Below are 576,716 nucleotides of genomic sequence, written 5' to 3' on the forward strand. Positions count from 1 at the left end.
GTGAAATCAATATTATCATAGTCTATATCGTTATCATCATCGGTAAATGTAAAAGATAATTCACATTCGGCCATTGTTGATTGAGATCTGAAATAGAGATTAGAAGTTATATAGAAATGCTCGAATTTTTACTTGCACATTAGCTTTATCAGTTTAGAGGTAGTTTACACTATATATCAATGTCAAATGTGCTGAAATGTGGCATCGTTATACAGTCGCTAATGTGTGCAATATTGGGGATTTTCCTTACGTCATTTACTTTTTGCCTCCACACCAGCAAAAATTCAGTAAAATTACGTATCTACATTACCTGTGTGGGTAGATATGAAATGTTTCTATTTCGTGTCATATGACATTTATAGCTAGTGTAAACTACCTCTTACTTGACATTTATGGCTATATCACACCATATGCTTTTTCACATGTATAACATCAGCTGGGGCTCAATTCTGTTTCTATAAAAATTTGAAATGAAAACTTTTATAAAGAAAAAAACTGTGAAATGAAAAAAGTTATAAAGGAAATATTTTTCTTTTTGCCTTATTAAGGCGAAGGCCATTTATAGTGATATTTAATTAATTCTCTTTCGAGTTGAGCTGCTAGGCCTTTAGAGATACATTGAAAAATTAGGAGTCTACCGAAGTCCCACGCATCCAACCATTACACTACGTTTCACGGGTGGTAAAGCCGATCTTCAGGTGTATTAGGATGTTGTTGTTGTGGCAGACGAAGGCAAAGCTTGGAAACTAGTATATATATCGCACTTCATTAGATAAATGTATATGCGAAATTATGTCAGTTAATTGAAACTCCAAACTTTTCCTATAATCCTGCTTGGTAATCCCATTTTTCAATGTTCACAAATACTATTGTAAGTTTTATTCCTACATCATTAGTAATTGCTCTTCTATATCAGAAGATTTTTTATTTTTGATTTGATCATCAATTATTGTCTACTAAAGTTTTGACAAGTTGATGGTGGCTTAGAACATTGAAAAATGGGATTACCAAGCAGGACTATAGGAAAAGTTTGGAGTTTCAATTATCTGACATAATTTCGCATATACATTTATCTAATGAAGTGCGATATATATACTAGTTTCCAAGCTTTGCCTTCGTCTGCCACAACAACAACATCCTAATACACCTGAACATCGGCTTTACCACCCGTGAAAACTTATACATGCGATAAAACCTTTTTTAGATTTTCACTTAAAACGAGTGTTTTGAGCAGATAAGCCATTTATTTGACAGATTTTCAAAGCAATTGGCACCTTACATAACACGTTTTTTAATACTTTTTGTGTAAATGCGGCTTAACTCAGGTTTTATTGTTGCCCATCCCCGCGTAATTTCCGTATGAACAAGTAAAAAAGTGTCAGCCGACAGATATATGTATACCCTCAGTCAATGTGAAGTGAAACTTTCATCTACCCACTAAACAATTGTTGCCGAGCGCTCTGATGTTAGATTATTTTAAGAGTTTTTCCAATGCATGATCAGAAAATATTCCGATTTCTCAAAATTTCCTTCAGAAGGTGAACCTATTATCAGCCATTTTTTTAAGGAATCTCTGCACATTTTCTTGTGCTTGTTTTCGAAAATCTGCCAATATTCTGCACATTCTCTGATGGGAAATTTTGATTCGTTTCTCTTTTTCGCTAGTAAATTCCCAGAGGGATTATTTTAAGAACTACAAAGACAAGGTAGAGTTTTTGTTTTGTTTGCATGCTGTGGTTTGTTTTTTTAGTTATTTAGCAACTGTTAATTGACAAAGACGTAGCGGAACAAGTTATTTTGTGATTTAAATCGCAAATTAAAATTGTAAGTTTGCAAACACATAATGGAATAATCAATATTTTTAATTATATTTTAGAAAAATCAAATAAAAGCATTCGAAAACTTTATCAGGAAGGACTGCGACTATAATTTTGCAATTTTTGCGGGCAGCAGCGGTGAATAATATAATAAATCCAAATTATAATTATGAACATAGGTATATAGCTTAAATAAAGAAGTTCTTATTTAAATTGCAAGAAATTCGAATCAAATCCGAATAAGGATTAATAATTTTGGGCGAATATATTTGGAACATAAAATGAAACATCAGAATAGTTTCCGACTTTCGGATAGAACATAGCAAATTTTTTAGAATAAGTTCCGAAACTTTCCAGAATCTCGAAACACATCTCCGAAATGTATTCCATTTTCTGCACATTTTCGAATACTTCTTCAGAGTTTTGTCCGAGATTGTTACGAAAATCACAATTTACTTCAGATTTTTTTACGAAATTTCTTCAAAATTCGAAACTAATTTTTATGGAAACTCGAATGCTCTTTTCGAATTTCCCTCGACAAACTGTTCCGAATTCTGCGAACCGCTTCACACAAAAACGGACATGTTTTGCATGCGAAGACGGCATCAGAAATGGAAACGTGTGCAGAGATTCCGTCCGAATTCGGTACGATTTCGGCAAAAATTGGTATATATATATATATATATATATACCCACATACACATCTGTATACAGACAGATCGAATGTATTTAAGGCAGCACCCAGTAAACAATTGTTGCCGAGCGCTCTGATATTAGATTCTTTTAAGAGGTTTTCCAAAGTTTGTTCAGAAAATGTACGGAATTCTCAAAATTTCCCTCAGAAATTGAAGTGATCTTCAGCAAGATTTCGTTTAAGAATTTCTGCACACTTTCGTGCGCTTGTTTTCGAAAATGTTGCGAGTAATCTGCACATACTCTAATGGGAAATTTTGATTCGTTTCTCCCTCTCTCGGGAAAAAATTGCCGAACATTCGTCGAGAGTTGATTTAAAGAAAAGGGAGAGATTTTTTGTGTCTTCACGATATTGCTTGTTTTTTAGTTATTTCGCAGCTGTTAAGTGAATAAGACGTAACGGAACAAGTTATTTTGTGATGAAATTGGCACATGTTTTACAATAAATGAAAGTGTAAGATTGTATACACATTTTCTAAAACGTTGTTTATAATATTGTTATTTCTATTTTAGATAAATCAAATGGAAAATTTGTTCGCAAGAACTGTGCTTTATGATTTTATAAATGTGCAATTCAGTGGGCAGCAGCGACGAATACTATTTCATCATCATTGTAATAAAAAAAAGTTCAACAAATATTTTAAATAAAGTTCCAATTTAATCGATGAGAAATTCGAATCGTATCCTAATAAACATTGAGAATTTTGGGAGAAAATATTCAGAATATCTAATAAAACATCAGAATAGTTTCCGATTTACGGAGAAAATATCTAGAATTTTTTTAGAATTTGTTCCGAAAATTTTCAGAATCTCGAAACAAATCTCCGAAAAAAATTCTTTTTTCTTCAGATTTTCGAATATTTCTTCAGAGTGTTATCAGAAAATCTTTCGAATTCTAAACGAATTCGTGTAGAAACTAGAATGCTCTTTCCGAATTTCCCTCGACAAAACGTTCCGAATTCTGCGAACCGCTTCACACAAATTCGGACCTGTTTTGCATGCGATTACGGCATCAGAAATGGAAACTTGTGCAGAAAATACATCCGAATTCGGTACGATCTCGGCAAAAATTGTTGGCTGGGACACGCACAATTCAACACATTGAAAAAACATGCACTCACACAATGACACCCCGTAAAGTATGCAATAGAAAAGTGTGGTGCCTGACGCGGATTTAAGGTCTCTTCAGAATTTTGAACTTGCCGACAAAAATGTGGATTACTAGGCGTTTACACAAGACAGACTGTCTGCAAATACAACTCTGATTTACTAACACATACATACATTTGTCGTTTAAACGACAATTGTCTCCCAGCTGTCCATAATTTTTTCAGAGACAGTAGGCTTAACAAATTTTTGACGTTTTTGTAAAAAAGAAATGAAACGATAATTGAAATGTGTTGAAAATAAAAGAATATGAACAAAAACAAAATATGTGAACGGAAAACAAAAAGAAATCGACGATTTTCATTCATAATTTTACAACTATTTTTGCAGTTGTCTGGACGCCTATGTCACACAGGCAAGTTTTGGGTTTTTGACAATCAATACATGTACTCAACTGTCCTGTCATGTGTAAACGCAGGGTTAGGAATTAACTGCACTAAGAGCACTAAGAGCTCATTTACACGAGGAAACAATGTTTCCTTGTTTCCTCTAAAACGTGTGTTCCGTTTTGATTCTCATTCGCAAAATTGGTCAGTGTTGGGAACAAATGTAGAAATACATAATTGTACAAAAACGTACAAAAGGCACTTTTGGATGGATATGTACGACAGGAAATACAGGTATATTTTACCCACATGTGTCAATACTTTTTACGGATTTTTTCATGAATGGTTATTTAAATTATTAACCCTTTCTTTTTACCTGTTTTTGTAGTTTTCCAAAGAATTGTTTTTTGAATATTCATGTACAATAGGTAGATAATCATTTTTGGTAACTTTATGTAAAAACGTACGTCTACCGTTCAAAAGGTACGCTTACGAATGAGAATCAAAACGGAACACACGTTTTAGAGAAAACATTGTTTCCTCGTGTAAATTACCTCTAAGACACAAATGTTGAACTTTTGTGGCGGAGGTACCCTTAGGGAGGACCGATATGGGCCATTTTAGAAGTTGGACCAAATAGGTTGAACAGTTCGAGGGTTATCGTGCTCTCCGACCGCCACATATGGTGACATAGGGGTTTTTACACCTTTCGGGCTGTTTTCCCAAGAAATATGGGCGTGCCCCTGAAAAAACTTTTACCGTCGTAATGGAGGTAGCGAATGCAATTCGTTTCAACAAAAACCAAAGTGATTCGGGAGCAGTAGTGGGATTCTGTAACTCATTTTTGCTGTTATCGATAATTGTCGGTAATATTAAAATGCTTATAATTTCGATAATTAACGAAATTTTTCGGTAAGTTAACGATGAACAAAAAGTAGTCGCTAGCCACAACCGACACAAACAGTGATGCCAACTTTCCTTTATGTTTTTAGTCATAATTTTGCTATTTAATTTTACCGATTTTTGTCGGTAACAGCAAAAATAAGTTACAGAATCCCACTACAGGTCTTAAAGTGAACTTATCCGAAATTTTGTGTGAAAGGTACCAGAAGGATCTATATCTGGAACATATATAAGGATGTGCAAAGGACATCGGTCACTCCCTTCAAGAGTTATCGTGCGCAATTTTTCTGAACATTTTTGAACTTTTGTGGGGGAGGTACCTAAAGGAGTGAACCGATATGGCTTATCTTCGAATTTAAACTATGTTTGGACAAAATATTACGAATGCAAAATTTTGGATCGAATCGGTAGATCCGTTCGAGAGTTATCGTGCGCTCCACGATCTTTCAGACTATTTTTTCAGGAAGTATGGACATGCCCCTGATGAAACGTGTACCGTCGTATGAGGGACAGTGAATACAAGTTGTTGCAACAAAAATCAAAGCGATTCGGGAGCAGGTCCTAATCTGAACTTATCCGAAATTTTGTGTGGGAGCTACCCGAAGGAGTGAACCGATTGAGTCGATATTGGAACTTCATCTAAGTCTGGTAGAAATTTCACGATGTGCAAAGTATTGATCAAATCGGTTACTCTCTTCAAGAGTTATCGTGCGCACAAAATTTCCGAACTTTTGGGGGACCGGAAGGAGTAGACCGATATAGCCCATCTTCGAACTTAAACTAAGTTTGGGCAAAATATTACGAAAGCCAAATTATGGACCAAATCGGTTGATCCGTTCGATAAAATCAACTCCATATTGTCTGAAACTCATTTCGTCCAAACATACTTGGGGTCTGAAACCATTATTTCGATGAGGCACATTTTGCCCGTATCATGGCACAATTACCCAGGTAGTGGCATCGTAAAATTTTGAATATGTTATGTCAAAACTTTCTTTATGTTGTTGGGGAAATTACAACAAAAATATTTTTTATAAAGGGATTTGACTTTTCATATTCGATCAGCTGGTGTGATACCATATGTCGTTTTTATCCCCTCAGCATTTATGCTATCGAGGGTATGAAACGACAAGTTGGCATCACTAGCAGTATTTATTTCTCTCTGTTTATTTACCTTTAACAGCTGATCAAAGATCAAGATTATTTGGAACGTACGGAAATAGACGAGACGAACTGATCCAAGAAGTAAAGATTATATTTGTAAATAAAATCTACCGGTTGTATTAGTCGAGATGTCAAGGAAAAATGTTATCAATTTGTTAAATACACTTGTGGGCAGCACGTAAGTAAGATTTCTTCTACCAAACGTATAAAACTATAATACTTTTGGATAATTTATATTTATTAGGTGCAAATGTCCTGCCCATGCAAGTGGTTATGGATCCAGCGCTGCAGCTACTCAAACTGGGAAAATGGAATATGCGTTCGAGGTTGGTTGTACAATTATTGATCTTCTATACGTATATAAAGAGCTACATCTTAGGGACGGACAGATTGCCACTGATTAGAGATAAACATTACAGTTTGGACTTTGACCAATACATAGTTGCCTAAGTCAGTTGGATGTGAACTCATATCTATAAAGAGGCATCAAAAACAAATTCACATACGACACATATCATGTTGTCCATCGATGTGAAAGATGGGGAATAAGACACTATGACAAAGATGTTTATTTAATATATTTACCCTTAATTAGACAAATGTTTTTTCCATTTTAAAATCAGAATATTAGAATGTTAATAGCTCTACGATCTATTTAATATATTAAGTTTGTAGACACCAGATTGCTATGAAATTGTCCGAGAACTTTTTAATTAGAATCTTATTGCGGCTAAACCGAATCCAGCTGGAAAATTAAAAATATCATTCCTTTAGCGGCAACTTTCGGTGGAAGTCCAAAACTTTTCCTAAGGTAAAACCTTTCTGACTCCAACGATATTTAACTTTAGAACAAAAGGCTGGCAAAATATCGGTTTAAAAGTAAATTTTGTTCGCGTAGCCGAAATTTGCACAGGCTGAAATTAGTCTATGTAATTGGACTGTCCAAGATCATGGTATGGCAACAGTCAACCTGTATACATTCTACTCAGCCGTTCTTGGTCAGATGCTAAAAGGGAAAAACAGTACCTTGAATGTAAATGCCGATAGGCCGGATCGTCGTGCTCAAAGGATGACAACACTGATTACGAATCGTATTTGTATGTCCACCACGAGGAGAACGCAAAACCCTATAACAGACCGAGGCAATGATTGAGGCATTGACAATATTGATTACGAATTGAAAATTATCATGATCAATGTGGATAATATCGGATACCTCCCGATTAAAGGCGTTTGGAAGGATCAGTCAGTTTCCAATCGGACAAGATTTAGGATTTCTTTCTAAATTCCGAAATAGTTACTGCGATTATACTAATAGAGCACCAAATGAATTTTGCTTGGAAACTCCAGTGTTTACATCTGACGACAGAAATAATTACATTTTCTCATCAAAAATTTTTGATATACATTCCAGATGTCATCATCGACTGTACGTTTTGGTCCTGGTGTCAGTGCTGAATTGGGTGCAGATCTACGTAATTCTGGAGCTAAAAACGTTGCTGTGATAACGGATAAAAATGTTGCTAAACTTGCGAGTGTTAAGACAGCTTTTGATTCATTAAAAAAGTATGGAATTGAATTTGAAGTCTATGATCAAACTCGTGTTGAACCAACCGATGAAAGTTTAAAAAATGCTGTAAAATTCGCACGTTCCAAAGATTTTGATTGTTTTGTAGCAATTGGAGGTGGTTCTGTTATTGATACCTGCAAAGCGGCAAATTTATATTCCTGTGATAATGAGGCCGAATTTCTAGATTATGTTAATCAACCTGTGGGCAAGGGTAAAGAAGTAAATGTCACCTTAAAACCTTTAATAGCTTTACCCACCACGACTGGAACTGGTTCTGAATCAACGGGAGCTATTATTTTCGATTACAAGAAATTGCATTGTAAAACTGGCATTGCAAGTAAATATTTGAGGCCGAAGATGGGTAAGTCGAAAATCATTTAGTAAGGTTTAAAATGAAATTATAAAAATGACTACTTGTGTCTACAGCTCTAATTGATCCCCTACATGCTCTTTCACAACCAGAAAGAGTAACTGCCTACAGTGGTTTTGATGTATTTTGCCATGCCTTGGAAAGCTTTACAGCCATAGATTACAAAGAACGCCCAGTGCCATCCGATCCCAGTTTAAGACCCGTCTATCAGGGACGCAATCCAATTTCTGATGTTTGGGCCCGTTTTGCTCTAACCACGATACGTGAAAATTTCATCGACGCTATTTATCAGGCAGATAATCTAAAAGCACGTTCCAAAATGCATTTAGCATCCACCATGGCCGGTGTTGGCTTTGGCAATGCTGGTGTTCATTTACCACATGGCCTGTCGTATCCCATATCGGGACGTGTACGTTCCTTTTGCCCCAATGGTTATGATAATGATCATCCCATTATACCCCATGGTTTGTCGGTTATAATAACAGCCCCAGCTGTATTTGAATTTATTGCTCCTGCTATTCCTGAACGTCACTTGGAAGCTGCCCAATTATTGGGGGCCGATATTAGTCAAGCGAAAAAGGCCGATGCTGGTCGTATCTTAGGTGATAGCATACGTGATTATATGCAAAAAGCAGGCATTGAAAATGGCCTTAAAGGACTTGGTTTTACATCAAGTGACATTCCAGATTTGGTAGAAGGAACATTACCACAACAACGTGTACTAAAGATGGCCCCATTCGAACAGACGCGTGAAAATTTAGCCACAATTTTGGAGAATTCATTGGAAGTTTATTAGTTTTCGTTTAAGAAAAAACTTACCACTTTTTAAGAAATATATCCAAGGAGAAAATAAATGTGCAATAAAGAGATTTTATATTATAAATAAATGTAAAAAAATAATAATTTAATTTATCTTTTTGTTGACGTCTAAACAAGTTCTTTATCAATGTAAATTATAACGGCATTTATTTTTGTTTCTTTCAAGGCTTTTCTTTTGTCGTCTAAAAGGAGTTGCCACAATTATAAATGTTTCTTAAAATTATGAATAAAGGAATACAGTCGCACCTGGCTAAATTAGATTAATTTGCTTACTTAGCCGAAAAAGTGTAGATTTCGAATCCCTTTGTCGCTTTATTGTTAATTATGAATGCCATGCTATTCCACATCTTCGTTTTTCAGGGTTTATCAGACGCCAATTGTCACAGTCAACGCATATTCGCCTTTAGATCGTTCACAAACCCCGCAAGTGCATACATATGTTGCTACAAAACATCCTCGAAAGGAATATTAAAAATATGATTTTGTCTAACCTGGGAATTGAAATGTGTATTCAGAGTGAAACGCGCTTATTCTTACTTTGACGTGAGGTGACAATATATTCAGCCCGATCATGAATATCAACTCCCCGTGAGTTTTCTCACTCTTTCCTTTAAGTTGCAACGACTGAGAGGCCAAACTCACGGGGAGTTTACATCCATGATCGAGCTGATTGCAACTGCGCTGACATGTTATCTGAACGCCGATTCGGTTGAATGGCTTGTGACTGTGTATTTGATTCGCAGTCACTGGCCACTATACTTCTCCGAAGTTTGGTGGCAGTTAAATCTTCACTGCACTGTCGGAACATATTAATATTGCAGCAGAAAATATGTATGTAGGTGATGTGCTCCGGTTTCGACATTCACATATACATTGTTGTTTATGACATCCCTCTCTGGACCACTTTGCAGTCGGAATGGTTTTACTTTCGATCCACACTTTCAGTGGTAATTTCTGATCATAGCAGTCAACGTTTCCAAAATTAAGGCGTATTTAACCAAGGGTTTTATTAAAGAGAATGATCTGTTGTTGTATTGTTTTGCTTAACCCAAGGATTACACATGCAAGTAACTTGCAGACAGTTGTGTATACATATTATAGTCGAAACTTCAATTTTTTCGAACTGACACTTGCATGTGTAAACGTTCGAAAAAAATTGAAGTCACTTTCAAAGCACTTAAGGCCTACGTACATAAACTGCCTTGCCTGGTTGCCTTGCTTGCTTCTGATAAAAGAATAAAAAAGAAAAGGGCAACCCAGTTCGAAATTTGCTCGGCCTCCTTTATTCTTTTATTTTTATTATGTCAAAAATGAAGCAGGAAAGCAAGGCAACAAGGCAAAGCACCTTATGTACGCAGGCCTTTACATTGATTACTGACAAGGAAATTTTATCGGCAGTGAGGTTGTTAGTTGGTGTGGCAGTGAATATGTGTGAGTGTATTGATATTTTTCGAACTGTCACTTGCATGTGTAAACGGGGGGTAAGGAATACATTCTGATGTTCGGCAAGGATCCTTGCCACCCTTGAGATGAAAATCCAGCTGTTCTAGCAGAAGACATAACTATCCTACAATATCTACCGAGTTTTTATATTCTAGAAATTAGCTTATAGAGATCTTGGATAGATTTTTGTAGTTGGTTGTTTGCTCAAATTTGAACTGTTTGATATCTATAGACAAAAACCGGAGAAAACACAAATTACTGATACATTCAGCAGGTGCAAAACATTTCTGACGTCTTTTTTAAGTTTTTGGGCCAATTTCTCAGAAGCTATGGACTTGCCGCCACACAGTGATCGAAATCACTGATCTAGCGTGACGAAATTAATAACATGCAAACGAATTCAAATTAAGCCCTGTTCCTTTACGTTCAAGAATCTTCAAGTTTTACAACTTTTTACTCGAAAAGCGTTCCTTTACTTCAGACACAATACAATTCATATGGGAGCAGTTTTCAACTTTTACTACTTTTGCCGGTTTTACCATTTTCAGAAGTAAAGGAACAGACCATTAGTCAGTGTCTCTAGATAATAATGGACCGAATATGAACAATATCGGCTAATATTTTGGTAACTCGCAATTTTCGGTATTTCGAGTATTTAAGTCACACATTCCTACCAAATTACTGTAACTTGGTACTTAGGATTCTTAGTGACCATTAAACTTTCCCACCATAAATAGTGCTTTAGTCAATCCCACGGCAGTGGGTTCTTTCGTACCGGATTCACCCGAAACCATAGCGTTTCGGCCAGCGGCTGCCAACCCAGCATCAAACCTATGCTTCTAAGTAGATTTTTATGTTGCTACAACAACAGCAGCCATAAATAGTGGACGTATGTATAACGGTACCTCCCGATTTTAAGTATTTTGAAGATTTAAGCTACATTTTTCGACCTAATTCGATGTACATTATTTGGTATTTAGGGTTAATACGGCGTTTATATTATAGTTTTTTGCAGGGTTAACCTTCTTTATGAGGATTTATTTGAAGTATACACAATGGAAATGGCATTTGAAACCCAGACCCACTGGGTTAACCCGGTTATATATAAACGGCCTATAAAGGCCTCGACACATAAGATGGTATTCTTGCTTAATACCCCGGTTACACTTAACCGGATTAACCCAGTTGGTTTGGGTTTCAAATGTCAATTCCGCGCAAACGTCAAATAAATAATCCTCATGAAGTGGGTTAACCCGGCAAAAAACTCTAGTGTAACCGTACTATAAGTCATATCTGGTAAATGACTAAATACCAAGTTCGACCTAATTCAAATGTGATTCTGTAATCTTTTTATTAGATCGAACTTCGAACTTGGTCTTTAGTCTTTTATCAGATATGACTTCAGCAAGAATGCCATGTTTCTTATGTGTCGAGACCTTTAAGCCCCCGGCACATACGGTCCGTTGTGCGACGCGTTGGGCGTTGAAAACAACAACCACATGAAAAATGTGTAAGTGATGCCAAGTTTGTTCGTGAATTTTTCATGTGGTTGTTGTAACGCGACGCTTCAAGCGCCGTATGTGCCGAGGGCTTTACCCACATATAACGGTACCTCCCAATATTCGCCATTTTTTGGATTTAACCTACATTTTCCAGGCATTTATTAACAAGAATTATTCGGAATCTAGAAAGTTCAATTTAGATTCCGAATAACACAGTGAATGTTTATATTATCGATACAATGGAAAATGATTCGCAATTTTGTAGTTTGATTTTCGCGTCACTATATACATAAGTGATTTCGACAAGTGTGCGTCGTAGTAGGGCCACAGTCTTGAGATTTGACGATGTAGATGCCGTTATCCCTAGTAGAGACGACTGGAACCGTAGTAACCCTACACTGGACGATATGTCTTTTTATACAGACGGTTCCAAGATGGAAGAAGATACCGGGGCTGGGGTCTACAGTGAAAGGCTAGGTCTTGAAGACGCATACAGATTAGATAGCGACTGTAGCGTCTTCCAGGCTGAAATCTTCGCGATTTGGAAGGCAGCGGAATTGATAAAAAGTTTGGATGCAGAATTCTTTGAACCGGTGACTATCTTTGTGGATAGTCAAGCGGCTCTTAAAGCCATCAAATCCTGCAACATCAAGTCCGATGTCGACTTAAGTGTAGAACAGCCTTGGGACCAGGACACCGCGACTATATGGGTAATGAAAGAGCAGACGAATTAGCTAGACGAGGATCGCAGTCTACAGATCAAGCAATCGCTGACTCCATCAAACCACCCATTTGTCACTTTTTCCAAAGTATTGAAACGTTCTCTGACGAAAGAGCCAATGAATTATGGCATAATGAACCTAGGTGCATTGTGTCAAGATCCATTTGGCCGTCTCTCTCAGTCAAAAGAACGAATTCTCTGTTGAACCTGAGTAAACTGAAGTTACAGTAATCACAGGAGTTATCACTGGACACTGCTATATCAGGGCCTTTACCATCAAATGGGATGATGACGTTACTGACTATTGCAGACTCTGTGAAGATGAGGAGGAGATTGAGACGATCGAGCACCTCCTGTGTCGATGTCCAGACCTGGTTCATAGGCGGCATAGATTAGTGGGTGTGCACTTTCCACCGTGTTTAACCTTCTATTCAACTGTGGAACCTGCTGTAATCTACAACATCATCAGAAATTTGAAATGGCTGGGACAGCGCACCTTGAACACGTGAACCGTACTTCAAATATTCTACCAACCATCACCACCCAAACTTTTTCTTCTTTAAAACGAATTTCCCCTTCTAAAATTCTCTACTTAATTACTTTTTTTTACTTCATAGCTTCCTTTTTATTTTTGCCTCTTTCTTCTTTTCTCTATCTTTTCTCTACAGCACAACCCCCATTTTTTCCCCGGGTGATCACTATGGACCGGAAGGTATCCGAGTGACGCAGTCACAAATTAGTGGCTGCACATCCCCAAACCTAACCTAGGTCTTCTATACTAGACAAAAGACCTCTTAAGGTATTCTATAGACCGATCTCCTTTCAAGGTATTCTCTAGTAAACAGAATACCTTTTTAGGTATTCTGTAGTAGACAAAAGACCATCTGTTAGGTCTTCTTAAGTACTCTGAAGACCTTTTATAGTATTCTATAGTAGACGGAAGACCTTTTAAGGTATTCCTTAGTACGTAGAATACCATTTAAAGTCTCTATAGTAGACAAAAGGCCTTTTAAGGTATGCTAAGGTAGACAGAATACCATTTAAGGTATTCCATAGAAGACAGATCACCCTTTAAGGTCTTCTTTAGTACACAGAAGACATTTCAAGGTATTCTCTAGTAGACAGAAGATCTTTTAAGGTATTCTGTGGTAGACCTTTAAAGGTCTTTTTTAGTACACAGAAGCCCTTTTAAAGTAGTCTCTAGTGGACAGAAGACATTTAAGGTATTCTCTAGTAGACAGAAGACTTTTAAAGGTATTTTTGTTTTAGTACACAGAAGACCTTTTAAGGCATCCCCTAGTAGACACAACACCTATTAAAGGCTTCCCTAGTAAGACAGATCAACTTTTATGTCTTCTTAAGTACACAGAAGACCTTTTATGGTATTCTCTAGTAGACAGAAGACCTTTTAAGGTATTCTCTAATAGACAGAAGACATTTTAAGGTATTCTGTGGTAGACAGAAGACCATAAGACATTTTATGGTATTCTCTAGTAGACAGAAGACCTTTTAAGGTATTCTCTAATAGACAGAAGACATTTTAAGGTATGGCTGATAATTCAAATGTGCTGAAAACAAAAGAATATGTACAAAACAAAATATGTAAACGGAAAACAAAAAGAAATCGGTGATTTTCATTCATAATTTTACAACTGTTTTTGCAGTTGTCTGGACGCCTACGTCACACAGGCAAGTTGTGGGATTTTGACAATCAATACATGAACTCAACTGTCCTGTCATTTGTAAACGCAGGGTTAAGGTATTCTCTAGTAGACAGAAGACCTTTTAAGGTCTTCCTTAGTAGATAGTACAACTTTTAAGGACTTCTATAGTAGAGAGAAGACCTTTTAAGGAATTCTCTAGTAGACAGAAGACCTTTTAAGGTATTCTCTAATAGACAGTAGACTTTTTAAGGTATTCTGTGGTACTTTTTAATGTATTCTCCAGTAGACAGAAGACCTTTTAAGGAATTCTCTAGTAGACAGAAGACCTTTTAATGTATTCTCTAGTAGACAGAAGACCTTTCAAGGAATTCTCTAGTAGGCAGAAGACCTTTTAATGTATTCTCTAGTAGACAGAAGACCTTTTAATGAATTCTCTAGTAGACAGAAGAGCCTTTAAGGTATTCTCTAGTAGACAGAGGAGCTTTAAGGTATTCTCTAGTAGACAGAAGAACTTTTGAGGTATTATCTAGTAGACAAAAATACCTGGAAGTAATTTTACCATATGCCAAGTTATGACCAGAGCTCCGAATGCTCGCGCGAAAAAAAATACACCCAAAAAAACTTACCCCCTCCCCTCACTTTTCACTAAAGAGAAAATCAGAACTCTTGTTATCAGCCTGATAAATTTTTCTTAATGTTTTCATTTGGAAACATATCAACGACAACGACAGCCGATATTCTTAAAAATTAGGCTAAGATCATCGAAATAATGAAATCCTTGTTATAGCAAAGACAACGGCAATTCTTTGTGGTTGTAAAATTCTGCGATAAACCATAACGTGGACCTGTCTGATTAAAAACTGCAATATACTTCAATAAATTTTACATGCTGACATTGCCGAACGTGGCCCGATATTGTCTATTTTCAATTCTAAATATCCTACTCTGTAAATATTTAAAATTGTATCCTTAGTCCCAATTTACATTAAACGATTTTTCTTGCGGCAATTTTTCTCGTTCTCTTTTAAACTTGCCTCTTGCGCTTATACAGGCAATTCTGTTTTCAAAACAATGAATATAATGTCAAAAACGAAAAATATAAAAGAAATTGCCTGAAAATTGCCGGTACGAGCAATTTTTTTCCACTTCCATACCCCTTACGTGTGTGTCTCTCCTACAAACTGAGACTTGCCGCAAGTAAACTCGCCTAATGTAAATTGGGACTAAATATTATGAATTCTTTCTATTGAATTTATATACTTTGTACCATTATTTCATATAAAATATAGAATAGAATATGTGCCAAAATTTCCAGTCCATCGGACAAAAATTTACCGAGATATGAGCTTTCGAAGGGAAACATTTATTGTGTTTTGTATGTAGCATAGAAACTAAAAACGTCTTTTCCTCGAAGTGGCACTTTGTATGTTTTTTGGGACTATTGTACACATAAATCATGTGCTTAACCGAGAGAGTCTTTAACCCAGATAAAGCCACTGGTCGCTTAAACGCCACAAAAAAGGGTTGCAAAAATTGACGTAAAAGTCCGGTTTTTTCAAATATTTTTGTGGGGTTTTTTGCATTTTGTGATAGTATTGTCTATTATCTGTAATTTCACGCTGATAGCGCTTCATTTGACCTACGCCTTTCCACGCAATTGGCCAAAAACCCAAGCTATTCAAAAAATCAACTTTTTTGTAATTTTCGACTTTTGATGAAAAATTTAAATATGCGATAAAAATTTAATCAAAAACCTAAAGGCCTGCGTACATAAGCTGCTCTGCCTGATTGCCTTGCTTTCCTGCTTCATTTTTGACATAATAAAAATAAAAGAATAAAGAAGGCCGAGAAAATTTTCGAACTGGGTTGCCCTTTTCTTTTTTATTCTTTTATCAGAAGTAAGCAAGGTAAGCAGGCAAGGCAGCTTATGTACGCAGGCCTTTAGAATCATATAAAGTCAGGGATTTATTAGGAATGTAGTAAGAGTATTTTCTCAATCAAAAACCAAGGGATTTGCATGTAAGGATACACCAATATTATCATCCAAAGTTTTTGGAACTTTTAGAAGAAGTCCCGATTGCAGGAAAACTATACGTTTTAGAGAAAAAAGTTATGTTTTGAAAAATGCTTAAAAAATCTAAGAAATTTAATTTTCATAAAAAATTTTAAGTCTTCTCGCAAAAACAATTCTAGGCGCTAAGTGGGTTAAAAAAGCTGCTAACGGAGTCAGAAAAAACCCTGCCAGCAATTGGAAGTGAGTTTCGCACTCCCTCGCCTAAGAAGTCACTCCGGAGACACGCCAAGGAAGATAGTTGGTGAATTACACAAACAATTTCTATAGCCTTATTGTGATTACGTTTTATCGCGTATGTCGACACTTCGGAGTAACTTCTGAGTGACTTCCAAGGCGATTGTTTACATTTATTTAATGATTCCACACATTTGAACAAATATAGAACATTTTCTATCTGATGATTATATGAGGCGGTGGTGCAGTGGTAAGCATACTCGCCTTGCACTCTGAAGGTCCGGGTTCGCTTCCCAAGTCAGGCAACAAAACATCAAATTTTTAAAATGGCAAAATTAATGTAAGCGGAAATTGCAAAGAATAATTTCTCTAACAGAGAAGAAAAATAAATAAAAATAAAAAAATTAAAAAAAAAAAAATAAATAAAAGTAAAAAAAATAAAAATAAATAGAAAAAAATATTTTTTTTTAATTTCTAAAACTATCGCGGAAATTATCTTCCAGAAGTGTCGCTGGAGTGACTTCCAAGACGACACGCCGGCGTGGTTCATTTCTTCACAACGGAGGTCACTTCAGGGTGACTTCTGCGACAATCGCCGCGACTGTTTTCATCGCCTTGGGCGACACGCCTAAGTCACTTCCGCGATAGTTTTTGCTTGCAGGGAATATCAATTTTATACAGTGTTTTGTTTTTGTTAAAATCGAAATTTTGATTTTAACTGTTCAAAATTTTTAAAAATTGATTTTTTAATTCCTTTTCTATAATGGACAAGATTATTAGGTTCGTAATGATCCCACAAAAATATATGCTGATCGGTTTATTCTTTTTCAAACTACAGTGGGTACCGCAAACTGCTTTAGTAAAAACAGTGCATTTGAATGAAAGATTTTTCAAAAAAAAAAAAAATAGAAGGTAAGTTAAGGTTTAATAGATTTTTTTTATAAAAAATGCATGAAAATTGTTTTTCTCATGATTATAAGTGGCCATAACCCCCTAAAATAGCTTTACGTAACGCTACACAACATTTGAATTTTTCATGATTTTTGGTCAAGTTGTGCCCCCACCGAAATGAAATCCTGCGTACGTCCCTGTTATCAGGGATGCCAACTGTTCCGAGGTAAAAATCGCTACAGCCACATACGCACCATAGGTCTGTAGCGATTTTTACCTTAAAACAGTTGACATTCCTGCTTAAACAGTGTTTTTTATACGTCAAAAATTACCACAAGTAGCGGGAAAACCACCAACTTGGCACCCCGGCTTGTTATGACCAATTTGGTTTCTTCCTTCGTTCTCACCGAAAGGAGTGAATCGATATGGCCATCTTCGAACTTAAACTAAGTTTGGAAAAAATATTACGATGCCCAAACTTTGAACTGAATCGGTTGATCCGCTCGAGAGCCAGAGGGACATGGCTAAATCAACTCCAGATTGTCTAAAACGGATTTCGTCTAAAACCATTATTTCATAACAAGAGCTTCAACTTTGTCTTCGAGAAAAATTATAACGGTTTAGAAGATATGAGCATGACAAAATGGTCCCTCTTGACATCAAGGGGTCAAAGCATTGAGGTCCCATAACAGCTAAAGGAATGGGGGAAAACGCCGGGACACTTGTCCCGGTCTTTTTTTGGTGTACGGTCTCTAGCCGCTCTCAGAATTTGGTTATTTTTTTCTTGTCGCAATGTTTTATGGTAACTCGCATTTTAAACTTAATAATAAGTTCATATCTACATTAGGCAATTTTCCTTTCGGCAATTATCAGTTTAATGAGGAGATAGCTGAGGCATATGGTACCCCTTTGCCTATCAACCGCCTCTCTCACCGACAATGATCGAGAATTAATTACTGGTTTACCATATAATGATTACGTCGAATTGGACTTTTCCATTTTTAGTGCTATAAATGGTAAAAATTCGTTTAGACTATTAATGACTACCGTAGAAATGCCTTTGGAACCCGGTTTTCCTTTGCCACTATCTTAAGAGCATGATGTAAAACAATAAATACAATTAATTTTTTCTAAAACATTTTTTAATGTTTCTTGCTTCGTAATATAATCTATTTTAAATTAAATGTTATATAAAATCGTAGCCTCAAGTTTCCATGAAATATTATCCATTAATCAATATGTTCGTTCCAAAATTACTTAATTTTCGTGTCCTTGTCTTCTCAGTGGTGCAAATGGTGATGATGATGCACAGGGTGATGAATTGGATGATGGACAATAACAGGATGATGAACTACCACTGGTTCATGAACGACCACAGCTTTGTGGACAACGACCGGTTTGTGAACAACCACTGGTTTATGGACTACAACAGGTTTATGTACAACAACAGGATGGTGTTCCACCACAGCTACAGTATGATGATGATGTCCTGGTGCAGCAAATGTTATTGCCAGCAAGGCCAATAAGACAAAGCAAAACAAATTGGTCATAGACGACATTTTTTCTTAATTCGATTTCTTTGCTAATCTCTTGCCACTGAGGAACACCCAAGAACTGATGATATTCAGCAAGATATCAAAGAATATTTATAGTTGAAAATTGAAATTTTTAACAACAAAATAGTGGCATGCAACGGAAATAAAGTTTGTCTGAATATTTGTGGTTTTCGTTACAAAACATTTTTCAATAAAGTTGAAGGTTTCATTGATTAGTAGCATGAATAAAAGACAACATGTTTTTGTGGTTTTCAAATTGCTTTAATATATTACAAAAATATACTCTTTCAATTATTCTAAAAACTTATGCATATATGGGGGGATACTTATAAACTAAGATGGTATTTTATGTTAGCATGGTTTGGCCAGTTCATTTTCCACTTGTATAGCTGGACATTTCTTAACGGTTTTGGTGAATTTCTTTTCAAACTTCTTTTGTTGTTTTTCGCTCAACTCTTCCAAGGCTAATTTGCTTTTGTATTTTTTAAGCAATTTCTTTTTAAGTTTTTCCAATGTTATGCCTTCAGGATTTTTGGCCACAAGTTTCTCTAGAACAGTTGACCATTGGAATTCTTCACTTTCTTCTACAGACTCAGCAGCATTACCATTTTCCACAACTTCTTCAGACTTTTCGGTATTGCCATCTTTTTTCTTTTTCTTCTTTTTCTCAACATTATCAGTGCCATTGGTCTCATCTTCTGCCTTGCGTTTAACACCATTTTGTTGTGGTTGAGCTTCCTTAGCCTTTTTGGCTTCTTCCTGTGCCTTCTTGGCTGCTGCCATTTCTTCTTGTTTAGCCTTTTTCATATTTTCCAATTCTTTCTCCAAGACAGACCACACCGGTTCAGCTTGTTTGGCTGGAACTCTCAGGCAATTGGCTACAAAGTTTTGGAACTTGGCTTTTTTCCTTGGTACATTATCATAACTTTGCAGTCGTTGGAATATATTGCGTGTCTGTGGAGATAAATCATATTCTTGGGAATTTAAAATGGAACGCACAATATCCATCCAGGATTCTTGTTTCTTTTGTCCACTGTTTAGCGATTCACGTGGCACAAAATTCTTGCCGGAATATTTTTCCAATTCTGTAATGCATTTTGTATGTGCAACGTACTCCTCAGCGTGGAAATCTTTCTGACAGTCCATGCAAGATACATTTTTAACACGATTTCGGCACTTTGTATTGTAATGTTTTTCCACGGACGGTTTCTTTACGGACTCGCCGCAATGATTACATGTAAAGAAAACCATGTTTCGTTAGAATTTCTACCAATATATCGATGAGAAAAGATTAATAAATTTCTGGAAAATAAATGCCCTGCCCGCACCGCTCGAACAATATAAACAAATGCACGCACGTTTTCTTACTATTAATTCACAATAACCAGGAATTTATTTGACAGATTGACAAATGTAAACACATGCACATGTGATTTTAATTTTCACTATTGTGAATGAACGTTTTAAATTCACGATTGAAGTGTAGACAGGTAATCCTCACCCAACGCTCCAAAATTAACAACATAGAATGTTTCAGTACTTTATAAAATTATGCTGCGATTCGGGGTAATGGCCCCGGCACATACGGTACGTTGTGCGTCGCGTCATGCGTTAAAAACAACAACCACATGAAAAAAGTGTGAGTGATGCCAAGTTTGTTCTTGAAGTTTTCATGTGGTTGTTGTAACGCAACGCTTAACGGACCGTATGTGCCGCGGCCTTTACAACAACCACATGAAAACTTCAAGAACAAACTTGGCATCACTTACATATTTTGCATGTCGTTGTTGTTTTTAACGTGCGACGCGACTCACAATGGACCGGATGTGCCGCGGCCTTTAGAGAATCGCACTACAGAACTGTCGTAGCTCCTTTTATTACACGTTTTGGATGAAAATAAGTATTTTATGGTATCGCATTCGAAGTTTTAAATTTCATGATAAATCTTATTAAGGCCCGGGCATATACAGTGCGTTGAGCGTCGCGTCACGCGTTAAAAACAACAACCACATGAAAAAAGTGTAAGTGATGCCAAGTTTGTTCTTAAAGTTTTCATGTGGTTGTTGTAACGCAACGCACCGTATGTATTTGGACCTTATGGCTGCCGCATTAACGTTAAACATAAGCTGTGTTCCTTTACTTACCTGAGGTTACCATTTTTACCATTTGTTACCACTTTTGACCTGCAAAGCGTTCCTTAACCCCGAAAAGTGGTAAAACTGGAAGCAATTTTTAAGAGAGTGGGAGTGGAGAGAGAACGAAAATGGCTTTCTCTTCTACCACAAGCTACCAGCAAAATTTCTGCAGGTAAAAAATGACAAAACTGATTTTTCGACTTTTGTTTGACGATTATTTCACAAATAGACGATAAACAGAAAAGTCGAAAACTAAATTAAAAACTGTGAAATAAAAGACGAAAATTGATTTTTTATGTTTCTTTTTGACATTGCTGCCAGATATACCATTTTTCCGTTCCTTTACTTTTCTGGTAAAAATGTTCATGAGAGAGCAATTTTGAGCAACTTTGATACTTTTCTCTTTTACCACCCTTACCATTAAAAAAGTAAAGGAACAAAGCTACAAATTGTCACCAACGGACCTTATGTGCTGAGGCCTTAAGCCCTCGAGCATCTTTGGATTTGACGTGTTTAATTTTTTCTGTTCCTTGTGATGATGCTGTTTTCACTAATTGCATATTTTTGCACACTTGGAACGAAGTCGAAAAGGATAATCGAATGAAGAATCGACTGTATTTTCGAAGCAGTAAATTGATTACCTTACACTCCGTTAAATATTGAATCAATATGATTCAATATTGACTCTCAACAGAGTGTTGATTACATTCTAACGCAAAACAAGAGAGTAGCGGTGTGTACAGTATCCCTCTTTTTTCTGCATACCGCAAATAAAAAAATGGCACCGGATGCTGGGGCTGGATTCATGTTCTATGAAAATTTAAAATGAAAAATATTTTCTTTATAAAATTATTCATTTGACATTTATTTCCTTTCTAAATGTTTTCATTTAAATTTTTCATAGAATAAGAAATGAGCCCCTGGGGCTCAATTCTGTTTCTATGAAAATGTGAAATGAAAACTTTTATAAAGGAAATAAATGTCAAATGAATAATTTTATAAAGAAAATATTTTTCATTTTAAATTTTCATAGAACAAGAATCCAGCCCCAGCATCCGGTGCCATTTTTTTATTTGCGGTATGCAGAAAAAAGAGGGATACTGTACACACCGCTACTCTCTTGTTTTGCGTTAGAATGTAATCAACACTCTGTTGAGAGTCAATATTGAATCATATTGATTCAATATTTAACGGAGTGTAGGGTAATCAATTTACTGCTTCGAAAATACAGTCGATTCTTCATTCGATTATCCTTTTCGACTTCGTTCCAAGTGTGCAAAAATATGCAATTAGTGAAAACAGCATCATCACAAGGAACAGAAAAAATTAAACACGTCAAATCCAAAGAGAGACATTGGAACTAGTATGCCAGAAGTAAGTCAGTAGTTCTTGAGATACCATGTGTTGACAATGGAAATAGTAAGTCAGTATAGACATTGGAAGTAGTGAGTCAATAGTTCATGAAGGACGAACCATATGGAGGAATTGATACCACAGTTTCTCTATTAAATTTTGTGGTCTATTTGGACCTTTATGCTTGGTTTACATTTACGAAATCGACTCGATTTCAACTGTCAATTCCATTGATTAAACGTCAAACGAAATCCAATGGATTTCAGATGAGTTTTCATTTGACGTAAATCAAGCATTAGATTGATTTAAAAGTCAGATGCATAATTGTATGTTTATATTAACGAAATCCAGTGGATTTCAATTGTCGATTCCATAGCTATACGTCCAATAAAATCCACTGGATATATGACGAGGATTTATTTGACGCATAAGTAGTGGAATTGACATTTGGAATCCACTTCTATAAGACAATGAACAGTTTTAACAGTTAAATTATATATTTTATTTAAGAAAATAAAGTAAAATAACGATTGTTGACAACCTGTAGACAAATGTTGACAAAGTCACGATAATAGCAAACAAAGTGGTGCCATGTCGATACTTGACCCCAGGGATTTTACACGACAAATTTGGGCGAGCAAAAAGTTGCAACATTGTGATTTTCTAGCACGCCGACTTTGACATTTGTTCCAGTTTTTTGACGTTTCTGCGATTTTTCCGTTCTCATTTTTGATAGTTCGTTCATTTGCAACTTTTACCATTAAAAGTACGGGAAAAAGTACAAACATCAAAACAAGCGATCATCATTCTAGTTTTCAAAATGGATTATTGTGATTAATGTTGTATACAAAAGTTAAACAAACAATTCCCAGTAATTCATTATTGTGAAATTTTGACGTTTGGTGGAATTGTTGCGGGCAACAAAAATTTCAATGTGTAGATAAGCACTAAGGGGTAGTTTACACTATATGTAAATGTCATATGACATGAAATTTTCCATCGTTATATATTAGCTAATATTGGAGATTTTCCTTACGCCATTTACTCTGTGCGTTCACACCAGCAAAAATGTAAAAAAACTACGTCTCCACATTGCATCCGTGGGTAAATATAGAATGTTTTTATTTCGTGTCATATGACATTGATAGATAGTTGGCCTGTTCCTTTACTTTTAAAAATGGTAACAGGGGCAGAAAATGGTAAAAGTGGCGAATTGCTCTCATATAAATTGTAAAGGAACACTTTGCAGGTTAAAAATGGTAAGAAATGGTAACCTCAGGCAAGTAAAGGAACAGAGCAAGTGTAAACTACCTCTAATAGCCCGTTTCCACGGTACGTCGTTCGTTCTCTATTCGTTGTTCGACCCATAACTACGAAAAAATTACTTATTTCCCCACACAAAATTCTATGAACGAACGACGATTTTTGTACGTTGTTCAAGTAGAAATACTCTCCGAACAACGATAAAATATGTCCCATCCCTAACAAATGAGAGAATTTATCGAAAAAATTAATTATGACATGTCTAAATTCAAAATTGAAAAATTTGTTGAAAACACAACAATTTTTAGAAAAAGGGAAAACAAATGAATGAAAATTAATGAACTAAACATTTTATATAGATGCAAAAGGAAGATGGTTGTGTTTCCTTTTTAATTACACACACATTTCTTGTCCATTAGTTGAAAATCGCGTAAAAAATCAGAAACAAATAACTGAAATTCTGTATACACAAACATTGTTTTGACATGCCTCTCTCTCTAATTTTGAAAATAGAAACCTATAAAAATATATTGAAAATACAAAATTATTCAGAATTTATGGAAAAAATTAATGAAATGTGTGTAGTTAAATATAGAAGATACATTTGAAGGAAAGTCTATTGCTTTTCCTATTCATTTAATGTATATTTTATGAGTTTTCGGTTCAAATTTTCGTGAAAACAAGGAAACAAAAATGAAGCAAATTTTGTTTATGTTTCTGTTAATTACGAATGGTGTCGTGGAAACGGGTTAATTCATGTACGTCGTTCGACAGGCTAACAACGTAATTGAAACGCTCGTGTGAACATGACATAACCTGCTTAACCAATAGCAGAGAACCAGGGCGTACTAACGTAGCTAACGCCGTCATTTGTATTCCAAAAATATAGAAACAGCACATCATACAACTTGGCTTCACTTTTACAAATGCAAAGTTAACGAATTGTTAATTTTAAATAAATAACACTTTTTCGTGGCGTTGTACCCCCTACACCTCTCATAAAAGAGAGTTCGCCAAATTCCCCTCTCTTTTCTGCCCCTCTCTACCCTATCTTCCCCCTTTCCTTTTATTGTCCCAGTTTCCAGGGATTTTAAACTAAAAAAAAAAAAATAATAAATAACACTGTGACGCAAAATGGAACTCAAAGTCTGGGGGGTGGAAAATTCTTTTTGGAGATGATAGCCCTTGGTGAGAACATTAAGAACCCAAAAGGAAATTTTCGCCATAGGTCAAGTTTCTGAGATATCGAGTGATGCATTTTTTGATTTTTTCCCTATAATACTTGGGAAAATAGCTCCATATCTCTGTTTGGCCTTGATGTAGCTTCGTTTTGAGGTGTCATGACTTCAGTCAAATCGATTGGCGAATCTTTTTGTAGAACATTTCATTCTTCTAAGTGTTTATGCAGAAGAATGTAACTTATACAAAAAGAGCCAAGAAAAATTCAGTTTAGTCATTAGTGCAAAGTGTGGCTGCACTACCTTTTTTTCTATGAATAAACTAATGATTTTTAAGGAGATCGCGTGCCAGGGATGCAGTCCATTTTGCATCCAAAGTACGTCTTTTGATATAGTGGTGCTTGGGATTGAATTTAACGATATTATTCGGAAAGTGTTTATAATTAGGTTAAAGACGCAATAAAACTGAAAGCCACTGCAAAATATCCTAGAATAAATAAAATGTATTTATTATTTGTGTAAAACATTTGGGTAAAAAGCTATAATAAGCATCTCAGGGGTTGTTGTGGATTCGTCCATGTGAGGGGCTATGCTGCTGGTTGCTGCGTAAAGAATATCATATTAGCCCAGTCAAAATAGACACTGAAATAGCAAAAATTCCCACAAAGCTGAATTTGATGGAGTTCTAGGGTTTTTCATTAGAAGCAACGTCCTAAAAGTCCCCATCGATCCCATGTGTGCAAAAAAAGTTATTCGGGGTCAAAAGTCAAATTTTAAGGATTTTTTACGTTTTCGGATTTATTTTTTGAAAATGGATGATCTAATCAAAAAGTGACTAAAGTAAATATTGTAGACAGAAAAATTATCTACAAGTGTGGTCTTTATAATTTTTTCCTAGAAGGGACCATTCTTGAGATATGGCTGCTGTAAAAAACACATAATTTTTATGCACTTATAAGGGAAATATGCACATATTCAGACGAACCGGTTAAAATAACCGAGGTACCCGGGTCTGTCCCCCCCAAAAATATATGTTTCCTTGAAGAACGAAGTTATACCTAACTTTAAAAAAAAGTTCCAAAAAAGTCGAAGCGTGTTTAGTAGAGTTAGGCCATGTTTATATTATAGCCTTTTGTAGGGTTAACCTTCCTAATGAGGATTTATTTGACGTATACGCAAAGGAATTGAAATTTGAAACCCAGTGGGTTTGTTAAATCCGGCTATATATAAACGTACTATTATTCCATGTTATAGTACGTTTATATACAACCAGATTTAACAAACCCACTGGGTTTTAAATGTCAATTTCATTACATATACGTCAAACAAATCCTCATAAAGAAGGTTAACCCCGCAAAAGGCTATAATATAAACATGGCATTAGAGTCATTTTATGCAAAAATAGCCCATTTAACCCACATGTGTAATCGAAAGCCCAACGGAAACAGCCCCAAAGGAAAACCTTCGGATTTTTTTTTTTAATTTTTGTCCGAAGATAGGGTTTTTCGCTGATTACGGAGAAATATAATTTCCAAGGGCGGCGGATCCGGTTCGCTGGTTATTCGACTCGAAAGGCCATATTTAAAAACCGGGTTAGACCCAGTTCTACTGAATCGATTACTGCAATACCTAACATATAGTGTGGTTGTTTTAACGGGTCGCCTCTTAATGTTCTTACGAGGCTAATTTTTAATTTGACCATTAGATCGCGATATCTCGAAAATTGTAAGTCTGTTTTAGAAATCATAAAGACCTCTCTTGTAGACAATTGTTAAATCTACAACTTTTACTTTAGCCGGCATCTGCTAAGACTTACCATTTAAAAAAAAAATAAAATAACTGAATAATGCCTCCAAAAATTACCTTGGACCCCGAATAATTTTATTTTGAACACATGGGATCGATGGGAACTTTTAGGACGTTGCTTCTAATGGTAAACCCTAGCTCTCCACCAATATTCAGCTTTGTGGGAAATTTTGCTATTTCCCCCTTAAGCTGAAAACACATCCAACGTTTGAGTAAAGTTTTGTATCATTTCTGGTATATGAATAAAGACAAAGTGCTGCCAAGTTTTAATTTTTTCTTTATTCTTCTACCAAAAATAACACAAAACATTATTCAAACGTTGGATGTGTTTTCAGCTTTATACGCATGTCTATTTCGACTGGGTTGTGATGGTTACAATGCAAAGTGTCCAATTTTCCCAAAAACCTGGTCAATAATCGAAAAAAAAAATGTTTATCAATTTACACTAAATAGGGTCAAATATTGTTTATAGGATTCCACTGCGTGTAATTATGAAAAATATATACGTTTCTTGTTTAATATTACCTACATATAAAAGCAGGTCAAAGTGACCCTATTTGGATTTTTGCTTTTGTCTCAATATTTAAGTTGTTTATAAAACTATGATAATATCCAGAATAAATAACGGTTTTTAAATATTTTTTTTGATCGTAGTGAAAGGTATTTGAAACGTATTTAATGCTAGGTTTACATTTACGAAATCCACTCGATTTCAACTGTCAATTCCATTGCTCAAACGTCAAATGAAATCACATATGAAATCCATTGGATTTCATTTGACGTTTAACCAATGGAATTCACAGTTGAAATCGAGTGGATTTCTTAAATGTTAACTAAGCATAAGATGTTCAGTGTCGCCAATGAAGTGTGCTTTCTTTAATAACACTGTGCAACATTTTTATGGTGATCTTGTGCAAACGATTCGAACTGACGATTTTTTGAAAGTACAGACCCAAACGACAAGAAACACTAGTTGGGTTTTGTTGTGTCAGATCCAACTAGGATTTTATGGCACCATCTAAACATAGTTAAATATAGAGTTTTTAAAGAAATTCGAGGCTATATCCCTGAAACCAAAGCGAATCTTCTTCTGACTTCTGAAGCAAATTTGTAGATATGGACAAGAATAAAATATTTGGAGAAATAATGAACTCGAAAAACTACATTTACTGCCTCAAATTTCAAAGTGTATGCAAAAACTCCACAATTTTTATACATTTCGCACCGTATCTCCAAAACCGTTAATTTTTTCTGAATATTCCCTAGAATGTAATACACAACTCTTCAGAACATGTGATTGTTGTAAAATGCCTCTATGCCGTTGTTTTCAGTACATTTTTCAACGACGATTTAATAAAAATGTCAATAATGTACTGAAATCCGAAATGCGATAATAAACTCTTGGTGTGAACTGTGTTTGAAATACGTGTTGTAAAAGATAAGATGCAAAATACCGCTGAAGCAACATGAAGTAAGCATTTTAGAGTTTCAGAATGTTCTAAAGAATTGTTGAGAACTTTATTTGGAAGATTTTTTCAGAAGGTTACTTGGTTCAACTCCCAATAGTTTAGCCGATACTGACCAGAATTTCAGAAATTATGTAAAATTTTCTATATTTTATAGACGTTGATGCCCTATGTGTTTTGTTCAAAAGATAAGTTCTACTAGTTTAGTGCTACAATATTGCTAAAGACAGCAAGGTCAAATTCCTATTCGTTTCTGAGATAAAGGCCTGATAAATGCAAAAAGTGTAGATTTAGCCCGGTTTAGATGAGGCCATAAAATCCGAACTGGATCTGACAGGACAATACCCTACTAGGGTTTTTGTAGTCTAAATATGTACTTTCAAAAAATACATACTAGAAGTTGTTTGCATTCTCAGTGTTGCATAGTGTAATTGATGTCTGTATTTGTTGATTTTTTCAAGGTCCATTTTCACAATAAATGATGAGAATAGTTGTGAGTAAGACCGAGTTGGGCTGTGTACCTTATCATTTCATAACAAGTAAGAAAAACGTTAAGTTCAGTCGGGCCGAACTTTTTATACCCTCCACCACAAATTTCAGCCATTTCGGTGGATTAATGTGGCCACAACCTTCAAAATACCGAAATTCGGAAGGTACCGTTGTAGGGGGGCTATATGATGGCGTGGACCTATACCTACAAATTTCTGGGGGAAAGTTTTATACGCCTAAATAAGACTAAATACCAAATTTCAGCCATCTCGGTGTGATAATGAGGCTTAAACGTTCAAAATATCGAAAATCGGGAGATATTGTATTATGGGGGCTATATCAACACGTGGATTTATATAAACATTTTATGGTAGAAATGTTTCTTAGCCTTTGGAAACACAAAATACAAAGTTACAACCGATTCATTGGTCAAATGGGTATAATACATTCAAAATATATTAAAATGACGCGTACTTTATAAGGGGCCTTATGTGGGGGCTATACCAAAACGTGGACCTATATAAACCAACTTTGGTAGGAATGTTTTCTGGCCTCTGAAGACACAAAATACCAAATTACAACCAATTCTGTGGTCAAATGGGCCTAATACATTCAAAATATATTAAAATTACGCGTACTTTATATGGGGCCTTATATGGGGGCTATACCAAAACGTGAACCTATATAACCCAACTTTGGTAGGAATATTTTTTGGCCTCTGGAGACACAAAGTACCAAATTACAACCAATTCGGTGGTAAAATGGGCCAAATATCTTAAAAATTCCTTAAAACGACGACGCGTCACGCGTCATTTTGTATGGGGGCTATACGAAAGCGTGGACCTACATAGCCCGCTTTCAATACCAAAAGTCCTACGTAAATATAACATATTTTCCCAAAATTTCATCAACCTACGTCAATCCGTTCGGACGATAGAGTGATTTCCACAGACGGACAGACGGACGGACATGGCTATATCGATGTAGAATTGCACGCTGATCAAGAATATATATACTTTATGGGGTCTACAATGATTATTTCGAGTAGTTACAAACGTAGTGACAAACTTAATATACCCCCATACTATGGTGGAGGGTACGGTAAAAAGGGCAGAGTTTTTTTTACCAATTTCCACCGAAACATTTTGCACTTTTCGTTTTTATACCCTCCACCATAGGATGGGGGTATATTAAGTTTGTCACTACGTTTGTAACTACTCGAAATAATCATTGTAGACCCCATAAAGTATATATATTCTTGATCAGCGTGCTATTATACATCGATATAGCCATGTCCGTCCGTCTGTGGAAATCACTCTAGCGTCCGAACGGATTGACGTAGGTTGATGAAATTTTGGGAAAATATGTTACGTAGGATTTTTGGTATTGAAAGCGGGCTATGTAGGTCCACTCTTTCGTATAGCCCCCATACAAAATGACGCGTCGTCGTTTTAAGGAATTTTTAAGATATTTGGCCCATTTTACCACCGATTGTAATTTGGTACTTTGTGTCTCCAGAGGATTGGGAAAGGCGTCACAACAACACCTAAAGGTGACGCACTGTATTATAGCTGCCATGACGTAAAGCATGAGTTTGGTTGTGGATTCGTAGTTAGTCGGAGACTAAAACATCTGGTATCCAGCTTCACCCCAGTGAATGAAAGACTTGCTGCAATTCGAATAAAAGCTAAATTCTTCAACATCAGCTTTATTTGCGCTCATGCTCCTACTGAAGAAAAGGACGAACAGACCAAAGATATATTTTACGAGCGCTTAGAAGAAACATATGACCGTTGCCCTGCCCATGACATTAAAATCATTCTAGGCGATTTTAATGCCAAAATTGGAAAGGAGAATATCTTTGGCCCAACAGTCGGGAAATTCAGTCTCCACAGTGAAACATCTGACAATGGTATGAGGCTGATAGACTTTGCAGCTGCAAAAAACATGGTAGTTAGCAGTACCAGATTTAATCATCTCGATATTCATAAGGGCACCTGGCTGTCTCCAGATCAGAAAACAAGAAACCAAATTGATCATGTTGTGATAGATGGAAGACATTCATCGAGCGTGTTGGATGTACGATCGTTCCGAGGCGCAAACATTGATTCGGACCACTACCTTGTTGCAGCAAAGGTACGCACCCGCTTAAACGTAGCAAACAAAGTACGAACAGACACAACACGAAAGTTAGACATCGGTAAGCTGCAATCACAACAGATAGCCACAGCATATTCCACTCAACTAGCCCAATTGCTTAATCAAAGCACTCCTCATCCCGATAACATATCAGCGCAATGGCAAAGTATTGCCCACTCCATGCAAACAGCCGCAAAATTCATACTTGGATACCAGAGACCTCCACCAAGGAATCCATGGTATGATGAGGAGTGTCGTGCTGCCACCGAAGAGAAAAATGCGGCATATAGGGCTACTTTACAATCCGTAGCAACGCGTAGCGCACGAGAGAGATACAGGGAGAAAAGGATAGAGGAGAAACGTCTTTTCCGCAGGAAAAAGAGAGAGATGGAAAAGCGGGAGTGTGAAAAAATCGAGATGTACAGGAGCCAGAATGAAGTCCGAAAATTCTACCAAAGAGTCAAGCATCAAACTGATGGCTTTGGTACAGGGACATCCTCCTGTAGAGACCAGCAAGGTAATTTGGTAACTGATACAGATAGTGTACTCAGGATATGGAAAGAACATTTTTCAAATCTGTTGGTATCCAATAGCAGCGAAGACGACGAAGATACCACAGTCCCAATCCCAGAAGATGGTATTGAATGTATACCGCCCAGCCAAGATGAGGTAAAGACAGCAATAAACCGGCTGAAGAATAATAAGGCAGCAGGGGCCGATGGCTTACCAGCCGAGTTGTTCAAAACCGGAGGCGACACGCTGATAAGGTGTATTCATCAGCTAGTTAGCACCATCTGGCAGGAAGAACGAGTACCCGACGATTGGAACCTGAGTATCCTGTGCCCCGTCCACAAGAAGGGAGATAAGACTGTATGCTCTAACTATAGGGGCATAAGTCTACTCCCTATTGCCTACAAGATCGTGTCAGGGTTATTGTGCGAACGACTAAAGCCTATGGTCAACGAGATAATTGGACCATACCAATGCGGCTTTAGACCTGGCAAGTCCACCATTGACCAGATATTTACCCTGCGGCAAATCCTGGAGAAGACCCAAGAGATGCAGATCGATACCTACCACCTTTTTGTCGATTATAAAGCAGCCTTCGACAGCCCGCTGCGTTCAAAGGTATTCCAAGCCATGTCTGAATTTGGTATTCCCGCAAAGCTCATCCGGCTTTGTAAAATGACTTTAACTGACACGAGGTCTTCAGTTAAAATAGGAAAGAACCTCTCCGAAGAGTTTGGTACCAAAAGAGGTTTCAGACAAGGAGACAGCCTTTCGTGTGACCTCTTCAACATCCTGCTAGAGAAGGTTATACGAGAGGCAAACGTCAAAAGAAGTGGCACAATCTACACCAATAGTCACATGTTACTTGCTTATGCTGATGATATAGACATCATGGGCCGATCAGTAAAAGAAGTAACTGATACCTTTATAAAGGTCGAAGGAGAATCTGCTAAAGTGGGTCTGGCGGTAAACGGTGGGAAGACCAAGTTGATGGTGTCGACGCGCAATGCGTCCATTGAGCTCGGACCGACTGTGGAAGTTGGTTCCTATAATATTGAGGTAGTAAAAGACTTCGTCTACCTCGGCACCTCCGTAAACACAACAAACGACATCAGTTGTGAAATAAAAAGAAGAATTGTATTGGCCAACAGATGCTACTTTGGTTTAAGTAAGCAGTTTAAAAACAAAGCCACATCTCGTCAAACAAAAATAACGCTCTACAAAACACTTATACTACCCGTGCTGATGTATGGCTCCGAAGCCTGGGTACTTGCGCAAGCAGACATGGCAGTGCTTGGTGTGTTTGAGAGAAAAATTCTTCGAAAGATCTACGGACCAATCTGCGTTGACGGTGTATATCGACGTCGCATGAACCACGAGCTGTATCTGCTATACAACGACATCAATATAGTTAAACGTATCGAGATGCAGCGATTGCGTTGGCTAGGCCATATCATAAGAATGAGCGATGATGAACCCGCTAAAAAGGCGTATGAATACATGCCACATGGCGGTGCACGCAGAATTGGCAGGCCAAGGAATAGATGGCGCAAACAAGTGGATGATGAGATGAAAAGGCGCGGTATTCCAGAGTGCAAAGCAACAAATAGAGAGGAATGGAGATCTCTTCTTAGTTCGGCCTATAGAACAAATGTTCTGTAATGGGCCAGCTAAGTAAGTAAGTAAGTCTCCAGAGGCCAAAAAATATTCCTATCAAAGTTGGGTTATATAGGTCCACGTTTTGGTATAGCCCCCATATAAGGCCCCATATAAAGTACGCGTCATTTTAATATATTTTGAATGTATTATACCCATTTGAATAAAGAATCGGTTGTAACTTTGTATTTTGTGTTTCCAGAGGCTAAGAAACATTTCTACCATAAAATGTTTAGATAGGTCCACGTGTTGATATAGCCCCCATAATACAATATCTCCCGATTTTCGATATTTTGAACGTTTTAGCCTCATTATCACACCGATATGGCTGAAATTTGTTATTTAGTCTTCTTTAAGCGTATAAAACTTTCCCCCAGAAATTTGTAGGTATATTTGTAGGTATAGGTTGTGGCCACATTAATCCACCGAAATGGCTGAAATTTGTGGTGGAGGGTATAAAAAGTTCGGCCCGACCGAACTAAACGCTTTTCTTACTTGTTATGTGATATTTTGTCTAGCAGATATATACATATTTTCGTTGATTCAGAAAGTCAGAATACGGTATAGGGTAACTTCCTGGCGTTTAGGTAAAATTTAGAGTTTTGATGTATTCTAGGACCTATAGTAAAATTGAATGACGAACAAATTTCTAGAATATTTTGATATGATACGACCACATTTTATAGGAGATTTTAAAGATTTGGGGAAAAAGGGACCAAAAATCCCAGTGGTTGTTCACAAACTGTCCATCATCCAATTCAGCACCCTCTGCACGTGATCACCCTCTGCACCACTGAGAAGGTACGGATGAAAATGAAGCGATTACGGATATTGGACATGTTGATGATGGATAATATTTCATAGAAATTTGAGGCTACGATTTTATATTGCATTTAATTATACCCTCAGCCTTTAGGCTAAAGAGGGTATTTACACTTTGATACGACCAAAAATGTTCCTCATCGAAATAATGGTTTTAGACCCCAAGTATGTTTGTACGATATCCGTTTCAGACAATTTTGGGTAGATCTAGCAATGTCCGTCCGTCTGTCTGTCTGTCTGTCCGTCTGTCTGTCCGTCTGTCTGGCTGGTGCGCACGATAACTCTCGAACGGATCAATCGATTCGGTTCAAATTTTGGGTATCGAAATATTTTGTCCAGATTCGATTTAAGTTCGAAGATGGGCCATATAGGTCCACTACTTCAGGTACCTCCCCCACAAATGTTCAAAAATTGTCGCAAAACTTGTGCGCACGATAACTCTTGTAGGGAATAACCGATTTAGTCCATACTTTGCACATCGTGTAATTTCTACCAAACTTAGATGAGGTTCCAATATGGACTCAATCGGTCCACTCCTTCGGGTACCTCCCACACAAAATTTCGGAAAAGTTCAGTTTAGGACCTGGTCTCGAATCGATTTGATTTTTGTTTACACAAGTTGTATTCGCTGTCCTCTATACGACGCTGTAAGTTTCATTAGGGGCAAGTCCATACTTCCTGAGAAAATAGCCTGAAAGTTACAAAAAAACCGTATGACACCGTGTGCAGTGGTTGGAGCGCAAGATAACTTTCGAACGGATCTGCCAATTTGGTCCAAAATTTGGCTTTCGTAATATTTTGTCCAAACTTAGTTCAAGTTCAAAGATGGATTATATCGGTCCACTCCTTCCGGTACCTCACCCACAAAAGTTCGAAAATGTTCGGAAAATTTGTGCGTAAGATAACTCTTGAAGGGAGTAACCAATTTGGTCCATACTTTGCACATTATGAAATTTCTACCAGACTTAGATGAGGTTCCAATATGGACTCAATCGGTAAACTCCTTCGAGTACCTCCCACACAAAATTTCGGAAAAGTTCAGTTTAGGACCGGCTCTCGAATCGGCTTGGCTTTTGTTGTAACATCTTGTATTCACTGCTCCCTATACGAAGGTACAAGTTTCCTCAGGGGCAAGTCCATACTTCCTGAAAAAATAGCCTGAAAGTTGAAAAACAAATAACACGATAACTCTTGATGGGAGTGACCGATTTGGTCCATACTTTACACATTCTAATAATATCTACCAGATATAGATCAGGTTCGAATATGGACTATATTTGTCCACTCCATCCCGTACCTCCCACACAAAATTTTGGATAAGTTCACTTTAAGACCTGCTATTGAATCACTGATTTTTGTTGAAGCAACTTACATTCGCTGCCTCAATTACGATGGTAAAAGTTGTTTCATGGGCAAGTCCATACTTCTTGAGAAAACAGCCCGAAGGTTGTAAAAACCCCCTATGGCATCCCCATGGTCTATGTCGGTCCATTTCTTTAAGTGCCTTTTCCGCAAAATTTTTGAACTTTAATCCTAATCAACATTTTTGTCGGTTCATACGACCAAAATTTTGAAACCCCCTAAATACATAAGTTTTTTGTGAAAAACGTGTTTCAATTTGCACGGGCTGAGGGTATATCTCTGTCGGCAAAGCCGACTGAAACTTTTTTACTTGTTTTAAATATAGATTCTCGAAAATCGCCGATAGGGAACCAATTTTCCCCCATTCTGATTACTAAAATGTCATAAAAAGTCAACAATAGTGAAATTATTAACCTATTTTGTGGTGCATCATTTTCAATGCTCAATGCTCAATTTTCAGTAAGATCCACTGTACCTACGTCCAAATTTCTGTGCATATATACATTTCCCGACCACTGTGAACCATTAATTCCAAATTATAGTTAATTCGGTTTGAAAATGTAGCTGAAACGTCAAAATACCTGAAATCTGGCGGTACCGTTATATGGGGGCTAAGCCACAACGGATCGAAGTTGCAGTCGATGGATAATAGATAGACTCAGAATTGTACTCTGATCAAGAATATATGTAACTAGCAAAGTACCCGCTACTTCGTATGCGGAAAGGATATAAAAACAAGTAAGAAAAGTCTATAGTCGGACGGAGCCGACCGTGGGATACCCTATACCACTATCCACGGAACTTCTTTTCAATGATTGTGAAAATTTAATTATCACATATCAGATATGTAATTTATAATACAAAGTCATTTTTGTAGCAGGAAAGGAAAATTTAGTTCACACAAACTAAAATGTAATGAAACCCACTTATATAGTACTACCACTTGCGTTGTTTAACCGTTACGTTATTGAAATTTTTACCAATTTCACACAAAAGGTTCAGTCCATTTAACCCGCTAAGTATTATCTGATCTTCACGTTTAAAATTTTGCGGGTTATTATATTGACCTACAGAGCCGCTACAAAATTGGTTAAAATTTTGATTTTGGTCCATTTCTTCCCCTGAACATTTCACGATCATCACCAAAAACTAATCATTTCCATTCTGGCACGAACCCAATCTCCTTAAAAAAGTTGTTACAATCGGTCCATAATTGCGGCCTTAAGCTTGTTTACGATTTTTAGTGGACGGACACACATCGCTAAATCGCTTTATCTCGTCGAGATATGAATTTTGGCATACCAAATAAGGGGTCCAGGACGAATATTTCGTGGTGTTACATAAGCTTTTGGAGAGACAATATAAAGCATGGGACAAAAATGTGGTTCTCTACACAGAACCCATTATATATTAGGCAATAGGCCCGTTATCTAGCAAACATTTTATTGCAATTTACATCAGAGGAAAGGTCAGTAGTTTTTTTCTTCCCATATGTAGGTTACTTTGCGAAATATATATGTCCTCAAGGAATTAAAATATCGACCAAAAATAAAATTTTATATTTTTCATACAAAAGTAATGGTCCATTTCACCAGCTAAAGAATATCAGATCATCATTCAAAATTGTAGGCATCTTTTTCGACCTATACTCTTACCCGGTGCAAAATTTCGTGACTATTGATGTACAATTGCGACTTCTAGCGAGTTTATTATTACACTACAAACAAATAACGGAATATATTAGGCTGTAACTCTGTTATCTGATCATGTACACCAACATAATTGGTGGTCAAGCACAATTGAAAGGTCAAGCGTTCCACTTTCAAGTATATCTCACTTGTCCGGAATGCCACTTCCCGGAATTAAGATATAAGCTGTATATTAAAAATTTTCACAATTTTCACATAAAAGTTTTGGTCCATTAAACCCTCTAAATATTATCCAATCGCCATCTCACATTGCAAGCTTCTCCTTTGTGATATACTCTTACCTTATTTAAAATTACGCGTTGATCGGACTATTATTGAGACCTACAGAGCCGCTAGAAAATTGGATCAATATTATGTTCTTGGTCCATTTCACCCGCTAAATATTTCACAATCATCACCAATAAGAATAGGGATCTATTCTGATCTGAACCCGACCTCCATACAAAATTTCGTGACGATCGGTCCATAATTGCGGCCTGGAGCGTGTTTACAATTTATAATGGACAGACAGACGGACGGACGGACACACATCTCAAAATCGCTTTATCTCGTCGATATATGAAGATTGGTATACCACATTGGGGGTCTCCGACGAATATTTCGCGGTGTTACATGAATTTTTACCAAAACAAACTTATAATAACCTTTTCCACATTGTGGTTTAGGGTATAAATATATAATACGGAAATGGTGAGCACAGAACGTTTTGTTGTAATAAATACTATGCACTGTTCGTATCACTTTAGTCGGATTTTCTAAAAAACAGCTGCATCTCACCCCAAAACATCAACAGCGTGCCACATTTTTTGAGGCATTTTAATAAAGGTGTCCTCAGAAGATAAAACAGTCTTGTAAAAGTTTTTGTAGCAGAGGTCTACGTTTCCGAATAAAATAACTAAACCGTACAGAATAAAGACACAATTTTGTGGAAAAGATAGAAACCAACGACGGTTCACATAAAACCAATGGTAGAACACCAGACCAATACCCAGGACCTTATATCAAATTTTACAGCTTCAGCCCTACTTATTCGCCCACTACCTATGGATATTACATGTATAAGTATAACATACATTTTAAGTGGGAATTTTTATAACCATTCAGATCTAGTCCCAACAGTGATCCTCATAACAAATTTCAGTAGTGGAATTCTGTAACTAATTTTTCGAGTTTCGGCAAAAATCGGTAAAATTAAAATGCTTGTAATTTCGGTACCCCTCAGTAATGTTGGCGACATTTCCTGAGTATTTCAGCCTTGAAAAACTTCTCCATAAGTGGTGTCTTAAGACACGCCGTTCGGACTCGGCGATAAACAGTAGGTCCCATATCATTGAGCTAAATATGAATCGGGGTGCACTCATTGATATGAGAGAAGTCTCCCTTGTCCCGTATGGGATGTTGTGGAACAATGTTTTTTTTTTAATTTCGGTAACTAACGAAATTTTTATTTTTTGAATGGTGAGAATTTCACTTCCGAGCGCTGGATTTACCTTTTCATTCAATATCAGTGCTCCAATGTTTAGTATTACTTAGTACATCTAGCGTACACATCGTTATTTCAAATGATGTAATTCTAGCTTTATTCCAACACCAAAGACCCATTTTACAACCATTTAGTACTTTTCGTTGCCTTACAGTAGTTATTTCTAATTCCTTTTCAGACCTCGGCGACCTCCATACCAAATTTGAGAACTTGTACGAATTAAAAAAAAAAAACTCCTTATATTATTGTTCATGCTATACCACCTCTGTTCCCAATACCAAAATTGGACCGATTTAGTACTTTTCGTAAATTTATGGTACGTATTTCTTAAACCACTTCCATATACCAACATTACACACCAACACTCACCCTGACTCCAACAAACAAAACAAAAGAAAAAACAACAGTATTCAGACCTGTCCCTACACTTAGTACCACATAGTAACTGTCGTATACCTATGGTACGTATTGGGCAGCATATCTCAACCCTACACTGATATTAGGACCAAATAACCAGTAATCTTAATTTAAAATCTCAGAATTCTAGCTCTATTTGCTCGTCCAATGCCAAATTGTACCAAAGTTAGTACCATTTAGTACTCTTCGTACCCATATGTACGAATTTACAAAACTACTTCATTTCTACACTCCAACAGTAATCTTAATTCCAAATTTCAGGATTCCTTCTCTACCCGTTCAACCAAACCCAAATTTAGTGCCATTTAGTACACATAAGTTGGAATTTCGCTCCTACGCTCTAACAGTAATATCAATTTCAAATTTTTCTTCACCCACACCCAAATTGCCCTAAATTTAGTACCATTTACTACTTTTCGTATCTACAAGTACGAACTTACAAAACTTCCGCAGTCCTACACTCCAACAATAATCTTAATTCCAAATTTCAGGATTACAGCTCTACCCGTTCAGTCAAATTTTACCAAATTTAGTACCATTTAGTACTTTTCGTACCAATAAGTACACATTTCCAAAACTCCCTCAATCCTTCACTTCTCAATAGTCATCCTAATTCCAAATTTCAAGATTCCAGCTCTATCCGATCGCCCAAATCCAAATCGTACCAAATTTAGTACCATTTAGTATTTTCGTGCACATAACTTCGAATTTCTAAAACTCCCTCGATCCTACACTCCTAATGTAATGTAAATTCCAAATTTGAGGACTCCAGCTCTATCCGTTCACCTAAATCCAAATTGTACCAAATTTAGTAACATTTAGTACATTTCGTACCAATTGTACGAATTTCCAAAACTCCCTAAATTTAGTAACATTTAGTACATTTCGTATCAATTGTACGAATTTCCAAAACTCCCTCAATCCTACACTTCAACAATAATCTTAATTCCAAATTTCAAGATTCCAGCTCTATCCGATCGCCCAAATCCAAGTCGTACCAAATTTAGTACCATTTAGTATTTTCGTACACATAACTTCGAATTTCACAAAACGCCCTCGATCCTACACTCCTACTGTAATGTAAATTCCAAATTTGAGGACTTCAGTTCTACCCGTTCGCCCAAATCCAAATTGTACCAAATTTAGTACTATTTAGTACTTTTCGTACACATAAGTACTAATTTCCAAAACTACCTCCATATCTCAAACCTACACTCCAACTGTTTGCGTAGCAATATGGAAAGAAAATTAGAGAAAAATAAAACACGATGTGAAAGTATTTTTTCTAATCGCAGTGGACTGTATTTTTATTGATTTAACGTTCGTGGAACGGTATTACCTTTGTACAAAGGGTTTAACGAGTAGGGCGTGATCCTATCGTTGGTGTTAGTTTTAAAAACTCTAGCGTAGATACTGAAAGGCGGGCTATATAGAAACGTCACTCATTAGAATATGTCATTACCTTTCCTTTTATGTACGAAGTACATAGTCGTATTTTAGGGTAGTAGACAGACTCCAATGAGGAGAAAAAACATCCTTGAAACAAATTTAAAAATTAAAATGGGTTTAATAGAACCTCATAGCAAATTGTTCATTCCGCCGGCCTTGCAATATCCAGCTATGTTGCAAAATTAAATGTTAGTTATTTAAGTACTTTACATTCGTGTGCCCGTGGGGCACGATCGTGCAATGCCTCGTGGAGACCTTGATCATCATGTAAAGATTGTAAAAGGTGATTGAAGACCACCTTTTACAGATATACGTGGCGAGACCACAAGTTTCTCCTGGAGGAACTCCGAGGAGTCGCCGAGGGCGAAATTGGTTAGTATAATTTTTTTTCCGAAGGAGGGCCGCATCGTCTGCCATGTTTGCCGTAGGCTTCATTGGTTGGCGGCTTTGCAGTCAGCTTGTTGTTCCTTGTCGTGCATGGGGACGTCATCCTCACACCATCGTCGCAACCATCATTCGAAATTTTCCAAGTCATAAGAAAAATGGAGAGGAAGCGAGAATTAAACAAAGAACAAACTTTTAGGTCAGAAGGACCTCTTAACCGTTGGTCGTTTTACATATATATAGCCCGATGTTTCGCGGATCTAACACTGCCATCAAAGCTATATTTTTTCAATAACACGAAAAAGTAGTGAGGTCGCGTAGACGCCTCGAAACATGGTCTATTATTAATGAACTCCGTGGGAGTGGGAATATGGAGGTTTGAGTGCCGTCGGGATTAAATTTCGTTCTCAGCATCAGTATTGATACCCTCTTTCGAAAATAGATAAATATTTTTGCCCCGGAGGAGCTTGGATGAAATATCCAGTGACGGAAATTTTTAGGACTTTTTATTAGTTAAAATTTCAATCAAATGCCTAATGAACATTTTAAGATGTGCCCATTAAAACTAATAAGATAGACGGCCGTAGAGCCAAGGTTTAAGTAGATGGTCGTAGAACCAGTACTTGCGTAGCAAGTGATGGTGAAGCGTAGGCGATGTAATCTCTGTTTTCCGTGGGAAAACTAACCTAGCATGGCTTACTAACCCGTCAACACATACACCACCGAAGGTTAAGTGCATGACTCTTAATAGCGTCCGTATGGATAAATTGGAGCCCAAAGACTCAATGTCCCCAGTCTTCTATCCTAACTATTTCAAGGAGAATCCCTAAATAGAAGGCCCAGTATGGGTGAATGGCATTGGACCTGTAAGGATCCAGCCGAAGACTGTACTCTGCGCTATCAGTGAACCTACGACTTTGGTAGGGGCACCTTGTAGCAGAATCTTCGGATAAAGATCTGCCCCAAGAAGAATGTCAACAGGACGGGAAGAGAATGTGTTGGAATCGGCCAATCGTAGATTTGGCCAATCGTTGATTGGAATGGAAAAGGAGGGCAGATTATCTGCAATGGTCGGGACGATAAGAGCAGTTGTGTCCATTGAATGCGTAGCGTCCAACGGAGACACAATGTGAATGGAACATTCATTGCCAGAAGTGGCAGAAACTGACCCACTTACACCCAAAATTGTGGCCCTAGCTACATTTGTTGCTATACCTATTCTACTCTGCATATTTTTAGAAATGAAAGATGATTCAGAAGCAGGATCAATTAAAGCTCTGGCTGGGTACGTAGTACCTTGGTGCACAATATGGACCATAGCCGTGCCTAACAATACTTTCCTATTCTGAGTGGTATGGAATACCTGTCTCGTAGTAGACCCAGATGAAAGAACTGTAGAGGTAGAAGGGGAACATACTGCAACTAAACTCCTGGAAACAGGTGACGTCGGAGACGTGTGAAGTGTTGAGACCTCCCTATGTAACAGGGTGTGATGCCTTTTGTTGCATATAGCACAATTATGTACACTATTACAGTGTGAAGCCTTGTGTCCGTGAGACAAACAGTTAAGACAACAGTAAAGTTTCTTAACTGCACTTATCCTTTCAGGAACTGAAAATCTAAGGAATTTTTGACAAACCCTAAGATGATGTCTTTGTCGTGAACAAAGAGCACATGATTTAGGCGAGGGTGCGCGAGAATACCGTGAAGAACGAGGTGTGCTTTGTGGCGTGGCCACAGATGTTTTAATGCTTCCACAATTCGTGGAATGGGAAAGTCTTTTATTGTGATTTAGAGGTTCGACGTAGTCTATGCCCCTAATATCACGTAAGCAGGTCAGAGTTTGGATTCTTTCCGTGAGAAATTGATCCAAATCTGCCCACGAGGACAATGCAGACTTGTTTTTAATGCATTGTTCCCATAGCACAACGCAGTGTTTAGGTAATCTCTGAAGACAAAGGAAAACTAGAATTGGATCCCAGTCTTCTGTCGGTACGTCATAATTAGACATGGACGAAATACACCCGTTTATGCCTCTTTGCAAAGTCTTCAACCCTAAACTAGTTTCCTCTTCTAAAACTGGTAGGTCAAAGAGGCGTTTTAGTTGGTGGTTCACCAAAATACGTGGATTGTCGTAAGTTTGTTGCAAAGCATTCCACGCCAGACTAAAATTTGTGTGGGTAAGCGAAAACTTAGCCACTATTTCATGGGCATCACCACTGGTCTTTTTCTTTAAATGACATAAGCGTTCTATATCACTTATGCCGCTGTTGTTAATATAGAGGGCAGAAAATAAATCCCTGAACGTAGGCCAGGAGAGAAAATCGCCATTAAACACTTCGATGTCACAGGGGGGTAAATTAAGTCTGTGACCAGCATTAACATCTCCACAGGATGTGAGGGATGAGTTATTTGAAGGTGTCAATCGATGTGAAACATCAGAAATGGTCGCTGTATCTTCAGTACGTGGTACTGTAGGTTTATCTATATGAGATTTTGGAGAAGTGAAAGTAGGCGACTGAGACGAGGTCCGGAGTACACCTAACTTTCTATTAATGGACGATAAAACATTCATAAAACACTTGTATGCGACATCGAATTTGATGTCGACAGCTACAAGGTTGTCCTTATTGGAATTTTTATCTTCATATAGATAATTGAGGCATATATCAGATTGTAGTTTAACTTTTTCCCATAATGTTCTCGCCTCAGCTCCTAGCAATTCTAAGATATAAACATCGAGCTCATCGTCCCGTTGGGAACTGAAGTAGGCATCAAATTTGACTAAAGCATCAGCAGCTCTGTTGAATAAATCTAAAGGAGTGAGGGGCATTTTGAATGAAATTCACGATTAAAGTCAAAAACAAAGATAATTTGTGACACGAAATGTCGTATTGAGAAATTAAATGTAGTCGAAGACTAAATGAATTTCCTAAATAATGCACGTAGTTGTACAAATTCAATAAAATTGCACGAAAATTATTTTATTACTTTGGAAATGACACGTGATGTCAAAAATTGTAGGCGAAAATCCAACAAAGGTAGTAAATTTTCACTAAAGTATTAAAAAAATAGTTTTAAAACACGTGATGCTTCAAAATAAAATTATTTTATTGGAAAAATACACTGAGTTTATTAGTAGTCGTAGACTATTTCCATAATGTATCGTGGATACGGCAATATATTTGAGGTTTAACGTGATTAAACCACAAAAAATTCTTTAAATTTTAAGAAAAATGTAAAACTAAGTCCAATTTTCTCTCAGTGTATTCTAAATTTCGCAAAATATTTAGAGTGTATCGTATAATACACGTAAACTATGGCAATGTATCGAAGATAGCACTTGCCGAAAACAAATTTCCAAAAATATTAAAAAAATTGAAAATTCGCAAAACCACTTCACTAATACCGACGGTAGGGGGCACGGTGTCAAAAACACGAATAAAATTTATTTTTAGTTAATATCCGAAGGATTCAACTCAAAAAATACGAGAAAACAGCACTAAAATATCTTTACGAAAATAATTTTAATTTTTAGTACACGGGAATACCCCTAATACAATCGATCGTAGTGTAAATGGTATATAAGTGCCAAATCTGCCACCCGTATTAATTAAAGGTGGAAACAATCAGCAGTAATGACAGTGAATGACATTTATTCTTTTATATTAGAATTGTTATTGTTGTGATGATTTTTGTGTTTTTGGCGAACACGAAGAAGAGAATAAAAGGAAAACACAACAATAACAATATGGATTTATATTAAATATAAAAGAAATGTGCGAAAACACCAATAAATGTGGAAATTAATAAACATAAAAAATCACTGTGATTGTTGTTGCTATTATGTGAGAAAATAGTGGGCGATTTGACACTTAGTTTTGTTGGTATTTTTTAAATGAATTTTACCGACGGCAATATCGTAGGTGGCGGACGGACGTTAAATATTTATTGTAAAACGACAAACGGTTTTGTTTTTTTTACTTTTAATTATGCACAACACTTGTAAATTTTGGTATGTCACTTTTTCACGTAATGAAATGTGTACATACCTTTGTTGTGATGGTAAAAATCGCAATTTATTGGAAAATAAATTGATGTGGTTGATCGTAGATCCTTTGTTGTTGTTGCTGCGACGTAGTCGTTGCTTTTTGTTGGTTTTTTGGGTTTTCCTTGTAAAGGCAGAGACCGATCGTAAAATCCGGCTCGATTGGACCAATGTTTGCGTAGCAATATGGAAAGAAAATTAGAGAAAAATAAAACACGATGTGAAAGTATTTTTTCTAATCGCAGTGGACTGTATTTTTATTGATTTAACGTTCGTGGAACGGTATTACCTTTGTACAAAGGGTTTGACGAGTAGGGCGTGATCCTATCGTTGGTGTTAGTTTTAAAAACTCTAGCGTAGATACTGAAAGGCGGGCTATATAGAAACGTCACTCATTAGAATATGTCATTACCTTTCCTTTTATGTACGAAGTACATAGTCGTATTTTAGGGTAGTAGACAGACTCCAATGAGGAGAAAAAACATCCTTGAAACAAATTTAAAAATTAAAATGGGTAATCTTAATTCCAAATTTTAGCATTCCAGCTCTATCCGTTCATCTAAATCAAATTTGTACCAAATTTAGTACCATTTAGTACTTTTCGTACACATTTCCAAAACTTCCCTTTCTTGATTCTCATTTCAAATTTGAAGATCCCAGCTCTATCCGTTCACATAATACAAAATAGTACCACGTTTAGTACATTTTAGTACTTTTCGTACACTTCGATTTCGAATTTCCAAAAACCCTGTGGTACATCTATCCTACACTCTATTAGTGACTCTCGTTCCAAATTTCAGAATTCTAGCTCTTCCCGTTTGCCTAATACAAAGGGTACCATATTTAGTACCTTTTAGTACTTTTCGTACCGTTCTAGTTCGAATTTCCAAAAACCCAGCCTTATCTGACACCTTCGGACCAAGACTGACCCTCACCCAAAATTTCAAGATTCTAGCTTCAGCCGTTTGGTCTGGGCGTTGATGAATCATTAAGTCAGTCAGTCAATCACTTTACTCTTTTATTATTATATATATAGAGTCACAAAGGATTATTTCATTGAGTTACAATCGGAAAAACGATATTAAGGGAGGGGTACTCCATTAGGGGTTAAAACTTTTCTGCATTTTTTGCAAATATAAAAATACCACATAGCCGCTTGGAGCATGGACAAATATTAAGAAATGCGTTGTCGCTTTTCCCCTACCTTTGCAAAAGTTCCCGCACTGTATTTTCTGATTTCGCCACAAATACTCATCTAGCTTCTTATACAGAAATAATTTGTTTTGTTATATTTTGTGATATTCCATAGCCCTCTACTGGTGTACGTCACGTTAAAAACATCTCCACAAAAAAAAGAAACAAAAAAAAAAAACCAACAACTTGATTTATGAATGAAATTGAACAATTGAATGAATTAACAAAACAAAGATTTCCACATTTTGATAAAAGCCTATTCACGTTAAATCAGATGCACTCTAACGAAACGTTGTAATTACGGATGATTTACATGTTGTTTTTTCTTCTTTCAATAGATTTAGATGTTTGTCTAATTTCAATTACCTAAACGATATGTCGGTTGCGACGTGACTCCATATCGCAATAATATATACGTGATGATAGCTTTCAGAATATACAGCTGTAAACAAATGTAAAAGTCACTAACAATTATTACCAATGTCCAATTTTAGCAAAATTTACAACTCAATTAGTCTGGTGGGAGAAAATCAGGTGGAAAATTTGAAATCTCTATGTGGAAGCTAATGCAACATTTCACAGTGTTTTTCAGACGGAAAATTTTATTTTGTAATTACATATATTATATTTTTTAAATTTAACATGGGTGTTTGGTTTGTCTGTTAATTGTTTGATTTGTGAAGCGGTTGTTTGATAAACCAAAACTTTGTACACATTTGTACAAAATTTTAAAAAAATGATGTTCGATAACATACTTGTTCAGTAAAATATAACTAAGAAGTATTGCATGTACTTGCAATAGGGGTGTTCAATAACTTCGCAAGTAAAAAGTATTTGCTAGTAAGTTCTTGCAACTACTTCTCATTTCTCTTTTATTGAACAAGTTTGTTATTGAACATCATTTTGTAAAAGTTTGTATAAATTTGTACATACTTTTGGGTTATCGAACAGACCTAATAACTTGTAAAAACTTTTTTCTTGCTAAATTATCGAACAGACCTATTATGTTTGTTTTTACATATGATTGCGTGCGAGCGATTAGGGAAGAAACAATTTAAAAAATCTCAGTCGGTTTTACCGAATTTTGTGACTTATTTTCGACGTATAAATTTGCCAACAAAAATAAGGATTTAAGCTCAAAAGTGTCGGTATCTAAAGGAGTGGACCGACATAGTTCATTTTGAAAGTCATTCTCCATCACCATATAATTTAGAGCTTTTGGAACATTGTGTCAGGAAGCATGAAGCATAATATCGAGGTAAACAGGACTAAAGGCCAGAATAGAATCAATCGTCGCTTGCTTCTCTAAATGTCAAATTATAAAGGAATGGCAGAGCCTCTTTGCAAATCCGCCTACGTTCCCCTTTAGGTGGCTCTGGCATTCCTTTATAATTTGACATTTGGAAAGCAAGCCAAGCAAGCGACGATTGATTCTTTTTTGGCCTTTAAGGCCTGGGTACATAAGCTGCCTCGCTTGGTTGCCTTGCTTTCCTGCTTCATTTCTGACATAACATAAAATAAAAGAATAAAGAAGGCCGAGCCAATTTCGAACTAGGTTGCCCTTTTCTTCCTTATTTTTGTTATGTCAGAAATGAAGCAGGAAAGCAAGGCAACTAGGCGAGGCAGCTTATGTACCCAGGCCTTAAAACGGGATACACACGTTCATTTCTGTCAGTCATCAGGCAACCGCAAAATATTTTGTGGTTGCTGGACGGTTGGACAGTTATCGATAATTCCGAATAATCGACAGTCAAAACTGATCGTGTGTAGAGTTGTATATTTCATGAACGAACTAGTTCAATTGAACGATTCATTGAAAAGAGCGTATGAACTAGATCAGTCGATATAGTTCATTATAGCTCAATAGTTCACTGAACTATAATCAGTCGGTGACCGTACGATTAACGAACGATTCACAATCTATTTCAACATGTCGTTCACAAATACATAAAATGACGGCGTCGTCTATGTTAAGGGATGCCTTTGTAATGTGATCAGTTTGTTTATGTTTTGGATCAAGGTACATGGAATAGCTGTCCGAAAATTAAAATTTTTACAAAGGCATAGGAGACATAACATATTACAATAGGTGTGTCTTTTTACTTACTCAATCTGCCTTTTTGAATAGAAAAAAAGGAAAAAATAAAAAGAAACACCCACACACAAAGCTTTTTTGTAATGACAATTTCTACACACACACACAACATACGATTTTTTGCCAGCCACCTAAATGAAGGATGTTTTTTCTAAAATTAATTGAGCTAAAATTAAAATTAATTAATCTAAAAACTATGCAAATGTAATATTTTTGTTATGGAGTAGTTAAATTATATTATGCTTGGTTTACATTTACGAAATCCACTCGATTTCAACTGTCAAATCCATAGGTTAAACGTCAAATGAAATCCAGATGAGATTTCATTTGACGTTTGAGCTATGAAATTGGCAGTTGAAATCGAGTGGATTTCGTAAATGTAAACTTAGCATTAGTCTTTTGTTTGTATTTGGTGTATGTATGCGTTTTCATCAAACGACCGATTAAGAGCCGGTGAACGATTTTGATCCCAATGATTGAACTGGACAGTGAACTATGAACTAGATTACTGACCTAGTTCAGTTTAAAGAGCTGAGCTATTGAACTAGATCTTTCAAATGAACTAGATTGTAAAACTCTAATCGTGTGTACCCCGCTTTACAAAAATGAACGGCCACACTGATAAGCAACCGATTATTTGAGCAAAACTGACAGTCAAAACTGATCGTGTGTACAAACCTAAAGGTGTTGCTAATAAATAAAAATCGCTAATAAAAACGATCGCGGTGCTTTAAACGACGTTTATAAGATCGTCACAGATGACGAAACTTGGATCTATGCATGGCGGAATAAGAAGGTGTTACATCGATAACAATAATCGGTCAATTTACCACACTATGCATAGATCCATGGCACAATAATACAGGTACATAGGCAAAAACAGCTGATTATCACATTAGCTGTCAAAATGCATTATTGTGAATAAAATTACATACAAAATTGTTGTTGGCGTTTTTTTATTGTTGGACTGCAGAATTTTACATCTTTGTGTTTATTTCAGCTTTAGTCCATATTTTGTTGTATTCAAGTATTTGAATAACAACAAAATGTTTTACAGTGGATATGAAATTGATTAGTTGCGGGCGGAGGGTAGGGAATACTATAGTTTCAGTTGTCACCAAACAACTTCATCAGTTCCCTTTTCCTGATGAAGTTGTTTGGTGACAACTGAAACTATAGTATTCCCTACCCTCCGCCCGCAACTAATCAATTTCATATCCACTGTAAAACATTTTGTTGTTATTCAAATACTTGAATACAACAAAATATGGACTAAAGCTGAAATAAACACAAAGATGTATTACATACAAAAGGTAAACAAACAATTCACAGTAATGCGATATTTTGGCGTTTGGTGTGGTATGTCGCCCGATTATTGTTATCGATGTAACACCTTCTTATTCCGCCATGGATCTATGCTTAGGAGCCCGTAATAAAACAGAAATCGGCGGTTTAGGACTTCGAGAGCGAGCCAAATCCAACGAAAGTTGTTCTCGTAAGAAGCAATTCGAAGCAAATGGTCGCATGTTTCTTCATGTTGGATGTTAATTCTGAGTGGTACACTGTAATTTGTTTGAGCGCATGAAAAAGTGTATGGTAACATGGGGCGCCATCGCCACGTTTTTGTTCAAAATGTTCTCATACCGACACCGTTAAAGTTTTTTCAAATATTATTTTTGGTACAAATATTAGCATATCTTGACTATAAGTTTTGATATATAAATGGTTATAATTTTGTTTTTAAAATATCATTTTTGAGAATTTACAAAACGTGAAAAAAGTGGCGAAGCCTCCCCACCCATCGGGCAGCTTCGCCATAGATATTGAACATTCTCAAACCGACTCTAAAACTGTAATTTACCATACTTATTCCTTAAATATCAACATTATGCAAAAAAGGAACATGTTTTCTATTGAATAATCAAAAATTATTTTAAAATTCACAAAAAGTAACCGATCTTAGCGGTTAATTGAAGTAGGTGACTTGAATTTAGATACAAAAATCATAATATAACTAAAACAAGATACGTTTAGGATAATATTTGATTTTAACTTCATATTATAGTGTGGTATATCTATGGTATAATGAATTTAAGTTAAACATGACATATTTCGAACATTAACCCACCACGCCCCTATCATGGCGTAGGCGCCCCACCCCTTACATATTTAATAATATCAATATATTGACATTTGCAATTGCTTTTTTCATGCGATTTATTGGGATTTATATTCTTCAGTAGTTGTTTTCTAAAGGTATAAAATGTGTTTTTGATATCACAAAAGGTAAAGAAAATATCACAAAAAATACCCACCATAATTATTTTTCCCAATACCCTGAAAACACAAAACCACGTGCGTCCGCTATCATACCTATGACACAACTGCCAACTTTTGGGAGATAATAGATCTTTATTAAACTCACAATTTTGCTTTTAACGGATTTTTTCTAGCACTTATATTTTGGGAGAAAATCGGTGCTGGCGAAGCCGCCCCAGTGGCGAAGGCGCCCCATGTTACCATATATATAAATCATTCTGGAGACTAGTTAAGAAAACCATAAAACTATTTTTGAGGGTAAACATTGTTAGACCAATTTTCGAACTTAAACTATGTTTGGACCAAATCGGTTGTTCTGTTCAAGAGATACAAGGCGTACCATTTTAGAAAAAATTTTTGAACTTTTGTGAAGGAGGTACCAGAAGGAGTGGACCGCTAAGTACCATCTTCGAACTTTATTCGCAGAAATAGTATGGACTTTCGGGTCATTTTCTTAGGCAGAATGGACTTACCCCACAAAAAACTTGTACCGTGAAAAAAGGCGCAACATCTTGCAATAAAACAAGAAAAAGCAAAATCAATACGATTCGAGAGAGGGTGTTAAACTACATGTTTCCGAAATTTTGTGTGAGAGGTACCCGACGGAGTGGACAGATATAGTTCATATTCGAAACTGATCTATGACTGCTAGAAATGTTAAGATGTTAACGGGCGCGCCAGTTTTGGTCCATGCCGGGACGGAAGAAAACCAAGCACCAATTCTGATGTGCTCAGTTTGTTACATCCGCATCTGCCACACTCGAATTTCGCTGAGATGCAATAGATGACGGGAGTGGGTGCATCTCAGGGATTGTTCCACCACAGTCCTCCCAACAGCATTTCCTGAAAATGCATCCGTTTTGTAATTTAATTTCAATGAATCCGATGTAAGATCTAGGCGGCGCACGTTGGGGCAAGATTGAAAAAAACGGGTCTTAATTGAAAAATTGAAACACAAATTTTTGATAATCTTGACAGGGTTAACGAGTACAAAATTCTACCTCACTAGCCAAAATAGCAAAGTCGTATGTTGTTTACTTTTCGTGTAGCACAGTGTTAAAGTTGAACATATTTTTAAAATTTAAGAAACAGGTGAAAGTATTAAATTTTGCAGCTTTTAAATCGCCATAACGTAGTTTTTGCTACATAAACTTGGCATTTTCAAAATAGATATTTCAAGCAGAGGTAATTCTTAATATTTTAGGAAAAATTGTACCGAAAAAGTCTTGTAGGAATGTGTTTAAAAAATTCCTCAAGATGTGTCCAGATTTTGCATAATTTTGAAATGTATTGGAGTATAACAAAAAAGAGTGTCGAGAAGGTCGTGAGAATTTTTTTTGTATTTTTCTTTTGATTGTTTTCTTTGTTTTCTTTTGCGCAAATAAAACTTGCTCCCTGCTTGCTCATTTTGATTTATGTCAAAAATGGTAGAAATAGCTGTGGGTCAAATGTTTGCATTTTGGGGTTTTTGTCATAATTTTCCCTGTTACTGTTGTACAGTATGTCGTGTTTTGGTTTAATGTCTGTGGTCACCCTACATAACACAACTTGTGCAGGTCTACCATTATGTTATAGTTACTATATATAATGATTTATATAAAATGATGGCGATGCACAAGAGGTGAAATAGCAAAAAATGGAGATTAATTAAAATAAATTAAATTCGGTTTTTGGTATAACTGTCGTTACATGGTAATATGGTACAAAATTGTAAGTCTTTAACCAAAATGTCAAGATCATATATTGTTTACTTCTACAGTTACACTGTCATAAAGCTAAAGAATTTTTAAAAATTTAAAGAGCACCATAAAAAATTAAATTAAATTTTGGTATATAAAGAGTAATATTTTGTAATAAAAAGTGCCCCTTTTAGAATGGAATCGTCAACTTCAGTTAGGAATCTAAGTCTTAGAAAGACATATTTATGGCAAAAGAAGTTTAGAAGCATATTAAAAATTAATTTTTAATTTATTAATTTTCCCTATTTTTGAAAAGTATTTAGAGTTAACAAAGTAGCGAAATATTTTATATGGAACTTATTCCAAAACGAGAATATATAGAGATGATGTTTGATAGAAATATTTTCAATCCCTTCAAAATGTACAATTCACAATTTGAACCAGTTTAGTTGCAATATATGCATATAATATTCGAAAACTCCCAAATTTGACTGCACCTCTATATGGGGTCTATACCAAAACATTGACCTATATTGACAAATTTTCACACTATGAATTCTTAGGCATTCAGAACTATAAATCCTAATTTACAGATAGATGTACTAAAAAATGTGGTCAAGACCCTCGGGAGATACCGTTGTATGGGAGCTACACTAAAATATTGACCTAACTTAATAATTTTTTGCCAAATATTAGCTTAACCAATAATTTATCATATTAGAAGATTTTGGATTCATCAAATAAGAAATGAAGGCAAAACCGTAAAAACACTTCATAGTTTTTATGGTACCCATTTATGAGGGCTTCGAATATACCTCTCCAATCTGTGTTCCGTTATATTGATTGAAGTGTAAACATTCAAAAAATATTAACATTAGTTCACTCAAATGCTTCCCTGAATTAATCTCCGTATTTTGGAATCTTGCCCCAATGTGCGGCGAAGGGAACCAACAACTGCAGATTACAGAGTTGTGATGGTTACAAAGTACTGAGGAAATATCGCACCAGAAGTGGAGGTAGGGATTATCTTTAATATTGCACCAGTCTGTTCAATACATACCCATCTCGCTTGAGCCTGGCTCTATTGACCCGTACATGGAATGTATGGGGGTAGCAGACAGGTGTAGAACAGTCGAAGTAGAGTTGCTGAACGTATACATTCCGCCGATAAATAACTGCACTCCAGGTTATAGATTCAACATTAGTCCGTTTTTCATCATCATCATCTCTACAATACACATAATTTCAATAGTCATCATCCTGACAATGGACCTCAAGGTCTCCGAGTGGAGTGGCTACCAGCACGGCAGTTGCGCATCCTAAACCTAACCTAACCTAGCCCGTTTTTGGAAGGTCATAACCGTCTGGTATTGGGGGATTTTAATGCTCATCATGAGTTGTGGTATTCGGTCCTCGGAAACGACCAGAGGGATATAGTGCTGGCTGAGAAGATTGATTCCCCATACGGTTTCCATCAGCAGATCGCTGATTCAGTGATTAAATCACTGAACGCCTCTCTTTTATCAATCACGGTAAAGCGAATTGGCATAGTTTCAAAGAGTTCACTAATCATCACTTCAGGAATCTGCCCAACCCTTCTGACATTCGTGCCGAGACATCATCACTGTTGCAGCCGCTCGCCAAACTTCCCAACAGACACGAAGGGATTAATGATCCCAGAGTCAACATTGGAGCCACAATAAGTGAATTGTGAGCAACGGTTAAGTCACTCTCGAACCCTAGAATGAAGGAAGATAGACCTCAGTCACCTTTGGCGACGTTAAGCTGACTAATCCGAAGAGGTGCGCAAGTTATTTCAAAGGACAGTTTGTCGAGCACCCCGGGAGTGACACGGCGAAGACAAGAGTTCTACGTCGCATCAGATTTTTTTTCTGCCGAGGATGAACCGCCACCATTTGTGAATGTCACCACCCAGCAAACCAATCGTACCGACATCTTAACGAAATGGGAACAAAATTCGGACGATACGTCCGATGTCTGATCCGAAATCGTAACGATATCTTAACGAAAGTTGTATGAAGTGGTTGACATAATTTCGGAACGAAATGTCGGAGCGACATCGTATCGATTTCGATCCGATTTCGTAACGAAATCTGAAGAAAATCCTTGGGAAATTCGGAAAGGAAATTTCTTTTCGACATTTGTTCCGAAATCGGATCGAAATCGGTACAAAATCTGAACTATTTCCGCTTCGAAAAATCGTTTAGAAATCGGAACGAAATCTGAACGACGTTGCTTCCGAAATTGTTCAGACGTGTCGGACATCCGACATTTGGTTTGCTGGGCAGGAACGCTAAATTCTCCAAAGCGTTGAGACCTGATGAAATCTCCATGGTAATGCTGAAATAGCTGAATGTACCGGGAGTCGAGTATCTCGCTAAAGTTCTCAACCTGTCACTAGCCACCAACATCGTTCCCTAAGTCTGGAAAATGGGTGGTACCGCTACTGAAGTCAGGCAAGGATGCCAGCAAAGGTGAATCGTACAAACCTATTTAGCATTTATCGCCCGTGATGAGACGACTCCTAGTCTCATCACAAATGCACCCAAGAAACTAAAGGAAAAATAACCTAAGAGAATGAAAACACCCGCGTTAGCGATGTTGTTCGTTTCGTTGCTTTAGAGAGACTCTTCTTTATTTACATTCTACCTTAAAACTAAATCTTATAATCTAACAATAACACACATACACATACATTCCGTTTGGACGCACATTAGAAATGCACGCTGCATCTATAAATACATTATGACGCCGTGCACACACACGTTGCGCCGATAATGGAAAATACATATTTTATTATCGACCCTTCGCTATCTTTACTATTTTGGGTACGACATTTGTTCCATTATTTATGGCCGACAGTTGCTTATTTTTAGACATAGATTCTTAGACGACATGCTTACAAAGAAATCTACCTGACTCTATTTACACAGAAAAGAGTCTTCTACAAAATTCACCATTCTCCCCGCCTTAAAAGATCCTAATCTTTTAACTGTTAGGACAGGACATTGAACATTTTCTTGCTTGCTATCTATCTGACTCAATTTACATAAAATAGTTTAGATACAAAACTAAACACTCTTCTGGTCTTAGTGTATTCTAATCTTTTAACAATAATGTATGAATGTTATTTTTTACAAAATAGGAATATTATCTTAAACATTGTCATAATGTAATACTTTTCATTTTCTGCTGAAGGCATTATTTAGTTTAATTATTAATAATAAAAAATATAGAGCATTATCATGACTTAATTCTAGGTGATGGCACCCAACACCTTCAGCAACCAGCTAGGATGAGGACATCTTTTCCCTCGATGAAATACGTGGTAAATCCATTTTGTTCTTAGAGGATTCTTCTCGCCACTAGAACTTTCTTCATTAATTATACGATGATTTGACACATGACGTATAATGGTATGCTTGATACCGTCGGCACCGGTAACTTCTTCCTCATCAGCATTACACGGCGACGTCTTTATGCTTTTGCCAATCTGCCATTTTAGTGACTTCATAACAATATTGGTTGATGGTTCATGTGCTGCACTCGTTACATTCCATTGAGATACGGGAGCAATTTTACATTTAAACCGCCTGCCGTCGACTTGCACTTCATTTGTACCTTTGTTTTGTACCGTTACCTTCGGTTCATATTTAGCAATTTCTCTGGTGGTTACAACATATTTCCCTTGACTTAAATTTTCTTCGTCATACAATAGTTTTTCGTAGGCAACACTTTCTTGTAGCTGTTGTATCACTTCATCACGCAATTGTAATTCCGCATCCACTTTGGCAATATCAGAAGTATGGCGTCTTCGTTCATTGGCGAGCAATTTTCCCAACTCAGAATTTCTGCCATTCAATGCAGCATTTGTAGCTTCCAACTTACTAATGCGAATATACAGGCTTTCAATATTTTGATGAGAGACATCTAATTCTTCGATAGCACGTGAAGCTGCAACGGACTCACGATTGGCTTCTGCTTGGAGATCCTTAATCTTTTGCTCGTACAGCATTTCCATTTTACGCATTTTTCCTTCGTGTTGTTCACGCAACTCTTGCAACGACTGTTGTAATATGGTCTCATATTGCTTAGAGAGACCAGTGCGTAATTCATTAATTTCTTCTGAGTGAAATTTTTCCTTGAAGGTCAGTTCGTTACGCAGATGTTGTATGTTGCCTTCCAACTCAATACGTGCCTGTGCATCCTCTTTAATTTGTTTGCGTAGAAGCTCCAATTCTGCATGCACCTCACAGAGTTCAACACCGGCTTCCTTCGTATAAGCAGTCGCAGCATCGTATTTGGCGTTAAGATCAGCAGCTCGTGACTCGTACATACGAGCCTTCTTCTCAGCAATTTGCCAGTCCTTGGTTGTTTGCTCCAATCTGGCCTTCAACTGCTCATTTTTCTCACGCAGTTGGTTGACTTCGATATTTAATTTCCGCCAAACATCAACGTGAACGTTTTCATTCTTCCTTTCCGCAGTTTCCCCTACACTACCTGTAAACTTTACTATTTTCTTAAGTTCAGGAATAGTCACATTTTCAACCTTCCTAATTGAATTACTATCTACCTGCCTAGTATTTATCTTGGGAACCCATTTCCCATTGATCTCTTCATAATCTTTTACCTTCACCTCTTTAGGTGCTACTCTAGAAAATTTACCAAATCTCACCATGCGGTAACAAATTTGTAAAAAATTGAAATTCTCTACGAGATTATCCTCTTTAGGAAACTCATTCAAATATTGCATCAGTACTGATGAAGCAATATCATATCTGTCTTTGACATCTTCTACACTTAGAAACTCATTCCTTATCTCAGTCTCCAGCGCATTTAATGAATATTCAAACTCTCTAATTAAACCTCCTTTTAATGTTTCTGAATGGCGCAGTATGTTTCTTTTTTCATACTGTTCCAATGGACTTAAGCTGTCCATCTCAGCTATATATTTATATCTAGAAAGAATTCGCAACTCCGACGAATCCCTATTTGATTCTAAGCCCAAATCTATTCTAATCTGACGATCTAAATAGTCGAACTTTTTTATTGCATATCGCACACCTGAGGCGAATATGCTATGCATTTCATATGGAAATTTTCCCATATGCCGGAGCTCCCTATCATTGTCTAAAAAATCCTTTCTGGATTCCGTGAAAGAACTAACAATGACTTCACACTTTTCCCTAGTTTCTCTTGCTACACTTGTTTGAGCAATTTTGCTCATTTTTAAGTATAGCGACACAATATATTCGCCCAACATCTTTTGATGCTGAATGAATTCTCCAAAATTCATTTTGACGAAAAAATATTGTGCCCCTTTAAGAAAACAAATTCAATTTTTTTGTTTCTTTAAATAAACATGTTACCAACCTAACGTAGTCACTTTTTTTAGTTTCACTACGTGTCACTAACACTATACTAAATAGACGGATACACTATCACATTTCACTATGATCCTAGCCTATCCTAGCGGATAAATACAACGCAGTAACTTTTTTCTACGCGCTTATCCCGCTACTATCTATCTACGCGAACTATTACGTGTCTTTTTTTTAAACACGAAACAATCACTGTGGGGTCACCAAATGATGAGACGACTCCTAGTCTCATCACAAATGCACCCAAGAAACTAAAGGAAAAATAACCTAAGAGAATGAAAACACCCGCGTTAGCGATGTTGTTCGTTTCGTTGCTTTAGAGAGACTCTTCTTTATTTACATTCTACCTTAAAACTAAATCTTATAATCTAACAATAACACACATACACATACATTCCGTTTGGACGCACATTAGAAATGCACGCTGCATCTATAAATACATTATGACGCCGTGCACACACACGTTGCGCCGATAATGGAAAATACATATTTTATTATCGACCCTTCGCTATCTTTACTATTTTGGGTACGACATTTGTTCCATTATTTATGGCCGACAGTTGCTTATTTTTAGACATAGATTCTTAGACGACATGCTTACAAAGAAATCTACCTGACTCTATTTACACAGAAAAGAGTCTTCTACAAAATTCACCAGCTCGTAACAAAGACTTTTGAGGCTTTAGTCCCCCCCAGCGTCAGAAATGGCTATCCAGTTGCCGATCATCAGCACGAAAACAGCACTGAACGCCGTTTCCACACATATTAGTCGAGGGCTCAACCATAGTAAATCATGTGATACAACAGTGGTGGTGGCGCTTGACTTATCAAAAGCCTTTGATAATGTCAAGTACTCCATATCGAGCAGAGTACCCTCCGGCCAAGTTTGAAATGTTGGATAATCAATTACATGTGTGGAAGCCAGTCGTACGTGGATTTCCCGAACAAGAAGTCCTAGACGTAGACTGAAACAGGGAGCTCCCCAAAGTGGGAACTGTTTAAAGTCTACCTCTCCTGTATTCCACCCCTTCTAGACGGCATTGATATTGTGACGTATGCGGATGAGTGTACGATCTTGTGACACACTTCATCTAAGATCGTTGTCGGCAAAATCGCCAAGATTGCTGTCAATGGTACAGTCCATGAAAGGGATGAGGCCGACAGGCTCACATATACAAAAATTGTCGACGGTAAAGCGAAAATCTGTCAAATCGACCTCCAAACTAGAACGTTCCCGGGGAGAGGACGTAAAGCCCTCTAAGAAGAAGAAAGCACAATAAACGACAAGCAGCACTGCGCAACGGGGTAAAGTAGAAAAATCAATTCTTCCATATAAAAGTTTCTTCGTCGTACAGGAATAGAAACCCGAACTCCATTAAAAAATTTGTAATGATCTGTTGTTCGTCGAGATCTAAAAATCAGTGTAGCAAAAGGAGTACATGTTAATATGGGATATCTGTTGCGCTGGGGCGTATGAATGTTGACAATACTTATACGCCAAAAAGTATTAAATACATAAATACTATTTGTGTTGTGTTAACAAATTTTTGCGGGTTTTTTAATATCGGATTGACCCAAAAACAAAAGTGTTTTGACCAGTCGCTGCCAACCCAGCATCATATGTTGCAATAACTAACGCAATTAATTTTTCGAACTTTCGATTTGTCTATGAACCACACATCTAATTACCAAAAATTTATGAAATACGTCAATATTTTGATATAGCCTTCATTTAACCATATCTACCAATTTTACGTATTTTGTAGCTTCTATCCCCAATTTTCCATCCACTGTGCGACGCATTACAATTGTTATCAATATTTAAGTGTTTTTGACAGATTTTCAATATCAATGAACCGAGAGCAAAAAAAAAACACAACATTACGCTGATTAAAACTGATTGCACCAAAAAGATTTATGCTTACAATTATCCCGAAAATAAGCCATAATTTACAAGTAGAACTTTTCAAATGAATTCACTATAAAAGTAATCAGATTTACACATTTCGGCAACAGTCAAATTGTGTGCTGTAGCACTAAAACAAACTATTTAAAATTCACCAAAAAATAAACTACATAAAGGATCTCCCTGAAATTGCAGAAAATGAAATTCCTCAGTTTGTTTTTCATATTCGGTCTGATGGCTATCATTGCCAGCATGGGATCAATGGTCTGTGCTGAACCATTGCCAAGTCCTCGCGGTCGTCCACCAACAACTACAAAACGTCCCAAAGCCGATAGTGATGGTGAGGGAGGTACAGGCGATAGACGCTAGCTAGAATCATCGATGGCCGAGAGAAGGCAAACCGTATCCTGTACTAAGCCTCGTAAAGTAACGGATACTAAAATAACAGTTCATTGTTATGGACAAGAGAATTTACAAACTGTTGAAATTTTGTTTAATTAATTGAATAAAAAAAAAACACACAAACATCTGCGAGAAATAGAGAACAACAAAAAACAAAAGGTGATTGTTGTAATTGAAGCACTTATTGTTTTCCACTTTGAAAGTTAATTAATTAAGAGCTTTATTGGTGTTTATGTTCACAATGACAATTATGATAAAAGGTGTTGGTAAATTTAGTTGATATTTGTAGTTTGGTTTTATGTCATCCTACAATGGCATAATTAACTAATAATACATATTAATAAATTGAGATTGTAATTTTTTTGAATATATTTTTGAAATTTAAATTCATAATTCCTTCTAATGATTGGACCTAAATCGATTGGGCGTAAAAATTGTACCCAGCGTTGCAATTGTAATTCAGTTCATCGATACATTAATTTTAATATATACCCCAAATGCTTAAATTATTTAATCTAAGAAATGTGTTTAACCAGGTGAGAGGTACTACCTATGGAAAAATCGAGGGTGGCGTTATATGGTGGCTATATCAAAACATGATGTTTCGTGACTACTGAGAACGTAAAATGTCTAATTACAGCTGTTCGGTTTAAAAGAGTAGCTGAAATCCTCAAAATACCAAAAATCGGAAGGTATCCTTATATGGGGGTTATACCAAAACATGGACCTATGTTGACGATTTTTGGTGGAGAATCTTCGTGACCACTGAAAATCTCAAATGTAAAATTCCAGCTATGTAGTTCGTTTTAAAATTGTACTTAAATTCCGAAAATCTGGAGGTACCATTATATCGGCGGCTATACCAAAACATAGACTCATGTTGACGATTTTTGGTGATCACTGAGAACTTCAAATGTCAGATTACAGCTATTTTGGTTTAAAATTGTGGCAAAAATATTCAAAATACCAAAGTTCGGAAGGTACCGTTATATGGAAGGTATATCAAAGCGACCACTGCGCCCATAATTTTTGAATATACGTTTTGTGGTCACTAGGAACCCTAAATGTCAAATTATAGCTAATTCGGTCTAAAAATGTGACTAAAAACGTCAAAATACCTGAAATCGGGCGGTATCGTTATTTGGGGGTTATTCCAAAATATGGAGCTATGCCCACAAGTTTTGTTATATAAGTTTTCTGACACTTATGAACCTCAAATGTCAAATTATAGCTAATTCGGTCTGAAAATGTAGCTAAAAACGTCAAAATACCGGAAATCGGGGGGTACCCTTATATAGTGGCAATACCAAAACGTGGACCGATATAGCCCATCATCAAACTTGACCTGTTAGCATACAAAAGACTCCTTTTCCCAAAATGTCAGCGTCCTTTCTCCATTTTTGTGGATGCTAGAGTAATTACCAAAGATGGACATACGGACGGATGAAAATGCATAGATCGACTCAGAATTTTACCCTGATCAAGAATATATGTATATGAGTATTTCAATGCGTTACAAACGGAAAACAAACTTAATGTACCCTCCATACTATTGTGGAGGTATAAAAATTGTTTATATGACCATTAGAGTTACCCAAAAAAACAAAAATTTTCTTGATTGGGTTTCCTACCCCCTTAATTTTTTCCATTTGACCAAAAAACCTTCTTGCCAACCTAGCGATCTTTGTTTCCATAGTAATTTGTATGGGGGCAAAAATTCATGAAAATCGAATTGGATTTTGATAGGGCTCAAAATACCCTAAATCGGCCAAATATGCATATTGCGGCTATATCAATATCCGAACCGATTTTCACGAATTTTTGTAGCATTCGTTTTTTAGCCACAACAATGAACTGGTTAAGTTATTTCATAGATTGAACCATATTTGCGGAACTTTCCTGAAAATGCACCTTTGGCCCCATACAAATTACTATGGAAACAAAGTTTGCTATGTTGGCACAGGTTAACGTTAACTGATCGTAAAATCATATATCGACACCTCCAAATAATAGTATGCTAAGTCTAAAAAGTGAGTTTTGCAGGAGAAGCTCTCAAAGAGTGGAATTTTTTTTGAATTTCAGTACTATGCTAAGTCAATATTTGTTTATAACTTCTGATCGGATTGACCGATCATTACCAAAATTTGACAGAATTTAAGTTAAAGGACGTTCGACACCTCCAAATAATAGTTTGCTAATACTGAAGAGTGAGTTTTGCAGGACAAGCTCTAAAAGTTTGGAAATTTCTTTGACCTTCAGTACTATGCTAAGTAAATATTTGTTTATAACTTCTGTTCGGATTGTCCGATTATTACCAAAATTTGACAGAACTTAAGTTAAAGGACGTTAAATATAAAAATGTAAAGAACTTGAAAACATGCTAAGTCGACTTAGCATACTATTGTTTGGAGGCGTCGATATGAGGTTTTTGTTTTTTGGGTCACTCTAATGAGCATTATTTCGATGTGTTACAAACATTTAAGTTAAAAGCACGAAAAAAATTGGATATTCTCTTTGAAATAATGTGAGAAGCTATCACATCTCACAAAAAACTTCTGGTCAAAAAACTTCTCCATCTAATATATTGGATATTGGACATGTACCCAGCAAAATGTTTGCCTCCAAAGATGCAGTTAAATCATATGCACAAGTGATCTGGAACTGCATCAAATTATGCATTTTAACTAACCCTTTGGAATCGCATTTTAACTAACCCTTTAGGGTAGAATAGGGTGCAGTTCAATTTGCATCCAAAGCACGTGTTTTGATGCAGTGCTTTGGACTGAATTTAAAGGCAACTCTTCGGAATGTGTTTTTATGCAGTTCAAAGATGAAATAAAAATGCAAGTCAATTGCAAACAATCCCAATGCAAATAAAAAGAATTTACTGTTTGTGTAAAACAATAAAAGGGAAAATTTTTCTGTTCAAATCCACATATAGATTCCGCCTGTGTTTTTCTTTTCTTTTATTTTCCACGCAATCCAATCTGGTAGAAATGTTGTGGTTCAAACAATATTTGTTTGGTTCGGATTCTAAGGTTTTCATTTTCTACTGGAAAACATACAACGTTCTAACTTGGTTATTACATTAACACAGATTATGAAATTTGTTCATTAAATTCAATCGCAACTGAGTCTGTTTCGTCCGCTCTCCAGTTAATCCAAGCTGATTTTTTTGCTTCATTTGCTAAAGGGGTTCTTATATTGTCTTCCCATCACCAGTTGAGATTTCGACAAGTACTCCAACAGCACTTCATTGGGAAATTTTCTTCTCGTGAGTTACCGTAAAAATGTTCCCAAATTTTGGTTGTATTTTTTATTTTATATACAAATTTTAGAAACTGATGCAAACTTTCTCTATTTCTATAGTTGTACACACAGAAAAAATGGCCTCTCTAACATATGTCCCAAACATATTTTGCAGCAAACATATGTTTGGGTCCTGCAAACAAATATATGTTTGGTGCAAACAAATACAAACCCAAAAGCCACAAAGAAACAAACACATGCACCAGAGGGCGCTTTCTGAGAGCAAGGGAGCGTAAATGTCAATGTGGAACACATTGAAATGTATGCTCACTTGCTTTCAGCAAGCGCTCATTGGCTATTTCTAACGTGTAAACACATTTATAAATGGTGGTGTTTTTTATTGAAGGGCATAGAAAAAAGCAAAGAAACAAAGACACATAGGTACATACAAACTCCCAAGGAAATACATAACACACTTTAGTAAAAGAAAAACTGAATGAAATAAATTATAAAAAGGCGGACTTTTAAAAAAAAAAAATTATATAGAAACATTGTTGAACGCTTCTTCTTAGTTGTGAAATAAAACAAATTTTCTTCAAAGTTAAAATCATCAGTGGAAAATCGGCATCTGGAATCAAATTATTATATAATGTAATAAATAGGTACATCCATATTTCAAATATACATATGTAAAATGTATTGATGTAATTACCAATATTAAATACAATTTCTTCCTTGTCCAATAAAAATTTCCATTCACCTTTTTGATTCAATTATAAAATGTTTTGGACATTTAATTTACTAAAAAGCACAATTTCTTTAAGAAAAGACAAAACACTGATTTATTCACTCACTTTACCGTCTTTACTCAACGATGTTCTCTAGAACACTGATGAAAAAAGACCAACATAATTAATACCATTGTTTCTTTTCCTCTTCGCTTGCTACGTTGGTTAACAACAACAAAGCACGAAACACACGTCTCTTACGCATTACACCATGCACACAGCTCTTTATTATAAACCACCATTCCGCAGCTGCGAGAGCCCTGTTGTAACTATCTTTGACAGAATTCCTCTCCACCCATGAAAAACATGTTCTAACATAAAAAATATGTTGGTACCCAAACATATTAAATTGAGATATGTATGTTACAAAATGTTGCAAACATATATTTGTTTGGATCCAAACATATTTCTAACATATATTTTTCTGCGTGTAGGTATCTACAAATTGGCTTGCTTGCTAGGGATCACTAAGCAACTGCTTGTAAAATGTATCGAACGGAGTGCCTTTTTCACTACTCCCTTGAACTGCATCCGGATGGAATTTAAATGTGAGAAATGGATGTCAATTGTTGGATCGCATCCAAATGCTGTTAAAATGTGAGGAAAGGATGTCATTCATTGGATCGCATCCGAATGTGGTTAAAATGTAAGGAATGGGGTGCCTCTTTCACGACTCCGTTTGAACTGCATGCCGTGAAAGAACTAGTCTACATTGCACTACCTCCAATTTACTTTGCTGAGTATAACATAAGAGCGCGGTTTGAGTTATTTTGAAGTTTTCATCTACATTTTTGGACTAAATTTGTTGTAATTGGTAATTAGAATTGCCTTCCCCGCCAAAAACTGTGGAGTTTGGTACTTTCGTAACAGAAAGAAAAGTAGTTATTTAATTTTAGTTTAAAATTCGGCCCTGTCAATCTTAACACTTTTTTATACCCACAGCATGTATGCTAACGAAGGTATATACACTTTCATACGGGCAAAATGTGCCTTATCGAAATAATGGTTTTAGACCCCAAGTATGTTTGGACGAAATGTGTTTCAGACAATTTGGAGTCGATTGAGCAATGTCCGTCCGTCTGTCTGTCTGTCTGTCTGGCTGGCTGGAGCGCACGATAACTCTCGAAGGGATGAACCGATTCGGTTCAAATTTTGGCTTTCGTAATATTTTGTCCAAACTTAGTTTAAGTTCGAAGATGAGCTATATCGGTCCACTCTTTCCGGTACCTCCCCCACAAAAGATCGAAAATGTTCGGAAAATTTGTGCGCACGATAACTCTTGAAGGGAGTAATCGATTTGGTCCATACTTTGCCCATCGTGAAATGTGTACCAGACTTAGATAAGGTTTTTAATATGGACTCAATCGGTCCACTCCTTCGGGTACCACCCACACAAAATTTCGGAATAGTTCAGTTTAGGGCCATATTTCGAATCGCTTTGATTTTTGTTTTAGCAACTTGTATTCACTGCCCTCCATACGACGGTACAAGTTTCATCAGGGGCAAGTCCATACTTCCTGAGAAAATAGCCTGAAAGTTTCAAAAACCCCCTATGACACCGTGTGAGGTGGTTGGAGCGCAAGAGAACTCTCAAACGGATCTGCCGATTCGCTCCAAAATTTGGCCTTACTAATATTTTGTCCAAACATAGTTCAAGTTCCACAAAAGTTCAAAAATGTTCGGAAAAATTGTTCATACGGTAACTCTTGAAGGGTGTGTAAAAACCCCCTATGGCGCCATATGTTGTAGCTGGAGATCCAATTCCATAACGGTCAATGTCGATCCATTCCTTTAGGTATTTCCTCCGCAAAGCTTTTGATCTTTAATAGTAATCAACATTTTTGTCGGTTCAAACGCCCAAAATTTTTAAACCCCCTAAATACATACCTATTTTTGGAAAAAATTGTTTCAATATAAACAGGCTGAGGGTATATCTCTGGCGGCAAAGCCGACTGATATTTTTTTACTTGTTATTTGTTTATTTTTAGAGAGGAATTTTTCACAGACTTAGTAAATAAGTGCATTATGTAAAGTAAACATCGATTGCATCCAATAGTAAAGGCATGGTTATTAGTTTTAATTAATTTCATTAAAATTAATTAAATTGCAATTATTACCTTGACTTATTTTTCACACGTGAAGAAGACCTTCAGCTAATTTCACTTCAGTATATGATACATGCAATATGCATAATGCATGCAAGTTTTCAATAATTTTAATTGTTGTTTCTGTTTGATACCTGCGAATACGAGACAATGGTTACGTGGGTTATTCCCCTTACAAGAGGAAAATCTATAAACCTTTTATAATGTTGTTTATTCGATTGAAAAAATGATAATTTGGAAACAGTATTCCGTTTCTATATTATTACGCTAAAATTAGCTCATATTGTTTTTATATTCTTATCAAATAAATTTATATGAGATTATTTTGTGGGTGTTTGATTAAATAATTTACTTGAAAATATGTAAATGGAGACCAATCGATAGATGGCTTCAAAACACTTTAGAATGAGTATATACAGACCTATTTTTTTTTCAAATCAATCGCATAGCAATGACAACGTTTTTAGAGAAGTCCCATGGTCTCCAACTACCAACGAGCTAACTATTTCTGCAAGATGACAATGCATCGGTGGAACACTGTCTTTTGGAAAGACAATTTTTCCGCCCGTTTTTCCATTTACTTGGGCGCCACTGTTCTACATGTGTATGTAGGTATGTAGTTGTAATTCTTCTTACACAGACTGTGACCCACTCTAATCTTTGCTCAAAAATCGTGCATAGATGTTACCATTAATTATTGTTGCAACAAAGTCGATTTGACTGATCTTTGCTATGCAATCGTGCACATTATGGTAGTTAAGTTTATTACAGTGAATTCTCACAATATTTATAATTTATTTATGTGAATCATAAACTTTATTTAAAAAAACATGAATGTATAAAAGTGCTGATAATCTAATGGAAAAACTTAGTCTTCTTTTGAAATCTGAACAATGAAGTATTTTTATTTTCTGCTGCTATTTGTGGTTATTGTATCCGTTTTCTCCGGCCAAGGAATGTTGGCCGAAGCAACGAAAAAAGGTGGCGGTGGTGGTAAAAGTGGAGGTGGTGGAGGTTACAGTGGTGGTGGCGGCAAAAAAGGCGGTGGCGGCGGCAAGAAAGGATAGAAGTCCAATATTCTTGGGCAAACATTTTTGGAGAAAAATAAAATATATTTTTCGAATTATATATCCTATTGTATTAATAAAAGCCGTTTGAAATATTAAATACACTTTACCATAATTTTTTAAAATAAAGTTTATGTATGTAAAGCTGAAGTTATTATAATTCATTAATAATATTCAGGTGGTATGGATAAACAAACAAGGACTATGCATCAATCCTCAACCACATATTCGTCTAAGATGCAACAAAGTCCTTGCGTATTACAATTCTTGGCAATTTTATTAAAACTGCAAAACAGACCATTTTGGAAATCGGTCGAAACTCGTTTGAAAATGCGGATCATGTATCAGTTGTATGGTCGAAAAATGTGATAATTATCGGGCTTGGCCGTAAGAAGTAGGTTCCGTTTTGCAAAGCTTAACCCTAAGGGGTTAATTTGTGATTGCTTAGTTCTTAAGGTACTCTTTAAGAATAGGATCAAAAATAGGAATATTAAAAGTGTTGGTTTTTGCGATGAGTTCAGTGTAAAAGTTTGGTGATTGTAATCATTATTATCAAATTAAATTAACTATATATTGAACAACATTAAGTGAAATAGTGAACACTATTCAAAATGTGTGTTATCTTAAGTTATTTCGTAATGTCGTATAATTAAAATTCATGTAAAGTTTTACTTGTGTTCCCACCAATCACCACCCTATGAAAAAGGTTTTTAATAAATGGGAGGGGTGCCACAATGGTAGGCACACCCGCCTTGCTTTTTAAAGGTTGTGGGTATGTTTTCCCCGGTGGCAAAATATACCTCAGTACTGTTAAAGACATTTCCTGAGTATTTCAGCGATGTAAAACTTATCTACAAGTGGTGTCTTAAACAGTAGGTCCCATATCATTGAGCTAATATGAATCGGTGCGCACTCATTGATATGAGAGAAGTCTCCCTTGTCCCTTCTGGGATGTTTTTGGAACAATTATATATGTATTATAAAGGGGATACCAAATGCAGCGAAAATTCCAAATTTTAGTCATTTACATTTCATTTTACATTCAAAATTCTAGAAATCAGGAGGTACCGTTCTTTGGGGGCTATGTCTTTGTTGCATTTTTATACCCTCAGCAAGTTCAGTTTAGGACCTGCTTTCGAAACGCTTTGATTTTTGTTTTATCAACTTGTATTCACCGCCCCCAAACGACGGTACAAGGGGCAAGTCCATACTTCCTGAGCAAATAGCCTGAAAATGCAAAAGAACCCTATGACACCGAGTTTAGTGGTTGGAGGGCAAGATAACTCTTGAACGGATCTTCAGACTCGGTTCAAAATTTGGCTCTCGTAATATTTTGTCCAAACTTAGTATAAGTTTGAAGATAAGCCACATCGGTCCACACCTTCAGGTATCTCCCCCATAAAAGTTAAAAAATGTTCGGAAAAATTGTGAGCACGAAGGGAGTGATCGATTTGGTTCATACTTTACACATCCTAATACATCTGCCATATGTATATCAGGTTTGAATATGGACTATATTTGTCCAGTCATTCGGGTAACTCCCACACAAAATTTTGGTTAAATTCACTTTAAGACCTGCTCTCGAATCACTTTGATTTCTGTTGAAGCAACTTGCATTTACGATGGTAAATGCTTTTTCAGGGGCAAGACCATACTTCTTGAGAAAACAGCCCAAAAGGTGTCCAAACTTAGTTTCAGTTCAAAAAATTGGCAACAACTTCCTGTACTTCCTTCCAATATTTAAAAAATGTCACTAAAATGGTATGTACGATATACCTTGAACGGGGCAACCAAATTTATCCAAACGTTGGATCTTCTAATATTTTGTCCAAATTTAATTTAACTTCTAAAATTATCGATATCGTTCTTCTCTTTATGTTACCTCTCCCACAAAAGTTCTACAATTGTGTCGATCTGTCCGTAGATGAAATTTTTAATTCACATTGGCTAAGGCTATATCTCTTTCGACAAAGCCGACTGATACTTTTTTACTTGAGTTGCTATACTACGCTTTTATTGAAATGATCGGATCGATATCTGCATGGGCAGTACAAGTGAAATCGGGACTAACAGTGGGAGTATGCTGTAGTTGTCTGTCATTATTGCTTCTTTCAGATGTCCAGCTTGCATGATTCAGCATATCACACTTTGTTCGCTATGTCCCGGTCCACACTAGAGAGATTTCATTGAAAAAAATTGTGAAATTAGGCTTCTTAGATCGAGTTCCATACTAAAGTAATTTTATGAAATTACTGTAGTGGGGAACTCGATCTTAGAACGCCTAATTTCATGAAATCATTTCATTAAAATCATTCTAAGAGCGCGGCTTGTCTAACGAGAACCAGTTACCGAAACTCCGGACGAATCAATGGTTAGTTCGAGGCTACGAGAAGACAACATCATCAAGTAAAAGAGTGTTGGACTTCGGCAGACTCCTAATTTTTCAAAACAGCTCAACTCGAAACAGAATTAATTAAAAACAAGTAAGAATGGAGTTAAGTTCGGGCAGGCCGAACTTGATATACACTCCACCACGAGTTGTATTAAAGTAAAATGAAACAATTAGTTTCCTTTTTTTATGAAGTAGACTAAATACCAACTTTCAGCGAGTTCGATAAAACAATGTGGCTAATCTTCAAAATACCGAAAATCGGGAGGTACCGTTCTATGGGGTCTATATGAAGACGTGGACCTATATCGAAATTTCCGGCAGAATGTTATATTCCCCTCAACGAAGACTGAATACCAAATTTTATTCATTTTGGTGGAATATTGAGGTCACAACCTTCAAAACACCGAAAATCGGTAGGTACCGTTCTATGGGGTCCACATGAAGGCGTGGAGCTATATCGAAACATTTCAGGTGGACAGTTTAATACCACCAAAGAAGACTAAATAGCAAATTTCAGCCATTTCGGTGGGATATTGGAAGGTACCGTTCTATGTGGGCTATATGAAGACGTGGAAAATCCGATTCCAAGAAGTGGACCTATGTCCACATAAATGCCAAATTTTAGCTAATTCTGTCACAAAATGTGGCTAAAAACTTCAAAATTCCGGAAATCGATACCGGTATATGGGGGCTATGCTCATAATTTTTGGTGAATAAATTTGTTTACTACTTTGAACCCTAAGTGCCAGGTATGAAGTTATTCCAAAACGTGTCCACATTTTGTAGTAGAGAATTTGCTTGAACACCTTGAACTCTTAGTGCCTATTAACATCCAACTTGGGCCGAACATGTCGATAAAAATTTCAATTACAAAACGTGGACCCAAGTCCACGGTTTTTCATAGAGAAATTTTTTGACTACTAGGAGCTCTGAACGCCAAATAGCAGCCAATGTAGATATATAAAATTCTTTAAAGAGACTCGTCGAGTTATATGGATGGTATATCTAAGCGTGAACCTATATAGAAAATTTGTTGTGAAAACACAAAATCCCAATTTAAAACAAATGCGGTCGGTAGTCAAAAAGGACTAATACCCTTAACATTTTTTGACGCGTCAATGTGTCTTTTTATATGGGGGCTATACCAAAACGTGGACCTATATAGTCAAAGTTTAATACCAAAAGTTGTACGGACCTACAATACATTTAACCAAAATTGTATGCATCTAATTTAATCCCTTCGGATCCTAGAGTTATTTCCACAGGCGAACAGAGAAGGCTATATCGGCGTAGAAAGCTATATCGGCGCTGAATGAATTGCAATAATGTATATACTTTGTGCGATCTAAAATGATTATTGCGAAAAGTTACAAACGGAATGACAAATTTAATATACCCTCCTTATATATTGGAGAAACGGAAAGCATGCTTGAAACAAAACTGTGGAAGTAAGAACACGAATAATCCTCAGACATGTGAAACAAGATACTCTTTGTAGCTGTCCAAACCGACCATTTCATAGTCCTACGGACTTTCTTTTAAAGTTGAAAATTAAACATTGGCGAAGAGGAGTAAGCGAAATATCACAGAAATAAACATTTTTTGGATCACACTTTACACCGTACAAACAAATCAAAAAATAAAAAATCTTTTTTTTAAGCTAGTTTTTCCGTTTGTAACGCATTAAAATTATCTTTCGCGACCCTATAAAGTATATATATATGTATATTAGACTGGTTTTAACTCAAATGGAAAAAATCGATGTCGGATTTTTTATGCGGCACCCTCCTAAAATGTTTAGTTTTGTTAAGAATTAAGATTGCCAAAGTTTGAGCTCAATCGGAATATGTTAACACGTGCCATTGGAGCCTCACAGTTTCCATGGGCCCTTTATATAGCTAATATTAAAATCTGACCCGATTTTCAATTTTTTTGTCGGATTACTTGTTTAGCCACTACAAAGAACTGGTAAACTTTTTTCATCTAGTGGACAATAAATGTGGTCTGTAGAGCGATTTTGTGAAAATTCGGTATATCAGTTCTTTGTGGTGGCTTAACAAAAAAATTTTAAAATCGGGTCAGATTTAAATGTTAGCTATATAAAGGGCCCATGGAAATTTTAAGGCCCCAGTGGCACGTGTTAACATATTCCGATTGAGCTCAAACTTTGGTAATCTTAATTTTTAACAAAACTAAACATTTTAAGAGGGTGCCGCATAAAAAAAATCCTACATCGTTTTTTTAAAACCACTCTAATGTATATTCTGGATAAATTCTGAGTCGATCTATGCATGTCCTTCCGTCTGTCAGTGCTTCTCTGGTAATCACTCTAGCATGCACAAAAATGGAGATAAGACGCTGAAATTTTGGGAAGATGCGTATTTTGTTTGCAGGCAGGTCAAGTTCGATGATAAGCTATATCGGTCCACCTTTTGGTATAACGCCCATATAACGGCAAAGCCCGATTGCAGGTATTTTTAGTCACATATTCAAACCAAATTAGCTATAATTTGACATTTTGGATACCTAGTGATCAACTAAATTATATTCCAAAAATTATGGGCATAGGTACATGTTTTGGTATAGCCCCCATAAAACGGTACCTCCCGATTTTCGGTATTTTGAGAATTTTAGCTACAATTTTAATGGAACTAGTTGTAATTTGACACTTGCGGTTTAAACTGGCCACAAAACTTCTCCACCAAAAAATGTGAACATAGGTCCATGTTTTGGTATAGACCCTATGTAATGGTACCTCCCGATTTTTGGTATTTTGAAGATTTTAGCTACAATTTTTAACCGAACTATCAGTAATTTAGCATTTGAGGTTCTCTGTGGTCACGAAACTTCTTCACCAAAAATCGTCAATATAGGTCCATGTTTTGGTATAGCCCTCATATAACGGTACCTCCCGATTTTTGGTATTTTGAAGATTTTAGCTACAATTTTTAACCGAACTAGCTGTAATTTGACATTTGAGGTTTTCTGTGGTCACGAAACTTCTTCAAATCGTCAATATAGGTCTATGTTTTGGTATAGCCCCAATAAATCGGTACCTACCGATTATCGGTATTTTGAGGGTTTTAGCTACAATTTTTTACCGAACTAGCTGTAATTTGACATTTGAGGTTCTCTTTGGTCACGAAACTTCTCCACCAAAAATCGTCAATAAAGGTCCATGTTTTGGTATAGCCCCAATATAACGGTACCTCCCGATTATCGGTATTTTGAGGATTTTAGGTACATTTTTTAATCGAACTATCTGTAATTTGACATTTGAGGTTCTCAGTGGTCACGAAACTTCTTCAACAAAAATCGTCAACATAGGTTCATGTTTTGGTATAGCTTCCATATAATGGTACCTCCCGTTTTTCGGTACTTTGAGGGTCTTAATTTGATGGAACTACCCGTAATTTGTCTTTTGAGGTTCCCTGCAGTTATAAATCTTTTCCACCAAAAATTGTAAAGATAGGTCGACATTTTCGACACCTAAAACTGTGAAAGGAAACTAATTATTCAATTTTAATTATTTTTTTATGGTGGAAGGCATGGCCGAATTTAAAATTTTTTACTTGTTTAAATATTCTACGGTATACCGAAAAAGTTAGGCGAAAATTCAAAATGCAACTGATAAACTACCGTTTTAAGCAGCGGTCTTTTTGGGTTTACCCCAGAAGGAGATACACTAATGGCCTATTTCACTAAGACGATTCGAACACAAGTTCATTCGAACTACAACCAAACTTCTTTTTTTTTTTTGAAAAATATTTGGTTTGTTTTTGTTTTCAATAAAACAAACTTTTTATTCAACAACAGGAATTTGATAGTAATTCAAACGAATTTGAATTCGAATCGTCCTAGATCTTCTGCACGTCTCCAACAAATGTCCTCCAACAACTGTCCTTAATCCCTTTGAGAATAGTTTTGGGAACATATATATGTATTTATGTTTACGGCTATAGACCCGTGGAAATAGATATGCAGTATATTTGGTAACATTCACTATTATTGTGAGCCCCTAAATAGCTTCATTGAGACAGCTAGAAATTGAAGTTATTGGCCAAATTCTTGCAGTATGTGCTATGGCCATACTCTATACTCTATCTAAAATTCTGGATTGCGCCAGGATAAGAGTCGTTATACTGATAAACGTATCCCGAAATTCGAAAAATCTTAACAAATATATAGTTCTAATGCTAGTTCCAATGTATAGTTCTAAATGCTAAGTCTAAAAAAATTATCATTATATTGAAATAATGTCCTTCACAGAAATATTATCATAAACGTTTACTGTTTATACATCATATGCATGCCACTAATATTGTCTATAGTAAATAAAAACTACAATATAAAATATATTAATATGACACTATATTATCTGGGTCATTTAACGTCAACTGTTGGCAATTTTACAAACATATACATGTAATATTGAATTAAAAACAAATCTTTTAATTAAACCATCACAAATATTAGATTAATTTAAAAACAGAATAATGTATAAAACTATCTGCGGAGACAATTGGCTGTTTAGTTTAATCCGCAAACCTAAAAGTTAAACAATCGAACAATGAAAATATCTTACTTTTGTGTAGTTTTCCTAATTGCTGTGACGGTTTTTAACGGTTCCCGTATGCTCACCGAAGCAACCTTTAAGAAAGGCAAAGGCGGCGGTGGTCGTAGCGGTGGCGGTGGTGGCGGCGGATATGGCAAGAAACGTTGCTAACTTTTTTCCGATTGAACGAATACCTCGATCCTTCAAATGTTTAGTGTATATATTGAAATGTGTATACAATTTAAATGTGAATGAATAAATTAATAATCCTGCAAACAAAAAATTATTTATATGGATTAACCTTATTTACTTACATTTGTGGGCCGATGAATAAAAGTTGTCCTAAAAGCCGAACTAAGAGTATATTTCCAAATCGTCCAATTTTTTGTCCTTCTAATATTGATAGCATATTTATTGTCTCGCCGATCACTTGTTTAGTCCGTGTTTTATAACCTTAGCCTAAAGGAGAGGTTATATATGGTAAAAACCAAATTTCTTTTGCAATTCCATTTGAAAAAAAAAAAACAAGTAAAAAGTCGTTAAGTTCGGCCGGGTCGAACTTTTTATACCCTCCACCATAAAATAGTCTTAATTAAAATGGAATAATTAGGGTCCTTTTACAATTTTAGGTGGGACAACTTTTCGATAATGGTTAGACTTCTACTGCCTCCCGCTATTGCTTAAATTACACTGTGAACACAAATGTTGGGACAGAGATGATTCCTTTTGGAAATGAAAGCCCTTGGTGTGTGTATATTAAAAACCCCGAAGGACAGATGCGCCGTGATTCGAACTTCCGCGTTATGGCGTGATTAAGTTTTTGCAAGAGACCCTGTAAGCCATCATGAATTAGCATTATATCTTTGTTTGTGGTTTTTGTAGAGCTCTTAAGCAGCAGTGAACAAAGATATAACGCTAATTCCTGATGGCCCACAGGGTCTCTAACAAAAATTTCATCACGCCATAAGGCGGAAGTTCGACTCACGGCGGATCTGTCCTTCGGGGTTCATAATATACTCACCAAGGCCTTTCTTCCCCAAGAGGAATTTTCCGTGCCCCAGGCTTTCACCTCCATTTTGTTGCACAGTGTTATCTGATCTAATCTAAAAAAATGTGTTCAGCTAGGTGAAAGGTACCACCTACGGGGCTATATCAAAGAGTCAACATATCATTAAAATTTTTGGCGGAAAAGTTTTATAGCTGCAGGGAACATCAAGAGTCAAATTGAGGGTATTTTCATCAAAACAATGTAGACCCTCAAAAATGGACCCATGTTGACGAATTTTAGTGAAGAAATTTCGTGACCACTGAAAATTCCCGAAAAACGGGAGGTACAGTTATATGGGGGGATATACCAAAACATGGACCTATATTGACGATTATTTTTGAATAGACAAAATTGTAGCTAAAATTCTCAAAATACCGATCATTACAGCTAGTTCGGTTAGAAATTGCAGCTAAAATTCTCAAAATACCAAAAATCGGGAGATACCGTTATATGGGGGCTATACCAAAACATGGACCTATGTTGACGATGTTTGGTGGAGATGTTTCATGACCACTGAGAACCTCAAATGTCAAATTGCAGATATTTCGGTTACAAATTGTGGCTAAAATTCTCAAAATACCGAAAATCGGGAGGTACCGTTATATGGGAGCTATACCAAAACATGGACCTATGTTGACGATGCTTGGTGGAGATATTTCATGACTACTGAGAACCTCAAATGGCAAATTACAGATAGTTCGGTTAAAAATTTTAGCTAAAATTCTCAAAATACCCAAACTCGGGAGGTACCGTTATATGGGGGCTATACCAAAACATGGACCTATGTTGACGATGTTTGGTGGAGATATTTCATGACCACTGAGAATCTCAAATGTCAAATTGCAGATATTTCGGTTACAAATTGTGGCTAAAATTCTCAAAATACCGAAAATCGGGAGGTACCGTTATATGGCAGCTATACCAAAACATGGACCTAAGTTGACGATGCTTGGTGGAGATATTTCATGACCACTGAGAACCTCAAGTGGCAAATTACAGCTAGTTCGGTTAAAAATTTGAGCTAAAATTCTCAAAATACCGAAAATCGGGAGGTACCGTTATATGGGGGCTATACCAAAACATGGACCTATGTTGACGATGTTTGGTGGAGATGTTTCATGACCACTCAGAACCTCAAATGTCAAATTGCAGATATTTCGGTTACAAATTGTGGCTAAAATTCTCAAAATACCGAAAATCGGGAGGTACCGTTATATGGGAGCTATACCAAAACATGGACCTATGCCCATATCCTTTGGGATATAAGTTTGTTGATCACTAGGAAGTGCCAAATTATAGCTAATTCGGTCTGCAAATGTGGCGAAGAACGTCAAAATACCTCAAATCCGGAGGTACCGTTATATGGGGGCTATACCAAAAAGTGGACCGATATAGCCCATCTTCGAACTTGACCTGCCTATGGAAAAAAGACCCTCGGGTGCAAAATTTCAGCACTCTATCTCAATTATTGCGGACGCTAGAGTGATTACAACAGACGGACAGAGGGACATGGTTAGATTGTCTTAGAATTTTATCCTGATCAAGAATATATATACTTTATAGGGTCGCAAATGATTAGTTCGATGTGTTACAAACGGAATGACAAACTTAATATACCCTCCATACTATGGTGGAGGGTATAATAAAACGAATTAGTCCCAGAATTGTTTGCATATTTTGCATACCGTGCATATTTTGAAATATTTTTACATATCTGCATAAAATGAGCATATGCAAAAACATATGCAAAAATATATTCAAGGATTTGAGCTCTAAATATCGAACCGAAATGGCTCAAATTTGGTATTAAGTCTTCGTTAGCGGTATGCAACTTTACAACTGAAATCTGTCCGCATAGGTCCACGTCTTCATATAGCCCCCATAGAACGGTACCTACCGATATTCGGTATTTTAAAAGTTGTAGCCTCAATACCCCACCGAAATGACTAAAAATTGGTATTTAGTCGTCGTGGGGGGTATAAAACATTCCACCTGAAAATTGTCGGCACAGGTCTACGTCTTCATATAGCCCCCATAGAATGGTACCTCCCGATTTTCGGTATTTTGAAGGTTGTGGCCTCAATATCCCACCGAAGTGACTGAAATTTGGCACTTTGTCTTCGTTGTGGGCAAAAAAGTTTCCACCTGAAATTTGTCGGTATAGGTCCACGTCTTCATATAGCCCCCATAGAACGGTACCTCCCGATTTTCGGTATTTTGAAGGCTGTGGCCTCAATATCCCACCGAAATGACTGAAATTTGGCATTTTGGCATTTCTAGCAGGATGTTGAAAAGATCACACGAAAGGCTGTCTCCTTGCCTGAAACCTCTTTTGGTACAAAACTCTTCGGAGAGGTTCATTCCTATTTTAACTGAAGATCTTGTGTCAGTTAGAGTCATTTTAACAAGCCGAATGAGTTTTGCGGGAATACCAAATTCAGACATGACATGCAATACCTTTGAACGTAGCGGGCTGTCGAAGGCTGCTTTATAATTGACATAAAGGTGGTAGGTGTCGATGTGCATCTCTTGGGTCTTTCTCCAGGATTTGCCGCAGGGTAAATATCTGGTCAATGGTGGATTTGCCAGGTCTAAAGCCGCTTTGGTATGGTCCAATTATTTCGTTGACCATGGGCTTTAGCCGTTCGCACAATATCCCTGGCACTATCTTGTAGGCGATAGGGAGAAAACTTATGCCCCTATGAAAACTTATGTCTCCTTTTTTAAGGACAGGACACAGGATGCTCAGGTTCCAATCGTCAGATACGCGTTCTTCCTGCCAGATGGACCTAACTAGCTGATGCATACACCTTATCAGCGTGTCGCCTCCGGTTTTAAACAGGTCGGCTGGTAGGCCATCAGCTCCTGCTGCCTTATTATTCTTCAGCCGGTTTATTGTTGTCTTTAACGCATCTTGGCCGGGTGGTATACATTCAATACCATCTTCTGGGATTGGATCTGTAGTATCTTCGTCGACTTCGCTACTATTGGATACCAACAGTTTGGAAAAAAATCTTATAGCGAGGGTTTTGTCTAAGGCTGAGATGAGTTCGTCGCTGCCAGGGTCAACTCAAGGACACATGAAACCTCAAGTGAAAACACGAATGATGACAATTCAATTCTTTATTTTCACCTCTTGGTGCTTAATTTATGATTAACATGGGGAGATTTATGTGATATATGAAATTATATATGTTGGTTATTCGTCTCAGCTGGATGGAATCTTAGTGTGGGTTCGCAGTCAACCGTCTTCGGCGACAAGAGGAAGAGTGATGTTGGTAAAGTTGTGGTAGTTGGCTCGGCAGTGCGCTGGTAGCAGGTGTCGACTCGATCGTAAACAGTGGTTGTTGCGTTGAAGCTCGGCTGTAGTACTAGCACCAAACGACTCGGCTGGTTGTATTCTGGTTCTTGTAGTCGTGTTGAATCGACTCGGGTTGATGATAATCGGCTTGGTGTAGTCGTGTTGAAGCGACTCGGATTGATGTCTTCGAATTGATGACACTCGGCTTAGTGTAGTCGTGTTGGAGCGGCTAGGGTTGATGTTGCTCAGCTTGGTGTAGTCGCGTTGAAGCGACTCGGGTTGATGACTTCGGGGTGATAATAATCGGCTTGGTGTAGTCGTGTTGGAGCGAATCGGGTTGATGTTACTCGGCTTGGTGTAGTCGTGTTGAAGCGACTCGGCTTGTTGTATTCCGGTTGATGTGGTCGAGATTAAGCGACTCGGTTTGTTATATTCGGGTTGATGTAGTCGTGTTGAAGCAACTCGGCTTGTGGTATTCGGATTGATGACACTCGGCTTGGTGTAATCTGCTTGGTGGCACTCGGCTTGGTGTGATTATGTCGTATGACACTCGGCTCGGGTTGATGATACTCGGCTAAGTGTCGTCGGCTTGGTGTGACGTGTTGATAATCCTCGGCTCGGGCTGATGATACTCGGGTAGGTGTCGTCGGCTTTGTGCGATCGTGTTGTGACCCTCGGCTTTGGATTCGGCTGTGGCAGTCGGGTTAGTGGTTCTCGTTGGGGGCCTTAGGTTTAGTCAGCCTGGAACGAGAAGAAGATCGTAATTAGAGGGAAGCGAACGAGTCGCGGAAGCGAATGAAACGCGGAAGCGAACGAGTCGCGGAAGCGAACGAATCGCGGAAGCGAATGAATCGCGGAAGCGAACGAGTCGCGGAAGCGAACGAATCGCGGAAGCGATCGAGTCGCGGAAGCGAACGAATCGCGGAAGCGAAAGAGTCGCGGAAGCGAACGAATCGCGGAAGCGAACGAGTCGCGGAAGCGAACGAATCGCAGTGTATACACAAGAAGCGAACGAGTCGCGGAAGCGAACGAATCGCAGGAAGCTTCGGTTGTGTTGGGTACCAGGCGACTGCGGACACTGCCACACGTCAACTTCGTATATCTTCGGTTAACTCCGGCACTTCACGACTTCTGGTGTTGAAAACCGTAATACTTATGTGGGTAGAAAAAGGAAGCGAATGAGAATTATATTCCCACACAGTGGAAATGATTCTCATTTATATGCACTGAAGAAAAATAATTCCATTACATCGAGTGTTATGACTGAGTGTATTTTTAGAAGATTGCAGAGTATGTATTGACCAATGGTAAATTCATAGATAGCGGGACTCGTAGAAATATGCACATTAAGGTGGGGCATATAATGAGGGTTAACCACAAAATAAAATATTTTTAAGGAAATGAATAAATGTAATGGTCACGTTACAAGCTCTTTCTATATCCTTAGCACACTATCTGTATCAGTTTCCAGATTACCTTGATGGTCTCTACAGGAGGATGTGCCAGTTCCAAAGCCATCAGTTTGATGTTTTACTCTTTGGTAGAATTTTCGGACTTCATTCTGTCTCCTGTATATCTCGATTTGTTCACACTCCCGCCTTTCCATCTCTCTCTTTTTCCTGCGGAAAAGACGTTTCTCCTCTCTACTTTTCTCCCGATACCTCTCTCGTGCGCTACGCGTTGCTACTGATTGTAAAGTAGCCCTATATGTCGCATTTTTCTCTTCGGTAGCAGGACGACACTCCTGGTCATACCATGGATTCCTTGGTGGAGGTCTCTGGTATCCAAGTACAGATTTTGCGGCTGTTTGCATGGAGTGGGCAATGTTTTGTCATTGTCCTGATATGTTAACGGCATGAGGGGTGCTTTGATTAAGCAGTTAGCACACTATCTGTATCAGTTTCCAGATAACCTTGCTGGTCTCTACAGGAGGATGTGCCAGTTCCAAAGCCATCAGTTTGATGTTTTACTCTTTGATAGAATTTTCGGACTTCATTCTGTCTCCTGTATATCTCGATTTGTTCACACTCCCGCTTTTCCATCTCTCTCTTTTTCCTGCGGAAAAGACGTTTCTCCTCTCTCCTTTTCTCCCGATACCTCTTTCGTGCACTACGCGTTGCTACTGATTGTAAAGTAGCCCTATATGTCGCATTTTTCTCTTCGGTAGCAGGACGACACTCCTGGTTATACCATGGATTCCTTGGTGGAGGTCTCTGGTATCCAAGTACTGATTTTGCGGCTGTTTGCATGGAGTGGGCAATGTTTTGCCATTGTCCTGATATGTTAACGGCACGAGGGGTGCTTTGATTAAGCAGTTGGGCCAGTTGAGTGGAATATGTCTGTTCGAACTTTGTTTGCTACGTTTAATCTGGTACGTACCTTTGCTGCAACAAGGTAGTGGTCCGAGTCTATGTTTGCACCTCGGAACGATCGTACATCCAACACGCTTGATGCATGTCTTCCATTTATCACAACGTTATCAATTTGATTTCTTGTTCTTTACAATGGCGACAAGGCAGGTGCCCTTATGAATATCGAGATGCTTAAATCTGGTACTGCTAACCAGCATGTTTCTTGCAGCTGCAAAGTCTATCAGCCTCATACCATTGTCAGATGTTTCACTGTGGAGACTGAATTTCCCGACTGTTGGGCCAAAGATATTCTCCTTACCAATTTTGGCATTAAACTCGCCTAGTATAATTTTAATGTCATGGGTAGGGCAACGGTCATATGTTTCTTCTAAGCGCTCGTAAAATATATCATTGGTCTGTTCGTCCTTGTCTTCATAGGGAGCATGAGCGCAAATAAAGCGGATGTTGAAGAATTTAGCTTTTAATCGAATTGCAGCGAGTCTTTCATTTACTGGGGTGAAGATGTTTTAACCTCCGACCAACTACAAATCCGAAACCAAACTCATGCTTTGTGTCATGGCAGCTATAATACAGTGCGTCACCTTTAGGTGTTGTGGTGACGCCTTTCCCAATCCATCGTATTTCCTGTATGGCAGCAATGTCGGCCTTGTACTTTTCAAGTACATCTGCCAATGCGTAAACTGCACCTTCTCTATAAAGAGTGTGAACATTCCAGGTGCAGATTCGCAGATCATGGTCCTTAAAAAACAAAAAAAAAAAAAAAAAAAACAAGTAAAAAAGCATTAAGTTCAGCCGGGCCGAACTTTTCATACCCTCCACCATAAAATGTTCTGAACTAAAATGGAATAATTACTTTTCATTCCTGTCCCCAACTTTAAGTGGGTATGTTAAAATGTCAGATAATGTTTATGTACATTTATGCTTCATTCGGGAGGCCCTTTTTTATGGTGCCTATATCTAACTATGTATGTTGACAATTTTTGGTGGGCTAGAAATTGGGAGGTACTGTTATATAGGGGTTATAATAAAACATGGGCCTATGTTGACAGTTTTTGATGGGAGCCTTTAATGTCAAATAACTCCTAATTCGGTTAAAAAATTTAGCTAGAATCTTCAAAATATCGAAAATTGGTACATAACGTGGGAACTTCAAATGTCATTAACAGCTAGTTCGGAGGTATCTGGGCTATACGAAAATATGAACTTAAATGAACCGTTATATGGGGGCTATACCAAAACGTGGACCTATGTCCACAAGTTTTGTCATACAAGTTTATTGACATTTAAGAACTTTAAATGTCAAATTATAGCTACATCGGTCTGAAAATGTAGCTACAAACGTCAAAACACCGCAAATCGGGGGTACCGTTATATGGGGGCTATACCAAAACGTGGACCTATGTCCACAACTTTTGTTATATAAGTTTATTGACATTTAAGAACACTAAATGTCAAATTATAGCTACATCGGTCTGAAAATGTAGCTAAAAACGTCAAAATACCGCAAAGCGGAGGGTACCGTTATATGGGGGCTATACCGAAACGTGGACCTATGTCCACAACTTTTGTTATATAAGTTTATTGACATTTAAGAACACTAAATGTCAAATTATAGCTACATCGGTCTGAAAATGTAGCTAAAAACGTCAAAATACCGCAAAGCGGAGGGTACCGTTATATGGGGGCTATACCAAAACGTGGACCTATGTCCACAACTTTTGTTATATAAGTTTATTGACACTTAAGAACCCTAAATGTCAAATTATAGCTATATCGGTCTGAAAATGTAGCTAAAAACATCAAAACACCGTAAATCGGGGGGCACTGTTATATGGGGGCTAAAACAAAACGGGGACCTATGTCCACAACTTTTGTTATATAAGTTTATTGACACCTAAGAACCCTAAATGTTAAATTATAGCTACATCGGTCTGAAATTGTAGCTTAAAACGTCAAAATACCGCAAATCGGAGGGTACCGTTATATGGGGGCTATACCAAAACGTGGACTTATGTCCACAACTTTTGTTATATAAGTTTATTGACACTTAAGAACCCTAAATGTCAAATTATAGCTATATCGGTCTGAAAATGTAGCTAAAAACATCAAAACACCGTAAATCGGGGGGCACCGTTATATGGGGGCTATACCAAAACGGGGACCTATGTCCACAACTTTTGTTATATAAGTTTATTGACACTTAAGAATCCTAAATGTTAAATTATAGCTACATCGGTCTGAAAATGTAGCTAAAAACGTCAAAATACCGTAAATTGGGGGGTACCGTTATATGGGGGCTATACCAAAACGTGGACCTATGTTCCCAACTTTTGTTTTATAAGTTTATTGACACTTAAGAGCCCTAAATGTCAAATTATAGCTAAATCGGTCTGAAAATGTAGCTAAAAAGGTCAGAATACCGCAAATCGGGGGGTACCTTATATGGGGGCTATACCAAAACGTGGACCTATGTCCACAAGTTTTGTTATATATGTTTATTGACACTTAAGAACCCTAAATTATAGCCAAATCGGTCTGAAAATGTAGCTGAAAACGTCAAAATACCGTAAATCGGGGGGTACCGTTATATGGGGGCTATACCAAAACGTGGACCGATATATCCCATCTTCGAACTTGATCTTCCGACGGCTAAAAAAATGGTATTCCCCAATTTTCAGCGAAATCGGTCAACAAATGCGACCTTTATGTTGCGAACGGACGGACGGACGGACATGCATAAATCGACTCAGAAAGTGATTCTATGTATATCCCTAGAAGGAAGTATGGGTCTATCTCGCTTCCTTTTGTATGTTACATACAAATGCACTAACGCATAATACCCCTTACCACATAGTGGTGTAGGGTATAAACACCGTAATTCCGGCTTCAAAATGTCAGCATCAATTTTAGATGGATGCCGTGGATATATCGAAAAATCATACACCAGTATCATGTTGTCCATGGAGTACTCTTTGAGTCTTTCTTTAATGTTGAGCCAGAAATCGGAAGGGAAAATAAAAAAACTCGTTGGCTTCAACCCATTTTTCTACATTGATGCCAACACAGCTTCCGCGTAAATTAATTTTAATGGTCGACAGTATGGGATCCTTCCTAAAACACTTCATTTTAAAGAATTTCTGTCATACTATATAGAATATGTTAACAGTTCGCGAATTCTGAAAGGGTGAAACCCGGATTCATCGATTGTAAAACATTTTTGGTTATAACCATATCTACATTTTAATACATGCCTCATCGAAATAATGGTTTAATTTATGTTTGGACGAACTCTGTTTCAGATAATTTGTTGTCGATTTCCGTCCGTCTGTCACTGTAACTGGCTCTCGAATGGATCACCCAATTTGGTCAAAACTTTGGATATCACAATATTTGGTCCAATCATAGACCAAGTTCGAAGATGAGCCACACAGGTCCAATCTTTCCAAGTACATGCCTCCCAGGAGTTCAAAATTTTCTCATCATCAATAATATAAATATTTTCTTGGGCAAGTTCATGCTTCTTAGCATGATGGACCAGAAGCTCTAAAATGTCTACGAAGACCTATCAAATGTCTGGTGTGCAATAGAGTTGTGCAGTTCTGTGATTAACTAGTTCAAATGAAATATTCTGTCAGGGTAACTATCACATTTCATTAGTAATTCGATTATTCCATTTGTAATTCGAAACAAATCAATTGTTATTCGATAATTCCATTTGTATTTCGAATTTCAAGTAAAACTATTCGAATTACAAATAAAAAATCGTTTTACAAATGAAATAAATCGAATTCCAAATAGAATAGTAATTCGAATTTCAAATGAAATAGAATAATTCGAATTGAAAATGGATAAATTCCAATTACAAATGGATTAATTCGAATTACATGTTAGAAAATGTTACGACTTACAAATGGAATTCTCGAACAACTAAAATGATTCGAATTACGTCTGTAAATGTGTAGTACTATTTTCTAAATTTGTGCCAGGAAAGTTAATATTATAAATTAGCTTTCCCTCAGAAGTTTGTAAAACGTCGTTATAATGGTCGTAGACCCAAATACTGGCTAAACTTGTAATCACGCTACAAGCAGCAATTGCGATTAATTTTGGTGATGATCGGATATTATTTTGTTCATTTAGCTTTAAGTTATAAACCAGTTTAAGTTATAAACCAGGGTGCCCAATAATAATAATAATTGTTCCACAAAAATCCCATAAGGGACAAGGGAGACTTCTCTCATATCAATGAGTGCACCCCGATTCATATTAGCTCAATGATATGGGACCTACAGTTTATCGCCGAGTCCGAACGGCGTGTCTAAGACACCACTTTTGTAGAGAAGTTTTACATGGCTGAAATACTCAGGAAATGTCGCCAACATTACTGAGAGGTATTTTGCCACCCTTGAAAAGTGTTTAGATGTTGCCTGACCGGGGAATCGAACCCACGACCTTATATGTGCAAGGCGGGCGTGCATACCATTGCACAACGGTGGTGCCCAATAACATTAGAAAATTTTGATTCGTGAATAGTTTTTGCAGAGGGTCTGTGGTGTAGAGCATAACATATTCAGACCCGTCCTGACTATAGCCTTTGCTTATTTGTTTGTAACCTACGAGTATTCTAAATTTCGACAAATGTTAGGAAACGTCTAATAACATCGAATCCAAGGACTAAGTCTAGAAATAAAAAATTTAATTGAAATACCCTCTACCCACAGCAATAATATCTCAAACATTTACTGTTTATGAATCATATGCATGCATGTCACTAATATTGTCAATAGTAAAAAATCCATATTATTTTTTTTATTTCCAATGAATGTGACACTATATTCTCAGGTCGTTTGACGTCAAATGTTGGAAATTTTCCAAATTTGTTGTGAATTAAAAACAAATATTTTAATTAAACCCTCACAAATATTCCATTAAATTAAAAACTGAACTGAACAATTCTCTTTTTTTGAGTATAAAAATACCTGTAGAGATCATTGACAGTTTAGTTTAATCCGTAAACCTAAAAGTTGAACAATGAAAGTCTCTTACATTTGTTTAGTTTTTCTAATTGTTGTGTCTGTTTTTACCGGCTCTCGTATGCTGACCGAAGCAACCTATAAGAAAGGTGGTGGCGGTGGTGGTTATGGTGGTGGCGGATATGGCAAGAAACATGGCTAAATGTTTTCGATTGGAAAAATACCTCGATCCTGCAAATGTTTAATGGAAGTTACATAAACGGATATAACATTTAAATGTTCATAAATAAATAATAATCCTCCTGCAAGCAAAAGAAAAGATTTTTATTTAAATGATTGAAGCTTATTTACTTATTTATATGGGTAAATGAAAAAGAACTAAGAGAAGATTTTTAAACCGTCAGATTTTTTACTTTATCCTTCTAAACTTGGTGCCATTTTAATTGTCTCTACAGTCACTTCTGTGCAAATGTTCCCATAGACATCCCCGAAGTGACACAAGAGACTTCTCTAATAACAATGAGTGCACGCCTATTCATATTAGCTCAATGATATGGAACCTACTTTTTATCGCCGAATACGAATGCCGTGTTTAAAGACACCTCTTATAGAGAAGTTGTACATAGTTGGAACATGGTTACATGGTACTCCATCAAAAAAGGCAAATAAAAAAGGAAAAAAAGAAAGGCATATGAACCACTCATTCATTGAAATGCCATTTATCAACGTAATCCTTGTCCATATTTAAATTGGGAAATTTTCCTTGCGGCAATTGTCAGTTTGATGGTGAGAGAGGTGAGTCATATGGTAAACCTTTGCCTCTCAACACCCTCTCTCACCAACAAACTGACAACTGCCGGAAGGAAATTTGCCTAATGTAAATATGGACCTTGTAATTCGATACGTTTAACAATGTCAATATCCCTTATATGTATGAATCGCGAATATAACAAATAAAAAAGTATCAGTCGGCTTTGCCGACAGAGATATACACTCAGCCTCTGTGAATTGATATTTTCATCTAAGGAAAGATCGAATGTACATAGTTAGGGTCTTTTCAGAATTTTGTGGCTATTTTTGGACATTTGAACTTGCCGACAAAAATGTTGATTAAGATTTAAGTTCAAAAGTTTTGCGGATGAGTTACTTAAAGGAATGGACCGACATAGTCCATTATGGAAGTGGATCTTATTTTGGGAGTCATATCTTTTCGATAGAAATTTTTGGAAATCATAATATCGCTGTAAACAGGACCCCAACGAATACAAATGTTGAACTTTTGTGGGGGAGGTACTCAAAGGAGAGGACCGATATGGGCCATTTTAGAAGTTGAACTAAAGTTAGACAAAATATTAAAATATCTAAAGTTTGGACCAAATTGGTTGCCCCGTTCAAGAGATATCGTGCATACCATTTTAGTGACATTTTTTAAATATTGGGGGGAGGTACCGGAAGTTGTGGATCGTAATTGTTAATCTTCGAACTGAAAATAAATTTGGACAAAATAAGACAAAGGCCAAATTTTGGACAAAATCGGTTGATCAGTTCAAGAGTTATCCTGTTTCCAGCCAATACATATGGTATCAGAGGGGTTTTTTACACCTTTCGGACCGTTTTCTCAAGAAGTATGGACTTTTACCGTTGCAATTGAGACAACGTATGCAAGTTGTTTCAACAAAAAGAAAAGTGTTTCGAAAGCAGGTTTAAAGTGAACTTATACGAGATTATGTGTGGGAGGTACCCAAGGAATGGACAAATATAGTCCACATTCGAACCTGATCTATATCTGGTAGTAATATTAGGATGTGTAAAGTTAGAACTAAATCGGTCACTCCCTTCAAGAGTTATCGTGTGCACAATTTTTCCAAACATTTTTGAACTTTTGTGGGGGAGTTACCTGAAGGAGCGGATCGATATGGCTTATCTTCGAATTTATACTTAGTTTGAACAAAATATTAAGAGGGCCAAATTTTGGAGCGAAACGGCAGACCCGTTCGAGAGTGATCTTGCGCTCCAACCACTACAGACGATGTCATAGGGGTTTTTGGCACCATTCAGGCTATTTTCTCAGAAAGTATGTACTTGCCCCTGATGAAACTTTTGCCGCTATATGGGGGGCAGTGAGTACAAGTTGTAACAACAACTATCAAAGCGATTCGAGAGCAGGTCATCAACTGAACTTTTCCGAAATTTTGTGTGGGAAGTACCAGAAGGAGTTGAACGATTGAGTCCATATTGGAACTTCATCTAAGGCTGGTAGAAATTTCACGATGTGGAAAGTATGGACCAAAGAATTATCGTGCGCACAGTTTTCCGAATATTTTTGAACTTTTGTGGGGGAGGTACCGGAGGGAGTTTGGACAAAGCCGAATTTTGGACGAATCGGTTGATCCGTTCGGGAGTTATCGTGCGCTCCAGCTAGCCTGGATAGACAGACAGATGTACGGACGGACATGGATAAATCAATTCCAAATTGTCTGAAACGGATTTTGTCCAAACATACTTGGGGTTTAAAATCATTATATCGATGAGGCACATTTTGCCAGTATGACAGATCATCAGCCTGTGTGAATTGAAACTTTCATCTATGGACAGATCCAATACCGACTACGTAACCAAAATCCTTTTGCGCAGCAACTATGTATTTAGGGGAATTTTCAGAATTTTGTGACTCTTTTTGGATGTACGAGGAGAACTAGAAAAGTTTGCGGCCTAGGCAGCACATACTGCACGCCATTTTTTGGAAAGTTTGACAGTTTTTAGCCGAAACGTACTCAGGACAGTTTAACATATCATCATATGTATGTTGTTCTGTTTACAGTGGCTTGATGAGAGAGACACCTCTAAAACATGGCTTTTGAAGCTTCAACAGCTTCTTTTGGCGACGAAAATCGTTGACCATGCCTTTGTTTTTTAATGTTCGGAAATCAAATGAAATCATTGGGTCCCAAGACAGGCCTGTACGGCGGATGATCCATCAATTGTCCGGTAAAAAAGTGCTGCTGTGAATCGATGCTTGAGAGCTTGCATTGTCATGGTGCGCAATGATTCGTCTTCTCATGTTTGTTTCTCGGAGACTTCAGCTTATACGCATAGATCCAAGATTCGTCATTTTGTGACGATCTTATGAACATCGTGAAGTACCACCTTCGTTTTTTATGGTCCATTATCTCAATCGGAGTGGAAAAAATGCTTCAACAATTGGTCAAAGGTCATCAACTCTTGCCCGAAAAAGTATACAAAAACTAAAAAACCTGAATTCGGTGCTACTGCTTTTTGGGGCCATACAAAAACGTTAACCTATGTTAACAATTTTTGTTTCAAGAAGGTTTGTCTGTGCCACTAGAAACCTCAAATGTTAAATTATAGGTAGTTCGGTCGACGAATATATCTTAGACCCTCAAAATACAGAAAATCGGGAGGAACCGTTATGTGGAGGCTATACCCAGAGTTTCGGAGTCGAGTTATTTTTGGCTCGACTCCGACTTCAGGCCAGTTTTTTCACGACTCCGATGGTAAATTCCTACACCACTAAAAATGAATAAAATGAGGACAAATGTTTAACTTTTTCCTATATTTGGCCCATATAGGCTAATCTGTTTTTTCCTAACATAATGTTCAGAATGTTCATTAACACTAAACTGCAGAACATAAAAATGAAGTAACATTCCTATGTACATATTTATATTATTTCTTCTGAAATCTTTACGCCTTCAAAATATGTGAAAATGAAGGGCAATACAAATTAAAACAAGTAAAAAAGCATTAAGTTCGGCCGGGCCGAACTTTTCATACCCTCCACCATAAAATATTCATTCCTGTCCCAACTTTAAGTGAGTACGTTAAAATGTCAGATAATGTACATTAAATGCTTCATTCGGGAGGTCCTTTTTTATGGTGCCTATATCTAACTGTTGACAATTTTTGGTGGGCTAGAAATTGGGAGGTACTGTTATATAGGGGTTAAATTAAAACATGGGCCTATGTTGACAGTTTTTGATGGGAGCCTTTAATGTCAAATAGCTCCTATTTCGGTTAACAAATTTAGCTAGAATCCTCAAAATACCGAAAATCGGTACATAACGTGGGAACTTCAAATGTCATTAACAGCTAGTTCGGAGGTATGTGGGCTATACGAAAATATGAACTTAAATGAAAAAATTACAGAAAGTTTGTCCAAAAAATAAAGCTAAGGTACGGAAAATCGGGAGGTTTGTTTTGTGGCTATACAAAAACATGGACCTACTTTCGGTTAAACATTTTAAGTAAAATCCTCAAAGTACCGAAAATCGGGAAGTATCGTTATATTGGGGCTATGTTGAAAATTGTTGATGCAGATGTGTGGTGACCACTACAACCTTCAAATGTCAAATTACAGTTAGTTCTGTTAAAAATTGTAGCTAAAATTGCCAAATTACTGAAAATTGGGAGGTACCGTTACATGGGAGCTATATCCGAACATGGACCTATGTTCAAATGTCAAATTACTGCTAGTTCGGTTTTATATTGTAGGTAAAATCATCAAATTACTGAAAATCGGAAGGTACCGTTATATGGGGGCTTTCTTGACAATTTTTGGTGGAGAGGTGTGGTGACCACTAAGAATTTCAAATGTCAAATGTTCAAATTACAGATAATTCGGTTAAAACTTGTAGGCAAAATTCTCAAAATACCTGAAATCGGGCGGTAACGTTATATGGGGGCTAATCCAAAACATGGACCTATGTCCACTAGTTATAAATGTTTATTGACATTTAAGAACCCTAAGTGTCAATTGATAGCTAAATCGGTCTAAAAATGTAGATAAAAACGTCAAAATGCCGTAAATCGGGGGTACCGTTATTATGGGGGCTATACCAAAACGTGGACCTAGGTCCACAACTTTTGTTATATATGTAAGTTTAGTTACACTTAAGAACCCTAAATGTCAAATTATAGCAATATCGGTCTGAAAATGTAGCTAAAAACGTCAAAATACCGTAAATCGGGGGGTACCGTTATATGGGGGCTATACCAAAACGTGGACCTATGTCCACAAGTTTTGTCACAGAAGTTTATTGACATTTAAGAACTTCAAATGTCAAATTATAGCTTCATCGGCCTGAAAATGTACCTATAAACGTCAAAATACCGTAAATCGGGGGGTGCCGTTATATGGGGGCTGTACCAAAATGTGGACCTATGTCCACTACTTTTGTTGTATAAGTTTATTGATACCTAAGAACCCTAAATGTCAAATTATAGCTTAATCGGTCTGAAAATGTAGCTTAAACCGTCAAAATACCGTAAATCAGGGGCTACCGTTATATGGGGGCTATACCAAAACGTGGACCTATGTCCACAACTTTTGTTATATAAGTTTATTGACATTTAAGAACCTAAATGTCAAATTATAGCTACATCGGTCTGAAAATGCAACTATAAACGTCAAAATACCGTAAATCGGGGGGTACCGTTATATGGGGGCTATACCAAAACGTGGACCTATGTCCACAAGTTTTGTTAAATAAGTTTAATGACACTTAAGAACCCCAAATGTCAAAATATAGCTAAGTCGGTCTGAAAATGTAGCTAAAACCGTCAAAATACCGTAAATCGGGGGGTACCGTTATATGGGGGCTATACCAAAACGTGGACCTATGTCCACAAGTTTTGTTATATAAGTTTATTGATACTTAAGAACCCTAAATGTCAAATTATAGCTAAATCGGTCTAAAAATGTTGCTAAAAAAGTCAAAATACCGCAAATCGGGGGGTACCGTTATATGGGGGCTATACCAAAACGTGGACCTATGTCCACAAGTTTTGTTATATATGTTTATTGATACTTAAGAACCCTAAATGTCAAATTATAGCCAAATCGGTCTGAAAATGTAGCTAAAAACGTCAAAATACCGTAAATCGGGGGGTACCGTTATATGGGGGCTATACCAAAACGTGGACCGATATAGCCCATCATCGAACTTGACCTGCCTGCAAACAAAAGACGCATTTTCCCAAAATTTCAGCGTCCTATCTCCATTTTTGTGGATGCTAGAGTGATTACCACAGACGGACGGACGGACGGACGGACGGACGTGCTCAGATCGACTTAGAATTTTACCCTGATCAAGAATATATATACTTTATAGGGTCGCAAATGAGTATTTCAATGCGTTACAAACGGAAAAACAAACTTAATATACCCTCCATACTATGGTGGAGGGTATAAAAATACATGCCGTCAAAATTATAAGCAATTCATATAATGGATGTAAGCCAACATTTTACATAGCTTCTAGAGCCTTAATGATGACCCCAGTTGAAAAGGCACTTTTCGTGAATCTTACGAAACTACGAAACTTTTTTGGTAGAGTTTTTCTTCTGTTGTTATAAAAGCGTTTTGTGGTGCCAACTCGAAAACTAATTAACCGTTTTTCATATATTTTGTGGGCTTATAAAGGACATAGAAATCTAGTCTCATATCGATCCATTTCGTAAAAAGTTTTAGATTTTACTGAAATGTTGGACAGAAAAAGTCAAAATTAAAATTATTGGTTTAACAAACTGACGTTTTTGATCATAAAGCGGGCAAACAAATTTGAAAAATAAACTCGATCGACGAGTTTGTAGATGTTGATGCCCTTACTAGATTTTTATGGAATCATCTTATAATAAAGATTTTATCTAATCTTATGTAAAAGCTCTTCAAAATATCATACAGGAATATAAGGTTGTTAAAAGTTATTATCATAATAACCATCGGTATTTCATACATAGGTAATAACTTATACGAAATGTACCAAAATACATAAACATACGGATTTTTTGAGAAAGGAACGGGTAAAACTTATAAAGGACAAGGAAAACATGACAATATCGATTTTTTGGAACCTACATAAAATTCTCGGAGGAACACTTTTGTAGATTTTTTTCATGTAGGAAATCCCGTCTTGTTTTTCTTTTTCAGTTAAAGAACAAAACGCACATGGAAGGAACTGAGCTATAAGGTCAAAAGATTCCTCATTCTATTTAACAGAAAACATGTCATCTCAAAATGATGAAACAATATCGCCAAACAAAACTAGAACTTTTCTTTTGCTTGCAAAAAATTAAAGAATCAATTGGACCAAAAAATATTTTCCACGTGAATTTTATAATCAACATAGAGTTAAAAGAGTCTAGACTTCAAAGGATAGTAAATATACTATGAATCGTCCTCTAACTACCGCTCGCTTTTATGTTTTCTTATAGATTTCTTTTCAGATAAATAATGTTTTTTGAAAAAATTTGGTGCGCCGAATTTATTGTTTTATTTCTATGACTTCAAATTCAAAAATGTAGCTAAATTTCTCCAAATACTGAAAATCGGGGGTACCGTTATTTTGGGGCAGTAATAGAACATGGACTTATGCTGAAAATTTTTGGTGGAGGAGTTTCGTGACTGCAGGGAACCGACAATGTCAAATTACGAAAATCGAAATTACCATTATATGGGGACTATACCTTAACATGAGCTTATGTTGACAATTTTTGGTGGGAAGTTTCGTGACTGTAGACATCAAATGCAAATTACGTGAAGCTCAGTCAAAACATTAGCTTAAAAACTCAAAATACGGAAAATCGGGATGTACCGCTGTATTGGGCTATATCTAAACTTGGGCGTATGTTAACAATTTTTGGTGAAGAGGTTTGTGACCCCTAAGAACCTCAACTTACAGTTAGTTCGGTTAAAAATTGTACATAAAATCCTTAAAGTACCGAAAATCGGGAGAAACCGTTATATACCAAAACATGGGTCGATATAGCCCGTCTTCGAATTTAACTTGCCTATGGAAAAATATATTCGAGTACAAAAATATATATGGCTAGATCGACCCAAAATTATATCCTGATCTAGAATATATATACTTTATAGGGTCGCAAATAATTACTTCAATGTTTAACAAACGGAAAAACAAACTTAATATACCCCCATTCTATGGTGGAAGTTATAAAAATACTCTGATATTGAAATGTTTGCTGGGTAGGATAGTAATGCCTCTGTAATTGCGACAAACCGTCTTGTCTACGGCTGAGATTCCAACCGCTGGGTATGTTTTCTTCCTGTCTAATTTTGCTAATTAACTGATGCATACTTCTTATCAGCATTTCGCATCCGGTATTGAACAGTTCGGCGGCAGGCCATCAGCTCCTGCATCTTTATTGTTTTTCAGCCGATTAATTGCTGTCATTACCTCGCTTTGGCTAAATGGTTCTGGGGTATCTTAATTGCCGCCCATATCCGATACTAAGAGCTTCATGAAATGCTCCTTCCAAATCCTGAGTACACTATCTGTATCAGTTACCACATTCCCTGTACTTCCACCATACCCTTCAGTCTGGTTTTTACACTGGGGTAAAAATCTGGAGAAACCAAAACAAAAAAAAAAAAAAAACAAGTAAGAAAAGTCTATAGTCGGACGGAGCCGACCATGGGATACCATATACCACTATCCCTGGACAATCGCTCTCCACGGAACTTCTTTTCAATGATTGGGAAAATTTAATTATCAAATATCAGAGATGTAATGTATAATACTTATGACCAAAACCAAAAAGTTATTTAGCATGACAAAGACATTTTTGTAGCAGGAAAGGAAAATTTAGTTCACACAAACTAAAATGTAATGAAACCCACTTATGTAGTACTACTACTTCCGTTGTTTAACCGCTACGTTAATGCAATTTTTACCAATTTCACACAAAAGTTTCAGTCCATTTAACCCGCTAAGTATTATCTGATCTTCACGTTGGTTTGTACGCTTCTTCTTCATTATAAACTCAAACTTTGTTTAAAATTTTGCGGGTTATTATTTTGACCTACAGAGCCGCTACAAAATTGGTTAAAAATTTTGTTTTTGGTCCATTTCATCCCCTGAACATTTCACGATCATCACCAAAAACTAATCATTTCTAATCTGGCCCGAACACAATCTCCTTAAAAAATTTGTTATTGAAGTTCAAATTGCCTTAAGCTTGTTTACAATTTTTAATGAACGGACGCACACCGCTAAATCGCTTTATCTTGTCGAGATATGAATTTTGGCATACCAAATAAGGGGTCTAGGACGAATATTTCGTGGTGTTACATAAACTTTTGGAGAGACAATATGTAGCATGGGATAAAAATGTGGTTCTATACACAGAACCCATTATATATTAGGCAGTAGGCCCGTTATCTAGCAAACACTTTATTGCACTTTACATCAGAGGAAAGGTCAGTAGTTTTTTTCCATATTTAGGCCACTTTGCGAAATATATATGTCCTCAAGGAATTAAAATATCGACCAAAAATAAAATTGTTATATTTTTCATACAAAAGTAATGGTTCATTTCACCCGCTAAAAATAGCAGATCATCATTCAAAATTGTAGGCATCTTTTTCGACCTATACTCTTACCCGGTGCAAAATTTCGTGATGTATAATTGCGACTTCTCGCGAGTTTATTATTACACTACAAACAAATAACGGAATATACTAGGCTATAACTCTGTTATCTGATCATGCACACCAACTTAATTGGCATCAATTGAAAGGTCAAGCGTTCCACTTTCAAGTATATCTCACTTGTCCGGAATGTCACTTCCAGGAATTAAGATATAAGCTGTATATTAAAAATGTTCACAATTTTCACACAAAAGTTTTGGTCCATTTAACCCTCTAAATATTATCCGATCGCCATCTCAAATTGCAAGCTTCTCCTTTGTGATATACTCTTACCTTATTTAAAATTATGCGTCGATCGGACTATTATTGAGACCTACAGAGCCGCTGGAAAATTGGATAAATATTATGTTTTTGGTCCATTTCACCCGCTAAATATTTCACGATCATCACCAATAAGAATAGGGATCTATTCTGATCTGAACCCGACCTCCATACAAAATTTCGTGACGATCGGTCCATAATTGCGGCCTGGAGCGTGTTTACAATTTATAATGGACAAACGGACGGACGGACACACATCTCAAAATCGCTTTATCTCGTCGAGATATGAAGATTGGTATACCCAATTGGGGGTCTCCGACGAATATTTCGCGGTGTTACATGAAGTTTTACCAAAACAAACTTATAATACCCTTTTCCACATTGTGGTATAGGGTATAACAATATGGTACTGAAATGTGTGCTGAGTAAGATACTAATGCCTCTGCAATTGGAACAAACCGCCTTGTCTCCTTTCTCGTGTACGGGATATAGTAGGCTGGGATTCCAATCGTTGGGTATGCTTTCTTCCTGTCTAATTTTGCTAATTAACTGATGCATACTTCTTATTAGCATTTCGAATCCGGTATTGAACAGTTTCGCGGCAGGCCATAAACTCCTGCTGGTTTATTGATTTTCAGCCAATTAATTGCTGCCATGGCACCGCTTTGGCTAGATGCTAGACATTCAGCGTCGTCGTTTGCGATTGGTTCTGGGTTATCTTAATTGCCGTCCATATCCGATACTAAGATCATCATGAAATGTTCGTTCAAGATCCTCAGTACTGTGCTGTGTTTGCACCATACCCTTCAGTCTGGTTTTTAAACTCGGGTAAAAAGCGGGAGATACCGTGATATACCAAAACAACAAAAAAACAAGTAGAACGGTGTTAAGTTCGGCCGGCCCGAACTTTTCCATAAATTTCTGGGGGAACGTTTTTAGACTCAAGGAAGACTAAGTAAATACCAAACTTCCCATATTACCGTAATATAATGAGGGTAAGACCTTCAAAATACCGAAAATCAAGAGGTACGCTTCTATGGGGGTATAGGAAGGCGCGGACCTTTACTAATAATTATCTTCTGGAAGATTTTTTAACCCCATGGAAGACTAAATAACAAATTTCAGTGATTTCGGTGACATATTGACGTCACAACCCTCAGAATTACGAAAATCGAAAGGTACCGTTTTATGGGGGCTATATCGAAGCGTGGACCTATACCGACGAATTTCATACAAGAGGTTTTTACCTCCAACGTAGACTAAATACCAAATTTCAGCCATTTCGGTGGTTGGTTTTCGGTGTTTTGAAGGGTTTGGCCACAAACCTTCAAAATACCGAAAATCAGGATGTGCCGTTATTTAAGGGCAATATGAAGGTGTGGACCTCTACCTATAAATTTCAGGTGGAAAGTTTTGTACCCCAAATGGAGACTAAATACCAATTTTCAACAATTTCGGTGGAGTATTGATGCAACAAACTTCAAAATACCGAAAATCCGGAGGTACCGTTCTATGGGGGCTATACTAAGGCGTGAACCTATACCGACAAATTTTATATGGAAAGTTTTATACCCCCAACGAAGACTAAATATCAAATTTTAGCCTCTTCGGTGGATTATTCTGGCAACAACCATCAAAATACCGAATATCGGGAGGTATCGTTGTATGGGGGCTATATAAAGGCGTGGACCTATACTCACAAATTTCAGGTGCAAAGTTTCATGCCCACAACGAAGACTAAATACCAACAATTTCAGTCGAATATTGGTGCCACAAATACCGAAAATAGGGTGTATTGTTCTATGAGGGCTATATGATGGCGTGGACCTCTACCAACAAAATTAAGGGGGAAAGTTTAATACCCCCAACGAGGACTAATTACCAAATTTCAGCCATTTCGGTGTGATAATAAAGCTAAAACCTTTAAGATACAGAAAATCGGGTGGCACCGTTCCCCTATTCTATTGAAATGTTTCCTGGGTTATTTTCGATAATAGTGTTAATTACTAGCATTTACACTACTATATTAGAATGGCGCACGATCGTCCTGGGTCAATACCTATGATAATGTCCGACCTCACCGATAACATGCAACTGCATTCAACAAACTAAATAAATTTAAAGATATTCCCATACATGTATTAAGATAAAGACTTGTATAATGTTTGCACATTTTTTTCAATAAATAGATAAAATCGCTCACATTTAAATAATATAATGAAAATATGTCATTGTTTTGATGACTTTTGTTTAGCAACGAATAATAATTAAAATATTTTCCCAGTTTATTTCATTGATAAGATTCAACGTGAATTTTAATTCTATGGTAGTATCATTGACATATAAATGCGGCTGAAAATGCATTTTAAAATTTAGTTCAAAATCAATTGTTAAAGTGTTTAAAAGTTTTGAAAATCCAAAAAGAAAAATGAAGTGGTCATATCTGTTCGTAGTTCTTTTTCTAATATTGTCAATATTTGCTGGAACACGATCTCTGGTCTCAGCCACCTACTATAAAAGAAGGGGCGGCGGTGGTGGAGGTTATGGACGTGGTGGTGGTTGCGGTGGCGGATGTGGCGGTGGTTGCGGACATGGAAAATAATTTAAGACCAAAAAATGTTTTTTCAGTTATATTTTTGTAATAAAATTTAAACGAAAGTTTTGTGAAAAATGAAGCTTTTATTTTAGTTGTCCTAAAATTTCTGCCGTTGGGTCCTGGATAAATGAAATAAAAATTTAAACCAACGAAGTGAAAGTACAAATAAATTCTTAAAAAAAATATAAAAATATGTATATGGTGCCAAAAAGGATTATCTCAATAATTGTTTCTACTTACTTACATAGATGGATTTTATACTAAACAAAACGTCTTGTTCCATAAGCGAACGTCTTGTTTCCACCTGATTTTTGGTATTTTCAAGCTTTTAGATTCATCATCACACCGAAATGGCTAAAATTTGGTACTAAAACTTTCCCCAGAATTTTATAGGTCCACGCCTTCATATTGCTTCCATAGAACAATACCTCCCGATTTTCAGTATTTTGAAGGTTGTGGCCACAATAATCCAACGAAGTGGCTAAAATTTGGTATTTAGTCTATGTTGGGGGTATAAAACTTTCCATATGAAATGTGTCGTTACAGGTCCAAGTCTTAGTATAGCTCCCATAGAACGGTAACTCCGGATTCCCGGTATTTTGAAGTTTGTGACATCAATATTCTACCAAAATTGTTCAATTCATTGTCTAGTCTTCATTCGGGGTACAAAACTTTCCATATGAAATTTGTCGGTATAGGTCCACGCCGTCATATAGCCCCATAGAACGGAACATCCAAATTTTGATATTTTGAAGGTTATGACCTCAATATTCCAACGAAATGGTTGAGATTTGGTATTTAGTCTTCGTTGGGGGTACAAAACTTTCCACCTGAAATTTGTAGGTATAGGTCCATGATTTCATATTACCCTTAAAGAAGGGCACATGCTGATTTTCGGTATTTTGAAGGTTGCGGCCACAAAAAATCCGCCACTAAAATGGCTGAACATTTTATAATTTAGTCTACGTTGGAGGTAAAAATCTTTCCGACTGAAATTCGTCTGTATAGGGACACCTTTCGATATAGCCCCCACAGAACGGTACTTTCCGATTTTCCACCGAAATGACTGAAATTTGTTATTTAGTCTTCCATGGGGTATAAAATCTTCCAGAAGAGAATTGTCGGTACATGTCCACTTGTTGTTGTTGTAGCAGCATAAAAACCAAGGCGGACATAACTCACAAAATCGTTTTGGGAGTTATGTCCGTTGAGAGTTATGTCACGGCACCATTTTGAAGGTTATGGCCTCAATATTCCAACGAAATGGCTGACATTTGGTATTTGGTCTTCGTCGGGGGTAAAAAACTTTACACCTGAAATTTTTAGGTATAGGTCCATGCTTTCATATTACCCTTAAAGAACGGCACATGCTGATTTTTGGTATTTTGAAGGTTTGTGGCCGCAACCTGCAAAATACCGAAAATCCGCCACTGAAATGGCTGAAAATTTTATAATTTAAACGCCGTACACATTAGAGGTATTTTGCCGGGCTAGCCTTCATTATGAGGATTTGTTTGACATATAACCAATGGAATTGACATTTGAAACCCAGTGGGTTTATTAAATCCTGTTATATATAAACGTACTATTAGAAATTCGTCTGTATAGGGCCACGATTTTCGTAATTCTGAGGGTTGTGACGTCAATATTCCACCGAAATGACTGAAATTTGTAATTTAGTCTTCCACGAGGTTATAAAATATTCCAGAAGAGAATTATCAGTACAGGTCCACATATATTCCCCATAGAAGCGTACCTCTTGATTTTCGGTATTTTGAAGTTTCTACCAACATTATCTTACCGAAATAATGGTATTTAGTCTTCAATAAGTCTAAAAACTTTACGCCAGAAATTTGTCGGTATAGATCGAATTTTTGATATAGCCCCCATAGAACGGTACATCCCGAAGTTCGGTATTTTGAAATTTCTGAAATTTGGTATTTAGTCTTTGTCATAAACGAAATGAAACAAATTTTTCGATTTTAATTCAATACAACTCGTGGTGGATAACAAGTTCGGCCCGATCGAACTTAACGCCGTTCTTACTTGTTTTCATAATAAAATGGAATGAATGTTATTTTCGGCATTAATAGGCAAAATTTCATTCATTCTCACTACAGGAAATCATTTTTTAGGAAAAATGTTAAAAAGTCGTAACCCTAATGTATGTACATCATATACACATTATATTACAAACGTAGCGACAAATATAATTACCCTCCATATTATGGTGGAGGATATGATAAAGTTTCGGACATGTAGGACGACTGTATGAGTTTTAAAGATAACTTTTGATGGAGTTTATGCTTGAAAATTTTAAAAATACGTATTTTCTAACTCACTTCTTCGGTCCATTGTCAAACTGAGTTGGATTTTAAATTTATCAACAGATTTTGTCTGTAACCTTTCTTTTCTCATACGGACTTTGTCAGATTTTTTCGCCCATTTATGCTGTTTAGTATTTATTATCGTCCATGTCCCCTGTCTTTATCCTAAAGCGATCTAATTATAGAAGTTAGAAAACTGGTTAAGTCGAATTCTCCTGCTAATTGAATCTTATATGTGCTAGTTTTTCATGGCTGATGAACCGTTGAACCTCACCATTTAAGGAAAATTGTAAATATATCGTTTTTCTTGATCGGGAGCGCAACCACCGTTGTCGCGAAAATTACTTTGCAAGCCGATGCACTCATAAGTTTAGCAAATATAGCGATTATAAAACAATAGGTCCCAGAAATACGTCTACAAATATATAGCATTTTGAACCACGGGACATTCCTGAACATTTTCTGAAAACTCACGGTGCTCTTGAAACAATTTTAAATGGAAGGTGCTTACACCTTGAAAGTTTTTGCGAATTCTGAAACTACAATGTTCATAGATGAGAAAAATCAAAAAACAAAAAAAATCCCCGGAGCGTTTTTTAAATAAATTGCGATTTAAGTTGGCATTTTTAGGGGTTGTTTAGGTTTTCACGATTTTTCTTAGTAACCGCAAGTCCTATCAAAATGGGACTAAAGAAAATGTTGTAGCTATGAAAATTCTCTGCAAAATCAGCCTTTATTGTATTTTCGTAGTTTCTACCATTTTTGAGATATAGAAGTTCAAATTGGGACAATGCACTGACTGTATCGCCCCTTATAAAACAATGTCATGAAGGGTGCGCCTTAACTAACTTTTGATGAAAACCGCTTACACAGGGGAAGTTTTTGTGAATTCTGAAACAGCAACCATAGATGAGAAAAATCCAAAACCAAGAAAAAATCGCTATAGGGATTTTTAAATAAATCGCGGGCAAAATTCTAATTTTTATGTGTATTTTAGGTTTTCACAATTTTGCTTGGAAACCGCAAGTCCAATCGAAATGGAGCTAAAGAAAATGTTGTAGCTGTGAAAATTCTCTAGAGGAGTGACGTTTATCATTTATTCCCAGCCTGTACCATTTTTGAGATAAAGAAGCTCAGTTTACATTTTTAGATTTTTTTGTTAGGGTTTCGCGATTTTGCTTGAATACGGTAAGTTTTATCGATATGGGACCTGAGAAAATCTTAAAGCTGTGGAAATTCTCTACAAGACTGGCTTAAGTAACTTATCCTAAGTTGTACCATTTTTTTAGATATATAAGTTTAAGTTGAGAGCTTTCAGTCATGACATTGTTTTATAAGGGGGCGATACAGAATTGAATTGAATTTGAATTGTCCCAATTTGAACTTCTATATCTCAAAAACGGTAAAATTGACGAGAATAGCATAAAGGTCAATCATGTAGAGAATTTTCATAGCTACAATATTTTCCTTAGTCCCACTTTGATAGGAATTGCGGTTTCAAAGCCAAATCGTAAAAACCTAAACAACCCCTAAAAATGTTAACTTAAATCGCGATTTATTTAAAAAGCGCTCCGGCGATTTTTTTTTTTTTTTGGTTTTTCTCATCTATGAACATTGTAGTTTCAGAATACGCAAAAACTTCCGAGGTGTAAGCACCTTCTATTTAAAATAGTTTCAAGAGCACCGTGAACTGCATGAAATTAGGGTCAGTAGTTTTGGAAAAATAATGTATTGAAAAGTGTGGGCGAGGTCATCATTTTCAAGATATAACATATCTGAAAAAGTGGACGTGGTCCGCAATGTTGGCTCCAAATATGTACCTAGGGTACACACAACCCCATTGCCTACCAAAATTTATGCTGAAACCGATATAATGATATGTTTGGCTTTAACAGAAAGGCGTGGGGAAGGTACCCCACCTCCTCAAAAAATGTATAAAATATACATAATAACGCAAACCTTGAGCTTTTATTGAAAATTTCATGGAAAGCGGTTCAGTAGAATTGGAGATATAACATATTTAAAAAAAAAAAACAGTAAGGAAAGGATCAAAGTCGGGCGGGGCCGACTATATAATACCCTACACCACTGTGAATATGTAAAATATATATGGGAGCTAAATCCAAATCTTAACAGATTTAGATATAATTTTTCACATACTCGTATATTTGTGGACCGAATTCAGTCACACATTCCAAATATCATTGAAATCGGACTTATATAGCGTGTTTGGTGCAGCGAATAAGCGAAATCGGCCGAAGATATATATGGGCGCTATATCCAAATCTGAACCGATTTCGATATAATTTGGCACATTTATTTCTAGACCGAATTCAGTCACACATTCCAAATTTCATCGAAATAATATATAGCGTGTTTGGTGCAGCAAATAAGCGAAATCGGCCGAAAATGTATATGGGCGCTATATCCAAATCTGAACCGATTTCGATATAATTTGGGACACTTATTTCTAGACCGAATTCAGTCAAACATTCCAAATTTCATCAAAATCGGACGTATGTAGCGTGTTTGGTGCAGCAAATACGTGAAATCGGGCGAAAATATATATGGGAGCTATATCTAAATCTGAACCGATTTGGATATAATTTGGCACATTGATTTCTACACCGAATTCAGTCACACATTCAAACTTTCGTCGAAATCGGAAATATGTATATAGCGTGTGTGGTACAGAAAATACGTGAAAGTGGCCGAAAATATATACGGGAGCTATATCCACATCTGAACCGATTTCGATATAATTTGGCACACTTATTTGTAGACCGAATTCAGTCGCACATTCAAAATTTCATCAAAATTGGACGTATACAGCAAATACGTGAAATCGGGTGAAAATATATATGGGAGCTATATCCAAATCTGAACCGATTTTCACCAAAAGCAATAGCGTTCTTCCTATACCTAAAAAAATTGTAGTCCCCAATTTTCAGCTAAATCGGACAAAAAATGCGACCTGTACGTTGCGAACAAACATACATGGACAGACAGAAAGTGATTATATATATATTAGGCCGGTGCGATTTGAAAACCTTAATGGACCCTTCGCGTTTTTGATTCCTGGGATTGAACTGAGCAAAAAAGTCCAGTAGACCATAGGTCTACGGTGCAAATCGAGCCTCCCTATTTTGACTTTAAGTTTTTATCCACGTTTTTTGGTCATTTTGGCACATAACGGCCAAACCATTGAGATTTTCGATCCAACACACAGAAAAAACTGTTAGCCTAGACAGTAATTAAGAACTCACTAATACATCGCAAAAGCATTAGAACGCTCCTTCAGGTAGTTTTGGCCTTGAGAAGGTGCAAACTTTTTGGAAAATGTCGATAAAAGTAGTGAAAATCTGGGTTTCTTACATTATCAAATTTAAACTATAACTGAATTTCTCATAATTTTCAAAAATAGAATGTTTTTTTGTTTTGTTGAATATTTATTTATAGAAATGTTATGCTTATGCGATGTATTAGAGAGTTCTTAAGTACTGTCTTGGCAACAATTTTTATACCCTCAGCCTTTAGGCTAAAGAGGGTATTTACACTTTGATACGGCCAAAAATGTGCCTCATCGAAATAATGGTTTTAGACCCCAAGTATGTTTGTACGATATCCGTTTCAGACAATTTTGAGTCGATCTAGCAATGTCCGTCCGTCTGTCTGTCTGTCCGTCTGTCTGGCTGGTGCTTACGATAACTCTCGAACGGATCAATCGATTCGGTTCAAAATTTGGGTATCGAAATATTTTGTCCAGATTCGATTTAAGTTCGAAGATGGGCCATATCGGTCCACTCCTTCAGGTACCTTCCCCACAAAAGTTCAAAAATGTTCGGAAAAATTGTCCGCACGATAACTCTTGAAGGGAGTAACCGAATTAGTCCATACTTTGCACATCGTGACATTTCTACCAGACATAGATTAGGTTCCAATATGTACCCTATTGCTTCACTCTTTCGGGTACCTCCCACACAAAATTTTGCTTAAGTGCAGTTTAATGCCTGCTCTCGAATCGCTTTGATTTTTGTTGCAGCCACTTGTATTCACTACCCCCATTACGACCATATAATTTTTTTTCAGGAGCAAGTCCATATATCCTCAGAAATCAGCACGAAAACTGCAAACAACCCATATAATACCATGTGTCGTAGTTGGAGTGCACGATAACTCTCGAACGGATCAACATATTTGGTTAAAATTTTGGGTCTTTCAATATTTTGTCCAAACTTAGTTTAAATTCGAAGATAGACCATATCGGTCCACTCCGTTCGGTACCTCCCGCACAAAGGTTAAAAATTTTTCGCCAAGATTGTGGGCATGATAACTCTAGGGGGGAATAACCGAATTGAGCCAAACTTTGCTATTGGTAATATTACTTTCAGGCATAGATCGAGTTCTAATATGGACTATATCGGTCCACTCATTTCAGTACCTCCCACACGAAATTTGGAAAAAGTTTAGTTTAACAACTCCTCTCTGATCTTATTAATTTTTGACGCAACAGGTTGCACTTGCGGCCCCTGTTACGACGTTGTAATTATACCCTCAGCCTTTAGGCTAAAGAGGGTATTTACACTTCGATAAGACCAAAAATGTGCCTCATCGAAATAATGGTTTTAGACCCCAAGTATGTTTGTACGATATCCGTTTCAGACAATTTTGAGTAGATCTAGCAATGTCCGTCCGTCTGTCTGTCTGTCTGGCAGGCTGGTGCGCACGATAACTCTCGAACGGATCAATCGATTCGGTTCAAATTTTGGGCATCGAAATATTTTGTCCAGATTCGATTTAAGTTCGAAGATGGGCCATATAGGTCCACTCCTTCAGGTACCTCCCCCACAAATGTTCAAAAATTGTCGCAAAACTTGTACGCACGATAACTCTTGTAGGGAATAACCGATTTGGTCCATACTTTGCACATAGTGTAATTTCTACCAAACTTAGATGAGGTTCCAACACAAATTTTCGGAAAAGTTCAGTTTAGGACCTGGTCTCGAATCGCTTTGATTTTTGTTTACGCAAGTTGTATTCGCTGCCCTCTATACGACGATGTAAGTTTCATTAGGGGCAAGTCCATACTTCCTGAGAAAATAGCCTGAAAGTTACAAAAAACCCTATGACACCGTGTGTAGTGGTTGGAGCGCAAGATAACTCTCGAACGGATCTGCCGATTCGATCCTAAATTTGGCTTTCGTAATATTTTGTCCAAACTTAGTCCAAGTTCAAAGATGGATTATATCGGTCCACTCCTTCCGGTACCTCCCCCACAAAAGTTCGAAAATGTTCGGAAAATTTGTGCGTACGATAACTCTTGAAGGGAGCAACCGATTTGGTCCATACTTTGCACATTATGAAATTTCTACCAGACTTAGATGAGGTTCCAATATGGACTCAATCGGTAAACTCCTTCGAATACCTCCCACACAAAATTTCGGAAAAGTTCAGTTTAGGACCTGCTCTCGAATCGCCTTGGTTTTTGTTGTAACATCTTGTATTCACTGTCCCCTATACGAAGGTACGCACGATAACTCTTGATGGGAGTGACCGATTTGGACAATACTTTACACATTCTCATAATATCTATCAGATATAGATCAGGTTCGAATATGGACTATATTTGTCTACTCCATCCCGTACCTCCCACACAAAATTTTGGATAAGTTCACTTTAAGACCTGCTATTGAATCACTTTGATTTTTGTTGAAGCAACTTACATTCGCTGCCTCAATTACGATGGTAAAGGTTGTTTCAGGGGCAAGTCCATACTTCTTGAGAAAACAGTCCAAAGGCTGTAAAAACCCCCTATGGCACCCCCATGGTCTATGTCGGTCCATTCCTTTAAGTACCTTTTCGCAAAATTTTTGAACTTTAATCCTAATCAACATTTTTGTCGGTTCATACGACCAAAATTTTGAAACCCCCTAAATACATAAGTTTTTTGTGAAAAAAGTGTTTCAATTTGCACAGGCTGAGGGTATATCTCTGTCGGCAAAGCCGACTGATACTTTTTTACTTGTTCCTATACACCCAAATCCCAATGAAATACAAAATTTATTTTCTTTTTCTGAATTGATTTTATTGATTTTTATTTTTAGTAATTTTAAATTGGTCTTTTCTGAAGATTTATGTTTTTATTTGAAAATATAAATAGACATTTAAATTTAATTTAGTTCTTTTTCAAAATTCATTAGAATTTGTTCATGCCTTGTTCTTGCTTGTTATTCATAATAATCTTAATAATAGTATATAATATTTTACATATACATAATAAATATCAATAATAATAATATATAGCACAGTTGAGATTGTTACAAATATAATGTTGTACACATACATACACACTCGTATGCAGTATGTGTAAGTGAGTATGTCACATTGTTTTTTTTTTTATTAGCATAGACTTAAAAAATAAAATTAAATTCAATTATTTATTAATTTTTAGCAATTGATTTTTGGTATTTGATTTGATTTCAATTGATGATGCTTATCGGATACATTTAATTTTATTTATTCATTTATTTGGTTTTGTTGCTTGTTCTTCTTCTTCTTATTTGTTGCTGTTGGGTTTGTGGTCGTTATTAAAAAAATGCTTTAAATAAATCTTTTGTCGATATCTGTTTTGGTTTTTCGAGGACAGGAAGGAAGAAATTCGTTTTTTTTTGTTAGCAGTAAAAAAGAGAAAATAACTATCTAACTTATTTATGTATAAGAAAGAAAAATATTGACTTAATTTAATAGTTTATAAATATCTTTTATTTGGTGTTGTTTTGTGTTTGCATGTAGAAACTGTTTGTTATCTATTAAGATTTGGGTTTGATACCTTGTCTCTGTGGACAAAGTGTTGTTTTGGTTTTTTATTCGTATAAAGTAATTAACTTAAAATAGTTATGTGATTGTTTATTGTTATGGTTAACTTAAAATTAGAAAAATATATGTTTTATAAAAAAATTGCCAGTGTTTTAAATTTGTTATAAGTATTAAATGTTATAAGAATTAAATACATGCTTTAATGCAGGTTAGATAAGAAAAACGTTTTCTTTTTGTAGAAATTGTGACAGATATTTTAAAATTCTATCGATAGAATCACTGGTCTTTTTGTTTTTTATTTTGCATTGAATTTGTAATTTTTGTCATTACCATATTCATATTTACATAACTTATATAAATAATAGGCTTTTGGTTCAGTTTATTTTTATTATGTTTATTTACATAAATAATAAAAATTGTACACATGTATACATACACACATGTGTATATATAATAATTAATATCATCTGAAAAGGTGGGCTTGGAATATGTTTCGGTTGGACGTTAAATAAAAAAAAAAAAAAAAAACAAAAAATAAAAAAACAAAAAATAAAAAAAACAATAAATTAAATAAAAATATTAAAAGGCCTAGTTTGATATAAAATAGCGCTACTTGTGGTATATAACTTGTCCTGAACTAACGAACAAAATCTCAATATAAGTGTGTGGAATTATGCTTAATTTTTTGAGCTCGAATTAGAGCAGTTCCATTTTGTGTAGATTTACATAAAATATTTATATTCATAGATCTTAATTTTTTATACCCTCCACCATATGGAGGGTATAATTAAATTTGTCATTCCATTTAATAAGTCGCGAACTGTTAATATATTTTTTAAAATATGAATATATTTATATTAATTGAAGTGTTTTAGCCACGATCTCATAATATGGACTATAACAAATAATTTTCGTGGAAGCTGCGTTGGTGGTAATATAAACAAATGGGAAAAATGTGTTGAAGTAAACATGGTTTTTTGTGTTCTTTCTTGATTTCTGGCCAAACCACTCAAAATTCGAACCTGTGCCCAAAGAAAGAAATAAAGAATACCTCTTGGGCAACATGGTTCTAGTGTAAGACTTTTCGATATATACACGGCATCCCCCAAATAGAATGTGGTGGCACATCCGCAGTTCTTGACGAACCTGTCTAAAATAATTTATATTGACGTATTTTTAATAGGGGCCATAAAAATCGGATGCACCTTATAATCATATGCACATCGCGTAATTTTTGCCCACTTGAAGGTTTTTTGAATAGTAAGATGCAACTGATGGCACACTTTGGCCGCTGAATGAAACATGGGAAAATCCATGCATAATGATAGATATGGACTCCCTGTATCTGAAAAGCACATGCACCTCAACCGATTTAAACCAATTCGCGAATTATACGGTTTTTAACTTCTATGTTTTTTCTTTGATTGTAATTTCAATATTACTCTCTACTTCTTACTTCTATTGCTTATCACAGGAAGCAAATATACTTTCACGATGACTAATTACTTTTCTCGTAGAAGTTTAAGCAAAATACTTCAGGATTTGTATCGAAATTTAGCGAAATAACAGAATAACTCCCAACATTTTTTTTCAAATTTTTCGTATTTAACCAAAAATATATTTTTGAAATAATTTCCAACAATAAGTTTCCGTTCTTTGTTGTTACTGTAATATGCAAGTTATAAACGCGATCTTTATAATTTTGGTCTCACATTTTTCTACGCGTTGTCTAGATTCTGTACGTATTTTTAAATTATTTTTTTAGAGATTTTTTGGAGTCTGATTTAGAATAAATAAAATTTATTCCAAGATTTCTTCAATATTTTTGGATTTTCCGCGAAAATAAAAATAAATTTAGCAACTATTTTAGCATCTACGGATAGATATCAAATGCTGCTAACGATTCATATATACATGTTCTTATTACAACACAATAGGAATTTTTAAATATTTTTTCTTTACAAGAGAGTAAAACCGCATATAACTTTTGAGTGCAGCATTCAATTTTGTGAACGCGAACAGATTTGAAACCACTATTTTTTCGTAACCCATGTACCAAAAATGGCGGATGTGCTCGCCAGAAAAGTTTTTATTTTTTTTTTCTATGTAATTGTAAAGGAAATTTGAAATTTACCATATATATTATAGATCAGCATAAAATTCTATGTCGATTTAACAATGTCCGTCTGTCCGTCTGTCAGTCTGTTGAAATCAAGATACAGGTCGCAATTTTAAAGATAGGGAGTCAATATTTGTTACAGAATTTTTTACTACTTGCACGACGGTTGGTATTGAAAATGGGATATATCGGTCCACGTTTTGATATAGCCCCCATAGAACGGTACCTCCCGATTTTCGGCATTTTTAAGATTTTGGCTTCATTATCCTACCAAAATGGCTGAAATTTGGTACCTAGCCTTCTTTAGGGGTATAAAACTTTCCCAACAAATTTTGTCGGTATCGGTCCACGCCTTCATATAGCTCCCATAGAACGGAACTCCCGATTTTCGGTATTTTGAAGGTTTTAGCTTCATTATCACACCGAAATGGCTTAAATTTGGTACTTAGTCTACGTTGGTGGTATAAAACTTTCCCCCAGATCTTTGTAGGTATCAGGCCATGTCTTCGTATAGCCCCCATAGAACGGTACATCCCGATTTTCTGTATTTTTGTCCACGCCTTCATATAGTCCCCATGGAAAGGTACCTCCCGATTTTCCGTATTTTGAAGGTTGTGGCTTCAATATTCCACCAAAATGGCTGAAATTTGGTATTTAGTCTTCAATGTGACATAAAACTGTTCGCCAGAAATTTGTCTGCACAGGTCCACGCTTTCATATTGCCCCATTTCCGACTAAAATTCGTCTGTATAGGTCCACGTTTCGATATAGCCCCCTTAGAACGGTACCTCCCAACTTTCGTAATACTGAAGATTGTAACGTTAATATCCCACCAAAATGGCTGAAATTCGTTATTTAGTCTTCCAAGGGTTATAAAATATTCCTTAAGAGTATTATAAGTATATTATTATTTTTTAAGTTTTAGCCACACAGGAAATTTGGTATTTACTCTTCCAAAAACTTTACGTCAGAAATTTGTCGGTATAGATCGACGTTTTGAAATAGCCCCCATAGAATGGTGCCTCACATTGTTTTACCGAAATTGCTGAAATTTAGTATTAAGTCTTCTTCATACACGAAAGGAAACTAATTATTCCATTTTACTTCAGTACAACTTGTGGTGGAGGGTATAACAAGTTCGGCCCGGCCGAACTTACCGCCGTTCTTACTTGCTGTACCCTAGACCACACTCCGGTATTATGTATTTGTATGTAACATACATAAGGAACTGAGATAGACCCATAGCTCCTTAGGAAAGTAATTACATAGAATCACTTTCTGAATTGATTTATGCATGCCTGTCCATGTATTTTTGTAATCGCATTTATTATCCTATCCGAGTGAAAATTGTGGATGCCAATTTGAATGAAATTTTTAATGTGTGACAGAATTTATGATAATAATTGCTCCACAAATATCTCAGAATACGGTTCGTCTGAACTAACTTTAAATGAAATGAGCTTATACTTGGGAAGTATTTTTTAAATAAATCGTCACAAAAATTCACATTTTTCACTACAACATTTTCTTTATTCCCATTTCGATAGGACTTGCATTTTCCAAGAAAAATCATGAAAACCAATAAAAAAACCTAACAAGTAAAAAAGTATCAGTCGGCTTTGCCGACAGAGATATACCCTCAGCCTGTGTATATTGAAACTATTTTTTTCAAAATACGTATGTATTTAGGTGGTTTTAAAACTTTTGGGCGTTTGAACCGACAAAAATGTTGATTAGGATTAAAGATCAAAAGTTTTGCGGAGGATATACTAAAAGGAATCGATCGACATTGACCGTTATGGAAGTGGATCTCCAGGCACAACATATAGTGCCATAGGGGGTTTCTACGCTTTCGTGTAGCCCCCATACAAAATGACGCGTGACGCGTCGTCGGTTTAAGGAATTTCTAAGATATTTGTCCCATGTTACCACCGAATTGGTTGTAAATTGGTATTTTGTGTCTCCAGAGGCCAAAAAACATTCCTACCAAAGTTGGTTTATTGTAAAATTGGACCTAGTTTTGGCATAGCCCCCATATAACGCCCCATATAAAGTACGCGTAATTTTAATATATTTTGAATGTATTAGTCCCATTTGACAACAGAATCGGTTGTAACTTTGTATTTTGTGTTTCCACTGAAATTTGGTATTTAGTCTTCGTTGGGGGTATAAAACTTTCCACCATAAATTTTTAGGTATAGGTCCATGCCATCATATAGCCCCCATAGAACGGTACCTTCCGATTTTGGGTATTTTGAAGGTTGTGGCCACATTAATCCACCGAAATGGCTGAAATTTGTGGTGGAGGGTATAAAAAGTTCGACCCGACCGAACTTAACGCTTTTCCTACTTGTTGTATATACCCTATTTGAAGATACTTCCCAATTTTACAACAAACCAAAAACAAACATTTTTCGTGGATCTCCTACCCCCTAATTATACCCTCAACATTTATGCTAACGAGGTTATATCACGAATATTGTCAATTATTTCATATTCCATTTCAGAAAAAAAGGATAAATTTTTTTCGCGCTACATCAACGATTTTTGATATGTAGGTTAAGAAAAAAATTCCCAGTACGAATCTGGTCGCGAGCCAATTTTTGGTTGTTGCGGACAAAAGTTATGGCGCTTTTATTTCGCTTTTTAAGAAAAAAATATTATAAAAACGCTAATTGTTTTAATGAGCACCATTGTTACAAAAAAGTTCTCTCGAAGTGACTTCAGCGAGTAGATTGCATAATACCTGCAAAATATTACACAGAATTCGCGGAATGTACATAAAATTGATAAATTATTGAATATAAGTCAACTCTTTCCAAAATTGCGGCCCATTTAGTGGTCATAAAATTAACTAAAAATTTGTTGTGGATCAAAACTTCACGGCGAATCAAATGAGACTACAATCGTACAGATTGGTGTTATAGTTTTGATGTTACAGCCAAAATAAGCACATATTTTGGTCAAAAAAGAATTTTTTATTTGACAAAATATTTTTTCACATGCATTATGTAGTAGAAAATATTGGAAAAATCTAAAGGAATACTTTCTCCCAATAAAATAGACAGATTTTTCTTTATTGACATTCATATTAAAGCTTTCCCACTAGGGAAGGTAATTGGGTTGATGAGGATATATCTCAAAGCTTCTGAAATGGAAATAGAGGTGAAATAACCCATTTTAATTTATATGCATTTTAAAATACATGTAAATCGCTGAATTATCAAAATCATTTTGTCCGCATGTGATTTTCATGTACAGCGAGACTATATCTTTTAATTTATATATATTTTTCGAAATTTACACTGGAGGCTAAGATGTACCATCGGCTGCATCCTAGCATTAAAAAACCTATAAAATATCGTTAATTTGCGCAAAGTGCATGCAATTTTTGTCCGCATCCGATTTCAGTGTTCACCACGAAAATCTATATCGATATATATCTATTTCAAGGCGATCAATCAAGAACCGTGGATGTAGCATCACACATAATTTTTTGAGATAAAATGAATGTAGCTCCCTTATCAGTGAAGTTTTCAAATCTCTGTTTCCGCTAAAACGAAGATGCTGTACTAGTTTTTTCATTGCAGTGGAAACGAACCGTAGAAAACGTGATAAACTACGCGATATTTCCAAAAACAATTTTATATGATTTTTCTACTTTGGAATTTCTTGTAACTCGCGTTTTAGTAGATGAATTTTCACGGGGAATGATTTATTGGATCAGGAACGTAAAAAACTAAAATGTGCAATCAAGTACGAAGAAATCGAATGACAATTGTTAAAATAAGGCCCGAAAATTACGATTTTTAGAAAAATGTTCACACAAAATTTTCGCATTTGGATGCAGATTTCTATGAATCTGTACAGACTACATTCACAATATTTATATCAAATAACTCAGGATAAAAAGTACTACAATCCTACATACGGTTTTTTGAAAAACCTGTTTGCGGAATGAAATTAGAAGAAAGTTTCAAAAAACACTGTAAATCTGGCTTCAAAATGTCAGCATCATTTAATGGTAGAAGCAGACGAAATTTTGAAAAGTACTACACTAGTGAGATGATCCTTTTTTAGTTTGGTCCTGCTTTTACTTTGACAGGAAACTCGAGAGAAGTGTGGTTTATTCACAAATCGAGAGAAAACAAAAAAAGACATGGTGGCTTCAACCCATTTTCACCAATTTTTTAACATAAATATAGCCACAGCTTCCACGCAAATTATATTTTAAGGCCAATATTTTTTGCCACGTCCAAAAACATTTCATTTTATCCAAAAGTATTTGATTTGTATAATAAACAATCACGAGTCGCGTGTTATAAAAGGGTAAACCTTGGCTTCAGCTATGTTAAATTTTCAAAAATATTGGTGATATACACTTTCATACGGGCAAAATGTGCCTCATCGAAATAATGATTTTAGACCCCAAGTATGCTTGGACGAAATGTGTTTCAGACAACTGGGAGTTGATTTAGCCATGTCCGTTCGTCCGTCTGTCTGGCTGGAGCGCACGGTAACTCTCGAACGGATCATCCGATTCGGTCCAAATTTTGGCTTTCGTAATATTTTGTCCAAACTTAGTTTAAGTTCGAAGATAAGCCATATTGGTCCACTCCTTCAGGTACCTCCCCCACAAAAGCTCAAAAATATTCGGAAAATTGTCCGCACGATAACTCTTGAAGGGAGTGAGCGATTTGGTTCATACTTTACAAATCCTAATATATATACCAGATATATATCAGGTTCGAATATGGACTATATTTGTCCACTCCTTCGGGTACCGTCCACACAAAATGTTGGATAAATTCAATTTAAGAACTGCTCTGGAATGACTTTCATTTTTGTTGAAGCAACTTGCATTCGCTGCCTCAATTACGACAGTAATAGTTTTTTCAGGGGCAAGCCCATACTTCTTGAGAAAACAGACCGAAAGTTGTAAAAAACCCCTATGACACCATATGTAGTTGCTGGAGAGCTCAAACCGAATACTGCGTTCGTCCACACTTTGGATATTATAATATTTTTTAGAATATTAAATGAAATTCTAAGGTGTTGTTTATAGGTTAATTCCTTTCCGTACCTCCCCCACAAAAGTTCGAAAATATTCGAACGCGCGATTTGGTCCAAACTTTGGATCTCTAAATATTGTCAAAACTTAGTTTATGTTAAAATTTTGGCCCTACCTGTCCAATCCTTGTGGTACCACCCACATAAATGTTCAACATTTTGTGTGCTTAAATATTTTGTCTGTTCGATGATCCTTTGATATTTTTACCGAAGGTTTTCCTAGTGGCCCTGTTTACAGCGATATTATGTTTTTCGTAGGCTAGTGTGATAAAAAAAACCCTATCTATCGTTATCCCCGCAAATTTTCGAGTTTTAAACCTATCTATACATTTGTCGGTTCATACTCCCAAAATTTTGAAAACCCTCCTAAATACATAAGTTTCTTTTTTTTGGGAAAAAGTATTTTTAATCCACACAGGCTGAGGGTATATCTCTGTCGGCAAACCCGACTGATACTTTTTTACTTGTTTTATTTTTTCATTTAATCCAAAACCCTGATATATGAAATTTTATGGCGATCGGTCAACGTTAATCCGTGCCAACCTAGTGATCTTTGTTTCCATTGTAATTTGTATGGGGTCCAAGGTGTATTTTCACAATTATGGTTCAATCGATGAGAAAATTTTACCAGTTCATTATTGTTAACGATACCCCGTGCCTCCTGACCGATCTCTATTTTCATAGTTCTTTTTATGGGGGCCATAGGCGAATTTTTAAGAAAATCGTTCTACTGGTCAAAATTTCCGATTTTCCTAAATTTTTGTAATATTTGTTTTTAGCCACTGCAATGACTTTGTAAAGTTTTCTCATCGATTAGAAAATAATTGTGGCCTGTACAGCGATTTTCAGAAAATATTTATACTGAATCTATACTATATTATTGATCTGTGGTCCAATGGGGACTTTTAAGACATTGGTTCTAATGGCAAATTTTGCAAATTCTCTCTTTTACCCATGTCTATTTTTAGTGGACTTTATTGCGAATATTGTTCAAAAAGTGTTGCCAATGTTCAGATTTGTGCATATTATGAACGGTGTACCAAACGTGAATTGATTCATTCTGAGAGAGATAAAAAAATTAAATTTTGGTGAGATTTGTTTTTTATGACAGAGTTGAAGTATTTTTGTCATTATATTTTTTCTCGGATTTTAGTCTATAGATATCAAACCGATCAAAATTGAAGCAAACAACCAACTAGTAGATGTCAGTAGTAGTAGTTCCTTAGATATCAATAAACAACTTTCTAGAACATACGAACTCTGTAGTAACGGTTTTTAATGGCCAAAATACCTAAACAAATGCGATTTTTATCCTCTTTCCTCGGTTTCCGCTCCACAGATCCTAAACCGTTCAAAATTCAAGAAAACAATTAACAACAATAATGTAGCAAAGATATCAATAAACTTTTTGGAACATTCGAAATGTCTATGAACCGTTCTTAAGTGCGAAAATAGCCAAAAACTTTCGAAAATATTTAATTTTTATACCTTTTTTCTACTTCAAAATTGTACCTAAGATCTCAATAAACAACTTTCTGGAACATAGAAAGATTCTAGGAACGGGTAATCAAGCTCAACATTCAATTATTTTAAATCATTCTTTCCTGTTCAGGTCCGTAAATAACAAACCTTTCAAATTTTCTTGAGTTTTGAACAGTTTGTTATTTCCAGACCTGAGTAGGGTGAACTATTACAAATAATTTTATTGTTTGCAAATTTCAGCTTAAAGAATAATTCCTAGGATCTTTTTATGTGCTAAAGTTGTTTATTGAAATCTTAGGTACATTTTTGTAGTTAACTGTATCCTCAATTTTTGGGCTGTTCGGGAACCAGAATAGGAAAAAAAGTATAAAAATCTCACATTTTCGAAAGTTTTTTTTAGCTATTTTCACATTTAAGAACCGTTCATAGACATTTCGTATGTTTCAGAAAGTTTTTTGCTTATATCTCTGCTATATTATTGTGGTTATTTGCTTTCGCGAATTTCGAACGGTTTATTATCTATGGAGCGCAAACCAAGAAAATAGGATAAAATTCACATTTGTTTAGCAATTTTGGCCATTAAGAACCGTTTCTACAGTGTTCGTATGTTCTAGAAATTTGTGTGTTGAGATCTAAGGAACATTTTTATACCCTCCACCATAGTATGGAGGGTATATTAAGTTTGTCATTCCGTTTGTAACACATCGAACTAATCATGTGCGACCCTATAAAGTATATATATTCTTGATCAGGATAAAATTCTAATACGATCTAGCCATGTCCGTCTGTCCGTCTGTTGTAATCACTCTAGCGTCCGCAATAATTGAGATAGAGTGCTGAAATTTTGCACCCGAGGGTCTTTTTTCCATAGGCAGGTCAAGTTCGAAGATGGGCTATATCGGTCCATTATTTGGTATAGCCCCCATATAACGGTACCTCCGGATTTGAGGTATTTTGACGTTCTTCGCCACATTTGCAGACCGAATTAGCTATAATTTGGCACTTAGGGTTCCTAGTGATCAGCAAACTTATATCCCAAAGTATATGGGCATAGGACCATGTTTTGGTATAGTCCCCATATAACGGTACCTCCCGATTTTCGGTATTTTGAGAATTTTAGCCACAATTTTTAAACGAACTATCTGCAATTTGACATTGGAGGTTCTCAGTGGTCATGAAACATCTCCACGAAACATTGTCAATATAGGTCCATATTTTGGTATAGCCCCCATATATCGGTACCTCCCGATTTTCCGTATTTTGAGCATTTTAGCTACAATTTTTAACCGGACTAGCTGTAATTTGTCATTTGAGGTTTTCAGTGGTCATGAAATATCTCCACCAAACATCGTCAACATAGGTCCATGTTTTGGTATGGCCCCCTTATAATCGTACCTCCCGATTTTCCGTATTTCGAGCATTTTAGTTACAATTTTTAACCGAACTAGCTGTAATTTGACATTGGAGGTTCTCAGTGGTCATAAAACATCTCCACCAAACATCGTCAACATAGGTCAATGTTTTGGTATAGCCCCCATATATCGGTACCTCCCGATTTTCGGTATTTTGAGAATTTTAGCTACAATTTTTAACCGAACTAGCTGTAATTTGTTATTTGAGGTTCTGAGTGGTCATGAAATATCTGCACCAAACATCGTCAACATAGGTCCATGGTTTGGTATAGCCCCCATATAACGACACCTCCCGATTTTCGGTATTTTGAGAATTTTAGCTACAATTTTTAACCGAACTAGCTGTAATTTGTCATTTGAGGTTCTGAGTGGTCACGAAATATCTGCACCAAACATCGTCAACATAGGTCCATGTTTTGGTATAGCCCCCATATAACGGAACCTCCCGATTTTCGGTATTTTGAGAATTTTAGCCACAATTTGTAACCGAACTATCTGCAATTTGACATTTGAGGTTCTCAGTGGTCATGAAATATCTCCACCAAACATCGTCAACATAGGTCAATGTTTTAGTATAGCCCCCTTATAACCGTACCTTCCGATTTTCCGTATTTTGAGCAGTTTAGTTAAAAATTTTAACCGAACTAGCTGTGATTTGACATTGGAAGTTCTCAGTGGTCATGAAACATCTCCTCGAAACATCGTCAACATAGGTCCATGTTTTGGTATTGCCCCCATTTATCGGTACCTCCCGATTTTCGGTATTTTGAGAATTTTAGCTACAATTTTTAACCGAAATAGCTGTAATTTGACATTTGAAGTTCTCAGTGGTCATGAAATATCTCCACCAAACATCTCAACATAGGTCCATGTTTTGGTATAGCCCCCATATAACGGTACCTCCCGATTTTCGGTATTTTGAGAATTTTAGCCACAATTTGAAACCGAACTATCTGCAATTTGACATTTGTGGTTCTCAGTGGTCATGAAACATCTCCACGAAACATCGTCAACATAGGTCCATGTTTTGGTATAGCCCCCATATATCGGTACCTCCCGATTTTCGGTATTTTGAGAATTTTAGCTAAAATTTTTAACCGAAATAGCTGTAATTTGACATTTGAAGTTCTTAGTGGTCATAAAACATCTCCAATGAAACATCGTCAACATAGGTCCATGTTTTGGTATAGTCCCCATATAACGGTATCTCCCGATTTTCGGTATTTTGAGAATTTTAGCTGCAATTTTTAACCGAACTAGCTGTAATGATCGGTATTTTGAGAAATTTAGCTACAATTTTTTCTACTCAAAAATAATCGTCAATATAGGTCCATGTTTTGGTATATCCCCCCATATAACTGTACCTCCCGATTTTCGGGAATTTTCAGTGGTCACGAAATTTCTTCACTAAAATTCGTCAATATGGGTCCATTTTTGAGGGTCTACATTGTTTTGATGAAACCCGAGAACAGATCCGCCTTGGGTCGAACTTCCGCGTTATGGCGTGATAAAATTTTGGTAGAGACCTTGTGGGGCATCAGGAATTAGCGTTATATGTTTGTTCACTGTTTTTTAAGTGCTCTACAGAAACAACAAACAAAACTATAATGCTAATTCTTGATGGCTTACAGGGTTTCTTGCAAAAACTTCATCACGCTATAACGCGGAAGTTCTTCTCACGGCGCATCTGTCCTTCGGGGTTTTTAATGTACACACACCAAGGGCTTTCATTTCCAAAAGGGAATTATCTATGCCCCAATATTTGTGTGAACAGTGAAATTTAAGCAATAGTGGGAGGCAGTAGGAGTCTATCCATTGTCGAAAAGTTCTTCCACCTAATATTGTGAAAGGACCCTAATTATTCCATTTTATTAAGACTATTTTATGGTGGAGGGTATAACAAGTTCGGCCAGGCCGAACTTAAGTACTTTTTACTTGTTTTGTTGTTACATACGTATACAAAGCGACGCAGCTATTATATCGATGAAACTGTTTCAACATATATTTTGCAATGAATAAGTAATTGAAAAATAAAGCCACCAATTGCCAGACAAATGTTCCATTACAGGTGCTAATGAACGGAACAAATTCATGTGTACTTGCTAAGGGAGATAAGGCCCTACTTTGTGTGTTTGAGAAAAAAATACTTCTGAAGATATACTGATCACTGCGTTGACGGTGATTATGAACATTCATAGTGGAACATACCGAATTACAGCGATTACATTGGCAAAATCAGGCCATGATGATTGGTGCCTTACTAGAATGACTTGAATGAAAAATTAGCTTTTTTGCAGAATAAAAATTATTATTATTAATTAAGATTGAAAAGTGTGGTACCCAATATTGGAAATAACAATTAAAGGATCGCAGAGATTGGAGGTCTACTTTTAGCTCGGCTTATAGTAACTGGTCACCTAAGGTATTAATACATCCTTCTTAACACGAATAATATGTCTCATTTAAGCGAATTTGTTAGCCATTTAGTACCTAATAATTTTATAAATACATGTACATTCATACATAACTGAACCAGACTAAGACTTGACTTATAGTGATAATAATAATATGCAATTTAAAGAAATCCTTTTAAAGAGACCGACCATATTTCTTCCTATGAACAATTTGCATTTATTATTTTTGCATTTCAATTTCAATAGAATTTTTTTTTGTTCTTTGTTATCTATGCAAATGTGAGTGCATATTGTATATGAACACACACATTTATGTTATTTGCTGTGTGTGATCAAACATCCATTCAAATAATATGCTTGACTGGGAAAAGGAAATGAAATTATATTTGTCTTATGTTTCATAACATTAAACCTCAATTATGCAAAAGTGCGGAGAAGAAAAAGAAAAGAATTGAAATCTTTATTATGTTTTATAGATTTATACAAATATGTACCATCAGCAAATGAATGGGTATGTATGTATGTATAAATGTGTGTACACAGATATGAGTGTGGGGAAATTTAAAACGCATATCATAATATATGGTGTATTCCACAATGACTAATTTTGATCATTTGATTTAAATTAACCCAGATATGCCCAATGTCCTATATATTGGACACACAACATTCTTGTTTTCATGAGATGACAGCTTTATCAGAGTACCGTTTTTATTTCTGACCTCAAGGATATAGCTAGAAATACATCTCGACACCATTGCGGAGGGGCCCAGTACACAAAATTTTAATTTTTGAGAGGAAAATATAGAAAAAATGTGCAAAAAATGATCATGATCACTATCAAGCCTTGGGCATATCTGGGTTAAAATGACATAAAAATCAAAAAGAATACGAATTTACTTAAAAAATGCAAAAATATAACCTTAAATTCCTTAGATATTTTACAATTTTTATATTAATGTAAGTGTAGTTATACCACTCACATTAATTCAAAAATAAAAACGAAAACCTCCATCTATAATTGTATGGTTGAAAAACAAATGCTAAATCCTTGGCATACGCATATCCATGCCAGGGACGTACGCAGGGGGGGGGCACGGGGGGCCCGGGCCCCCCCGAAATTGTTTGGTCGAACAAAATTTGTTAAGCTACTGTAACTAGTTATTGTATTTTTTCGCCTAAAAATGTTTGTATATTTGAAGATTTCAAATTAAAACTTATAGTTTCTTAAGTTTCTGAATAGAAAATGTACATCATTAACAAGTTTTGTAAGAAAATATTTTAAAAATTTTTGTTTGTAAGCTGTTTTTGAGAGAAACTTCCAATAAAATCTGAATTACTTCTTCATGTCATATCATACCACTATCAAAAGCTAATTCCTTAATGAATATACCCCATGTCTATTATTTATTCGAACTGTATAGACCTCTCGAGGCTTAAAACTCATCCGGTTATAACAAAAATAACGAGTTCAGTATTATGGGAATGGAAATATTATATAAAAAAAATCTATTGAATAAAATGTATGAAGGGTCGGTCCTTCGTGGACTACATATTGAAAGCCAATTAGAAATTTATTTTACTGCCATCGCCAAAATTTTGTTATTCTGTTTTAGACAAATTTGCTGCTAAACAGTATGAGAAAATAATGAAGACAAATTAATTTTTGTGCGTCACTTGATCTTTTCTTATCATTACCGAAGTATAATTGTAACCGCAGACTTTAGATTACGAGATTATATACACTAGGATTGTATAGATTTCATCAAAATAATGATTTAAGACTTCACATATGTTTGGACGATATTCGTTTCAGCCAAGATGGAAGTACTTACCACCGTCCGTCCGTCTGTATCTCTGTTTGTCTGGCAGGTTGGAACTCATGATAACTCTCGGTCCAAGTTATGGATCTCGTAATGTTTTGTCTAAATTAAATTTAAGTCATATCGGTACCTCCGCCATAAAAGTTCAAACATGTTCACTAAAATAGTCGAAGGGACTAACCGATTCGGTCTAAAATCGAACACAATATCTTCAGGTCTCTTATACAAGTCTAACATAACTGCAGTTTAAAGACTGTGCGATGATTCTTTGGACATTTTGTAGTCTTGTTTACAGCGATATCCTACTTTTCCTGGACAAGTTTATGCTTCCTGACAAAGCTCTAAACACTACGGTGGCCAACTAAAAAGCTTATGGGCGCGGTAACTATCGAGAGGAGTGTCTCTCAAATAATTATTAGTGAATAATTATGTGGGGTTCAATAAGGATCGATTGTTATTTGTCAAAACTATATAGAACTAAGTCCATCAAAGTGTTTTTTCATCGAGTCCAAAAACTTCTAATCGTATAATTAAGAAAACAAATTATAACGCTTCTTTTGTAAAATAATATTAAAAGTAAAAATAATCCTGGTATCAGAATCTATCTCTTTCGGTAAATAACACTGTGCAACATTTTTAAGGTAATCTTGTGCAAATAATTTGAAGTGAGGATTTTTTGAAAGTACAGACCCAAAGTACAAAAGCCCTAGTTCCGTTTTGTTGAGTCAGATACAGCTTGGATTTTATGGTTCTATCTAAACATTATTAAATATCGACTTTTTAAAAAACTCGGGGCTATATCTCTGAAACCAATGCAAATCTTCTTCTGACCTTTGCAGCAAATTTGTAGATAAGGGCCAAAATAAAATATTTGGAGAAATGAAAAAAAAAAATATATTTTATAATATATCTAAAAATTCCATAATTTGTATACATTTGGCACCATATCTCCAAAACTGTTAAATTTTTCTTAATGTTTTCATTTGAAAACATATCAACGACAACGACAGCCGATATTCTTAAAAATTAGGCTTAGATCATCGAAATAGTGAAAATCTTGCTATAGCAAAGACAACGGCAATTCTTTGTTGTTGTAAAATTCTGCGATAAACCATAAGCTGGACCTGTATGATTAAAAACTTCAATATACTTCAATAAATTTTACATGGCGATATTACAGAACGTGGCCCAATATTGTCTATTTTCAATTCTAAATATTCTACTCTGTAAATATTTAAAATTGTATCCTTAGTCCAAATTTACATTAAACGATTTTTCTTGCGGCAATTTTTCTCGTTCTCTTTTAAACTTGCCTATTACGTTTATACAGGCAATTCTGTTTCTGCAATTTTTGTTTTCAAAACAATGAAAATAATGTCAAAAACGAAAAATATAAAAGGAATTGCCGGTACGAGCAATTTTTTTTCCACTTCCATACCCCTTACGTGTCTCTCCTACAAACTGATACTTGCCGCAGGTAAACTCGCCTAATGTAAATTGTGACTAAATATTATGAATTGAATTTATTGTCATTAATTGAATTTATTATTATTTATTGAATTTATATACTTTGTACCATTATTTCATATAAAATATAGAATAGAATATATGTATATATATTTACCGAGATATGAGCTTTCGAAGGGAAACATTTATTGTGTTTTGTATGTAGCATAGAAACTAAAAACGTCTTTTCCTCGAAGTGGCACTTTATATGTTTTTATGGGACTATTGTACACATAAATCATGTGCTTAACCGAGAGCGTCTTAAAAAAACTGCTGACGGAGTCAGAAAAAATATCAATTCTGTACGGTGTTTTGTTTTTGTTAAAATCGAAATTTTGATTTTAACTGTTAAAAATTTTTAAAAATTGATTTTTTTAATTCCTTTTCGATAATGGACAAGATTATTAGGTAATGATCCCACAAAAATATATGCTGATCGGTTTATTCTTTTTCAAACTACAGTGGTTACCGCAAACTGCATTAGTAAAAACAGTGCTTTATAAGCGGGCATGCATTAGTAAAAATAGTGCTTTATAAGCGGGCATTTGAATGCAAGATTTTTCAAAAAAAAAAAAAAATAGAAGGTAAATTAAGGTTTAATAGATTTTTTATAAAAAATGCATGAAAATGGCTTTTCTTATGCTTAAAAGTGGCCATAACCCCTTAAAATAGCTTTACGTTACGCTACACAACATTTGAATTTTTCATGATTTTTGGTCAAGTTGTGCCCCCCCCGAAATGAAATCCTGCGTACGTCCCTGATCCATGCCATCATAAATTGCTTGCTGTACTCACACACACACATACGTCATAGATACATACAAACATAGCTATTTAATTATACGGAACATATGTGCCACGCACTGTTGGAATTACGAATTACTTTTGCTACGCTTGCCTGCATAAAGTAATGCAGAGTTATGCAATATCGTATCATTTGCATAAAGCCGGCAGTTTTTTTTGCGTTATACTAAAATAACTTTAATAATAGAAAATTTCATGTAGTAGTGGAATGAGGTAAAAGGATACAACTTTTGCAATTTGGGAAATTGAAACATGGGTTGATATATTGCGTTTTGCTGGTTGTATTGATATGATGCATCGAACAAATATGATACTTATTAAAATAGTTAAATGGAAGAAAAGACAGTAAAATTTTAATATAGGTTATCATTGACATATACCAAACATTTTTAGTAACCAAACTTCTTCATAGAGAACTCGAAATATTAAATTACGTTAACCTAAGTTTGAAAGAAAGTTTTGAAAAAGTTTTAGAGTTATCTACACAATAGCCATTTTTGTATGTGCCGGTAGGGTTTTGCAGCTTGGACCATTATCTCAGGAAGTATTTACTGACTTACTCCGGAAAAAGATTGTACCGTTGTAAATGAGCCCGCTGGAACAACCTACTGAAAAGGAATCTAAGCCATGCGAAAGGAGCTCTTAAACTTTACTTTTCCGACGGCATGGACCGATATAGCCCATATTCCTACGTGATACATGACTGGATGAAATAATATGATGTGCAAAGTCTGCACCAATCAGAAACGCCATGCGAGAATTAGCTTGCGGATTTGCCATTTTGGTTGGTGCCGTCAGGGTTTTTTGGAACTTTTAGGCCAATATCTCAGGTAGTATGGACTTACGCAAGAAAAAATTATACCGTCGTAAAGGGAGCCGCAAGGACAACTTACTGAAACAAATTTCAGAACGATCCGAGAGGAGCTCTTAAATTTCACTCTATCCGAATTTTGTGTGGGAGGTACCTGAAGGAGTGAACCAATATGGCCCATCTTCGAATCCGATCTATTTCTGGAAGGAATAATACGATGTGCAAAGTTTGCACCAAATCCATTGCTCCATTCGAGAGTTATCGCTCACACCATTTTACAGACAACTTTTGAACTTTTGTGTGGGAGGTAACCGAAGGACTGGACCGATATGGCCCATCTTCGAACTTAAACTAAGTTTGGACAAAATATTACGATACCCATTTGGTTCGAATCGGTTTATCCGTTCGAGAGTTATCGTGCGCAGTAGCCAGCCAGACAGACGGACAGACAGACGGGCGGACATGGCTAAATTGGTTCCAAATTGTCGGAAACTAATTTCGTCGAAACATACTTGGGGTCTAAAACCGTAAGACCGTTATTTCGATGAGGCACATGTTTGGTCAGAGTGTATATACCCTTTCTAGCCTAAAGGCTGTACTTTTATATGGGAGCTATACCAAAAGTTTTGTGTTGGAGAAGTTTTGTGACCAGTGGGAAATTCAAATGTCAAACTACGGATAGTTCGGTCAACTAATGTAGGAAAACTCCTCAAAACAACTAAATTCGGGAGGTATCGTTATATGGGGGCTATACGAAAACATGGACCCATGTTGACAATTTTTAGGGGATAAGTTTTGTGACCACTGCGAACCTCAAATACCTAGTTCGTTAAAAAAATTTAGCTTAGTTCCCCAGATTACCTCGGGCGGTACAATTATACGTGAGCTCTACCAAAAATGGGTAGCTATACCACTGGGAACATCCAGTGGAAAATTACAGCTAAGTCTGTTAAAACTTGTAGCTAAAATTGTGAGAATATAGAAAATTGTGAGGTACCATTATATAATGGTGCCTATATCAAAACATGGACCTATGCTGACAATTTTTGGTAGAAAAGTTTTTTGACCACTAGCAACCTCAAATGTTAAATTACAAGTGATTCGGTCAGAAAATTTCTCAAAATACCTGTTCTATGGAACATGGACATGGTGGAGAAGTTTTGTGACCACTGCGAACCTCAAATGTTAAATAACTGGGTGTTCGGTCAAAAAATTTAGTTAAATTCCACAAAATACCTGAAATCGGACTATACCTTTTTATGGGGGGCTATATCAAAGTGTGGCCTATGTTGACAATTTTTTGTTGAAGAAGTTTTGTGACCCTGTGAACCTCAAATGTCAATTTACCCATATCTCGGTCAACAAAAGTAACTAAATTCCTAAAAAACTTAAAATCCGGAGGTATCTTTGCATGCGGCATATATCAAAACATGAGCCTATGGTGACGATTTTTGTTGGAGAAGTTTCGTGACCAATGACAATCAAATTACAGCTAGTTCGGTTAGAAATATATCGCTAAAATTCTCAATATACCGAAAATCTGGAGGTACCCTTATATGGGCTCTATACCAAGATATGGACCCATATTGAAAATTTTTGGTGAAGAAGTGTTGTGACCGCTAGGAACCTCAAATGCCAAATATACAGCTAGTTCAGTTAACAAAATGTAGCTTAAAACCTAAAAATACAGAAAATCGGGAAGTACCGTTATATTGGGGCTATCCAAAGCATGGGCCTACATCGCCAGTTGTTATTGGAGAAGTGTTGTGGCCACTAAGAATCTCAAATATCGCCAAGTTTGGTAAAAAATGCAACTAAAAATCTATACCACAATGCTTAAGTGTTCCATACGCCATTTTTGACTTTATGAGATACAGGTGGTTTTTAGGGTTTGCCGGTATTCTCTTTCTGAATTTTTGGTCGGCTTTCTCCTATCTGCTCTAGTTTCGGAGATATCCACGCGTCGACGCGAAAGCCAAAACTTTTTTCAGTTATGAAATTAATATTTTAAAAACATCCAAGTTTTTCGATAGTAGAAGTTTTTAATTTAGTAGGCCAAACATAGAAAAATTGTTTTGTCACTTTGTTCCATATGGTGTACAATATTTCACATTTGTGTCAAAAGTGGTGCCACCATGGTATGCACGCCCGCCTTGCACGCAGAAGGTCGGGGGTTTGATTCCCCGGCCAAGCAACATCAAACATTTTTCAACGGTGGCAAAATACCCCTCAGTAATGTTGGCGACATTTCCTGAGTATTTCAGCCTTGAAAAACTTCTCCATAAGTGGTGTCTTTAGACACGCCGTTCGGACTCGGCGATAAACAGTAGGTGCCATATCATTGAGCTAAATATGAATCGCAGGGGGGGGGGGCACAGGGGGCCCGGGCCCCCCCCCGATATGGTTTGGTCGAACACAATTTTTTGAGCTACTTTAACAGATAATTACCTTTTTGTTTCTCATAAATAATTTTTTATTTTTGGAGATCTTAAATGAAATTTTATTTTGAAGTGTATTTGTATGTAGTGTACGGAAAATGTGCTTCATTTACAAGTTTTGTAAGAAATATTTTCAAAATTTTTGTTTGAAATTTCCAAAATTTTCTGATTTACTTCTTTATGCCATATCGTTCCAGTATCAACAAATAAGCGAATTCGAAGTTCCGTAATGAATATAATCCATATTTGCTATGTTATTTTCGAGGTTAATGGTATCCAAACAAAAATTACTGGGTCAATATCGTGAGAATGGAAGTGCGTGAACTGAAAGTTGGAAAACATTACCATATATCATGGGCTTTTAGAAATTTATTTTGACAAATTTGTTGTTCAGATTCTTTATGGTATTGAAATAATATTGGGTACCATTGGTAATAATACAAACCAACTTATGTAAAATATTAAAATTTGGGTATGTTAGACGTTGAAAAATAACTATTCGGTTTTAAGGCTCTTCATTTCATCGGTTTCTTGAAATCCGACGCCTCTATTTGATTAAACGTGGAAAACCTTCATATCTGCTGCCTTATTTCCCGTTTTTATCATCTTCGAGAAAATTTTAGAATCAACCAATTTTACCAAGTCCAATATGCACTAGCGGCTGCACGTATTACAATATACCATATACCATTACGAGATTTATGTGATGTTAATATGTATAAGATTTGTCAAACTAAAAACTTTTTTAAAAATGGGATTGAAATTACAGGGAGATATCTCGATATGCATTAACATGTGGGTCTATTTTAACCACTTCAACCAAAAGGAACCCAAAAGCCATATACAGCTGATATTCTTAGAAATTAAGGTAAGATCTTCGAATACTTAAAGCGAAAACAACAGCAATTCTCTTCGGAATTTACAAACCAAAATGCCAATTATGAGCGAATGTGGTTGGAAATGTATAACATAACGTGGTCTGATATGGTTAATTTTCAATTCAAAATATCCAAGAACTAATGCATAGTATATATTACTCTGTACCAAATTTTAAAATTGTATCTTAAATTTTGTGAACTCTCTCTATTGATTGTAAATACATTGTCTCAATAATGAATAAAAGTCAACTAACAACCTTTAAAATAGCGTTACGTAACCCTCCACGATATTTTAAAATTTTATGGATTTTGGTCAAGTTGGGCCCCCCCCCCCCCGAAATGAAATCCTTCGTACGTCCCTGGCTGACATGGCCCATCTTCGTAGACATGATATTTTCTACCTTCTCGCAACAAATTATAGTAACATCGGGAAATTTGTTGGGCTGAACACCTCAAAATACCTTCTATCTATGCAGGAAGTTTTGATATAGCCTCCATAGTACAGTAGCCCCTAATGTTAGGTGTTCGCCATTTTTCACCACAAAATTTTCATTTTAATCCCAATAATAATACTAATTTAATGTCATTCATTTCAAATACCACATTATTTTCAAATGCTACTCCCGCTAAACGAAAATAGCAACCACAAAATTCAATATAGATTGAAATATAAATATTTGTGCCAATTGCCACCACAATCGCATACCGCAATTTAAATGAATATAACTGGTGAATAGGTTTTGTTTTTGAGGTTTGAAAAACTTAATTTGTTTGGTAGAGAGTTTTGTTCGAAAACAACAAAACAAAAACAAACAAAATTAACGGAAGTGCAGATTAAATTATGTGCACACATAATCACAACCGGACACACTGAGACAACATGGGGTCAGCTACATTCCATAATAGCAAAAAAAAGACAACAGCAAAAGAACTGAAGGAAAAGTGTGCAACAGACAGCAAATGTGCAACACATAAACAAAAACAAAGCGAAAACAGAAGCAGAAACGAACGAAAAAACCTTTTAATTGCTATGGGCATTTGGTTGGATACTAGGAGTATAATGCGATTTGGCTACTGTTGCCTGCTGTTGTTGTTGTTGTTATATCGACACCTCCAAATAATAGTATGCTAAGTCTAAAAAGTGAGTTTTGCAGGAGAATCTCTCAAAGTTTGGAAATTTTTTTGAACTTCAGTACTATGCTAAGTCAATATTTGTTTATAACTTCTGTTCGGATTGACCGATCATTACCAAAATTAGACAGCATTTAAGTAAAAGGACGTTCGACACCTCGAAATAATAGTTTGCTAATTCTGAAAAGCGAGTTTTGCAGGACAAGCTCTAAAAGTTTGGAAATGTCTTTGACCTTCAGTACTATGCTAAGTAAATATTTGTTTATAACTTCTGTTCGGATTGTCCGATCATTACCAAAATTTGACAGAATTTAAGTTAAAGGAAGTTAAATATAAAAATATAAAGAACTTGAAAACATGCTAAGTCGACTTAGCATACTATTGTTTGGAGGCGTCGATATGTAAATGTGAATTTGTATCAAACTTTGCCACATTGGCATGGGCATCAGCATCATCATCTGTTTTGGTTTGGTCGATAATTGAGTATTACTAACTACGATTGATTTTAAATGCTTTTAACTTAACTGAAATTGAGTTAACCTACATTTTCTTCTGGCCATAATCACACACTGCTGTTGCTGTTGTAGCACTCGAAATTTAATGGCCTTTCATTTCGAATGGACATTCATACATACCTTTGTATGTTCGCTTAATTGGCGAGAGTGAGTGTGTGTGTTTGGGGGTGTGCGCTTGGGTGGGTTGGTGCTTCTTGTGCTAAATGCAAGTCCTTGGCTCCATTATGCCTGGGACTTACATTATAACTGATTCTCATACGGGTGAATTGGAGGATTCTGTTGCAGAACCACCCAAATGATTACCATGTTCTGCCATAAGGCCACCACTGCTTGCTATACTGGCCGTATCGGAAAGGCCCATATTACTGAGACCGCTTATGCCACTCATACGATCACGATTTGAGGTACCATAAACAGTTGAGCCAGCGGCTGTAGCTCCAATATCACTGATGCTCTTAACACGACGATGTTGTTCAAAAAGAAGACTAGAATCGGTTGGTGTGTCCAGACCTGTGCCTGCTGGTGGTGCACTAATGCGATGGGCATTTGCCTGCTGTTGAGGATGTATGTAGAATTGTTGTTGTTGTTGATAGTGATGTAACTGTTGTTGTGACGATGATGTTGACGATGGCGTTGATGCAGCTGCGCCAACGGGTGGTGGCGGTGGTGGTGCTGTTGTCGGTGGAGGATAATGATGATTACTGTACTGCGAGTGTGTGGGTTGTTGGTATATTTGACTTCCATATGGATAGGCACCTACAGTGGCGTAAATTCCTCCGCCCCCCTCTGAGCTGCTAAACGATGGTGTTGGGGAGGTGGAGTTCCCAACAGAGGCGCGGTCACCAATTGAGCTACCGCTCCGGGATGATTTTGTATTGAAACGGAAGGCCTTTGAGAGGGAGCTCTGTAAAGGGATAGAAATAAAGAAGAATCTTAATATGGAGTTACACATTTAGAAGAAAAATTTGAAAATAAATGGAAAATAATGACCTTCAAAATATCAGCTATGAGACGAAGACCTTCTATGGAAAAAAGAGCTTCTAAAGATCTTCCATGGAAAGAAGATCTTCTAGAAATCTTTTATGGGAAGAAGACCTTTACAAGTTTTTATGGGACCATGGAAACAGGACCTTTTGAAGCTAGTTATGAAAAGAGGAAATTCTAAAGTTGTTCTATGGAAAGACAACTTTCCAAAAACCTTCCTCTAACGAAACCAATTCTTAAGGTACTCTTTCCGACGAAGAACTTCTGATTCTCTGCCCTGAAACAAGGACCTTTGAAAGAATTTCTTACAACGAAAACCTTCAAAAGCCTTCTATGGGCAAGGACCTTTCAAAGGTCTTCTATATCGAAGAAAGACCTTCTAAAAGTCTGCAATAAAAAGTAGATCTTCTGAAGACCGTCGATGGAAAAAGGTCTTCTGTTGTTGTTGTCGTAACAGTGTTTATTGTTGTGTTTGCTCAATCTAGCTCTGGGTCTATCTCCAGTTCCCGGAAAGTGGCTGCTTCGATGAGATGTAACCACAGATCCACTGGAGTTAGATGAGTATGCTTGGCAGGGCAATTGAAAATGTGCAGTGTGTCGTGCGAGCTCATGCCGCATACTGGCCGGATGTTTGGCACGGTGCTATCGATACTTGCCCAATAGGAATTTAAGCGACTGCAATATACTGAGCGTAGTTGAGCCAAAACTACTCTGATTTGTCGTGGCAGCTGACACTCATCAGCTGCGATAGATGGGGGATGTACTCCGAGGACTTTATTCACACTGTATTTGCTTATGGCCTTAGCAACTGCGTCCATGTGAATGCTATTTAGACCTGCCTGATATGCCTGTCGATCTAGGGGTTCTCTCCTATATTGTTGGACCTCCCTCTCTAGAGCAGGAATATCCTTCCTGATAAGCCTAGCTGTGTCGGGCCTAGCCAGCAGATGGTGATTGGGATGGCTCTCACGTAACACCCGAGCAAGTACTGCAACGAAAGCATTTCATTGTGTTGCTGTACCGAAAGTATCTTTGCCTCCTCATGTAGATGGTCCACTGAAGATTTGAGGATCCACCTTGTTGCTGTTCTCATGGCGGCATTCTGACAAGTTTGAATCTCTTTCCAATGCGTATCAACTAAATTCGGAGACCAAACGGGCGCCGCATAGCTTACCACAGACCAACCTATCGCTTTATATGTGGTCAACAAGGTTTCTTTATCTGCACCCCAAGTGCTGGCGGGACTAGGGACTTGAGGACCTTGTTTCTGCTTTTCAGTTTGTCGCAGACAGCTGCAGCATGCGCGGACGACGTCAACGTAGTGTCGAATGTGGCCCCTAGAATTTTAGGGCAGTTTATGGTTGGAATTCTGCTACCATCGACCACGACATTCAACTTTATTCTATACTGCGCCTTCATTGTGGTGAACATAGTGGCCCTAGATTTAGTGGCGGATATCTGCATATTCCTCGCTTGGAAAAAGTGGTAAGATCGGCTAAATAGGAGTTCAGTCTTTCACAGATGTCATCATGGTAGGTATCTGACGCCAGGGTCGTACAATCATCCGCATACGTTACGATCTCAATGTCATCTGGAGGGGACGGAATACAGGAAAGGTAGAGGTTAAACAGTTCCGGATATATCACCCCACCTTGGCAAACTACCTGTTTCACTCTACGGGCTTTGGACTTCTTGATCCTGAATTCCACGTATGACCGGGGTTCGCACATATAATTGATTATCCAACGTTTCAGATTTGGCAGGAGGGTTGTCTGCTCAATGTCCTCAAACAGCGTGGAGTGCCTGACAGTATCAAAGGCTTTTGATAAGTCAAGCACCACCATCACTGTTCTATCACACGGCGGTCTCTGGTTGAGTCCTGTACAAATATGTGTGGATATGGCGTGCATAGTCGTGCTGTGCTGCTTACGGAATCTATGCTGATGATCTGCAACTAGATAGCTATTTCTGACGCTGGGGAGGACTAAGGCCTCAAGAGTTTTTGCTACAGGCGACAAAAGCGAAATCGGTCTGTACGATTCACTCTTGCTGGTATCCTGGCTTCAGTAGCGGGACCACCCTGCCCATTTTCCCGACTTCGGGAACGATGAGGGTGGCTAGCGACAGGTTGAGAATTTTAGTGAGATACTCCACTCCCGGCATATCCAGGTGTTTTAGCATTACCATGGAGATTCCATCAGGGCCCAACGCTTTGGATAATTTAGCGTTCCTGATGACATTCGCAACATCATCCATTGTAAACTGTGGTTGTTCATCTTCGGCAGGAAGAGATCTGATGCGACGTAGTACTTCTTCGCCCTGTCACTCCCGGGGTGCTCGACAAATTGTCGATTGAAATAACTTGCGCACCTCTTCGGCTCAGTCAACGTAACGTCGGCAAACGTGACTGAGGTCCTATCTTCCCTGCTTCCGGGGTTTAAGAGTGACTAAACCGTTGCCCACAATTCACCATTGTTGCAACTCTTCACATGATTTAACCATCTGTTCCGCTTATGTTCGCCGACCAGCCTGTTCACTTCCTGTGTCAACTCCCTGACTCTGGGGTCACTGGGGTTGGCTCGACGAAGCTCATCACGCTCATTTGCTAATCCCTTCGCCTCTGCTGGGAAGTTTGGTCTTACTTTTGATATTCGACCAGCAGGTATATGGCGAACGGCAGCAGGAGTGATTATGTCTCGGAACGTCCTTTCCGTTACCCGAACATCGGAGGGATTGGGCAGTTCTCTGAAGCGGAGATTGGTGAACTCTGTGAAACCTGGTCAATCAGCTTTCCTATGATAAACGAATGTGCGGCGTTCAGAGGTGATGAAATTGGGTGATCTGCTTAGGTGACATTTATGGGGAGATGGTCTGATCCAAGAGAAATTACGGGCTGGCAGGTAACATCATTTGTCAGACCCGGTGAACTGTGACACTCTCCACTAATTCTGGTAGGAGCGTACCCGTTGAGCTTGGTTTCCTGAACCGCCGTGACCTTGATCTTCTTCCGATTCATAAATTCCACTATTTCATTGATCTTACCTAGGAGCCCATTGCAATTAAATTGCAAAAAGGATGCATTTTCTAGGATTGGAACAACAACAGCTGGTGTTAAATGCTGCGCGTGCTGTTGCTGTTGAGGGGACTGCGGGGGAGTTTCGTAATCTGACGACGAAGGAGTTTCGTAATCTGACGACGACTCACTGAGGGCTATGTTCGCGCAGCATGCAGCAACATAGTCCTTGTCGTAGTCCCTCGCGTGGACAAATCCAGAGCAACCCCTTAGATGCACCCACTCCTGACATCTACTGCATCTTACCGAAGTTTGGATATGGGTGAAGCTGCGGATGTGGCAAACCGAGCACAAATATATTGGTCCTGGGTTTTCCTCCATCCCGGCACGGACCAAAAGAATCCGGAGCAGACATTCCGGGATATTTTGCTCCCAACACAGAAAAACGAGAGGTGAGTGGGGTTAGCTGGGCAGCTAAACAAATGCAGTGTATCGTGTGGTCCCAATCCACATGCTGGGCAGGTGTTGGGTATTGTGGCATCAATTCGGGCCCAATACGAATTGAGGCGGCTGCATCGTCCGGATTTTAACTGGGCTAAAACCACTCGTGTTTGCCTTGGCAGCTGGTGTTCTTCTGCTGCGAGGGATGGGGGGTGGTCTCCAAGTACGGCATTCACACTGTATCTCTGTACTGCCTGCGCAACCATGTCAGTGTGAATGCTATCCAAGCCTGCCTGATAAGCTCGTTGGTCTAGAGGTTCTCTTTTATACCTTTGGACCTCTCTCTCTAGATCATGAAGATCTCTCCTGACGTGGCTGGGTGAAGGAAGCCTGTCCATTAAATCGTGACAGGGATGCTCACTGCGATAATACCCAAGCAGGTACTGCATCGAAAACATTTTATTGTGCTGACGCACCGGTAAAATGTTCGTCTCCTCATGAAGATGGTGTCATGAGGAGGCACCCTGTTGCAGTCCTCAGGGCAGCATTCTGGCAGGTTTGAATATTCTTCCACTTCGTAGTGCTAACCTTTGCAAACCACGCTGGCGCCGCATAGCTTACCACAGACCGGCCTATTGCATTGTAGGTGGCCAACAAGGTTTCTTCGTCAGCTCCCCAAGTGCTTCCGGCCAGCGACTTGAGCACCTTGTTCCTACTTCCGATCTTATCGCAAATAGCTGTGGCATGTGCGGACGACTTAAACATGATATCGAACGTTAAACCCAGTATTTTGGGGTAGTTAGTGGTCGGAATCAGTGCACCATCGACCAATATGTTTAGTGGGAGCCTCATTTCAGCCGTCCATGTGGTGAACAGTGTGGCAGTGGATTTAGCGGCGCATATTTTCATATTCCTCAGATGGAAGAACTGCACAAAGTCCGCTATGTAGATATTTAACCTATCACATACATATGTCATCGATGATAGGACCCGACGCCAAGATCGTACAATCATCCGCATACATCACGATCTCTATACCGTCTAGAGGGTGTGGAATTTCAGAAAGGTAGAGGTTAAACAGTTCCCGAGATATCACCCCTCCTTGGGGAACTCCCTGTTTCACTCTACGGGGGTTGGACTTCTTGTTTCTGAATTCCACAAACGACTGGCGTCCGCACGTTTAAAATAGGGCTGGAGATTAGTCTTCTCTATATCCTCGAACAGCTTGGCATGGTTGACGGTATCGAAAGCCTTCGATAGGTCAAGCGCCACCATGACTGTTCGGTCGCACGGCCTTTTCGGGTTCAGTCCTTTACTGATATGTGTGGATATGGCATCTAATGCTGTTGTAGTGCTATGCATTTTCCGAGATCCATGCTGATGTTGGGCAACTGGAAACACCTTCTCATCGTGGCGAGGAGTAGTGCCTCTAGGATCTTTGCTACTGGCGACAGGACCGAAATCGGCATGCACGATTCACCTCTGCTGACATACGTGCCAGGCTTCAGTAGCGGGGCCACCCTGCCAACTTTCCAGGCTTCTGGTATGATATGGGTGGCTAACGATAGGTTGAGGACAGTAAGAATGCTTTCCGTGGTAAGAATACTTTCTATATGTCGACCACCTTTAGAAGGTCTTCTAAAAGATAGATGTCATTATAATGGTCTTCTGTGGCACGAATACATTCTATGGGTTTAGTGTGGACGAAGACTGCTTCTTCTAGGAAAAGAAGACATTCTAAACGACTGCTATGGAAAGAACGCACTCTAAAGGTCTTCTCTGGAAAGAAACCCTTATTAAAATTTTCTATGGAAGGAAGACATTCTAAAGATGTTCCTTGGGAAGAAGGCATTCTAAAAATATTCTATGGAAAAAAGACCTTCTAATGGTATTCTAAGGATGTGTAATGAAAGGAAGCCCCTAAATTCCCTCTATGGAAGAAGACTTTCTGAAGGTTTTCGATGGAACGAAGACCTTCTAAAGCTCTGCTATTAAAAGTAGACCTTCTGGGAACGTGGGTGGAAAAAGATCTTCTGACCTCCTTAAGGTCTTCTGAAGGATAGAATACTTTCTAAATGTCTTTTAAAGTATAGATGACCTTCTAATGGCCTTCTATGGCAAGAATAGGTTTACTTTGGGACGAAGACCGCTTTAAGGTCTTCTATGGTTTGCTATGGGACGAATACTTTCTTAAGGTCTTCTATGGAAATAAGAGCTTTAGAAGGTCTTCTATTAAAGAAGATCTCCTAAGGGTCTTCTATAGGTCGACCGCATTCTTTTTCTTCGGAACGAAGGTCCCAAAAACTTTTCTAAGAGATAAAATACCTTCTAAAGATCTTCTTAAGGATAGAGGACATTCTAATAGTCTTTACGTCTTTGGCAAGAACACTCTCTATATATTTACTGTGGGACGAAGACTGCTTTAAGGTCTTCTATGGAAAGAAGGCACTCTAAAGGTCATCTATGGAAAGAAACCCTTCTAAAGAAAGAAGACATTCTAAGGGTCTTTTGTGGGATGAGGGCCTTCTAAAGATGTTCCTTGAGAAGAAGGCATTTTAAAAATCTTCGATGAAAAATAGACCTTTTAAAGGTATTCTAATGATGTTCACTGAAAGGAAGCCCCCAAAGGTCTTCTATGGGAAGAAAACTCTCTGATGGTTTTCAATGCGATGAAAATCTTCTTAACGAAATAAGACCTCCTAAAGATATTCTTGGGAAAGAAGACCCTAAGAAATCTCCCATGAAAAGAAGACGTTTAGAAGGTCTTTTATGGGAGATAGGCCTTGTGTGGAGCGAAGACCTTTCATAGGCATTTAAATGCTTTATAAGCGTTTGTAGCAAAAGGTTGAATTTATTTTGTACTGAATAAATAAGCTGAATTCGTAGAAGTTTTTTAACCATTTTAAAATTAAATTCCAATTCAAAGGACTGATTAATAAATCGTCTATTTCGCATTTTACTCATCTTCTGCATTTACATCAACAACACACCCGATTGGTAAACTTACCTGTGATCCTTTCCATGCCGATATCTGTTAAGACGATTTAACATTAAAATACAAAAAGAAACAATATTTATTATAAATAACGGATTATTTATTATTTTAAAAATATTTAAAATTTTTAATTTCCCCGTATGTGTGTGTGCATGTATTTTTAAAACAAAAAATAAAAATTTATCTTCCATGGTATTTATGTATTTATGGGTGAATAAATTGAGTTTTCTGTATTCATTTGCTTCGTTCTTTTTTTTTTTTTGCTTTCTTAATTGTTTGTGTGTGTTTATGTGTGCACTGAACAATCAGTTTCACAATTCATTGGTTGACATAAATAATCGCCTCAACGTTAATTGATTTCATTTGAACAGCTCAACGCATAAATCATGCATCAAATCATAATTCACTGTTGCTGTTGATTTTTTATGCTGTAATAATTTAAATAAATAATAAAAAAAATAATCATAATTCTTTTAATCCTTAAAGTATTCAATTTATGGTTTAACTTTTATTTTGGATTTATTGACAGATATGAAAGGAGAAAAAATATTTATTCATTTATTTACAAGGTTGAGCTTTTATGGTGACAAAAGGATTATGGCACAAGTGACATAAAAACACACACACACAGTGCCAAATTGTTGACACAATAATAAAATGAAATTACGAGGCCAATTATTTTAAATTTAATTGGTGGAAGCAATTAGTTTTACATTGAAAATAATGAATAAAATATTTAATATTAAAATAAATCGGATATCAATTATATTGAGACAAATAATTCCATAGTATCTTATGTGTATACATATTTTTCAATACCCAAAAGTATGAGGAGTGGACATAGTTTTAAACATCCCACTCGTCCTTCTATAAAGACGACCGAAAATAAGATGAGGGTAAATAAGTAATTTTCATAACCAGCGGCAATGAACTACAAACTGCAGAATAAGGTCAATGCAGCAAAAACCATGCCAATGAATAATTTTATATTATATTTTTTATATTATTATTTATATGTATATATTTATATTTTATACTAGCAGACCCGGTCCGCGTTGCTGGCCCGTCGTAATGAAGTTTATTGACAACTTTTTATGGACTTTATGCTTGACAATTCAAAAATAGGTATTTTCTACCTCACTTCTTCGATCCATTGTCAAACCAAGGAGAATTTTAATGTTATCAACAGATTTTGTCTGTAACCTTTCTTTTCTATTACGGACTTTGTCGGATTTTCCGCCCATTGATGCTGTTTAGGATTTATTATCGTCCATGCCGCCTGTTAAGTTGAATTCTCCCGCTTATTGAGAGTTATATGTTTTAGTTTTTCATGGCTGATGGACCTTTGAACCTTACCATTTAAGGTAATTGGTAAATATATCGTTTTTCTTGATCGGAGGCGCAGCCACTGTTGTCTTGAAAATTTATTTGCAAGCCGATGCACTCATCAGTTTAGTAAATATAGCGATTACATAACAATAGGCTCCCAAAAATCCTCTACAAATATTTAGCATTTTTGACTACGGGACATTCCTGAACTTTTTCTGAAAATTGCATGAAATTAGGTTCAGTAGTTTTAGTACAATTATGTATTGAAAAGAGTGTGCGTTGTCATCAGTTTTCAAGATATAACAAATTTAAAAAAAAAAAAAAAAAAAAAAAAAAACTGGACGTGGTTCGGTATTTTGGCTCCAAATATTTATGCTGAAACCGATATAATCATAACTTTGGCTTATACATTGGTTTAGTAGTATTGGAGCTAAAAATATTTAAAACAAGTAAGAAAGTATCAGTCGACAAAAATATGGATAGGATTAAAGCGCAAAAATTTGCGGGAATATCGACAGATAGGGCTTTTTTACCATACTAGCCTACGAAAAACATAATATCGCTATAAACAGGAAGGATACTAGAACAGACCCATAACCACACAAAAATGTTGAACATTTGTGTGGGTGGTACCTCAAGGATCGGACAGATAGGACCAAACTTGAATATAAACTTAGTTTTGACAATATTCGCGCGTACTATTTTAGCGAATATTTTCGAGTTTTTTTTGGGGAGGTACCGGAATGAGTGGACCTGTAAGCACCACCTTCGAATTTCATCTAATATTCGAAGAAATATTACGATATCCAAAGTGTGGACGAACGTAGTATTCTGTTCGAGATCTCCAGTCACTACATATGGCGCCATATGGGCTTTTTACAACATTCGGGTTGTTTTCTCAAGAAGTATGGACTTGCCCCTGAAAAAACTTTTACTGTCGTAATTGAGGCTGCGAATGTAGGTTACTTCAACAAAAATCAAAGTGATTCGAGAGCAGGTCTTAAATTTATCCAAAAATTTGTGTGGGAGGTACCCGAAGGAGTGGACAAATATAGTCCATATTCGAACCTGACCTATATCTGGTAGATATATTAGGATGTGTAAGGTATTGACCAAATCGGTGTCTCCCATCAAGTGTTATCGTGCGCACAATTTTTCCGAACATTTTTGAGCTTTTGTGGGGGAGGTACCTGAAGGAGTGGACCGATATGGCTTATCTTCGAACTTAAACTAAGGTTGCACAAAATATTACGGAGGTCACATGTTGGTCCGAATCGGCAGATCCGTTCAAGAGTTATCTTGTGCTCCAACCACTACACACGGTGTCATAGGGATTTTTGCACCTTTCAGGCTATTTTCGCAGGAAGTATGGACTTGCCCTTAATGAAACTTGTACCGTCGTATGGGGGGGCAGTGAATACAAGTTGCTACAACAAAAATCAAAGAGATTCGAGTGCAGTCCCTAAACTGAACTTTTCCGAAATTTTGTGTAGGAGGTACCCGAAGGAGTGGACCAATTGAGTCCATATTAAAACCTTATCTAAGTCTCGTACACATTTCACGATGGGCAAAGTATGGACCAAATCGGTTACTCTCTTCAAGAGTTATGGTGTGCACAAATTTTCCGAACATTTTCGAACTTTTGTGGGGGAGGTGCCGAAAGGAGTGGACCGATATAGCTCATCTTCTATCTTAAACTAAGTTTGGAAAAAATATTACGAAAGCCAAAATTTGAACCGAATCGGTTCTTCCGTTTGAGTGTAATCGTGCGCACCAGCCAGACAGACAGACGGACGGACCTTGCTTAATCGACTCCAAATTGTCTGAAACACATTTCGTCCAAATATACTTGGGGTCTAAAACCATTATTTCGATGAGGCACATTTTGCCCGTATGAAAGTGTATATACCCTCGTTAGCATAAATGCTGAGGGTATAAAAACAGGCGTGGTCGGGTCTTTAGGCCCCAAAGAAGTACCTAGATTGTAGATTAATCCGCAAGTTTTAAAACGATACATGCGAAATTTTTGCAGATATAGCGTTTGTTAAAAATATATCTTAGGGGGGGGGGGGACCCCGCCCCCTCTGTAATTCAATGAAATATGTTCGGGGGTTATCCCTGCATATTCCCTGACAATTTCAGGAAAATCGGTTCAGTACTTTTGCAGACAAAATTTAAACAGAAAATTGAAAAAAAAGTGGGCGCTTTAAAATTTTCTTTCCATAAAAACCTAATTTGGGTTATGACGCACAGAGGGGAAACATATGCCTAAAGTTGCTCAAAACTCAAAATATGAAAATCGTTTTTTTTATGAAAAAATGTTGATAAACGGCAACCAGACTCTTTTCTACATTTGCTACAACCATCCTCGACTTTGTAAGATTAACCAATCCAATGCAGCGTCGATTGAACTCAGCCATACTGAAAACAAAAAGTACATTTTCGAAAACTAAGAAATTAGGTGAACATTAAAATGACATTATATTCGCGAAATTTTATATTTTTCAAGATTTATTGTTTTTGTATAGTCTCCGAACAAGATTAGCATTTAAAATTTTCAGATTGAGTTTACATCTTTGCTCTTTAATAATGGTGATACATATCCTCTTTATGAATTTTTTTTATGATAATTTTTATGATTACTACAATTTCAACAGTGAAAAAGTCTATTTCCCCGTCGTTTCCCGACCATAGTTTCTTCTAATGTTTTATGCGCTTGAGTCTCAAATATCAGATTCAATCATAAAAAATTGCGCATATTTGCGCCATTCCGAAAAAATCTAATTTTTCTCAACTAAAATATGAAATATTTTTATATGGAATTGCAAGGTTTACTCACACTAAATTTTGCTCCGCGTTATAACCGGGGCTCTTATTTATCAGACTAAACCAACACCTATCGAATATGTTTGCATTATTCAGAAACATTCTCGGCTTTTCTCATGTGAATTGAGAAAAAATTAATTTTAGTAAGTTTCAAAAAATAAAATTTGGAATGAAATATATGTATATGGGACTATATATACATCTGTACCGATTTGTTTGAAAATTGGCTCAATGTTTTTTTAGGCTTGTTCAGGTTGCATGTGTAAAATTTCAGTGATTTTGGTGCATTTTTATCTCATATCAGATGCGAATATATATGGAAGCTGCATCCAAATCTGGACCGATTTTCATTATTTTCTATAGGATTAATCCTTATATGCTTATGCTTTGTGCAAAATTTTATATAAATCGGACTATAAATGAGCTTTCTAGGGCTTTTGATCAACTTTTAACACAAATTTCCCCTCTGTGTGACGATTTGATTTTCATTCATAAAGATATGGCGTTTTTTAAATATGGCAAAGGGAAGTACCCCGCCTCCTTCGAAATTCTAGAAAGTATACTTCCTATTTCAACCGGAAGCCATCCCTGCACATTCCCCGAAAATTTCAAGATAATCGGTTCAGTAGCTTTGTAGATGTAAGATATTTTAAAACAAGTGACTAAAGGCTATAGTCGGGAACGGGCGGACCATGTGATACCCTACACCATTAACCCTGTGCATAAGCTTTTCTCTGGTAAACAGTTCTTTTAGGGAATATAATCAGACTACCACCAAACATAAAATGCATCTTCCTCTCGGGGACCCCCCTAAGCAACCAAAATTTCGTGACCATCGGATCAAAATTACGACCATTAGCGTGATTGCAAAAAATGGAAGAATTGGATGCATTACCGCTTTCCTTTTGGAATACTCCTACCAGAAGCGGAGATATTCGCATAAGAAAAAACGTTGACTTTTCTCTACATAACCTTCTTGCTTATTCCGACTCCTAACTATTATCCGACTATCACCAAACTTAATAAGCCTCTTCCTCTAAGGGGCCCGCATAAACACCCAAAAATTTTGATCGGGTCGTCACCAAATTTTGGGTGTTGATGAAGGTCCCGGTGATGCATCCAATTCTTCCATTTTTTGCAATCACGCTACAGGTCATAATTTTGATCGGATGGTTACGAAATTTTGGTTGCTTGTGGTGGTCCCAGGAAGAAAGAGGCATATTATGTTGGGTTGTAGTCGGGTTAGGTGACGTAGGGGATGGAAGATACCAAGCAACGGTCCTGACCGGTTTTAACATGGCAAAGCCTCTTGGTCCCTCTTTCATCTCAAGTGGACACTGACCTCCCCGTGGTGTCACCTGGGGAACTGCCTTTAACACCCGTTAAAGGTAGTGAGCTAACATGTGCCGCGCGTTCTCCCATAAGAATGTTAAAAACTTGGGTTTGGGCGTCGGGTTAGTAACCCTCCCCTAGAAAAAACCGCATACTATGAAAAAACCAAAGAAAAGAAAAACAACCCCCTCTAAAGTTGACGAACTCCGCAAACGTTTTAAGGACCATGATCTGCGAATCGCACTCTTTATAGAGAAGGTGCAGTCTTCGCATTGGCAGACGTACTTGAAAAGTACAAGGTCGATATTACTGTCATACAGGAAATACGATGGATTGGGAAAGGCGTCACAACAACACCTAAAGGTGACGCACTGTATTATAGCTGCCATGACGTAAAGCATGAGTTTGGTTGCGGATTTGTGGTTAGTCGGAGACTAAACATCTGGTATCCAGCTTCACCCCAGTGAATGAAAGACTTGCTGCAATTCGAATAAAAGCTAAATTCTTCAACATCAGCTTTATTTGTGCTCATGCTCCCACTGAAGAAAAGGACGAACAGACCAAAGATATATTTTACGAGCGCTTAGAAGAAACATATGACAGTTGCCCTGCCCATGACATTAAAATCATTCTAGGCGATTTTAATGCCAAAATTGGAAAGGAGAATATCTTTGGCCCAACAGTCGGGAAATTCAGCCTCCACAGTGAAACATCTGACAATGGTATGAGGCTGATAGACTTTGCAGCTGCAAAAAACATGGTAGTTAGCAGTACCAGATTTAATCATCTCGATATTCATAAGGGCACCTGGCTGTCTCCAGATCAGGAAACAAGAAATCAAATTGATCATGTTGTGATATATGGAAGACATTCATCGAGCGTGTTGGATGTAAGATCGTTCCGAGGCGCAAACATTGATTCGGACCACTACCTTGTTGCAGCAAAGGTACGCACCCGCTTAAACGTAGCAAACAAAGTATGAACAGACACAACACGAAAGTTAGACATCGGTAAGCTGCAATCACAACAGATAGCCACAGAATATTCCACTCAACTAGCCCAATTGCTTAATCAAAGTCCTCCTCATCCCGATAACATATCAGCGCAATGGCAATGCATTGCCCACTCCATGCAAACAGCCGCAAAATCCATACTTGGATAGCAGAGCCCTCCACCAAGGAATTCATGGTATGATCAGGAGTGTCGTGCTGCTACCGAAGAGAAAAATGAGGCATATAGGGCTACTTTACAATACGTAGCAACGCATAGCGCTCGAGAGAGATACAGGAAGAAAAGGAGAGAGGAGAAACGTCTTTTGCGCAGGAAAAAGAGAGAGATGGAAAAGCGGGAGTGTGAAAAAATCGAGATGTACAGGAGCCAGAATGAAGTCCGAAAATTCTACCAAAGAGTCAAGCATCAAACTGATGGCTTTGGTACAGGCACATCCTCCTGTAGAGACCAGCAAGGTAATTTGGTAACTGATACAGATAGTGTACTCAGGATATGAAAAGAACATTTTTCAAAACTGTTGGTATCCAATAGCAGCGAAGACGACGAAAATACCACAGTCCCAATCCCAGAAGATGGTATTGAATGTATACCGCCCAGCCAAGATGACGTAAAGACAGCAATAAATCGGCTGAAGAATAATAAGGCAGCAGGAGCCGATGGCTTACCAGCCGAGCTGTTCAAAACCGGAGGCGACACGCTGATAAGGTGTATTCATCAGCTAGTTAGCACCATCTGGTAGGGAGAACGAGTACCCGACGATTGGAACCTGAGTATCCTGTGCCCCGTCCACAAGAAGGGATATTAGACTGTATGCTCTAACTATAGGGGCATAAGTCTACTCCCTATTGCCTATCAGATCGTGTCAGGGATATTGTGCGAACGACTAAAGCCTATGGTCAACGAGATAATTGGACCATACCAATGAGGCTTTAGACCTGGCAAGTCCACCATTGACCAGATATTTACCCTGCGGCAAATCCTGGAGAAGACCCAAGAGATGCAGATCGACACCTACCACCTTTTTGTCGATTATAAAGCAGCCTTCGACAGCCCGCTGCGTTCAAAGGTATTCCAAGCCATGTCTGAATTTGGTATCCCCGCAAAGCTCATCCGGCTTTGCAAAATGACTTTAACTGACACGAGGTCCTCAATTAAAATAGGAAAGAACCTCTCCGAAAAGTTTGGTACCAAAAGAGGTTTCAGACAAGGAGACAGCCTTTCGTGTGATCTCTTTAACATCCTGCTGGAAAAGGTTATACGAGAGGCAAACGTCAAAAGAAGTGGCACAATCTACACCAATAGTCACATGTTACTTTCTTATGCTGATGATATAGACATCATAGGCCGATCAGTAAAAGAAGTAACTGATACCTTTATGAAGGCCGAAGGAGAATCTGGGTGGGTCTGGCGGTAAAGTGTGAGAAGACCAAGTTGATGGTGTCGACGCGCAATTCGTCCATTTAACTCGGACCGACTGTGGAAATTGGTTCCTATAATATTGAGGTAGTAAAAGACTTCGTCTACCTCGGCACCTCCGTAAACACAACAAACTACATCAGTTGTGAAATAAAAAGAAGAATTGTATTGGCCAACAGATGCTACTTTGGTTTAAGTAAGCAGTTTAAAAACAAAGCCACATCTCGTCAAACAAAAATAACGCTCTACAAAACAATGATACTACCCGTGCTGATGTATGGCTCCGAAGCCTGGGTACTTGCGCAAGCAGACATGGCAGTGCTTGGTGTGTTTGAGAGAAAAATTCTTCGAAAGATCTACCGACCAATCTGCGTTGACGGTGAATATCGACGCCGCATGAACCACGAGCTGTATCTGCTGTAGAACGACATCAATATTGTTAAACGTATCGAGATGCAGCGATTGCGTTGGCTAGGCCATATCATAAGAATGAGCGATGATGACCCCGCTAAAAAGGACCGCTTGTCGGTGCACGCAGAATTGGCAGGCCAAGGAATAGATGGCGCAAACAAGTGGATGATGAGATGAAAAGGCGCGGTATTCCAGAAAGCGAAGCAACAAATAGAGAGAATTGTAGATCTTTTCTTAGTTCGGCGTATAGAACAAGTGTTCTGTAATGGGCCAGCTAAGTAAGTAAGTAAGGTAGTCGGATTATATTCCACAAAAGAAATGTTAACTAGTGAAAAGCTTATTCACAGGGGCAGTGGTGTAGGGTATCAAATGGTCGGCCCCGTCCCGATTATAGCCTTTGCTCACTTGTTTACTCATAAAAGGCAGATCAGTTCCGCTCTAGTTAGGAAACAGATATACATCAGTACGTCCGATATGCTAGGGCTAACTGAGAAATTTAGAACTCAAATTTTTAGTTTGTTATTTACTTCATCTACTCAGAAGCCACCATCTACTTCGACACCAACAGATGCAACTTTGATTTTACATCAAAATCACACTCTAAAACCCATGCTAATGTATACTTCCGAGGCATGTGTACTTCCGCAAGTAGATAAGGTAGTAATTTGTGGTTTTTTAAAGGAGTTCTTCGAATCTTTTGCAAGTCAATCGGGGTTATATGGTAATAAGCGAAGAGTAGAAAGTCCAAGACTCTGATGAAATGAGCTTGGGTCGACCTCATCCCTATATATTATTCATTCTTATATTTTTTTTAATTCCATTATTGAAGTTATCTTTATATATAAGATTAAAATTATCGTTTCATAATTTATCAATAGACATCGAACTTTTAAAAATAAAAGAAAAAATTTTAAAAATTCGTTTCACTGGAAATGAGATTGAAAACTGTGTGCATTTTTTTATATGCGATCATATTTTCCATGTTTCTTTAAATTTCGTCACATCCGAACAATGGCATTTCAAATACACAACTTTCTATAAATCCCAAAAAAACTTTAATTAAAAATCATTTATTAAAAATTAATATCCTTTATTAATTAAACCATTTCTTTTATTGTGCTATTTTCAATTTGACAAGTTATTTTTCTATGCGGTAAATTCTTTTCTAAAGATGAACCGTTTTACGTTTGTTGTTTCCTTCTAATTGTGTAGATTTTCTTTTTGTTCCAGTTTAACATTTATATAAATTTGGCATTACAATTGATTTTTTATTTAATAAATGCTTTTCCATATCATAGTTTTTGTTTTTTTTTTTAATAAATTTGCTCTATATATTTATTTATTTCAATCTGTAGATATGCTGCATGGTCAACTAGATATTTGTAGCATTTTGGTGACATATAATATTATTTTTTATCAACAAAAATAAATAATAATATTTGTCCAAATATTATTTTTGTTGGATTTTGTAGGATTTGTGTTTTTCTAGAAAACTTGTTTACATTTTCTCTGGCGGTTGCATTGTGGCCTTTTGGGGAATTTTTGTTTTTCTCATAGATAGAAGCTATCTGTTTATTGAATACTTGTTTTTCTCTTCCATTCGTTATTATTAGTATGCTAAATAGAGTTTTGTTTTCATAATTTACAATCATGCAATATTTATTTATTCAAGTTTGTTTTTTTTACACTCAGAGAAAATAATAGCTGGATATCGAGCAAAACATTCCAACAGAAGAGTAGATTTAATTCATAACTAAAAACAACTAGATTTTTTTCATGAAATTGTTAACTGCATAGTGCCAGCTAATTTGCTCAAATAATAGGAACATACATAAAATCAACAAACATTCACACACACCCAATATTGGAAGAGCTATTTTTTAAAGGAAAACACATTGCATCCTGGCTTGACATGGAATATTTTTATAAAGGCAAGCTTGATACATCAAACGTGAAAACATCTGCTTTTATTTACATTAAAAATGTCGAAAAACAATACAAACATTATTTTAATATTTTTATTAAAATTACATCGTTTAACATATAAAGGTCGCTACAACATACACCATGCTTCCTCGTTATCGACCATATCACAGAACGTATGACCTGCATAAATAAACGGGGTATACACATAGGTATACCCATTTCATTAGCCAAAAGAATTTAGCAGGTTTTTATCATTTTCATCGCTACATTGAGCTGTAAATTGACAGTTGGTATTTTCAAACCACCACAATTTTCACCAAAGATTCAAATTTTGGTTAGACCCTTATAAGGACGTCCCAAAACAAAAAAATCTTGATTGATATAAATATCCTGCATTTGTAAATTTGATTACATAAACCTAAATAGGATATTTATAAAGGAATATATTTGTATGGACCATTTGTGAATTTTCTTGAAATAATTGTGCGGCTTACATTTATTTCTCGGAATGAAAAATTTTATTGTATTGAAATATTCGTCGGAGATCCTATAAATGAGGTTTTTGATTTCCTTTATTTTTTGCTGTGGTGATGCTGCTCATCAGCAAATCATTTTAGTATATTTTCAGATTTTTTTGTCTAAAGGTTCCAGAGAAATCGCGCCATCAAAAAGTCGAACGCTGTAAAAACTGTATGCAAATAAATAACTTCTTTAATATTGGTTCAACTCGAAAAATTATTTTAATTTAATAAATCGAGCTCTATGACCTAAGGAGATTACATTGAAAAATTGATATCTAGCGAAGTCCTACACACACATCAACCGCTCTGCGACGATCGTTTCGGTAGCTGGTTAGGCTAACATCCTCAGGCATATTAGATGTTGTTGTTGCTAGAAAAATTATTTTTGGTATGTTTTCTTGTTTTATCAACTATTTAATAAAAAAATAGAGAAAATTGCACAGTGGTCTTGGATGTAATTTTCGTGATGTAATATTAAAAATCAATTGTTATCAATTGATGATAAAATAAATACAGCTCGGGAATTATATGACTGGGAATCCAAGACAAATAATCTACCAATTATCAAAGTGAGATTTTCTCAAAAAGATGATTATTTAAATACGAAAGGGCAGTTGAATTTGAGACATGAAGTGGCTAAACATATCGCGGGCACAAAAAAAAAAAAAAAAAACGCAATTCAGTAATACCCACTAATGTTGGTACAATAATTGCTAAACCATTTTCAATCCATCCAATATACCAAATTTCAGCAAATTCGGTAAAACAATGAGGCTAACATTCAAAATACCGAAATTCGGGAGGTACCGTTCCATGGGGACTATATCCAAATTTCCGATATATCGGTTAAACCTTCAAAATACGCGTCTATGGGGGATAGAGGAGCCCGCTGACCTATACTGATAATTCTCTTCTGAAATATTTCATAACCACATGGAAGAATAAATAACAAATTTCAGTCTTTCGGTGGGATATTGACGTCACAATCTTCAGAATTACGAACATCTATGGGGGCTATATCGAAACGTCGATATATACCTAAACATTTCTGGTGGAAAGTTTTTAGACTCAAAGGAGACTAGATACCAAATTTCCGATATTTCGAAATATTCGGATGTTCGGATATTTCAAAATACCGAAAATCAAGAGGTACTCTTCTATGGGGGATATAGGAACCCGCGGACCTATACTGATATTTTTCTTCTGGAATATTTTATAACCCCATGGAAGACTAAATAACAAATTTCAGTCTTTCGGTGGGATATTGGCGTCATAATCTTCAGAATTACGAAAATCGGGAGGTACCGTTCTATGGGGGCTATATCCAAACGTGGACATATACCGACGAATTTCCGTCAGAAAGGCTTTTACCTCCAACAAAGACTAAATACCAAATTTCAGCCATTTCTGAAAGAATATCGAGGACACAACCTTCAAAGCACCGAAAATCGGGAGTTACGTTCTATGGGGGCTATATGAAGGCGTGGACTTATACCGAAAAATTTTATATGGAACGGTTAGTACCCCAAAATGAAGACCAAACATTAAATTTCAGCCATTTCGGTGGATTATTTTGGCCACAACCTTCAAAATACCGAAACTCGGGAGGTACCGTTCTGTGGGGTCTATATGAAGGCGTGGACCTATACCGTCAAATTTCTGGGGGATAGTTTTATACCCCTAACAAAAACTAAGTACCAAATTTCAGCCAGTTCGGTGTGATAATAACGCCAAAATCTTCAAAACACCGAAAATCTGGTGGTACCGTTCTATGGGGACTATATCAAAACGTCGACCGATAAAGCCTATTTGCAATACCAAACATCCTAGGAGTAATATAAATTTATATACCAAACTACAAAGCTCTATCTTAGATACCCGCCTTGCACGCTGAAGGTCGTGGGTCCGATTCCCCGGCTAGTCAAAATAAAAATTTTCAACGGTGGCAAATATATTCCGATTTTCGCTATTTTGAAGGTTGAGATCTTAATGTCCAACCTAACGTGGCTGAAATTTGGCATTTCATCTTCTTTAGAGTATAAAACTTTCCACCAGAAATTTGTCGGTATAGGTCCACGTCTCTATATAGCCCCCATAGAACGGGCCTCCAGATTTTTGTTATTTTGAAGGTTGTGACCTCAATAACCCACGAAATGGCTGAAATTTTGTATTTAGTTCAGGTTTGCGGTATAAAACATTCCATCAGAAATTTGTCGGCATAGGTTTAGGTTTTGACGGTGTTTAAAATATTCTAGAAGAGAATTATGAATGTAGTTCCACGTTTTCATATAGCACCCTTAGATGGGTTCATCCTGATTTTCGCTATTTTGTAGGTTGAGATCTCAATGTCCAACCAATATTACTGAAATTTGGCATTTCGTCTTTTTGGGGGTATAAAACTTTCCACCAGTAATTTGTCGGTGTAGGTCTTCTTATAGCTCCCAGAAAACGGTACCCCTATTTTCGGTATTGTGAAAGGTTTAGCTACATTATTCAACCGAACTTATTGAAATTTGGTATTAAGTCTTCGTTGGAGCTACAAAACTTTCCTCCAGCAATTTATTGGTATAGGTCGGCGTTTAGATACATAGAAAGGTACTCCCGATTTTCGGTATTTTGAAAGATTTAGCCACATTAGTAAACCGAAATAACTGATAATTTGGTATTTAATCTTCCCTTGTAGTTCAAAACATATCTTCCGGTTCGATAGTTGTCGTGCGCCCCAGCCACTACACGTGGTGATCTTAGGGATTTTATTATTGCTTTTGTGTCATTTTCTCAGTAAGTAACGTGTACCCTCGTAATAGGGACCTCGAGTACAACCTGCTGCAAGAAATATCAAAACGGTTGGAGTTGACGATTTAAACTGCACTTTTCCGAAATTTTGTGTGGGAGGTATCCGAAAGATTGAAGCGATCTAATCCATATTCGAATCTGATCTATGTCTCTCTTTTAGAAATATTACGCTGTGCAAAGTATGGACAACATCGGTTGCTCCCCTTGAGAGTTATATTGCGCACCATTATTGCGAAAAATGTTGAACTTTTGTTGGGGAATTACCCGGGGGAGTGAACCGATATAGCCCATCTTCGAACTTGATCTAAGTTTTGACAAAACATTACGATTGTAAAATTTTTTACTGAATTGGTTGATTCGTTCGAGAGTTATTGTGCACTCCAGCCTGACAGACGGACGGACATTGCTAAATCGGCTCCAAATTGTCTGAAGCGGATTTAGATCATAGCATGTTTGGACGAAATCCATTTCAGACAATTTGCAGTCGATATAGCAATGTCCGTACGTCGACCGATTAATATTTTGATGAAGCATATTTTGGTCGTATGAAACTGTATATACCCTCTTTAGCCTAAATGCTAAATGCTGACGTTGTAAAAAAGTCATTAACCTTACACGAGTATACGAGGGCTGAACGATAGATATCTGGCCTAACAGTGAAAACGTGAATATTTACCATAAAAAATAGTTTTATTGTTTTCTTAAGTAGTATCCAGCTTGATTTATACGCTTTTTCATGCGCTCAAACCAATTGTGGAATCCCTTTTTCCACTCCGATTTCGACACCTCCAAAACATGGTTTTTGAACGCTTTTTTTTAAATATACACGAACAAAATAAAGTCATTGGATCCCCAGTCAGGGCTGTACGGCGGATGACCCATCAATTCCACGTTTTGTCCGGTCAAACAGGCGCTGGTTTGAATCGATGTGTGAGAGCTTGCATTGTCATTATGCAGAATGATTCGTTTTCTCTTCTTCGATTTACGAATTTCTAAGGAGACTTCTGGCAAACAAATTGTAGATTACCATTCAGAATTAACCGTCCTACATTTCTGAAGCCGTATAGTCAGTATATATACAGGCGACCATTTGCTTAGAAGGTAATCTTCCATGAACTACTTTCGTTGGATTTGGCTCGCTTTTGATAACCCAAAAGGTCGATTCCTGTTTTGTTTAGGGCTCCTAAGCATATGTCCAAGATTCGTCTGCGACGATCTTATAAATATCGTTTGAAGCATCGCGATTGTTATACCCTCAGCCTTTAGGCTAGAAAGGGTATATACACTTTCATACGGGCAAAATGTGCCTCATCGAAATAACGGTTTTAGACCCCAAGTATGTTTGGACGAAATGTGTTTTAGACAATTTGGAGTCGATTGAGCAATGTCCGTCCGTCTGTCTGTCTGTCCGTCTGTCTGGCTGGCTGGTGCGCACGATAACTCTCGAACGGATGAACCGATTCGGTTCAAATTTTGGCTTTCGTAATATTTAGTCCAAACTTAGTTTAAGTTCGAAGATGAGCTATATCGGTCCACTCCTTCCGGTTCCTCCCCCACAAAAGTTCCAAAATGTTCGGAAAATTTGTGCGCACGATAACTCTTGAAGTAAGTAACCGATTTGGTCCATAATTTGCAAATCGTGAAATGTCTACCAGACTTAGATGAGGTTCCAATATAGACGCAATCGGTCCACTCCTACGGGTACCTCCCACACAAAATTTCGGATAAGTTCAGTTTAGAACCTGCTCTCGGATCGCTTTGATTTTTGGTTTAGAAACTTGTATTCACTGCCCCTCATACGACGGTACAGGTTTCATCAGAGGCAAGTCCATACTTCCTGAGAAAATAGCCTGAAAGTTGCACCAAACCCCTATGACATGGTGTGAGGTGGTTGGAGCGCAAGATAACTCTCGAACGGATATGCCGATTGGGTCCAAAATTTGGCCTTAGAAATATTTTGTCCAAACATAGTTTAAGTTCGAAGATAAGCCATATCGGTCCACTCCTTCCGGTACCTCCCCCACAAAATTTCAAAAATGTTAGGAAAAATTGTTCGTACGGTAACATTTGAAGGGAGTGGCCGAATTGGTCCATACTTTACACATCCTAATATATCTACCAGTACCTCCGAAACAAAATTTCGGATAAGTTCACTTTAAGAACTGCTATCGAATCACTTTGATTTTTGTTGAAGCAACTTGCATTCGCTGCCTCAATTAGGATGGTAAAAGTTTTTTCAGGGGCAAATCCACACTTCTTGAGAAAACAGCCCGAAGGGTGTAAGAACCCCCTATGGCACCATATGTAGTGGCTGGAGATCCACTTCCATAATGGTCAATGTCGATCCATTCCTTTAAGTATTTCCTACGCAAAACTTTTGCTCTTTAATCCTAATAAACATTTTTGTCGGTTCATACGCCCAAAATTTTTAAACCTCTCTAAATACATACGTTTTTTGGTAAAAAATTGTTTCAATATACACAGGCTGAGGGTATATCTCTGTCGGCCAAACCGACTGATACTTTTTTACTTGTTAAGGTTTTAGATTCATTATCCTACCAAAATGGCTGAAATTGGGTACGTAGTCTTCTTTAGGGGTATAAAACTTTTCCCCAGAATTTTGTCGGTATCGGTTCACACCTTCATATAGCCCCCATAGAACGGTACCTCCAGATTTTCGGTATTTTTAAGGTTTTAGGTTCATTATCCTACCAAAATTGCTGAAATTTGGTACGTAGTCTTCTTTAGGGGTATAAAACTTTCCCCCAGAATTTTGTCGGTATCGGTCCACACCTTCATATACCCCCATAGAACGGTACCTCCCGATTTTCGGTATTTTGAAGGTTTTAGATTCATTATCACACCGAAATGGCTGAAATTTGGTACTTAGTCTACGTTGGTGGTATAAAACTTTCCCACAGAACTTTGTCATTATCGGTCTATGCCTTCATATAGCCCCCATAGAACGGTACCTCCCGATTTTCGGTATTTTGAACGTTGTGGCCTCAATATTCCACCGAAATGGCTGAAATTTGGTATTTAGACTTCGTTGGGGGTACTCAAACTTCCCCTTTAAATTTGTCGGTATAGGTCCACGCCTTCATATAGCCCCCATGGAAAGGTACCTCCCGATTTTTCGTATTTTGAAGGTTGTATCTTCAATATTCCACCAAAATGGCTGAAATTTGGTATTTAGTATTTAATGTGATATAAAACTGTTCGCCAGAAATATGTCTGTACAGGTCCACGCTTTCATATTGCCCCATTTCTGACTAAAATTCGTCGGTATAGGTCCACGTTTCGATATAGCCCCCATAGAACGTTACCTCCCGATTTTCGTAATACTGAAGATTGTGACGTGAATATCCAACCGAAATGGCTGAAATTCGTTATTTCGTCTTCCAAGAGTTATAAAAAAGTGTTGCCTTGCCCATATAGTTTTCGTGCAGCCCTCGTATATGTTATAATTGGAACTAATGTCTTTTATTTTTACTCGTTTCTCATACATTAAACATACCACTACACATACACACACAAATAAATAATTTGAAAAAATTCTAAAAACAAATTAAATATTTTTGAACTTACCCTTAAACTCCCAGTTGAACGGCGATCTGTTGAGGCATAATGTTGAAGGCCACCGGGTCCTGTTAAAGGAACTATGCCACAACCGGAGCGTATGCCTTGACCCAATGTAGCTCTAAACACAGACAGCAAACAAGCAGACAGGCAGGCAGGCAGTCAGTCAGACGATAGGCATTCACCATTGTTATCGTTGTAATTAACAACAACAACAACAAAGAACATCAAATGCCAAATGCATATCAAAAGAAAATGTCAAAGGCAAAAGATGAATAGACACAATAAGCAATACCAAAAAGACATTGAGTCACACACACACATATAGATAATGAGAGGGAGACAGAACGCGTCGAGAATAGTAGACAATGAAAACGAGATCAAGGCGGCAATAAAGTTGAGCATCCAAGTAATTATGAGGAGGGGGGGGAGGAATGTCATATTGTCATCATCATCACAATAATGATCATAAAACGTGTCAAATGTAGTATTTCATCATCATCAGCATTAGAGTAATTAGTTTCAAATTCAAACGTGTTGCGTTGCCATTTTCATAGTTTGATGGTTTTTGTTGGCGTATGGTTTTTTTAAGTTTTTTTTTGTGGGTATTGTTTTTGTAGTTGTTGTGATGGCAATATACACCCACACAGACACAAATGCAAGAAAAGGAAATAAAAACAGAGACATTTTCCCGAAAAAGGAAATAAGAAAATAAAGAAACACGCACACATACAAGACGAGAGAACAACAACAACAAATTTGTGAAGGTGTAATAAATTACGTGGTTTACAATTGTGTTGGTAAGTGTGTGTGTGTTGAAACAACATCAAAAGGAAGACAAGCATAGATAGACATTAGAGCAAAAGGTGAGCATGGAGAGTGTGAAAATTACAGAGGCAAGTAGCATTGCACAAAGAATAATTGTAACACAAATTATATTGTAATTATTGTTGTTGTTGTCATTGTTGGTGTATAGTGTGGTTGTGGTTTGACGTTAAAAATGGATGGTTAGGTTGGTTGTTTTATTGCGGATGACGGTGTGTAAGAGAGTTGCCAATTTTGTTGTTGTTCAGTAAAGGCCACACAAACAATGTTGTATTGTTAACAAATTTGTTATAGTTGCGTTGGTTTTGTGTTGTAACGTTTTTGTGGTAAGCAATGTCATTGTTTTGGGGTTTTTATGAGTTTTATTGTTTTTGTTGTTGTTTTTGTGGTCACATTAATACATCAACATCACAGTTTTTATTTTGTTTTTTGTTTTTTTTTTTTAACATTGCCAAGAAAGTATATTAAAAAGGAGGAACGTAGTTTGAAAAAATAGATGAAAAAAGAGAAAAAAGAAAGACAAAAAATAGAGAGCATTAAACATTGGACATTTAAACATTAAATATTTATATAATAATTCTATATGTAGATAGATATGTACTTAAACTAACAAAAATATAAACAACAAAGTGTATATTTTTATCATTACATTGCACACAGACACACATTAAATATTTATGTAAAACTAATTAAATCAATAATTATGTATATATTATCTAAATAACATTAGTTAGTTATTTAAAATTGTATTTTTTATTGTTGTTAATATTATTCTTATTGTTTTAAGGGGTTAAGTGTTAATTTGCCACTCAAATAAAGTCCGGACAAAACAAAAGAACAAACAAACAATAAATGCAACATATTTCTACTATTGTTAAACAAATAAACACAAATTTAAGCTTGAAATGAAAATATGGAATTTTTCAAAAATAATTTCCATAAAAATCGTGCCATTTTGTAGGAACAAAACGTTTATAAATGTTTTAATGTTAGTGACTAGTTTTTTTTTTATTGGGCGGGGATGCATTTTTTGCTATTGTTAAAATCTGCATTTTAAATTGTTTGGATTTTCTCCTAAAATGATGACTTATTTTTATTGAATTTTTGATTATTTTTAAAATACATTTGTTTTTTGATAGTCTTATTATTTTTACATAAAAACAATGTTATAAATATTGGTCTTTGTTTTTTTTTGGATTTGATGTGTTTTTTAGGGGACAGCAGTAATCGAGAGTGGCTGTAAAAATAGTTTATATCCAAAATCTATTATTGTGTTGCAAAATTAAATGCTTATTGATATGTTGTTTTCTTTTTTTAATAATTTATTTTTAATATTTAATAAACTGTTACCACTAACATATTGAATCATTTTATAAAAAGTTAAAAATGAGTAGGTTATGCTGCAAAGTTTATGTCAAACGATCATGTAATCAATAACTACACCACAACACTACCAAGAGGTTCATGCTCGAAACATACCGTCGATATCTGATTGTTTTCACTATCCTTTTACAAGAAGGGTTTTCGCAGTTTTTCAAGTAACGGATGAATGAATTTTCATTTTCAGACCAATGAACGAGGTCTGATCAAAAACAAATAAGAACGGCGTTAAGTTCGACCAGGCCGAACTTGTTATACTTTCCACCACGAGTTATATTGAAGTAAAATGGAACAATTGGTTTTTTTTTCGTTTATGAAGAAGACTAAATATCAACAAGTAGAAAAGCGTTATGTTCGGCCGGGCCGAACTTTTCATACCCTCCACCATAAAATCTTCTGAATTAAAATGGAATAATTAATTTTCATTCCTGTCCCCAACTTTATGTGGGTACGTTAAAATGTCAGATAATGTCAGACAATTTTTGGTGGGCTAGAAAGTGGGAGGTACCGTTATATAGGGGTTATAATAAAACATGGACCTATGTTGACAGTGTTTGATGTGAGCCTTTAATGTCAAATAACTCCTAATTCGGTTAAAAATTGTAGCTAAAATCCTTAAAATACCGAAAATCGGTACATAACGTGGGAACTTCAAATGTCATTAACAGATAGTTTGGGGGTACCCCCATATGTGGGCCATACGAAAATATGAACTTAAGTGAACAATTTTTGTTGGCTCTTAAATTTCAAATTACGGGAAGTTCGTCCAACAAATAAAGCTAAGGTACGGAAAATCGGGAGGTTTGTTTTGGGGCTATACCAAAACATGGACCAACGTTCGATTAAACATTTTAAGTAAAATCCTCAAAGTACCGAAAATCGGGAGGTATCGTTATACTGGGGCTATGTTAAAAATTGTTTATGCAGATATGTGGTGACCACTACAACCTTCAAATGTCAAATTACAGTTAGTTCGGTTAAAAATTGTAGCTTAAATTGCCAAATTATTGAAAATCGGGAGGTACCGTTATATGGGAGCTATATCAAAACATGGACCTATGTTGACAATTTTTGATGGAGAGGTGTTGTGACGACTAAGAACTTTAAATGTCAAATTACAGCTACTCCGATAAAAAATTGTAGCTAAAATCCTCAAATTACTGAAAGTCGGGAGGTACCGTTATATGGGGTCTATAGTCAAACATGGACCTATGTTGACAATTTTTGATGGAGAGGTGTTGTGACCATTAAGAACTTCAAATGTCAAATTACAGCTTCTCTGATTAAAAATTGTAGCTAAAATCCTCAAATTACTGAAAATCGGGTGGTACCGGTATATGGGGCTATACCAAAACATGGACCTAAGTTTATAATTTTTTCGAATATAAGTTTTTTGGGCACTAAGAACCCTAAATATCAAATTATAGCTAATTCGGTTGAGAAATGTGACTTAAAACGTCAAAATACCTGAAATCGGGCGGTAACGTTATATGTGGGTTATTCCAAAACATGGACCAATGTCCACTAGTTTTGTTATATAAGTTTATTGACACTTAAGAACCTTAAATGTCTAATTATAGCTAAATCGGTTTGAAAATGTAGCTAAAAACGTCAGAATACCGTAAAACGGGGGGTACCGTTATATAGGGGCTATACCAAAACGTGGACCTATGTCCACAAGTTTTGTTATATAAGTTTATTTACAAATAAGAACCCTAAATGTCAAATTATAGCTAAATCGGTCTGAAAATGTAGCTAAAAACGTCAAAATACCGTAAATCCGGGGGTACCGTTATATGGGGGCTATACCAAAACGTGGACTTATGTCCACAAGTTTATTATATAAGTTTATTGACATTTAAGAACCCTAAATGTCAAATTATAGCTAAATCGGTCTGAAAATGTAGCTATAAACGTCAAAATACCGTAAATCGGGGGGTACCGTTATATGGGGGCTATACCAAAACGTGGACCTATGTCCACAAGTTTTGTTATATAAGTTTATTTACACTTACGAACCCTAAATGTCAAATCATAGCTAAATCGCTCTGAAAATGTAGCTAAAAACGTCAAAATACCGTAAATCGGGGGTACCGTTACATGGGGGCTATACCAAAACGTAGACCTATGTCCATAAGTTTTGTTATATAAGTTTATTGACACTTAAGAACCCTAAATGTCAAATCATAGCTAAATCGGTCTGAAAATTTAGCTAAAAACGTCAAAATACCGTAAATCGGAGGGTACCGTTATATTGGGGCTACACCAAAACGTGAACCTATGTCCACATGGTTTGTTATATAAGTTTATTGACACTTAAGAACCCTAAATGTCAAATTATAACTAAATCGGTCTGAAAATGTAGCTAAAAACGTCAAAATACCGTAAATCGGGGGGTACCGTTATATGGGGGCTATACCAAAACGTGGACCTATGTCTACAAGTTTTGTTATATAAGTTTATTGACACTTAAGAACCCTAAATGTCAAATTATAGGTAAGGTGGACCGATATAGCCCATCATCGAACTTGACCTGCCTGCAAACAAAAGACGCATTTTCCCAAAATTTCATGATAGAGTGATTACCACAGACGGACGGACGGACGGACGGACGTGCACAGATCGACTTAGAATTTTATCGTGATCAAGGATATATATACTTTATAGGGTCGCAAATTAGTATTTCAATGCGTTACAAACGGAAAAACAAACTTAATATACCCTCCATACTGAAATTCGGGAGGTACCGTTCCATCGAAACGTGGACCTATACACACAAATTTCAGTCAGAAAGGCTTTTACCTCCAACAAAGACTAAATACGAAATTTCAACCATTTCGGTTGGTTGCTGTGGCCACACCCTTCAAAATACCGAAAATAGGGAGGTACCGTCCTTAGGGGGCTATACTAAGGCCTGGACCTATACCAATAAATTTCATATGGAACGTTTAATTTCCCAAATGAAGACCAAATACCAAATTTCAGCAATTTCGGTGGAATATTGAAGCCACAACCTTCAAAATACCGAAAATAGGTAGGTACCGTTCTATGGGGGCTATGCTAAGGCGTGGACCTGTACCGAAAAGTTTCTGAAGGAAAGTTTTATATCACCAACGAAGACAAAATACCAAATTTCAGCAATTTCTGTGGAATATTGAGGCCACAACCTTCAAAATACCGAACATAGGTAGGTACTGTTTCATATGGAACGCTTAATACCCCAAATGAAGACCAAATACCAAATTTCAGCAATTTTGGTGGAATATTGAGGCAACATCCTTCAAAATACCGGAAATAGGGAGGTACCGTTCTATTGGGGTTATACTAAGGCGTGGACCTATACCAACATGTTTATAGGGAACGTGTAATACCTTAAATGAAGACCAAATATCAAATTTCAGCCGTTTCGGAGGAATATAGAGGCCTCCTCCTTCAAAATACCGCAAATAGTGACGAAACGTTCTATGGGGCTATACTAAGGCGTGGACCTGTACCGATAAATTTTTTGGGGAAAGTTTTATATCCCTAACAAAGACAAAATACCAAATTTCAGCCATTTCGGTGGAATATTGAGTCTAAAACCTTCAAAATGCAGGAAATAGGGAGGTAACTTTCTATGGGGCTATATGAAGGCGTGGACCTATATAGCCCATTTGCAATACCAAACATCCTACGTGTAATAGAAACTTCTATACCAAATTACAAAGCTCTATTTGAAAAATGGCGAGCTGGACCTTGATTTCAACATACGGACGGACAGACGGACCCTGATCAAGAATATATACTTTATATGGTCTCCGATGAATATTTCAATGTGTTACAAACGGAAGGGCGGAAAAAGATTTACCCTGCGTTAACACATGACAGGACAGTTTAGTTCATGTATTGATTGTCAAAAATTTTGCCCGTGTTTCGTAGACGTCCCGACAACTACAAAAACTGTTGTGAAGTTATGAATGAGAATCATCGATTTCCTTTTTGTTTCCGTTCGCATATTTATACTCTACACCACTATGTGGAAAGGGTATTATAAATTTGTTTTGGTAAAAAATCATGTAACACCGCGAAATATTCGTCGGAGACCCCTAATGTGGTATACCAAAATTCATATCTCGACAAGATAAAGCGATTTTGAGATGTGTGTCCGCCCGTCCCTCCGTCCGTCTGTCCATTATAAATTGTAATCAAACTGCAGGCCGCAATTATGGACGGATCGTCACGAAATTCTGCATGGAGGCCGGGTTCATATCAGAATAGGCAGCTATTGCTATTGGTGATGATCGTGAAATATTTAGCTGGTGAAATGGACCAAAAACAAAGTTTTTAACTGATTTTGTAGCTGCCTGTAGGTTGCAATAATAGTCCGATCTAAATTTTAAATAGGGTAAGACAAAGAAGAAGCTTGCAATATGAGATGGCGATTAGATAATATTTAGAGGGTTAAATGGACCACAACTTTTGTGTGAAAATGTTGAACATTTTTAATATACAGCTTATATCTTTAATCCTGGAAGAGACATTCCGGGCAAGTAAGCTATACTTGGAAGAGATACGTTTGATCTTTCTATTGATGCCAATCGTGTTGGTGTACATGATAAAATTACAGAGTTGCATCCTAATATACCCAGTTATTTGTTTGCAGTGCAATCATAAACACGCTAGAGGTCGAAATTATAGCTCAATAATCACGAAATTTTGCACGGGGTAAATGTTTAGGTAGACGAAGATGCCTACAATTTTGGATGATGATCTGATATTATTTAGCGGGTGAAGCGGGTGGACCATTGCTTTTGTATGAAAAATAAAAAAAATATTGTTGGTCTATGCTTTATTTCCTGGAGGGCATATACCGGCAAAGTAGCCTACATATGGAAAAAGAACTGCTGACCTTTCCACCTGACCTTTCCCCCCTGATGCAAATTGCAATAACGTGTCTCCTAGATAACAGACCTATTGCCTAATATATAATGAGTTTTGTGCAGGGAACCATATTTACCCATTCCCAGTTTTTGCATTACTGCAAATTACATGGTGCTCTAGCGTATTAATTGTCCATTTGAATTTTATACAAATATTGCAGCATGGATCCCCCAGCCATGCAACATCAAATTTTCCACGGTGGCAAAGTACCCTTCAGTAATGTTGACGACATTTTCTGAGTATTTCAGCCATATAAAACTTCTCTACAATTGGTGTCTTAGGACACCCCGTTGGGTCCCATATAATTGAGCGAATAAGAATCGGAGTACACTCACTCATTGATATGAGAGAAGTCCCTCTTGCCCCATCTGGGATGTTTGTGAAACAATTGTTATATTATTATTTAAGCTTGGTGTGATACGGTGCCAGAATCCACAAAGTTATTTCTTACTATAAGTTTATTTGTTCCAGAAATTTTGATTTGTGGAAAGCTATATCCCAGGGGTAGTGGTGTAGGGTATCACATGATCGGCCCCGTCCGGCTATAGCTTTGGCTTACTTGTTTTTTATTGTTCATGTTCTTTTGTTTTAAACCAAGTGTGTTTATATGGTGCCCTTCTGTTGTCGGTGTGTGTCACATTGCTCACAAAATACAAAATATTTCTATGATAAAAGATAACCCAACATACTAAAATTACTTGGGATAATATTACAAACAAGTTTAAAAACACATGTCGCTCATTTACTCAAAGAGTGGCGTAACTCAAAAAATTCATTTTCTGAGTTAGCAATTTCTATTTTTTTCTGCGACTTCTACTTTATCTTGTGTCAAATTGATATCTCTAAAACTCAACGAGTTACAGCTTATTTTCTATGAATTTGGCATAAATCATCTAGAAAGTTTTTTGAGGTTATGAAGCACTAAAGCACTTCAAATCATGCTTGAACTTGCACAGAAACTTAGCACTGATAGCTGGCTAGCTCTTTACAAAAGATGGTCCAAGTAGTTTTGTTAGTTTTTGTATAATAATCTTTTTTAATTAGGAAGTCAAATTTCAGTCGGCAACTTAAAATGCGTTTTTCTCGGAATTAAATTCTTCGAGATGTGCCACTCTTTGAGTGAATGAGCGATGTATAATAAATGGAAAATCATCTAAAAGGTATTGACATCGGCTTTATTCACTACGTTGTGCAACACAAAAAAATATTACAAGAAAAATAGAGCTTATTATGAAGAAGGCAGAGCTAATATGTATTGGCGTGTTGTTGGTTTACGCCAAAAAGTAACCTTACTAAACCCTCTTTCTTATTTCACTCTAAAGTAAGATAGTTTTCGCTTGAATTAGATGACAAGTCCAGCCGATTGTATAAGAAGGGCGAAAAATAGAAGACACGTGTATTGTCCTTTTGAAAGTTTGCTTCGAGAGGTAACCTAACTAGGCGTGTATAAAGCGGTCAGAACAAAAAACAGTTTTTGAAAAGATACTTCACATTTGACTACTTAATTTCAGTACATTATTTAGAGACGCTTTCGCGTTAATTTAAGATCAATGGAACAATATTCAGTACATTTTTCAAACTCAGAACTTTATAGTGATCTTCATAATAAATATTTTTCCATTTCGTATTTTTTGTAAAAATAGCGTATTTCCAAATTATATATATTTCCAATTATATAGTATACAAATTTAGTACCATTTAGTACTTTTCGTTCCCCTATAGTAGGTATTTCACAACATTATACCAAACTTTTCGTACACATAGGTAAACGTTTCAAAAATTACTTCCTTATATTCAACATATATCCCAACCGCAATTCACTTTTCCATCTTTATTTGTTCCCCTGAGACCAATTACAGTACTGTTTAGTACTTTTTATATAAATAAGTACGAATTTTCAAAACCTCCTCCCTATCTTCACTCTAAACAACAATTGCTAATCTAATACCGAATTTCAAATTTAAAATTCCAAATTGATTGATTAAAATGACAAATTGTAAAAAATTCTGTTTCATATAGCAAATACCAAAAGGTACCAAATTTTGTACCACATAACACATTTCGTACACGACTTTCAAAAATTACTTTCATATCTCAGCTCTATCCGTTCACCTAAATCCAAATTATAGCCAATGTAGTTCCATTAGCACTTTTCCATAAGTACGAATTTCCAAAGCTACCTCAATCCTAGTACCATTTAGTACTGCTTCGTGCACATTAGTATGAGTTTCTAAATTTACCTCCATATCTCAATTCTTCATTCCAACAATAATCATAATTTCAAATTTCAGGATTCCAGCTCTATACGTTCACCCAAATCCAAATCATACTAAACTCACTACTATTTAGGACTTATCGACCTTTGGTACATCTTTCTCAGTCTTCATCAGTGATCCTCATTCCAAATTTCAGGATTCCAGCTCTATTCATTAACCTAAATCCAAATTGTACTGTATTTAGTGCCATTTATTTCATTTCGTACACATATAGTTCGAATTTCCAAAAATCTTTCTTTGTTACTCTCCATCAGTGACCGCTCATTCCAAATTTCAGAATTCCAGCTCTATCCGTTCACCCAACTGCAAATTGTACTAAATTTAGTACCATTTAGCACTTTTTGTTCGAATTTCCAAAAACTTTTCTTTAAACTCTCCATCAGGGACCCTCATTCCAAATTTCAGGATTCCTGCTCAATCCGTTCACCCAAATACAAATTGTACCAAATTTAGTACCATTTAGACCCTTATAGTTCGAATTTCCAAAAACCTTTCATTGCTACTCTTCATCAGTGACCTTCATTCCAAATTTCAGGTTTCCAGCTCTACCCGTGCACCCAAATCCAAATTGTACTAAATTTAGTACCATTTAGTACTTTTCGTGTACTTATTGTCCGAATTTCCAAAAACATTTCTTTGTTACTCTCCATCAGTGACCATCATTCGAAATTTCAGAATTCCAGCTCTATCCGTTCACCCAAATACAAATTGTACTAAATTTAGTACCATTTATTACTTTCCGTACACTCATAGTTCGACTTTACAAAAACCTTTTATTGTTACTCTTCATCAGTGACCCTCATTACAAATTTCAGGATTCCAGCTCTATTCGTTCACCCAAACCGTACTAAATTTAGTACCATTAAGTACTTTTCATACACTTATAGTTCGAATTTCCAAAAACCCTTTGGCACATTTTTCTAACTCTTCATCTGTGACCCTCATTCCAAACTTCAGAATTCCTACAAAGGGTACTTTATTTAGTACCTTTTAGTACCCCTCTAGTTCGAATTTCCAAAAACCCAGCATTATCTCTCCCCTACACCACAACAACCACCCACACTCAAAATTCCAAGTTACTAGCTTCAGTCGTTTTGCCTGGGCGTTGATGAATCCGTCAGTCAGTCAGACACTCTCCTCACTGCTCTTTTATATACACTGATAAGAAAGAGGGTTAAGTAAGATTTCTTTTCGGCTTAAACTAACAACACGCCGATACATATTAGTTCCGCCTTCTTTATAATATGATCTATTTTGCTTCTAATAATTTTTTGTGTTGCACAATGTCAAAAGCCAAGACTCCAATGGAAGGAATTTTGAATTTTCGAAACATCGATACACGTGTTTTCTATTTTTCGACCCTTTTTTATAATCTGTTTGATTTTTGTAGTAATTTTAGAAAAAAAAAAAAAAAAATTTGTTGTGTAAAGATAATCCCAAAACTAGAGTGAAAATTTTCTTTAGAAGAAATGTTTCTATGCAAAAATCTCATGGTAATGGTGGGTAGTGGTGTAGGATGTCATATGGCGTCCTACAATAGTCTTTGCAATAATATTATTTTTTCATATAATCTTTCTCCCATTACTGTGTCCTGAATATAACTGTTTTGTTTGATTTTGAAAATTTCATTGTAATTTTCTTTTCTACATTCATTTGCAATTGTTTATTGTTTTTGTTTTAAGTGTATTATTATTATTATTAAATATTACTGTACTATTGATTTTTGGTGCTATTAAAAATTAGTTCATACGAAGTACTCGATTTCTAGCTTTTATAATAAAAACAATTCTGATAAATAAAGTAAAGTTTTGCATTTACTTTTAAAAAACATTGATTATTTCTGTTTGATTTTTTGTTTTTTTTTTTTCTTATTTTGGTTTTGTCATCTAATAAATAAAGTAATTGTGCGATATATTTTTGGTTACTGATTTTATTTGTTTCCCTATATCATTCTTTGTTTTGTTTGTGTGGTTGCGAGTCTTCTATGATTTCGTGTAGTTTGTTAATTTAAATCCGGTAAAGAATAAATACAACTGAACATTTGAAAAGTTAGCCGAGGAAGCTTAATTTTAAATGCCACATTATTAAGAAAAAAATGTTTTCTTTAGAGACTGGAAGTTCCATTTACTATAAATCTGTGTTTATTAAACATGGCCATATTGGTCCCCAATTCTGTGGTTTTGGGTTCTTAAGTATCTTCATTTTCAACAAGTAATGCCATAAAGGATTGTAGAAAATTTGTATCCAAGTATGTAATAATATGTTTTCGCTATATATGATGCTTGAGTACATTTTTCCATTGTACGACCGATCAAAATACGAAACATGATTTTTAAACAGAAGTTTGAATAAATAATTTACACTTTAAAGATGTGCATTATTCTCCCAAAGTGGCAATTAAGTTCTCGTATTATATTATTTATTATATTAAACAAATTAAATTATTTTAAAAAATGCAATGTTTAGTTTGTGTGTTGGTGTGATGTAAAACAAAATTTTATTTTAAAATGCAAATTCAAATTAATAAAATGTCTTATTAATAATGTTACATAATTCTATTAAATATATTACTTTGAAGCGTTTTAAATTTTAGTATATGTGTATTATAATTCAATACATTACATGATTTCATATAAGCCTACACACGATTTGTAAAATATATGCATGTATGTATATGTATATATGTATGTACTTTTTTTGCATTTCTTTTCTTGACCTTGGAGCTCTAAAAACAATTGACACAAACTAGTTCAGCTAAGTACTAATAAAGCATATTTTTTTGGGCGGTGGTTTGCAAGTTTTATTATTGTTTTTTTTTTTTTTTAATTTGTTTATATACCCCGCACCATTGAAGCCACCATCATCATTACTTAATAAAATTACAGCGTTACCATACTTAATTACTAACTATTGTTTTGTTATTAATAATTGATTATTGTAGATTGGTATTGTAGTTGTATATAGTTTTTTTTTAACTAAACAAAATATGGAATAGTCTAAAAAACATATTTTTCCAAAAAAAGAAATCACTTTCAATACTGCTCGTTTAACGTCCTATAGATTTTTGATTTAATATCATTTGTCGCGTACTACTATCCACCTGAAATTCATCCATTTGACAGTAGATCATATATCTGGGAAGTTTTTGTTGGAGTTGAAATGCATTTTGCATTTTTGTTGTCGTTGTTGATGTTTGGTTAGTTAAACGAAATGAAGAAGAAAAACAAGAAAGGAAGGACGATATGTACAGAGAGAAAAATACATTTTTGTTGTTACATTTACAATTTCTTTTGTTTTCGATGGATCTTAACTTCAAAACACTAAATTATTTTTAATCTTTAGAAACAAATACAAAATACAAATATGTTTAAATAAATATTTTTGTTTTAAAACAACACGTTACTATAGTAGTATTTATGTACATAACAGCAACATATATTTACGAATATTCCTAATTTTAAAAGAAGGCAAAATAATATTTTTTCTTTACCAATAGAATTTATTTATAACGTCCTCCATGAAAGATAATAACTTAGAAGACAGCCATAGAAATGAGTTTTCCGATTACAAAATTAGTACAAACAGGTAAGAAAGTATCAGCCAGCTGTGCTGACGGAGATATACCCTCAGTCTGTGTATATTGAAACAATTTTTTCCCAAAAAACGTATGTATTTAGGGGGTTTTAAAAATTTTGGGCGTTTGAACCGACAAAAATGTTGAATAAAGATCAAAAGTTTTGCGGAGGAGATACTAAAAGGAATGGATCGACATTGACCATTATGGAGGTGGATCTTCAGCCACTACATATGGTGCCATAGGGGGTTTTTACACCCTTCGGACTGTTTGCTCAAGAAGTATGGGCTTGCCCCTGAAAAAAAACGTTTACCATCGTAATTGAGGCAGCGAATGCAAGTTGCTTCAATTTCGATATCAGGTCTTACAGTGAACTTATAGGAAATTTTGTGTGGGAGATTCCGGATGGAGTGGACAAATATAGTCCATATTCGAACCTGATCTATATCTGGTAGATATATTAGGATGTGTAAAGTATGGACCAATTCGGCCACTCCCTTCAAGAGTTACCGTACGAACAATTTTTCCGAACATTTTTTAACTTTTGTGGGGGAGGTACCTAAAGAAGTGGACCGATATGGCTTATCTTCGAATTTAAACTATGTTTGGACAAAATATTACTAAGGCCAAATTTTGGACCGAATCGGCAGATCCGTTCTAGAGTTATCTTGCGCTCCAACCACCTCACACCATGTCATAGGGGTTTTGTGCAACTTTCATGCTATTTTCTCAGGAAGTGTGGACTTGCCGCTAATGAAACTTGTACCGTCGTACGGTGGGCAGTGAATACAAGTTGCTAAAACAAAAATCAAAGCGATTCGAAAGATGGCCATAAACTGAACTTTTCCGAAATTTTGTGTGGGAGGTACCCGAAGGAGTGGACCGATTGAGTCCATATTGAAACCTTATCTAAGTCTGGTACAAATTTCACGATGTGCAAGGTATGGACCAAATCGGTTACTCCCTTTAAGAGTTATCGTGCGCACAAATTTTCCGAACATTTTCGAACTTTTGTGTGGGAGGTACCGGAAGGAGTGGGCCGATACAGTCCATCTTCGAACTTAAATTAAGTTTGGGCAAAATATTAAGAAAGCAAAAATTTGAACCGAATCGGTTAATCCCTTCGAGAGTTATCGTGCGCTCCAGCCAGCCAGACAGACAGACAGACAGACAGACGGACGGGCATTGCTCAATCGACTCCAAATTGTCTGAAACATATTCCCTCCAAACATACATGGGGTCTATAATCATTATTTCGATGAGGCACATTTTTCCCGTATGAAAGTGTTAGCAAAATGCTGAGGGTATACAAATTCACGGTGTGCCTTAACAAATTTAAATGGAAGGTGCTTACACCTCGGAAGTTTTTGCTGATTCTGAAACTACAATGCTCATAGATGAGAAATATCAAGAAACAAAAAAAAATCGCCGGAGGGATTTTCAAATTAATCGCGATTTAAGTTCACATTTTTAGGGGTTCTTTAGGTTTTCACGATTTAGCTTGGAAACCGCGAGTTCTATGTAAATGGGTCTAAAGAAAATGTTGTAGAAGAGAAAATTCTCCACAAGATTGGCCTTTATGATAATTTCGTAGGTTTTACCGTTTTTGAGATATAGAATTTCAAATTAAGACAATGCACTGACTGTATCGTCCCCTTATAAAACAATATTATGCACATTACCCCTTAACTAACTTTTAATGGAAACCGCTTACACATGGGATGTTTTTGCGGATTCTGAAACAGCAATGTTCATAGATAAGAAAAATAAAAAAATTGAAAAAATCGCCAGAGGGATTTTTAAATAAATCGCAATCAATATTCACAAATTTAGGGGTTTTTTAGGTTTTTACGATTTTGCTTGGAAACCGCAAGTTGTATCGAAATAAGTCTAAAGAAAATATTGTAGCTGTGAAAATTCTCTACAAGACTTACCTTTAGGTTTTTTCGTAGGTTTTACCATTTTTGAGATATAGAGGTTCAGTTCGAATGTTTAGGTTTTTATCTTAAGTCTTTAAGATTTTGCTTGGAAACCGCAAGTCATATCAAAATGGGACTAAAGAAAATATTGAAGCTCTGAAAATTCTCTACGAGATTGGATAATTTATTTTTTCCTAAGTAGTACCATTTTCAAGACATATAAGTTTAATTTGGGAAATTGCAGTAATGACATTGTTTTATAAGGAGGCGATACAGTCAGTGCATTGTCTCAATTTGAACTTCTATATTTCAAAAACGGTAAAACCAACGAAAATATCATACAGGTCACTCACAGCTTCAACATTTTCCTTAGGTCCATTCACATAGGACTCGCGGTTTCCAAATTCGTGAAAACCTAAAGAACCCCTAAAAGTGTGAACTTAAATCGCGATTTATTTGAAAATCCCTCCGGCGATTTTTTTTGTTTCTTGAGATTTCTCATCTATGAGCATTGTAGTTTCAGAATCTGCAAAAACTTCCCAGGTGTAAGCAACTTCCATTTAAAATTAGTTAAGGCGCACCGTGTCCTATCATCATTTATGTGTATAGATTGTTATTAAATGGGTGTTAACTTTGAATTTTCGAAGAAAGTATAACATTTTGAGGTTATGTACGCTTATAAAGTCTCGGCAACGTTCGGCAATGAAAGTGAAAATTGAAATTGGTTTATTAACTCGTGCTGAATGCAGAAAATTTTATGTGGTTTTGCGTAAATTTGCTCGACAAGAATTATACAACTTTTTTTAGATTACCATATTTTCCATAATATTGATTTTTTTGAAGTCAGGGTTAAACCTCTTACCAAATAATGTTAGCAAAATTGGAGTCTACAGCATTCTGCTGTGTTCTAAAGTCAAATTAGTTACAAATCTTTTACAAATATATACAGTTATAGTCAAAATATGTCACATCATATTGTGGGATTTTCAAGGTAATAATTTTAAGGCATATTCACATTAAAACTAAAACGAAACACAACAAAAAAGCTTCTGGACTTATCGGACGTCGATGCCTTCAATTCTGTAGACAAATAACAGACCTTCCAGTTTTTGTCCCCAAAGGGTTAAGGTACCAGTTGTGTATTTGGTCCATAAAGGGTTAATTTTTTGGCCCACGTTGTTCCATTTTTCTCCCTGAATCTAAAAACGCTATATTAACTTAAACCAAATACTTGATTTAATTTTAAGACTTTTGGCCAATAAAATGACCCGTTTGACCTATAGTGCACTGATACAAATTGCAATAATGAGTTTGGTAGACAACGGGACTACCGCCTAATATAAAGTTGGTTTTCTGTAGAGAACCAAATTTTCCTCCCATGCTATAATTGTCTCTATCATGGCAGAGAAATTCCCAGTTTGTGCATTATTGCGAATTACGTGGAGCCCCGACGTATTAATTGTCCAGTTGGATTTTTTATACATATCGCACCTGTTCAAAAGAAGGGTAGTAACCTTTGTCTTTCTTTCGTCAAAAATACCGGTATTTCACTTTTCATACTACTACTTATGTACCAACAGTTTTTGTCTCTTCTGAAAAATAGAAAAATTTGAGTTACTACCTTTTTGTTGAACAGGTGCAATATATTGCAGCATATGGTCGCTTCGCCACGTTTTTTTTTCCAAATGTACTCGTTTTCGCTACCGTTAAAGTTTTTTTTTTTTGAAATATTAATTTTGGTGAAGGTGAAGGCACCCACTGACCTCCTCCTGGCGTATAATTTTGGGATTTATACATACAAAAATTTACCGCCAAGTCCGAGCGGCGTGCCCTAAGACACCACTTGTAGAGAAGTTTTTCATGGCTGAAATACTCAAGAAATTTCGTCAACATTACTAAGAGGTGTTTTGCCACCGTTGATCGATTCCACGGCCAGGTAACTTCAAACGGTGGGAAAATACCCCTCAGTAATGTTGGCGACATTTTCTGAGTATTTCAGTCATGTAAAACTTCTCTACAAGTGGTGGCTTAGCTCACGCCGTCCGGACTCGGCGATAAACTGTTCGTCCCCATATCAGCAAATATGAATCGTGGTGCACTCATTGATATGAGAGAAGTCTTGTCTCTTATGGAAGGTTTGTGGAACAATTATTATACCACGAGCAATACGTGTTAAATAATCACATCAACGTAGTTAAAGGTATAAAGATACAACGATTCAGTTGGCAAGATAAAATAGTGAGGCTTAACGATAACGATTTTGTTAAAATGTGTCACAAGGCTGTAAAAGAACAGGTGAAAGAAAAAAAGTAGCCACACAGGGAAACGAATGCAAGATATCGGGGAGAAATCGATTCTTAGCACGGCGCATGGGAAAAATATTCTTTACGCATCAGAGTCAGCTTTGTAATTAAAGTTTATTTTAACGAAGTAACACAATTGTGTAGAATATATAAATACATATAATAAGGTTATGACCTCTTCGTTGCTTTACATTTTTTTCGTTGTGGTTTCAGTAATTTTCTTGGTATTATTAAACCCATATTTTCATATTTTATGAGGACGTTATAAACAAATTCTATTGGAACAAAGATAACACTGAGCATTGTTAATACATAGAAAATTATCTATTTAAGAGGAAATAAAAACAAAATCTAGTACTAACTTTTTTATGAAGAGATGTATAAAAATATTTTGATTAGAGTATAAAAAGCGCATAAATATAACAATTTAATAGACGTTTCTTTTGCTAGTTCGAAAAAAGCCATGTAATGATGATGATGGAAGACAATGATGAGAGAGTGTTGGTAAGTAATTTTTTACTACTGATTTGCAAATAAAATATAAAGTAGAAATTACATTTTAACGAACAAGAAATAATGACAAATATTTAAAAAGTTATGAACGAGAATGAATTAATTTAATCATATTTGATTATATATTATTAAGCTAAAGTTGTATGCTGGTTAATGAATCTAATACTGTGAATAGTTTAGAATGTATATTTTGGGAATATCCTTCTTTCTCAATTACCAACCGAGAAACCAATGAAGGCAGGCTATGGTTTGTACAACCTTACTAAAATTAAACTTTACAAATTTCTTAGAAATACCTTAATCACTGAACATTAAAATTTAATTCACTTTCCAAATGATTTGTGTGGAATATGTTGCGTATAAGTGTTGTAAATAAATTATACGCATTTCTACAAATACTCTATTGATTATTTGAATACCAAACCATATCAACTTCTAGATGGATATTTATATAACATACTTCAAATTATTTCTATACTCCATACTATTCACAGTACACGTGCATGTGTGTTGGCCGTTGATTACGATGACTATAATGGTGGTGATTATATGGGTGGATCTCAATGAAGTAGTTAGTTGTTTTATGATATTAATGACAACCAACCAATCTAATGATTATGGTTATGGACTGTAAAGCATTCGACAGTGAACACTAATTGAAAAAAATCTTCTATAACAAATTGTTTTTGTTTTGTTGAACATATTTTGTATGGTTATAATGAATCTATATAATAATACAACACTAATGAGTTTATAGAAAAATGAGCAAAATTTAATTATACATTGATTGTGTGTTAGGCTTTCGGTTTTTTTCACTTTTTTTGTTTCATATCTGTTATTACAAAGCATAGATGTGTTATTTATGAACATGATACCGTTATGAATAGATAGAATTATAATGATGGTGATGGTTAGAAATGAATTGAATTATATAGTTTGTTTCTTTTTTTGTTTGAGTTCTTGATTGGCACAATTGTTAATATATAATTTTTTAAAGAATTTAAATAAAATTTAATAAAAAAATAAAGTTTAAAAGTTTTGTTTTGATTTCACGTTAAAATAATTAAGTTGGAAATACAAGTATATGAAGTGATTTATATGATATATGAGGGGATGGTCATTGCTATAATATATACAAACATTTAGGGGAATATTATTTTATTTGGGCAATTCCAAAATTATAATGACAATCATTTTTTGGGGTATACTTTTGCCTGAAGAGGTCTATTGTAGTCAGAAGAGGAAATAATACCTATTTAAGTTTCTTGGAGGTAGAAAACCTTTTGAGGCGTCCTCAGACCTTTTGTGGCCTTCTAAAAACAGAAACCCTATTGAGGGCTTGAAAAGACTTCGTGAGGTCTTTTATAGACCAAAAATATTTTTTCAGGTTTTCTACGGGAAGAAAACCTATCTCTTGTTGACTTGATAGAAGACCACTTGAAGTCTTCTACACATAGAAAATCTCTTGAGATTTTATATAACCTATTGAAATCTGGAGAAGATTTCTTGAGGTATTTTTTAGACAGAAGACCTTTTCCAGATTTCTATGGGAAGAAAATACCTGAGATTTGATATATACCACTTGAAGTTCTCTATAGACTGAAGACCTCTTGAAGTCTTCTATGGGCAGAATACCTCTTGAAGTGTTTTATAGAGAAAAGATCTTGAGATCGTCAGCCGCTAGAGACCTCTTAGGGCCTTTTATAAGCAAATTGGGAATAAATAAGCAGAAGAAGTCATTTATAAACAGAAGACTTCCAGACCCCTTGGAGTCTTCTATAGATAAAATACTTCTTAAGGTCTTCTTTAGACAGAAGACGTCTTGGGAAAGTCATGCCCGGAGAACTTTTGTATTGGGAAAGTCATGCCCGGTGAACTTTTGTATTGGGAAAGTCATGCCCGGTGAACTTTTGTATTGGCAAAGTCATCTCCGGTGAACTTTAGTATTGGGAAAGTCATGCCCGGTGAACTTTTGTATTGGGAAAGTCATGCCCGGTGAACTTTTGTATTGGGAAAGTCATGCCCGGTGAACTTTTGCATTGGGAAAGTCATGCCCGGTGAACTTTTGTATTGGGAAAGTCATCTCCGGTGAACTTTTGTATGGGAAAAGTCATGCCCGGTGAACTTTTGTATTGGCAAAGTCATGCCCGGTGAACTTTTGTATTGGCAAGGCATCTCCGGTGAACTTTTGTATTGGGAAAGTCATGCCCGGTGAACTTTTGTATTGGGAAAGTCATGCCCGGTGAACTTTTGAATTGGGAAAGTCATGCCCGGTGAACTTTTGTATTGGGAAAGTCATTCCCGGTGAACTTTTGTATTGGCAAAGTAATCTCCGGTGAACTTTTGTATTGGGAAAGTCATGCCCGGTGAACTTTTGTATTGGCAAAGTCATGCCCGGTGAACTTTTGTATTGGGAAAGTCATGCCCGGTGAACTTTTGTATTGGGAAAGTCATGCCCGGTGAACTTTTGTATTGGGAAAGTCATGCCCGGTGAACTTTTGTATTGGCAAAGTCATCTCCGGTGAACTTTTGTATTGGGAAAGTCATGCCCGGTGAACTTTTGTATTGGCAAAGTCATGCCCGGTGAACTTTTGTATTGGCAAGGCATCTCCGGTGAACTTTTGTATTGGCAAAGTCATGCCCGGTGAACTTTTGTATTGGGAAAGTCATGTCCGGTGAACTTTTGTATGGGAAAAGTCATGCCCGGTGAACTTTTGTATTGGGAAAGTCATGCCCGGTGAACTTTTGTATTGGGAAAGTCATGCCCGGTGAACTTTTGTATTGGCAAAGTCATCTCCGGTGAACTTTTGTATTGGGAAAGTCATCTCCGGTGAACTTTTGCATTGGGAAAGTCATGCCCGGTGAACTTTTTTTATTGGGAAAGTCATGCCCGGTGAACTTTTGTATTGGGAAAGTCGTGCCCGGTGAACTTTTGTATTGGGAAAGTCATGCCCGGTGAACTTTTGTATTGGGAAAGTCATGCCCGGTGAACTTTTGTATTGGCAAAGTCATCTCCGGTGAACTTTTGTATTGGGAAAGTCATGCCCGGTGAACTTTTGTATTGGGAAAGTCATCTCCGGTGAACTTTTGTATTGGGAAAGTCATGCCCGGTGAACTTTTGTATTGGGAAAGTCATGCCTGGTGAACTTTTGTATTGGGAAAGTCATGCCCGGTGAAGTCTCCTACAGACAGAAAAATCTCTTGAGATCTTGTATAGACAAAATAACACTTGAGGATTTCTTGAGGTTCTTCTAAGGCAGAATATTTCTGGAGGTCTTCTATAAGCAGAAGATCCCTTGATCCCAGAAGACTATCGGAAAAGGACCTTTTCAGGCCTTCTATTGACCGAAGACTTCTTGAGGTATTTTATAGACAAAGATTTCTGGAGGTCTTCTATAAACCGAAGACCTCTTGAGGTTTTCTATAGCTAGAAGACGATCGACAAAAGACCTTTTGAGGTCCTCAATATACAGAAGACCTCCTGAGTTCTTCTATAGACAGAAGAATTCTTGACGTCTTCTATAGGCAGAAGTCCTCTTGTGGCATTCTAGAGACAGAAGACTTCTTGCGGTATTTTATAGACAAAAGATTTCTGGAGGTCTTCTATAAACAGAAGACCTTTTAAGGTCTTTTTAACCCAGAAGATAATCGACAAAAAAACCTTTTGAGGTCTTTTATAAACAGTAGACCTCTTGAGGCCTTCTGTAGCCGGAAGACTATCGACAAAAGACCTTTTGAGGTCAGAAAACATCTTCAGGTCTTCAACATACAAAAGACTTCTTGAGGTGTTTTATAGACAAAGATTTCTGTAGGTATTATATAAACAGAAGACCACTTGTGGTCTTCTATAGCCAGAAGACTATCAACAAAAGACCTTTTGAGGTCTTCTATAGACAGAAAACCTCTTAAGGCTGACAGAGTACTTCGTGCGGTCGCTTAAAGGCAAACGATTTCTGGAGGTCATCAATAAACAGAAGACCCCTTAAGGTCTTATATAACCAGAAGATAATCGTAAAAAGACCTTTTGAGGTCTTTTATAAACTGAAGACCACTTGAGGTCTGCTATAGGCAAAAGATATCTTGAGGTCTTCTATAGGCAGAATACATCGACAATAGACCTTTTGAGGTCTTCTATAGATAGAATACCCCTTGTTGTCTTCTCTAAGCAGAAGACTATCGACAAAAGACCTATTGAGGTCTTTTATAGACAGAAGACCTCCTGAGGACTTTTATAAACAGAAAACCTCTTCATGTCTTCTACAAACAGAAGACTTGTTGAGATCTTTTACAGACAAAAGATTTCTGGAGGTCTTCTATATCCAGAAGACAATCGACAAAAGACCTTTTGAGGACTTCTATAGACAGAAGACCTCCTGAGGTCTTCCATAGACAGAAGACCTCCTGAGGTCTTCTATAGAAAGAATACCTTCTGAGGTCTTCTATAGACAGAAGACCTCCTGAGGTCTTCTATAGACAAAAGACGTCCTAAGTTCTTCTATAGACAGAAGACCTCTGGAAGTCTTCTATAGACAGAAGACCTCTGGAAGTCTTCTATAGACAGAAGACCTCTGGAAGTCTTCTATAGACAGAAGACCTTCTGAGGTCTTCTACAGGCTGACAGAAAACCTCTTCAGGTCTCCTACAGACAGACGTCTTCTTGGAGTCTTTTATAGACAAAAGATTTCTGGAGGTCTTCTATATCCAGAAGACAATCGACAAAAGACCTTTTGAGGACTTCTATAGACAGAAGACCTCCTGAGGTCTTCCATAGACAGAAGACCTCCTGAGGTCTTCTATAGACAGAAGACCTCCTGAGGTCTTCCATAGACAGAAGACCTCCTGAGGTCTTCTATAGACAGAAGACCTCCTGAGGTCTTCTATAGACAAAAGACGTCCTAAGTTCTTCTATAGACAGAAGACCTCTGGAAGTCTTCTACAGGCTGACAGAAAACCTCTTCAGGTCTCCTACAGACAGACGTCTTCTTGGAGTCTTTTATAGACAAACGATTTCTGGAGGTCTTCTATAAGTAGAAGACCTCATGAAGTCTTCTATTGCCAGAAGATTATAGAAAAAGACCTTTTGAGGTCTTCTGTAGACAGAAGACCTCCTGAGGTCTTCTATAGACAAAAGACGTCCTAAGTTCTTCTATAGACAGAAGACCTCTGGAAGTCTTCTACAGGCTGACACAAAACCTCTTCAGGTCTCCTACAGACAGACGTCTTCTTGGAGTCTTTTATAGACAAACGATTTCTGGAGGGTTTCTATAAGTAAAAGACCTCATGAAGTCTTCTATTGCCAGAAGATTATAGAAAAAGACCTTTTGAGGTCTTCTGTAGACAGAAGACCTCCTGAGGTCTTCTATAGACAGAAGACCTCCTGAGGTCTTCTATAGACAGAATACCTCCTAAGGTCTTCTATAGACAGAAGACGTCCTAAGTTCTTCTATAGACAGAAGACCTCTGGAAGTCTTCTACAGGCTGACAGAAAACCCCTTCAGGTCTCCTACAGACAGACGTCTTCTTGGAGTCTTTTATAGACAAACGATTTCTGGAGGTCTTCTATAAGTAGAAGACCTCATGAAGTCTTCTATTGCCAGAAGATTATAGAAAAAGACCTTTTGAGGTCTTCTGTAGACAGAAGACCTCCTGAGGTCTTCTATAGACAGAAGACCTCCTGAGGTCTTCTATAGACAGAATACCTCCTAAGGTCTTCTATAGACAGAAGACCTCTTGATGTCTTCTATAGACAGAAGACCTTTTGATGTCTTCTATAGACAGAAGGCCTCCTGAGGTCTTCCATAGACAGAAGACCTCCTGAGGTCTTCTATAGACAGAAGACCTCCTGAGGTCTTCTATAGACAAAAGACGTCCTAAGTTCTTCTATAGACAGAAGACCTCTGGAAGTCTTCTACAGGTTGACAGAAAACCTCTTCAGGTCTCCTACAGACAGACGTCTTCTTGGAGTCTTTTATAGACAAACGATTTCTGGAGGTCTTCTATAAGTAGAAGACCTCATGAAGTCTTCTATTGCCAGAAGATTATAGAAAAAGACCTTTTGAGGTCTTCTGTAGACAGAAGACCTCCTGAGGTCTTCTATAGACAGAAGACCTCCTGAGGTCTTCTATAGACAGAATACCTCCTAAGGTCTTCTATAGACAGAAGACCTCTTGATGTCTTCTATAGACAGAAGACCTTTTGATGTCTTCTATAGACAGAAGGCCTCTTGCGGTCTTCTATAGACAGAAGACCTCTTGAGGTCTTCTATAGACAGAATACATCTCGAGGACTTCTATAGACAGAATACATCTTGAGATCTTCTATAGACAAAAGACCTCTTGAGGTCTGATAGGACAGAAGACCTCTTGAGGTCTTCTATAGACAGAAGACTTCTTGAGGGCTTATATAGACAGAAGATCTCTTGAGGTATTCCATAGACAGAAGACCTCTTGAAGTCTCCTGTAGACAGAAGACCACCTGAGGTTTTCTATATACAGAAAACCTCTTCAGTCTCGTACAGACAGAAGACATCTTGAGGTATTTTATAGACAAAAGATTTCTGAAGGTCTTCTATAAACAGAAGACCCCTTGAGGTACTCTATAGCCAGAAGACCTCTGAGGGACTTCTATAGACAAAATACTTCTTGAGGTTTTCTATAGATTTAAAACGCCTTGATGTATTCTATGGAGAGAAGATCTCTTGCGGTCTTCTGCAGGCAGAAGACCTCTTGAAGTCTTCTACTGGCAAAACACCTTTTGAGGTCTTCTCCTGGCAGATGACCCCTTGAAGTCTTTTAATGACAAAAGACCTCGTCAGATATTCTATAGGTAGAATACGTCTCCAGGTATTCTATAGGCGGTAAACCTTTTGAGGTATTCTATAGGCAGGTTCTTTTATAGACAGAAGACCTCTTGGTGTAGAGATATTTTATAAATAGTATAAGTCTATATAAACATAATAAGTCTTTTACAGGCCAAAACTCTGTTGAGGGTTTGAAAAGACTTTTTGACCTCTTTGTCTCCTTAATGTCTCCAATAGAGAGAAGAATTCTGTGGTTCTTCTAGAGAAAGAATATCTTTTGGGTCTTTCTTAGAGATCTTTTTTAGACCGTTTCTCTCTCTCTCTCTTTAGCAAAAAAGTCTTGTTGTTTTCTATAGAATGAAGAATTTTTGAGGTCTTTATCCTTGAAGTTTTTTATAGATAGAAGCTCGACAGTGTTGCTGAGGAGTCATTCCTTTCGACAGACATCACGCCTACCAGTCATTTAAGTTGGTCAGCATATAACATCAGTTTTTGAACCAGTATGTCAAGAAACTTGGACTTGAACTGTTGAACTTTTGCGAAGGAAGAGTGGATTTTGAAGAGTGGACCGATATGACCCATTTTTCAAAGTTAAACTAAATATGGACTAAATAGTACAAAGTTTGGACCAAATCGGTTGATTCGGTTACACATACGATTTTAGCAAATATTTTTAAAAATTTGTGTGTGAGATACCGGAAGTCGTGAACCAATGAACACAATATTCAAACTTTATGTAAGATTTGCAGAAATCTTGCGGTATTATAAGTTGGGACCAACGCAGTATTTATAGCGAAAGTTGTTGTGTGCACTAGCCACTACATATGGTAGCAGCAGGTGTTTTTTATAGCTTTCGGGCTGTTTTTTTTAGAGATGTATAGACTGACCCCTGAAAAAGCTTGTACTTCATATGGGGACAGCGGGAACAGGGTAAAACTTTGTGTAGTTCAAATAGCACAGAGGACGAATTTGTAGTTAATGAATTTTAAGACGGAATCTTTGAAAGTTGTTATTAAATAACTAGTATTATATTTCTATTTGGAAATTATCGAATCTTGTTAAACAGTTTTGGAATTGCCCATAAAATATAAATAAATTCTGAGTATTGGATTAATTATAATTACTCACAGTTTGGGTATGAGAACAAACAAACAACCGTACAAACATACAATCACACACAAGCATTCATACAGCCATTCACATAACCTCAGTTGGATAATTAAAATGAAACTCATATTTCATATTTTCCCCACGAAATCAAATCGACATATCTCCTATATGGGAACTTTCACTCCTGTCATTCACTCTCACACACACTCACATAATAAATGATATGATATACATGAACATGATTATGAAGAACAAACAACAACAAAAAACTGTTAATAAGTACTGTGCATTCGATAATATAGAGGGCCGGTCGGCTAGGAGTAGGAATATCCTATTATAGATTTTACATTTATATAAACCTACATACATATGTTTTTATGATTCTTTGTTGTTTTCAGATTTATTATAGTTCAACTTACCTGGCGGGTAAAATTAATGCATCAAATTCCGTTGATAAATGTCGTCGTATTATATTCTTTGACGGTGGTATACCCAATGCTGTAGCCATAGTGTCACCCGAAAATGATGGCTCCAATACAACTAAACCGCCATGTACACCGCTATCTGCAAAATTGACAATAACGACAACAATAATAATGGAAATAAATATCAATTCAGCTTTGGCTAGAGTGTGTCAAGCCGGACATTGTACATGTGTTCGTGTTCGTATAAAATACATAATTAGACGTAATTACGATGACAACAATTATGTCAGATTATATGATTGAGGTATAGCATTACAATTATCATTATAAATGTGGATATTGAATACAAGTACGTACACACATACAATCTCTGTTCAAATAGGGTGGGGATTTGGGGATGTAGTTGCCTATTGATGGTTGAAAAACATATGAATGTATGTACATGTTTAATTGGTTGTTGGACCATGGATACCTGACAATAATTCGTTTGATTTAAACAGCAGAGCTTAAATTATATCTTGAAAAAAATAGATATAAAGATGTGTATCGAATATTCATAACATTTATTGATTGATTTGTGACGTAAAGGATGAAAGATATCAAACAACGATCGTGATCCAGTGTAATACGACAAAAAAGCATCCGAAATACATAAAATATATGGTCTGTCCCAGGACTGCAAGAATCTACTAATTTTTACTATATTTTCGATATCATAAAGGACAAATTGTTATCGTAGTAAAAAATTTTAGGTTGTTGTTAGGTTCTGGAACAGACATATATGGTGTTATATGAAATCGTACCAAAATATTCTCATTGCATACGAATAAGGTGTCTCTAAAAATGGCAGGAACATCATCTTAAAGAAGACTCTAATCTATCGCATACAAATTCCCCAAGAAATCTAGTAGGATAAATATCTGTTCTGTAAAAGTCCAGTTGGTATTCAGTACGATTTCTCCAACAGGTCCTTTCACTGAAGACATTAACGACTTCTAATAGAAAACAAGAGGAGAAGACCTTCTATGAGATGACCAGTAAATCTTCTAGAAGATCTTCCCCAGAATATGTGGGATATAAAATAATTATTCCAAAGTGAATTATAACAAGTAAAAAAGTATCAGTCGGCTTTGCCGACAGAGATATACCCTCAGCCTGTGTATATTGAAACAAATTTTTCCCAAAATACGTATGTATTTAGGGGGTTCTAAAAATGTTGGGCGTTTGAACCGACGAAAATGTTGATTAGGATTAAAGATCAAAAGTTTTGCGAAGGCGATACTAAAAGGAATGGATCGACATTGACCGTTATGGAAGTCGATCTCCAGCCACAACATATGGTGCCATAGGGGGTTTTTACACTCTTCGGGTTGTTTGCTCAAGAAGTATGGGCTTGCCACTAAAAAAACTGTTGCCATCGTAATTGAGGCAGCGAATGAAAGTGAATTATAACAAGTAAAAAAGTATCAGTCGGCTTTGCCGACAGAGATATACCCTCAGACTGTGTATATTGAAACAAATTTTTCCCAAAATACGTATGTATTTAGGGGGTTCTAAAAATGTTGGGCATTTGAACCGACGAAAATGTTGATTAGGATTAAAGATCAAAAGTTTTGCGGAGGCGATACTAAAAGGAATGGATCGACATTGACCGTTATGGAAGTGGATCTCCAGCCACAACATATGGTGCCATAGGGGGTTTTTACACTCTTCGGGTTGTTTGCTCAAGAAGTATGGGCTTGCCACTAAAAAAACTTTTGCCATCGTAATTGAGGCAGCGAATGCAAGTTGCTTGAACAAAAATCAAAGTGATTCGATATCAGGTCTTAAAGTGAACTTATCCGACATTTTGTGTGGGAGGTAACGGATGGAGTGGACAAATATAGCCCATATTTCAACCTGATCTATATCTGGTAGATATATTAGGACGTGTAAAATATAGACCAATTCGCCCACTCCCTTCAAGAGTTACCGTACTAACAATTTTTCCGAACATGTTTGAAATTTTGTGGGGGAGGTACCTGAAGGAGTGGACCGATATGAGTAATGTTCAAACTTAAACTATGTTTGGACAAAATATTACTAAGGAGGGCAGTGAATATAAGTTGTTAAAACAAAAATCAAAGCGATTCGAGAGATGGCCCTAAACTGAACTGTTCCGAAATTTTGTGTGGGAGGTACCCGAAAGAGTGGACCTATTGAGACCATATTGGAACCTCATAATACTCAGGTTGAAAGTTTACGCTGTACAAAGTATGGACCAAATCGGTCACTCCCTTCAAGAGTTATCGTGCGCACAAACTTTCCGAACATTTTCAAACTTTTGTGGGGGAGGTACCGGAAGGAGTGGACCGATGTAGCTCATCTTCGAACTTAAACTAAGTTTGGGCAAAATATTACGAAAGCCAAAATTTGAACCGAATCGGTTCATCCGTTCGAGAGTTATCGTGCGCTCCAGCCAGCAGGACAGACAGAAGGACGCACATGGCTAGATCGACTCCAAATTGTCTGAAACACATTTCGTCCAAACATACTTGGGGTCTAAAACCATTATTTCGATGAGGCACATTTTCATCGTATCAAAGTGTATATACCCTCCTTAGCCTAAAGGCTGAGGGTATGAACAATCAATTGACCCAAAAATGTTTAAGATGTGCATTTGCAATCAAAATAGATTTTAATACCAAACATCCTAGGAGTAATAGGTACTTCTACAGTGTAGAAGATTTTCACTACTTTTACCGGTATAAAAAAAAAATAAAACTAAGGGACCCAAACGAACTAAAGGCATTGTCTTTGTCAATGGATCCCAACACGATATATGTAATTTTGCATCAGAACGCTGGAATATTTTTCTGGTCAACTTTTGTAGCACAGTGCCATTTATCGACATTTTTCGAAAAGTTTGCACTTTCTCAAGGCCAGAACTGCCTGAAGGAGCGATTCAATGCGTTTGCGATGTATTAGAGAGTTCTTAATTACTGTCTTGGCTACAGTTGTTGTCCTTGTGTTCGGTCGGAAATCTCAATGGTTTAGCTGTTATATGCCAAAATGTCTAAAAAACGTGGATAAAAAACTTAAAGTCAAAATCGGGAGGCTCGATTTTCACCGTAGGCCTATGCTCTAGTGGACTTTTTTGCTCAGTTCAATCCCAGGAATCAGAATCGCGAATAGCCTATTAAGGTTTTTTCCTTCCACACAAATCGCCCGGGCCTAATATATATACTTTATAGGGTCTCCGATGAATATTTCGATGTGTTACAAACAGAGTGACAAATTTAATTATACCCACCGTATTATGGTGGGGGTATAATAAGTTTTCGTTATGAGGACCATATTACCCACACAATACTGGCGTAGTATTTTCTGAATATATATAATATATAATTGTTCCACAGACATCCCTGTTGGGACAAGGGAGACTTCTCAAATATCAATGAGTGCACCCGATTCATATTAGCTCAGTGATATGGGACCTACGGTTTATCGCCGAGTCCGAACGGCATGTCTTAAGACACCACTTGTAGAGAAGTTTTACATGGCTGAAATACTCAGGAAATGTCGCCAACAATACTGAGGGGTATTTTGCACACCGTTGAAAATTGTTTGAAGTTGCTTAGCCGGGGAATCGAACCCACTACCTTCAGCGTGCTAGGCGGGTATGCATACCATTGCACCACGGTGGCATAAAGCAATTAAAAACGGAATGACAAACTTAGTGGACCCTTCGTAAGATGGCACGGTGAGCCTTAACTAATTTGTAATGGAAGGGGCTTACACCTCGGAAGTTTTTGCTGATTCTGAAACTACAATGCTCATAGATGAGAAATATCATGAAAAAAAATCGTCGGAAGGATTTTAAAATAAATCGCGATTTAAGTTCACACTTTTAGGGGTCCTTAGGTTTTCACGATTTTGCTTGGAAACCGCGAGTTCTATGTAAATGGCACTAAAGCAAATGTTGTAGCAGAGAAAATTCTCCACAAGATTGGCCTTTATGATATTTTCGTATATTTTACCGTTTTTAAGATATGGAAGTTCAAATTGGGACAATGCACTGACTGTATCGCCCCCTTATAAAACAATATCATGCACAGTGTCCCTTAACTAACTTTTAATGAAAACGGCTTACACATGGGATGTTTTTGCGGATTCTGAAACAGCAATGTTCATAAATGAGAAAAATAAAAAAAGAGACAAAATCGCCGGAGGGATTTTTAAAAAAATCGCGATCAAAATTCACAATTTTAGGTTTTTTTTTTGGTTTTTCACGATTTTGCTTGGCAACCGCAAGTCGTATCGAAATGAGTCTAAAGAAAATGTTGTAGCTGTGAAAATTCTCCACAAGATTGGCCTTTATGATATTTTCGTAGGTTTTACCGTTTTTGAGATATAGAGGTTCAATTCAAATTTTTTAGGTTTTTATCTTAAATCTTCACGATTTTGCTTGAAAACCGCAAGTCATATCAAAATGGGACTAAAGAAAATTTTGTAGCCGTGAAAATTCTCTACAAGATAGGCTGATTTATTTTTTCTTAGGTTGTACCATTTTTGAAATATATACGTTTAAGTTGGGAAATTGCAGTCATAACATTGTTTTATAAGGAGACTTGTCCCAATTTGAATTGTCCCAATTTGAACTTCTATATCTCAAAAACGGTAAAACCTACGAAAATATCATAAAGGCCAAACTTGTGGAGAATTTTCTCTGCTACAACATTTTCCTTAGGCCCACTTACATAGAACTCGCGGTTTCCAAGCAAAATCGTGAAAACCTTAAGAACCCTTAAAAATGTGAACTTAAATCGCGATTTATTTTAAAATCCCTCCGGCGATTTTTTTTGTTTCATGATATTTCTCATCTATGAGCATTGTAGTTTCAGAATCAGCAAAAACTTCCGAGGTGTAAGCACCTTCCATTTAAAATTAGTTAAGGCTCACCGTGATGGCTCAAGATATAAAAATTATATTTTCCATACAGTACAAAGTTGTCATCCAATATCAGTCACCCTTTTATATGTAAATTAATGACATACCAACTAAACGTCAATTAATTAACAATTGTGAGTAAAGTACAAGTCAGTTTAAATTCTAATTGGGTATTAACAATAATCGACAGTATCAATGACGATATCGTCATTTATACCATTCAAATGCATTTTAATGACATGATGAGGATTATGTTGCAATAAATACACCAGCGGATGAATGGATGTGTTGAATAATCATTATAAGTTAAGAGCTACAAAATTAAAGATCCTCTAAACTGAATAGAGCTGATTGTAACGAATAAAATAGTATGGAAAGCAGTGTTAAACAATGGCATGTACTTTGCACCATTAAACATTCTACTGTGTAGATAGTAACTGCAACTTACCTTTAAGATTATCAGCATATTCGCCCAAATCAATTGAACGAGCCCAACGTATAAAACGTTGATTGGTCCATACAATGGGGTCAGTATCCACATTTTCGGATTGGACACGACGCATGGCTAAATTTTGGCGATCATATTTTACAATGCGCAATACATGAATACCTACAAAAAAAAAAAAACGAAAGAAAAAATAACAAAAATAAATTATAAATCATCTCACACTTAATATGAAATCTATTTTTCTTCTTCTTACCATGCACAATACTGGCTTGATGAAATTTCCTTGTGACTCCCAAAAATTTCTCCAACTCCTTCTTCGAGAGAGTATCCAACATGCGGGCATCAACCAAAGAATGCAGGAACGATTCAGCATATTGCGGTAGACCGATATCGGGTAACCATTCTGAGGCAACCCATGTATGACCCAGTTGTGTTATCATTGGATATCTAACCAATTCGGGACGACGTTGTTCTTCAATGGCCAGACGTAATTTTTTACGATGCATTGGATGTGCAAGGCCGAGGCCAGCCTCCAACTCCATATCGTTAAGTTCCAGCAGTACTTTGCCGCTTTTAACATTTTCAGCACAGCGGGAACTGTATTGCGGCATGCCGAGTGCCACCTCCAGCCAGGCAAGCACTTGAGAAGCCCTCCATCTTTCCATGGGTAACTGTGATGCTTCACGTAATAAACGTAACTTTTCAGCATAACCCTCTTCGGATAAAGGGCTCCAAGCGTAGTCGTTAACTGGTGGAAATTAAAAAAAAAAAACATTTTCGTTTGTTTAAATGTGTTCTCCATTCGCTTTTTTTTTCTGAAACTTACATTCACTGGCACCATCTGAGGATAAAGCCTTGTTTTTATTTCTGGATCTGGCAAAAACTCTTGATATACTGCCCCATGTACCACCACGACCATTCCGAGCACCCAATGTTGTGCCTGACGTCTTGGGGGGATATTTACGAGCCACAGCTCCTGGTCCCTCGGAATCAACTGGTGAACCCAATTGTTCCACAGATCTTTTGACACAAGGAATTAGAATATGACTTGACAAGTAAAGTTATGTATGTGTATTACCTTGAATATGCTGCCGAATTCAGGGGGGATAATGTGGGACTTCTTTCTTTGGGTGTACCATCTGAAAACAAGAAAGCAAACATTTGTGAAATTTTTAATAAAAATAAAATTAAATATTTAATGAAAATAATGTGCTTGAAATATTCTTAAAATATCCACGCCTACCGTGCTTTAGAAAATATTCTTAAAATACCCATTACTACCGTTCTTTAGAAAATATTCCTAAAATATAAACGCCTAATGTCCTTTAGAAAATATTCTTAAAATACCCACGCCTACCGTCCTTTAGAAAATATTCTTAGAATACCCACGCCTACCGTCCTTTAGAAAATATTCTTAAAATACCCACGCCTACCGTCCTTTAGAAAATATTCTTAAAATACCCACGCCTACCGTCCTTTAGAAAATATTCTTAAAATACCCACGCCTACCGTCCTTTAGAAAATATTCTTAAAATACCCACGCCTACCGTCCTTTAGAAAATATTCTTAAAATACCCACGCCTACCGTCCTTTAGAAAATATTCTTAAAATACCCACGCCTACCGTCCTTTAGAAAATATTCTTAAAATACCCACGCCTACCGTCCTTTAGAAAATATTCTTAAAATACCCACGCCTACCGTCCTTTAGAAAATATTCTTAAAATACCCACGCCTACCGTCCTTTAGAAAATATTCTTAAAATACCCACGCCTACCGTCCTTTAGAAAATATTCTTAAAATACCCACGCCTACCGTCCTTTAGAAAATATTCTTAAAATACCCACGCCTACCGTCCTTTAGAAAATATTCTTAAAATACCCACGCCTACCGTCCTTTAGAAAATATTCTTAAAATACCCACGCCTACCGTCCTTTAGAAAATATTCTTAAAATACCCACGCCTACCGTCCTTTAGAAAATATTCTTAAAATACCCACGCCTACCGTCCTTTAGAAAATATTCTTAAAATACCCACGCCTACCGTCCTTTAGAAAATATTCTTAAAATACCCACGCCTACCGTCCTTTAGAAAATATTCTTAAAATACCCACGCCTACCGTCCTTTAGAAAATATTCTTAAAATACCCACGCCTACCGTCCTTTAGAAAATATTCTTAAAATACCCACGCCTACCGTCCTTTAGAAAATATTCTTAAAATACCCACGCCTACCGTCCTTTAGAAAATATTCTTAAAATACCCACGCCTACCGTCCTTTAGAAAATATTCTTAAAATACCCACGCCTACCGTCCTTTAGAAAATATTCTTAAAATACCCACGCCTACCGTCCTTTAGAAAATATTCTTAAAATACCCACGCCTACCGTCCTTTAGAAAATATTCTTAAAATACCCACGCCTACCGTCCTTTAGAAAATATTCTTAAAATACCCACGCCTACCGTCCTTTAGAAAATATTCTTAAAATACCCACGCCTACCGTCCTTTAGAAAATATTCTTAAAATACCCACGCCTACCGTCCTTTAGAAAATATTCTTAAAATACCCACGCCTACCGTCCTTTAGAAAATATTCTTAAAATACCCACGCCTACCGTCCTTTAGAAAATATTCTTAAAATACCCACGCCTACCGTCCTTTAGAAAATATTCTTAAAATACCCACGCCTACCGTCCTTTAGAAAATATTCTTAAAATACCCACGCCTACCGTCCTTTAGAAAATATTCTTAAAATACCCACGCCTACCGTCCTTTAGAAAATATTCTTAAAATACCCACGCCTACCGTCCTTTAGAAAATATTCTTAAAATACCCACGCCTACCGTCCTTTAGAAAATATTCTTAAAATACCCACGCATACCGTCCTTTAGAAAATATTCTTAAAATACCCACGCCTACCGTCCTTTAGAAAATATTCTTAAAATACCCACGCCTACCGTCCTTTAGAAAATATTCTTAAAATACCCACGCCTACCGTCCTTTAGAAAATATTCTTAAAATACCCACGCCTACCGTCCTTTAGAAAATATTCTTAAAATACCCACGCCTACCGTCCTTTAGAAAATATTCTTAAAATACCCACGCCTACCGTCCTTTAGAAAATATTCTTAAAATACCCACGCCTACCGTCCTTTAGAAAATATTCTTAAAATACCCACGCCTAGCGTCCTTTAGAAAATATTCTTAAAATACCCACGCCTAGCGTCCTTTAGAAAATATTCTTAAAATACCCACGCCTACCGTCCTTTAGAAAATATTCTTAAAATACCCACGCCTACCGTCCTTTAGAAATATTCTTAAAATACCCACGCCTACCGTCCTTTAGAAAATATTCTTAAAATACCCACGCCTACCGTCCTTTAGAAAATATTCTTAAAATACCCACGCCTACCGTCCTTTAGAAAATATTCTTAAAATACCCACGCCTACCGTCCTTTAGAAAATATTCTTAAAATACCCACGCCTACCGTCCTTTAGAAAATATTCTTAAAATACCCACGCCTAGCGTCCTTTAGAAAATATTCTTAAAATACCCACGCCTACCGTCCTTTAGAAAATATTCTTAAAATACCCACGCCTACCGTCCTTTAGAAAATATTCTTAAAATACCCACGCCTACCGTCCTTTAGAAAATATTCTTAAAATACCCACGCCTACCGTCCTTTAGAAAATATTCTTAAAATACCCACGCCTACCGTCCTTTAGAAAATATTCTTAAAATACCCACGCCTACCGTCCTTTAGAAAATATTCTTAAAATACCCACGCCTACCGTCCTTTAGAAAATATTCTAAAAAAAACCCACGCCTACCGTCCTTTAGAAAATATTCTTAAAATACCCACGCCTACCGTCCTTTAGAAAATATTCTTAAAATACCCACGCCTACCGTCCTTTAGAAAATGTTCTTAAAATACCCACGGCTACCGTCCTTTAGAAAATATTCTTAAAATACCCACGCCTACCGTCCTTTAGAAAATATTCTTAAAATACCCACGCCTACCGTCCTTTAGAACATATTCTTAAAATACCCACGCCTACCGTCCTTTAGAAAATATTCTTAAAATACCCACGCCTACCGTCCTTTAGAAAATATTCTTAAAATACCCACGCCTACCGTCCTTTAGAAAATATTCTTAAAATACCCACGCCTACCGTCCTTTAGAAAATATTCTTAAAATACCCACGCCTACCGTCCTTTAGAAAATATTCTTAAAATACCCACGCCTACCGTCTTTTAGAAAATATTCTTAAAATACCCACGCCTACCGTCCTTTAGAAAATATTCTTAAAATACCCACGCCTACCGTCCTTTAGAAAATATTCTTAAAATACCCACGCCTACCGTCCTTTAGAAAATATTCTTAAAATACCCACGCCTACCGTCCTTTAGAAAATATTCTTAAAATACCCACGCCTACCGTCCTTTAGAAAATATTCTTAAAATACCCACGCCTACCGTCCTTTAGAAAATATTCTTAAAATACCCACGCCTACCGTCCTTTAGAAAATATTCTTAAAATACCCACGCCTACCGTCCTTTAGAAAATATTCTTAAAATACCCACGCCTACCGTCCTTTAGAAAATATTCTTAAAATACCCACGCCTACCGTCCTTTAGAAAATATTCTTAAAATACCCACGCCTACCGTCCTTTAGAAAATATTCTTAAAATACCCACGCCTACCGTCCTTTAGAAAATATTCTTAAAATACCCACGCCTACCGTCCTTTAGAAAATATTCTTAAAATACCCACGCCTACCGTCCTTTAGAAAATATTCTTAAAATACCCACGCCTACCGTCCTTTAGAAAATATTCTTAAAATACCCACGCCTACCGTCCTTTAGAAAATATTCTTAAAATACCCACGCCTACCGTCCTTTAGAAAATATTCTTAAAATACCCACGCCTACCGTCCTTTAGAAAATATTCTTAAAATACCCACGCCTACCGTCCTTTAGAAAATATTCTTAAAATACCCACGCCTACCGTCCTTTAGAAAATATTCTTAAAATACCCACGCCTACCGTCCTTTAGAAAATATTCTTAAAATACCCACGCCTACCGTCCTTTAGAAAATATTCTTAAAATACCCACGCCTACCGTCCTTTAGAAAATATTCTTAAAATACCCACGCCTACCGTCCTTTAGAAAATATTCTTAAAATACCCACGCCTACCGTCCTTTAGAAAATATTCTTAAAATACCCACGCCTACCGTCCTTTAGAAAATATTCTTAAAATACCCACGCCTACCGTCCTTTAGAAAATATTCTTAAAATACCCACGCCTACCGTCCTTTAGAAAATATTCTTAAAATACCCACGCCTACCGTCCTTTAGAAAATATTCTTAAAATACCCACGCCTACCGTCCTTTAGAAAATATTCTTAAAATACCCACGCCTACCGTCCTTTAGAAAATATTCTTAAAATACCCACGCCTACCGTCCTTTAGAAAATATTCTTAAAATACCCACGCCTACCGTCCTTTAGAAAATATTCTTAAAATACCCACGCCTACCGTCCTTTAGAAAATATTCTTAAAATACCCACGCCTACCGTCCTTTAGAAAATATTCTTAAAATACCCACGCCTACCGTCCTTTAGAAAATATTCTTAAAATACCCACGCCTACCGTCCTTTAGAAAATATTCTTAAAATACCCACGCCTACCGTCCTTTAGAAAATATTCTTAAAATACCCACGCCTACCGTCCTTTAGAAAATATTCTTAAAATACCCACGCCTACCGTCCTTTAGAAAATATTCTTAAAATACCCACGCCTACCGTCCTTTAGAAAATATTCTTAAAATACCCACGCCTACCGTCCTTTAGAAAATATTCTTAAAATACCCACGCCTACCGTCCTTTAGAAAATATTCTTAAAATACCCACGCCTACCGTCCTTTAGAAAATATTCTTAAAATACCCACGCCTACCGTCCTTTAGAAAATATTCTTAAAATACCCACGCCTACCGTCCTTTAGAAAATATTCTTAAAATACCCACGCCTACCGTCCTTTAGAAAATATTCTTAAAATACCCACGCCTACCGTCCTTTAGAAAATATTCTTAAAATACCCACGCCTACCGTCCTTTAGAAAATATTCTTAAAATACCCACGCCTACCGTCCTTTAGAAAATATTCTTAAAATACCCACGCCTACCGTCCTTTAGAAAATATTCTTAAAATACCCACGCCTACCGTCCTTTAGAAAATATTCTTAAAATACCCACGCCTACCGTCCTTTAGAAAATATTCTTAAAATACCCACGCCTACCGTCCTTTAGAAAATATTCTTAAAATACCCACGCCTACCGTCCTTTAGAAAATATTCTTAAAATACCCACGCCTACCGTCCTTTAGAAAATATTCTTAAAATACCCACGCCTACCGTCCTTTAGAAAATATTCTTAAAATACCCACGCCTACCGTCCTTTAGAAAATATTCTTAAAATACCCACGCCTACCGTCCTTTAGAAAATATTCTTAAAATACCCACGCCTACCGTCCTTTAGAAAATATTCTTAAAATACCCACGCCTACCGTCCTTTAGAAAATATTCTTAAAATACCCACGCCTACCGTCCTTTAGAAAATATTCTTAAAATACCCACGCCTACCGTCCTTTAGAAAATATTCTTAAAATACCCACGCCTAGCGTCCTTTAGAAAATATTCTTAAAATACCCACGCCTAGCGTCCTTTAGAAAATATTCTTAAAATACCCACGCCTAGCGTCCTTTAGAAAATATTCTTAAAATACCCACGCCTACCGTCCTTTAGAAAATATTCTTAAAATACCCACGCCTAGCGTCCTTTAGAAAATATTCTTAAAATACCCACGCCTACCGTCCTTTAGAAAATATTCTTAAAATACCCACGCCTACCGTCCTTTAGAAAATATTCTTAAAATACCCACGCCTACCGTCCTTTAGAAAATATTCTTAAAATACCCACGCCTACCGTCCTTTAGAAAATATTCTTAAAATACCCACGCCTACCGTCCTTTAGAAAATATTCTTAAAATACCCACGCCTACCGTCCTTTAGAAAATATTCTTAAAATACCCACGCCTACCGTCCTTTAGAAAATATTCTTAAAATACCCACGCCTACCGTCCTTTAGAAAATATTCTTAAAATACCCACGCCTACCGTCCTTTAGAAAATATTCTTAAAATACCCACGCCTACCGTCCTTTAGAAAATATTCTTAAAATACCCACGCCTACCGTCCTTTAGAAAATATTCTTAAAATACCCACGCCTACCGTCCTTTAGAAAATATTCTTAAAATACCCACGCCTACCGTCCTTTAGAAAATATTCTTAAAATACCCACGCCTACCGTCCTTTAGAAAATATTCTTAAAATACCCACGCCTACCGTCCTTTAGAAAATATTCTTAAAATACCCACGCCTACCGTCCTTTAGAAAATATTCTTAAAATACCCACGCCTACCGTCCTTTAGAAAATATTCTTAAAATACCCACGCCTACCGTCCTTTAGAAAATATTCTTAAAATACCCACGCCTACCGTCCTTTAGAAAATATTCTTAAAATACCCACGCCTACCGTCCTTTAGAAAATATTCTTAAAATACCCACGCCTACCGTCCTTTAGAAAATATTCTTAAAATACCCACGCCTACCGTCCTTTAGAAAATATTCTTAAAATACCCACGCCTACCGTCCTTTAGAAAATATTCTTAAAATACCCACGCCTACCGTCCTTTAGAAAATATTCTTAAAATACCCACGCCTACCGTCCTTTAGAAAATATTCTTAAAATACCCACGCCTACCGTCCTTCAGAAAATATTCTTAAAATACCCACGCCTACCGTCCTTTAGAAAATATTCTTAAAATACCCACGCCTACCGTCCTTTAGAAAATATTCTTAAAATACCCACGCCTACCGTCCTTTAGAAAATATTCTTAAAATACCCACGCCTACCGTCCTTTAGAAAATATTCTTAAAATACCCACGCCTACCGTCCTTTAGAAAATATTCTTAAAATACCCACGCCTACCGTCCTTTAGAAAATATTCTTAAAATACCCACGCCTACCGTCCTTTAGAAAATATTCTTAAAATACCCACGCCTACCGTCCTTTAGAAAATATTCTTAAAATACCCACGCCTACCGTCCTTTAGAAAATATTCTTAAAATACCCACGCCTACCGTCCTTTAGAAAATATTCTTAAAATACCCACGCCTACCGTCCTTTAGAAAATATTCTTAAAATACCCACGCCTACCGTCCTTTAGAAAATATTCTTAAAATACCCACGCCTACCGTCCTTTAGAAAATATTCTTAAAATACCCACGCCTACCGTCCTTTAGAAAATATTCTTAAAATACCCACGCCTACCGTCCTTTAGAAAATATTCTTAAAATACCCACGCCTACCGTCCTTTAGAAAATATTCTTAAAATACCCACGCCTACCGTCCTTTAGAAAATATTCTTAAAATACCCACGCCTACCGTCCTTTAGAAAATATTCTTAAAATACCCACGCCTACCGTCCTTTAGAAAATATTCTTAAAATACCCACGCCTACCGTCCTTTAGAAAATATTCTTAAAATACCCACGCCTACCGTCCTTTAGAAAATATTCTTAAAATACCCACGCCTACCGTCCTTTAGAAAATATTCTTAAAATACCCACGCCTACCGTCCTTTAGAAAATATTCTTAAAATACCCACGCCTACCGTCCTTTAGAAAATATTCTTAAAATACCCACGCCTACCGTCCTTTAGAAAATATTCTTAAAATACCCACGCCTACCGTCCTTTAGAAAATATTCTTAAAATACCCACGCCTACCGTCCTTTAGAAAATATTCTTAAAATACCCACGCCTACCGTCCTTTAGAAAATATTCTTAAAATACCCACGCCTACCGTCCTTTAGAAAATATTCTTAAAATACCCACGCCTACCGTCCGTTAGAAAATATTCTTAAAATACCCACGCCTACCGTCCTTTAGAAAATATTCTTAAAATACCCACGCCTACCGTCCTTTAGAAAATATTCTTAAAATACCCACGCCTACCGTCCTTTAGAAAATATTCTTAAAATACCCACGCCTACCGTCCTTTAGAAAATATTCTTAAAATACCCACGCCTACCGTCCTTTAGAAAATATTCTTAAAATACCCACGCCTACCGTCCTTTAGAAAATATTCTTAAAATACCCACGCCTACCGTCCTTTAGAAAATATTCTTAAAATACCCACGCCTACCGTCCTTTAGAAAATATTCTTAAAATACCCACGCCTACCGTCCTTTAGAAAATATTCTTAAAATACCCACGCCTACCGTCCTTTAGAAAATATTCTTAAAATACCCACGCCTACCGTCCTTTAGAAAATATTCTTAAAATACCCACGCCTACCGTCCTTTAGAAAATATTCTTAAAATACCCACGCCTACCGTCCTTTAGAAAATATTCTTAAAATACCCACGCCTACCGTCCTTTAGAAAATATTCTTAAAATACCCACGCCTACCGTCCTTTAGAAAATATTCTTAAAATACCCACGCCTACCGTCCTTTAGAAAATATTCTTAAAATACCCACGCCTACCGTCCTTTAGAAAATATTCTTAAAATACCCACGCCTACCGTCCTTTAGAAAATATTCTTAAAATACCCACGCCTACCGTCCTTTAGAAAATATTCTTAAAATACCCACGCCTACCGTCCTTTAGAAAATATTCTTAAAATACCCACGCCTACCGTCCTTTAGAAAATATTCTTAAAATACCCACGCCTACCGTCCTTTAGAAAATATTCTTAAAATACCCACGCCTACCGTCCTTTAGAAAATATTCTTAAAATACCCACGCCTACCGTCCTTTAGAAAATACTCTTAAAATACCCACGCCTACCGTCCTTTAGAAAATACTCTTAAAATACCCACGCCTACCGTCCTTTAGAAAATATTCTTAAAATACCCACGCCTACCGTTCTTTAGAAAATATTCTTAAAATACCCACGCCTACCGTTCTTTAGAAAATATTCTTAAAATACCCACGCCTACCGTCCTTTAGAAAATACTCTTAAAATACCCACGCCTACCGTCCTTTAGAAAATATTCTTAAAATACCCACGCCTACCGTTCTTTAGAAAATATTCTTAAAATACCCACGCCTACCGTCCTTTAGAAAATATTCTTAAAATACCCACGCCTACCGTCCTTTAGAAAATATTCTTAAAATACCCACGCCTACCGTCCTTTAGAAAATATTCTTAAAATACCCACGCCTACCGTCCTTTAGAAAATACTCTTAAAATACCCACGCCTACCGTCCTTTAGAAAATATTCTTAAAATACCCACGCCTACCGTCCTTTAGAAAATATTCTTAAAATACCCACGCCTACCGTCCTTTAGAAAATATTCTTAAAATACCCACGCCTACCGTCCTTTAGAAAATATTCTTAAAATACCCACGCCTACCGTCCTTTAGAAAATATTCTTAAAATACCCACGCCTACCGTCCTTTAGAAAATATTCTTAAAATACCCACGCCTACCGTCCTTTAGAAAATATTCTTAAAATACCCACGCCTACCGTCCTTTAGAAAATATTCTTAAAATACCCACGCCTACCGTCCTTTAGAAAATATTCTTAAAATACCCACGCCTACCGTCCTTTAGAAAATATTCTTAAAATACCCACGCCTACCGTCCTTTAGAAAATATTCTTAAAATACCCACGCCTACCGTCCTTTAGAAAATATTCTTAAAATACCCACGCCTACCGTCCTTTAGAAAATATTCTTAAAATACCCACGCCTACCGTCCTTTAGAAAATATTCTTAAAATACCCACGCCTACCGTCCTTTAGAAAATATTCTTAAAATACCCACGCCTACCGTCCTTTAGAAAATATTCTTAAAATACCCACGCCTACCGTCCTTTAGAAAATATTCTTAAAATACCCACGCCTACCGTCCTTTAGAAAATATTCTTAAAATACCCACGCCTACCGTCCTTTAGAAAATATTCTTAAAATACCCACGCCTACCGTCCTTTAGAAAATATTCTTAAAATACCCACGCCTACCGTCCTTTAGAAAATATTCTTAAAATACCCACGCCTACCGTCCTTTAGAAAATATTCTTAAAATACCCACGCCTACCGTCCTTTAGAAAATATTCTTAAAATACCCACGCCTACCGTCCTTTAGAAAATATTCTTAAAATACCCACGCCTACCGTCCTTTAGAAAATATTCTTAAAATACCCACGCCTACCGTCCTTTAGAAAATATTCTTAAAATACCCACGCCTACCGTCCTTTAGAAAATATTCTTAAAATACCCACGCCTACCGTCCTTTAGAAAATATTCTTAAAATACCCACGCCTACCGTCCTTTAGAAAATATTCTTAAAATACCCACGCCTACCGTCCTTTAGAAAATATTCTTAAAATACCCACGCCTACCGTCCTTTAGAAAATATTCTTAAAATACCCACGCCTACCGTCCTTTAGAAAATATTCTTAAAATACCCACGCCTACCGTCCTTTAGAAAATATTCTTAAAATACCCACGCCTACCGTCCTTTAGAAAATATTCTTAAAATACCCACGCCTACCGTCCTTTAGAAAATATTCTTAAAATACCCACGCCTACCGTCCTTTAGAAAATATTCTTAAAATACCCACGCTACCGTCCTTTAGAAAATATTCTTAAAATACCCACGCCTACCGTCCTTTAGAAAATATTCTTAAAATACCCACGCCTACCGTCCTTTAGAAAATATTCTTAAAATACCCACGCCTACCGTCCTTTAGAAATATTCTTAAAATACCCACGCCTACCGTCCTTTAGAAAATATTCTTAAAATACCCACGCCTACCGTCCTTTAGAAAATATTCTTAAAATACCCACGCCTACCGTCCTTTAGAAAATATTCTTAAAATACCCACGCCTACCGTCCTTTAGAAAATATTCTTAAAATACCCACGCCTACCGTCCTTTAGAAAATATTCTTAAAATACCCACGCCTACCGTCCTTTAGAAAATATTCTTAAAATACCCACGCCTACCGTCCTTTAGAAAATATTCTTAAAATACCCACGCCTACCGTCCTTTAGAAAATATTCTTAAAATACCCACGCCTACCGTCCTTTAGAAATATTCTTAAAATACCCACGCCTACCGTCCTTTAGAAAATATTCTTAAAATACCCACGCCTACCGTCCTTTAGAAAATATTCTTAAAATACCCACGCCTACCGTCCTTTAGAAAATATTCTTAAAATACCCACGCCTACCGTCCTTTAGAAAATATTCTTAAATACCCACGCCTACCGTCCTTTAGAAAATATTCTTAAAATACCCACGCCTACCGTCCTTTAGAAAATATTCTTAAAATACCCACGCCTACCGTCCTTTAGAAAATATTCTTAAAATACCCACGCCTACCGTCCTTTAGAAAATATTCTTAAAATACCCACGCCTACCGTCCTTTAGAAAATATTCTTAAAATACCCACGCCTACCTCCTTTAGAAAATATTCTTAAAATACCCACGCCTACCGTCCTTTAGAAAATATTCTTAAAATACCCACGCCTACCGTCCTTTAGAAAATATTCTTAAAATACCCACGCCTACCGTCCTTTAGAAAATATTCTTAAAATACCCACGCCTACCGTCCTTTAGAAAATATTCTTAAAATACCCACGCCTACCGTCCTTTAGAAAATATTCTTAAAATACCCACGCCTACCGTCCTTTAGAAAATATTCTTAAAATACCCTCGCCTTCCGTCCTTTAGAAAATATTCTTAAAATACCCACGACTACCGTCCTTTAGAAAATATTCTTAAAATACCCTCGCCTTCCGTCCTTTAGAAAATATTCTTAAAATACCCACGCCTACCGTCCTTTAGAAAATATTCTTAAAATACCCACGCCTACCGGTCCTTTAGAAAATATTCTTAAAATACCCACGCCTACCGTCCTTTAGAAAATATTCTTAAAATACCCACGCCTACCGTCCTTTAGAAAATATTCTTAAAATACCCACGCCTACCGTCCTTTAGAAAATATTCTTAAAATACCCACGCCTACCGTCCTTTAGAAAATATTCTTAAAATACCCACGCCTACCGTCCTTTAGAAAATATTCTTAAAATACCCACGCCTACCGTCCTTTAGAAAATATTCTTAAAATACCCACGCCTACCGTCCTTTAGAAAATATTCTTAAAATACCCACGCCTACCGTCCTTTAGAAAATATTCTTAAAATACCCACGCCTACCGTCCTTTAGAAAATATTCTTAAAATACCCACGCCTACCGTCCTTTAGAAAATATTCTTAAAATACCCACGCCTACCGTCCTTTAGAAAATATTCTTAAAATACCCACGCCTACCGTCCTTTAGAAAATATTCTTAAAATACCCACGCCTACCGTCCTTTAGAAAATATTCTTAAAATACCCACGCCTACCGTCCTTTAGAAAATATTCTTAAAATACCCACGCCTACCGTCCTTTAGAAAATATTCTTAAAATACCCACGCCTACCGTCCTTTAGAAAATATTCTTAAAATACCCACGCCTACCGTCCTTTAGAAAATATTCTTAAAATACCCACGCCTACCGTCCTCTAGAAAATATTCTTAAAATACCCACGCCTACCGTCCTTTAGAAAATATTCTTAAAATACCCACGCCTACCGTCCTTTAGAAAATATTCTTAAAATACCCACGCCTACCGTCCTTTAGAAAATATTCTTAAAATACCCACGCCTACCGTCCTTTAGAAAATATTCTTAAAATACCCACGCCTACCGTCCTTTAGAAAATATTCTTAAAATACCCACGCCTACCGTCCTTTAGAAAATATTCTTAAAATACCCACGCCTACCGTCCTTTAGAAAATATTCTTAAAATACCCACGCCTACCGTCCTTTAGAAAATATTCTTAAAATACCCACGCCTACCGTCCTTTAGAAAATATTCTTAAAATACCCACGCCTACCGTCCTTTAGAAAATATTCTTAAAATACCCACGCCTACCGTCCTTTAGAAAATATTCTTAAAATACCCACGCCTACCGTCCTTTAGAAAATATTCTTAAAATACCCACGCCTACCGTCCTTTAGAAAATATTCTTAAAATACCCACGCCTACCGTCCTTTAGAAAATATTCTTAAAATACCCACGCCTACCGTCCTTTAGAAAATATTCTTAAAATACCCACGCCTACCGTCCTTTAGAAAATATTCTTAAAATACCCACGCCTACCGTCCTTTAGAAAATATTCTTAAAATACCCACGCCTACCGTCCTTTAGAAAATATTCTTAAAATACCCACGCCTACCGTCCTTTAGAAAATATTCTTAAAATACCCACGTCTACCGCCCTTTAGAAAATATTCTTAAAATACCCACGCCTACCGTCCTTTAGAAAATATTCTTAAAATACCCACGCCTACCGTCCTTTAGAAAATATTCTTAAAATACCCACGCCTACCGTCCTTTAGAAAATATTCTTAAAATACCCACGCCTACCGTCCTTTAGAAAATATTCTTAAAATACCCACGCCTACCGTCCTTTAGAAAATATTCTTAAAATACCCACGCCTACCGTCCTTTAGAAAATATTCTTAAAATACCCCCGTCTACCGCCCTTTAGAAAATATTCTTAAAATAACCACGCCTACAGTCCTTTGAAAATATTCTTAAAATATCCACGCCTAATGTCCTTGAGAAAATATTCTTAAAATATCCACGCCTAATGTCCTTGAGAAAATATTCTTAAAATATCCACGCCTAATGTCCTTGAGAAAATATTCTCAAAATATCCACGCCTAATGTCCTTGAGAAAATATTCTTAAAATATCCACGCCTAATGTCCTTGAGAAAATATTCTTAAAATATCCACGCCTAATGTCCTTGAGAAAATATTCTTAAAATATCCACGCCTAATGTCCTTGAGAAAATATTCTTAAAATATCCACGCCTAATGTCCTTGAGAAAATATTCTTAAAATATCCACGCCTACTGTCGTTTAGAAAATATTCTTAAAATACCCACGCCTACCGTCCTTTAGAAAATATTCCACGCCTATTTTCCTTTAGAAAATATCCTTAAAATACCCTCGCCTACCGTCCTTTAGAAAATACTTTTAAAATGCCCATGCCTGCCGTCCTTTAGAAAATATTTTTAAAATACCCACGCCTACCGTTCTTTAGAAAATATTCCTAAAATATCCACGATTAATGTCCTTTAAAAAATATTCTTAAAATACCCACGCCTACCCTCCTTTAGAAAATATTATTAAAATACCCACGCTAAACGTCCCTTAGATAATATTCTTAAAATACCCACGCTTAACGTCCTTTAGAAAATATTCTCAAAATACCCACGCTTAACGTCCTTTAAAAATATTCTTAAAATACCCACTCCTAATGTCCTTTAGAAAATGTTCTAAAATACCCATGTCTACCGTCCTTTAGAATTTTTTCTCAAAATACACGCACAAAATATTCTTAAAATATCCACGCCTACCGTCTTTTAGAATATATTCATAGCAAATCCACCCTTAATATTCTCTGGAAAATATTCTTCAACTTACATTGGTACATATTTTGACTAGAAACCAGCGATATACTATCCGGATCAACAGTAATACATGGTCCATTATCCGATACGCCATCGCTGAAATTTATATCACCACCGGTACTTTCACGATCGCTGTTATTGCGTAAAGCAGAATCGTTGGAACATGAATTACGATCCCCAGCTGTATTACCCGAACTATTACTGAATGCTGAGAGCGAATTGGAATTACCACGGCCGCTGTCATCATTTCGGTATGTGGCTATATTCGAACCAGCACCAGCACTTCCAGGCCCTCCACTACCTCCTGCACCACCACTATTCATTTGGTTGTTCATAAGACCAGACGCTGCCGAGGGTGGTGTAAGCGGTGCAAATGACAAAAGACTGTCTTGATCCGACATACAACCTTGTCCGCCCATTTGCCTTTGCAACTGCTCTTGTAATTTTTGCAGCTGCATATCTCGAGCACTCAGTTGTTGTGCCAACGACAGGGATCGCTCAGCCTCATCTCGTGCCTGCTTCAACAGCTGCCAGCGTTCTCTTTCTCGATCTCCTGACAGTTTGGCATTATTTGTTTCCGATTCTCGAACACGTTCCTGATAGTTACGTATGAAATCTCGTAGCTCTTGTTCTTTTTCCTGTAATGAGGCACACAGCTGCTTTACCTGGCCGACTAGTTCATTTTTATCACTTCGTAACTTTTTCCTTTCAATTCGTAGATTCATTAATTGATTTTTGGCCGATCGTAATTCTTGTTCCAAACGATCGATGCGTTGTTGGGTGTTCGAACTGCTGCCATCTGTTGATTGTCCATCGCCACAACTATTCGAATCGGAGAGATCAATACCACCCACTGCACCTTCAGGTGATGTTTCCAGTAGTTTGCGTAATCGATGTAGTTCAGCATTTAAACGCTCGTTTTCTTCGCGTAATTTTGTGGGGGAATCTGTAATAAAAATAAAATTATTGTTAGTCGAATTTTTACATAAGATTGGTATAAACCATGACAAATTATTGGAAACAAAGAAATCTTTGAAATTTTTGTTGTCATGCCAAGAAATGAAGTGAACGTGCTTTGAAGTTTTATAAAATATTTACATCAACCGCTCCATTACAATGGTCTCTACAGAAGTACGACCGTGACATTTCATATTTGTATCCATTAGAATTAAAAAATTAAAAAAAATAACATTTGTTAAAGCTACAAAAAATTTTCAATCCTCTGTAAACTAAATATACAATGTATGCTAATATTACAATAGAGTAGACTTGTGCCAATTAAACTATATTAAACGACCTAGTTCACTATCTAGTTCAATGGACACCGGTCGTTTGTATGAACAAAGTACGTATACGTAATATCACACGTTTGTTTGTATGACGATACTCATACGTATTTGAACTAGGTCAGTGAACTAGATCGTTCAATTGCCCAACTCTACAACTGAGTTCTTTCATAGCAAAAGAAAGCTTTCTGTGTCGTCAGGCGTCACATGACATTTTTTTTGGAAAGTTTGACAGTTTTTAGCCTAAGAGTACTCAGGACAGTTTGACATACGACCATGTGTTGTGCTGTTTACAATGACTTGAATAAATCACTTTGCAGAAAATGGAATTTACTTGTAAACATTTTAGTCCGATAATTATTCACAACTTTCGACGGGAATCATCACGGCAAGAGTGTATTGATCAAATTAAATCTTTGTATGTCGATAAAGGACCATCCTATAGTACTATAAAAAACTTGCTTAATGAATTCAGTCGTGGCCACACTCGCCAAAAAACGAAGTTCGTGAGGGTCGCCCAGAATCTGACGTTGTGCCAGAAAAAATAAAGCAGTGCGTGAACGGATAATGCAAGATCACCATGTCAAATACCGTGAGATAGAGGAATCCTTGGGCATTTCTTCCAACTAACATTTGATATTGCATGAACACCTGGCTGCAAAATAAATTTTTCTCGTTAAATCTATCAAAATTGGACAATCGCTCAATAAGAGGCTCTTGTGGATTGGTGCAAAAATGTTTTTGAATAAAAACTATCGCTGTGCTTTAAACGAAATTTATAAGATCGTCACAGACGACGAATCTTGGATCTATGCTTAGGAGCCCGAAACAATAGAAGGAATCGTCCATTTAGGTCTTCAAAAGTGAGCCAAATCCAACGAAGGTTGTTTATGGAGGAAGCACTTCGAAGCAAGGAAGGAACGTAGGGCGTGTTATTCTGAGTGGTACACTAAAATTTGTTTGCCAGAAGTCTCCTGAGAAATTCGAAAAATTAACAAGAGTAGGCTAATTATGCTAATTATACTTTCATGCAGAGAAAATGTGCTTCATCGAAATAATGGTTTTAGACCCCAAGTATGTTTGGACAAAATCCGTTTCAGACAATTTGGGGTGCGATTTAGCAATGTCCGTCAGTCTGTCTGGCTGGTGCGCACGATAACTCTTGAATGGATGAGCCGATTTGGCTTTCGTAATATTTTGCCCAAACTTAGTTTAAGTTCGAAGATGGGTCATATCGGTCCACTCCTTGTTGCGACAAAAGTCACTTCGTTTGTTTTGTCCCCACCTTTTATTGTTGTTATGGTATTTTGAATTATATGTGTTGAATTATATTGATTTATGTAATTGAGTTGCTAAATAAAACCTATTAAGAAACACGTGGTTTTTTCTATAATGGGATAGATACCAGAAAAGCACGTGGTTTTTGTTGAACTATTTAAAATAATTTTTTGGGTAATAGGTACCGACTGTTTTCCTATAAAAGAACCAGAGGAAATTGAAAGGGGGTCAGTCAGTGTTCAAAGGAAGCCAAGTCAACTAGTGCGCGAATTTAATCGAGTGGAAGTAAACAATCGCAGATAGCCAGGTGAGTCAAAGTGGTGATATTCAATATCTTGTCCCGATTCCTTGAAGTGTTCGCAACTCTTGGAACTCCTTCGAGTACTCTTGCCCAGATTCCTTGAAGTGTTCGCAACTCTTGGAACTCCTTCGCCTGCTCTTGCCCAGATTTCTTGAAGTGTTCGCAACTCTTGGAACTCCTTCGCGTGCTCTTGCCCAGATTCCTTGAAGTGTTCGCAACTCTTGAAACTCCTTCGCGTACTCTTGCCCAGATTCATTGAAGTGTTCGTAACTCTTGGAACTCCTTCTCGTGCTCTTGCCCAGATTTCTTGAAGTGTTCGCAACTCTTGGAACTCCTTCGCGTGCTCTTGCCCAGATTCCTTGATATGTTTGCAACTCTTGAAACTCCTTCGCGTACTTTTGCCCAGATTCCTTGAAGTGTTCGTAACTCTTCGAACTTCTTCGAGTACTCTTGCCCGGATTTCTTGAAGTGTTCGTAACTCTTGGAACTCCTTCGCGTACTCTTGCCCAGATTCCTTGGAGTGTTCGTAACTCTTGGAACTCCTTCGCGTACTCTTGCCCAGATTTCTTGAAGTGTTCGTAACTCTTCGAACTCTTGCCCAGATTCCTTGAAGTGTTCGCAACTCTTGGAAGTGTTCGTAACTCTTGGAACTCCTTCGAGTACTCTTGCCCAGATTCCTTGAAGTGTTCGCAACTCTTGGAACTCCTTCGCGTACTCTTGCCCAGATTTCTTGAAGTGTTCGTAACTCTTCGAACTCCTTCGAGTACTCTTGCCCAGATTCCTTGAAGTGTTCGCAACTCTTGAAACTCCTTCGCGTACTCTTGCCCAGATTCCTTGAAGTGTTCGTAACTCTTCGAACTCCTTCGAGTACTCTTGCCCAGATTCCTTGAAGTGTTCGCAACTCTTGGAACTCCTTCGAGTACTCTTGCCCAGATTCCTTGACGTGTTCGAAACTCTTGGAACTCCTTCGCGTACTCTTGCCCAGATTCCTTGAAGTGTTCGCAACTCTTGGAACTCCTTCGCGTACTCTTGCCCAGATTCCTTGAAGTGTTCGCAACTGTTGAAACTCCTTCGCGTACTCTTGCCCGGATTCCTAAAAGTGTTCGTAACTCTTGGAACTCCTTCGCGTACTCTTGCCCATATTCCTTGAAGTGTTCTCAACTCTTGGAACTCCTTCGCGTACTCTTGCCAACATTCCTTGAAGTGTTCACAATTCTTGGACTCCTTCGCGTACTCTTGCCCAGATTCCTTGAAGTGTTCGCAACTCTTGGAACTCCTTCGCGTACTCTTGTCTAGATTCCTTGAAGTGTTCGTAACTCTTGGAACCCCTTCGCGGATCCTTGTTCAGACTCCTTGTCCGCAACTCTTTGGTCTTCGCGTAACCTTTTCAGATTCCATGAAGAGTTCGTTACTCTTGGAACACCACTTCGAGTATCATTATCCGAATTCCTTGAGGTAGCTGCAACTCCTGAGTCCTCTCTCTCGCGTACTCTCGTCCAGTTAGCCAATCAGTTCGGGAAACTTATGCAGATATCTCGCGACGTCTACGGAAACCTTGTTCAGGTCTACCGTTTAGCCGACCTTTCCACGGTAACTTATCTGGAGGAGAACCCGGACGGAGGGCGAACATATCCAGTAGTGCGATTCTCTAACTCATTCTTAGAGTTACCCACAAATGTCGGTAAAATTAAAATGCTTATAATTTCAGTAGTTAACGATATTTTTCGGTAAGTCAGCGACCAATAAAAAGTAGTCGTAAAGTTCTACCGATAGCAACAGTGTTGTCAACTTTTATTTGAACTTTTCATTCATAATTTTGCGTTTAAATGTTACAGATTTTTGTCGGTAACTCAAAAAATGTGTTAGAGAATCGCACTACAGGTCACCCAACAGGCCGGTATAGACGGAGAACGTATACAGGTCTCCCACACAGCCCATATCCAGAATCTACTCGGGTCTGGACTGGACTGTCGACGACGAGCGGAGAGGTGAACTTATCCAGGTCACCCCGAACGAGCGGCCGGAACTCTACCTTTGTATATGCTTAATAATTTATACTTGTGTACTCCTTAAAAGAAAAACGAAATAATAAAACACAGCGTTGATTAAAAACCAACAAGAAATCCGTGTTATCACTCTCTCAGTGTTATCACACTGAACCCCCGCGTGCTATCCCAGCAACCGGAGGGAACTTGTCGTTACAGCCATTAGGTACCACCACGGCAGCGGGTTCTATCGTACCGGATTGACCCGAAACCATTGTGTTACGGCCAGCGGCAGCCAACCCAGCATCAAACCTATGCTTCTACATAGGTTTGTATGCAGCTACAACAACAACAAAAGTTCAAAAATGTTCGGAAAATTTGTGCGCACGATAACTCTTGAAGGGAGCAACCGATTTGGTCCATATTTTGCACATCGTGAAATTTCTACCAGGCATAGATGAGGTTTCAATATGGACTCTAACGGTACACTCCTTCGGGTATCTCCCACACAAAATTTCGAAAAAGTCTAGTTTAGCACCTGCTCACGGATCGTTTCGATGTTTGTTGTACAAGGTACAAGTTTTATCAGGCGCAAGTCCATACTTCCTGAGAAAATAGCCAGAAAGTTGTAAAAATCCCGTATGACACAAGGTGTAGAGGTTGGAGCGCACGATAACTCTCGAACGGATCTGCCGTTTCAGTCTAAAATGTGACCGTCGTAATATTCTGTCTTTAGGTACCTCTCCCACAAAAGTTTGAAAATATTCGGAAAATTTGTGCCCTCGATAACTCCTGAAGGCAGTAACGGATTTGGTCATATCGTAACATTTCTACGAGACATCAAACAGGCTTGAATATGGACTATATATGTCAACTCCTTTAGGTACCTCCCGCACAAAATTTAGAAAAAATGCAGTTTATAGCCCGCTTTCGAATCGCTTTTATGTTTGTTGTAACAACTTGTATTCGCTGCCACCATGACGACGGTGCAAGTTTTTTTTCTGGGGTAAGTCCATACTTCCGGAGAAAATAGCCCGAAAGCTGTAAAAATCCCTATGGCACTAAGCGTACGCATGAGCCGATTCCGTCAAAAATTTGGGCTTCGTAATATTTAGTCCAATCTAAGTTTGAAGATTGGCACTGTGGGTGCGCACCTTCCACATCTCAACCCATCCTCAAATTTTCAAAAAAATTTCACTAAAATGGTACCCGCAATATCTGCTGAACGGAGCAACCGTCCAAACCTTGGATCTCCTAATATTTTGCCCAAATGTAGTTTTACTTCATAAATCGGTCTTCTCCTTAGGGTACCTCCCCCACAAAAGTTCAAAATTTTTATGTAATCTGTTCGAAGAATCTTTGGAAAATTATACCGATGCTATTCTTTGTAATCCTGTTTAAGCTATTTTCTGTTTTTCTTGAGCAAGTCCAGGCTTCCTGACATCGTGACCCAAAACCTCTAAGTTATACGGTGACCAACTGAAATGACTGGTCGGCACAAAATCTATCATAAGGAATGAATCCCAAAATAAGATGCACTTCCAAAATGGACTATGTCCGTCCATTCCTTCAAGTACATCCCTTATTCCTCCATTTGAGCTTCAAACCAAATATATTTTTTGTCGGCAAATTTTACAAAATCCGTAATCCGTAGATTCGATATTGTCAATAGATGGACGTTTCAATTCACACAGGCTGAGGCTATATCTCTGTCGGCCGACTGGTACTTTTTTACTTGTCATTCTGCATCATGACAATGCGAGCTCTCACACATCGATTCAAACTAGTGCCTGTTTGACCGGACAAAACGTGGAATTGATGTCTCATCCGCCGTACAGCCGTGACTGGGGATCCAATTACTCTATTTGATTCCAGCATATCAATAAAAAATGCGTGGTCAACGATTTTCGTAGCTGCAAAAACGTTCAAAAACCATGTTTTGAAGGTGTCTAAATAGGAGTGGGAAAAGGGATACAACAATTGATTTGAACGCATGGAAAAGCGTATAAATCATGCTGGAGACTACTTAACCTTTGGGTCTTCTATGAGTATACCTGCTTATCTTCAATGGGAAGATTTTCCGTTTTCAGTGAGAAAATTGTGTGGTCATCTATGAGAAGACCTTCTGATCTTTTATGAGTAGACCTTTTAGTTTTATTTAGGCAGTTTTTTGTTGTCCTCTGAAAATATTTTGTGATCTTCTGTTAGGAGACCTTGTGGTCTCTTATGGAAAGACATGATGGTATTCGATGTGAAGATCTTCTGGTCTTCTATAAGAAGAGCTTTTAGTCTTCTCCTACAAAACTTGTTTGCTCTTCTATAAGAACATCTCGTAGTCTATGAGTAGACCTTCGGGTTTTCTTTGGAAAGATTTGTTGGTCTCATGTGAGGAATCTTTGTGGTCATCTATGAGACGGTATTGTTGTCTGCTATTAGAACAACTTGTGGTCTTTTAGGCTTCTCTCGGAAGACAGAAAACAGAATGTTTCGACTTCATAGTGGTGTATGGGAAGATAATCTAACATTTTATAAGAATATCTTCTGTAAGAAGGCCATCAGGTCGCATATAGAAAACCTTCAGGGACTCGAAGAAGATCATCGATAAGAAGACATCGGACCGTAAAAAAGAAGACCTGCTCCTATAGGTGGACCTTTTTTATATATCTGAGGTTTAACCCTCTTTGTATGCAACAATGGGGGACTTTTTTATACATGCATGCAATTTTCCAAAACCAAAAATATATATTTGTCTACATTCTTTTACGTATTGCACCTGAAAGACATAAATATATGTGTAAAAAAGCAAGATTATATCCAAATTTCAATTCTCAGGCCTCGCACTTCTACTCATGCATTTATTATCCATAAGAAATTTTATACTATTGTCGACAAAATATTAAGTATAAAAACTACTTGTTCATAGCCATTGTATGCTTTGTTTTATTTCTTTAAGCGATTTCCTTTTAAAGTCCAAAACCCCTTTATTTTTAAAAATCCATATGGAACATATCTACGATTGGTGATAAAAGTTATACGAGTAGAGTTTATATTTGCATATAGTTAGCAAATCTTGAAACAGCGGGGAAAACTGTTGTGATTGTTGCAGCTATCACTGCCCTTTGAGAAATTGAAAACCTCAAGCAAAGATTTAAATACAGTTCTATGTCTTTGCCTCAAGTATCTAAAACATATTTCGACGAATATTTCTTTCTTTTCTTTCTTTTCTGGTTTTACGTACATAAATGACATTTCATATGAACTCAAGGTACTTCTTTTTATCGTTGAGTTTGAACTGAGTGTCGAACAAATTACAGCACCACCTCGCTGCAATAACCATGAAATGCTAGCCAAATCTGCGTTTAGGGAGTTGACCAAAGTACAAAAATTTGATGTTGTCTGCCCAAGAATCGAACTCGCAGTCTAATGAAGACAAGGTGAGCATACCAACCACTGCTTTACGGTGATAAGCATAATTTCTACTAGTTAAATGACGTATAATTTCTAATGTCGATTTTCAAAACAATTTCATGTGCAATTTCTCCTGTTACTCTGCGGACATCTGTTTTTGTGCAACAATTTTGAATTATTTTATTTAACCCATCTGTCGTTTGTAAACGATTTATTGCAACTTACAGTCAGGAAATTGTAGTTTATTTTTGTGATTGTGCTTTTATTTAAAATACAGGTATAATAATTAATTTATTTTTCCTGCATTCATACCTACCAATTAATTAAAATCCATTATATAGGAGGATGAAAATGTTTGTATTAAAGTTTTTTTTTAACATATTCTATTGTGGATATGATTTTTTTTAGCCGGAAGTGCAAAATGTTATTTTCTCTCATTTTTTATTCTTCAATACATATGTTTTTGTTTTGTTTTTAATTCTGTGAATAATTGATTCTATATCCTTTCTACTTCCTCCCGTTCGATTATGCTGCATATTGTGGTGCGTATGATTTATATTGCTTTCCTTTTCAGTTTTACGCCTTAATAATATTCATACGCCACAGGGTCATTACGAATGCATGACTTGCATGGCATGAAATCCTTGCTATATTTAAATTTCACAGAAGTGAAATTACATTTTTATACAAAACGAAAGTTCAGAGTTTTTATAAAGCATAAATATTTAATTAAAACTTTAGTTTTTTGTTTACAAATGAAATTGACAAAACAATAGTAGCTATAATAACAACATCATATTCAGAGGCACGTACAAAAATTTAATACAACTTTTTACATTTATAGAAAAAAAAACATCTGCATTGCAATTAGATAAGTAACGCAATTGGTTTTTATTTTGTTTTCAGGCAAACCAAAAAATAACGCAAATACCATAACAAACTTACCAAAAATAACAATAATAATAATGACAGAAACGTCGACAACTAAAATGTCCATGAAGTAATTAACAATTTGTAGACTACTGAAAACTTCTTCTTGGTAGGAAGTCAATTGGAGTGACACCACAGACAACAACCGCATTGTATCTGGCAACAAGTTCGTAATTTTGTTAATTAAGTTTCTTGGCTTATTCGACTAATTAGTTAGCAATTACTTGTAGAACAAAAGACATTGGAACTTCAATTTAAATAATAACTAAACAATTGAGAGCGATAAAAGATGTAGAGAAAGAAATAAACAAACTTTTTGTCAAATTTAAGTGTTGTTAATTACTGAAACCCTTCTTGCGATAATGGTAAATTAGAGAAAGTGGGTTACTTGGTTTAGAATTTAGAGCCCTTTAGCAAAGGCTTTCGGTTGTAGCATTGGTGCAATGCTATCCATTGCCGCCATACTAGGTATATTGGAGTTATAGTGCCAGGCAGTACGAAAATAATAAAGCTGCAGCCGATGCATAAAATTGTTTTCATAACTCTGAAACAAGTAAAAAAAATTAAAATCGGTCGGGCTGAACTTTTTATAATTTTTTGAACTAAAATGGAATAATTAGTTTTCTTTCTTGTCTACAAGTTTAGGTGGAAAAGTTTGTTGACCCTAAATGTCTAAATTAGGTAAAAACCAGTAAGGAAAGGATCAAAGTCGGGCGGGGCCGTCTATATAATACCCTACACCACTGTGAATATGTAAAATATAAATCGGAGCTATATCCAGATCTTAACCGATTTTGATATAATTTGGCACATTTATTTCCAGACCGAATTCAGTCACACATTCCAAATATCATTGAAATCGGACTTATATATCGTGTTTGGAGCTGAAAATACACGAAATCGGCCGAAAATATATATGGGTGCTATATCCAAATCTGAACCGATTTCGATATAATTTGGCACATTTATTTCTAGACTGAATTCGGTCACACATTCCAAATTTCATCGAAATTGGAAATATATAGCGCCTTTGGTACAGAAAATACGTGAAATCGGCCGAAAATATATATGGGAGCTATATCCAAATCGGAACCGATTTCGATATAATTTGGCACACTTATTTCTAGACCGAATTCAGTCAAACATTCCAAATTTCATCAAAATCGGACGTATATAGCGTGTTTGGTGCAGCAAATACGTGAAATCGGGCGAACATATATATGGGAGCTATATCCAGATCTGAACCGATTTCGATATAATTTGGCTATACCAAAACTTGGACCGATATAGCCCATCTTCGAACTTGATCATCCGACGGCTAAAAAAATGGTATTCCCCAATCGGAATCGGTCAACAAATGCGACCTGTATGTTGCGAACGGACGGACGGACGGACGGACATGCATAAATCGACTCAGAAAGTGATTCTATGTTTATCCCTAGAAGGAACTATGGGTCTATCTCGCTTCCTTTTGTATGTTACAAATGCACTAACACATAATACCCCTTACCACATAGTGGTGTAGGGTATAAATATATTTAACATTGCCCTGCCGAACTTTTTATACCCTCCACCACCACTGTATTAAAGTATGAATATATGAACAATTAGTAACTACTAAGCTCTTTCTCTACGTTAAGTATAATTAATGGGAGGAGAATAACATCTTAACTGATGATAACACTATGCAACACAGAAAATGCAAACAACTTCTAGTATGCATTTTTGAAAGTACATATTTAGACTACAAAAACCCTAGTAGGGATTTGTCCTGTCAGATCCTCTTCGGATTTTATGGCCTCATCTAAACCGGGCTAAATCTACACTTTTTTGCATTTATCAGGCCTTTATTTCAGAAACGAATAGGAATTTGGCCTTGCTGTCTTTAGCAATATTGTAGCCCTAAACTAGAAGAACTTATCTTTGGAAAAAACCACATAAGAAAAACTCCATCTAGGGCATCAAAATCTATAAAATATAGAAAATTTTACATAATTGCTAAAATTCTGGTCAGTATCGGCTAAACTATTGGGAGTTGAACCAAGTTACCTTTGCAAAAATCTTCCAAATAAAACTCTCAACAATTCTTTGGAACATTCTGAAACTCTAAAATGCTTACTTCATGTTGTTTCTACGGTATTTTGCATCATATCTTTTACAACACGTATTTCAAACACAGTTCACACCAACAGTTTATTCTCGCATTTCGGATTTCACTACATTATTGACACTTTTATTAAATCGTCGTTGCAAAATGTACTGAAAACAACGACATAGAGACATTTTACAACATTGACATGTTCTGAAGAGTTGTGTATTACATTCCAGGGAATATTTTTCCAAAACAAAATATTCAGAAAAAATTAACGGTTTTGGAGATACGGTGCGAAATGTAAAAAAATTGTGTAATTTTTGCATATATTTTGAAATTTGAGGCAATAAATGTAGTTTTTTCGAGTTCATTATTTCTCCAAATATTTTATTCTTGTCCTTATGTACAAATTTGCTTCAGAGGTCAGAAGAAGATTCGCATTGGTTTCAGAGATATAGCCCCGAATTTCTTTAAAAAGTCAATATTTAACCATGTTTAGATGGGGCCATAAAATCCGAGCTGGATCTGACACAACAAAACCCAACTAGAGTTTCTTGTTGTTTGGGTATGTACTTTAAAAAATCTTCAGTTCGAATTGTTTGCACAAGATCACAATAAAAATGTTGCACAGTGTAATCAGTTATGGCTTATTTTCAAATTTAAACTAAGTTTGGACAAAATTCTACGAAGGCCAAATTTTGGACCGCAACGGCAGATCCGTTCGAGAGCTATCTTACGCTTCATCCACTACAATCGGAGTCATAGGGATTTTTTGCACCTTTCAGGCTATTTTCTAAGGAATTATATACTTGCCCCAGATGAAACATGCAGTGTCGTATGGGGGGCAGTGAATACAAGTTGTTACAATAAACATCAAAGTGATTCGAGTGCAGGTCCTGATCTTTTCCGAAAATTTGTGTGGGAGGTACCCGACGGTGTGGACCGATTGAGTGCACATTGAACCATCATCTAAGTCTGGTAGAGATTTCACGATGGCAAAACATGAACCAAATCGGTTACTCCTTCCCTTCCCTTCAAGAGTGATCGTGCGCACAAAGTTTCCGAACCTTTTCGCACTTTTGTGGGAGAGGTACCAGAAGGAGTGGACAAAATTTTACGAACGCCAAATTTTGGATTGAATCTGTTGAACCGTTCGAGAGTTATCGTGCGCTCCAGACAGACAGACGGACGGACTGACATGGCTAAAAGTGACTAAAATCTTTAAAAAAAGCCTAAATTGGGTGGTACCCTACATGCGGTCTTTGGCAAAACGTGGAAGTATGTTGTCTGATTTTTTGCAAGGAATGTTTTATGCCTGTTATAATGTTTTGTTCCCATGTCTATAAAAAGACCTATAGCGACAAATTTCTTGTGGAAAATCTTATGCACCCTAGACTAAATACCAAATATCGGCCACAAATTTCGAAATACGGAAAATCATGAGGTACCGCGTTAAAGGGGGTATATTAAGACGTTCACCTATACCGACAAATTTCAGGTGGAAAGTTTTACAACCCCAATGAAGTCTAAATATAAAATTTTAGCCATTTCGGGGCGATATTGACGTCACAACATTCAAAACACCTAAAAACGAGAGGTACCATTCTATGGGGGCTATATCAAAACGTTTACCGATATAGCCGATTTTCAATTCCAAACACAATATAAATAATAGAAATTTCTAAACCAAATTATAAAGGTCTATCTTAAAGATTGCTTTCAACAGACTGACGGACGGACAGACGGAAAAGTTATTTCGACTTGCATATTTTTTAATAATAAAGATACGAAGATTCTGATTGGACCAAAATTCGTTTCAAAGAAATCTAAATTCAATGGCAGGGTCATATTTTGTATTTATTTTGCATATTTGCATATTTTGCATATGCACAAAATATGCAAAAAATATGCAAAATATGCAAAAAATATGCAAAAGATGCAAAAAATATGCAAAATATGCAAAAAATATGCAGAATATGCAAAAAATATGCAAAATATGCAAACAGTTTTTGGCCCAAAATCGTTATAAAAGTCGTAAAATTGACAATTAAAGTTGGAAAAAATCATCAAAGCAACTTCAAAGTGTACTAAATTAAGATTGTTGGTCGTTTAACGTCGCTTTTTTAGCAGAATATTATGCTATTGAGAGCCCTTACCACAGTGTGGATTTAAAAATATGGTTATATGAAAATTATAATACCATTTTATTATTATTAACCTATTAAAAAAATATAGAAGTTGTTAAATTGTCAAATATTTTATGTAAAATTCAATATTTTCTCTGTCTTAATTTGTTGCATTAGTCTGGTTTTAACTCAAAGGGAAAACATAGATGTCGGATTTTTTATGCGGCACTCCCCTAAAGTGTTTAGTTTGGTTAGATTTTAAGATTGTTAAAGTTTGAGCACCATTGGTATATATTAACACATACAACTGGGGCCTCGTAATTATGAAAATCTCGATTTTTTGGCTATTTGACGACTTCAGCGACCCATATCTATGAAACGGTAAAAGCTATTTGCCCGTGTTATGCATTAAATTAAATGCCATACTATTCTTAACATTTCTTGCCGAAAAACAAAATACGTAAGTAGTATTGAATTCAAGATAATAAAGCTAATGTCCTGAAAACGCCTTAGGTTGCAAATGGAGTCTATTGTGAATAAACCCTTATTACAGTGTCTTATTTAACTTGTTTTGGTGTCTGTTTAATTCAAATCTTGTAACTTATTTTCCACACAGTTGTAGTTGACCAATCGAACTAAAACTTTGCACACTTTTCAGACTTGGATGAAAATACATGAATATGAAAACAAAACCAATATGGATCCATTTTTTCTTAGAGCCCCCATATAGCGGTACCACCCGATTTAAAGTATTTTAAGGATTCTGTTTTAATTTTTAGGCCGAATTGGCTATAACTTGACATTTGGGGTTCCCAAAGGTACAGAAACTTCCTCACCAAAAATGTTGGATTCAGGTAAAGGTTTTGGTATAGCCCATATATAACGGTACAACACGATTTCAGGTATTTTAAAGTTTTTATCTACATTTTCGGCCTAAATTGGCCATAATTTTGTTATGAGGTTCTCAGTGGTCAAAAAAAATTAAATGCTGAAAAGTTAAAAATACAAACTAATTCAAAAAAATAAGTTACAGAGTTTTATTTATAAATGCACTTAAAACTAGAAAATCATTTTTTAATGACGACATCTCTCAAATAAAACGCTTGCATTTGAATTAAAAATTGTGACAATAAAAATTGTGGCAAGAGTTTTATTTGAGAGAATTATTTTCTAGTTTTAAGTTCTGAATTCAAGATATAAATAAAACATTGCAGCTTAATTTTTTTATTTCTTCCAATATTATCAATTTTTGGGAATGAAAACAAATGTCTTTTACATTTTGTTCATATTTAAATTTATTTAAGGGGCTGACATAATGTGATTTTAGAGCCATCTGGGCAAAGATGACTACTTGGTGATGAACTCGACTGCTTGCTCTGCTATGTCGTTCACAGCTTTCAACTTGCTTACCATCCTTTACCCTTCCTGGTAATTGATGTTCTGTGGTCAAGTTGCAGGATCTTTTTCAAGAAATTCGGAGTTAATGCTTAATCTCTTGAACAACAAGTAAGTATCCCCTGTAATTACGTCTGGTAGACTTTTTCTGGGAATTGCGGCAGTTGTCCTTTTGTTAGTTTGGTTATTTCCATTTTCTTCTGCTTGCTTTGTTAAGATATTTGTCGCATTTGGCTATTTACGGTGGTTTGAACTATCAGATCAAACAATGCCAGGCCAACAAGTTCAGGACTAAGATACCACAGATGATTTATCATTTTGTTATTTCTTTTATCTGATATTTGTTTCGTATTTCAATAAATCTTCAATGCGGTATAGGTCTTATTTGTTGGCTTGGCATTGTTTGATCCGACAGTGCAAAACACCGTAAAGGGTCAAATGGCGACAAAAATCTAAACAAAGCGATGATGGAAACTTCTCCGGAAATATTCGACCCAAACAACTGCTCGAAATTCATAAAAAAGTCACATTAACTCCGAGTCGAGCTCACCACAGATTATAACCAATTAGTCGGCTGTACCCAGATAGGCTCAATTTTCGCCCTAAGGCGTACGTAGTCACGTTAATCGGGACACTGGCTTTCTATGTCGAATTCAGTAATACTTACGCATTTAGTTTTTGTACATAAAATGAACAGAATGCCCTTTAAGTTAATGCATAATATGGGCAAATAGCCTTAACCGTTCCGCAGATATGGGTCGCCGAGGGAGACGAGATTTTCATAACTTCGAGGCTCCAGTAGCACGTGTTAACTTATTCCAATGGTGCTCAATTGGCAATCTTAATCTTAAATCTATCTAAAATATAATCTAAGTAAACAGTCTAGGCCCCCGCCTAAAAAAATCCGACATCGAGTTCTTCCCTTTGAATTAAAACCAGCCTAAGGCTACAAATTAAGACAAAGAAAATATTGAATTTACATAAAATAATTGATATTTTATCAAATTTTATATTTTTGCATAGTTTAACAATACAAATAGTATTACAATATCATATACCCTACACCACACTGTCGTAATAGGTATCAATAGCAAAATAATCTGCTAAAAATCGACGTTAAATGGACAACAGTCTTAATTTAGGACACTTTAAAGTTTTTTTGATGATTTTTTCCAACTTTAATTGTAAATTTTACGACTTTTATGACGATTTTCGCCCAAAAACTGTTTGCATATTTTGCATATTCTGCATATTTTTTGCATTTTTTGCATATTTTGCATGTTTTTTGCATATTTTTTGCATATATTGCATATTTTGCATATTTTTTGGCATATTTTTTGCATATTTTTTGCATATTTTTGATATGACCCCAAATATCGAAAAATTGACCCTTAAAACGCCTACATCCAAAATTTGAGTCCAATCGGATAAGAAATAAAAAACATGCAAAAATCCGATGTCTATTTATTAGGTATGACAAATTTAATTGTACCCTCCATATTATAGTGAAGGGTATACAAATGTGGGCGGTACCTTTATATGGGGGCTATATCAAAGTGTGTACCTATGTTAAGCTTGTTTTTGGAGAAGTTTTGTGACCACTTAAACCGCAAATGTCAAGTTATATAGAGTTCGGTTAACAAATATATCTAAGACACCTAAAATCGGGAGGTACCGTTATATGGGGGCTATATCAAAACATGGACTAATGTTGAACATTTTTGATGAAGCAATTTTGTGACTACTGGGAATTTCAAAGTCAAGTATCAGGTAGTTCCGTCAAAAATATATGTATATATATACGTTATATGGGGGCTTTAATTTACCAATTTGCATAAAATTCTATGTCGATTTGACCATGTCCGTCTGTCTTTTGAAATCAAGATACAGCTCGCAATTTTAAAGATAGAGGGTCAAAATTTGGTACAGAAGTTTTTATTACTTGCAGGATGGTTGGTATTGAAAATGAGATATATCGGTCCACGTTTTGATATAGCCCCCATTGAACGTTACCTTCCGACATTCGGTATTTTGAATGTTTTAGCTTCATTATCCTACCAAAATGGCTGAAATTTGGTACGTAATCTTCTTTATTGGTATAAAACTTTTCCCCAGAATTTTGTCGGTATCGGTCCACACCTTCATATAGCCCCCATAGAACGGTACCTCTCGATTTTCGGAATTTTTACGGGTTTAGCTTTATTATCCTACCAAAATGGCTGAGATTTGGTACTTAGTCTACGTTGGTGGTATAAAACTTTCCCCCAGAACTTTGTCATTATCGGTCTATGCCTTCATATAGCCCCTATAGAACGATAACTCCCGATTTTCGGTATTTTGAACGTTTTGACCTCAATATTCCACCGAAATAGCTGAAATTTGGTATTTAGACTTCGTTGGGGGTACTCAAACTTCCCTTTTAAATTTGTCGGTATACGTCCACACCTTCATATAGCCCTCATGGAAATGTACCTCCCGATTTTTCGTATTTTGAAGGTTGTATCTTCAATATTCCACCAAAATGGCTGAAATTTGGTATTTAGTCTTCAATGTGATATAAAACTGTTCGCCAGAAATATGTCTGTACAGGTCCACGCTTTCATATTGCCCCATTTCTGACTAAAATTCGTCGGTATAGGTCCACGGTTCGATATAGCCCCCATAGAACGTTACCTCCCGATTTTCGTTATACTGAAGATTGTGACGTCAATATCCAACCGAAATGGCTGAAATTCGTGATTTCGTCTTCCAAGAGTTATAAAATATTCCAGAAGAGTATTATCAGTGTAGGTCCACGTCTTCCTATATCCCCATTCGGTATTGTTTAAGTTTTAGCCACATTCTCTTACCGAAATATAGGAAATTTGGTATTTATTCTTCTTTGAGCCTAAAAACTTTTCGTCAGAAATTTGTCGGTATAGATCGACGTTTTGAAATAGCCCCCATAGAATGGTGCCTCACATTGTTTTACCGAAATTGCTGAACTTTAGTATTAAGTCTTCTTCATACGCAAAAGGAAACTAATTAATCCATTTTACTTCAATACAACTTGTGGTGAAGGGTATAACAAATTCGGCCCGGCCGAACTTAACACCGTTCTTACTTGTTTCTTAGTGTTTTCTTTTGGAAAAATATTCGCTGGAATGTAATACATAACTTTTCAGAAGATGCGATTGTTAAAAAATGCCTCTATCACGTTGTTTTCAGTATATTTGTCAACGACGATTTAATAAATATGTCAATTATGTGGTGAAATACGAAATGCGAAAATAAAATGTAGATGTGAACTATGTTTGAAATACGTTTTGTAAAAGATATGATGCAAAATACCGCTGAAACAACATGAAGTAAGCATTTTAGAGTTTCAGAAGAATTGCTGAGATCATTATTTGGAAGATTTTCGCAATGGATCACTTGGTTCAGTTGCCAATAGTTTAGCTGATACTGACCAGAATTTTAGCAATCATGTGAAATTTTCTACATTTTATCGATTTCGATGGAGTTTTTCTTATGTGGTTTTTTCTTATGTTCTGCTAGTTTAGGGCTACAATATTGCCAATGACAGTAAGGCCAAATTCCTAATCGTTTCTGAGATAAAGGACCGATAAATGGTTTAGATGAGGCCATAAAATCCAAACTGGGTCTGACAGGACAAAGCCCTACTAGGATTTTTGCAGTCTCAATATGTACTTTAAAAAAATGCATACTAGAAGTTGTTTGCATTTTCAGTGTTGCATAGTGTTATGCCTCTACAATGTGACACCATGCATTGTAACCCCTCATACTCCCTCGGATTTATTACCGCTGATGCACTGATGCGTTGTTCACATTAATTCGTCTGTTTGTATACGAGTATGTGTGTATGTGCATCTGGATCCCGTTTGAACATTGGAGAACCTCCCAGATGAAGTGTGCTGGAACAGTATATGCATACGCAAGCGGGTGTTAATACGAGTGTGTAGCGAGTGGGATAGTTAGTTGTAAATCTATTCGCGAACTAAGTCGTCAGTGGATCTAAAGAGTTATGAAGTAAGCTGAATAGAGTAAAGCTGTGTGCTTAGTAGTTACTAGAGATAAGCTGTGTGCTAGGAGAGAGATAAAGTCCTGCGTACATAACTGGAGTGAATAACATCAATAAAGCATTGTAGAATAGGGTGGATTTGAACACCACCACGGGCGCCTGGATTTTCTGATTATTCTGATTGTACTGAGCAAAAAAGTCCACTAGACCATATGTCTACGGTGTAAATCGAGCCCCGTATTTTTTCAAAGTTTTTTGGATATTTTGGCATATATATATAACAGCCAAACCACTGAGATTTTCGATCCAACACAAAGACAAAAATTGTAGCCAAGACAATAATTAAGAACTCTCTAGTACACAGCAAAACCATTGGAACACTCCTTCAGGCAGTTATGGCCCCGTGAATGTGCATATTTTTCGGAAAATATCAATAAATTACACTGTGCTACAAAATTTGACTCAAAGTCAGTGGGTGGAAATTTCCTTTTGGAGATGAAAGCCCTTGCTGAGTGTACTAAGAACGCAAAAGGAAATTTTCAGGATAGGTCAAGTTTCTGAGATATGGTTTGGCCAAAATATCCTTGAAAAAAATTTCAAGTCAAAATCCGGGGGCTCGATTTTCACCCTAGACAAATATGGTCTAGTGGATTTTTTTGCTAAGTACAATCCCAAGAATAAGAAACTCCAGGCGCCCACTATCACTTTTTTCCTTCCATACAAATCTCCCCGGCCTATTGTAGAATCGTAATCCAGGCAGGGATGGAAAGTTGAGTACAATAGTATTTTTTACCCCCCAAGTACCCCCACGGCCAATTCAGTACCATTTCATATACTCCAGTCCCATACGTTGAAGAATTGTATGTGTATCTAAAAAGGCAAAATTCAAACTTTGTTTTCAAGATTAAAATTTTTATATATGCCTAGAAATTTGCATATACATAAAGTTTTTTTTTTTAAATCTGGAAGTGTGTACCTTCTTATTGGGAATATATTAAAATATGAACAACAATATTTTTTCGACCTATCCATCTGTCCAATAGAATATATTAAACAATATAATTTCATCTATTTCTTCCACCTATTGAGAATCCCAAATTAAAATTTAAAAGTCCTCACATCAAGCGGAGAACCTGCAATAGCTCTTCTACGGGTGCTATATTAGTTCTGGCAAACTATCGATAGTCCGACTGTAAATGTGTGTGTATTGAGAAATAATTCTAGACAAGACACTAGGTTGAGTTGATAAGTAAAAGGCTTCAAAAATATTTCATATCTGCAAATTTGTAAAAATGGTTGTACAAATAGATGTTATCAAAATCAACCTTTGTCTTCTAGCCATTGACCACCAGCGAAACGATCGTAGCATATTGGTTGGATGTGTGGGACTTCGCCAGAATTCACTTTTTCAATACAAACCCCTTAGGTCATGTTAGCTCGATTAAAATTCAATTAATGAAAATATAATTTGTTTAGAGTTCACGAAAGTGATTAAAATGGTAGTCGGAATATTGATAGTTTTCAGCTCTAGGCTATATCAAAATGTGGACCGATATAACCCATTTTCAATACCAAACATCCTGGTATTAATTGATACTTCTGTACCTAACTAAAAAGCTCTATCTTAAATATTGTGAGCTGTATCTTGATTTCAACAGATGGACGGACATGGTTATTATTCTTTATATGAATATTTCGATGTTTTATAAACGGAATGATAAAGTTAATTATACTCTCGAAGAGGGCTTAAAGATATATACGATTTTGCAACATTTTCCAGATTTCATAGATATAAGCTGTTGTTGTTTTTTACTGAATAAAAATTTTTAATTTTTTAATATTAAATTTAAAAAATTAATTTTTAATATTGAATTTTAATATTAGATTTTTTAATATTAAAAAAGTACCTTTTTCAACGAAAAATTTACCATTTTACTCCTTTTTGAAATTTTTAATTTTCCATTCCTGAATCCAGAAAGAACCCTCGTTTTTTTTGGTACAAATCGTATCGTAAATAAAACAACATCTACATACACGGGGATAAGTCAAACCCTAATTCCGTAACAATATTGTGTTAATATGTGTAAAATGACGACAATATCTTAAAAGAAAGAAACCACACTTAGTTTCTCAGTGTGTGATTCTTTTTATGAATAATATTGGAAATATGTTTGCTTTGTCTATCTGTTAAAATAAAGCTTTGTTGAAAATATTATTCTGTTGGAAATACGATTATATTTAACATTTCTACAAAAACAAGGTCAGAACTACTGTACAACATGTATACATGCAAATAAATATAGTGAAACAAAAAGCGCAAATTGATAATGAAATAAATGAACTTAAACAATATGCCATTGTCATTAGTAAAATCTCAACAAATGATTATTGAATGAAGTCGATTAAAACAAAAAAAAGTAAATAAAGTTTTTATGTTGCAAATTATTTTTATTTTATTAAGCCAAATTGTCTATATCTCTCTTGTACTATCTCTATCCGTCTCTCTCTTACCTGGATGATATTGCCCAGACTTTATGCCATTATTTTGATTGTCATCACAAGTGTTGTTATGTTTGTTAAAATTCGAAAAGGTCGATGAGGATGATGACGATGATAATGATACAGTTGCTGTCATCGATTGTGACACAATTGGTGAAGTGCTTGTTGTTGTCGTTGATACCTTTGTCATCATATGTGGTCCGGTTGCCATTTTGCTGTTTATAGTGTCGTTGGTTTTTATGGCGAATCCACGTGTATCTTTTGTTGCCACCAATTGTTGTTGTTGTTGTTGTGATGGTGATTGATTTTGTCCCGAATTATATGACACAGGACAAATATTGTTGGCGTTTCTTTTATCAACTATTTAAAAAAAATCAATTTGAATTGGCTCCGTCAGTTTTGGATTCAATGTGTGGTATTATTTTCTTGTTCTTCTTTGTGATTGAATAACGTTCTTTAGCTATTGTTCACATGAGTGTGCACGGTATTGGATATTTTTGTGGTATTTATTTGTTTGTAATTTATATTCAACAATAATAATACCAGTGCTTAATATTAGGAACAATTGTAAGTTTGGGGCGATTGTTGTACAAAAAAAATTAAATAAACTTGAATGAAGTTAGATTTAAATTCCGCAGTTGAAGTTTTGTCAAAAACGTTTAGTTTTATTTCACTGTCAGGTGGAAAATAACTTGATATTGTTTCCGTAATCCTTAGTTCAGTAATTTTTTAGAATTACATATGGGGATTTTTGAGTGAAATCAGAGATTTTTCAAAAAGTTGTTTTTGATTTCCTTTTTTTGCTGTGGTGATGCTGCTCATCAGAAAATTTTCCAATTTTTTTGACTTACGGTTCCAGAAATATCGAGCCTTGAAAAAGTAGAATTTTGTAAAAGCTATATGCAAAGAAGCTAAAGAAAAGAAAAATTTTTGTATTTGTATTTTTAAATTTGTCATTCCGTTTGTAACACATCGAAGTATTCATCGGAGACCCTATAAAGAATATATATTCGTGATCGAGGTAAAATTCTAAGTCTATATAACCATGTCCGTCCGTCTGTTGAAATCTTTGTAATTTTTTTTTCGGTACACATAGGGTACACATTGGGTGCCACCGTGGTGCAATGGTATGCACGCCCGCCTTGCACGCAGAAGGTCGGGGGTTCGATTCCCCGGCCAGGCAACATCGAACATTTTTCAACGGTGGCAAAATACCCCTCAGTAATGTTGGCGACATTTCCTGAGTATTTCAGCCTTGAAAAACTTCTCCATAAGTGGTGTCTTAAGACACGCCGTTCGGACTCGGCGATAAACAGTAGGTCCCATATCATTGAGCTAAATATGAATCGGGGTGCACTCATTGATATGAGAGAAGTCTCCCTTGTCCCGTATGGGATGTTGTGGAACAATGTTTTTGTTTTTGTTGTTTTTACACATAGGTTTACGCCTTCTTATAGTCCCCATAGAACGGTACCTCCCGATTTTCGGTATTGGATATTTTTGGGGTATTTATTTTGAAGGTTGTGGCCATGATAATACCACTGAAATTCGGTATTTGGTCTTCATTTGGGGTATTAAACGTTCCATATGAAATCTGTCGGAATAGCTCCACGCCTTCATATAGCCACGCCTTCATAGAACGTACCTCCTGATTTTCGGCGTTTAGAAGGTTTTGGCCTTAATATTCCTCAGAAATGGCTGAAATTTGGTATTTAGTCTTCTTTGGGGGTACACAACTTTCCCCCAGAAACTTGTCGGTGCAAGTCCACGCCTCAGTATAGCCCCATAGAACGGTACCTCCCTATTTCCGGTATTTTGAAGGTTGTGTCCTCAATATTCTAGCGAAATGGCTGAAATTTCGTATTTGGTCTTCATTTGGGGTATTCAACGTTCCATATGTTATTTGTCAGTATAAGTATAGCCCAAATAGAACGGTACCTCCATATTTCCGGTATTTTAAAGGTTGTGGCGTCAATATTCCACTGAAATGGCTGAAATTTAGTATTTGGTCTTCATTTGGGGTATATAGCGTTCCATATGAAATTTGTCGGTATAGGTCCACGCCTTCATATAGCCCACTTAGAACGGTTCCTCCCGATTTTTGGTATTTTAAAGGTTTAGCCTCATTATCAAATCGAAATGGCTGAATTGGTATTTTGTCTTCGTATAAAACATTCTCCCAGAAATTTGTCGGTATAGGTCCACGCCTTCATATAGCCCCCTTAGAACGGTTCCTCCCGATTTTTGGTATTTTAAAGGTTTAGCCTCATTATCACATCGAAATGGCTGAATTGGTACTTTGTCTTCGTATAAAACATTCTCCCAGAAATTTGTCGGTATAGGTCCACGCCCCCAAAGAACGTTACCTACCGATTTTCGGTATTTTGAAGGTTGTTGCCACAGCAACCCACCGAAATGGCTGAAATTTGGTATTTAGTCTTTGTTGGAAGTAAATGCCTTTTGAGTGAAATTCGTCGGAATAGGTCCACGTTTCGATATAGCCCTAATAGAACGGTACCTCCCGATTTTCATAATTATGAAGGTTCTGACGTCAATATCCCACCGAAAGACTGAAATTTGGTATTTAGTCTTCTTTTAGTCTAAAAACTTTCCGCCAGAAACTTGTGGGTAAATATCGACGTTTTGATATAGCCCCCATGGAATGGTATCTCCCGAATTTCGGTACTTTGAAGATTAATTACATTCTTTTATCGAAATTGCTGAAATTTGTTATTTAGTCTTCTTCATAAAAGAAAGGAAACTAACTGTTCAATGTTATTTCAATACAACTCGTGTTGGAGGGTATAACAAGTTCGTCCCGACCGAACTTAACGTCGTTCTGACTTGTTTTTTGTTGTTTTATCAGATATTTGATAAAAAATGGTAGAAAATTGTGGGCTTGGAAGCAATTTTTGCGATTTAAAATTTAAAATCAATTTTTAACAATGATTGTACTCACGATTTTCCTGATTTTTTTGTATTACAAGGGGCACTAAAAACCGTCTGGCATGGGCAAGACGCAGTGTCTCCAGGTGTCATTTGACATTTTTTTTTGGAAAGTTTGAGAGTTTTTAGCCCGAGCGTACTTAGGATGACATGCGACCATGTTTTGGGTTGTTTTCAGTGGCTTGATTGAGACATCTTCAAAACATGGGTTTTGAACGCTTTTACACCATCAATTCCACGTTTTGTCCGGTCAAACAGGCGCTGATTTAAATCGATGTGTGAGAGCTCGCATTGTCATGATGCAGAACGATTCGATTTCTCTTGTTCGTTTTTTCGAATTTCTCAGGAGACTTCAGGCAAACAAATTGTAGTGTAACACTCAGAATTAACCGTCCTACATATCTCAAGCCGTATAGTCGCCATATGGTCAGTTTTGCCGAAGAAAGGCCTTTTTCTATGAACAACTTTCGTTGGATTGGGCTCTCTTTCGAAGACATAAATGGTCGATTTCTGTTTTGTTTCGGGCTCCTAAACACAGATGCAAGATTCGTCGTCTGTAACGATCTTATAACTGCCGTTTGAAGCACTGCGATCGTTTTTATGCACAAATTCACAAGAACCTTTTTTTGAGCGCTTGACCAATTTTGCCAGATCCAGCGAGAAAAATCCATTTTTGCGGCCAGATCTTCATGCAATGTCAAATCTCAGTTGGTGGAAGAAATGCTCAAGGTGGCCTCTATCTCACGGTATACAACATGGCGATCTTGCATTATCCGTTCACGCACGGCTTAATTTTTTCTGGTACAACGGGCGATTTTGGACGACCACAACGACCTTCGTTTTTTGGGAGATTCGGCCACGATTGAATTCATTAACCCAGTTTTTCATAGTGATATAGGATTGCAGTTTGTTCTCGTTGTTGTAACAGTAGTTAATATGTTTGTATTCTCATTTTTCTGCTTAATCTGATTCTGGGTCTATCAGTCGTATGAATGTGGCTATTTCGCTATTTATATTTTTTGTAACCACAAAGATGCAAACTTAAGTTTCTTAGCGGGATTGGTAGGGCAATTGAAAAGGAGGAGTGTGTCGTGGGGGCCTGTGCTGTATGCTGGGCAGATGTTTTCCACGGTGTCATCAGTACTTGCCCTATAGGAATTTTGACGGCTGCGCCATCCCGAGCGTATTGACCCAAATGGTAAATGGTATGCTTTTAAAAGTAAGGAAACACTTTGCGGGTAAAAACTGGTAACCTCAGGCACGTAAAGGAACACGACTAATACCAAAGAGTGCAGTCTGACTCTACTTTTAGCTCAGTGATTGGGACTTCCTTGCATAATAAATCTTACATTGCTTTAAACGTACATATTTAGATAAATAAAAGAATATATACATATGTTAATATAAAAACACAAAATTCATCTCTATTGGATCGATGGAATGGCTTCAAATGCTAAGGAAAAGATCGGATCTATCACAACTTCCTTTGAAACGATCGGATCTTTCACGACTTCCTTCGAATGGGTTCAAATGCTGATGAAAAGATCGGATCTTTCACGACTTCATTTGAACCAATGCAGAAGATCCAGTGAAATCATGGCATCTCATGGAACCACTTCCATAAAATTGTGCTGGGTTAGTAAGGTTTGTCAATAAACTTTTTCCTATAAACCGCACATGTTGATAAATGTAACATTTTACTTTGTTTTGGTAAATAAAAATGTTTCACACTGGTTTAAAGGAAAATATTATATTGGCAAATTTAAGAAAATTAAGAAAAAATAATATCACTTCGAATCCCACTAATTGATTTTAAATTTTAAATTGCGAAAATTGCATCCAAGTCCAATATACATATTTTATTAAATAGCTGATAAAAAAATCCCCATCGATATGCCAATCGATTCTGTATTTTAAAACCTATGTCAATTTTTCTACTTTTCCAAATTTTAGCTCATTTGTTTTTGTGTTGTAACAATAACAAGAGAAATATTAACATATTTCAGTGGAATCCTTACATATTTCATATTCATATTACACACACACACTGCCCAATTTTTGTGTAAAAATAATAACCTTATAAGCAATTTCAATTGAATTGAATTTATTGTGTAAATATTTTCGTAACTATAACATCGAAGAAATCTTAAACCTTAATTTGCTTCCTGTGTATGTAACATGTAACTTGTGCTAATTATCCCCTTTTGGATACAATTCCTAATTGATAAACATTTCATTTTGTGTAATTGTCTCAATCTAAAACCGTAATATTGTGTAATTTATTGATTCAGACTGTGTTAAGAGTAATTAATTGGCCACAAATTTATAGCTGTTGATTGTAAAGGTTTTAAATAGTTTATTAAGAAGTTTTTGGTTGCAATAGGAATTTGTGGTCTGTTGGGAAGAATCAACACAAATCATAACGAAGTAATGGTTTTTGGGTCAACAGCAATTAATTGTTTGATAAAGCCGAATTCTGTGCAACATTGGAAATGCAAACAGCTTCTAGTGGGCATTTTCTTACAGCACATATTGAGACTACAAAAACCTTAGTTGGATTTTTTGCTGCTATATCTTAATTATCCGATTTTGAAAATGTTTTACCAATTATTGCACCAGCATTAATGGGTATTTCTGAATGACGTTTTTTGTGCCCGCTATAGGTTTATCCATTGCATATCTCAAATTCAAATCCTCTATCTTATTTAAAAATTCATCTGCTGAAGAAAATATCACGTTAACATATGATAGATTATTCGGCTTGCCCATTCATATAATTCCCAAGCTGTAGCATTTTTATAATCAATTCTGTTAGTTTATTGTCCGGCTGGTACTACAATTGCTAATCCATTTTTAAAATCGAAAAATGAAGCAGATTTTAAGATAAATTCCTAAATAAAACAACAACACAAATGTTAATAAACATACTTTTTGATCTTTTTGGTAAAATAACAAAGGTTTCACACTGGTATAAAGAAAAATTGTGCTGATAAAATTAAAAAAAAATTAAGAAAAAAATAGTAATCATTTAAATCCCACTTCCAAATCGGATTTAAAATTGTTGTAATTAATAGTAATTTAATACAAAAAAGACAAATGAACTGAACAATTTCACAAACTTCAAAATACCGGAAATCCGGAGTTACCGTTTTATGGGGGCTATACTAAGACGTGGACCTATAACGATAAAATTCTGGGGGAAAGTTGTATACCCTCAACGAAGATTTAGTGCCAAATTTCAGCCATTTCGGTGTGATAATGAAGCCAAAACCTTCAAAATACCGAAAATCGGGTGGTACCGTCCTGTGTGGGCTATATGAAGGCGTGGACCTATACCGATAAAATTCTGGGGGAAAGTTTTATACCCCCATCGAAGATTTAGTACCAAATGTCAGCTATTTCGGTGTGATAATGAGGTTAAAACTTCAAAAAACAGAAAATCTGGTGGTACCGTTCTATGGGGGCTATATCAAAACGTGGACCGATATAGCCCATTTGCAATACCAATCATCCTAGAAGTAATAGAAACTTCTATAATAAAATAATAAAGCTCTATCTTAAAAATTGCGAGGTGTATCTGGATTTCAACAGACTGACGGACGGACGGACATGGTTATAACGACTTAGAATTTTACCCTGAACAAGAATATACATACTTTATAGGGTCTCCGATGAATACTTCGATGTGTTACAAACGGAATAACAAATTTAATTATACCCTCCATACTAGGGTGGAGGGTATAAAAAAGGACTTTTTTCAATATTAGAGAAGTTATGAATATTTCTTTGCATATATTTATACCCTACACCACTATGTGGAAAGGGTATTATAAGTTTGTTTTGGTAAAAATTCATGTAACACCGCGAAATATTCGTCCGAGACCCCCAATGTGGTATACCAATCTTCATATCTCGGCGAGATAAAGCGATTTTGAGATGTGTGTCCGTCCGTCCGTCCGTCCGTGTGTCCGTCTGTCCATTATAAATTGTAATCAAACTCAAGGCCGCAATTATGGACCCATCGTCACGAAATTCGGTATGGAGGTCGGTTTCACATTAGAATAGATCGCTATTTTAATTGGTGATGATCGTGAAATATTTAGCGGGTGAAATGGACCAAAAACATAATTCTTATCCGATTTTTTAGCTGCTCTGTAGGTCGCAATAATAGTCCGACCGTCTCGAAATTTGAAATAAGGTAAGAGCATATGGCAAAGAAGAAGTTTGCGTTTTGAGATGGCGATCGGATAATATTTAGAGGGTTAAATGGACCAGAACTTTTGTGTGAAAATTGTGAAAAATTTTAATATACAGCTTATATCTTTGTTCCTAGAAGACACATTCTTCCATCGTGAGTTATATCTGGAAGACGATCTCTTGACCTTTCAATTGATGTAAATTATGTTGATGTACGTGATCAGATAACAGAGTTAGAGCCTAATATATCCAGTTTTTTGTTTGTAGTGTAATCATAAACCCGCTAGAGGTCGCAATTATAGCTCAATAGTCAAGAAATTTTGCACGAAGTAAGAGTTTAGGTTGAAGAAAATGCCTATAATTTTGCATGATGATCTGATATTATTTAGCGCTTGACATACACCATTACTTTTGTATGAAAAATATAAAAATTTTATTTTTGGTCCATATTTTCATTCCTGGAGGGCATATACCGGCAAAGTAGCCTACATATGGAATAATAACTACTGACCTTTCCCCTGATGCAAATTGCAATAATGTGTCTGCTAGATAACGCACCTACTGCTTGATATATAATGTGTTTTGTGTAGAGAACTACAATTTTCTCCCATGCTACAAATTGTCTCTATCATGAAAGAGAAATTTTCAGTTCAGTTGTCAAATTGGATTTTTATACAAATATTGCAACATGGGGACGCCTCGCCACCTATTTTATACCTCAGGATTTAGGGTAAAAGGGATACAAACAAAATACCACCAAAGATGTGTCTCATCGCAATATTGGTTTTAGACCCCAAGTATATTTGGACGAAATTCGTTTCAGACAATTTGGAGTCTATTTAGCGCTGTCTGTTCATCTGTCTTTCTTAATGTCTAGCTGGCTGGTGCGCACGATAACTCGCGAACGGATCTACTGATTCGAACCAAATGTTATACATCGTAATATTTTGCCCTTACTTGGTTTAAGTTCGAATGTAGGCTATGTCGGTCCACACCTCCCCCAAAAAAGTTCAAAATTGTTTTCAAAAAATTGTGTGAACGATAACTGGCGAAGTAAGCAATCGATTTGCTTCAAACTTTCCATATATTTTTATTCCTTCCAGATATAGATAGGATAAGACTAGGCTACCTTAAGAGTCCTCTCGAATCGTTTTGAATTTTTTTCAGCAGATTGTACTTGCGCCGCAAATCCTCAAGTTAACTCTCAAGGGGATTTTCTGATTGGTCGAAACTTTACAAATCTTATTATTTCATCCAGTCATGTGTCAGGTAGGAATATAGACTATATCGGTCCATCTTCGAGTATCTCCCACACAAAATTTGGGAAAAGTGCAGTTTGAGGACCCGTATCGGATCTATTTGATTATTATTTTCTTTTTTTCGAAGAAGGTTCTTTTCACGGTCCCTATTCTGGTCCCTTTCCCGGGGTAAGTCATACTTCCTGAGATAATAGTCCAGAAGTTCCAAAAACTTCTGCCGGCTCCAACTAAAATTACAAATCTGAAAAAATAATTCTCAAATATTTCCAAAACTCAGAATTTAGCTTACTAAAATGGAATTGGTATAGCCCCATATTACGATACCTACAGATTCCACGTATTTTGAAGCAAACTCGTGTTATAAAATAAATATATTTTTAGAGGCTGAAGGTATATCACCGTTAGCGCAGCTGACTTATACATATAAATAAAATATATATATTTATTTATTTTAGGTGTATTCCAAAAAGGAACCTGATATTCAAAGACAATTTGAAGATGTAGCAGGAGGGACTAATCAATGTGAATTTTCCAGTTTTCGAATATTATTTAGAAATGTATAATTTATATATTTTTCCACAAGCATCCCAGTATAGACAAGGGAGGCTTCTCTTATATCAATGGATTCATATTATGTTATTGATATGTGAACTAGTTTTTATCGCCGAGTCCTAACGGCGCGTCCTATGTTGCCACTTGTAGAGACGTTTTTCAAGGGGTATTTTGCCACCGTAGCGTGTAAGGCGGTTGCACGTAATTAATTCCTACAGGTTGTGGTGTAGGGTATCACATGGTCGGCCTCGTCCGACTATAGCCTTTGCTTACTTGTTTTTTATAGAATATATATATATATATATATATATATATATATATATATATATATATAACATCATCTTGAAAAAGTGTCTGATTTCATTAAGAAATCCGCATATATATATATATATATATATATATATATACTTTGTGTTAAGACTCGCGGGTCTATCCTTATTTTTTTACAGACGAGCTGTGGCTGTCTGTTGGATGCTGTGGCACCAAATTTATAATTATTCATTATGGTCCTTCTAAAAATTGAGTTTTCCCCCACCCGTAGTAAGAGACTCAATGGAACTTAGAAATCAAAACTGAAAAAATACTCTAGCAATTGTGGCAATTGGCTCAGGAATTGCTAGAAGTGATTTTTAATTAACCGATTTATTGTTCGGTAAATCGTTTGTCGTGGCTTGGACAACGACATAAAGTAAAAAATATTAAAATGGAGGAGCTCATCGCAACTTGTTCTCATGTATGTGAAAGGGTATCCGTCTACAAAGTAACCCAACTGAAGGAATGGGTAGATATCATAGAGGATAATTTAAATCATCTGGAGCAGTTCGCGACCAGAAGGCTAGGATGGAAAAGTTCAATTATAAAATGTTTGTATTTTTAGAACATACCGAGTTTAGTGATAAGAATTGTAATGAAAGAGTAGCCTAAGAAATATTTTGTATTGATACAGTTAAGCAAAATATTATTGAAATAAATCAGTCACTTACAACCCCTTCTTGTGTTAAGACGTCTGCGTCTTTTCTTATTAATTTTTACAGACGAGCTGCGGCTGTCTGTTGGATGCTGCGGCATCAAATTTATATTTATTCATGGCGTGATGAAGTTTTTGCTAGAGACCCTGTAAGCCGTCAGGAATTAGCGTTATATCTTCGTTCACTGTTGCGTTAGCTTATTTTTTAGATGACATGTCTTCAGTCGAATCGAATGAGGATTATTTTCGTAGAGCACTTCGACCTTCTAACTCGCTTCCTTCAGTGTCCTTTTCTTCCTTTATTTTAAGAGTCGCTATAAAAGTTCTACAAGATGACGTTTTTCAGCTTCGAAATGTTCTGCAAAAATATCGCTCAGAAAATTTTAGGTACGGCTCTCATTGACAACTAATCGATTTTGTCGCGTTTTTGTAGTAATTATACCCTACACCACTATGTGGGGAGGGTATTATAAGTTGGTTTTGGCCAAAAAGTTTGTAACGCATCGAAATAATGGTCGTAGACCCATACTTATATATACTGAATGTCTCGACGAGCTGAGTCGATCTGGCTATGTGTGTCCGTCCGTCCGTCCGTCCGTCTGTCCGTCTGTCCGTCTGTCCATCTAAACCTTGTAATCACGCTACAGGTCGCAATTTTGATCGGATCGTCACGAAATTTTGGATGTTGATGGGGGCCCCGGAGGGGAAGAAGCCTATTGATTTTGGTGATGGTCGGATAATATTTAGGGGTCGGAAAGGGCAAAAAACTTAGGTGGATAAAAAGACAACGTTTTTTTCCAAAGCCAATATCTCAGCTTCTATATGGGGTATACCAAAAGCAAAACCTGACAATGAAAGCAGAAAATGTCACCTTTCTAATGATGTAAAGTAGGTGCTCGTAGGTGATCAAACAAGGAAGATATCACAATAGTAGCAAATAAAACCGCAATTTTCATTTTTGCGGTTTTAGTTATATTGACAAATATCACAGCTTTGGTTGAAAATTTTCCAAAAGCAAAGCCTGACTAAGAAAGTAGAAGATCCCGTCTTTACAATGATGCAAACTAGGTCGGCGTAGATAACCAAATAACGGAGATATCGCAATAGTCGGTAATACATCCCATTTTTCTATTTTTTTGGAAATCACGCTACAGGTCGCAATTTTGATTGGATCGTCACGAAAATTTGAGGGTTAATGGGGGTCTCAAAGATGAAGAAGCATATTGATTTTGGTGATGGTCGGATAATATTTAGGGGTCGGAATGGGCAAACACTTTCTTGGAGAAAAGTCAACATTTTATTTCAAAGCCAATATCTCTGTTTCTTTAAGAGGTATATCAAAAGGAAAGTAGAAAAGTAGAAAATATCACCTTTACAACGATATAAAGTAGGTTGTCGTAGGTGGCCAAATAGCAGAGATATGGCAATAGTCGATAATGCATCCCATTTTCCGATTTTTTTGTAATCACGCCACTGGTCGCAATTTTAATCGGATCGTCACGAAATTTTAGGGGTTAATGGGGGTCCCACGGAGGAAGAAGCCTACTGATTTTAATGATGGTCGGATAATATTCAGGGGTCGGAATGGGCAAAAACTTATTTGGAGAAAAGGTCTACGTTTTATTTCAAAGCCAATATCTCTGTTTCTTTAAAAGGTATATCAAAAGCAAAACCTGGCAAGGAAAGTAGAAAATATCACCTTTACAACGATGTAAAGTAGGTTGTCGTAGCTGCTCAAACAACAGAGATATCGCAATAGTCGGTAATGCATCGCATTTTCCGATTTGTTTGTAATCACGCTACAGTCGCAATTTTGATCGGATCGTCACGAATTTTTTGGGAGTTGATGGGGGTCCCACATAGGAAGAAGCCTATTGATTTTGGTGATAGTCGGATAATATTTAGGGGTCGAAATGGGGAAAAACTCATTTGGAGACAAATTCAAAGTTTTATTCTTTGTGAATATATTGGCTTTTAGTAGGGGTATTCCAACGGCAAAGCCTGTCAATGGAAGAAGAAAATATTACCTTTACATTGGTGTAAAGCAGGTTGGCGAAGGTGGTCAAACAAGGGAGATACAACAATAGTCGGCAATGCATCCAATTCTACCATTTTTTGCAATCAAGCTACAGGTCGTAATTTTGATTGGATGGTCACGAAATTTTGGTTGCTTATGGGGGTCCCAGACACAAAGAGGCATGTTATTGTTGGTGGTAGTCGGATGAAATGTTTACCAGTGAAAAGCTTATGCACAGGGGTAGTGGTGTAGGGTATCACATGGTCGGCCCCGTCCCGACTATAGCCTTTGCTCACTTGTTTTTGAAATATCTCTGCCCCAAAAATTTGTGTTCACAGTGTAATTAGTAATTTTCTTTATTGAAGTAGAATTGGGGTAAAAAACACAATTAAATCAGCGATATTTTCAAAACCATTTTCCGCAAATTTTACTATTTTTGCAGTAGCCGTTTCCACCGTTTTAGTGGATGGATTTTTCACGATTTATGTTCCATAAGATGGCAGTAAAAAAAAACAAGTAAAAAGTCGTTAAATTTGACCACCCCGAGCTTTTTATTCCCTCCACCATGAGATATATTGAAGTAATATAGAACAATTAGTTTCCTTTTTTATGAAAGTACTAAGTTTTTTCGCCACACTAACGAAATTTTTTTAAAGGTTTAAATTGTGCCAGTAGGTCTAGAACCTTTAAAATACTTAATATCTGGAGGTATCTTCATATTGAAAATATACTAAAACATGAGCATGTATGATCGTTTTCTTCGTGAGCTTTTCTGTACATTGAGAATCCGAAATAGTTAGAGTCTCTACAGTGTTCTAATCCTTAATAAAAAGGCCAAAACCTTCAAAATTCGCAAAATCGGGAAGTACCGTTCTATACGGGCTATATCAAAACGTGGATCTATACTGACAAAATATTTTACCCCAAAGAAGACAATATACCAAATTTCAGCCATTTCGCTAGGATGTTGTTGAAGGTTGTGGCCTCAACCTTCCAAAACCGAAAATCGGGAGGTGCCGTTCTATGGAGGCTATAAGAAGGCGAGAACCTGTACCGACAAATTTCTGGTTGAATGTTTGGTACCCTCAACGAAGATTAAATACCAAATTTCTGACGCTTCGGTTGGATATTGAGGCCACATCCTTAAAAATACCGAAAATCGGGAGGTACCGTTCTATGCGGGCTATATCAATACGTGACCCGATATAGCCCATTTTCAATCCTAGATGTGATAGAAACTTCTATACCAAATTATAAAGCTATATCTTAAAAACTGCAAACTGTATCGTGATTTCAATAAGTGGACGGACCGACAGACGGACTTAGAATTTTATGCCGATCAAAAATATTTATACTTTATCGGGTCTCCGACAAGTATTTCGATGTGTTACAAACGGAATGACAAATATAATTATACCCTCTATATTATGGTGGAGGCTATTAAAATTTCATTTTGTATTCTTCTACTTTTACTTTACAATCGAATAACCAGGTATAAAACGCGTTGGCTTCAACGTGTTTTTAGCTACATATTTTTATTCATTACGCGGCCATAACTTCCACTCAAAGTAAATTTTAGCCCCAAACACTTCGTTTGGTTCAACTATTGTCATATTTTAAGGTGTACTACAATAATTCGTGTATTATAATAGTACAAACCTTGGTTTCACTTATATATTTTTTTTTTAATTCACTCATATAATTTTATTGCTTTGTATAGATTTATAGTTTTTTTTTTTTTTTTTTTTTTTTTTTTTTTTTTTTTTTTTTTTCTCCCTACATTTTGATATTTTTGCCATATGTACATAAAATAAATAAAAAACTCTAATGTTTAAGTTGAAAAATTGTTAAATTGATCTCTTAAATATGTATATTTGAATTATTGTACAAAAATATATACCAACTGATCACAATAAAATGCACGAAAAAAAAAAAAAAAAAAAAAAAAAAATAGTTTTTTTTTGCTGGCAGGTTTTACTGCTGGACTACAGCTTATACACAATAGTGGGTGTATTTGTATTTAATATTATTTTCGAAAAATAATGTAATTTTCACCGATACAATGCCCGAAATTTACCACAAAATATATGTGATACCTCAAAATTATTATAATAACAAAGAATAGTTTTGTAATTACTTCAATTGATATTTATATAATGATGATTTTAGTCATAATAAAAAATTCAAAATTAATTACTTTATAATTTAGAGATAATGGAAGATTACTCTACGTACTTAAAGAGGGATAAATTACAGACAAAATCAATAGGAATTACATACACAATTACGTAACAATGATAAAACACGCAAACACACATATTCACATTAGATTTACATACAGATGAATATCAATCAATTACATATTGTAAACGATTCGCGGACAATTCAAACATTGATTATTAGGAGAGACAGATTTAAATTAAATTATATTTTGGAATGAACAATTAAAATTTGAGATAACATTATGAACAATTAAATTTGTTATAAACATTGTTAAATATAAAATAATTACAAACAAATACATACGAAAAATATGCATACACATATATACACACACACGCATATGAACATGAATAGACATTTAAGTGAATTTATTAAAAACAAATATTTTATTAGAATAAATTAGAAACATTATTGAACAAACAAACAAAAGACCAAATTCCGAGAATTATATTGTATTTAAATGCAAATCGATTTAATTTTATTTTATAATACATATTGAACTATTGAATAATAAATCGAGTCCTCAGATAATTAACCTCAATGGAAGAGCCCAAGAAGTATGTGTTTATGAAAGATTTTTAGGGGCAATCAAAGAGACCAAGAGGCATGGATATACAAAAGGACTTTTAGGGGCAATCAAAGTGCCCAAGAAATGTGGATTTATAAAAAAATTTTTAGGGACAACCAAAAAGCACAAGACACGTGGATTTATAAATGACTTTTATGGACAATCAAAAAGCCCAAGAAACGTGGATTCGCAAGGACTTTAGGGTCAATCAAAGAACCCAAGAAACGTGGATTTATATATGATTTTTAGGGACAATCAAAGAGCCCAAGAAACGTGGATTTATAAAGGACTTTTGGGGGAAATCAAAGAACACAAGAAATGTGGATTTATATAGGACTTTTAGGGGAAATCAAAGAACACAAGAAACGTGGACTTACAAAGGACTTTTAGGGGCAATCAAAGAGCACAAGAAACGCGGATTTATAAAGGGCTTTTAGGGGCAATCAAAGAACGCAAGAAACGTGGATTTATATATGATTTTTAGGGGCAATCAAAGAGTCCAAGAAACGTGGATTTATAAAGGACTTTTGGGTGAAATCAAAGAACACAAGAAACGTGGATTTATAAAGGACTTTTGGGGGAAATCAAAGAACACAAGAAACGTGGACTTACAAAGGACTTTTAGGGGCAATCAAAGAGCACAAGAAACGCGGATTTATAAAGGGCTTTTAGGGGCAATCAAAGAACGCAAGAAACGTGGATTTATAAAGGACTTTTAGGGTCAATGAAAGACCACAAAAAACGTGGATTTAAAAAGGACTTTATAAACGAATTTTAGGGGCAATCAAAGAGACCAAGAAACGTACATTTATAAAGCACTTTCAGGGGCAATCAAAGAGCCCAATCAAAAAGCCCCAGAGACGTGGATTTATAAAGGACTTTTAGGGGCAATTAAAGAGCCCAAGAAACGTGGTTTTATAAAGGACTTTTAGGGACAATTAAAGAGCCCAAGAAACGTGGTTTTATAAAGGACTTTTAGGGGCAATTAAAGAGCCCAAGAAACGTGGTTTTATAAAGGACTTTTAGGGGCAATTTAAGAGCCCAAGAAACGTGGTTTTATAAAGGATTTTTAGGGGCAATTAAAGAGCCCAAGAAACGTGGTTTTATAAAGGACTTTTAGGGGCAATTAAAGAGCCCAAGAAACGTGGTTTTATAAAGGACTATTAGGGGCATACTATGAAAAAACGAAAGAAAAGAAAAACAAACCCCTCTAAAGTTGACGAACCCCGCAAACGTTTTAAGGACCATGATCTGCGAATCTGCACCTGGAATGTTCGCACTCTTTATAGAGAAGGTGCAGTCTTCGCATTGGCAGACGTACTTGAAAAGTACAAGACCGATATTACTGCCATACAGGAAATACGATGGATTGGGAAAGGCGTCACAACAACACCTAAAGGTGACGCACTGTATTATAGCTGCCATGACGTAAAGCATGAGTTTGGTTGTGGATTCGTAGTTAGTCGGAGACTAAAACATATGGTATCCAGCTTCACTCCAGTGAATGAAAAAACTTGCTGCAATTCGAATAAAAGCTAAATTCTTCAACATCAGCTTTATTTGCGCTCATGCTCCCACTGAAGAAAAGGACGAACAGACCAAAGATATATTTTACGAGCGCTTAGAAGAAACATATGACCGTTGCCCTGCCCATGACATTAAAATCATTTCCAAAATTGGAAAGGAGAATATCTTTGGCCCAACAGTCGGGAAATTCAGTCTCCACAGTGAAACATCTGACAATGGTATAAGGCTGATAGACTTTGCAGCTGCAAAAAACATGGTAGTTAGCAATACCAGATTTAATCATCTCGATATTCATAAGGGCACCTGGCTGTCTCCAGATCAGAAAACAAGAAACCAAATTGATCATGTTGTGATAGATGGAAGACATTCATCGAGCGTGTTGGATGTACGATCGTTCCGAGGCGCAAACATTGATTCGGACCACTACCTTGTTGCAGCAAAGGTACGCACCCGCTTAAACGTAGCAAACAAAGTACGAACAGACACAACACGAAAATTAGACATCGGTAAGCTACAATCACAACAGATAGCCACAGCATATTCCACTCAACTAGCCCAATTGCTTAATCAAAGCACTCCTCATCCCGATAACATATCAGCGCAATGGCAAAGCATTGCCCACTCCATGCAAACAGCCGCAAAATCCATACTTGGATACCAGAGACCTCCACCAAGGAATCCATGGTATGATGAGGAGTGTCGTGCTGCCACCGAAGAGAAAAATGCGGCATATAAGGCTACTTTACAATCCGTAGCAACGCGTAGCGCACGAGAGAGATACAGGGAGAAAAGGAGAGAGGAGAAACGTCTTTTCCGCAGGAAAAAGAGAGAGATGGAAAAGCGAGAGTGTGAAAAAATCGAGATGTACAGGAGCCAGAATGAAGTCCGAAAATTCTACCAAAGAGTCAAGCATCAAACTGATGGCTTTGGTACAGGCACATCCTCCTGTAGAGACCAGTAAGGTAATTTGGTAACTGATACAGATAGTGTACTCAGGATATGGAAAGAACATTTTTCAAATCTGTTGGTATCCAATAGCAGCGAAGACGACGAAGATACCACAGTCCCAATCCCAGAAGATGGTATTGAATGTATACCGCCCAGCCAAGATGAGGTAAAGACAACAATAAATCGGCTGAAGAATAATAAGGCAGCAGGGGCCGATGGCTTACCAGCCGAGCTGTTCAAAACCGGAGGCGACACGCTGATAAGGTGTATTCATCAGCTAGTTAGCACCATCTGGCAGGAAGAACGAGTACCCGACGATTGGAACCTGACTATCTTGTGCCCCGTCCACAAGAAGGGAGATAAGACTGTATGCTCTAACTATAGGGGCATAAGTCTACTCCCTATTGCCTCTAAGATCGTGTCAGGGATATTGTGCGAACGACTAAAGCCTATGGTCAACGAGATAATTGGACCATACCAATGCGGCTTTAGACCTGGCAAGTCCACCATTGACCAGATATTTACCCTGCGGCAAATCCTGGAGAAGACCCAAGAGATGCAGATCGACACCTACCACCTTTTTGTCGATTATAAAGCAGCCTTCGACAGCCCGCTGCGTTCAAAGGTATTCCAAGCCATGTCTGAATTTGGTATTCCCGCAAAGCTCATCCGGCTTTGTAAAATGACTTGAACTGACACGAGGTCCTCAGTTAAAATAGGAAAGAACCTCTCCGAAGAGTTTGGTACCAAAAGAGGTTTCAGACAAGGAGACAGCCTTTCGTGTGACCTCTTCAACATCCTGCTAGAAAAGGTTATACGAGAGGCAAACGTCAAAAGAAGTGGCACAATCTACACCAATAGTCACATGTTACTTGCTTATGCTGATGATATAGACATCATGGGCCGATCAGTAAAAGAAGTAACTGATACCTTTATAAAGGTCGAAGGAGAATCTGCTAAAGTGGGTCTGGCGGTAAACGGTGAGAAGACCAAGTTGATGGTGTCGACGCGCAATGCGTCCATTGAGCTCGGACCGACTGTGGAAGTTGGTTCCTATAATATTGAGGTAGTAAAAGACTTCGTGTACCTCGGCACCTCCGTAAACACAACAAACGACATCAGTTGTGAAATAAAAAGAAGAATTGTATTGGCCAACAGATGCTACTTTGGTTTAAGTAAGCAGTTTAAAAACAAAGCCACATCTCGTCAAACAAAAATAACGCTCTACAAAACACTGATACTACCCGTGCTGATGTATGGCTCCGAAGCCTGGGTACTTGCGCAAGCAGACATGGCAGTGCTTGGTGTGTTTGAGAGAAAAATTCTTCGAAAGATCGACGGACCAATCTGCGTTGACGGTGAATATCGACGTCGCATGAACCACGAGCTGTATCTGCTATACAACGATATCAATATAGGTAAACGTATCGAGATACAGCGATTGCGTTGGCTGGGCCATATCATAAGAATGAGCGATGATGAACCCGCTAAAAATGCGTATGAATACATGCCACATGGCGGTGCACGCAGAATTGGCAGGCCAAGGAATAGATGGCGCAAACAAGTGGATGATGAGATGAAAAGGCGCGGTATTCCAGAGTGCAAAGCAACAAATAGAGAGGAATGGAGATCTATTCTTAGTTCGGCCTATAGAACAAATGTTCTGTAATGGGCCAGCTAAGTAAGTAAGTATTAGGGGCAATTAAAGAGCCCAAGAAACGTGGTTTTATAAAGGACTATTAGGGGCAATTAAAGAGCCCAAGAAACGTGGTTTTATAAAGGACTATTAGGGGCAATTAAAGAGCCCAAGAAACGTGGTTTTATAAAGGACTATTAGGGGCAATTAAAGAGCCCAAGAAACGTGGATAAAAAGATTTATAACCATTAAATTCACACATGTTTTCTCAGAATTAGATCTTTTGAATTTGCTTCTTTTAAGAAATATCAAAACACTTACTAAACATTTAAGCTCGTATGTATGTCTCAACTTACCTATAGTAGGATGAATATTTGATCCCGATGCTGGTGAATTGTTGCTATTAATGTTATTGGAATTGTAAACGTTGGCAGCATTCAGACTTGTATTACTGTGATTGCTGTTGGTCGATGATGCGGAACCGGCACTAACACTACCTCCACTACTGGTACTTCCATTTGCTAGATGATGATTTTGTTGCTGTTGTTCATTTAAAAGGCCACCAACGCCACTACGTTGGTTGCCTCCATTCAATTGTTGGGTCATATGTGGTAAAGCTGTAGTGGTATCTGTACCACCACTGCCTCCACTACAATTGTTGCTATTGTTACTGCTGATATTACTTTTGTTCGTGGGATAAGGAAAATTGAGACGATGTTGTTGTTGCTGCTGTTGCTGATTATCAATAGTCATTGGTGAAGTTAGGGTGTGATTGCTACCATTTGAGCTTAAAGGCGATGTGATACTTTCACCACTTGGCGTCAAATCATGTTGTTGTGTTTGTTGCTGCTGCTGTTGTTGCTGCTGCTTTTGTTGTTGCTGACTTTTATGTTTATTATAGAAAAGTGCTGAGGCAGCTGCTGTGGCCGATGGTGATTGTATGTTATTGGAGCTGGCTGCAAATTTTGTTGCTCCAGACGTTGTGCTGGTGGATGATGATGATGCCACTAAAGTTGTTTTTGATGTTCCTGTTCCTGCAACTATCGATGCTGTGGTTGATGTTGGTGTGGTTGCAGAAGCTGTCGGTGCTGCTGCTGTTGTTGTATTATCCAATGACAATATAGTTTTCAAAGGTTTGTTGTTATTGACGGTTTTGTCATTGAGTGCACTGGAATCTAATGACTTGATATTTTTCTGTAAGACAAATTGCAAAAAGAGAAAGAGCGAAAAGGAAAATGAATAAGAAAACCAGCAAACCAGAACAAGATTTAATGGTTGACAATGACTGTTAAACAAGGTGGATTTTACGTTTATAATGAGATGATATTGAAGTGGAGAAAAGTAACAAAAGTGCATAGAAACGTATTTGGAAACAGAAAAGCTACACATAATCGACAAACAATTCAACTGTGTAATGGAGGAAAACGTTAATCATTTACAAGTACATTCTTGGAAAATCAGAAAATATTTAGCGATCTGTGTTTGATACTTGCAATTCAATGAAAAGTTGCAATTGTGGTTGTGTAAAAATGCATTTTTTTATTTAACGTGATTGTGTTTCTTTTTTAGTTTAGTTGAGCTCGAACCAAACTAAACTAAAAAGGAATACTGAGTCCATAGGTCAACTGATTGTGTTTCGTAAATAGCTGCAGTGGATTTATTATAAAACTCTATGACTTTATATCGCAGTATTATTGAGATGGTCAACAGAATATTTTTTAAGTTCATAATTATTAATCGATTTACAAAACCAAATACTGTTGCAATTAATTATTAAAATGTTGAAATTTTACTTAGTATGTCTTAAACGTATCTCATTTATCAGTTAAAACTCAACATACACTTTAGTCTTCATATTATATAAGGCACTATCAGGTTGGTGACGGGATTCCTTTATGATGTGTCCAAATAAAAACAAGTAAGAACGGCGTTAAGTTCGGCCGGGCCGAACTTGTTATACCCTCCACCACAAGTTATATTGAAGTAAAATGGAATAATTAGTTTCCTTTCGTGTATGAAGAAGACTTAATACTAAATTTCCACAATTTCGGTAAAACAATGTGAGGCACCATTCTATGGGGACTATTTCAAAACGTCGATCTATACCGACAAATTTCTGACGGAAAGTTTTTAGGCTCAAAGAAGACTAAATACCAAATTTCCTATATTTCGGTAAGAGAATGTGGCTAAAACTTAAAAAAAAAACCAAAAAATCAAGAAGTACGCTTCTATGGGGATAGAGGAAGATGTGGACGTATTCTGATAATACTCTTCTGGAATATTTTATAACCCTTGGAAGACGAAATAACGAATTTCAGCCATTTCGGTGGGATATTGACGTCACAATCTTCAGTATTACGAAAATCGGGAAGTAACGTTCTATGGGGGCTATATCGAAAAGTGGACCTATACCGACGAATTTTAGTCAGAAATGGGGCAATATGAAAGCGTGGACCTGTGCAGACATATTTCTGGCGAACAGTTTTATATCACATTGAAGACTAAATACCAAATTTCAGCCATTTTGAAGACACAAACTTCAAAATACGAAAAGTCGGGAGGTACCTTTCCATGGGGGCTTTATGAAGGCGTGGACCTATACATATATATATTTATATATATTTAAACGGGAAGTTTGAGTACCCCCAACGAAGTCTAAATACCAAATTTCAGCCATTTCGGTGGAATATTGAGGCCACAATGTTCAAAATACCGAAAATCGGGAGGTACCGTTCTATGGGGGCTGTATGAAGGCATGGACCGATACCGACAAATTTCTGGGGGAAAGTTTTATACCACCAACGTAGACTAAGTACCAAATTTCAGCCATTTCGGTGTGATAATGAAACTAAAACCTTCAAAATACCGAAAATCGGGAGGTACCGTTCTATGGGGGCTATATCAAAACATTTACCGATATATCTCATTTTCAATACCAACCATCCTGCAAGTAATAAAAACTTCTGTACCAAATTTTGACTCTCTATCTTTAAAATTGCGAGCTGTATCTTGATTTCAACAGACAGACTGACGGACATGTTCAAATCGACATAGAATTTTATGCTGATCAATAATATATATACTTTATAGGGTCTCCGACGAATATTTCGATGTGTTACAAACGGAATGACAAATTTTATTATACCCTCCATATGGTGGAGGGTATAATAAAGTAAATAAGTATCAGTCGGCTTTGCCGACAGAGGTATACCCTCAGCCTGTTTAAATTGAAACACCTTTTTCCCCAAAAAAATATGTATTTAGGGGATCTTCAGAATGTTGGGCGTATGAACTTGCCGACAAAGATATGGATTAGGATAAAATCTCAAAAATTTGTAAGGGAGGTACCTAAAGGAATGGACCAACATAGTCTATTTTGGAAATGAGTCTTATTATGGGAGTCATTCCTCTCGATAGGACCATTATAACATGCTACATGGACGAAAAACATAATATCGCTGTAAACATGGCTACTAGGAGTACCTTCGGTTAAAATTTCCAAAGGATTCTCGCATAGACCCTTAACCGCACAAAAACAAAAATATTGATGTTTTGTGTGGGTGGTACCCTAAGGACCAAGAGGGCCCACTTTTGAACATAAACTAAGTTGGGACATAATATTTCCGTTAATGAGATATTGCGCTTACCATTTTAGCGAATATTTTCGAACTTTCGTGGTGGTGGTCCGGAATGATTGGACCTATAAGCACCATCTTGGAATTTCATCTAATATTCGAAGAAATATTACGATATGCAAAGTGTGGACAAACGCAGTACACGGTGCTGTTGAAACAACTTTAAATGGAAAGTTCTTATACCTGGGCATTTTTTGCGGATTCTGAAACAACAATGTTCATAGAGGGGAAAATCAAAAAACAAAAAAATCGCCGGAGCGATTTTTAATTAATTTGCGATTTAAGTTGACATTCTTATGGGTTTTTTAGGTTTTCACAATTTTGCTTGGAAACTGCAAGTTCTACCGAAATGGGACTAAAGAAAATACTGGAGCTATGAAAATTCTTTATAAAATTGGCCTTTATGATATTTTCGTAGGTTTAACCGTTATTGAGAAAGATAAGTTCAAATTGAGACAATGCATTGACTGTATCGCTTCGATGTAAGACAATGTCATGACTGCAATTTCCCAACTTAAACTTTTATATCTCAAAAATGGTACAAATCAAATCGCTCAATCAAGACTGTGGCAATTTTGGATTACAAGAACGTCTGGGGATCCTTAAATCTATAGTAATTTAATGTTAGGCCCCTGGTTGTGTGAACTGATCCCTAATTTGAAAAGATAGAACATGTTCGTAGGAGAAAAATTAAGCATCTGTTAGGCAAACATAAGAAACCAGTGCACCTACATAATCCGCTGACAATACCAATCCACACACAAATAAAATCCGTAATCATTTATATGTTACATAAAAACCACATGGGAGAATTTGAGGAACTTTGTGGCCGGCCATGTTTTGAAAAGTATGGAAAAAAAAAGAAAAATTGCCCAGTACAAATTGCAACACGATCCACGAGTTGATATTTAAATGGATATGAGGATTAAGCATTGAACTCTTTGGAGCCACAAAACATTTCCCCAGAAAATTTTCAGTACAGATCCGGGTTTTGATATAGCCCCTACAACGAGACCGTCGCTATCGTACAACGGGTGCTCAGACTGTAAGGTAAATGCTACAGGCCCATATAAATTCTTTTAAAACAAATTTGCTACTGAAGTGGTTGTAACCAGGGTTTCGGAGTTGTGCACAGTGCGAAATTTGGGAAGTTTAGTGGAACTTTAAGGGATTTTCAAAATACATGAAATTAATTAAACATTTATTGAATTCGTTAGCTAAGTACTCCACTGCAAATGGTCCATACTCAGTTTGCCGATTTACTTCACGAAACGACTTAAAAATGCACTTAAAGTTGCACTTGGTCCATTTTACTCTAAATACATATTTAACAAACATCACCAATAAAAATAGGTGTCTATTCTGGTCTGAAGCTAGCTTCCAAATTTCGTGACGATCGGTCCATAATTGCGGCCTGCAGTCTGATTAAAATTTATAATGGACAGACGGACGGACACACATCGCTAAATCGATTTATCTCTTCGAGATATGAAAAATGGTATACTACATTGGGGGTCTATGACGAATATTTCGCTGTATTGCATACTGTTTTAGCAAAACAAACTTGTAATACCCTTCCCGCGTTGTAGAGTCCATTATCTAACCGACAAATTTTTGTAATATGTATCAAGAGAAAGTCAGGAGTTATTTATTTCGCAAGTAAGCTAATTTACCCTTCGGGAATTAAAACGTCGATCAGAAATTAAATTTTTATTTTTTTATATAAAAGTATAATGGGCAGACGGACGGACGGATGTACATCGCTATATCGCTTTATCTCGTCGAGATATGAAAAATGGTATACCACATTGGGGGTCTTCGACGAATATTTCGCGGTGTTACATGCATTTTTAGCAAAACAAACTTATAATACCCTTCCTACATTGTGAAGTAGGGTATAATCAGCGCTCTACATTTGTGCTAAAACGAGTAAATCGAACTACAAAATTTTTGTGTGAAAAGAATATTTTTTTTACAAAGACTAATTTAAGCCATTTCTGTCAGAAAAGTGAAAATACCGAAAATCGTGCTATGGGGGCTCTATCAAAACGTGAACCTATACTGACAAATTTCTGGTGCAAAGATTTTAGGCCCAAAGAACACCATATACCAAATTTCCGCCATTTTGGAAGAATAAAATAGCAAAAACCGTCAAAATGTCGCACCGTTTCGTGCAGGCAATACCAATATATAAATGTTATATAAAATGTTTGTTAGCCTCTGGAAGTACAACATACCCAATTTTAGCCATGGCCAAGTGGGACTAATATTTTCAAAATTCCTTAAAATGTCGACGAGTCACTTTGAATGGGGGCTATACCAAAACGTGGACCTATCATCCTTCCTTAAATCCTTCCGGACGCTACAGTGATTTTCACAGATAGACGGACACGGCTATATCGATGAAGAATTGCACGCTGATCAAGAACATATATATTTTTTGGCCTACTGCTGCGATGTGCGGGACCTGGGCAAATATCACGTTTTCAATAAAAATTCCTTATGTCATTATAGGTCAATTAGCCCAGATAAAGCCACTGGTCGTTCAAACGGCGCAAAAAATGGTTGCAAAAATTGACGTAAAACTCTAATTTCTTCGAAAATTTTTGTGGGTTTTTTTCCATTTTGTTATAGTACTGACTGATATCTGTCATTTCGCGCTTATAAAGCTTCATTTGACCTATGCATTTCCACGCAATCGGCCTAAAACCAGAGCTATTCAAAAAATCGACTTTTTTGTAATTTTCGACTTTTGATGAAAAATTTAAATATGCGATAAAAATTTAATCATAAATGTTAGAATTGTATAAAGTTAGGGATTTGTTAGGAATATAGTAAGAGTATTTTCTCAATCAAAAACCAAGGGATTGACATGTAAGGATACACCTATATTACCCTCCAAAGTTTTTGGCACTTTTAAAAGAAGGCCCGATTGCAAGAAAGGTATACCTTTTTGGAGAAAAAAGTTATTTATTAAAAAATGTTTAAAAAGACTCAAAAATATAATTCTCATAAACAATTTAAAAAAATCTCGGCGCTAAGTGGGTTAATTCAATCAATAAAAACTTTCATAATTAATAATCTTCAACCTAAGAATATTCATTATAGAGAGATGTGCATTGAAAAAAGTAGAAGTATTCATTATAGAGAGCGTTTTAAGGGGTTGTCCCTACTTGTCAATTTCAAAAAATCTAAGATATGTTATTGGCTTATTTTGGAGAACAGGTAGTAAAGCGTGTGCCGCAAAAAAATTTTTAGTCGATCGGAGCAAAATTGTCTGAGATATGACTTTTCAAAGTGGATAACCCGTAGTGGTTTGTGTGTTTAGGCGTAATTTATTGGTTTATTATACCACTTTTTTTTGCATAACTTTAATGTACCTCACAATGGCTACCAATTGGGAATTCCCAGAAATGAATTCACTTGAAACCTATGAATGAGACCTCAAGACGTACACTGGCCTATTAAATTCTAATCCATATGGCGAGGTAGAAGTCATAAAGAAGGAATGTATCGGACACGTCCAAAAGCGTATGGGGTCCGGCCTTCGAAGTTTAGTAAAAAGTAACAAAAACTTGGAGGCAAAGGAATGTTGACAGGAAAATTGATTGAGAAGCTCACTTTCTGCTATGGACTTCCAATTCGCGCCATTCGGATTCAATTCGCGATATGCATGAGGCAATATGGGCGATATTTGATCATTACAGTTCAAGCGATACAAATCCACGTCACGAGAGATGTCCAACCGGTGAAGACTCGTGGCGTTCATATCAACGAACTCGGGCAAGAAAAGAGGCTTTCATACACGATTACAGACCACTTCCATCAAATGTTTTGGATGCTATTAGACCTATATACAACGATCTAAGTAAAGAGTCTTTACTCGAAAGATGCGTCGGCGGCTTCAATTAAAATAGCAACGAAAAATTCAATCAACTTATTTAGAAAATTTGCCCCAAAGCCCTTTCAAGTGGAGCACTCGTTGTAAATTTAGCAGCTTACATTGCGATTGGTCATTTTAACGAAAGTACAAAGTCATTGTTATTGTATTTGAGCTTGATCGGAGTGAGCTGTGGACAAAACGCACACGAATATGCTAAAAAATCGAATTGTACTGGCAGAGATTCGTGCGGCCGAGTGCACTCGTGAAGAAAGAATGTTGCGAAGACAACAAAAAATTTCCATTTTACAAGCTGCATCGTCGGCGGAAGAGCTTTTGTATGGACCAGGAATAGATGACTCCTTGTAATTTTACCAAAAATACATTATTTTTCCATGTAAACCGAAATAAAACGCGTTTTTCTCCATTTTTGAAGTCGGTGCCAACGATAGCTCGAAAACGGATTGACTGAACTTCGTATATTTTGGTGAGCTTATTAAATACATAAAAACCTAGTCTTTAAGTGAAACAGATTTTTTGTTTTAATTTTTGGGTAAAAATTGGTCAATTTTTTCGTTAAAATAGACAGTTTTATTTTACAGGTCACTATTTTTGTTAAAATAGATTTTTGAAAATTCTGTTTCGTTAAAAGACAAGAATGTTAGGTTCTTAAAACGCGCACCAAAATATATGAAGATCGGCCCAAATGGGTTTTGCAGGTAGCCATTTACCACAAAACTGTGCAATATTTTTCAACAACAAAAATTCTAAAGGTTATTTAAGATGTGCTCTTTCATAGGAATAAAATATTTAGCTAAAAAATTGGTAGTTTTCTCAGAAAAAAATTAAGAAAATTGAGTTTTTTGGCCAGCGCAACTAGGGATAACCCCTTAAATAAGTGAAAACGGATAGAAAAAAATTGTGTTTTCAAATTTTTTTTGTTATAAAGAAAAATTGTTTCAATATGGTGTTAAAGTAACCCAAGCCTGTAGTACACTAATACCTCGATTTGCGTTAATGATTGGTTCCGGCGCAATGCGAAACAACGCAATTGGAAACCCAGGTTTCCACATGTTTTGAATAATTTATTCACCAAATTTTAAGCCAGATATATTAGCTTTTAATAACGCAAATCTATCCAGTAGCGCCAATTAAAAAAATCTAGTATTTTTTTCCCTTAACGCAAATCGAAACAACACAAGGCGAGGCAACGCAAATCGAGGTATTAGTGTACTTAATTCTTCGGTTTTGTGAACATAGTGTTACAATTGGTGAAGTGAGTTACAAAACGCTGGCATTTGCTGATTTACCAGTTAATAGTCCCTAATAGTCATTAAGCGGTCTCGAGCTTTTTTATTAAAGTATTTTGGAATCTCCACAAAAGCTCGATAACGAATTGACCGACACATGTTTATGAGCTTATTAAGTACCTAATGAGCTTGTCTTTAAAAAAGGGAATTTCAATATACATATCAATTTTTAAACAAATGGTGAATGTCCAAAGTCAAAAGTTTTATGTTAAACGAAAAACGGGCCATTTTTGGCAATTAATTGTTTAAAATTTTGGTTAGGGAAAATGCAAGCAAGATTTTGATGCACTCAATAAGCCCACATAATAAGTGAGCACTTAACATCAATTTTCAATAATTTCTGTTGTATGAAGTGTCAAAGTTCTGTTAAAACTCAAAAATGCTCGCTTCATTTATATTATGTGAGATTTCCCTTCTTCTTAAGATGTCCTGTGAGAAAGAGTTTTTTTCAAGATGTATGTGTATATATGTATAGTATGTAGTATATAGTATGCCTTTAAAGTCTACATCACAGAAATTTTAAAATGAAATAGTGGTCTCAAAAATTATATTGAATATAATACACCTTCAAACTTCATTAAAGTACAAGATTTAAGATTGCTAATAGCTTAAAGCTTGCCTAAAACGTATCGGTTCAAACATAGGCAAAAAACACATTTCTTTTGCAATTCCATTTGAAAAAATTTGAAAAAAATTTAGCGTGCACATCTACGATTTTTGGTATAGAGATTAAGGAAAACATCTTGATTCGAAATCCGTTCGCGTTCACAAAATTGGACAATGCGCGCAAAATTATAGCGGTTTTTATTCTTATATAAAGAAATAATATTTAAAAATGTATTTTTTATTAGATAATTTACTCATAAATCGTTAACAGCATTCCATATCTAATCGTAGATGTTTAAATATTACAAAATTTATTTTTGTTTTCGCGGAAAATTTGCAAATAATAAAAATTCTTGAAGTAAATCCAAATTATCACGCCCCAGAGTTCGTACAAATCTCCTAAAAATAAATTGAAAATATCTACAGAATCTAGACAATGCGTGGAAAAATAGATCATGAAATTTATAGAGATTGGGTTTATAAATTGCATATTATACCAACAACAAAATAGAAAATCTTATTGTTGGAACATTGTTCCAAATATATTTTTTGGTGTGATTAGACAAATTAAAACAAGTAAAAAGTCGTTAAGTTCGGCCGGGCCGAACTTTTTATACCCTCCACCATAAAATAGTCTTAATTAAAATGGAATAATTAGGGTCGTTTTACAATTTTGGGTGGAACAACTTTTCGACAAATGATAGACTCCTACTGCCTCCCACTATTGCTTAAATTACACTGTGAACACAAATGTTGGGGCAGAGATAATTCCTTTTGGAGATGAAAGCCCTTGGTGTGTGTATATTAAAAACCCCGAAGGACAGATGCGCCGTGAGTCGAATTTCAGCGTTATGGCGTGATGAAGTTTTTGCAGAGCACTTAAGCAACAGTGAACAAATATATAACGCTAATTCCTGATGGCCCACAGGGTCTCTAACAAAAATTTTATCACACCATAACACGTAAGTTCGACTCACGGCGGATCTGTCCTTCGGGGTTCATAATATACTCACCAAGGCCTTTCTTCCCCAAGAGGAATTTTCCGTGCCCCAGACTTTCACCTCCATTTTGTTGCACAGTGTTATCTAATCTAAAATAATGTGTTCAGGGAGGTGAAAGGTACCACATACAGGACTATATCAAAGAGTCAACCTATCTTTAAACTTGTTGGCGGAAAAGTTTTATAGCTGCAGGGAACTTCAAGAGTCAAATTGAAGGTCGTTTCATCAAAACAATGTAGACCCTCAAAAAGGGACCCATGTTGACGAATTTTAGTGAAGAAATTTCGTGACCACTGAAAATTCCCGAAAATCGGGAGGTACAGTTATATGGGGGGATATACCAAAACATGGACCTATAATGACGATTGTTTTTGAATAGACAAAATTGTAGCTAAAATTCTCAAAATACCGATCATTACAGCTAGTTCGGTTAAAAATTACAGCTAAAATTCTCAAAATACCGAAAATCGGGAGATACCGTTATATGGGGGCTATACCAAAACATGGACCTATGTTGACGATGTTTGGTGTGGATGTTTTCTGACCACTGAGAACCTCAAATGGCAAATTACGGCTAGTTCGCTTAAAATTTGTAGCTAAAATGCTCAAAATACCGAAAATCGGGAGGTACAGTTATATGGGGGCTATACCAAAACATGGACCTATGTTCACGACGTTTGGTGGAGATGTTTCATGACCACTGAGAACCTCAAATGGCAAATTACAGCTATTTCGGTTAAAAACTGTAGCTAAAATTCTCAAAATACCGAAAATCGGGAGATACAGTTATATGGGGGCTATACCAAAGAGTGGACGGATATAGCCCATCTTCGAACTTGACCTGCCTATGGAAAAAAGACCCTCGGGTGCAAAATTTCAGCACTCTATCTCAATTATTGTGGACGCTAGAGTGATTACAACAGACGGACAGACGGACGGACAGACGGACATGGCTAGATCGTCTTAGAATTTTATTCTGATCAAGAATATATATACTTTATAGGGTCGCAAATGATTAGTTCGATGTGTTACAAACGGAATGACAAACTTAATATACCCTCCATACTATGGTGGAGGGTATAAAAAGCCTGTTATTTGCGATTTAGTTAAAGTTGGTTGATGCGCATCCGATTTTGGATACAGCGAATAAATCACTTTCAATATCTATGCATATTTCGATGTTTCGCCCAGTGGCCAAAGTGTGCCATCCGTTGCATCACACAATGCCAAAAACCATCAAAAATACGTCAATATACACCTATTTCAAATAGATTCTTCAAGAACCGCGGATGTGCCTCCACATTCCATTTTGAGGACCCATATAACTCGCGAATCTCTGTAATTTATGACACGCGTTTTTCCCATATATTATAATCGCGTATAAAGGATTCCATTTAATTAAACATGTTTAAGGAAAATCGCGGTTTAGAACGCGGCTTTGTCAAAATATATTTTTGTTGATTTTTCTATTTCCAAGGTATCTATATCCGCAGTTTTAGTGGATGGATTCGATCGCTGAAGGGCTCATTAGATCGGTCGCGTAAAACAAATAATTTCACGTGGGGTTCAAAGGACATTGAATGACATTTGGATACTGAAGGAGCACACTCATGAGATATACATTAAACGACGTAAAATCACGAGTTCTATAATCCTATTATGGTTTGGAATATTATCTCCTTGCGCGTATCGATTATTAAAAAATGCAAAAATCCCCGAAATTCCGTCTTCAAAATGTCTGCATGTTGCCCATGGAGTATTCTGTCATTCCTTTTTTGGGCATAGGTCTTTAAAATGTAAGGTTGAGCCAGAAATCGGAAGGGAACATAAAAAAACTTGTTGGCTTCAACCCATTTTTCTACATTGATGACAACACAGCTTCCACGAAAATTAATTTTAATGGACGGCATTAAGGGATCTCTCCTAAAACACTTAAACAATTTTAGTCATACTATATAGAATATGTTAACAGTTCGCGAATTCTGAATGTGTGAAACTCGGTTTCATCGATTTTAAGACATGTTTGGTTTTTACCATATAGCATCTAAATATATTATTTCAATTAGTCACATTTTCAGACATATCAGTGTGTATAGCAAACATAAAGCTGAGTATAAATATTGGATATACAGGAAAATGAGCTATGTTTGCATTTTATTCCCCTCTTATTTTTTCTATTATTGTTGAACTGACAGCATGCCAGTGTGGGTCCATTCACTTTGAAATATCGCTACAAATAATAACCGTCATTTGCCATCTTTAATTTTCTAATTATCATTGCATGCAACACTGATTTTAATTTATGTTTTTGTCTTCTAACATCAAAAGAAGATGAATGGTGAAATCTAAGGATTAGGGTTTAAGAAGACTTATGATGAGGTAAAAATTTCAATTTATGGCAAACCATAAAGTCATCTCCAATAGTGGTAGTCAGGTTCAAAGGTAAAACAGTCAAAGATGAAACAAACAAAAAAATGAAAGTAAACATGCAGAAAACATTAAAAATTCTAATCAAGCAACCATTTTCATCCTCAAAACTCCTCCACAACAACATTGGGAAAGAAAAGTATCTAATCTTGTAGGATGAGTGGGGGCAAGCAGGCCAAGAAAACATCTAAGAATTACATCAAAGAGGGAAAATGTGAAATTGTGAACAAACAAAAAACTATGAGGAAAGTGGAATATTTGCTCTATCAGTACTTACTGATTCAGCCAACTTATGGAGTGTAGCATTAATGCGTTCCGGATTACGCGGTGGTGGTTCTGGTGGCTCGGATGCAGCCATTGTTGGACCACTATTTGCAATATTTATTTGCATAATACAGGAGGTGGTGAGATGAGCTTTCGTTTATGTCCTACCCTGTGTGCTTCTTCTTAACGGGTTTGTTCTACTTTTAGTTTTGCTTTAAATGTTGCTGATTGAATTTTAATGCATTTCTATGACAATCTAACAGCTGTGCTGTGATGTTGGGAAAGTGGACAGAAGTTTCACATTAATGCACATCATGCTGTCCCTTTTAGACTAGTTGCACTCTTAATATATTGGTTAATTAGGTAAAAGCTTGCAATTATTTTTTTATTTTTTATGATGCTGTTGGTTTGTTTGTCTGTTGAGTACATACACTCATAGCAAAGGACCGGACATTTAAATTGTTTATTACGTTGCTTATTTTGTCAACACACACAGACGCAGATATTAACACACACATATATATGTATTATGTAAGAGATAAAACAACAACAATAGATTAAAAATTCTTACATTTACATTTAACCATCATGATGGTGGCTTGATTCACTCATTAATGTGTATTTGTTGAGTTGGGTAAATATTTATCTGCAAATATAAAGAAATGGAAATATTTTTAATTAAATAGTAATTATTCAGGGGATTTTCTCTTTAAAAATAAAAGTGGTTATTCTATGACATTTATCTATAAATATAAAAGAACAGTGAGGTGAGTGACTCACTGACTGATTCATCAACGCCCAGGCGAATCGGCTGAAGCTAGAAACATGAAATTTTGAATGCGAGTCGTTGTTGGTGAGTTGGTGAGTGGTGAGATAAGGCTGGGTTTTTGGAAATTCGAACTAGAAGGGTACTAAAACTACTAAAAGGGTACCCTGTGTATGAGTCAAACAGGAAGAGGTAGAATTCTGAAATGAGGGTTACTGAAAAATGCACCGAAGGGGTTTTTGGAAATTAGACCTATAAGTGTACGAAAAGTACTAAAACTTACTAAGTTAAGTACCAATTGTATTTTTTGAACGGATACAGCTAGAATATTGAGATTTAGTATGGGAATCAAGGAAGTGAAGTGGTGTTGATACAAGGAAATGGTTTTGCAAAATTCGTACTTATGTGTACGAAAAGTACTAAATGCTACTAAATTTAGTACAACATGGGGGTGAACAGATAAAGCTGGGGACCAGAAATTTGGAACTAAGATTACTGTTGGATTGTAGGATTGAGGAATTTTTGGAAATTCGTACTTATGGGTACGAAAAGAACCAAATGGTACTAAACTTGGTACAATTTGGATATGGGTGAACGGATAGAGTAGGATCCCTGAAATTTGGGATCAAGATATAGGTACAATCCTGGAATTTGAAATTCAGGTTACTGTTGGAGTGTAGAATTGATTTATATGGAGGGTTGGGAACTCGTAGTAGTGTGTACTAAATGGCATTAAATTTAGTAAAATGTGGATTCGGGCGAACCAATAAAGCTGGAATTCTGAAATTTGGAATGAGGGTCACTAACGAAGAATAACCGTAGGGTTTTTGAAAGCTCGAACTATAAGTGTACGAAAAGTACTAAATTTAGTACAATTTAGATTTGGGTGAAGGAAGAGCTGGAATCCTGAAATTTGTAATGAGGGTCACTGATGAAGAGTAGCAAGGATGGAACAAAGGTCGAAAAGTACTAAATGGTACTAAATTTAGTACAATTTGGATTTGGGTAGACGGTTAAAGGTGGAATCTTGAAAAGGTCGAAAGTAATGGTACTAAATTTAGTGCAATTTGGATTATGGATGTTTCAGGAGGTAACACTCCTCCGAAAGCCTTTCCGCCTATAAGTATTCCTAATGATTTAGATATATCATAAAAAAACATAAATCTTAAGAAGTCTCTCAAAGATATGATACTTAATAGCTGTAGCCTTGGTCAATTCCTTCCCAACTATAAGTACTTGTGTAAATAATGATGACTTCTACTGACTGCTAAGTCTTCAAAATTTCATTGAAATTGAACATACGTAACAAAAACATGAAATCGACCGAAAATATATATGGGAGCTATATTCCTATATGAACCGATCTCGATATAATTTGTCAAATTTATTTTTAGACCAAATCCCGTCTCTCATTCCAAAATTCATTGAAATTGAACATACATAGCGTGTTTTGTGCATAAAATACAGAAAATCAGCGAAAATATATATGGGAGCTATATTCAAATCTGAACCGATTTCGATATAATTTGTCCCATTTATTTCTAGAAAGAATTCCGTCACGCTTTCCAAATTTCAGTGAAATTGGACATATATAGCGTGCCCAAATCTGAACCGTTCTCGATATAATTTGGCACATTTATTTTTGGAACAAATTCCGTCAGACATCCCACATTTCAGCGACATTGGACACATATAGCGTGTTTGATGCATCAAATACAGAAAATCGGCCGAAAATATATATAGGAGCAATATCCAAATCTGAACCCATTTCGATATAATTTGTCACATTTATGTCTAGACCAAATCCCGTTACGCATTCCAAATTTCAGCGAAATTGGACATATATAACTAGTTTTGTGCATAAAATACAGGAAAACGGCCGAAAATATATAAAGGAGCTATATCCAAGGAGCTATATCCAAAACTGAGCCGATTTCGATATAAATTGGCATATATTTCTAAGCCAATATCCATCACACATTCTAAATTTCAGCGAAATTAGACATATATAGCGTGTTTGGTGCATAAAATAAAGAAATCGGCCGAAAATATATGTATATGGGAGCTATATCCAAAACTGAATCAATCTCGATATAATTTGGCACATTTATTTCTAGAACAAATTCCATCAAACATTCAAAATTTCAGCGAAATTGGACATATATAGCGTGTTTGGTACATAAAATATGGAAGTCGGCCGAAAATATATGTATGTGGGAGCTATATTCAAATCTGAACCGATTTTGATATAATTTGGCACGTTTATTTCCAGACCAAGTTCCGTCACACATTCCAAATTTCATTGAAATTGGACATAAATAGCATGTTTGGTGCATAAAATAAGGAAATCGTCCGAAAATATATGTATGTGGGAGCTATATCCAAATCTGAACCGATTTGAATATAATTTGGTAAATTTATTTCTACATCAAATTCCGTCATACATACATTGTATCTGTAATAGTTCTAAAGATATTTGCATACTAAATCTAAATTTTTGGAGGTACCTCCGGTTTTGATGATATATCTCCAGATCAACGCGAAATTTAAAACCAGTAAGGAAAGGATCAAAGTCGGGCGGGGCCGACTATATGATACCCTACACCACTGTGAATATGTAAAATATAAATCGGAGCTATATCCAGATCTAAACCAATTTTGATATAATTTGGCACATTTATTTCCAGTCCGAATTCAGTCACACATTCCATATATCATTGAAATCCGACTTATATATCGTGTTTGGAGCAGCAAATACGCGAAATCGGCCGAAAATATATATGGGTGCTATATCCAAATCTGAACCGATTTCGATATAATTTGGCACATTTATTTCTAGACTGAATTCAGTCACACATTCCAAATTTCATCGAAATCGGAAATATATAGCGTGTTTGGTACAGAAAATACGTGAAATCGGCCGAAAATATTTATGGGAGCTATATCCAAATCTGAACCGATTTCTATATAATTTGGCACACTTATTTCTATACCAAATTCAGTCAAACGTTCCAAATTTCATTAAAATCGGACGTATATAGCGTGATTGGTACATCGCATACGTGAAATCGGGCGAACATATATATGGGAGCTATACCAAATCTGAACCGATTTCGATATAATTTGGCACATTTATTTGTAGACCAAATTCAGTCACACATTCCAAATTTCATCGAAATCGGACATATATAGCGTGTGTGTTACAGAAAATACGTGAAATCGGCCGAAAATATATATGGGGGCTATACCAAAACTTGGACCGATATAGCCCATCTTCGAACTTGATCTTCCGACGGCTAAAAAAATTGTATTCCCTAATTTTCAGCGAAATCGGCCAACAAATGCGACCTGTATGTTGCGAACGGACGGACGGACATGCATAAATCGACTCAGAAAGTGATTCTATGCATATCCCTAGAAGGAACTATGGGTCTATCTCGCTTCCTTTTGTATGTTACATACAAATGCACTAACACAAAATACCCCTTACCACATAGTGGTGTATGGTATAAAAATTATGTAGCCTATTTTCATTCCAGGCCATGTAGCAATGTACCCTAAAAATTTCAGTAAGATCTGTTCAGCGGTTTTCGAGTCTATAATGCACAAACAAACAAACAAACGTACAAACAAATTTCAATTTTATATATATATATATATATATAGATTACAATTTTTTTAATATTCTTTTATATCCACATTTCGGTTCAAAAATGTTACTTAGAACCCACGAAATACAACATATCGGGCGGTACCCTTACATGGGGAAATATAAAATCGTGGATCTACACCAACTATGCTCATTAAGGGTCCCATGTGCGGCCAATGTGTATCATTTTACTCACTCACACATTTAGAAAAGATAACTTTTGTTTATACCCTCAGCATTTATGCTAACGTGTTTCACCTATTTTATACTCTCAGCACTTATGCTAACGAGGGAGGATATATGTATATACACTTTCAAACGGTAAATTTTCCTATTCGAAATAGTTGTAGGTTTGGACAAAATCCGTTTCAGACAATTTGGAGTCGATTTAGCAATGTCCGTCCGTCTGTCTGGCTGGAGCGCACAATAACTCACAACGAATTAACCAATTTGGTCCGAATAGCTTTCGTAATATTTTGTCCAAACTTAGGTTATGTTCGAAGAAGGGCCATATCGACCCACTCCCTTCTGTACTTCCCCCAAAAAAGTTTAAATTTTTTCACCAAAATTATGAGCACGATAACTCTCGAAGGGATTAACCATCAACACTTTGTCAACTCCTTTGTCAGATCGACTCAGTTCGTCGAGACATTCATTTTGATATATGTACATAACTATGGGTCTGCGACCATTATTTTGATGCGTTACAAACTTTTTGTTCAAAACTAACTTATAATACCCTCCACACAAGATAGTGTAGGGTATAAAAAGACCAATATTTCGAGGTATTACTTTACTTTTTACTAGACGTAGCACAAAAAATTCTACACCCCGTACATCATTGTAATGTGCATCAATTAAAAAAACTGGGAAGTTTTTTAGCATGATTTGACAATTGTGGGAACCCTATATATAGGCTGTATCCCTGTGTCTGACCACATTAACATCAACATAATTGGCATCAATGGAAAGGTCAAGCATTCCTCTTCTAAGTATAACTCACGTGGGTTCATATCTTCCAGGAATAAAGATAAAGTCATTATACTTAACATTTTACCCATTTTCTCACAAAAGTTTTGGACCATTTCAGCAGCTAAATATTATCTGATCATTGTCATGGTGCACAATGATTCGTCTTCTCTGGTTCGTTTTCGATTATCTCAGTGGACTGAAGGCAAACAAATTGTAGTGCACCAATCAAAATTAACAGCCCAACTCAGAATTGAGCCGCCAAATGGTCAGTTTTGCCGAAGAAACAGGCGACCATTTGCTTCGAAGGGCTTATTCCATGAACAATTTTGTTGGATTTGGCCCACCATCGAAGGCCTCAATGGTCGATTGCTGTTTTGTTTCGGGCACTACGCATAGATACTAGTTTCGTCATCTGTGATGGCCATATAAACGACGTTTGAAGCACCGCGATCGTATTTATTTAAAATTTCTTTGCACTAATCGACAAGAACCTTGTTTTGAGCTATTGTAAAATTTTGCTGGATCTAACGAGAAAACCCCATTTTTGCGACCAGGTCTGCATGCAATATCAAATCTTAGTTAGTGGAAGAAATGTCCAAGGATGCGTATAACTCACGGTAAATAACATGACGATCTTACATAATCCGTTCTCGAACGGCTTAGTTTGGTTCTGGCACAACCGCCATTTTTTTACGACCCTCACGACCGCTAAAAAACTAGCGAGTGTCGGCCACGATTAAATTCATTCAACCAGTTTTTCATAGTAATATACGATGGTTCTTTATCCACATATAATGATTTAATTTGATCGTTGCACTCTTGCCGTAATTATCCAGGTCGGAAAGCGTGAAAAATAATCGGACAAAAATGTTCACAAGTAAATTCCATTTTTTCAAAGTGATTTTTTCAAGTCACTGTAAACAACGCAACATTTGGTCGTATGTCAAAACTGTCAAATTTTCCAAATGACCGTGGCCAAAAATGGTAAAAACCAGGTACCTCGTAGTAAATATGAATTAGAATGAATCATCACTTTTTTGACAAAAAAATTTAAATTAGTTGAGTGCGAAAAATTTTGTATAATAGTGGATATCGAGGTACGGTTCCTATACCTATACCGACAGATTTCAATTGGAAAGTTATAACCCCCCAATAAGACTAAATTCCAATTTTAGCCATTAATGAGGCTAAAACCTTCAAAATGGGGAGGTACTGTCCTGTGGGGGCTATATGAAGGCGTGGATCTATACCGACAAATTCCAAGGTGAAAGTTGTATACCCCAACGAAGACTAAATACCAAATTGTAGCATTTTCTGTGTAATAATGAGGCTAAAAGCTTAAAAATATAGAAAATCGGGAGGTATCGTTCTATGGGGGTCATGGTCATTGTGACCAAAACTTTCAAAATACCGAAAATTGGGAGGTACGGTTATATGGTTCTATCGCTATTCGGTATGTAATCAAAATGTTTCTATTTCAGAGAATTGTGGGTACCAACCGATTTCAGGTATTAATGTTCCCAGTGGTCAAAAACTTCCCCCACTAATTATTCAATTGTACTTCAGAATATTTCATGGATGAGGGTATTAACACTTAGTCATAATTAGACAGCGGAAAAATATGCAAATGCATATATGGTTAGGATAGTCGTTGAGAAAATCTGATTAGACAGAAACTAGTTTTATCACAAAATAAAACTAAGTAGGCCCAGAATTTTTTGCATATCGTGCATATTTTGACATATTTGCATAAAATGAGCATATGCAAAACCATATGCAAAAATATATACAAGGATTTGTGGTCTACAAATCCCACCGAAATGGCTGAAATTTGGTATTAAGTCTTCGTTAGGGGTATGACTTTACACCTGAAATTTGTCCGCATGGGTCCACGTCATCATATAGCCCCCATAGAAGGGTACCTCCCGATTTCAGATATTTTGAAGGCTGTGGCCTCAACATCACACTTAAATGGCTGACATTTTGTATAAAGTCTTCGTTGGAGTATAAAACTTTCCACCTGAAATTTGTCAGTATAGGTCCACGTCTTCATATAGCCCCCATAGAACGGTACCTCCTGATTTTCGGTATTTTGAAAGTTGTAGCCTCAATATCCCACCGAAATGACTGAAATTTGGTATTTAGTCTTCGTTGGGGGTATAAAACTTTCCACCTGAAATTTCTTGGTATAGGTTTACGTCTTCATACAGCCCCCATAGAGCGGTACCTTCGGATTTCCGAATAAAAAAAACACAAACTTTTCAATGCAAAAATACTGAAAACGTATGATTACTGAAATGTACTTCCGCTATGGTTTGCCGAGTTGTTCCATTCACCAAAGAAACAAAAAAAAATTTTTTAAAAAAATTTGCTGTGCGAAATGATCAATGTCACACTCACACACACACATTTGATTGGTTAACAACACTTTCAGCCACCCAGCAGAAATTTGGTAAGCACATGTCATTACTTCACACATTACCGAGTAATGAGTTCTCAGTACCCTCCGCATTATCAGGCAGTACAAATGTAATGGTTTACACATAACTACTTACTTCCTTACTTAATAATTGTTCCACAAACATCCTATAGGGGACAAGGCAGACTTCTCTCACATCAATGAGTGCATCCCGATTCATATTAGCTCAATGACATGGGACCTACTGTTTATCGCCGAGTCCGAACGGCGTGTCTGAAGACACCACTTTGTAGAGAAGTTTTACACGGCTGAAATACTCAGAAAATGTCGCCAACATTACTGAGGGGTATTTTCCCACCGTTGAAAATTTTGATGTTGACTGGCCGGGGAATCGAATCCCACGACCTTCAGCGTACAAGGCGGGTGTGCATACCATTGCAACACGGTGGCACCCTTCCTTACTTCCTACTTACTTAATAAGTAATGAGTACGGTGGCACAGAGCTAGTGTGTCCGACTACAAATCCTAGGGTTGTGTGTTCAAAGCTCACCGTCGGCATGGGTGTTTTTTATTGACAAAATTACGAAAAAATTTTGATGTATATGGATGTGTTTTAACATCTCTTACTGTTAGTATGAGTGACCTAGTGTGTAGTGTGTTCGGCTACAAATCAGATGTTCGTGTGTTCAAAACCAGGAGAGAGCGAAAGAAAACCAAAAGAAAAAAAAAAACAAATATGGAGTGATGAATTTGAATATAAATCACCTCAATTGTTCTAAAAATAGAACATATGTTTTTACAGTGTTTTATTTAACTTGCTTTGGTGTCCGTTTAGTTCAAATCTGGTAACTCATTTTTAACACAGTTGCAGTTGACCAATCGAACTGAAACTTTGCACACTTCAGATTTAGATGACAATACATGAATATGGAATCAATACAAATATTGGTCCATTTTTATAGTGTTTTAACGGTGTTTTATTTACAGTGCATTTCAAATCTGCTAACTCAATTTTTATACAGTTGCAGTTGACCAAACGGACGAAAACTTTGCACACTTTTCAGATTTGGATGACAATACATGACTATGAAATTAAAGCAAAGATTGGTCCATTTACAGTGTTTAACGGTGTTTTTTAACTTGCATTTCAAATCTGCTAACTCATTTTCCACACAGTTTGCACACTTTTCACATTTGGATGACAATACATGAATATGGGCCCATTTTTTCCTACAGCCCTCTTATAGCGGTACCACCGGATTTCAAGTATTATGAGGATTTTATCTTCTTTTTTAGGCCGAATTCGCTGTAACTTGACAATGGGACCCCCCATTGGTGCAGAAACTTCCTCACTTAAAATGATGGACATAGGTACATGTTTTGGTATAGCTCCCATATAGCGGTACCACCTGATTTCAAGTGTTTTAAGGATTTTATCTTCATTTTTAACCCGAATAGGCTGTAATTTGGCATTTGGGGTTCCCAATGGTACTGGTAGGTTTTGGTATAGCCCCCATATAGCGGTACGGCCCGATTTCAAGTGTTTTAAGGATTTTATCTTCATTTTTAGGCCGAATTGGCTGTAGCTTGGCCTTTGGAGTCCCCAATGGTACAGAAACTTCTCCACTAAAAATTGTTGACATAGATCCAGGTTTTGTATAGCCCCCATAAAGTGGTACCACCCTATTTCAAGTATTTTAAGGATTTTATCTGCATTTTTAGCCAGAATTGGTTGTAACTTGGCATTTGGAGTTCCCAATGGTACAGAAACTTCTCCACCAAAAATTATGGGCATAAGTCCAGGTTTTGGTATAGCCTTTAATAACGGTACTACACGATTTCAGACATTTTAAAGTTTTTATCTAAATGTTCGGCCTAATTTTACTATAATTTTGTTCACAGTGGTCAAAAAAATGTATTTACTAAAAAGTTAAAAATAAAAAATAATTTAAAAACATTAAGTTTCAGTGTTTTATTTAGAAATGCACTTAAAACTAGAAAATAATTTGTCGCTTAACCTAAATAAATATATTCTTTCTCATGATGGAATCTCTCATATAAAACGCTTGCCGTTTAATTTTGCCAACAATTATAATTTAAATGCAAGCGTTTTATTTGAGAGATTCCATCATGAGAAAGAATATATTTATTGTTTTTATAATAAACTAGCTGAACCCGGTGCGCTTCGCTACCCCGACTAAGCTAAAATATAATGGAATGCTATAATTATATTAACTTGTATTAACATTTTAACGTATAAACAGCCCATTCAAGGCTGTTATGGAGCTACTATGGTACTTTTGTATGTGTTAGGAGATAACACTCCTCCTTAAGCCTTTTCGACTATGAGTATTCCTTCGTAGGTTATATACTCTCACAGTATTAATTTCTCTTTAATTCGACAGATTGGATTTAGATCGACCTGAGTGAATTAAATTAAGAATACAACCAGGTTTGAAAACCTTAAGCTTCAGGGTAGTTGTAATTTATTTTATACATAGGACTTATGTTTTCCAAGTCATATACATATTAACCTTTTGTGATATCTTAAATTATTCTAAGTATAACTGCCACTTGTGTTGATAATTTTTACTCCAAATTATGATTTAGATATATCATAATAAAACATCCCTCTTAAGAAGTATCTCAAAGATATGATATTTAATAGCTGTAGCCTTGGTCAAATCCTTCCCAACTATAAGTACTTGTGTATATAATGATGACTTCTACTAACTTGTAAGTCTCTTCAAATTTTCATTGAAATTGTACATACATACGTAGCAAAAACATTAAATCGAAACAAAATATATATGGGAGCTATATTCCGATATGAACCGATCTCGATATAATTTGGCACATTTATTTCTAGACCAAATTCCGTTACCCATTCCAAATTTCATTGAAATTTGAGACACATAGTGTGTTCGTTGCAGAAAATATATTAAATCGGTCGAAAATATATACTGAAGTTATACCCGAATCTGAACAGATTTCAATAAAAATCATCAAAGTTGGGCCAGTGCTTGATGAGGGCTTCAGGACCAAATTCGATTTATTCATTTTATATTATTTTCGATAAATACACTATTTTTACAAAAAAGGCTTTTGCCAAAACTTAATAAATCATAATAAATATTAAATTGCTATTTCTGTATAAACAATTAAGAAATTATGAGATTTTCCAGCAGAAATATACCTTCAGCTAAGATATACCATAAAGCTAAGGGTAACAAAATAAAAATTTTATTAATTTTCACAGGCAAACAAGTATTAAAAACATGATGGATTAACATCCTTTTTAGATGAACTTTGAGGTTTTTTTCTCTGAGAATTTATTTTATATTTATAGAGAAAAAATGTATTCCAAAGAGTTTGCTCGACCACAACTTCTTTTATTTTTATCTAAATGAGAACATCTACAATAGTCCCAACAAGTTTATTCCAACGCCCACAATTATTTCGTCACTCTTTAACAAGAATTGACATTAAAGACACTTACACAATAAATATTTGTTATGCCATTTTATGGCACTTCATGGTATCAACGGTACCAAATGATGCCATTTATTTTTGTTCATTTCTCCAAACCGTTTTATTAGGAGGAACATGTATAATGAAATTCTATTGGCCACACAATAAAGTTCTCACCACTGTATTATGATTCCAAGAATATTTTCATCCTCCATGATTATTGGACATACAACGACAGCGACGGTTTTTGTTCTTTTGTGGAATTGTGAATATATATAGAAGAAATGACCCAAATTATATTTAAAATTCATGTCAATTGAGTTGTTCTGAAGTGTCCTAATGGAATGGAGAAGCAACAACACGGTTTGACTTTCATACAAAACCCAAAAGAACACCACCATCAAAGTTATACCAATGAAACAATTCACATTGGCAGGAAACACAATCAGCCGTAACATCAACACAAAACGAAATGTATTTCACATTCGCAATGACGCAAACAACACCAGGGCAATGACGAGAGTCGTTTTTTGCCGTGTTTTAAAAATTCATTTAACTTTTAAAGCACGAAACAAAGCGTCAGAAAGTTTCTGCTACTTAACGCCCAAGGAGGCTTGAATCCAGTTCGAAACTTTTGTTTTGTGTAAATTTGGAATGAAAAAGAGCGTAAAAGGCAAATCAAATACGTCCCAGTGATGCTTTCTTACATGCAAAATAAATTTAAAAAATATATTTATATGTAATTTCTGTAAAGTACTGATGCTACATAGTTAATTGAGCATTTGGAATCTTTAGGGAATTAGAGTATGTCAGTTGTGCGTATAAGTATTTTATTATCTAAATCATACACCATTCTGCACAGTAGTCAAATTTCCAAAAAACCTGGCCAAAAATCGAAAAGTATTGTATCAATTTACACTAAATAGTGTCAAATATTGTTTATAGGATCCCACTTCGCGTAGTTATGAAAAAATATATATAAGTTTGTTCTTTTGTAAGCGGGTATAAAAGCATGTCAAAGTGACCCTTTTTGGAAAAATGTTTTTCTCAATATTTAAGTTGTTTATAAAAATATTATAATATCCAAAACAAACAACGATTTTAAAATACTTTTTTGTAATTGTAAGGAGAGCTATGTGAAATGAATATAAAATGATCACAGGTGCCAATAAAGTGCGCGTTTTTTAAAAATTGATGTCCGTATTTGTTGATTATTTTCAAGGTCAATTTTCACAATATATGAAAATAGTTGTGAGTAAAATCGAGTTGGGCTGTGTAACTTATCATTTCATAAAAGGGGAAGAGTTATTAACCAATTTTCATCGAAATATCCTGCACATATTTGCACTTTTCGTTTTTAAATTATATTTTGTATTGCAGATATGTATAGATTTTCTTTGATTCAGAATGTCAGAATATAGTATAGGGTCACTTCCTGGCGTTTGGTTAGAATTTAGCGTTTTCATGTATTCTAGGACCCATAGTAAATTTGTATGGTAAACAAATTTCTAGAATATTTTGATCTGATACGATCACATTTTATAGGAAATTTTAAAGAGTAGTCTAAAAATGGACCAAAAAGGCCCCCGCATTCTTGGTAATTAAATTGCCAAGACACCATATAGTTAAAGTGCAGGGATTTCAAGTAATCTTATCTCAAATATTTTCAAACCTTTGAAACGGTAGAAACTTGCACTCCTAGTTTATTGGTTTATTTTTTTTTGTTTTTGCAAAATTGATACCGATATTTATTTGGTATGTAATACAAATAGAGATTCCATTTCTTTGGTTACTTATGGTGAAATTTAACAGAGAACATTTTTTGTCTTTGACGGCTTTCTTCTATAATGATGTTTTTTATGACAATTTTGCCAAAACTCACATGAAATGTGTTTTTAATTTTGCATATTTCTGGAGTTTAGGTAAGACATAGAGTTTTGGCGAATTCTAGGACCTATAGTAAAAATTAATAGCGAACAAATTTGTAGAATGTTTTGATCTGATACCATCAGGTTTTATAGGAGACCAAAGACCACTTTAATGATCGTTTGAAAATATACATTATTGTCTTGCGGGAGAAAGGTTTTTATACCCTCAGCATTTATGCTAACAAGGGTATATGGTAATATTCAAAAATGTTTTACAATCGTTGAAGTTAAGGTTCACCATTTAATAAGTCGCGAACTGTCAATATATTTTATACAATATGAATATATTTATATTAATTGACGTGTTTTAGCCGGGGTAGCATAAAATGAAACATAACAAATAATTTATGTGGAAGCTGTGTTGGTGGTAATATTAAAAAATGGGTAAAAATGTGTTGAAGTTTACAAGTTTTTTTGTGTTCTTTCTTGATTTCTGGTCAAACCACGGAAAATTTAGACCTGAGCTCAAAGAAAGAATTGAAAAATACCCCCTGGTACATGGTTCTAATGTATGACTTTTCGATATATACACTGCATCCCCCTAAAATCGATGCTGACATTTTGAAGTTTTGAAATCTGGTTTTTTTGAATTTTTCTTATAATTGGAGGGCGCAACCAGATAATTACCCAAACTATTTAGTGGATTGTAGAACTCGTGATTCCACGTCGTTTGATGTATATCTCATGAATGTGCTTCATACAGCTCCCTAGTAATAGGAGTCCAAAGTCGAAATTTTTGTGCGTAAATTTTCTGTAAAAACCTATTTTTTGGCTTCAAAATTTACAACTGTGACTTAGGTACCCTTGAACCCCGCGTGATTTTAGTTTTTTTACGCGCCGGATCTAATGAAGCCTTCCGCTTTCAATTCCATCCACTAAAACGGCGGTTATAGATACCTTGAAAGTAGGAAATTCTGCAAAATTATATTTTGATGATTTCGCGCACTGAACCGCGATTTTCTTTGGTTATTTTTACATAAATGGAATCCTTTATACGCGATGATATTATTTTCCAAAACCGTGTCGCATAAACTACCGAGATTCTGGAGTAATATTCGTATTTCATATAAAATAGAATTTGGTAGCACATCCGCGGTTCTTCACGAATTTGTTTAAAATTTGTTATAATAACGTATTTTTTATAGGCGGTCACTGAAATCGGATGCGCCTTATAATCTTAGGTACATCGCGCAATTTTTACCCACATAAAGGTTTTTTGAACAGTAAGATGCAGCTGACGGCACACTTTGGCCGCTGAATGAAAAGTGGAAAAATCGCCACATATTGATAGAGATGCATTCGCTGTATCTGAAAAGTGCATGCGCCTTAACTGATTTTAACGAATTCGCGAATTATACGTGTTTTAACTTTTATGTTTTTTTCTTTGGTTATAATTTCAATATTACTTTCTATTTCATAATCCTATTGTTTATCAAAGTAAGCAAATACACTTTCGGGTTTGTCATCGCATTTCCCTGAAGAAGTTTCAGCAAAGTCTGTCAGTCCTTGCATCGAAATTTAGCGAAGTAGTAGAATAACTCTCAAAAATGTTTTTTTCTATTTTTCGTATTGAACAAAAAAATATATTTTTGAAATAATATTCCAACAATAAGTTTTCGTCTTTTGATGTTGCTGTAATATGGCAGTTATAGATCCTATCTTTAAAATTTTGGTCTCATATTTTTCTACGCGTTGTCTAGAATCTGTACGTATTTTTAATTTATTTTTTCGAGTTTTATTTGGACTCTAAATTTAGAAAAATTAAATTTACTCCAAGATTTTTTCAGTATTTCTTGATTTTCCCTGAAAATAGAAATACATTTAGTAAATATTTAGGCATCCACGGATAGATATTAAATAATATTTTTTCTTTATAAGGGAATAAAACCCCCCATAACTTTGGAGCGCAGCATCCAATTTTATGAACGCGAACAGATTTGAAACCACGACTTTTTTCTTAATCTATGTTCCAAAAATTGCGGATGTGCTCGCAAAAAATGTTTTAACATTTCTTCCAATGGAATTGCAAAAGAAATTTGAAATTTACCATATACACTTTCATTGGGGCAAAATGTGTCTCATCGAAATAATGGTTTAGACCCCATGTATGTTTGGACGAAATGTGTTTCAGACAATTTGGAGTTGATTTAGCCGTGTCCGTCCGTAAGTCTGGCTGAAGCGCACGATAACTCTCGAACAGATCATCCGATTCGGTCCAAATTTTGGCTTTCGAAATATTTTGTCCAAACTTTGTTTAACAGCCTGTTCATGTATGTCGCACGAAAACTTGTACGAAAGGAAAGCAGTCACTCACTTCCGTCTAAAAAGGCGTTCATGTATTTCGCAAACTATCGTGCGACTGCCGTTAAGTATCGTATGCGAAATACTACTAATTTGAATGTACATTTGTACAACTATGTTCCATAAATGAGAGCCAAATGAGAAATGAAAACAAAATCAACATATGCATACAAACACAGGAATATGTGTGTTTTGTTTTTTTGTGAAAATAAAATGTGTCGGTATTTTGAATTATTTTATTTGAATGATTTCTTTAAAATAATGAATGAAATAGCCTTTAAAACGTGTCTACAAAATTTTTATTTTTTTCAAGAATGTGTTGCATACATTTTTTCAAGATTTTCGGTGTTATTCGAGAGTTTACGTTCTACTCGACAGCTACAAAGCAAGTGAGTGATTTTGACATTCTCTTTCTACAAAAGGCAGTCCTTTCGAAATACATAAATCCACATTTACATGGAAAAGTGTTCGATTACGTGTTATTTCGTATGGCTTGTCGGTCGCATAGATTTTCGTTTCGTAGGTGTTTACATGAACAGAAAATGATTTGTTTCCATTTCGGAAGCGCAAGAAACCTTTTGGTCGACATACATGAACAGGGGGTATGTTCAAAGATGGGTTATATCGGTCCACTCCTTCGGGTAACTTCCCCATAAAAGTTCAAACATTTGTGCACACGATAACTCTTGGAGGGAGTAAGGTCCATGCACATCGTTAAATTTCTAGCAGGCTTAGATGAGGTTCCAATATGGACTCAATCGGTCCACTCCTTCGTGTACCTCCCACACAAAATTTCGGAATAGTTCAGTTTAGGACCTACTCTCGAATCGCTTTGATTTTTGTTGTAAGGACTAATATTCACTCTCTCGCTTATGATGGTACATGTTTCATCAGCAGCAAGTCCACACTTCCTGAGAAAATAGACTGAAAGTTGCAAAAAAATCCCTATGACACCGTGTGTGGTGGATGGAGCGCAAGATAACTTTCGAACGGATCTGTCGATTCGGTCCAAAATTTGGCCTTCGTAATATTTTGTCCAAACTTAGTTTAAGTTCGAAGATAAGCCGTATCGGTTCACTCCTTCAGGTACCTCCCCCACAAAAGTTCAAAAATGTTCGGAAAACTTGTGCGCACGATAACTCTGCAAGAGTCCGTATTTTGAACATCGTAATATTTCTACGTGGCATAGATCAGGTTGGAATATGGACTACATATGTCAACTCTTTCGGGTACCTCCCAAACAAAATTTCCAAAAAATGTAGTTTAAGGCATTTTCTCGAATCACTTTGATATTTGTTGTAATAACTTGTTTTTTAAGGCGCAAATCCATACTTCCTGAGGAAAACCCCTATGGAACCAAGTAAAGTGTCTGGTCCAAAATTTAGCTTTCGTGATATTTTTCCACGCTTTGTTTAATTTCAAAGATGGACACTATCGGTGCACAACTTCGGGAAACTCCCTCCCAAAAGTTAAAAAAAAACTGTCACTAAAATGCAACGCGCTATATCTGCTGAACAGAGCAAACGTTCAAAATTTGGATCTCCTAATATTTTTTCCCAATGTAGTTTTACTTCAGAAATGGTCCATATCGTTCTTCATCCATAAGAGTTCAACATTTTTGTTTAAGTACAGTTTAGGATCTGTTCGAAGATCCTTTGGAAATTTATGGCCGGTGTTACATTTGATATAGCCAATAGACGAAAGTTTCAATTCACACAGGCTGAGGGTATATCTCTGTCGGCAAAGCCGACTGATACTTTTTTACTTGTTTAAACTGTCATCCCTAAGTGTTCCATACGACATTTGTCAACTATCAGATAAAAGAGTTTTAAAGTTTGAACGGATTCTTCTTGTCCATGGTAGGATAAAGAATAAACCCAGACCATGGTTCTGCTCCATTTGACACCGTCTCATCCACCATGTATAAAATACCCATAAATGGGTATTTTTATGTATAACTTCAGTTTTGCGGGAGTCCATGGAAGGCGAAAACACCTATGGTGTCTTGTGGTCAATTCGTCTTTTGATTATATAACGGTAAATAGTGATAGGCGCGGTTTCTGAGATTTTCGTCTTTAAATAGTCATAACTTCGTTTTACAAAGGTTTTATATCATTCGCCTTTTCATACCCTGCATCATAGTATGGAGGGTATATTAAGTTTGTTTTTCATTTGTAACGCATTGAAATAATCATTGTTAATTGATACTATTCTTGATCAGGGTAAAATTCTAAGTCGATCTATGCATGTCCGTCCGACCGTCCGTCCATCTGTGGTAATCACTCTAGCATCCACGCATTCTAGCAGGACGCTGAACTTTTAGGAAGATGCGGTTTTTGTTTGCAGGCAGGTCATGTTCGAATATGGGCTATATCGGTCCACGTTTTGGTATAGCCTCCATTTAACGGTACCGCCCGATTTCTGGTATGCTGAAATTTTTAGTCACATTTTCAAACCGAATAAGCTATAATTTGACATTGATCGAGAAACTTATGTTCTCAAAAATATGGACATAGGTTTATGTTATGGTATAGCCACCATATAACGGTACCTCCTGATTTTCGGTACTTTGCTGATTTTAGCTACAATTATTAACCGAACTAGCTGTAATTTGAGTTTCTCATTGGCCATGAAACTTCTCCACCAACAATCGTCGGTATAGGACCGTGTTTTGGTGTAGCCCCCATATAACGGTACCTTCCGATTTTCATAATTTTTAAGGATTTTAGCAACAATTTTTAACCAAACTAGCTGTAATTTGGCATTTAAGGTTCTCAGTGCTCATGAAACTTTTCCGCCAAAAATTGTCAATATAAGTCCGTGTTTTGGTGTAGCCCCTATATAACGGTACCTCCCGATTTTCGGTATTTTGGGATTTTAGTTACAATTTTTTACTGAGCTAGCTGTAATTTGACATTGGAGGTCCTCAGTCGCCACGAAACTTCTCCACTAAAAATCGTACTAGCTTCCATATAATGGTACCTTCCGATTATATGTATTTTGAGGATGTTACCTACATTGTATGATGGAACTATCCGTAATTTGACTTTTTCAGTTATGAAACTTTCGCAAAAATTGTAAGAATAGATCCAAACTTTGATATAGCCCCTTATGTGATACCTTTCACCTGACTGAACCCTTTTTTATTTTAGATTAGATAATTTAGACATTTTGGTGTATCCGAGGTCGAAAACTTTTTCCACCGAAAATTATGAAAGGAAGATAATTATTCCATTGTAATTAAGACTATTTGATGGTGGAGGGTATAAGCGTTTAAGTCCGGCCGAATTTAACGTTTTTTTTTTTTAACTTAGTTGGTTTAGTTGTGGGCACGCAAATGAAAACAATTTGCAAACTACATCAATATTTTGGGATGAAAAGAAAAGAAAATACCACCACCTCTCGTTGCTACGCACATCCATCGTTATTCATATTACAAAGCGTAGTGTTATCTTGGCTCACATGCGGAGAAAATTATGGCTCAAGGTTTCCGTCATAATATTATTATCCTTTGATATGTTTACACATTTTTCTTGTACGAAATTTAATACATATCTATCCTTCATACGTGTTTTAACTTCCTTAGATCTTACACACACATACACAAGAATATGTGTATATGTTTAGCACACACTATTGCACCATATTTATGGCTTTTTAGTTTGTAAACATCCTTTCAAGTAAAAATTATGCTCATCATCTCATGTACGAAAGGGAAATATTATGTTGTTTGTTTATTAACATCCTTTGACTTGGATAGACAGAGAGACAATTATATGAAGAAGATGGTTGTTTTTATGCATCGTTTATTTTCAACATCAGCAATCACTGACATATCATCTTAACAATGTGTCAAGTAGGTGAGTTTGTTATTTTTGTCTTCGTTTTTCGCCTTTTAATCTTATCATTAGGATTAGAGAACTAATCTAATATTATACATTCAGGAAACGTATGAAATGGTGAAAACTTATTATCACTAATTAGAAACTGAAAAGAAAGAAGAAAGGCATATCAAAAAACGAACGTAAAGAAAAGAAAAGTAATTCAAATCGTAAAGAGTTGTACAAATTATGTATGGTTCGTATAATAGGGGGGTTGAAAATATAAATGCCAAAGGACATGACCTATTTTTAGAATTTCGCGATAACAGATGGGGCTGCACTTGTTGTATTTAAGAGAAAAAAAAACAAGAAAAAAATATCAGTCGGCTTTCAACAGATACTGCAACACAAAGAAAAGAAGCAAACCTAACGCTTTTAGTTCTGATGACTATAAAATATGTCACGGTGCTCCCGAACTTACTTTAAATGAAAGGAGCTCACATTTGAAAAGTTTTTGAGGATTTTGGAACTACAATATTCATATATGAGAAAAATTAAAAAATGCCGGATGGATTTTTAAATAAAGAACAGTCAAAGATCACATTTTTAAGGGAGTTTTAGATTTTCAGGATTTTGCTCGGAATCCGCAAGCCCTATAGAAAAAAAATGTTGTAGCAGTGAAAATTCTCTACAACATTTTCTTTAGTCCCATTTCGATAGGCCTTGCTTTTTTCTAGCAAAATTCAGAAAACCTAAAAACCGAAAATGTGACCATTCACCGATTTAGCAATGTCCGTCAGTCCGTTTGGCGGGATTGTGGGCACGATAACTCTCGAACGGATGAACCGATTTGATCCAAAATTTGGTCTTCGTAATATTTTGTCCAAATTACGTTTAAGTTCGGTTCATATGGGTCCACTCCTTCAGGTAACTTCCCCACAAAATTCGAAAAAATTGTGGACTACACTTAAAGGTAGTAATCGAGTTGGTCCATATTTTACTTACTTACTTAGCTGGCCCATTACAGAACATTTGTTCTATAGACCGAACTAAGAAAAGATCTCCAATTCTCTCTATTTGTTGCTTCGCTTTCTGGAATACCGCGCCTTTTCATCTCATCATCCACTTCTTTGCGCCATCTATTCCTTGGCCTGCCAATTCTGCGTGCACCGCCAAGCGGTCCGTGTTTATACACATTTTGAGCGGGATCATCATCGCTCATTCTTATGATATGGCCTAGCCAACGCAATCGCTGCATCTCGATACGTTTAACAATATTGATGTCGTTGTACAGCAGATACAGCTCGTGGTTCATGCGACGTCGATATTCACCGTCAACGCAGATTGGTCCGTAGATCTTTCGAAGAATTTTTCTCTCAAACACACCAAGCACTGCCATGTCTGCTTGCGCAAGTACCCAGGCTTCGGAGCCATACATCAGCACGGGTAGTATCAGTGTTTTGTAAAGCGTTATTTTTGTTTGACGAGATGTGGCTTTGTTTTTAAACTGCTTACTTAAACCAAAGTAGCATCTGTTGGCCAATACAATTCTTCTTTTTATTTCACAACTGATGTCGTTTGTTGTGTTTACGGAGGTGCCGAGGTAGACGAAGTCTTTACTACCTCAATATTATAGGAACCAACTTCCACAGTCGGTCCGAGCTCAATGGACGCATTGCGCGTCGACACCATCAACTTGGTCTTCTCACCGTTTACCACCAGACCGACTTTAGCAGATTCTCCTTCGACCTTCATAAAGGTATCAGTTACTGATCAGCCTATGATGTCTATATCATCAGCGTAAGCAAGTAACATGTGACTATTGGTGTAGATTGTGCCACTTCTTTTGACGCTTGCCTCTCGTATAACCTTTTCCAGCAGGATGATAAAGAGATCACACGAAAGGCTGTCTCCTTGTCTGAAACCTCTTTTGGTACCAAACTCTTCGGAGAGGTTCTTTCCAATTTTAACTGAGGACCTAGTATCAGTTAAAGTCATTTTACAAAGTTTTGCGGGGATGAGTTTTGCGGGGATACCAAATTCAGACATGGCTTGGAATACCTTTAAACGCAGCGGGCTGTCGAAGGCTGCTTTATAATCGACAAAAAGGTGGTAGGTGTCGATCTGCATCTCTTGGGTCTTCTCCAGGATTTGCCGCAGGGTAAATATCTGGTCAATGGTGGACTTGCCAGGTCTAAAGCCGCATTGGTATGGTCTTGTTCTCTCAATTATCTCGTTGACCGTAGGCTTTAGTTGTTCGCACAATATCTTGTAGGCAATAGGGAGTAAACTTATGCCCCTATAGTTAGTCTTATCTCCCTTCTTGTGGACGGGGCACAGGATACTCAGGTTCCAATCGTCGGGTATTCGTTCTTCCTGCCAGATGGTGCTAACTAGCTGATGAATACACCTTATCAGGGTGTCGCCTCCGGTTTTGAACAGCTTGGCTGGTAAGCCATCGGCTCCTGCTGCCTTATTATTCTTCAGCCGATTTATTGCTGTCTTTACCTCATCTTGGCTGGGCGGTATACATTCAAAACCATCTTCTGGGATTGGGACTGTGGTATCTTTGTCGTCTTCGCTGCTATTGGATACCAACAGTTTTGAAAAATGTTCTTTCCATATCCTGAGTACACTATCTGTAACAGTTACCAAATTACCAATTACATAGCCAATTTTCGGACTTCATTCTGGCTCCTGTACATCTCAATTTTTTCACACTCCCGCTTTTCCATCTCTCTCTTTTTCCTGCGGAAAAGACGTTTCTCCTCTCTCTCGTTTTCTCCGTGTATCTCGTGCGCTACGCGTTGCTACGGATTGTAAGGTAGCCCTATATGTCGTATTTTTCTCTTCGGTGGCAGCACGACACTCCTGATCATACCATAGATTCCTTGGTGGAGGCCTCTGGTATCCAAGTATGGATTTTGCGGCTGTTTGCATGGAGTGGGCAATGTTTTGCCATTGCGCTGATATGTTATCGGGATGAGGAGTGCTTTGATTAAGCAATTGGGCTAGTTGATTGGAATATGCTGTGGCTATCTGTTGTGATTGCAGCTTACCGATGTCTAACTTTCGTGTTGTGTCTGTTCGTACTTTGTTTGCCGCGTTTAAGCGGGTGCGTACCTTTGCTGCAACAAGGCAGTGGTCCGAATCAATGTTTGCGCCTCGGAACGATTGTACATCCAACACGCTCGATGAATGTCTTCCATCTATCACAACAGGTGCCCTTATGAATATCGAGATGATTAAATCTGGTACTGCTAACTACCATGTTTTTTGCAGCTGCAAAGTCTATCAGCCTTATACCATTGTCAGATGTTTCACCGTGGAGGCTGAATTTCCCGACTGTTGGGCCAAAGATGTTCTCCTTTCCAATTTTGGCATTAAAATTGCCTAGAATGATTCTAATGTCATGGGCAGGGTAACTGTCATATGTTTCTTCTAAGCGGTCGTAAAATATATCTTTGGTCTGTTCGTCCTTTTCTTCAGTGGGAGAATGAGCGCAAATAAAGCTGATGTTGAAGAATTTAGCTTTTATTCGAATTGCAGCAAGTCTTTCATTCACTGGAGTGAAGCTGGATACCAGATTTTTTAGTCTCCGACTAACTACAAATCCGCAACCAAACTCATGCTTTACGTCATGGCAGCTATAATACAGTGCGTCCCTTTTAGGTGTTGTTGTGACGCCTTTCCCAATCCATCGTATTTCCTGTATGGCAGTAATATCGGCCTTGTACTTTTCAAGTACGTCTGCCAATGCGAAGACTGCACCTTCTCTATAAAGAGTGCGAACATTCCAGGTGCAGATTCGCAGATCATGGCCCTTAAAACGTTTGCGGTTTTCGTCAATTTTAGAGGGGGTTGTTTTTCTTTTCTTTCGTTTTTCATAGTAGGCTGTTTTTTCTAGGGGAGGGTTACTAACCCGACGCCCAAACCCAAGTTTTTAACGTTCTTATGGGAGAACGCGCGGCACATGTTAGCTCACTACCTTTAACGGGTGTTAAAGGCAGTTCCCCAGGTGACACCACGGGGAGGTCAGTGTCCACTTCAGATGAAAGAGGGACCAAGATAAATCCTGGGCTTTGCCATGTTAAAACCGGTTAGGACCGTTGCTTGGTATCTTCCATCCCCTACGTCACCCGGTCCATACTTTACACATCGTGCAATTTCTGCGAGACAAAGATGACGCTTCAATGTGGGGCAGGTCCATATTTCCTGAGAATATAGCCCGATGCTGCCCCCATTACGGCAGTACAAGCTTTATCCATACTTCCTGCGAAAATAGCCCGGTGCTGTAAAAATCCTCTATGACACCATGTGTAGCGCTGCAGCGCAAGATAACTCTCGAACGGGTCAACCGATTCGGTGCAAAATTTGGTCTTCGTAATATTTTGTGCAAACTTAGTTTAAGTTTGAAGATGAGCACTATCAGTGTGCAACTTTCGATAACTCCCCCCATTCAAAAAAAGTCAAAAAAGTGAACGGAACAACCGTCCAAGCTTTGGATCTCCCAATATTTCGTCCAAATGTCATTTTTCTTAAAAAAATGGTCCATATAGGTCTTCTCCTTAGGGTACCTCCCCCACAAAACTTCAAAATTTTTGTTTAAGTGAATTTTAGTAACTGTTCCAAGATCCTTTGGAAAATTATACCGATGCTTCTCCTTGTGGTCCTGTTTAAGCGATATTACGGTTTTCGTGGGCAAGTCCATGTTTCCTGACATAGTGGTCCAAACCTTCCAAGTTATACGATGACCAACTGAAATGACTGGTGGGCACAAAATCTATCGAACGTGATGGCTCCCAAAATAAGATCCACCTCCAAAATGGACTATTTCGGTTTATTCCTTCAAGTACATCCTCCACAACACTTTTGAGCTTCAAACCAGATATATTTTTTGTCGGCAAGTTCATACATTCAAAATGGTCACAAAATCTGCGTAGCCGGTATTAGATTCGCTATTGTCAATAGATCGACAAAGCCGACTAATATTTTTTACTTGTTTTTTTTTTTTTTTTTTGTTTCTCATCAATGAACATTGTAGTTTCCGAATCCGCAAAAACTTCCCAGGTGTAGCCTCCTTTCAGTTAAACATAGATAAGACCCACCGTGCATGACATTGTTTTATAAGAAGGCGATACAGTCAGAGCATTGTCCGAATTTGAACTTCTATATCTCAAAACTTTTCACACCTACATAAGCCCTAAAAATGTGACCATAGACCGCGATTTTTTGAATACCCTCGGTCGACTTTTTTTTTTTTTTTTTTTTTTTTGAGGTTGCTTTCTAACCAAGAAACTCGCATAAATGTGAGTGCGAGTCGATTTATACTGGCTCACTGAAATGGAACCTACAGTTTGTTGCCGAGTCCGAACGGTGTCCTTTACCAAACCACTTGTGGAGAAGTTTTGCATGACTGAAATACTCAGGAAATGTAAGCCAGCATTGCACTGACGAAATTTGCCAACACCGAAGATTTTGACGTTCTGGTCAGGAATTGAACTGCAGACCTTTTGAGGCGGCCATGCTTACCACTGCCCACAGTGGAAAGGTTACTGGATCTTGAAATTAGGGCACAAGGGAGATTTTACAAAGTTCGCCTTACATTGGGTGGTTGGGCAAGATGGAGGAAGACACTGGACCCGGTGAAAATCCATTAGCACATCTTTCCAGCAGGAAGATTTGCTATCAGGAAAGCAGCAGGGCTGGTTAGAGAACTTGAAACTATATACGTCGATAGTCGGACCCTTAAGGCTCTTAAATCATGGTTAAACTTTTCAGGTATCCAGGACATTGTAATATAGTGGAAAACGAATAAGCAGAATAAACAGCTCTGTGTGGCTCCAAATTGATAGATTAACCAATTGATGAATTTGCTAGGCCACAGATGTGTTAATACATTGGCTTTGGGAGATCTACCTTCACAGATGTCTTCTAAAACATGTATGTAGGGTTTCCAGAGCGATCTCTCAACATATAACCATTTCCCTTCTCTCACACAATATGTTAGGGATGAATATTTCTGTGGAACTTACAACTGGTCGGTTTAGGTAACATCAAGATGGAATGACAGTGGCATCGACTACTGTATATTATGTATATAGAGATAAAGACGGAAGCATCTAATTTCCATGCATCCCTTTCTGCACACTAGAAGAAACCGAGTACTGGGTAGAGACGATATAGATAGATAATCCCACCTGATTATCAAACATTTTGCAGGGATCTATCATGGCTTGGTTAAACACTTTACTATCTTTCTTTTTATTATAAAACACCAAGTAAAAACACAGTAATATCCGGAAAGTTCTCGAACTTCACTCTTCATTTGACCCAGGCATAACCATGGAATCTTCTATTTATCGTCTTATCGATCAAATGTCTCCGATTGAAGCGGCAATAATTTATCAGGTGGCTTATTTTAAGATGTGAAAAAACAAGTAAACTGGTATCAGTCGGCTTTGCCGGCAGAGTTACCCTCAGCCTGTGTTAATTGAAACACTTCTTTCCCAAAAAAAACCTTATATATTTAGGGAGTTTTCATATTTTTGGGCGTATGAACTTGCCATTAAAAATATGGATTTGGATTAAAACTCAAAATTTTGCGGGGGAGATACCAAAAGGAAAAAACAGATATAGTCCATTTTAGAAGTGGGTCTTATTTTGGGAGACATTCCTCACGATAGATATCGTGCTTACCAATTATTTCAGTTGGTCACCATACAATATAGACTTTTAGATCATTATATCAGGAAACATGGACTTGCCCACGAAAAACATATTATTGCTATAAACAGCGACACTAGGATTCCTTCGGTTACAATTTCCAAAGGCTTCTCCAAAACCCTTAACCGCACTTTAACAGAAATGTTGAAGATTTGTGTGGGTGGTACCCCATGAAGTGGGCCGAAAGGTCCACCAGATCCAAATCGGTAGCTCCGCTTATGAGATATCACGCGTACTATTTTAGGGAATATTTTTGAAATGTTGTGGGGGAGGTACTGGAAGAAGTCGACATATAAGCACCTCCTTCGAATGTTATCTAATATTCGAAGAAATATTACGGTATGCAAGGTGTGGACCAAAGAAGTATTCGGTTCGAGAATTGTCGGGCGCACTAGCCAGTACACTTGTTGGTCGTAAGGATTTGTTACAGGTTTCGAGTCTTTTTTTCAAGAAGTAAGGACTCGCCACTCAAAAAACTTGTACCATCGTAATAGGGACCTTGAGTGCAACCTATTGCAAGAAAAACAAAACGATTCGAGAGGAGGTCCTAACCTGCACTTTTCCGAAATTTGGTGTTTGAGATATCCGAAGGATTGACATATATAGTCCATATTATGACTTGATCTATGTCTCGTACAAATGTCACGATGTTACTGCCTTCGCGAGTTATCGTGCGCAACGTTTTAGTGAAGAGTTTTGAACTGTTGGGGGTGGTATACAAAGGAGTGCACCGATATGGGCCATCTTAGAACCCGATTTAAGTTTAGACAAAATATTACAAAAGCCAAATTTTGGCCAGATTGGGTAATCCGTTCGAGAGACGGACGGAAATTGCTAAATCGACTCCAAATTGTCCACAAAGCAAATTCCTCCAAACATACTTGGGGTCCAAAACCATTATTTTGATGAAGCACATTTTATCCGTAAGTAAGTGTATACACCTTCGTTAGCATAAATGGTGAGTGTATAAAAAGTTCATTCCTTAATATCCATTATTCCTTTTGGGGATGAAAGCTCTTGGTGAGTACATACAGAACCCCGAAGGACATATCCGCCGTGAGTCTAACTTCTGAGTTATGGCGTGATGAATATTTTGCTGGAGACCCTATGAGCCGTCTGGAACCAGCGTTATATCTTTGTTCGCTGCGGTTTAAGCTTATTTTTAAGATGACATGACTGCAGTCAAATCAAATGAGGATTTTTTTCGTAGACCATTTGGACCATCTAACTCGCTTTCCTTAATGTCACTTTCGTCCTTTATTTCATTTTACAACTTGGGAATGTTCTGCAAAAATGCCGCAGATTTTAGATATGGTTCCAGAAGACATGAAATCGATACCATCTTGTTTAAGCCGTCCTTTTTCACTTTTACCCGAATCTGGCTAAGACAACCCCATATCTATTTATTTCAATATATTCCTTTTAACCTGTTGAAGATCTAGAATTCCCGGAGTCATTACAAATATTGAACGTGTTTGTGACCCTTTATTGTAGGTGTAAAAAGTAATATAACTCAATTTCAACCCGCCATAATTCAAAAGTTCGACTCACGGCGGATCTGTCCTTCTGATTTGTAAATATATTCAAAATTATGTCTGAACCTCAAATGGAATTGTTCTCTACCCAGACATTAAGCTCCATTTTGTTGCTCCGTGTAAGCTATTTTAACCACAAATTTAAAGCTGCAACAAGTTTAAAGAATATTCAAAGAATATTTGTTTAATATTCAAAATATCGTTTTAATTTGATCCACCCTAATATTTGTGCATAACCTAGATTAGCCATGAAATAAGATTTTTTAAATGTAAAATTTCTTCTTACCTTCCTTACTGTCTTGTAATAGGCTTTACTTCTATTTATCCTCTATGGTGTCTTTCATAAGATTTCATATGTTTTTCATTGTTGTTGTTGGTCTTTACTAGATTTATTATTATTGTTATTATTGTGATTATATTTTGAGGAAGATTGCGATGTTAACAAGCGGAAAAAGGGCACACACTAACCTACACTTAATAGCAAACATACAAAACTACGTATATATGTACGTCAGCCTAGCTATAATTGCAAGGAAACATTATGGTTTATAATAAAACGAACGAAGATGTTGAAGACAAGTTGATGATGTCGTGATAAATGGAATTTGGCATAGCAATTGCTTGCATGAAATGCTTGTCGAAATGTGAAAGCAGTTTTCATTGTAACTGAAAAATATATAAACGACAAGGATATTAGGCTTTATTATTTTGGCAACGTAGTGGAGGAAATATTTCCCTTTTGATATTAAAAAATATTATATAAAAATAAATGTACTTTTTAAAAGTCTGACCTAAATGTCAACCTTGTTCATTTATATTTTGGAATGCAAAAAGGGCGCTCTATGTGTCGTCCTGGAACCACTTTGTGTATTTGAAATAAGTGAGAACATAAACATTAACCCTCACAGTTTTGAAACACCAAGCAGTCCAATATATCTCCCACAATATTTGGCTGCAAAACCCTATGAAATGAGTATCGGAATAAGATTTAAGCGGCTGAACAAACAAACCAGCAATGTTGTTATATCTTCGACATTATTTCAAATTTATAAGCCAAGCTTCATTTGTCATTTGCAATATTTATTCTTTATTTAATTTTTTTGTTTAGTTTCCAAAGAAATTCAACATTTATTTACTTTAACAAGGGCTAGGACTTTTAATCTTTAATTATATCTTTATTGCACTCATCTCAATTGCACTTTCATCATCAGATATAAACTTTAAGAACGACAGATTTAAAATGAATGCTGAAAACTTTTATTTCTTAATTTAATTGAATAAATTACCAAACGCTACTCCAAACACATTTCCATTTGTACAGAATTTCCTCAAAAACCCTGACTAAAATGTGAAAATAAAATCCCTAGTTGTTTTCTTCTCTTTGTATTTAATGGATTAGTATTCTAATCAAATTTGACTTGCTACACAAAATCGTTTTGAAAACGTTCTAAGTACGCCATTTATATGTGGAATATAATAAGAAAACTTGTACGTTTAATTAGGGATTAGACGATGAAAGGTGTATATAAATATAATGAAGTTTGTAAACATTTTTTAATGCTTGCAATTTAGTAAAAGTTGTAGAATTTGAAGTAAAATGTACGGTATTCTGCTTATTATAAAATATATAAAGGTATTTTAAGTGGCGAGAGAGGCTATATTTTAGAGAGATTTATGTCAAAAAATGTATAACAACGACATGGACTTGGTGTAATACTTTGAAATTATGAGGCCTTCTAATAAACATATAGGTGAACATACGGGGTCTGATCAAAAAACCGTTATGTTAATTCAGTTTTGGGTAGAGAAAAAAGATGGAGGTGGCCAAGTCTGGCGAATAGAGTGGCTGTGGCATGATAACGGATTTGTTTGTGGGCAAAAACTCACGCACATACACCGATGTGTGCGTTATTTTGGTGTAAATTCTATGCTTGATTTTTTTCACAATTTATTGACCGTACGAACTTGTTGCAGGAATTCCCGCCATTTCTATTCAAGAAAACAGTGAGCAAAACCTTCCTCTTTGATCCATTTCAAAACACGACTAACTTTTTAATCTGTCAACAAGTAGGAACAGAGTTAAGTTCGGCAGGGCCGAACATTTCATATCCTCCACCACGAATTGTATTGAAGTACTAAGCTCTTCCTCCACGTCTAAGCTTATTCTTAAGAGAAGTAGAAGTATGCTAACTGAAGAATATCACTTTCTTTTAAACAAGCTTTAATACCAATGAGACATCAATATTTTCTACCCATTCAAAAACCTAACTACTAAGTGTGAACCAAATCGGTAGCTCCCTTCAAAAGTTATCGTGCGCACAATTTTCCGAACAGTTTTGAACTTTTGTGGGGAAGGTACCTGAAGGAGTGGACCAATATGGCTCATTTTCGAACTTAAAGTAAGTTCAGACAAAATATTACGAAGGCCAAATTTTAGACCAAATCGGCAGATTCGTTCGAGAATATGTAGCCCCTTCGGGCTATTTTCTCAGGAAGAATGGACTTGCCCCTGATGAAATTTTTACCGTCGAATGGGGGGCAGTGAATATAAGTTGCTACAACAAAAATCAAAGCGATTCGAGAGCAGGCCCTACACTGAACTATTCCGAAATTTTCATGATGGGCAAAGTAACCAAATCGGTTACTCCTTTCAGGAGTAATCGTTCGCACAAATTTTCTGAACATTTTCGAACTGTTGTAGGGGAGTCGACCGATAGAGCCCATTTTCGAACTTAAACTAAGTTTGAACAAAATATTACGAAGGCCACATTTTGGGCCGAATCGGTTGATCCGTTCGAGAGTTATCGTGCGGTACAGCCAGACAGACAGGCGGACGTACGGACATGGCTAAATCAACTCCAAATTGTCTGAAACACGTTTCGTCCAAACATACTTGGGGTCTAAAACCATTATTTCGATGAGGCACATTTTGCCCGTATGAATGTGTATATACCCTCGTTAGCATAAATGCTGAGGGTATAAAAAATGTTTTGTTCTGTTTCGATAATGTAAGAAACATTTATTTTTTAACCAACAGTTTGGTGGCAGTGTGTTTAAGACGTTTGTTCTGCGCGGATCGAAATTGTGAAAATAAATCAGTGCCTATGTATAAAATAATGGTGCTTATACAATTTATGATTGGAACAAAATTTTTAAATTTAATCCAAAAATCGGAAAAGGAGAATAGGAATATTTTATTGGACGAAGAAATTATCGCATGGTAATACTATTTTATATATTTGAAATTCGATGTACATATTTATTAAATTTTATTCCAGATGCCCACTTTTCGCTGATGATTTTTAATTTGACAGGAGAATTTGTTTTGTTGCACAACTAACTAGAAGCGTTCAACGATGTTCCTATATTTTATACTTAAAAGTTTTTATTTGTTTTCTTCTATTTAAACTTCCATTCCGTTTTTCTTTCATTTGTTATTTCTTGTACGATTTATAGTTGTGTGTATGCGTCGGTTGTTGCTTTTGTGTTTGGCATTCCTGTACATTTTTATAAAAGAAACAACCACCAACATTTATTAATGTGTGTGTATGTATCTTTTTATTGTGGCTTTTGGGTTTGTATTTAACAAAAAAATAAACATCTATATATATAAATGAGCTTGGTGATAAGTGACTGACTGACTGACTGACTCATCATCAACGCCCAGCCAAAACGGCTAAAGCTAGGAGCTTGAAGTTTTACCAGTGGGTCACTGTTGATGCAAATGTGCGAGATAAGGCCGGGTTTTAGAAAATTCGTCCTGGAACCACAAAAAATAACAACAACAAAAATCCTTATTTTTCATTACTATTACGTACTTATTCACTTAGTTGGCCCTCTGCAAGACATGTGTCAAATTAACAATGCTATAACTTCTTGATATCGTAAGAGATCACACATAATTTCAAATTTTGTAGTTTACTTCTAGGCGCACTTATTTTATCGTAAACCACTAAATAATAGAAAGACAATTACGCAAAAAATACAAACCGATCCTGATTTTGCTTTCACATAACAGGTGTCGCACAAAAGATTTGCATTAGTTAAAATCCAGTTAGAAAAAATGATTACAAACGATGCATTTGTAAAAATTTTGATTTTCAATTTAAAATTAAAACAAAAATTCTTTCAATAAATAATGTTGGGTTTGTTGAACAAAAGAGTTGATGTTGAAGACAACATTAGGGGAATAAATTCAGAAATCGGCCAGAAATAACAACTACTAAAAACTGTATGGACCTGACTTTTTGGTAATAACAAAATGTTTGCAAATCAATGAAAGTGCAATAAAATTGTGCATATTACAACGATTTATTTGCAATTAAGAATTTTATCGTATATGGAGATGTACAGTCATAACTATTCAATTTTCAACTTCAAAATCTGTAATTTGAAGAAATTGCTAAATAATTAATGAAATCAATAATAGTCCCCAAACCAGAGACAAAAGATTGGTTCTGTAATTGAAAACGATTTTGGAGTATGTGTGTTACGTGAAAAAGGCAGAAAAGTATTACATAACAAGTATTCATCACGAAGGGTTAGGAAAAAGTTCTCTCCCCGCAAAATATAAAGCAACGAATCAGATTTGCTACTAAGAAGATTTCAAGCCCGTTAAAGTACTTTGATGACGTTATATTTTCTGATGAGATGAAAATTATGTTGCACTATTACGACGAAACCCAAAAAATATGGCGCAACCCTCTCACAGCCCTGGAAAATAAAAATGCAATACATACTGTAAAGTTCGGAGAACTGTAAGTTATGGTATGGGCATAGACAAATGAAGTGTATAGACAAAGGATTACTCATGTTGAGTGCTGTCAACAGACTCAAACCAAAATACTCAACATTTTTCGAAGTCGATTTTTGAGAAAAATTGCAAGATTTTCTTTTACATCTGAGTATGTAGATTTCGTCAAAAACTAACCCCATACAGTTTTTGTTAGAACAAAATGTTTTTAAATTGTGTTTTTAATTGAGTTGTTCTGAAAACGAAATCGATGTTAACAAATGAATCGTATAGACAAAGGATTACTCATTCGATTTGTTCCTAGGTTTTACCATTTTTGAGATATAGAAGTTCAGGTCACAGTTTTAGGTTTTTTGTTAGGTTTTCGCGAGTTTGCTTGAAAACGGCATGTATTGTCAAAATGGGACTAAAAAAATCTTATAGCTGTGAAAATTTCGGAATTTTTTCCTAGACTGTACCATTTTTGCGATATATAAGTTAAAGTAGGGAAATTGCAGTCATGACATTGTTTCATATGGAGACGATACAGTCAGTGAATTGTCCTAATCTGAACATCTATATCTTAAAAATGGTAACACCTACAAAAATATCATAAAGGACAACTTTGTAGAGAATTTTCGATGCTACTACAATTTCTTTATTCCATTTTGAAAGGGCATGAAAACCTAAAAACCCTCAAAAATGTGAACTTTGACCGTGATTTATCTAGAAAGCGCTCAGGCGATTTTTTTATTCCCAGGTGTAAGCTCCTTTAATTTAATGTTGGTTCAAGAGCACCGCATCATGTTATATGCTGTTAACCGACCCAAAAAAAAAATACTCAACGTTTTTCGAAGGCGGTTTAAAAAAATGCAATATTTTCATGTATACATTTATCTGAGGATGTAGATTTCTTGAGGAGCTTGAAATTTTACCAGTGGGTCACTGTTGATGCAAATGTGCGAGATAAGGCCGGGTTTTAGAAAATTCGTCCTGGAACCACAAAAAATAACAACAACAAAAATCCTTATTTTTCATTATTATTGCGTACTTATTCACTTAGCTGGCCCTCTGCAAGACATGTGTCAAATTAACAATGCTATAACTTCTTGACATAATTTCAAATTTTGTAGTTTACTTCTAGGCGCACTTATTTTATCGTAAACCACTAAATAATAGAAAGACAATTACGCAAAAAATACAAACCGACCCTGATTTTGCTTTCACATAACAGGTGTCGCACAAAAGATTTGCATTCGTTAAAATCCAGTTAGAAAAAATGATTACAAACGATGCATTTGTAAAAATTTTGATTTTCAATTTAAAATTAAAACAAAAATTCTTTCAATAAATAATGTTGGGTTTGTTGAACAAAAGAGTTGATGTTGAAGACAACATTAGGGGAATAAATTCAGAAATCGGCCAGAAATCACAACTACTAAAAACTGTATGGACCTGACTTTTTGGTAATAACTAAATGTTTGCAAATCAATGAAAGTGCAATAGAATTGTGCATATTACAACGATTTATTTGCAATTAAGAATTTTATCGTATATGGAGATGTACAGTCATAACTATTCAATTTTCAATTTCAAAATCTGTAATTTGAAGAAATGACTAAATAATTAATGAAATCAATAATAGGTTCCAAACCAGAGACAAAAGATTGGTCTGTAATTGAAAACGATTTTGGAGTATGTGTGTTACGTGAAAAAGACAGAAACGTATTACATAACAAGTATTCATCACGAAGGGTTAGGAAAAAGTTCTCTCCCCGCAAAATATAAACGAACGAATCAGATTTGCTACTAAGAAGATTTCAAGTCCGTTAAAGAACTTTGATGACGTTATATTTTCTGATGAGATGAAAATTATGTTGCACTATTACGACGGAACCCAAAAAATATGGCGCAACCCTCTCACAGCCCTGGAAAATAAAAATTCAATACATACTGTAAAGTTCGGAGAACTGTTAGGTTATGGTAAGGGCATAGACAAATGAAGTGTATAGACAAAGGATTACTCATGTTGAGTGCTGTCAACAGACTCAAACCAAAATACTCAACATTTTTCGAAGTCGATTTTTGAGAAAAATTGCAAGATTTTCTTTTACATCTGAGGATGTCGATTCCGTCAAAAACTAACCCCATACAGTTTTTGTTAGAAGATGTTTTTAAAATTGTGTTTTTAATTGAGTTGTTCTGTAAACGAACTCGATGTTAAGAAATGAATCGTATAGACAAAGGATTACTCATACGATTTGTTCCTAGGTTTTACCATTTTTGACAGAAGTTCAGGTCACAGTTTTAGGTTTTTTGTTAGGTTTCGCGAGTTTGCTTGAAAACGGCATGTGTTGTCAAAATGGGACTAAAAAAATCTTATAGCTGTGAAAATTTCGTAATTTTTTCCTAGGTTGTACCATTTTTGCGATATATAAGTTAAAGTAGGGAAATTGCAGTCATGACATTGTTTCATATGGAGACGATACAGTCAGTGAATTGTCCTAATCTGAACATCTATATCTTAAAAATGGTAAAACCTACAAAAATATCATAAAGGACAATTTTGTGGAGAATTTTCGATGCTACAACAATTTCTTTATTCCATTTTGATTGGGCGTGAAAACCTAAAAACCCCCAAAAAATGTGAACTTTGAAAAGCGCTTAGGCGATTTTTTTATTCCCAGGTGTAAGCTCCTTTCATTTAATGTTGGTTCAAGAGCACCGCATCATGTTATATGCTGTTAACCGACCCAAACAAAAATACTCAACGTTTTTCGAAGGCGATTTAAAAAAAATGCAATATTTTCATTTATACATTTATCTGAGGATGTAGATTTCGTCAAAAACTAACCACATACAGTTTTTGTTTGAACAAAATCTGATTACAATTGTATTTTTAATTCAGTTGTTCTGTCAACAAACTCAATGTTAATAAAATTGGTGAGAACAGTCCATTGTCTATACAATCCGTTTTTTTGTGGCATGGGATTGTATATAAAGCAAGGGCTTTGGTAACATTGAAAAATTATTTAATCGACAACGTCAAAATTGGGTTTTTGGACACTGAAAATTATAAATTATAATATAAACTCTACCAATACAAGACAGTCTAGGCAGGCGTAAATCTTATTTACGTAGGACTTGGTTGTTATACAACTACAACGAAGACATCGACACTAAAGTCCAAAGTCCAAATATTAACCCCATTAAAAATTTATGGGTTCATCTGAAGACAGAAGTCGGGAATAAGACAGTCCACTAATATGAGAGACTTAATTAAGATCAATGGCACAAATACCAATAAAATATGACATTTCGAATTGTATTTTTTTAAATCCCAGGAGTTTACAAGCTGTAATTGATACCCAAAGTAGGTATACGTTATATTAAGACCAACTTTTCCTGAAAGTCCCGATACGATGTTATATGTTATACAAATAACATTCAGATAACTAAAACAGTCAAATGTATACATTTTTCGCAGAATACTTTCTTCGGACATCCTCAATGATCATGTGAAAAAGAATGACAAAAGTCGACCAACCCTAAATATGTACATACAAAATGTATATGCAAAGTTTCAACACATATGTAAAAACATATCGTGTAAAGTATCCATTACATATGTATATAACACATATTTAAAATTACAACGAAAATAAATACATTTGTGCTCTGCAGAAAAATTGCAATTTTCAATATCTGCGTTTTCGAATAATGGTTATTGAATGATTATAGTATAGTAAATTTCTATTAACGCTGAATATTTTAAGACAAAATAATTAATTAATGGCCTGTTTCTCTAAGATCAAATTCGTTCGAATTACTACCAACCAAACCTGTTGTTGTAGAAAATATTTGTTTGACTGAAAACAAACATGACTCATAAATTTTTATATATTTTTCAAAAAAAAAAAAGTTTGGTAGTAGTTTGAACGAATTTGTATATGTATCGTATTAATGAAACTGGCCATAAATCTTCTTATGATAAAGATTGTCGATTTGTTATACCCTACACCACACTGTGTTAAGGGGTATTATCAATTTGTGCATTTGTATGTAACATGCAAAAGGAAACGAAATAGGTCCAATGGTTCCTTTCGATGATCTACATAGCATCACATTCTGAGTCCATTTATACGTGCCCGTCCATCCGTTAATGCACTTTTGACGCATTTATTATCCTATCCGGGTTAAAATTTATGATGGTCGCAATTTTGACCAAAGGACTATAGCCATTGCTTTTGACGAGAATAGGCTGAGATTTGGATATAGCTCCCATATATTCTCCCGATTCCGTATATTCTATCCACCAAACAACTATTTTAAAACAAATGTGTAATGAAATCTGTTCAGTAGTGCGATTCACAAACTAATTTTGTGAGTTACCGACAAGTGTCGGTAAAATTAAAATGCTTATAATTTCGGTAATTACCGAAAGAATATGTGGTAATACCTTAAACTGTCGTACTTTACTGGTTAAAGAATTTGTAAATAGGAACGGGTGAAACTATACTCTGCATTTTAATGTATTTATTTATTATCCTCCTTTATATTCGTGTGAATTCTGCGCTAACGAAGTAGCGGGCACTTGCTAGTAATTAATAAAAAAAATCAACTAACAACCTTTAAAAAAGCTTTACATAACCCTACCCATCATTTTAAAACTTCATGATTTTTGGTCAAGGATCAGGGGCATAGGTACTCTTGTGCAGGAAGATAGGACAGTACTTTGTGTGCTATATACCACTATTAACTTAGTTAACGTTTCGATTCAAAACTATTGCGTTCTCTAGCCACAAAGACAACACAATTTATCGTTATTTTTATTTGTTCTTTATGGAAAGATCTACTTTTGTACTTTGCTTCAGACATGAGCGTAAGAAAATGATAATTTTTTTTTTGGAAATACAAAAAAAAAAAAAAAAAAAATACGTCCCAGCGTACACACATACATATATAGATACAAAACATATTACTCATTTAGTCAAAGGTGACACATCTCAAAAAATCAAGTTTCGAGAAAAACGCGTTTTAAGTTGAAATTTGACTTTCCACTTAAAAACATTCCCAGCAACATTTGAAGGAAGGGGTTCCATGCGACGACGTGATTTCATGGCATCTTTTGCATTGCTTCAAACGAAGTCGTGAAAGATCCGATCTTTTCATCAGCTTTTGATGAATTGAGATGAATTTTGTGTTTTTATTTATACACATTTTTCTAAATATATCAGATTAATTATTGATGTTGTCGGAGACTTGAAGTCACAACCAACGTTGTTTAAACTCTCGTCGTAATGATAATGTCATTGCAAAAGCATTGGTGAAAATGCCATGTCAAAGCATTGGTGAAACTTAAATGTCAAAACATTGGTGTAAATGAAATGCTTTGGATCAAAAATGAATAGCATCTTTTGGGGCCCACGCTCATATAAAATTCATCGATGAAGATGCTAAACAGATGACATGCCGATCACTTGCACCCATGATTGAATGGCATCTTTGGCATCGAACATTTTGCTGGGATTATTACACAAACAATAAAATAACTATCTGTTGTAAAGAGCTAGCCATATATTAATGATAAATTTCTGGACAAGATAAAGGATGATTTGAAGTGCTTTAGTGCTTCATTACCTCAAAAAACTTTTTTGATGATTTAGCCAAACTCCTAGAGTCTTAGAGATATCAACTTGCAAATTTGACACAAGATAAAGTAGAAGTCGTAGAAAAAATAAAAATTGCCAACTCAGAAAACGCATTTTTTGATTTACGTCACTCTTTCTTTTACATTTGTGAATTGTCTAGACCATATTTTAATGAAACGTAATTGCGAAATGATTCCTTTAGGAGGCCACTTGAGCGGTGTGTTAGGACGCAATCTATTCAAAGGTGTGGTATCAATGACAATATTTGAATAAATACACATGTGTGAATGTATGCCACTAAGTCATGTACAAATAACGGCTTTGTCAGTTGTCATTGTCAATGCAAAACCGAGGTGATACTCTGCTACGTACAATTATAGCCCAAAATCTTATCACCAAAATAATTGGAGCATTTGTATTTTTTCTCTATGATGAACAAATTTTGGTTGTAGTTATTGCTGTGCTATTTTCTCTTGTCATTATTGTCGTTTTATTTAAAGTGATGTGTGTGTGATGAGGGAGATGACAAAAAATATAGTCGGATACTTCTCGTCCTTCCTTTAATGCGGTCATATAGCAATATATTTGATATTTGGGTCAGTGACCATATTTGGCGCAGTGGGAGTTGGAGTGGTCGGTTGCTCTGTTGGAATGCAGCGAATTGTGGTATTATGTTTTGTACTGACAAAAAAGAAAAATGCGGCATAGACATGTGCGACATATGAAAGCTTGCTTGACTTTGTCAAAGTAAAGATATTAAATATTCCATTTGTAGCAATCAAGAGCGTACAGTATAAATATGTATGAATATGTATTAAAATTAAGAAAGTTTTTTTGGAGTTTTCTTATTTTGTAGTTGATTGGTTTTTGTTGAATGAAATTGTGCATCAACCAGGGATATGCAAAGTTCTTTCGAAGTTACATCAAGATAAGTTCGGTTTAAAGGTACAGGCATACAAGGAACGTAGCTATGTATGCTGAGAATATAAATTTAATATATTATATATTCTATTGACCACATATCACAGAGAATGAATAAGAATCCATGTTTCTGTTTGGTCAATACCAGGTTTCCATAGTCAATGAAATTTAAAAAAAATTATAATCTTATAAATATTTTTAATACATTTTACTCGAAATTATACCGATAGCTGCCTTTAACACCCGTTAAAGGTAGTGAGCTAACATGTGCCGCGCGTTCACCCATAAGAACGTTAAAAACTTGGGTTTGGGCGTCGGGCTAGTAACCCACCCCTAGAAAAAAAAGCAGCCTACTATGAAAAAACGAAAGAAAAGAAAAACAAACCCCTCTAAAGTTGACGACCCCCGCAAACGTTTTAAGGACCATGATCTGCGAATCTGCACCTGGAATGTTCGCACTCTTTATAGAGAAGGTGCACTTTATGCGCTGGCAGATGTACTTGAAAAGTACAAGGCCGACATTACTGCCATACAGAAAATACGATGGACTGGGAAAGATGTCACAACAACACCTAAAGGTGATGCACTGTATTAGAGCTGCCATGACACAAAGCATGAGTTTGGTTGCGGTTTTGTAGTTGGTCAGAGGTTAAAACATCTGGTCTCCAGCTTCACCCCAGTGAATGAAAGACTTTCTACAATTCGATTAAAAGCAAAATTCTTCAACATCAGCTTTATCTGCGCTCATGCTCCAACCGAAGACAAGGACGAACAGACCAAAGATATATTCTACGAGCGCTTAGAAGAAACATATGACGTTGTCCTTCCCATGACATTAAAATTGTTTTAGGCGATTTTAATGCCAAAATTGGAAAGGAGAATATCTTTGGCCCAACAGTCGGGAAATTCAGTCTCCACAGTGAAACATCTGACAATGGTATGAGGCTGATAGACTTTGCAGCTGCAAGAAACATGGTAGTTAGCAGTACCAGATTTAAGCATCTCGATATTCATAAGGGCACTTGGAGACAGCCAAAGAACAATAAATCAAATTGATCACGTTGTGATAGATGTAAGACATTCATCGAGCGTGTTGGATGTACGATCGTTCCGAGGAGCAAACATAGATTCGGACCATTACCTCGTTGCAGCAAAGGTACGTACCCGTCTTAACGTTACAAATAAATCACGGACAGACACAACACGAAAGTTGGACATCGCTAAGCTGCAAACACAACAGATAGCCACAGCATATTCCACTCAACTGACCCAATTGCTTAATGAAAGCGCTTCTCGTCCCGATAACATATCAGCACAATGGCAAAATATTGCCCACTCCATGCAAACTGCCGCAAAATCAGTACTTGGATACCAGAGACCTCCACCAAAGAATCCATGGTGTGACCAGGAGTGCCATGCTGCTACCGAAGAAAAAAATGCGGCTTATAGGGCTACTTTACAATCAGTAGCAACGCGTAGCGCACGAGAGAGGTATCGGGAGAGAGGAGAAACGTCTTTTCCTCAGGAAAAAGAGAGAGATGGAAAAGAGGGAGTGTGAACAAATAGAGATGTACAGGAGACAGAACGAAGTCCGAAAATTCTACCAAAGAGTGAAGCATCAAACTGATGGCTTTGGTACAGGCATATCCTCCTGTAGAGACCAACAAGGTAATTTGGTAACTGATACAGATAGTGTGCTCAGGATATGGAAAGAACATTTTTCCAAACTGTTGGTATCCGATAGCAGTGAAGACGGCGAAGATACCACAGATCCAATCCCAGAAGATGGTATTGAATGTATACCGCCCAGCCAAGATGAGGTAAGGACAGCAATAAACCGGCTAAAGAATAATAAGGCGGCAGGAGCAGATGGCCTACCAGCCGAGCTGTTCAAAACCGGAGGCGACACGCTGATAAGGTGTATGCATCAGCTAGTTAGCACCATCTGGCAGGAAGAACGCGTACCCGACGATTGGAACGTAAGCATCCTATGTCCAGTCCACAAGAAGGGTGATAAGACTGTGTGGTCCAATTACAGGGGCATAAGTCTGCTCCCTATTGCATATAAGATAGTATCTGGCATATTGTGTGAGAGACTAAAGCCTATGGTCAATGAAATTATTGGACCCTATCAGTGCGGATTTAGACCTGGAAATCCACCATTGACCAGATATTTACCTTGAGACAAATCCTGGAAAAGACCCAAGAAATGCAGATCGACACCTTCCATCTTTTCGTCGATTATAAAGCAGAATTCGACAGCCCAATACGTTCAAAGGTGTTCCAAGCCATGTCTGATTTTGGTATTCCTGCAAAGCTCACTCGGCTTTGTAGAATAACACTAACTGAGAAGAGATCCTCAGTTAAAATAGGAAAGAACCTCTCCGAAGAGTTTATTACCAAAAGAGGTTTCAGACAAGGAGTCAGCCTGTCGTGTGATCTATTCAACATCCTGCTGGAAAAGGTCATACGAAACGCGAAGGTCAAAAGAAATGGAACGATATACACGAACAGCCATATGTTACTGGCTTATGCCGACGACATTGACATCATGGGTCGATCGGTAAAGGAAGTAACTGACACCTTTGCAAAAGTCGAAAGAGAATCTGCTAATGTTGGTCTGGCAGTAAACGGCGAAAAAACCAAGTTGATGTTATCGACGCGTAATATTTCCACAAACCCCGCACCATTTGTGAATGTTGGTACCTACAATTTTGAGGTAGTAAAGGACTTCGTCTACCCCGGCACCGCCATAAACACAACAAATAACATCAGTTGTGAAATACGAAGAAGAATAGTGTTGGCCAACAGATGCTACTTTGGGCTGAGTAAGCAGTTTAGGAATAAAGCCACCTCTCGTCAAACAAAAGTAACACTTTACAAAACACTGATACTACCCGTGCTAATGTATGGTTCCGAAGCATGGGTACTTGCTCAAGCAGATAAGGCAGTGCTTTGTGTGTTTGAGAGAAAAATTCTTCGAAAGATCTACGGGCCAATCTGTGTTGACGGCGAATATCGGCGTCGTATGAACAACGAGCTGTACCAACTATACAATGACATCAATGTAGTTGAACAAATCGAGATACAACGATTGCGATGGCTAGGCCATGTTATAAGAATGAGTGATGATGAACCCGCTAAAAAGGCGTATAAATACGGGCCGCATGGAGGTTCTCGCAGATCTGGAAGGCCAAAGCTTCGTTGGAGCGAACAAGTGAAACAAGATATCAGTAAGCTACATATCCCAGATTGGGAAAATACAGCAGCAAACAGAGAGGATTGGAGATTTTTTCTTAGTTCGGCTTATGGAACAAATGTTCTGTAAAAGGCCAGCTAAGTAAGTAAGTATGATACCGAAATATATTGCATTTTACTTCGGTGCGTGATTGATCCCAGGTTGGCTTCTCTCCTTCAGATGTGCCGAACAAAACTCGTTAAGACACTCGCAGAGGGCGACAAAGTGCGCTTGCAGAGGACCAAAAAGTGAGCTCGAGCCCGACTACAGAATCTCCGGCTGAAGAGTCCGAAAAGAAATCAGAGAGGTCTCTATATCAAAGAGACGGAAACAATAACCTTCTCCGATCCTTCAGGCGGAAGTCGAAACGATTGCGGAGTGTCTGAACTACTCTAACGCTATCACGAAGCCAATCCCCGTACACATCCTAACTTACAACAAAACAACAATTGAAACTATAACAAACAAGACAGTTAAATCAAAAGATATCTTGGAGTGTAAAAACTCAATTCACCACTAGTCCCATCATGGTTCGGTGAACATTATAACTCTTTGTTCCACTTACATCTCTTTTTTAACTCCTCACATATTTTACTGAAATAATTCCAACAGCCACTTTCCGATAATATCAAAATTCCACATCCAGAATTTGTCGCTTAATTCCCAATTTATACTCCAAACGATAACCTCGTTAATCCGATTTTATGAACTGCTAACAATTATTAATTTGTATGTAAATTTTTCGCTTTAAAAATCATTAATATTTTAATTTAAAAATTGTGTGCGTGTGTAATTTATATTGCTCAAGGCCCGCCCTCCCATGACGATAGGCATTTCTTATGGGGAAAAACGTAAACATAGCTGGCAACAACACACCACATACGCCATCACACATACGTACGAACCCACAATCCTTCATTTTAGATTTATATAAACTTGGCACAAAGAAAAATATATAAACAAACACCTACACGCACTCACTAACACTAACACTTACACTTGAACACTTCGCAAAATAAAGACACATGCACGTGTAGATGAAAGAATACTGGCGCGTTGCAATATACATATATTTCTACACAACGGTAATTCACACTGACGTCGTTATACGATTTTGCCACCAACATCCAGGCTGTCTAAAAAAGAACACTAAACTAATACCACATAAATTCCAAAATAGGTTCTCTTTTTAAATTGACGATTTACTTTGAAAAGCTTTGCCATATGTTTAAATGAATATGATTCTTCCCGTTTTTAAATTCCACAGTTATTTCATTTATTTTTCTTTCACTCGTTTGGGGCAAGGATAATTGAAAGCGGCATTATCCACATGCAGACACACCAATAAAATTGTCACCGTCTTGTTTTTGTTTATGTGTGAAACACGACGAAGAGAAAGAGAGAGAGCACCAAAACGGAATGTTATTTATAGAATATCCGGCAGTAGACTGAAATAAAAACCATGGCACACGTCTACACCAAGCGCTGTTATCAGTCCTTGGCATCGGGAATATAAAATTTGCTTAAAACGTAGTGTCAAGTATCAGATGCTGACGTCATAGCAATGGGAAACAACATAAAAAATACGGATTTTTTTGTTAAATGAAGAGAGATTCAACGCAGTTGAAGATTATAAAGAGAATCGTCGTAGTGAAAAAGGAGCATGTTATGGTGAAATAAGAGAACAACTCGTGTGGTGAAATATGAATAAGGATTCAAAGATATGTGTAGAGTTGCCGTTTTTGTTGGGTATTTTATAACAAAAGTGGTCGTAACCCTGAACGCAAACGAAGGGGTTAATAACTCTTTTTTATAAAAAAAGATTGATAATCATAAGATTGATAATCACAACAACTTCTCAGTCGTTAAAATGCCAACTTTAGATGAGCATGTTTAAACGATCTTACACCCTCGAACTAAATCGTAAACCAAATTTTCGTGTTGCACCAACTCGTGGAAAATATCATACGAATAATCAAATCGAAACATATCAAATATTAACAAAAATTGAGCTTTCGATGCCCTTCCAGTTTTAGGTTTCTGCGGAATAGAACGATAGAAATTAAAATTTTACAAATATTTTAAGTTTCAGTGGTCATAGGTTTTGACACCTTCTTCACATCCGGACTGAAATTTTTTTGAAATTAAAAAAACGCAATGGACTTTGCCGGCTGTGAAGCCGAAATCCTGTAACCGAATTAGGTATTAGGGGGTTTTTGATTTTGTTGGCCTTTTTTGAAGTATGAATTTGCCGACAATAATATGTTGAATTAAAGCTCAAATGTGTTAAGAAGAAAGAATAGACCGACATAGTCCTTCTTGGAAGTGGGTCTTATTTTGCGGGTCATTCCTTATATCGCGACCAAATGTCATTTCAGTCTATTACCGTATAACTTAGAGGTTTTGCACCACTACGTAAGGAAGCATAGACTTGCGCATGAGAAACATAATATCGCTGTAAACAGGACCACAAGGAGTAACATCGGTATACATTTCCAAAGGATCTTATAACAGAACCTAAACTGCACATAAAGAAAAATATGGATCTTTTGTGAGAAATATTACGATGTGCAAAGTATGGACCAACGTGCTCACTTTTTCTGCGAAAAGTTTTGAACTTTTGTGCCATGTTCGATCTTAAACAAAGTTTGGGCATTAATTCTACCAACTAACATAAGATATTGCATGAATACCTAGCCGCAAAAATGGGTTTTTTCGTTAGATCCAGCACAATTCAAAAATTGCTCAAAAGAGGCTCTAGTCGATTGGTGCAAAGAAGTTGTTACGTTTATAAGATCGTCACAGACGACAAATATTGGACCTATGCTTATGAGCCCGAAACGAAACAGCCATCGACCCTGTGGATCTTCGAAGGCGAGCCAAATCCTACGAAAGTTGTTCATGAAAGAAGCACTTCGAAGCAAATGGTCGCCTGTTTCTTGGACAAAACTGACCATGATCCGACTATACGTCTTGAGCAACATAGGAAGGTTAATTCTAAGAGGTACACTACAACTTGTTTGCCTAAAGTATTCGGAAATATTCGAAAAACGAACATGAGAATACTAATGACAATGCGAGCTCTCAAACATAGATTCAAAGCAGCGCCTTTTTGACCCGAAAAACGTCATCCGCCGTACAGCCCTGCCTTGGCACGCAATGACTTCATTTTCCGAACATCAAGAAAACAAGTGAGCAAACCCTATAGCCGCGACGGCGCCCACTATGTGATACCCTACACCATTACCCCTGAGCATAACCTTTTCTATCACCAAAATTAATATGCTTCTTTTTCTCTGGAACCCCCGTTAGTCACCAAAATTAAGTGACTGTCCGATAAAAATTGCGACGTGATTACGAAAAAAAAAATGAAAAATTGCATTATGTACTATTGTGTTATCTCCCTTGTTTGACAATCGCAAAATTGAATTGGAAATTAAAAAGATTGGTTGGATTAATCGACTATTGCGATATCTCCGCTGTTTGACCACCTACGACAACCTACATCATTGTAAATGTGATGTTTTCTACTTTCGTTGTCAGGTTTTGCTTTTGGTGTACATCTTATAGAGGCAGATATATTCGCTTTGTAATAAGACGTTGACTTTTTCTCCAAATACGTTTTTTGTAAAGTTGTATAATATAGTTCCTAGTTCACTGTACTAGTTCCAAAACGTATGAATAACGTCATAAAATCTAACGTGTGATATTTTGAATAAGCAGTATGTTCATACAAATGACGTGGACCATTGGAACTGCGTGGTGAACTAGACAGTTCCATATAGTTCATTCAATAGGCAATAGACGATCCTACCAAAATTGCGACCTGTAGCGTGATTACAAAGTTAAGATGGATAGACGGTCGGATGGACACACATAGCCAGATCGACTCAGCTCGTCGAGACATTCGTTACAAAGTTTTTGGCCAAAACCAACATATAATACCCTCCCACATAGTGGTGTAGGGTAAAAAAAGCGTGGTAAACGATTTTCGCAGTCAGAAGAAAATTTTAAAATTAATTTTCAACGAAATTGTAAAAGAAATTTGAAAATGGAAATCGTTTCTTAGTTCGACTTACGGGACAAATGTTCTGTAGAAGGCTAATAAGTTTTGATGAAGAAGATTGTGTTGAAAAAGACTTTTAGATGTTTTATAGAATACCTTTTGAAAGATTAATAGGTATTTTAGTAAGAGGGCAATGGGATTTCCCATAGACGATCAGCTGGTTTTTATAGAAGACCTTAAAATCAAAACATTTAAATTTATGTTCGAAAATAGTATCACAATCGTTGTTTTTCTTGTTAACTAAATCGCTTTAATTGCCAACAATTATCAACACATACATTTAATACCGAAATTGTTTTAAATGAATTGACATATTCATAACAAAGTTGTCTGATATGTTCTCTAATAGAAAATAATAAAAATGCCCTTTGTTTTAAATGTTCCCTCATAAATATTACTCTCATCCGAACAGCAACAATGTAATGTTGTTCTTTTATAGTTATCTTTTTGGTTTAAAATGTATACTTACCAATATTCACTAAATGTATCAAATATTATAGAAGTCCTGGAAACAAAAAGAGAACAATTAGGTGGAATATTGCAAATGAAATATCATAAAAGGCAAAACTATTAACAAACTGAAGTATACATTTAGTGTAAGAGAGTTGAATTTGCAAACGTAGTTCTAACTTAAAACCATCAGTTGTCGATTATTAACTTATTTTATAACTATGCAAATAAGGAATTTTTAATTTCCAATTTCTTTAGTTGTATAATTTTAAACTACTACCAACACTGTTTTATACTATATGTATTAGAAACTAAATATGCCACCATCATCTATTAGTTTTCTGCAGAGTGTATTTGCATACATTCTTTACCTCATTGTAACTATAAACTCTCTACACGTTTCGATTATACATTTTATTGCAAAGCACTTAACATATTTTTTAAAAAAAAAGAACTATTCATTTTGACGCCAGCGTATTTGTTGACTTATATTTGTTTTTTTTTTTAGCGAAAAACTAAAAAAAAAACAGATATGAAAATAATATTTCAGCTATTGTTACAGGTAAGATTTACTTGACACTATTTCATTTCTAACGTTTTATGGCGTCGTACAATGGAAGGATATTACATATTTGAATAAAGGAGGGTTGTAGAGAAAAGTTTAAATTCCAATTCTCAGGAATGATATTTTAAATGTTTGGGAATGAATCGATATTCTTCAGTTAGTGTGGTGGAAGAGCATATCACTTTCATAAACTAAAGGAAACTAATTGTTCATTTACTTTAATACAACTGGTGGTGGAGGGTATAAAAAGGTCGTCCCGGCCGAAGTTAACGCCGCACAGTGGTTCAGGAATCGATTTTCGTGACCAAACCCCCAACTTTTTTGTCGTCACCGATTGTTAATTTCTATATGGGATTCGATAGTAAAAATATTGAAAGTTCTGTTTTCACAGAATGAAGCCAGAGAGTGTCCTCTTTCAGTCCATATACATACGCAGAAAAATATATTTTAGAAATATGTTTGGATCCAAACAAATGATTGTTTGGGACTGGTTGCAAACAAATATATGCTTGGATCCAAACATAATTTGTTGTGTTCAAACAAATATATTTTTGCAACATTTTGTAACATATCTCGATTTTATTTGTTATTTTATTTATATTTTTTATGTTAGAACATACTTTTTATGGATGGAGAGAGGATATTTGTTAAAGATATGTTAAAGAATGCGGAATGCTGTTTTATAACAAAGGGCTGTGTGTATGGTGTAATAAGAGACGCAGAAGCTTTGGCCAAGCACGTGCGTTTCGCGCTTTGTTGTTGTTAATCAACGTAGCAAGCGAAGATGAAAAGAAAATAATTAATTATGTGGTTATTTTTTCAGTTGTCTAAATACAATCGTTGAGTAAAGACGGTAATATGAGTGAATAAATCAGTGTTTTGTGTTTTCTTAAAGTAATGGTGCTTTTTAGTAAATTAAATGTCCAATACATTTTATAATTTAATCAAAAATTGATAAAGATATATTTTATTGGACAAGGAAGATATCGCATTTAATATTGGTAATTACATCAATACATTTTTCATACACATACATATGCATGTTTGAAATATGGATGTACCTATTTATTACATTATATAATCATTTAATTCCAGATGCCGATTTCCCACTGATGATTTCAACTTTGAGGAAAAAGAAGATACGGACAGCATAAGCGCGAGTTATGGAATTGTACTAATGTAATCGAGCTGTAATAATAGTTTTAAGTCTTATATGGTTATTCAATATAAAATTAATGTAACGCTTCTAGTAAATTATTATTACGAATTCCCTTGAAAAAGTCGCCAAAAGTCGGGATGAAAAAGCAATAAATTTCTGTTTTTTTTATTATAAATAATTTTATATATTTTTTTTGAAATATCAAAGGCCTAATAGCTAAAAATATCAACAAATATAAAAATCAAAATTGGCCAAACATAACAACACGGAAAATGTGTTTTATTTGACAACTAAGGAGAAGCGTTCATCGATGTCTCTATATATTTATTTCTTTTTAAATGTGTAACTTCTGTTATGTATTTCTTTGAAAATTTTATGTACCTACATATGTGTGTGTTGTTGCTTATTTCCATGCGTTTCAATTAGAAAGACATTTTTCCCTCCGTGCACTTTTGAAATTTTTTTTTCCATTTTTTTATTCTTTTTTGTATTTTATGGTTGCTTAATATATATTTCGAACATTTGAAAATCTCAGAACACTCATATTTTGATGCAAAATGTGAAAAAATTCAAATTTTTAATTTTGACCTTGAGTTTCTCTGTAATTGACATCTTATATCTTAAAGCGAATGTATTTAAGAAAAAGTATGTATATTCATTGCAAAATTCTTTATTATCTACAATTTTAATAAATGATTACCCCCGTTATTTGAGAGCTCGAAGAGAAATCAAGTGTAAAACAATAAAATTTATTATAATTGTGACAAATTAACTTGTTATTGTAATGCCTATATGAAACCACACACGTTTAGTGTAACATAAAACCTTTGTATTTGTTGTACAACATGCCAGATAGGCCACGCCCAAGCGAAATACAACTCAAAAGGTTTGTTTTAATTAAACCACTTAAAGGAATGAATAAAATTGTAATTAGTGGTCTAACAACAACGAATGATTAATTTGTGGTTTAACCATTGAATAATGTTGTTCATTAAATGTAGGCCGAAAGATATGAGCACAATATTGAAACCTCAACCGTTTTCTAAGGTGTATAAAGAATGAATTAAATGCCAAAGTCAGAATTCATCATAAGTTTAGATTTAATTTCTTTCTTTTGTTGTTATTTTTTGCTCTTGTTCTTCAGTAATTCTATTTTCATAAAATTGTAGTACAAACTTAAATATACAAAGCCTTCTGTTGTAAAAACCAAGAAAGATTTTAAAGAAAATAACAATGAAAAACAGCTGCAACTATGATATTAATTCCTGGTATTTTTTTCATCATTGCTTCTTATTCATTTTTCTTTTAATTTCCCTTCAAATTACCAAATTTCAGGCAGTGCACAGTGACATTCTCAGGATAAGTTGTGTGTTATAGCATATTTATCTGATTTTTTTTTAATATGAACTTGGAGACATTACACCCACAGAGGTAAAAAAATTAAATTTTCTTCGCGGTGCAAAGATTCAGAAAAAGGAGTCTATTTTCCTCGAGAAATGTCATGCGCATCATAATGCAATTATCAGGTGACCCAGGAGGGGCATTTGATTTTAACATATTTGGGGATAAACACCTTTAGCGCAGTCTTCGGAATTTATGAGTTTGACACTGAACGCTAACACGCCGTAATAACGCTTTTTTCATATGTTTTTCAAGGACGTGGGTTCAAACCCCAGCCAGGCTCAAGCTGATTTTTATTTATGTGAAAATTTTGCCTATTATATTCATTTTAATTAAAGACTTAAGATTTTTTGAAAGTGAATAAGGAACCCACGGCCTTGAAAAACTTATGAAACGAGTGTTACTTACAGGTTGAATGAGAAAAAGCTTCTCACTGGAAAAAACAAACTTTCATTTGAGAAATGTAAAGTTCGATGACAGAGAAGCCACACCACAGTCGACATGTCTGATGAGCTGCTTCACATAATGGTGGTTGTGTGTGTTCGAATTTTCGGCTGTCTTTTAGCACTTAGACAAAATTTTAGGTAATTATGCTCGACTCCAACAAGAAGTTAATTAAAGTTAATATTAACTCTCACAACTCTCATCAAATTTTGGGAGTAATTTCCGAAATGATCACTGAACATTTTTAATACAAAATAGTGGGAATATTTAATATTTGTTTTTATACCCTATACCACAATGTGGAAAGGGTATTATAAGTTTGTTTTGGTAAAAATTCATGTAACACCGCGAAATATTCGTCGGAGACCCCCAATGTGGTATACCAATCTTCATATCTCGACGAGATAAAGCGAATTTGAGATGTGTGTCCGTTCGTCCGTCCGTCCGTCTGTCCATTATAAATTGTAAACACGCTTCAGGCCGCAATTATGGACCGATCGTCACGAAATTTTGTATGGAGGTCGGGTTCAGATCAGAATAGATCCCTATTCTTTTGGTGATGATCGTGAATTATTTAGCGGGTGAAATGGACCAAAAACATAATATTTATCCAATTTTCTAGCGGCTCTGTAGGTCTCAATAATAGTCCGATCAACGCGTAATTTTAAATAAGGTAAGAGTATATCAAAAAGGAGAAGCTTGCAATTTGAGATGGCGATCGGATAATATTTAGAGGGTTAAATGGACCAAAACTTTTGTGTGGAAATTGTGAAAATTTTTAATATACAGCTTATATCTTAATTCCTGGAAGTGCCATTCCAGACAAGTTAGATATACTTGAAAGTTGAACGCTTGACCTTTCAATTGATGCCAATTATGTTGGTGTGCATGGTCAGATAACAGAGTTACAGCCTAATATATTGCGTTATTTGTTTGTAGTGTAATAATAAACTCGCTAGAATTCGCAATTATACATCAATAGTCACGAAATTTTGCACCGGGTAAGAGTATAGGTCGAAAAATATGGCTACAATTTTGAATTATGATCTGATATTCTTTAGCGGGTGAAATGGACCATTACTTTTGTATGAAAAATATAAAACTTTTATTTTTGGTCGATATTTTAATTCCTTGAGGACATAGTGAGACAAGACAGATATACTTGAAAGTGGAACGCTTGACCTTTCAATTGCATGATCAGATAACAGAGTTACAGCCTAATATATTCCGTTATTTGTTTGATAATAAACTCGCTAGAAGTCGCAATTATACATCAATAGTCACGAAATTTTATTTTTGGTCGATATTTTAATTCCTTGAGGCCATATCGTCGGTGTCATGCTTAAGTGTTCCATACGCCATATTTGACTTTTTGAGATACAGGTGGTTTCTAGGGTTATCCGGAGTGCTCTTTCTGAATTTCTAGTCGCCTTTCTCCTATCTGCTCTAGATTCCGAGATATCCACGCCTCGCTGGGAAATCATAAACTTTTTTCAGTTATGAAATTAATATTTTAAAAACTTACTAGTTTAAAAAAACATTTCAAAAATCAGAATTTTAATTTTCGATTTAGAAGTATTTAATTTATTGAGGCAAAACTGGAAAATGTTTTTGTCAATTTGTTCCATGTGATTTACAATATTTCACATTTGTGTCATAAGTGCGGATATGGAACAAATCGACAAAAATTCTTTTTTTAAGAAAATCTCTATAAGTTTTATATTCCAATATATATTCCTCTACATTTTTGCAAATATGTTCTATATACTATTATTAATATTTCAAGTCCAAAATATAAATATTTTTTGAAATTTTGCCTGTTAAGGCGAAGATCATTTTTAATGATTTTTTATTAATTTTCTCGTTTAGAGTTAAGCTTGATGATCGGAAATTATTTCCACGTGAAAAAAGAAAGCCAAGGACTCGAACCAAATAGTCACCAAATTACGTTACCTGGTTTCATTGGTGGTAAAGCAAATCTTCGGATTCTAGTCGAAATGTACAAAACACATTTGCATTTGAAAAACGATAAGTTCTAGGACAGAGAAGCCATTACATAGTCGATACGTCCCAAGATTTGCTTTACCACCAATGAAATCAGGTAACGTAATTTGGTGACTATGTGGGTTCGAGTCCTTGGCTTTCCTTTTTCACTTGCAAATAATTTCCGATCATCAAGCTTAACTCTAAACGAGAAAATTAATATAAATATTTGCTTTAGTCAGCTCCACACAGTTGTGACGCGAAACATTAAAATGCGATTACCTCAAAATGGGCAAATGGCGTATGGAACACTTATGCATGACACCGACGATATATATTTCGCAAAGTAGCCTACATATGGGAAAAAACTACTGACCTTTCCTCTGATGTAAATTGCAATAAAGTGTTTGCTAGAGTTTCTAACAAAATAATTTGTTAGAAGTCGTAAGGGAAATAAAAAGCTTCTGATGCAATTTTCTGTAATTTCTTCTCCTTGCTTTTATCCGAGGCATTCGTATTTACCTTTATGCTTATAAATTTTGTAGAGTATGGCTAAAATCACTTAAATGCAAAAAATAAATAAAAGAATATTTTAATTATTTTTTTTTTCATTCCTTTTTTATTTCTTCAATTCGTTGTGGCCCTAAAGGTATCAACATTAGTGTTAATGTCAGATGTAACAGCATGGTAGACAATGTAGATTATATTTCACTTTGCATTTCTTACCGACACACCAGCTAACCAAGCTATTCAAGTTATTACATTGTTTTTTTTTCATTTTCTTTTCTTTCTTTAGTCATGTTTTTTTTTCTCTTTAACACGGCCAGAGCGAAAGTGGTATGGGTTGGCCACTATACGAGTATATGTGTTGAATTAGGCTACAAAGGATATGTACATTCATTCCACCGATATAAATTTACATTTGTGTTGTGGGTGTTCTTACATGTTTGACAATGTGAAGATTATTGTATACTCCCACATTCATGCATATACATTTGCCCTTGGTAAATTAGTACCAGAAATCTACTTAACGTTAGGAAATTCGAAAGATTTACTAAGGCACCCTAAACAGTTGTTATTTTCGCAACATTCGCAACATAAAGTCTTATAAGTCAAGCGAAATTAAATTAATGTATAAATGACGCCCTTTAAACATGTAATAAAATGTGAACACGTTTTCATGTAGAAACTTCAAAATATTTAAAAACAATTTTTAAAAATCATTTACCGCACATTCTGCACTATCGACTGTTGAAGTTACATGTCCGCCAAGGAAATATACATATTTTTGTTTAATATCATATTTTTTTCAACACAAAAACTTCCGTTTCCTTATGGTGTGTCCTCAAAAAACAAGGGTGGTCTTAGTGCTGTAATAATTCACACCTTTGTAAACAAATCATTATTATACACATCATATTTAGAAAATCGCTGATAATTTTTGTAAGAAAATATTGACATACATTTTCTAAAACCGTTAATGAATTATTGGCACGCTAAATAAGGTTAATTAGTAACATAATGCAAACAAGGATTCCTTTCTCATCATACCAGTGTCCATTGGTTTCTCATAATTACCGCAATATTTATGGATCATGATGAGCAAATCTGCACCTTGAATGGGTAGATTTTTTAAAGAGAACTTTGGGTTTAAGCACTGGCAGATGTAATGGAAAAATCCTAGGACACATTCCCTACTTTCCGGAAATGGAACTGAATACTTGTAGAGACAGCAACACTGTTAGGTGACGCACTGTATTGTAGCCGTCACTAATGTGGGGTTGCAGTTAGCCGAAGACTACAACACTCGTCTCCAGATTTACAGAACACAGGAATCTGGTATTCTATTGGCTTTTTATCGAAAGAGAAAAACAAACAAGTCCAGAACTCCTATATTAGAACTCTATAGATGCTATTTGTTTCGAATGAGACCTTAAACGCAACTTTGAATTATGGTATAATTTCCATAAACCCTTTTTCATGTGTTTGTGAAGGGCATGGGTTCAAACCCCGAAACCATATACGGAGAGAATTTGGTAAATTCAGTGGATTTAAATTGTCAAATCCATTACAAAGTACATATTCATCAATAATCTCAAATGTCAATATTTCATTGTAGTCAGGACATCTAGACCACTAATACTGCACTGCTATAGACTACATGATATGAGTTTTTCCAATGTGGGAAAAATTCAGTTATATAAGTGGGGTAGAATCGATGGTTATCGATAGTTTTAATGGAAGTATCGAAACTATCAAATGCTGCGTATATCGATAGTTTGCTATAATAGTTTACTATGGGTATCCTTCTTTCAAAATAGACGCCTGTAGTTATTGGTGATGATCGTAAAATATTTAGTGTCTGAAATGGACCAAAGACAAAATTTTTATCTAATTTTGTAGCGGCTCTGTAAGTCGTAATGGTAGTCTGATCGGCGCGAAGTTTTATGTAAGGTTTGGTTTTACGACAAAGATGTAGATTGTAATTTAGCGTGATAATCAGATAATATTCAGCGGGTTAAATGGACCATAACTTTTGTTTGAATATTGGCAAAGTTTTTAGTATAATGATTTTAACTTTACTCCTGGGAGATATGTTCCACACACGTAAGTTATATTCAGAAGAGGAACTCTAGACCTTTCCATTGAAGCCAATTAGGTTGATGTACATGGTCAGATAACAGCCTTAATTGTGGGAAATGTAAAAATAATCAAGCTAGATATCGCAGATATAGTTTAATACTGACAACATTTTGGACGAGATAAGAGATTTGGCAAAGAAAATGCCAATAACTTTGGATAGTATTTAGCGGGTGAAATTGACTATAATTGGTTGCTGAAAAAATATCTAACTATAGTTTTTGGTGCATAGTTTATTTCCTGTGGGTCAAAACCATCTTTTGACGTCTTCATTGATGAAAATTATGTCAATGTAAATATTAGATAATGGAACTACTGTCTAACACATACATAAGTAGGTTCCTTTGTCGTTTTGGTTTGTGTGTAAAGAACTATATTTCGCAATCATTATAGAAAAGTTTTTTAATCATAATAGAGAAATTCCCATTTTTATACCCTACACCACTGTGGGTAGGGTATTATAAGTTGATTTTGGACAAAAAGTTTGTAACGCATCGAAATAATGGTCGTAGACCCATACTTACCCTGTAGGAAGTGTGGGGTCATGTGTTGACATGTCGTCACTTTGTCTACTAATATGGTGACAAAGTCAACACTTTGTCACCAGGTTGTCAACTATTGATACCTTTACCTTAATAAGAAGAAGCATTGAGTATATTGACAGATGATAGCCTAACGAAGCATCTTTTTTTAATTTTCTTAATTGTTTGGCGTAAAATAATTTTTGCGGTTGGTGAAAAAAGTGTTTTTGTAACAATCTATAAAATGTCGTGAAAACTTAAAGCATATAATTTCAACAACAAGTATGAGCAAAAGAAAATATAAAAGACATGTGAAAAATAAAAAATTCTATAGTAAATTACGAATTCTGAGGCGACTAACAACATTTGTGGTGAAATTTCGACAATTAGACATTATGTGGAACCTTTAGAGAAGATTGTGGAGCCTGATGTATATATTGTCCCGTCTCGCTGGAAATGCTGAATGCAACTAAACATAATAATTGCTCTGTTCCAGAAATTGCAAAAAGCTACTAATTTTTACTACGATAACATTTTTTCCTTTATGTTATCGGAAAAAATATTAAAAATTAGTAGATTCTTGCAGTTCTGGAACAGACCAAATGAATTATAATGTTGAAGAATTATTTGGCAAAAATCGATTGTGAGATTTTGCCAATGTTATACAGCTGTAATAGGCAAGCAAATTTAAGGACATATTTTTTATTTGTGTTTATTTATACATGTTTATTCTTTCCAATTCCTAGATGTTATATCAACATTCAGCGAATCGCCTGATAAAACGTTAAGTGCAACAGAAGAAGAACTATTTTAAGCAGACAAGTCATTGGTGCGACTTGGCCAAGAAAATAAAACGAAAACGTTTTTTATTATTTATATGTTCAAATGTTTAAGCAGCCTTGAAAACATTGTCTTTATTTACCAATTTTTACTTATGTTGAATCTTTGGCTTAGCCATTTAAAAAGATAAAAATACTGTAATACACAATTAGTACATTTTTAGCATTTTCAATATTATTTGTTTTATTCTTTAATGAAATATAGTATTTAGTCAAATGTGTAGCTTCATCTCCTTATTAAACGTACTATATAGCTGTTTTATCTATGAAAGGTTCCAAATAAGCTAAACAATTTAATATTGAAAATCTGGTACTATTGACTCACTACCTCCATTGTCTATACTGACTCACTACCTCCAATGTCTATACTGACTTACTACCTCCAATGTCTATACTGACTTACTACCTCCAATGTCTATACTGACTCACTACCTCCAATGTCAACACATGGTTCCTCAGGAACTACTGACTTACTATTGACATACTAGTTCCATTGTCAGTACTGACTTTCGAATGACACGTTCATACAAAATGTCTATAGGAAATTACATTAGTTGTCTACAGTTTGTCAGTAGTACTGTTGACAATGTCAGTAGTAAGTCAGTATAGATTCACTATTGACATTTCCTACAGGGTATATATACCAAAATGAATGTCTCGACGAGCTGAGTCGATCTGGCTATGTGTGTCCGTCCGTCAGTCCGTCCGTCCGTCTGTCCATGTAAACCTTGTAATCACGCTACAGGTCGCAATTTTGATCGGATCGTCACGAAATTTTGCATGTTGATAGGGGTCCCGGAGGGGAAGAAGCCTATTGATTTTGGTGATGGTCGGATAATATTTAGGGGTTGGAAAGGGCAAAAAATTAGGTGGATAAAAAAACAAAGTTTTTTTCCAAAGCGAAAAATTCACTTCTATATGGGGTATACCAAAAGCAAAACCTGACGATGAAAGTAGAAAATATCACCTTTCTAGTGATGTAAAGCAGGTGCTCGTAGGTGATCAAACAACGAAGATATCACAATAGTCGCAAATAAAACCCCAATTTTCATTTTTGCGATTTTAATTATATTGACGAATATCACAGCTTTGGTTGAAAACTTTCCAAAAGCAAAGTCTGACTATAAAAGTAGAAGATCCCGTCTTTACAACGATGCAAACTAGGTCGGCGTAGGTAACCAAATAACGGAGATATCGCAATAGTCGGTAATACATACCATTTTTCTATTTTTTTGGAAATCACGCTACAGGTCGCAATTTTGATCGGATCGTCACAAAAATTTGAGCGTTAATGGGGGTCTCACAGAGAAAGAAGCCGATTGGTGATGGTCGGATAATATTCAGGGGTCGGAATGGGCAAACACTTATTTGGAGAAAGGTCAACGTTTTATTTCAAAGCCAATATCTCTGTTTCTTTAAGGGGTATATCTAAAGCAAAACCTGGCAAGGAAAGTAGAAAATATCACCTTTACAAGGATGTAAAGCAGGTTGTCGTAGGTGGTCAAATAGCAGAGATATGGGAATAGTCGATAATGCATCCGATTTTCCGATTTTTTTGTAATCACGCTACAGGTCGCAATTTTGATCGGATCGTCAAGAATTTTTTGGGAGTTGGCGGGTCCCACAGAGGAAGAAGTCTATTTAGTTTGGTTGGAGTATTCCAAAAGGAATACCCGTCAATGGAAGAAGAAAATATCTCGTTTATATTGATGCAAAGTATGTTGGCGTAAGTGAGCAAACCGAGATATTGCAAAATTCAGTAATATACCCATTTTTTCCATTTTTGTAATCACGCTACAAGTTGGAATTTTGATCGGTTGTGACGAAATTTTCGGGTTAGATGGGGGCTCCTTAGAGGAAGAAGTCTATTGATTTTGTTGATAGATAATATTTAGGGGTCGGAAAGGGGGAAAAACTCATTTTGGAGACAAATTCAAAGTTTTATTCTTTGTGAATATATCGGCTTCTTGTAGGGGTATTCCAACGGCAAAGCCTGTCAATGGAAGAAGATATTACCTTTACATTGGTGTAAAGCAGGTGGGCGAAGGTGGTCAAACAAGGGAGATACCACAACAGTCGGTAATGCATCCAATTCTTCCATTTTTTGCAATCAAGCTACAGGTCGTGATTTTGATCGGATGGTCACGAAATTTTGGTTGCTTATGGGGGTCCCAGAGAGAAAGAGGCATATTATTTTTGGTGGTAGTCGGATTATATTCCCTAAAAGAAATGTTTACCAGTGAAAATCTTATGCACAGGGGTAGTGGTGTAGGGTATCACATGGTCGGCCCCGTCCCGACTATAGACTTTGCTCACTTGTTTTAAATTGTGCAAATTACAATGCTGTACGAGATATGAAATTTTTATTGTACCTTTGGTAAAAAGTAATGCAATAATGATCGATTCACACGGAATTTTAAAGGGGAATTAAAAAAAGACTTACCATTCCAGGGTATGATAAGCTTATGTTAGTATATTCTGTAATTTCTTCCGCTTGCTTGTATCCGATGCATTCGTATTGCTAAATTCACTTAAGCGCTAAAGAATACATATAAAAATAAATTTTAATTATTTTTTCCATTCTTTTTTATTTCTTTAATTCATTGTGGCCCTTAAGGTCTCAACATTAGTGTTAATGTCAGATGTAACAGCATGGCAGACAGTGTGGATTAAATTTCATTTTGCATTTGTTATGAACAAGCGAGCCAGCCAACCAAGTCATTTGAAGCTACTACATTGTTTCTTTTATTTTTCGTCTTATGTCACATGTTTCTCCTGTTTAACTCTGGCCACAAGGGATGCATTTATACCACCAACATAATTTTAGATATTTCTTTGTAATGTTTATTTTATGCATTTATATATTTGACAGTGTGAAGATTATTGTAACTCTCCCAAATTCATACAAACAAACACACACACACATTTGCCTTTGGTAAGATCATACCACAATGAATCCTATACTATGCTAGTTAACATTAAAAAAAATTCGGAAGATTTATTAACTCACCATATACAGACGAGTGTGATTTTGAAAAATCCACATTCGCAACATTAACTCTAAATGAGAAAATTAATAAAAAAATCATTAAAAATGATCTTCGCCCTAACAGGCGAAATTTCAAAAAAAAAAAATAGTAATAATTTGATTTATTTTATTTCTTATAAAAAAATTCAGGGCAGAAGATAAAAAGTAATTAATTTTAAGACTTATACGATTGCTGCTGTCTCGAGTTGTTTAGAGGGATTAATAAATATAATTTTGCTTCGGATTTTATTATTACTTTATTGAGTTGCTCAAAATACAGTCAAAGGAGAATTAAAGAATAAGCGACATCCTTTTAATATATTGTAAAATGGGGATATTTTTTCAATTTAAAGAAAAGGATTTCCAAGTAAAATATTCCAAAAATGTAACTACTCTTTTACCGACTTTGATCTGTAAGCTTTTAACGGCATCGACTACCCATTCGATTGTTGAAGTTATATGAACAGCAAGGAAAGGTATAGTTTTCTTTTTAATATCGTATTTTTTCAACACAAACACTTCCGTTTTATTGTGGCATGTTTGCACGTGTTGTGCCCAAATAAGCAAGGGAGGGTTTAGTTCGGTAATAATTCACACCTTTATAAACAAATCATTAGACATCATAATTAGGAAAACGCTAATAAATTTTATAGAAAAATATTGACATAGTTTTTCTTATAATGTTAATGAATAATTGGCACGCTAAATATGGCCAATTAATTTTTCCTCATATTCATGTTCAGAAGTTTTTCAAAGTTTCACTGCAACGTTTCAGAAACATCGTGAAAAAATGTTTCCTCTTACATGTATGTTGAATGAATATAAAAAGTAAAATTTCTATTTTGTGCACCTTATTTTCATCCTTTTATTAGCATATCCTGGAAAATTATATTACAATTGAATTGAACTTCATTGTCTCTTTTTTATTAGCTGAATTTCTAGATACGTATGTACATACAGTATACCTTTGTGAAGGTATATCATAATTGTAACAACATTTTGATTTTTGATTTTGATTTTATTTCCCATATTCAATTCAGTTTACATAGTTTGTAATTTCTTACATGCTAGTTTTAGATACAAATACTCTAACACATAAAGTTTTTCTAGAGATTTTACATTTACTTTTTATAAATAGGCAAGGCCAGCCAACCTTTATGGATGTTTTAGATATATTTTAAAGTCTTTTGTATTTAATAGCATTGGAAAAAATGGGTAAAACCAATGCGCTTTTGTATTATTTTTTTCTCTTACAACTACTTACATCTAATTGTCTATGACCCTACAACTAAAAATAAATAAAAAATTTATACAGATCATTGGATTACTGAACAGTATTATATACTGTATTATCAAAGTTGAATGTACCATATCTGCGATGGTAAAATAGTAAGTCATTTTCATTGTTGTATATTTGACCAGTTTGTAATAGTGTATAAAGACTCATTGGTGGAAGGTACTTCCCATTTGACATTATGTCAGAAAGTTCATCCACTGTTACCAGAGCGTTAGTTATGTTTGTAACAACATTTGAATTTCAATATAATATATAATTCAAACAACCTGCACACATGCATAAGTTTATATTTATGGATTGAGAAATAAATATGATTCCTACCCGTTTTTGATATACCATGTCATATGTGTGTAAACAAAAGGCCTTCTGATCGTATTTTAGCACAAAGGATAAGAAAAATCCGCTATAAGCTGTACCACAACAAAAGAAAAACAAACAATTTTTTTACGGTTTATATGAAAATTTTCAAACTACAATTCAAAAGAAACTCCATCTATGGACAACTATTTATAGGCTTCCTATCAGATGTATTATTTCTTGAATACAAATGATAGTCATATGCATATAATCATAAGTAAAAAGAAGTTATGGAAGGGGAAATATATTGATAATATTACCAAACGTACATTACGAGTATAGAAAAACACGAAATTTAAAAGTTGGATGTTAGACAAAAGTTCCTGTAAATTTGATCTATAGACATATCGACACCTCCAAATAATAGTATGCTAAGTCTAAAAAGTGAGTTTTGCAGGAGAAGCTCTCAAAGTGTGGAAATTTTTTTGAACTTCAGTACTATGCTAAGTCAGTATTTGTTTATAACTTCTGTTCGGATTGACCGATCATTACCAAAATTTGACAGAATGTAAGTTAAAGGACGTTCAACACCTCCAAATAATAGTTTGCTAATTCTGAACAGTAAGTTTTGCAGGACAAGCTCTAAAAGTTTGGAAATTTCTTTGACCTTCAGTACTATGCTATGTACATATTTGCTTATAACTTCTGTTCGGATTGTCCGATTATTACCAAAATTTGACAGAATTTAAGTTAAAGGACGTTAAATATAAAAATGTAAAGAACTTGAAAACATGCTAAGTCGACTTAGCATACTATTGTTTGGAGGCGTCGATATGGTGTCCTTTCACTTCTAAAAATCTTCTATATATAAGACCATCCAAAAGTCTTCTGTATGCAGAGAACTTTCCAAAACGTATATAGCCAGGAAAGCATCCGAAGCTCTTCCATAAAGTGTTTCCGAACACTTTCCCACCTTAGTGTCCTCTATAACTTCCTCGATGACTTTCTTAAGGTGTATTTATGGCCTAAATGCTCTCTATGCTTTTCTTCATACGGATGGCTTCATAAGGTCCTCTATAGATAGAAGTAATTCTTAAGGTCTCTATAGATAGACAAACTTCTAAAGGTCTTCCATAGGCAGATCTTCTAAGTGTATTTTACGGACAGACGATATTTTAAAGGTCTTCTAGCGACAGAAAAATCTCTAAAGATCATTTGAAAATATTCTGTACACAGAAAACCTTAGAAAGGTTTTCTATATAAAGATGACCTTCTAAACTTCTTCTATAGATAGAAAAAACGTCTAAATGTTTTCTATAGACAGGAGAATTTCCCTAGATTCTCTATAGACAGAAGATATTCTAAACGTGTTCTACAAACATAAGACCTGGACCTTTATAAGGTCTTCTATAGACAAAAGTCCATCTAAAGGTTTCTATAGACAGAAAGCTTTTAAAGGTCTTTTATAGATAGAAGACCTTCTAAAGGTCTTCTATTGACAGAATACCTTCTAAAGATCTTCTGTAGACAGGATACCTTCTAAAGGCTCTATATAGACAGAAGACTTTCTAAAGGTCTTTTATAGGCAGAAGACCTGCTAAAGGCCTACTATAAACAGAGGATTTTCTAAAGGTTTTCTATTGACAGAAGACCTTCTAAAGGTATTTTATAGACCGAAGACCTTCTAAAGGTCTTCTGTCTTCGATAGACAGAAGTCCATTTAAGGGTTTCTATAGACAGAACGGCTTTACAGAGTCTACACAGAAAACCAACCACCTTCTAAAGGTCTTCTTTAAACACAAGACCTGCTAAAGGTCTTCTATAGACAGAGGGCTTGTTAATGGTCTTCTATTACAGAATACCTTGTAAAGGTCTTCAGTTGACAGAAAACCTTCTTAAGGTCTTATATAGAAAGAAGGCATTTAAAACGTATTGTAGAGATAGACGACCTTCTAAAAGTTTTTTATAGACAGAGGACTTCCTTCCTAGGACTTTTTAATGGTCTTCTAGTAAGGTCTTTTATAGACAAAAGTCCATCTAAAGGTTTTCATAGACAGAAAGTCTTTAAAAGATCTACACAGAATACCTTCTATAGAAAGAAGGCCTTCTAAAGGTCTTCTATAGATAGAAGGCCTTCTAAATGTCTTCTATAGATATGGGACTTTTAATGGTCTTCAAGTTACAGAAGACCTTCTAAACGTCTTCTATTGGCACGACCTTCTAAAGATTTTCCATAGACAGAGGACTTCCTAAAGGTCTTCTATAGACATAGGACTTTTCAATGGTCTTCTAGTAAGGTCTTGTATAGACAAAAGTCCATCTAAAGGCTTTTATAGACAGAAAGCCTTTAAAAGGTCCTTCTAACCTTCTAAATGTCTTCTATAGACTAGGTCTCCTATATATAGAAGACCTTTTACAGATCTTCTACAGATAGAAGACATTCTAGTGGTCTTCTATAGATATAAGACCTTCTAAAGGTCATCTATAGATAGAAGACCTTCAAAAGGTCTTCTATAGATAGAAGACCTTCAAAAGGTCTTCTATAGATAGAAGACCTTCTAAAGGTCTTCTACAGATAGAAGAACTTCTAATGGTCCTCTATACCTAGAAGACATTTTAAAGTTCTTCTATAGATAGAAGACCTTCTAAAGTTCTTCTATAGATAGAAGACCTTCTAAAGGTCTTCTAGTAACAGAAGACCTTCTAAACGTAATCTATTGACAGAAGACCTTCTAATGATCTATAGAAAGAAGACTTTCTTAAGGTGTTTTGAAGGTAGAAGACCTGCAAAGGCCTTCTATAGACAGATGACTTTCTAAAGGTCTTCTATTGACGGAAGAACTTCTAAAGGTTTTCTTAGGACAGAAGACCTGCTAAAGGTCTTCTATAGGCAGAAGATCTTTTAAATATCTTCTATAGAGAGAAGACCAGAGAAAAATATTTCTATGGGTGTTCCCTTTTTTCTGCATATACCTTCTAATGGTCTTGTATAAAGAGAATAACGTATAACGGTTTTCTATAGACAGATTTTCTATCTTCTATCACTCTGAATGATAGAAGATCTGTCTATAGAAATGACAATATTGGTCCGATATTTTCGGATATGTAAATATGTCGAATATTTTTAATAGTAACGCCAATTTTAAATTATTTTATGTGTCATTTCAATATATCCTTTAATAAATGACAACTGTTTCTGCATTATATATCCTGAATATCCGCCATACATGATGCGCTTATTTTGTGATTTGATTAGCATCAGTTTGCATTTTTAATGAATCCAATTGACTGAAGCAAATTAACAGATGTTATCACATGAATTGGCTGTCCTCGCCTAACCTACTTCACCTTATGGCTGCATTCACAACAAAATGTCATTGACATAGTTAGCCTAGTGTGGTAAACTGGCTGGCTGTTTAGCTCGCTGACGGCTTGTATTCAGTTTTTCTATTTCATTCCATACATGACACATTTACATGTAAACGGTCCAGTTGTTTGTAATGCTCTTAAATTAGCTTCAAGGGAGAGGAAAAACACTCTTTCAATGAATCCCATCCCATTAGAACGTAGCTACATAGATATTCATTTTTACTACTAAAAGCGAGTGTGTGGTTGGGTGTGTATGTGCATCTTGTTGTATGTACAAAGAAAAAATCACATTGGGGTTTGAAAAGAGTAGAGGATAGCGATTTCTTAGGTCGTGGTTTCTTCTGTTTTCTACTTTTATACGTGTTTGTCTTTGGTTTACAGGGTATGTGGAACACCTTCAATTGAAAACATATGTATGTATTTAAAAAGAATATAATAAGGAGGTACACTGTCTTATAATCTGTTTTCTATGCATCCTTATGATACTGTGACACTTTGGCCACCTCAAAAATGCGGTGAAAGCATTGACATACATTTTGTAAAAGTAATGTAAATAACAGCATTCTCCGCTCTTATGTAAAAAAAATTATTGTAATGTGTAAAACTATAACTATTTTAAAATAATCCAATGTAAATATCAATCGAACGAAGTTGAGTATGCATTTAATACAATCTTATATATAACAAGTAAGAGAGGGCTATAGTCAGACGGGCCGAAGTAGGTCATGGGTTTAAGATTATTCAGTATTAAAATCAGCTGCCATCTAGTGCCAGACTATAAATGGTGGGTCGCTGACTAAAGCTGCCCTAGAATAGGGTTTCTATTGATAAATTAGCGTATAACTCTGTTATCTTACCACGTATATTAACCCAATTGTGTTAACCCAATCAGTGGCAAAATGAAGAAATCTTCTTCCGAATTAGTCTTGCGTTGGCGGTATGTACCTTCCAGGAAGAACGCTATAAGACCTATATTAAAAATGTTACCAATTTTAAGACAAAAATGTTGATTTTTTTTAGTCTGCTAAATTGGTTGGATTTTATGGTGTTTTGGAAATTGTTCTGTTTCCCCAAGCCTATTTTTGCATCATAAGATAATCAGGCCTTTTGTTCATGTCATTTTGTATTAACAGCATAAAACTATTCTTACCGGGAGAATGTCACGCTAGTGGTTTCTTAAAACACTCTTCGCAGCAGCACACCGGCGCATTGGCTTTATTTTTAGACTCTAAATATTTTTGGCCACCTTCTCCATACAAGTGGATCCACTGTGAGACGGTCCCTTTTGGCAACAAATACATACATATTTCATCAAAAAATTAATTTTTAAACTTGTAGAGAAGTTTTTCATGGCTGAGGGGAGTTGCCAACGCCGAATATTTTCATGTCCTGGCCATTGATTGTACCGAAGAACTTCCGAGTGCAGGGCGGACGTGCATACCACTGCACCTTCTTGGCTTGAGGCTTTCGAGGCATTCAATTACTTTAAGACCCTGAACTGCATTGTAATTTGCATCAATTAAAAAACCATGATTTGAAAACTTTTCTATCATGATTGAGACATTTTGTAGCATGGAAGGTAAGTGTACTTCTTTACAAACAAACAACAAGTAAAAAGTCGTTAAGTTCGGCCGGGCCGAACTTTTTACCCTCCACCATAAAATAGTCTTAATTAAAATGGAATAATTAGGGTCCTTTCACAATTTTAGGTGGAACAACTTTTCGACAATGTATAGACTCCTACTGCCTCCCACTATTGCTTAAATTACACTGTGAACACAAATGTTGGGGCAGAGATAATTCCTTTTGGAGATGAAAGACCTTGGTGTGTGTATATTAAAAACCCCGAAGGACAGATGCGCCGTGAGTCGAACTTCCGCGTTATGGCGTGATGAAGTTTTTGCAAGAGACCTTGTAAGCCATCATGAATTAGCATTATATCTTTGTTATTTTTGTAGAGCACTTAAGCAACAGTGAACAAAGATATAACGCTAATTCCTGATGGCCCACAGGGTCTCTAACAAAAATTTCATCACGCCAGAACGCGGAAGTTCGACTCACGGCGGATCTGTCCTTCGGGGTTCATAATATACTCACCAAGGCCTTTCTTCCCCAAGAGGAATTTTCCGTGCCCCAGACTTTCACCACCATTTTGTTGCACAGTGTTATCTAATCTAATCTAAAAAAATATATCAAAGTTTTATAGCTGCAGGGAACTTCAAGAGTCAAATTGAGAGTAGTTCCATCAAAACAATGTATACCCTCAATAATGGACCCATGTTGACGAATTTTAGTGAAGAAATTTCGTGACCACTGAAAATTCCCGAAAATCGGGAGGTACAGTTATATGGGGGGATATACCAAAACATGGACATATATTGACGATTATTTTTGAAGAGACAAAATTGTAGCTAAAGTTCTCAAAATACCGATCATTACAGCTAGTTCGGTTAAAATTTGCAGCTTAAATTCTCAAAATACCGAAAATCGGTAGATACCGTTATATGGGGGAAATACCAATACATGGACCTATGTTGACGATGTTTCGTTGAGATGTTTTATGACCACTGAGAACTTCAAATGTGAAATTACAGCTATTTCGGTTAAAAACTGTAGCTAAAATTCTCAAAATACCGAAAATCGGGAGGTGCCGTTATATGGGGGCTATACCAAAACATGGACCTATGTTGACGATGTTTGGTGGAGATGTTTTATGACCACTGAGAACCTCAAATGGCAAATTACAGCTAGTTCGGTAACACATTGTGGCTATAATTCTCAAAATACCGAAAATAGGGAGGTACCGTTATATGGGGGCTATACCAAAACATGGACCTATGTCGAGTATGTTTAGTGGAGATATTTCATGACCACTGAGAACCTCAAATGTCAAATTGCAGATAGTTCGGTTAAAAATTGTGGCTAAAACTCTCAAAATACCGAAAATCGGGAGGTACCGTTATATGGGGACTATACCAAAACATGGACCTATGCCCATATCCTTTGGGATATAAGTTTGTTGATCACTAGGAACTCTAAGTGCCAAATTATAGCTAATTCGGTCTGCAAATGTGGCGAATAACGTCAAAATACCTCAAATCCGGAGGTACCGTTATATGGGGGCTATACCAAAGAGTGGACCGATATGGCCCATCTTCGAACTTGACCTGCCTATGGAAAACAGACCCTCGGGTGCAAAATTTCAGCACTCTATCTCAATTATTGCGGACGCTAGAGTGATTACAACAGACGGACATGGCCAGATCGTCTTAGAATTTTATCCTGATCAAGAATATATATACTTTATAGGGTCGCAAATGATTAGTTCGATGTGTTACAAACAGAATGACAAACTTAATATACCCTCCATACTATGGTGGAGGGTATAAAAACGATAAAGGCTCCCACTTATGTGTTACAGCTACGTTGATTTATTTTGCATCAAGGGAGTGGTCAAGAGTTGGTTTTCAAATTTCGTTTTCGTAATTTGTTGGAATATGACCGAATAAGAATTAAAAATATCTAACAAAAATTAAATTTGGATATATTTCCCACAAATAATTTTGGTCAATTTTACCCACTAAATATTATCCCACCATTATCAAAAATTTGTGGCGTTGTCCAAAATTATTACTTCGTGCAAAAATTTGTTGGTATTGAACTATAACTGCGACCTCTACGTTGTTTATGGTTACACTTCTAACACTTAAAACTGTGTGATCCGTGTACATATTAGGCTGTAACTCTGTTATCTGACCACGTACATCAACATATTCTGCATCAATGGAAAGGTCAAGAGTTTCTCTTCTAAATATAACTTCCATTGTTTTAACATAGATTCCAGGAATAAAGACATATTTATTTCACTATCAACTTTACCAAAAGTTTTGGTCAATTTAACCAGCTAAATATTATCTGATCATTATGTTAAATTGCAAGCTACTTCTCTGTAGTGAATCCAAATCTTACATAAAATTTGGCGCCGATCAGGCTACCATTGCGACCTTCAGAGCCGCTACAAATTTCTTAAATATTGGTTCATAATTGCCGCCTGTAGCGTGCGTACAATTTGTAATAGACACACATCTCAAAATCGCTTTATCTCGTCGAGATATGCATTTTGGTATACCACATGGGGGTCTACAACGAATATTTCGCGGTGTTACATGAATTTTTCGAAAAACAAACTTATAATACCAAAGCTGTGATATTTGGGAATCGAAAGTTGAATTTTTCTCCACATAAGTTTTTGCTCATTCCGACCCTGAATATTATCTGACCATCACCAAAATTAATAATTCTCTTTCTCTGTAGAACCGCCATCAGCCGCGCAAAATTTCGTGACGAGCCGATCAAAATTTCGACCTGTAGCTTAATCATAAAAAAAGGAAAATATGGTGTATTATTGACTATTGGAATATCTCCGCTGTTTGCTAACCTATACCAACCTAATTTGTATCATTGTAGAGGTGACATCTTCTACTTTCATCGTCAGGCTTTGGTTTTGGAAGTTACAATTGAAATCCCAAAGATAAAAACGTGGGTTGGACCAGCGCGCTGTGGTCCCAGCCAGCGACAAAAATACAAAAATCGATGTCTATAAATTATGATTGTAACTATTCAAATCTATCGTAGACACATCAGATTTTATTATTCCGGCTTACTTTTTACAATTTCTAACGGTACTAGCTAAAGCAGAGGCAAGGAAGTGGGCATTTCCATTTGAGGAAACTGAGACATTGAAATTTCCTTTAACGTAGTGACAAGTTACAAGTGATACCACAAAAAAGTAATGTGTAAAATTACTATAGTAAGAAATGGAAGTTAAAGTTAATGGTATTGTTATTGTTTTTAATTGATAACATCATAAAGTTGTATCTTTATTTTGTAGTAAAAGTGATCTCTTTTGAAATGTATTATTGTAAGTGTTTTTTATTTAATATTGTGAAAAGAAATTGACTTTTAGTACCTTGGATCCTCGCGGATCCTCACGTTATTTTTATTTAAATGTTCGTGGAAGTGTCCAGAATTAGAAAAAAATTATCTCGTCTGCCGAAAGTTGCCGAGCGGTATTCAGTTTTCATTATACTGAGTATACTCGGAGTTTTATGAATGTTTAGTATAGGGTTTTTGGGTGTTTTCAAGCAATCGGTGTTGTTGTTTTGCATTTTGTTTCGAACTCATTTTATAAAAAAATATGTTTTTAGGATGTGTGTCTTCACATTTGTATGTTTTTGAAATATGGTGTTCAAAGAACTTTGTCAATGTCAGCATGGGACGGACGGTATTCGAAGAAATTATAGCAAACCTTCAGGTGGATGTTGCGGATATGATTTCTCTAAGTTGTTAGATCGTATACACTATCTCTGCAAAGACACCATTATTTTAGAAAGATACATGCCACTTCAAGATTTATCTGCCGTTGAAAGTAACAACGCGGAAGTCCTGCCATAGATTTAAGCTCCACACAGAAAACTAAACAACGTAGAATGGTTAAATTGGCAAGCAGGACCACATATGTGGGTTTGTTTACTGTTTATACATATATCCTGGTACATTTTAAGTCGATCTGGGAACTCTCCTAATCGAGATATCCTAAAGCTATTATTTATTGTAATAGATGCCAACCCATCCTCGCGACTAAAAATCTTATAAAACATCTTAGTTTCCATATATTCCCTGTTTGAGACCTATATGACATTGTGTACATCTAATATAATCTGGTACGCCCTTGGTCCATATGTTAACGCACCTAGTAAAAATATTCTGTGCCCCATATTGTTGATACTTGCTACCAATTAACCCTTGCCAAGAATAAAATTCATAAAATGGCATGATTTTTACAAACTTTTTTTGGAGAAAATTTAGGCCAAGTACTTAAATATGTCAAATATAGGGAGTTAACATGATATAGGACTATACCAAAATATGGACATATATTGATGTACATATTTTGGCAAGAATGTTTGATACAGATTATAAACTTGAAATGTTAAATTACAGCAAATTCAGTTGGAAAATATGACCAAAATCGTGATATTATAAAAACGGGAGGTACGTCTATATGGGGGATATACCAAAACCTGGACCTCTATCGACTATGGACTTACGCAAGATGTTTAATACTGCCAAAGAACCCAAAATGCCAAATTACAAAGATTTCACTTTGAAAATATAGACAAAATCTTGAAATTAATAAAAAAGTGGAAGTACCGTTATGGGGGGTCTATACCTAAAAGTGGACCAATCCTGCTGATTTTTGGGGAAAATTATCTTCTAGTCACTACGAGTTTACGGTAAAATTTTCATATCGATATCTTGATTAGAAATATTTTTGTCGCTCTCTCCCATACAAGCTAAACCACAGTGCAGCGGTTATTTCGATGTCTCCGTTGTTTGACCATCAAGGCCAATCTACTTTGCATCAATGGAGAGGTGATCTTTTCTTCTTCCAGAAGCGGAGATCACATAAGAATAAAACATTATATTATTTCCACATACGTTTTTTCCCGTTCCGGCCCCTGAATCTTACCCGACCATCATCGAAATCAAGAGCCCTCTTACCCTCTGAGACCCCCATCAACACCCAAAATTTCGTGACGATCCGATCAAAATTGCAACCTTTAGAGTGATTATAAAAATGATAAATGGGACGTGTTGCGATATTTTCGTTGTTTGACAACCTACGCCAACCTATTTGCGTCATAGTAAAGATGAGATTATCTACTTACATCGCTAGACTTTGGTTTTGGTTTAACCACCTACGCCAACCTACTTTGCTTCGTTGGAAAGGTGAATTTTTCCACTTTCATTATAAGGCTTTGCTTTTGGATTACTCCTAATACGAGCGGAGTTATTCGCATTAGAATAAATACTTGAGTTTTTTTTCCTACATCAGCTTTTTGCCCATTCTGACCCAAATATGATCCGACCATCACCAAAATTAATAGGCTTTTTACTCTCCTGGACCCCATTAAAACCCCACAATTTCGTGACGATTTGATCTAAATTGCGACAGGACAGACGGACATAGGTGTAAAAATACCGAACATCAGGATGTAACGTTCTATGGGGGTTATATCAAAACCTGGATCTGTAAGACTAAGACTGACTTTTAGTCATTTCGGTGTGATATTGAGGAAAAAACCTTTAAAATATTTGGGAGGTACCGTTCTTTGTGGTATTTCTGGGGAAAGTTTTGTAACCCCAAAGAAGAGTCGGTACCAATTATCAGCCACTTCGGTGTGATAATGAGGCTAAATCCTTTAAAATACCGAAAATTGGGAAATACCGTTCTATGGGAGCTATGTAAAAACCTGGATCTGTACTTACACATTTTGGGGGAAATATTTTGTGGCCCCATAGAAGACATAGTACCAATTGTCAGCCATTTCGGTAATGGGGGAAAGTTTTGTAGCCCCAAGGAAGACTAAATACTAAATTTATATTTGATGTATATTTCGGCTAAAGGTCAGTGAAAAGACGTTGTTTGTGTTTAGTTTTAGATTTATACGGACAAACCCTTAGAACAAAAGACGGCCTTAGCAGCACATTGCACATTAACTGGACATACGCCAAATTTCAAAGATGTGGATATATTAACGCAAGAAAGCAATTACAAAAGACGATATACTTTAGAAATGTTGCACATAATAAATACCCCTACAAACATTAGAATGAACTATAAAACTGATACTGACCACTGTGCACACATATACAGGAACTTAGTCAACAAGCACTCAAGACAACAAGAAAGAAAAACTTAGTTTAGCTCAAACGGCGTAAGAAAGCAGAAGCTTTTCTCTTTAAATGTAATCTTTGTGTTATAATTGTTATTATCAAATTGTAAATGATTGTTATTTTTGTAGTTTATCCCTGAAGATGGTTGACGAAGTCAACCGAAATATTGGAACAAAAATAAAAATTTAAAACTAAACACAAACAACGTCTTTTCACTGACCTTTAGCCGAAATATACATCAAATATAAATTACCATACAACAGGTCAACAATAAATAACAACAACTAAATACTAAATTTCAGCATTTTCGTTTCTATCATGAAGCTAAAACTTTTAAAATCCGTACATTGACACATACCGTTCTATGGCAGTTATATCAAAACGTGGTCGGATATAGTCGATTTTCGATACCAAAAACACTAGGACAATACCACGGCAGCGGGTTCTTTCGTACCGTTTTTCTGTGTTGGGAGCAGCATATACCGGAATGCCTGCTCCGGATTCTTTTGGTTCGTGGATGAGGAGGAAAACCTGGGACCAATATATTTATGATCGGTTTGCAAAATCCGCATCTTCAACCTTATCTAAACTTCGGTGATATGCGATAGATGTCAGGAGTAGGTGCATCTAAGGGGTTGCTCTGGACTTGTCCACGCGAACACAGCCCTCAGTGAGTCGTCGTCAGATTACGAAACTCCCCCTCAGTCCCCTCAACAGCAATCGCACTCGCAGCATTTAACACCAGCCGTTGTTGCTCCAATCTAAGAAAATACATATATCCTTTTTGCTATTTAATTGCAATGGACTTCGAGGTAAGATAGATAAAATAGTGGAATTTATGAATCGGAAGAAGATCATGGTCGCGGCGGTGCAGGAAACCAAGCTCAACGAAAACTACAGCTTAGAGCATTGTGATGGTTATAACGATTAGGCAAGGGTCGCGCCAGAAGTGGAGGTGGTGGATTAGCTTTTCTTTTGCACCAATCTGTCCAATACAGACGTATCTCGCTTTAGCCTGTTACTTATGACCCGCACGTGAAATGCATGGAGTAGTAGTCAGGCGTGGAACTGCCGAGATAGAGTTGCTGAACGTATACATACATTCCGCCGAGAAATAGCACTATCTCACATTACGTGCCTAACATTAGCAAGCTTTTGGATGGTCATAATCGTCTGGTCTTGGGGGACTTTAATGCGCATCATGAGATGTGGCATTCGGTCCTAGGAAACGACCAGAGGGGCTCAGCACTGGCTGGGCAGATTGATAGCTCTATGTTTTGCACGGTAAATGAAGACTCTCCTACCAGAATTAGAGGAGAGTGTCACAGTTCGCCATACATAACCATCGTGTCACCTTGTCTGACAAATGACGTTACCTGAAAGCCCGTCATTTCTCTCTGATCAGAACATAATTGCCTTCCCATAATTGTCTTTATAAGCAGACCACCCGATTTCATCACCTCTGAAAGCCGCACATTCTTCAAGTTATTTCAATCGACAGTTTGTCGAGGAATGGCAGTGCGAAGAGAAGAGTACTACGTCGCATAAGATCTCTTCCTGCCGAAGATGAACCACCACAGTTTACAATAGATGATGTTGTGAATGCCATCAGGAACGCTAAATCATGCAAAGCGTTGTACCCTGATGGAATCTCCATGGTAATGGTGAAACAGCTGAATGGTGTATCTCACTAAAGTTTTCTACCTGTCGCTAGCCGCCCTCATTGTTCCCGAAGTCTGGAAAATGGGCAGGGTGGTCCCGCTACTGAAGCCAGGCAATGATGCCAGCAACAGTGAATCTTACAGACCGATTCCGCTTTCGTCGCCTGTAGCAAAGACTCTTGAGGCCTTAGTACTCCCCAGCGTCAGAAATAGGTATCTATTTGCCGATCATCAGCATGGATTCCGTAAGCAGCACAGCACGACGACAGCGCTGCACGCCATCTCCACATATATTTGTCGAGGACTCAACCAGGAAAGGTCATGTGATAGAACGGTGATGGTGAAGCTTGACTTATCAAAAGCCTTTGACAGGCACTCCACGCTGTTTGAGGACATTGAACAGACAACCCTCCGGCAAGTCTGAAACTATGGATATCCAATTATATGTGTGGACGCCAGTCGTACGTGGAATTCAGGAACAAGAAGTCCAAAACCCGTAGAGTGAAACAGGAAGTTCCCCAAGGTGGGATGATATCTCCGGAACTGTTTAACCTCTACCTTCCCTGTATTCCACCCCCTCCATACGTCATTGAGATCGTAGCGTATGCGGATGATTGTTCGATCCTGGCGTCAGATACCTACCCTGATGACATCTATGAGAGACTGAACTCCTATTTAGCCGATCTTACCAACTTTTTCCACGCGAGGAATACGCAGATATCCGCCACTAAATCTACGGCCACTCTGTTCACCACATGGACGACGCAGTATAGAAGAGGGTTAAATGTGAATGTAGCAGAATTCCGACCACAAGCTGCCCCAAAATTCTATGGGTCACATTCGAAACTATCTGCGCCAAATTGAAATTCAGAAACAAGGTCCCTCAAGTCCCTAGCAGGCAGCTTTTGGGGTGCAGATAAAAAACCTTGTTAACCACATATAACGCCATAGGTCTGTCTGTGATAAGCTATGCGGCGCCAGTTTTGTCTACATTACAGCAACACAATGAGATGCTTTTGTTGCAGTACTTGCTCTGGTGTTACAGTCCCAATCACTATATTCTGGCTAGGCCCGCCACACCCAGCCATATCAGGAAGGATATTCAGATCCTAGAGTAATCTACCAAATTATAAAGCTATGTCTTAAACATTGCAAGCTGTATATTGATTTCAAGAGATGTACGGACAGACGGACATTGTTATAGCGACTTAGAATACTTTAAAGGATCTCCGACGAATAGTTCGATGTGTTACAAACGGGATGACAAATTTAATTATGCTCTCCATATTATGGTGGAGGGTATAAAAGTGCGGCAGGTAATACTAACCATTCGTTGACCGATTAAAAAAATACATACAAATGAATGCCTGGAGGAACATTTGAAAATTGTGTATGTCAAAATGGTCCTAAAGGCTTTATGTAGTCAAACGCTCTAAAAGATATCGGGCTTTCTGGCGTTGTGATCTATTCCCTATAGAATTTTTATATCGGAAAAAAGTCCCTTATGAAATAAACTGGTCCTAAGAAAATGTAAATTCACGTTAATGCGCGTATAACGTGCGTATGGGTGTTAGATATGTTCCTTTTAATTCGACTTCATACGCACCATTGCACTGAAAACAAATCCAATAATGGTCATTTCCAAAGAGTGTCGTTTATCGAAAGAAGTTCTTGCTTGGAAAAGAAATGTAATATTCTTGTTCATATATCTGCATATATATTTAGGTTGTCGTCAAATACAAAAAAGTTTGCATTTAGTTGTAGAAAGAAATCCAAAATGTAATATGAAACTATACGACACTGCACGGCAGGACTTCGAGTTTTGGTAGTTGGAAAAGTTTTCTTCCAATAAATTGTGTTATATTACTTTTCTTCAGTTACACTTTGGTTACTTTAAGAAAGTGTTTTTGTACGTTGATTTGTGGTAATAGTTCGTTGGTTAAGAAACTACAGTTATAGTATTTTGTTTCTGCCTCATGGCATACCAGCTGACCCCAATGTAGTTTTTCGTTGTAATGTTTTCTCTCTTTTCGTTGGTCGTATGTAATGATGATGAAGATGGTTCCATTTTTTTCTGCGTTTTGATGAAGATGTTATTGTGCCTGCTTAGATTTTAAGATGGTAATGGGAAAAAGTTGTAAACGACCCCATCACCCAAATACCAGTGATATTAGAAGTAAACGAAATGAATGTAAATGGAAAAGAAAAATGTTCTTTCAACGTAACGAAATATAGCTGTAAAACTTGCGTCTATTTTTATGATGATTTATTTTTGAAAGTAGATAAATAAAACATCTGCTTCGGCAATGTAGGTGTAGGTCTAAAATATGATTTTGCAGGAAAAATTAGGTTTGTGGAATTTCTTTGGTTGGTTCATAATAGAAGACAAGCGTTCAAGCAATGTTTATGTAGGAAACAGTAATATTTGGTCGCCTTGTTGTGAGAAATGATGGTATAATCATTTGCTGTTGTTAAATAAACAAAGTCTGCTTCGCAGGTTCTCTGTGAAAAATATTTCTATGAACAACAGTTCCCTCACCCCTACAAACTTAATAACACCACTCAAATTTGAGTCATTGGAATACATACGACCACGTTATGTTTAGGCTTTCCACAAACTTATTGAGTGCTTTAAAATTATAGTATACCAAATTATTTACATTTTCCCAGCTAAACGAAAATTAAGTGAACATTTGTTGGCATAACTATATTTACAGCGTAAAATCACAGTTTTTGTTTATCTTCAATTATAAATGCAATCACGCTAAAATAAACATCCGATTCCCTTAAATTTATGATGAGGGTAAACTGTAAATTTTGTTCCCGCTACATATTCTTTTTGGTCCCCCTGTAGCAATTTAAATGCACTTTGGCAGTCTTCATAGTTGGAATTGTAAGAAGTTATTAAAAAGGAATAGCGAACACAAAGAGAAGAAAGTTTACAAAACAAACTTACCAAAATTATTTCGTTTTCATTATCCACCAGAGTCTATATCGGAAGCATGAATCTGTAATTGAAGGGAAGGAAATTTCTTAAGGTGAATTAACTGTAATAATAAATATGTAAAATAATATTGAAGTCACTGGAAAAAGTTAACTCAACTAACAGTGGATATGTCTAAAAATCGGAAATAATCAATAGTTTTGCGCACAAAAAAAATGATATGCAGTTGACTTGACTATAACGAATAATTCTCGGAACCAACAATAACCGAAAAGTAAACAATTAAGAGAGTTTTAAATTCGCACGGAATTGTTAATGTGATACTATAAACTACTATCCCAGGGCACTAGCTTTCCGTGAAATGTATTTTTCATGATTGTTGATGTACAAGTTAAAATACACAATATACATGTGCAGATATAGATATTCATATATCGTCTGCTCCGTCGGAAAAGGACGTAAGTCCACTTTTTTTGGAAATCCCGTTTTTGTTGCAGGATGATAGTAAAAGTCAAAACACATCGTATGATATAAAGAAAATGGTAGTATGTCGCGTTTTTCTATACGTTTGCCTTGTCGGAAAAGGTCGTAAGTCCACAAAACGTACAAATTTGAATACGAAAAGGTCGTAAGTCCACAGGAAAATGTATACTTTAAAAGAATACTACAGTTAATGTAGTTCAGATATAATGTTTAACGTCATCCGTGGTTGGGGTACAATGTAAAGAACTAGCCTACACAAATTGGGATGCTGTATGTGTTCAAATACCTCATATATAGAAAAATTTAAAAAAAAATCAAAATTTTTACTGTTTTTACTGTTAACTTTATTACTTAACTTTATCAACTGGTAATTTGTGGTTTCTCTAGGGACATTTATTCGCATAAGGAGATTAGTTTGTATTCTTAATTCAATAAAGTAATACGTTCTGACGGACGGGTAAGTGCAATGTTTATATTATTAAATGATTCTAAAATAATAATTGATTGAAATGTTATTAAACTAAGAAAGAGCAGTATGAATTTGGAATGGAATTAGATGATGGTGTCATGGGTCTAGTTCCCTATGGTTTTCGCGAAGATTCCGAAAGCTCTGATGATAAACTTCCCAAACGCAGGAAGACATTACATGCTGAAGATTCTGCATGGTTTGCAGACAAAAACAAAAGATGCAGTGAGTTGGGGCAGAAATACTTGGGAAGACAAAAAAGGACTATATTTGGGATTACAATGTAGCTAAGAAACCACGTACATTAACGGACATAATCATGAAATTTAATTGAAGGAAAAGGTCGTAATCATGTCATGTTTTATATTAAATATTAGCCGAACCGGTCCACGTTGCTGGCCCTTCAAACAGTTTATGTTACCTTTTCTTATATCAATTTATTTTTTGGCATCGCAAATTAGTTGGGATATGCAAGTGAATATCAATAACAAGTAAGAACGTCGTTAAATTCGGCCAGGCCTCCACCGTGAGTTGTATTGAATTTTACTTCAATTAGTTTCCTTTTGTTTATGAAGTAGACTAAATACCAAATTTTAGCAATTTCGGTAAAACAATGTGGCTAACCTTCAAAATACTATGTGAAAGCGTGGGCCTATATAGACAAATTTATGGGAGAAAGTTTTATACCCGAAACGAATAATAAATATAAAATTTCAGCCATTTCGGAGGAATATTGAGGCCACGTCTTCAAAATACCGGAAATCGGGAGGTACCGTTCTATGGGGGCTACATCCTAGAAGTAATAGAAGCTTCTATACCAGATCACGAAGATCTATCTTAAAAATTGCGAGCTGTATCTTAATTTCAAAAGACGGACAGACGGCCATGGTTATACCGACTTAGAATTTTACTCTGGTCGGGTCTTATTGCTAAAATATGTACCCAGGATTGGGGAAACGGAATCGTTCGTAAGTTTTATATATATAGCGCATTTAACCAGCTCCTCCGAAATTCAACAAAATATTTAGCCTACTTCCACCGCTGTGCATAATCTGAAAATTACATGGAATAAGTACTTATTGTCGGAGATTCAACAACCGTTGCCTCGCAAATGAATTTTCTCATCGATACTTTCATAACTTTTGCAAAAACGCGTTTTTTAAAAAATAGGGCATGCCCTGCCCCCTCCGAAATTCAAAAAATGTAAAGCCTATTTTCACCTCGGTTGTTCCTTGTATATTCTCTGAAATTTTCAAAAAATCGGTTCAGCAGTTTTTTAGTCTATGTGGAACATACAGACATACACACATTGCCTTTTATATATAACGACCTCTCCACAAAATTTCGTGACGATCGGTCCAAAATTGAGGCCTGGAGTTTTATTACAATTGTTAATGGATTGACGGACACACATAGCTAGATCGCTTTATTTCGTCAAGATATGAATCTCGTCAATTGTGAAGAATAAATATTTTATTTTAAAAACGTCCGTAAATTGTAGGAAAAGGTCGTAAGTCCCTACAAAAATACAAAAATGTACAAAGAAGAGGTCGTAAGTCCAAAGAAATCCAATTATCTCCCAAGCGCGACGAAATTTTATCAAACAAAGTACAGGTATTGAAGCGGAATAAATAAACGAAAAATACTGCCTTTACCACCATAATAATATCTTTAATACAGAAAGCGCTGTAATGTATTTTCTTCCTCCTGAAAAATTTATTGAGAGGTACTTACGACCTTTTCCGACGGAGCAGACGTGTGTTCCACAATATTCTCGAAGGGAAAAGGGAGACTTCTCTCTTATTGTAAGAGTTCTTACCTTTAAATCTGTGTAGGAGGTACGTGAAGGCATATTTGGACATATTCCTCCTTGAAACTTATTCCAATTCTGGAAATCAATCCTTCCGATCGGTACGGCCATTGAAGTTGGTTTACCGGTCATTATATTAGGAAGTAAGGAGTTGCCATGAGATACTATAGGTTATAAGCAGGACCACACTACATTCCTAAAACTTGCACAAGGATCTTCGAAATTAATTGAAAACAAGTAAGAGAGGACTATAGTAGGACGGGGCCGACTATGTGATACCCTACACCACTTCCCCTGGGCTGCAGTTTTCCACTGAATTAATTTTATATGATTGCGACATATTTTTGCCATCCGGTCATACATACATAAGTTAATATACACCCCTACAGGCAATCAGACTTTAGTTTTATCTTATTTATATTTATAAATGAGGAATTTTTTGGTCTCTAATTTTCTGTAAAAATGCGACATTTGTCTAATATACAATAACAATTACATTGTTATCCCATTTGCATCGTATCCAGTCACCATTTAGAAAAAAATACGATAGGCAAATGACACTAACAATTCTGTATCATTATGATGTCTATTAGAGATGGGCGCGTGCTTAAAAAATTAGGCACGAACATGCACGAACACGGAACAAAATTTTTATGCACATTCACGCACAAACACGGCGTTTTTCAACAAGGCACGAACACGCACACTCACGCACGAAATTACTAAAAAAAGAGATATTCATATAGTTGTACAATTAGTTGTTAAAAATATTCTTATATACTTTTAAAATATACATATTGCAAAATTACTTATAAACTAATATTTACATATCTCTCGCTCGTTGCTGAGCTGACGGGTATAGCCAAAATTTTCCTAGCTACTTGTTTTAAAAATTGTAAATTAAACTCTTTCAAAAAGTTTAAAACATCAGTCTGGCTAGATACGGGAATCCGGGATTTCCCGGGAAATTTTAAAATACGAGTGTGGATCAATATTTCCGTGATTTTTTATCTTCGCATAGTAAAATATATGAAATACAATATTTTCAAAGAGTTGCGGTCTCGAAAATGGATGACACGTTTTCGCTTTATCGATCAAAAACGAAAAAATATGGAAAAATGCACCATTTTGCCCACATTGACCATTTCCGCTTTTCAAAGCTAAGGAAATCGCTGTATTGAAAGTGATTTGGCTCAAACAATGAAGTTATTGAACAGAAATTCAAATTTTATGGATTTCGAAAATCATATGTTTATTCATATGCTTAAGATAGCTTGAAACAAGTAAGATATTATCAGTCAGCTGTGCCGACTGAGATATACCCTCAGCCTCGCACCTAAAAAGAAGAAGCAAACACAATACCTATGGCGTTTCTATGAGCTTTTTGAGTTTTTGAGCCAATTTCTTGGGAAGTATGGATTTGCCCCGAAAAAAATTGTACCGTTTTAACTAGGGGCGCACGCCAACCATGTTGCCAAAAGAGAGAGTGTGGGAGATTTCTCTCTTTTACTACCCAATGTAGTTGGTATCGGCAGGCTTTTTTTTTTGAGATTTTGGGTCTTTACCTCAGGAAGAGTGGACTTGGCCTCCCAAATAAAGTTGTGCCGTCGTAACAGGGCCGTCAAGTAGAACTTTTTGGAAAGAAATTCAAAACGATTCGAGATGAGCTATTAAACTGCACTTTACCTAAATTTGTGTTGGAGGTACCCTAATGGCTGGACGATTATAGTCCATATTCCAATCTGATACATGACTAGATGAAATAATACGATATGCAAAGTTTGGACCAATCAGAAACTTCCTGCGGGAGTTATCTTGCCAATTTTTCATTTTAGTTGTTGCCGTCAAGGTTTCTTGGAGCTTTTAAGACATTATGTCAGGAAGTATGGACTTGCTCCCGACAACATTTGTACCGTCGTAAAGAGGGCCGTAAAGACAAACTGCTGAAAAAATTTCAAATCGATCCGAGAGGAGCTCTAAAACTTTACTTTTCCGAATCTTGTGTGGAACCTGTTCTATGCCTGGAACATATTTCCATACACAAAATTATGACCGCCGACATGGTCCATCTTCGAACTTAAACTAAGTTTGAAAAAAATCTCGAATGCCAAATTTTTAACCTGATCGGTGGTTTCGTTCGAGAGTTATCGTGCGCACCAGCCAGCTAGCCGGACCCTCTTTAGCCCAATGGCTGAGGGTATACAAATGGGACTTTAAAATAGAAAATATTATTTCCCACTTAAATAGAACAGCATAAAAATCCGTCGTTATGGTCCATGTTTTTGGTGCGGCTCTTATAACTTTTTCCCTGAAAACACTTTTGTAGATTAAAATTATTTCCAAATCTTTTGTAATTCATTGATTCTGTAAAATCTAATCGAATTCTGATTCTATGGTATAAAAGTGACGGGCATATTTTATTCATTCATTCAATATTAGTTGTGATAAATGGAAAAGATATTTCCCAAACAAAATCATATTTCCCGGGAAAATCCCGTAACCAAAAAACCGAGAATTCCCGGGAATTCCCGGTGCGGGTTTCCCTACCCAAAACCTTAATTAAGAGTCAATGGTATCAATTGAGCAGAATTTCAAAAGTTTTTCAGACCAAACGGCAAAAATGGGCATAGTAGGGTAATTCTTCGGAACTCTCTTTGCATACTTTGAGAAAACCGAATGGAGGTTCTAGCTTTAAGTCAGATAGATATATGATCCAACTCATTCTTTTCTAGCAAAATACTCTTAATCTCATTTTGGACTTGGTATGATCTCAAGCATAATATACATATGTTGAATTCCAACGTGTTCTTATATCTTGTTTTAACGTTTTCGACAATTTGTTGTTTAGCTCCGAGTGTTTAAAATATCTTACAAGCTTTTTGCCTTGGAAAAAAGCACGATCACGCACGGCTAAAAATTTATTCCGGCACGACACGCACAAACACGGCGATTTTCGAGAAGGCACGAACACGCACTACTCACGGCACGACACGCGCCCACCTCTAATGTCTATCTAATTTCCATCAGTCATTTGGATACAAATGAGATAGCTTACATTTATTTTTAGAATTGTAGTAATTTGAACAAATAAGACATTTGTATACAGATAGTTATATGCGACGGTGGTGCAATGGAAAGCATGCTCGCTTTGCAATCTGAATGTCCGGGGTTCGATTACAAGTCACGCGACATCACATTTTTCAAATGACAAAATTAATATAAGCGAAAATTTCTGAAAAATTCTAAAAACATACTCGCATAAAATAATAAATAAACCAAAAAGCCAAAAATAACTCAAACAAAGGATTAACGACACATCGGGTCAACAATAACAATAAATAAAAATAAAATAAAACAAGTAAAAAAGTATCAGTCGGCTTTGCCGACAGAGATATACCCTCAGCCTGTGTAAATTGAAACAATTTTTTCCCAAAAAACGTATGTATTTAGGGGGTTTTAAAAATTTTGTGCGTTTGAACCGACAAAAATGTTGATTAGGATTAAAGATCAAAAGTTTTGCGGAGGAGATACTAAAAGGAATGGATCGACATTGACCGTTATGGAAGTGCATCTCCAGCCACAACATATGGTGCCATAGGGGGTTTTTACACTCTTCGGGCTGTTTGCTCAAGAAGTATGGACTTGCCCCTAAAAAAACTTTTACCATCGTAATTGAGGCAGCGAATGCAAGTTGCTTCAACAAAAATCAAAGTGATTCGATAGCAGGTCTTAAAGTGAACTTATCCGAAATTTTGTGTGGGAGGTACCGGATGGAGTGGACAAATATAGTCCATATTTGAACATGATCTATATCTGGTAGATATATTAGGATGTGTAAAGTATAGACCAATTCGGCCACTCCCTTCAAGAGTTACCGTACGAACAATTTTTCCGAACATTTTTGAACTTTTGTGGGGGAGGTACCTGAAGGAGTGGACAGATATGGCTATTCTTCGAACTTCAACTATGTTTCGACAAAATATTACTAAGGTTAAATTTTGGATCGAAGCGGCCGATCCGTTCGAGAGTTATCTTGCGCTCCAACCACCTCATACGTTGTCATAGGGTTTTTTTGCAACTTTGGGGCTATTTTCTCAGGAAGTGTGGACTTGCCCCTGATGAAACTTGTACCGCCGTATGGGGGACAGTGAGTACAAGTTGTTAAAACAAAAATCAAAGCGATTCGAGAGTTGGTCCTAAACTGAACTTATCCCAAATTTTGTGTGAGAGGTACTCGAAGGAGTTGACCGATTGAGTCCATCGTACGTACAAATTTTCCGAACTTTAGTGGGGGAGGTACCGGAAGGAGTGGACCGATATAACCCACCTTCGAACTTAAACTAAGTTTGGACAAAATATTACGAAAGCCAAATTTTGGATCGAATCGATTGATGCGTTCGAGAGTTATCGTGCGCTCCAGCCAGACAGACAGACAGACGGACGGACATTGCTCAATCGACTCCAAAATGTCTGAAACACATTTCGTCCAAACATACTTGGGGTCTAAAACCATTATTTCGATGAGGCACATTTTGGCCGTATGAAAGTGTATATGAGGAAAAGTCAAAATTTTTTAGTTTCCATGAAGCCAAGGTTTGCACTATTATAATACGCGAACTATTGTAGTTTACCAGTAACTATGACTATTGCTGGATTAAATTAGATGTTTTTGTACAAAGCTCAAAAATTTAGCAAAAAAATTTAATTTACGTGGTAGTTACGACCGCGTAAAGGAAAAAACATAGGTAAAACACGTTGAATCTAAACAGGTTTTTTACATTGCTATTCGATTTCTGATCAAACCATTCAAATGACAGACATCTGTCCAAAGTAAAAGTAGGAGAATACATAATGAAGATTACACTTCTAATGTATCACTTTCCAAAATTTCCACTGCATCCACCTTTTATGGATGCTGACATTTTGAAGCTGGATTTCAGGTGTTTTTTGTATTTTTTATGTAAGTGGGACGCGCATTCGGATATTTCGAAAAACCAATTATAGGATTAAAGAACTCGCGATTTCGCATAATCTGATATGTATATTGAGTATGTAGCCCACACAGCAGCAGAGTAATCTACTGCCAAAGGCCAAAATTTAGTGCGATATTTTTTCTAAAAAACCTATTTTTTGGGTACAATATTTACAATATCCTTTTGAGTGTGCTGGTACCCCGCGATATTTTAGTTTTTCGGCGATCCGGATCATATAAATCACAGATCGTAAAAATCCATCTACTAGAACGGCGGAAACGGCTACTGCAAAAATTGAAAAATTTGAGAAAAATGTTTTTGAAAATATCGCTGATTAATTCGCGTTTTCTATGGATCGTTTTCTCTTTACTTAAAAAACCGACACATCACTCGCGTTTTCGTGGAAACAGAGGTTTACAAAGTTTAGCGGTAAAGAAGCTGTATCCGATTTATCCCAAAAATTGAGTGTTAATGTACATCCGCGGTTCTTGATGGATTTTATTGAAATATGTTTAGATCGATGTATTTTTTCACGGTTGGTAGTGAAATCGGATGCGCATAAAAAGTGTATGCGCTTTGTGCAAATCATAAGCGTTATACCGTTTTTTGCGCACTACGCTGCAGGCGATGCTACATCTTAGCCGCCAAAGTAAATCCTGGCATATGTGTATAAATTAAAAGAGAAGAATTCGCCGTATTGATAAACCGCATGCGCATCAAGTGATTTTGAGGATTTCGCGATTTACACGCATTTCAAAATGAACATTACCCGATACAGTTTTATTTGAAGATTATATACCATTCAAAGGAACCCAACATTTAGTTGAACGTTACCTATATCTTCCGTTAGATGTTAGCGCATACTCGAGAAGTGATTAGAATAAAAAATGTGATTTTTTTGCGTGAAATTTAACTGAAATAGAAGAATAAATCCGACCTAGTTTTCTTACATTTTCTTCAACTAACTCACAAAATAAATTTGAAAAAATATTTTCTCTTACAAAAATTTTATAACTTTTCTCAATATATTTTTTTTGTTTTTGCTATAATATGCAAACCGCTAAACAGATTTGTATATGTTTGGGTTCATTCGAACCGTCGCGACGTTTAGATTACGTACATATTTTTAAAATATTTTTCCGATGCATAAACAGCTTAAATTTTATTTAAACAAGTTGCAAGCAAGCAATTTTTTGAATTCTTTCTTAATTTCCGCGAAAATTTAAAACTTTTTCAATAAAGTTATGGGACCTCAGTAAACATATAGTATGTAGGAAGCCATAAATTAACACTGTTTCTCAATATAATGAATAGCGTTTTTATAAGATTTTTTCTTATAATCAGAATTGAAACCGCCATAACTTTTGCGCGCAACAACCAAAATTAGTATCTCGAACAGATTTAAGAATGGGATTTTTTTCCCAATCTATGTACCAAAAATCTTTCATGTAGCTTAAAAAAATTTTTTTAATTTTTTTCTTATGGAAAACTAAAAAATTTTGTCTTTTCTTCATATACCCTCGTTAGCATAAATGCTGAGGGTATAAAAATGTTCACAATTTTCACAAAAAAGTTGTGGTCCATTTAACACTCTAAACATTACCTGATCGCCATCTCAAATTGCATGCTTCGTCTTTGTCATATACTCTTCCCTTATTTAAAATTTCGAGGCGATCTGACTATTATTGCGACCTACAGAGCAGCTACAAAATCGGATAAAAATTATGTTTTTGGTCCATTTTACCCGCTAAATATTTCACAATCATCACCAATTGAAATAGCGATCTATTCTGATGTGAAACCGACCTTCATACCAAATTTCGTTACGATCGGTCGATAATTGCGGCCTGGAGTTTGATTACAATTTATAATGGACAGACGGACACACGGACGGACGGACACACATATCAAAATCGCTTTATCTCGCCGAGATATGAAGGTTGGTATACCACATTGGGGGTCTCCGACGAGTATTTCGCGGTGTTACATGAATTTTTACCAAAACAAACTTATAATACCGGTGTAATTAGGTATTTAGACATTCCTTTGCTCACTATTCTTCGGAAAACTTCTTATTTCATAAATTGTTTGTATAACAGGGACTCAAATGGTCATTTATTGGGTGTTTACATTAGCTCATGTTGAATTGTTAACACATTTATTTCAATTACACTGTGCAACATTTTTAAGGTGATCTTGTGCAAACAATTCGAACTGAGGATTTTTTGAAAGTACAGACCCAAACGACAAGTAACCCTAGTTGGGTTTTGTTGTGTCAGATCCAGCTCGGATTTTATGGCTCCATCTAAGCATGGTTAAATATTGAGTTTTTAAAGAAATTCGGGGCTATATCTCTGAAACCAATGCTAATCTTCTTCTGACCTTTGAAGCAAATTTGTAGATAAGGACAAGAACAAAATATTTGGAGAAATAATGAACTCGAAAAACTACATTTATTGCCTCAAATTTCAAAATATTTGCAAAAATGCCACAATTTGTATACATTTGGTACCGTATCTCCAAAACCGTTAACTTTTTCTGAATATTTTCTTTTGGAAAAATATTCCCTGGAATGTAATACACAACTCTTCAGAACATGTTATTGCTGTAAAATGCCTCTATCCCGTTGTTTTCAGTACATTTTTCAACGACGATTTAATAAAATGTCAATAATGTAGTGAAATCCGAAAAGAGAGAATAAACTGTTGGTGTGAACTGTGTTTGAAATACGTGTTGTAAAAGACATGATGCAAAATACGGCTGAAACAACATGAAGTAAGCATTTTAGAGTTTCATAATGTTCTAAAGAATTGTTGAGAACTTTATTTGGAATATTTTTGCAAGGGGTACTTGGTTCAACTCCCAATAGTTTAGCTTATACTGAACAGAATTACAGCAATTATGTAAAATGTTCTATATTTTATCAATTTTGATGCCCTGAATGGAGTTTTTCATATGTGGTCTGCCCAAAAGATAAGTTACGCTAGTTTAGGGCTACAATATTGCCGAAGACAGCAAGGCCAAGTTCCTAATCGTTTCTGAGATAAAGGCCCGATAAATGCAAAAAGCTGTAGTTTTGGCCCTGTTTAGATAAGGCCATAAAATACGAACTGGATCTGACAGGACAAACCCCTACTACGGTTTTCGTAGTCTCAATATGCACTTTCAAAAAATTTATACAAGAAGTTGTTTGCATTTTCAGTGTTGCATAGTGTTATTTTGCATTTTTGCTATAATTGAAACAGTAGATAAATTGTTAAGATTTTTTCTTTACATTGACATAAAATGTATCAAAGAGAAAACACAAAGAATGTGTTGGGTTCTTGCCATGTCGAAGAATATGTTTTTGTTCTTACAGCAAACATCTATTCAGCAATTACTTTCAACCGCAGCTAAAGTTTTGAATGCATTTTCGACATGCATATATATGCATTCATATGTATCGATGCATATTTGTTTTCAACAGTTTAATTAAAATTGCCCTCAAGTCGTTGTATATGATGAAAAATATCTGCTTTCAACAGATGACAGCAACCACAATTCATATTTACCTTGGTAACCGTGTAACTTCCTATCCCACAGTCAGAGTATCTGGTACCCGATAGTTGTTTTTGTTTTACAATTCTCTTTTAATATCTGATAAATGTGAAGAAAATGTGAAATGGGTTTTCGAGAGAGTGAATAGTGTGGTTTTGTTGGTAGTTTCATGGCTTTATACCAAGGATTCAGCAATGAATGGGTAAAACTGTATATGCTTATTATTAATTTCTAAAGAAAGAAACAAGAACAACATTATTTTACAACTTTTAGCTAATTGGAAACATTACGGTGCATATTAAATAATAAAAAAAGTTTCCATTACTAAGTAATTAAGTAAGTTACTATGAAAAATCTCGTATTGTAAAATAATCGTTTCTCGGTGATGTCATAAACTACTAAGCTAAGTCATGTAACTCTGAGAACACTCAAATTTATATTAGCGACAGGATTTTTGAATGTAATTAAGCAAATTTTTCTTAACTGTGATTTCAAATTTATTTTACATTGGCAATTTTTTATTTTGAATTCCTCCACTACGGTAGTATTTTACCTAACGGAATTGGTTCTACATATTTTCCACTCTACAGTTTTGAACATGTCGCTTGTTATAAAAATTCCTGATGGGCTGTTAGAATTTATATGCACATAAATATATGTGAATGCACGACCAATTCCCTCAATCGTGTGTTGACAAAACATTTCAAAGCTCTCAATTTAAGTGAAAAAACCTATTTTACTCCTTTAGCAGTTATGGATCTACTTTGAAATGTTCCAAAATGAAAGTATTCATGAGTTCGAAATTACATTACCTTTACCGCGTTTAACTTTGTCAAACTCATGCATGGACTAGCGTGGCATTATGTCATTTTGTGAAGATGCATAATGCATAACAATGCACAAAATTTTATGGAAAAGTGCACAGCAAAGTAGACATGACTAAAGACTTTCATTTTATTGACGACAAATTCATGTATAGTCTTACTGACAAACGTTTTCATTATACTCAACTCAACGTTGAGAAGTTTCAAACTTTGTAGTCACAACATCAAATCAAGCCATACGTAAAAACTTTATTTATTCTTTGTATGCAATAAAAATGATATGTGTGTTTATTTCAAAAATATTACAAATATAAATAGATTTAATATAAACGACAATTTGCAAAAGTAGGAGTAATATTTATTACTTTTACGTGGAACACTTTTCGTAACAAAAAATTCCAGAGATTGTTTATTATTAGAAGCACGTGCGCATAGAGGTTTTTGTTATTCAAAGAATTATTGCGAAACAAATAATATTCTTCGCAACAAGAATTAGTAGAAAATATTTTATGATGTGGGCGGGTCGTACCTACAATCTGTGGAAACATATTTATTTAACGGAGATTATTAAAGATATGAGGTTAGTTTTTAAAAAAATAGGCGATGTAGCAAATGAGCATGGCCCCAGTGAACCCAGACTTAAGACACTCTGTACTGCTGAAGCGAAGGAAAATAGAACTTCAGGCACGTTTGGCGATATTACTTTAACCAATAGGATGAAGTTTTATGAAATGATATCTCCGTCCGTCCATTAAAAATTTTAGTCAAACTCTAGGCCGCAATTATGAACCAATCGTCACTAAATAGACCAGAATATACTCTTATTGTTTTTAGCGATGATCGTGAAATATTTAGTGGGTGAAATGGACCGAAAACAAAATTTTATCCAATTTTATCGAAATGGTAGTTTGATCGGCGTGAAATTTTATGTTAGGTTTGGGTTTACGACAAAGAAGTAGCTTGCAATTTAATGTGATGATCAGATAATATTTAACGGGTTTAATGAACCAGCACTTTTGTGTGAAAATTGGCAAAATTTTTAGTATAATGACAATAACATTACTCCTGGAAGTTATGTTCCACACACGTAAGTTATATTCAGAAGAAGAGCACTTGACTTTTCCATTGAAGCAAATTATGTTGATGTAGATGGTCAGATGGGTGACGTAGGGGATGAGGGTCCTGACCGGCTTTAACATGGTAAAGTCCAGGATTTATCTTGGTCCCTCTCTCATCTCAAGTGGACACTGACCTCCTCGTGGTGTCACCTGGGGAGCTGCCTTTAACACCCGTTAAAGGTAGTGAGCTAACATGCGCGTTCACCCATAAGAACGTTAAAAACTTGGGTTTGCGCGTCGGGCCAGTAACCCCCCCCCCCCCCCCCCTCTAAAAAAAAATCAGCCTACTATGAAAAAACGAAAGAAAAGAAAAACAAACCCCTCTAAAGTTGACGACCCCCGCAAACGTTTTAAGGACCATGATCTGCGAATCTGCACCTGGAATGTTCGCACTCTTTATAGAGAAGGTGCAGTTTACGCGCTGGCAGATGTACTTGAAAAGTACAAGGCCGACATTACTGCCATACAGGAAAACATCTGGTATCCAGCTTCACTCCAGTGAATGAAAGACTCGCCGCAATTGAATAAAAGCTAAATTCTTCAACATCTGCTTTATTTGCGCTCATGCTCCCACTGAAGAAAAGGACGAACAGACCAAAGATATATTTTACGAGCGCTTAGAAGAAACATATGACAGTTGCCCTGCCCATGACATTAAAATCATTCTAGGCGATTTTAATGCCAGAATTGGAAAGGAGAATATCTTTGGCCCAACAGTCGGGAAATTCAGCCTCCACAGTGAAACATCTGACAATGGTATGAGGCAGATAGACTTTGCAGCTGCAAAAAACATGGTAGTTAGCAGTACCAGATTTAATAATCTCGATATTCATAAGGGCACCTGGCTGTCTCCAGACCAAAGAACAATAAATCAAATTGATCACGTTGTGATAGATGGAACACATGCATCGAGCGTGTTGGATGTACGATCGTTCTAAGGCGCAAACATAGATTCGGACCATTACCTCGTTGCAGCAAAGGTACGTACCCGTCTTAACGTTGCAAATAAAGCACGGACAGACACAACACGAAAGTTGGACATCGCTAAGCTGCAAACACAACAGATAGCCACAGCATATTCCACTTAACTGACCCAATTGCTTAATGAAAGCGCTTCTCGCCCCGATAACATATCAGCACAATGGCAAAATATTGCCCACTCCATGCAAACTGCCGCAAAATCAGTACTTGGATACCAGAGACCTCCACCAAAGAATCCATGGTATAACCAGGAGTGCCGTGCTGCTACCGAAGAACAAAAATGCGGCATATAGGGCTACTTTGCAATCAGTGGCGCACGAGAGAGATATCGGGAGAAAAGGAGAGAGGAAAAACGTCTTTTCCGCAGGAAAAAGAGAGAGATGGAAAAGAGGGAGTGTGATCAAATAGAGATGTACAGGAGACAGAACGAAGTCCGAAAATTCTACCAAAGAGTGAATCATCAAACTGATGGCTTTGGTACAGGAATATCCTCCTGTAGAGACCAACAAGGTAATTTGGTAACTGATACAGATAGTGTGCTCAGGATATGGAAAGAACATTTTTCCAAACTGTTTGTATCCAATAGTAGTGAAGACGGCGAAGATACCACAGATCCAATCCCAGAAGATGGTATTGAATGTATACCGCCCAGCCAAGATGAGGTAAGGACAGCAATAAACCGGCTAAAGAATAATAAGGCGGCAGGAGCAGATGGCCTACCTGCCGAGCTGTTCAAAACCGGAGGCGACACGCTGATAAGGTGTATGCATCAGCTAGTTAGCACCATCTGGCAGGAAGAACGCGTACCCGACGATTGGAACGTGAGCATCCTATGTCCAGTCCACAAGAAGGGTGATAAGACTGGGTGCTCCAATTACAGGGGCATAAGTCTGCTCCCTATTGCATATAAGATAGTATCTGGCATATTGTGTGAGAGACTAAAGCCTATGGTCAATGAAATTATTGGACCCTATCAGTGCGGCTTTAGACCTGGCAAATCCACCATTGACCAGATATTTACCTTGAGACAAATCCTGGAAAAGACCTAAGAAATGCAGATCGACACCTTCCATCTTTTCGTCGATTATAAAGCAGCATTCGACAGCCCTATACGTTCAAAGGTGTTCCAAGCCATGTCTGATTTTGGTATTCCTGCAAAGCTCATTCGGCTTTGTAGAATGACATTAACTGAGACGAGATCTTCAGTTAAAATAGGAAAGAACCTCTCCGAAGAGTTTATTACCAAAAGAGGTTTCAGACAAGGAGACGGCCTGTCGTGTGATCTATTAAACATCCTGCTGGAAAAGGTCATACGAGACGCGAAGGTCAAAAGAAATGGAACGATATACACGAACAGCCATATGTTACTGGCTTATGCCGACGACATTGACATCATGGGTCGATCGGTAAAGGAAGTAACTGACACCTTTGCAAAAGTCGAAAGAGAATCTGCTAAAGTTGGTCTGGCAGTAAACGGCGAAAAAACCAAGTATCGACGCGTAATATTTCCACAAACCCCGCACCATTTGTGAATGGTGGTACCTACAATAAACACAACAAATAACATCAGTTGTGAAATACGAAGAAGAATAGTGTTGGCTAACAGATGCTACTTTGGGCTGAGTAAGCAGATTAGGAATAAAGCCACTTCTCGTCAAACAAAAGTAACACTTTACAAAACACTGATACTATCCGTGCTAATGTATGGTTCCGAAGCATGGGTACTTGCCCAAGCAGATAAGGCAGTGCTTGGGGTGTTCGAGAGAAAAATTCTTCGAAAGATCTACGGGCCAATATGTGTTGACGGCGAGTATCGGGGTCGTATGAACAACGAGCTGTACCAACTATACAATGACATCAATGTAGTTGAACAAATCGAGATACAACGATTGCGATGGCTAGGCCATGTTATAAGAATGAGTGATGATGAACCCGCTAAAATGGCGTATAAATACAGGCCGCATGGAGGTTCTCGCAGATCTGGAAGGCCAAAGCTTCGTTGGAATCCCAGATTGGGAAAATACAGCAGCAAACAGAGAGGATTGGAGATTTTTTCTTAGTTAGGCTTATGGAACAAATGTTCTGTAAAAGGCCAGCTAAGTAAGTAAGTAAGATGGTCAGATAACAGAGTTACATAATATATACAGAGATGCCACAGTTTTAATTGTTGGAAATGTAAACATAATCAAGCTGGGGTCGCAGGTATAGTTCAATACTGACAAAACTTTGCACGAGGTAAGAGTTCTGGTCAAGGAAAATGTCAATATTTTCTGATTCTGGGGCCTATTCCGAGAAATTACGAAAACAAAATTTAAAAATCAACTGTTTACCACGGCTTTGTTGGTAATTATATCAATGTAAAGAACTCCATTTACCTTCCATGCTATAAAATGTCGAAATCATGATAGAACAATTTTCAAATCATGATAGAGAAATTCCCAGTTTTTTTTAAAGTTGATGCAAATTGCAACGCCGTACGGGGTTTTAAAATTTTTGTGCTAACTTTGGTAAGATACAAATCGCCCAAAATGTCTTTTGATATTTTTTTGCTTTTTAATACAAAAAGTTCCGGCTGCCCATTATAAAATAAGAAAATTACCCCTATCTTTTCCAGTAATAATATGTATGTATGTGCAATATGTCTGAGATGTTATCATGTATGTATATCATCTTATGTTTGTATTATCGGACGGCAAAAATAGATTACGTGGAAAACTGATCATGTCCAAGGGTTAGGGTATCACATGGTCGGCCCCGTCCGTCCCTTTCTTACTAGTTTTTTATCAGGAAGTCATTCTTGCGGACCCTTTTACAACGGTAAAATTTTTTTCGAGGTCAATTCCATATCTTCTGAGATAATGGCCTAAAAGCTCCAAGAAACTCTGTCGGCAGCAACTGGAATGGCAAATCAGCAATTAACTTTCGCAGAGAGTTTTTGATTGATCCAAACGTCACATATTGTTCAATCCTTAGGGTACCTCCCACACAAGATTTTAGAAAAATGCATTTTGAGAACTTGTCTCGGATCTATTTGAAATTTTTTTCAGTCGTGCACCGGTACAATTTTTTCCGGAGTAAATCTATACTACCTCAGATAATGACACACAAGCTCCAAAAAACCCCTTCGGCACAAACAATGTATCTACAAATTTCACGTATTTTGGAGCAAACTCGTGATACAAAATCAATATATTTTATTTACGGGATAAATATTATGTTTGCTTTTTTGGTTCATATCCATACCCCTTATTGTCAGCAATTCATAAACAGCGTATTATCTACCATATCGAGTGTCCTTTATCATAATGTAAGGAATTGTTTACCTAAGCAGGATAAGGAAATATATTTCGAAAACACAACATTAAAAATTAGTTAAGAGCATAAACCTAATAACTTGGCAGCTATGTGTGTAAGCTTACTCAGCAAACTGAGCAATGGTTTTTTGTCACACAATGGTCTTTTAAGTAGGAGGTGCTTTGTTGTAATCAATATTGAGACAATGAATTTTTATTGCAGGAAACTTTGTAAAAATAACAATATTAACAACATTTTTTGAGGGGGTTCATGAAAAAATCATGGTGCAAGTGTGTGTATGTGTTTTTATAACGCTCTTAATTTGAATGGACTCTGATAAATTTAAATGACACCCGGTAGCTTTATCCAGGGCTTAAATGCTGTAACAGGCAACAACCAAAGCTTAAATTACCCACCGCAATATGGATACACTCAAAAAGAAAAAAATCTAATAAAACCTGTTCACCACAACAAACAGGCAGACAGGCAAACCGACAGACAGTAGAACAGAGGCGAACATTTAACCCTTAATGTTGGCATAAATGATAAAGGTTTAAACACAATGTCAACTACCAATGTCACTTTTGCACACAACGGAGAATAAAGGCAGCCAACACCTCCACCAACACCCCCAAAATATGATTGTGGGTGTGCGCTTGAACTGAGACGGCACATGTACGCTCTAGAAACCGTGTGTTTTCGCCAACCAATCGGTCAACTGGGTATGGGGAAGCTAACAGTATTACAATGTAAACAAAAATGTATTAAAATAATAAATATTTTAAAAGTTTTAAAAACTTATATAAGGGTCAATTGTAGAAGAGTTTGAATACTAAGTAAGCTAAAGGCTCAGCCGCTATGTTTTCCAAAATATTCCTATAATAAGGAAGAAGAAGAGTAACCGCACTAATACTGACGATTCCCACAAACATTTTAAGAACAACGATGCACCCCGAATAAGCTCATGTTGAACAAAACACGTTCACTTTTCGTACGTTCGCAGGGATTAATAATTATCATGGAACCAGAAATAAACCAAGAATTGAATTTATTTCAAATGGTTCAAAAATTACCTTTTTTGTGTAAATTACTTTCCAATATTATTACGTATTTTCCGACGGAGAAGCTATAGTCTTCGAACTGGTCCATTTTTATACCTTCTTTCCTTACTTCTGATTAAAATATACTTCATAAAATCCCCCACATCAATTTTATTTCGATGTACTGTACACTCAACCATGTAGAAATATACACCTTACATATCCTGACAGGTCCATTCATTTGGTTCGTTGGCAGTGTATTTTAATGTTTCAAATGCTAAGTAGAATATGCCAAAATAAAACAAATCGTGTATCTGTGTATACGGAGCAGGCAATGCAAGCAGGAACAAAAAAATTTAATCTCTTACGATTATGTCCTCCACATGCAGGGTAAAACACACGCATACATACACATACATATTAAAAGTAAAGTGTACCAGTTGGTTGGGTGTTAGCATAGTTCATAAAGTGTCACTGCGAGGACATCGTATTTCATGCATAGAAGAAGTGAATCATATTTACTGCCAGAAAACGAAATATTTCAGTGATTTTGACCAGGCACAGTTTAGATGCAAGCATAAAAAACAGAAATTGTGTAAGGTGGTGGTGTGGAGTACAACACCCTTTAGTTTGGCGTTTAGATTTACATAAACTTTCGGTGTTGGTGAGGCCACAGTAAAACACAAAAAATAACGGCAATGCATTATAATGTATGCTCATATACTTGCACACGTACATGGAAACATTAATGATGCTACATGAGGTTATAATCCTTTGGAATATAAAAAAACTTTATATGAAAAATGTTAACCCATGTTTGGGTTATCCAATCCCTGAAATGCATCATTGTTGCATCTTAATTGCAATAGAATCTGAGGATCGAGGAAATAGTGGATTTTATAAGACGGAAAAATTTCGGGGTCGCAGGAAACCAAACTCAACAACGACTGGTGATAAAGAATCGCACCAGAAGTGGAGGTGAACAATTAGCTTTTCTTTTGCCCCAGTCTTTTCAATGCAAATTTATCTCTTTTGAACCTAGCGCTAATTCCCTGTACATGGAATGTATGTGGGTAGCAGTCAAGTGTGGCACTGTCGAGGTAGAGTTCTTTAACTTATACATCCCTACCATAAGTAGCTGTACTCTCGGTATTAAATAGTGTTGGGCACTAGCCCGGGTCTTGAGGGACATTAAAGCTCATCATGAGTTATGGCATTCCAGAGAACAACAATTGCTTTCTTTTCCACCGCAGACTACCAGTCCAATTTTTTCGGGTAAAAAACGGTAGATCTGATTTTTCGACATATGCTTGATTATTTGGCAAAGACGAAAAAATTAACAAAAACAAAAGAAAAATGTGAACGCTAACTAAACACAATTAAAAACAGTCATATAAAAGAATAATTGAATTTGTATGTTTCTTCTTCACATTGCACATAGGTTTCAATCAGGAAATTTTTGGCCAAAACCCTATTTTTGAAGTTTCGAAATTTTAACTTTTTTTTTTTGCACAGAATAATAAAAAACACATCAAGTTATCTGAAAATAATACGTTTTTGTAAATAACGTTAGTATTCGTTGATTGGCGCAGTACCAAAGTTGACACTTTTTTATGTAAAAATAAAACAGACTTTGTGCTGTAAAATACACAATTTTTGTTGTATTGCGTCGCTGCATATATATACAGAAGTGAGACAAAAGTTATTTTGAATCGGGATGCTGTTAATGAGTTCTTTTATAATATTTACAAAAAGAACGATGAAATTTGTAAAATTAGCGTAATAATAACAATGTTTTTATATATATTAAAAACTATTTCTTACAAATATTTTTTAAATATACTTAAACTTTTTAAAAAATGTCCAAATATGTCCACCTCCAAATCGAATGTGAAAGATAGCAGGGGGTCTGTACTAATAAATTCAGAAGTCAAATCGTGCTCAAATTTGCCACAGTTAAAATAATGTGGATTTTTCTATTTTAAGATGGGAGAATTTTTTGTAAATACCTGCTGTAACTGAACGTAGTATCCAATTGAAATCAACCGATTTTCCTTAAAATTCATATTTAAGGGTTTCAGAGTGTAGAAAACAAGTATGTATAATTTGAAAATAGGTCCATTTTTTGTCATAGCCCCTACATAAAAGTACTGTCCGATTTTAGATATTTTGTGGATTTTAGCGACAATTTATGAACGATTCGGCTGAAATTTGGAATTTTGACCTCTTGGAAGATACGAATCTTTCGTACCAAAAATTATTAGCATAGGTCAATGTTTTGGTTTAGACCCCACACAACAGGACCACCCTGTTCAACAATTTGTGGCAGTTTTTGGTCATTTTGGTCGATAAAACGTATGAATTGCTGTTTGTACACATTTATTATAAATAATAATTAATTTCAATACAAAATGGACGTTGAAATAGTTTTGGCAGGAAAATTTGGATTTGGGACCATTGTGCATTGCTACCAGATCTAAAATTTTTCCTTTATTTTCTATTAACGTTGGCAATTTTGACAGTTTTCTTTTTTACCATTAACAAGTAAGAACGGCGTTAAGTTCGGCCAGGCCGAATTTGTTATACCCTCAACCGCGGGTTCTATTGAAGTAAAATGGAACAATTAGTTTCCTTTCGTTTATGAAGAAGTCTAAATAACAAATTTCAGCAATTTCGGTAAAACAATGTGCCTAACCTTCAAAATACCGAAAATCGGGAGGTACCGTTCCATGGGGACTATATCAAAACGTTGATCTATACCTACAATTTTCTGGCGGAATATTCTTAGACTCAAAGAAGACTAAATACCAAATTTGCGATATTTCGGTAAAACGATGAAAATACCGAAAATCAAGTGGTACGCTTCTATGGGGGATATAGGAACCCGAGGACCTATACTGATAAATCTCTTCTGCAATATTTTATAACCCCATGGAAGACTAAATAAAAAATCTCAGTCTTTCGTTGGGATATTGACGCCACAACCTTCAGAGTTCGAATCGTGGACCTTTACCAACGAATTTCAGTCAGAAAGGCTTTTACCTCCAACAAAGACTAAATACCAAATTTCATAAATTTCGGTGGGTTGCTGTGGCCACAACCTTCAAATACCAAAAATCGGGAGGTACCGTTCTGTGGGGGCTATATGAAGGCGTGGACCTCTACCCACAAATTTAAGGGAGAAAGTTGTATACCCCCAACGAAGACTAAGTACCAAATTTTAGCCATTTCGTAGAGTTGCGTCGTTCATGAACGAACCGGCTCAAAGGAACGATTCCGTGAAAAGAACGAACGGATCCGTATTCAGCTCATTCTTTTATATCGTTCATTTAGATCCCCGATGGACGAGTCATTTCTGCTTACAAAATTAGCAGCATTGGTTTTGCAGTCAAACTCTAAACAAACGCTGCGTTAGCGCAAGCAGCACAATTTTTCACACAAAACAGAGAGCTACTCTCGCTCAGTAACTCACCTCATTAAGTAGCACATCTCGGTTATATCTTTCTTTTGTATCATTCGTTCATCTGGTTCTTTCATATCGAAACCACCACCACTACGTTCAAAAACACAATGTGTCATTCGTGAACGAATATTTTCAAAAGAGCGATTCGGTGAAAAGAACGACGGAGTCATACGCAGCAGAGAACGAACGACTTCAAAAGAAAATAATACAGTCAAATGTATTGTTGAACGAAAAACGAACGAAGTAAAGGACCCGGATCTTTTTGGTGAACGGAATGAAAAAGATCGATCCGCTCAATGAACGAGATTGCCCAACACTACCATTTCGGTGTCATAATGAGGTTGAATATATACCCCATAAGAAGACCAAATACTAAATTTTAGCCATTTAGGTGGATTATTGTGGATGTGTTACAAACGGAATGACAAATTTAATTATTCTCCATATTATGGTGGAGGGTATAAGAAAGTAAAGGAAACATCCTAGAAGTGATGGTTTTCATATCAATGAGTGTACCTCAATTCTGTTCCTATTTGTAGCATACACTTTCTTGGTAGTCTATTTTAACCAAGAACTTGACCATTGCTCTGATATGTTTTCGAAGAGACAAATTGAAATATGCAGTTGGACCTCGTTATCCCATCACGGGACCGAAGGAATTAAGGTTAATCGACTGCATCAATGTTTTAATGCAGTTTTTGAAAATATTTTTAGAGAAAATGGCATTGCATTGTACATATTTGTACAAATACATTTATCTGTACTACTTCTATATATTTGTTAAAGAAACGAAATAAAATAAAATTAGGAATTCAAAAATTTACATCTGCAGAAAACTATTTCGAGAAAAAGGTAATTTATTACTCCCTATAAGTACTTGCATAAGTACTATTTAAAAATATTCTTTTGGTGCCAATTGTCTTTTATTATGTATGTTGTCCTTTTAGTTACTGTATATTTGTTATGTTTTCATACTGTTTGATTAATCAAATGAATTGGATAATAGACGTTGCCGATTAATCGATTCACAGATAATAGAGGTCGACTGTATGTACTACCTAATCCTTTGGTTTCATAATCTTTATTATGTACGAAGGATACAATACTCTTTTTTGTATATTAAATTAACATTTTACTTCCTTCCATGAGCATTTTTCAGCCACTTCAAGCTTCTCGTTTTTAGAAGGAAAATCAACTGGATTAAGTTACACTGCTGTTGGCAACAACATTCTGAAAAAAAGAACAGACCGACAGACGGAGGAAATGCACGAAATAGTTCGTGACACATGTCTGACACGTGCTAAATATTTTAAGTTTTTAGTTGTCGTCTTCGAGGATTATTAACATCCTCCTTACCAAACAAATCCACATACAAAAAATTATGTAGATGGGTATATATGTATTGCAGAAGAGTTTTATTTTCGTACATATGTATTCATGAAACCGTTCCTGAAATTTTAGGATTTGTTTTTTATAAAATTGTGTTTTTTGACAGTATGATTTGTTGGGAATGCATTGTGTAAGGAAGAAAAAACACGTAAGTCTACTCTTAGTAAGTGCTCGTAAGACATTCATTTTTATTAAATAAAATAAAACAAGTAAGAGAGGGCTATAGTCGGACGCGGCTGAACATGTGATAACATACACTACTAACCCCGGGCTCTAATTTGTATGGGACCAAACGTGCATTTTCACGGAAATTCTCTAAAGACCGCAATTACAGTTCAATCGATGAAAAAACTTTAACAGTTCATTCGGGTTCATTGAAATATCATGGAAAATGTGGCCAATCATAAGTAAACGTTTCTAAATTATTATTTATCCTTTACGGAGAAGAAACTGAAAACTGGAAGTGAAATGATGACGACTATTCACTTTTTATCTGTTTGATAGCAGCCCTTGCCAGATTGACATCATAACTTTCATTGACAATTTATGGCGTTGATTTGTGCCGTCTCTTTAGGTTATAGCAATCCATCATCATATATTTCATTGATGGAATCATCTATCAATTACAAACATTTCTTGGACTGATATATTCCAACGCTCTTCTTTTTGTGAATTTTTGCATCTGCTTTTTCATTTCCGTAATGGATGTGCATTTCCTTTAGTACGAAAAGGTTTTTTGTAAGGACAAATATGTATGTATGTTGAGACGTGAGTACTGCTAACTGAAGCGACCATACACCACTAGGGTCGTGATTTTATATTTATGTATTGCTGTGTATAAGGCAGTCCGAATGTTTGTCACAGGTAATAATAGAGAAATGAAAAATAACAAGTAAAAAAGCGTTTAGTTCGACCGGGCCGAACTTTTTATGCCCTCTACCAAATATTTTCTTTCCTGTCCACAATTAAAAGCGGAGATATTTTATGACCCCTGATACCTAAATAAGGTAAAACAAGTAAGAAAGTATCAGTCAGCTGAGCTGACAGAGATATACCCTCAGCCACGTACCCAAAGAAAAAAAGTTAACATAATACTTCTGTATGTTTTTTAGCTGTTGGGAAAATTTCCCAGGATGGAAAGGGCCACAAAAAACTACATGTTGCCACAAAATTCAGAATGATCCAAAAAGAGTGCATGTTTTCCAAACTTTGGGTAGGGTGTACACGTAGGAGTGATCCGATGTAGTACATATTCGGACCTAATACAAATCCGTAGGAAATATTTTTTTTCTTTATTAGTCTATGGATATTTTCCTTACAGACTATATAATTAAAAATGTTGTACTTAATTTTCTGAATTTAAATATATTACAATTTTACTTTCCAATTTACAAAGTTTGAGCTAAATCGATTTCTCTCTTAAAGAGTTATTTTACACATTAGCCAGTTTAGGTGGTGCCGGTAGGATTTTCTGGACCTTTTTGGGTCATTATCTCAGGAAGTATGGACTTGCCCACTTACCCACATTTCGGTGTAATAATGAGGCTAAAAATTTCAAAATACCAAAAATCGGGTGGTACCGTTCTATGAGGGCTATATCAAAACGTGGACCGATATAGCCCGTTTGCAATACCAAACATCCTAGGGGTTATAAAACTCCTATAACGAATTACAAAGCTCTATCTTAAACATTTCTGCTGTATCTCGATTTCAACATACGGACGGACAGACAGACCGACAGACGGACATGGTTATATCGACTTAGAATTTTACCCTGATCAAGAATATATATACTTTATAGGGTCTCCGATGAATATTTCAATGTGTTACAAACCGAAGGATAAATTTAATTATACCCTCCATATTATGGTGGAGGGTATAAAAATGCATATACAAATGTATTCAATCTGCATGCACCTTTATATGGGGCTATATCAAATTGTGGACCTATGTTGGCAATTTTTGGTGAAGAAGTTTTATGACCACTGTGACCAAATGTCGAATTACAGATAGTTCGGTCGAAAATCGTAGCTAAAATCCTCCAAATACCGAAAATCGGGAGGTACTGTTATATGGGGGCTATACTAAAACATGGACATATATGACAGGTTTTTGCTGGAGATTTTTGTGATCACTAGAAACCTTAATTGTCAAGTTACAGGTATTATTACTATTACTATTAAAACTTTTAGCTATAATCCTCAAAATACCGAATATGGAGAGGTGCCGTTATTGGGGGCTGCAATAAAACACGGACCTATGTTGACAATTTTTGGTGGATAAGTTTTGTGACCACTGGGAACACGAAACGCCAATTTACAGGTAGTCCGGTTAAAAATTTTAGCTATAATTTTCAAATACCGATGATCGGGGGTGGGATCATATGTGAGCTATACCAAACATGGACCTATGTTGACATACCGAAAATAGGGAGGTGTTCTTTATGGGGGATATACCAAAACATGGATTTATGTTGACGGTTTTTGTGAATCCTGATTCATATCCTATCGCATAAGCAATGTGGATCTATGTTTTGTTTATTTACCTGTAGAGTGATCTAACTAGAAACATATTCTGCAGAAAATGCATTCGGAATATTTAATTTTTTCGATAATTTTGATAAACAAAATGTGCAAAAATAAACTTTAATTACACTATGCAACACTAAAAATGCAAACAACTTCTAGTAAGCATTTTTTTAAAGTGCTTATTGAGACTACAAAAACCCTACTGGGGTTTTGTCCTGTCAGATCCAGTTCGGATTTTATGACCTCACCTAAACCGGGCTAAAACTACAGTTTTTTGCAATTATCTGACCTTTCTCTCATAAACGATTAAGAATTTCACCAGCTGTCTTTGGAATATAGTAAACTAGTAGAACTTATCTTTCGAACAGACCACATAAGAAAAACTCCATCTAGGACTTCAAAATCGATAAAAACAGAAAAATTTACATAATTGCGGAAATTGTGGTCAGTATCACCTAAACTATTGGGTGTTGAACCAAGTAACCTTTGCAAAAATATTCGAAATAAAGTTCTCAGCAATTCTTCAGAATATTCTGAAACTCTAAAATGCTAATGTATCCATAGAAACCCTATTCAAGGGCAGCTTTAGTCAGCGACTCACCATTTATAGTCTGGCACTAGATGACAGCTGATTTGAATACTGAATAATCTCTAACCCATCAAATTTAAGTATATGATCGAATTGGCATTACAAAATACAAAAAGATAATATGCAGCAAACTAAAATTCCACAACACGCTAAAACACTATTTTTTAATGAAAATTAAGCTATTAGCCCCTCCTTCAAAATCCACTATAATATTTTGCTATACATATCAGTTTCCCGATATTTATACCCTACACCACAATGTGGAAAGGGTATTATAAGTTTGTTTTGGTAAAAATTCATGTAACACCGCGAAATATTCGTCGGAGACCCCCAATGTGGTATACCAATCTTCATATCTCGACGAGATAAAGCGATTTTGGGATGTGTGTCCGTCCGTCCGTCCGTCTGTCCATTATAAATTGTAAACACGCTCCAGGCCGCAATTATGGACCGATCGTCACGAAATTTTGTATGGAGGTCGGGTTCAGGCCAGAATATATCCCTATTCTTATTGGTGGTTATCGAGAAATATTTAGCGGGTGAAATGGACCAAAAACAAAATATTTATCCGATTTTGTAGCGGCTCTGTATGCCGCAATTATAGTCCAATCGTCTCGAAATTTTAAATAATGTAAGATTATGTGACAAAGAAGAAGCTTGCAATTTGAGATGGTGATCGGATGATGTTTAGAGGGTTAAATGGACCACAACTTTTGTGTGAAAATTGTGAAAATTTTTATATACCGGTAATATCTTTATTCCTGGACCACACATTCCGCCCACATAAATAATATTTGGAAGGACAACTCTTGGCCTTTCAATTAATGCCAATTATGTTGATTTATGTGGTCAGATAACAGCGTTACAGCCTAATATATCCAGTGTTTTGCTTGTAATACTAGAGGTCGCAATTATAGATCAATTGTCACGAAATTTTGCACGAGGTAAGGGTTTAGGTCGAAGAAGATGCCTACAATTTTTGATGATGATCTGATATTATTTAGCGGGTGCAATGGACCATTACTTTTGTATGCTAAATAAAAATATTTTATTTTTGGTCCATATTTGAATACCTGGAGGCCATATACCGGCAAAGTCGCCTATATATGAAAAATTAACTACCGATTTTCCTCTGATGAAAATTGCAATAATATATGTGCTTGGTAACGGACCTACTACCTAAGATATAATGAGTTTTGTGAAGAGAACCACATCTTCCTCCCATGCTACAAATTGTCTCTATCATGACAGACAAATTCCCAGTTCTTACAAATTGCGTGGAACCCTATCGTATTACCTGTCCAATTGTCCAAAATTTAAAGATGTAGCAGAAATTGCTAAACAACGCCAATTTTCAAATTTAAGTATAATTCTTAAAATGTACTGTATATAATTGTTCTACAAACATCCCAGTAGGGACAAGGCTTCTAATTAAATTCTAATCGAAATATATCACATTTGCAAAAATATGCGAAATGTATAAATTATGCATATGCAAATATTATTTTTGCATATGGAAAATTTCTGTATTTCACATATTTTCGTATACTACATATATTTCAATAATATCTTCTAAAATGTTTATGTGTACATTTTTCTGTTTGAAATTCACTTCAGACAAGTCAATAAAATAGAGAAATCTGTAACCAGAGCCACAATCTTCAAAATGTCGAAAATGGGGAGCTTTCGTTGTATGGGAGCTATATGAACGCCTAGACCTATACCGAAAAATTTCAGATGGAAAGTTTAATACCCCAATGAAGACTTAATTCCAAATTTTAGCCAATTCGGAGGGATATTGAGACCATAACCTTCAAAGTACAGAAAATCGGTAGGTTCTGGATATGGGATCTATATGAAGACGTGGAAATATAACGACAAATTTCAGGTGGAAAGTTTTTTTACCTCCAACGAAGACTGAATACAAAATGTCAGCCATTTCAGTTTGATATTGAGGCCACAACCATCAAAATACCGGATATCGGGAGCTACGGTTCTATGGAAGCTATATGAAGACCTGGACCTATACCGATAAATTTCAGGTCGAAAATTGTGATGAACGAATACTTAATACAAACTTTCATCCAATTCGATGGGATATTTAGGACACAAAGTCTTGCATATGGTTTAGCAAATATGTCAAAATATGCAAAAAAATTAGGTCCAGACTAAACGTCCGTTCTAAAATTTCTTATTGGTGCCACCATAGTACAATTGTTTACACACCCGCGTTGCACGCTGAAGGTCGGGCGTTCGATTCCCGGCCAGCAAATATCAAATTTCCAACAATGGCAAAATACCCCTCAATAAAGTTGGCGACATTTTCTGAGTATTTAAACCATGTACAACTTCTCTAGGGGTGGTGTTTTAAGACATACCTTTTGGACTCGGCGATAAACAGTAGGCCCCATACTATTGCTGCAATATGAATCGTGTGCACGCCCTGTCCCTTCTGTGATGTTTGTGGAACAATTATTATATTGTTATTTAAACTTAATGTGATAAGGTTGCAGACTCCAAAAATTTATTTCCTACAATGAGGTTATTTGTCCAAAAGAAACTTTGATTTGCTGAAAGCTAACTCCCCGGGTAGTGGTGTAGGGTATCGTATTGTCGGCCCTGTCCGACTATAGCCTTTGCTTACTTGTTTTGAATAAATTTACTTGCACTTAAAATATAAGTTGTACTCACAACAAAAAAAATATTAGACAAATGTTCCGACTTTTGAAGCTATTCTTAAGAAGATCGCGTTCGACTGAAACAAAAACTAATAAATTTTTAAAAAGGTCCATGTCATAGCTTTCAGCGTTGCCAGATGTTGTACCAAAATTTTGACATTCATTTTTATACCCTCCACCATAGTATGGAGGGTATATTAAGTTTGTTTTTCCGTTTGTAACGCATTGAAATACTCATTTGCGACCCTATAAAGTATATATATTCTTGATCAGGGTAAAATTCTGAGTCGATCTGTGCACGTCCGTCCGTCCGTCCGTCCGTCCGTCCGTCCGTCCGTCCGTCCGTCTGTGGTAATCACTCTAGCATCCACAAATATGGAGCTAGGACGCTGAAATTTTGGGAAAGTGCGTCTTTTGTTTGCAGGCAGGTCAAGTTTGATGATGGGCTATATCGGTCCACGTTTTGGTATAGCCCCCATATAACGGTACCCCCCGATTTACGGTATTTTGGCGTTTTTAGCTACATTTTCAGACCGATTTAGCTATAATTTGACATTTACGGTTCTTTAGTGTCAATAAACTTATATAACAAAACCTGTAGACATAGGTCCACGTTTTGGTATAGCCCCCATATAACGGTACCCCCCGATTTACGGTATTTTGACGTTTTTAGCTACATTTTCAGACCGATTTAGCTATAATTTGACATTTAGGGTTCTTAAGTGTCAATAAACGTATATAACAAAACCTGTAGACATAGGTCCACGTTTTGGTATAGCCCCCATATAACGGTTCCCCCCCGATTTACGGTATTTTGACGTTTTTAGCTACATTTTCAGACCGATTTAGCTATAATTTGACATTTAGGGTTCTTAAGTGTCAATAAACGTATATAACAAAACTTGTGGACATAGGTCCACGTTTTGGTATAGCCCCCATATAACGGTACCCCCCGATTTACGGTATTTTGACGTTTTTAGCTACATTTTCAGACCGATTTAGCTATAATTTGACATTTAGGGTTCTTAAGTGTCAATAAACTTATATAACAAAACTTGTAGACATAGGTCCACGTTTTGGTATAGCCCCCATATAACGGTACCCCCCGATTTACGGTATTTTGACGTTTTTAGCTACATTTTCAGACCGATGTAGCTATAATTTGACATTTAGGGTTTTTAAGTGTCAATAAACTTATATAACAAAAGTTGTGGACATAGGTCCACGTTTTGGTATAGCCCCCATATAACGGTACCCCCCGATTTACGGTATTTTGACGTTTTTAGCTAAATTTTCAGACCGATTTAGCTATAATTTGACATTTAGGGTTCTTAAGTGTCAATAAACGTATATAACAAAACCTGTAGACATAGGTCCACGTTTTGGTATAGCCCCCATATAACGGTACCCCCGATTTACGGGATTTTGACGTTTTTAGCTACATTCTCAGACCGATTTAGCTATAATTTGACATTTAGGGTTCTTAAGTGTCAATAAACTTATATAACAAAACTTGTGGACATAGGTCCACGTTTTGGTATAGCCCCCATATAACGGTACCCCCCGATTTACGGTATTTTGACGTTTTTAGCTACATTTTCAGACCGATGTAGCTATAATTTGACTTTTAGGGTTTTTAAGTGTCAATAAACTTATATAACAAAAGTTGTGGACATAGGTCCACGTTTTGGTATAGCCCCCATATAACGGTACCCCCCGATTTACGGTATTTTGACGTTTTTAGCTAAATTTTCAGACCGATTTAGCTATAATTTGACATTTAGGGTTCTTAAGTGTCAATAAACTTATGTAACAAAACTTGTGGACATAGGTCCATGTTTTGGATTGGCCCCCATCTGGTATTTTGACGTTTTTAGCTAAATTTTCAGACCGATTTAGCTATAATTTGACATTTAGTGTTCTTAAGTGTCAATAAACTTATGTAACAAAACTTGTGGACATAGGTCCACGTTTTGGTATAGCCCCCATATAACGGTACCCCCGATTTACGGTATTTTGACGTTTTTAGCTACATTTTCAGACCGATGTAGCTATAATTTGACATTTAGGGTTTTTAAGTGTCAATAAACTTATATAACAAAAGTTGTGGACATAGGTCCACGTTTTGGTATAGCCCCCATATGACGGTACCTCCCGACTTTAAGTAATTTGATGATTTTAGCTACAATATTAAACCGTACTAGCTGTAATTTGACATTTAAAGTTCTTAGTGGTCACAACACCTCTCCATCAAAAATTGTCAACATAGGTCCATGTTTGGATATAGCTCCCATATCACGGTACCTCCCGATTTTCAGTAATTTGGCAATTTTAGCTACAATTTTTAAACGAACTAACTGTAATTTGACATTTGAAGGTTGTGGTGGTCACCACACATCTACATCAACAATTTTCAACATAGCCCAATAAAACGATACCTCCCGATTTCGGTACTTTGAGGATTTTACTTAAAATGTTTAAACGAACGTAGGTCCATGTTTTGGTATAGCCCCAAAACAAACCTCCCGATTTTTCGTACCTTAGCTTTATTTGTTGGACGAACTTTCTGTAATTTGAAATTTAAGAGCCAACAAAAATTTTGTAACAAAATTCATATTTTCGTATAGCCCACATATAGGGGTACATCCCAACTAGCTGTTAATGACATTTGAAGTTCCCACGTTACGTACCGATTTTCGGTATTTTGAGGATTTTAGTTACAATTTTTAACCGAATTAGGAGTTATTTGACATTAAAGGCTCCCATCAAAAACTGTCAACATAGGTCCATGTTTTATTATAACCCCTATATAACGGTACCTGCCAATTTCTAGACCACCAAAAATTGTCAACATACATAGTTAGATATAGGCACCATAAAAAAGGGCCTACCGAATGAAGCATTTTATGTACATTATCTGACATTTTAACGTACCCACTTAAAGTTGGGGACAGGAATGAAAACTAATTATTACATTTTAGTTCAGAACATTTTATGGTGGAGGGTATGAAAAGTTCGGCCCGGCCGAACTTAACGCTTTTTTACTTGTTTATTTTTATACCCTCCACCATAGTATGGAGGGTATATTAAGTTTGTAATTCCGTTTGTAACACATCGAACTAATCATTTGCGACCCTATAAAGTATATATATTCTTGATCAGGATAAAATTCTAAGACGATCTAGCCATGTCCGTCTGTCCGTCCGTCTGTCCGTCTGTTGTAATCACTCTAGCGTCCGCAATAATTGAGATAGAGTGCTCAAATTTTGCACGCGAGGGTCTTTTTTCCATAGGCAGGTCAAGTTCGAAGATGGGCTATATCGGTCCACTATTTGGTATAGCCCCCATATAACGGTACCTCCGGATTTGAGGTATCTTGACGTTCTTCGCCACATTTGCAGACCGAATTAGCTATAATTTGGCACTTAGGGTTCCTAGTGATCAACAAACTTATATCCCAAAGGATATGGGCATAGGTCCATGTTTTGGTATAGTCCTCATATAACGGTTCCTCCCGATTTTCGGTATTTTGAGAACTTTAGCCACAATTTTTAACCGAACTATCTGCAAGTTGACATTTGAGGTTCTCAGTGGTCATAAAATATCTCCACGAAACATCGTCAACATAGGTCCATGTTTTGGTATAGCCCCCATATAACGGTACCTCCCGATTTTCGGTATTTTGAGAATTTTAGCTACAATTTCTAACCGAACTATCTGTAATTTGACATTTGGGGTTCTAAGTAGTCATTAAACATCTCCACCAAACATAGTCAACATAGGTCCATCTTTTGGTATAGCCCCATATATCGGTACCTCCCGATTTTCGGTATTTTGAGAATTTTGGCTACAATTTATAGCCGAACTAGCTGTAATTTGCAATTTGAGGTTCTCAGTGGTCACGAAATATCTCCACCAATCATCGTCAACATAGGTCCATGTTTTGGTATAGCCCCCATATAACGGTACCTCCCGATTTTCGATATTTTGAGAATTTTAGCCACAATTTGTAACCGAACTATCTGCAATTTGACATTTGAGGTTCTCAGTGGTCATTAAACATTTCCACCAAACATCGTCAACATAGGTCCATGTTTTGGTATGGCCCCCTTATAACCGTACCTCCCGATTTTCGCTATTTTGAGCATTTTAGTTACAATTTTTAACCGAACTAGCTGTAATTTGACATTTGAGGTTCTCAGTGGTCATAAAACATCTCCACGAAACATCGTCAGCATAGGTCCATGTTTTGGTATAGCCCCCTATATCGGTACCTCCCGATTTTCGGTATTTTGAGAGTTTTAGCTACAATTTTTAACCGAACTAGATGTAATTTGCCATTTGAGGTTCTCAGTGGTCATGAAACATCTCCACCAAACATCGTCAACATAGGTCCATGTTATGGTATAGCCCCCATATAACGGTACCTCCCGATTTTCGGTATTTTGAGAATTTTAGCTACAGTTTTTAACCGAAATAGCTGTAATTTTACATTTGAAGTTCTCAGTGGTCATAAAACATGTCCAACGAAACATCGTCAACATAGGTCCATGTTTTGGTATAGCCCCCATATAACGGTATCTCCCGATTTTCGGTATTTTGAGAATTTTAGCTGCAATTTTTAACCGTACTAGCTGTAATGATCGGTATTTTGAGAATTTTAGATACAATTTTGTCTATTCAAAAATAATCGTCAATATAGGTCCATGTTTTGGTATATCCCCCCATATAACTGTACCTCCCGATTTTCGGGAATTTTCAGTGGTCACGAAATTTCTTCACTAAAATTCGTAAACATACCTCATACATACCTACCCTCAATTTGACTCTTGAAGTTCCCTGCAGCTATAAAACTTTTCCGCCAAAAAATTTAAAGATAGGTTGACTCTTTGATATAGGTGGTAACTTTCACCTATCTGAACACATTTTCTTAGATTAGATTAGATAACACTGTGCAACAAAATGGAGTTGAAAGTCTGGGGCATGGAAAATTCCTCTTGGGGAAGAAAGGCCTTGTTGAGTATATTATGAACCCCGAAGGACAGATCCGCCGTGAGTCGAACTTCCGCGTTATGGCGTGATGAAATTTTTGTTAGAGACCCTGTGGGCCATCAGGAATTAGCGTTATATCTTTGTTCACTGTTGCTTAAGTGCTCTACAAAAACAACAAACAAAGATATAATGCTAATTCATTGCAAAAACTTCATCACGCCATAACGCGGAAGTTCGGCTCACGGCACATCTGTCCTTCGGGGTTTTTAATATACACACACCAAGGGCATTCACCTCCAAAAGGAATTATCTCTGCCCCAACATTTGTTTTCACAGTGTAATTTAAGCAATAGTGGGAGGCAGTAGGCCTCTATCCATTATCGAAAAGTTGTTCCACCTAAAATTGTGAAAGGACTATTTTATGGTGGAGGGTATAAAAAGTTCGGCCCGGCCGAACTTAAAGACTATTTACTTGTTTATTTTCGGATTTCACCATACGAGTATTGTTGACTTATTTATTAAATGGAAAAATATACTGAAAAAAATATACTGAAAAATATACTGAAAACAACGTAATAGACGCGTTTTACAACAATGACATGTTCCGAAGAGTTGGGTATTACATTCCGTCGAATATTTTTCCGAAGGAAACATTAAGAAAAATTTACGGTTCTGGAGATATGGTGCGAAATATTTACACATTATGGAAATTTTCGATATATTATAAAATTTGAGCAAATAAATTTTGTTTTTCGTGTTCACTATTTCTCTAAATATTTTAATATTGTCCTTATCTACAAATTTGCTTCATAGATGAGAAGAAGATTCGCATTGGTTTCAGAGACATAGCCCCGAACTGCTTTAAAAAGTCAATATTTAACCATGTTTAGATGGGGTCATAAAATCCAAGCTGGATCCGACACAACAACCCAACTAGGGTTTTTGTCGTGTGGGTATGTTCTTTCAAAAAATCCTCATCTCAAATTGTTTGCCCAAGATTAACTTAAAAATGTTGCGCAGTGTTACTAGAAATTTCATAATGTGCAAAGTATGGACCAAATCGGTTACTCCCTTCAAGAGTTATCGTACGCACAAATTTTCCGAATATTTTCGAACTTTTGTGGGGGAGGTACCGGAAGGAGTGGACCGATATAATCCATCTTTGAACTTGAACTAAGTTTTTACAAAATATTACAAAAGCCAAATTTTAGACCCAATCGGCAGATCCGTTCGAGAGTTATCTTGCGCTCCAACCACTACACCCGGTTTCATAGGGTTTTTTGTAACTTTCAGGCTATTTTCTCAGAAAGTATGGACTTGCCCCTAATGAAACTTACAGCGTCGTATAGAGGACAGCGAATACAACTTGCGTAAACAAAAATCAAAGCGATTCGAGACCAGGTCCTAAACTGAACTTTTCCGAAATTTTGTGTGGGAGGTACCCGAAGGAGTGGACCGATTGAGTCCATATTGGAACGTCATCTAAGTTTGGTATAAATTACACGATGTGTAAAGTATGGACCAAATCGGTTATTCCCTACAAGAGTTATCGTGCGCACAAGTTTTGCGACAATTTTTGAACATTTGTGGGGGAGGTACCTGACGGAGTGGACCTATATGGCCCATCTTCGAACTTAAATCGAATCTGGACAAAATGTTTCGATACCCAAAATTTGAACCGAATCGACTGATCCGTTCGAGAGATACCGTGCGCACCAGCCAGCCAGACAGACAGACAGACAGACGGACGGACCTTGCTAGATCTATTCAAAATTGTCTGAAACGGATATCGTACAAACATACTTGGGGTTTAAAACCATTATTTCGATGAGGCACATTTTTGGTCGTATCAAAGTGTAAATACCCTCTTTAGCCTAAAGGCTGAGGGTATAAAAAGCCACAAAAAGGGGAGTATTTTTCATTTGGTGGATTATTTCACTTTATGGAATTTTCTATTTCAATCTTGATGGAGATTTTTATGATATTTTCCATCTCTTCCCATTCGGACATAAAATAAGCTTAAAATCCGAGTACTGCTCAAGTAAAAGTAGATATTGGATGGTAAAACGTCATGTGGTCTACCCACAATAACCCAAAAAGGACCTCTGCAGAAGACATAGTACAATAATACTATGTAATGATACCTACCAACACAAGAGCCAAGATCCTAAACAAATGGTATATTAACATACTTTTGTATTTTTTGTTGTTTTTTTTCTATTTTATGAACTAACCTATAATTTTAAGTGAGTGCCTGGTAGAAAATATCATGATGGAGAAAAACAAAATTTTAAGTCCCAAAGTTTGTGTGCAGAGAACAAGGAAGACAACAGGTAAGCTGGTATCAAATCTGCAAAGTGTAGAGTAGAAATATGCTATTAACAGAACAGAAAAACACTTGGCAAATCATATGAAGGCATGTGTAGGTTTATCATTAGTGTTTTTATTTTATAATGAAGAGTAACAACATCTAAACTAAAGTAATTATGGCTGATCCGTATTTGTAAATAATAAAAGTAAAAAGTCAAAGACAGTTAATGGATGTTCAGAACGGAACTAAACCTTACGAAATTTCTCTGTTTCTTGGGTGCTAAATCGGGTTCGTTATTAATTAATTACTAGTTTACCTACTCTACTTGTGTCTACTTTTGTTTAAATGCCATAAAATATATTCAATGGGTATAGATTGTAGATGTTCGGGAACACGATAGATTCGGTGTTTGGCTGTGGATGATCGGGGCACGGTGTATTCAAGTTCAGCAGTAGATGTACGGGACGGATGTAGGTGTTCGGGTACGATGTGTTCGGCTGTAGATGCTTGAGAACACGAGTTGTGAAGTAAATGAGAATTATTAGTCATAAGCACCGACGACAGTTGTTGTAAAGGTACACTGGAATGCAATTCTCCCTTGCATTACATGCTATCTGACAACGTAGTAAAGATGTAGTGCACGTTGTTATTGGATGGCTGGTTCCGTATCGTAAGGGTAGTTGTTGTTGTATTATGTAAGTGAACATTTTGTCAAGTTACTCTAGCTAGAATTTGATATTGAGGTTCTCTGTGGTCGCGAAACTTTTTCACGAAAAATTGCGATGTTTTGTTATAGCCCCCACATTACGGTACCTCCCGATTTTCGGTATTTTGAGGATTTTACCAACAATTTTTAAACAAACTTGCTGTAATTTGACACTTGAAGTTCTCAGTGATCACGAAACTTAAGACCAAAAGTCGTGAACATAGTTCCATGTTTTGATATTAACCCCATTTGAGGATTTTAGCGATGTTATGTATACAACGTGGACACGGACTTGCAATCATGTTCTTATCAGTCTGTCTATTACAGACATATCTCGCTTGAACTTGACTTTGTGTCACAAATGATTGGAGCTTATGAATGTTGCGGTCGAGTGTGGAGCCTCCGAAGAAGATGCTGGGATATTACTGATCCTAGAAGATTTTAAAACGCGTCCTAAGCTACGTTATTCCACCTTAGGTAATGACAATATACACATGGCTCTGGCTCAGCAGATTTATAGCTCCACTCGGTGCATCGTGAACGAGGAACCTTCCACCCCCCGACTGGGGCCATCTCCCTAGCATCCGGCTTCGTAATCTCTGAATGCTGTAGTTTGCTAAACCATGGGAAAGCGTTGTGACAAGTTATCAATTGACAAGGTATCTTATGTGCCAATAGGAGAGCGAGGGTAAAGCCTTATTTCCTAGTAAATGCGATGGTATTAGCGAATGAACCTGGTTAGCTTTATTGCACTAACCCTGGTGACCTCAGGACCAGAGAACTAATATTGGTAGTCAATGTTTGCTTCTCGAATCATTGGTACATTCAACAAACTCGATAAGTGTCTTCATCAGTCTCATTTCGATAGGGGTTGCTTAGCTCTGCTGTATAAGGCCGATTAAATTGTAACAAACCATTGTTAAAATTAAATCCTTTTCCACATTAGTCCTCTTGGAACGCTTTCGATTTTTCCCACTAATAAAATTCTGTACCAATACCGGTTCCCTCAAATCAAACGCATGTCATTTGCATGAATGCAAAAGTTCGTGACTTTGAGATAGACAAACCCACATTACTCAACGGTTGTAAAGTTCTACATAAGATCCCTGAAGGGTCAAGTTCTCTCATATTAATGAGTACACCCCGATTAATGCCAATGATATGGAACACTGCACCTAAGATTGCACCACAGTGGCACCCAAAGTATTTCATTCCTTTAAGACTTCTCGACGATAAGAAGGCGGTTCTTGTAGTTTTGCTAAAAATATTAGGGTGGACTCTTTCAGATGAGAGGTTCAAAGTTAAAAGACGTTCCTCTGGACACGCTTCCTATTTATACCATACCCCACATAGTGGTAGGTTTTAAGAAATTGATATTGGATTTTTTATGCAGCAACCCCTTACTTGTTTAGTCTTGTTCGATTTTAAGACTGCCAAAGTTTGAGCACAATCGGAATATGTTAAGCCGTGCCACTGGGGCCTCAACGTTTCCATAGTTATTTGTATGGAGTCAAAGGTGAGGAGTTGGTATTGGAGCAGAAGTTTTTAGCACATCGAAATAATGGTCGTAGACCTATACGATATACATATACACCAAAATTAATTTATCGACGAGCTGAATCGATCTGGGTATGTGTGTCCCTCTGTCCATCAAAACTTTGTAATCACGCTACAGGTCGCATTTTTTATCCGATAGTGGTAAGGGTCGAATACTATTCAGGGTACGGAATAGTCAAAAAACTTATGGAACGTTTTATATTAGGCGAATATCTCCGCTCACCTTTACGTTTATGCAAAGATCACCTTTACGTTGATGCAAAGTAGGTTAGCGTAGGTGGTCAAACATTGGAATTAGTGCAAAATGCGCTAACCTGTCCCAATTTTAAAATTCTGAAGTTCTTATTTAGATGAGAAACACCTCTGCTTCTATTTGGCGAATTAAAAACATTTAAAATCCTTATCAGCAAGACCAGCAAAGCTTTCAATCAGTAAAAAAATGTTTACCCGTGAAAAGCTTATGCACAGTGTGTACAGTAGGTAGGTTATCACATAGAAGGCCCCGTCCTGACTATAGTCTTTGTTCACTTGTTTTAGGCCTCCATTATGAAGTAAGTCACCGTGATGCAATGTCATGCAGACCCGCCTTGCCGGGTTCGTTTCTTAGGTAAGACAACATTAAAACTTTCAACGGTGGTAAAATGCCACTCAGTGTAAAGCTGGCTACATTTCCTGAGTATTTCAGCCATGTAATACTTCTCTACATGTGACTTAAGACACAACGCCTTTCGGACTCGTTGATAAACTTTAGGTTGATTATCATTGAGCTATGAAAAGAGAGAAGCTTGAGAGAAGCCTTTTTTGTCCGTTCTGGCATGTTTGTGCAACAATTATTATTTATTTTGTGTGTAATATTATCCTATTCTATGTTCATGTTTGCCTTTGATATCATTTTTATTGTTTAGCAGTTTTATGATCCAATCTGTACACGGTTTGTGGAAATGAAAAGTTGTTTAATTTCTTCCCCTTTCAGCTTTCATATTGACTAACATTACTCGATGAGATTGGATGTTTTCCAACACAGAAAATAAAAACATTTGTCTTCTTTAATGTAACTACATTTAAATTCACAATTTACGTCATTTTCTTCAGCAATTGAGGTAGGTGTGTTATCCTGTTTGGATGAGTCCGTAAATATCAGCACTCAAACGGCACAGTTCCAAATTTACGAACTAACTGACTGACACACACGCACACTCATATGCTCTTCCCCAAAAAGTAGAAGCCAATTTTATCTGCCAGTGGCAATTCCAAAATATCCATAAAGTTGAACCCATTTACCACCTCCTTTGAATAAATGCCTAAATGAGTTAGTAGTTGGGGGCTGATGTACGACTAGGTTTATTGAGGTTGGAATAAATATAACTACATACATACACATGGGAAACCACACATACATATATATGTACTCATTGACTCCAGTACCAACCACATTTGGTCTAACATAAAAAAACGACGGCTACGACACCATGTTTAAAATGTTCACCACATATTTTGGCACTACACTCAAGAACACTTTCTTCAGCAATCACTTTAATGTTGTTGGAGCTGGGCAGGATTTATAGGTGTTGTGTGTTTTGTGGGTTAACAAGAAATACAAAGCCTTTGCCTCTTCGCCATATGGTCTCGGGAGTGTTCACAAGAGGTTGGGTTAAAAAAACAAACAAAAACACACACACGTACTATTAACGAGAATGGTGATACAAACCTATGAACATCACTGTTTACACCGAGTGTCACTTTGAAGAAAAATAAATATTGAAAATATTCCGAAAAAAATGGGTCACGTTTCAGGGAATATATATATGTATGTATGTATTTTGCATAATACAGGCGTGTTACTTTGCTGGAAACACTGACTTCCTTTCCTGCGTCACTATTCCACTTACATCAATTTTGGCGTGTTTTGTTATGTCTTCTATGGCAACATTAAGTGCATTTGTTCTTTTTTTGGGGCTAGGATCGTTTGTCATTACACTTTGATGGATTGTTGATTTGATGAAGTTGGGTTTTTGGAGAAATTTATTAAAATGGGGTTGTACATCTAATGTTGTAGAAAAGTACAATCAAAATGTCAATGACAAAGTCTTATTGATATATTGCTCATGATTAAGACATGTAAAAAGAGATTGTGTGGGCAATGCTCCGATAGAATAACTTAATCCTTCCAACATGTCTATCAACATTTTATTTTCCATTCGGGAATTTGAATGGAAATTTGAGTTAAGCATAAATAATATTATTTCTGAAATGAATTTCCATAATTTTATTAAATATTTATGAACCATTAGTGTGAGATCGTAAAAACAGATAAAATACGTGGGCAGTGATAATGGGCAGAGCACAAATTGACTGATCTTATTCTAAATTATGGCCTGTTGTTTGTTTATTAATGAAACAGGTGCCCAAAATTCTTCATCAAAATCGTTATGTCCACCAGTCGTTAGTAAAGAGCTATTAAAAAAATTCCACCCTATTGGTTATAGTTTTTTTCTTACAGTGTTATGGAGAACTGGAAAATATAACAAGTAAAAAAGTATCAGTCGGCTTTGCCGACACAGTTATACCCTATGTGAATTGAAACTTTCATCTACGGACAGATCGAATGTATTTAGGGTTTTTTCAGATTTTTTTGCCCCTTTCTGGAAAATTGCACTTGCCGACAAAAATTTTGATTAGTATTAAAGTTCAGAAATGTTGCGGAGGTAGTACTAAAGGAATGAACCGACATAGTCCATTATGGAAGTGGATCTTACTTTGCCAAAGATTTCGCGCCCACTAGTCATTTCAGTGGGTCATCGTATAACTTTTGGACCAGTATGCCAGGAAGCATGGACCTGTCTACGGATAACATAATATCGCTGTAAACAGGACCAAAATTATACATTTCCAAAGGATCTTCGAACAGACCCTAACTGCACTTAGATACAAATTTTGAACTTTTGTGGTGGAGGTACCCTAAGGAGATTGAGTCCATATTGAAACCTCATCTAAGGCAGAAATTTCACGATGTGCAAAGTATGGACCAAATCGGTTATTTCCTTCAAGAGTTATAGTATGCACAAATTTTCCGAACGTTTTCGTACTTTTGTGGCGGAGGTACCGGAAGGAGTGGACCCGTATTGCCACCTTCCAACTGAAATTAAGTTTGAACAACATATGACGAAGGCCAATTTTTGGACCAAATCGGTTGATCAGTTGGAGTGGTATCGTGCTCTCCAGCTACTACATATGGTGCCATAGGGGGTTTTTACATTTTTCGGGCTGTTCTCTCAAGAAGTATGAACTTGTCACTGAAAAAATTTTACCGTCGTAATTGAGTCACCGAATGCAAGTTGCTTCAACAAAAATCAAAGTGATTCGAGAGCAGGTCTTTAAGTGATTTTATTCGAAATTTAGTATGGGAGGTACCCGAAGGAGTGGACAAATATAGTTCATATTCGAACCTGATCTCTATCTGCGGTCACTCCCTGCAAGAGTAATCGTGAGCAAAAATTTTCCGAACATATTCGAACTTTTGTGAGGGAGATACCTGAAGGAGTGGACCAATATGGCTTATTTTCTATCTTAAACTAAGTTTGTACAGACTATTATGAAAGCCAAATTTTGGACACTGTGTTATTGAGGTTTCTTGCAACTTTTGGGATATTTTCTCAAGAAGTATGGACTTCCCATGATGCAACTTGTACCCTCGTATGGGGGCATTAAATACAAGTTGTTACAGCAACAATCAAAGCGATTTTAGAGCAGGTCCTAAATTGAACTTTTCCGAAATTTTGTGTCGGAGGTACCCGAAGAATTGGACCGATTGAGTCCATATTGAAACCTCATCTAAGGCAGAAATTTCACGATGTGCAATGTATGGGCCAAATCGGTTATTTCCTTCAAGAGTTATTGTGAGCACAACTTTTCCGAGCATTTTTGAACTACTGTGGGGGAGGTACCGGAAGAAGTGGACCGATATAACACATTTTCGAACATAAACTAAGTTTGTACAGAATATTACGAAAGCTAAATTTTAAACTTTTGGATATTGAGGAAATTTTTAAAATTTTTTTAAGAGAAAATATTTATTAAAATTTATTTTGTGTGTTAAAAATGTTCTTTCTTATCAGCATCCGAAGCACTCAATTGTATCCGTCGAGGTTGCCTGTGTCTTATTCTATCTTATTGTGAAGAAATATGACATAACTGTGTGACTCCTGCAGATATTCCGAGATGTTTCAATTGCCTGTCAATTTAAGCCTTTTACGCTGTAATTTCGGTGTCCGCGGAATTATTTAGAGATTTTCTTTGGTCAAAAATTATTAGAAAGCGCTGCTTTATCGAATGAAAGAAAATTCGGCGTTAATATTTCAATAATTCGCATCAAAAAACATGATTGTCCTATCCTAATGACCAAAAAAAATACCTATTTTTCGTAGTACTATCGGAAAAATGATCAGAAAATCACTTTAAGAAAAGCTAGAAAAACATTTGTTTCTGTGTTTGATACGGAACATCATATACTTTAAATCCGTATAAGATTTAAAACATATATTCATTCGCTTTGGGATAAATAAGCTAACATTCAATATAGGTGTCTTCTTCTTCTGGTATGGAGTGTATGTTAGATTTTGTTGAAAGTAATTGATAAAAAACAAATGACACTAATTGCAAAATCTATTTATGTAAATTAAACAAATGCTAGAATATATTTTTTATATCCTCTTTCTATGGTTAACATTCACTCCCTATTGTATCCTGCATTCGCATGATCCTAATCGTTATTTAATTGCATAAATTTCGATTACATTTAGAATAGATATCTGCAACAATCGAGCATCGTATGGAAAGGATTTTTTTTGAATAATTTATCAAACATAAAAATGATTTATTGTCTACGCCTAGTGACAGTCACATAGATGGACATTTGCATGGTTGTTGTAACAAAATATGTGTGGAAGTAAATATTACAAACAAACGGCATGATTACCGTTTGCTGAGATTGATTTGATAGCTTAGTTTTGTGGCAAAGACAAATTAAATAGTAGAGGATGGTTGGTGTACTCAAATCATAATAACTATAAAAAAACATCCAAAATGCCAGTTTTATTTTCGATATCAGTTCTAGTGCATTGCAAATAATACTAACAACTTAGTGACCAAAAACATTTGGATTAAAATCAACTGAAATTATTTTGAATAAATAGAATTGAAATTGAAATAAAGTTAAAGTGATTTACGAAAAGAGACAATTTTCGTACAACTACAACTATCTTCTATCAAATATTTTGCAAATATTTACAATTAAATACGTATGTATTTGCCATTTGCGGTACACATTCCAATTATTTAAGGCGCCGGTAAAACTTTCAATTTATATAAAAACAAGTAAGAAAAGTCTATAGTCGGACGGAGCCGACCATGGGATACCCTATACCACTATCCCTGGACAATCGCTCTCCACGGAACTTCTTTTCAATGATTTAATTATAAAATATCAGAGATGTAATGCATAATACTTATGACCAAAACCAAAAAGTTACCTAGCATGACAAAGACATTTTATTAGCAGGAAAGTAAAATTTAGTTCATACAAACTAAAATGTAATGAAACCCACTTACAGTCGAAATCGCTTATAACGTCGGTCAAGGGACCGACCAAAATCGGACGCTACCCAGCAAAATGTTTGTAGCCAAAAAAGTTGTTGAATCATGAGTGCAAGTGCTTCTGGACTACATCTTTTTACGTGAAAGAAGTCATGATTTTTACAAGGGCATGGTGCAGTGAGGATACTGTCTAATTTGTATCTTTATCACATATTTTGCATGACTCTGTGGAAGTCAATAAAGAAGCATTTCTTAAGAAGTTTTCGTGTATTTTTGAGCAATAAAAGCGAATTCTCTACTATAAAAAGTAAAAAATAACCATAACGGATCATGTTTTTTGCTGTTTAAAAGTCGTTTTGCAAAAAACTCATAAATTGTTCATATACAATAAATTCGATGATATGGATACAAATCGGATGTTGTCAAAAGATATGTATCTATCATGACTCTCTGTGGACTGCTTCGGAAAGAAGCTATGAAAGTACTACTTCATCATGAAGTAGTTCAATTTTATTTTGCTGGGTATAAGCGATAGTCGTTATAAACGATACTTATAAAAGAGGTGAAATTATATTATGTAGAGTGACTTTTGGGTATAAATACATTGTTTTATTACTTTTTCATCTATATGCATACGTATGAATGACTTAAAAACAAAATAATAAAAAATAACTATATTAAATACATTCTTCAGCAGATATAATTTCGCAACTATTTGATATGGTTATCTGGTTATCATTCAAATAGCCTGTTACATATTTAAGTTTGGGCTTTTGAATTCCATCATAAACTTTAAATTTAACTCAGATCTGAGTTTTGAAAGGGACTTTTAAAACACATTCTTTACTTGTAACATCTTCTGAGTAAATAAATTTTTGAAGTGTTTCTTCAGCTAGACATGCCTATGACACTGACAGTAATTCAGGTCCTGTAGTATCCTCAATTTCTTCGTTAGAATTGTCTCCATCTTCCAATATTATGTCGTCGTTGAAAACATTGTCATCAATGGGAACTTATTCATCAATATCTTCTACGTGCTGGCAGAAATCCTGTCTTCAGGATCGCTTAAAGGACCATTGACAATCGCGCATGATGAAAACAATTAGCAATGGCAGACGACGTTACATTTTTCCACCCTTCATCTAACAATAACACGGCATCCAACACATTTAATTTCGTAATTTGATCCTTTTATATTCTTGCAGGATAGTGGATATTTTCCGATTCCGGCAATGTGATTTTAATACGCCTTGGTCCATGGGTTGAAAACAAATGTGACATTGGGTGGTAACAATTTAAGCTTTATTGACTTCAGAGCGTCTCCATGTGAGTCGTAAATCAGTGGTTCAACCCCATCTTCGAACATGTTCCGCATATGTTTGGTATATTGTTGTTGTTTGAGTTTACAAAATATACATACAACAAAATATTGAGAGCATTTTTATACCCTACACCACTATGTGGGGAGGGTATTATAAGTTGGTTTTGCCCAAACAGTTTGTAACGCATCGAAATAATGGTCGTAGACCCATACTTAAATATACAAAAATGAATGTCTCGACGAGCTGAGTCGATCTGGCTATGTGTGTCCGTCCGTCAGTCCGTCCGTCTGCCCATCTAAACCTTGTAATTACGCTACAGGTCGCAATTTTGATCGGATCGTCACAAAATTTTGGGTGTTGATGAGGGTCCCGGAGAGGAAGAAGCCTATTAATTTTAGTGATGATCGGATAATATTCAGGGGTCGGAATGGGCAAAAAACGTATGTGGATAAAAAGACAACGTTTTTTTTCAAAGCGAATATCTCAGCTTCTATAAGGGGTATACCAAAAGCAGGACCTGACAATAAAAGTAGAAAATATCACCTTTCTAATGGTGTAAAGTAAGTTCTCGTAGGTGATCAAACAACGAAGATATTACAATAGTCGCAAATAAAACCCAAATTTTCATTCTTGCGATTTTAATTATAATGACGAATATCACAGCTTTGGTTGGGGACTTTCCAAAAGCAAAGCCTGACTATGAAAGTAGAAGATCCCATCTTTACAATGATGCAACCAAGTCGGCGTAGGTGACTAACTAACGGAGATATCGTAATAGTCGGTAATACATCCCATTTTTTTCATTTTTTTTGGAAATCACGCTACAGGTCGCAATTTTGATCGGATCGTCACGAAATTTTGGGTGTTGATGTGGGTCCCGGAGGAGATTTTGGTGATGGTCGGATAATAATTAGGGGTCGGAATAACCAAAAAATTATTTGGAGAAAAAGTATACATTTTATTCCAAATCAAATATCTTAGCGTCTATAAGGGGTATATAAGAAGCAAAACTTGGCAATGAAAGAAGAAAATATCAACTTTGAAACGATGTAACGTAGGACGTAGGTGGTAGGTGGATATCGCAATAGTCGCTAATAGAACCCAACTTTTCATTTTTGCGATTTTAATAATAATGACGGATATCACACCTTTGGTTGGGGACCTTTTAAAAGCAAAGCCTGACTAAGAAAGTAGAAAATCCCATCTTTAAAATTATTCAAATTAGGTTGGCGTAGGTGGTCAAATAATAGAGATATCGCAATAGTCGGTAATGCACCCCTTTTTTCCACTTTTTCTGCAATCACACTACAGGTCGGAATTTTGATCGGATCATCACGAAATTTTCTCACAGAGAGAGAAGCCTATTGATTAATTATTTTGGTTCCGTTCGCCTTAAGTCATTTGGTGAAAAAAGCCAGATAGGTGAAAACTTTCGTATCTCCGTAAAAGAAATGTTTTCGAGTGAAAAGATTATGCACAGGGGTAGTGGTGTAGGGTATCACAAAAGATTATGCACAGGCTATAACCTTTTCTCACTTGTTTCTTCTTCGTATGGTTCGACGTTATAACAGATAGCAAAATTCAAATATTTCACAAAAAACCGACGTTACAACCGATATGACGTTATAAGCGATATTTATTTGTGTGGAATATAAAGGGCAGAAATTCGGGACTTTTGGATTTCGTCGTTATAAGCGATATGACGCTATAAACTACGACGTTATAAGCGATTTCGACTGTACCACTACTTCCGTTGTTTAACCGCTACGTTATTGAAATTTTTACCAATTTCCCACAAAAGTTTCAGTCCATTTAACCCGCTAAGTATTATCTGATCTTCACGTTGGTTTGTACGCTTCTTCTTCATCATAAACTCAAACTTTGTTTAAAATTTTGCGGGTTATTATTTTGACCTACAGAGCCGCTACAAAATTGGTTAAAATTTTGTTTTTGGTCCATCTCATTCCCTGAACATTTCACGATCATCACCAAAAACTAATCATTTCTATTCTGGCTCGAACCCAACCTCCTTAAAAATTCGTTACAATCGGTCAATAATTGCGGCCTTAAGCTTGTTTACAATTTTTAATGGACGGACACACATCGCTAAATCGCTTTATCTCGTCGAGATATGAATTTTGGCATATCAAATAAGGGGTCTAGGACGAATATTTCGTGGTGTTACATAAACTTTTGGAGAGACAATATGTAGCATGGGATAAAAATGTGGTTCTCTACATAGAACCCATTATATATTAGACAGTAGGCCCGTTATCTAGCAAACACTTTATTGCAATTTACATCAGAGGAAAGGTCAGTAGTTTTTTCCATATGTAGGCTACTTTGCGAAATATATATGTCCTCAAGGAATTAAAATATCGACCAAAAATAAAATGTTTATATTTTTCATACAAAAGTAATGGTCCATTTCACCCGCTAAAGAATATCAGATCATCATTCAAAATTGTAGGCATTTTTTTCTACCTATACTCTTACCCGGTGCAAAATTTCGTGACTATTGATGTATTATTGCGACTTCTAGCGAGTTTATTATTACACTACAAACAAATAATGGAATATATTAGGCTGTAACTCTGTTATCTGATCATGCACACCAACATAATTGACATCAATTGAAAGGTCAAGCGTTCCACTTTCAAGTATATCTCACTTGTCCGGAATGTCACTTCCAGGAATTAAGATATAAGCTGTATATTAAAAATTTTCACAATATTCACACAAAAGGTTTGGTTAATTTAACCGTCTAAATATTATCCGATCGCCATGTCAAATTGTAAGCTCCTCCTTTGTGATATACTCTTACCTTATTTAAAATTACGCGTTGATCGGACTAATATTGAGACCTACAGAGCCGCTAGAAAATTGGATAAATATTATGTTTTTGGTCCATTTCGCCCGCTAAATATTTCACGATCATCACCAATAAGAATAGGGATCTATTCTGATCTGAACCCGACCTCCATACAAAATTTCGTGTTTACAATTTAGCGTGTTTACAATTTATAATGGACAGACGGACGGACACAAATCTCAAAATCGCTTTATCTCGTCGAAATATGAAGACTGGTATACCACATTGGGGGTCTCCGACGAATATTTCGCGGTGTTACATGAATTTTTACCAAAACAAACTTATAATACCCTTTTCCACATTGTGGTATAGGGTATAAATACTATTTCAAAAATCCCAATTTTATTTTGTAATGAAGAAATACGTATTAACTTTAAGAAAGAAGACACTTGTTTATGTAATGCTTATACCTTTTTTCGCCGCACTTTATTCAAAACATTTTCCAACCTCTGATCTCAAAATTATCACATAATGTGTAATGTTGAGTTTACCTGAAAGTATAGTTATAAAGAAGATATATTATTAAGATGTTCAGCAAAAAATATATACTATTAAATTGTTTATTATGTTCTTAAATACAATTTTAATATTTTCTTATTCTAAGATTTGTGTATGTAAACGTAAGTATACATATACCCATATGTTCTGAATATTTATTTTAATTTTTGTAATTATGTACATAACTAATCAAAAAATTCGAAGTTGTGGTCGTGGAAGTTTCATGTAGTTGCATTCTTCTTCTTCGAGAAACATAAACTGTGGAAATGTTGGGAAAACGTATAGGCTTATGTTTTCGTTTTCGTTGTATTTTCGCAACTACAAACGTCCAAGTTCTCATGAATAACACTTGGGTACATATACACTAACATAAATATTGAAAATATTCTTGTTTATGCGAAAAGTTAACTGTTAACCATTTTATTTATAAAACAGCACGTTTTCGTTTTATTAAATTTGATCGATTTTATATATGGAGACTAAACCAGTATGTGTTGTATTAATACAATGACTGTCGTTTCATATGCCGGGAATAAGGATGTTGCATTAACCCTTCCCATGATGTTACGAAATTATAAGCGGAAACTTCCAAAGGGAAAAAATAAAAAAATAATAATGTGACTGTGAATGAAATAAGCAGTGGCTGACAAATCACCAAATCTGGAGGATACTCTTTGAGTAAATGTCGATGGAACGATAAGGTGAGTATGTAGTGTCTTCAATATAAAGTTTGCTCAAGAGAAAATATATGTTTTGGGTTTTGGATTTAGGTTAGTAACCCACTCCTAAAACACTTGCCCCATGTATACCTCTGATGTTGACTGACACTAATCTGGGGACAACTAGGTCGGCATTAGTGCCACCTAATAACTTCCATACAAAAGTGCTAAATTTTGATTATTGTGTATTTATACCATACACCAAACTGTGGAAATGGTATTATGTCTTTGTGCATTTGTATGTAATATGTAAAAGGAAACGAGATATACCTATAGTTCCTTTGAGGCATATACGAGGGCTGCACAAAAACTACCAGACCTAGACAAGACCGCGTATTGCCAGGCGCCATATGCAATTATTTTGGATAGATTGACAGTTTTTAGCCTAAACTTACTCAGGACAGTTTGTCGTACGACCATGTTATGTGTTGTTTACAGTGACTTGAAGAAATCCCATTGCAAAAAATGGCATTTATTTGTGAACATTTTCGTCCAAGAATTTTTCACAACTTTTGACGTAGATAATCACCGCAAGAGTGTATCGTATTAAATCTTTATATGTCGATAAAGGACCATCCTATAGGACTATGAAAAAACTGGACATTTCATCCACCAAATAACATTTGATATTGCATAAACAACTGGGCACAAAAATGGATTTTTCTCGTAAGGTCCAGCAAAATTGGACAATCGCTCAAAAAAAAGGCTACTGTGGATTGGTTCAAGAAATTGAGCATAAAATTGATCACGTTTATAATATTGTTACAGAGACGAATCTAGTATCTATGCTTAGAAGCCTGAAGCAAAGCTGGAATCGACAGTTGAGGTCTTCGAAAGCGAGCCAAATCAAACGAAAGTTTGTTTCTTCAGAAAAACTTAAAGTGTGGCGACTATACGACTTGAGGAATATAGGACGGTTAATTCTGAGTGGTAAACTATAATTTGTTATCCTTGGTCTCCTGAGAAATTTGAAAAACGAGCTAGAGAAGGCGAATCATTCTGCATCATGACAATTCGAGAACATCGAATTGAATTGATGGGTCATCCGTCGTACAGCCCTGACTAGGGATCCAATGACTTCATTTGATTTCAGCACATCAAGAAAAAAAGGTGTGGTCAACGATTTTTGTTGCCTGAAAATGCTGTAAAAGCGTTCAAAAACCATGTTTTGGAGGTGTCTCAATCGGAGTCGAAAAAGTGCTTCACTGATAGGTTTGAGCGAACGAAAATGTGTATAAATCATACTGGAGACTACTTAAGAAAACAATAAAATCGTTTTTGATGGTAAATATACGCGTTTTCATTGTTAGGTCAGATATGTAGTTATCGTTCAGCCCTCGTACATAGAGTAACTTTCTGAGTCGATTTATGCATGTCCGTCTGTCCATGTATTTTTGTAATCAAAGTACAGGTCGCATTTATATTCCGATTCAAATAAAAATTGGGGAAGATAATTTTTTTTTGGTTCGGATTTGGATACAGCTCCCATATATATTTCAGCACATCAAGAAAAAAAGGTGTGGTCAACGATTTTTGTTGCCTGAGAATGCCGTAAAAGCGTTCAAAAACCATGTTTTGGAGGTGTCTCAATCGGAGTCGAAAAAGTGCTTCACTGATAGGTTTGAGCGAACGAAAATGTGTATAAATCATACTGGAGACTACTTAAGAAAACAATAAAATCGTTTTTGATGGTAAATATACGCGTTTTCATTGTTAGGTCAGATATGTAGTTATCGTTCAGCCCTCGTACATAGAGTAACTTTCTGAGTCGATTTATGCATGTGCGTCTGTCCATGTATTTTTGTAATCAAAGTACAGGTCGCATTTATATTCCGATTCAAATAAAAATTGGGGAAGATAATTTTTTTTTTGGTTCGGATTTGGATACAGCTCCCATATATATTTCAGCACATCAAGAAAAAAAGGTGTGGTCAACGATTTTTGTTGCCTGAGAATGCTGTAAAAGCGTTCAAAAACCATGTTTTGGAGGTGTCTCAATCGGAGTCGAAAAAGTGCTTCTGAAGGTTTGCGCTAACGAAAATGTGTATAAATCATACTGGAGACTACTTAAGAAAACAATAAAATCGTTTTTAATGGTAAATATACGCGTTTTCATTGTTAGGTCAGATATGTAGTTATCGTTCAGCCCTCGTACATAGAGTAACTTTCTGAGTCGATTTATGCATGTCCGTCTGTCCATGTATTTTTGTAATCAAAGTACAGGTCGCATTTATATTCCGATTCAAATAAAAATTGGGGAAGATAATTTTTTTTTGGTTCGGATTTGGATACAGCTCCCATATATATTTCAGCACATCAAGAAAAAAAGGTGTGGTCAACGATTTTTGTTGCCTGAGAATGCTGTAAAAGCGTTCAAAAACCATGTTTTGGAGGTATCTCAATCGGAGTCGAAAAAGTGCTTCTGAAGGTTTGCGCTAACGAAAATGTGTATAAATCATACTGGAGACTACTTAAGAAAACAATAAAATCGTTTTTGATGGTAAATATTCGCGTTGATGGTAAATATTCGGATTTGGATACAGCTCTCATATATATTTTCGCCCGATTTGAGGTTTTTGGTGCACCAAACACGCAAATTCTGTCCTATTTCAATGAAATTTGAAACGTGGGACGGAATTTGGTCTAGAAATATGTTTGCCAAACTATATTGAAATCGGTTAAGATTTGGATGTAGCTCCCATGCATATTTTCACCCGATTTGAGGTATTTGGGCCATTAAACTGGCAAATTCTGTTCCATTTTGATGAAATTTTAAGCATACGACGAAATTTGGTGTAGAAATAAGTTTGCCAAATTATATTGAAATCGCTTCAGTTTTGGATATAGTTCCTATATATATTTTAGCCAGATATGATGTATTTGGCGCACCAAACACGCAAATTCTGTCCGATTTCAATGAAATATGAAACGTGTGATGGAATTTGGTCTAGAATTAAGTTTGCCAAATTATATTGAAATCGGTTCAGTTTTGGATATAGCTCCCGTATATATTTTCATCCGATTTGAGGTCTTTGGTTATCCAAATACGCAAATCCTGTACGATTTTGATGAAATTTGAAATGTGTTACAGAATTTGGTCTAGAAATAAGTTTGCCAAATTATGTTGAAATCGGTTGAGATTTGGATATACATAGCTCCACCCGATTTGAGGTGTTTGGTACATCAAACAAGCAAATTCTGTCCGATATCGACGAAATTTGAAACGTGTGAACGAATGTTATCTTGAAATAAGGTTGCCAAGTTATATTTAAATCGGTTCTGATTTGGATATTGTTCCCAAATATTTTCGCCCGATTTAATATATTTAATGCACGATCACGCAATGTAGGTATATGTAATTTTGATTAAAATTGGAAAATTGGATATATATTAAGGTATAAATAAATTTTTAAGATGGATGTGAATTTTCTTTCACATTTATCTAGCTCATAAGCTGTTATATGTACCGGAAACATGGAAGGCGTCCAATAAATCTACTGTTTTTCTCCTCCGAGTAATTTCATTACTGAGGAGAAACTGTGTAATTATTCAATGTCGTACGCATATTAACTGTGGTGTAGGGTATCACATAGTCGGCTCCGACAGACTTTGATCTTTTCCTGACTGGTTTTTAACAGAATTATAATCTTTTAATAGATAACTAGACTTATAATATACCTCTATATACAAATCTATATCACAGTCATGTTCATATTAACATACATACGAATAATACATACATACATAATAATATGAACTCATAATACAATTGACAATCCACATTGCCACAGCATGTATGAATGGTGTCTGTTCGTTGTGCTATGTCCGTCGATATGACAATCAATACGATAGACAAAAATAATTATATCAGAGTACAAGAGAATTATGTATGTACACGAAAACAATCATAATAGTCCGGTCAAAATAGACATTGAAATAGCAAAAATTCCCACAAAGCTGAATTTTGGTGGAGAGCTAGGGTTTGCCATTAGAAGCAACGTCCTAAAAGTCCCCATCGATCCCATGTGTGCAAAAAAAATTATTCGGGGTCAAAGGTCAAAATTTAAGGGTTTTTAGGTTTTCGGATTTATTTTTTGAAAACGGTTGATCTAATCAAAAAGTGACTAAAGTAAATATTGTAGACAGAAAAATTATCTACAAGTTTGACCCTTATAAATTTTTTCTTAGATGGAACCATTCTTGAGATATAGCTGTTCTAAAAAACACATGATTTTTATGCACTTATAAGGGAAATATGCACATATTCAGACAAATCGGCTAAAATAAGCGAAATAATCGGGTCTGTCACCCCAAAAAATATATATTTTCTTGAAGAGCGAAATTATAGCTATCTTCTTAAAAAAATTTCAACAAAATCGGAGTGTATTTAGTAGAGTTATTCAATGTTAGAGTCATTTTATGCAAAAATAGCCCATTTAATCCACATGTATAATCGAAAGCCCAACGGGAACGACCCCAACGAAAACTCTCCGATTTTTTTCAAGTTTTGTCCGAAGGTAGGGTTTGTTGCGCTGTTTACGGAAATGTATAATTTTCAACGGTTGCGGATCCGGTTCGCCGGTTATTAGACCCGAAAGGCCAAATTTAAAAACCGGGATAGACCCGGTTCTACTGAACCGATTACTGCAAAGTGGATACCGTTTGAAAGCTTACGGAAGTATCTAACACATAGTGTCGTTACTTTAACCGGTTCGCCTCATAATGCACTTACGCGGCTAATTTTTTTTTTTGACCTTTAGATCGAGATATCTCGAAAATGGTAAGTCTTTTTTAAGAATCATAAAGACCAATCTTGTAGACAATTATTGAATCTACAACTTTTACTTTAGCGGGCTTTTGCTTAGTATTACCGTTTTTGAGAAAAATTAAAAAAACCGAATAATGCCTCCAAAAATGACCTTTGACCCCGAATAACTTGTTTTGCACACATGGGATCGATGGGGACTTTTAGGACGTTGCTTCTAATGGCGAACCCTAGCTCTCCACCAAAATTCAGCTTTGTGGGAATTTTTGCTATTTCCCCCTTATACGCATGTCTATTTTGACCGGACTATAAATGAGACGAAGAATCTCTTATGACATAATAAATACAATTACCACAACAAATGAATCTCGACCAACAGAAAGAATTATAATTACCGATGATAAAATCATGAATGCAAAACAGAGAGAAAATAACAACAAATAAACGAATACACATAAGAAATCATCTTAAATTGTATGTATGTTGTCATAATATGATTCATAATCTTGACAACTATTAACGATTCAAGTAGTATTCCACGGTCGATGAAAGTTTGGATGAATGAATGAACATCACCGTTGTATGGATTCCACATAAATGTTGTAAAAAAGTAAAATAGTAATCAAAGAGAATTGAGAGAAGAAAGTAAAAGTGATAATACTTGCAAACTGTTGTAGAAAACATACATTGATGGCGATTATGCACTTTGGATGCAGTTGTATGAGAACAGCGATCAAAACATATTTTCAGTTTGGTCACAACAGTGTAGTTAGAAAATGATTTAACATTTTGCATTCTCAAGAGACAAGCAATCATTCCACAAAAATTATCAACAAAACACAGATTCGGAGATATACCCCATGTCTATTTTGTATACAATAGTAATTAGAAGTGGACATGGGTGACCAACATGATTAAGAACTTAAATGAAATACGAATGAAAATTACTCCCAGTGACTCCCGAAATACAACTTTGCAACTTTAATTTGGATACTCTTTACAGTAATTTTCAAAAAATTAAGTTTTAACATTTTCCTTAAGAATCGAAGTAGTATTATTCTCTCCTCAGAATGGTCCAGTAACAGCTAACTTTTTAAAAAAGCCAGATCCCTTAACTATTCACCTGACTTCATTTTTTATACATTTTTTACCAAAAACTGCTACCACTGTATGATGGTAATCCAATCGAACGTAACTATGGCTGTCTTTTTTATTCAGTTAATTGTCGGTACTTCTTTTGAAAGTATTTAAGTCTTCTTTGTGTTGTCATTGGTATTAATTGCAAAAGCTGTATTTATACGACATACAATAATATAACTTCAAATGGAAAGGAAATTGATATTGACTCATTGAAATGAAGTTATCGCTCCACAAAAATAAATGAATACCAGAAAAAGGTCAGTATTCATGTAAGGTGGATGGGAGACTTAAATAAGACCTTTATTTTGTCAAATTCAATCAAGACCTCTTCTTGGTCTATTTAATATTCGCATGAAAAAGAGGTTCTCCCAACATCCCAAAGAGGAAGGCTTTTTCATATGAATGTGTACACCTGGATAGTATATGCAATAGGGTGGGGCGATTTGAAAATCACAAGTGGCGCGTCGCCGTTCGGATTCCTGGAATTGTACTGAGCAAAAAAGTCTACTAGAGTATATGTCTACGGTGAAAATAGAGCCTGCCGATTTTGACTTTAAGTTTTTTTATCCACGTTGTTTGGATATTTTGGCATGTAATAGCCAAAACATTGAGATTTTCCATCCAACACTGGGACAAAAATTGCAGCCAAGACAAAAATTAAGAACTCTCTAGTACATCTCAAAAGCATTGGAACGCTTTTTCAGGCAGTTTTGGCCTTGAGACAGCGCACAGTTGTCGATAAATGACACTGTGCAATAAACTTAACTTAACATTTTAGGTTCCCAGTGGCACAAAACATCTCCACCAATAATCGTTAACATAGGTTTATGTTTCGGTATAACCCCCATATAACGGTACCTCCAGATTTTCGGTATTCTGAGGATTTTAGCAAATTTGTTTGTCCGATCCACCTGTAAGCTGACGTTTAAGGTTCCCAGAGGTCACAAAACTCTCTACCAACAGTACATCTCAAAAGCATTAAAACGCTTCTTCAGGCAGTTTTGGCCTTGAGACAGCGCACAGTTTTCGATAAACATCGATAAATGACACTGTGCAACAAACTTAACTTAACATTTTAGGTTCCCAGTGGCAGAAAACATCTCCACCAAAAGTTAACATAGGTTTATGTTTCGGTATAACCCCCATATAACGGTACCTCCAGATTTTCTGTATTCTGAGGATTTTAGCAAATTTTTTTGGTCTGATCCACCTGTAATCTATCGTTTAAGGTTCCCAGAGGTCATAAAACATCTCTACCAACATTTTGATGGTTTTAGCTACCTTTTTTGACAGAAGTACCTACAATTTAACATGTGAGGATCACAGTTATCAGAAAACTACTCAACATAGGTCCATGACACGGTGTAGCCCGCATGTAACGGTACTTCCCTATTATCGGTATATGGGGGATTTTAGCTATATTTTTTTGGATCCAGAGCACATAAATCATCTCCACAAAAATGTTCAACATAGTCTATTTTTTGAAATAGCCCCCACCTAACGGTACCTTCCAATTTTTTTTGGATTTTATCTAAAATTTTGACCGAACTAGCTGAAATTTGCATTTGCCAAAACATGGACCTATGTTTTGGTATTGCGCCCATATATCGGTACCTTCCTATTATAGGTATTTCAGGAATTTTAAATACTTTTTTACCGAACTACGTGTTGTTTGACATTTGAGGTTCACAGTTGTCACAAAAATTGTCAACATAGGTCGATGTTTGGTATAGCATCCATGTAACATTACATCCAATTTTAGGTATTTTGGGAATTATATGTACTTTTTCGTCGAACCTCCTGTTATATGACATTTGAATTTCCCAGTGCTCACAAATCTTCTACACTAAATATTGTCAACATATTTTCACGTTTTGGTATAACGGTACTTCCCGGTTTTCGTTATTTTGAGGATCTCAGCTGCAATTGTTAACCAAACTTGCCGTAATTTGCCATTTGGGGTTCCTAGCAGCCACAACACATCTCCACTGAAATTTGTCAATTTAGGTCCACACTTTGATACAGTCCGCATATAAAGGTGGCGCCCTATTTAAAAATTTTTTGATACATTTTCTAACTTTATATAACCATTTGGGTTTTCGTGGTTACAAGATATCTCTATTTAAAATAGTGGACAGGAAGGAAAATTATCTAAAATGTATTTCATGCTGTAGGTTATAAAAGCGCTTTTTTACTTTTTATACTCTCCATCATAATATAGAGGATACAATTAAATTTGTCATTCCGTTTGTAACACATCTATATATTCGTCGGACACCCTATAAAGTACAAATATTTTGGATCAGGGTAAAATTGTAAGTCGATATAACCGTGTCCGTCTGTTAAAATCAAGATTCAGCCCGCAATTTTTAAGACAGAGCTTTGTAATTTGGTATAGAAGTTTCTATTACTCCTAGGATGTTTGGTATTGCAACGTTTTGATATAGCCCCCATAGAACGGTAGCACCCGACTTTCGATATTTTGAAGGTTTTAGCCTCTTAGTCTTCGTTGGAAGTACAAAACTTTCCCACCGAAATTTGTCGGTATAGGTCCACGCTTTCATATTGCCCCCATACAACTGTACCTCCCTATTTTCGGTATTTTGAAGGTTGTGCCCACAATAATCCACCGGAATGACTCAAATTTAGTATTTGGTTTTCATTTGGGGTTTTAAAAGTTTGATATGAAATTTGTCGGTATAGGTCCACGCCTTACTATAGCCCCCATAAAAAGGTACCATTCGATTTTCGGTGTTTTGAAGGGTTTAGCCTCATGATCATACCGAAATGGCTAAAATTTGGTACTTAGTCTTCGTTGGGGTTATAAAACTTTCCCCCAGAAATTTGTCGGTATAGATCCACGCCTTCATATTGCCCCATAGAATGGTACCTCCCAATTGTCGGTATTTTGAAGGTGGTGGCCTCAGCAAACCACTGATTTGGCTGAAATTTGCTATTTAGTCTTTGTTGGAGATAAAAGCCTTTCAGACTGAAATTTGTCGGTACAGGTCCACGTTTCGATATAGGCTCCATAGAAATGTACCTGCCGATTTTAGTAATTCTGAAGGTTGTGACATCAATTTTACTATCAATTGCCAGATTGCGTAATTCATATCTGGCACAAAATTTTATTTTTGAAAATAAAAAACTGAGACAATCTGTCTGTCGGCCCAGGTTTTGATACATCCCCTAAAAATGGTATCACCGAAATTTCGTACTTAGTCTTCTTTGTCCCCAGAAATTTGATAGAACAATACCTCCCGATTTTTGGTATTTTAAAAAAAATCCCAATGGGATATATGTCCGTTTTAAAATTTATTTGTTTTTTTTTATTTCAAATCTATAAGAAAATTTCAAAATATATTTAATTTCGTATACATTTTCCTTTTCATAAAACAAATAATAATTATTTCAACATTTAAAAAAATTAAAAAGAAAATCGTGCGATTTTTACAAAAATATTTGCTCATTTTAAGAAAATGTAAAGTTATTTAAAAATATGTAAAATTTGCATTTAACCCAATCACTGCGGTGGTTCCATATGGAACCACTTGTGTTATTTTACTTTTTGGAAGAAAAAATCCACATATTGAACATATTTATATTAATATTAGTATTTTCTAACAGTAAAGCATTACAGCTGTCTATTTGCTTCTATATTTCGGTCATACGGGTTCCAATTTTTGTCCTAAAAGCAGGATAAAGTGAAACAAGTAAGAAAAGCGTTAAGTTCGGTCGGACCGAACTTTTTATACCCTCCACCACAAATTTCAGCCATTTCGGTGGATTAATGTGGTCACAACCTTCAAAATACCGAAATTTGGAAGGTACCGTTCTATGGCGGCTATATGATGGCGTGGACCTATACCTACAAATTTCTGGGGGAAAGTTTTATACGCCTAAAGAAGACTAAATACCAAATTTCAGCCATATCGGTGTGATAATGAGGCTAAAACGTTCAAAATATCGAAAATCGGGAGATATTGTATTATGGGGGCTATATCAACACGTGGACCTATATAAACATTTTATGGTAGAAATGTTTCTTAGCCTCTGGAAACACAAAATACAAAGTTACAACCGATTCTTTGGTCAAATGGGTCTAATACATTCAAAATATATTAAAATGACGCGTACTTTATATGGGGCCTTATATGGGGGCTATACCAAAACGTGGACCTATATAACCCAACTTTAGTAAGAATGTTTTCTGGCCTCCGAGGACACAAAATACTAAATTACAACCAATTCTGTGGTCAAATGGGTCTGATACATTCAAAATATATTAAAATGACGCGTACTTTATATGGGGCCTTATATGGGGGCTATACCAAAACGTGGACCTATATAACCCAACTTTGGTGAGATATTTCTTGGCCTCTGGAGACACAAAGTACCAAATTACAACCAATTCGGTGGTAAAATGGGCCAAATATCTTAAAAATTCCTTAAAACGACGACGCGTCACGCGTCATTTTGTATGGGGGCTATACGAAAGCGTGGACCTACATAGCCCGCTTTCAATACCAAAAGTCCTACGTAAATATAACATATTTTCCCAAAATTTCATCAACCTACGTCAATCCGTTCGGACGCTAGAGTGATTTCCACAGACGGACAGACGGACAGACGGACGGACATGGCTATATCGATGTAGAATTGCACGCTGATCAAGAATATATATACTTTGGTGGGTCTACAATGATTATTTCCAGTAGTTACAAACGTAGTGACAAACTTAATATACCCCCATCCTATGGTGGAGGGTATAAAAATATGCATTTTTTCACAAAACCTTCGCAGGGATTGGGTTAATTCAATTGCCATTTTAAAATAAAAACATTGTCGCAGGCGAATATTTTTTGAAAAAACGCACCATTTTTATTCCCTCCACCATAGTATGGAGGGTATATTAAGTTTGTTTTTCCGTTTGTAACGCATTGAAATATTCATTTGCGACCCTATAAATATTCTTGATCAGGATAAAATTCTGATTCGATCTGTGCACGTCCGTCAGTCCGTCCGTCTGTGGTAATCACTCTAGCATCCACAAAAATTGAGATAGTACGCTGAAATTGTGGGAAAATGCGTCTTTTGTTTGCAGGCAGGTCAAGTTCGATGATAGGCTATATCGGTCCACATTTTGGTATAGCCCCCATATAACGGTACCCCCGGATTTACGGTATTTTGACGTTTTTAGCTACATTTTCGGACCGATTTAGCTATAATTTGACATTTAGGGTTCCTAAGTGTCAATAAACTTATATAACAAAAGTTGTGGGCATAGGTTTACGTTTTGGTATAGCCCCCATATAACGGTACCCCCGATTTACGGTATTTTGACGTTTTTAGCTGCATTTTCAGACCGATTTAGCTCTAATCTGACATTTGGGGCTCTTAAGTGTCACTAAACTTATATAACAAAACTTGTGGACATAGGTCCACGTTTTGGTATAGGCCCCATATAACGGTACCCCCGATTTACGGTATTTTGACGTTTTTAGCTGCATTTTCAGACCGATTTAGCTATAATTTGACATTTGGGGCTCTTAAGTGTCAATAAACTTATATAACAAAACTTGTGGACATAGGTCCACGTTTTGGTATAGCCCCCATATAACGGTACCCCCCGATTTAAGGTATTTTGACGTTTTTAGCTACATTTTCAGACCGATTTATCTATTATTTGCCATTTAGGGTTCTTAAGTGTCAATAAACTTATATAAAAAAGGTTGTTGACATAGGCCCACGTTTTGGTATAGCCCCATATAACGGTACCCCCGATTTCAGGTATTTTGACGATTTAAATCACATTTCTAGACCGAATTAGCTACAACTTGATATTTAGGGTTCTTAGTGACCAAAAAACTTATATTCGAAAAAATTATGAACATAGGTACATGTTTTGATATAGCCACATATCACGGTACCTCCCGATTTTCGGTATTTTGAGATTTTTACCTACAAGTTTTAACCGAATTAGCTGTAATTTGAACATTTGATATTTGAAGTTCTTAGTGGTCACCACACCTCTCCACCAAAACTGAAATTTTGGGAAAATGCGTCTTTTGTTTGCAGGCAGCTCAAGTTCGATGATGGGCTATGTCGGTCCACGTTTTGGTATAGCCCCCATATAACGGTACCCCCGATTTACGGTATTTTGACGTTTTTAGCTACATTTTCAGACCGATGTAGCTATAATTTGACATTTGGGGTTCTTAAATGTCAATAAACTTATATAACAAAACTTGTGGACATAGGTCCTCGTTTTGGTATAGCCCCCATATAACGGTGCCCCCCGATTTACGGTATTTTGACGTTTTTAGCTACATTTTCAGACCGATTAAGCTATAATTTGACATTAAGGGTTCTTAAGTATAAATAAACTTATATAACAAAAGTTGTGGACATAGGCCCACGTTTTGGTATAGCCCCCATATAACGGTACCTCCCGAGTTCAGGTATTTTGACGTTTTATGTCACATTTCTAGACCGAATTAGCTATAATTTGATATTTAGGGTTCTTAGTGACCAAACAACTTATATTCGAAAAAATTATGAACATAGGTCCATGTTTTGGTATAGCCCCAAAACAAACCTCCCGATTTTCCGTACCTTAGCTTTATTTTTTGGACGAACTTTCTGTAATTTGAAATTTAAAAGCCAACAAAAATTGTTCATTTAAGTTAATATTTTCGTATAGCCCACATACCTCCGAACTAGCTGTTAATGACATTTGAAGTTCCCACGTTATGAATCGATTTTCGGTATTTTGAGGATTCTACAAAACAAAAAAAAATCTGCAACAAAAATTGTTCATTTAAGTTAATATTTTCTTATAGCCCACATACCTCCGAACTAGCTGTTAATGACATTTGAAGTTCCCACGTTATGTACCGATTTTCGGTATTTTGAGGATTCTAGCTGCAATTTTTAACCGAATTAGGAGTTATTTGACATTAATGGCTCCCATCATAGGTCCATGTTTTATTATAACCCCTATATAACGGTACCTCCCAATTTCTAGCCCACCAAAAATTTTCAACATACATAGTTAGATATAGGCACCATAAAAGGGCCTCCCGAATGAAGCATTTTATGTACATTATCTGACATTTTAACGTACCCACTTAAAGTTGGGGACAGGAATGAAAACTAATTATTCCATTTTAGTTCAGAATATTTTATGGTGGAGGGTATGAAAAGTTCGGCCCGGCCGAACTTAACGCTTTTTTACTTGTTTTATACTATTTTAGAAAATTAAAAATTTTTTGTAAGAACATGTAAAAAATTTCTGAAAAAAGAAAAGCGCAGCAGGCGATAAAATTTTTAAAAAATTTGCGTGATTTTTCAAAAATATTTTCTCTATTTAAAAAAAAAGTTTTTGTAAAAATATGCACAAATCTTCTGCAAAATAAAAAGCACCGCTGGCGAAAATATTTTTGAAAAAAAAAATCGTGCGGTTTTTTACAAATATATTTTTACTTTTTAAGAAAATAAAAAGTTGTTTAAAAGTATGCAAATACTTTCTGAAAAACGAAAAGCGCCGCAGACGAAAATATTTCTGAAAAAATCGCGCGATTTTTTAAAAAAATATTTTCACTTTTTAAGAAAATAAAAAGTTGTTTAAAAGTATCCAAATACTTTCTGAAAAACAAAAAGCGCCGCAGGCGAAAATATTTCTGAAAAAAATCGCGCTATTCTTTCAAAAATATTTTCACAATTGAAGAATATATAAAATTTTTGTAAAACAAGTAAGAAAAGTCTATAGTCGGAGGGAGCCGACCATGGGATACCCTATACCACTATCCCTGGACAATCGCTCTCCACGGAACTTCTTTTCAATGATTGTGAAAATTTAATTATCAAATATCAGAGATGTAATGTATAATACTTATAACCAAAACCAAAAAGTTATCTAGCATGACAAAGACATTTTTGTAGCAGGAAAGGAAAATTTAGTTCACACAAACTAAAATGTAATGAAACCCACTTATGTAGTACTGCTACCTCCGTTGTTTAACCGCTACGTTATTGAAATTTTTACCAATTTCGCACAAAGGTTTCAGTCCATTTAACCTGCTAATATTATCTGATCTTCACGTTGGTTTGTACGCTTCTTCTTCATCATAAACACAAACATTGATTAAATTTTTCGGTTTATTATTTTGACCTACAGAGCCGCTACAAAATTGGTTAACATTGCGGCCTTAAGCTTGTTTACAATTTTTAATGGACGGACACACATCGCTAAATCGCTTTATCTCGTCGAGATATGAATTTTGGCATACCAAATAAGGGGTCTAGGACGAATATTTCGTGGTGTTACATAAACTTTTGGAGAGACAATATGTAGCATGGACTGTAGGCCCGTTATTTAGCAAACACTTTATTGCAATTTACATCAGAGGAAAGGTCAGTAGTTTTTTCCATATGTAGGCTACTTTGTGAAATATATATGACCTCAAGGAATTAAAATATCGACCAAAACTGAAATTTTTATATTTTTCATACAAAAGTAATGGTCCATTTCACCCGCTAGAGAATATCAGATCATCATTCAAAATTGTAGGCATATTTTTCGACCTATACTCTTACCCGGTGCAAAATTTCGTGACTATTGATGTATAATTGCGACTTCTAGCGAGTTTTTTATTACACTACAAACAAATAACGGAATATATTAGGCTGTAACTCTGTTATCTGATCATGCACACTAACATAATTGGCATCAATTGAAAGGTCAAGCGTTCCACTTTCAAGTATATATCACTTGTCCGGAATGTCACTTCCAGGAATTAAGATATAAGCTGTATATTAAAAATTTTCACACAAAAGTTTTGGTCCATTTAACCCTCTAAATATTATCCGATCGCCATCTCGAATTGCAAGCTTCTCCTTTGTGATATACTCTTACCTTATTTAAAATTACGAGTTGATCGGACTATTGTTGAGACCTACAGAGCCGCTAGAAAATTGGATAAATATTATGTTTTTGGTCCATTTCACCCGCTAAATATTTCACGATCATCACCAATAAGAATAGGGATCTATTCTGATCTGAACCCGACCTCCATAAAAATTTCGTGACGATCGGTCCATAACTGCGTCCTGGAGCGTGTTTACAATTTATAATGGGCAGACGGACAGACGGACAAAAACACACATCTCAAAATCGCTTTATCTCGAATGTGCAGACCAAAGAGGCTACTGATGTAGATTCGTAAGAATTCGGAAAAAAAAAATAAAAGAGGACAGGATGACTTAAACCTAGTCCAAAATGACATTGATTACATATGCGTATATTTTCTCTTCTATCGTATTTTTAGTACAAATATACAAAGCCAAAACAAACCCACATTGTCACATTGTAGGGTAGAAAGCAACAACACAAACATCACCATTACCATCACGACTAGATCACATAGTGGTCAATGTCGAAAAAACCAATTCAAAGGTCCCTGCCATCAATGAATGAAACATTGACAGTTTTTAATTAATTCTTTTTCACAAACAGTCGATATTTGGCAACGCTCATTGCCTGCGGCGGTGGGCGTGTAATGGATGAATGCCGCTTGTATTAATTTTTGTTGGTTGACATATCGAAAGGAAGTTGGTGTGTTATTGTTTATCCCTGCTGGTGTTAGTGTCATGCATTGTTTTCATTGTTTTGTCTCGTTTCAATTGTTGTTTTGATTTTGTTTTGTAACTTCCTTCGTCTTTTTGATTGTTTTGTTACACTTTTCGATTGTAAATAAAATTAAGACAAATCTGTCCCAATCCCTGCTGTTTTTGTTTTCCTTATCGGGGCAATTACGAAGGGACATAAAAGGAAGACTACCCTAACGAATCCTCTTTTTCAGTCGTTTTAAAAGAAGAAGAAGAAGTGAGGGTACGAAACGACATTGATTGTCAACATAAATCATTATTGAAATGTACGCTGATTTTGGGTTATCTTCATTGAGTTCATGGTAAAAGATTTTTAAAGTCCGAAGTAAAATTGGAGTTACACAATAGATGAAAGAATCCGCCAAGCAATGATTTTAAAAGAATCGTATTCGATATTAGTATGTGCTTATTGTTAAATACACATACATATGTACATTGTTACAGATTACCTTAAAGCTGTAGTTGGTCCATAGTAACGGATATTGTATATTTAATTTTGGATGCCGTAAGTACTTACAAATTAACCTTCTAACCCATTATTTGAATAAGAGCGAGTCGCACCAAATAAAAAGCTATTTTCATTAATTTTCTCGTTTAGAGTTGAGCTTAATGACCGATGATGTTTGCAAGTGAGAAAGGAAAGCCGACAATTCGAACCCACACAACCACCAATTTATGTGATTAGTTTCGCAGCTCATCAGACATATCGGTTGTGGGAGTGGCAAACGTTTCGCCATAAAAAGTCGACAAAAAAGCCTAAAAAATAAATTGTAATTTTTGAATTGTTGAAGTGACTTTAAGTTTAATTTCACTACAGTCCACATTTTTATTTTGTCCGCAGATGTGATCGCTTACATATACACCAACAAAAGATAGTTTGCCGACGATGTTTAAAATCATACACACTCTATGCAACCTTTACAAATTACTTAGTAATGAGTAAATAAGTAGTTTTGCCTCGTAATATTTTAAAGAAATTAATTATTATTTTTTAGCCTACAGTGATGCAGATGTAAGCATGTAGTGGATTATTCGGCCTATGTGGCTTCCAAATGTTAGCACGGGTTGTCCACGAGATATTTAGAAATCTATTAAAAAGTACAAGAGGTCAACCAATATAAAGGAATGACTAAGTATTCGTCATAGCCTATAATACATACACATATGTATATGAGACCACATAAACCTGGCAATATTTTAGAGGTTCTCTCTAAATGAATTACTAATTGGTAGACAGCGGAATCCTATGCAAATGCATATATGGTTAGGATAGTCGTAGAGAAAATCTGGTTAGACAGAAACTCGTTTTATTACAAAATAAAACGAATTAGGCATATTTTGCATATCGTGCTTATTTTGACATATTTTGCGTATGCATCTGCATAAAATGAGCATATGCAAAAATATATTCAAGGATTTGTGGTCTCAATATCCCACCGAAATGACTGAAAATTGGTATTTATTCTTCATTGTGGGTATAAAGTATTCCACATGAAATTTGTCGGCATAGGTCCACATCTTCATATAGCCCCCGTAGAATGGTACCTCCCGATTTTCGGTATTTTGAAGGTTGTGGACTCAATATCCCACCGAAATGACTGAAATCTGGCATATTGTCTTCGTTGTGGGTATAAAACTTTCCAACTGAAAATTTGTCGGTAAAGGTCCACGTCTTCAAATACCCCCCCATAGAACGGTACCTCCGATTTTCTGGTACTTTGAAGGATGTGCCCTCAATATCCCTCCGAAATGGCTGAAATTTGGCATTAAGTCTTCGTTGGAGGCATACAACTTTCCACCTGAAATTTATCGGTTTTGGTCCACGTCTTCATATAGCCTCCATAGATTGGTACCTCCTGATTTTCGGTAGTTTGAAGGTTGTGGCCTCAATAATCCACCGAAATGACTGAAATTTGGCATTTTGTCTTCGTTGTGGGTTCGGTTTAGGTTCAGGCCTTCATATAGCCCCCATAGAACGATACCTCCCGATTTTCGGTATTTTGAAGGTTGTGGTTATACATTCCTCTATTTTATTGACTTGTCTGAAGAAAATTTTAGACCGAAAAATTGTACGCACAAATATTTTTTTACCTATCATTGAAATATTTTTTGCATAATTTTCGATTGCAATATAATCAGAAGCCAAAATATGCATAGTCCCAAAATTTGACATGAATCGGACCAAAAATAGGGGTTGCATTCGATAAAATTTAAAATTTGCGACGGAATTTGGTCTAAAATTAAATGTGCCAAATTATTTTGAAATCAGTTCAGATTTGGATATAGCTACTAGCTACCATATATAATTTCGGCCTATTTCACGTATTTGCTGCACTAAACACGCCACAAATATCTGATTTCGATGACATTTAGAATGTGTGGCTGAATACGGTCTAGAAATAAATGCGGCAAATTTTATCGAAACCGGTTGATGCACCAAACACCCTATATCTGTTCAAATTTGAAATGTGTGAAGGATTTTGGCCTAGAAATATATGTGCTGTACTATATCGATATCGGTTCACATTTAGATATACCTCTTATATATTTTATATATTTACAGTGGGGTAGGGTATCATATAGTTGGCCCCGCCCGACTTATATCCTTTCGCTACTGGCTTTTTATTTATATTGAATGTGATCGCTAATATTTAAAGGTTAAAATTGTAAATGTAATGGATTGGAGGATAAGTATAGAAAAACGACACACATATGTATACAAAGTACATACAAAGTGATCAAATCGACACCTCCAAATAATAGTATGCTAAGTCTAAAAAGTGAGTTTTGCAGGAGAAGCTCTTAAAGTTTGGAAATTTTTTGAACTTCAGTACTATGCTAAGTCAATATTTGTTTATATCTTCTGTTCGCATTGACCGATCATTACCAAAATTAGACAGACTTTAAGTTAAAGGACGTTCGACACCTCCAAATAATAGTTTGCTAATTCTGAAAAGCGATTTTTGCAGGACAAGCTCTAAAAATTTGGAAATTTCTTTGACCTTCAGTACAATGCTAAGTAAACATTTGTTTATAACTTCTGTACGGATTGTCCGATCATTACCAATTTGACAGAATTTAAGTTAAAGGACGTTAAATATAAAAATGTAAAGAACTTGAAAACATGCTAAGTCGACTTAGCATACTCTTGTTTGGAGGCGTCGAAATGTTCCTTCACACTTTATGGGGTAAAACAGAAATTAACTCAAATTAAACACAATAAATCAATTCACACCTTTTCCCACTCTATATTTTAATCCCACTTGGTGATTAATATGAGACACTCTCATTTCTCTACTTATTTCAATTTCTTAACCATAATAACTTTTAATAAATAAAAACATGGTGGTCATGGTAACCTTTCATAAAAACAACAACACCTTCGCCTTAAAAAAACAACCACAGCTGTAACTCGACAACTACAGCCACCGACTGCTGAATATGTCGCATGTCGGAAATTCATGAAATATACCTTTCCTGCTGTGCGATACAAAACTTGATAATTGATATGCAACCACCAACATTCTGTGAATTACTTTATACAGGTTAAGAGAAAAATGATTATTCGTGAATGACCGGGACAATGTCAGGGTGTCTACTCCTTGTTTTTATTTGTTGCTGATGTTATTGTATTTTCATTTCTATAAATGTTACTCATTATCTATTTATCAAATTCAAAGAAAAGCACATTGTTTCTAGGCACGTTTGCATGTAAAAATTCCTCCCCATCATGGCGTGTCCCTTCTTTGTTTGCCACTTGTTACATGTGTATGTTGTTTGTATCCCTTGAGAAATTGTAACGCAGTTGCGCTAATGAACTTGTGCATACATTTACAGTGTGTTCCGATTTCGATAATAAATGTGTGTGTTCTCCGTTATGTTACAACTATGACAAATAAAGTGGGAATTCATTAAGGTTAACTGGGAAGAATGTAAAGAATTATATATGTATGTACATATATAGTATAAACATATACGCCTTTGAAATCTGCAGAAGTATTGCACAAGTGTGTCATTACAAGATATGTTTGTTAGCTATAGATTTCATTCTATACTGTTGTTTTTGGCTAAAAAGTTGACAATGCAGTAAAATAATGAAGGTATACTCGTTTTAAAATATTGAAGCTATTAAAGTATTTAAGTGAATATTATAAGTTCAAATGTTAATATCTATATATATAAATGAGCTTGGTGATAAGGTACTGACTGACTGACTGACTCATCATCAACGCCCAGCCAAAACGGCTAAAGCTAGGAGCTTGAAATTTTACCAGTGGGTCACTGTTGATGCAAATGTGCGAGATAAGGCCGGGTTTTAGAAAATTCGTCCTGGAACCACAAAAAATAACAACAACAAAAATCCTTATTTTTCATTATTATTACGTACTTATTCACTTAGTTGGCCCTCTGCAAGACATGTGTCAAATTAACAATGCTATAACTTCTTGATACCGTAAACGATCACACATAATTTCAAATTTTGTAGTTTACTTCTAGGCGCACTTATTTTATCGCAAACCACTAAATAATAGAAAGACAAAGACAAACCGATCCTGATTTTTTTCACATAACAGGTGTCGCACAAAAGATTTTCATTCGTTAAAGTCCAGTTAGAAAAAATGATTACAAACGATGCATTTGTAATAATTTTGATTTTTAATTAAAAAATTAAAACAAAAATTCTTTCAATAAATAATGTTGGGTTTGTTGAACAAATGAGTTGCTGTTGAAGACAACATTAGGGGAATAAATTCAGAAATCGGCCAGAAATAACAACAACTAAAAACTGTATGGACTTGACTTTTTTAGTAATAACTAAATGTCTGCAAATCAATGAAAGTGCAATAAAATGGTGCATATTACCACGATTTATTTGCAATTAAGAATTTTATCGTATATGGAGATGTACAGTCATAACTATTCAATTTTCAATTTCAAAATCTGTAATTTGAAGAAATGGCTAAATAATTAATGAAATCAATAATAGGTCCCAAACCAGAGACAAAAGATTGGTTCTGTAATTGAAAACGATTTTGGAGTATGTGTGGCAGAAAAGTATTACATAAAAAGTATTCATCACGAATGGTTAGGAAAAAGTTCTCTCCCCGCAAAATATAAAGGAACGAATCAGATTTGCTACTAAGAAGATTTCAAGCCCGTTAAAGTACTTTGATGACGTTATATTTCTGATGAGATGAAAATTATGTTGCACTATTACGACGGAACCCAAAAAATATGGCGCAACCCTCTCACAGCCCTGGAAAATAAAAATGCAATACATACTGTAATGTTCGGAGAACTGTAAGTTATGGTAAGGGCATAGACAAATGAAGGGTACAGACAAATGATTACTTATGTTGAGTGCTGTCAACAGACTCAAACCAAAATACTCAACATTTTTCGAAGTCGATTTTTGAGAAAAATTGCCAGATTTTCTTTTACATAAGAGTATGTAGATTTCGTCAAAAACTAACCCCTTACAGTTTTTGTTAGAACAAAATGTTTTTAAAATTGTGTTTTAATTGAGTTGTTCTGAAAACGAAATCGATGTTAACAAATGAATCGTATAGACAAAGGATTACTCATTCGATTTGTTCCTAGGTTTTACCATTTTTGAGATTTAGAAGTTCAGATCACAGTTTTAGGTTATTTGTTAGGTTTTCGCGAGTTTGCTTGAAAACGGCAAGTATTATCAAAATGGGACTTATAGCTGTGAAAATTTCGTAATTTTTTCCTGGGTTGTACCATTTTTGCGATATATAAGTTAAAGTAGGGAAATTGCAGTCCTGACACTGTTTCATATGGAGACGATACAGTCAGTGAATTGTCCTAATCTGAACATCTATATCTTAAAAATGGTAAAACCTACAAAAATATCATAAAGGACAATTTTGCAGAGAATTTTCGATGCTACAACATTTTCTTTATTCCATTTTGATAGGGCGTGAAAACCTAAAAACCCCCCAAAAATGTGAACTTTTACCGTGATTTATTTAAAAAGCGCTAAGGCGATTTTTTTTATTATCAAGTGTAAGCTCCTTTCATTTAATGTTGGTTCAAGAGCACCGCATCATGTTATATGCTGTTAACCGACCCAAACAAAAATACTCAACGTTTTTCGAAGGCGATTTAAAAAAATGCAATATTTTCATTTATACATTTATCTGAGGATGTAGATTTCTTGATCAGCTTGAAATTTTACCAGTGGGTCACTGTTGATGCAAATGTGCGAGATAAGGCCGGGTTTTAGAAAATTCGTCCTGGAACCACAAAAATAACAACAACAAAAATCCTTATTTTTCATTATTATTACGTACTTATTCACTTAGTTGGCCCTCTGCAAGACATGTGTCAAATTAACAATGCTATAACTTCATGATACCGTAAACGATCACACATAATTTCAAATTTTGTAGTTTACTTCTAGGCGCACTTATTTTATCGTAAACCACTAAATAGTAGAAAGACAAGACATTTGTTATCGTCCATTGCAACAGATGTCGCAGTTGGTGATAATGGTATAAACATCAATTACGCGAAAAATACAAACCGATCCTGATTTAGTTTTCACATAACAGGTGTCGCACAAAAGATTTTCATTCGTTAAAATACAGTTAGAAAAGATGATTACAAATGATGCATTTGTAAAAATTTTGATTTTCAATTTAAAATTAAAACAAAAATTCTTTCAATAAATGATGTTGGGTTTGTTGAACAAATGAGTTGCTGTTGAAGACAACATTAGGGGAATAAATTCAGAAATCGGCCAGAAATAACAACAACTAAAAACTGTATGGACCTCACTTTTTGGTAATAACTAAATGTTTGCAAATCAATGAAAGTGCAATAAAAAATTGCATATTACCACGATTTATTTGCAATTAAGAATTTTATCGTATATGGAGATGTACAGTCATAACTATTCAATTTCAAAATCTGTAATTTGAAGAAATCGCTAAATAATTAATGAAATCAATAATAGGCCCCAGGAATATAGGAATTTGGTATGGAAATCAAGGTTGGGAAGTGGTGATTCTAAAAGGAAATGGTTTGGAAAATTACCAATCATGTGTACGAAGAGTACTAAATGGTACTAAATTTTGTACAATTAAGATTTGGTTGAACGTAAAGAGCTGGAAACCTGAAATTTGGAATTAAGGTTACTGTTGTAGTGTAGGATTGAGATATGAGGGTAGTTTTGGAAATTCGTGCTTATGTGTACGAAAAGTACTAAATAGTACTAAATTTGGTACAATAGGAATTTGGGTGAACGGATAGAGCTGGAATCCTGATATTTGTAATTGAGATTACTGTTGGAGTGTAGGATTGAAGAACTTTTGGAAATTCGTACTTATGTGTATGAAAAGTACTAAATGGTACTAAATTTGATACAATGGGGATTTGGGTGAACGGATAATAGCTGGAATCTCGAAATTTGGAATTGAGATTACTGGTGGGGTGTAGGATTGAGGTAGTTTTGAAAATTCGTACTTATGGGTACGAAAAGTACTAAATGGTACTAAATTTAGTACAATTTGGATTTGAATGAACGGATAGAGCTGGAAACCTGAAATTTGGAATTAATATTACTGTTGAAGTGTAGGATTGAGATATGAGGGTGGTTTTGGAAATTAGTACTTATGTGTACGGAAAGTACTAAATGGAACTAAATTTTGTATAATGGGGATTTGGGTGAACGGATAGCGCTGGAATTTCGAAATTTGGAACTGAGATTACTGGTGGAGTTTAGAATTGTGGAAGTTTTGGATATTCGTACATAGGGTACGAAAAATACTAAATAGCACTAAATTTGGTACAGTTTCGATTTGGGTGAACGGATAGAGCTTGATTCCTCAAATATGTACTGAGGATCACTGATGAAGAGTAAAAAAGATGCACCAAAGGGTTTTTGGAAACTTGAGTGTACGAAAAGTAGTAAATGGTACTAAATTTAGTACAATTTGGATTTGGGTGAACGGATAGAGCTGGATTCCTGAAATTTGGAATTGATATTACTGTTGGAGTGTAGGACTGGGGAAGTTTTGGAAATTCTTACTTATGTGAATGAAAAGTACTAAATGGTACTAAATTTGGGACAATGGGGATTTGGGTGAACGGATATAGTTGGAATCTCGAAATTTGGAATTGAGATTACTGGTGGGGTGTAGAATTGAGGTAGTTTTGAAAATTCGTACTTATGGGTACGAAAAGTACTAAATGGTACTAAATTTAGTACAATTTGGATTTGGGTGAACGTATGTATGTAGCTGGAAATCTGAAATTTGGAATTAAGATTACTGTGAAGTGTAGGACTGAGATATGAGGGTGGTTTTGGAAATTCGTACTTATGTGTTCGAAAAGTACTAAATTTGGTACAATAGGGATTCGAGTGAACGGACAGATCTGGAATCCTGAAATTTGAAATTGAGTTTATTGTTGGAGCATAGGATTGGGAAAATTTTGGAAATTCGTATTTACTAGCAAGTGCCCGCTACTTCGTTAGCGGAGAATTCATACGAATATAAAGGAGGATAATTATTACTAAAGGGATTTAGTTATGCCATATTGGTACCCTAATGTTAAAGGAATATGTAGTTTTAACAATAGTCGTTGGGAATATAGTTTTAAAAATACTACGGCCCACATTTTTTGAAAACAAAATTTTGCCGTTGATAGCTTCTAGCTACTTCTGCGCGGCATCAATAAAGCAAAATTAACACAAATCGATTTATGTAGTTCTATTTGAAAACCACAGGTATGATTTTTAGAAAGAATATGTGGTAAAACTTAAACTATCGTACTTTACTGGATAAAGAATTTGTAAATAGGAACGGGTGAAACTATACTCTGCATTTTAATTTATTTATTTATTATCCTCCTTTATATTCGTCTGAATTCTCCGCTAACGAAGTAGCGGGCACTTGCAAGTGTTATATAAAGCAGTAGATAGCCTTAGAGTTTCGGTCCTATCGATATTAACGTAATTTGTCTTTGTCATTGGTGGTGTTTATGACTCTCACTATCCTAATTCAGTCTCAAAGCGGGCATTAAACGTTTATTTAAGCCATTGTCCTAAATCACAGTCCTTGAACTCTACAGATGTTACAGTTTTTGGACATAAATCCATAGAAAATAAAATAATAATAACGAAAACAACAGCAACGATGCAACAATAAAACTCACATTCATCATCTGATGTCATAAACATTTCAATGTCCCAACATCTTCCTTAAGAGATTTTCTTTACTTGTAACAGAGCCAAAAGAGTCGTTGAAAACGAGCCAAACTCAAATTTCAATTGTAAATATATACTCATATTCACATTCGCCTTATTGTATTATCCAACATAGATGCATATACATACATAAATACATGCGGTATGCATTCACATATACTCACAGCAGATTTAAATTTATATATATTGCGTTTGTGTCTTTTGAGATATTTTATTTTATGTTAACTTAAGCATTGAATACAAAATGACTTGTTGTCTTATGACAGTTTGGCAATAAAAGTAAGATTTTTGATTTTCAACAGACATGTAGAAGAAGCAAGAGCAAGAGTTGACAACACAATTACCAAAAACAGGAATATACAAATGCTTTCTTGCATATGGGTGTATATACAAATGCATGCACATATGCAATATAATGTTTTGAATTTTAGAAAAGTGGGAAAATGATTAAATAGAAAATATATGCAACAACTGTGTGACACATTTGTTTATGCACGATATTTGTGTAGCCACCTTGGTAGCAATGTAGTTTCGTATTATAATATGTATAATAAACAAGTAAAAATGGCGTTAAGTTCGGCCGGGTTGAACTTTTTATACCCTCCACCACCAAAAGGTAAAAAATCACAGGGACAGCTAGACCTTCAAAATGTCGTGCAGATGTTTATAATCGGCCTGGAAGCTAATCTGCCAAATTTGGTTGATATCGGTTCATATATAGATATAGCTCTCATATATATGTTCGCCCGATTTCGAGTAATTGATGGACCAAACACGACATTTCTGTCCAATTATGATGATATTTGGAATATGTGGCGGAATTCGGACTGGAAATAAGTTTGCCAAGTTATTTTGAAAACGGTTCAGATTTGGATATAGCTCCCTTATATATTTTCGCCCAATTTGAGGTATTTCGTGCAACAAACACGCAAATTCTGTCCAATTTCGATGAAATTTAAAATGTGTGACGAAATTACGTCTAGAAAAAAAGTATGCCAAATTATATCGAAATCAGTTCAGATTTGGATATAGCTCCCATATATTTTTTCACCCGATTTAAGGTATTTCGTGCAGCAATCACGCTATATATGTCCAATTGTGATGAAATTTAAAGTGTGTGACGGAATTTGGTCTAGAAAACATTATTGAAACATCATATTGAAATCGGTTCAGATTTGGATATATCGTTCATAAATTTTCTCTGTCGAAGTTAATTGTTTTCTCAATTTAGTTGGTTGATACCGAAATTCCTTGAGAACAGAGTTTAAATATTTTTCTTTTGACAAATTGGCCGAAACAGAGGCGGCATGAATCAAGGGTTTGGTATTGTTGCCGTGTTCATAGCAGACTTCCGAAGCAAGTTTTCTTCCTTCACTATAATCCACATTAGGGCGCCCTCTCTTCTCTTTATCATTACCTTGTTCTAGCGTAAATAGTGTGTCGCTACACGCAGAAAAATTTATGTTAGAAATATGTTTGGATCCAAACAAATATATGTTTGGGACAGGTTGCAAACAAATATATGTTTGGATCCAAACATAATATGTTTGGGTCCAAACAAATATATGTTTGCAACATTTTGTAACATATCTCAATTTGATATGTTTGGGTAAAACATACTTTTTATGTTAGAACATTTTTTTCATGGGTGGAGAGAGGATGTTTGTCAACGAGAGTAATAACAGTGCTCTCGCGGCTGTGGAATGCTGCTTTAAAATAAAGAGTTGTGTGTATTGTATAATAGAAGACGTAGAAGCGAAGAAGGGGGCTTTGGTGGCATGTATGCGTCAAACTCGTGTGTTTCTTGTTTTGTTGTTGTTAACCAACGAAGAAGAAAAGAAGAAATGATATGAATTATATTTTTTTCTTTCTTCAGTGTTTTAGTTGCCTTTGTAGAGTCAAGACGGTAAAGTGAGTGAATAAATCAGTGTTTTGTGTTTTCTTAAAGGATTTGTGTTTTTAGTAAATTAAATGCCCAATACATTTTATAATTGAATCGGAAAGTTGAATGGAATTATTTTATTGGACAAGGAAGAAATCGCATTTAATATTGGTAATTACATACATACTTATGTATATTTGAAATTTGGCATATCCATATTTATTTATTACATTACATAATCATTTGATTCTAGATGCCGATTCCCCGCTGATGATTTCAACTAAGAGGACAATTTGTTTTATTTCAACTACGTTTCTATATATTTTTCCTTTTTAAAAGTGCGACTACAAATTATTTCAATCAGTTTTTCTTTTATTAAAGTGTGTTATGTATTTCTTTGGAATTTTGTATGTACCTATGTGTTTGTTGTTCTTTTGCCCTTTAATAAAAAACCACAACATTTGTGTGTATACTATAGAGATAGCCAGTGAGCTCTTACTGAGAGCAAGTGAGCACACATTTTAAAGTGTTTTACATTGAATTTTACGCTCCCTTGCTCTCAGTAAGCGCCCACTGGTGCATGTGTTTTTTGTGCCTTTTGGGTTTGTATTTTTTTGCACCCAAACATATAAAATGTTTGCACCCAAACATAAAATTGTTTCCACCCAAACATATAAAATGTTTGCACCCAAACATAAAATTGTTTCCACCCAAACATATCTTTGTTTGCACCCAAACATATATATCTTTGCACCCAAACATAAATATCTTTGCACCCAAACATATATTTGTTTCCACCCAATCATATATATGTTTGCAGACTCAAACATATATTATGTTTGGGACTGTTGCAAACGTATATATGTTTGCTGCAAAATATGTGTAGCTAACCATAAGCTTTCATATTGTAATACACGACTTTTTGACCTCCAATTTTTTATCCATTTTTGGTTAAGGCGTGCACAAATATTATAAATTTGCTTTTTAACTTTCGTCGTGAAGTTGTCTTTGACACCTCGATTAAATTTTGCAGAAATCCATTCTATAAGGTGTTTAGGTTTTCGCTGATTTTCCAACCAAATATTTAAAATATCCAAATTGTTAAGTTTTACGAAATCTGGAAGCTGATAATTCTTTTATTCGCAAGTATACGCAGAAATTCTTTTCAAAATCTGTTAGCCGACATTGTCACCTTTTACCAGATACATATTTTTACGAGAATGCACCTTGAAGCCGAAAGTTCTACTCCAAAGAACACATGGACGATACCACAGACTACATCAAAAACCATCACTTACTGACACAACAAATTATTGACCACATCTAATATTACATTTACACTTTTAGTAATAATCTTAATTTACATACCATTACCCGTATTTTCCATTTTTAAAAAATAGATAATATCAACAGATCAGGTTTTGGCGCCAAAATACTTAAATTGTTTAATTACGACTGAATGTCAGAAATAAACGGAATGATAATTATGACATCTTTGACAGCTTGGCATGTCGCCGTGGGTCGTTGCCAGATTGTAATTTTTTGGTTCTGGAGGTTTGAAAATGTTAAGAATATAATTCCGTTATTATTTGATTTCAATCGCTGACTTGAAAAAATGACTTTTTGCCTCAAAAACCTGACATTGGCCTCATCGTGCACTGTATTAAAGTAAATGTGAACATATAGTAACTACTAAAGTCTTTCTCTACGTTAAGTATAATTCGTTGGATGAGAATAATATCTTAACAGATGACAATCACTTTATACTGATAATTTTCTGTGTGGAGAGTTTCTACCCATTACAATTAATTTAAGTTTTTAGTTTTAAGTTTAACTTATGGAGATTTCCACAACAAAATTGTCAAAATGTCTGGAGCAAGCATTGAATTTCAATTTACACCACAATAATTGTTATAACTTATCACAAAAGCAAGTAGCTCATACCATTACACATTAATTAAAATAATACAAACTAGTTTTAAGATTTCCTTGTCACATGCTAATTGTAACTGTTCAAACATTATATAAGTCTCAATAAATATATCTTGAATCTTGAATACAATTACAAAATACTCCGTTACCCCGAGCTTTGTTGTTCTTTCTATCCTCCGACTATATACAATACCAAATTACAGCAATCGCGGTTCGAAATTTTGACAAAAACACGTCGAAATACATAAAATTTGCAACACTGGCTCATGGAGATTTGACTAAAACCTACATAAGTATATGTATATGGATAGTTTTGTGCGAGTCAGTTTTTTTTAGCTGTATCTTAATTTCAACAGACCGACGGACGCACGGAAATGGCTATTTCGACTTAGAATTTCAGCCTGATGAAAAATATAAAAATATAGGGTCTTCAACGAATAGTTCGATGTGTTACGAAAAGACAAATTTAATTATAATGGAGGGTATAAACATCTGAAATCAGTGTTTCTGTTTTATGGAGCCATAGTAAAACGTGGACCTATGTTAAGCATTTTTGTTGGGGATGTTTTTTGACCACTTGGAACCTCAAAACTCAAGTTACAGCTAGTTCGCACAAAAATTGCATCTAGTTCACATAAAAAATGCAAATTGCATAAAATCGGGAGGTAGCGTTATATGGGCGCTGTGGATGAAATACACTCGGGCACAAAAATTCTAGTTAAATTATTGCGAATGCTAGAGCGATCACAACAGACGGTCAAGGCTGCTAGATCGACTCAGACTTCTACTCTGATTAAGAATGTATCGCTCATTTACTCAAAGAGTGTCACATGTCAAAAAAAATAAGTTTCGAGAAAAACGCGTTTAAAATTGCCAATTGAAATTTGACTTCTCAACTTAAAAAGATTATTGCACAAATAAAAAAATAAAATAACCACTTTTGTAAAAAAGCTAGCCAGATATCAGTGATAAATTTTTGTGCAAGATTAAGTACGATTTGAAGTGTTTTAGTGTTTCATATACTCAAAAAACATTTTGTTGAATTATGCCAAACCCGTAGTAAATGAGCTGTAACTCGTAGAGTTTAAGAGATATGAGCATGAAGATTTGTCTCAAGATAAACTAGAAGTCGGAGAAATAAATCAGAAAGCATTTCTGGAGTTATGAACTTTTTTGAGTAAATGGGCGATATATGTATACTTTAGGGGATCGCAAATGAATACTTCCATGAGTTACAAACAGAGAAACAAATTGAATATATCCTCCATTCTATGGTTTAGGGTATTAGCAGCGTATAAGCACAGGATAACACAAAAGCCATGACATATAGGAGTGAGAATGAAGTCCGAAAATGTTATCAAGGAGGTAATAATAAATTTAATTTATTTTATATAAATAGATTAGCTACACCTTTAATAGTTCAGTTGTCGGCAAAGTCGACTGATTGTTTGCTGTTTGTCTGTCAACTATGTGAATACTATGATGATATCAAATTTGTCTTTTTTGTAATAATTTCACAAAGAAATATAATATTTTTTCTGCTTTTGGCTTTTTGCCAAGATTAACTTCTTCAAACATAATAACAGCTTTTTCTTAAAAAAACGAAATTTTGCAGAATCCAATTCAAATTCAAAACTGAGGATGAATGTGAAAATTAAATTCAATTGATATGAATGAGATCCCGGTGCATGAATTCATAGTTGTGACGAAATCCTCCAAGGACAACATTGTGGTTTCTTTCATTATGATGTGAAAGAAAATTGTTTACAGCAACCTACACATACAGTTAGGCAACAGAGGTCCAAAAAATGCATATAAAAGGCACACTTTATTGCCTTTTCCCAAAAGCGAATAGTGCAGTGCCTTGCATATAAAAAATATGAATGTGCAAAAAGCAGATTCGCCCCAAAAAATGATTCACTGCTTTAGTGCATGCTTGCTTGCTTTTACATTTGTATTCACACGATTCGCAAATGCAGTATGCACAATACTGCATACCACCACACAGTATCGTACCATCTTCTGTTTGAATAAATGAATACATTTGCCAAATTTCGCTTTTTCTTTGAGTTTCTTTAATAATGGGATAAACTAAACTAGTAATTGTTTTTATTGTCTCAACATTAATTTTTTATGTTTATTAACATGTAAATTTGACCAGAAATATCTACTGCTTTTTGTAATGCAACGTGCTTTTTCGAAGGCAGCGTGCAAAAAAAAGGCAACGAGCTCTTGTAGTGTGTTGTGTGTGTGCAATTGGCACACACTCATGAAAGTAAAGGCAAAGCAAGCAATAGCATCAAACAGAGATGGCAATAGCAAGCAATGAAAAAAGCACGAAATCGCGAATATGCATTAAAAGCGAGTGGCATTTTGCGGACCTCTGTTAGGCAACTGAATTATTGCAAAAATAGAATTATTACAAAATTTTATATAAAACTACGTTTTATTGGTATTAATAAATAATATTATGAATGTATTTGTTAACAGTTTCATTCTTACACATATTTATTAATAAAATAAAATGAAAAATTAGCTAAATTGTACTAAAAGTTTTCCTAAAATTAACAGAGAGGAAAACAAGTCATTTCTTGTACTGTCAACTACAGAATTGCCAAATTCACAAATTTTCAGACTTACACTGCATTTCTGGAAAAGTTGGTTCTTATATTTCGTATACCCACCTCGGGTATCAATAACAGCTTTTTAACGTCTAGGAATTTAATAAATAAGTTTCGGAATATCATATTCCAATGAAATTTTTCCCCATTTTTCTTTAATATATATTATTAAGTCGGTCCTATAAGTGGGTGACCTTTTCCCGACTTTGTTCTTAATATTTTGATGGGGTTAACTTTGGTGACGTTGTATAACAACGAGTTTCTACATAAATAAGGTTTATGTTAAGTCGTAAAAATCCTTAATTGAAAATAAATCTCGGGGAGTTGCGCGATTTTATTGCACATTCATTAATTTTGCAATTATTTAGTTGACACCAAAAAACAGGTACCTACGCATTTTGCCTGGTGTTTTTGTTATTTCCTACCGAATTCTGATGTTGTCATAAACAGGTAAATCAACTCATATGTTCACAAAAAACAACATTATTGTAAGATTTTTTGTAATAATTCCTAATTGAAAATCTAAATTTTTAAAAAGTCATCGTTTGCAATAATTTTGTTGACTAACTGTACATACATTCAACTAGTACGAGTGTGTGGAAATAGCCAGGCAGGATAACGACTAATCATTTGAATCTTGTGTTCGTAGAAAGTATGCAATTCTACATCACATACTAATAAATGTACATCAATCCCAAAATATTATGAGTGTTGGATTTTGTGTACGTATAATTTAATTTTCTTCAATAGTAGAGACGTAAAAGGAAATTTCTAATCGTCATAAATTGGCGAAGAGCAAAACGGAATAGTTTATCCTTCTTCGTAAGGAATACTTTTCTAAAGGAGAAATTTCACGTCAATTTCCATTTTAATTGTCGAATGTTCCTTCAGTACCCAACTAAAAATTTGATGGCATATTTCTTAGTCCGAATTTACATTAGGCAAGTATTAGCGGCAATTATTGGTAAGGGAGTGTTTGGGGTAGTAAATGGTTCCCATTTGCCTCACCTCTCACTCTCTCTTTCAAATTTACAATTGCAGCAAAGAAAATTATCTACTGTAAATCTGGACATACATAACTGACAATTTTTAAGAATTTTCTCGTTCGAAAAGACTAACTGTAAGAGTTTATTGGGGCTCTATTTTCCAATTGAATAGAGTATTAAATTGTTGGTAGAAGCTACTACAGCTCCGTTTCAATGTGAATTATCAAAATATTTCCGTCGTAAAACTTCATGGTCACTTGTGTTTCAGCCCTTAACTCTCCAATATAGTTGCTACTACCCGCTGAGATGAATGAAACACACGCCACAGCATTACAGCACTGCTGGCGAAAATGAATGAAACGCCACATGAAAAAAAGGATTGGAACACCATCACAACCACTACATCCATGTTATGGTAGATGGAAACCACAGTAAAGAGAATAATAAAAATAGCAACAACTGTGTGCTATTGAAAGAAATGTGAATGACAACAACCCTTAAGGATAAATAAGACGTATGCGAATGCATGTGCACATTCACACGTTATAGTTCCAAGACAGACAGACAGATAGACAACGTAAATTTTGCGTGTATGTTTTTGTTTGTACATTCAATGACAGCTCTACTGTAATGAAATTCGAAAAAATATCACACAAAAGGTAGGATGGAAATTGTGTAACTAAAAGGTAAAAACTTAGAAGCAGAATTCTTATAAGAAATGGATAGTAAAAATAACATGTTTCTAAGTGAAAGAAAATAATTTTTATACCGTCCACCATAATATGGAGAGTATAATTAAATTTGTCATTCAGTTTGTAATACATCGAAATATTCTTCGGACACCTTATAAAGTACGTATATTCTTGATCAGGGTAAAATTCTAAATCGATATAACCATGTCCGTCCGTCTATTGAAATCAAGATACAATTTTAAGATAGAACTTTGTTTGGTATAGAAGTTGCTATAACTCCTAGGATGTTTGGAATTGCAAATTGGCTATATCGGTCCACGTTTTGATATAGACCCATAGAACGGTAACACCGGATTTTCGGTATTTTGAAGGTTTTAGCTTCATTGTCGTACATAAATGGCTGAAATGGCACTTAGTCTCCGTAGGGGGTATAAAACTTCCCCCCAGTAGTTTGTCGGTATAGGTCCACGCCTTCATATAGCCACCATAGAACGGTACCTCCGGATTTCCTGTATTTTGAAGACTGTGGCATCAATATTCCACCGAAATTGTTGAAATTTGGCATTTAGTCTTTATTTGGAGTATAAAACCTCCATATGAAATTTGTCGGTATAGTGCCACGTCTTCATATACATAGCTCCGACAGAACAATACCGCTCTATTTTCGGTATTTTGAAGGTTGTGGCCTCAATATTCCTCCGAAATGGCTGAAATTTGGTACTTAGTCTTCGTTGAGGGCATAAAAATTTCCTCCAGGAGTTTTTCGGTATATGTCCACGCCTTCATATAGCCCCCATAGAACGGTATCTCCCAATTTTCGGTATTTTGAAGGTAGTGTCCACAATAATCCACCGAAATAGCTAAAATTTAGTTTTTAGTCTTCGTAGGGGGTATAAAACTTTTCATATATAATTTATCGGTATAGATCCACGCCTTTATATAGCACCCATAGAACGGTGCCTCCGGTTTTCCGATATTTTTCAGTTTGTGGCATCAATATTCCACCGATATTTGGAATTGATCCCCTGTTTTTGTAACTAATTTTTATTCGTTCCTCTATATTCGTAATTATTTAGGCATCCATAGCTCAGCTACCTGTTATGTTCGCAGACGCGTTCTATATATATAGTTAAGAATTCCTCTTTTAAAAATCAGAGCACTACATTTACGCTAAGGCGAAAAAATCGATAAACCAAATTTGACAATTCGTGTGAGAAAAATAAAATTTTTTACAAAAACAGGTGGTTAATTTTCTTTTTGGGTACAAAACTTTCCATATGAAATTTGTCGGTACAGGTCCACGCCTTCGTATAGCCCCCATAGAACAATACATACCGTTTTTCGGTACTTTGAAGGTTGTGGTCTCAACAATATTCATCTGAAATGACTGAAATTTGGTACTTAGTCTTCGTTGAGGGTATACAAATTTCCCCCAGCATTTTGTCGGTTTAGGTCCACGCCTTCATATAGCCCCCATAGAAAATTATCTCCCGATTTTCGGTATTTTGAAGGTAGTGTCCACAATAAGCCATCGAAATAGCTGAAATTTAGTATTTAGTCTTCGTTGGGGGTACAATTCACCTCAATTTTTAGGTATAGGCCCCCGCCTTCATATTGTCCTTATACAACGTACATCCCAAGTTTCGGTATTTTGAAGGTTGTGGCCACAAATATTAATGTTTCAGCTGAAATTTGGTATTTATTCTACGTTGGAGGTAAAAACCTTGCGACTGACATTCGTCTTTATAGGTCCACGTTTCGATTTAGCCCCCATAGAACGGTACCTTCCGATTTTCGTAATTCTGAGGGTTGTGGCGTCAATATCACACCGAAATTACTGAAATTTGTTATTAAGTCTTCTACGGGGTTTTAAAATATTCCAGAAGAGAATTATCAGTATAGGTCCACGTCTTCCTATATCCCCCATAAAAGCGTACCTCTTGATTTTCGGTATTTTAAAGGTTTTGTCCACATTTTCTTACCGAAATATCGGAAGTTTGGTTTTTAGTCTTCTTTAGTCTTCTTTTAGTATGGGGAGTATATAAAGTTAGTTTTTTTACCTTATACCACAATGTGGAAAAGGGTATTATTAGTTTGTTTGGGTAAAAATTCATGTAATACCGCGGTATACCAATCTTCATATCTCGACGAGATAAAGCGATTTTGTGTGTCCGTCCGTCCGTCTGTCCATTATAAATTGTAAACACGCTCCAGGGCGCAGGATCGTCACAAAATTTGGTATGGAGGTCGGCTTCACATCAGAATAGATCGCTATTTTAATAGGTGATGATCGTGAAATATTTAGAGAGTGAAATGGACCAAAAACATAATTTTTATCCGATTTTGTAGCTGCTCGGTAGATAATAGTCTGATCGCCGCGAAATTTTAAATAAGGTAAGAGTATATGACAAAGAAGAAGCTTGCAATTTGAGATCGCGATCAGATAATATTTGGAGGTTTAAATGGACCACAACTTTTGTGTGAAAATTGTGAAAATTTTTAATATACAGCTTATATCTTTTTTCCCGGCAGAGACATTCCGGGCAAGTAAGCTATACTTGGAAGAGGAACGTTTGACCTTTCTATTGATTTCAATTGTGTTGATGTACATGATAATATAACAGGATTACAGCCTAATATACTCAGTTATTTGTTTATAGTGTTATCATAATCACGCTAGAGTTCGCAATTATAGCTCAATAATCACGAAATTTTTCAAGAGGTAAAAGTTTAGGTAGAAGATGATGCTTACAATTTTGGATGATGATCTGATATTATATAGCGGGTGAAATGGACCATAACTTTGAAAAATACAAAAAAAATGTTTGGTCTATATTTTATTTCCTGGAGGGCAGATGCCGGCAAAGTAGACTACATATGGGAATAGAACTACTGATCTTCCCCCTGATGCAAATTGAAATCAGGTGTCTGCTAGATAACGGGCCTACTACTTAATATATAATGTGTTTTGTGTAGAAACTCACATTTTCCTATTCCCAGTTTTTGCATTACATGGTGTCCTAACGTTTTAATTGTCCAATTGGATTTTTATGCTTACATTGCAGCATGGGTCGCTTTGCCAGCTTTTGGCAAAACGATTCCCTAGATTGCAAAATCAAATTTTCAACGGTGGCAAAATATCCTTCAATAAGGTTTGCGACATTTTCTGAGTATTTCAGCCATATAAAACTTCTCTACAAGTGGTGTCTTAAGGCATGCCGTTCGGACTCGGAGATAAGCTGTGGGTCTCATATCATTGATATGAGATAAGTTGCCATTGTCTCTTCTGAGATGTTTGTAAAACAATTATTATATTATTATTTAAGTTTGGTGTGATACGGTACCAGAATCAACAAAGTTATTTCTTACAAAGAAATTTTGATTTGTGAAAAATTCCCAGTGGTAAATGTGTAGGGTATCATATGGTCGGCCCCGTCCGGCTATAGCCTTGGCTTACTTGTTTTATATATAATTGTTCCACAAACATCCCAGGCGGGACATAGGAGACTTCTCTCATATCAATGAGTGCACCCCGATTCATATTAGATCAATGATATGGGACCTACACGTTATCGGCGAGTCCGAACGGCGTGTCCTAAAACACCACTTTTAGAGAAGAGTAGTGTAGAGTTTTACATGGCTGAAATACTCAGGAAATGTCGCCAACATTACTAAGGGGTATTTGTACCGTTGAAAATTTGATGTTGCCTAGACGGGGAATCGAGCCCACGACCTTCTGCGTGCAAGGCGGGTGTGCATACCATTGCATCACGGTGGCACCCGGTTATTGCTTTATCAAAATAATTTTAATTTTTTTTCTACGATTGTCAATATGACATTATTTTTATCGGCAAAAATCAATTTAAAATTAATACGATTTTGGATTTTTTTGTTGTGAAATGGTTACATTTTTTTCTGTGTATTGCAAATGACATTGTGTTGTAATATTCCATCACGATGTCATGGTAATTTTTATAAACTGCCAAACATAGTTAAGGCCATTGAGATATACACGTCAAACTGTTTGCAGTAGCCTATAGGCAATATTTTATGCATTTTGTGCAGTGTCCTTGTACTTTAATGTAGTTAGCAGACAGAAACAACCTTCAAAGATTTTCTTTCCATCTTAATTTGTTTCTGATTTGAAAGAAGAATATCTCTTTAAATATTAATAGTCCGGTCAAAATAGACATTGAATAGCAAAAATTCCCGCAGAGCTGAATTTTGGTGGAGAGCTAGGGTTTGCAATTAGAAGCAACGTCCTAAAAGTCCCCATCGATCCCATGTGTGCAAAAAAAATTATTCGGGGTCAAAGGTCAAAATTTAAGAGTTTTTAGGTTTTCGGATTTATTTTTTGAAAACGGTTGATCTAATCAAAAAGTGACTAAAGTAAATATTGTAGACAGAAAAATTATCTACAAGTTTGACCTTTATAATTTTTTTCCTAGAAGGAACCATTCTTGAGATATAGCTGTTCTAAAAAACACATGATTTTTATGCACTTATAAGGGAAATATGCACATATTCAGACGAACCGGCTAAAATAAGCGAAGTAATCGGGTCTGTCCCCCAAAAAATATATATTTTCTTGAAGAGCGAAATTATAGCTAACTTCTTAAAAAAATCCAACATAATCGGAGGGTGTTTAGTAGAGTTATTCAATGTTAGAGTCATTTTATGCAAAAATAGTCCATTTAACCCACATGTATAATCGAAAGCCCAACGGGAACGACCCCAACGAAAACTCTCTGATTTTTTTTAAGTTTTGTCCGAAGGTAGGGATTGTTGCGCTGATTACGGAAATGTATAATTTTCAACGGTTACGGATCCGGTTCGCCGGTTATTCGACCAGAAAGGCCAAATTTAAAAACCGGGTTAGACCCGGTTCTACTGAACCGATTACTGCAAAGTGGATATCGTTTGAAAGCTTACGGAAGTATCTAACACATAGTGTCGTTACTTTAACCGGTTCGCCTCACAATGCACTTACGCGGCTAATTTTGTATTTGACCTTTAGATCGCGATATCTCGAAAATGGTAAGTCTTTTTTTGAGAATCATAAAAACCACTCTTATAGACAATTATTGAATCTACAACTTTTACTTTAGCCGACTCTTGCTAAGTCTTACCGTTTTTGAGAAAAATTAAAAAAACTGAATAATGCCTCCAAAAATGACCTTTGACCCCGAATAACTTGTTTTGTACCCATGGGATCAATGGGGACTTTTAGGACGTTGTTTCTAATGGCCAACCCTAGCTCTCCACCAAAATTCAGCTTTGTGGCAATTTTTGCTATTTCCCCCTTATACGCATGTCTATTTTGACCGGACTATAAGTAACAATCAAACAGTGGTAATATGTATAATAGTTCTGTCGATTAGCGGTTAGTTGTACAACAAGTTCCAAACCAGTAAATATCAAATTTTTCTGGGGTGATTAAAACTCCTCAATAACATGCTGGTCATAAATTTCGGCTGGGTATAAGTTCCCTATGAAGTGGTGTCGTACTGTATACATTGCCCTAATATTAGAATTGATATCAGATAAATATTCCTATTGTCCCTTCGGGAATGTTTGTGGGAAATAGTTTTTCTCTTGTTAATAGTTATAAAATATTTTTATCTTAAAAATTAAAACACATTTGGAGATTAAGAAGCATCTTAGTATTGCGCCATTCGGTCACAAGGAATCCCTTATAACAAACATCTACTGTTGATGACTATGGTGTTTTTATTGCATTCAACTTACTAAAAGGCAATGAAGAATATTTTTAGGCCTTGATTTAGTTTTAGTTATCCTTGACATACACATCCTGGGATGAATGTGTGCATGAGTTTTCTTTTTTTATTTTGAGTTTCCTTGGTAGTTGCACTATCGAAGGAAACCAAGTGGTGAACAAAGAAACAAGTGTCCTCTCGTTTGCATGATTTAATATTACAATTGTAGACCATGAAGCTATGCTGAAGGCATGCAACTAGAGATGCAAGCATGTGTATTCGACAACACAAGGCATAACGCAAGAAAAAAATAAATAAAATTGAAAAAAAAACACCATAGAAAAGAACTTGACTTCAAGCAAAGAAAAACGTTGAATTTTTTATCAACGGTTGAAAACAAAACGTCTACTTTTTGTACACCTCTACACGCAAAAAAAAATCGGCCTCTCTAACATATGTCCCAAACATATTTTGCAGCAAACATATATGGTAACATGGGGCGCCTTCGCCACGTTTTTGTTCAAAATGTTCTCATATTGACACCGTTACAGTTTTTCCAAATATTATTTTTGGTAAAAATATAAGAATATCTTGACTATTAGTATTGATATATAAATGGTTATAATTTTGTTTTTAAAGTATTATTTTTGAGAATTTACAAAATGTCTAAAAAGTGGCGAAGCCTCCCCACCCATGGGGCAGCTTCGCCATCGATTTGGAACATTTTCCAACGAACTCTAAAACTGTAATTTACCATACTTCTTCCTTAAATATCAACATTATGCAAAAAAGGAACATTTTTTCTATTGAATAATCAAAAATGATTCTAAAATTTACAAAAAGAACCAGATTCTAGTGCTTAATTGAACTAGTTACCTTGAATATAGGTATAAAAATCATAATATTCCTAAAACAAGATACGTTTAGGATAATATTTGATTTTAACTTCCCATTATAGTGTGGTATATCTATGGCATAAAGAATTTAAGTTAAACATTACAAATTTCTAACATTAATCCACCACAGCCCTATCATGGCGTAGGCGCCCCACCCCTTACATACTTCATAATATTAATATGTTGACATTTGTAATTGCTTTTTTTATGCGAATTATTGGGATTTATATTCTTCAGTAGTTGTCTTCTAACGGTACAAAAAATGTTTTTGATATCACAAAAGGTAAAGAAGATATCGCAAAACATACCTACCATAATTATTTTTCCCAATACCCTAAAAACACAAAACAGCGTGCGTCCGCTATCATACCTATGACTTAACTGCCAACTTTTGGGAGATGATAGATATTCATTAAACTCACAATTTTGCCTTTAACGGATTTTTTATAGCACTTGTAGTTTGCGAGAAAATCGGCACTGGCGTAGCCGCCCCAGTGGCGAAGGCGCCCCATTTTACCATATATGTTTGCAACAGTCCCAAACATAATATATGTTTGGGTCTGCAAACAAATATATGTTTGGGTGGAAACAAATATATGTTTGGGTGCAAACATATATATGTTTGGGTGCAAACATATATATGTTTGGGTGAAAAGATATTTATGTTTGGGTGCAAACAATTTTATGTTTGGGTGGAAACAATTTTATGTTTGGGTGCAAACATTTTATATGTTTGGGTGCAAAAAATACAAACCCAAAAGGCACAAAAAAAAAACAAACACATGCACCAGTGAGCGCTTACTAAGAGCAAGGGAGCGTAAAATTCAATGTAAAACACTTTAAAATGTGTGCTCACTTGCTCTCAGTAAGAACTCACTGGCTATCTCCATAGTATACACACAAATGTTGAGGTTGTTTATTGGAAGGCAAAAGAACAACAAACACATAGGTACATACAAAATTCCAAAGAAATACATAACACAATTTAATAAAAGAAACACTGATTGAAATAATTTGTAAATAGTCACACTTTTAAAAAGAAAAAATATATAGAAACGTAGTTGAACGCTTCTCCTTTGTTGTGAAATAAAACAAATTGTCCTCATAGTTGAAATCATCAGCGGGGAATCGGCATCTAGAATAAAATGATTATGTAATGTAATAAATAAATATGGATATGCCATATTTCAAATATACATAAGTATGTATGTAATTGCCAATATTAAATGCGATTTCTTCCTTGTCCAATAAAATAATTCCATTCAACTTTCCGATTCAATTATAAAATGTATTGGGCATTTAATTTACTAAAAAGCACAATTTCTTTAAGAAAACACAAAACACTGATTTATTCACTCACTTTACCGTCTTGACTCTACAAAGGCATCTAAAACACTGAAGAAAGAAATAAAATATAATTCATATCATTTCTTCTTCTCCTCCTAAGTTGGTTAACAACAACAAAACAAGAAACACACGAGTTTGTCGCATACACGCCACCAAAGCCCCCTTCTTCGCTTCTACGTCTTCTATTATACAATACACACAACTCTTCATTATAAAACAGCAATCCACAGCCGCGAGAGCACTGTTATTACTCTGGTTGACAAACATCCTCTCTCCACCCATGAAAAAAATGTTCTAACATAAAAAATATGTTTTACCCTAACATATCAAATTGAGATATGTTACAAAATGTTGCAAACATATATTTGTTTGGACCCAAACATATTATGTTTGGATCCAAACATTAATTTGTTTGCAACCGGTCCCAAACATATATTTGTTTGGATCCAAACATATTTCTAACATAAATTTTTCTGCGTGTAGACAAAAAAGTTTCAGTACACAATTCTGTAAGTGGAAAGAAAATAATTTTAAAATAATGAGAAAAATATATATTTACTTTATATTTGTAACAAAAAAGAAAAAAAATTGGAGTTTTGAATTGGGAAACTTGATTTTAAACAGTTTTTATACCCTCAGCATTTATGCTAACGAGGGTATATACACTTTCATACGAGCAAACTGTGCCTCATCGAAATAATGGTTTTAGACCCCAAGTATGTTTGGTCGAAATGTGTTTCAGACAATTTGGAGTCGATTGAGCAATGTCCGTCCGTCTGTCTGTCTGGCTGGCTCGAACGATAACTCTCGAACGGATAAACCGATTCGGTTGAAATTTTGGCTTTCGTAATATTTTACCAAAACTTAGTTTAAGTTTGAAGATGGGCTATATCGGTCCACTGCTTCCGGTACCTCCCCCACAAAAGTTCGAAAATGTTCGGAAATTTTGTGCGCACTATAACTCTTGAAGGGAGTAACCGATTTGGTCCATACTTTGCCCAACGTGAAATGTGTACCAGACTTAGATAAGCTTTCAATATGGACTCAATCGGTCCACTCCTTCGGGTACCTCCCACACAAAATTTCGGAAAAGTTCAGTTTAGGCCCATCTCTCGAATCGCTTTGATTTTTGTTTTAGCAACTTGTATTCACTGCCCTCCATACGACGGTACAAGTTTCGTCAAGGGCAAGACCACACTTGCTGAGAAAATAGCCTGAAAGTTGCAAAAAGCCCTATGACACCGTGTGAGGTGGTTGGAGCGCAAGATAACTCTCGAACGGATCTGCCGATTCTGTCAAAAATTTGGCCTTAGTAATATTTTGTTTAAACATAGTTTAAGTTTGAAGATAAGCAACATCGGTCCACTCCTTGAGGTACCTCCCCTACAAGAGTTCAAAAATTTTCGGAAACATTTCGGTAACTCTTGAAGGGAGTGGCCGAATTGGTCTATACTTTACACATCCTAATATATCTACCAGATATAGAGCAGGTTTAAATATGGACTATATTTGTCCACGCCATCCGGTACCTCCCACAAAAAATTTGGATAAGTTCACTTTAAGACCTGATTTCGAATCCCTTTGATTTTTGTTGAAGCAACTTGCAATCGCTGCCTCAATTACGATGGTAAAAGTTTTTTAGGGGCAATTCCATATTTCTTGAGCAAACATCCCGAGGATTGTAAACACCCCCTATGGCACAATATCTTGTGTCTGGAGATCCACTTCCATAACGGTCAATGTCGATCCATTCCTTTTAGTATCTCCTCCGCAAAACTTTTGGTCTTTAATCCTAATCAACATTTTTTGTCGGTTCAAACGCCCAAAATTTGTAAAACCCCCTAAATACATACGTATTTTGGGAAAAAATTGTTTCAATATACACAGGCTGAGGCTATATCTCTGTCGGCAAAGCCGACTGATACTTTTTTACTTGTTTCGATATGTCTATATCAAATCGAAGCCCTGTAGTGCGATTCTCTAACTCATTTTTTGAGTCATCGACAAAAATCAGTAAAATTTAAATGCAAAATTATGAACGAAAATTCAAATTAAAGTTGACAACACTGTTTCTATCGGTAGAACCTTACGACTACTGTTTATTGGTCGCTAACTTACCGAATACTATACCTAATTACTGAAATTATAAGCATTTTATTTTACAGATTTTTATCGGTAACTCAAAAAAGAGTTCAATAAAAACAATAATTAAATAAAAACCGCTTACACCTGAGACGTTTTTGAGGATTCTGAAACAGCAATGCTCATAGATGAGAAAAATCCAAAAACAAGAAAAACTAACTTGAGGAATTTTTAAATAAATCGCGGTCAAAGCTCACATTTTGAGGTTTATTTTAGGTTTTCGCGATTTTGCTTGGAAACCGCACGTCCTAAAGAAAATTTTGTAGCTGTAAAAATTCTCCAGAGGATTGGCCGATATGATTTGTACACATTTTTAGTTTTTTATTGTTAGTATTTCACGATTTGCTTGAAAACGCTAAGTCTTATCGAAATGGGACTAGAGAAAATCTTATAGCTGTGAAAATTCTCTATAAGATTGGTTTTCGTATTTTTTTCCTAGGATATACCACTTCTTAGACATATATGTAAGTTTAAGTTGGGAAATTGCTGTCATGGCTTTGTTTTTTAAGGAGATGACTGTAAATTGTCAAAATTTGAACTTCTATATCTCAAAAATGGTAAAACATACGAAAACATAATAAAGGACAATCTTGTAGAGAATTTTCTCTGCTATATTTTCTTAAGTGCAATTTTGATAGGGCTTGCGGTTTCCCAGCAAAATTGTGAAAACTTAAAAAAAAACATACAAATGTGAACTTTGATCGCGATTTATTTAAAAAGCGCTCGGCGTTTTTTGTTTTTCTCATCTATGAACATTGTAGTTTCAGAATCCGCAAAAGCTTCCCAGGTGTAAGTACCTTCCATTTAAAGTTGGTTCAAGATCACCTTGAAATGTGTTCACATCTACTCCTAATAGGTTAAATTTCTCGGAAATAAAATTATTAGTGATTACTTCGTTCCGTACTCTTTAAGAATGGCTTCAAATAATAGCGTCGATTAATAGTTGATATGCGATTTTTATAAGCTGTTTCTGAATTTTCGTCGTCAAAGCCGAAGGGAGTTTTTTTAATTTGTTAATTGTCAATATAAATACGGTTAATAGCGTATTCTCTTCATATCTCGCACAATCTTCTTCAGTAAGATGCTTTATTAAATAAATAGTACCCTAAAATCAAAATTATTGAAAATTATCACTACGTATGACGAACCATTGAAGATAGGTATATCTTTAATGTTTAATTTTATTTTATGCACACATTAACCTAATAATTCAAAAGATTATCTCAAACTTACCTTGAAATTGTGTTATATCCTAATCCACTTATTGTTATCAAATGGGAAGATATGTTGTGAAATGTTTAAGCAGACACTTCCATTCAAATTGCTCAGAACATTTATTTGTAACTTTCTTTTTACTTTAATAATTCTCAAGATTTTCTTCCTTTATACACGCAAACACAGACACAATGTTAATTATTCGTATTAATACCACTCACTTTAGAATATACAATCAGATATCAAAAAGTGCTGTTGTTGCTACTTCAGCATCAAATTTTTGTTTTGTTTTCATTCAGCACTGGAATACATTTTGGACAATTTGTATGGATTTTCACACACCAATACAGACACCAGGGAAAACTGAGCTTTGTTGTTATTTTTGTTCTGTTTACTTCATAGCAGACAGCATTGTTGACTAAGCACAAAAATTACAAAACGGTAGATTTCGCTTTTCTGTAAAGAATAAATGAATTTCAATTAAACATTCTGCTCACCGCATGAATTTCAAATCAAATAACATTTTTTTGTTTCACTGTAGCCGTTGATGCTTGTTTCCACAGCGAATACGTTTGGGAGTAAAAAATAAAACAACAAGAACGCTGAAACAAAAACACTTTTGCTGTTGCTTTTGTTTTGCGAAGAGCACTAAACAAAATTGTTTTCCACAGAGGAAAAGAAAACAGAAAAACAAAAAACAAAAATCACAAAAACACAGTAAAACTTTTCAACGCTGAAGTGCACCACAAAACAAACAACAAACGCTAACATCATTCACAAACACACATATAAATACAATGGTTGCTTATTTTTGCAATTTCCGCTTCTTGGGAAATAATATGTAACTTTTCCAATATTAAGTAGACATTTCTTTTTATTTGATTTTTCACTCACACTTGTTCAATAATTTTCATACCACAAAACTCTCAGAAAATTCAATCTCTTATTACACAAAAAATATTTATTTTTTTTCTTTTCAGTTGTTCATTTTCCGTTAATTTACGCGTATTTTAGGTATAACTCGCCAAACGTAACTCGCAAAACTGTTTTCATTAAACTCACCATTATTATCACAAACCCTAAGCCACTGGATACGCTGTATGAAAGGCAAAATTACACTTTGTAGAGACTACTAACAGAAGAGGCATACAATATGAGAGAGATTTTCCCTCAACCACCCAAAAATCAAGTGTAGAGTTTTCCAAAAATCCCCCTGTTGGAAGTAACTGGGCAAGCGTACAAAAGTAAAGCTCAGAGAGTGATTAATAATATAACAAACAAAAAGCCACCCGCCATGCCCTTATATGTACGATGATAATATTCCCGCACACACAAGCGAATGTGTATGAGAGTCAATAGCCCGACACCCACCCAAAACGAAGAAAACAAAAAACATGATGAAAACACCACTATCACCCCAAGACCACTCGTAAGCTGAATTTCATTCAACGCACCTTAGAACGCATATAAAGCACACAAACTTGATTCTCTTTTTGGGTAACGATGTACGTTTATGTCTGTGTGGCAGCAATCCACCACACCCCATACAGCACCACCACCCCAACACTAGACCACAATTAAAAACATAAACAAGCAACATGACAAACATGACACTTGAATTACTTGAATCAATGAGAGCACAAATTTTAGTAAGCACTGAGTCACTCCATTGCACAGTTATTTCTCTTGCAACCTAAGCAATGAATCTGTATTTCCACAAATGAGTGTGACGCAATGAAGGTTAGTTAACAAGGTTTGGGTGGATGTGTCATCAACATACATTACTGTCCATAGTGTTGAAAATGTTATTGTTTAAACATAAACAATCCACAAACAACTACATACTAAATTTCTAATTGGAATTTTTCCGTCTTGATATCGTCTTTTCTCTCTCTTAACCACTTCCGAATCAACCCTCGTCAACCAAAATCATTCAATTATAACCAGAGGTTGTTATTCTCCGAACTCCGAAAACATGATTTATTCATTACAATTGTTGCTTTTCTTAACAGAATGTTACTAACAGAGTATGGTAAGGCAAAGGTAAATCACTGTTATTACTTACTTACATACATATTTATGTATGTTACTATAGCAACCACCCACTATGAGATACAGAAGTTCGTATTGCGTTGGTCAAAACAGTTACAGTTTGTCAAGTAAATGTTTTTATACCCTTCTTCAAAATACGGAGGGTATAATTAAATTTGTCATTCCATTTGTAATACATCGAAATATTCTTCGGAGACCCTATAAATTATATGGGGAATTCTGAGTGAAATCGGACAGTTTTGCAAACAGTGATTTTTGATTTCCAGTATTATACCCTACACCACAATGTGGTATGAGGTATTATGTCTTTGTGCATTTGTATGTAACTTGCAAAAGGAAGCGAGATAGACCCATAATTCCTTTAGGGATATACAACAGTGTAGCGCATATAAAAAGCAACAAATCCAGGATTTCCCATTTATTAAAATTTTTTGATCCGTTACAATTTTTAAAATTTAATATTTTGTGTCAAGTTGTGCTTTGTTACGTATAAAGAGCTTTCAACAAGTTGTTTCTTTACTTTGTACACGCAGAGAAAAAATATTGTTGGAACAATCATATTCTAAGAGCAAAATAGTGTATTTTAAAATTCTTAAAATATGTATTGTTGGCGCAACAATACATTTTGCGTCATCATGTTTGCTAATAAAAAATATATGGTTGAAACAACAATATATATTTTCAGATTTTTAAAATACACTATTTTGCTCTTAGAATATGATTGTTCCAACAACAGCAACAATATTGACTGATCCTAGAGATTGGGGAGCGCAACAGAAAACCAACAAAGGAATATTGTTAAAAATTTTACTCTTATCGGTTTTAATTAGCTGTACTTTTGACTTAAATTTGTTTTTTAAGGCAAGTTAGTGTATTTTTGAAAAATTGCATTTGTTATCCTAACAGGGTTGCCATCTCCTACCACTTTTCCTATGGTCTGGAGAAAATATCATAATACCCTCAAATCAAAATGTTTCCCTTATATAAAAATTTAAATTTTAAAATATTCATTCGGAAAATGGTTAAGTATCAACCGCTGTTATGTTTGCCGAATACTAAAATACTTCAACAACCGAATATTGGTAAAAACAATACATCCTGGTGTAAAGCCCTTGAGGCCTTCGGTACATTGTGGCTAAAAACGTTGGGGAAACTCTAAAAATAATACAAATAGGAACTTCCAAAAATTAGTTGAGTCTCGTATTTCCGATATACGCCCTATGTTAGTTCGCAGAAGAAGTTTTGCAAACAATTCGAAAAGTTATACAGCTCCCAACTCAAACAACACACCGGTCAAGAAGCCATTGTTTCAACCAACATTGGGTAAAGTGAAGTCATAAGGCCAAGTAATTCAGGATTTTTATATTTTTTTGTTATTAAATCTTATTTTTAATACTAGCTGACACGGTTCCGCGTTGCTGGCCCGTCGTTTTGGATTTCCGTGTAAGGCTTAGTAATCTATCTACAATTTGTCTATCTATTAATATTGATACCTCTAGATAATCGAACCGAATTGACGATAAATCGACGTTTTTGTATAACCCTCATGCAATGGTACCTCCAGATGTAAAATAGAAAATTACTTTAATTATAGCCTCCACCATAATATGAAGGGTATAAATAACTTTATTATTCTGTTTGTAACACATCGGAATATTCTTCGGAGAACCTATAAAGTATATATTCGTGATCAACATAAAAAATAAGTGAATATGACGATGCACCTCTATCTGTTGAAATCAAGATACAGCTCGCGATATTTTAGATTGGCTTTTCAATTTGGAACAGACGTTTCTATTTTTTCTCGTAGCATGTTTGGTATTGAACATTGGTTATATCAGTCCACATTTTGATATAGCACCGACTGACAGCCCGATTTTCGAAATTTTCAAGGTTTTAGCCGCATTATCCTACCGAAATTACAATACTTTAGTATTAAGTCTCCCTTAGAGGCATAACGCATTTTTGCAAAGGATTATCAGCATAGGTCCACGTTTTGATAGAACTACCCTATAACGGTACCGCCTGAGTGTCGATATTTTGGAGGTTTTAATCTCATTATCCCACCGAAATGGCTGCAATTTGGTATTTAGCATTCAGTGTGGGTATAAAACATAGAATATTCGGTACAGGTCCAGGTTTCTAAATAGTCTTCATTAAACGGAACCTCTGGATCTTCGGTATTTCCAAGTTTACATGCTATAATTAGTACTTAGCCTTGCTTGGGAGTACAAGCCATTTCTGCAGAGAATTATCGGCATATAGAACGGTACCTCCCGAGTTCCGATATTTTGGAGGTTTTAGTCGCATTATCCTACCCAAAAGGCTATGGCAATTTGGTGTGTTGTCTTAATTGTGGGTATAAAATATTCCCGCATAGAATATTCGGTAGAAGTTTTTTATGCAGCCTTCATTGAACGATGCCTTCCGATTTTCAATATTTTCAAGGTTTTTAGAAATGGCTATATTAGGAGGTATCAAATATTTTAGCAGAGAATTGTCGGTATAAATCCATCTTTTCATTCATAAAACCTACCTACCGATTTTTGGGGATTTTGAATGTTTTAGCCATATTATTCAACCGGAATGGCTTAAACCTGATTTCAATATAATTTATGGTGGTGTGCATAAAAGTTGGGGCCGGTCGAATTTAACGTCGTTTTTACTTCTTGTTAACAGAGAGATGCTTCATTGAACACGTTATTATTTTGCACTCCTAAACATGAAAACATCTGTGATTCATAAAATGACTTCAAAATGCTATTGGACTGGACTTTCCTGTATTAAAAAAGCGTGGTCTTGATCGAGTTATTCCAAGCACTGAAGTCAATGTTCATGCCATGTTTGCTGTCCCACTTACTAAATTTAAAAATCTAATCAGTAAGAATAAAGTTTTCAAAAATTGGACGCAATCGCAGTATTCTGCTTCCAAAACATCCATTAATGGCAGAGGCCACAATTGCAATTGTATTGAGTACCAATACGTCTAATAATCTCTGATAATTAGCGATTTGTTAAAACCCATTGTTGGGGAGGTCCCCCACACCCTCCATTTTCGGTATTCTCCCACCTTATGAACCTACACACAATTTCATCATAATCGGTCCAGCCGATTCGGAAGTTTAATTTAGGAAATCATGCCAGCCTTAAAAACCCTATATACATTTAGATAGGTTATAGATACACCGAATTGCTGGTCCAATGCGCATTTTTTAGACGTTCTAGTTATTTAACCATCTTTGAAATTATGTTTCGCCTGATTTTTAAATCGTTTTTTTTTGTAATTTCGGTCAAGGGACATTTAACATTATTTGGGTTACACTGTATTCCAAAATGTGGGGTTGATTGCGCTTTCCTAATTATTGAATCCAGTGTTTATAACGTTTTTGTAGTCACGCTTACCAAAATTAAGGATATTACCTATAATTATACATTTTTAAAAAATTGGCCTGATTTCCCCTTCCGAGATGAGATGGATTTCCTAAAATTATAATTTGAGCGGAAGCTGTGGTCATATTAATGTAAAAAAATAGGAAAAAATCGTTGAAGGAAACGAGTTTTTTTTTTCAGTCAATTTTCAATTAGTGGCTTTACAATACAATCTAGAGTATAATGTTCAAAGAAGAAGTTAAAGAATACACTTCAGAGATGAAGTTTCTAATGTATGATTTTTTAATATAACCACCGCATCAATCTCAAACGGATGCTGACATTTTGAAGACTGAAAAATTGGGTTTTTTGAATTTTTGCTCTAATCGGAACGCGCAACTGTACTCGTTTAAAAACTGATTATGAGATTGTAGTACTCGCGGTTACGCGTTGTTTTATGTATAACTCGGCCGTGTAGCCTTCAAAGGTTCACAACAATCTCAGCTTAAAATCGAAATTTTTGTGCGTATTTTTTTTTTAAAAACCAGTTTTTTGGATTCAAAACTTACAAATGCCTTTCGATTTCAGTGGAAACCCGCGTGAATTTAGTTTTTTTACGTTCTGAATCTAACAAGCCTTTGCGCGTCTTAATCCATCCACTAGATCGGCGGATATGATACCCCTCAAATTTCGAAAATATGCAAAAAATATTTTTGAAAATATCGCGTATTTAGACGCGTTTTAGATGTGTTATTCCTACTTAGATAAAAGGAGCGAAACTCATATTTAAAATGTGCGAAAACAGATATTGAAAAACTTTCGCGAATCCGGAGACATAATAGATTTTTTCTAAAAACTGAGTGCGATGCTACATCCACGGTTCTTGATGGATCGCATTGAAATGACATAGGATGATGTATTTTTTAATGGTGATCATTGAAATCGGATGCGCATAAAATGCAAATGTACTTCGTGGAAATTATGGGCATTTTACTGTTTTTTGCACCCTAACATGCAACTGATGCTACATCGTGGTCGTCAAATGGAATTTCACAAAGTGTATATCAAATAAGAGGGATTGATTCGCTGGTTTGGAAAATCGGATGCGCATCTTGTGATTTCCACTATTACGCGGTTTCTATGCGTTTCAAATGTTGTAATATTCAATATAACATTATTTTAATGTTATGCCACAATTGGAATTCCTTGTGATTTAATATAATGTTCTAAAAATATTCGCCAATAGGAAAACTATAGGTGAAAAAGTTGTTGCAACGGAATATCTTCATTATTGCGTGAAATTTGGACGAAAATGACGAAGAACTCAATCATTTTTTCTTCATAAAACCATAAAAAATAAAATTAGAATAACATAATTTTTATTTTTTTCGTCACATTTTCATTGTATTTTTGCAAATAACACGAATACTATAGCTCCAAACTTCACGACTTAGGTTTCATTTTATTCCTCACAATGTCTGGATGCTGGTATAATTTTTTTATATATTTTTTTGTAAGTATAAGCGCGATTGTTTCAAAAATTTGTTTGTAAATACGTGAAATTATTTAACAAATTTAATTTTTCGCGAATCCATTGAAGCTTTTTGAATTTTTTTTTTTGCATCTCAAAGGGTGCGAATTCAGTTAACGACAATTGGATATAACAGCTTACTATATTAAGACGCGATTTTTTTAGAATTTTTTCTAATTAGCATAATTTAAACGGTCATATCTTTTGCGCGCAACAATCAAAGTTGGTAACGAAAACAGATTTGGAATGACGATTTTTTTCTTAATCTACATATGTACCAAAAATCATAGTTGTAGTATCAACATTTTTTTTTTTGATTTTTTTTGAAATTGAAAAGACGATTTTAGACATTTTTGCTGATATATAGATAATTTATTAAAATAAAACAAAAATCGTTTAAACTGCATAAAACATTGAATTTTCTACCAGTGTCTCATACATTATCTTCCTTTTGGTATGACAATAGTTTCTTGGCCAGTGTATAACATTTCAAATTGCTTTCAAAACCTTTTCTGCGAACGAATCTAGAGCGTATATCGGAAATAAGAGCCCCAACTAGTTCTTGGAAGTTCATATTCGCATTATTTTTAACCACAATGTGCCGATGGCCTCAAGAGGTTTACACCAGGAAGTATTGTGTTTACCAATATTCGGTTGTTTAACTTTTTTATTATTCGGTAAACATAAGAACGGTTGATACTCAACCACTATCCGAGTGAATATTTAACAATTTAAATTTTTATATAAGGGAAAATTTTTGATTTAAGGGTTTTATGACACTTCCTCCAGATCATGGGAAAAGTGGTAGGAGATGGCAACCCTGTTAGGACAACAAACGCAAAACTCTCCAAAAAATTAAATGAAAAGTTCATCTAATGAAAGTCGATAAGACTACAATTGTTAATAATATTCCGTTGTTGATTTTGTTTTGCACTCCCCATTCTCAGGATCAGTCAATATTGTTGTTGTTATCCCATCCAACTACAAAGTACAGAAACAACTTGGTGAAAGCTCTCTGTACATAACAAAGAACAAATGGACACAAATTATTACATTAAAAAAAAGAAACGGATCAAAACATTGAATTGGTGCGAAATCCTGTATTTGTTGCTTTTGATATGCGCAACACTGTACATAGAATCACATTCGGAGTCGATGTATGTATGTATGTATGTATATTCGTCCGTCCGTCTGTCTATGTACGTTTGTAATCAAAGTACAGGTCGCGTTTATTGTCCGCTTCAAATAAAAATTGTGGAAGTTTGTTTGGTCAAAGGACGAACGCTATTTATTTTGGAAGAAACCGGTTCAGGTTTAAGGTATTTGGTGCATCAAACACCCAAATGCTGTCCGATTTCGATGACATTTTAAACGTCTGACGGTCTATATCGTTTGCCAAATTATATCGAAATCGGTTCAGATTTTGATATATATATTTCCGCCCGATTTTAGGTATTTGGTGCACCAATCACGCTACATTTGTCCGATTTTGATGAAATTTAAACTGTTTGACGGGATTCGGCTTGGAAATACGTTAGCCAAATTATTAATCGGTTCAAATTTGGATATAGCTCCCATATATCTTCCCCCGATTTGAGGCATTTGTTGCACCAAACACGCAAATTCTGTCCGATTTTGATGAAATTAGGAAAGCGTGAACGAATTAGGTCTTGAAATTAGTTTGCCAAGTTATATTGAAATCGGTTCTGATTTGGATAGAGCTCCAATATATTTTCGCCCGATTTAATATATTTGATGCACCGATAACGCAGCGTAGGTATCTCCAATTTTGATTAAAATGTTAATGTTTGACATAATTGTGACTAAAGATAAGGTAACAAAATTTAATTTAAATCGATTCGGGGTTATACATATATAGCTCCCACATATATTTTATTATAAAATTCGGGAAGATAGCGATCGAACGCTATATATAGCAATACTGACCTATTAACATTTTTAAGATATATAATGAAAGGTAGATAAATTTTTAAGATATAAATCTGTCCGATTACATGTATATGTGCATCTTCTTTCACATTTAACTAGCTCATGAGCCGTTATATGTACCGGAATCATGAAAGGCGTCCAATAATAATAAATAATATATTGTTTTTCTCTAAATAAATATATTGTTTTTCTCCTCCGAATAATAAGCCATGACCTGAAGATGGAGCTAAGTACTTTCATTACTGAAGAGAAACTATGTAATTTTTCAATGTTGTATACATATTCACTGTGGTGTAGGGTATCATATAGTCGGCTCCGCTGGACTTTGATCTTTTCTTTACTGTTTTTTTTTCTGGCACAATGGCCGTTTTTGGACGATCCTCACGACATTCGTTTTTTTTTTTTGGCGAGTGTTGGCCACGATTGAATTCATTAAAACAGTTTTTCATAGTGCTATAGGATGATTCTTTATCGATATATAAAGATTTAATTTGAACGATGCACTCTTGCAGCGATTATCCGCGTCGAAAATTGTGAAAAAGGATCGGACGAAAATGTTCACAATTAAATTCCTTTTTTTGCAAAGTGATTTACTCATCGTATTTTGAGGATTTTGCTACATTTTCTGAACGAACTACATTTAATTTTATATTTGAGGTTCCCAGTAATCACAAAACATCTGCACTAAAACTTATCCACATAGGTCCATTTTTTGATTGATATAGCATATGACAGTATATCCGGATATTATGTATTTTGAGGATTTTGGCTACAATTTTTAAACGATCTACATGTCATTTGACATTTGATGTTCCCAGTAGTTACAAAACTTTTCCACCAAAAATTGTCAACATATGTTCATGTTTTGTTTTGTCCTCCATTTAAAGGTACTTCCCGTTTTTGGGTATTGTGAGGATATTGGCTACATTTTTTGACAAAACTAAATGTAAATTGATATTTGAACTTCGCAGTGTAGGGGTACGTAGTGATATGCAATAATCAGTTTTTTCGATTATTAGTTTTCGTCTTAAACTTAAAACTCGATATTCGGTTAATCGTTTTTTTAAGATTGTTTCAAAAGTCGACTTTCACTTTTTAATTTTTCAACCGAAAACCGGTTATAATCGATTATAATCGACCGTTTCCGTTTTCAATATTCAACTACAATTTTTCGGAAATATCAATTGCTGTCAAACTGTCCCACAGCCAAAAAAAAAATTTGCGGTTGCCTGATGACGACAAGAATGAGCCCCACACTGGGATGTAACCGATATTTGATCAACAATCGACAGTCAAAATTGTTGTGTACCCAGGTTAATATTCGACTACGATTAATGGACAACTACCACTAATAACACTGTGCTACAGTGAAAATTTGCAGAGGTTCTGACGCATAAATTCGGTATTATGAAAGTCCATGGAAGACGAAAAAAACCCTTGGTTTCTTTGGGTCACTTCGTTTTTATACCCTCAGCCTTTAGGCTAAGGAGGGTATATAAACTTTGATAGGATGAAATGTGCCTCATCGAAATAATGGTTTTAGACCCCAAGTATGTTTGGACGAAATGTGTTTCAGACAATTTGGAGTCGATCTAGCCATGTCACGGTGAGCCTTAACTAATTTTAAATGGAAGGTGCTTACACCTCGGAAGTTTTTGCTGATTCTGAAACTACAATGCTCATAGATGAGAAATATCATGAAACAAAGAAAATCGCCGGAGGGATTTTAAAATAAATCGCGATTTAAGTTCACATTTTTAGGGGTTCTTTAGGTTTTCACGATTTTGCTTGGAAACCGCGAGTTCTATGTAAATGGCACTAAAGCAAATGTTGTAGCAGAGAAAATTCTCCACAAGATTGGCCTTTATTATATTTTCGTATATTTTACCGTTTTTAAGATATGTAAGTTCAAATTGGGACAATGCACTGACTGTATCGCCCCCTTATAAAACAATATCATGCACAGTGTCCCTTAACTAACTTTTAATGAAAACGGCTTACACATGGGATGTTTTTGCGGATTCTGAAACAGCAATGTTCACAGATGAGAAAAATAAAAAAAGAGACAAAATCGCCGGAGGGATTTTTAAATAAATCGCGGTCAAAATTCACAATTTTAGGGTTTTTTAAGTTGCAAGTCGTATCGAAATGAGTCTAAAGAAAATGTTGTAGCTGTGAAAATTCTTTACAAGACAGACCTTTAGGTTTTTTCTTATGTTTTACCATTTTTGAGATATAGAGGTTCAGTTCAAATTTTTAGGTTTTTATCTTAAGTCTTCAAGATTTTGCTTGGAAACCGCAAGTCATATCAAAATGGGACTAAAGAAAATGTTGAAGCTGTGAAAATTATCTACAAGACTAGATGACTTATTTTTTCCTAGGTTGTACCATTTTCTAGATATATAAGTTTTATTTGGGAAATTGCAGTAATGACATTGTTTTATAAGGAGGCGATAAAGTCAGTGTATTGTCTTAATTTGAACTTCTTTATCTCAAAAACGGTGAAACCTACGAAAATATCATAAAGGCCAATCTTGTGGAGAATTTTCTCTGCTACAACATTTGCTTTAGTGCCATTTACATAGAACTCGCGGTTTCCAAGCAAAATCGTGAAAACCTAAAGAGCCCCTAAAAATGTGAACTTAAATCGCGATTTATTTTAAAATCCCTCCGGCGATTTTTTTTGTTTCATGATATTTCTCATCTATGAGCATTGTAGTTTCAGAATCAGCAAAAACTTCCGAGGTGTAAGCACCTTCCATTTAAAATTAGTTAAGGCTCACCGTGATGTCCGTCCGTCTGTCTGGCCTGCTGGCTGGAGCGCACGATAACTCTCGAACGGATGAACCGATTCGGTTCAAATTTTGGCTTTCGTAATATTTTGCCCAAACTTAGTTTAAGTTCGAAGATGAGTTACATCGGTCCACTCCTTCCGGTACCTCCCCCACAAAAGTTCGAAAATGTTCGGAAAGTTTGTGCGCACGATAACTCCTAGAGGGCGTGACCGATTTGGTCCATACTTTGTACAGCTTAACTTTCAACCAGAGTAATATGAAGTTTCAATATGGTCTCAATAGGTCCACTTCTTCGGGTACCTCCCACACAAAATTTCGGAAAAGTTCAGTTTAGGGCCATCTCTCGAATCGCTTTGATTTTTGTTTTAGTAACTTGTATTCACTGCCCTCCATACGACGGTACAAGTTCCATCAGGGGCAAGTTCATACTTCCTGGGAAAATAGCATGAAAGTTGCCTCCCCACAAAAGTTCAAAAATGTTCGGAAAATTGTTCGTACGGTAACTCTTGAAGGGAGTGGCCGAATTGGTCTATACTTTACACATCCTAATATATCTACCAGTTATAGATCAGGTTCAAATATGGACTATATTTGTCCACTCCATCCGGTACCTCCCACATAAAATTTCGGATACGTTCACTTTAAGACCTAATATCGAATCACTTAGATTTTTGTTTGAAGCAACTTTTTTACGGGCAAGTCCATACTTCTTGAGCAAACAGCCCGAAGAGTGTAAAAACCCCCTATGGCACCATATGTTGTGGCTGGAGATCCACTTCCATAACGGTCAATGTCGATCCATTCCTTTTAGTATCTCCTCCGCAAAACTTTTGATCTTTAATCCTAATCAACATTTTTGTCTGTTCAAACGCCCAAAATTTTTAAAACCCCCTAAATACATACGTATTTTGGGAAAAAATTGTTTCAATATACACAGGCTGAGGGTATATTTCTGTCGGCAAAGCCGACTGACACTTTTTTACTTTCATACGGGCAAAATGTGCCTCATCGTAATAATGGTTTTAGACGCCAAGTATGTTTGGACGAAATGTGTTTCAGACAATTTGGAGTTGATTTAGCAATGTCCGTCCGTCTGTCTGTCTGGCTGGCCGGTGCGCACGATAACTCTCGAACGGATGAACCGATTCGGTTCAAATTTTGGCTTTCGTAATATTTTGTCCAAACTTAGTTTAAGTTCGAAGATGAGCTATATCGGTACACTCCTTCCGGTATCTCCCCCACAAAAGTTCCAAAATTTTCGGAAAATTTGTGGGCACAATAACTCTTGAAGGGAGTAACCGATTTGGTCCATAATTTGCACATCGTGAAATTTCTACCAGACTTAGATGTGGTTCGAATTTGGACTCAATCGGCCCACTCCTTCGGGTACCTCCCACACAAAATTTAGGATAAGTTCAGTTTTTGGACCTGCTCTCGCATCGCTTTGATTTTTGTTTTAGTAACTTGTATTCACATCCCCCCATACGACGGCATAAGTTTCATCAGGGGCAAGTCCACACTTCCTGAAAAATGGCCGGAAAGGCGCAAAAAGCCTCTATGATACCTTGTGTAGTGAATGGAGCACAAGATAACTCTCGAACGGATCTGTCGATTCGGTTCAAAATTTGGCCATCGTAATATTTTATCAAAACATAGTTTAAATTCGAAGATAGGCTATATCGGTTCACTCCTTCAGGTACCTCCTCCACAAAACTTCAAAAATGTTCGGAAAAATTTTGCGCACGATAACTCTTGAAGGGAGCGATCGATGTAATCCATACTTTGCACATCCTAAAATATCTACCACATATAGATCAGGTTCTAATATGGACTATATTTGTCTACTCCTTCTGGTACCTCTCACACAAAATTTCGGATAAGTTCACTTTAAGACCTGATCTCGAATCACTTTGATTTTTGTTGAAGCGATTTGCATTCGCTACCTCCATTACGACGGTAAAAGTTTTTTCATGGGCAAGTCCATATTTCTTGGGAAAACAGCCCGAAAGGTCACCATATGTGGCGGTCGGAGAGCACGATAACTCTCGAACTGTTCAACCTATTTGGTCCAACATTTGGTCTTCGTCATATTATATCCAAACATAGTTTCATGGGCAATACTGGTCCACAACTTCTGGTACTTCTCCCCAATATTTAAAAAATGTCACTAAAATGCTAGGACGATATCACTTGAATGGGGTAACCAATTTGGTCCAAACTTTGGATCTCCTAATATTTTATCAAAATTTAGTTTAACTTCTAAAATGGCCCATATCGGCCCTCCCTAAGGGTACCTGCCCTACAAAAGTTCAACATTTGTGTCTTAGTGCAGTTAATTCCTAATCCACATTTTTATCGGCAAGTTCAAATTTCCAAAAAGGGCCACAAAATTCTTAAGATACTTTAACTGTATTCGATCTGTCCGGAGGTGAAAGTTTCGCTTCACATTGGCTGAGGGTATATATCTGTCGGCAAAGCCGACTGACACTTTTTTACTTGTTTGATTTTATAACGGCAAATGTAGTGAAAAACGGGGTTTCTTGGATTTTCAAATTAAAACGGACATAACTTCTTTTTCCCACAATTGACTTTTACAGCTTATTTTTTATTTAAAAGGTGAAAAACATGTCTTTCGAACAAGCCATAATTTTTAAAAATCGGGTAACAAATGGCTGGGTTATAGTGATTTAAATGTGACAAAAACGCATTAAAAACAGGAAAATGTTTTCCTCGTGTTCTAGGCTGCGTGGAAGACACCTAACTGCGTAATTATTTACTTTTATTAAGAAGGAAATTTAGTTAACCAATGAAATCGGTTAAAAAATAGATGAGTTATGGTATTTTTTGTGTTTTAACTTCTTGGGTTTTCCTTTATAAAAGTTGGTACCTTAGTGCGTATGATTGTAATTTGAATTTGTCTACTTAATAATTAGGTACCAATCTTTTATAAAGGAAAATCAAAAAGTTAAAACACTGATAAAAGGAAATAATTATGCACTTTGGTGTCTTCTACGCAGCCTAGAGCACGAGGGAAAGCATTCTCCTGTTTTTTAATGCCAACTTGACCAAAAATCATGAAAATTAAAAATGGTGTATATCGTTACGTAAAGCTATTTTAAAGGGGTTTTAATTGATTTTATATATATTCAATATTGCCACAAAGTATATACATTCAAAAGAGAGAGATCGCAATATTTTAGATACAAGATTGAAATTTGGAACTGATTATAATATATCAGTCCTTGGATGAACCATAACAGACCACGTTCTCCTTACAAAAGTTTTTAACCAAATTCTCCAACAGAACTGAAGCAATAACTAAAAAATCGTTCAAATTAATATTACCCATGTAGATGTACTTTTTGGTGTATCCCAGAATTTTCAACCACATAACCTCTTATTTGGGATTTTGGGTTCTAAATCCCGCAGCGAATAGCTTTCGAAACATTTTCTATATTCGAGGTTATTAGCATAGTTTTTAAAAATATCGTCAGTAATATGGATTTTGGAAATCATTTTGTTGGGAGAACTTCCATGCAAAAAGTGGTGAACATAGATCCACGTTCGAACGCAAGGATTGCATTCGCGAATATGTCGAATAGATATATACATTGTTTGGAGGATATAAACAGTTCGATCCGAACATAACGCCATTTCTTCTTTATCACACACTAACTTCAGTGCCATTAAAAAAGTTTTGTATTATTTTAAGAAAAAAATATTCTTTAAGTGCATATAAACACCAAAACTTTACAATTTTACAAGAAGTGATAGAGTCCGTGAAAGCCAACTAATAATTCAGAAAATTACAAAAAGAAAAAAATATCGGGATCCGGGCGATGCAATCTACGACTCATAGACACCAAATCCAACTCGCAGTACTGTTTGAGACTGCGCTAACACATGGTCGGAAAATATCTCTAAAAAAAGCTCGGCAACATTTTAGTTAAATCCTGAAAAAATAGTTAAAGACGAAAAAATCCATCTGATACATTGTTGTTGTTGCCCCTTATTTCTATCTTAATTGTACGACTAGATGTTAATGGACTCGATGACCTTACAAACTTTCCAACGACCAATCACTTCTGTCGGCACAGCGGATACAAACTGAAAATTCATAATTTTTGTTTTCTGGAAAACAAGTAAAAAGTAACAGTCGGGTTTGCCTACAGAGATATACCCTCAGCCTGTGTGAGTTGAGACTTTTATATATAAACAGATCGAATACGGGCTACATAGCCAATTTTTTCTATAAATTGTATAGCGAAGAAGTTTCAGAATTTGATATGTACGTAATTTTAGGATGTTTCGGTCAAATCGGATAATTGAAATTTTGTGTTGAAGGTATCTGAAGGAGTGAATCGATGTAATCCATATTCGAACCTACTCTAGGCCTCGAAAAAATCGGATTGGACTTTGCTCAAGATTTTAGGGAAACATTTTGAAGTCTGGTGTCCAAGGGAAGTTTGGACAAAATATTGCGAGATCCAAAATTTGGACCAAATCTGTTGATCTATCCGAGAGTTATAATGGGCACGAGCCAGACAGACGAACGAACTGGGATAAATCGATTCCAAATTGTTTGACGCGTGTTTCGTCAAAACATATGATTAGTCTAAGAACATTATTTCGATAAGGTACCTTTTTATCGTTAGCCTAATGACTGAGGGTTCAATATCACGGTGCTCTTGAACCAACGTTAAATGAATGGAGCTTACAACTGGGAAGTTTTTGTGGATTCTGAAACAGCAATGTTCATAGATTAGAAAAATCCAAAAACAAGAGAAAATTGCTGGAGGGAATTTTAAATAAGTTCACATTTTAGGTTTATTTTAAGTTTTCGCGATTTTGCTTAGAAACCACAAGTCCTATCGAAATGGGGCTAAAGATAATGTTGTAACTTTGATAATGGTTAGGTTTTACCATTTTTGAGATATAGAAGTTCAGGTCACATTTTTAGGTTTTTTTTTGTTAAGTTTTCACGATTTGCTTTAAAACAGTTAATCTTGTCGAAATGGGGCTTCAGAAAATCGTATAGCGGTGAAAATTCTTTACAAGATTGGGATTCGTAATTTTTTTACTCGGTTGTACCATTTTTGAGATATATAAATATAAGTTAAGAAATTGTAGTCCTGACATTGTTTTATAAGGAGACGATACAGTCAGTGAATTGTCCAAATTTGAACTTCTATATCTCAGAATTGGTAAAAACTACGAAAATATCATATATGAACAATATTGTACAGAATTTTCACTGCTACAAAATTTTCTTTGGTTCCATTTTGATAGGGCTTGTGGTTTCCCAGCAAAACCTAAAAACCCTAAAAATTATTTTTTTTTTTTATTTTCTCATCTAAGCTTCTTTCATTTAAAGTTGGTTCAAGAGCACTGTAATATACAATACAAATAACAGCAGATTTTAATACAGTACCATATAACGAAAGTTTGAGCATTAATTTCGTTTACGGTTGTTTTCAGCTACAAATTTGTTACTGATAGGAAAAAATTCAGATGGGCACGCTATTTGTAGCAGATATTATCACTTTATAATGCACTACAATACATTTTTCTCCATTATTTTAGCCCACTGTTTAGCAACAAGTTGATATAAAATAGGAATACAAAATTTTGATTATGGCAGTAAAACAATTTTCTAACTGCTTTTCGAGATATACTCCACGGAAAACCCTTGATATGTCGTACATATTGTCCAATAGACATTTCATTATATGTACTTCTAATCCTCACAATACTGAATTTGTAAATGATTTGAATACAAAATAAGTTTAAAGTCTCAAGGCCTTTATATTCATTACAGAATTCCAAAACACTGGCATGGCATAAAGAAGGAATTCAGTTTTACTGGAAGTTTCTCTAAAAAGAGTATTCAAACAAAAAAAAATTGAATATTTCTTAGACAACTTGATGACAAAGTACTTTTTCAGTACAATATCAGTTTTCATTTGAAATTTTAAAAACAAAAATTATTTTAGAGAAAAAAATTGTAATAATTTGTTAAAGTAGCTCACAAAATTGTAGTCGACCAAACAATATCGGGGGGGGGCGGCCCCCCCCCCCTGCGTACGTCCCTGGTCACAAAACATAGTCAACAAAAATTGTCACATAAATATGTAGATCCACGTTTGGCCCCATAAAACGGCAACACAGATTTCAGCATTTTAAGGTTACTATCTACATTTTCGGGCCAGATTGGACATCCATTTATGTTTTCCAGTGGTTAAAACAATCTCCATCAAAAATTGTGGACACAGACCCACGTTGTAGTATAGCGCCCATATAGCGGTAACGCCCGATTTCAAGTATTCTTAAATTTTTAGCTGACCGAATTATTTAACATTTGTTATTTAGGGTTTCTCTATTACGCTGCTGTGTCGGAATATGAATAATTTTCCATGGCTCAAAAAATTACACACAGTGTATCTAAACAAGGAATAAAACTATGCTCAGTTTGTACTCGTCATGCATTCCACCTTTTGTTATCTACTTTTTATTAAGTTGCGGTTATCCTTAATCACATTGTCTTCGTCAATAGGCGTAGTAATAATAGCGGCAACGCGCACGTTAATATAACTACTGAAACAAGTTTAATCGTGCTGCATGTTTTCCTAATTATTATTTCATCTGGAAGGATAATTTTCACAAAACTTCTACTTGAACTAATCTATGCATTGAGGTTTTTTTAGAAAGTTTCTTTGTTATTGCCATAATTTCTGTTTTTGCTTCACTATTGTGTTGTGTTGCGCTGTACATCATTTTTTCATTATGAGGAATTTTAATTTTTACTATTCCACATATCTGTAACATCAACATTGCGTTTACAAAATGTTGGGTTCTCGAGGTATAAGCACACGACAGCAAAGATAGCAAAAATGCTGTTCGTACTCAACGCAATCAGAACAACAATTACTAACATCAGTATTGATACCCACCGCAACAATTACCATTGTCATGTATGAAGATATTTAGGCCTTCTAAACGACACTCATTGCATAGGAGTGTAAATGAATCCCTAACTAATGCAGTATACATGTGTCCATGTAGCCTAAATTTCTGTGCTAGAGGTTGGTTTTGTGGTTTACTAATGGACTTCCCAATAGCCTTGCTGTGGTGTACTGGGCTTTAAGATTATCCCAAAAGGTATGTGTATGTATGTATTGATGCTCTTTGCCTGACCTTTGTTATCCTTAACTAGTTTGGTCAAAGTTTTGTCAGGTTGTGAAATATTTGCAAATTGCTTGTGGAAAATAAATGTCACTCTTTATTGCACATAAGCGATGGTTTGTTACAAACATGTCTTAAGTGTGTTTGTGTTGCCATTGTAGTGGTGAGGAAAATAATATTTGGCGAGTGAGTTTAAATTGACAATACAAAATTGATTAGTATAATCTTGCATACCAGAGTTGTGGTGCAAGTAAATTGGGGTGAAATGATGGAGCTAATTAATTCTGATTACGCTATTTTTTACAGTTTTCTAAAAACATACCGGATGTGACAGATGGGTTTTTTTCGTATTTCAAAAGCTCAATGACATGCATCTGCGTAGTAAAATTGATTAAAATCGATTTAAAAATGATGACCAAAAATCTTCAAAATACTACTAAGCAGGAAAATGTTTGCAAATGCCAAACGAACTTGGATACCAGAAGCCTCCATTAAGAAACTATGGTATGACCAGAAGTGTTTGCTTCTACCGAAGAAAACAATACGGCCCAGCAAACCAAATTTCAGATATCCAAAGCCTCTGAACAATTTCGGAAGAAGCTTAAAATCGTCGTTCCCAATTCCGAGCGATTTTTATTAGATTTTCTAAGGTTTTTTGTTTGTTATCGAAAAAACAAAGTGATGTGTTTTAAAATGAGCAAATCGATGCCTTACTCCTTAACCTCGTATCTTAAAAAATACAACTTTTCAGGAGAGACAAAAAACGGTTTATCTTTTGATACATCCGTGTTTGGGTAAAAGTGTAAAAGGCAATTATTAGGGAATTAAGTACATCTATGCATATCAGTAGGAATAGTATGCTAATCTTTTTTAATTTAAGCATGAAACAAATTTTTTGAGATACGAGTTTGAGGCAGTAAATTTCTAATGTTTGTGGGCCTATTACAAGAAGAGTGCATGTGAATGCGACAGACGCCGAAACATGTATCTCCTCCTTTTTGGTCTTCTATCACGCATCATTTTGAGAATATTAAGAATTTCAATTAGTGACGTAGATAATAAATGCCATTATTCCACTTTCACCGCCCACTTACCGCCATAAAGACTACCTGCTTTAAAGACTACCTTTGCTTCATGGAAACTAAATTTTTTTGATATTCACTCATATGCCCTTCTAGCCTAAAGGCTGAGGGTATAAAAAGAAGTATCTCATGGTGTACATTAGACTAGTTTTAACTGGTTTATCACACTCCTTAAATGTTTAGTTTTGTTAAAAATTAAGATTGCCAAAGTTTGAGCTCAGTCGAAATATGTTAACACGTGCCACTGGGGCGTCAAAGTTTCCATGGGCCCTTTATATAGCTAATATTAAAATCTGACCCGATTTTCAAATTTTTTTGTAGGATTACTTATTTAGTAGGCTTACTGGTTTAGCCACTAAAAAGAACTGGTAAACTGTTTTCATCGATTGGACAATAAATGTGGTCTGTAGAGCGATTTCTTTAAAATTTGTATGGGGCCAAAGGCGAATTTTCACAAAATCACTCTACAGACCATATTTATTGTCCAATTGATGTAAACAGTTTACCAGTTCTTTGTAGTGGCTAAACCAGTAAGCCTACAAAACATTTTGAAAATCGTGTCAGATTTTAATATTAGCTTTATAAAGGGCCCACGGAAACTTTGAGGCCCCAGTGGGGGGTGCCGCATAAAGAAGCCGACATCGATTTTTTAAAACCACTCTAGTGTACATACACAAAAAATAAAAACAAGTAAAATAAGCGTTAAGTTCGGCCGGGCCGAACTTTTCATACCTTCCACCATAAAGTATTCTGAACTAAAATTGAAGAATTAGTTTTCATTCCTGTCCCCAACTTTAAGTGGGTACGTTAAAATGTCAGATAATGTACATAAAACGTTTCATTCGGTAGGTACTTTTTAATGGTGCCTATATCTAACTATGTATGTTGATAGGGGTTATAATAAAACATGGACCTATGTTGACAGTTTTTGATGGGAGCCTTTAATGTCAAATAACTCCTAATTCGGTTAAAAATTGTAGCTAGAATCCTCAAAATACCGAAAATCGGTACATAACGTGGGAACTTCAAACGTCATTAACATCTAGTTCGGAGGTATGTGGGCTATACGAAAATATGAACTTAAATGAACAATTTTTGTTGTCTTTTAAATTTCAAATTACAGAAAGTTCGTCCAAAAAATAAAGCTAAGGTACGGAAAATTGGGAGTTTTGTTTTGGGGATATACCAAAACATGGACCTACTTTCGGTTAAGCATTTTAAGTAAAATCCTCAAAGTACAGAAAATCGGGAAGTATCGTTATATTGGGGCTATGTTGAAAATTTTTGATGCAGATGGGGCTATACCAAAACATGGTCCTACGTTGATAATTATTTCGAATATAAGTTTTTTGGCCACTAAGAACCCTAAATATCAAATTATATCTAATTCGGTCTAGAAATGTGAATTTAAACGTCAAAATACCTGAAATCGGGTGGTATCGTTATATGGGGGCTATTCCAAAACATGGACCTATGTCCAATAGTTATATAAGTTTATTGACATTTAAGAACCCTAAATGTCAATTTATAGCTAAATCGGTCTGTAAATGTAACTAAAAACGTCAAAATGCCATAAATCGGGGGTATCGTTATATGGGGGCTATACCAAAACGTGTACCTATGTCCACAATTTTTGTTATATAAGTTTATTTACACTTAAAACCCCTAAATGTCAAATTATAGCTACATCGGTCTGAAAATGTAGCTAAATACGGCAAAATACCGTAAATCGGGGGTACCGTTATATGGGGGCTATACCAAAACGTGGACCAATATAGCCCATCATAAAACTTGACCTGCCTGCAAACAAAAGACGCATTTTCCCAAAATTTCAGACAATTTTGGTGGAGAGGTGTGGTGACCACAAAGAACTTCAAATGTCAAATGTTCAAATTACAGCTAATGCGGTTAAAACTTGTAGGTAAAAATCTCAAAATACCGTAAATCAGCAGGTACCGTTATATGGGGCTATACCAAAACGTGGACCTATGTCAACAACTTTTGTTATATAAGTTTATTGACACTTAAGAACACTAAATGTCAAATTATAGCTCAATCGGTCTGAAAATGTAGTTAAAAACGGCAAAATACCGTAAATCGGGGGTACCGTTATAAGGGGGCTATGCCAAAACGTGCACCTATGTCCACAACTTTTGTTATATAAGTTTATTGACACTTAGGAACCCTAAATGTCAAATTATAGCTACATCGGTCTGAAAATGTAGCTAAAAACATCAAAATACCGTAAATCGGGGGTACCGTTATATGGGGGCTATACCAAAACGTGGACCTATGTCCACAACTTTTGTTATATAAGTTTATTGACACTTAAGAACCCAAAATGTCAAATTATAGCTAAATAGGTCTGAAAATGTAGCTAAAAACGGCAAAATACGGAAAATGGGGGGGGGGGGGGGAGGGTGGTGGGTGCTGGTATATGGGGGCTATACCAAAACGTGGACCTATGTCCACAACTTTTGTTATATAAGTTTATTGACACTTAAGAACCCTAAATGTCAAATTATAGCTAAATCGGTCTGAAAATGTTGCAAAAAACGGCAAAATACCGTAAATCGGGGGGTACCGTTATATGGGGCTATACCAAAACGTGGACCTATGTCAACAACTTTTGTTATATAAGTTTATTGACACTTAAGAACACTAAATGTCAAATTATAGCTCAATCGGTCTGAAAATGTAGTTAAAAACGGCAAAATACCGTAAATCGGGGGGTACCGTTATAAGGGGGCTATGCCAAAACGTGGACCTATGTCCACAACTTTTGTTATATAAGTTTATTGACACTTAGGAACCCTAAATGTCAAATTATAGCTACATCGGTCTGAAAATGTAGCTAAAAACGTCAAAATACCGTAAATCGGGGGTACCGTTATATGGGGGCTATACCAAAACGTGGACCTATGCCCACAAGTTTTCTTATATAAGTTTATTGGCACTTAAGAACCCTAAATGTCAAATTATAGCTAAATCGGTCTGAAAATGTAGCTGAAAACGTCAAAATTCCGTAAATGGGGGGGGTACCGTTATATGGGGGCTATACCAAAACGTGGACCGATATAGCACATCATCGAACTTGACCTGCCTGCAAACAAAAGACGCATTTTCCCAAAATTTCAGCGTCCTATCTCCATTTTTGTGGATGCTAGAGTGATTACCACAGACGGACGGACGGACGGACAGACGTGCACAGATCGACTCAGAATTTTACCCTGATCAAGAATATATATACTTTATAGGGTCGCAAATGAGTATTTCAATGCGTTACAAACGGAAAAACAAACTTAATATACCCTCCATACTATGGTGGAGGGTATAAAAAAAAACAAAGATAAGATGATCTCATACAAACAAAACTCAGCAAAATTGTTTTTTTTTACCACGGCATCGAATACCAAGAGAAGTGAATAAACTTGTCGAAGAAAAGAAAGAATAATATTGTTCAGCAGACAAAAACTATTGTTGGATATGAAAACAACTGTTGTTGGATATGACAAAACCAATTGTTGTAATTAACAAAAACTATTGTTGGACTCACAATACTACATGCGGAACCCAACAATATCTTTACAATACATATTTTGCTCTTCGAATATTGTTGGATCAATCACTTTTTTCTCTGCGTGTAGTGTTGATTGCCTCAACATACTCGTAGACACCATTTACGTCGTTCTACTATTAACCACAAAATTATAACAACAGTGAAAATCATTAGAAAGTTTGAAATAAGAATCTTTCATAAATAGCGCATTAAAAGAAAATTGCCTCTGAGTCGGGTTTGTTCTCTGGGGTGTAACAATAAAAAAGTGTCGACCAAATTTTTTTATTTTCATGCGACATTAAAGAAAAATGTCTCTTCCGAACTTCCCAAGGTCTTTCTTCCAATTTTTGACCGAATTCGGAACAAAATGCCGGAAGAAACATTCAATTTCATTCCGAAGTTTCCGTCAGAAAATATGAAACTACATGAAGTTCAACGGATTTTGTTACGATTGGTTTACTGTTTAGATACTGGGTGCATCGGAATTTGGGTAACTTTACAACACATCACACTTAAAATATCTCCGTAGAAAAATATATTTAAGGAAATGTTTTATGTCGGATACATAAAATAGATATAAAAAGTTAAAAACAATAAAATTTAATAAGGGAAATTGCTTCCAAGGCTAAGCATAATTTGGTGCCATTTAAGAAGATAAAAATTTATTTTACGTTTATATTGCTTCGCTATGCCTATATGCTACTTTAAAAAAAATAATAACAAGAACTATAATTCAAAACTAAAAATATGCAATATGCTTAACAGTACGTTTTTGTTATAATTTTAAATAAAATTAAGTAACAGACGATTTTGCTGATGCTGTTTCGTCTGGTGCAATTGTGGTAAACAGTGTTTTGAGATGAATACAAATATGTATTTACATATATTTTAAAATAGTATAATATGGCGGAATTCATTGCCAAAATAATAAAAGTAAATAACAAAATAATTTCTATAGTAAATTCTTCTTTCAAAATCAACATATAAAGTCTTCACGGTGTGCTTTAACAGATTTAAATGGAAGGTGCTTACACCTCGGAAGTTTTTGCTGAATCTGAAACTACAATGCTCGTAGATGAGAAATATCAAGAAACAAAAAAAAATCGCCGGAGGGATTTTAAAATAAATCGCGGTTTAAATTCACATTTTTAGGGGTTCTTAAGGTTTTCATGATTTTGCTTAGAAACCGCGGGTCCTATGTAAATAGGCCTAAAGAAAATATTGTAGCTGTAAAAATTCTCCACAAGATTGGTATTTATGATATTTTCGTAGGTTTTATCGTTTTTGAGATAAAGAAGTTCAAATTGAGACAATGCAATAACTGTATTGCCTCCTTATAAAACAATGCCATTACTGCAATTTTACAAATTAAACTTATATATCTTGATCATGGTACAACCTAGGAAAAAATAAATCATCCAATCTTGTAGAGAATTTTCCCAGCTTCAACATTTCCTTTAGTCCCATTTTGATATGACTTGCGGGTTTCAAGCAAAATCGTGAAGATTTAAGATAAAAACCTAAAAATTTGAATTGAACCTCTATATCTCAAAAACTGTAAAACCTACGAAAATATCATAAAGGCCAATCTTGTGGAGAATTTTTACAGCTACAACATTTTCTTTAGACTAATTTCGATACGACTTGCGGTTTTCAAGCAAAATCGTGAAAACCTAAAAATACCCTAATATTGTGAATTTTGATCGCGATTTATTTAAAAACCCCTCCGGCGATTTTTTCTGTTTTTTTTTTATTTTTCTTATCTATGAACATTGCTGTTTCAGAATCCGCAAAAACATCCCATGTGTAAGCGTTTTCCATTAAAAGTTAGTTAAGGGGCACTGTGCATAATATTGTTTTATAAGGGGACGATACAGTCAGTGCATTGTCCCAATTTGAACTTCCATATCTCAAAAACGGTAAAACCTACGAAAATATCATAAATACCAATCTTGTGGAGAATTTTCACAGCTACAATATTTTCTTTAGGCCTATTTACATATGACCCGAGGTTTCTAAGCAAAATCGTGAAAACCTTAAGAACCCTTAAAAACGTGAACTTAAATCGCGATTTATTTTAAAATTTTTGATATTTCTCATCTACGATCATTGTAGTTTCAGAATCAGCAAAAACTTCCGAGGTGTAAGCACCTTCCATTTAAATTTGTTAAGGCACACCGTGTCTTATCTTTAGTTACCATTGTCTGATTAGCATACTGTCTACCTCGTTGATATAATTAAGTATTCTCGTTGTTTATTGCCAGACCCACTATGGAAAACTCTAGTTCAACTTTGTCAGAAGTATCTGTTACTTTCATACATTATTAGGTGGTTACTAAGGAAAATCAGTCCTAAAAACTGAACTATGAATAGACTTCGTCTCCTCTATATTTGTTGTTTCTCTGTTTTGAAAATCATAGATTTGTGAGGTCATCTTCCACTTGTTTGCTCCTTCGCAGTGTTGACATTCCAGTTTTGCGTGTACCGTCATATATACGGCTAGTATTTGTTGCATTTTCGTGGGTTCATCATCGCTCATTTCCATGACATGCCTTAGCCAAAGTAATCGTGGCAACTCTATACGTTTAACTACGCCGATGTCGTTGTAAAGCCGGTATAGTTCGAGATCCATACGACGTGGATATTTACCGTCAGCGCTAATTTGCCCTATATATTTCAAAGAATTTGTCCCCCAAATGCACCAAGTAATACCCCATCTGCTTGAGCAAGTACAAGGATTCGAAGTCATACATTAGCACGGAATACCTATGAATGTATAGGGCTGTCCAAGGCTGCATTATATTCGACAAAAAGTAAGTGTTGATCTGCATCTTTTTCACACAATATTTTGGACAATATCTTCTAGGAAATACGGAGAGTTAGTGTCCTTATAATTGGAGTATACAGTTCTATATCACTTCTTGTCAACGGCTACGTGTTCCAGATGGTGTTAACTAGCTAATGCATAGACCTTATCAATTTGCGGCCTCCAGCAACGGCCTTGTACCGGTATATTGCTCTCTTTACCTGATCCTTCGTCATCTTCCTTGTTATTATCTTCGAGAGTTGTCGTTCACACAATTGTACAGAAACATGTTGAACTTTTATGGGAAGGTATTCAAAGGAGTAGACTGATATGGCCCATCTTCTAACTTAAACTAAGTTTGGACAAGATATTACGATACCCAAAATATTGTTGGAATCTGTTGATCCGTTCGAGAGTTATAGTGCGCACAAGCCAGAGAGATAGAAGCACGGACAGACAGACAGACGGACGTACATGGCTAAAGCGACTCCACAAATTTCGTCCAGACATACAAACCCGTTATTTCGATTAGGTACATTTTTGGTCGTATCAAAGTGTATATACCCTCGCACAGTGTCATGACCGTGGCCAAAAATGGTCAAAATCAAGTACTTCGGAATACAAATTTATTGATGAGAATTTGTACTAAACATTTCAATTTGAAGGAATTTGAATTATGGTATTGATTTGTCAAGTGGTTTTGTCCATGGGAAGGTTCAAATCCGATAACTGTTGGAAATATTTTACTAAAATTGGATTGTGCTCCAAAAATTTTAATATTTAAAGTCATTTATCTTTCTAAAATAAATTTTTAAAGTTGCTGTGGGTGTAATAAACATGGATTTAATTTTGCTTGGAAGTAAATAGTGATGATATTGTGTTTACAGGTACCCAAGTCTGCGGTACTTAGTACATCGATTTTGTGAACCAAGTTTTAAAATTATTGGAACCGGACAAATTTTATAAAAGTGTATATCGATATTATTTGTTGTTTGAGTTGTGAAAAGTGAGTACTTAAAACGTATTAAGGTTCCAGCTGCAGAGGTTTGCAGACGAACATGTTATTTCTCTTTTTTAGGGGTTACTCCATATTTTAACAAAGCGCTTTGCGGTGTTGGCTATAGTGCAAAAACGAATGAACCGATCACCATGTATTTTTGTGTTCTTATTAACTACGTAACAATCTTGCTTTAAAACGAGAGACATTTAAAAATATAATTCTTTAGAAAAATGGTGAATAGCGAAATCAAAATTCGATTTTTTTCAAAAACAAAAAAAAAAATGAACGTTTATGAAGACTGAACACCAAATTTCATTTCAGTCATTTCGAACGGATATTGAGGCCACAACATTCAAAATACCGATAATGGACAGGTTCTGTTCTATGGGGGCTATAGGAAAATACTGACAGATTTCTGGTGGAATGTTGTAAGCCCTATCGAAGACTTAATACCAATTATCAGCCATTTCGGTGTGATAATCAGTCTAAAACCTCCAAAATACTGAAAATCGAGAGGTACCGTCCTATGGGGGCTATATGAAAGCGTTGATATATGCAGACAAATTTCAAGGTGAAAGTTGTATGCCCCCAACGAAGACTAAATACCAAGTTTCAGCAATTTCGGTGTTATGTTGAGATTAAAATCTTCAAAATATCGATAATCGGGAGTTACGTTCTATGGGGGCTATAGCAAGACAGGGACCTACAACCAAAATTCTCAGTTGGAATGTTTCATACCTCTGCTGAAGACTAACCACCAAATTTCAGTAATTTCGGATGGTCATTATGACTAAAACTTTCAAAATACTGAAAATACGGTTCTATGGGGGCTATATCAGAACGTGGACCGACCATCCCAGTTTTTTGTCCTGAAGATTGTAAGTCAATAATAGGTACGTGTACCAAAATTGATGCACCTACAACAACTCCGTCTATTTTTGGCCACAGTTAATATGAGCTCGCGACATAGTGCCACGATAGCCTAAAGGTCAAAAGTAAAAAATTATTCAGATATAAATCGGTCAAAAATAATTAGTTTATAACTAGTTTAAAGTAATGCAGTTAAAAGTAATGTCCACTGCCTTGCTCATCCCCATGTTAAAATAATTAATTGGCGTAATGGAAAATAATAGAAAAATAACCAGTTGGGGTTATTTTTACCCTAGTTATAAGTTACTTTAAACCAGTTTATTTCCCCGAAGGATGGTACAATCATAATATCAATAACAATGCAGTGGTGTGTTTGGTGTGAACGTACATAGACGAACAAGAGGCCGATGTTTAGAAAATATGTTTTTAACAGGAATGAATATGGGGATAATGTATATTTATATACACTGCACCACACTGTTGTAAGGCGTCTTAGTGCATTTGTATGTAACACGCAAAAGAAAGCGGAGTAGACCCACAGTTCCTTTTAGGATATACATAGAACCACTTTCTAAGCCGATTTATGCATGTCCGCCCGTCTGTCCATGCATTTTTGTAATGAAAGTACAGGACACATTTATTGTCCGTTTCAAATAAAAATTGGGGAATATAATTTTTTGGCCAAATTACGAATGGTATTTATTTTGGTAAAAATCGGATGGATGGAAGCAACCATATAAATTTATTTTCGCCCGATTTTTGGTATGATGAAATTTGAAATTTGTGAGAGAATTGGGTCTAAAAAGGTTTGCCCAATTATATTGAAATAGGTTCAGACTTCGATATAGCTTGTACTTTTGCCAGAAGTTTGATGAAATTTGAACTGTGTGGTAGAATTTGCTCTAGATGGGTTCAGATTTGGATGTAACTCCCACATATATTTGCCCTATTTTATGTAATTGACGCACCAAACATAAAAAGATGAATCAATTTCGTCTAGAAAAAAATTTCATATGTGCCCGCCCGACTTTGATCCTTTCCTTACTGGTTGTTTTATATGGCGGTGTCGAGATAGATAAAATTTTTAACTACTTAAAAGTAGTAGATACCATCTTACAAAATTGGTCTACAATGCACATTTAATTTTCTGCTGCATATGATTTAACTTTTCAGTACCCTAAAGACTGTGCCAAAATCGTCCTAACAAATATTCACATCCGCGCATTCATAACTCTGAAAGGATTATCTTTCGCATGTTTACTGAAGTGAAACACGTTTATTATGCGTGACTTTTAGCAATTTAATGTTATTAGTGCAGCAGCTGAAGAAACGGAATGAAAATTAACACGAACCACAAATACTGCTACTGCACACACACACGTGCATACTCAGTATCTAGGCATGCATCTGCATCAAGTGCTATGCTCTACAAACAGGATACTCGTATAAAAGTGATATATTTTTGTAAGACACTTAAACTAAAACCACAATATGCACCATGGCAAGATAGTCATTTATACGTACGTATGTACATATATGTATGTAGCGATACAACATGTTGGATCATGAAAACTGTCAATACAATACACACACATGAATAATATAACGTGTATTACAGAATGTGGAATTTGATTTAATTTTTATGTTGAAGGGTAAATTAAAATCCATGCATCTGTTATAATTTCTTTAAAATATATCAATACTAGCAAAGTGGGTGACGTAGGGGATGGAAGATACCAAGGAACGGTCCTGACCGGTTTTAACATGGCAAAGCCCAGGATTTATCTTGGTCCCTCTTTCATCCCAAGTGGACACTGACCTCCCCGTGGTGTCACCTGGGGAACTGCCTTTAACACCCGTTAAAGGTAGTGAGCTAACATGTGCCGCGCGTTCACCCATAAGAACGTTAAAAACTTGGGTTTGGGCGTCGGGTTAGTAACCCTCCCCTAGAAAAAACAGCCTACTATGAAAAAACGAAAGAAAAGAAAAACAAACCCCTCTAAAGTTGACGAACCCCGCAAACGTTTTAAGGACCATGATCTGCGAATCTGCACCTGGAATGTTCGCACTCTTTATAGAGAAGGTGCAGTCTTCGCATTGGCAGACGTACTTGAAAAGTACAAGACCGATATTACTGCCATACAGGAAATACGATGGATTGGGAAAGGCGTCACAACAACACCTAAAGGTGACGCACTGTATTATAGCTGCCATGACGTAAAGCATGAGTTTGGTTGTGGATTCGTAGTTAGTCGGAGACTAAAACATCTTGTATCCAGCTTCACTCCAGTGAATGAAAGACTTGCTGCAATTCGAATAAAAGCTAAATTCTTCAACATCAGCTTTATTTGCGCTCATGCTCCCACTGAAGAAAAGGACGAACAGACCAAAGATATATTTTACGAGTGCTTAGAAGAAACATATGACCGTTGCCCTGCCCATGACATTAAAATCATTCTAGGCGATTTTAATGCCAAAATTGGAAAGGAGAATATCTTTGGCCCAACAGTCGGGAAATTCAGTCTCCACAGTGAAACATCTGACAATGGTATGAGACTGATAGACTTTGCAGCTGCAAAAAACATGGTAGTTAGCAGTACCAGATTTAATCATCTCGATATTCATAAGGGCACCTGGCTGTCTCCAGATCAGAAAACAAGAAACCAAATTGATCATGTTGTGATAGATGGAAGACATTCATCGAGCGTGTTGGATGTACGATCGTTCCGAGGCGCAAACATTGATTCGGACCACTACCTTGTTGCAGCAAAGGTACGCACCCGCTTAAACGTAGCAAACAAAGTACGAGCAGACACAACACGAAAGTTAGACATCGGTAAGCTGCAATCACAACAGATAGCCACAGCATATTCCACTCAACTAGCCCAATTGCTTAATCAAAGCCCTCCTCATCCCGATAACATATCAGCGCAATGGCAAAGCATTGCCCACTCCATGCAAACAGCCGCAAAATCCATACTTGGATACCAGAGACCTCCACCAAGGAATCCATGGTATGATGAGGAGTGTCGTGCTGCCACCGAAGAGAAAAAGGCGGCATATAAGGCTACTTTACAATCCGTAGCAACGCGTAGCGCACGAGAGAGATACAGGGAGAAAAGGAGAGAGGAGAAACGTCTTTTCCGCAGGAAAAAGAGAGAGATGGAAAAGCGGGAGTGTGAAAAAATCGAGATGTACAGGAGCCAGAATGAAGTCCGAAAATTCTACCAAAGAGTCAAGCATCAAACTGATGGCTTTGGTACAGGCACATCCTCCTGTAGAGACCAGCAAGGTAATTTGGTAACTGATACAGATAGTATACTCAGGATATGGAAAGAACATTTTTCAAATCTGTTGGTATCCAATAGCAGCGAAGAAGACCAAGATACCACAGTCCCAATCCCAGAAGATGGTATTGAATGTATACTGCCCAGCCAAGATGAGGTAAAGACAGCAATAAATCGGCTGAAGAATAATAAGGCAGCAGGGGCCGATGGCTTACCAGCCGAGCTGTTCAAAACCGGAGGCGACACGCTGATAAGGTGTATTCATCAGCTAGTTAGCACCATCTGGCAGGAAGAACGAATACCCGACGATTGGAACCTGAGTATCCTGTGCCCCGTCCACAAGAAGGGAGATAAGACTGTATGCTCTAACTATAGGGGCATAAGTCTACTCCCTATTGCCTACAAGATCGTGTCAGGGATATTGTGCGAACGACTAAAGCCAATGGTCAACGAGATTATTGGACCATACCAATGCGGCTTTAGACCTGGCAAGTCCACCATTGACCAGATATTTACCCTGCGGCAAATCCTGGAGAAGACCCAAGAGATGCAGATCGACACCTACCACCTTTTTGTCGATTATAAAGCAGCCTTCGACAGTCCGCTGCGCTCAAAGGTATTCCAAGCCATGTCTGAATTTGGTATTCCCGCAAAGCTCATCCGGCTTTGTAAAATGACTTTAACTGACACGAGGTCCTCAGTTAAAATAGGAAAGAACCTCTCCGAAGAGTTTGGTACCAAAAGAGGTTTCAGACAAGGAGACAGCCTTTCGTGTGACCTCTTCAACATCCTGCTAGAAAAGGTTATACGAGAGGCAAACGTCAAAAGAAGTGGCACAATCTACACCAATAGTCACATGTTACTTGCTTATGCTGATGATATAGACATCATGGGTCGATCAGTAAAAGAAGTAACTGATACCTTTATAAAGGTCGAAGGAGAATCTGCTAAAGTGGGTCTGGCGGTAAACGGTGAGAAGACCAAGTTGATGGTGTCGACGCGCAATGCGTCCATTGAGCTCGGACCGACTGTGGAAGTTGGTTCCTATAATATTGAGGTAGTAAAAGACTTCGTCTACCTCGGCACCTCCGTCAACACAACAAACGACATCAGTTGTGAAATAAAAAGAAGAATTGTATTGGCCAACAGATGCTACTTTGGATTAAGTAAGCAGTTTAAAAACAAAGCCACATCTCGTCAAACAAAAATAACGCTCTACAAAACACTGATACTACCCGTGCTGATGTATGGCTCCGAAGCCTGGGTACTTGCGCAAGCAGACATGGCAGTGCTTGGTGTGTTTGAGAGAAAAATTCTTCGAAAGATCTACGGACCAATCTGCGTTGACGGTGAATATCGACGTCGCATGAACCACGAGCTGTATCTGCTATACAACGACATCAATATAGTTAAACGTATCGAGATGCAGCGATTGCGTTGGCTAGGCCATATCATAAGAATGAGCGATGATGAACCCGCTAAAAAGGCGTATGAATACATGCCACATGGCGGTGCACGCAGAATTGGCAGGCCAAGGAATAGATGGCGCAAACAAGTGGATGTTGAGATGAAAAGGCGCGGTATTCCAGAGAGCAAAGCAACAAATAGAGAGGAATGGAGATCTCTTCTTAGTTCGGCCTATAGAACAAATGTTCTGTAATGGGCCAGCTAAGTAAGCTAAGTAAGTAAGTACTAGCAAAGTACCCGCCACTTCGTATGCGGAAAGGAAATAAAACAAAGAACAACAGCAAAACAATATTTTATACCGAAATTGTGAACACTGACAATTTTGTTGTACTTATTTTAATTGATATCTATCCAAAAAATTGGACGTATCTCACCCGCACAAAACAGCAGCAAGGTATTTAAATGTATGGCTTTCTTCAGCGTTTCCAAATGTACTTTCGAAAGCGTCCAGAAAAATGTTGTTGAAAAATAAAAACCGACTTCGCGTTCAGATAAAACCAATGGTTCAATATTCAATACAATTTTCAAAACCGGGACTTTATTTCAAATTTTAGAGTTTAATCCCTTTTTGCTCTCCCATTCCTATGGCATTTCATGAAAAAACATGCCATATATTTTAAGTGTGAATTTTCATATCCATTGTGATCTAATCCCAACAGTGACTCTTATAACAAATTTCATAGCGCTGGATTTACATGTTCATTCATATCAGTGCTTTATTGTGTAGTATAATTTAGTAATTCTAAAACACTTTATATCTTTACGTATACTAATAGGATTATTTCTTATTATATAATTTCAGCTTTAATCCTACACCCTTATAGGAGGTATTTCCAATACTACCTCCTTAGCCCAGTCCAGAGCGACCTTCATATCAAATTTGAGAATTTGTACGCATTTAAAAATGGCGTCAAAGTTAATACGCCGAATAAACTACAAAAATTACTCCTTCCCAGCAAAAATCCTCATTACAAACCTCCTTTCCCACTCATTATTTTAACAAGGGCATGTCGCGCGATATTTCTGGTTATTTTGTAACCAACGTTTACCTTTACACACAATTGGCATGCTTCAATTAGTATATTTTGTCAAAAAAAACCGCAAAAATCAATTACATTACACTGTTTACCACGATGAAAGTCAGAACATTTGACGCGGTCCACCACGATCGTTATTTCAGACAGCATTTTCTGCGCTTTTATGAATGGCATTTACTCAATTCGCTTCCATTCATTTGCATTCCCATAGTTGTCATCATTACACACAAAGGAACGAAATTCCAAAAATAGTAAAAGGAATCGAAAAACGTACTGTATCACGGGAATAAAAACGCATTTGAAATCAGTCATGTGAGAGCGTGACCATCATCAACAACAACGTCAGCCATCGTGTTACAACTGTTTCCACCATTGCACTTCTTTTTGCAATGACAAACTTAAGTCAACATACGAGTACATCTATATATATAAAAAAGGATGATGTTAGTTACTACGCTTATAACTCAAGAACTGCTGAACAGATTTTGACAATTCGCACCAATTCGGAATCGTCTCATGGCAGAAAAGGATAAAACCTAAAAAAACCGCGAAAATCTGCGAAAATTTTGCAAAAAAATTTTGAAAAAAGTCAAATTTTCTACACATTTTCATGGAGCTTTTGCGCTTGGAGTATACCGTGACACATTTTTGGACAGATTTTGGCGAAAATTTTACATGCACCAACAGCGAATGACATTTTTGTGCTTCTACTATGTCAATTTTTGAAAGTTTTGGGATATTTTTATTTACAATTATTTGAATAAATTACTTAAAAAACAATTTGATTTCTGCTGTATCCAAACTATTCTTTATGCAAATTAACTGCGAAAATTAAAGGTGACTTTAGTCCAAATGGATATTAGTGGTTTCAGCGGTGTAAACATTATTTAATCGATTTCAAAAAGCAAAGAGATTTCGTTGCTCATTGTTTTGTCGTGAAATAGTTTTTAACCGTACGTAATAAAAATTAGGCAGAATCTCATGTGTTTGTAAAATGAATATCTTGGCAGAACGCAGAGCGGGAAGGCCAAGACTCCATTAGAATGAGTAAGTTATCAACGATATTGAAAAGTGTAATATTTAAAATTGGAATGAATGAAACCAAGAAACAGATGGGGTTGGAATTCTATTCTTAGTGCGGCTTATGCGAAATCTTTTGTATCGGACCACAAGTAAGTAACCACGAAGATTTTTATTCACATAAATATTTAACTACAATTTACTTATGTCGTTAGCTTTCCGGTCGTAATCACAATGCCGGGAGTCAGAACTTCAACGTTCAAATCTACACCAAAGCTCTGGAAGAAATGCTCCAAATGGCGGTTTGAATGGAGTTTTATTACGTTTGACTTTGACTTCTGCCAGTTTATTGGGTCAACTACTGGATTATACAGCTTCAGTGGACAATTTAATTATGACAATTGCCTGTGAAAATAAAAAAGTAAAAGTCATTACATTTCCTATCATAGACATCAGTAGTGCGATTATCTAACACATTTTTTGAGTTACCGACAATTGTCGGTAGAATTAAAATGCTTATAATTTCGGTAATTACCGATGTTTTTCGGTAAGTTAAGGACGAATAAAAAGGAGTCGTAAAGTTCTACCGATAGCAAGAGTGTTGTCAACTTCTATTTAAACTTTTCATTCATAATTTTGCGTTTTATTTTATCGACATTTGTCGTTAACTCAAAAAATGTGTTAGAGAATAGCACTACAGGCAAAAGTTTGACTTTAAATTTTCATGTTTCATTTTACAAAATCTTTGAATCTAAATATTCTAAACATGGGTGACATACGTCCAAAACAGATATGACCGTAGAAGTGGCTTCATCTAAAATAGCGACCACCAATCTTGAATATTACCAATTCACTCACGCGTTATTATAATTTAAACACACGTTCGATATAAAATTAAACCATTGAAAATCTCAGCGTTTATTCATTGCGATATTGCAAATTGATACATTAATTTTCCTAAAAATATTCATAATTTAATCCCATCGAATAGGGAACCACCCCTTTTATGAAATCCCGGACCCAATAGCTACCCATATTAGCAACAATTGCTCGAGTTTGGTTTAAGCGGATAAATGAACTCTATCGAACGGGAATATTAATTTGCATCAACTGTGCAACTAATTTTAACAAATTTAAATCGTACATGCAAATAAATAGCAAGACTGTCCGTATAAATATGGGGTTTCGAATATAGAAAATTGTCTAACCACATCTGATATGTCTGATGCGATAAACCTAACCAGTTACCAAAGCGATCGTCTCTTAGAGGTTATTGTGTGATACACATCTCTTAGCAAGATACCATTTTATTAATAAAAACTATTTAGTTCATATGGCTCAATTAAGTACATTAATTAAAATCTGATGAATAATAACTTCGCATAATTGGCAAAAATTAAATACAAGTTAAATTTTCTATTTACTTGGAAAATATCTCTTACTACATCAAAAATTATAAATCGTCTTTCAACCCATTTTGATTTTATATCGGCTATTGCATGTAGAATTCGGTAGATCACATATAACAGGGAATTTGCACGAGAAGAGTGTTATTTTTGTACACCACAAAGTCAGGAAGAAATTAGACGAATAATGAAGTTGGTCACCACAAAATGATCGGAATTATCTTTTCAAATCGGACTAATGTCTGAACAAAAGTCTTCAAGTTCAATACCTAACAGACTGCGAGACGAAGTTCGCCGGGTCCTCTAGTATGTAAATAAATGTATAGATATATACTTTCACACAGGGCACAGTGAATCCATCCATGGATAAAACTCAAGAAATTTATGGCGACAACTTATATTGTAATTGAAATAAATATTCTTAAAACACATAAAATGTTTACCATCCAGTTGTTACGCGCCGGCTATCCGCTGAATAAAATCAAAGCAAAAAATCGAATAAAATGTATGAAAAATATACGAGGTCGGTTTGGGCATGGTAAGATAACAAATTTGCCTGGCTAGCTCATCCAGGAGGTAAGTTCTCAACCCGTTATTCTTCAGCGCGCGAACATATTAAAATAAACATTCCATGCCACGGAAACCAAACGTTTGTTAAAAGTAGAGTTGATTTTAAATTATATTGCACAAGGTCAATTGTGAGTCATTGTTGTATCTTACCTGTGACCATTTGTGGTATGACGAGGTCTTATGTCATACCGAGGTACACTTGTCCCACCCTGTCACCTATGACATTGTATGTACCTTTAATTTAACAATGTCCCTTAATGTGACCTTCAAATCCTAAATGCCTTGGTTACCCAACATTCCTTTTAAATGCGAAGTCAGTTTAGCATTTCATATTCATAACAAAATTCATTTTATTGAACATAATTCATAATAATATTTAAGAAAAATAATTGGAATTAAAAATGAAAAATTAATTGCATATTTGCATTAATTATAATAAAATAAAAATTAAAAAAAGATGAAAATAGAAAAAGGCTAAATGTCAAAATATTTTGTTTATAATAAGAACCCCATTTTGTGCAATGGCACTAACCAAAAAGTCTATTAAAATAGCCTGATGATTGAGCTCAATAATCTAGCACTCGAAAAAATTACCCATTAAAATATTATATTTGGGTCAGGTTTAAAAATGTTTGCTGGGTTGTGTTCTAATATTTGACACTCATCTTCTTTTACAAAAACTCTAAACTATTCTTAAACTCCTAACGGGATGTTGTTTACAAGAAGAAACTTAAAAAAATATGTATGTCTAATTATGTATGTACATGAAGGTTAACTAAGTACCGTTATGTACAGAAAGCAAGAAATTCAGAGAAAGCAAAAATTCAATAAGTCAAAAAAATTATGTATACAGTACTATTTTGTAATAAGTTTATGATGTCTAAAATTTCCACATTATAATATTCTAAATTTCCACAAATCACTACATTTTAATTTCATTTATACATCACCGCATAAATTGTTTGTATGGTTATGTTCAGGAGTATAATTTAATGATGGGAAGGATTTGGATTCTTTGCACTTGAATATGGAGCTCGCCATCAACATTCCAAAATTAGCTGTAAGGTCATTTTGGCACTCTGATGATTGGTGTGCATTATAACATCCAGGGTACACTTTCCTCAAATTCATTAATAATTCCACAAATCCAATAAATGTTTTTGTAGGCACTGTCCACACATGAATGTTTCTGGATGTCGCTACACATTTTGAAAAAAATTAAAGAAAAACATTTTGTTCACATTCAGGAAACACCGGTTTTATGTGGAGATGTCTTACCATGCATAGAAATGCAAATGCAAAAACAATCGAGTTAAAACTTTGCTTTGTTAGCCGAGGTCCTGTTGTAATGTATCACTGATCACTAAAGTCTGCAATTACCTTCATGGAAGGTTATGTCATGGACTTCAAAAATTATTTGTCCTTGTGGTGATATATTTTAATATCAATTATTTATTTTTTTTCTTTTCTTTCGCGTCCGCTCTGTTTACTAGTTTTTATTAAATGATCACTGTGATGTGCAGATCCAATTTGACATTCACATACACATATGTATTAGTGAATGCAAAAATGTCTGTGATGTCAATAACATTGTTGCCACTAGGTACGTCTTAATGTTTGACGTAGCGTATAGCGTAGCGTATGACGTCAAACATGTTAAGGTCAACACACATTTGGTGCGCCACAATAAAATAAGGCGATCCGTTTCACAGTATTATTTTTGTAAATTTACAGCGGTAACATGCCAAGTGGAAGAATTTGTGATATGTATGTATGTGGTGCCTTAAAAACCCAAAATACATCCAAGCGAAGCATTAGTAGTTAAGGAGTGAAATTATATAAAATTGAAGAGGTAAATGTACATTTTTTAAAATGACACTTATTGCTGATGGCATTGACAATGTTTTTAGGAAAAAAATTTGTAACAGTTCAAATTGCAACTTCCATAAAAATAAATTGTTTGTAAATGACTTTTCTTTTTCTGGTATTTTTAATATCGTTACTATTAATTTATGTTGAATTTTACTTATGTTGGCCGCATTTGGGCAACTCGATATTTTGTTTAAAATGCAGGAGACGGTTTCTAGTTCACGATAAAAAAGTTCCAACTGCACCCATCCGCCTGTAAAATCAACATTCCGAAAATCGGGAAGTACGTTTATATGGGAGCTATACCTAAACTTAGACATATATTGAACATTTTTTCCTAAGAGGTATTTGGTTTCCTCGGAGCACTAAATCCAAAATTACAACCAAATCGGTTGGCAAATTTGGCTAAAATCTTTAAATTTGGCCAAAATCGAGCGGTACCTTTATATGGGTGCTATACCTAAACGTTGACCTATATTAAAAATTTTTTGCAATGAGGTATTTTATTCACTCGGAACTCAAAGTGCAAAATGACAAACAAATCGTTTGGAAAATTTGGCTAAAATCTTTAAAATACCAAAATTTGGGCGGTAACTTTATATGGGGGCTATACTCAAATGTGGATCTACATCCACTAACATATTTTTGCTACCTCTTGGGCTCGTTATAAACATATGTTTAAAATTTCAAGGCGGTAGCTACATTATGACTATTTTGGACAACTGAGCAGTGGCATGAAATAATATTGAAATTTTAACAGTTGCATCTGAAACAAAACAAAGTAGTAAGGGATCTTATGCTTAACTGAAATGTTTCGGCACATCAGGCAGCATTACTGTGAGTTTTTCCCATAACTGACATCCGCCTTGTGGGAAGATAATTTTTGGCCTTGCTATAACCCGAAATGGTCTAATGACATCCCCACGTTGTCTAATATATATTTTAATATATGGTTAGCAATAATCCTGGTCAATGGATTTTATCTTGAAACACGTTAATATTACATGGCGATTTACATTCACTGGTATTTGCGTGACATTGTTGTAACTTTCGCTGAGATTACTGATTAAAGAAGAGAGATTGAAACAGTTTTTTTGATGAAAGACCAACCATACTATATCCATATTCAGCTAATAGATCATTCCACAGGCTACAGTAAAATATTTTAATAAAATTGGTTTTACAGACATTTGATTTTGAATACAAATTCAGGCATACGCATACACATACACAAAGAACAACAAAGAGGCAAACATCATGGCAAGAATCCTTGCGTACTAGAGCTGGCAAACTATCGATATTCCAACATTAGATATTTTCGATATTTGATTTCAAAGAATCTATTGCAATCGATACTATCGTTAATTTGTCATCACCATTAATTTGGAAATGAAAATTACGGGTACACATATCCTTTTGTTGACATTTGGCACAAGTAGTTCATAGAATTTTTAAGGAGAAAAAACAATTGCTTTTATTTCATAAAAAATATAAAATAATACATTTTTGGCTTGTTCCAGAACTGCAAGAATCTACTAATTTCTACTACTTTTTCCGATAACATAAAGGAAAAAATGTTATAGTAGTAAAAAATAGTAGCTTCTTGTAGGTTCTGGAACAGAGCATTTATTTTTACAAAAAAATTGTACGTGTGACTACGGGCTTACTTTCTCACATCCACCAAACCCAAAAACCGAGAAATTTCTATTTATTTCAATGAATTTTAGGTTAGACAATATCGATAGACAAAACTATCTATCTATCTATATATCTATCTATCTATCTATCTATCTATCTATCGATCTATCTATCTATATATCTATCTATCTATTTTTTTTTTTTTTTTTTTAATCTTTATTGATATATTTCAAATTTACAAATTCATAAGTCCTGCGAAGCTTTAGGCTTGTCTGCAGGATTAGTTTAAGTGTAGGTGAATATATACGTGTTGTAATACAATATTGGTTTAGTTCAGCAAGATCAAATGTTATGGACAAATATGGATAATATATATATGTATATTATAAACATACAATTATTGTGAATTTATGAAATGATTTTTATAAATTTTCTTCCTTTTAACTTTATTTCTAATGTGTAAAAGTTCAATTGGCAGCATGTTCAGAGTTGTCGGGAGGCTCACTTCTAGTGCCCGTCTGCCGTATTCATTCTTAAATCTTGAAATTTGGTACCTTCCTTCGGCTCGTCTTCTTGTATTTTGGGCATGGTTGATATGTTGTAGAAAAACAGAATCTTCCGAAAATTCGTTCAATATTGTTGTTTTGTATAGATTTGTGATGTTTAAAATGTGCAATTTTTTATAAAGTGTATCTTCAGATGGGTTTCTACGCCGGGTTGTGGAGTTTTGATAGTCGTTAGTTGTTAATGTTTCGTTTAAGGGTTGGTTTATATCAATATGATGTTGATATAGATTTTGTCTTCGTAACAATCTATCAAGAATTTTCAAAATACTGTCTTGTGCACTTTGTAGTATTCTAATATTAGCAGCATTCCCCCATGCTGTTATACCATGTCTCAGATACGATTCTACAAGCGAGAAGTAAGCTTGTCGTACTACATCGTATGGGGCGCAGTTACTCAAATGGTATATGGCATATGAGGATTTACGTAGTTTCTTCCGGACGTTTTCAATATGTAGTTTCCAATTGAAATGACTATCTATAAAAATGCCAAGATACTTATAATGGTCCACAACCTCAATTTTTGTTGTACAAGTTTCCAGATCTTCGTTAAAGTTGGGATTTGTATGTAGACAATCATAATTATGAAATGTTATTGATATTTCTCTGCGTGGAATATGTTTCGGTCTGAAGTGCATGAGTTTAGTTTTGTCTGCGTTGATGACCAAACCATTATCATGACACCACTTAGCCACTAGATTCATCTGTTTTTGCATTTTTACTTCCGCCATTTGGATGGATTTATCAGCAACTATTAACGTAGTGTCATCAGCGTACGAAAAGGTAATGCTTTCATTGAGATATTTTACCAGGTCATTGGCATATATAATGAATAGTATGGGTCCAAGTTTAGATCCTTGTGGTACACCATATTTGGATCTGTATTCGCTACTTGTTTGGTTATCTATCCGTACTATGAAGCTATGGCAACTTAAGTAGTTCTCGAACCATTTTAAGCTGTGTCCTCGTATTCCATTTTGTTCAAGAATAGCTAACAATTTTGTATGTGACAACGTATCAAAAGCCTTACTGAAGTCTATAAACATTGCTAGACATTGCTTTTGGTCGCTGAGGTTCTTGTTTATTACGTTTGCAAAATGGCCTAAAAGTTGGTTAATATTCTTTCCTTTCTGGAAGCCATACTGGTTTTTGTTTATAATTTTATATTTGGTTATGAAATTATTTAATCTTCTCGTAATTATTTCTTCCAGCACCTTTTCTACGATTGGCAATATAGATATGGGTCTATTATTTCCATATTCTGATTTGAGATTTTCGTATTAGAGACCGAAAAAATATATATTAAAGAGAGCTGATTATTGGGATCTTTCTATCAATTCAATATCAGCACAGTTATTGATAATTATTTGATGAGATGTTTCATTTTTCCTAGCATAAATGTGTCCATTTTTTACCCATACGAATTTCCAGCCGTTGTCCTTAGCCTTCATTTTGGTCAACCAAAACATTCGCCTATAATTTGATGTAAGTTCATCATTTATATAGATGTATCTATTTGTGGGTATGTCACTGTTACTTAGAACGTTTTCATCTACCCTGTGTCTCTTTAATTTATCCATAATCTCTTTCTTTTTGTTTGCGGAAGATAACTCAACTATTATCTTATTTTTTGATTTCACATGAAATGCGTTCTCAATATGAGTATCGCTGACTTCGACGCCCACCGACGCTGCAATTTTTTTCATTACAGTGTTTGCATCCATGTTGACGACGTTAGCGTTGTTTATTTCAATATTTCTTTGTATGGCTTTCTGTTCGAGAATATTTATTCTTCTATCCATCTCACTGATCTGTTTGGTTTTTTCTTCATCTCTCTTCTGCAGTTCAGTGACCTGAGATGAGATATTGGATAGTGTTTCATTTAGTTTACTCAGACTGTTGTTGATGTTCTCTGCCATGTTGTTGTTAGTGATGGTCAGTGTATTCATGTTTGCTATCATTTGCTGCATAGCAGATTTGAGTTCTCCCATGTCTGTTTTGATATCATCATAGTATGTCTTGTTATTGTTGTGATACTGAGATTCACTTGTTTTCGCTCGTTTGTTTTCGTTACTGAGAGAGTCAGCATCCCCATCATGCAACTCCCTCTGCTTCTTTTGTTGTTGTTGAGAATTAGGTTGTTGTGTGATTTCTTCAACATATTGAGCTTGATGTGAGGTAGAGTGTTCTGCCGAATGTTGATTTTGTTGTTTTAATGCAATTTGCAAATCATCGGTGTTAACATATGTGTGGTTGGTGTTGTTGGGAGATCTTTGCCTTGATCTGCAGATCTCGCATTTCCACTCCAATTTTCGTGACGTGCCCATAGTTTTGTAACTGGCTTCAGAGAGCCCACTACATGCGGAGAAATGGTATTTTTTGTCGCAGCTGCGACACCATACGTAGTTAGCCGACGTTATTGGTACATTACACGTATTGCATACAACCGTTGGTACTTGCAAAAAGTCCATTTTTGTTTTTGTTTTCACCGAAATGATTTGGAAATTTAAGTTTAGTTCAAATTTGAAACAACTTTTTTGCGATGCGCGTAGTTTAAGCACTTCTGTTTGCTACAAGAGTCAAAACTGAACTATATATCTATCTATATATCTATCTATCTATCTATCTATCTATCTATCTATCTATCTATCTATCTATCTATCTATCTATCTATCTATCTATCTATCTATCTATCTATCTATCTATCTATCTATCTATCTATCTATCTATCTATCTATCTATCTATCTATCTATCTATCTATCTATCTATCTATATATCTATCTATCTATCTATCTATCTATCTATCTATCTATCTATCTATCTATCTATCTATCTATCTATCTATCTATCTATCTATCTATCTATCTATCTATCTATCTATATATCTATATATCTATCTATCTATCTATCTATCTATCTATCTATCTATCTATCTATCTATCTATCTATCTATCTATCTATCTATCTATCTATCTATCTATCTATCTATCTATCTATCTATCTATCTATCTATCTATCTATCTATTCATCTATGTATCTTTCTATGTATGCAACAATAAGATCAACGGTTCGAACGTCGGAAGTAACTGGCTGGAAGAGCGACTCACTAGATAAAGAAATATTCGCCCTATGTATGGAAGGCACAGAACTGCAGGGATAGATAGATAGATAGATAGATAGATAGATAGATAGATAGATAGATAGATAGATAGATAGATAGATAGATAGATAGATAGATAGATAGATAACAATTTGTGATGATGTAGAAAACCAGCCGTTTGGATTAGCCTACTAGATTGTGACTAAAAAACTGAAGTGCTTTAGCTCAAGTACACCTACAGATGCTAAAACGCTAAGAAATATTGTGAATCACCTCTTTCCTCATCAAAAGGTAGCAACATGGGCAACATACGACCCCGGTGGACAGTTTGTTTACCCCCCTGTCACATCAGCGGAGATAAATCTTGCCGTCTCGAAATTCGATGATTCCAAAGCGCCAGGCCTAGATGGAATTCCCAATTATGTCCTAAAAGAGATAGTGAAGTGCTGTGGTGGACAGTTGCTTAAATTATTTAACACATGCTTGGAATTTGGATCATTTCCATCAATATGGAAAAGGCAAAGGCTAGTGCTACTGCCTAAAAATGGCAAGCCTCTGGGAAACCCCTCGTCATATCGCCCACTATGTATGATAGATACATGCGGAAAACTCCTTGAGAGCATTATCCGCGATAGACTGGAGGAGTGCATCGAACGTGCAGAAGGCTTATCCGAATGTCAATTTGGCTTTAGAAAAAGGAGATCTACGATTGATGCAACAAAAATGGTAATCGACATCGCAAAGGCAGCAATTCATGGTCAAAGCTGGAAAAAAGGTACGAAAGAATATTGTGTGGTCGTAACACTAGATGCTAAAAATGCATTCAACACAGCCAATTGGGAGAATATCTTAAAGGCTCTGCGACGGTTAAATGTCCCGGTATATCTTGTTGCCATAACCCAGGACTACTTCCGCAACAGAATCCTGATATATGAAACTGAAGAAGGTACAAAGGAATACCAAATAACAGGAGGAGTACCACAAGGATCCGTTCTTGGACCGCTTCTATGGAACGTGATGTATGATGTCGTTTTACGGTTAAAACTTCCACAGAAAGCTAATATCATTGGGTTTGCGGATGACATCGCGCTGGTTATTGTTGCAAAAACAACCGAAGAAGCAAGAACAGTAACAGAGGCCAGCATACAGTTGGACAGATCATGGCTGTTCTTTCAAGGCCTGGCATTAGCTGATCAAAAAACGGAAGCAGTCTTAATTACAAGTCGTAGGGTAGTGGAAAGAATAAATATTCAAATTGGAGAATGCACAATAACAACAGCGGAAAGTCTGAAATACCTCGGCGTTATCATAGACAATCGCCTGTCTTTTAAAGACCATTTAGACTAAATAAAGGCAAAAGCCGGAAACGCTTGTAAAGCGCTTTGCCGTTTTATGCCAAACACAAGGGGACCAAGATATATAAGTAGAAAAATTCTTGCAGGAGTTGTCAAAAATATAATACTCTACGCAGCACCAATATGGGCACAATCCACGATGTACGCCACGTACTATGCAAAGATTGGCTCGGTATATAGACTTACAGCACTACGTGTATGCTGTGCATATAGGACTCTGTCTGACGATGCAGCCTATGTTATCGCCGCTATGATACCTATTGATATCCTAGCGAGAGAATCTGAATTCATATTCAATTCCCGGAGATCGCGGGAAACCGACATAGATCCCGACATCGCAAGAAGACGGAGCATTATCGAGTGGCAAAACAGGTGGACAGCATCTACAAAAGGTAGATGGACGTATTCATTAATACGGAATGTGGGCAGTTGGTTAAACAGGCAGCATGATTATCTAAATTTTTTATCTAACCCAATTTCTTTCCGGACATGGATGCTTCAGGTCCTATTTATATCGTTTTGGCCTGGACCACTCCCCTAACTGTCCTTGCTGTGTGGAGCAAGTAGAAGACCCTTATCATGTTTTCTTTTTGTGTCCGCGGTTTATTGTAGCGAGGGCAAACTTAGAGTGGCAAGTTAACAGTGAAGTACATGTTGAAAATATAATTGAAATAATGATGGTGTCTCTTGACAATTGGGAATATGTCTCTGAATACGTGAAGACAATCATATTGGAACTACGCCGACAAGATGAGATTCGATGGCGAATAACACATAGCAGCGTTCTTTAGAACATTCCCCCCTGCGACGAATTGCTTATACGGTGGTACCGCAGGGACAGAGGATCAGAGTAAAGGGGTTATTTTAGCGTTTTAAAGTCTCGCACACCTGGCCAAATCAGGTAGCCAGAGTCTTTCGACGATTTTTTCCCCGCCCAAAAAAAAAACAAAATATATATCGATCTATATTGTATTGTGTAAATAATCGATGCTATCGATAGTGTCATCGATTTTTTGCCAGCTTTATTGCGCATAGTTGTTGTAAAATCCACGAATGTACATGGTTGCGTTATACTTCTCCTGGAATATTGAATTGCGAAAATGCATTAAATTGTGTATGTATACAGTTTGGCGTTGGTAGATGCAATTGTGTATTTTACGGTGAGTGGTTTAGTTAGCATTCATTTTATGTTTATCCCTTAGTGTAAATTAGACATATTAGCATAATTGTGTGCAAATGGTCTACATTCCACTCATACAAATGCACATCAGCATACAATCAAAATTTGAGTGTACATTCAAATGCAACACTCTTACTTCTGCAAATATGTTGTGTTAATTAGACCAATACAAATGAAATGGAATATCAAGAAAAATGGATGTAGATTGTTGGACGACAAGTACATATAACACCTAAAACCAAATTTATACATGTACAATTGCGTACTCAGTGTACTTTGAACAAAACATATAGTCGTGGTTAAAGTGCCGATGGACAGTTCTAAGTGGCAGGTAATAATGTTGCCAACAATAATTACTCGTTATAATGACGAAATGAAGAAAAATGAATGGCTTCATACTATACCTTGGATACGTCAAATTATAATTTGAGAATCAAGGAACTTATTAATTTACTTGCATTCCCAAATAATACCGGATTGTATTACAGTATATGATTCTATGTAGGTTCACGGGAGCGATATCATTACGCAGCATCAGAATATCATTCAAGGACAATAATGGTTTTCCGTCTCGTTACAATTATATGTGCTTCGGCGGCTATTGGCGACATAGGTGGATAAAAATACCAAAGAACGGTCCCAATCGGCATTAGAATGCAAATACAAGAACTTCTCTTGGTCTTTCTTTCATCACAAGTGGACACTGACCTTCCCGTGGAATCATCAGGGAAACTGCCCTTAACATCCGTTGAAGGTAATAAGTTAACATGTACCACCCGTTCAGTGATTATAACAACTCCCTTATATAAAACATCCTATTATGAAAAAGCAATAAAAAGGAAAAACAGACTCTTCTAAGGTTTTAAGAACCATGATCCGCGAATCTACACCATGATCTGCGAATCTTTCCAGACGGTGTGCAGTTTACACACTTGCAGATGTACTTACAAATTACAGGAAAAGACGTCACAACAATCCCTGGAGACGACACGCTAATAACGTGTATGCTTCAGCCATACCGGATGATTTTAACGTGAGCAACGTACGTCCCTCCTCGGACCAAATACGGGTCGCATGGCGGTACACGCGGAACAGCTATGACAGGGCTCAGATGCATAAAATAAGAGGATAACGAGATCAAAAATCATAATTTTAAAAACTGTAAAAAAAATAGATAGATAGAATTCACACCACTTAAATGGAATTCTTGAAAGCAATGTTAAGAAAATCACGAAAAAAGAATTGATAATAGTGGATAGAAAAAAGTGTTTTCCGCACAAAATTGGGGTAACAACACAGCCACAATGATATTACCACAATCGAAACCCTACCCATAACAACAACAATGAATGAAGTCAACAAATGCTATTAGTACTCAACCTATATACGGCAAGTATCGTTAACATTGGACAACACATTTTAATGATTTAAGTCAGTACTAAACATTGTAAAGTACAATGTACAAGAAACGTTGCCAACGCCAGTTCTATGCTTAAATGGTTTTTATTGCTGTTTCTCCACTTTGGCACGTTGGACAAGTGTAAAACACCAATTGGAAGTAAATGTGGAAGTGATTCTTCTTAATTATTAAGTTTTCTAGGTACTCTTATACTCGATTAGACATAATTGTAAACTTCATGGTAAGGTGGTGACCATTCGAAATAAGTATAGGGAAACGAGTTTAAATATATCCCATTGTCGAATAAAGGGATGACATTGTATCAGGGCAAAATTTAGTTTTTAGTTTATTTTTTTCCCGCTTAATATTTTAGATCATCAACAAAAAAAACAAAAAATGTGTTGAATTAAAAAGTTTCTTTTTGTATTCTTTCTTAATTTGTTTCCAAATCACGCCACATTCAGACCTGTGCTCCAAGAAATAATTAATAATACCCTTGGGCAACATGGTTCCAATGTATGATATTTAGATATATGCACTACATCCCCTTAAAATAGATGCTGACATTTTCATGTTTGGAATTCGGCAAATATTTATTATTATTAGAGGGAGCAACCAGATAATGACCTAAACAATTTATACGAATATACAACTCGTGATACCACTTCGTTTGAGGTATGTCTCATGAGTGTACTCTGGAAAGCTTCCTAGTAATACACGGTGCTCTTGATTCAAATTTAAATGAAAGGTGCTTACACCTGTTTCTATATGAAGGAGTTGCCAGATCGAAACAAAATTTAACATGTGTTCATAACAGAGATGGAAGTTTCCAAAACACTTATCTTTTTTCTGTTTATACCGCGCTTTTTGTGCTAGGCTAAGAAGTTTCCGAACTGCCCTTGTAGAGAGGTCTCCTGTTTATAGAAGCCTATCTGTTTAGACACATGGTTACGGTGGGGTCAACTGATAATTTTACCATCAAATGAAATTTACGCTAGAGTACTGTTTTGTGCATCCCTATTCTAGGTACAGTTCTATGCTATTAACTAAATGTAAAAAACAACAAAATTGAAAACAATTGTTAAACCCATTTTACAATTCCCAAAAGTTCAGGTGTATATCCTATTTCCTGTATCATATTTATGAACTTATTAAAAAAAAGAATGTAAACTATTGTTTTTAAATTGGGTATTTTGGAGTATGTTTTAGGAAGTTTACTTAAGAAATTAACTAGTTTTGCTACAATTCCTATGAACAAAGTTTAGGTCAAGTCAATGTAATTAAGGAAACAATAGCAAACAATAACATTTTTTATGTTTAGGATTTTTAGATAACATGTTATTAAAGGGCCGAAGGATACCTTAAAATTTTAAAGAATTATATCATTATGCATTGAAAACACACATCCAAAGGTAGATCAAATAATTTAAAACTACATAAAATAATAATTGCATGCCACAAATAATGTATTTTCTTTCTTAATTACGAGAAATATTTGAATTAACTCCAATCGTTTCTCTGTCGATTTACTATTCCAACTGAAAAATTGCAGCTAATTTATCCAATAGGTAAATACTCATGAAATCCACAATTCAATAATTTTATATTGTGAATTTGAACGTAAATAAAAACCACTCACATCCGAACGTTGTCCATGTAGGACTCGTACAAAATTGAAAATTATTCACAGCTAAACAAGTGCACTTGGTCGAAAATAAACAAACATACCTTGAATACATATTTACACGTCCAATATGGTAAATATGATTTGTTACCTGGAGAGTAGGATAATATTAAAATAAAAACAACAACATCATCATAACTGTGAAGGCAGGGAGAGATCCAGCAATAAGAGCAATAAATTCCGAAAAACATTTGAATTATATTTGTGTACTCATCTTAAAATTGGGGTAATTTAAAATGCATACCATTGCCATCGATTGCACAGTAGGGTTATGACTTTTTTACAACCTCGTATCCCTGTATGATATTTTAAGAATTTTATTTTTCAGAACCTTTGACGAATTTTTGAAGTCACTGTAAGCTGATATTTAACTGCAAAAAAGGCATGGGGCACACGACATAACCAAAATTACATAACCGTTTGTTTCTCACTAATTTCATCATCGTATTATAACGTATATATCATTTATATTATTAAAATTATTTCATATATCATATAAACTAAAAGTGGTTTGTGAGGGACCTTTTTTAAAATTTAAATGGAATAAAACCTTAATTAATAATAGACAAAAAGAAAAAACTTTTTGAGATTTTTTTCATTTCATAGAATTATTTCCAATTTTGGATTGTGCGGAACCTTTTTTTAAAATAAAATGGAATGAATGTTATCTTAGGCATTAATAAGCAAAAGTTCATTTATTCGCACTACACGAAATCATTTTTGAGAAAAATGTCAAAAAGTCATAACCCTAATATAGATACCTTGAATATAGGAAAATCTGCAAAAATATATTTTGACAACACCTTGCACAGAACCGGGATTTTATTTGAACATTTATACATAAATGAAATCATAAATTTCAGAGATTCGGGAGTAATATTCGTATATAACACAAAATAGAATGTTGTGGCACATCCACGGTTCTTGACGAATCTACTTCATATTTGTTATATTGACATATTTTAATGGACTGTCAATGAAAACAGATGCGCCTTACAATCATGTACACTTGAAGGTACAATTGATTTTAAAGAATTCGCGAATTACACACTTTTCAACTTTTTTGTTTTTTCTTTGGTTGTAATTTCAATATTACTCTCTATTGCTTATCACAGAAAGCAAACATACTGATATACTGCAAGTAAGATAATATAAAACTTACTGTAAGATTTCTTCATTATTTTTTATTTTCCGGGAAAATAATAATAAATTTAGATAATATTTATTCATACGGATAGATATCAAATTCTTTAACAATTTATGTATACATTTTCTTATTATAACACAAAGGGATTTTTTAACTATTTTTCTTTATAAGGAAAACCCCCCATAGCTTTTGGGCGCAGCATCCAATTTTGTGAACGCGAACAGATTTGAAACCAAGATCTGGTTTCTTATGTTTTCAATGAAATTGTAAAGGAATTTTTAAATTTATCATTCTTTATGATTCTTTTATTCTTGTTGGAACCCATTCAATATATGTATGTCTACGTTTAGGTATAGCCCCCATATACATGTATTTCCCGATTTTCGGAATTTTGAACTATTTTTGCCAAAATGGCCAAACTATTTGACTATCATTTTGGATTTTGAGTTCCCAGTATATAAAATACCTCCTTGCAAAAAGTGTTGAATATGGGTCCAAGTTTAGGTATAGCTCCATATAAACGTACCTTCCGATTTTCGGAATTTTGACGATTTTACAGGCGTGGTATAAGAGGGCAGCTTGATTTTTTTATCGTAAACTAGGGACTTTTGCCTGTATTTGAAAAAAAGGAGTCTACTAAATACTCCCAATATTAGTAACACTCAACATTATTGTACTGATATTAAAACAAGTAAGAAAAGTCTATAGTCGGACGGAGCCGACCATGGAATACCCTATACCACTATCCCTGGACAATCGCTCTCCACGGAACTTCTTTTCAATGATTGTGAAAATTTAATTATCAAATATCAGAGATGTAATGTATAATACTTATGACCAAAACCAAAAAGTTATCTAGCATGACAAAGACATTTTTGTAGCAGGAAAGGAAAATTTAGTTCACACAAACTAAAATGTAATGAAACCCACTTATGTAGTACTACTACTTCCGTTGTTTAACCGCTACGTTATTGAAATTTTTACCAATTTCACACAAAAGTTTCAGTCCATTTAACCCGCTAAGTATTATCTGATCTTCACGTTGGTTTGTAAGCTTCTTCTTCATCATAAACTCAAACTTTGTTTAAAATTTTGCGGGTTATTATTTTGACCTACAGAGCCGCTACAAAATTGGTTAAAATTTCCTTTTTGGTCCATTTCATCCCCTGAACATTTCACGATCATCACCAAAAACTAATCATTTCTATTCCGGCCCGAACCCAACCTCCTTAAAAAATTCGTTATAATCGGTCCATAATTGCGGCCTTAAGCTTGTTTACAATTTTTAATGGACGGACACACATCTCAAAATCGCTTTATCTCGTCGAGATATGAAGATTGGTATACCACATTGGGGGTCTCCGACGAATATTTCGTGGTGTTACATAAACTTTTGGAGAGACAATATGTAGCATGGGATAAAAATGTGGTTCTCTACACGGAACCCATTATATATTAGGCAGTAGGCCCGTTATTTAGCAAACACTTTATTGCAATTTACATCAGAGGAAAGGTCAGTAGTTTTATTCCATATGTAGGCTTCTTTGCGAAATATATGTGTCCTCAAGGAATTAAAATATCGACCAAAAATAGAATTTTTATATTTCTCATACAAAAGTAATGGTCCATTTCACCCGCTAAAGAATATCAGATGATCATTCAAAATTGTAGGCATCTTTTTCGACCTATACTCTTACCCGGTGCAAAATTTCGTGACTATTGATGTATAATTGCGACTTCTAGCGAGTTTATTATTACACTACACACAAATAACGGAATATATTAGGCTGTAACTCTCTTATCTGATCATGCACACCAACATAATTGGCACCAATTGAAAGGTCAAGCGTTCCACTTTCAAGTATATCTCACTTGTCCGGAATGTCACTTCCAGGAATTAAGATATAAGCTGTATATTAAAATTTTTCACAATTTTCACACAAATGTTTTGGTCCATTTAACCCTCTTAATATTATCCGATCGCCATCTCAAATTGCAAGCTTCTCCTTTGTGATATACTCTTACCTTATTTAAAATTACGCGTTTATCGGACTATTATTGAGACCTACAGAGCCGCTACAAAATTGGATAAATGTTATGTTTTTGGTCCATTTCACCCGCTAAATATTTCACGATCATCACCAATAAGAATAGGGATCTATTCTGATCTGAACCCGAACTGCATACAAAATTTCGTGACGACGGGTCCATAATTGCGGCCTGGAGCGTGTTTACAATGTATAATGGACAGACGGACGGACACACATCTCAAAATCGCTTTATCTCGTCGAGATATGAATATTGGTATACCACATTGGGGGTCTCCGACGAGTATTTCGCGGTGTTACATGAATTTATACCAAAACAAACTTATAATACTCTTTTCCACATTGTGGTATAGGGTATAAATACCAGAAAAAGTCATTTACAAAGAATATATTTTTAAGGAAGTTAGAAAATGATTTATGAATATTATTTCGTAAAAATATTGTCAATACCATTATAAGTTTCATTTACATTTATTTACCTCTTTATTTTTTTATACCCTCAGCCTTTAGGCTAAGGAGGGTAGGTATATACACTTTGATACGATGAAAATGTGCCTCATCGAAATAACGGTTTTAGACCCCAAGTATGTTTGGACGAACTGTGTTTCAGACAATTTGGAGTCGATCTAGCCATGTCCGTCCGTCTGTCTGTCTGTCTGTCCTGCTGGCTGGAGCGCACGATAACTCTCGAACCGATGAACCGATTCGGTTCAAATTTTGGCTTTCGTAATATTTTGCCCAAACTTAGTTTAAGTTCGAAGATGGGCTATATCGGTCCACCCCTTCCGGTACCTCCCCCACAAAAGTTCGAAAAAGTTCGGAAAATTTGTGCGCACGATAACTCTTTAAGGGGGTAACCGATTTGGTTCATACTTTGCTCATCGTCAAATATGTACCAGACTTAGATGAGGTTCCAATAAGGACTCAATAGGTCTACTCCTTCGGGTACCTCCCACACAACATTTCGGATAAGTTCAGTTTAGGACCTGCTTTCGAATCGCTTTGGTTTTTGTTTTAGCAACATGTATTCACTGCCCCCCATACGACGGTACAAGTTTCAGCAGGGGCAAGTTCAAACTTCCTGAGAAAATAGCTTGAAAGTTTCATAAAACCCCTATGACACCGTGTGGGTGGTTGGAGCGCAAGATAACTCTCCAACGGATCTGCTGATTGGGTCCAAATTTTGGCCTTAGTAATATTTTGTCCAAACATAGTTTAAGTTCGAAGATAAGCCATTTCGGTCCACGCCTTCAGGTACCTCCCCCACAAAATTTCAAAAATGTTCGGAAAAATTATTCGTACGGTAACTTTTGAAGGCAGTGGCCGAATTGGTCCGTACTTAACACATCTTAATATATCTACGAGATATAGATCAGGTCCAAATATGGACTATATTTGTCCACTTCATCCAGTACCTCCCAAACAAAATTTCGGATAAGTTCACTTTAAGACCTGCTATCGAATCACTTTTATTTTTTATTTTTTTTTTTTTTTTGAAGCAACTTGCATTCGCTGCCTCAATTATGATGGTAAAAGTTTTTTCAGGGGCAAAACCACACTTCTTAAGCAGACAGTCCAAAGGGAGTAAAACCCCCCTATGGCAACGTATGTAGTGGCCGGAGATCGACTTCCATAATGGTCAATGTCGATCCATTCTTTTAAGTAATTCCCCCGCAAAACTTCTGCTCTTTAATCTAATCAACATATTTGTCGGTTCATGCGTTCAAAATTTTTAAAACCCTCTAAATACCTACGATTTATGGGAAAAAATTGTTTCAATATACACAGGCTGAGGGTATACCTCTGTCGGCCAAGCCGACTGATACTTTTTTTACTTGTTATAATTTCACTCGTAAGCTGCGAATGCTTTGGGATGTACAGCCCTAGAAATAATTATATGGTACAGCCATGATTATCTTTAAACTTCTAGTTAAGGACTATTATCCAGATGTTATAATAATAATAATTTTTTCTTTGGAAATAATTATATGGTACAGGGAAAAATTTTAAAATTATATTTTCACTACAAAGGACCTGAACAAAATTATTGACATAAAATGTATTTAGGATTAAGTACAATAAAGAAACATGCAATTTAGGAATAATTGCAATGGTTCCCATTGGGTTCTGTCCTTGGCTGCAGCCCTGGGAAACAATAAAATCGTGGAAACTGATTTATGGACAGAAATCATGCAATCTAAAAAAGCTATATCATGATTTTTTTACTTTTCTTACAATTTTAAATCAGATCTGTCCAATAGAACCAACAACTTTCAATATAAATGATGAAACACATCCCCCACAAGGTGTTTGTAAACTGCCTGACGACTACAATTTGGGTCTGAATCATATTAGTGACTAACAAAAACTTATGTAATCAAACGGTGCACTCTTTTTACAACTTTTAACTGTAGAAAATAAGCAAATGATAAAATAAAAATTAAAAATGGCAAGTTATAGTAATGTTAAATACTAAAAAATAGAAGAAGTCCCTGAAAACACCAATGAGCAAAACATTACAGTTGCTTACTCAGTTGTTCGATAAGTACCCTATTGTACGTTCTCGAAACGGGTATATATCATCTAAATTTCTCGTTTTATGTCACTTTAAATGATATTACACCGTTATATTGTGCATATGTATCTGTCTAACAGGTACATGTGTTTTATTATGCTTCGGCACAATAAAGGACAAGTTTAGTGTTAAATTTAGCCTTTCGAACAGTACGAAAACTTCCAATTTTTACATTTTTTTAAATCGTCTGTTAGTTATCTATCATTTAAAGTTGAAAAATCTGCATATTGTTTGATTACGTAACGTTTTGTAGGTCACTTATTTGGTCCTGACCCAAATTATAGCCGCCAGGCAGGTTATAAACTACTAATTTGGATGTATTACACAATTGATATTGAACATATTTATTTCTGTTATTTAGTTTCAATTGAAATGTTTGTAAAAATGTACATAAATCTTGCTTTAACCTTGCAGTATAACAAAATTTCGGCCTATATGCCAATATGCAATTGTCATCTGGTTTCTAGGGTCATATTAAGAGACGGAATGATATACAAGCCATTCTGATCGTACTTAAAGTTCATGCAACTGCGTTGCACATAATCCAAAATTAATTTTATGTCAATATCTGTACTTAATCTTTTTGTATTAAAATAAGAACATAAATATTTTACATTGTACCATATAAATATTTCTCAAGAAAAGTCTTTAAAAAAATATTGTTATTAAAATAACGGTATATGTATAAATGCCACAAGGTGAACAGTTATAGGTTAAAATCAACACCTAATACACTAAAAACATAAATTATAAAGATTCCGGTTATATACATTTTTAAGAAAAATTTGGACATAATTATATTTGTACCATATAATTATTTCTAGGGCTGTATTTTACGTGTTTAAAGCACCACCTACAAATTTCAACATCTTTGGCTTAACTTGACAAATTGCCGCTGTCAATTGGCAAAAATAGATATTAAAAATTTGATGTGTTTAGAGAATATTTATTTCAATCGCAATCAAATTTGTTGCCACGAATTTTTCGATTTTTGTCCACGGGATAGATATTAAAAATTTGATGTGTTTAGAAAATATTTATTTCAATCGCAATCAAATTTGTTGCCATGAATTTTTCGATTTTTGTCCACGGGAGGAACCACAGTGCAATGTATGTATTTAAATTACTTACTTTTATACACCTGCGAATAATACAACATTTTAAGGCCACTAAATTTTTCGTTCGCACAGACTTTTAATACTTACATTCCATACTCCATAGGGAATAATGGTAATAATTCACATACTGACGTCATTCATTTCCCAACCAGATTTAGTTAACGCGCCTATATGATGACGATAATTGTGTAAAAAAAAAAAACAAGTATGACGGCAAATTAAAACAAAAAACAATACCAAAAACATTTTAACGCGTAATAACAGAACATTTATGGTCATGTTTTCTGCCATCCTAAAATGGATGTATAAACACTTGTCCCCGCTGATTTTTTCATTCATACAACAATAATATTGCGTTCAACTCCATTCACATTGCTTTATTCACTTGTTTGTGTGGTTACTACGAAGTTGACGTTAGAAACCCAAACATGAGGCAAATGAGGTTTGTCTGGAAATAATGATGTTTTGAGTGTACTTAATAAAAGTTGTTGTTGTGTATGAGTGACACTTTGATAAGCCGGCAGGTTTTAATTAATTAATTAGTGGTTAAGAAATATTTTCGTTATATTATGATCAAACATTTTTAGACAATGACATGTAAACAAATTTAATTATTAATAAACACAATAAGGATAACTGAAGAAAGGCTGTACATAAATTTATCTATTTAGCTTTCTAAACTTATAAACATTTTATAAGTGTAAACGATTGATAAAACAATTAATTCCAAGTATGAGATAAACAATATATAATATATATATAAATAAACAATATATAATGTATGTGCGGCTACATATATATATATGTATGTAGTCTCAGTCACTGCGCTTCTTACGGTGTGCCTTAACCAAATTTAAATGGAAGGTGCTTACACCTGGGAAGTTTTTGCTGATTCTGAAACTACAATGCTCATAGATGAGAAATCTCAAGAAACAAAAAAAAATTTTTTTAGGGGTACTTTAGGTTTTCACGATTTTGCTTGGAAACCGCGAGTCCTATGTAAATGGGCCTACGGAAAATGTTGTAGCTGTGAAAATTCTCCACAAGATTGACCTTTATGATATTTTCGTAGGTTTTACCGTTTTTGAGATATAGATGTTCAAATTGAGACAATGCACTGACTGTATCCCGTCCTTATAAAACAATATCATGGTCAGTGCACCTTAACTAACTTTTGATGAAAACCGCTTACACATGGGAAGATTTCGGGGATTCTAAACCAGCAATGTTCATAGATAAGAAAAATAAAACAAGTGAGCCAAGGCTATAGTCGGGTCGGGGCCGACTATGTGATACCCTACACCACTTCCCCTGTGCATAAGCTTTTGACTGGTAAAATTCAAAATATTAAAATTGGGATAGCTTACCGCCTTTGCTCTGAATGTCTTCATTAATACAGGTCAATTTTATTGAAACGCGTTTAAGTGCATCGTCAGAATAACTCAAATAAAACAAGTGAGCCAAGGCTATAGTCGGGTCGGGGCCGACTATGTGATACCCTACACCACTTCCCCTGTGCATAAGCTTTTGACTGGTAAAATTCAAAATATTAAAATTGGGATAGCTTACCGCCTTTGCTCTGAATGTCTTCATTAATACAGGTCAATTTTATTGAAACGCGTTTAAGTGCATCGTCAGAATAACTCAAATAAAAAAATAGAAAAGTGGGATGTATGCCAACCATCACAATCCGACCCCAGAATAATATCCGACCATTACCAAAATCAATAGGTTTATTCCTCTGTGGGACCCCCATTAACACCCAAAATTTCGTGACGATCCAATCAAAATTACGACGTGTAGCGTGATTTCTTTAAAAGTGAAAAATGGGATGTATTACCGACTATTGTGATATCTCCGCTATATCTCCGTTATTTGGCCACATACGCCAACATGCTTTACATCATTGTAAAGATGGGATTTTCTACTTTCATAGTCGGACTTTGCTTTTGGAAGGTCCCCAACCAATGCTGTGGTATTCGTCATTATTATTGAAATCGCAAAAATGAGAAGTTGTGTTTTAATAGCGGCTATTGCGATATCTTCATTGTTTTACCACATACGACAACCTACGTTACATCGTTGCAAAGGCGATATTTTCTACTTTCATCAGCAGGTTTTGCTTTTGATATACCCTTATAGAAGCGGAGATATTCGCTTTGAAATAAAACGTTGACTTTTTCTCCAAATAAGTTGTTTGCCCATTCCGACCCCTGAATATTATCCGACCATCACCAAAATCAATAGGCTTCTTCCTATGTAGGACTCCCATTAACCCCCAAAATTTCGTGACGATCCGATCAAAATTGCGACCTGTAGCGTGATTACAAAGAAATGGAAAAATGGGATGTATTAACGACTATTGCGATATCTCCGTTATTTGGCCACCTACGCCAACCTACTTTGCATCATTGTAAAGATGGGATTTTCTACTTTCATCACCAGACTTTGTTTTTGGAAGGTCCCCAACCAAAGCTGTCATATTCGGCATTATTATTACAATCGCAAAAATGAAAAGTTGTGTTCTATTAGCGGCTATTGCGATATCGTTTTTTGACCACCTACAACAACCTACTTTACATCGTTGCAAAGGCGATATTTTCTTCTTTCATTAGCAGGTTTTGCTTTTGGCATACCCCCTACAGAAGCTGAGATATTCGGTTTGAAAAGAACATTGCCTTTTTCTCCAAAAAAAGTTGTTTGCCCATTTCGACCCCTAAATATTATCCGACCATCACCAAAATAAATAGGCTTTTTCCCCTGCGGAACCCCCATTAACACCCAAAATTTGGTGACGATCTGATCAAAATTACGACCTGTAGCGGGATTTCTTTAAAAGTGGAAAAATGGGATGTATTACCGACTACTGTGATATCTCCGTTATTTGGCCACCTACGCTAACCTACTTTGCATCATTGTAAAGACAGCATTTTCTACTTTCATAGCCAGGTTTTGTTTTTGGAAAGTATCCAACAAAAGCTGTGTTATTCGTCATTAGAATTAAAATCGAATAAATGAAAAGTTGGGTTCTATAAGCGACTATTGCGATATCTTCGTTGTTTGACCACCTACGACAATCTACCATACATCGCTGTAAAGGTGATATTTTCTGCTTTCATTAGCAGGCTTTGCCTTTAATATACCCCTTATAGATACGGAGATACTCGCTTTGAAATAACACGTTGACTTTTTCCGCAACTAAGTTTTTTGCCCATTCCGATCCCTAAATATTATCCGACCATCACCAAAATCAATAGGCTTCTTCCCCTCCGGGACCCTCATCAACATGCAAAATTTGGAGACGATCCGATCAAAATTGCGACCTGTAGCGTGATTACAAGGTTTAGATGGACAGACGGACAGACGGACAGACGGACGGACGGACGGACTGACGGACGGACACACATAGCCAGATCGACTCAGCTCATCGAGACTTTCATTTTGGTATATATAAGTATGGGTCTACGACCATTATTTCGATGCGTTACAAACTTTTTGGCCAAAACCAACTTATAATACCCTCCCCACATAGTGGTGTAGGGTATAAAAATAGAAAAGTGGGATGTATGCCAACCATCACAATCCGACCCCAGAATAATATCCGACCATTACCAAAATCAATAGGTTTATTCCTCTGTGGGACCCCCATTAACACCCAAAATTTCGTGACGATCCAATCAAAATTACGACGTGTAGCGTGATTTCTTTAAAAGTGAAAAATGGGATGTATTACCGACTATTGTGATATCTCCGCTATATCTCCGTTATTTGGCCACATACGCCAACATGCTTTACATCATTGTAAAGATGGGATTTTCTACTTTCATAGTCGGACTTTGCTTTTGGAAGGTCCCCAACCAATGCTGTGGTATTCGTCATTATTATTGAAATCGCAAAAATGAGAAGTTGTGTTTTAATAGCGGCTATTGCGATATCTTCATTGTTTTACCACATACGACAACCTACGTTACATCGTTGCAAAGGCGATATTTTCTACTTTCATCAGCAGGTTTTGCTTTTGATATACCCTTATAGAAGCGGAGATATTCGCTTTGAAATAAAACGTTGACTTTTTCTCCAAATAAGTTGTTTGCCCATTCCGACCCCTGAATATTATCCGACCATCACCAAAATCAATAGGCTTCTTCCTATGTAGGACTCCCATTAACCCCCAAAATTTCGTGACGATCCGATCAAAATTGCGACCTGTAGCGTGATTACAAAGAAATGGAAAAATGGGATGTATTAACGACTATTGCGATATCTCCGTTATTTGGCCACCTACGCCAACCTACTTTGCATCATTGTAAAGATGGGATTTTCTACTTTCATCACCAGACTTTGTTTTTGGAAGGTCCCCAACCAAAGCTGTCATATACGGCATTATTATTACAATCGCAAAAATGAAAAGTTGTGTTCTATTAGCGGCTATTGCGATATCGTTTTTTGACCACCTACAACAACCTACTTTACATCGTTGCAAAGGCGATATTTTCTTCTTTCATTAGCAGGTTTTGCTTTTGGCATACCCCCTACAGAAGCTGAGATATTCGGTTTGAAAAGAACATTGCCTTTTTCTCCAAAAAAAGTTGTTTGCCCATTTCGACCCCTAAATATTATCCGACCATCACCAAAATAAATAGGCTTTTTCCCCTGCGGAACCCCCATTAACACCCAAAATTTGGTGACGATCTGATCAAAATTACGACCTGTAGCGGGATTTCTTTAAAAGTGGAAAAATGGGATGTATTACCGACTACTGTGATATCTCCGTTATTTGGCCACCTACGCTAACCTACTTTGCATCATTGTAAAGACAGCATTTTCTACTTTCATAGCCAGGTTTTGTTTTTGGAAAGTATCCAACAAAAGCTGTGTTATTCGTCATTAGAATTAAAATCGAATAAATGAAAAGTTGGGTTCTATAAGCGACTATTGCGATATCTTCGTTGTTTGACCACCTACGACAATCTACCATACATCGCTGTAAAGGTGATATTTTCTGCTTTCATTAGCAGGCTTTGCCTTTAATATACCCCTTATAGATACGGAGATACTCGCTTTGAAATAACACGTTGACTTTTTCCACCACTAAAAATTGCCGGAGGGATTTTTAAATAAATCACGATCAAAATTCACAATTTTAGGGTTTTTTTTTCGATATTTCATATCGAAATGAGTCTAAAGAAAATGTTGTGGCTGTAAAAATTCTCTACAAGACTGACCTTAAGGTTTTTTCGTAGGTTTTACCATTTTTGAGATATAGAGGTTCAGTTCGAATTTTTAGGTTTTTATCTTAAGTCTTCAAGATTTCGCTTGGAAACCGCAAGTCATATCAAAATGGGACTACAGAAAAAGTTGAAGCTCTGAAAATTCCCTACAAGATTGGATGATTTATTTTTTCCTATGTTTTACCATTTTCAAGATATATAAGTTTGGGAAATTGCAGTAAAGACATTGTTTTATAAGGAGGCAGTGCATTGTCTCAATTTGAACGTCTATATCTCAAAAACGGTAAAACCTACGAAAAAAACCTTAAGGTCAGCTACAAAAGGCCCATTCACATAGGACTCCACGCAAAATCGTGAAGACCTAAAGAGCCCCTAAAAATGTGAACTTAAATCGCGATTTATTTGAAAATCCCTCCCGCGATTTTTTTTTGTTTCTTGATATTTCTCATCTATGAACATTCTAGTTTCAGAATCTGCAAAAACTTCCCAGGTGTAAGCACCTTCCGTTTAAAATTAGTTAAGGCGCACCGTGTTCTGTTAAGGACGGAATTACCTACAATCACGTGCAAGTGGGTATTTGTTTTATTATTGTCTATTATTTTCGGTAAGTTTCCGATCAAAGTAAAACTGTCAACGGCGTTGATATATTTAAAGTTTTCAATCATAATTTTGAGTTTTAATTTTTACTGAATTTTGCCTGTAAAAAAAACTTAAAAACGATATTGTTGAAATCAGAACCATACTAAATATCTGTGTTTAAATTTATGGTGGTAAGTGGCTCTCGGTATATTGACGACCTATTTGTGGAATACTAGAAGCGCAAATTTTCAGCCAACCAACTTTTAAATTGCATCAGAGTGGATATTCTCAATTCCCGGGAGATATTCTAGATGTGTTTGGAGAGACTCAAAGATATCCGAAAAGTGATCGTATACTGCATTTAAACTTTTCAAACTTGATCTAAGTTTGGAAGAAATATTACTGTATTACCTGACGATGATGAGAATAATGCGTAACATGAGACTATTCTTCAATCAGCAGCGTACGGAAAAATTTAGCTATAAAATAGTAGCCCCCGTACTGTATGAAATGCGACTGTCTTTATTTCCCTGGAAAATCTCGGCAATGACATGGAAGATTTCTCCGATATCTATGAATGCAGGCCGATTTTGTAGTTCTTTAACATGGAACGTTCTACCGAAATTAATGTCTCGATCTGGCTATGTGTTTCTGTTCATATATCCGTTTAAACCGTGTAATCAGATCGATATTTTGGTCAAATCGTCTTGAAATGTTATTTATTTTGCTTATGGTTTGAAAAAATATGGAATAGGAAAAAATCTCTTAGGATATATCTCTACATCAAAATAAAAACATGTCAATAAAATGAAAGGTTGGCACAAGTTGTGAAATAACGGATATAATCCATTTTTCCATTTTTTTATTTTAATCGTAATGAAAAATATACTAGCTTTGGTTGGTATATTTCTATTAAAGTGATAAATATTAAAGAAGACCGTCTTAATGGTACCGATTATGTTACTAAAAGTGGTCAAATATCTGACATATAGAAAAAGTAGCTTAGCACCCTTAATTTCCAATTTGACTTATTTAGTCCGGTCAAAATAGACATTTAAATAGCAAAAATTCCCACAGAGCTGAATTTTGGTGGAGAGCTAGGGTTTGCCATTAGAAGCAATGTCCTAAAAGTCCCCATCGATCCCATGTGTGCAAAAAAATTATTCGGGGTCAAAGGTCAAATTTTAAGGGTTTTTAGGTTTTCGGATTTATTTTTTGAAAACGGTTGATCTAATCAAAAAGTGACTAAAGTAAATATTGTAGGCAGAAATATTATCTACAAGTTTGACCGCTTATAAGGGAAATATGCACATATTCAGAAGAACCGTCTAAAATAAGCGAAGTAATCGGGTCTGTCCCCCAAAAAAATATATATTTTCTTGAAGAGCGAAATTATAGCTATCTTCTAAAAAAATTCCAACAAAATCGGAGCGTGTTTAGTAGAGTTATTCAGTGTTAGATTCATTTTATGCAAAAATAGCCCATTTAACCCACATGTATAATCGAAAGCCCAACGGGATGGACCCCAACGAAAACTCTCCGATTTTTTTCAAGTTTTGTCCGAAGGTAGGGATTGTTGCGCTGATTACGAAAATGTATAGTTTTCAACGGTTGCGGATCCGTTTCGCCGGTTATTCGACCAGAAAAGCCAAATTAAAAAACCGGCTTAGACCCGGTTCTACTGAACCGATTACTGCAAAGTGGATATCGTTTGAAAGCTTACGGAAGTATCTAACACATAGTGTCGTTACTTTAACCGGTTCGCCTGACAATGTACTTACGCGACTAATTTTTTATTTGACCCTTAGATGGCGATATCTCGAAAATGGTAAGTCTTTTTTAAGACTCTTAAAGACCACTTTTGTAGACAATAATTGAATCTACAACTTTTACTTTAGCCGGCTTTTGCTAAGTCTTACCGTTTTTGAGAAAAATTAAAAAACTGAATAATGCCTCCAAAAATGAACTTTGACCCCGAATAACTTGTTTTGCACACATGGGATCGATGGGGACTTTTAGGACGTTGCTTCTACTGGCCAACCCTAGCTCTCCACCAAAATTCAGCTTTGTGGGAATTTTTGCTATTTCCCCCTTATACGCATGTCTATTTTGACCGGACTATATTCTATTGGACATATTTTGAGAAGAAAACCTCAAAAGAAAAGTGAAATATTAAGGACAAAAACAAAATTTTTATCCGATTTTGTAGCGGCTCTGTAGGTCGCAATGATGGTCTGATTGACGCAAAATTTGAAGTAGTGTTTGGGTTTAGGACAAAGAAGAAGCTATCGTATAAAAATATAATTTTGGTCCAAATTTAAAATGTTGGGGGCAACTTCCGATAAATTACGAACACCAAACTTGAAAATCAACTCTTGGCCTCACCTTTGAACCAAATTATATCAATAACAAATGATGCCAAAATACCAGTTACTTATATCAATAACATAACGTATCGCAAGCATATAAAATAAATTCAGTATAAAACAGTGCTCAGAGGAAGTGGTGTAGGGTATCACATGGTCGGCCCTATCCGTCTATATCCTACTCCTACTTATACCTTAGGTAAGATATTTTAAAGATATTAGACATATTTTTGACCGAACTACATGATTTGACATTTGAGGTTCGCAGTGGTCGCAAAACTTCCCTACCGAAAATTAGGTTCACTTTTTGCTATAATCCTTACATAACGGTACTTTCCGATTTTAGGTAGTTTGAAGGTATGTAAAGAGTGATCCAACAAGAGGTACTTTATTCAACAGCCTTTTTTGACAGATCACGCGTGAGTCGTGTCACGTATTCATGTTATTTTTGTTTAGGACTGTTTGACATTTTATCTTGGAAAACGTTTACAAATCGTTCAACTTTATTACGAAAATTCGCGTTATGTGGGGAGTGTGTTTCTGGCCTAACTATGTTCAGTGATGATACACATTTCTGGCTTTATAGGTATGTAAAGAAGAAAAATTGGCACATTTGGGAAGAAGAGCAACATAAAGAGATTCAAGAGCTGCCACCTCATTCAGACAAATTAACGGTTTGTAGGTCGGTGGAATCGTCGGAACCGTATTTCTTCAAAATAATGCCATTGACGATGAAAATGGCGACCGTTATTGCGCCGTGATAACCGACTATTTAATGTCTGAAATTAAAGTTCGTAATCTCTGCGACATTTGGGTTTAACTAAAGGGCGCCACTTCCCAAACATCGCATAAATCAATGGATTTATTGTAAGAACACTTCGGTGAGCAACTTTTTACGTTTTGGGCCAGTCGATTGGCCACCAAGATCTCATATCACTCCGTTAGACTTTTTCCTGTGGGAATATGTAAATTCAAAATTGTATGCGGATATAGCCGCTTCGATTCCGGTCTTGAGGGAAAACATCAGACGTGCCATTCGCCAGTTACCAGTCGAAATACTCGAACGAGCCATCGAAAACTGGACCCAACGGATGGACCGTCTGAGACATGGCCTCGGCCAATATTTGTTAGGCATAATTTGCAAAAAATAAATGTCATCGAATGTTCTTTCAAATGATAATAAACATTCCTTATTCAATTTGATTTTTCTATGTTTTTTTTTTTCATTCACTTTTGGCAGTTTTTTTTTTCAAAGAAAGTAGGAACCTCTAAATAGATCACTCTTTATTAGCTACTTTTTTTACCGATCTATCTGTAGTTTAACATTTGCGGTTGCCAGTGGCCACAAAACTTCTCCACCAAAATTTGTTCATGATTTCTTTCAAAGAAAACAACCGAACTTTTTGGTAGATTCATCAAATTTTTTCTTGAAAAATGTTTTTGTAGCAAATGTCCCTCCATGATTTTTTTTGTGAAAGCATTTTGCTGTGCCAATTCTGGATCGAATTAACCGTTCGTCATACACTTTTGAGGGCTTATTTAGAACATAAAGATAAAGTACTTCGTCGATCGATTTTTAAAAAATATAAAATTTTACTGGAATGGTGGACCAAAAATCAAAATTTCAATATGTGGCATTAAAAACTTAACTTTTCAGGTCATAAAAAGAGCAACAAAAAAAATTTTAAATAAAATCGATCGATGAAGGGCTTGATAACCTTACAAAATTGTATGACAATCTGTTCATAAGTTTTCGAGTTAGAATTGGCACCGATTTCAAAATTTCATTTCGAGAAAAACAGGTTCTTAGTTTTTATGTTACATTCAAAACACAATACAATTTGCCCTTCCAAAGCTTATATCCCAATATAGTTCGGATCGACTTGAAAATTGTACCACAATTCTATGCTACTTTAAAATTTCGATTTTCTGAAGTTTGTGTAATCCCTTAAATTAAATAAATAAGAAATCATCAAAGCATGCCGACTATGGCCTTTCACATTTCTATCATTTTTTATAGGTAAATTGAAGTGATTAATTGAATAGTTTTTCCATAAACAATTTTAATGATTCGAATAATACATATTTATATTTTATTCGGCCATCAAAGAACAAATAAAAAACTTTAAACTTTAGGCATTTCCAAATCATTATTATTTTTGTATTAAAACAATTTGTAAATTAAGTCGTTAACAACATTATTTTTCAACATGTAATGACAGTTATGGTAATATTTTCGGAACAATATTAACTTCCGTTCCTGAACTCGGCATAAAACGTAGCGACAATGTCTATTAGTTTCATTTGGTCTTTGTATAAAACTATTGTCAATGCATGCAGGTCACGATGTACAGTTTGTTTCTGACGTGCTCTTAGTTCTTTTTGTTTGTGCAGCGTATTGGCTACACATTTGAGTGGTGGTGCCTGTGGTTACAAGAGGTCAGACACAAAATAAAGACATATGTATACGTATGTATGCTATACGTATGTTATACCAAGACAAAATACAATCAATGGATAACTTCTCCCCACAACAGTGCCCGCAGGCATACATCATTGTGTGTTATGCCAGTGTTTGACCATATCTTCATTATTGACATTGTGTGATGGCGGTGGATTGTCAAGTGGTTGGAAATGTATTCTTTATATACAATGAGATGTTTTACAAAGAAATATATTCGGATTTTAAATACGATTTAAATCATATGATGTTCGATTAATATATTATTACTGTTCGATATATTAATATGTAGGGTAAGTTGTGTCAAAGTAGTTCAATTGAAATGACAAGTTCAGTACGCAGCTCCAATTGTCCACATCGTTTTTAAGCAACAAGTAAGAGAAGGCTGTAGTCGGAATGGGCAGACCATGTGATACCCTACACCACTTCCTCTGGGCACTATTTTTCAATGCAATTTATTTTATGTGATTGCGACACGTTTTCTTCAAAAATTAAAATTTGCATTAGGAAAACAAGTAACAAAGGCGTTAAGTCCTGCCAGGCCGAACTTGTTATACTCTCCACCATAAGTTGTATTGATACAAAATGGAACAATCAGTTTCCTTTCGTTTATGAAGCAGACTAAATACCAAATTTCAGCAAGTTCGGTAAAAAAAATGTGGCTAACCTTCAAAATACCGAAAGTCGGGAGGTACCATTCCTTGGGGGCTATATCAAAAGGTCGATATATACCTACAAATTTCTGGCGGACATTTTTAGACTCAAAGAAGACTAAATACCAAATTTCCGATATTTCGATGGGGGATACAGGAACCCGTGGACCTATGCTGATAATTCTGTTCTGGAATATTTTATAATCCTATGGAAGACTAAATAACAAATTTCAGTCCTTTGGTGGGATATTTACGTCACAACCTTCAAAATTACAAAAATCGGGATGTACCGTTCTATGGGGGTTATATCGAAACGTGGACATATACCGATGAACTTCAGTCAGAAAGGCCTTTACCTCCATTAGAGACTAACTACCAAATTTCAGCCATTTCGGTGGGTTGCTGTGGCCACAACCTTCAGATTACCGAAAATCGGGAGGTACCGTTCTATAAGGCTATATAAAGGCGTCGACCTATACCAACAATTTTCATATGGAACATTTAGTACCCCAAATGAATACCAACTACCAAATTTTGAGACCACAGCCTTCAGAAGACCGTAAATAGGGAGGTACCGTTCTACGGGGGCTATACTCAGGCATGAACCTATAACGACAAATTTCATATGTAACGTTTGAGACTCCAAATGAAGACAAAATGCCAAATTTCAACCATTTTGGTGGAGTAATGAGGCCGCAACCTTCAAAATACCGGAAATAGGGAGGTACCGAACCGCATGGGCCTGTACCTACAAGTTTCTGGGGGGAAGAAGACCAAATATCAATTTTCATCCATTTCGGTGGATTATTGTGACCACAACCTTCAAAATACCGAAAATCGGGAGGTACCGTTCTATGGGGGCTATATGAAGGCTGGGATCTATACCGACAAATTTCTGGGGGAAAGTTTTATACCAAATATTGACAAGTAAGAAAATGTTAAGTTCGGCCGGACCGAACTTTTTATACCCTCCACCAAAATTAAATTGAAAGAGAATGGAATAATTAGTTTCCTTTCATCTACGAAAATACTTAGGAATAGAATTTGTTAACTGAAACAAAGACAGAATGCCAAATTTCAGCCATTTCGGGTTCATATTGGGGCCAAAACCTTCAAAATACCGAAAATGAGGTAGTACCCGTTCTATGTGGGCTATATGAACACGTGGACCTATATCAACAAATTTCAGGTGGAACTTTTTAAATCCTCAACGAATATCGGGGGATACCGTTCTATGGGGGCTATATGAAGGCGTGCCTATACCAACAACCTTCAGGTGGAACGATTTTTTATATCCTCAACGAAGACGAATTACCAAATTCCAACCATTTTGGTGGAATACAGAAGCTAAAGCCTTCAAAATACAGAATATCGGGAGGTAGCGTTCTATGGGGGCCTATATGAAGGCGTGAACCTATACCAACAAATTTCAGGTGGAAAGTTCTATACACCCAACGATAACTAAATACTAAATTTCAGCCATTTTGGTGGGATAATGAAGCTAAAACCTTCAAAGTACCGAATATCGGGAGGTACCGTTCTATGACCTATACCAACAAATTTTAGGTGGAACGTTTTATATCCTCAACGAAGACTAATTTCCAACTTTCAGCCATTTTGGTGGGATAATGAAGCTAAAACCTCCAAAATACCGAATATCGGGAGGTACCGTTCTACGGGGGCTATATGAATGCGTGGACTTATACCTACAAATTTCAGGTGCAAAGTTTTATACACCCAACGATAATTTTATGCTGATCAATAATATATATACTTTATAGGGCCTCCGACGAATATTTCGATGTGTTACAAACGGAATGACAAATTTAATTATAACCTCCATATGGTGAAGGGTATAAAAATTGGGTGGTACCGTTCTATGGGGGGCATATCAATACGTGAACCGGTATAGCTCATTTGCAATACCAAACATCGTCTGGGTAATAGACACTTATATCTATATATATAAAAGAGTAGTGAGGTGAGTGACTGACTGACTGATTCATCAACGCCCAGACGAAACGGCTGAAGCTAGAAACTTGAAATTTTGGGTGTAGGTTGCTGTTGGTGTGTAGGGGTGAGATAAGGCTGGGTTTTTGGAAATTCGACATAGAAGTGTACGAAAAGTACTAAAAGGTACTAAATATGGTACCCTTGGTATTAGGCAAACGGGAAGAGCTAGAATTCTGAAATTTGGAATGAGGGTAACTGGTGGAGAGTTAGAAAGATGTACCAAAGGGTTTTTGGAAATTCGAACTACAAGGGTACGAAAAGTACTAAATGGTACTAAATTTAGTACAATTTGGATTTGGGTGAACGGATTGAGCTGGAATAATGACATTTGGAACGAGGGTCACTGATGAAGAGTAACAATGAAAGGTTTTTGTAAATTCGAACTATAAGGGTACGAAAAGTACTAAATGGTACTAAATTTAGTACAACTCGGATTTGGGTGAACGGATGGAGCTAGAATTCTGAAATTTGAAATTAGGGTCACTGGTGGAGAGTAACTAAGAATGGTTTTTGGAAATTCGAACCATAAGTGCACGAAAAGTACTAAATGGTACTAAATTTAGTACAATTCGGATTTGGGTGAACGGATAGAGCTGGAATCCTGAAGTTTGGAATGAGGATCTCTGATGAAGAGTAAAAATGAAAGGTTTTTGGAAATTCGAATTACAAGGGTACGAAAAGTACTAAATGGTACTAAATTTAGTACAATTTGGATTTGGGTGAACGGATTGAGCTGGAATAATGACATTTGGAACGAGGGTCACTGATGAAGAGTAACAATGAAAGGTTTTTGTAAATTCGAACTTTAAGGGTACGAAAAGTACTAAATGGTACTAAATTTAGTACAATTCGGATTTGGGTGAACGGATAGAGCTGGAATCCTGAAATTTGGAATGAGGACCTCTGGTGAAGAGTAAAAATGAAAGGTTTTTGGAAATTCGAATTACAAGGGTACGAAAAGTACTAAATGGTACTAAATTTAGTACAATTTGGATTTGGGTGAACGGATTGAGCTGGAATAATGACATTTGGAACGAGGGTCACTGATGAAGAGTAACAATGAAAGGTTTTTATAAGTTCGAACTTTAAGGGTACGAAAAGTACTAAATGGTACTAAATGTAGTACAATTCGGATTTGGGTGAACGGATAGAGCTGGAATCCTGAAATTTGGAATGAGGACCTCTGATGAAGAGTAAAAATGAAAGGTTTTTGGAAATTCGAATTACAAGGGTACGAAAAGTACTAAATTTAGTACAATTTGGATTTGGGTGAACGGATTGAGCTGGAATAATGACATTTGGAACGAGGGTCACTGTAGAAGAGTAACAATGAAAGGTTTTTGTAAATTCGAACTTTAAGGGTACGAAAAGTACTAAATGGTACTAAATTTAGTACAACTCGGATTTGGGTGAACTGATGGAGCTAGAATCCTGAAATTTCAAATTAGGGTCACTGGTGGAGAGTAACAAAGAAAGGTTTTTGGAAATTCGAACCATAAGTGCACGAAAAGTACTAAATGGTACTAAATTTAGTACAATTCGGATTTGGGTGAACGGATAGAGCTGGAATCCTGAAATTTGGAATGAGGACCTCTGATGAAGAGTAAAAATGAAAGGTTTTTGGAAATTCGAATTACAAGGGTACGAAAAGTACTAAATGGTACTAAATTTAGTACAATTTGGATTTGGGTGAACGGATAGAGCTGGTATACAGGCATTTGGAATGAGGGTCACTGATGAAGAGTAACAATGAAAGGTTTTTGAAAATTCGAACTGTAAGGGTACGAAAAGTACTAAATGGTACTAAATTTAGTAAAATTTTGATTTGGGTGAACGGATTGAGCTGGAATACAGACATTTGGAATGAGGGTCACTGATGGAGAGTTAAAAAGAAAGATTTGTGGAAATTCGAATTACAAGGGTACGAAAAGTACTAAATGGTACTTAATTTAGTACAATTTGGATTTGGGTGAACGGATTGAGCTGGAATCCTGAAATTTGTATTGAGGGTCACTGATGGAGAGTAGCAAAGAAAGGTTTTTAGAAATTCGAACCATAAGTGCACGAAAAGTACTAAATGGTACTAAATTTAGTAAAATTTTGATTTGGGTGGAATACAGGCATTTGGAATGAGGGTCACTGATGAAGAGTAACAATGAAAGGTTTTTGAAAATTCGAACTGTAAGGGTACGAAAAGTACTAAATGGTACTAAATTTAGTAAAATTTTGATTTGGGTGAACGGATTGAGCTGGAATACAGACATTTGGAATGAGGGTCACTGATGAAGAGTAACAATAAAAGGTTTTTGTAAATTCGAACTATAAGGGTACGAAAGTACTAAATTTAGTAAAATTTGGATTTGGGTGAACGGATATAGCTGGAATACAGGCATTTGGAATGAGGGTCACTGATGAAGAGTAACAATGAAAGGTTTTTGAAAATTCGAACTGTAAGGGTACGAAAAGTACTAAATGGTACTAAATTTAGTAAAATTTTGATTTGGGTGAACGGATTGAGCTGGAATACAGACATTTGGAATGAGGGTCACTGATGAAGAGTAACAATAAAAGGTTTTTGTAAATTCGAACTATAAGGGTACGAAAAGTACTAAATGTTACTAAATTTAGTACAATTTGGATTTGGGTGAACGGATTGAGCTGGAATCCTGAAATTTGTAATGAGGGTCACTGATGGAGAGTAGCAAAGAAAGGTTTTTAGAAATTCGAACCATAAGTGCACGAAAAGTACTAAATGGTACTAAATTTAGTACAATTCGGATTTGGGTGAACGTTTAGAGCTGGAATCCTGAAATTTGGAATGAGGATCACTGTTGAAGAGTAAAAATGAAATGTTTTTGAAATTCGAACTATAATATACGAAAATCCTGAAATTTGGAATGAAGGTCACTTATGGAGAGTAAAAAAGAAAGGTTTTTGGAAATTCGAATTACAAGGGTACGAAAAGTACAAAATGGTACTAAATTTAGTACAATTTGGATTTGGGTGAACGAATAGAGCTGGAATCCTGAAATTTGGAATGAAGGTCACTGATGGAGAATAAAAAAGAAAGGTTTTTGGAAATTCGAATTAATACTATACGAAAAATATTAAATGGTACTAAATATAGTACAATTTGGATATGGGTTAACGAATAGGGCCGGAATCTTTAAATTTGGAATGGGGGTCACTGATGAAGAGTAAGAAAGATGTACCAAAGGTCGAAAAGTCCTAAATGGTACTGAGTTTAGTATGATTTTAATTTGAAGAGCTGGAATCCTGAAATTTGGAATTAAGATTACTGTTGGAATATAGAATTGAGATATGGAGGTAGCTTTGGAAAATCGTACTAATGTGCACAAAGTAGTACTAAATGGTACGAAATTCGCTATAATTTGTATTTGCGTGAACAGATATTGTTGGAGTGTAGGATTGAGGTAGTTTTGGAATTTCATACTTATGGAAAAGAGCTAAAAGGAACTACATTGGAAATCGTGTACGAAAAGTGCTAAATGGTACAAAATTTGGTACCTTTTGGTATTTGCTATATGGTATAGAATTTTGTACAATTTGTGATTTTGTAAAGGGTAGAACTGGAATTTTGAAATTCGGTATTAGATTAGCAATTGGTGTTTAGAGTGGAGGTAGGGAGGAGGTTTTGAAAATTCGTACTTACTTATACAAAAACTACTAAATAGTCCCCAAATGGGTTTCAGGGGAACTGGTAAAACTGGAAAAGTGAATTGGGGTTAGGATATATGTTGAATGTAAGGAAGTAATTTTTAAAACGTTTACCTATGTGTACGATAAGTTGGGTAACATGTTGGTACCAAAACCATTTTAAATAGATAAGGTACTAAATTTGGTGTTGGGTGTAGGAACAAAACTGGGATTATATAATTTGGAAATACGCTATTTGTACAAAAAATACGAAATGGAAAAATATTTGTTATGAAGATCGCTCTAAAATTTGAGACAAAGTTCTGAGTTTGAAAAATTGTACTATATATTGTTCCATTGATTTGATGTTAACGCCAAGGAGTTTATAAATAATGTACTGAAATTAAGTAGTCAAACGTGAAGTATCTTTTCAAAAAAAGTTTTTTGTTCTGACCGCTTTGGTATGTAAATTTGAAAACGTGGTCCAATGCGACAATTTTGTTAACTAGAAGGTATTTACCCCCTGATATTAAAAAATCCTAAATTGAAATGCCTTCAAAAAATTTTCCGTTATATGCAGTTGACATACCCGTGCACATTAAGTACAATTTTTTGTAAAGAAGTTTTCTAACCTTTCATGCCACAAATTCCGAATTTCGGTTGGAAAATGTGCAGAAGATTTTCAAAATACTCTAAATCTTCAAAATATCTCTTCTAATAAACGTGGATTGAAGTGGAGATTTTTTAAATTAAACTTTTATATCCTCTGAGTATTCAAGGTCCAAATTTAAAGAAAATTGGACAATATACATTTGTTCTTCTTTTAAAATACACTTAGTCGAGAGGTACCGTTATATGGGGATATCCGTAAACGTGGATTTTATGGCCATTTTGAATGCCGAAAATTTAACGGACCTATTCTGGGCGAAACCGCTAAAGCTAGAACCTTGAATTGTGAAGGGGTAAAACCAGGAATCAAATCTGTAATTTGCAATATGATACGTAGTTTTGGAAATTCGCAATAAAAAATATGGTAGCTGTGTAGGGATGTGATACGGCAGATTTTTTTTTAAATTCTGACTACAATCGAAAAAATATTGGTAATAAAAATAGGTCTTAGTACAACAGAATCTCCAGTATTCAGTATTCCCGTATTAAATATTGTTTATATATATTTCGTTTCCTTTCCCGCTTACGAAGTAGCGGGCATTTGCTAGTCTATATATATAAAAGAGTAGTGAGGTGAGTGACTGACTGACTGATTCATCAGCGCCCAGACGAAACCGCTGAAGCTAGAAAGTTGAAATTTTGGGTGTAGGTTGCTGTTGGTGTGTAGGGGTGAGATAAGGCTGGGTTTTTGGAAATTCGACCTAGAAGTGTACGAAAAGTACTAAAAGGTACTAAATATGGTACCCTTTGTATTAGGCAAACGGTAAGAGCTAGAACTCTGAAATTTGGAATGAGGGTCAATGATGGAGAGTTAGAAAGATGCACCAAAGGGTTTTTGGAAATTCGAACTACAAGGGTACGAAAAGTACTAAATGGTACTAAATTTAGTACAATTTGGATTATGGTGAACGGATAGAGCTGGAATACAAACATTTGGAATGAGGGTCACTGATGAAGAGTAACAATGAAAGTTTTTTGGAAATTCGAACTATAAGGGTACGAAAAGTACTAAATGGTACTAAATTTAGTACAATTTTGATTTGGGTGAACAGATTGAGCTGGAATACAGACATTTGGAATGAGGGTCACTGATGAAGAGTAACAATGAAAGGTTTTTGTAAATTCGAACTATAGGGGTACGAAAAGTACTAAATGGTACTAAATTTAGTACAATTTGGATTTGGGTGAACGGATTGAGCTGGAATCCTGATATTTGTAATGGGGGTCACTGATGGAGAGTAACAAAGAAAAGTTTTTAGAAATTCGAACTAAAAGTGCACGAAAAGTACTAAATTGTACTAAATTTAGTACAATTTGGATTTGGGTGAACGGATAGAGCTGGAATCCTGAAATTTGGAATGAGGATCACTGATGAAGAGTAAAAATGAAAGTTTTTTGGAATTCGAACTATAAGTGTACGAAAAGTACTAAATGGTACTAAATTTAGTACAATTTGGATTTGGGTGAACGGATAGAGCTGGAATCCTGAAATTTGAAATTAGGGTCAGTGGTGGAGAGTAACAAAGAAAGTTTTTTGGGAATTCGAACTATAAGGGTACGAAAAGTACTAAATGGTACTAAATTTAGTACAATTTTGATTTGGGTGAACAGATTGTGCTGGAATACAGACATTTGGAATGAGGGTCACTGATGAAGAGTAACAATGAAAGTTTTTTGGGAATTCGAACTATAAGGGTACGAAAAGTACTAAATGGTACTAAATTTAGTACAATTTGAGTTTGGGTGAACGGATAGAGCTTTAATCCTGAAATTTGGAATTAAGGTCACTGATGGAGAGTAAAAAAAGAAAGGTTTTGGAAATTCGAATTAAAAGTATACGAAAAGTACTAAATGGTACTAAATATAGTACAATTTGGATTTGGGTGAACGGATAGCGCTCGAATACAAACATATGCAATGAGGGTCACTGATGAAGAGTAACAATGAAAGGTTTTTGGAAATTCGAACTATAAGGGTACGAAAAGTACTAAATGGTACTAAATTTAGTACAATTTGGGTTTGGGTGAACGAATTGAGCTGGAATCCTGAAATTTGGAATTAAGGTCACTGATGGAGAGTAAAAAGAAAGGTTTTGGAAATTCGAATTAAAAGTATACGAAAAGTACTAAATGGTACTAAATTTAGTACAATTTGGATTTGGGTGAACGGATAGAGCTGGAATACAAACATTTGGAATGAGGGTCACTGATGAAGAGTAACAATGATAGGTTTTTGGAAATTCGAACTATAAGGGTACGAAAAGTACTAAATGGTACTAAATTTAGTACAATTTTGATTTGGGTGAACAGATTGTCCTGGAATACAGACATTTGGAATGAGGGTCACTGATGAAGAGTAACAATGAAAGGTTTTTGTAAATTCGAACTATAGGGGTACGAAAAGTACTAAATGGTACTAAATTTAGTACAATTTGAGTTTGGGTGAACGGATAGAGCTGGAATCCTGAAATCTGGAATTAAGGTCACTGATGGAGAGCAAAAAGAAAGGTTTTGGAAATTCGAATTAAAAGTATACGAAAAGTACTAAATGGTACTAAATATAGTACAATTTGGATTTGGGTGAACGGATAGAGCTGGAATACAAACATTTGCAATGAGGGTCGCTGATGAAGAGTAACAATGAAAGGTTTTTGGAAATTCGAACTATAAGGGTACGAAAAGTACTAAATTTAATACAATTTTGAATTGGGTGAACGGATTGAGCTGGAATACAGACATTTGGAATGAGGGTCACTGATGAAGAGTAACAATAAAAGTTTTTGTAAATTAGAACTATAAGGGTACGAAAAGTACTAAATGGTACTAAATTTAGTACAATTTGGATTTGGGTGAACGGATAGAGCTGGAATCCTGAAATTTGAAATTAGGGTCACTGGTGGAGTGTAACAAAGAAAGGTTTTTGGAAATTCGAACTATCTATAAGTGCACGAAAAGTTCTTAATGGTACTAAATTTAGTACAATTTGGATTTGGGTGAACGGATAGAGTTGGAATCCTGAAATTTGGAATGGGGGTCACCGATGAAGAGTAAGAAAGATGTACCAAAGGTCGAAAAGTCCTAAATGGTAGTGAGCTTAGTATGATTTGGATTTGAAGAGCTGGAATCCTGAAATATGGAATTAAGATTACTGTTGAAATATAAAATTGAGATTTAGAGGTAGCTTTGGAAAATCGTACTAACGTGCACGAAGCAGTACTAAATGGTACGGAATTCGCTACAATTTCTATTTGCGTGAACAGATTACTGTTGGAGTGTAGGATTGAGGTAGTTTTGGAAATTCGTACTTATGGAAAAGTGCTAAATGGAACTACATTGGCTATAAATTGGTTTTAGGTGAACGGATAGATATGAAAGTACATTTTGGAAAATCGTGTACGAAAAGTGCTAAATGGTACAAAATTTGGTACCTTTTGGTATTTGCTATATGGTATAGAATTTTGTACAATTTGTGATTTTGTAAGGGGTAGAACTGGAATTTTGAAATTCGGTATTAGATTAGCAATTGGTGTTTAGAGTGGAGGTAGGGAGGAGGTTTTTAAAATTCGTACTTATTTATACAAAAAGTACTAAATGTACTATAATGGGTTTCAGGGGAACAGATAAAGCTGGAAAAGTGAATTGGGGTTCGAATATATGTTGGAAGGGTTAAAACCAGGAGTCAAATCTGAAATTTGCAATATGATACGTAGTTTTGGAAATTCGAAATAAAAAATATGGTAGTTGTGTAAGGATGAGATACGGCAGATTTTTTTTTGTAAATTCTGGATACAATCGAAAAAATATTGGTAATAAAAATAGGTCTTAGTACAACAGAATCTCTAGCATTCACCATTCCCGTATTAAATATTGTTTATATATTCTGTTCCCTTTCCGCATACGAAGTAGCGGGCATTTGCTAGTACCAAATTAAAATTCTCTATCTTAAATTTGAGACCTGTCTCTTGATTTCAACAGACGTACGGACGGGCAGACAGGCATAGATATATCGACTTAGAATTTTACCCAGATCAAGAACACATATACTTTATAGGATCTCTGATGAATATTTCGATGAGGTACAAGCGGAATGACAATTTTAATTATACCCTCTATATTATAGAAATGTGATTTACTTTAGGCGGGATGGAGTCTATGATCTGGCAGCCCCAGGACCATTCTAGGATACTGTAGGGTAATCGCCTACATATCTGAAGATCAAATGATTACTGAAACTTCGAAAAGAGTAAGAGAAAATGAACCCCCTTCAACGTTGACGAATATTGGAACTCGGAAAAGGATTAGGATTGGACAATGGAACGTAAGGACTCTTAGTGAAACATCAAGAGTGGCACAACTAGAATCACAATTTGCTAAATATAAACTGGGCATTCTGGCAATAAGTGAAATGCGATGGTGTCGCACAGGAGAAGAAACATCCAGTAATGGAAACACTATTATATTCAGCGGAAAGGAAAAGCACAGGGAAAGTGGTGTCGGATTTATAATAGCCAAATCTTTGAGAAAAACTTTGAAATCATGGTTGCCGATTTCCGACCGAATAATTACAGCACGTTTTCAGACAAATATTAGGAAACATATCACGATTGTGCAATGTTACGCTCCAACTGAGGATTCGGAGGATGAAATAAAAGACGAATTCTACAGCCAACTTACTGCTACTCTTAAAAATATACTATCTCGTGATATCCTTCTGCTTACTGGAGACTTTAATGCGACAATTGGAAGCGAAAACAATGGATTGTCACATATAATGGGTAGGAATGCACTTGGAAGAAAGAATAAAAATGGAGAGAGACTGATAGAAATCTGCCAAACGTTTGACTTAGTTATTGGACGATCAATATTTCCACATAAGGCAATACACAAATACACATGGTCACATCCCAATGGCCATTCCCGAAATCAAATAGACCACATCTGCATTCGCCGAAAGTGGAGGAGCTCACTGCTAGACGTGCGCACGAAGAGAGGTGCCGATATACACAGCGATCACGAGCTAGTAATCGCCGAGATACAAATAAAACTAAAAAGTATCAAAAGGAAAAGTAACAGCCGCCAGGCAAAACATCTGGATGTCATTAAACTGCGAGAGCAGTCAAAAAAAGAAGAAGTTGGCGAACTACTACGGGAATGCATTCCAACGACAGAAACACCTTGGGAAAGAACAAGTTCCCAAATTAAGAATATAGCTGTCCAAGCAATCGGATACAAACAGAAAACAGATAGGAAGCGATGGATTTCAGACAACACCTGGAACCTCATACAGGAAAGAAATACCTTAAAGCTGCAAAAACTTGAAAATTCAAATCTCAAGGAGAGATACGAGGACACGGCGAAAGCAGTGAAGAAATCAGCTAGAGCAGACAAACGAAAATACCTCGAGAATATGGCAAAAGACGCAGAAGTAGCCGCAGCAACACACAACGTAAGAGAACTGCATAATCTTATAAACCGCATTTCCAACAAAAATCCGAAACGGAACACCGTCATTAAAGACTTAAATGGCCAGCTACTTACAAACACTGAAGACCAAACCCGCAGATGGAAGGAGCATTTCGAAACAATAAGTAATATCAATGAACACACTAATATTCCAAATCCGACTGTGCTTTCAAATATTATTCCCAGATGCAGTTGCCCAACATCAGAAAACCCTCCCACTGTTGACGAAATCGCCTCGGCAATACTGAAGCTAAAACGTAACAAGGCACCAGGAGAAGACGGTATACCTCCTGAGATTCTTCAAGCAAATCCTGCAGTCTCTGCAGAAATTCTCTACCCATATATTCATCACGCCTGGTGTAATGAAGAGATACCAAATTCGTGGACAAAAGGCGCGGTAATTAAATTACCGAAAAAAAAACGATCCAACCATTTGTGACAATTGGAGAGGGATAACTCTCCTTAATACTATCTACAAAACTATTGCAATTTTAATAAATAAAAGGTTGGAATGTGTGGAGGAAACTTTAAGAGAAGAACAGGCAGGGTTTCGACCACATCGCAGCTGCGTCGACCAGATCAACACACTACGAATCATAATTGACCAGTCAATTGAATGGCGAGCTCCATTATACCTGGTGTTTATCGACTTCCAAAAGGCATTTGATTCTATTAAACGAAACGCCATATGGGAGTGCCTGCGCATTAGAGGTGTACCACTAAAAATAATAAATATAATCAAACGAATGTACGACGGATCCACGCTACATGTTATACACAATGGGATGCAAAGCGAAACGTTTACAACAAACGCTGGAGTGAAACAAGGATGTCCTCTATCACCCCTCCTTTTTGCTGTTGTTTTGGATGAAATCATGACAAAAGTATGCCAGAAGAAAAGAGGAATAGTATGGAAGCTACATGATCATTTAGAGGACCTTGACTTCGCGGACGATATCTGCCTAATATCACACAAATTCAGCGACATGCAAACAAAAATAAATGACTTGGTGGATATAGCAGAGTCAATGGGCCTAGAAATAAATATACAAAAAACAAATGCGATGTGCATAAACAACACTTCATCGAACAAAATAAAAATAAAAGGCCAGGAAATAACATATGTGCAATCTTTCTGTTACCTTGGATCCATCATATCAAATGATGGCGATATTGGGAAGGATGTATTAAACAGACTGAATAAAGCCCGTTCAGCATTTGGAAGGCTATATAGTACCTGGCGGTCAACCCAACTATCACTGACAACTAAATTAAGAATATTTAATGCATGTGTGAAATCTACCCTATTGTATGGCAGTGAAACCTGGATGACGACGAAACAAACGGCTCAATTATTACAATCATTCATCAACAAATGCCTACGAATAATATGCCGCATATTTTGGCCCAACGCAATCAGAAATACAGAGCTATGGTCCTTGACAAATGAAGAGCCTATATTGCGGCAATTATTAAGAAAGAAATGGAGTTGGATAGGCCACACTCTGCGCAAGCCTCAACACAGCATCCCAAGGATAGCCCTAGAATGGAACCCACAGGGCAGCCGACGTCCAGGCCGTCCAAGCAATACATGGCGAAGAACAACGATGAAGGAACTTGAAAAACAAAATAAATCATTCCATGACTTAAAATCATTGTGCCACAATAAACCTCTATATAAAACTCTTGTAGAAGCCCTATGTTCCCAAGTGGAATAATAAAGGAAATAAAAAAAAATATATATATATATTTTGGGGTATAATAAAAAATTACCAAAGGCGTTATAACTTGCTTTAGGTTATTTTTACTTCACCTGGGAAGTTTTTGCGGATTCTGAAACTACAATGTTCAAAGATGAGAACAATCAAAAAACGAAATATCGCCGGAGGGCTTTTTAAATAAATCGCGGTCAAAGTTCATATTTTTAGGGTCTTTTAGGTTTTCACGATTTTCCTTGGAAATGAGACTAAAGAAAATGTTGTAGCAGTGAAATTTTGTATGAAGGTCGGCTTCCGACCAGAATAGAAACGATAAGTTTTTGGCGATGATCGTGAAATATTTAGGGGGTGAAAATGGGCCAACTTTTGTGTGAAAATTTGTATATATATACACTCCGCGTCAGTAGAATAGAACACCTAAATTTTTGTTAATGTTAGCGTATTTATCCCAAAACGAATGAATCTACGATTTAAAGCCTATGATGTTCCGTATCAATCACAGAAAGAATTATGTTTCTAGCTTTTCGCGAAATGATTTTGTGATCATTTTTCCGATAGTACTATGAAAAATAGGCATTTATTTTCGGTCATCAGGATAGAACAGTCATTTTATTTTCGCGAATTGTGGAGATATTAACGCCGAATTTTCTTTCAGTCGATAAAGCGGGGCTTTCTAATCATTTTTCACCAATAAAACCATCTAAATAATTCCGCCGACGCCGAAATAACATCGTAAACGGGTTTAAATTGACAGATAATAGAAACATCTCGGAATATCTATAAGAGTCGCGCAGCTATGTCATACTTCTTCACAATAAGATAGAATATTTCACAGACAACCTCGACGGATACAATCGAGTGCTTCGGATGCTGAAAAGATGGAACATTTTCAAAATAAGTTGAAAAACTTCAAAATTTCTTATAAAAACCTTGATGTTTTGTTCAATTAAATGATTTTTCCGCGAACAAGTCTGCCGTTTAAAGGTTTGGACATGTGCTCCACATTTAGAGGAAGATAATCTGATATGAAAACATCCACTATTTCAATACACTGACCGAAATTTTAGTACTTTTTAAAAGCAACTTACACAACCTAACACCTCAATTTCCATGAACACAGTCATTCCCGCGTAAACGGGGCTTTTACATGCGAGTTCAGTTAAAAAACGACTAATTCTTAAAATCGGGTATGGGGAGCATAACCTGGTCCATTATTATTGGAACATAACACTATTGAGAACAGTCGCGGACGCCGAAATAAGAACACTTATAAAATGCAAAGTCCAAAGGGTGTGTTCAATTTGAAAAATGTGCTAAAATTTCCCTCAGTTTATTAAAATAGCGGATGTTTTCACATCAGATTATCTTTCTCTAAATGTGGAGCACATGTTCAAACCTTTAAACGGCAGACTTGTTCGCGGAAAAATCATTTTATTGAACAAAACATCAAGGTTTTTATAAGAAATTTTGACGTTTTTCAACTTATTTTGATAATGTTCCATCTATTCAGCATCCGAAGCACTCGATTGTATCCGTCGAGATTATCTGTGTCATATTCTATCTTATTGTGAAGAAATATGACATAGCTGCGCGACTCTTATTGATATTCAGAGATGTTTCTATTATCTGTCAATTTAAACCCGTTTACGCTGTTATTTCGGCGTCCGCGGAATTATTTATGTGGTTTTATTGGTGAAAAATGATTAGAAAGCCCAGCTTTATCGACTGAAAGAAAATTCGGCGTTAATATCTCCACAATTCGCGAAAATAAAATGACTGTTCTATCCTGATGACCGAAAATAAATGCCTATTTTTCACAGTACTATCGGAAAAATGATCACAAAATCATTTCGCGAAAAGCTAGAAACATATTTTTTCTGTGTTTGATACGGAACATTATAGGCTTTAAATCCCTACAAGATTAAAAACGTAGATTCATTCGCTTCGGGATAAATAAGCTAACATTAACAGAAATTTAGGTGTTCTATTCTACTGACGTGGAGTGTATATAAATTTACTCCTTGAGTATATGTTCCATACACATAAGTTTTATTCAGAAGAGGAATTCTTGACCTTTCCATTAAAGCCAATTATGTTGATGTCAATGGTCATATAACAAAGTTACAGCCTAATATATATCGAGATACCACAGTTTTAATTGTGGGAAGTGTTAACACAGTCAAGCTATATGTCGCACAAGGTTTGGAACTTATTTCTAATATATAAGAAGGTTCCTTTTTCGTTTTGGCTTTTTTGTAAAGAAGAGAAATTCCCAGTTTTTTTTAATTGCTCAAATTACAATGTCTTGAAATTTTTGAGGTACCTTTGCTAAAACCTAATGTAATATCTCGAAATATTGTTTTTTTTTTCATTCATTGATTCGGTAAAAATTACCGAAAGCAAGTTATAAATGCTTTTGGTAATTTTTTATTTTCCTAATACAATTTTTATTTTTTATTTTTTATTTTTTTTTTTTTTTTTTTGAGGAAAACGTCTTTCTGTCCATATAAAATAAATTTCATGGACAAATAGTGCGCAGAGGAAGTGGTGTAGAGTATTACATCGTCGACCACGTCCGACGGTAGCCTTATCTAACTTGTTTTTCTCATTTTTATTATGCTTCTCTTCAATTTTTATATGTGATGATAAATTTTACGTCGTTGCGCTTTTTCTCACATTGCTATTTCCTTTTTACGGACATAAAATTTTCCCATTCGGATGTTTAGTTTTTTTTGTGTTAACATCTTACCACTAACAAAATATGTGATGTGTGGTTTGAGGTGTGAAGAAAAAATTTTTTGACAATTGTGTAGTATCATCTGGAAATTGACAAAATGCTGGGAGATAAAAATAAATAAAATCGTGAATCGTGAAATAAATAAAATCTGTAATAGTCGTGGGCAGTCCTATCGAAAATTGCCAATATTTTCACTGATAACTCCCTGGCTGAAAACGTTTTTTTGTGAGGAAATATTATACTTTACAAATTTGAATGAATGGTAAAATCTTCTGAATATTGTGGTGGTTATCTAATTTCTATAATTTTCCTGATTCCTATTGTTACTTAAGAGTATACATAAACAATTCTCCAGAACAAATCGTACCTCAGACTTGCAAGTGTCGATTTGAAAATGGTTCAATGGAAACAATAAAGTGGAATAGAAAGCTATAAAGACATAGTGCCAGACACTACCCAATACGTTATTGTCTTCCATATGATGCCTTCGTCTTTTCTTTGTTTCATTCTTTTATGTGCAGTTGTCTCAGATGTATTTAAGATTACGTTTATTTGTCGTGAATTTTGTCACTAACATTTGTACACAGTTGATAGTTGGAAATAAAGTCGTGTCAGAAGAAACGGTTGAATATTACAGAAAAATGGATAACAGATAACGCATGAGACGAAATTTTAACATTCAGACATAAAGTATTTATATTCAAGACATATACAACACAAATGAAATTGCATTTGACAGCATCTATTCGTTTAAGACAAACATATTTAGAACAAAAAACTAAAAGCGAATTGAAGCTGATTTCTTTAAAAGCCACAGAACTTGTGTTCTGGAATGGTACTTCGTTTTTAGACCCTCCACTATAATATGGACGGTATAATTAAATTTGTAATTCCGTTTATAACACATCGAAATATTTGTCGGAGATCCTATAAAGTATATATTCTTGATCAGCATGAAATTCTATGTCTATCTACGTCCGTCCGCCCGCCTATCTGTTGAAATAAAAATGCATTTCGCAATATTTAAGAACGAACTTTGTAATTTGGTATAGAAGTTTATATTATTTCTAGGATATTTGATATTGAAAATGGTTTTGATATAGCCGTCATAGAAAGGTACTTCGCGATTTTCGTTATTTTGAAGGTTGTGGCCTAAATATCGCACCGAAAAGGCTAACATTTGGTATTTCGTCTTTGTTGCGTGTATACAACTTTCGACCTGCAATTTGTTGTTGTAGGTCCACGTCTTCATATAGACACAAAGAACCTCCCGATTTTCCGTATTTTTAAGGTTTTGGCTCCAATATCTTCGTTGGTGTATACAACTTTCCATCAGGAAATTGTCGGTATAGTCCCACGGAACCCCCCTATTTTCGGTATTTTGAACTTTTTGAACACATTGTTCAACCGAAAATACTGAAATTTAGTATTTTGCCTTCGTTGGTGTTACAACACTTTCTTCCAAAAACTTCTCGGTACAGTGGGCCTATTCTATAACTTTTTAACGACAGTCGATATTGTTATTTTTTCGAGAAACTCATTTTAACAACAAATTTAACAACCTTTGTATTCCGTAAACAAATTTTAACAACTTTTGTTAAAAATGTCGTTATGAGAACAACACAAAAATAGTAGTTGTTAAAAAATCGACAAAAGTGTTCAATATTGGATTTGCCTTTGGTTTGTGTGTATGTTTTGTTTATGAATACATTCAAAACTGAAAGCTTTTGAAAGTTTATAGACAATTTGTCTACATTTTTACAGAATAGCACAATCGTTACTGCAAACAATTTTTAGTGTCGACAACGTTGTCGATTGTCGGATTGTTAAAAAGTTACAGAATAGGCCTACAGGTTAACATTTTATAGAGACTCCCTAGAACGGTACTTTCGATCTTCGTTATTTTGAAAGTTTTAGCTCCATTATTCAACAGGAATAACTGAAATATGATAGTTAGTCTTCTCTAAATGAGCAAAACATTATTGCTGGTACAAAACATTTTTTTGCAAAAAATTATACAGTATAGGTCCACGTTTTGGTATAGCCCCCGTATAAAGGTAGCCCCATTTTAAAAGCTTTTGATGATTTTAGTCACATTTTTCTGACGAAGTGGTTGTTAATGGGAAATTTATGTTGCCAGAAGGTAGAAAACTTACTGGTAGAAAAATTATCCATACATGTTCAGGTTTAAGTATAGCCGGTATTGCACAATTTTATGTATTTCGAGGTTTTTTTTTTGTCAATTTTTCGAACCGAGATCGCTATAATTTAATATTGTGTGATGGCGGAGAATACAAAATTTCGATTCAGATAATTTTAATCTACCAATATTTTGGAAAGAACAACGATGACGCCATATATAAATTCTTTAAATGGAGTATTATCAGTTGGAGATTCTGTTTCTGGAAGGAATTAGAGAAAAAACTTAGTACTTTCATAAACGGCCCGGTCGATCTTAATGCCGTTGTAACTTTTTTGCGTTATTTTGGGGTAAACATGTTTAGGTTATATTGGAATCAAAAAGCATTATACAGTTTCACCCCAAAATTTGGGCCACTTTTCACAATGTCTTGGGACCATATTTCCTAGAGCCATTTATATCACTGCCTCTCCCAACACGTGTCTTCTACAAGTTGACACCACTGCGTTGTCAGTGATGTGAAAGAGAAATGTTAATAAATCCTGTACTTTGCTATATTCAATACGATTGGAGCCCTCCTCATTTGTATACACCACCGTATATAGCCCTATTTTCGATCTTAGAATATTTTCTTAAAATTAAAACCTCCTAACAATAACCCTTTAACTAAAAGGAATTGTTAAGCATTTGTTTTCAAACTTCACGTTGTTTATTTGCAACTCCTGCTAAACGACTGCCTAGCCGAGCCTTGTATGGCATTGTGTGAAAGTAGAAATTACACCACTTGTCGTAGGCTTAGGCTGTCTAACTGCTCATGTGTATGAATATAATTATGGTAAAGCGTCTCTATTGTATTTGTCCACATGCGTGATTCTCAGACTCTGGTGTCACCGGAAGCTTTAAAAGGATATCCGTCGGTCTTTTGAAATTGTTCGATTATTTAGATTGTCATTCCTCTTTTCTTTTTGGTTTGTTTTTTGTTGACAATAGCTGTGGCTGTTCCCTTTGCAGTTCATTCACTCGATTGTGGTGGAGAGACGAATAATATACTTGTACATATGTATATGTAGATGAATATATTGATGAATATATCGCGCATTTACTCAAATGGTGACACATCTCGACAGGTCCAGTTTCGAGAATAACACGTTTTAAGTTGGCGATTGAAATTTGACTTCTTCACTTAAAAAGATTATTACACAAAAACTAAAATAACTACTTAAACCATATTTTGCAAACAGCTAGCCAGACACCAGTGCTAAATTTCTGTGCAAGATCAAGCATGATTTGGAGTTTTCTAGTGCTTCATAAACTAAAAAAAGTTTTGTGTTGAATTAAATGAGCTGTAACTCTTCGAGTTCTTGAGGTATCGATATGAAGATTTGACACAAGATGAAGTAGAAGTCGTAGAAAAAATAACTCAGAAAACGCATTTTTTGAGTTATGCCACTCTTTGAGTAAATGAGCGATATCAGGTAACACCGCGAAATATTCGTCCCAAAATCCATGTAACACCACGAAATATTCGCAGTAGACTATGTGGTATACCAAAATTCATATCTCAACGAGATAAAGCTAGTTTGAGATGTGTGTCCGTCCGTTAGTCCGTCCGTCCATTAAAAATTTTAATCAAACTGCAGCCCGCAACTATGGACCAAGCGTCACGAAATTTTGTGTGGTGGTCGGGTTCCGACCAGTATAGACACCCTTTGTTATTGATGATAAAACAAAAACAAAATTTTTATCCGATTTTGTAACTGATCTGTAGGTCGCAATAATAGTCCGATCAGCACAAAATTTTAAACAAGAATTGGGGTTATGACAGCCAAGAACTTGTAATTTAACATGAAGATGAGATAGCATTTGTCGGGTAAAATGGACCGAAACTTTTGGGTGAAAATTGGTAATATTTATACCCTACACCACTATGTGGAAAGGGTATTATAAGTTTGTTGTGGGAAAAATTCATGTAACACCGCGAAATATTCGTCGGAGACCCCCAATGTGGTATACCAATCATCATATCTCGCCGAGATAAAGCGATTTTGAGATGTGTGTCCGTCCGTCCGTCCGTCCGTCCGTGTGTCCGTCTGTCCATTATAAATTGTAATCAAACTCCAGGGCGCAATTATAGACCGATCGTTACGAAATTTGGTATGGAGGTCGGTTTCACATCAGAATAGATCGCTATTTTAATTGGTGATGATCGTGGAATATTTAGCGGGTGAAATGGACCAAAAACATAATTTTTATCCGATTTTGTAGCTGCTCTGTAGGTCGCAATAATAGTCCGATCGCCTCGAAATTTTAAATAAGGTAAGAGTATAAGACAAAGAAGAAGCTTGCAACTTGAGATGGCGACCAGATAATATTTAGAGGGTTAAATGGACCACAACTTTTGTGTGAAAATTGTGAAAATTTTTCATAAACAGCTTATATCTTTCTTCCTGAAAGACACATTCCACTCTCGTGAGTTATATTTGGAAGACGATCTCTTGACCTTTCAATTGATGTCAATTATGTTGATGTTCGTGATCAGATAACAGAGTTACAGCCTAATATATCCAGTTTTTAGTTTGTAGTGTAATCATAAACCCGCTACAGTCCGCAATTATAGCTCAATAGTCACGAAATTTTGCACGAGGTAAGAGTTTAGGTTGAAGAAAATGCCTATAATTTTGAATGAAGATCTGATATTCTTTAGCGGGTGAAATGGACCATTACTTTTGTATGAAAAATATACAAATTTTATTTTTGGTCCATATTTTCATTCCTGGAGGGCATATACCGGCAAAGTAGCCTACATATGGGAAAATAACTACTGATCTTTCCCCTGTTGCAAATTGCAATAATGTGTCTGTTAGATAACGCACCTACTGCCTGTTATATAATGTGTTTTGAGTAGAGAACCACAATTTCCTCCCATGCTACAAATTGTTTTTATCATGACAGAGAAATTTTCAGTTCAGTTGTCAAATTGGATTTTTATACAAATATTGCAACATGGGGTCGCCTCGGTACCTATTTTATGACTCAGATTTAGGGTAAAGGGGATACAAACAAAATACGACCAAAGATGTGTCTCATCGAAATATTGGTTTTAGACCCCAAGTATATTTGGACGAAATTAGTTTCAGACAATTTGGAGTCTATTTAGCGCTGTCCGTTCATCTGTCTCTCTTAATGTCTAGCTGGCTGGAGCGCACGATAACTCTCGGACGAATCTACCGATTAGAACCAAATTTTATACATCGTAATATTCCGCCCAAACTTTGTTTAAGTTCGAATGTAGGCTATGTCGGTCCACACCTCCCCCAAAAAAGTTCAAAATTGTGTGAACGATAACTGGTGAAGTGAGCAATCGATTTGCTCCAAAGTTTCCATATATTACACTGGTCAACAGGACTTTTGTTTCAACCGAAGTTGCAGTTGTTTCTAGATGAAATCGGCGAGTTATTTTCAAATCCGGTCCCGGTTTTTCTCCATCAGCTCTTGTTTTTGAGATATAGCTCAAAATCGGTTTTTACGAGTTTAACCCAGACGTTGGTTATTTTCGGATACAAACAAATATTTTTTTCTGGGTTTTTTGACATTAATATATTAAGGAGATGTTGTACGCCCCATACAAATCGTTTTTGAAATAGTTATGGTGAGTATATATCAAAAAAATATAGAAAATATACGACGGACCTTGTAAAAATTGCATATTTTGAGTAATTTAAGCTGTAATTACGTCATCGGGGGAAGTCATAGGATCTTCATATGGTACTCCGGATATGCTTAGGGTGTCTACTATATAATCCAGCATTCAAATGTATAATATAAAGTTCATAGCCCCCATGATTCTCTGAAATACTCGGGAAATATCACCAACATTACTAAGGGGTATTTTGCCGCCGTAGACAATTTGTGCAAGGCGGTTGCACATAGCTAATTCCTACAGGTTGTGGTGTAGGGTATCACATGGTCGGCCCCGTCCGACTTTAGCCTTTGCTTACTTGTTTTTAATTATTTTTTATACCCTCCACCATAGTATGGAGGGTATATTAAGTTTGTTTTTCCGTTTGTAACGCATTGAAATACTCATTTGCGACCCTATAAAGTATATATATTCTTGATCAGGGTAAAATTCTGACATTTAGGGTTCTTAAGTGTCAATAAACTTATATAACAAAAGTTGTGGACATAGGTCCACGTTTTGGTATAGCCCCCATATAACGGTACCCCCCGATTTACGGTATTTTGACGTTTTTAGCTACATTTTCAGACAAATTTATCTATAATGTCACATTTAAGGTTACTAAGTGTCAATAAACTTATATAACAAAAGTTGTCGACATAGGTCCACGTTTTGTTATAGCCCCCAAATAACGGTACCCCCGATTTACGGTATTTTGACGTTTTTAGCTAAATTTTCAGACTGATGTAGCTATAATTTGACATTTAGGGTTCTTAAGTGTCAATAAACTTATATAACAGAACTAGTGGACATAGGTCCATGTTTTGGAATAGCCCCCATATAACGTTACCGCCCGATTTCAGATATTTTCACGTTTTAAGTCACATTTCTAGACCGAATTAGCTATAATTTGATATTTAGGGTTCTTAGTGACCTAAAAACTTATATTCGAAAAAATTATGAATATAGGTAGTACATGTTTTGGTATAGCCCCATATAACGGTACCTCCCGATTTTCGGTATTTTGAGATTTTTACCTTCAAGTTTTAACCGAATTAGCTGTAATTTGAACATTTGACATTTGAAGTTCTTAGTGGTCACCACACCTCTTCACCAAAAATTGTCAAGAAAGGTCGATGTATAGATAAAGCCCTCGTATAAAAGTACCTCCTGATTTTCAGTAATTTGATGATTTTAGCTACAATATTAAACCGAACTAGCAGTAATTTAACATTTGCAGTTCTTAGTGGTCACAACAACTCTCCATCAAAAATTGTCAACATAGGTCCATGTTCGGATATAGCTCCCATACAATTTTCAGTAATTGGCAATTTTAGCTACAATTTTTAACCGAACTAACTGTAATTTGACACATCTGCATCAACAATTTTCAACATAGCCCCAATATAACGATACTTCCCGATTTTCGGTACTTTGAGGATTTTATTAAAATGTTTAACCGAACATAGGTCCATGTTTTGGTATAGCCCCAAAACAAACCTCCAGATTTTCCGTACCTTAGCTTTATTTTTTGGACGAACTTTCTGTAATTTGAAATTTAAAAGCCAACAAAAATTCTGCAACAAAAATTGTTCATTTAAGTTCATATTTTCGTATAGCCCACATACCTCCGAACTAGCTGTTTATGACATTTGAAGTTCCCACGTTATGTACCGATTTTCGGTATTTTGAGGATTCTAGCTGAAATTTTTAACCGAATTAGGAGTTATTTGACATTAAAGGCTCCCATCAAAAACTGTCAGCATAGGTCCATGTTTTATTATAACCCCTATATAACGGCACCTCCCAATTTCTAGCCCACCAAAAATTGTCAACATACATAGTTAGATATAGGCACCATAAACAAGGACCTCCCAAATGAAGCATTTTATGCACATTATCTGACATTTTAACGTACTCACTTAAAGTTGGGGACAGGAATGAAAACTAATTGTTCCATTTTATTTCAGAATATTTTATGGTGGAGGGTATGAAAAGTTCGGCCCGGCCGAACTTAACGCTTTTTGACTTGTTTTTATATATATATCTCATGTCTTATTTCCCCCACATGTGTTATTTTTGAAAGACGATCCCTCGACCTTCACCATAATCAGACGTGAGGTCACATTTATAGTTCAATACTAATAATTTTTGCAAGAGTAAGAGTTTTGGCCAAGGAGGATGTAAATACTTTTGGATCATGATTGGATAATTTTATGTTGGTGAAATTTACCATAATATTTTTGGAAGAAATTTCCAAATTAAATTTTTGGTCCATTCTTATACCCTCAGCATTTACAGCATACGGGCAAAATGTGCCTCATCGAAATAACGGTTTTAGACACCAAGTATGTTTGGACGAAATCTGTTTCAGAGAATTTGGAGTCGATTTAGCAATGTCCGTCTGTCTGTCTTGCTGGCTGGTGCGCACGATAACTCTCGAACGGATTAACCGATTCGAACAAAACTTTGTACGCACGATAACTCTTGAAGGGAACAAATGCATAGACTAGACTAAAATACAACCGTGGGGCACGTCAATTGTCTACAATTATCGACTTAATGTGCGATAGAAGAATCGTTTAATTCGTCGTTAGGTAGTTGGCCCGCAGACGGTGAGGAAATTACTTACTATTTTCTTGCTCATGGAAATTCCATACACTCCATGTAAATAAAAGAGATGTTTCAACTAGTTTATCGTTGGACATTCACACTGCTGGCTGGCGAGGAATCGTTTCACTGCTCGTAGTTTGTCTTTAATCGACAAAGTACCACTCGCTCACCACTATAAAACCCTATAACTCGCCTATAATCGAGCTTGCTAGCTTGTTTCCACATTCTAGCCCTACTTATCACACGTCCATCGTTGTCAGTTGAACAACTGCCTAATTATAGTGTAACATTACAAAACAAACATTTTAATCAACGATTGTAGATAATTGACGTGTCCCACGGTTTTATTTTAGTCTAGTCTATGCATATGTTTATAATTCCCACGACTGTATCTATTTTATTGTTTTTTGATTTTTAGTACATTTATCTTAAACATTGCAATGTATGTTTAACATAAAACCGTTTAACTTAAAAAGTTTTTTACCTATTTTTATTTATTTTCAAATAAAATGAATTCGATAGGTGGTAATCCCCTGTTTTTGTAAAAAAAAACTTTTATGTTCTCACACGAATTGCCAAACTTTGTAGATCGATTTACTCGCCTTATCGCAAATGTGGAATGCTGATTTTTGAATGAGCAATTCTTAACTATATATAGAACGTGCCTACGAAGAATTAGATCTGTATTTCGTCTAGGGGCTGACCTATCGATGCCCAAATTATTACGAATATAGATGAACGAACAAAAAATAGTTACATAAAAAGGGGATTAACAAGTTTGTACCCATGAAATAAGTTTGTAAGTAGCCACGTATTTGAAACATAAAAGATTTCCTTAAGTTTAGTTGACCCAGTTTCAATTTTGTAAACACACATCAAGTTTTTGCAGCTCCAACAGCTACATAATTTTGGTTTAGTTATTAAATACCGCAGGGAGAATTGTGTTTTAAATATTCATTTCTAATGCATTGACCAACATTTTTCCCTTCACTATTTCCATTTTCGGTTTTATTTGTTTTTAAGCCAACAAAGCCCCGCAGGATAATAAAGAATGCTTGAAATTACTGAAAGGAAAAAGAAAAATTCAACATCAACTTTACTAAAACTATGTTGAATTTAAACACAATTGTTGTTTGCTCGCATTTCAAAATTGTTTCACAAGCTAATTAGCTTTTGTGTGGTGAGAGATGTTATATGTATATTTGAATGAAAAGACTGAATTAATTGAAAACAAAATGTTTACCAAATTAAAATGATTAAAATTATGTGCAATAAAGCAATTTGGTGCATTTTCACATAAACCAACCTTGTTTTTCTGACAATTTTAACATGTATGCAAACGAATCTATGAATAACCATCGTTTCAATGCCCCTAGAAAATTTGTATATAGTCCAAACAAAATAGACATTGAAATAGCAAAAAGTCCCACAAAGCTGAATTTTGGTGGAGAGGTAGGGTTTTGCTATTAAAAGCAATGTTCTAAAAGTACCCATCGATACTTTGTGTTAAAACAGTTATTTGGGGTCAAAGGTCACACTTTAAGGGCTTTTTAGGTTTTCGGAGTTGTTTTTTGAAAACGGTTGGGCTCGATATACAACAAAGCGGTGTGTACTGTTACATAGAGCCGTTTTCGTGTAATAATGTGACAAAAACCTGGAAAATATCGAAAGGCAGGAGGTATCGCTCTATGGGAGACTTAGAATGTTATGCTGTCAAGAATATGCATATTAATATACTTTGCAAGTTCTCCGACGAATATTTCGTAGTTACAAACGGAATGACAAATATAATTATACACTCCATCATGCGACAACGTCTTCACTTAACCAACTATTCCTACAATGAATTATTAGTATACGTAAACTCTAAATGCAAATGACTTTCTAAATCCCATATGGATTTTGTGGCCTCATTTCCACCCGCTTCTAGTCTGTGCTTTCATAAAATTGTCAGTAAAAGTTGTTCAGAAAATTTGGACATAGGACAATAGGGAATTTTTGCATTTTTTACCGAAAATGATCCTGTTTTCAGCAATATTATACTTATCGGGGGCAACTCCATGCTTCCTGAAAATAGTACAATAGCTCTAAATCACAGGGCGGTCAGACCAACTAAAATGGCTGATTCGCGCTCATCAGCCATTTTAGGTGGAGGGACTGATTCCCAACAAAACAAAATCCGATATCAAAATGAACTATGCTGGTCGATTCCTTCAGGTACTCCCCAATAGTTCAACACGTTTGCGCTTTAATCCAAATCAAATTTATTAGCAAAAGGTAAGAATTTATCTGGAATATCCACAATCTTTCAGATAAATACCCAAAAAGTCTCGATATTTTGTCGGCAAGTTTATACGTCCAAACTAGGCCACACAATTTGGGGAAAAGGATATCCGTTGTGTAGCCTGTATTCGATTTGTTCATACACATTTTTTTCACATGGATATAGAGCTGTCGGCAAAGCCGAGATATACTTTTTACTTAAGTCTTAAGATCTTATTGTCATAGGAATAGAGCCGACTATATCTTCTTTACTTATTATACCCTCAGCTTTTAGGCTAAAGAGGGTATTTACACATTGATGCGACCAAAAATGTGCCTCATCGAAATGATGGTTTTAGACCCCAAGTATTTTTGTACGATATCCGTTTCAGACAATTTTGAGTAGATCTAGCAATGTCCGTCCGTCTGTTTGTCTGTTTGGCTGGTGCGCACGATTACTCTCGAACGGATCAATCGATTCGCTTCAAATTTTGGGTATCGAATATTTTGTCCAGATTTGATTTAAGTTCGAAGATGGGCCATATAGGTCCACTCCTTCAGGTACCACCCCCACAAATGTTCAAAAATTGTCGAAAAACTCTCGAAGGGAGTAACCGAATTGAACCAAACTTTGCATATGGTAATACTACCTCTAGGCATACATCAGGTTCGAATATGGATTATATCGGTCCACTCCTTCAGGTACCTTCCACACAAAATTTGAAATAAGTGCAGTTTAGTGACACCTCACGAATAGTTATGAAAGTTTTTGTAACAGGATGTTCGTCATTGTAATTTTTTCGAGGGCAAATCCGAGATAATTGCCCATAACTTCAAAAAAACGCTGCACTATGTCGCGAGTTCAAATAAACGGTGGCCAAATATGAAAAGAGTTGGCGTGGGAAGGTCGGTCCACGTTTTGGGATAGTCCCCATGCAACGGTTATTTTTTAATGTTTCGGTATTTTGAATATTTTAGCGAATCTTATCAATCAAATTGGTTGAATTTTGAGATGCGGGGTTTTCACTTTACAAAACACTTATCCGATAAAAATTATGGACATTGATTTTTATTGATTTAAGTTCGAAGATGGGCCATATAGGTCCACTCCTTCAGGTACCACCCCCACAAATGTTCAAAAATTGTCGAAAAACTCTCGAAGGAAGTAACCGAATTGAACCAAACTTTGCATATGGTAATACTACCTCTAGACATACATCAGGTTCGAATATGGATTATATCGGTCCACTCCTTCAGGTACCTTCCACACAAAATTTGAAATAAGTGCAGTTTAGTGACACCTCACGAATAGTTATGAAAGTTTTTGCACTATGTCGCGAGTTCAAATAAACGGTGGCCAAATATAAAAGGAGTTGGCGTGGGAAGGTCGGTCCACGTTTTAGGATAGTCCCCATGCAACGGTTATTATTTAATGTTTCGGTATTTTGAATATTTTAGCGAAACTTATTAATCAAATTGGTTGAATTTTGAGATGCGGGGTTTTCACTTTACAAAACACTTATCCGATAAAAATTATGGACATAGGTCCACGTTTTGATATAGACCCCATATAACGGCACCTCCCGATTTTCGGAATTTTGAAGATTTCACATATTTTTACGCCCTGTCTGGCTGGCTGGTGCGCACGAACGGACCAACCGATTCGGTCCTGAATGTGGCTTTCGTAATATTTTCCCAAACTTAGTTTACGTTCGAAGATGGGTTATATCGGTCCACTCCTTCCGGTACCTCCCCCACAAAAGTTTGAAAATGTTCGAAAAATTTGTGCGCACGATAACTCTTGAAGGGAGTAACCGATTTGGCCCACACTTTGTACATCGTGAAAGTTCTACCAGACTAAGACGAAGTTCCAATATGGACTCAATTAGTCGACTCCTTTGGGTACCTCCCACACAAAATTTCGTAAAAGTTCAGTTTAGGACCTGCTCTCGAATCGCTTTGATTTTTATTGTTGCAACTTGTATTCGCTGCCCCCCATACTTTGTCCATACTTTCTGAGAAAATAGCCTGAAACCCCCATGACACCGTATGTAGTGAATGGAGCGCAAGATAAATCTCGAACGGATCTGCCAATTCGGCCTTCGTAATATTTTGTCCAAACATAGTTTAAGTTCGAAGATAAACCATATCGTTCCACTCCTTCAGGTACCTCCCTCACAAAAGTTCAAAAATGTTCGGAAAAATTATGCGCACGATAACTCTTGAAGGGAGTGATCATACTCTGCACATCCTAATATATCTACCATATATAGACCAAGTTCGAATATGGACTATATTTGTCTACTCCTTTGGGTACCTCCCACACAACATTTCGGATAAGTTCACTTTAAGACCTGCTCTCGAATCACTTTGATTTTTGTTCAAGCAATTTACATTCGCTACCTCCATTACGGCGGTAAAAGTTTTTTCAGCGGTAAGTCCATATTTTTTGGTCAATATTTCTCGAAATGTGTAAAAAACCCTATGTCACCATATGTGGCTCTCGAACTGTTCTACCGATTTAGTGCAACATATGATCTTCGTCATATTTTATCCAAACTTAGTTTCATGGGGCAATACCGGTCCCCAACTTCAGGTACTTCTCCCCAATATTTAAAAAATGTCACTAAAATGTTAGAACGATATCACTTGAATGGCGCAACCAATTTGGTCCAAACTTTGGATCTCCTAATATTTTGTCAAAATTTAGTTTATGTTCTGGCCCATATCGGTCCTCCCTAAGGGTACCTCCCCCACAAAAGTTCAACATTTGTGTTAATTCCTAATCCACATTTTTGTCGGCAAATTCAAATGTTCAAAAAGGGCCACCAAGTTCTGAGGAGACCCTAAATACATTCAATCTGTCCGTAGATAAAAGTTTCAATTCACATTGGCTGAGGGTATATCTCAGTCGGCTTTGCCGACTGACACTTTTTTACTTGTTATTTATTAAATTTTATGTATTTATACCCTATACCACAATGTGGAAAAGGGTATTATAAGTTTGTTTTGGTAAAAATTCATGTAACACCGCGAAATATTCGTCGGAGACCCCCGATGTGGTATACCAATCTTCATATCTCGACGAGATAAAGCGATTTTGAGATGTGTGTCTGTCCGTCCGTCCGTCTGTCCATTATAAATTGTAAACACGCTCCAGGCCGCAATTATGGACCGATCGTCACAAAATTTTGTATGGAGGTCCGGTTCAGATCAGAATAGATCCCTATTCTTATTGATGATGATCGTGAAATATTTAGCGGGTGAAATGGACCAAAAACATAATATTTATCCAATTTTCTAGCGGCTCTGTAGGTCTCAATAATAGTCCGATCAACGCGTAATTTTAATTAAGGTAAGAGTATATCACAAAGGAGAAGCTTGCAACTTGAGATGGCGATCGGATAATAATTAGGGGGTTAAATGGACCAAAACTTTTGTGTGAAAATTGTGAAAACTATTAATATACAGCTTATATCTTAATTCCTGGAAGTGAAATTCCGGACAAGTGAGATATACTTGAAAGTGGAACGCTTGACCTTTCAACTGATGCCAATTATGTTGGTGTGCATGATCAGATAACAGAGTTACAGCCTAATATATTCCGTTATTTGTTTGTAGTGTAATAATAAACTCGCTAGAAGTCGCAATTATACATCAATAGTCACGAAATTTTGCACCGGGTAAGAGTATAGGTCTAAAAAGATGCACACAATTTTGAATGATAATCTGATATTCTTTAGCGGGTGAAATGGACCATTACTTTTGTATGAAAAATATAAAAATTTTATTTTTGGTCGATATTTTAATTCCTTGAGGACGTATATATTTCGCAAAGTAGTAAAACTACTGACCTTTCCTCTGATGTAAATTGCAATAAAGTGCTTGCTAGATAATGGGCCTACTGCTTAATATTTAATGGGTTCTGTGTAGAGAACCACATTTTTATCCCATGCTACATATTGTCTCTCCAAAAGTTTATGTAACACCACGAAATATTCGTCCTAGACCCCTTATTTGGTATGCCAATGTTCATATCTCGACGAGATAAAGCGATTTAGCGATGTGTGTCCTTCCATTAAAAATTGTAAACAAGCTTAAGGCCGCAATTATGGACCGATTGTAATGAATTTTTTAAGGAGGTTGTGTTTGGGCCGGAATGGAAATGATTAGTTTTTGGCGATGATCGTGAAATGTTCAGGGGATGAAGTGGACCAAAAACAAAATTTTAACCAATTTTGCAGCGGCTCTGTAGGTCAAAATAATAACCCTCAAAATTTTAAACAAAGTTTGAGTTTATGATAAAGAAGAAGCGTACAAACCTACGTGAAGATCAGATAATACTTAGGGGGTTAAATGGACCGAAACTTTTGTGTGAAATTGGTAAAAATTTCAATAAAGTAGCGGTTAAACAACGGAAGTAGTAGTACTACATAAGCAAAAAAGTCCTCCCAAAATCATGGATTTCGTAAGGGATTATGTTTCCCCATTATTTTTACAAGGGCATGTCGCACTCAGTTTGTAGTTATTTTATGATCACTAGAATAACTAGTTATACTGTGGCCACTAGAAGTTGAAAAGTAAGGTGAAAAAAAATTCTATTTTTATGATTGTAGAGAATTTGTTTTTAATTTCATCACACATCTTACTTTTATTTGACTTTATTTTATTTCGCTGTCTGCCCGAATTGAACCCACGAACCCTCTGATTTCTAGCCAAAGACACTACACACTATGCCACGCACACGAATATTAAGGGTTGCTTAAGAACTTAAATGTGCAGTGCACATGTGCACCACGAACTCTTATTTTTCAAATAAAAAAAACTCGCGTGCCGACGGTAAGCGTTGAACACACAACCCTAGGATTTATAGTCGGACACACACTCACTGTGCCACCGTCATCATTACTTAGTGAGGAGTAAAGTAAGTAGGTTTACCTTGTAAATTTTTTAAGAAGTAACCCATTACTTTTCAGATTACTTGTAATGCGAAAAGAAGCTTGTTTACATTACTTTGTAAAGGGTTACGTAATGACTACCGGATCCAAATTTTTGCTGGGTGGGTTTCATTACATTTTAGTTTGTGTGAACTAAATTTTCCTTTCCTGCTACAAAAATGCCTTTGTTTTGTTCATAAGTATTATATGATATTTGATAATTAAATTTTCACAATCATTGAAAAGAAGTTCCGTGGATAGCGATTGTCCAGGGATAGTGGTATAGGGTATCCCATAGTCGGCTCCGTCCGACTATAGACTTTTCTTACTTGTTTAAAAATAAATTGTATTTAGATTTTTATTTTTTGTTTAAACACAACATTCCCCTTGGAATAGAATCCAGATATTTTGTATTGAATTTGAATTAAATTGCTATATTTAACTTGAATATCTTTGTGTCTGAGAAGCCATATACATATGTATGTGTGTGTCGAATGTGCTCTACAAACATATTCGTTTAAATTCATGAAATGTTGTTAAATGCCAATGGCAATATAAACTCAATAAAGAATTACTGCTTTAAATACAGTATTATTTTTCCAACCGTAATATCTAGATAATTCAATATGAATGTTATGGCTTGCATTTTACTGAAAATATTTGATTTTTTTTCTACAGCTTCTTTTCAATATTGTTATTTGTTTTTATTTCCAAACTAGCAAATGCCCGCTACTTCGTATGCGGAAAGGAAACGAAATATATATAAACAATATTTAATACGGGAATGGTGAATACTGGAGATTTTGTTGTACTAAGACCTATTTTTATTACCAATATTTTTTCGATTCTAGTCAGAATTAAAAAAAATGCGGTATCGCATCCCTACACAGCTACCATATTTTTTATTTCGAATTTCCAAAACTACGTATCATATTGCAAATTTCAGATTTGACTCCTGGTTTTACCCCTTCACTAACACAGCATTCTCTTCCAGTACGAATTTCCAAACACTTAACTTTATCTCACCACTTCACAACAAAAATCACGCACATTCACAATTCAAAGTTTTAGCTTTAGCGGTTTCGCACAGAACCCGAATGGGTCCGTTAAATTTTCGGCCACGTTTTCGTATATCCCCATATAACAGTACCTCTCGACTTAGTGTATTTTTAAAGAAGAACAAATGTATATTGTCCAATTTTCTTTAAATTTGGACCTTGCATACTCAGAGGATATATAAGTTAATTTAAACAATCTCCACTTCAATCCACGTTTATTAGAAGAGATATTTTGAAGATTTAGAGTATTTTGAAGATCTTCTCCACATTTTCCAACCGAAATTCGGAATTTGTGGCATGAAAGGTTAGACAACTTCTTTACAAAAAATTGTACTTAATGTGCACCGGTATGTCAACAGTATATAACGGAAAATTTTTTTAAGGCATTTCAATTTAGGATTTTTTAATATCAGGGGTAAATACCTTCTAGTTAACAAAATTGTCGCATTGGACCACGTTTTCAAATTTACATACCAAAGCGGTCAGAACAAAAAACATTTTTTGAAAAGATGCTTCACGTTTGACTACTTAATTTCAGTACATTATTTAGAAACTCCTTGGCTTTAACATCAAATCAATGGGGCAATATTCAGTACAATTTTTCAAACTCAGAACTTTGTCTCAAACTTTAGAGCGATCTTCATAACAAATATTTTTCAATTTCGTATTTTTTGTACAAATAGCGTATTTTTAAATTATATAATCCCAGCTTTGTTCCTACACCCAACACCAAATTTAGTACCTTAACTATTTAAAATGGTTTTGGTATCAACATGTTACCCAACTTTTCGTACACATAGGTAAACGTTTCAAAAATTACTTCCTTATATTCAACATATATCCTAACCCCAATTCAGTTTTCCAGTTCCCCTGAAACCCATTTGAGGACTATTTAGTAGTTTTTGTATAAATAAGTACGAATTTTCAAAACCTCCTCCCTACCTCCACTCTAAACACCAACTGCTAATCTAAAAACGAATTTCAAAATTCCAGTTCTACCCTCTACAAAATCACAAATTGTACAAAATTCTATACCATATAGCAAATACCAAAAGGCACCGAATTTTGTACCATTTAGCAACTTTCGTACACGATTTTCCAAACTGTACTTTCATATCTCCGCTCTATCCGTTCACCTAAACCCAAATTATAGCCAATGTAGTTCCATTTAGCACTTTTCCATAAGTACGAATTTCCAAAACTACCTCAATCCTACACTCCAACAATAATCAGTTCGCGCAAATACAAATTATAGCGAATTTCGTACCATTTAGTACTACTTCGTGCACATTAGTACGATTTTCCAAAGCTACCTCCATATCTCAATTCTATATTCCAACAGTAATCTTAATTCCAAATTTCAGGATTCCAGCTCTTCAAATCCAAATCATACTAAACTCACTACCATTTAGGACTTTTCGACCTTTGGTACATTTTTCTTACTCTTCATCAGTGACCCTCATTCCAATTTCAGGATTCCGGCCCTATTCGTTAACCCATACCCAAATTGTATTATATTTAGAACCATTTAGTATTTTTCGTATAATTTTAATTCGAATTTCCAAAAACCTTTCTTTTTTACTCTCCATCAGTGACCTTCATTCCAAATTTCAAGATTCCAGCTCTATCCGTTCACCCAAACCCAAATTGTACTAAATTTACTGTCATTTATTACTTTTCGTACACTTTTAGTTCTAATTTCTAAAAACCTTTCTTTGTTACTCTCCATCAGTGACCCTCATTACAAATTTCAGGATTCCAGCTCAATCCGTTCACCCAAATCCAAATTGTACTAAATTTAGTGCCATTTAGAACTTTTCGTGCACTTATAATTCGAATTTCCAAAAACCTTTCTTTCTTACTCTCCACCAGTGACCCCAATTTAAAATTTCAGGATTCTAGCTCCATCCGTTCACCCAAATCCAAATTGTACTAAATTTAGTACCAATTAGTACTTTTCGTACCCTTATAGTTCGAATTTCCAAAAACCTTTCATTGTTACTCTTCATCAGTGAACCTCATTCCAAATATCTGTATTCCAGCTCAATCCGTTCACCCAAATCAAAATTGTGCTAAATTTAGTACCATTTAGTACTTTTCGTACCCTTGTAATTCGAATTTCCAAAAACCTTTCTTTTTTACTCTCCATCAGTGACCTTCATTCCAAATTTCAAGATTCCAGCTCTATCCGTTCACCCAAACCCAAATTGTACTAAATTTACTGTCATTTATTACTTTTCGTACACTTATAGTTCGAATTCCAAAAACCTTTCATTTTTACTCTTCATCAGTGATCTTCATTCCAAATTTCAGGATTCCAGCTCTATTCGTTCACCCAAACCCAAATTGTACTAAATTTAGTACCATTTATTACTTTTCGTATACTTATAGTTCGAATTCCAAAAACCTTTCACTTTTACTCTTCATCAGTGATCCTCATTCCAAATTTCAGGTTTCCAGCTCTATCCGTTCACCCAAATCCGAATTGTACTACATTTAGTACCATTTAATACTTTGCGTGCACTTATGGTTCGAATTTCTAAAAACCTTTCTTTTTTACTCTCTATCAGTGGGCGGCTGCAAACAGCGTCTGTACTCTAAGAAGAGCGGCTGAAACGTGGACGGAAAACTTACAACCCATCAGAAGATAAGGGGAAATCACTGATGTATTATCCCTTGAAAACCATATTACAATGAATGCAGAAACAAACATATGGCCCTCAATCTCCGGTAACTCGAGGGTGCTAAGAATCCCCGGAGTTAAAACTTAAACGACGCTTAACATTGGTACTTGGAATGTTAGAAGCCTTTATGAGTCAGGCAAACTAAGCAACACAATATCCGAAATGGAAAGACTGAATATAGATATCCTAGGTGTATGCGAAACCTGGTGGCCGAATGTTTCGGAATTCGTATCCGATGGTGCCAAAATCTTCTTCTCTGGAAATTCGAACAAGAATCATAGGAATGGTGTTGGGATTATCATTAGAGGGAACATTTCCAAAAGCGAGGTAGGATTTTTTCCAAAGTCAGATGATCAAAATAAAAGCAAGGCCGCTCAACATCAATATAATTCAAGTATATGCTCCCACATCAGACAGAAGCAATGAAGAAGTAGAAATGTTTTATGATGAAATAGAAAGTCTTGTTAAACTTACAAAACCACATGATATAAATATCATCCAAGGTGATTTTAATGCAAAAGTAGGGAGAGGTGAAGTAACTGGTGTTACAGGACGATATGGATTGGGCGAAAGAAATGAAAGAGGCGAACGACTCATTCTGTCAAGAATTCAACATGAAGATAGCAAATACACTTTTCACTCTACCGCCAAGAAAGCTCTACACTTGGAAATCTCCACAGGACAGAATTGGCAACATCATTAGAAACCAAATAGACTTCATTCTTATCAACAGGCGACACTGCTCATCAATTAGGAAGGCCACAACATATCCGAGTGCTGATGTACCATCTGATCATAACCTTTTAATGGCAAAAATACGCATAAAACTAAAAACTCATTCTAAAAAGGCACAAAGTAAAAAACTTGACTTGGGAAAACTTCAAAACCAAACACTAAAATCGGATGTATGTACAAAACTAAATACAGAGCTGAATAATGTCGACAGCGAAGATATAGAAAATATATGGAATAATGTAAAGAATACTATAAACTCAATAGCCAGAAACACCCTAGGCAATTTTATAAAACCAAAGACCAAAACTTGGATGACTCAAGAAATCCTGCAGCTAATGGATGAAAGAAGAGCATTTAAAAATAAAGATTACGAAAAATACTGGGAACTAAATAGAGAAATTCAAAGGGAGATACGTAATGCTAAAAATAATCACCTAAATACTCAATGTCAGGAAATTGAAAGACTTATGAGCCTACATGACGATTTCAACCTGCATAAGAAATTGAAAGAAGCATCTGGACAATATAGGAATACAAATCCATCTGTCCTTATCAATAACAACAATGAACCGGTCTTTGAAATTGTAGAAAAGAAACATATCTGGAAAGAATATATCCAAACACTATTTAAGGATGATAACAGATCAAGCTACGTTAACAATGCATCAGATTATATGACAGGAAACAGCATCACAAATAATGAAGTAGAATCAGCAATAAAATCCCTTTGAGATGGAAAGGCTACAGGGCCTGATGAAATTCCAATTGAATTATTAAAAATGCTAAATAACAGCAACATTGAGCTACTGACAAAACTGTTTAACTACATCTACGATACTGGTATATACCCACAGGATTGGGTAAAATCCACCTTCATAACAATACCAAAAAACCCCATGCCAAAAAATGCAATGACTATCGTCTCATTAGTTTAATGAGTCATGCTCTTAAAATTTTTCTTAAAATTATTCAGAAGAGAATATATGAGAAATGTGAAAAGGAAATGGGAGAAACTCAATTTGGTTTTAAGGAAGGAAAGGGAACCCGTGAGGCTTTATTCTGCATACAAATACTCGTTCAAAAATGTAGAAATGTCCACAAAGACGTATTTTTATGCTTTATAGATTACGAAAAAGCATTCGACACTGTGGAGCATGAAAAGCTCATGGAAATTCTCACAGCAATTGGAATCGATGAGAAAGAGATAAGGTGTATTAAAAGCTTGTACTGGCACCAGACTGCCCAAGTCAACATAAATGGAGATTTAACTGAAGATGTAGCAATATCTAAAGGAGTTCGACAAGGAAGCATTTTATCTGCACTACTCTTCAACATTTACTCCCAAAAAATTGTTCACGAAGCAGTAGATGACATCCACGAAGGTATATTGATAAACAACAATTACCTGAATAATATCAGATATGCTGATGACACTACTTTAATATCCGACAGCATATCAGGCCTACGAAATCTTGTTGACAGACTAACATCAAGAAGTGTGTTGTATGGGCTAAAAATAAACACCCTCAAAACAAAATTTATGATAATAAGTTAGAACAACGCTCATAACGAGTTGATTTTAAAAATACAAAATTTCCATATTGAGAGGGTACAAAGTTTCAAATACCTGGGAGTTTTGCTAAATGATCAATGGGACTACTCAAAAGAAATCAAATGTCGCATAGAAATGGCAAGAGATACATTTTATAAATATAAAAAAGTCCTAATAAGCCATGATATAAATGTTGCAACAAAATCTCGTTTCATAAAAGCATATATATGGCCAGTCTTGCTATATTCAGTCGAAGTGTGGACGTTAAAAGCGGCAGATATCAAACGACTCGAAGCATTTGAGATGCGGGTGTACCGTCGAGCACTAAAAATACCATGGGTCCTGCATGTACGAAATATTGAAGTATTGCGAAGAATGAATACAACAAGAGAATTATTAAACAACATAAAAAAACGTAAAACAGCATATCTAGGGCACATTATGCGAAACCGTAAATACACCATTCTCCAGGAAATACTGCAAGTAAACATAGAAGGAAGACGTACCAGAGGAAGAAAAGAGATGTCATGAATTCAAAATATCCAGCAATGGACAGAATTCCAGAACGCTGAAAATTTAATAAGCATAGCGAGAAATAGAGATATATTTTTCTATTTTGTTAATAATTTATAAAAACATAAATATGTAATTTGTTGACAATTGTAATATGATCGCTAACATTCGAAAATCGAATACGCAATAAAGAAGAAGAAGAAGAAGAAGTGACCTTCATTCCAAATTTCAGGATTCCAGCTCTATTCGTTCACCCAAACCCAAATTGTACTAAATTTAGTACCATTTAGTACTTTTCGTACCTTTATAGTTCGAATTTACAAAAACCTTTCATTATTACTCTTCATCAGTGACCCTCATTCCAAATGTCTGTATTCCAGCTCAATCCGTTCACCCAAATCAAAATTGTACTAAATTTAGTACCATTTAGTACTTTTCGTACCCTTACAGTTCGAATTTCCAAAAACCTTTCATTATTACTCTTCATCAGTGACCCTCATTCCAAATGCGTGTATTCCAGCTCTATCCGCTCACCCAAATCCAAATTGTACTAAATTTAGTACCATTTAGTACTATTCGTGCACTTATAGTTCGAATTTCCAAAAACCTTTCTTTGTTACTCTTCACAAGTTACCCTAATTTCAAATTTCAGGATTCCAGCTCTATCCGTTCACACAAATCCAAATTGTACTAAATTTAGTAGCATTTAGTACTTTTCGTACCCTTGTAGTTCGAATTTCCAAAAACCCGTTGGTACATCTTTCTAACTCTCCATCAGTTACCCTCATTCCAAATTTCAGAATTCTAGCTCTTACCGTTTGCCTAATACAAAGGGTACCATATTTAGTACCTTTTAGTACTTTTCGTACACTTCTAGGTCGAATTTCCAAAAACGCAGCCTTATCTAACCCTACACACCAACAGCAACCTACACACAAAATTTCAACTTTCTAGCTTCAGCGGTTTCGTCTGGGCGCTGATGAATCAGTCAGTCAATCAATCAGTCAGTCAGTCACTCACCTCACTACTCTTTTATATATATAGATTAAATGGAAAGTCATCGAACAGTAGCCCAATAATAACAATGGCGAAATGTGCTCAAAATACTATGATTTAGTCTATACAACTCTTGAGATTAAATTTCAACAAAGATATTCACTGAAATGAAAATAATCACACACAGAGAGTAAAGGTAACAGCAATAGAATTATGCACATTTTTAGTACAACGAAAAGCATTGTCGTATGTGTATCGGCATTTATTCAGATTGCTATACATTTACTGGAGTTGATGCAGATCTCTATAAATATGAGTCACTCAATATCATATAGTCAGAAAAATGCATTGTCTTCTATTGTGTAAAAATTACATTCCTTCTGGTACAGATATGTTTGTTTTGAATACAAACAAAAGATTTTGTAATCATGGAATTTTAATTTTGCTATCAAAGGATAAAACAGTAAAAAGATAAATCGAATGGGTAGACAATGGGATAGTTTAAATACACACTATTTGCAAGAAAAATATTTTGCAAATATAAAGTTTGTTATTATACGAGGGTCACTGAAAACCTTCTGGGCTAGGCAACACGCCGAGTCGCCAGGCGTCATTTGACATTTTTTTGGAAAGTTTAACGGTTTTTAGCCTAAGTGTACTCAGGACAGTTTGACATACGACCATGTGTTGGGTTGTTTACAGTGGCTTGATTGAGACGCCTCCAAAACATGGTTTTTGAACGCTTTTACAGCATCTAGTGGCAATTGCTGGCTCATACGCATAGTTTCATGATTCGTCACCTGGATCCACCTTTTAAACTACTTTTGAAGTACCACGTATTTTTTCGAAATTTCTTGCACCGACCAACACGGGATCCGGCAAGAAAACCCCATTTTTGGCGCCAAGCGTTCATGCAATAGCAAATGTTAGTTGGTGGAATAAATACCCAAGGATCCCCCTACCTCACGGTACATATCATGGCGATCTACCCGTTCACGCATGGCTTAATTTTGTCTAGCACCATGACCGTTTTTGGAAGACCCTCACGAACTTCGTTTTTTTTTTGTGGCGAGAGTCGGCCACAACTGAATTCTTGAAACCAGTTTTTCATAGTGATATAGGGTGGTTCTTTAACGACACACAAAGATTTAATTTGATCGATCCACTCTTGCCGTGTTGTGAAAAATTCAATTCAATTTTTAAGCAAAGTGATTTTTTGAAGTCACTGTAAACAACACAACACATGGTCGTATGTTAAACTGTCCTGAGTACGCTTAGGCTAAAAACTGTCAAATTTTCAAAAAAAAAAATGTCAAATGACGCCTGTTGGCACTGCGTGATGCCTAGGCCATAAGGTTTTTTAGTGACCCTCGTACATATGTTTTTTTCACTAAGTAAGGAATGAATGAATTTAGGTATGTATATTGTAAAGCCAGAATCGCTACAGAAATTTTTATTATAAATTTGTTTTGCCAATACATCGCGTAACACTTTGAATTTTCGGTATGCTAATTTTCACTATGGTGACCCAATAAAAACAACATTTATTTTTTTTGGATTTCATACCCCCATTTGATACAAAAACTTTATATTTGAAATGTTATGGCGGTCGGTTAACGTTAACCCGTGCCAACATCACGATCTTTGTTTCCATTGTAATTTGTATGGGACCAAAGTCGCATTTTCATCAAAATTCGCTAAATGGTACAATTATGGTCCGATCGATGAAAAAACTTTACCAGTTCATTATTGTGGCTAAAAAACTATTTCTACAAAAAATGTTGAAAATCGGATGGGATCCAATATGCATATTTCCAACAATTTCCTGATTGAAATTAGTGGAATGGGGAAGCTGGCTACCTAGTGCAAATTAGCAATTATATAACTATATGTATGTAAGTTTTGCAGAATTGTTGCACCATATCAAGCACATATAAATAATTCATTTTTATCGTTTATACTAAATATTGCAGTTTAGTTTATTCATATGTCAAATAGTTTACGAATGAAACTAACATTAAAATATAAACATGCTCTACAAATATCGCATAATTTAAATCAAACAATATTGAACAAACTCATTAGCGATGTCTGTCATAATAACAGATAATTTTAATGTTGTACCACTAGTTCCTACCATCAATCAATTTCCATAAAGGATTTGAAAATAAATCCAAATAATAAATATTATGGTAATACACATCGAAATGCATACAAATGAATACTTATGTACAGGACTAATTGAAAATCAATGTTTATTATTTATGTAAATCTTATTCATATGGGTGTTCATACTAATACATACATATTTTTAGAAACTACATCTAATTGTCTGTAATGTGTTTCTGCAAATTTTCTGATTACGAACCTTAACTCCGTTTTAATACAGACGTAGAATGTTAGCGTATACAAGAATCCCTTCCGACAAGTTTATTAATATCAAATAAGAAATTTCACTAATTTTGTTACGTATTCGTTTTGTGGTACTTATAAGGCACACAAATGGTTTTCATACGTCACCATGTCTCCTCTATATGTATTTCGTAGCAACATCTAAACGGAACAATTTAAGGTCCGACAAAATAACACCGTCAGCCACGTATTGCGCAAAAATTTTTCCATTAATAATGTATTTAAAAGTATTCAAAAAATTTTATACTTTTATACATTATTATTGGAAACTTAGTTATTGTAAGGACAAACAGTCAGTAGTTTAAATATTTTTTAGCCATTCACAAATTCTTAAATACAACTTGACTTAACGAACCCAATCAAGAGTATCCTTTATGCAAAGGTTTTCAGGGAATCTCTTTCAATTGAATATTTGACATTTCCAGACCATCTTATGTTAAATGTTGTACAAATTTGTGTCAATCACTACTGACACCGAATTTAATATTATGTCATCTGCTTTGCATCGATTAGCAAACTTTTCGTAATACAGACACAATTTATTTAAGAATTTCGTAACTGCTTTGTCATCGACAATTTTCTTTTGCTCTTTCCAAATGACAAGCCATTAGGTTGAGGTAATGAATTAATTATGTGAAAACTTTTGTACAAATCTTTTCTGAAGAAAATCAATAAAATTGGCAAATAATTTTGGCCAATGATATTTAAGACGAAATTTATTGACTTGGATTAGTATTTATTGGCTTTCATTATGAAGTGGTATTGAATAAAAAATTGATACATACAAGATTTGGAGGGAAGTCATTATATTTGAAAGTTAATTGCTTATAGAGCAAAGCATGCCTTTTTATACCCTGCAGCGTAGTAAGTCCATTTGTAACGTATTGAAATATTCATTTGAGCAATCTGAGTCGATCTATGTATGTCCGTCCATATGTGGCAATCACAGAAGAATTGAAATAGTACGCTGAAAATTTTGGAAGACGCGGACAGATCAAGTTAGGATATAAACTATATTGGTTCTCGTTTTGGTATATTCCCCATATAACGGTACATAATTTCAGGTATTTTGCCGCTTTAAGCTACATTTTCAGACCCAATAAGCTATAATTTTCGCATGTAGGATTCAAAAATAAAATATCTACCAAAAATTGTGGACATAGCTCCATGTCTTGGAATAGCCCCCATATAACGATACCATCCGATTTCGGGTATTTTGACGTTTTAGCAACAATTTTATAACGAGTTTGCTTGGTACTGACCGGTTCCAGGAATTTGCAAGCTATAGTTTACATTTGTGGCCTAAATTCACTATAATTCTCCATTTAAGGCTCACAGTGATCAACAAACAAAGAAGAAGCAAACACAATAATTATGCCGTATAAAAAATTTATTAAGTTTGTATCAAGGGTTTCCTTTAAAATACTTTAAATATGTACGTATGGTAATGTGGGGTCATACCAAATTTAGTGAGGGAGATACCCTAAGGACGGGACCGACTATATTCCATAAGGCTAAATCGACTTCAAATTTTCTGTAACGAATTTCGTCCAAACATACTTGGGGTGTTAAACCCTTATTTCGATAAGGCGCATTTTTGGTCGTATGAAAGTGTATGTACCCTTGTTAGACAAAAGGCTGAGGGTATACGAGTAAAAAGTGTGGACATAGGTCAACGTTTTGGTTAGCCCTCATATACCAAAAACGCTAGATTTGAGAAATTTTTAAGTATTTTTTTTATCTAAATTTTCGGTTTAAATAGGCTGTTATTTAGCTTTGCCAAAAGTTGTGGTTCCAAAAGTGGACCTGTGTCGAAAAGGGGGACCTGTGTCTACAACTTTTGGTACGGCGCGCTTTGAGGTATTTGGATATCAAAACTTATCTACATACATAGCTCCAGGTTGTTCCGTTTTTAGATATTTTCAAGTTTTTAGCTGACTAAGTTAGCTAAAACAAGTAGCTGGCCGAACTTGTTATACCCTCCACCACGAGTTGTATTGACTTAAAATCGAACAATTAGTTTCCTTTCGTTTATGAAGAATACTAAATACCAAATTTCAGCAATTTCAAAATACCGAACTTCGGGAGGTACCGTTATATGTGGGCTATATCAAAACTTCGATCTATACCGACAAATTTATGGCGCAAACATTTTAGACTCAAAGAAGACTAAATACCAAACGTCCGATATTTCGGTAAGATGATGTAGGTAGAAAATCAAGAGGTACGATTCTATGGGGAATATAAGTGGACCTGTACTGATATTTCTCTTCTGGAAGATTTTGTGACCCCATGGAAGACTAAATAACAAATTTCTGTCATTTCGGTGGAATATTGACGTCACAACCCTCAGAATTACGAAAATCTGAACGTACTGTTCTATGGGGCTATATGGAAACGTGGACCTATAACGACGAATTTCAGTCGGAAAGATTTTTAGCCTATTAAGTGGCGGATTTTCGGTATTTTGAAGGTTACGGCCACAAACCTTCAAAATACCGAAAATCAGGATGTGCCGTTCTTTGAGGGCAATATGAAGGCTTGGACCTATACCTAAAAAATTCAGGTGGAACGTTTTGTACCCCTAACGAAGACTTAAAAATTTTGATTTACCGTTCTATGAGAATATATGACGGCGTGGACCAATATCGACAAATTTCATATGGAAAGTTTTGTACCCCAAATGAAACTAGAGCAATGAACTGAACAATTTCGGTGGAATATTGACGCCACAAACTTCAAAATACCGGAAATCAGGAGTTACCGTTCTACATGGGCTATACTAAGACGTGGACCTATAATGACAAATTGCATATGGAAAGTTTTATACCCCCACCGAAGACTAAATACCAAATTTTAGCCATTTCGGTGGAGGTACCTTTCGGGAGGTACCGTTCTATGGGGGCTATATGAAGGCGAGGACATATACCGACAAAACTCTGGGGGGAAATTTTATACCCTCAACAAAGACTAAATACCAAGTTTTAGCCATTTGGTTGGATTATTGTGGCCACAACCTTCAAAATACCGAAAATCGGGAGGTATTGTTCTTTGGAAGCTATGTATATGCAGGCGTGGACCTATACCTACAAAATTCTGGGGTGAAGTTTTATATGCCTATTTCGGTGTAATAATGAAGCCGAAACCCTCGGGTGGAACCGTTCTATGGGGGCTATATGAAGACGTGGACCTATACCGACAAAATTCTGGAAAAAAGTTTTATACCTCTGACGAAGACTAAGTACCAAATTTCAGCCATTTAGGTAAGATACATGGTTATATCGACTAAGAATTTTAACCTGATAAAGAATATACATACTATGTAGGGTCTCCGATGAATATTTCGATGTGTTACAAACGGAATGGCTAATTTAATTATACTATACTATACACCATACTATGTATGGTGTAGGGTATAATGATGTATTTGGGTTTCTTCACCTAAAATTGTGGTCATTGGAACTTTCATAACAGGAAGAGACTTGATTGTTTCATATTAGTTCAGAATATTGGTGGGGGTAGTAAAAATTTGGCGCGGCCGAACTTAACAATTTTTAACTGTTTATATTATATACCCAAAAGGATTGTTATAAAACCCAAAAGGACTGTTAAATGTACATTCCAAGTAATATTACGCTTATGTATTTGGCATGATCTTGTAGGGGTATTTGACCTCGCGTTCGTGGTAGATATTCCATTTTTGATTTTTGTAGTGAATATGAGCATTTCAGTTTTTCCTGGGTTCACCCACGTATATAGTTCATAATGTCACTCAGCACGGACTGAAATACACCAGAGACAAGTAGCATGGTGGCTACCATGCTACTGAAGAATTACTGTTTGTTCCGTTGCTGAGGTAATAACGTTGTTGAAGACGCCTTCTATATCTACTGCTAAGATGTATTTGTGCGTTCTAATGACTAAGTGCAGGCCTGTGTCTGTTGAGCTCCCTTTAAGATAGGCGTGTTGGCTAGAAGATATGTTGTTTGAATTACTTATATTTTCTCGAATATGAAAGTTGATGTTTTCGCTGTAATCAGAAATGATGAAATGCTTATTGACCTAATGTTTTTAGCATTTTCGTGACTAAGTTTCCCTGTTTGTGTAAGAAGACAACCTGCACTTCCAACTACTATGTACAAGCCAAGAATTTATTATGATCCCAGCGCTTTTCTGCATGTTCGTACAATATTACTTGATCCAGAAGATTTTAGCGATGACATACCGATCCAGAATAGTAGAGTTGTGCCAATCGAGTTCAATTGAACTACATAGTCCACTATCTAGTTCAATGGATTCCGGTCGTTTGTATGAACCAAATGCTTACACGTAATTTTAAACGTTAGTTGGTATAACGTTACTCATACGTTTTTGAACTAGGGCAGTGAATTAGGTCGTTCGATTGCTCAACTCTATAGAATTGCTTTTTTGCTCTCACTATATCTCTTTGTACTACTTGAGCTTATGGCTGGTACGATCTACATATTTCAAAACCATGTTGAACCACTCCTTGTTTAATTCAACAAACGATTTGTCGTGTATAGGATACTAGGGTGTGATCAATGAATTTCATAAAGATTTTCGAACTTCAACATAAAATATTTATAGTATTTACCATACACTTATTCAAATATGTTGACCCCATTTTTCGACTACCCTGGTTTTAATATATTTATTACAGAATACTACAAATAATTAAAAAATCAGCGATGACAAAAAATTTAGGGTTTTAACGGAAAAATCGAATTCTAAGTCACTGTGGATCATTAAAAATGTGATGTTGGCTGATCGGACGTTCTAAGTCAGGACCATCATACAATTCCACCATTCGCTAATTTTAGAGGGTGTTAAATGTAGGTGACAAAGTTGAAGAAGTAGGTAAGATCTTAAACAATGCCATCGACCGATTATATCCTTAATTACATCTATCATCCTCTACGTCAGTTTATACAATCCCAAGTATATAATTCTTAAATTTTTCATATGCCAAAATTTGCAAGTACTTTACTACTTCAGTGGCAAACTTTTAATTTTAACTTGACATATATTTTACTGACGGCAGTTTCGTGTGGCTGTCATTGCTGACCAAACAAATCACAATGTACCATCATCAGCTTGCCTGCATTTATAAATTATGGTGTTGGTAATTTGACTGCAACTACTTTCCCAAAAGTTTTGTGAAATTATGAAATATGCCAAAACTCGTGGTGGCAAATAGTTGTAGTTAATAATTTCGCTACACACAAATAGATAACGGCGATGAAACTAAAAATTTTATCGTCTGTATTTAGCATATCGCTCATTTACTCAATAAGTGACACATCTCAAAAAAATCAAGTTTGAAGAAAAACGCGTTTTAAGTTGTCGATTGATTTTTGTCTTCCAAACTTAAAAAGATTATTAAACAAAAAATAAAATAACTAATTGGACTATGTTTTGCAAACAACAAGCCAGATATTAGTGCAAAATGTTTGTTTGAATCCCTCTCCACCTCAATTACTGCACTTTTTTTAAATATCACAAACTATTGTATATAATTTCCCCCACAAATCATGAACACAATGTGGGACATCCTATAAAAAGAAACTTGAATTCATGGAATCTTCTTTGGTAATGCTTCTGGTTGGACAAATCGCACATTTATTTATAGCATGAATAGAAATTCTAAACGATTTTTTCCCAGAAATGCTCAAATACCTCAAATTGCTTTTACTATTATTCAGTCATTGAGTTTAGTAACGTTCAAAGAAATACTTATAACAAAATTTTAAGAAAAATGTATTATGAAATTTATAGTGAAATGCATTTCTACTACATTTTAGGGTTTAACAGTTTATGTTATCGTTATACTTAAAATTTATAACATCGCACATTGGTTCCAATGGCAGGTTTCTGAGGCAAAAAGTCTATGTTTGAAGTCATATATTTGTAAAAATAGTAACGGGATTAGATTCTTAACACTTTGAGCCACTTAGAAACAAAATCATTTCAACCTGGCAACGCTTCATGGCCATATGACGGGCTGTCAAAGATATTGCATCTTACATTGTAGTTTTGCAGTTTTTTTTAATGGATAACACGTGTAAAGGTATGCAAATTAATATTCTGATTAAGAATTAAAATAACTTAGATTTGGTAAGGAATATTTGATGTAGACTTGTGGTGTATTTTTTGTGTAGTTTATATGGTTTTTGGAATAGAACTCTCGGTATTGCGACTTATTGTCGAAACTATATATATGTGATAGAAGGTAATAGTGAGTACTATATGTGTAGAAAATTTCATGTCCATATGGATCCGAAAACTTATAGATAAATACTTACAGATAGCGTGGCACTTAAAAATTGCGATATTTTTAATTATTGGTCTAGGCTGGGAGTGGGACTTGTTCATATGACACAATCCGCCAAATTTGATAGTAATTTTTATTGAGTTGTACCAATCATTGAAATCTTTTATCTTCAAGCTCTCTAAATTTAGTAACTGGGACTATAAACACCTACTAAACTTAAAAATCTTAACCTGCAATTATAAAGCTTTAAAAAATCGGACACGATCGCGGTATTCTACTTCAAAAACATCCATTAATGATAGATATCAGAATTACTCTTGTTTTGAGTTCCAATACTTCTAATAATCTCAGAGATTTCGGGTTTGGCTATCACCCATTGTGGGGGTGGTCCCCCGTCCCCCACATTTTTCGTTATAAAAACTCCCTTCCAATATATTTTCAAACTTAACGAATCTACAAATGAAATTTTAGCCAAATCGGTCCACGCATTTCCGAGAAGTTCTATTTCGAACATCATGGCAGACCTGAAGATTTTTTTTGTATATATAGATATGTATATCTGAACCGATTAGAACCATATTTGCCAGACATGATTCTTAATTGAACAGAACTTAACAAATCAAATTTTAAAACGATCGAATGCAAATTGTGACATTTGTGCGACATAAATATAAAATCGGATAAAATCGGATGAAACATATATGTGAAAACTATATCTGAACCAATTCCCACCAAATTTTTCAGATGTATTTTTATGCTCATTAAAAATATTAGAACGAAATTTGAAAGGTCCAGCTGCTTCCAGTGACTTGTTGCCTCAAAACCCTGTCATTGGGCCCAATGTGCATCGATATGGTTCAATATATTACTAAAATGTTACAATTTTTAATGAATACTGTTATATGATAATAGTAGATATTTTTGGCCTGTTTCTCAAAGACGCACACTGGTCGAAAATATTGATCTAGCGCACACTGGTCCAAACCATTGATCTAGCGGCGCGAAAGTCAAAAAATCAAAGTATAAAATTGCGAAATGTTTTCCATTGTATCGATTACAGACACTCTGCTGACAAAAATTAGTTTTTACTTTTTTGTTGTTGTAAATATTCACTAAGTTATTCACTGTCAAGTGCAAGAAAGTTTGATGCATCAGATTTTAACAAAATTGTTGCTAAAAACCTGATTTCATATTTGTTTAATTGTTAAATAAATTCGTAATAAAACTAAACAAAGTTTATTTTTTATTGATAGGAGAGGGTTTAAGTTAAATTTAAAAAAAATGTTTGGGGCCTGAAATTACATAGTTATATAGAAATACATTTTCAAAAATTTGTTTATGTTTTTAGAGCAATGTACTTTTGTTGAATGGAGCCTAACTACAAAGGTCCTCTAAAGTCCAGTCCAATTTTTGTTTTACTAATTAATTTGGACTTCCTAGATTCCGAATGACCCCAATTTAGCTGCAAATCTTGTTGATAGATGGTCTTGAAAAGTAGCCTAAATCCTCAAAATAGCCAAAATCTGTTGGTACAGTTATATGGGGGCTATATCAAAATGTAGGCCTATGTTCACAATTTTTTGTGGAGAAGATGTATAACCAACGAGAACCTCCTATGCAAAAATGCAGCTTATTTGGTCTGAAAATGTAGACAAAATCCTAACAATACCGAATATTGGGAGGTACCGTTATATGGGGACAATATCAAAACGTAGACCTATGTCCAAAAATTTTGGTGGAGAATGTTTGTGTCCACTGGGAACCTAAAATACCAAATTACATCTAATTTGGCCGGAAAATGTAGCTTTAAACCCCCAAAATACTGAAAATCGGGAGGTACCTTAAAAGGGGCCTATACCCAAAAGTGACTTATGTCCACAATTTTTGGTGGAAAGGTTGAGTGATCACTAGAAACCCTAAGTACCAAATTACAACTAATTTGGAAAGAAAGGGTGGCTTAAATCCTCAAAATACCGAATATCAAAATACCGAATAGCCAAAATCTGTCGGTACCGTTATATGGAGGCTATACCAAAATATTAGCTGATGTTGTTCATATTTAGTCCATTATTACCCACGGACACAGACTGAGTTTGTGCAAAATTTCAGAAATATATCTCCATTCGATTCCAAGTTATTAATTTCGCGAAGCTAGATCAGTGATTTCGACCACTGTGAGACGATTCGAATTCAAATTTGTTCGAATTCCTGTTGTTGTAGAAACTGTTTGTTTGATTGAAAATAAAAACCACTCAAATATTTTTCAAAAAACAGAAGTTTGGTAGTTGTTTGAACGAATTTGTATTCGAATCGTCTTAGTGAAACAGGCCATAATATACATGCATAGATATTTGTGGTCAATATCTTAATTTAACGTAACATATTTAGTCCTAAACGGCCTCAATTAAAAAACGTTTATATTTAGTAGAAAAGAGCCCGAAGGAGTGGACCTCGTAAGCAAGTAAAACTCTTTGTATATTTTGTGTCACATCATATAGCATGTTTGGAAAAAAGGAGTATTGTTGTGTTTTTTTCTGTTTCATAGAGTTTTCTTAGGCTCTCATATAATATATCAATGATCTCGTTCCTGCCAAGAAAGAAAGCATGGGACAGTTAAGATTGATGTTGAGAGTTTTGATCGAGTTGTAGCTAGTCGGTCATCCACTTTTTTCATTCTTCCAATAGAATAAAATTATTTTGTAATAAATGTAAAAGGTTACGGTAAGTGTAACATCATAAAATGGCATACATCCAGCTGTAGCTGTAGTATGGTAAGAAAAAAACTGTAGTTTTCTTTATATTTATAGATAACTTTTAATGTATTGTTATACACACAGAAAATTTAAGTAAAAACTTTTCCAAGGACCTCAAATTTGAAGATCTGTTTATATCGTGCTATGTATCACACATATGTAGATACATAAATACTTCATGAAGTATCATATCAACAACATTAATGTTCAGTATTAATTAATTTTATGGACTATAAATTCTTCATGAAATTGTACTAAGATAATATGATATGACAAAGCAAGTCGTTCAAATTTGATAAAAATTCACATAAAATACGTTTAGTATTTTTTTTTCTTCACAACCACACACCTCAAGACACATACATTTAAAGATTTCTATATAAAAGAGCGATACTTTATCATTTTACAATAACAAATGTATTACTGTTCAAATTAGATCGATCTGCAAGAACTACCTAGTGTCACAGAAGAAGATGAAAATTCTGCATTTGATTGTTTACACAAACAATTTACATTGCTTACTATTTCTTCTCGTGAGAGAGATACGGTGAGAGTTTTACAGCTATTCCAAGTATTTGCAAAGACCAACAACAAGAAAAATATCATTCAGTTTAATATTTCAAGTGCGAAAGGTACGGAAAAGTGAAATTTCAAAAATATAATTAATAATTTAATATTTAAACATTAATAAATTGAAAAGTAAAAAAGTGCAGTGACAATATGCTTGTGACTGATAATAAGCAGACAAATAATAATATGTATTGTGTATAAGGTGAGTGATATTTAGATAAGAAAAAATAAATTTAATTTTCTTTATCATAGAGTGAATTTGAATATTAGAAAAAAAAAACAAAAAATCGAAAAAATTCCAAAAAGTCAAAAGTGCCAACAGTACTTATTACACTCATTCGACAGAGAAAATTAAAACAAATAAGTTTGCAGAAATAATGATAATATAATAGTGGTTTATGAATACTAAAATTACTAAAATTTAATTTGACTTTTAAAATGTACACATTTTCGATTTTAATTGTTTTATTTATTTATTTATTTATTTATTAAGACCTCAAGCTGAAAAATCTTTTATTTATTTATTTATTTATTTATTTATTTATTTATTTATTTATTTATTTATTTATTTATTTATTTATTTATTTATTTATTTATTTATTTATTTATTTATTTATTTATTTATTTATTTATTTATTTATTTATTTATTTATTTATTTATTTATTTATTTATTTATTTATTTATTTATTTATTTATTTATTTATTTATTTATTTATTTATTTATTTATTTATTTATTTATTTATTTATTTATTTATTTATTTATTTATTTATTTATTTATTTATTTATTTATTTATTTATTTATTTATTTATTTATTTATTTATTTATTTATTTATTTATTTATTTATTTATTTATTTATTTATTTATTTATTTATTTATTTATTTATTTATTTATTTATTTATTTATTTATTTATTTATTTATTTATTTATTTATTTATTTATTTATTTATTTATTTATTTATTTATTTATTTATTTATTTATTTATTTATTTATTTATTTATTTATTTATTTATTTATTTATTTATTTATTTATTTATTTATTTATTTATTTATTTATTTATTTATTTATTTATTTATTTATTTATTTATTTATTTATTTATTTATTTATTTATTTATTTATTTATTTATTTATTTATTTATTTATTTATTTATTTATTTATTTATTTATTTATTTATTTATTTATTTATTTATTTATTTATTTATTTATTTATTTATTTATTTATTTATTATTTATTTATTTATTTATTTATTTATTTATTTATTTATTTATTTATTTATTTATTTATTTATTTATTTATTTATTTATTTATTTATTTATTTATTTATTTATTTATTTATTTATTTATTTATTTATTTATTTATTTATTTATTTATTTATTTATTTATTTATTTATTTATTTATTTATTTATTTATTTATTTATTTATTTATTTATTTATTTATTTATTTATTTATTTATTTATTTATTTATTTATTTATTTATTTATTTATTTATTTATTTATTTATTTATTTATTTATTTATTTATTTATTTATTTATTTATTTATTTATTTACGAATGCGTGGTTCATTTCTTCCCGAACGGTGTGCCTACATCAATTAGAATGCGATATCGCGGATGTGTGTTTCTATCGCCCGGGAGTGACTGCTTCGGGTAATGGGCGCTAGAAAATGCTTGCTGGGATCCCTCCAAACATTTTCTATCGCTTGCTTGACGCAAAAGTCACTGAAAACGGATTGTTGTGTCTACTGCGACAGTCGCATTTGTTTCCGAAAAGACAAAAATGACTAAAGAAACTGTTCCACTTATGCGGTCCAAACTCTATTTTCGCTTCCGTCACTGTTGTATGTTTCTTATGCGATTCAGTTGGAGTGTCGGAAGCGGGGCACTTTGAGTGTGCATTAGGTACTCATGCAGGTACCGTTTACGAAACATTCAGTAGTGACGGAACCGACAGTATTTGTAAAAGGCTATTTAGTTTTTTTATTGTTTATTCAAATATATTATTATTATTCATTTGAATTTAATGTTCATGCGGTTATAAAAGATGCATTTTATTATAAAATTGATCAAAAAAGAAACAATTTTTATAATACAATGCACCTTTTATAACCGCATTAACATTCAGGGTTATCATGAATATTTCCCTCGGAATTTTCCGCGGAGAAAATAATTTTAAAAAGTGCAATTACTTTAAAATCAATATTTTAAAAATTCGAAAACTACTTGAATCACTTAATTATGCAATATTCTTGCTGAATTGACAAAAATATTCCCTTTTTGGACTTACATATGGAAATAAAAAATTATGAAATTGGAGAAAGGGAAAAATTCCGCGCGGAATTTTTATTCATGATAACCCTGATTGAATTCAAATGAATAATACGTTTGATTTACTTTTTATAAAAGTTGTTAAAATACCATAAAGAATGTAAACAGCTTTATTTTCATTTAAATTTTTGTATCAAGTTCGTACCGATTGCTAACGGAATGTCACAAGAACTGAAGAAATAAATTATTTGCTTTCATTACAATTCGCTTAACTGTTTGCAAGATAAATTGTTTTTGTAATGCTGCCACTATTGTTTTGAAAACATTATTCTCTATAATAGAGAGTAGTAGCAATACTCCAGACTTTAAGCATTTGTTTTTGTACAACATAAAGTGTCGCTTTTTGTAATACTGTAAGTCGCGCAGTTGTGACCACATACGGATAAAAAAGCGATAACAACATATTTGTTCTTGTAAATAGACAACATTCGCATTTTTAACTGAATGCAGGCACTTTACGGAGACGCATTTACTGAGAGAAGATATATTTAACTTCCAAATGTTTGGAGGGAATCATTTCCTTTTACAGCTTTCGGAAAAAATATTTTATTATATTTTCACTTTATGACGTTCTTATAGCATCATTGTTGGCACACATTTTTATGATTTTTGTCGTATGTACTTCTCTCCCAACTAGATAGTCGTAAAGTAAGTCTGAACAACGTAAACGAGCATTAAACTCCAATAAAATTGTATGCAAACACGTTACATACGTTCTGTAACCAGGTTCCAATAAGAGGACGGTACAAAGGTATGTCGACTTAATGCAATATTAAGTAATGCCTTCCGCAAACATAACCAACCCCAGGAATCAATATTATTAAGAACGTGGCATTTGAAGTAAGTGCTCCTGTCGGGAACAAGATGAAGAATAGGAGTACTATAAAAATACGCGTGGAAAGAAGGAACACAACAGGTTGATTACTATGGAACATTGGAGGATATATTCAAAAGACATTTCAATTAAAAGCAAAACAACTTTCTTTTTAAAGTGGGAGAAGAATATAGTTGTGGTCTTCGCCACAAGGCCTCATCAGTTATCTTAGTTCTTTTTATTGTATCAAAGAAATCTTCCCCAATTCTATGACGACTCGAGCTCAAAACTAAATGTGACTGGTGAATTCAATTGAATGTGAGTTCAACAGAAAACATTTAAAAAGTCTGATAGCCGCATATGTAAACCAAATTAACTACTCCCACTGTTATGCCTTTCCACATTTCAAAGGATCAACATATAGCCCAGTCAAAATAGACATGCGTATAAAGAGAAATAGCAACGATTCCCACAAAGTTAAAGTTGGGCTCAAAAGTAATTTTTTTGAGGTATTGTCTAGCTTTTTTTGCATTTTTCTTAAAAAACGATAAGACATATCGACGCCTCCAAACAATAGTATGCTAAGTCGACTTAGCTTGTTTTCAAGTTCTTTACATTTTTATATTTAACGTCCGTTTACTTAAATTCTGTCAAATTTTGGTAATGATCGGACAATCCGAACAGAAGTTATAAACAAATATTGACTTAGCATAGTACTGAAGTTCAAACAAATTTCCAAACTTTGAGAGCTTCTCCTGCAAAACTCGCTTTTTAGACTTAGCATACTATTATTTGGAGGTGTCGATATTAACAAGTAAAAAAACGTTAAGTTCGGCCGGGACGAACTTTTTATACACTCCACCATAATATTGTCTTAATAAAAATGGAACAATTAGTTTCTTTTCACAATTTTAGATAGAAACATTTTTTAACCATGGGGGTATCCATGATAAGATTATTTATCTAATATAAACAAGTAAAAAAGTATCAGTCGGATTTTCCGACAGAGATATGTTTGGAGTGAAACACTTGTGAGCGTATGAACCGACAAACAAATGGAGTGGATTAAACATCAAAAATTTGCGGAAATATCGATACATAGGACTTTTGTACAATACTTGCCAACAAAAAAAAAAAAACAAAAGCATAATATCGCTGTAAACAGGGCCACTATTAAACCTTCGGTAAGTATTTCCACAGAATCCTCGAACAGTCTCCTAACCCCTCTCAGACTCTTTGCCACTGAAAAAGCTTTTACTATCGTATTTGCAAGTTGCTTCAACAAAAAACTAATTGATTCGGGAGCAGTTCTCAAAAAGAATTTATCCGAAATGTTGTGTGGGAGTTACCCGAAGAAGTGGACAGATATAGTTCATATTCGAACTAGATATATATCTGGTAGATATATTACGATGTACAAAGTATGGACCAAATCCGTCATTCCCTTCAAGAGTTATGGTGCGCAAAATTTTTCCGAACATTATTGAACTTTTGCGGGGGAGGTACAAGAAGGAGTTGTTAATCCCTTCAAGAGTTATCGTGCGCACAAAATGTCCGAACATTTTCGAACTTTTGTGGGGGAGGTACCCGAGGGGGTGGGCCGATATTGCCCATCTTCGAACTTAAATTAAGCTTGGACAAAATATTACGAAGGCCAAATTTTGGACCGAATCGGTTAATCCGTTCGACAGTTATCGTGCGCTCCAGCCAGAAGCACAGACAGACAAACGGACGGACATGGCTAGATCGTCTTCAAATTGTCAGAAAAACATTTCGTCCAAACATACTTGGGGTCTAAAACCATTATTTCGATGAGGCACATTTTGCCCGTATGAAAGTGTATATACCCTCGTTAGCATAAATGCTGAGGGTATAATTAAGTCTGGACTTTCGGGTCTATAACTGGAAAACCAAATTCGCATTTTTATGAACATTTTACATTTCCGTAATCAGCACAATAACATGTATATTGAATGGCCTATTTTGGCATAAAATGACTCTTTCTTGTAATAACTTTGCTAAGCAATCCCTTATTTTGTTGGATTTGTTTTAAAGGTAGGCTCTTTACGGGGACACCTATTTTTTGGGAACAGAACCCGTTACCTTGGTTATTTTAGCCAGTTACCAGAATTTGTGCATTGTCCCCTTATATGTGCTTATAAATGATCTGTCTATTAGAAAAGCTTTATCTCAAAAAATGGCAGGTTTTAGAAAAAAACACAATAACGAAACTGGTAAAGTATTTATCCGTTTACAACATTTTCTCCAATCAATAAAAAACTACAAAGTCGGTAGGCTCTATTTTCACCGTAGACATATGGTCTACCTGACGTTTTTGCTCACTACAATCCCAGGAATCGGAAATGCGAAGGGCTCAATAAGGTGTTCAAATCGCCCCAACCTAGTGTTTACTTATTAATTGCAAAGTAAGTCAGATTAATTTCAGTTTTCAAATTTAAAAACAATACATCTCACATTAAAAAACTTGTTATTTTTAAATTTAAAAATAACGAAACTGAGACTAACTGACTTACTTTACAAACAATATCTCGTATTTTCTTTCATCATAACTTTAACTATCATACTTACTTATCAGAACACGAACTGGCTTGTTATTTTGCAACTTGGCTGGAATAAAAGTGTGTTCTTATTACCGACGCATCAAAATAAATAAGGATACCATCATCCAACCACAATAAGCATCACCGGAACAACTTCATGTACTTCACAAATGACGATAACAATAAAAAAGGGAAACAAAAAAAAAAAAAAAAAAATGTAATGTAATGTAAATAACGGTACGCCAACTACATCAACACTTGATAACAATGCCAAGGAGATGCTAAAGAAAGGTAGACAATGGTTGATTGCGGTATATGTGTATGTATTTGTGTCATGAAATGCAGTTGCACTTTAACATTAGTATCAACACCACAGGGGTACTAAATAAAATCTTACACATGAAAATGTTGACAACAGTACTAGTTTAAATTGATTTTGGATTATTTTGGGTGCCGTAGTGGATTGAAGATACAAAGAAAGGGTTTAATTAACTTTAACAAGCCAATGGAGAAAGTGACCAAAAATATTTAGAGTGTAAAAATCAAGTCAATGTGCCGGTTACAGCTTTGTGCTGCTGCGAAGAGTGTTTTAAGAAACCACGAGAGTAACATTCTCCCCCCTTTCCATTCTGGAGGGGGTATACGGTAAGAATTGTTTTATGCTGTTAATACAAAATGACCTGAACAAAGGTCCGGATTATCTTATAATGCAAAAATAGGGTTGGGGAAACAAATCGATCTCCAAAACAACATAAAATCCAACCAATTTAGCGAATTAAAAAATATCAAAATTGTTGTCTGAAAATTGGTAAAATTTTTAATATAGATCTTATAGCGTTCTTCCTGGAAGGCACGTACCGCCAACGTAAGACAAGACTGATGCCAATTATGTTAATGTACGTGGTCTATAACAGAGCTATACGCTAATATATTCATAGAAAACCTATTCTAGGGCAGCTTTAGTCAGCGACCTACCATTTATAGTCTGGCACTATATGACATCTGATTTTAATACTGAATAATTTTAAACCCATGACGTACTTTAGAAAATTATTCCCGAGGTGGGCACTGGTGGGCATCATTACTAAAACCTTAGGTCAAATGTAAGTATATGATATATATGGCATTACAAAATACACTAAGAAAATATGCAGCTAACTAGAATTCCACAACACGCTAAAACACTATTTTTATACCCTCAGCCTTTAGGCTAAAGAGGGTATTTACACTTTGATACGACCAAAAATGTGCCTCATCGAAATAATGATTTTAGACCCCAAGTATTTACGATATTTTCTTTTTCTTTTTCCTACCCCCTATTCTCATTTTACCTATTTCATTCGTTCGTATCCAATGAATGCAGTCAAAACAGAAGAAAAACGGTTATAATGAACTAAAATACCGATCCGCCAAAAATTTTTTATAAACATTGATATGTTTAAAATATTGAATCGCGAAGAGATCTTTATAAATATTATTTTTTAAAAGGACCAAATGAATCACGCAATCATGATCCCTAGTTAGAACATATTACGGCTATAATTAACAAAAATGTTGACCACAACACATCTGTACATTTTTAGAACCCATGGTGAACATTTCTTTAAAGAAAGTGTCTTTTTAGTCCAAATATTATCGTTTTTGTGTTTAATATTTCCTTCACCGAACAAAAAATTAAAAAATATATTTTTTCTGTAAGGAGGCACCTTCAAAAAAGTGACATAACTCGAAAACTCAAAAAATTGCACCTTGGTAATTATGTAGTTGATTCAGAAGATATTCCCGTTGGCAGAATTTCAGACAAAGTTGGACAATTTTGTAAAAGTCTATAATACAAAACTATAATTTTGTAAAAAAAAAGTAATTCTAAGGTTGTATCCTATATGATGATTTTGAATAGTTTTGAAAACAAATTACATATCCATAGAGTTTGGCATGTTCTTTCTTCGAATAAATAGAAAACTCGGGTTAATAAAAGTGCAAAAATCCAAATTACCTATACCGTGATCCTCATAACAAATTTCATTTATCGGTTCAGTCAAAACCAGTGCTTCAATATTTAGTATAATTTTATACATCTAGCACACCAACTGTACGACCACCTCTTACAGTGAACCTGATAAATATTAAAAAATCAGATTGTTGTACTTTAGTAATTTTCTTACACTTATAATATAATTTAAGCTTCATGCCTACATTCAACACCAAATATAGTACAGTATTGTATTTCTCGTATTTCCAGCACCACTTCAATAAATCCACCCTCATCAACTTCCATACCTAATTTCAGAATATATACACATTTCAAACTCCTTATCTAAACACCAAAATTCCAGCTATATCCCTTTATGCCACACCAAAACGGTACCAAATTTGGTATTTATAATAAGTAAAAGTTGAAGAAACTACATCCCAATTTCCAAAAATATAGTTAAACCGCGATAGTTATTTACAGATCTAGTTGTTATCCAAAAACCTATTGTAGTATTTAGTACTTTTCATATACATACGTAAGGATTTCCAAAACCTCCATTCTCCTTATCTCCACTCTAAACATCATACCGCTTTACACAATAACAATTCGAACCAAATTCAATGCCATTTAGTAATTTTTGTACACTTATGGTACGTATATCCACAACCACATCCATATCTCAACCCCACACAAAAACAGCGACTATAATACAAAATGTCCGAATTCCTAATCAATTCATATATAAAATTTAGTATCATTAAATACTTTTCGTGCGAAAGTACGAATTTCAATAACTTTTTGAATCCTCCAGCAGTAATCTTAATTCTATATTTTAGGATTTAGCTCCAAAATCACCTGCATATCTCAATACTACTTCAACAGTAATATTAATTTCAAATTTCAGGCTTCCAGCTCTATCCGTTCACCCAACTCCGAATTGTAGATTATGAAAGTAGAGCTAAAAATATGAGACGCGTGTATTGGCGTTTTCAAAGTTTACATCGGAAAGTAACCAAAGTAGGCGGGGCAAGTTCCGCCCATTTCTAGTTTTTTTTCGAAATATTCGAGTTAAGATATTATGGAATCCTTGTATAGTAACTTTGGCAACTTTACAGAGGAGGATGTGGGTAATATTTTTCTGGAAATTTTAACCCTTATGCGGTTCATCAAAGGGGTCTTTTTAGGGTTAAAGTCGCACTTAATCTGAGTTTATTCAAAATTGTTCCACAAAACATAATTTTAGAGATATGACGCCACAGACAACAATGTTCTTCGTCAAATTTCACTATGAGTCATCAGAGAAATGAAATGTCTATTTACAGTATATATCAAAAAAATAGCAATACTAATTTTTCTGAGTTGAAAAATTAAAGTAATATGAAACTTGGTTCTTTGTAAAAAAAATTCTACACAAAAATTCACTATGAGTTTCAGAATAAACCATATATTTAGGTCATTACACAATTACCAAGGTAGTGGTATAGTCAAATTTTGAAAATTTTCTTTATATTTTAGGGGAAATTACAACAAGAATATTTCTTTTATAAAGTAATTGTGCCATGATCTAGGTATACCATTTCCTTAAGAAAATTAGATTACAAATGTACAGAATTAGGATTTGAACTTAATCCCGTGTAGACGTTGTTTTATTCCCCGATACGATTTGTACCAAATAAAACAGGGTTCGTATTGGATTACGATTCTACAATGCTTTATTGACTTTATTCACTTCAGTTATTCACACAAGACTTAATTTCTCACTAGCACACAGCAAACTCTCCAGTAGCACAAAGCTTTACTCTATTCAGGTTACTTCTTTACACTTACGGTTTAAATCTCGCGGTTGATTATTCACAACTTCTCACTCCCAGCTTTTCCTTCCCCGTATTTATATGTGCCCGCTGCTACATTGACTGTTCTAGTCTCCTTGATCTAGGAGCTTCTACAATACTCCGACGAACTGCTAACCAATTGGCAAATACACACATGTACGCACATACAGACTGACTGCTGAGTGTTTACAACTAAGGGGCTGTTTAGTAAATACGGGAGAGGAGAATGGGTCAGGGATGCCAACTGTTCCGTGGTAAAAATCGCTACAGCCACATACGCACCATAGGCCTGTAGCGAGTTTTACTTTAAAACTGTTGACATTCCTGCTTAAACAGTGGTTTTTGTACGTCAAAAATCACCACAAGTAGCGGGAAAACCACCAAGTTGGCACCCCTGGAATGGGTTACAATGCAGAAGCGTAATTGAATGGTCAAAGTGAATAGAAAGAGTACAACAACAATAACTAAGTAAACAGTGTAAATCAAGACTAAGCGATAATTTCATAAATGCAGTAATATTTGTTGTTGCAGAAATAAATGAGAGAGAACTGAAGGCGAATAACAATAACAAGATCAAAGCAACAAAGAAAAGTTGTGATTGGAATTCTTATAGAGCAATTGTTGTTGTAAATTTGATTTAACTGAACTAAATGCTTAACGAAAATTTACGTTACAATTCAATTTCTTAAATTAACAGAAATTCGTCTACATTAACTTAAATCTACCAGTCACATTCGTAACAGTACACCCAGAGAAAAAATGACAACATCCGTGTATGAAATGACCACATCCGTGTATGATAGTGTATCAACCACGTTTGGTGTCAAAATGAGCACGCCGTTGTCATTTTGACACCGAGATTTTGGCAACGGTTTCAACAACAGACGTGCATGAAATGATCACATACGTGGTCAGATTGTCAACGCTTCGTTGTCAGATTGTCAACGCCCCGTTGTCAGATTGAAACCAATGGTGGTCATTTTTTTTGATATCCGTTCCTTTCCCATTTTATACCCTTATTAGAAGAAATGACATTTTTTGAAAAGTATTTTATTAAACGAAACCAATTACATAAATTCAATATACATCTTTGTGTTTATTTCAGCTTTAGTCCATATTTTGTTGTATTCAAGTATTTGAATAACAACAAAATGTTTTACAGTGGATATGAAATTGATTAGTTGCGGGCGGAGGGTAGGGAATACTATAGTTTCAGTTGTCACCAAACAACTTCATCAGTTCCCTTTCCGCTTATTGAAGCAACACTCCTATGTTCGTATTCTTTGCAAAGCAAAGACGACATAAAAACAGTGGTGGTTATAAAATTCTTTAGTTCGACTCAAATTGTAGGGTAATCAGTTTTAGGGCCATATAGCAAATTTCTCATTTTGTTTAATTTGCTGGATGGGCTTATTGACCTGTTTATCGATACAGAGTCGGCGGAAAAGGGAACTGATGAAGTTGTTTGGTGACAACTGAAACTATAGTATTCCCTACCCTCCGCCCGCAACTAATCAATTTCATATCCACTGTAAAACATTTTGTTGTTATTCAAATACTTGAATACAACAAAATATGGACTAAAGCTGAAATAAACACAAAGATGTAAAATTCTGCAGTCCAACAATAAAAAACGCCAACATAAATTCAATATAAATACATATTTGATTTGACAAAACAATTCGAATTACATATATTCAATGTATAGAAACAAATTTAATTAACTTAACTCTGAAATAAACTTTTCCATAATTCATAGGATATAAGGAAATGGGTAAGTAATAAAATCTAAAATTGGTATTAAAAAAGTTGTATCCTCATTCAGAGAACCAACTTCATACGATTGTAAATGATAATCAAAGTTGTTAACTTTTACTTGGTTACATAAAATGTAAACATTTTCATTTTCAATTATTTAATGTTTAATTTTGAAAAGTTCAATTGCGTCATTATTTGTTGCTAAATAATAGTTTCTTTTTATACCTAGTTCCCTTAAAAAAATGTCATCAGACACTCTGCAATTTTGGTAATTTAAAACTGGCTTACTTTTTTTGTAACAATATTCCTCTTTTGTACAAATCTGCATCGGACAACTTCGGCGATTCTAGAAGAAATGTATGGCTACTTAAATTTTTTATATCTCTTTGCCGCATGTTAAAAGATCTTTTCCATTTTTCGCAGATCGATCCCCAATCATTACATTCTCTTAGTAAGGAAGCTTTCAATGAATTTTCAACTGATTCATCAACTTCGGGAACATCTTTGTTGCAAAAATTAGGAGACGTGTGAGTTGCTTGTGCTAGGCTCTGAATTCAAAAGCTTTATTTTTTTTTGGACTTCTTGTTTCTATACTTGGCATAAAGTTTTCCGCTTACGTTGCTCTTTCCTTTTCTTGAAATGTAATAATAATCCTAAAAATAAAGGCATTTTATAAGTTAAGAAACTACATAATCAGATACGTTATTTATATTGTTAATCTTACCCTCATTTCGTTTTCAAGAAGAAAAACGGAACAAATTTCGTCCAATATGCGCATATAGTCTTGAGCGTAAAGAGTAACATTGTTGGTTAAAATATCTTCAATAATTATATTAATTATATCATCTCTTTGCTCGTCACTTAATTTCTTATTAGCACTACTACATTCAAGCGCTAGTTCCCCCTTCGAGGTATGTGTTAAGATACTATATTAGATACTATATTAAATAAAAAACTACATCAACTATGCTTACACAAATATTACTCTTACTTTACCTCTGACAGAATTCCTTTGGCTTTTGAGCAGTTCGAACCTGTAGTGTCGGGAGTACCAGGAGTAATTGCAGGTGTCTCGTTGCGTTTCCACCATTCACCTATTTTAGATGGAACTGACATAGTTTCGTCATCAATCCCGAGCTATTGTTATGACAATATTAATACTGAGTTCAACACTGTAATAAAAATAATACGTACCTCTCGTTTTTTCCAAGCAAAGAGCTTTTCTCTGAATTCAACACGCAGTCCCAATGGTGGCACTGCTTCCTTTAAATCTTCTTTTTTCAAGTACTGCAAACTGCGAAATGTTACATGTGATGCTAAAAGAACAAAAAAGAAAATTCTTTGTTAATTACACTGATTAACTGAAAACTTAATTTTTATTTACTTACCTTTTAAGTGTTAAAAAAGCGACTCCATATTTATTCCTTTTAAGAACTCCATCAACATATAATCGTCCTCATTGTATTCCGCATCTTGACTGCTGCAATGGCTTGTATCGCGAACCACAACAATATTGCCGTCGATTTCAAGCAACTCACCAATGATATTTTGAGGCTCATGCGAATTAATATCTTGAATATTATTCATTTTCAATAAATTTTTTGCACAATGCGTCCTTTCTCTTTCAATAACACGAAAAAATGGTAAATATGCAGCCGATTGCACACGAGTTAAAATGACAACGGTGGTGCATGATTCATACACGGTCGTTGCTAAAATGACAACGACCGTGTATGTATGATTCATGCACGTCAGTGTACAAAGTAACGGTGGTGCATGATTTATGCAGGTGGTGGTGCATAATTCATACACGTCCGGTGTCAAATTGACAACGACCGTGTATGAATCATGCACCACCGCTGTCATTTTTTACTCGTGTGTAATCGGCTGCAATTACCAATATTAAAAACGCAACGTTGTCATTTTGAGCACATCGGTGGACAAATTAAGCGCGGCCGTTGTTGGTACCGAAAGTTGACCACGTCTCGGTGTCAATTTGAGCACGTTCGTGTACAATTCACCAACAGCCGTTGTTGAAAAAAATAACAATGGGTCGTTGCGAAAATGACAACATACGTGCTTGATTTCGCAACGAGGTTTTTCCCTCAGTGTATATATATTAATTAATTTTAATTTTATATAATTCCATACTGGATCAAAATCTAGCAAAATCCTTTAATTTTGGGTATACTGTTAAAGGAAGAAATGTTCCAAATGAAATTTCATTATGAGTCTCTAAATAAAAAAGTCTGTAACCATAACATATAACATTCTTAACAGCCCTTGTTTTGATATAGGGTTAGGGCCATATTTTACAAATTTTATCCAGATTGTCGTTGTTATTGGACACTATAAATATCAAATTGATAGTTTTTCGTTATGAGCGCGCTCCATTTAAACAGGATTTGATGCATTTGTGGTGAATATATATTTGAAAATACAGAAAACCCAGATCGGACCTGCCAAATTTTAAGTACTTTTAACTTAAATTACGTAGTTAGGATAGGCCATTGGTTGCTTATATTGTATGTGAAAATACGTGAGTGGTCTATGGCTATGGTGCAGTGGAAATAAGGTGACATATGGGCTCTCACATGCACGATTTGGAATGGTCCAAAATAATACAATGATGGGTGTAACTCCTGCTTTGGTGACATTTACATTTGTAATCTAATTCTTTTAAGGAAATAGTATACCTAGATACATGGTTCATTCTAAAACTCAAAGCGAATTTTTGTGTAGCATTTTTCACCTTTTGACACTTTTCACATAGAACAAAGTTTCATATTACTTTCATGTACCAACTCGAAAAAAGAAAGAAACAAATTTCATCAAAAAAGGAAAACTTTTTCATGTTTTTTCAGAAAAATTGATACTGCTATTTTTATGATATATAATGTAAATATATATTTTATTTCTTTGATGACCAATAGTGAAGTTTGACGAAGAATGTTTGTTTGTGGCGTCATCTCTCTAAAATTATGTTTTGTGGGACAATTTCGAATAAACTCAGATTAAGTCCGACTTTAACACTAAAATGTGTTTTTCATTTTTAGAGATTTCTGGCGATTAGATAAGATTTGCAGATTTGGTGTATTCTGAGACCTATAGTAAAATTTTATGACAAACAATTTTATAGACTATTTGGATTTGATATGATCGCATTTTGAAGGAGTTTTTGAAAGATTTTCGAAAAAAGGACCAAAAAGGTCCCTTTGAGGAACCGCATAAGGGATAAAATTTCTAACAAAAATATTAACCACATTTTCCTCTGTAAGGTAGCCTAAGACACTATATACCTAAAATGCAAGGATTCCATAATATCTTAACTCGAATATTTCGAAAAAACTAGAAATGAGCGGAACTTTCCCCGCCTACTTTAGTTACATTCCGGTGTAAACTTTAAAAACCCCGATACACGTGTCTCATTTTTTTTAGCTCAACTTTCATAATCTACTCAGTTTTCCTTGTCATTTTTTTGTTATCGCACAGTGCTATTCACAATTGGTACTTAATTTAGTAAGTTTTAGAACTTTTCTTGCACTTATAGGTCGAATTTCCAAAAACCCTTTGGTGAATTTTTCTAACTCTCAGTGACCCTCATTCAAAATTTCTGAATTCTAGCTCTTCCCGTTTGCCTAATTTAGTAAATTTTAGCACTTTTTATTCCCTTGTACTTCGAATTTCCAAAAACCCAGCCATATCTCATCACTGCACACCAACAGCTACCCACATTCAAAATTGCAAGGTTCTGGCTTCAGCCGTTTCGTCTGGACGTCAGTCACTCACTCGCAAAGCTCCCCAGCAAAATGTTCGATGCCAAGATGCTATTCAAGAATGGGTGCAAGTGAAATGGAATGTCATTTTTTCAGCATCTTCACTCATTCTTTTTACAAGAGCGTGACCCCCAAAAGATGCAATTCATTTTCAGATCCTAAGCATGTAATCTTTACTAACTCGATGGAATGGCATCTTCAATAATTCTTTGGCATGGCATCTATACCAATCCTTTGGCATGCCATCTTAACCAATTCCCAAGAATAGCATTTTCACTAATCTATGGCATGTCATTTTCACCAACCCTTTGGCATGTATTTTTCACGTCTTGTTCGGAAAATGGAAAATGCTGTATTGAAAAATGATTTTAATTTTATTTTATTAATTCAAAGGAATTAATGAAATAACTATAATTTATTTATCATCATAAAGTTTAAATCTATAATTGCAGTTTGTTCTCGTTGTTGTAACAGTAGTTAATATGTTTGTATTCTCATTTTTCTGCTTAATCTGACTCTGGGTCTATCAGTCGTAAGAATGTGGCTATTTCGCTATTTATATGGTTTGTAACCACAAAGCTGCAAACTTAAGTTTCTTAGCAGGATTGGTAGGGCAATTGAAAAGGAGCAGTGGGCAGATGTTTTCCACGGTGTCATCAGTACTTGCCCTATAGGAATTTTGACGTCTGCACCATCCCGAGCGTATTAACCCAAAACTACTCTGGTTTGTCCTGACAGCTGGCGCTTCTCAGCTGCGATAGATGGTGGATGTTCTCCAAGGACCGCATTCACACGATAACTGTTTACTGCACCTGCGACTGCATTCTTGTGAATGCTACCTAAAACTGGTTGAAAGGCTTGTTGATCTAGAGGTTCTCTCTTGTAACGTTACACTTCTCTTTCTAGATTATGAGCACGGCTCGCTCTGAGTGAGTCCTATGCTAATATGGAGATGGCCTTCAGCGCAGTTGTTGTGCTGCTTACGGATCCTATGCTATTGATCGGCAACTGGAAAGTTATTTCTGATGCTGGAAGAACTATAGCCACAAGGGTCCTTGCCACGGGCGACAAAAGCGAAATCAGGTTGTAAGATTCACCTTTGCTGGCATCCTTTTCGGGCTTCAGTAGCTGGCCTATTTTCCAGACTTCGGGAACGATGTGTTTGGCAAGCGACAGGTTGTCAATTTAAGTGAGAAACTTGACTTCCGGCCGTCCCATCTGCTGCAGTCTAAACACTGCCGCTGCACGCAACAGAGTTTACTTCCTCCGCAACAGGTTTTGATTCATCTTACAAAAGGATTTTACTTCCCATCAGAGCAGTGCAGATTTCGACATTGACTCCAACTGCAGATTACTATTTCGTGAATTTTATTTTACAACGTTTTGGAAATTTTTGTTGTTTTGTATGGATCTACAAATCGACTTGTTGAGCAGGGTTCTCTAGAGCAGGCAAGGAAACTTTTATAATTGGTATGTTCTTTTACTTTTAAAAATGGTAATTGTTGCAAAAATGGTAAAAGTGGTGAACTGCTCTCATATAAATTGTATGCTTTTAAAAGTAAGGAAACACTTTGCGGGTAAAAACTGGTAACCTCAGGCATGTAAAGGAACACGACTAATACCAAAGAGTGCAGTCCGACTTTACTTTTAGCTCAATGATTGGGACTTCCTAGCATAATAAATCTTACATTGCTTTAAACCAGGGTCGACCATCTGTTTACTGCGGGCGCCCACTGAGTTGTTTTGCTTTTGCCATTCTCTCTCATTCACAGTGAACGTGAGCAAAACACGACTGACAAACATCATGTGGTTGTTGTTTTTTCATCTATACATAAACACTTGCTTCAGTTTGATGGTATTCTGTTGGACGACGCTGCTTTAAACGTGCATATTTAGATAAATAAAAGAATATATACATGTGTAAAAATAAAAACACAAAATTCATCTCCATTGGATCGATGAAATGGGTTCAAATGCTAAGGAAAAGATCGAATCTTTCACGACTTCCTTTGAATTGGTTCAAATGCTGATGAAACGATCGGATCTTTCACGACTTCCTTCGAATGGGTTCAAATGCTGATGGAAAGATCGGATCTTTCACGACTTCATTTGAACCAATGCAAAAGATCCAGTGAAATCATGGCATCTCATGGAACCACTTCCATAAAATTTTGCTGGGTCTTTTATATGTTAGGGCTAGCAAAGTCCCCGCTACTTCGTATGTGGAAACGATATAAAAAACAGATAAACAATATATAACTTGGAAATGGCGAAGACTGAAAAATTTATTGCACTAATAGCAATTTTAATCAATATTTATTTCAATTATAGTACCGTTCGTACCTCTTTAGTTAGATTTTCAAAAGGATCACCAACATCACTTACACATTAACAGCGAGACCAACGTTGAACACGAATACTTACTCTAACAGCAAAAATGCGGATTCCAGCATTGCCCCTACACCTAACAACAAATTGAGTACCATTAAGTACTTTTCGTATATTTATCGTACCTATTTCGAAGATATATCTCAACCCTACACTGACATTAATACAAAATAATAACAGTAGTCAAGGTTCCAGGTCTATCCATTTCGCTAAATCCAAATTGTACCAAATGTAGTACCAGGTAGTAATTTTCGTACCCATCATTTCCAAAACTACCTCAGTTCTACACTCAACAGTAATCCTAATCTCAAACTTCAGGACTACAGCACTATCTGTTCACCCAAATCTAAATTGGACCAAATTTTAATACCCATAAGTACAAATTTCCAAATCTACCTTAATCCTGCACTCCAACAGCAATCTCAAGTCCAAATTTCGAGATTCCAGATCTATCCGTTCACCCAAAAACCCATTGTACCAAATTTAATGTCATTTAGTACTTTCCATACACATAAGTACGTATTTCCAAAATTTCCCCAACCCTGCACTGCAACACTAATCTCAATTCCAAATTTAAGGATTCCAGCTCTATCCGTACACCCAAATCCCTATTGTATTTAGTACTTTTCTTACCCAGAACTCTCTGTCGCAAATAACAAATAAGTCCACGCTCTTCTCTTTGTAATTTAATTGTATGAGTGATTACCCAATAAAACTTGTTGCATTAACCATACGCCTTGGAGAAAAATGTGGAGGAATAGTTTAATAAGACCATCGATGCAGATTGTTCAAAAGATCTAATAAAATTCTCACCTGCCTATGAATAATCAAATAGATTAAAATAAAATTCTACGTGGTAAAAATAGCACGAGATAAAAATCAAAATAATATAAAGATTCTTAAAAACCACTGATAATACTCGATATTTTATATACAATATGTTATCCTTGTAACATAATTCTCCTTCTCTATCCGTCTACCTACCGTCTTCTAGTATCCATTTCCAAACATAAGCAATCACTTATTTTAATCTGAATACGAAATTACTTGTTGTTTTACGACAACACAATATAATATTTTATTTCATCCATCAAGGATACCGCAATCAAGACGTGGATTGTGCTTCAGTCGAATACAAACAACAGTGAAGGAGAATAGCAACATACATAAAATATTTTATATACAGATAGGTATAAGAACACTTTGTGATACTACAAAGAAGTCGTACAACAAGGATTAAGACAATAACTGGACGTTGTCATTATATTTGGGTACCAAGAGATGGACAGCATATGAAATATATACATCTAGTTGTCACAACTACAAATATTGACAGGTGATGTCAAATTTTTGAAGAAATTCTATTAGAAAACTTATTGGTTTTCTACTACAAAATACCCTTTTATCCTCTAGACCTTGTGGTGCTCTGCGCGAAGACCTCGTGGTCTTCTACACGAAGATCCTGTGGTGTTCTATACGAAGGCCTTGTGCTTTTCTATGCGAAGTCCATGTTGTCTTCTATTTTAAGACCTTCTGCTCTGCTATGATAAGACTTTAGGGCTTTTATGAAAAAACTATGTCGTGTTTTATTTAAGTGATTGCGAAGTCTCCCTTTTCCTCTGGGGATGTTGTGGGAATATACGTATGTGATTGCGACACGTTATATATTATTTTAATTTTTTCGTAGTGGACAGATGGACTATTTTGGATACATATACATACATACATTTTTCTTCAACAAATTAAAAATATGTATTAAGAATGAAAAAATATCAAACGTGCTTAGAAATAGATTTTGGTGACTTTATGCGATTCGATCAATATTTCAGGGCATTACATTACTTATAATCAAGGGTAGCATTAAAACTTCAAAACACCGTACAGCATTGTAGATTGCATCAATTTAAACCAGTAAGGAAAGGATCAAACTCGGGCGGGGCCGACTATATGATAACCTACACCACCGGGAATATGTAAAATATAAATCGGAGTTATATCCAGAACTTAACAGATTTCGATATAATTTGGCACATTTATTTCCAGACCGAATTCCGTCATTCACTCCAAATTTCATCGAAATCGGAACTATATAGAGTGTTTGGTACAGAAAATACGTGAAATCGGCCGAAAATATATGTGGAAGCTATATCCAAATCTGAACCGATTTCGATATTATTTGGGACACTTATTTCTAGACCGAATTCAGTCAAACATTCCAAATTTCATCAAAATCGGACGTATATAGCGTGTTTGGTGCAGCAAATACGTGAAATCGGGCGAAAATATATATGGGAGCTATATCCAAATCAGAACCGATTTCGATATAAGTTGGCACATTTATTTCTAGACCGAATTCAGTCACACATTCCAAATTTCATCGAAATCGGACATATATAGCGTATGTGGTACAAAAGATACGTGAAATCGGCCGAAAACATATATGGGAGCTATATCCAAATCTGAACCGATTTCGATATAATTTAGCACACTTATTTGTAGACCGAATTCAGTCACACAAGCAAAGTTTTATCAAAATTTGACGTATATAGCGTGTTTGATGCATCAAATACGCCAAATCGGGCGAAAATATATATGAGAGCTATATCCAAATCTGAACTGATTTTCACCAAAAGCAATAGCGTTCTTCCTATTGCTAAAATATTGTAGTCCCCAATTTTCAGCTGAATCGGACAAAAAATGCGACCTCTAGGCTGCGAACAAAAATACATGGACAGACGGACGGACGGACATGAATAAATCGACTCGAAAGTGATTCTATGTATATCCCTCAAAGGAACTATATGTCTGTCTCGCTTCCTTTTGCACGTTACATACAAATGCACAAAGACATAATACCCCTTACCACATAGTAGTGTAGGGTATAAAAACAAAAAACAAAACTCGGAATTCCTCTATGATGATATGAACTAACTTTATGTGGAAGGTGCTAATAGCGGATTATTATACTACAATGTTCATAGATGAGAAAAATTAAAAAAATCGCCGGAGCGATTTTTGAATTAATCTCGAGCAACGTTCACATTTATAGGGTTTTTTTGGGTTTTTACGATTTTGCTTGAAAATCCCAAGTCCAACTGAAATGGATTTAGAGCAGTGTTGCAGCTGTGAAAATTCTCTACCTGATTGACCTTTATGAGTTTTTCCTACGTTTTACCAGGAGGACGTAATCCTATCGTTGCAAGTTGTTAGTTTAAAAAACTCATCATAGATGCTGAAAAGCGGGCTTTATTGAAACATAACTCATTATAATATGTCATTACCTTTTATAATATGTACGGAGTACATATACGTATTATGTAGTTTTAGACAGAATCTAACAAGGAGAAAAATTATCCTTAGGACAAATTTCAAAATTAGAGAGGGTTTAATACGATGATCGATGCATATTGTTCAACAACAAAAATTCTAACATGCGACTGAATAAAAAATGTACGAAATAAAAATAAACAAGTAAGAAAGTATCAGTCAGCTATAGAGATATACCCTCAGCCACGTACCCGAAGAAAAAAAGGTAGGTAAAAGGCTGTAGGTGTTTTAGCTGTTGGGAAAAATTTCCAGGATGGAAAGGGCCGCAAAAAACTACATGTTGCAACAAAATTCTGAATGATCCAAGACCAGTGCATTTCTTCCAAACTTTGGGTAGGGTGTACCTGTAGGAGTGATCCGATGTAGTACATATTCGGACCTAATACAAATCTGTAGTCTATGGATATTTTCCTTACAAACTATATAATTAAAAATGTTGTACTTAATTTTTTGAATTTAAATCTATATTAATAAAAGAGTAAAGTGATTGACTGACTGACTGACTGACTGACTTAATGATTCATCAACGCCCAGACCAAACGGCTGAAGCTAGAATCCTGAAATTTTGGGTGTGGATCACTCTTGGTCCGAAGGGGTCAGATAAGGCTGGGTTTTTGGAAATTCGAACTGGAAGGGTACGAAAAGTACTAAAAAGTACTAAATATGGTACCGTTTGTATTTGGCGAACCGGTAGAGCTTCGAACTATAAGTGTACGAAAAGTACTAAAGTGTACTAAATTTGGTACCAATTCGTATTTTGTGAACGGATAAAGGTTAAAGGTTGAAATTTAGTGTGAGAATCAAAGTTAAAAGGTACGGTTGACATAAGGAGGTGGTTTAGGAAAAGTGTACACATGTGTACGAAAAGTACTAAATGGTACTAAATTTGGTACAATTATGATTTGGACGAACGGATAGAGCTGGAATCCTGAAATTTTGAACTAAGGCTACTGTTGGAGAGTAAAATGTGTGTAGTTTTAAAAATTCGTACTTATGGGTACGAAAAGTACTAACTGGTACTAAATTTGGTACAAATTGGATTTAGGTTGAACGAATAGAGCTGGATTCCTGAAATTTTGAATTAGGGCCACAGTTGGAGGGTAGAATGGAAATAGTTTTGAAAATTCGTACTTATGGGTACGAAAATTACTAAATGGTACTAAATTTGGTACAATTACGATTTGGGCGAACGGATAGAGCTGGAATCCTTAAATTTGAATTAGAGAGTAGAATGGAAGCAGTTTTGAAAATTCGTACTTATGGGTACGACAAGTACTAAATGGTACTAAATTTTGTACAATTTGGATTTAGGTTGAGCAGATAGAGCTGGCATCCTGAAATTTTGAATTAAGGCTGCAGTTGGAGGGTAGAATGGAAGTAGTTTTGAAAATTCGTACTTATGGGTACGAAGAGTACTAAATGGTACTAAATTTGGTACAATTACGATTTGGGCGAACGATTTGAGCTGGAATCCTGAAATTTTGAACTAAGGCCACTGTTGGAGAGTAGAACGGAAGTAGTTTTGAAAATTCGTACATATGGGTACGAAAAGTACTAAATTTGGTACAATTATGATTTAGGAGAACGGTAGAGCTGGAATCCTGAAATTTGAATTAAGGCTGATGTTAGAGAGTAGAATGAAAATTCGTACTTATGGTTACGAAAAGTACTAAATGGTACTAAATTTGGTACAATTTCGATTTGGGCAAACGGATAGAGCTGGAATCCTGAAATTTTGAATTAAGATTGATGTTGTAGTATTGGATGGAGATAACTTGGAGGAATTATGGGTTACGAAAAGTAATAAATTTGGTACAATTAAGGTTTGGGTCATCGGATAGAGCTGAATTTCTGAAATTGGGAATATAAATTGCTGCTGGATTATAAGGTTGAATACTGTTGGATTGTAGAATGGAAGTTGTTCTGAAATTTCGTACCTAAGGTTACAAAAAGTACTAAGTGGTACTAAATTTGGTACAATTTGGTTTTAGAGTGAACGGATAGAGCTGTAGCCCTGAAATTTCGAATTAACATTGATTTAGAGTATGGGATTGAGATAATTTGGAAATTCGTACTTCGTAGGCTACATTTGGAGTGTAAAATGGAAGCAGTTTAATTCGTACTTATGGGTACAAAAAGTACCAAATTTGGATTTGGGTGAACGAACAGAGCTGGAATAATTAGATTTAGAATTAAGCTTGCTGTTGGTACAGTTTGGATTTGGGTGAACGAATAGAGCTGGAAACCTTAAATTCGTAATTGAGATTAAAGTTGGAGTTAAGGATTGAGGTAGTTTTTGAAATTCGTACTTATGGGCACGAAATATACCAAATGGTACAATTTGAATTTGAGTGCACCGATAGCGCTGGAATCCAGTTTTTTGGAATTAAGGTTACTGGTGAAGTGAAGGATTGAGGTAGTTTTGGAAAATCGTACTTATGGGTACGAAGAGTACATAATGGCACTCAATTTGTTTTTTGGGTGCAGGGAATCTTTATTTTTTGGATTTAGTGTGAGTACTGGTGTGCAATGTTGGTCTCGCTGTTAACATGTAAGGGTGAGATACGGCTGATCTTTTTGAAAATCTAACTAAAGCGGTAGGAACAGTACTAAAAAACAATAAATATTGATTAAAATTTGTATAAGTACAATAAAATTTTCAGTGTTCGCCATTTCCATATTACATATTGTTTATTTGTTATAACCTCCACCATATGGAGGGTATAATTAAATTTGTCATTCCGTTTGTAACACATCGAAATATTCGTCGGAGACCCTATAAAGTATATATATTATTGATCAGCATAAAATTCTATGTCGATTTGACCATGTCCGTCTGTCCGTCCGTCCGTCCGTCCGTCCGTCCGTCTGTCTGTTGAAATCAAGATACAGCTCGCATTTTTAAAGATAGAAAGTCCAAATTTGGTACAGAAGTTTTTATTACTTGCAGGATGGTTGGTATTGAAAATGGGATATATCGGTCCACGTTTTGATATAGCCCCCATAGAACGGTACCTCCCGATTTTCGGTATTTTTAAGGTTTTAACTTCATTATCCCACCAAAATGGCTGAAATTTGGTACGTAGTCTTCTTTAGGGGTATAAAACTTTCCCCCAGAATTTTGTCGGTATCGGTCCACACCTTCATATAGCCCCCATAGAACGGTACCTCCCGATTTTCGGTATTTTTAAGGTTTTAGCTTCATTATCCTACCAAAATGGCTGCAATTCGGTACGTAGTCTTCTTTAGGGGTATAAAACTTTTCCCTCGAATTTCGTCGTTATCGGTCTACACCTTCATATAGCCCCCATAGAACGGTACCTCCCGATTTTCGGTATTTTGAAGGTTTTAGCTTCATTATGACACCGAAATGGCTGAAATTTGGTACTTAGTCAACGTTGGTGGTATAAAACTTTCTCCCAGAACTTTGTCGGTATCGGTCCATGCCTTCATATAGCCCCCATAGAACGGTACCTCCCGATTTTCGGTATTTTGAACGTTGTGGCCTCAATATTCCACCGAAATGGCTGAAATTTGGTATTTAGACTTCGTTGGGGGTACTCAAGCTTCCCCTTTCAATTTGTCGGTATAGGTCCACGCCTTCATATAGCCCCCATGGAAAGGTACCTCCCAATTTTTCGTATTTTGAAGGTTGTGTCTTCAATATTCCACCAAAATGGCTGAAAGTTGGTATTTAGTCTTCAATGTGATATAAAACTGTTCGCCAGAAATATGTCTGTACAGGTCCACGCTTTCATATTGCCCCATTTCTGACTAAAATTCATCGGTATAGGTCCACGTTTCGATATAGCCCCCATAGAACGGTACCTCCCGATTTTCGTAATACTGAAGATTGTGACGTCAATATCCAACCGAAATGGCTGAAATTCGTTATTTCGTCTTCCAAGAGTTATAAAATATTCCAGAAGAGTATTATCAGTATAGGTCCACGTCTTCCTATATCCGCATAGAAGCTAACTTCTTGATTTTCGGTATTTTTTAAGTTTTAGCCACATTCTCTTACCGTAATATAGGAAATTTGGTACTTAGTCTTCTTTGAGCCTAAAAACTTTCCGTCAGAAATTTGTCGGTATTGATCGACGTTTTGAAATAGCCCCCATAGAATGGTGCCTCACATTGTTTTACCGAAATTGCTGAAATTTAGTATTAACCCCCAGTTTTTGTAACTTATTTTTGTTCGTTCGTCTATATTCGTAATAATTTAGGCATTCATAGCTCAGCCCCCAGATGACATACACATCTAATTTTTCGTATACCGGTTCCATATATCATTAAGGATTCCTCATTTAAAAATCAGCGCTCCACATTTGCACTAAAGCGAGTAAATCGATCTACAAAATTTGACAATTCGTGTGAGAAGAATAAAAATTTTTACAAAAACTGGGGGTAAGTCTTCTTCATACACGAAAGAAAACTAATTATTCCATTTTATTTCAATACAACTTGTGGTGGAGGGTATAACAAGTTCGGCCCCGCCGAACTTAACGCCGTTCTTACTTGTTTTTATATCCTTTCCGCATACGAAGTAGCGGGCACGTTGCTAGTATATTATAATTTTACTTTTCAATTTACCAAGTTTGAGCTAAATCGGATTATTTTACACATTAGCCAATTTAGATGGTGCCGGTAGGATTTTCTGGACCTTTTTGGGTCATTATCTCAGAAGGTATGAGCTTGCCCACGAAAAAAAATTACAACGTCGTAACAGGGGCCGCAAGTGCAACCTGCTGCATCACAAATTAATAAGATCAGAGAGGAGTTGTTAAACTATACTTTTTTTTTCCAAATTTTGGGTGGGGGGTACCCAAATGAGTGGAGTGATATAGTCCATATTAGAACCCGATCTATGCCTGAAAGTAATATTACCAATAGCAAAGTTTGGCTCAATTCGGTTACTCCCTCCTAGAGTTATCATGCCCACAATCTTGACGAAAAATGTTGAACGTTTGTAAAGGAGGTACCGGAAGGAGTGGACCTATATGGTCTATCTTCGAACTTAAACTAAGTTTGGACAAAATATTGAAAGACCCAAATTTGAACCAAATATGTTGATCCGTTCGAGAGTTATTGTGCGCTCCAACTACGACACGGTATTATATGGGTTGTTTGCAGTTTTTGTGCTGATTTCTGAGGAAGTATGGACTTGGTCCTGAAAAAAATTGTATCGTCGTAATGGGGGTAGTGAATACAAGTGGCTGCAACAAAAAGGCCTTAAACTGCACATAAGCAAAATTTTGTGTGAGAGGTACCCGAAAGAGTGGACTAATAGGGTTCATATTGGAACTTCATCTATGTCTGGTAGAAATGTAACGATGTGCAAAGTATGGACTAATTCAGTTACTCCCTTCAAGAGTTATCGTGCGGACAATTTTTCCGAACTTTTTTGAACTTTTGTGGGGGAGGTACCTGAAGGAGTGATCAAATCTGGACAAAATATTTTGATACCCAAAATTTGAACCGAATCGATTGATCCGTTCGAGAGTTATCGTGCGCACCAGCCAGACAGACGGACAGACAGACAGACGGACGGACATTGCTCGATCGACTCAAAATTGTCTGAAACGGATATCGTACAAACATACTTGGGGTCTAAAACCATTATTTCGACGAGGCACATTTTTGGTCGTATCAAAGTGTAAATACCCTCTTTAGCCTAAAGGCTGAGGGTATAAAAACAAGTAAAAAGTATCAGTCGGCTTTGCTGACAGAGATATACCCTCAGCCTGTATAAATTGAAATAATTTTTTATACCCTCAGCATTTATGCTAACGATGGTATATCGGCCTTTTTTTAGAAAATTTACTTATGTTGAAACTGAGGTATGGGGTATTGTAACTCGCGAATTGTTGTAATATACCATAACTTTTGAACGCATTTAGATAAAATAAACTGTTTTAGCACGATTCACCGATGGATTTCTTAAAATTATAATTTGAGCGGAAGCTGTGGTCATATTAATGTAAAAAAAGAGAAAAAATCGTTGAAGGAAACGAGTTTTTTAAAGTCAATTTTCAATTAGTGGCTTTACAATACAATGTAGAGTATAATGTTCAAAGAAGAAGTTAAAGAATGCACTTCAGAGATGACGTTTCTAATGTATGATTTTTTAATTTGACCAATGCATCAATCTCAAACGGACGCTGACATTTTGAAGACTGAAAAATTGGGGTTTTGAATTTTTGCTCTAATCGGGACGCGCAACTGTACTCATTTAAAAACTGATAATGAGATTGTAGTACTCGCGATTACGCATGTTTTGATGTATAACTCGGGCGTGTAGCCTTCAAAGGTTCACAACAATCTCAGCTTAAAATCGAAATTTTTGTGCGTAAATTTTTCTAAAAAACCAGTTTTTTGGATTCAAAATTTACAAATGCCATTCGATTTCAGTGGAAACCCGCGTGAATTGAGTTTTTTTACGTTCTGAATCTAACAAGCCTTTGCGCGTATAAATCCATCCACTAGATCAACGGATATGATACCCCTCAAATTTCGAAAATCTGCAAAAAATGTTTTTGAAAATATCGCGTATTTAGATGGGGTTTAGATGTGTTATTACTACTTAGATAAATAGAGCGAAACGCATATTTAAAATATACAAAAACAGATATTGAAAAACGTTCGCGAATCCGGAGATATAATAGATTTTTTCTAAAAACTGAGTGCGATGCTACATCCACGGTTCTTGATGGATCGCATTGAAATGACATAGGATCATGTATGTTTTAATGGTGATCATTGAAATCGGATGCGCATAAAATGCAAATGTGCTTCGTGGAAATTATGGGCATTTTACTGTTTTTTGCACCCTAACACGCAACTGATGCTACATCGTGGTCGCCAAATGGAATTTCGCAAAGTGTATATCAAATAAGAGGGATTGATTCGCTGTTTTGGAAAATCGGATGCGCATCATGTCATTTTCACTATTTCGCGGTTTATATACGTTTCAAATGTTGTAATATTCAATATAACATTATTTTAATGTTATGCCACAATTGGAATTCCTTGTGATTTAATACAATGTTCTAAAAAATATTCGACAATAGGAAAACTATAAGCGAAAAATTTGTTGCAACGGAATATTTTCATTATTGCGTGGAATTTGGACGAAAATGACGAAGAACTCAAATATTTTTTCTTCAACCTTTTCTATAAAATCATAAAACAATAAAATTAGAATAATATGATTTTTATTTTATCGTCATATTTTCTTTGTATTTTTGCAAATAACATGAATACTATAGCTCATTTTATTCCTCATAATGTCTGGATGCTGCTAATAATTTTTTATATATATATTTTTTTGTAAGTATAAGCGCTATTATTTCAAAAATATGTTTGTAAATACGTGAAATTATTTAACAATTTAATTTTTCGCGAATCCATTGAAACTTTTCGATTTTTTTTTTGCATCATCGCAAAGGGTGCGAATTCAGTTATCGATAATAGGATATAACAGTTACTATATTAAGCCGCCATTTTTTTAGAATTTATTCTAATTAGCATAACTAAAACGGTCATATCTTTTGCGCGCAACGATCAAAGTTGGTAACAAAAACAGATTTGGAATGACGATTTTTTTCTTAATCTATGTACCAAAAATCATAGATGTAGTATCAAATTTTTTTTTTTTTGATATTTTTTGAAATGGAAAAGACGATTTTAGAAATTTTTGCTGATATACACTTTCATACGGGCAAAATGTGCCTCATCGGTGTTAAACCCCAAGTAAGTTTGGACGAAATGTGTTTCAGACAATTTGGAGTCGATTGTGCAATGACCGTCCGTCCGTCGGGCTGGCTGGTGCGCACGATAACTCTCGAACGGATAAACCGATTCGGTTCAAATTTTGGCTTTCGTAATATTTTGCCCAAACTTAGTTTAATTTCAAAGATGGGCTACATCGGTCGACTCCTTGTGGTACCTGCCCCACAAAAGTTCGAAAATTTTCGGAAAATTTGTGCGCACGATAACTGTTGGGGAGTAATCGATTTTGTCCATACTTTGCCCACCTTAAAGTGTGTACCAGACTTAGATAAGGTTTCAATATGGGCTCAATCGATACACTCCTTCGGGTAACTCCCACACAAAATTTCGGAAATGTTCAGTTTAGGGTCATCTCTCGAATCGCTTTGATTTTTGTTTTAGCAGCTTGTATACACGGCCCCCCATACGATGGTACAAGTTTCCTTAGGGGCAAGTCCATACTTAAAAATTTTGTGCGTTTGAACCGACAAAAATGTTGATTAGTATTAAAGATCAAAAGTTTTGAGGAGGAGATATTAAAAGGAATAATTCTACATTGACCATTGTGGAAGTGGATCTCCAGTCACTACATATGGGGCCATAGGGGTTTTTTACACCTTTCGGGCTGTTTTCTCAAGAAGTATGGACTTGCCCCTGAAAAAAACTTTTATCATCGTAATTGAGGTTGCAGGTCTTAAAGTGAACTTATCCGAAATTTTGTGTAAGAGGTACCGGATTGAGTGGACAAATATAGTCCATATTTGAACCTGATCTATATCTAGTAGATATATTAGGATGTGTAAAGTATGGACCAAAGCGGCCAATCCCTTCAAGAGTTACCGTACGAACAAATTTTCCGAACATTTTTGAAATTTTGTGGAGGAGGTACCTGAAGGAGTGATCCGAGATGACTTATCTTCGAACTTAACCTATGTTTGGACAAAATATTGCTAAGGCCAAATTTTGGACCGAATCGGCAGATCCGTTCGAGAGTTATCTTGCGCTCAACCACCTCACACGATGTCACAGGGGTTTTTTGCAACTTTCAGGCTATTTTCTCGGGAAGTATGGACTTGCCCCTAAGGAAACTTGTGCCGTCGTATGGGGGGCAGTGAATACAAGCTACTGAATTAAAAATCAAAGCGATTCGAGAGAAGGCCCTAAACTGAACTTTTCCGAAATTTTGTGTGGGAGTTCCACGAAGGAGTGGACCGATTGAGTCCATATTGAAACCTTATCTAAGTCTGGTACACACTTTAAGGTGGGCAAAGTATGGACAAAATCGGTTACTCCCCAACAGTTATCGTGAGCACAAATTTTCCGAAAATGTTCGAACTTTTATGTGGCAGGTACCTGAAGGAGTGGACCGATATAGCCCATCTTCGAACTTAAACTAAGTTTGGGCAAAATATTACGAAAGCCAAAATTTGAACTGAATCGGTTCATCCGTTCGAAAGTTATCGTGCTCACCATCCATCAGACAGACAGACGGACGGACATTGCTAAATCGACTCCAAATTGTCTGAAACACATTTCGTCCAATTATACTTGGGGTCTAAAACCCTTATTTCGATGAGGCACATTTTGCCCGTATGAAAGTGTATTAGCCTCGTTAGCATAAATAATAATAGCTCTGTTCCTTTACGTGCAAGAATCTTCAAGTTTTACCACTTTTTACTCGAAAAGTGTTTCTTTACTTCAGACACAATACAAATCATATGGGAGCAGTTTACAACTTTTACTAATCAAACGTAAAGGAACAGGCCGAATATGACTCTTAAAAAACACTGCAAATATGTACTCGCAATTTTACAATATGTTATCCTTGCAACATTATTCTCCTTCTTTATCCATCTATCTCAAGACTTCTTGTCTCCATTTCCAAACATAAGCAATCACTTATTTTAACCTGAATAACAAATGACTTGTTGTTTTACGACAACGGAACACAACATAATATATTATTGCATTCATCATGGATACCACAATCAAACAGTGAAGGAGAACAGCAACAGATATAAAATATTTGTAAATACAGGTATAAGAACATTTTACGAGACTGCCATGAAGTCGAACAACAAGGATAAAGACAACGACTGGACTTTGTCATTATATTTGGCTACCAAAAGTTGGAGTACATATATTTCTAGTTGTCACGACTACATATCGTCGGTGTCATGCTTAAGTGTTCCATACGCCATTTTTGACTTTCTGAGATATAGGTGGTTTCTAAGGTTTTCCGGTATGCTCTTTCTGAATTTCTAGTCGGCTTTCTCCTCTCTGCTCTAGTTTCCGAGATATCCATGCATCGACGCAAAATCTTAAAATTTTTTCAGTTATGAACTTAATATTTTAAAAAATTACAAGTTTAAAAACACATTTCAAAAATCAGAATTTGAATTTTCACTTTAGAAGTATTTAATTTATTGAGGCTAAGATGGACAATTTTTTTGTCACTTTGTTCCATGTGATTTACAATATTTCACATTTGTGTCATAAGTGCGGATATGGAACAAATCGACAAAAATTATTTTTTTTTAAAAAATCTCTATAACTTTTATATTCCAATACATATTCCTCTAAATTTTTGCAAATATGTTCTATGTACTATTATTAATATTTCAAGTCAAAAATATAAATATTTTCTTTAGTTAGCTCCACGCAGTTGTGACGCAAAACATTAAAATGTGATTATCTCAAAACGGGCAAATGGCGTATGGAACACTTAAGCATGACACCGACGATATATTGACAAGTGATGTCAAACTTTTGAAGAAATTGAAGAATTGAAGACTTTTTGATTTTCTAAAATAAAAGACTTTGCTGTCTTCTATACGAAGACCTCGTGGTCTTCTATACGATAACCTCGTGATCTTCTATACGAAGACCTCGTGGTCTTTTATACGAAGACCTCGTGGTCTTTTATACGAAGCCCTCGTGCTCTTCTATACGAAATGATCTGCTATGAAAAGACTTTAGGGTTTATGAGAAGACTATGTCGTGTTCTACGATACGACCTTGTTGTATTTTAAGGAAAGTTGTGTTCCTATTTAGGAAATTCTTGTTGTTTTCTATTGTGGTTTCCTTTAAAAACCTTGTTTTCTTTAAGAAAGTAGGTCATAGAAGAACTTATTTTCTTCTTTTAGTAGAGCGAGGTCATGTAAGACCTGGTTGTCTTCAATAAGAACACTGTCGTCTTTAGGAAGACCTCTAGCTCTTCTATAAAAAGACTTTGTAGTAGACCTTGTAATCTTCTATAAGAGAACATTGAGGTATTTTATGACAAGACCTTGCGGTCTCATTCACAAACATCTTTTATTCTTCTGAATTAATACCTTACAGTATTCTATTAGGTTATCTTATCTGTTATCGTTTCTGGCTTCTCTAAAAAAGACGTTGATCTAATTAAATAAGATATTGTGTCGTAATATAATAAGAGGTTGTGTGCGTTAAACAAACCTCTAGATTTTCCTTAAGACGACCTTTCAACTAGACCTAATGTTATAATTTTTTGCACTGCATCCACAGGTCGTTTGGTATTCATGCAAAGGCTTGATGCCCTCATAGACATAATGAAATTAAAACCCGTAAAGTATAGGAAACTTTTTCTAGAAACAGTTTGAAACGGCCAGCTATTATAAATATGGGTGTTATTGTACCATCCATACCGTCCAATCCAATGCCAATATGGAACTTCAGCAAAGCTGAATGGACTAAATACACCATAAAACTTGGTTGCGACATCAGATTCATCCCCACAGCGGCACAGAATTCCGATCCCTACGGTTCAGTCCTAGTCACACCGCTGTTTAATCTATAAATCTTTGATCTTCCAGGAACAGGTTACCGCTAATTTAATTTTGCAGCCGATATGGCAATCGCAATCTGGTATAAGATTTACCTTTGCCATCCATCCATCTCACTCTCATCGAGGCGGTCAAGAAACTGTTAATAAATTTCAACGGAGTAACCCTTTGTCATAAATTCAAACCGAAGTACCTTGGTATAACTCTTGACAGAAGGAACCTCATTCTATAAACAGCACCAAAATCTGCCCAAAAAAGCAAGACAAGGAACAATTTAATTCAGAAATTGGCTGGAACTTCTCCGGGAGCATCCGTCAGCTGCCTTCTGTTTACAAGA

General features: G+C 35.7%; 4 protein-coding genes across 8 annotated transcripts; 2 read left to right on the forward strand and 2 right to left on the reverse strand.

Annotated features, from left to right (window-relative positions):
• Window positions 1-6,078: 6,078 nt before the first annotated feature.
• T3dh (Type III alcohol dehydrogenase) lies at window positions 6,079-9,084 on the forward strand. The gene is made up of 4 exons (XM_073957452.1): window positions 6,079-6,248; window positions 6,315-6,396; window positions 7,485-8,001; window positions 8,067-9,084. The coding sequence occupies exons 1-4, from the start codon at window positions 6,199-6,201 to the stop codon at window positions 8,804-8,806; spliced, it is 1,389 nt and encodes a 462-aa protein (XP_073813553.1). The 5' UTR covers window positions 6,079-6,198; the 3' UTR covers window positions 8,807-9,084.
• A 10,009-nt stretch (window positions 9,085-19,093) lies between these two features.
• Window positions 19,094-20,230, reverse strand: LOC141404938 (uncharacterized). Its single transcript, XM_073988786.1, has one exon. The coding sequence runs from the start codon at window positions 20,103-20,105 to the stop codon at window positions 19,206-19,208; it is 900 nt and encodes a 299-aa protein (XP_073844887.1). The 5' UTR covers window positions 20,106-20,230; the 3' UTR covers window positions 19,094-19,205.
• Window positions 20,231-59,218: 38,988 nt separating this feature from the next.
• LOC141406197 (uncharacterized) lies at window positions 59,219-59,643 on the forward strand. Its single transcript, XM_073991398.1, has one exon. The coding sequence runs from the start codon at window positions 59,317-59,319 to the stop codon at window positions 59,485-59,487; it is 171 nt and encodes a 56-aa protein (XP_073847499.1). The 5' UTR covers window positions 59,219-59,316; the 3' UTR covers window positions 59,488-59,643.
• A 67,106-nt stretch (window positions 59,644-126,749) lies between these two features.
• Liprin-gamma (liprin protein kazrin) lies at window positions 126,750-425,681 on the reverse strand. 5 transcript variants are annotated; one of them, XM_073989560.1, is made up of 16 exons: window positions 425,529-425,681; window positions 424,653-425,090; window positions 330,666-330,717; window positions 300,785-300,820; window positions 254,133-254,765; window positions 241,353-242,190; window positions 222,169-222,516; window positions 200,849-201,781; window positions 186,322-186,382; window positions 186,070-186,263; window positions 185,497-185,991; window positions 185,244-185,405; window positions 179,861-180,005; window positions 153,832-153,943; window positions 136,688-136,711; window positions 129,357-130,146 (listed from the first exon to the last, which is right to left on the reverse strand). In XM_073989560.1, exons 5-16 carry the CDS (start codon window positions 254,244-254,246, stop codon window positions 129,496-129,498), a joined length of 4,077 nt encoding a protein of 1,358 aa, XP_073845661.1. In that variant the 5' UTR covers window positions 254,247-254,765; window positions 300,785-300,820; window positions 330,666-330,717; window positions 424,653-425,090; window positions 425,529-425,681; the 3' UTR covers window positions 129,357-129,495. The 5 variants fall into 5 exon arrangements, with proteins under 5 accessions (XP_073845666.1, XP_073845661.1, XP_073845663.1 ...); XM_073989565.1 differs by lacking the exon at window positions 222,169-222,516 and having other exon boundaries at window positions 126,750-130,146; window positions 254,691-254,765; window positions 425,551-425,677; XM_073989562.1 differs by lacking the exons at window positions 129,357-130,146; window positions 136,688-136,711; window positions 153,832-153,943 and adding an exon at window positions 165,072-166,357.
• Between the last annotated feature and the right edge of the window lie 151,035 nt (window positions 425,682-576,716).

Source organism: Musca autumnalis, unplaced genomic scaffold (genome assembly GCF_047663935.1).
Source record: "Musca autumnalis isolate F117 unplaced genomic scaffold, ASM4766393v1 scaffold_5, whole genome shotgun sequence".
Lineage (NCBI taxonomy): Eukaryota > Metazoa > Arthropoda > Insecta > Diptera > Muscidae > Musca > Musca autumnalis.

Excerpts from the sequence above, each read along its gene's own strand:
- Liprin-gamma (XM_073989560.1), bottom strand. The coding sequence starts at position 254,246 with ATGCAAATAAATATTGCAAATAGTGGTCCAACAATGGCTGCATCCGAG. Across the intron at positions 186,383-200,848 it reads TAGTCAAAATATGTACCAAT|ATGGTACACCCAAAGAAAGA; the intron begins GTAAGTTGAAGA and ends TCTTGTTTTCAG. Across the intron at positions 185,406-185,496 it reads TCAAGCCAGTATTGTGCATG|GTATTCATGTATTGCGCATT; the intron begins GTAAGAAGAAGA and ends TTTTTTTTGTAG.
- LOC141406197 (XM_073991398.1), top strand. The coding sequence starts at position 59,317 with ATGAAATTCCTCAGTTTGTTTTTCATATTCGGTCTGATGGCTATCATT.
- T3dh (XM_073957452.1), top strand. The coding sequence starts at position 6,199 with ATGTCAAGGAAAAATGTTATCAATTTGTTAAATACACTTGTGGGCAGC. Across the intron at positions 6,397-7,484 it reads AAATGGAATATGCGTTCGAG|ATGTCATCATCGACTGTACG; the intron begins GTTGGTTGTACA and ends TATACATTCCAG. Across the intron at positions 8,002-8,066 it reads ATATTTGAGGCCGAAGATGG|CTCTAATTGATCCCCTACAT; the intron begins GTAAGTCGAAAA and ends TTGTGTCTACAG.
- LOC141404938 (XM_073988786.1), bottom strand. The coding sequence starts at position 20,105 with ATGGTTTTCTTTACATGTAATCATTGCGGCGAGTCCGTAAAGAAACCG.